Raw genomic sequence first — 546,021 nt, 5'->3', positions numbered from 1 at the left:
ATGTATTGATCTCACTTATAACCTCTGTAACCAATGGTATAAAGTTATATTGAGTGTTTGCACTGTAAACCTCTGTAATTATATAACTCACCAAACAGGAAAAGAAGCATTAATTAAGGTATAGTGCTCATCCAGCACACAAGATGGCCCACTGAAGCCAGATGAGCTTTTGCATAGCATCAAAGGACAGAGACCATGTTGATTGCATTCCTCACTCCATCCTGGAAGGGAAGGCCTGCACATGAACTCATCCTATCAGTTTGGGATCTGAGGTGAAGGAGATAAAAATCTCTGACAGGGAGAAACTGGGTCTTTTTCATGCTGTCTGGACTCCGAGGGGCAAAGATTTCTAAACATAAGCAAGAGATCCCCTTGCTGCTTGGCATGAGTCAGCCCTAAAGGATATATACAGCTGCTTATTATAGAACCTTATGTTACCTTTTTAAATCTTAAGACTGCAAGTATGTGTATGTTTTTGTGTGTGTGTATTTCATGTCTTAACCCTGTAAATAACTTTCATTTCTTTTCTTAGTTAATAAATCTTTAGTTAGTTTATTACAGGACTGGCTACAGGCATTGACTTCAGTTTGAGATCTGAGTATAACTGGCCTGGGGTAAGTGACTGGTCCTTTTGGGACTGGGAGTAACCTGAATATTGTTGTGATTTTTGGTGTAAGTGATCATCTATCACATAGTCCAGCTTGCCTGGGTGGCAAGTTAGTCTAGAATGCCCAAGGGGGCTGTCTGTGACTCCATGGTAAGACTGTTGTAGCACTTTAGGAGTTCAAACCTGTTATTGAGTTGATGAAATCTAATTATAGAAACATACAACCAGTTTGGGATTTCCGCCCTGCTTTTTGACAGTCTGCTCTAAGGTTGGCACTCATAGCCATGAGCCACTCCAGCCAGCATGACAGGGCCCTTTTAGATCCCAAGTCACTAAAGTGCTACTGTCTTACAGTATAGTCCCTAACAAACACCTACTGTATTCTACAATAATATTCCAAAACACTAAAGCTTAATATGTTTTTAGTTATTACCATAGAATGCTACAATATTTTTTACAGTGGACTTTAGCTTTGCTGCTTCTCTTTAACCCTTATTACAACAAGAACATTTTTACAAAAGGTAGATCATGCCAAACCAACCTGATCTTCTTCTTTGAGAAGGTAACAGATTTTTTTAGACAAAGGAAACACAGTGAATCTGATTTACCTCGATTTCAGTAAAGCATTTGATATGGTTCCACATGAGGAATTATTAGTTAAATTGGAAAAGAGGGGGATCAATATGAAAACTGAAAGGTGGAAAAGGAACTGATTAAAGGGGAGACTACAATGGGTCATACTGAAAGGTGAACTCTCAGGCTGGAGAGAGGTTACTAATGGAGTTCCTCAGGGACTGATTTTGGGACCAATCTTATTTAATCTTTTTGTTACTGAACTTGGCACAAAAAGTAGGAGTGTGCTAATAAAGTTTGCGGATGACACAAAGCTGGGAGGCATTGTCAATACAGAGAAGGATCGGGATATCATACAGGAAGATCTGGATGACCTTGTAAACTGGAGTAATAGTAATAGTGTGAAATTTAATAGTGAAAAGTGCAAGATCATGCATTTAGGGATTAATAAGAATAATTTTTGTTATAAGTTGGGGACTCATCAGTTGGAAGTAACAGAGGAGGAGAAGGACCTCAGAGTATTGGTTGATCACAGGATGACTATGAGCCACTCATGTGATAGGGCCATGAAAAAAGCTAATGCGGTCTTGGGATGCATCAGGCGAGATATTTCCAGTAGAGATAAGAAGGTGTTAGTACCGTTATACAAGGTACTGGTGAGACCTCATCTGGAATACTGTGTGCATGTTTAAGAAGGATGAATTCAAAGTGGAACAGGTACAGAGAAGGGCTACTAAGATGGTCTGAAGAATGCAAAACCTGTCTTATGAAAGGAGACTGAAAGAGCTTGGCTTGTTTAGCCTAACCAAAAGAAGGCTGAGGGGAGATATGATTGCTCTCTATCAATATATCAGAGGAATAAAAACCAGGGAGGGAGAGGAACTATTTAAGCTCAGTACCAATGTGGACATGAGAACAAATGCATATAAACTGGCCATCAGGAAGTTTAGACTTGAGATTAGACGAAGCTTTCTAACCATCAGAGGAGTGAAGTTCTGGAACAGCCTTCCAAGGGGAGTAGTGGGGGCAAAAGACATACCTGGCTTTAAGACTAAGCTTCACAAGTTTATGGAGGGGATGGTATGATGGGATAGCCTAATTTTGGCAATTAATTGATCTTTTGACTATTAACAGTAAATACGCCCAATAGCCTATGATGGGATGTTAGATGGGGTGGGATCTGAGTTACTACAGAGAATTCTTTCCTGGGTGTCTGGCTGGTGAGTCTTGCCCACATGCTCAGGGTTTAGCTGATTGTCATATCTGGGGTTGGGAAGGAATTTTCCTCCGGGGCAGATTGGCAGAGGCACTGGGGTTTTTTTGCCTTCCTCTGCAGTGTGGGGAACGGGTCACTTGCTGCAGGATTCTCTGCACCTTGAAGTCTTTAAACCATGATTTCAGATATAGGTTAGGGGTTTATACAGGAGTGGGTGGGTGAGATTCTTTGGCTTGCGTTGTGCAGGAGGTCAGACTAGACAATCATAATGGTCCCTTCTGACCTTAAAGTCTATGACTCTAAAAACGTGACAAAGAACAGTCACCAGGGCCGGCTCTAGCGTTTTTGCCACCCCAAGCAGAAAAACAAACCAACTAAACAAAAAAACAGCCGCGATCACGATCGGCGGCAATTCTACCACCACTTTATTCTATGGCGGCAATTCAGCGGCAAGTCCTTCGCTCCGACAGGGACAAAGGGACCTGTCATAAACAGATAGTTAAGGGTTAATAGAACAGGAGTGCTTCATGTCTCTTTTGCCTGTAAAGGGTTAACAAGTTCAGTGAGCCTGGCTGTCACCTGACCAGAGGACCAATCAGGGGACTGGATACTTTTAAATCTTGAGGGAGGGAAGTTTTTGTGTGTGCTGTTAGGATTTGGTGGTTGTTCTCTCTGGGCTCAGAGGGACCAGACGTGCAACCAGGTTTCTCTCCAATCTCTTTGATACAGTCTCTTATGTCAAGAATAGTGAGTACTAGATAGATAAGGCGAGTTAGGCTTATGTTTGTTTTCTTTATTTGCAAATGTGTATTTGGCTGGAAGGAGTTCAAATTTGTATTTTGCTGAAAGGATTTTAATTTGTACTTGTATACTTAGGCTGGGAGGGTATTCCCAGTGTTTATAGCTGAAAGAGCCTGTAACATATTCCGTCTTAAATTTACAAAGATAATTTTTACTGTTTTTCTCTCTTTAATTAAAAACTTTTCTTGTTTAAAAACCTGATTATTTTTTTATTCTGGTGAGACCCCAGGGGACTGGGTCTGGATCCACCAGGGAACTGGTGGGGAAAAAGGAGGGAAGGGGGAGAGAGAGGTTAATTTTCTCTTTGTGTTAGGATTACTTTCTCCCTCAGAGAGAGTCTGGGAGGGGGAGAGAGAAGGAGCAGGGAAGGTGAATTTTCCTCTCTGTTTTAAAATTCAAGGAGTTTGAATCACAGTACTCTTCCAGGGTAACCCAGGGAAGGGAAGCCTGGGAGAGGCAACGGTGAGGGAAAGGGTTTACTTTCCTTGTGTTAAGATCCAGAGGGACTGGGTCTTGGGGGTCCCCGGACAAGGTGCTGAGGGGACCAGAGTGTACCAGACACTGGAATTCCTGGTTGGTGGCAGCGCTACAAGTACTAAGCTGGTAATTGAGCTTAGAGGAATTCATGCGGGTACCCCATTTTTTGGATGCTAAGGTTCAGAGTGGGGGATTATACCATGACAGGACCCACCGCCGAAGAGCCGGACATACTGCCCCTCTTCATTGGCTATCCCAGGCACCTGCTTGCTATGCTGGTGCCTGGAGCCAGCCCTGACAGTCACTATTCTACAATGCTGTGCTAGCCCAGAGACAAAACTTTACAATCCCACCACTTATAAGACTTAGTGAGCCATAAAATAGTCTAAGGAAATATGGAGGGTTGGCACCTAGAAAATCTACCTAATATGAGATCAACAAAAATGACAGGGTTTTTTAAAGATATAAAAAATATGTTGGAGGAGTGGTTGTTTATTTTTTTACTCAGGGTATGTCTACATCTACAATTTTGCAGCGCTGGTTGTTACAGCTGTATTAGTACAGCTGTATAGGGCCAGCGCTGCAGAGTGGCCACACTTACAGCAACCAGCGCTGCAAGTGGTGTAAGATGTGGCCACACTGCAGCGCTGTTGGGTGGCTTCAAGGGGGGTTCGGAGAACGCGAGAGCAAACCGGGGAAGGAGACCTGCTTCCCCGCGGTTTGCTCTCGCGTTCCCCGAACCCCCGAGCAAGCAGGTCTCCTTCCCCGGTTTGCTCTCGCGTTCCCCGAACCCCCGAGCAAGCAGGTCTCCTTCCCCACGGTTTGCAGGGGGGTTCGGGGAACGCGAGAGCAAACCGGGGAAGGAGATCTGCTTGCACGGGGGTTCGGGGAACGCGAGAGCAAACCGGGGAAGGAGACCTGCTTCCCCACAGTTTGCTCTCGCGTTCCCCGAACCCCCATGCAAACCGCGGGGAAGGAGACCCGCTTGGGGGGGGGGGATTCGGAGAACACCGGAGCAAACCGTGGGGAAGGAGACCTGCTTGATTACCAGAGAGGCTTCCTCAGGTATGCTGGGATATCTACTTATTCCACGGAGGTCAAGAAAAGCGCTGGTAAGTGTCTACACTTGATTACCAGCGCTGGATCACCAGCGCTGGATCCTCTACACCCGAGACAAAACGGGAGTACGGCCAGCGCTGCAAACAGGGAGTTGCAGCGCTGGTGATGCCCTGCAGATGTGTACACCTCCTAAGTTGCAGCGCTGTAACCCCCTCACCAGCGCTGCAACTTTGTGGTGTAGACAAGCCCTCAGTTAGCCTCACTGGCATAACAGCTGGGATGCTATTCAACTTGAATGGTCAAAGTCTATAGCCCTTACTCTTTTGAATAGTCTCGTAAGGGCTCCAAGAACAAGCCCAGAATCAACTATAGTTAAGGCTATGATTTAGTTACAGGTATTTTTAGTAAAAGTCATGGACAAGTCACGAGCAATAAACAAAAAATCACACCTGTGACCTGTCTATGACTTTTACTATATACCCCTGATTAAATCTTAACTGGATGGGGATACTGCTCTGGATAGGGGAGGCTCAGGGGCCAGCAGTACCAGCTGCTGGGGGCTACCAAGGCCAGCAGCACGAGCTGCTGGGGGCCCACCAAGCAGCAGTGGCTCTGGCTGCCCCTGGGCCACCCAGCCGCCGCTGCTCTCGCTACCCCCAGGACCACTGCTCAGGCAGCCCTGTGGTCAGCCACGCCAGCTGCTGCAAAAGTCACGGAGGTCATGGAAAGTCATGGAATCCATAACTTTTGTGACCTCTGTGACAGACATGGAGCCCTAGCTATAGTCATTGCAAATACTTTTGCATGATCCTCCTGAAGTTTATTATTCAATATTATAGAGTGATTTCCAAAATTAGCTTCACAAAAGCTTTAGTGTAGATTAACAATGAAATGTGTTTAACTAAAAAGCTGATATTCCTTTCACACTGGGCAAAATATTTAATTGCCCTTCCAGGGAGATGCAGGTTGGCAGGGCCTGTCTTGCTGTGTGCATGAGAAGCAGTCAGCAGGAGCAGCGCCAGAATTTCTGGCACCCTAGGCAGAATTCGGGGGGTGGCATTTTGTGCGCTACCCACAGGACGCACGGGAGCTTCCGGTTCCACTCCCATGGCGCCGCCGAAGAAGGATCCTCCTCCGAAATGCTGCAGGTGACAGCGGCAGTCATTGAGGTGCTCAATTGCCTGCCGCTGTTTTCCGCGGCACATCGGCAGAAGGTCCTTCTTCAGCAGCGTGACGGGAGCAGAACCAGAAGCTCCCATGCGCCCCATGGGGAGCGCACAAAATGCCGCCCCCCCGAATCCTGGCACCCTAGGTGACCACCTAGGGTCACCTAATGGAAGTGCCGGCCCTGGCAGTCAGAAATGGAACTGCAAGATGAGGGCCTGTAATGCAAATTCATCTAAAGCAGATTTTCTTTGTAGGAGCTCTTACATAAAGAATTCTATCTAACTAGAGTCCTAAGCTGCCAAGGCAGGAAAGCAGGGGCAGTAGTAGTCCTGGCACATCAGTTGGCAGTTCCCAAAGGGGGTCTCTGTGAACCAACCCATCACACCTAGTATATGTGTCTTTGACTTGGTCCCCCAAAGATTTCTGTACCTTGGCTAGATGTATCTACAATCTACTCTCAACTCCTTCACACCTTTCGAAGAGGGGCATATCCAGTGTTGTCGCTTTCATCATCAGTCTTGTGATAATTGACGTATTTCTTACAGCCCCAACTTCTGACAGCATGTGAGTGAGAATCCCAGCTCCACCCCCTCCTGCCTTTTTTTTTTTTTAATGGTAGCTTTTAGCCCTCATGATTCTGGAGAAAAGCTTGAAAATGTGACTTGGGTGCATTCTAAAGGCTCTGAAAAGTGACGGCAAATTAAAAAAAAAGACACTTTTTTTTTTAGTTTTACAGTTTTTTGGGGACCTGATAGTGATTCATAATTTTTAGCACTTAGGATCATCAGTAGTGCATATCATTTGGAGCTGAGGCTATGTGCGGAGGTGTGAAGGAGTTGAGAGTAGATTGTAGATACATCTAGTCAAGGTACAGAAATCTCTGGGGGGCCAAGTCAAAGACACACATACTAGGTGTGATGGGTTGTTTCAGAGAGACCCCTTTGGGAACTGCCAACTGATGTGCCAAGGCTACTTCTGCCCCTGCTTTCCTGCCTTGGCAGCTTAGGACTCCAGCCCCCTCTCTTCTTGAGCCAGACATACCAGTCTGCTCCAACACAGACCCAGCGTCTGAACCGCGCGCCCCAAAGCTGCAGGCTTAACTGAAAGCAACTTACAGAAGTGTTCCTGTCTTTAATGGGGGCCAAACCCCAAATAAATCCATTTTATCCTGTATAAAGCTTATACAGGGTAAACTCATAAATTGTTTGCCCTCTATAACACTGATAGAGAGATATGCACAGCTGTTTGTCTCCCTCCCCCCAAGGTATTAATACATGCTCTGGGTTAATTAGTAAGTAAAAAGTGATTTTATTAAATACAGAAAGTAGGATTTAAGTGGTTCCAAGTAGTAACAGACAGAACAAAGTGAATTACCAATAAAATAAAATAAAACACACAAATCTAAGCCTAATACAGTAATAAAACTGAATACAGGTAAAATCTCACCCTCAGAGATGTTTCAATAAGTTTCTTTCACAGACTGGACACCTTCCTAGTCTGGGCACAATCCTTTCACCTGCTACAGCCCTTGTTCCAGCTCAGGTGGTAGCTAGGGGATTTCTCATGATGGTGCCCCACTTTCCTCTGTTCCATCCACTTATATATCTTTTGCATAAGGTGGGAATCCTTTCTCCATCTGAGTTCCACCCTGCCTTTCTCAGTGGAAAAGCACCAGGTTAAAGATGGATTACAGTTCAGGTGACATGATCACATGTCACTGTAAGACTTCATTACCCACCTGCCAGTACACAGTATACAGGAAGACTCACAAGTAAAACAGAGCCATTTACAACCAATTGTCCTGGTTAATGGGAGCCATCAAGATTCCAAACCACCATTAATGGCTCACACTTTGCATAATTACAATAGGCACCCAGAGTTATATTTTATATTTCTAGTTTTAGATACGAGTGATAAATTTATACAAATAAGATGACCACACTCAGTAGATTATAAACTTTGTAATGATACCTTACAAGAGATCTTTTGCATGAAGCATATTCCAGTTATATTATATTCATACTCATCAGCATACTTTCATAAAATCATATAGAGTGCAACGTCACACTGGGTTAAGGGGGAAATAAGATACTCCCATTATCTGCTATTACAGCGTTCCTTAAACTAGCAGATAAAAGCATAACAAGAGTCAATTGCAGGCAGCTGAAGCCAGGTAATTTTAAAATGGAAATAACTGTTAAAAATTTGTATCTTGACAATTAGAACTGATTAACGAGGTTATGGTAGATTCATCATCATTTATGGTACATCTACACTGCAATGAAACGTGCTGCAGGCCTGTGTCTGCTGACTCGGGTTCACAGGGATTGGGCTGCGGGGCTATAAAGTTGCAGTATAGGCATTCAGGCTTGGACTGGAGCCTGGGTTCTGAGATCCCTTTGAGGGGGAAGGCCCCAGAGCCTGGGTTCAAGCCCAAGCCCAAACATCTACACTGCAATTTTGCAGCCCGAGCCTGAGTCAGCTGACATGGGCCAGCTGTGGGCGTTTAATTGCAATGTAGAGAGATCCTCAGGGTATGTCTATGCTGCAATGTAAACCCAGGGTTCAAACTCAGGCTCAAGCCTAAACTGTCTTCTATCCACACACAAGTTGTACTAACCGAGGGCTTAGTCCCAGGAACCAACGGGGGTGGGGGGTCTGAGCTTGAGTCAAACCAGGACCCAGGGCTCAAGACTTATAGTTTTGCAGTGTAGATGCAGTCCCACTGGATTTGTGCACTGGGAATCCACCAAAAGTATCCCACCATTCCATGGGCTGACTTTGTCCTCCGGACAGTCACATTTGGGGGACAGTCAAACTTTCCCACACTGCACTGTGAACACAGGGCTAGAGCAGCCACATTTTGGTAGAGTGCTAGGAAGTCTGGGGTGTGCGTGCAATGTAGACACTACAGCCTCAGGTTGGGAGCCAGGGTTCAAAAGTTCCTAACATGGAGTTACAAATGTGTGTAGACACTCCAGGCCTAAGTTAACAAACCTGGAGTTGGCTAACTCAAATTTTTCTAACCCTGCTCTTACATTGCAGTGTAGACATACCCTTGGAGTCTTTAAATCAAGACTAGATGTCTTTCTAAAAGACATCCTCCAGTTCAACCACAATTTGTTGATCTTGGGTGAAATTCTATGGCCTGTTTTATGCCAGGAGGTTAGACCAGATGAATATAATGGTCTTTTCTGTCCTTAAAATGTATTAAAGTAATATCTTACTGGGGAGAGGGAGAAAGGATCAGGGTCCAGGAAGCACAAGGAGCTCAGTCCCTTTATTCAGACATTCTCATTGATTCCATTTCAAATAACAATTCCCAGGCTTTGTTGATCTTCAAATTAGTTAGAGCATTCTAGAAGGTTACAAACCACAATGATGAGGGCATTGTGATGAGGAAACAGCTTGTGAGCAGTCCCCCCTTAAAGATGTTTATTAATATAGAGAAATGGTAGGAGAGAAAGGAGGGGAAAAACAATGAAAGAATAGAAAGGATCGAAAAAAGTAAGAGAAAGAAACAGCAGATAAGAGGAAAGGAAACGGAAAAGGACAAAATATACTGAGGCTATTTAAAAATTAAACATTTTACATTAAATAATATAAAGGAAATGGGTTAGAGGACAAAAGACTGAGACAGAAGGGAAGAAAAATGAATGAGAGCAAGCATTAAAAGTTTATCTGCAGCCAAAGTCTAAGTAAATTATTAACTATATATGTAAATAGCATAGTAACATACATAGCTGTTCCATATGTAAATAAGTACATTTCCCAAGAGTCTGGCATTATTGCCTGGTAGAAGCTGAGATACAGGTAATGAAGGGGATGAAAGGCGCCTCCGAAACATTTACAACTGTTTTCTGTCTGAGTTTGCTTATCAGACCAGCTAGTAGGATTCATGGGGGGGAGGGGTTTGCATTGTCCCTGTAATAAAGATATAGATGAAGGCATGAGGGCTTATTTGCTACCAATTTAACCTGGTGATGGGTGTAGTATAAGAGTATAAATAAAATTCGCTGAGAAAGAAGTAACTCTCTTCTCCTGTTATAAGTTTCAAAAAACTCAAATTACACTACTGGGATGAGCCTTTGATACAAGTCATCAGCACTTAGTGCAGTGGTTCTATTCCATAGCTAATCTCTAGCGAGGATACTTTACAGCCATTCTGATAAAAAGTTGAGCCAATAAGCGCTCATATGAAAAAGTATTTGAAAATTCTTGTTGATGGTCCTTCCCATAACTGCCAGTTTTCCCCGTAGGCTTTTTAACCTTCTAGGTTTCTTTTGTACCATTTAACAAAACAAAGAAGCAAAGATCCTGTAACCTGCTTGGACAGACAGCAAGATAAACTACCAAGCCTGCTCATTAGAGCAGCTTGCCTGAAAAGCACTATTGTTAGCAGCCTGCACTTCCTTATCTATCTGGCAACTGGGTGAAGCAAAGGAGAACCAGGAATGTTAACAAGGATGACTGTTACAGGCAGCAGCAAACTTCAAAAAGGAGTTCAAAGGAAAAACAGTCCATAGGTCAGCGGTACACAAAGGAGACATATTGATGGAGGGAGAAGAGCAATTACTATTATTATCACACTGCCATGTTATTGGGTTAAAGCTTCTGGAAAAGCTAGGGCAAGTACCTCATCTTGAAAGGAAACAAAGCTGTAAGGCCTTGAAGTGCAAAGAGTTTACCATGGTAACAGATGAAAATGAACCTCCAATAGTTACCTAGCACTCAGACAGAACAGGTGTGTGTTATCTTTCAAAGTAAACATCCATGTTTCATCCCCTGGCTTTGTTACAAAGGGTATAGACTTTTTTCTCCCTTCGCTTAGAGGAGTCTGATTACCTGGAGGAGTCTGCCATTGTTTAATAACCAAAGGCTGTTGTTTGGGACGTGTAACCAGCTTTCTAAAGAGCTGCTTTTGAAGTTTCCAGTTTAAATTGATATTGTAACTATTGTAGGATAATGCTTTCATAATACAGTAGCACTGACACAAACTGGATTTGCAGCATAGATGGAACCCTAACAGCTTCCTAAATCATGCTCCAGGTCTTTGTAAATTCAAGTCTGTTGTATAAGTCAGGAATGTGGTTACAATATGGTTCAGCTCCGTCTCCACTGCAAGGCAGCCCTCTACTTAAACCACGGCAGCAGCCTACTGTGTTGTAACAGGTCCCTTCTAGTGATAAATAGGAACTTCACAAATACTTATTCTAAATTTTCTAAGATGGCTCTGAAATCTTATGCACCTCTTCTGAAGATGCCTGTCTTGTCCAACTAATGTGATGACCATAATGAGAACAGAACCAAGCACTACATTTGCATTGAAACATTATTGCCAGCAGATTGTAGAACATTTTCTCTGCCCACTGGGAACAGTAGTATTTTTTGTTTCAGGATAATGTTGTTGTATACTACCCACAACATGGCTAATTTATTTTGAATTCATATAGTTAAATATTTTTATTCTTTAGAGCTTGACTTTTCTTCTTTTTTTAAAGTAGCTCATCCCAAAAACAGCAGCATTGTTAGAGCTAACTATTACTTTTACTTGGACTGACACACAGTTGCTGTGATGCATCCATACTATTTTCATCATGTTAAAGTCTGCTAAATATAATGCTTTGTGAGCGCCATATCTGGGTGAGAGGCATCACAGTGATGTAAAAATTTCAGCCTTGGGAGTTTCAGCAAGAGACTGAGTGCTGAAGTGTGCTATCAAAAAGCCTGCAATCTTCCAAGTGCTTTTGATAAGTTGAAGAGATTTAATAAGAAACACTTCTTAAAAGTCTGATATTGGGTGTGGGGGAGATGATATGTTAAAGAGCATTTCACTCTTAGGTCACCTCACTTAATCCAGCCCAGGCTGGTAGTGACCAAAAGTCATTATAATCTGATGGCTGTATGGTGGCCAATATGAAATGAGTTATTGACCAGTTAATTTATCAGTGCACATGACACACACACACAACTCATCACAACAACTTCCTGCTCTATAACTTTCTTGTGATGGGGTATACAATCCTTCATAGCAGTAAGGAAAGGGTTAAATGGCTACTCTGGGACCCACCCACCACATCTCCAAAGTATGCATGGCTTGCAAGAGGAGCTCAAAAAGAGAACAAGCCAGTTTCAGTAGGCTGCAGACAGTGGAAGTGAACTGATCTACACCCTGAGAGCCTGGGAATAAGAGCACTGCAGGAATACACCGAGAAGAGACTGGTGATTTTCAGAAACTTTATCATTGATTCCAGGTATTTAATGACACTATATCCATTGGGAAAGAAGGGACTGGTGGGAAGTGATCCAGGAGACAGCATTATAGCACTTCGGTGCAAAACTTAGCTGTTTTACACTGGGTCCTGTGTTGGAACCCAGTGGCGAGGGTAAGCCCAGATTCCCCTATAGAGGGTGCCGAGGGTCAAAGCCTTCCCCTGACTTGGAGAGTCCAAAGGAGAGAAGGCCTTAAGGATAGAAGGGTCAAGATCCTGAGAATTCAACCCAGGGGGAGCCATCTCACCTAACTCAGAGGGCAACCCATTGCTGGAGTCAATATATCCCAAGAGGGGTAGACGTAAACATGTGATCTGGCTGAGGGCTGAGTCACAGAAGGGATGGACCACTGCAGGCATAGGTGCTGGAACTAGGGGTGCGGGAGGTGTGGCAGCAACTCCTGGCTTGAAGTGTTTTCTGTCATATACAAGGTTTATAGTTTTGGTTAATGGCTCTCAGCTGCCCCACCCCCCATAATTGTTCCAGCATCCCTGACCACAGGACCAGAATGACCATCAACAGAGGGGCACCAGGAAAGAAGAGAACCTGCCACAGTATTCTTGGCCACTGGGTGGTGCTTGCCGTGCGTGATCTCTTTAACATTTCCCCAAAAAGGGATGTTGAGCAGAGACTAAGCACTAATTTCAAAGTTGTTATTCACAAGTAACAGTTTCTTGACCAAGGACTCTTCATGTTTTAGGGTCACTGACAACTCGTCTTCTTTAAGGAAGCCAGACTATCCCTATCACTAATAAGCACAAACACTCAATATTGGCTTTCAACAAGCATGGCCCAATATATAGAGTACTTCTTATCATGGAGTCAGGCAATACAGGTATATGGACAACACCAAGGTTGGCTGCCTTTCAGAGGGGTGAGGCAGTCTCTTCAAGCAGCCATAGTGGTAACTGAGAAGATGGCTATATGGCTCATGTTGAAGAGGCGAGAGAGAGTAAGGATATTATACAGGAATGGGGTATTGGCCACATGGGGCAAAGGGGCAAAGATGCCCAGGATGTTTATATTAATCCTTACTACATAGCTGAAAGAGGAAAAAGAAGGAATTTAGTGTTCACCACTCATGAAGGGAAGAGGAATGCAATGGAAAAGGGATATTTTCTTAGAGCTTGCCCACACAGTTATTGTACTGCTATATTGGTTTAGGTAAAGCAGTGCAACGCCCTAGTGCAGATGCAGTTTTACTGGTATAAAGATGCTTATATTGGTATAGCAATAAGCTATAGACTTATAAAGTATAGACCTATGACAGTATGAGGATTAGCTGCCTTGGTATGACATGTTTTAATTAGAAATATTCACTATTTAAAACACATAACATTAGTTCCGTAGCTTCCAGTAACACTAATTAAAGATGCACATCTTAAACCCATGCATCAAGTTGAGAATATTCCCATTCCTTTGCATATCTGGCTGGGAACAGGAAAAACTAATATGTGAGACTGAAAATCCTGGCCAGTTTGGGAATTGGCACCAGAGACAAAAGTTTCACTCTATCACTCAAATAAACATCTGAGCCATAGAGTGAGTGTCAAGAACTGCAGCCTCATTCATCCATGCTACAATAGAGAAAAAACAGGAGGCCCATGATGTCTGCTTCCTTTTTGGTTCCATTTGCCTATATTTCTCAACTGCACACATTCTCCTTCTTTAAAGTTTTATCTACTTTCCTCTTGAACTGATTGATGTCTCTTGTTGCAATGGCAATTTCCTGTACACAAAATTGTCAATCTGGAGACCCAGGTTTGAGTACAAGCCTCTGATCCTACTCCCTATTTGTCCACACCACAAAAATCATAGTTTAATCTGCTCAGAAAGTTTAAGATAGGGAAAGCAGGAAGTGCTGCTTATCAGGCTGTGGTGGGGAAGCCTGCATAGAGCATCACTGCATTATTGTTGAGCCAAGACCCTGTTAATCCCCTAACTTTCATGAGCACTATATTCACCCAAACTTTAAAAAGCCAGCATATAGAAAGGTAACGTAAAGAGGACACTGGCGGTGTGAAGAACTGGAGTTACAGTTATGTATGCTGTTAAATGATACTTATTTTGGGTTGCCAAGAAATCTTTTTAAAGCCTGCTGAATCCTGATATGTGGAAGGTTTTAAGTACTTAAACTTCTGCATGACAAGCTAAATATGCACACACACGCTAGTTGTGTTTGTACAAGCTGCATCTGGTAAGATAGGCTCTCTTTATTTTCAATGTACATACACACTACTCAGTTCACATTCAGATCAGGTAGGATGATTGCTGTTGTGCTTTGCTTTGATGAACTCATCTCAATGTGCAATATCCTAGGTAATGTGCAGAACACTTGCTGAGCTCGCTATCTGATGTTACCTCAGTGTCTGCATTGATATAATCAGTATCTTTCTGATAAAGATAACTGTAACTTTTGACTCCTTTATTTTTTATATGCTCGTATTAGTTAATTTTCTGCAGTATCACTAGTGTATGGCAGAAATCAGTTGCATAGCACCATTGTTATGCATCGCACTTTACAGAACAAAATAAGATGACAAGGCCATTCTCCTGAAGAGTTTTTAATCCAACTGTACATTGATTTGAGATTCCTCACTAAAAACATTTGCAAATTATCTATTGCTTCTTTGTAAGTGGCTCTTTTTTGTGTGTAGGCTTCCTTTCTCTGTATCTAATTTGGATGGGGGATAATGAACTTCCTGTGTCGTATGCTGCAGGACAAGGAACTTCATTGTATCCTGACCAAGGAAGAGTATATCAGTAAATAGTTTATAAGGGAGCTCTGAAGAATCTTGTTAGAAAGACTTATTCTCCTGTTCCATTTGTTTGATGAAGTGCATCATGTGATAAATGCATATAATGAACTTCTTCAGATGCTGCCAGTGAGAAACCCAGTAGCTAAAATGCCGAGTCCCATGGCATCACTGTGTGCATAACAAACTAATTATGTGAATGAAAAGATCACGCGATTCAAAGGATTCTTCTCCTTCCACACTATACAGCACACCAGTGTTATAAGATTTTCTGTGCTGACCCCAACTAAAATATTCTGAGTATGAAATCCAGTTCCGTCCAGTGCAATTTTCCTCCTATGACTTAACACTTCATTAGGACATCCAGATCTCATTTCTCAAAAAATACCAACTTGCAAAAAGATTTCCTAGTGAAAGATTTATTCATGCTTCTAAATGCTTCATTTCTGTTGGAAAAAACTGAGCATAAATTCAGTGTAATAAGGTCAGTTTTTGTTTTTTAAACAAAAAATAATTTAAAAGGCTTCTGATATAAAATGTATTTCATCCACAACACAAGTGTTACATTTGTGAGATCAAAGGTCAACTCATTAATAAGAAGCCCTTCCCAACTCATGGCTGTAGAATGCATGGTCATTTAAACACAGCAATATCTGATATGCTTTGTTCTGCCCATGCCCCTCTACATTCATAATGCTTCTAATGCTCAGTCTGAGGACCTTTATCTACTCTATAGAATTGCACTATTGCAATTTTCACTAGTATGACTTAACTAGTACAAGCTACAATGGTGCAATGTAGCGGTTCTCAAACGTCATTGCACCGTGACCCCCCTTCTGACAAGAAAAATTACTACATGACCCCAGGAGTTGGGACTGAAGATGGACCCCGACAGCCCTGCTGCCCGTGGTCCATTGCCCAGGGCAGGAGGCCAAAGCTGAAGATCAAGGGCTTCTGTCCTGGGAGGGGTGCATGTAACCTAGCCATGAGTGGTGGGACTCAGGCTTCAGCTTCAGCCCCAGGCAGTGAGGCTTGGGCTTCGGCCCTGGGGCCAGCAAATTTAACACCAGCTGCGGCGACCCCAATCCACAGTTTGAGAGCCCCTGGTGCAATACATTCACAGCTGCCATCCACACCCAACACTGCACCTCTCTCACAATTCCCAGCATGGCTTCCAGAAACACATGCATAATGTATGTAACATAAAATAAATGTGTGAAACAAAGGAACGTTGGCAAGATAGTCGTCGTCATTTGCTGACCCCAGTATTCTGACATAAATCAGACAAAATTACATGAGCCTAAGAGCCTTGCGACCTGACAAGGCACAGTGTCCACTCACTCCTTTTACACTGGATAATATATATTTGCAGTTTTTCACATTTTTGATTGATTTCAATAACTGGTGGATGCTGTGTATAAGAAAGGTGACCATTTATATCCTGAGTTCTCAATCTTTTTCTTTCTGAGGCCCCTGTTCCCCCCACTCCCAACATGCTATAAAGGCTCCACAGCCCATCTGTGCCACAACTGTTTTTCTGCATATCTAGTAGATTAAAAGCCAGGGCCAGTGTTAGAGAGTAGCAAGCAGGGCAGCTCCCCAGGGTCTCACACCGCAGGGGACCCCGCAAAATTAAGTTACTCGGGCTTTGGCTTCAGCAGCGAGGCTGAGATGCCAGCTTTCTGCCCTGGGCCCCAGCAAGTCTAATGCCAGCCCTGCTCTCTGGTTTATTTTGTCAGACCCGCTCCAAAACCTGCTTGCAGCCCCCTCATAGGCTGGTTGAGAACCACTGAGTTATATCACTGTTGTTACCACTATTACACAATTTTCATACGTATTGTACAAAGTATATTATGTAAGGTAAAGGGTCTCATCCTTTCCAAACTACTGTATCCGTGTCAGGAGGCTGATTTAGCTTGAGTACCCCCAAGTGTCACCTCACTTAAAATCTACTTGCTTACAAAATCAGACATAACAATACAAACGTGTTGCAGGACACTATTACTGAAAAATTGCTAACTTTCTCATTTTTACCATATAGTTATAAAATAAATAAATTAGAATATAAATATTGTACTTACATTTCCAGTTTTTCACTTGTGAGCCTTATCTGAAGTCTGAGCCCCAATGCACAGGGCGGAAGCATGTAACTTAGCTTTGTGGTGTCCTTTGTGGTGTAGGGCCCGAGGCAATTGCCCTGCTTGCCACCCCTAATGTCAGCCCTGCACTTGCACTCTACCTAAAGTTGTCCCCCACTCGCCCTGGGAATTGCAACCCCCAAGTTGAGAAACACTGATATAGGTGAGTTCAGTACCCCGTGAAAGATCTCGGTGTACCTCTGGTTCAGAACCACTGATGTGAGATATCAATGGAAGTTATGATTTGCTAGGTAAGATTATTCTGTTTATATGCATGTATCATCTTTGTAGCTGAGATTATGAATACTGGCTATGTATATGTATCTTAAACCTGTGTTGTATTCCTGGGTGACACCCCCACATACAGATTTATGCTAGGGCTAGACAGCCATGTATTTATGGTCCATTAAGAACATTCACAGTAGGCCACTGATGAAACTCCTCCTGCCTAGTAGGTCTTACTGTGGATGACCCAGACAGCAAGGAGCCAATGGTCACCCCCTTGTGATTCCGCAAAACATGAAAAGGCATGTGATATGCTCAGGTGACCCTGAACTACTCCATCTTGTGCAAGTAAATTTCCATACATGGAGCTCAGGACTTTGTTTGGGACAGTAAATTTTCATGCACATGGCAAAGGATATAAAAAGACAGCCAAGACACCTCCATTTTATCTCTCTCCTGCTCTAATTCTCTGGACTGTGGATATACAACTAAAAGGAGTATCTTGAACTATGGACAGTGGACCTTCCAATCTTTTGGAAGATACCAGAGAGACATTTGCAAGCCAGCAGTCTATTCCATCACTGCCACAGACCTGTATGTATATGATCTATTAATCATTTATAACTCTCTTTTCTTTTATTAATAAATCTTTAGTTAGTTTACTAAGGATTGGCTGAAAGCATGATATTTGGCAAAGAGCTGAAATATTGACCCGAAATAAATTTCTGATCCTTTGGGATTACTAAGAACCTCACATATGATGAATTAGGCTTTCAATAACCCCTCACTATTTTAGACTTGTTTGTCTGGATAAGCAGCAAAGAGCCCTGTGGCACCTTACAGACTAACAGACATTTTGGGGCATGACCTTTCATGGGTGAATACCCACTTCGTCGGATGCATACGTCTGTTACTCTATAAGGTGCCACAGGACTCCTTGTTGCTTTTACAGATCCAGACTAACGCGGCTACCCCTCTGATACTTTGTCTGGATAGGATACAACATCTGGAAAGGGGGATTGTGTTTGGCTTCTGGTTAACCAGTATGGTACTACAGAAGCACTTTGGTTACTGGCTGGGTGAATCTAATTATAAACAACCCGTTTTGGGGGACTGTCTGCCTAATTCTTGCAGTCTGCCCTGATATGGCATTCTCAGTGTGATCCATCCCAGGTACCCAGTCACAAACTGCTTTAAACTGTTCTGTGTGGTACAATAATCTGTGCATGCATCAAAGGGAAGAGGCTATGTCCTGACACTTGCAGGTGCCATGGTGGAAAGTCAACAGCTTCAGCTGCACATGCTGCTGACATCTTTGGGTATGGTCTGCTGCAGGGGTTGTGAGAGATGTGTGGATTGGTGCACTAGTGAGGTATATGGATTTGCTTTAGGGGTTGAAAGCAAGGAAGGGCAGGGTTTACCTTCCTGTATATGGATTAACTAATAAGATTTTTTTTCCTTTTTCAGATCTCAGATTTTGGGAAATGCTGGTGAGGTGGCATATGGACAGCCATGCCAACTCCCAAAAAAGTGAATCCTTTGTATGTCCAGATCTCTCAGTGTCTATACTGACTAACCAATTATATATACTGTTCTTTATGATGATTAGGTGAATATCCCAAAAATAATTGTTCAGATCACAAATGCATATTTTGAAAATATATAAAGTAGTTTATTTTGCATTGTTTTTTCATGTCTTTTGCTGCTTTGGGGGTTGGGGTACCAGAAGTGTAGGAACAAAGCAGAGCTGATAACACAGAATACCAAGTCATATGCTCTCAGGCCTGCATGCAGCCAGTAGGTGAGTGGCTTGACAGGCAACAGAGGGAGTGCTCTTACCTGACAACTATCACTGAAGGGAGAGAGGGAGCAATGTGGGATCACACTTGGCAAACTCATTGCACCATGCAATTGCAACCCTTGCATTTCCTACCTACTCTGGAACTACAGTGGTGCAGAATGACTCAGTAGCTGATGCAATAGTGCTTAGCCTTGCTCAGAGCAACTGCAGTCATAGCTGTGATGTGAACAGCTGTGCCTCATTGGAAGCAGCAGTGCGTGGACACAAGAGGTTTTATAAGCATGCTGTGGGCACAATGGTGTTCACAATGCCCAAATGCTGTTGTATAGATAAGACAGGATGAAGATGAGATACTCATCAGTTTTACATATGGAAGGAATGACCAGCAACAGGTGGGTGAGTCACAGAAAAAAAACTTGATTTGTTAGATGGATCAGAACTTTAGTATAATCCAAGTTCTCAAAAAACTGACTTTCTGACCTACCCATCGGAATATTCTTAAGTACAGTTCCATTCTGAAAAGTGACTCTGTTGATACAGTTTTACAGGGTTCCATGGTTGTCGTGTCTCACTGAATTCTTAGCAAATGTGCTCCGCTTACCAAAAAACAAACTTTTTTCTGACTCTCAGCCCTACAAACTAAACCTGGGATTTGAGAATCAAGATGGATTTTAACTTTCCCAGGCACTAATTACCAGTCATAAAGTTCTTGGAGGTCATGTTATTTCTTCAGTTCCACCTGAACACTGAAGATTAATGGGATTGCACAGGTGTAACTGAAGAAATAGTATGAAGATAATCTGCTTGCCCAAAATTAAATAAGAACATAATGTGGTCTCCAGTGATAATGGTGTATGAGAAGAAAAGGACCCAGCTTGATTCTTTTGCTGCCCAGGATGAGTTTGCAGGGCTAGCAGTCAGAAAAAACATCTTATTTGTCAACTAAGCAAATTTGATATGAAATCAGGGGACACAATAACTGTGGAATTTCACAATGCTGTTAGAATGACTCTTAAGAGAAGAAATAAACTTTAAGTCTATAATCTACAATGTAAACGTGGCCCCTGAATGTCTGTTTCCACTTTAAAAGGACAATCTCATGGAAGATGTTGTTTCATAGTTCTTACTAAATTATGAAGTTTTGAAACTGTACTTTATTCCTTTCCCAAATATTACCCCTCCATTGCAGAGACTCTTTAGTTTGGTGTCACAGGTTATTTAGAGACGTTGGGCCTGCTTTTGGGTTGTAGGAGGGTTTTGTTTTTCTTTTTAAAAACAATCAAGGAAGCATTTTTGGTAGCTAAATTTTACAGCCAAACCTATCCTCAAAACAGCCATATAAAATTACTGTTCATGAGTTTAGCAAAACAAATATAAGGGTGAGGACCAGTGGGTCACATTTTGAGAGAAAGATTGATCTGACCCAGGAATTACTGAGTTCTAATCCCACCTCTGATGCTGACTCCAACTCTGTGGTCTTGTCCACGTTATGTTTTCTGCACATTTTGGATGCCTCAAGCTTTACATGCACATCTTTAGACACATGCTCTCAAATTGGGCCCCCAGAATTAGTGGACCCTTTTGAAAATGTGGGCCTAAATCTTACTGAGTCTCATTTCCCCAGTTGTAAAATGAGGATATTACTGAGGCTGCTCTGTATTACAACATAGCATAATCATAGAAATGTAGGACTGGAAGGTACCTAAAAAAGTCATCAAGTCCAGTGCCTTGCACTGAGGCAGGACCATCCAAACCTGGACCATCCCTGATAGGTGTTTGTTCAACCTTTTCTTAAAAACCTGCATGATGGGGATTCCACAAGCACCCTTGGAAGCCAGAGGTTATTCCAGAGGTTAACTATGTTTATTGTTAGAAAGTTTTTCCCAATATCTCATCCAGATGTCCCTTGCTGCAGATTAAGCCCATTACTACTTGTTCTCCATGTCCACTAGAGGTACGGTCATCCTCTTTAGAACAGTCCTTAACTGTTATCAAGTCTCCTCTCAGCCTTCTTTTTTCATTCCCGGTATTTTTAACCATACACTCCTGAATTATATTAGTGTTTTTCAAAACTACTTTTCATTGCTGACTCATATGTAATTTGTGAAGCACTATACCCCCCAGATCCTTTTCAGCCATACTATCACCTTGCCCATTTTTAGACATTTTGTAGTTGTGCATTTGATTTTTTCCTCCCTTAGGCAAGTATTTGCACTTGTCTTTACTGAATTTCATCTTTTTGATTTCAGACCAATTTTCCAGTTTGTCAAGGTTATTTTAAATCTAATCCTATCATCCAAAGTCCTTGCAACTCCTCCCAATTTGGTGTCATCCACAAATTTTATGAGCATACTCTCCACTCCATTATCCATTAAGGAAAATACTAGGGAGTACCAGACCTAGGGCTGACCCCTGTGAGACCCCACTAGATATGTCTTTCCAGATTGACAGCGAATCGATAACTCCTCTTTGAGTACAGTCTTTCAACCAGTTGTTCATCTACCTTATCATAATTTCATCTAGACCACATTTCCCTTGTTGGCTTATGAGAATATTGTGTGGGACTGTGTCAAAAGCCTTACTAAAATTAAGATATTTACATCTACTAATTCCTCCCATCCACTAGGCCAGTAATTCTATATGCTTTTGCTATTCTTTTGGACTCTTTCTTAGCAATACTACTACTTCAAAGGTGCATTATGAGGTTTACTTTATTCATGCTTAAATATTCAGTAGACAAAAAGCACTATACGAGTGTTAAGTGGTGTTGTTCTGGGCCTGGTGACCTTGACAATGTCTCTTCACAAAGTAGTAAGTGAGGAAGCTCCATAGCCAAAAGTAAAACATGGAAACTAACCTGCCTGTTGTTCATTCTGAAACCTGGAATTTGGTCACTTTGGAGTTTCCCATAGTAGATTCTTTTTGGCACTGTCACACTTTCACATATACTAAATATTGTCTAGATATTTGCTGAACAGGAGTATCTCCAGGGATTGAAACCACAGGGTATACAGCTTAAAATAAAAATAGAGATATATGGGCAGAAAAGAGCAGAGCACAACTCTTCTGGGAATCACTCCAAGAAAATCAATATGCAAGATGGCACTTTATCCCTACACAGAGCTGGGAAGAATAACATTTGGATTTGATCATTTTAAAATTAAGTAAAAATTAATTCTGTGTTTGTACGTACATGCTGCTCTCCTCTTGAAATTAAAAGATATATCAAATGGTAAAGTTTGACCTATTGTGACAAATCAGACCTTATATCAACAGATGCAGCACCACTGACTTTGGTGGCGGTCTGAATTTGGTACCTAGTTTTTGACAACACCTATGGGTCTTCTGGAAAGGATCGCTGTAATTTATTCTCTACCTTTGTTGTTCTCCAACCTTTCCATAACATAAACTCAGTCTTAGGAGAGAGTACGCGAATAGCTTTACAACTTGCACTGCACACAAGGGGTAACAAGAAGAGACTGTACCCAGAAGAGATTCCAATGGATGAATTGGCAACAAAGAGAGTCCTGGTGTAACAATGCAGGGTGCAGTCAGATGTTTTTGTGTGCTTTGTTTGAATGTAATCTGGAAATAGGGTTCCAGTGGAGTTCGTGGTGTGATGATGTGATGTGCTCACGCCAACCTTTGTTGCCTAGTAAATGGGTTGGTACGCATTCCACCATTTGTAGTTTTTATTTGAGGTGGCTACCTTCAGCCTCAATGAGATGCAAAATTTAACCTGATGATGAGAAATGTAACAGGTTCTTACCCACAGAACATACAGGTGATAGTGTGAGCTGGTACAATACAATGCAATATAGCACCATATAAAGTCAGAATGGTATATGGGAATAATAGATGGAATGCTTCATGGACCTGACTCCCAGCTCCCCACCACTAGCTCCTCCATCCCCAACACCAAGGCAAGGGCCGGTCCCCAAAATGCCCTGTTCTGGGTCCATGGAACTGGGGGCAGGGAGCTGCTACTTCCATATGGGAAACTTGCCCCATTGTTTGTAGCCATGCCCCATGACAGCCGCGACACGCTTGCCTTGGCTGGCTCCAAAAAACTTGCATGAAAATATTGGTTCTGGGATCGCCTAGCTTCTCCCAAGGGGTTTAACGAGCCATCGATCCTGGTTCCTCCACACCCTACAGTGAGGGGCTCTTGGGGCCCCAAGTCCAGGGCTACCTTGGCAGTGGCTGGGGCAAACTGGCTGCAAAGTGCTGGAGCCTGGCAACTTCTGCTACCTGGAAGACGCAGGTGCCTGAGTTCCTAGGGAGCAGCTCCTACCTGGGCAGTGATCCTGCTGTGCGTGGAGCCTGGATTGGCAGCCCAGCCAGGCCCTTCAGGGGAAGCAGCCCTGAGCAACGCGTGAAGCCCAGGCCCCTTTGCAGCTAGCAGGGGGCGAGTGGAGTGGCGCAGGGGCTGCTCTCCAAACAGCCCCTCTCCCAACATCTGCACCCTACAGGTAGCAGGCTGTCCCCTTCTTTCCTGCAGCATGCTTGGAGTTTGCCCTCCCCTCGCCTGCTCTGCTCACAGTGCCGGTGCAAACCTGCGGTTGCTCCCTTTCCCCAGCCTGGCCCCCTCCTCAGCTGGAGCTGCCTCCCCAGGTTGCAAGAGGCCTGCTGTAGCCGCCACTGAGGCTCTCCATCAGCAGCTCAGCAGTGGGGAGACTGATCACAGTTACTTTGGTAACTGGACTTTTAGTGTCTGGTCAGCACTGCTGACTGGACACTGCCAGGTCCCCTTTTCTAACAGATTTTCCAGTTGAAAACTGAACACCTGACAACCCCGTGAGTCTAAAACATTAGTTTGTTGATATCTTTGTAAATTCTTTTCCTGATAACCATCATGTTTCCTTGTGCTACTTTTAAGTTTTGGAGTCTAAGAGCAACAGTCAAAAGAATGCAATAGTTTATGCCATGTTGTTCTAAATTAATTCTGTTCATCAGTTGCTTTCTGCTCTTCTTTCTTACTCTTTTTCTTTTGGCTTTTGCATGTTGTAACCTCTGTATGGCTGGAAGTTCTTACATTACCAAAGAAGTGATTTAGCTCTGACTGCATTGGGAAATCCCAAGAAATAATATAGGTTCCGCCAGATGATATGGCATGTCTCCAACACTTCAGACTCCAGTGTGGTTTGAATACTGTATCTAAGCTTAGTAAGATATCTTGCTGTGTAAATTTTCTGGTAAAAAGTCCTTTATGACAAAATCTCACCCTTCTTGGAACAAAATGCATATTCTGCCTTAATCTTGACATTACAAGTTAGCTCATTTAAAGGTGGTAAGCCAAATTCTAATGCTGAGTTTCATTTATTATTTATTATTATTACATCATTTTTATGACACCATAAGTGTGCACTGTGCTTTATTTACAAATGACAGATACAGTCATGTCCCCCCAAAGCATACAATCTCAGGAACAAATACTGAGATCCTTAACTTGAGGCCATACAGTGCCCTGGAGATCCATTAGTAGAGATGATCCTCTATGCAGATATCACCCTTTCTGTGCAGAAAGAAGGCAGCAGCCCAGAACCACTGAGTGTATGAAAGGGAACAGGTGGGAAATGCTGAGGGATCCCATCATTCCCCCATGAACTGCACAAGGAATCAGCAGAAAAAGTTCATTCTGCCTCAGGCTGAACTTATTTGTCCAGAAGTCCCCTGCAGCTACTCTGCATCCCTGGAATAATCTTCAAAATTGAAATGAAAACTTTTACTTTTTTACAATTTGCATGTGGATTCACTGCTTGTGGAAGGCTTCACATTCACAGTCCTGGAGACTGAAGTCCCTTGTTTCTCAGCAGAACAGATATAGCACACTGCTATTGCCTTGTGACAGAGGGTTTTTATACATTCGATGTGCCCCCTGCACTGAATACCAGTCCAACTGATCCCCACCTCGACCAGTCTCTTCAAGGTGGTCTCATACTAGTGCAGATTTTGGCTGCTTCTCCTAAAAAATCACACTCCCTGCTGTACTCAAACCAGAGGTTAATGAGATACCTGGTGAGCTACTTTGGTCAGCTAGCAGCACACTGGGTAGGCAGCTTGTAATGTTGTTTTGCACAGATGGGCTGAGCTGGGCAGGAAATAGAGAAGGTGGCATAGAATCAAGGGGTAAATGCTGATGTACTGCAAGTAGTTAGAAGGGCTGGAACACACAGGCTCCAGGAATTGTGGGAAGCCACTAGAGGACTATCTAAACACAAGCTTAGCAACACACATTTTAGCTGCATCCTCACTGGAACGTGAGTGGGTAGGAACACACCTTAAAGCAAAACCTGATTTCACCTACACCCTCAGTCACACATGCGAGCACTTATTCAAAAGGCATATAAGCACATATCTGAGGTTTTGTGTGTGGATGGATGGTACCAGTGTCTGGGCTAAAACACATATAAAACATGTGGTAAGCCTGCAGTGCAGAACCCTTAGGGCGATCACTTCTAGCAATGAGAGAATAGTTTGGGCTCCATCCCCGATCAGTCCTTGGTCTCTGCTGAGTGGCTAACTATGTTGGCAGATTTTATGGTGTGGATACTTGTCCACTGGAAACTGGACTGAGGCCACCAAACAGCCACCAGAAGATAATAAGTTTTAGTCACTACCAATCTGGGCTGGATAGCAACAAGATCTATTCCATTGAATTCCCACAAGAAAATAAATCTTTTTGTTGTATGCGGTTATTTGACAGTGTAGAGGCCACCTGTTTCCACTTATGTGTTTGTCAGTTACCTGATGTTTCAGAACAGCAAGGGGAATTCCCTCTGTCTTGAAGGTATTTTAGTATAAAAATGGGAAGAAAAATAGTCTTGTGGTTAAAACACAAGAATGGGAAACAAGAGGCCCCACAACAGACTTCCTCTGTGACCCTGTGAAAATCAGTTACCCTTTCTGTGCCACACTTTCTCCATCAGTAAAAACGGGTTTTGATTATTGAATTCATTAATATTTATGAAATGCTTCAGTTATTGTTAATTCCTCCCCTCCCCTTTAACTTCCAAGAAACTCAGTGGTAGATTCCCCCCACCCTCAATATTTGGAAACTAAAAGTCACTCCTATGATTTGGGCTTAATCAAGTTGTGCCTCTTTATAAGATTATTTAAATATATAAGAGTAATAACAATCAAATTAAGCCTGACAATTTAAGCTTGGCTCTTGCTATGATATCTTCAGGGAGACATGTTTGTTTTCTGTCCAATGCAGTGAGTGAAGTCTGAATATGAGCACAAATATTTAGCCTTATCTCAGAGTGACAGGCAGTGGGAGGTAACTGAAGCATATTTCTTTATTGACCAAGCTTGTGAAGACCTTGTGCTCAGCTTGATGGCATTTATCTGTTTCAGTATATGTAACACAATAACTTTTGAACACCACATCTGATCAATTCCTAAATTTCATAGAATGTTCCAGACACAGGGAGCACCTGCCACCTGACACAGCCAGAGCTTCATGCACCTCTTCACTTGTCTCTATATAACACTATTGGATGATGGCACCTATTCATGGCTTCCAGCATAACAATACCCCTTCTCATCTTGACCTACGCTCGCAATAGAGATTGACATTTTGATAACTCATTCAAGGTATCTTCCTGACAGAAAGAAAAATAATGGCTGGGGGTGACGAACACAGAGCCCCTGACATGGGGCTGGGGAATGGAGGACTTGGGAGCAAACATGCAGCCCCTGACATGGGAGGAGACTGTGGGGAACACAAAGCCTCTGACACACAGGGGAAGGTGGGAGTTAGGGGCACACAGAACCCTGGCAGAAGGGGAAATTGGGGAGCCCTGGCATGTGGCAGAGAGGAGGATGGGGGCACACAGAGCTTTGACTGTGGGGAGATGAGGGACACACAGCCTGAAGCGTGAGAGGGGTGAGGTGGGATACGTTTCAAGGAGTCCCTGAAATATGGGTGGATGGGAGCGTTGCACACAAAGAGCTTGGGGTAGGGAGATGGAGGAATGCATGTAACCCCTGTTGTGTGCAATAAGCTCTGCCTACAGAAGCTATAAAGAGTGTGACCCCCTAGTTCACATTTAAAAAAAAAAAAGTATACACCTGTACATGTTCTGATTGTCTCCCTCTACCCTGCCATTCATATGTTGTTTGCTTTTTAGATTACTATTGGCTCAGGAGAGCAACTGTACTTTCCTGTGTGTTTAGAACATGCCTAGCAGATTGTGCATCAGAATACAAATAATAATAAGTAACTCACTGCTAAGAAACCATTTTTGCATTAGAGCTAATTCATACCCAAAAGGGTGTTTTTCCTACATACTTTTTTTAACCCCCGCTCCCCTAATCATTAAGTTTGGCCAGATCCTGAAAGCCCTACCAACCATTTACTCCTATTAGTTCTACTAAGACTGCTTGCATTTGCAGAATTAAGGCCTATGTTTTATTAACTTAAAAATTAACAGTAAAAATAGGGATCCAGTTGGAAGCATTGACTTATTTATCCCAATATTAATGTCAGTGTTATCTCCTATCATTTCTGTAATAGCAAAACCCTCATCAGTTAGTAGTGTATCATACATTGTACTTACCTGCATGGTACTAGTGGCATTTTGAATATGTTTTGAATAATAGAAGATGAGTTGCCTTAATGCCACTTTGTTCTTTGACATAATAAATGATCTGATGAAGACAGACTTTTGGCTGCTGTCCATGACTACCATATGGTAGACAGAGATAAGGGAAGATCTTGTGATTAGGTTCTAAAAAGGAAAAAAAGTAATAAATGTAGTTGTCAGCTGGCTCTTGTTTGTCATGTTTCATAATCCTCATGTACAAGTTTAGGAAATGATTGAAACTGCTGAAATGATGTCTATGAGCATGGTCTATGCACTCTGCAATTCTGAGAAAGTGGAATTTGCTGCAGAATTGTGCTCCAAAATCTAAGGCTTTGTCTATACTAAAAATTGCACTGGCTTAACTAACAGTGTTTTTAAATTGGTTAAACTAAAGTGATCTAAGCCAGGTTTAAATAATTTTAAGTGTGCCCACAAAGGGGTTTGTGCTCTTTAACTAAATCAATTTAGAAAAACATCCTTAGATGTTTAACACAGACAAGGCCCAAGCTTTCATTTAAAAAAAATAATTTCTAGCCCTTTTCATGGCAAAGAAAACCATGAACTCATCATAAATTGATGTACTGATGTCTCTCTAAACCAGCAGACAGCCTGGAACAATAGCATTGAAAGCTATGAACTGTTCCACTCATTTTAATAGGGTATTACTTTGAAAATTAAGCCATTGTGTGTACACACAAGAGAAAGTTACTCACCTTGCAGTAACTGAGGTTCTTCGAGAGGTGTGTCCCTGTGGGTGCTCCATTCTAGGTGACGGTGCTTCCAGGCGTCGTTGATCGGAGATTTTCGGTAGCAGTGCCTGGTTGAGACGCATGCACTCAGTTGGTATCTCCCGTCTCGTTGGAATCTTCCTGAGTGCGTGCGCCCCACATCCTCCTAAGTTCCTTCTCTACCGTGAAGAATCATACTAGTACTCCAAAGTAGAGAGGAGGAGGGCGGGGAGTGGAGCACCCACAGGGACACACATCTCGAAGAACCTCAGTTACTGCAAGGTGAGTAACTTTCTCTTTTTCTTTGAGTGCTGTCCCTGTGGGTGCTCCACTCTAGGTGAATGTGTAGCAGTACCCACTATGGTTGGTGGGACTTTGGAGATGCGGCAGTGAGTACTGTAGATAGTACTGTATGGTCTACTATGGTGTCTGCCGTGGTGTCTTGAGTGAGAGCGTAGCATTTTGCAAACTTGTGTTCAGATGACCCCATAGCAGCTTTGCAGATGTCAGGAATGGAAACATTGTGTAGGAAGGCAACGGATGTCGACATGGCTCGAGTGGAATGAGTTCTAATGCCTTTGGGTGGTTAAGATTTTGCATATGGTAACAGGATTTGATGCACTCAGAGATCCACTTGGATAGACGTTGTTTAGAGATAGCCGTACCTTTCGATCTTTCGGTAATGGAAAAAAAGAGTCGTGGGGACTTACGAAATGGTTTAGTCCTGTCTAAATAAAAGGCGATTGCTCGCCTGATGTCGAGAGTATGCAGGATTGCCTCTTGCAGAGTCTTGTGTGGTTTGGGATAGAAAGTAGGTAAGTATATAGGTCATTTGAGGTGGAAGGTCGATACCACCTTAGGAAGAAATTTAGGATGTGGTCTCAAAGTGACTTTGTATTTGGAGAAGATTGTGTAGGGAGGATGGGCCATCAGGGTGCTCATTTCAACAACTCTCCCTGCTGATCTTATGGCAACTAAGAAAGCCACCTTCATGGACATATGGAGATGAGAGGAGGTAGCCAAGGCCTCAAATGGAGGTCTCCTGAGAGCATGAAGAACGAGGTTAAGATTCCATGCAGCCGCTGTTGGGTAAATTTCAGGGTAGAGATTTTGCAGGCCCGTGAGAAAGTGTTTTATGGTGGGGTGGGTAAAGAATGAATAACTGTCTAATAGGTCATGGAAGGTGGTAAGTGCTGCCAGGTGCACTTTGATGGAGCTGAGCGAAAGTCCATCCTGTTTTAGTTTCAGGAGGTAGTCTAGAATGTTAGGGAGAGTCATGTTATTGGGTGCTAAGTGATTATGTGAGCACCAGAGGGCGAATCGCTTCCACTTCGGCAGGTAGGTTTTACGAGTGGAGTCTTTCCTACTGTGCAGGAGGACATATTGGACTTGCTCGGAACAGGCTAGTTCATATGTTTGGAACCATGAAGGAACCAGGCTGTGAGGTGGAGCTTTTGGAGCTGGGGGTGAAGAACCCGTCTGTTGTCCTGGGAAACGTGGTCTGGCCTGTTGGGGAGAGCCCGTGGGTGACGGGAGGACATGCAGAGTAGGTAGGGATACCACATCTGTCTTGGCCAAGTTGGGGCAATAAAGATGACCTGGGCCTCGTCGTCCGCAATCTTCCAAAGAACCCTGTGTAAAAGAGAGATTGGTGGAAGGTGTACAGGAAGGAGTTGTTCTATGGGATGAGGAATGCATCTCCTAGGGATGCAGTCCCGAGTCCTACTCTGGAGCAAAACGGAACATTTTTGATTCTGGGTCGTGGCAAAGAGATCTATTGACGAGGTGCCCCAGAGGGCAAAGAGCTGTTGGAGTACTGCGGGGTGCAGTTCCCATTCGAGTTGTGTCAAGAAGTGCCTGCTGAGTGCGTCGGCAGTAGTGTTGTGGCAGCCTGGTAGGCAGGAAGCGATGATCTGTATTCGATGTTGTATGCACCAATTCCATAGTTGAATGGCTTCCATGCAAAGGGGATGTGATCGGGCTCCCCCTTGTCTGTTGATGTAGTACATGCATGCTATGTTGTCTTTTAAGGCCCGAAGAGATTTGTTCTTTATGAGGGGAAGAAAATGAAGGCATGCTCGCCTCACTGCTCTGAGCTCTAAGAGATTTATGTGTAGGTGCGTCTCTGATGCGGACCACCGGCCTTGTGCCCTGTGCCGCCCTAGGTGCACCCCCCAACCGATTAGGGAAGCGTCCATGGTGAGCATTAGCGTTGGGGAACATTGCTGGAAGGAAACCCCTGTGCAGAGGTTTTCTGGACTTGTTTACCAATGTTGGGAAGCTATAACATTGGGAGGAGGAGTTAGCAGCATCCCTAACGTGTGTCTGTTGGGTTTGAAATTGGAATTGAGCCAGCCCTGGAGACATCTCATGTGTAGCCTGATGTGGAGAACCACGAAGGTGGTGGCTGTCATGTGACCAAGGAGCTGTAGGTAGAGTCTTGCCTGTGTCCTGGGACGAATAGAGAGCGTGCGTTTGAGCTGCGTGATAGCGAGGAATCTGTGATATGGGAGTGAGACCCTGCTCTGGATTGACTCAAGATGAGCTCCGATGAACTCAATCTGTTGTTTAGGTGTCAGGGTGGATTTTTGGATGTTTATTTGGAGGCCTAGGCTGTGAAAGAGGGAGATGGCGAAACGGGTAGCTTGAAGTGTCTCGCCATAGGAGTTGCCCTTGATGAGGCAATCGTCCAGATAGGGAACAGTGTGACCTCGTGTTTGTGGAGGTAAGCCACGACCACGGCTAGAGTCTTGGAAAAAAATTCTCGGTGCTGTGGCGGGTCCGAAAGGAAGAACTCTGTATTGAAAATAGTCATGCACGATTGTGAATCATAGGAAGCGTCTGTGAGCTGGATGAATTGATATACGAAAGTAAGCATGCTGTAGGTCGAGGGCTGTGAACCAGTCCCCTTGATCCAGTGCAGGTATTATTGTGCCCACTGTGACCATCTTGAATCTCTGTATCCTCAGGAATTTGTTCAGTTGGCGTAGTATAGGCCTCCATTCTCCAGTCTTTTTCTGAGTTAGAAAGTAATGGGAGTAAAAACCTGTCTCTTGATTTTGCGTCGGCACAGGTTCCACTGCCCCTAGTTGTAGAAGATGCGCCACTTCTGTGCGAAGTAAGTGGTCGTGAGAAAGGTCCCTGAAGAGGGACAGGGAAGGGTAGGAGGGTAGGAGAAAGTTTGTCCTTATCAAAAGGGAGATCCTCCACTTTGATCTGCAGTTCTTTGGGGATGCCAGATGCAGAGAGCCATGAGGATCTGCGCATAACCACAGCAGTTGCAGTTGTTCGGGCTGCTGTGTCTGCCATGTCTAGAGATGCCTGTAAGGCCATTCTGGAAATCAGTTGGCCCTCAGTCAGGATTCATTTGAAGTCTGCTCTCCTATCCTCTGGAATGTAGGAGGCAAATTCAAAAGTTTATTGTAATTATCAAAGTCGTAACCAGCGAGGGGAGCAGAATAGTTTGCAATTCTGAATTGTAGTGTGGAGGACGTATAAACCTTGCAGGTCAAGGCGTCTAAGGTCCTTGTCTTGCGGGGTGGGTTGATATTGTGACTGTTTCGTCCTCTGTGCAACTGCATCCATGACAAGAGAGTTCAGTGGTGGATGAAAAAAATAGGAAGTCAGCGTCCTTTGCAGGGACATAGTATTTACGTTCGGCCTTTTTGCAAGTTGGTACTAAAAATGCTGGCGTTTGCCAGAGAGTGTCAGCCGGCTCTAGGAGTGCTTCGTTTATAGGGAGCGTGATTTTTGAGGGTGCAGACGGTCGAAGGATTCTGAGGAGTCTGTGTTGCGTCTCCTGAACATCTTGAAAGGGGATATCTTGACTGAGTGCCACCCTCCTGAAAAGTTCTTGAAATTGTTTACAGTCATCCATGGCCTATGGAGGCGGAGGAAGGAGGGCTCCGTCCAGGGCTAATGGAGAGTTAAGGAATGGTGAGTAACTTGCATATTCACGAGGGGGCTCAGGCACCTTAGAAGTGGACAGAGCATGAGACTGAGGCACAGAACGAGGATGATTGGTAGGAGAATGTTGCCAAGGGTACCACTGAGGCCAAGGCATAGAGTAGGAGAACCCAGGTGTCGCCCATGGGGGGGCAAAGTAGGGAAACTGAGGCTGGTGGCCTTGAGCCGTGACCTGAGGTGGCAGAGGTGCCTGTGGAGGAGAAGCAGGAGGGGAGAACGCCGCTGGCTGCTGTAAATCAAGTTCACTGTCAGCGAAAACCAGTTCAGGTGGAGAGAGCGGCGGTTCAAAAAATGAGCCCTGTGTATCTAGGAGTGGAGAGTGAGGCTCAGGTGGCACTGAAAGGTCACATTGAGTGAGAAACTGTTGCTCCTGCTCCCTGGACTGAGCTGAGCCTGCTCTCTGCTCCAGCTCATTAGCAGGAGAAAGTGAAAGTGACAGTAGTGCTGCACACTGCTTGGAGGTGCCCTGCAGGGGGTCTGCTACTGGTGCCCGGGTGGAAGATAGGCTCTGTGCCAACGTTCTTCTCCCTGCAGGGGAGGATTGCGTTGGCGGCATCATGGCCATTTTTGGTGCCAAGGAGCAGCGCACTGCCAGCACCGCAGCCATTTTTGGTGATGAGGAGGAGTGTGCTGCCGGCACCGCGGCCGTTTACAGTGTTGAGGACAGCATGCTGCCGGCACCGCGGCCGTTTGCGGTGCTGAGGAGCAGCGCGCTGCCGGCACTGTGGCCATTTGTAGTGCCCAGGAGCACGCTGCCGGCACCGCGGCCGTTTGCAGTGCCGAGAAGCGCACTGCCAGCACCGTGGCTGTTTTTGGTGCCGAGGAGGAGCGTGCTGCCGGCACCGTGGCCATTTGCGGTGCTGAGGAGAGACGCGCTGCCGGCACCATGGCCATTTTTTGTACAGAGAAGAGGCATGCTGCCGGCACCTTGGCCGTTTGCGGTGACCGGGAGGCACACGCTGCCAGCACCGTGGCCGTTTGTGGTGCCGAGGAGTGCGCTGCCGGCACTGCGGCCGTTTTTGGTGCCGACGAGCAGCGTGCTGCCAGCACTGTGGCCATTCGCAGTGCCAAGGGGACCGGAGCCACAAGGACCTTCCTGACACGGGAGGTCGGGTCCCTGCCTCTGCGCTCTGTCAGAGCTGTGGCTGAGGCATTAGAAAAAGCTGAGGCACCTGCCTTTGGTGCTGTCAGCACAGAGGGTAGGGATCTCACGGGAGACCCCCTACCCTTGTTAAAGTCTCTCCTGTGAGACTGTTCTGCTTCTTGCCCCCGCTCCAGGGAGGGTGAAGCAACACTGCCCACTGGTTCCGATCTGGCTGGGGAGCGTGTGGGACCAGGTTTAACCTTTCCAATCTCCGAAAGTGGCTGTAAGGATTTTTCCATCATCAGCATTTTGAGCCGCAGATCCCTGTTGCGACAAGCTCTTGACTTGAGGCTCGCGCAATGGAGGCACTTCACAGGGACGTGGGTGTCCCCGAGGCACTTCACACAGTATGAGTGCCCATCTGTATGTGGCATGGATTCCTGAAAGGAAATACACCCTTTTGAATCCTGAAGCTCCTAGCATTATGAATTAGAGATGGCCGAGGAGAGTGTCTCAACGGGAGACAAGCCTGAGGGATTTTTTTTTTTAACTAAGTAACTAACTATGTAACTACACTAAAGGAAGGGAAACAACTGGGATGTAACTAATAATTAGTTCTATGTTCTTTGTTACTGTTTCCTATAGAGACCAGGGAAGAAAAGGCACCACTGCCCTGAGTTCCGTCTTCGGCTGAGGATGGTTGAGAAGGAACTGAGGAGGGTGCGGGGCGCATGCACTCAGGAAGATTCCAACGAGACGGGAGATACCAACTGAGTGCATGTGTCCCAACCAGGCACTGCTACTGAAAATCTCCGATCAATGGCACCGGGATGCACCGTCACCTAGAGTGGAGCACCCACAGGGTCAGCATTCGAAGAACAACTTACTTTTCACCAAAGTCCATTTTAAAATTTATTTATGTCTGGTCTACACACAATTTTTATACTGATTTAACTATTTTGGTTTCAAACCAAGACAGTGATACAAAAAATGTGTTTACACAAGCCCTTATTTAAACTGGTACAAACTCCTAAGTAGACACGTTTATCTCAATTTAGTTGAAGCCAATAACTTAAATGATTTTAGTTAAACCAGTGCAAGTTGTGTGTGCAAAGCATAATGATATTTATTTCACTGTCAACAATATTAACTATTTAATGACTGGAGCAATGATGACCAATACGTTTACTCACAAATTTAAACTGTCTTTCCACACTTTCCCAGATGTCAAAAGGTCCAACTTCAGGAGTGCAGTTTCAGATTTTTTGGGAGGAGGGACTTTAACTGTGATTCCAGGGGCATGGAGACGTGAAAACTCTATAGAGTTCTTTTGCAAACAATAACTTAGAAATTAGCTGACAGGAGCACTGTACCTAATTCCTATATAAAGAAAGAAAAAATATATACAAACATAAATGAAAGCCATATTTTATGTTTATATTAAATTTAGAACAATCAGGAGATTTAATACAGCAAAATATTCCTAATCCCAAACCTGGAGATTTTAGTTCTGGGGCTTTAACACAGATATCAGAAACATAGGTTTGATACTTTGTACACTATCTTTAGTAGAGATAAATAAAAATAAATAAAATCTGCTTAAAATTTGCTTAGTTTCTCAGACACACTCTGTGTTACAGTCTCTATTTTAGTCAATTGTTTTTCACTCCACTAAACATATAGTTATTTAATTTTAAAATACGTGATTAAGCTTTTTTCTCTTTTATTACGAAGGGGAATTTATTTTTCTAATTATTTTGGCATTTATGTTTGTTGATCACAATCATTTATGTAACTCACTAACATTTGACTCCATCATTACTATTAGTATCAGACTTGGAACCACATTTATTTCCACACAAATTTTAAGGTATTTTACACATATAACTAAAATACAATTTAAAAATAAGCGATTTTCAGTTACAGTGTCTTAAAAAAAAATGAGCTAAACACATAACTTTAAACTGGCACTGCCAGGATGAGTACAAGCTAAATTTACATTCTAGAAGGATACTATTATTTGATTGTAGCACTTTTAAATAATGAATGACAAAGCACAATATGGTAATAAAAGTAATTATGATAATAACCCAAGCCGGGACAAGTTAGGTATTTTAGAACTCAAAGAATTACATTTAAGCATAAAAGAGAAAAAGTAATGAAATTCACAGATGTCAAAAAACTAAATATAACTACTGTAACTAAAATAACAGTACTGTAAACCTTAATGAATTTTGAAAGAATAAAATTACAGAGAATAGATGTGCATTGCACATTTTGACCGGAAGTACCAAGAAGTAACAACAATACAAGAGAGTGTGTGTGTGTGTGTGTGTGTGTGTGTGTGTGTGTGTGTGTGTGTGTGTGTGTGTGTGTGAGAGAGAGAGAGAGAGAGAGAGAGTATGTGTTGGGGGGAGTGTGTTAAAGAATGTGTGTTGGGGGAATATATGTGGAAGACTCTGTGTTCTTGAGTGTGTCAGCATGCTGTCTCTTTAAGCCAAATACTCAGGCGCCTGAATGCTTCTCCCATCCCATGTTAGTAGAGACTGAGCACATGGGGAGAGATAGAGGGACACCCCAACATCAGCTCCCATCCAGATATGCACAGCAGATCAGGAGGCAGGCTCCTGGTCCTGGGCAGTGAAGCCACTAGCGGCTCCGTGGCAGAGGGCTGGAGCAGTGCAGCTGCAGGGGCAGCAAAACAGGGCAACGGGGAGGTGGGGGAAAGGGCAGCATCTTTCCTCCTGCTGCAAAGTTCACCCAAATGTGCTATGAAACTCAGAAAGGGGGGCAGGTGCTCCTCCTGCCCTCCCCAAATGGCACTCTTGTCTAGCAGTCCCCTACTCCATTACCAAAATTTCAGCTTCCCCTTGACAAATTCTGTACTCATGTCAAAATACATACATGTTATGTATTATTTTCATAAAATTAAATTCAACATCAAATTAAAATAGTGATAGGGACACATTTCTGATTGAATTCATTTTCACATACTTACATTTTTACATGTAATTTTTAATGAATTATCTGAAGCTAATGCAGCATCTCCAGTCTGGAATGCCGCAGAATTTAGATCAAGCTTACTCTGCACCGGAGTCCACAGGGACTTGATTATAACCCAAACATTTAATGGTTATGTTTCCCAAACAGAACCAGCACACTGTAACCATTCCGTAAGTATCAGGGAATACATGGCAAGGTAATTAGAGAATCTCTGAATCATGCTGCTGACACAGGGAAGGACAGCTAGGAGATCAGTGGGCAAGCAATGCATTCTGCAGTGCTCCTCAAGGCTGTTCCCAAAAGGAGCAGTGTCACCAATTCCTTTGTGCCTGCTGTCAACAGCAGCATTTGTGGAGAGGGTTAAAGTTAAAGACCTGGCCCAAACATCCCAGTTGGCTGACCATGCCCTTTTGGATACCTGGAGTATTGACAGGCATGCTAGCATAATGCTCAAAGGAGTGATAGGTATGTATTCTGCCCAGTTCTTGTGAAGGTACCAGCAAGTCTCTTTCTGCCCTTTTCCCCATGTCCTCCACATAAGCAAACCTACATAAAACGAGCCATAATTTTCCCTAAAATCTTAAAAAGTATTTTCCTATCTGTGAAATAATAGATCAAACAAACTGCTGTAGTAATCAGTTACAATTCTGCTAACAGGCAGCAAAGTGTAAGATATTAGGTAGGGTATGATGGCCTTCTAGGAACAAGACAAAGGTGATTTTGAGTCTCCATATTAGGATGTCCTCACATGAACCAACCATCCCCCACTTAAATCTACAAGGTTTACAACTCATGCTGCAGCTGGACCAGCCTCAGTTTCTATTTTTAGTACAGAACTTGCTCCTTATTTAGTCCTGAATGCACAGCCAGAAATGTGTTCTCAAATGGTTCAGTAAAAATACTGTATTGCCTATTCTTTTCATATTTTTTTCAGACAAAAAGTTGGGAATCATGTAACTTCTATCTATAAACAACCTTATTTCGAGAGACCACAACAAGACATAGTCCAAAAACTAAGGGCCAAACTAATCTCTGGAGTAATACTATTGATTTCCCCAAAGTATTACCTGTAGTGAAATTGGCTCTGCTTCAATTAACTAGCCAGGTTTTATCTTTTGAAAAACAAACATAATTAGGAGGCATTCCTTGAAACTCTAATATACTGCTGGATGAACCTCTCCAGAAAACATTTTGTCCCCTCAAACTAATAGTTTATAAATCCAGTTCATAAAGGCATCTTCTAGCCAAGAAAGAAATAAACAGTGCAAAATGGAAAATTTTGTGGGTTTGACTCTCTTAGCAAGAATGACCACACAGAAGTATTTTTCTATCACTCAATTAAAAACATAAGAACAAAGTGTTTTGTTTCTGAAAAAAAAGTTTTTGCATTAGAGCTCAGACAGTTAGTTTAAGCTGCTGCAGTTATACGAGCAGAAGCTGCTAAAACACTTTTTACTTTTAGGGCCTTTTCCTGCAGTCTTTACATGGCCAATGATATATTTAATTTATCTACGACGGCATGTATTCCTCATACTTAATACATACATAAATCTTGAGTTCAGTCCTACTTTTAAGAATATCATGGTTATCATTAGTCTGTAAACAAACTCATGATACAACATAGAGCCGTTACTCACATTGTTAATTATAATAAATATAGAATACTATATTCTCTGCAGATAAAAATGTATGTTGCCACTAATACATCTTTTTATTTCCCACATTTGAGTGAGCTACTGTGCATTCAAATTATGCATATTTCCAAATATAGATTTTTCTTACCACCACAAAAAGGGCCAAATCCTCAGCTGCACTAGAACTCTATTCAGGCCACTTTAAATTCTAGCAACTTGTAACAATCCCCTCGGGGCTATTATGCTAGGCAAGGATCACTGAAATAGAATCCCCAACATCCCCCAACACTCACCCTATGGTGGGGGAGTCCGATTATAGATGGGGATTTCCCTTAGCTGCTCTTATAAGGCAATTTTCTGTAGGCCTGGCTGGGCATAAGTAACTTGACATAAGTAAGACCTCATTTCTTGGTCTGCATTGTATGAAAGGTTAAGTTGTTAATAGTGGCTTAACAAGCAGTATGCTGGAGTCAGGATGTCTGTTGCTAGCTAAGATAAGCAGGAACACCCTGGAGCTAGCGTCAACGGACAAGATAAACCTGAAACGTAAAAATCACGTTATACATGGACAGAGCATGCCATCCAGGGATTGGTTCCTAAAAAATAACCAAGCCAATCATGAAGCATCTGATTCAAAGTATGGTTAAGAATGCATGTGTTATTAGTGTTAGTAAAAATGGATATAAGGTAAAGTTTTGCTGTGTAACTTTGGCTGTGTGGTACGCTCTATACTCACTCTCTACACTTGAATCTAATCAACACAGTGTAGCTTTGCTGTATGCCAGATAAAAGAATCCGAGTGCTAAGACAAGAATCGAACAGAGTTCTTGAGGAACCAAGTGGAAGAGATCTTGTGGGAACGCTAACACTTTCTAGGCCAGAGGTGGGCAAACTACGGCCTACGGGCCACATCCAGCCGGTGGGACCCTCCTGCCTGGACCCTGAGCTTCTGGCTCGGGGGGCTCGCCCCCTTCGCTCCTCCCCTGCAGCCTCAGCTCACTGTGTGGCCGGCGCAATAATCTGGACAGCACAACTGCAGAATCGCGGCCTGACTTGGTGCTCTGGGCGGTGCGGCTAGAGTGCCACCAGACACTGGTGCTCCAGGCAGCGTGGTAAGGGCAAGGAGTGGGGGGTTGGATAGAGGGCAGGGGAGTTTGAGAGGGTTGTCAGGGGGCGAGGGTGTGGATAGGGGTCGAGGCGGTCAGAGGGCAGGGGTCCCGGGGGGGGGAGCAGTCAGGAAGGAGGAGTGGGTTGGATGGGGCAGGGGTCCTGGGGGGGCAGTCGGGAATGAGAGGAGGGGTTGGATAGGGCGGAAGGGGGCAGTCAGGGGCAGAGGGTCCGGGAGTGGTCAGGGGACAGGGAGCAGGAGTGGTGGATGGGGCAGGTGCCCCGGGAGGCCATCAGGGGACAGGGAACAGCGGAGTTGGATGGGGTAGGAGTCTTGGGGGGGGCCGTCAGGGGGCGAGAAGCAGGGGGGGTTGGATAGGGGTTGGGGGCCGGGCCACACCTAGCTGTTTGGGGAGGCACAGCCTCCCCTACCAGCCCTCCGTACAATTTTGGAAACCGATGTGGCCCTCAGACCAAAAAGTTTGCCCGCCCCTGTTCTAGGCCCTTTGTGATACTTTGGTAACACAAAGGTGCCAGAGCAGGGGCTAGGATCTGGACCAAAATATTTGTGATATACCCTCAATGTCTTTATTTTTCTATTTTAATACATTAAATAAAATTAGCTACTTACAAATCTGACTTGAAAAACTAATAAAATTTTGTTTTAGATTCAGTAGTTCAATTAACTTTTCCAATTTCTGACTGTGGGTTACAAACAGGGCCAGTGAAAAACAACAGGCATATGCAAACTGTGGATTCAGCAGTCTGAATGTGCATGCTTTGTATTCCCAAAACTCATTCAAGTCAGCTAGAGTTTTGGGTGTGCAAGAAATACAATATTTGGCTCTGCATCTGGATTTAGGAAAATAAAATTTGAGAATGTAGTGAGGTGGAGTAGCCTCCTGCTGATCCCGGGGGCAGGGAAGGACCACTCGCCACACCCTGGTGGTTGGAGCCAGGCCAGATCTGGTCCTTGCACCAGAAACAAGAGGTGGGACAGGAAGTATAAGAGGCAGAGCCTGGACCAGCTCAGTTGGGAGAGAACTAGAGAAGGAGTCAGATGCCTCCGCTTTGCTGCTTGCCCTTGAGCAGGGACTGAGATGAACCAATCCTTGCTCCTGGAAGAGAACCAAGAGGAGTTGCCAGGACTGCTAACTGATGAATACCCCAAGGAGCCGCTAGGACTGCCAGCTGCCAAGTGCCTTGAGGAGATGGAGGACTCATGGACTACGGAGCCCTATCCCTGGACTGTGGTAGGAAGTAGCCCAGGGAAACCAGTTTTTAGTCCAGTTCTGCTGTCAGAGTATGAGTCAGCTTGTTTCAGCAGAATCCCCGCTGACCCGGTGATGGGATCCTCCTCCACTGTTAGGGCCCTGGGCTGGAACCAGTGGAGTAGTGTGGACCCAAGGCCCCTTACCCCCTGCAGCCAATCCCACCCCTTGGGTGGCAGCCTCTCCACCACAGGTCAAACAGCCTGTGTTTGTCTGCCATCTGCTGGGCATTAGACTGCTGTTGCTCTGCCCCGCCCAGAGGTGCTGGAACTAGGGATGCTGCTGCACCACCTGGCTTGAAGTAGTAATAACAACCCAAATACACGGATTCCACCTTTATCACCCCCACTATAAAAATTGTTTCAGCACCACTGCAGAGCCCTGACTCTATTGATTACTGTCTGCCCCAACCAGAGGGCTGGGATTGTCATAAACAGATGGTTAAGGGTTAAGAAGCTCAGTGAACCTGACTGACACCTGACCAGAGGACCAATAGGGGGACAAGATACTTTCAAATCTTGGTGGAGGGAAGTCTTTGTGTGTGCTGTTTTTTTTGTTCGTTGTTCCCTCTTGGGGCTAAGAGGGACCAGACGTACATCCAGGTTTTCTCCAATCTTTCTGAATCAGTCTCTCATGTTTCAAAATAGTAAGTACTAGCTAGGAAAGGCGGATCAGTCTTACGTTTGTTTTCTTAACTTGTAAATGTGTATTTTGCTGGAAGGATTTTTACCTCTGTTTGCTGTAACTTTAAATCTCAGGCTAAGGGGGGCGGGGGGAGTCCCTCTAGGCTATATGAATCTGAATACCCTGTAAAGCATTTACCATCCTGATTTTACAGAGATAATTTTTACTTTTTCTTTCTTTAATTAAAAGCTTTCTTTTTAAGAACCTGATTGATTTTTCCTTGTTTTGGAATCCAAGGGATTGAGTCTAAACTCACAAGGGATTGGTGGGGGGGTGGGGGGGAAAGGAAGGGAATGGTTAATTCCTCTTTGTTTTAAGATCCAAGGAGTTTGGATCTCTATAGCTACCCAAGGCAACCCAGGGAGGGGAAAGTCGGGGTGGGGGGAAAGAAGGGAGGATGGTTTATTTCTCCTTGTTTTAAGACCCAAGGGGTTTGGGTCCTGGGTTCCCCAGGAAAGGTTTTGGGGGAACAGAAAGTGTGCCAAACACTATATTTTTGGCTGGTGGCAGCATTATCAGATCTAAGCTAGAAATTAAGCTTAGAAGGGTCCATGCAGGTCCCCACTTTTTGGACGCTAAAGTTCAAAGTGGGGAAAAAGCCTTGACAGGGCTAAAGACTGCCTATTGCTCTGTCCCATCCAGAGGATCATAGTCCTGGCTGTGTTGATTGCTGCCTGCCCTAGCCAGAAGGTGGCTGAGCTAAAGACTGCTCCTTGCTCCGCTCTGCCCAGAGGGCCAGAGCACCAGATTGTACTTGCTGCCTGCCCTAGCCAATTGGCTTTGGGCTGAAGACTTCCCCTTGCTCTGGTCCACCATGGGGCCCAGAGCACCTGGCTGTACCTGCTGTCTTCTCTAGCCATGAGGCTAGGCTAAGGACTGATTGTTGACAGGCTCTGCCCAATGGGCCAGGGCTATGGACGGGTGATGTGCTAATTCTTCTGCTGATAGATTTTGACTGCTATGATGTAGTATGTGGAGTCACCTCCCTCCAAGTCTGAGGAGGTGGGATGACCACCAACCCACTAAAGAAACAAATAAAGAAGGTAGATGCCACAAAATGTACTCAGGAAGATCACTAGCTCAAAAACAAAAGGATATAAACTGAAGCTAAAAAAAGACTCATCACCGAAGGCCTGATGGTCTTCAGGGGTGTCCAGGGTGCTCAGTGCGTTGCACAATTGGGCCATGGTGATTAGTTAAAATCAGGGTATACTATATAAAGAATCTTTAGCAGGCTACCAAAGGCAGAAGTGAAACTGCAACTATTAATATATTCAAAAAGTTGTTTTTAAATACTTAATACAACATTGCAAGGTATCAGTGCTTGACAAGTGAATAGAGTTAAGGTAAACGAGCCTGATGATCCTGGAATGTAGAAAGACGAAATGTTAGGAATGGCAGGTCTATCACAAATCCATTCAATAACAGTACAGCATATTAAAAGTGCCAAGAATGAGAATCAATATTTAAAAAATGCCAGTTGCAAGGTAACATGGGAGAGGATTGTATTCTCTAGTTCAGGGGTCGGCAACCTTTCAGAAGTGGTGTGCCGAGTCTTCATTTATTCACTCTAATTGAAGGTTTCGCGTGCCGGTAATACATTTTAATGTTTCTTAGGTCTCTCTATAAGCCTATAATATATAACTAAACTATTGTTGTATGTAAAGTAAATAAAGTTTTCAAAATGTTTAAGAAGCTTCATTTAAAATTAAATTAAAATGCAGAGCCCCCTGGACTGGTGGCTAGGACCCGGGCAGTGTGAGTGCCACTGAAAATCAGCTTGTGTGCCACCTCCGGCACCTGTGCCATAGGTTGCCTACCCCTGCTCTAGGTCATTAGTTCTCAAACTTATTTGATTCAGCCCCCATTCTTGTGTCTGTAGTTGTTTATGCCCCCCCGCCCGCCACAAGTACATATACTGCCACTCACCTGTGAAGGCAGTGTTGTACCAGCAGCAACACAGAAGTAAGGGTGGCAATGTGAAAAGTGATATTCGTCAATATCACTATTCACAGCAGATAGTACACCATTGTCACCCTTATTTTTGGGCTGCTGTTGCCACCCCGGGGCTGACAGCCCAAGCCCCGCCACTTCCAGAGGAGGGATTGTGTGAGGGGAAGGAGAGCCTGAGCCCAGGGGGCAGGGCTCCATCTTTCCTCTTTATCCCCACCTCCCGGGTGTGCACGGCCCTTCTGCACGAGCCTCAGCCACCCGGGGATGAGAGCTAGAGCGCTTTAAATTGAAAAAAAGAAAAAAGGGCACACCATGCAGAGCCACCTAGCTACACCTCCACCCAGAAGGGATAGCTCAGTGGTTTGAGCATTGGCCTGCTAAACCCAGGGTTGTGAATTTAATCCTTAAGAGAGGCAACTTAGGGATCTGGGGCAAAAAAATCAGAACGTGGTCCTAATAGTGAAGGCAGGGAGTTGGACTCAATGACTTTTTGGGGTCCCTCTAGTTCTATGAGATAGGTATATTTCCATATTTAAAAAAAAAAAAAAAAAAGGTTTTGGAGGCCAAACCTCTGTCCCTTCTATAGGGAGGCAATATCCTGATCCTTACAAGGGTAAAATTTAGAAGAAATTCCACATATAGCAAGGTTCCCCCCTCAGGCCTCTTCCATGGGCTTTCTTAAGGAAGGGCATATTTCAATCCACATTTATTAAAATACTGTAGGTCATGATGCAAGTATAATATTTATTTATTAGAATGTATTTAAAGCATTCTAATACAATTCTAAAAATAAAAATGATTATTCTACCACTTTGTCAAAATAATTGTATAACTTTAACAATCTAATTTTGTATATCATTTTGTCTTTGTTATCCCAAACTACGAAGCAGTGCCCCAAAAACTATTAACATTTTATGTCTGACATAATGACCAGTTCTGTGTTTTGAGCTAGCAAATATGCATAATATTAAAATCATTGAACTGCCGTTTTAAATCAAAATGCTGTGGGTCATTAGTACTATTAAGTAGAACTGTGTGGATAACTGATTTTTTGGCAGGTCCAAAAAATTGGGGAATTTTTTCTTTTTGTGGGGTGAACTTGGAATTGAACATTTGGGGAAATTTTTGACAAATAGGAAAGTCAGGAAAGAAACTGTTTTGATCAACCTGCAATTAAACATTTTGTTTTGATTTCAGGCACTTTTAACTGTTTCTTTTAATAAAAAGCTAATTAAATTTGGAAATGCCTGGTTAGTCACAAAACTGAGAAGATAGTGGTGATAATGCCCCCTTATCCTCAGTAGCCAAGGCGCTCACCTAAGATGGGGGAAACCCAAGTTCCAAGCCTTGTTCTGGAGTAGAGACTTGAACCCAGGTATTCTACAGCCCAAGTGCTCTAATCACTAGACCAGGGATTGGCAACCCTTGATGCGTCCCATCAGGGAAATCCGCTGGCGGCCAGCACATCCCTCAACCCATGCCGCTTCCTGCAGGTCCCATTGGCCTGGGATAGTGAATCCCAGTGGGAGCTGCGATTGGCTGAATCTGCAGACACTGCAGGTAAACAAACTGTCCCGGATTTCCACCAGTGGATTTCCCTAATGGGCTGTGTGCCAAAGGATGCCAATTCCTGCACTAGACTATTATGTACCTGTGATAAGGTGTGGGGAAAGCACTGTCAGTCTCTCCTATTGAAGCTGATCCACTTTGTATAAATAATTAAATATTCATTGAGCCAGTAAGTGTGACTGTAATAACCCAATTGTTAGGGCATTCACCATGGAGAGCAAAGGGAACATGGGTTCCAGTCCTTGCTCCAGTGAGTACATAATTATTTATACAGAGTGGAATAGCTTCAATAGGAGGGATCTGAAAGTGGACGCCCTGCAATACCCAGTACACTGATGATTAAGGGCACTCTAGAGTAAGGACTTGACCTTGGTTTTCTACAAGCCAGCTGAGTGGACTAACTACTAGGACATATACTATCACCACTATCTTCTTCTCTGTTCTGTGAACCTGACCTAACATTTCTGATTTTTCCCCACAGAACCAATCTGCTGACATCAATACACATTAGTAAAACATTTGAGTTAACTTGAATCTGCATTTTTCAGGGGAGAGGGGAAAAGATTTTAGGCCAAGAATTTCACACAGCTTTACTTTGAAGTCTGCTTTGATTAACAGTCTTTTTTTTTTTTAAATGTGAGCATAAGTGTATTCCTGCAGAATCGGTTAAGTCTGGCAACGCTAATGAACAGCAAGCAAAAATAATGGTTTTTATTTACCCACTCTAACATCTAAGAGGTGAGGACAGCTTGATGCAAATAATGAAAAACCACAAAACATTTTCCACTGCCGTTAACCACTTGAATATACCTATGCACATACAGCACACATCCTCTGAAGCCTTGTGACTCTTTGTACTTAAATTCTGTGTCCTACTATTCTGCTGTGCTGACATTTTAAAATATGCTGTATGACATGCCTTTCTAAGGGCTTCGTGCTGGACAGGCATGGGAATTGACTGCAAGCTATTAAATATAAATGTATTCAATTTCAGATTCAGTAAATCACCCATACGGAACAAAGGGTAACATTAGAGGTACATGAATTGTAGTAATATTACAAAAAAGGACAATAATCTAAAATATGACTACACAGGATTTGATCCTGCGAAGAATTATACTCATCAGTTCAATTACGCAAATGAGTAGTCCCACTGAAGCTACAAGTTGCTCACGTCTCAGTGCTCACATGATCAGAAACCTTATCTGATATACTATAAAATGTACTGACCCGATTTTCCACAGGTTTGCAGTTTGTGTTGTCATTTACACCTATGCAAAGTGAGTATAAAACACTTCTGCTCTCATTAGCCAACATTTTTACTTGCATTTTGCACATGGGGAAATGATTAAACAAGGTTCAACTCAGTGGAGGATTTAGACCTTTACTTGACCAGCTGAACACAAGTGGATACACAAGATCTTCTGAACTCTTCTCAACTCCAATTCTAAGGAGAGCTTGGTGCAGTTTAGATGTTGGGATAAAGAAGCCCACCATGGGCAGCAGGTAAAACTTCCCCTTGAGAAGACTAGCTCCCTGTCCCGCCTCTTCCACCCGAGGCCCTGCCTCTTCTGCCTGCAGACCCATCCCAGCTCCAGGCCCCACCCCCACCACTCATAGTTTCCTCCTCTTCCCCCACAAGGCCTCCACCACTCACCATGTTCCTCCTCTCTTCCATCCCCATCTCTTGCAAGGACCCCACTGCCCACAGGGATGCGGCAAGTGGCAGGGTCTTGTGGGGGATGGGAGGGTGGAGGAGAGGAGATACATGGGGAGCAGCAGGGACCTCTGGAGGGAGGGGTGGAGAGAAGGGACTCAGATGGACAGCAGCAGGTGTTGGGGTCCTTTGAGAAGGGGAAGAGCAGGAGGGGAAGAGGCAGAATGCAGGTGGACCACCACAACCCAAGCATCCAGTGGCAGGTTGGCAGTGGCTGCGCTGGCCCATTATACCTGCCGCTTATGAAGCCCATCTTTGTTTTCCCTTGATCCTAAGCTGATCTGGTGCTTGGTCGGTTTCATGCTGAAATTTAGAGCAGTCTTCAGCTTGCTATAACTTGCACTGGCTGCCCAAAGGGCTGTTCTCAGAGATAAAATTTGTCAGAACATAGGGGACACTGCAACCCTCTTTCCCCTCTGGCAATGCTTCTGGTGCCACCTGAGGGGGTGAGGGGCAGACATATTGTAGGAGATGCTACAGTGACTGTGTCATTCAAGCATCCCACTATGCAGGAGAGATCCTCCAAAAGAGATCAGGTAGGCAGTCTTTGTTCCAGGAGAAGCTGCCCTCACCCAACCAAGGATCTGGTTCATGAAGTCCTTGATTAAGGATGCCTAAAGCACAGTTGTTATGTTTAAGTGCCTGAGCCTGCACCCCTTATTCACTGAAATCACATTGGCTTCAATAGGACTACTTACATAGCTAAAGACTATTTGTCTAAGTAAGGTAGTAGGATTGGGCCCCACACCTGGCCATCCTTTTTTCTTTTTAAGGCAATTGCCAAACGTTTCCATGCTACAATTCCACTCGACTTGTTCTTTTATACAGCTCTTATGGCAACCAATGTACCCTCTCAATTTTCTTTGCACTGAGCAGGCTACAAACTCCACTGAGCATTACATTTTTATCCTTATCCTTTATTATTTTGTTTAGAGTCTTCTTACACTGAGTTAACTTGTCACTGTATTGCTACAACTGTATATGTGCACTGAGAAGAAAATATCTTAGCAAGGTCATGCCACATATGAATGAAAACTCAAGTGAGCATTTAAATTAACTTTGTGCTGAATGCCCCTCTTGAGCTGACCATTGGGAGCATTTGCCAACAGGGTGACCAGATGTCCCGATTTTGGGGGCTTTTTCTTATAAAGGCACCTATTACCCCCCCCACCCGGTCCCGATTTTTCACACTTGCTGTCTGGTCATCCTATTTGCCAATCATTCTAATCTTGGCATTTTTCTTTTAAAGCAGAGCATGTCCTATTTTTCAAATTAATCTATAATTAATTAATTTAGAAAATAAAAAGTTAAGACTCCCTTGCTGGATTACTGGCAAGCAACAGTCAGTGGTTTATTTCTGAAGGTTTCATGATCTGGAGTATATTTTTCTGGCATTTCTATGTACACTCTGACACATCTCCAGCAGTAAAACCAAATCTAACAGTTTAAATTGTAGAGAGGGGAGGCGTCAGAAACCAAATCATGTTTCTTGCTGCATTTTATCAAACCCGACTTGTAATTAATAGCTTAATTTTTTTCTATTTCATACTGCTGCTTTCATAAATGTTTGTAATACATTTTCTCCCTCATTCACCAGGCTCTGGTTTATTTCAATTCTAATTTTCCAAAATTTTAATGTCAGAAAACCAAACTTCATTGAGTGCAATGAGTTTCCAGTCCTGATGGAAATCCAAAGCCACATTTTCAAAAGACCTCAGTGCTCAGTCATTCCCATTTAAGCACCTAGGTTAAGTGGCCAGATTTTCAAAGAGCTCAGAATCCAGCAGCTCTCAGTGGGAGTCTGGCCACTCATTTGGAAGCTTATCTTTTTTGAAAATCTGGCCCATTGTGGTCCAAATTCTGCCCTCATTTACACTTACATGACCCCTGAATTTTTTTTTCCATTTTACTGTTCCTGAGCCTGATTCTGAAAACTCTTACCAAGGGCGGCTCCAGGCATCAGCATGCCAAGTGCGTGCTTGGGGCGGCAAGCCACTGGGGGCGCTCTGCCTGTCGCTGCGAGGGCGACAGGCAGGCGGCCTTTGGCGGCCTGCCTGCGGAAGCTCCACTGGTCCCGTGGGACCAGTGGACCCTGCGCAGGCAAGCCGCCGAAGGCAGCATGTCTGCCGTGCTTGGGGCGGCAAATTCCTAGAGCTGCCCCTGACTCTTACTCTCCCAAGTATTCCCACTGACTTAAATGAGACTTGGTGAGTTAGGAGTACTTGTGTCAGGATCAGGCTGTCTGTATGCCTCTGATTTAACTCCAGCCCTGACTTCAGATCCCTACACTGATGCTCTATATCAGAGTGAAATGTCTGGCAGGATGTACAGTTGTAAGAGGAAGCAGGGGAGCCACTGACTGACCAGCTCCTGACACTTGGGCTCCCTGCCCCCAAGCCAGGACTGAACTTGCCCCAGCTCGGCCTAGGAGGAGGAAGGTATGACCAGGACCCCATCTGAGGGGGCCAAATGCTTCCACTGCAGGGAGCTGCTGTGTGACACAGCTACCATGCTAGGGCTGAACCTGTGCCCACAGGGTGAATCGGGCAGCTGGGCAAGTCAGGGATAGAAGGTATTGGGGTGGGTGCGCTGCAAGGTGAGCTACAGAGATATGGCTGGGGGTGGTGCAGCTGGCTCCAGGCTGGGAAGCAGGGTCCTAATGGTTTGTGACTGGCTTGCCACAGGTAGTTGCTTCCCAGTCCCAGCTCAATCACCCCAGTTCCAATCCTATTCGATCCCTGGCCTGATCCAGAGTGCCTCTGCAGCTGTTCCAGCCTGTAGTGGGTTGTTTACCCGCTCCTGCCCTGAGGGGTTTAAAAAGTGGCCTAGCAGGGCTTGAAAGCTGCCGCTCTAAAAGCTGGGCTGATTGGGGAAGCGGCTGCAGCTAGGCCACACCCTAATCAGGTCACAGCTGGCCTGCATGAAAAGGCCAGGGAAGCCAGGAGCAAAGTCTTCCTCTGTTTGTAGAGGGAGATGGGCCTGGCTGGAGGGAGTGAGACACAGGGTACCTGGGTGAGGCAGGACTGAGGAGCTTCTGCCTGGAAAGCCCCAGGCTGTGGCCTAGAATAAGGCCAAGAGGTACTGGGCGTTGCAGGGGGCAGCCCAAGGGTAGGCAAAAGCAGCAGGTCCAAACCCCTTTGCTGATGATGAGTGGCTTATACTGCAGTCTGCCCCAGGGAAAGGGGGCTAGATAGAGACTGGGCAGTAGCCAATACTGAGGCAAAGAGAGCATAGTGGGTTGGGGGTTCCCCAGGGAGGGGAGACCCAGATTGCTGGGGTACTGCCAGGGGGCAGCACCCCAGTTAAAAGGGCATTGGGCTCCAGGGAGGGACACGGGGCCAAGAGGACAGGCAGATCACCAGCCTGCAGAGGGTGCTCCTGGCTGGAAGTGAGCTAATTCCCAGGAGTCACGAGCAGGAGGTGCCGCAGGGGTGAGTCCGCTCATCTACACAGCCCTTTAGGTCTCACTCTCATCTCCATCTCCAGCAGCATGGAGTCACCAGCCCAACCCTTGCAGCAGCTGTCCCAGAGACAGAGGAAGTTGTGAGAGGCATGGTCTGTGACATGCGCAGTATATGGGAGATTGTTGCATGGCCACATGTGTGTGCAGTTTACAGGGAATGTTGGTGGCACCACAGTTTTCCAGTTTCTGTCATATCAAGGATGTGAAGGAGAATTACTGCTTCAGACCTTACTCATTGAAAATATAAAACATCACATTATTATTATTTATATTACTATAGTGCCTATGAGCCTTAGTCCTAGACCAGAACCCCATTCTGTGTTTGAGTGTGCCAGTATCCAAATCTTCTCACAATTATCTTGGTTTTTTTCCTGTTGGAGAGTTCTGTTATCTGTTTTTCCTGTTTGTCTGATATAAGAAGTGCCTGTGAACTAGTGGCATCTTGGTATCATTTTCCAGAAAAAAAAAAACCAAAAAAAAATGATCAACCACTATTATAGGCAGACTGTTAGCAATGCCTATCATTAAGGTTGCCTAACATTTCCCATTATAAGACTCTGTGTTCAGTTGCTTAGAAGCTTACCAAACTTTAACCATTTGGGTTGAAATTTTCCATGTGGAGTGTCTGCCTTAGGCTTTTTTTTTTTAATTCAAATAAAACAGTTTAGCTACATCCAAGGAAGAAGGAAGGGAAAACTACATGTAGCGCCCCTCTCCACCTGGTTACCTCCTTTAATGCCAATCCGCTTACAGGTTTTGATGGACAGGTCTGGGTTTTTTTGGATCCCACCATCCACTCAGCAGGGTGTATCTTCTTTCTTTTTTCTATGAAATTATTTGGCGGTGCCTCCACCCCCCCTCGCTCCTTCATGGCAGGGTCACCAGGGCAGCTTGGGCAGAAAATTCTAACTACAGAGTAATCCCTACTTACTTGCCAGATAGTTGGAGACTTCCAAGAAATAACACAAACACAAAAAAATATATTCAACACAATAATTATATCAAACAGGAGACAAATACAACATAACAGGGTGAAACACTATTTTTAGGGTCACCGGTGTCCACACTGAAAATACCTTTTCTGGGAATGAATCAGGCTACGTCTACACTACAGGATAAATTCGAATTAGCTTAAACCGATTTTATAAAACAGATATTATAAAGTCGATTGTGCGCGTCCACACTAGGCACATTAATTCGGTGGTGTGCGTCCATGGTCCAAGGCTAGCGTCGATTTCTGGAGCGGTGCACTGTGGGTAGCTACTGTAAAATAATGAGGCCAATAACGTCGATTTGTGTCCACACTAACCCTAATCCGATACAGTAATATCGATTTTAGCATTACTCCTCTCGTTTTGTAGGAGTACAGAAATCGATTTAAAGAGCCCTTTAAATCAATATAAAGAGCAGTGTAGTGTGGACGGGTGCAGCATTAAATCGATTTAACGCTGTTAAAGTTGGTTTAACAGCGTAGTATAGACCAGGCCTCAGTGTTGTGCTATAAACTGTTGTCTGCAATACCCTGCCTCATCTGTTGCAGAAGCTGGTAGGTGTGTAATGAATGAGGCAGGAAGATCAAGGCAGGTCTCATGGTTAAGGCAGTGGAATGCTGCCATAGAAATCTGAATCTAATTCCTGTTTCTGCCACTGGAGTTCCTGTTGATAGTAAGCAAGTCACTTAAACCAAACCTTTCAGAGGTGGTCACTAATTATGCATGCTCGTTCAGTGGGTGCCTGACTTGATACTCTGAAGTCTGACTTGCCGAAGTGCTGAATGCTCATAGCTGCAACTGAAATCAATGGGAGCTGTGCTTGGACATATAAAGTACTCTATAATGCTAAGTACTCGGAAAAAAAAAATCAGGTTCTAGGAATTTCAAATTGTGCACCCAAAATTAGTGGATGCTTTTTTATCTTAATCACACAGTGTCTTAATTCCCCATCTGTAAAGTGTGGTTAAATAATACCCTCTCACTTCACAGCAGTGTTGTGAAGGTTAATTAATTAATATCCGTGAAGCACTCAGATACTAGAGTGATGTGGGCCATAGACAGACCCTTGAGGAAATTAACAAATCTTTCTTCAGAACAGGGTTTGAATAGTATGCAGTAAATAAGCCATAAACCCACACAGTGAACAATGAGGAGAAAATAAAATATTGAACAATTGCTCAGTAAGAGAGCACTGTCTACCTTTTTCTTTCTGAGCTCCCCTCCCCCCCGGCACGTTATAAAAAACTCCACTGCCCAGCTATGCCACAACAACTTTTTTCTGCATATAAAAGCCAGAGCCGGTATTAGGGGGTAGCAAGCAAGGCTTTTGCCCTGGGCCTCACACCACCAAGTTGCTCAGGCTTTGACTTCAGCCCCAGGTGGGAGGGTTCAGAGCCCCAGGCTTCAGCCCCACATGATGGAGCTTTGGCTTTCTGCCTTGGGCCCCAGTGAGTCTAACACTGGCCCTGCTTGGTGGACCCCCAAAACCTGTTTGCGGTCCTCCCCCAGGGGGCCCTTGGATCCCTGGTTGAGAATCACTGGTCTATCCTATGAACTGAATAAGGTAGGGGCCCTGGGGAAAAAAATAGTATGTGATCATGTAATTAGAGACTGTATCATAATGTATATGCATAAGGGGGCCAAATTATGGTTGCAGAAATAATCTTAATTCTGGTATTTTCTAACTTTTGAGTGCTTGATTTTGCCACCTTAATAATGTTCTTTTAACAAGCTACACCTCTACTCTGATATAACGCAACCCGATATAACATGAATTCGGATATAACGCGATAAAGCACTGCTCCAGGGGGGTGGGCCTGCGCACTCCAGCAGATCAAAGCAAGTTCAATATAACGCGGTTTCACCTATAACGCAGTAAGATTTCTTGGCTCCCAAGGACAGCGTTATATTGAGGTAGAGGTGTATTTTGTGTATAATATACATTAAAATCAAATAGGAAAAAACTAAACAACAATCTGTTTTAGTTCAGATTTGGCATAGAAAAATATAAAACTAGTAGAACAAAATGTAGAAAGTTTACAGAGTTGTTGTGCCCTTACCATGCTCCCTCAACTCCCCCCACATCCTCAGAATATAAGGACAAAGGTTGTTTTCAGAAGGTGCCCTTAATGGCATTTGAACAGTTACTGCTGTCTATTTCCCCTCTCCAGTTGAGTAGAATTTATTTCCAAAATAAACCATTTAACATACACCCCCCACAATCATAATAGTTTCAGCTTGTTACTGAAAGCAAAGTTCGTACAAAACCTCGGTATATGACCCTGAAGCTCGGAAACATGGATTGTTTAGAATGTTCCTCTGAAATAGCCTCTTATTTTTTTAATAGATTTCTAAATTATATATATTACTAAAAACGCACCCATCTGTTTCTGAATAACAATTCTGTGGAAGGGAGAGTAAGCTGGAACTAGGGAACTGACCAAATCATAGTGTTGACAGAGGTGATAGATGGCTCTGTTTACCAACCATGGAAACTGATACTAGCAGTTCTACAAAGCTGCAGCAGGAACATTTACTCTTTAGATATTTCATTGCATACAGACAACAATTAAAATGAGATGGGGATTTTTTGGCAAGATACACAATCTATTTTTATAAATAAAAGAAACACAAAAAGAAAGTGTGCACTGATTATAGGAGAGGGTATTACTGTACACAATAAATGAAATATGATCTGCCTATTGCTACGTATCTAAAGATTCCACAGAACAGTCACCACAACAGCTGTCTTTAGAGAATAATAAAGAAAAGGCATGAAGTGTGGAAAAGGTATTGTCTTATCTTATAAAACATATGATCTTTTACCCACTATTCTCTAAACACAAAACCAGTTTCAGCCGTGACAGTTCCTGTTTCAAATGTCCAGCCCTAACGCCTGATTTTACAGCAATATGTTTTTGCACTACAAGATTACAGCAGACAAGACCAGGGCTTCATTTGATTTACTGACTGATTCTGTTGTTTCCTTTTAAAGATAAAGAATGAGTTCTAAGTTGCCTGAGTGTGAGAATGTGATCACTTCTTGGAAAGCTTTCTTCACTCTGGGAACCATCTAAGAAGCTATTTCTAAATTATATTAGAGCACATCCCTTTCCTATTCTTCCCTCTGGATGAGTACCAGCACTCTAACTCTGAGAGCTGTATCTATATATAAATAAGCGGTTTTGCCAGTAAGGTAACTGAGAGGTTGCACGAGATAGTTAAAGACAGACATAGGAGAAGAACCAAATATAACAGACGTCGAAGTCTCACTTAACTGCACTGCTTTCAGAATGAATGTTTACTATGTGCTTGATTACAATATCTGCTGCTCCAACTGCTAGACGACATTCTCCTCTCAGAGATAGGGACAGAATCTAGCAGTCCTTTCAGTTCTGCCCAGCTCTAACCAACAGATGACCCTTTCCACTCTACAACTCTGGATATGTTCAGATTTGGATAGATGCATCTGTAGTTATTCAAATGTGTGCACCTAATCCTCTTTCTCTCCCCTCACTATATATTCAAATGAAGATTTGGACAATGGGGAACAAATCCTTAGATAACTTGTCACCTGTGGCATTGTTACCTCGTATACACTAAGGGTATGACTACACTGCAAAAACAACTCCCGTGGCAGTGCTGAGTCTCAGAGCCCAAGTATACAGATTTGGGCTTGTGGGGCTCGCACTACGGCACTAAAAATAGCTGTGTAGATGTTTTCACTCCTGGCACTCAGGCTCTGAAACCAGATGTGTGTATGTGTGTGTCTTACACCCCACACTGGAATGTTTAGACTGCTATTTTTAGCTCACTAGCGTATATCTGAGTCTGTAGACCCTGGCTCTGAGATTTGCTGCAGCGGGGGGGGGGGGGGGAGATGGGTGAGGGTGTTGTTTTTTGTTTTTGTGTTGTAAATGTATCCTTAGCTTCTCAAAGAGGTTTCTCACTAAACACTCTTTCTCACTCTCTTGCAGGATACTAGTTTGGAAAAACTCAAGAAGAACAAAGGAGGTGCTGTAAGAATGGCGAGAAACAAATGTGGTGCCTATCTTCAAAAAACATAAGACAACTTGTACTGGAACTTATTATCTGTACTTTGGTAACATCCAGAGGCCCCTTGCTGGATCGCTGTGCTAGGTGCTATTCAAGTACAAACAAAGGTATGATTCGTGCTCCAAATATCTTATTTCTAATTTATATTCTTAATAAAAAATGGAAACACTGAACATCTGAACCACATTTTCAAACCCAGGTGCCAAAACTAAGCTAAATCTCTTTTTAGACATCCAGATAAGGCCACTAACTTAGGCATCTAAACTGGACCTAGCTTTAGGCCAGCCATATTTTAAAATTTTGACCCTAAAGGATAACAGAATCCCAGGCAGTAAACAATCTGGGTTTATAAAGAACAGATCTTATCAGATGAGCTCGCTTTAAAAAAAAAAATTATAAAATGCTTGGTTGAAGGAAATGCTGTAGATATTATATGTTTGGATTTAAGCAGCATCCCATGAAACCTTACTCTGAAGATCACTCAAATTGGGAACGTTAATGTAAAATGAAAGCTCTCAGAAGAACAACAAACAAGGGTAATGATATACAGTCTTGTAGCAATTTGTGGAGTGCTACAGGCATTGGTGTGAAGACTTGTTTCATTTGCCATCTTTACTGGTCTGGAAGAAGTCATCTTGCAGACACCACTGACGATAGCAATATAGTACAAAATATCATAGAGTTGTTAAAAACATAGACAGAAAACAACAAAATGAGATTAAGCTCAGAAAAACACAAGCTATAAGAAAAAATAATTTCTAACACTAATTCAATGGGAGGGCTTAATATGAAAGCCAAAAAGTTGAAAAAACCCTAAGGAGAATAATGAACAGCAAATTACACATAAGTTTGAAATGTGGTGTCACCAAAAAGACCAACGCAGTTTTGAGCTGCACACTTAGCGCTTGTGTATACAATGATTTAGCAAGTGTGAGTCTACAGCACTCTAGCTAGCTTGCCGTGCACTAAGTGGCCTTGTGGACCATGCTGCTGCACACTAAAAGTTCCATAGTGCACTTCCATCTACTGAAGTTTCAAAGAGCAAGTAGATCAAAACATACAATGAAACCTTTCGTGTGTGGCAGCATGGTCCTCACAGCCGCTTAATATACAGCAGGCTGGAATGCTTTGCTTGCGGCACACTAAATCACAGTATAGACAAACAGGGCTGGATTAACCTTTTGTGAGTCTGGTGCCAAACACATTTGTGGGTCCCCCATGGGGGCAATGGAGCATGGCGTGGGGGAGTCAAGTCCCCTGAACTAATGAATGGATTTAATTGTACAATCTCAGAAAAATCATTCTGAAATTTTGGTGTGAATACTTGCTATTCTTCATATGTAACACAGTGATTTAATCTCTACTTTAAGTGCAAAACTCAGACTGAACTATGGACGTGTGACTTGCGCTTCCATTATATTATATAATAATACACACATATATACATTACATATACGCTCTACTCTGCACTGATTAGGCCTCAACAGGCCGCCACATTTCAGGAAAGATGTGGACACATTGGAGAAAGTCCAGAGAAGATCAATAAAAATGATTAAAGGTCTAGAAATTGGGTTTGTTTAGTCTGGAAAAGCAAGTTCGATATAACGCGGTTTCACCTATAACACGGTAAGAATTTTTGGCTCCCGAGGACAGCTTTATATCGAAGTAGAGGTGTACCTAAAAGACCACCAGGATGATGACCAGCAGACAATTTCACTCTACAGATACAATGAAACTGTCCACCAAAAGGATAAGTGCTTGTCTGTGCAGGAGAACAAGACATTGGAATGAACTAGCATATGCCTATTTCCTGTCCCCAACAAAAGGCACAATTCTTTGACTTTGCCTGCATTCTATAAACACGTAGCACAGTGTGCATATAATTTATATTTTAAAAAATTAATAAAACCCCACCGTCACACATTTCCACAGCAAGATAATGGGAGAAAGAACAAACCACACAGAGAGGACAGTTATCTGTTCCGTAACTGGCGTTCTTTGAGATGTGTTGCTCAGGTGTATTCCACAGTAGGTGTGCATGCTCGCCACATGCACCTATGCTGGAAGTTTTTCCCTTAGCAGTATCCGTACGTGGGGGGACCCCTGCTGCAACCACTGGAGTGGTGCCCTTATATCGTGCTATAAGGGCAGCTGCGCACTCCCCCCACCCTTGGTTCCTTCTTGCCAGACAACTCAGACAGAGGAGGAGGAGGGCGGGATGTGGAATATACCTGAGCAACACATCTCGAAGAACGCCAGTTACTGAAAAGTTAACTGTCCTTTCTTCTTCGAGTGATTGCTCATGTGTATTACACAGTAGGTGACTCCAAGCTATATCTGATGGAGGTGGGTAGGAGTTCCCAGGTTTCCGGGTTGCAGTACTGCCCTATCAGACCCGGCATCATCCTGTGCTTGGGAAACGATCGCATAATGAGAAGAAAAGGTGTGGACAGAGGACCACATGGCAGCTCTACATACGTCCTGGGGACGTGAGTTACATAGGTAGCTGACAAGGCCTGAGCTCTCGTCGAATGTGCCTTAATGACAGGCGGCGGGGGAACCCCTGCCAGGTCATAACACGTGCATATGCACAAGGTGATCCAGTGGAAAAGGCGCTGAGTTGAAATTGGTTGCCCTTTCATACGTTCAGCCGATGCAATGAACAGCTGCGAGGATTTCCAGAACAGCTTGGTACGGTCCAAGTAAAAGACCAGCACCCTACGCACATCTAGCTTGTGTAGGTGGCGTTCCTCGTTGGAGGAATGGGGCTCCAGGACAGAGTACCGGGAGGAAGATGTCCTGATCCATATGGAAGGCGGAGACTACCTTTGGGAGAAAAGCAGGGTGTGGGCGAAGCAGGACCTTATACTTGTGGAAGACTGTATACGGGGGTTCCGAGGTTAAAGCCCTGAGCTCCGAGACACGATGAGCTGATGTGATAGCAACAAGGAATGCTACCTTCCATGTCAGGTGGGACTAGGAACATGTGGCCAAGGGTTTAAAGAGAGGACTCGTGAGGCAGAATAACACTAGGTTTAGATCCCGTTGCGGGACAGGGGGCCTGGCATATGGAAATGAACGATCCAGGCCCTTTAAAAAGTGGGAGGTCATATGGTGGGAAAAGACCGAGTGGCCCTGTACCAAGGGGCCAAATGCACGCTAACGGAGGCGGGTGCTAGCCCTTGGGTCCTAAGGGACAAGAGGTAATCGAGGATGAGTTGAAGTGATGCAGACGATGGGGAGGTTCCCCACTCCCCCGCCCACCTAGAGAACCTGGACCATTTAGCTAGGTATGTCTGTCGTGTGGATGGCTTTCTGCTTTCCAACAGAACTCGTTTGATGTTCTCCGAACACCTCCCCTCCTCCTCATTTAGCCACGGAGCAACCACGCTGTCAGGTGAAGTGCAGCCAGATTGGGGTGGAGGAGGTATCCCCCTTCCTGGGAGAGGAGATCCAGGAGAAGCAGCAGCCTTCACGGAGGAGCCGCTAGGAGTTGCAGGAGGGTCCCGTACCAGTGCTGATGGGCCCAATCCAGGACTATAAGGATGACCTGAGTCCTGTGTCATAAACAGATAGCTAAGGGTTAATGTCTCTTTCACCTGGAAAGAAGTAACCTGAAACACCTGACCAGAGGACCAATCAGGAAACAAGACTTTTTCAAATCTGGGTGGAGGGAAGTTTGTGTGTGAGTCCTTTGTTCTGGTCTTGTATCTGTCCCTCTCGGCTATGGGAAGGATTTCTCTATTTCCTGCTTTCTAATCTTCTGTTTCCCAGTTGTAAGTACAAAAAGATAGGTTTGTTTTTTTGTAGTTACATGTGTGTAGTTGCTGGAGTGTTTTGAATTGTATTCTTTTTGAATAAGGCTGTTTATTCATATTTCTTTTAAGCAATTGACCCTGTATTTGTCACCTTAATACAGAGAGACCATTTTTTATGTATTTTTCTTTCTTTTTAAGACCTGTTGGAGTTTTTCTTTAGTGGGGAACTCCAGGGAATTGAGTCTGTGCTCACCAGGGAATTGGTGGGAAGAAGAGTCAGGGGGAAATCTGTGTGTGTTAGATTTACTAGCCTGACTTTGCATTCCCTCTGGGTGAGGGGGGAAGAGAGATTAGCTCTCGGTACTTCTGTTTTCCAAGGCTGGAAACGGGGAGGGTGGAATCCCTCTGTTTAGATTCACGGACCTTGCCTCTGTGTGTCTCTCCAGGAACACCTGGAGGGGGGGAGGGAAAAGGTTTATTTCCCTTTGTTGTGAGACTCAAGGGATTTGGGTCTTGGGGTCCCCAGGGAAGGTTTGGGGGGACCAGAGTGCCCCAAAACACTCTTAATTTTTTGGGTGGTGGCAGCTTTACCAGGTCCAAGCTGGTAACTAAGCTTGGAGGTTTTCATGCTAACCCCCATATTCTGGACACTAAGGTCCAAATCTGGGACTAGGTTATGACATCCTGTCTTTTACTTTTTGCAGGACTTTGCCTATCGTGGGAAGGGGGCGCAACCACCAAAGGAGGAAGGCATCTGAGATCGCCCCCTTCTCGCCCCTCCCCTGAAGCAGAACTGGGGGCAGCGTCAGTACTGGGCGGTTCCAAAGAGGTCGACTTGGGAAACTCCCCACTCTCGGAAGAGCTGTAGGGCGACCTCCCAGTGGAGTAACCACTTGTACTGGTGGGAAAAAACCCTCTTGAGGTGATCAGCCTGCACATTGTGGGTGCCAGGTAGGTGGAAGGCTCGCAGGAAGATATCATGGGATATAGAGAACTCCCATAGGCTCAGGGCTTTCAGACACAGGGTCGAGGAGCGCATTCCTCCCTATCTGTTGATGTAATACATCGCAGCCGTATTGTCCATGAGGACTCTGACCACCTTCCTGTGAAGGTGCCCGCGCTGAAGGCCACACACACCAGCTGTTTTGTCCTGAACTCCCTGATACTTATGTGTAGGGATAATTTTGAGGCTGACCATCTACCTTGGGTTTGAACGTTCCCTATATGGGCTTTCCAACCCAGATTCGAGGCATCCAACACCAGGTCTAGTGAGGGGAGATTTCTCGGAAGGGGACCCCTTGCAGCATGTTGCGTGGGAGGGACCACCATTGTAGGGCAGCAACTACCTGGGATAGTACTGTGACAACCTTGTCCAGCCCGCCTTGAGCCTGTGAATACTGGGAGGCCAGCCAGAGCTGGAGGGGCCTCATTCTGAGCCTGGCATAGCGAACCACGGACATGCATGCCGCCACGTGACGGCACACCCTCGCTGTCATCACTGGGAAGGTCACGACTGAGGCGATGAGACCTTTTAGGGTCTCATACTTGTCCCAGGGAAGAGAGGCTATGGCCTATAATGAGTCCAGTAGAGCCCCCATGAACTGTATGTGTTGAATGAGGACTAACGTAGACTTGGCCTCGTTTACCACTAGGTTGAGATCTGCGCACATGGACAGAAGAAGTCCCACCTGGGCCTGTACCCGGGACTGAGAATTGCCCTTGAGTTTGGTCTGCAAATAACGCTTTCCCGTCAAAGGGAAGGTCCTGCATCAAGGACTGGGACTCTGCAGACAGTCCGACAGGAGAAGCCATGACACCCTGAGCATGGATATGGCGGAGGCCATCGAACGGGCTGCTGTGTCTGCCGCGTCTGATGCCGCCTGAAGGGCTGCTGACACTCCTTCCTCTACCAGAGCCCTGAACTCCTTTTGTCCCGCTACGGGAGGAGAGGTGCGAACTTTGGTAAGTACCCCCATAAACTGAAGTCATATCGACTTAGGGCTTGGTGATTGGCTACCCTGAGCTGGAAACTCGCTGAGGAATAAACCTTCCTGCCAAATGTGTCCAGTCTCCTGGCATCTTTGTCCTTAGGGGTGGGTGTGGGCTGATCGTGATGTTCCCAGTGGTTAACTGACTCTACCACCAGGGAGTTAGGTGCCGGGTGGGAGTACAGGTATTCATGGCCCTTAGCCAGCACGAAGAATTTCCTCTACACTTTCTTGGAGATGGGGGCCAAGGAAACTGGGGTTTGCCACAGGGTAGTTGAGATATTGGCTACTCCCTGGTGGAGAGGTAGGGCCTCATGGCCCAGTGCTGAGGATGACAGTACATTAAAGAGACTCAGATGGCTCCTCCATCTCCTCAGCCTGGAGCTGGAGATTGGACGCCACCGGCTTGAGGGGGTCTTGGAGAGCCTTGAAGTCCTCTGTGGGACGGGCGCCAGTGAGGGGACTGGCACAAAGCCTAGGGCATCAGACGGTACTGGTGGGTCGATCCCCAGGTCAGAGTCCGAGCGCGGAGCTGTCGGCTCGGGACCTGTTGATTTCTCTCTCTGTTGTGGAGGGGAGGCCAAAGGAGCCGGAGATACTTCAGCCACCAAGCAGGGTCTGATCTGGGCGGGAATCTGTGGCCATGGAGCCCATTGACACCACTGCCCTTGCCATGGTGCTCCGTGCCACTGACCGATTTGGGTGCCGGGTGGTGGTTTGCTCTCACAGAGCTGCCCGACTTGGAGAAAGGCAGTGGTGCCGATGCGGAGGTCGCTGACGGCTGCACGGTACAGTAGGAGTGACGTGAGCGACGGTGCCATCCATGTGACAGGGACCTCGAGGACGAAGATCAGTACCCTTCCTAGGTGCTGCTCCTGTACTCATCTCAGTGGCTGGAGCTACGATGCTTCGGTGCCAGTGAATTGAAAGATGAGTCCCGTGAGCGATGTCTGATAGAGCGGGAGCTCGAGTCGGAGCGTCTAAGTCGGTGGCGACAGGATTGGCTTCGGTAGCTTTGACACAAGGAAGAGCGTTGGCGCTGCTTATCCCGGTGCCTGTGTTCCCGGTCGTGGGGCATAGAGGAGCCCCAAGGCTCCCTCGCAGGCAGCGAGCCGGTCAGCCTAAGCGGGGAAGAGGGCTGGTGCGAGCTGCGGGAAGACCGTGTCAAGCAAGGTGGTGAGTGGTCCTCGGAGCGGGGACTGTGCCGCATCGGGGAGGGTTGTTGTGCCCCCAGTGGCAGCTTCCCTTGAGACCGGGGGCCTGTCTCAGGGTTAAAATGTCACGTGCGGCCTGTGCCGCCTCTGGCGTCGATGGCATCCTCACCTTAGGGGAAGCATTCGTGGACAGGACTGGGCTGCTCCACTCAATGTGAGTTGGAGGCCTGGGTCCCGAGGAGGATTGCGGGCTGCCCAGCTCAGGTCCGGCCTCACCCCATCTTTCTCTCAGCGCTGCTGAATCTTCCCTTGCTTCTTTGAAGGGAGCAGTGCCAGCTAGTGGAGGAGACTTTGCTCTGTACCAAAGATGCGGTGCCGGGCGCCAAATCCATTTGGTGTGACGGTGCTGGAGTCAGCGCTGATTTCATTAGGAGAGAGTGAAGTCTAATGCCCTTCACCCTCTTAGTCCACGGTTTGAAAGATCTACAGATCCTATAGCGCTCACTTACGTGGGTCTCGCCCAAGCAGCAGAGACACTGCATGTGCGGATCACTTCTTGGTACAGAACTATGACAGGAGTTGCATGACTTGAAGTCTGGGGCACGGGGCATGACCCCAGCCCAGACGACTAACTGGAGAAACTATTTAACTATTGAAGTACTGTACTACTAAAGCTAACTAGAGAAGCTGCAGCAAGGCTGAAGCACGAAGTTCTGACTACCTTCACTGGTGGCTAGAAGAAACTGAGGGTGAGGGGTGTGCACAGCTCCTCTTATAGCATGATACAGAGACGCCACTCCAGGGGTCTCAGCAGTGCTCTCCCCCTAAAGGTACGGCTAAGGGAAAAATTTCTGGCACCAGTGCACATGGCAAGCACGCCCACCTACTGTGGAATACACATGAGCAATCACTTGAAGAACAGATATTAGCTATCTAATTATTACTCTGACTTGGCTTTGTCACCCACCTAGTAGTCTGAAGATTTTTTCTATCATCTACCACCATCTCAACTACCTAACATGCACTTACTCAGTTTAATTTAATCTAACTTTTATTCATCACTCATTCTAACCCACTCAGTCCCTACACACTAGTGTCACTGTATTGTTAGCCATTCCCTAATTAAAATGAGTGCATTCTTGCTATACTAGGCTTAAAATATATGCATTAATGTATAATAATTTAGGATCTTTTCCCTCTACTTTACTATAACCAGTTCCCTCATACCATAACCAACACATGCCTGAAAGTCACATGCTTCTAAATAGGTCTATCAAGCTAGTAAAAAAAATTAATCAGAAATCATCGCACAATTAAAAAAATAAAGCGCAATTGCGCAATTAATTACACTGTTAAACAATAATAGTATAACATTTATTTAAATATTTTTGGATGTTTTCTACACTTTCATATATTGATTTCAATTACAACACAGATTACAAAGTGTACAGTGCTCATTTTATATTTATTTCTGATTACAAGTATTTGCACTGTAAAAAACCAAAATAGTATTTTTAATTCACCTAATACAAGTACTATAGTGCAGTCGCTTTCTAATGAAAGTTGAACTTACAAATGTAGAATTATGTACAAAAAAACTGCATTCAAAAATAAAACAATGTAAAATTTTAGAGCCTGCATGTCCACTCTGTCCTCCTACTTGTTCAGCCAGTCGCTCAGACTAACAAGTCTATTTACATTTGCAAGAGATAACGCTGCCCTCTTGTTATTTGTAATCTCACCTGAAAGTGAGAACAGTCATTCTCATGGCACTGTTGTAGCCGGTGTTACAAGATATTTATGTGCCAGATGTGCTAAAGATTCATATGTCCTTTCATGCTTCAGCCACCATTCCAGGGGACATGCATCCATGCTGATAACTGGTTCTGCCAAATAACAATCCAAAGCAGTGCAGACCGACGCATGTTCATTTTCATTATCTGAGTCAGATGCCACCAGCAGGTTGATTTTCTTTTTTGGTGGTTTGGGTTCTGTAGTTTCCACATTACAGTGTTGTTCTTTTAAGACTTCTGACAGTATGCTCCACACCTCATCCCACTGAGATTTTGGAAGGCACTTCAGATTCTTAAACCTTGGGCCATGCGCTACAGCTATCTTTAGAACTCTCACATTGGTACTTTCTTCACGTTTTATCAAATCTGCAGTGAAAGTTCTTAAAATGAACATGTGCTTGGTCATCATCTGAGACTGCTATAACATGAAATATATGGTAGAATGTGGGTAAAACAGAGCAGGGGACATACAATTTCCCCCCAAAGAATTCAGTAACAAATTTAATTAACACAAGCATCATCAGCATGGAAGCATGTCCTCTGGAATTGTGGCTAAAGCATGAATGGGTATATGAATGTTTAGCATTTCTGGCACATAAATACCTTGCAATGCTGGCTACAAAAGTGTCATGCAAATACCTGTTCTCACTTTCTGGTGACATTGTAAATAAGAAGAGGGCAGCATTATCTCCTGTAAATGTAAACTTCTTTATCTTAAAAAAAGAACAGGAGTACTTGTGGCACCTTAGAGACTAACAAATTTATTTCAGCATGAGCTTTTGTAAGCTACAGCTCACTTCTTTGGATGCATAGAATAGAACACATAGACAGGAGATATTTATACATACAGAGAATATGAAAAGGTGGAAGTATGCATACCAACAGGAAGAGTCTAATCAATTGAGATGAGCTATCATCAGGAGAAAGAAAACTTTTGAAGTGATAATTAAGATGACCCATAGAAGGTGTGAAGATTACTTAACATAGGGAAATAGATTCAATTAGTGAAATGACTCAACTATTCCCAGTCTCTGTTTAAGCCTGAGTTAACTGTATCTAATTTGCATATTAATTCGAGTTCAGCAGTCGATTGGCTGAACAAGTAGGACTGAGTGGACTTGTATGCTCTAAAGTTTTACATTGTTCTGTTTTTGAGTGCAGTAACGTAACAAAAACTTCTACATTTGTAAGTTGCACTTTTATGACGAAGAAATTGCACTACAGTACTTGTATGAGGTGAACTGAAAAATATTTCTTTAGCAGTGTTAATATTAGTAATCAAAAATAATATATACTTTGTATTCTGCATTGTAACTGAAATCTATATGAAAATGTAGAAAAACATCCAAAATATTTAATAAATTTAAATTAGTATTCTATTGTTTAATAGTGTAATTAAAACTGCAATTAATCACAATTAGTTTTTTAATCGCAATTAATTTTTTTAGTTAATCACATGAGTTAACTGTAATTGACAGCTCTACTTCTAAATAAAAGGGGAAATTATATGTGATACTTCCGCATTTTAAAAATGTTTCAGTCTTCATTTTTTCACTTCAGGTGATATTTTCTTGAATACTTATGTGCTTTTCCTGCATGCAGGCTTATTGACATGGATGTTTGAGGGGTCAGGCAGAGATAAGACCTGAAAATGTTGAAGAAAAAGAACTGTTACTCTTGTGGATCCTATACTTTAAGTTCAACTTACTTTATTTTGGAATTAGAGTTAACGTTGCTAAGTACAAATCCAAGCAAACACACACCTTATTCAAATGTGCATAAAAGTATGTGTGTACCTAAACAATGTGTTTATATACATTACAACAAAAAACCCTTTAAAACTGTGTGTCTATAGATATTGGTAACTGACTTAGGGCATAAAACCGTGTAGCGTCCTGGTCCCCTGACATGGTTGTATTTATATTGCAGAGAGGACTGTTTACACATATGTATACCATGGTCCACCAATCTCTATAATGTTTTCTATTATAGAATTGAAAACCATTTTGTCCTGTCTATTGACAGCTAAATTGTTTCCAGCAGTTAAAGAATCTCCAGCAGAAACTCTGCTGAAATCCAATCTCAACAGTCAATTTCCCAGCATATAGGGGCCCTAACAGAGGACCTCTCTCCATATAATAGGTTGATTGCTGAGATCAGGTGAGGTACCTGATCTTATTGTCTCTAGATTTGTGTATGTCAGGGTCTAGTGGCAAGATAAAATCTTCAGAATTGCCTAAGCAAATTAGGAGCCTAAATCACATTTTCAAGAGACTTAAGATGGTCTACACTAGAATATTAGGTTGGTATAACTACATCATTCAGAGGTGTGAAAAATCCACAGTTCAGAATGACACATTTAAGCCAACCTAATCCCCAGTGCATTAGGAACTACTGTCTCTCAGGGAGATGGAGCACCTATGCTGACTGGAGAAGTCCTCCCATCAGCATACATAGTGTCTTCACTTACACATTAGCGGTGCAGCTACTGCAGTGTAGCTGTGCTGCTAAAGTGTTTTCAGTGTAGTCCAGGCCTAAGACTCTCTTAGGACATGGCACTTATGTCACTATTGAAAATAAGATTTAGGGTTCAGATCCCCAAAAGCACATAGGCATCTAAGGCCTGGCCTATCCTAGTAAATTAAGGCATCTTAAATATGTCATTCAGGGCGTGAAAAATTCACACCCCTGAACATTGTAGTTAAGCTGTTCTAACCCCCCGATTAAATACCACTAGGCTGACAGATGAATTCTTCCATCGACTTAGTTACTACCTCTGGGGGAGGTGGATTGCAGATGGGAAAACCCCTCCCATCATTGGCAGAGTCTACACTGAAGCACTATAGTGGCATAGTGTAGACAAGACCATAGTCCCACTTTAGGCACTACTTAGGCACCACTGAGATCCTCAGAACCTCCACTCAGCTGCTGCCTAACTCTGGAGGCACCTATAATACCTCAGAGGCTACATTTTCAATATAAAAGTCCCTAAGCTTTTGATGCTGGATGTGCACACAATGCCTCTGTCTAGGTGCCTGTCGAGGGGCCACACCTAAGCCCCAGTGTAGTCTTCAAGATAAGCAGGGCAATGCCCATTTTTGCCTGCAAGGTCTTATCGGGAGCATTCTGAAAGCATGATTAATTCCACACAAAATGGGCAAGGGGGGGAGGAGAGACAATAGCAGTGGTAACCATTAGCTCAGTGGTACCCGAACTTACCCAGGAGATGGGAAGACACTGGTTCCCCCCACCTGAAGAGAAAGGATTTGAATCTGGTTTCCCACCTCTCAAGTGAATGTCCTAGCTATCAGATCATAGAGTCATTCTCACTCACTCTGTCCCAATGCATACTGAATTATTTATATAAAGCGGAACATTTATATAAAGCTTCCACAGAAGAGACTGAGGAGACCCACATCAGAATATCCCAGAGCTCATTGGAGATTGCAACACTTGAGATCCTTTGTGGGTATAGGCCTAAACTCCCAAATCACTTTTTTTTTTTTTTTTAATTTTACCCTTCTTTAGGGTCTGATCTTTCACCACTGAAATAAGTGGAAGCTTTGCTGGATGTGCAGGATCAGGCTCTTAATGAAGTAAAGGACTGAATGAGGGAGATCATAGGGTATTTCTATGCTATGGGGGCTATACGGTGTCATATCTATGCTGGTATATCCCCATAGTATAGAGACAGACTATAGACTGATATATCCCCATAGTATAGACCAGGGGCAGGCAACCTATGGCACCCGTGCCAAAGGCGGCACGCGAGCTGATTTTCAGTGGCACTCACACTGCCCGGGTCCTGGCCACTGGTTTGGGGGGCTCTGCATTTTAATTTAATTTTAAATGAAACGTATTAAAAAAAACCTTATTTACTTTATATACAACAGTAGTTTAGTTATATATTAGAGACCTGTAGAAAGAGACCTTCTAAAAACGTTAACATGTATTACTGGCATGCAAAACCTTAAATTAGAGTGAAAAATGAAAACTCGGCACACCACTTCTGAAAGGTTGTCGAACCCTGGTATAGACACAGTGACAGAAGGGATTTTTCTGCCAATGCAGAAACACCATTTCCCTGAGTGACCTATCTATGCACCTAGTGGTATCTACGCTGGGAGTTGGGTCTGCTCAATAATGTGGATTTTGCACACCTCTGAGTGACATCGCTATGTCAACCTACATTGTAAGTGTAAGCCAGTTTTTTCCAGACTGAATTTTTGGATGGCATTATCAGTTTAGACAAGTATTCTATTATGAACTGCAGTTATAGATTTTTATAAAGTACATAATACTAACTGGGAAAAAGAAGACGTAAATTACTGCCTGACCTGTTTTTTGTTCAAATATATATTAAAAAAAAAAAGCTACATTTATTTTCTTCTGTTGAGTAAATTCTATCTTTTAAGACAGTAGTTAGCTAGTTATGGTGACAGTTGATATTATTATTTCTAATACTAATATTAATTTATTGTACAGTTGTTTAATAGTATTTGATTAGTGGCAGTTGTATATTCAAGTTTCATTATTTTCACACAAATATGTGGATAGCTGGCCAGGTGCACAGCTGGTAACTCTGGAAGAGCATACAAAGGAGATGACTTGCTTTAGATTGGAAAACTGGAGATGGCCTTGGGAAGAATATATCATTCAGAGAATGGGGTTGACGTGGGGAGTTGGCAGAAGCGTCTCCAATCTCGATGTTACCATTTGGAACTGACTGCTCTGGGATGTCAGAATTTTCAGGAACTAGAGGACACACTTCAACTAACATGAGTATATCATATATTGGAGACTGCCCAGGCACATAAAGCTGCAATCCAGAAGTCCAGGAATAGATCTTCCATCTGCTGCTGCCACCTGACAGGGCTGTCACAGGAACTCATGGAGCTCCGATCCTTGTAATGGCGCTCCTGCCTCAGTGATGGCCTTGAGGTTAACTTCTTCACTTAAATGCATAATTAAAATGAAAATAGAGAGAAGTCTGCTCTGAATCTGAGGAGGTGGAACTCATCAGGTCTGGGAGTTGCAGATAAATTGCTTCTCGGCCTTTTGGCTGAGGGATGAAAACATTATCTAATGTTTTGTCGGGCTAGGAGACTAAAACTTTAAGCAAACTCTTAAAAACTGGACAAGAAACTAGTCACTTAATTCTTCTGAAGGCAATTCATAGCAGTTTCAGTCAGAGGATAAAACAGCTCACTTGGACAGGAAACTTTCTCCAGATTAGGTGTCCACTACTCTTGTTCTAGTCCTGCTTTCTCAGTTTTCCAACGATTCTTCCAGATTCAGAGTACACTGTTGACTGCTTTCATGTTACTTGTTAGATGAAGTAAAGAAACCTAGCTCTCAAAGCCATCACTGAGTTAGGAAAAGATGGCAAGGATACTCAATGAGATGGAAGCGAAGATCAGCCAGATTAACAGAAAGACAGCAGGGGCTCAGAAAGAAGTAACATAAAGAAAGTGTAGTGATGACTGCAGGCACCCTGTGAGTGGAGGGGAAGAAATGAGGAAGAGTTAGTAGTTAATAGGGAGCAGAATAAAATTTGTTCAAAGAACAATAACAGGAGGATGAAAACTGGGTCAGACTGAGCTGGTACTTGGTGATATGCTTCACTAGTACTTTCCTGGTGACTGTCAATTTTTGTGGAATTTAAGCTTCTTTAAAAACAAATGTTTCTAGTCCTCATAGTTAAAAAGATGTCCCATACTTGACTCTTTGCAAACAAACAGCTCTTACAGAAATGGGCACTGCACCTCAATTGTGTGTTACTTAATTCTGAGATCTAATAAGAATTTATCAAATTTCTTAATGGCAATTAATTATGTGCACCAGGCAGATTATCCCATTTCTCTGTGACTACGGGCAAATTTTGAGTAGCATTTTTTCTTCCATTTACGTGAAAATGAGGTAAAGGAACAAAAGTGACCCAGGGAAAACAAATTGACCCAGTGAGACAACGAACAGAGAAATAGACTGAAAAATCCACCCAAGATGTGTGAACTTCAGAGAGTAAATGAAGGGTAGGAATTGCCTGTTTTTCGTTTAAATCTAAAACCAAAACATACACAGGTTCAGTGGGCAGCATATGTTTTATATACTGAATGTATGTCTGAATTTATAGATTTGTACATTTGCTGTATCTTTCAGTCTACACACATACCAAACAAAATATAATAGGCCTACAAAACACATAGCCTTTTTACAGGAGGCTCTTCAGGGCTGTCAGCTCTTGTGACATTTGGTGTTTTTCCTAAAGCCCCAGACATGAAACAGAGATTGAACGAAAATCTCAGTTAAAAAAAAAAACAACAAAACCAACCACCACCACCCTACATTTCTAAGGGCCGGACAGAGCCTAAGGGCTGAGAAACCAGAAGGCAAACAAAACGAGACCAGACTTTATTAAGGAAAAAATATTTCATGATTTTTAAGCCAATCTCATGATCTTGGGGGTTTCACTCGGTGGGCTGGCAGCACCATGTCTCTTTCCCACTGAAGAAGGCTGCTCCCTAGGATTGCTCGCTGGGAGGAAGGAGGTTTCTGGTGAGCTCAGTGGGGCTGGGGCTTGGCCCCTCAGGCGCGGGGTGGGCGGCTGATGGCCGGGGGGCGCTGGGGAGGTCGGTCGAGGACTTGTGGGGCCGCCCTACAATCATTCCACCACAAAGAGACCGAGGCGCGCGGCGCAAAGGGAGCCCGGTCCCCCCGCTAATGGCAGCGGCAGCATCGTTCGCGGTGTCTGAGAGCAGCTCTCCGCGGGCTGCAGCCGGGCCACTAGCTGCCGCGGAGGCGGTAAACGCGCGTCCGGAGCGGACTGTGGGACAGGGAACGCCGCGTCCGGGCGGGCAGTGGCGCCAGGGCCCGGCCCGGCCTCAGCGTGCAGCTGCAGCAGCCACATTGCGGCCCCTCCCCGCCGCCAGCAGCACGTTCGCCAGCAGCCGCCGCCGCCGCCGCTCTTCTATAGGCTAAGAATTGCGCTCGCTTCCTCTCCTCCCTCTCCCGCGGGCCGCGCGCAGTGACCGTTACAGCCAAAGGGGGCGCACGCGACGGCAGAAACGTTACCTGAGAACTCCCGTTCCCCCCTTTCTTCCTTCTTCTCCCCTCCCCAGTCTCGTGCCGCTGTCACGCACGAGACTGCCCCTTCCTCCAGCAGCGGGCGGCAACTCACCTTCCCGCAGCGAGACGCCTCAGCATCCAAAATGGCGGCCCGACCCAGCCTAACCCAATCCCAGCCCAGGAGTCCCCAGCCCGATCCATGACTCGGCGCTCCGTAGCCTCACCCAGCCGCTACGGCCGATTGTCGAGAAACCGATATCGCACGGCTTCCACTGCCCAGGGAGCGGAAAAAACACCCTTTGCTGAAGCGCAGGAGAGAAACACATTTCCCCCGCCCGCCCCCTTCTCCCCCCCCAGTGGTTGCGTCTGTGACATCATCATCATGGCAACAACAGCTGGAGCCGAGGAGGCACCGCCGCCAAGGCGTCCGCGCTGCCGAGGGAAGGGACTGCTCTGCCCATGAGGCGCTCGCGGCCGGCCAGGCTCTTCTAGAGCCAGTTCAGGCTGCTCAGTGCGCGCGTGTCTGTGTGCGCGCGGGCGGGGAGCGCCGGGCAGGCGGGAGGGCGCAGCGCTGCGCTCGCTGCGGCGGCGGCGGGGGAGCCGTGTGGGCTCCGCACTCGCTCAGTGCGTGGGTCGCTCTCGGCGGCGGCGAACATGTTCTCAGTGAGGATTGTGACCGCCGACTACTACATGGGCAGCCCGCTGCCCGGCCTGGACCCCGGCCAGTCCCGCTTCAGAGAGGCCCAGGCCAAGAAGGTGCCCGTGGTGAGAGTCTTCGGCGCCACCCCTGCAGGTAAGGGACCCCTGGCTGCCTCTGCGGAGAGCCCGCCGCCGCTAGGCCCGGGGTCCAGGGCTCGCTTTGTGATTCAGCCCCGGCGTGCTGCGGCGTGTGCCTCACCTGCCGCCGTCGGCCTCGCCCCGCCGCCGCCGGGACGCCGCGGGAACTGGCTGCTGCTGCGTGGGGCGATACCTGCCTGGAGCCGGTGCGGACCGCAGGGTCTCCGTAGACCGCGGCTCCCTGCAGGCTCCATGGCTAGTGGGGAGGGGGCGCGGAGAGCAGGATCGGGACCTGCAGGTGGGAGGATGAGTAGAGAGGCTTGTGCCCAGAGAGAGTAGGAAATCGCTACAATCGCGCCGCGCACAGGAGAAGCTGCCCCCCCGCATAGGCTCAGTGGTAGCTCGTGAACCACGACTAAGCGCAGCTGTAAAAACACAGCGGGTCTGCTGTGCTGCGGATAGGGGGATTTGTACGTAACCCAGGCCGTGAGGTGTTGGGGTTTGCCTCTTTAAAGAAAGGGACGCAGCGTTTGTGTGTGAATGGAGAGGAGAAAAAAATCATACGTGTCTTTGAGGGGGTGATTACTGAGTTAATTTATAAGTACTGTATCTTTAAACGGCTTCCTAATACAGAGTTCCATACGTGGGACTTCTGTAACAAGACTTGTGAAGTGGTTGTTTTTATGTTGCTGTTACGCTAGTATATTGTAAATTGCTCAGACCAATAGGAATTAGTGCTGCACTGCAGAAGGAAACGTCCTAACCACTAGCCACATGTTGGCCCCTGCGACTTCCTAATGTAACATCCTATTTATTCTTCATTACTCCTTTAACTATACTTCTTATCATTTAAATCGCTAAGAAGCATGGCAATTCCAAGGTATACTCCCCAAATACCAACATTCTCTTTACCAATAACATTTTTCTAAATATGGATAACCTTTATTGCCAGTTTTCAGTGCACACTGAAGATGAAAAGAGGCCTCCTTTCCATCAGTTGTTACAAATATTAGAGAACATTGAAATGTTTGTGTTATATGATACTGACCTTGGGAGCAAAGGTATTTGTGTGTGTGAAAGATGTATGCTATAAGCAGAGTACGTAATGTACACTCTTATCATTAGGGAGAGCAGAAACTTCAGTAAAAGTGCACAATAAAGGTGTCTTTTCCCCCATTAGTATAGTATAGCAATCTTTATTCATATTTGGAATTTCAGAGTTATCTTTTCTGTGCGCTCTTCAGGTGCAGAGGAAGGTAAGGTAATGGAAGCAGATGCAAACTGATCCATCTAAAGCTTAAATTTTTAAAGTAGATAGGTTGAGTTAACACAAAAACAAGCTGATATAAAATAGCAACACGTCTACTGTTTGTAATTTGCATTTTGTGTACATTCAGTGCTTCATATTTTTCCCCATAACAAAATCTGTTAAATGCTGTACATTTCAATAGTTTTCAAACTACATATGATAGAGGGAAGCTTCTTTGAGAAAGTAATTATGTAATCCTATGAGTAATTGTTTCACTATTCATAAATTTAGAGCCTGAGGTTGTCTGGAAGGAACAGGCTTACTATTTTTTTAAATGCATAAGAGAAGACTGATATAGTTTCTTTAAGAAGATGTTGAGGATCTGCTATATCAGGAGAATGGCATGGAAAGTAAACAGTAGACTACTTCACTTTGTCCAGTGACTCAGAGCATACTGGGAAATCTTTTTGCTTCCCTGGCATAAACTTTGATATGTGTTTGCATAGCTGAACTTTTTCTGATTCAGCTTGGTTAATGGTGACTTTCCTCTGGCTTCTGCAGAGGAAGAGTGCTTTCGTTATCTATTATTTCTGTTACTTTTCAGCACAAAGAGTAGCTTGCCTTTATTTTTCTTTTCATTTCTTTTAGTAATTTTTGCTGATAAGACTTGAGAAATACATTTGTAGTTCTGCTTGTCTTTAAATGGTAAAATCGGATGGAATTCAGGTTCTTTTAATTGTGTTGTTGGAAGTAAGCAATTATTAGCACCTCACTGTCAATGTTAATATATTTAAATGACTTGGTATAGTAAACTCTGCAACTGTTTACAGTGGAACTATAATGAGATTGTATTTAATCATTTAGAAATATATTGACTTCTTTTTTAAAAGGGAGAAAATTTGGCTTTGCAGTTGACTAATGCATTGGCTGTATGTGATTCAGAATCAGTAAACTGACTTTTATTCTGGTGTATGAGTAAGGCCCTGTGTAAATCATGATTTCATGGAATCTATGGAAATTGTTAAATTAGCTCAATACTGCGATTCCCTTCCCTTCTCTCCGCCCCCCCTCCCCCCCCCAGCAGAGAGGTAGAAGCATCCCGCTGAGGCTGTGGCTGTTCATGGTGGTGGTGATGGGAGCAGGGTTGGGTTAGACGGCCAGCTCTGACCCAGGCCACCACTGCTGCTTCCTGTCCAAGAGGTGGCACTGGCAATGTGGCAATTAGGAGCCTGGACCCAGCTCACCTCACAGAGGCCCCTGCAGGCCTGTAGGAGACACTGTAGCACTGGCTGGTGAGGAGCTGAAACTGGGTTCTATCCCTCATGCCTTGATCCCCCCACTGGGACACGGTTCCCTCACACACCTTGTGTTCCATACAGTGGTGGCTTTGTATGCGGGGTGGATCTCAGTATGAACTCCTTGCTAGCTCGTGCTTCTGTCTCCTACGGGCCTGTGAGGGCTGCTGTGGGGGCAAGCCAGGGCTGCCAGATTGCCTTGTTGTCAGTACTGCTCCTCTCTCTCCGCTCGCTGGACACAAACAGCAGTAGAGGCCTGGGCTGAAGCTGAGTATGGAGCAAGCTGATCCTTGCCCTGTGTCAGGTTGGGCTAGACTGGCTTGTGCCATCTGATTCATTTGCTCACTGAGTTGGCTCTCATTGTTCATCCAGGTGACTTTTGTCACCCTGCCCCTCCCCCACATCGGTTCCATGGAATCGGACTACACTGCCAGGTCCCTCTGAGATGGACTAGTCTGCTTAACCCTCTGTGAGCAGCTGCAGTCTCAGTGAGGAGGCAGAAGTGGAGATGCCCGCTTTTGCCTCCCCACTGTTGAAAAAATTATAGAAGTTTGGGCGAGAGACTTGGTGGCCAGGCATATCCAATGAAATTTGAACATTTACCCATAGTATTAGCATGGATTTAAAAAAAAAAAAAAAAGGGTGATTTTTCTGAGGGCCTTATAAGATAGTGGCACACACCTACAGCTCAAGTCTTATGCAGTGGTAATGCTTGGTTGTTTTTTTTTTTATAAACTTGCATGAAAGAAATCATTCTAATTAAGGTAAATGTATATTCTCGCCAGCCAGGTAGAAAAAGTGCGAAGTTGCAACACTGTGCATAGCACCTAGCCACTATGCTTGTATAGACAGCTTGCACCTTTAGTTTCACTGTCAATACGTTAATCTTAGTATGTTTAAAATGAAACAACCACTGTGCAGCTAATTAAGAGTCTTGGGTTCAAAAGGAGGCTCCAAGGCCCACCTACTGAGCCAGTGGAGATTAAGTCGTTTTCATATTCCAATCAGTCATTTAGATTCTAGAAGTTGAAGTCCTAGCAGCACCACATTTTGTATCATCTAGTAGCTGTGGGTGTTGGTGGGACCTGGCTGTATGCCCTACTCTTCTGACGGGAGATAGTGTTCACACAGCCAGATGAGTGAGGAAGGAATTCTATATTGCTGTACATTGTTTCATTCATAGTTGTGTATCATGAATTTGATCGTTTTGCCAGCCATCACACAAACTATAATATGTATAAATAGGGGCAAATTGCTCATAGAGGTAAAAAAGTTTGTGTCCAAAGACACATTCTGGTAAAAAGTACTGCCCCTTTTCGTGCTTTTAAAAATTGGTTTATGGGTCCATTGCTGTGAACATTTGAAGGGTAGATCTTGAGCTCATTACCTCTGAGTGAACATAGTAATCTTTTTGGGTCCTGTGATGGGGTGTACTGGGCCCAAAGGGCCTTGGGGTCTAGCCACACCCATCCCAGCAAAGGAGCAGTGGAGAGGTCCTCCAGCCAGGCTAGAGTGGCTGCAGAGGAAGCAGTTAATCAGAGATGCTACAGGTAGCAACCAATAGGGGCCCAGCAGGCTCATATAAAAGGAGCTCAAAAGGTCTGGAGAGAGCAGCCTGCTAGCAGGGACTGGGAGATCAAGAAGTGCCCCTGGGAGGCTGCAAGGGCTAAGGTAGGTAATTGCTGGCAGGAACCAGGGTTGCAAGGGAATAGCTTCTAGCTTGCTGCTAGGAGTCACTGAAGACAGGCCCAGGGAACAGACTGTTTGTGGAACTGTTCCCCTCCCCCCCGCCACCCGACTGACCTAGCTGGAGAGCCGGGGTCAGAGGACTGAAAGGCAAGCAAACAGCCCCAAGGGAGAAAGCCCTGGTGGTGCTGTTTCACCCCAGGACAGGAATCTCCATATGCAAGCTGGCTAACTAGGCTATTTAGGGACCCCATTGATCATACTGAGGACTGGAGCCTGGGAGGGGCTGCAGGGACAGGTATAGATGGCTCACCCTGAGAACTGAGTCGCTGAAGACCTGACAAGGGATCCATCGGCCAGAGGGAGACGCTGACAAGAAGTGGGTGCCGCCCCACTGAAAAGAACTGAAAGGATGCAGACACACCTAAACAGAGGGCGTACTTGCGAGAAGCAGGTGCCGACTCTGTTGCAGGTCCTAAATCAAGAAAAGAGTTTAAAAGGTTAGGAATCAGAACCTTAATGTGTCCAAGCCAAAGCAAAGAGAATGAGTCTATTTTCTTTTTTCGCAATATCTATCTGCTTTCATCAGACTGAAGGTGAACCATAGTTAAAGTATCTTCATTTATGTAAGTACACCTTCACTACGAGTTGTTCCATTTTAGCGCTCATTGGTGCTTAAAGCTGACTTGCATATCTGTTGACATGACTTTCCATATTATAAGTATAATGAAAGTGGCACTCTTTCATGGTTTTAACTGCTTTTGTTATGTTTTGAGATCATACGGATTCTTGGATGTGAGAAGGGCTATTTTGAGAGAACTTTTAAGATTGAATGGGTGTTAAGTTTGAAAACATTAGTTACTTTATTCATCAAGTAAAATAGAACTGCTTTAAAATTTTTCCAATTGCCTGGTAGCTAGGGAACTAAACCTGCAAATCAGAGGTCGATATACAGAATATGAAAGTAGGGGCCCTACTGTCCAAGGGCTAGGACCAAAGTGCTGATTGAGAAGATCAGGGTCCTGAAGCTTTTCATCTGTTGGGAAGGCGAAAGTCACTAGGATTTCAATCAAGGTTAAGTTTTGAAACCTGCCTAGGTCCTTCATCTATCACATCAGCTTCTAGTTATCAGGCTTCTTAAAATTTAAATGTTTGTCTCCCTTCCTCCCTAAAGGTGTTGCAAGGGAGAAGAAACTTTTGTCTTTTCTTTGGGTCCTAAAGCAGTGGTGGGCAACCTGCAACCCGTCAGGGTAATCTGCTGGCAGGCCGCGAGACAGTTTGTTTACACTGACCATCCACAGGCACGGCCACTCGCAGCTCCCAGTGGCTGCGGTGCACTGTTCCCCGGCCAGCGGGAGCTGTCCTAAAGTGAGAGATGATCTGTACAAGTCTACCCCCTTCTTGCTGCAGCCAGGAGTTTTGGGTAGTAGGTGCTAATTTCCTAGCATCTGTCTGTCCTTTCAGTCTTCCACCTTGAGTAACTCTAATGCCTGCTTCTTTCTGAATAAGCCTGAAGTGGATGTAGTCCATGACGTTTCACTGCCGGCTAGAGAACGAACAGTGGCACAGAAGCAGGCCAGAGTCTTTTTATTCTTATTCTCTTGATGCTTGGGGAAACTCTGAGTAACAGTAGAGACAGTGAAGCTGCTTATAGAATTGGAAAGATGCTGCTTCATCTGTTACATGTTTGACTTTTTAAAAGGTATCTCTGCAACTATAAGAGCTAGTAAATGAAAGCTTGAAATCTACAGAAATTGATGTTAAGGCCCCTTGTTTGCTAGAGCAAATTCCTCTCTCCAGGGGTGAATGGAATTTTTTTAAAGCCTATTTATGGTTATGAATAACTTGTCATAGATGCATCAGGTTTTACTATGTTTTCAGATAACTTCTCAATAGTTTAATCGGGTTAAAAGGAAAAATAATACTGACATCATTCTATGAATCTGAAAATGTGGCAGATGCAGTGTTGACAACTTATGTTTTGCATCCATGGGCTTTTTTGATAGAATTTTATTTCAAGGGATAGAGCTTTTTTTTAGTGTAAAAATATCCAGTAAAATGTAAGGACAGTAGTGTGTGGTCCATTGGATTGTATGAGAGTCTGAAGGCTTGCCTACTTGAAGAATTAAAACTCAGTAAGCTAGGGTGTGGATCCTGATGCATGTTTGTTCGTTAATGTGCTTTGAACTAGTCCTATTTCAAAGAGCACTTTAACAAACTATTGTTGTGCATCAGCGGGATGCATGTGGACAATTAGACCACGGCAGGCTAGTGCGAGGTAGATTCACACGCTACCTTGTCACAACCTACTTGTTTGTGTAGGCAAGATCTAGACGTCAGAGAGTGTATGTTCTGTTCCAGCTCTCATCTAATTGCTCTGTGACCTTGGACAAATCACTTAACTCAGCACTTCAATTCCCCCTTCTGTGGAGACAGTATATTTTGTCCATCTTTGTAAAGTACTTCAAGATCTGTAGACAAAAAGTGCTCTATAAGTTAGCATTTACTATAATAGAACATGGATCTGCAGATCAGATCTGTTAAATACATACATTATCCCATCCAAGTTTCTTTCCTCTTTTCTTACTCCTTTTCTTTTGGCCAGCAATTTTATAAAAGCATTGGGAAAGCCCAAGACATGGTTTTGGCGTTTGAACCTCCAGAATGAAATTGGTCAGGAGAGTGGTATAGTTCAAACTTTTGTTTACATTCAGTCTTTGGTTTAATTTGGTTGTTCACAGATTCATTCTTGGCACAATGGTGAGACAAGTAAGTATCATGATAGGAAGAAGTAATTTGTGTGTTTTGGGACTCTTGAAATTTCCAGGAGACTTACTCACCACTGAGGGTATGTCTACACAGCACAATAAGCCTAGGCTCTGACTCAGGTTTAAGTCCAACCTCTGCTGCAGTTCACAGAGAAATTAGTCCGACTTGGTCCAGGAACTCTTCTGGACTCAGGCCTGCTGATGCTGATAGGGAGGATGGGTCAGAGCTCAAGTCCCACTATGATGTGGATCAAAGCTCAGGCATTTTTCAGTGTGGACGCAGCTCTGGTCTAAGTTGCCAGACTTGGATCTGGAGGTCCACCAACACTGTCCTCTGGATCTGTCCTTCCCAGCCCATAATTCCAAAACTTCCCAGGAACAGAAAGCAACTGCCTGGTTCAAATGCAACTGCTCTGTGTTTAACCCTTCATTTTCATGCGGACTGCTCAACTGGAAACACAGTCTTTGTGGATGTGCATTAGCATGGCCAGCACTAAGAAGTCATCCTGCATGCTGCTAGCTGGTTAGAGGAACATAGATGGATTCTGGTTAACCTCTGGTGTGAGTCCAGCAAGGTGTTCAACTTCTGTAAGAGCGTGAGAAATTATTGTCTACAAAATTATGTCTGAGTGCCTGGTAGCATTGGGATCGACTGGACCGCAGAACAATACAGAGAGTAATTCAAGCATCTGAAAACAGAACTGCAAAGTCAAGGATGCTAATGGAACTTCTGGGAACTCTCTGTTTTCCTGCCTCTTTTATGAGGAAATCAATTAGGTACAAAGAACTGTAGCAAGCACTCAGCCTGAGCCCACAGTGGTGCATGACAATCTGCTAAGCAGGGATATTACGCTTACAACCTCTCCGTCCCCATCAGAGGCACAGCCAGGGGAGAGAGTCAGCTGTCGAATAAAGGGCAATAAGTGACCCTAGTGCTGCTGGTAATCGGGGAGACTATGCTTCTGGAGCAGCTGCAGCACATCCCGGGTCCGTATTTGGAAGAGCTGTTTGGGAATGGTCCTGAGGAGCAGTCCACTGCAGGATTGCTATGAGAACAAACGCTGAAGCCGGCATCTGGTAAGTTTCTGCCACCATTTGTTTCTATTAATGGATGGAAGAGATTTTTGGCTTATGGGCCTGTTAAGTTATTAACATGTTGTGGTTTTGGTGTGCTTCTGTTCAGGGTGGAACTCACGCTATTCCCCTGATGCCATGTGGGCTTCAAAATGGATACCACAAAAAGAGGAAAAAGTTAAACAAGCAGTTATCATGAAATCTTTAGTAGTTGCTCAATTATTGTTATAAATATGGGTTGGAGTTCTACAATGAACAACCTCACATACCCTGCTTGTGTAATGTAGTGCGCCTTATAAATCAGCCACAGACCGCTCAGACAGCGCTGTCCCAGACCGCCTGTGAATTGAGTTTTTAAAAAGTGGCTATTATGAGTCCAGACAAAACCAGTGTGGTTAATTGGTCTATTACTAGCTTTAGTGTATGAGTCCAAGTTACAGCGGAGGGTGGCAATCTGTGTTGTCCCCATTTCTAGTAGCGAGTTGGGTCTGTGTGTGAATGCAGGGTGCTTGTAAGGAGGCTGTAGTGTGTCTCCATGTTAAATCAGCATCTTATTAATTTTTACAGCAAATTGTCACCCATTGCTGGCTGGTGATGAAAGCGAAATTCTCACAGAGTAAGAACTCGATACAGTCTGCTATGCTCTGGGGCAGGGCATACTTATTAGGGCTGCCTCTGTAACTCTCACGCACCCTCCATTTTGAGATGTCCTGATTGGTCACTAGGTGCCTCAATATCTCCTTAGCATACAAAGGTGGCTGTCTGCTGTTGGCCTGGAACATAATTTCACAATTCCCCGCGGGTACTTCCAGAATATCAATGTTCTCCAGCTTGCTCCTCTTGACAGGATTGAAAAAACATGGATAGTAACTAAACCACTCATAAGGCGCCTCTCCACCTTGAGAAAATGAAGGGATATAAAAATTATTTCAAATGATTTTTTTATGAGAGACTTACTGTGATGTGTGATGGTTTTCAGTGCTGCTTCAAAGGATATCTGAAGTCAGTGGTGTTTTCTCTGTGAAATACACTCTGTTAATAAGTGTTATCCTTTGACCTTGAATTAAAGCAGTCCCTTTCACAGGGCTGGAAATATAACTTTTGTCATGCTCAGACATTAATGTACTCTGTCATTCTCATTTCAAGGCTCTTCCACCTCTACAGGGCAAACACATGACACCAGGAACGTAGGAGTTCAGACCAATCTAGCCCGAGCAAAGAGAGAGTCTGGGATAGGCTGATGAAAGAGCAGCTAGATAAAACTAATTGGGAGATTGAATTCCAGAAGAACCAAAAGGAGTGTCAAATAGATAAAATGCACAGAGGGTGGAAAGAGACAATCTGTACAGCATGAGGAGAAATTGGCAGACAGATTCTTGAGGGAGTAAGAGCTGCAGAAAGAGCTTTTTGAGCGATTACTTTAAGCCCATAGCTATGAGGCTCCAGTGCCGCCATCATCTCTTGCTCTACAGCTTGCAGAATATGCATTCTTTGGACAATTCAGGAGGTGGCTGGACCATGTCACAGGCAATGAACTCTAGTACATGGAATGAACCAATGTATCCTATGCATTTACTGACTCCTGTCCAGTCATGGCCTGCATGTGCAAAACATGCCAGAAAGGCCAAGGAGAACAGGGGGATGGATACCCAGCAATAATTGGATATGTCATTTGGGCACATGGACTGCCGACTGTTTTGCCACCAAGTTTGTTTATTGTGCTGCATGCTTTGATGGCAGCTGGTTTGACTTTCTGGTTTTTACAGTGGCATGTAAATACATGTGTAAAATAGTGTTGAATTTGTGCACAAGGCTACAATAAAATATATTATTGTATGTAATGATATTAAGTGGAAGGCTTTTCCAGTGATTTAAATGGGAGCTGGATTAGGCACTGTATAGTCAAATATTTTTCTTCTTTTATTTATTTGTATGCCAGTGCACCTCGGAGCCCTAGTCAAGGACTAGGCCCTCATTGTTCTAGATGGTGTATGAGCATATAATAAACAGATGGTCCCTTCCCCAAAGAGTTTACAGTCTATGTATAAGACAAGAGACAATAGATGGATACAGCCAGCCAGAGGAGTACAAGGAAACAATGAGACCGTATTGGTCAGAATGGCAGGCAGTAATCTCTGCACACCACATCCTAACGGTTGTTAAACTTTTTGTAAGCACCACAGCAAAGGTGGGATTTGAAGGCGCATAATGCGGTACCTTTGTGGATGTTCATGGAGTTTACTTCCCAGGTGTGAGAGGTGCAATGTGGGAGAAAGCATAAAGGTGTTTGTTCGAAAATTTAACAAGTGCATGATGGAGGCTTACGTCAATGGATTGATCAGAGGCAAGTATTGGCAGCTCATTAGTGATTGAGTGATAATAGGAAGGATGTTGGAATGACCATGAAAGGCCTTGAAAGTTAACAAAAGTATCATACATTTGATGTGATCCAGAAGGGGGACCCAGTGGAGGGATTCAAAGAGAAGGGTGATGTGTTCAAAACAACCTAGCAAAATGATCTTTGCAGCAGCATTCTGTACAGATATGAGTCGCGTAAGATTACATTTGTCAAGGCCATATAAAAGAATACTACAGTAATCGAGATGTGAGATGAGAGTTTGGACAAAAGTTTTAGCTAAGTGGATGGATATGAAAGGTCAGATCTTAGAGATTTATGCAGAAAGAATCAGCGGGATTTAGATATAGACAGGACAGGAAGATCTATGCCCAGAAAATTGCACCGCTTTACCATACACCAGTGTAACTATAAACAAGTGATTCATCGCAACCTGTTTTGGATTTGATGTTCTAACCACAGTATTTCATGCAGGAGTTGCAGAGCCTGTGGACTGTTGCATCTAACTGAAAATAGCTAGCATTACTCTCTAGAGCAGGTGTGTAATGCAAGTTTCCCAAACAATGGCTCCAGGCAGTTTGCCCTATACACTGGGATATGGAGTCCTTCACTTCTCGGTCATTTTTTCAGGTTAAAGTCAGTAGAAAGCAAAAGTAATTCTTAGCTAGCTCTTTAGTGGCATGTGAAATGAATTGATTTTTTTAAATTTGGTTTTCTATTGGCCAGGTTTTCACACCATAGAAACGGTTAAGGATCAAATGGACAGTGGAAACTGAACTACCTTTGCTTTCAAAGGTGGTCCCTTCCAGAACAGTGTGGTACTTTTAGCAAGACATTGGGAAGTTGTTTTTTTTTGTTTTGTTGCTGCCTGTGCTGGCTCTGTTCTGTGGATAAGAGAGGTCATTTTCCAGGATTATCAATGTGGCACCTTTTAAAATTTCTTTTAAAAAGTTACAACTTTTTTTAAGGCCAGCTACACCTAAGGTGATTTACATCAGTAGACTCCCATTACGATTGTCCTTCCTTTCAGACTCTTATGTGGATCAATATTCAGTTATCATCCATTATGAGGCAGGTAACACTTTTACTTCGCTATCCCTGCTTCATGAGGAGATTTTAGCCTTTACTTGAATGGAAATAAAATGAAAATATATAAAAAGTACTTGACGTTCATATGAAGTCCCCTTTTTTGTTTGGTCCTCTTTTCTGCTTCAGTGACCTTTATAGAAATGGTTGATCCTTAGTTGTACTTTCAGCACCATAGTGACCACAATCAAACATTAAATTACACAGTCCTGCTCCAGTAGTTTTCACTCCAGAGCCTGCACCACCAGCTAGAGTTGTCATCCCCCTCCACACCCCAACTGCCTGCCCCATCCTGGAGCTCTCTCCCACGCCTGAACCCCTCGTATCTGGCCCCACCCAGAGCCTATAACCCCACTGCAGCCCAACCCCTTGCCTCAGCCTGGAAAACTCTCCTGCACCCCGAATCCCTCATCCACCTCAGAGCCTGCACCCCCAGCTGGAGCCCACACCCCTTCCCCAGCCCCATGAAAGTGATTGAAGGGAAGAGGGAGGGGGGGAAGTGGAGGATGGAGCAAGTGGGGGCCTCAGAGAAGGGGCAGGGCAGTGGTGTTTGGTTTTGTGCGATTAGAAAGTTGGCAACCCTACCATTAACTAAAATGGGAGCAGGATTCATCCTAAAATTAATAATCCTTCATCACAAGGGTGCTTCTACTCACATTAATTTGCTTATTCCCTTGTTCGCATTCACTCGTCCCAGACTTATTGTAGAACTCTTTCTTAGTGATTTGGTCAAAACTCTAGGCCAGGGGAGGAAAAAAAGAGTAGCATCTTTAATCTCATGGCTTTATGTTGGGGGGTGGACCACACTTTTAATTTTTTTTTTTTATTTTATTTTTTATTTTTTATTTTTTTTACTAAAGGTGCTTCCTGTCTGAAAGGACTCCAACAAGAGCTCATCCCTGTCCACTTGATTACAGCCAAAGTCAAGAACTAGGGTCTCCATCAGGATGCTGTTGCCTTGCACTTAAGTAGGGGCTGCCATAGTATTGGTGAGAGCACTTATTTCCCTTAGGAGTTGTGGAGAAAACCTTTGGCCACATCCTACTTACCTTCTCTCTTGGTAGTCTTGTTGACTTTTGTGATGGTTGGCTGGAGGAAGGGTGGCCTAAAGCACAAGACTGGGAATTTGGAGAGCTAGTTCTTTTCTTGGCTCTGCTACCGTGTTGAAATCTCTATCCGTACTGCCTCAATTTCCCCATTTTACAGATCATGCCTTATAAATACAAGTGTTTTCATTGGGATTACTTTCCTAAGAAAGGCAAGAAGTATCTGATCCTTTGTTTTTAATGCTATTCTAGTTCTGCCCAATTAAGCACAGCTGACAATAGGCAGTTTGTTCACACTGTAACTGAAGTTGCTTAGAGCTTAATACACAAATTATAACAGAGCTTGTATTAAATCATTCTCAGTGTTCATTGGAAATAAAATACCTGATATTCAGAGAGTTAAATTGTTAAACAGGAATTGGTAAATAAAAATATGTTGTCATAGAATTGTCAGAGAAGCTAGAAAGCTTTTTTTTTTTTTTAGCACAACTCTACTCTCCCAAAGTCTGTACGTTATGGAAGAACTTTCCTTCTACTCATAGGAATAACCTATCTGAAAAAACAACCACCCACCCACACAGGATTATTTTGACACACTAGGTGTGAAAACATCTTTAATTAAAGTGCACTATATGACAGGCTTATGGGTGGTGTTTCTGGTTGTTACATTTTTTTGAAATGTTATACAAAAAATTACATTAAACTAGGTTAATAAAGGACTTGTCTACACAAAAATTTAGTTTGCAGCAAACTGGGGTGTAAATCTACCTCATACTTGCCTACTGTGCACTAAGTGTCTGATCTGGACTCTGCTGCCTCATACCAATAGTTCCCTAATGCATTTGGAACTATTCCTGTTTCAAAGCACAGTAGATCAAAGCCACTGGGTGCACATCATCAACATCCTCATGGACACTTATCACGTGGCAAGCTAATGTGCAGTAGATTTGCACCCCAACTTGCTATGAACTGAATGTTCATATAGGCAAGCCTAGAGAACAACTCTAAAAATAATTCAGACAGGTAGAAATATCACTGGTTACCAGAAAATGTTTAAACTAGCAACTAACTCTACAACAATGGTTTCTAATCTGTTTGGCACAAGTTACCACATAAAAACATCAGCTATACAAGCAAATTCCTGCCTTTTCCCAGTCAGCTCTACTCCACAAGGGAACACTGCCAGTTTCAAACATCAGTTTCATAGATTCAAAATGGGACAAATTCAGTTCAATGGGAGTTTTACATTTGATGTCCCTAGAAACAGGATTGGCCCTTAATGTAGAAAGGAGGAGCCCAGAATACCAATTACAAAAGCTTTAAGTGTTTGAGAAATGATGCTCTGGAGCAGTACTGTTTTAGGGATAAAAGAGACGAAAGTTCACACTACTACTATACACATGATCATATGAGCTGTTATGCTCTCATATATAGCATGAATATATAAAGGTAATAAATCTCAAAATACTTGGATCTGTGGATTTTAGTCTCAAAACAAACACAGAAACAACATTAAAAATATAGCCATAATTTGACTCTCAAAAATCAAATAGTTTGTGTAAGAAATGTATTTTTAAAACACTACAATACTTTCCGGACTTAAAAAAAAAAAAAAGCATATGTTGTGAATAAAATAATTTAACTTGCCACAGTAATTCAATCCATTCTTTTTACTAATACATGATTTGGAAAGAAATTTGTGGACTCACATTTTCCAGACAAGCTTTAAAAATGATATTTTTCTAACAGTCTGACACTATAGTTTTTGTTTAACTTCTGTTACAAGAATGCAACCTGCTCTAAAAATTTAAGTATTTTCTATTTAATTCCTATGTAAAGAAGATCCTAGTGTATTTAGTATTGCAGCTATGCTGGTCCCAGAATATTAAACACAAAGTGGTGAGGTAATATTTGATTAGACCAACTTCTCTTGCTGAAAGAGACAAGCTTTCAAGCTACAAATAGCTCCTCTTCAATAAAAGATATTATCTCACCTATCTTGTCTACCTATTATATTTAGAAGTTGAATTTCTAAATCTTGAATATCGTGTTTAAAAAAGGGTGCAGGTTGAATGGGGAGGGAGGAATAGGATCTCTGAAGCATTTACAACTACGTATGCTGGTAGCCAAAGTTTTGATGAGCTGCTGCCAAAAGTTGGAAGCGTAATAAAAGAAACAAATGATTTTTTCATCTGTATTATTGATTTTTATTACAATATTGCGATGGGACCCAGTGAGAATTGGGCTCCATTGTTTTAGGTACTGTTAAGAGATTAGTAGACAGTCCCTGCTCCAAAGAACTTACGACTTAAATAGACAAGGCAGAAAAAGGATAGAGGAAAAGGATACAACAAATAAGCAGAGTGAACAAATTGATGGCCTCTAAACATCGTGTTAGCGCTGAGATTTTTTGCATAGGATTTTGTTAGGAGGGGATTTATTTAATTATAAAGGAAGGGAGATGACATATTGAAAGGAGGGGGTTCATAAAGGGAACCAGGCATGGGAAACGGGGGAGAAAAGGAGAATATAAGGCATGTAGTGTGAGGCTGAAGTGAAGAGACTGGGGAATAGAGTTGGAACCAACAGCCAGTCAGCCCAGGAGAGAATGTCGAGAGTCAGAAACCACTGACTTTGTCATTGTCCAGTGGTCCCTGCAGCAGTACCAGTTGAGGCTGTTTGTGTCCTTTCCTTCTGGCTTCTGTTTTTTCGTCTACTGGGGTATAGACTCTTCCCTGGGAACTGCCCCCCCTCCCCCCACATGACTTGGGAAAGGGAAGGTGCCACATAGGTCATAGTTAAAGCTACGTTTATGTCACAGATGTCATGGAAGTCACAGAATCCATGACTTCCAGAGACATCCATGACATTCTCTGCTGCTTCAGCCCCAGGGGCTGCAAGACTTGAGCTGGCAGCCAGCAGGGTCCTGGGAAGGTTCCAGCACCGGTGACAGGATTCCAGCAATGGGTGACAGCCTCGAGTGGGGGAAGGGGGAGGGTGCGCCTCGAGTGAGTGGCTGGGGGTGTTCCATTTTCTCTTTGGGAGAGGGCAAAGGGGGAATCCGCAGCTCCCAGCCACGATGGTGGCAGGGGAAACCATGGAACCAGAGCAGCAGAAGTCACAGACAGGTCACGGTTTCCGTGAATTTTTGTTTGTTGTCCATCACCTGTCCGTGACTTTTACTAAAAATAACTATGACAAAATCTTAGCCTTAGTCATGGTGTCCCCTGTTGGGGTACAGGGTTTGTCAGTTTTTCCCTTTCCAGTGCCCAGAACTGTGCAGGGGTGAGAACTCTGGGAAAACTGCAGTCTTCTCTCAGATATTCTGCAGTTCATGGCTTTGATCTGGCAATTCTTTATTCATATGGATAACTTTATGTGAATGAGTGAATGGAGGATCAAGGCCATAAAAAATATATATATATGGGGAACTCAAAATCTATAGTACTCAGTATTTAGTAACTCCATTATATCAATAAAGACAGAAGAGAAACATCCATATTTCAAGGCTGTATGCCAGACAAAGCACTACTTTTGGCAGAGAGGAGAGGAGGATGAAGTCCAAGGCCTACTGTAGGTCATGTGTAAAGTAGCAGTAGGTATGAGACTTTTGCATTGCAAACCAGATTATCTGTCCCAAAGGGAAGGTGCTCTCTTGAGGATGCAATCACTCCTTGAGGGACTAGGTTGTATGTCAATCATAAATCTGCCCCAGTTCCAATCCCTTTCATTCATAATCTCCCACAGATTTTATCTAAGCCTGAGCCATATAGAAAATTTAGGAACACAACTATTTCTGTGACTTACTCCGAACAGTAGCCTCTGATGTTTTTCCAATTTAATTCTTCCCAATGTAAACCTGCTGGCAATTAAACTTTTAATTTGATCCTACTCCTGATAAATCAGTTAATTTCACTATGCAATTGAATTCTCTAGTTTCTAAAGGGTGAATGATAGCATTGCTCATCCTTACCTCCTAATGTTTAAGGATTTGGTATTTTGGAAGTAGGGCACATGCTGCGAATAAACATGTTGAAGATAAAGTTGTGGAGCTATAACATGGATGGAAATAGAACAGAAGCAGAGAGTGAAGTCAGAGTGAATCTCTAAGACTGTAACTTGTGTTTTTCTCATCACACATGATCCACAGACTGGCAGTGGCTTACAGATCCTAGAAGAAAGTAGCTCATGTGTTATGGTAATACACTGACAGGAGTTAGGCAAATCCCACAATTAGTGTACAGTACTTTTAAAATACAATAATCTAACAATTACTTCATATAATGACCTAAAGAATAGTCCTATTCTTCTCACGTTCTACCAATATCACAGGAGTGTAGTGAATGTTTTTAGCACTGTAACAGTTAACCTTATCTACAGCACTCAGTAAAGCTAGGGCTAGCATTTTCAAATGCTACCCCTTTTCCTAGTTTAGATGAGATCTGAGTGAGCAGTGTAGTGTAGCACACATCACATTCCCTGTTAGAAAACAAAATGAAATTGTTTTATACACACTCTTCCAGGAGAGGACTTATTTCAGAAGTTTCATTTTAAGGAAGGACTTAAGCAGGCGAGGGTAAAGTGCTGATGGACACTGGGTCAGAGGTGGGGGTCTTCAATATAGGGGCCCTGTGGTTGTCTTATGGCTTCCTTTCCAGTATCTGTTGTCTTGTTGTTTATAATTTTTCTCAGACTCCTCTTGCTCTGAAACTTTGCATGTTTGGTCTCCTCCCAAAGATAACTTTTTCCAGTTAAAAATGTTTCAGTCACCTGAATTAACTAAATGTGCATGCAAAAATATTTTCCCCTTGTTTTCTAATTGGGACTTTTGCACTTGCAAACTCAGTGGATATAGGTAGAAACTTGGAAATTGGCTGCTTTTTTAGTCCCCATTGAGAGTCTTAAAAACAAGCCAACCAACATTGAAGAAGTTTTTAAAGCTTGAAGTCTGCATTTTGGCACCTAAAGATTTTCATTTTACTCCTCCCTTCCAGGATAACCTGAAAGTAGAGTGGTATAAATATTGTCTGCACTCAGAACTACTTTGTTTTATTAGCAACCTTAAACTAAAACCTTAGGCCCTAATCCTGCAATTGAGCCTGTGTTGGGACCTTAAGGTAAATCAAAATCTATGTTGTTTATAAGATTGACAGACCAGTAACTACTTGTTTTTTCCTTTACATTTTAAAACAATATTTTTAATGTATTGTTTGATGGTGTTCATTAGTATATATAGTATTTGCAGCATAGCAAAGTTAATGCTGTAGGGAAAAGTGTTTGGAGTTTTCTGGCCTCTGAGTTGGATTTCTCAACAATAAACCTTTTCAAAACGTTTAATATATTGGAAGTATATTCGGAATTGCATTTTGGTGGTATGCACAGGACAAGTTTATTCTGATAATGTTACTGCATCAGATAGCCATTTATTGTATTTCTGCTGCATGCCAGATACGTTGCCTTTGCTGAACTAAGGAAGAATTGAGACTTTTCTAAACTTTGATATCTAGTTGGGTGGGTTTTTTTGGTTTTGTTTTGTTTTTTTTGGAAGTAGAATCATATTGTTCCTCCAAATCATTGGGCTACTCGTGTTAATAAAATCTTGTAATCATACCTTAAGATTGAAAATCCTAAAACATAACTGATGTTTTGGCTTCATTAGAGCTGGTTAACCATTTTAAATAATAACTAAATATTTGCTTTTATATACTTTTTTAAATGTACATTTAATTTTTGGTATAGATCTTTATAGAAGTATCCTATTTCCTTAGAAGGGGAAATGTGCAGAAAGATCATTGATATTGCATAATTGTTATGCTGAAGATTCATTACAGCAAATCAGACACAAAAGGAATGATGTGCAGTGCGTTTTCTAGAACTTCAGGAGATTTTTGACAAGTTTAGTACATCATTTGACCTTAAAAATATTAGTGTTATGTTATTGTTAGTAGCTACAGATCTCCTTCACTAAGGTAAAACAGTATTTAGCCAACCATGCTTGTTCATGTGGATCTATGGCTAGGCAGACAGTCAAATATTCTATTACTTTTAGTTAGGTTAATATCAGGAAGAAGGGCTGCATACTTCCATATTAATAATTGAGGGATCAAATCTAGGTGCAAGCGTTGGCATCCTTGATGAACTGCCTGACTTGGAACTGTGATCTGAAAATCAGTGGGTATTAGTAATAAGATTTTTTTTTTAAAGGAAAGAGCTGTATCTGAAGGTCTCATAACTTTAAGAGAAGAGAGATTTTGTGGGTTGTCCAAAGAACTCTGCATATAAAAAGGATGGGGAGTCACTGATTTTGATATGCTAAATGGTGTAGTTTCCAGAAAACTTAATTCAGACACACACATTTGAACAAATTTTAAAAATGAACTATTCTGAGACATTTTGTGCATTGAAGGACTGTTTGTAGTTAATATCTTGAAGGACTATGGGCATGTCTACGCTACAGCAACACAGCTATGAGACTGCAGCTGTGCTGCTCTAGTGCAATAGTATAGGTGCTTTCTGTGTCAATGAAAGGTGTTTTCCCCTCAATGTAGATAATTGAACCCTCCAAAAGGTAGTAGCTAGGTTGACAGAAGAATTCTTCAGTTGGCCTAGTTGCATCTAAGTGAGGGGTTAGGTCAACCTTACTATGGATGTCTGGGTGCAAAATTTTTCACAGCCCTGAGCATCATAGCTGGATTGATCTAATTTTTAACTGTAGACCAGGCCTGTGTGTGAAATCCTGACTGCATTTAAATGAGATGGGCCAGGATTTCACCCAAGTCTTCATATGTGTTTATTGCCATGCTGTTTGGAGAGCTTCACAACCATGAGTGCCAACCTCAGGCATACGCTGCAAACTGGTGGTATCTTCTATAATTAGATTTCACCAACCAATGTTGGTTCAAATGTGAACTCCTGAAGTACTATAACAGTCTCACAATGGTGTCACAGACAGTCCCCTTGGATAGTCCAGTCTATCTTCCCAGGCAAGCTGGACTTAGTGATAAATTGTCACTAACATCAAAGATCACAAAATATTCAGGTTATTCCCTGTCCCATGCGACGAGTCACTTACCTCACATCAATTTGTACCTTAGATCTCATACCATAGACACTGCTTGTAGCCAATCCTATAGAAAACTCACTAAGGATTTATTAACTAGGAAAAAAATGAATTATTTACATCTAAAGCAGGGAACACACACGCACACGCACACACACACTCTCATGAGTTAGTCTATAGTTTCAAAAGATGACAGAGTCATAGTAATCTGTCAACACTGACAGATTGACCCTGGGGATCTCTGATTTTGTTTCCTAGCTCCAGCCCTGTGAGAGTCCAAACAATTTTCATATCAGCTCTTTTATTTCCTTTTTCCAGATTTCAAGCTGGTGGAACAAGCTTCCTTGCACATAGAACCTTTGTGGGTGTCAGAGTGCCATTAGCCCAGTCTTTATATTGTGATGCTTCACAATGGCCCACTTAGTTTTGATAGTTCCCCACCCCTCAAGGACAACTATCCTCCTGCCTGAGTTTGTAAGTTCAGAACAGGCATTTTTACAGTTATAAATCAAAAGTTACATGTTACCTTATAGCATGGGATACAGACATTACAAGTAAGATTAATGCATGCAGCAACTTACAAGCATTTTACACATCCTTACAAGTCTAACACCTATCCTGAACAATACTAACCTGCAGATGAGCTGGTCTGGTTTCCAGCTACGAATTTGTCAGTGCTCATTTGACGCCTACAGCTTTGGCAAGAGCTGGAACCTAGTCTACCAGTGTCATATTTTTATATCACCAAAAACAGTGGGCTCTAATCTATATGGGGTCTCTGTGTGTTCTCACAATATAGATTATTTCTTTAAAAAGTAAGATATTTTCATAACACTCCAAAATACTGTGCTTGGACTAGATTGGATTTAACTACTTATTTTAATAAAACCACCTTGGCTACTCTTGCATTGCCAAGTTTAGTTATTTGTACATATTGCTTCTCAAACACAACAGTTCTTTTGAGAGAAATTGCCATGATTAAATCAGATTCTGAAGTACAGTAGTTGTTTTACAATCCATGAATAAAATGTGATTGGATTTTTTGCTCTGTAGAGTGGGAGCTTAAAGCTGTTCATTAGTGTACTGAAAATTACTAGTATGGGCTTTAAAGAAGAGCTATGCTCTCTGGTGGCTTTGTTTAGATGCTAGAATTGGGGCTTTTCCATTAAGTTTAAAATTCATCTCTCTCCAGGCACTCAGTGTAAAGGTGTAATCATTGATCAGCCTGGTATTCTTAATTCAGAAGCTTAACCATAAGGAAAATGGCTATATATCTAAAGGAGTAGAAGGTCTAAGAAACTAGTTCATTGTGGATATTTTATGATGATCTCTGTTGATCAGCAGAATCCCTCATAATGGTACATTACACCCTTACAAGGAGGAAAGTGTTTTGTTCATCGACCCATGTTTCACTAGCTACCAGAATTTGGAACAGGGAAATCTCTCAGTTGATATTGGAGAACAGCCAGATAAAAGGATAAAGAGCCAACAGCGTGAAGCAGTTGTTTTTCTGGCAAATAGTTTCTGTATATGCTCATCTTAAAATTAGAAACAAATCTGAGTTGGGGTAGTTTCTTGTTTAGTATGTTAAATTCTGAGTCGACGCTCATGAATATAACAAAGTCATGTCTGTGGTGAGAACTGCTGCTGTTTCCGACTGTCTTTGCAGTTACATAGTGAATCAGTGGCTCCTTTCCTATTCAGGAATGTAAACGCTTTCCAAATTGCTCAGTTGCAATTGGACACCATTGTTTGTCGTTCCTGAACTTTATACTTAATTTCAGAACTTAAAAAAAAAAAAAAAGAATGAGACTGTTTTTTTGTTTTTCACTAACATTTGCATTTGTCATTGCTGTGCAAGTTTAGTGTTATTTCCAGGTAATGGGATCTAGACTTGGATGAAAGACTTTATGCCCAAAGGGAATTGTAATGGGTGGAATTTTTTGTTAGTTTATATTCGATCTTCTACAATTAAGAGCATAAAACAAAACAGTTATAATGTAAATAAACAGCCTCCTGATAAATAATTTAATGTAACACATAGTGTACAGTATGGAAAATATTGATCAAAATTCCACACTTTCAGGTTTATTATTGAAGAAGGAAGGAGAGGAACACACACTGTCTATGTTTAAAACCCACAAACTCTAAAGGTATGAAATGGAAAGGAAAGGAAAACAAACTCTTCACCCTAAAGACAAGAAGAGAAATACATTAATGTATATTTAGAAATGGGTCTAATTTTCTTGGTTTTTCCAGTGGGAGAACAGATATTTGTTTTTCTTGTTTGTACTGAGAAATCTTGATCCCTTGATATTAAACAGCAGCAATAACAAGAAACTATTAAAATAATCTTAAGGCTGAGCCAATTTCTAAATGGCTCATCCTTTTGCATTTAAGGCACTTTTATTAGCAGGTAAAATTCTTGATGATTTGGAGACTTTTTATGTGCACCTCAATGGACAGACCCTCAAACAAGTGTAGTTCCATTGACTGTCCAAATGTTTAGTATGATTCTAGAAGCTCAAGGTATATCTACACTACGAGATTATTCTGATTTTACAGAAATCAGTTTTTAAAAACAGATTGTATAAAGTTGAGTGCACGCGGCTACACTAAGCACATTAATTCGGTGTGCGTCCATGTACCGAGGCTAGCGTCGATTTCTGGAGTGTTGCACTGTGGGTAGCTATCCCGTAGCTATCCCATAGTTCCCACAGTCTCCCCCGCCCCTTGGAATTCTGGGTTGAGATCCCAATGCATGATGGGGCCAAAACAGTATCACGGGTGATTCTGGGTAAATGTCATCACTCAATCCTTCCTCCACGAAAGCAACGACAGACAATCATTTCACGCCCTTTTTCTCTGGATTGCCCTGGCAGACGCCATAGCACGGCAACCATGGAGCCTGTTTAGCCTTTTGTCACTGTCACCGTATGTGTACTGGATGCTGCTGACAGACACGGTACTGCAGTGCTACACAGCACCATTCATTTGCCTTTGCAAGGTAGCAGAGACAGTTACCAGCCCTATATCACCGTCTGCAACTGGAAATTGGCGATGACGGTTATCAATCGTTTTGTACAGTCTGCAATTGGAAATTGGCGATGACAGTTATCAGTCCTTTTGTACTGTCTGCTGCTGTCATGGGTGCTCCTGGCTGACCTCGCTGAGGTTGGCCGGGGGCGCATGGACAAAAATGGGAATTACTCCCCAAGTCATTCCCTTCTTTGTTTTGTCTAAAAATAGAGTCAGTCCTGCCTAGAATATGGGGCAAGTGTGCTAGAGAACCAGAGAGCACAGCCATTCTGGGTCAGAGCCTCAGATATCCTGCAGAAATGATGAGCTGCATGCCATTCTAGGGGGTGCCCCCGCCACAACCCCACCCATTGCTTCCCTCCTCCCACACCCCTCCTAGGCTACCGTGGAAGTGTCCCCCCATTTGTGTGATGAAGTAATAAAGAGTGCAGGAATAAGAAACACTGACTTTTTAGTGAGATAAAATGAGGGGGAGGCAGCCTCCTACTTCTATTATAGTCCATGGCAGTACAGAATCTTCATTAGACATGAAGGAGGGGGGTGAGGAGCTCAGCCCCCAGTTGCTATGATGAGGATGGTTTTCAGTCCTTTTGCACTGGGAGTCATTCCCATTTTTGCCCAGGCATCCACGGCCAACCTCACCGAGGCCAGACAGGAGCACTCACGGGATAATGAGGACGGTTTCCAAGCCTTTTGTACTGTCTGCCATCAGGAAAGGAAGGGGAGGGGATGCTGCTGTTCAGTGCCACAGCACCGCGTCTACCAGCAGCATGCAGTAGACATACAGTGACATTGAAAAAAGGCGAGAAACGATTTGTTTCCCTTTTCTTTCACGGGGGTTGAGGAGGAGGGAGGTAAATTGACGACATATACCCTGAACCACTGGGACAATTCTTTTGACCCTTCAGGTATTGGGAGCTCAGCCAAGAATGCAAATGCTTTTTGGAGACTGCGGGGGCTGTGGGATAGCTGGAGTCCTCAGTCCCCCCTCCCTCCCTCCATGAGCGTCCATTTGATTCTTTGGCTTTCCGTTATGCTTGTCATGCCGCACTGTGTTGAGTCCCTGCTGTGGCCTCTATCTGGAGATTTTTTCAAATGCTTTGGCATTTCGACTTCTTGAACGGAGCTCTGATAGAACAGATTTGTCTCCCCATGAAGTGATCAGATTCAGTATCTCCCGTACAGTCCATGCTAATCAGCGCTCCACGCTAGGCAAACAGGAAATGAAATTCAGAAGTTCGCAGGGCTTTTCCTGTCTACCTGGCCAGTGCATCCGACTCCAGATTGTTGTCCAGAGTGGTCACAATGGTGCACTGCGGGATAGCTCCCGGAGGCCAATACTGTCGAACTGTGGCCACACTAACCCTAATCCGAAATGGCAATACCGATCTGAGCGCTACTCCCCTCATCGGGGAGGAGTACAGATATCGATATTAAGAGCCCTTTATATCGAAATAAAGGGCTTCGTTGTGTGGATGGGTGCAGGGTTAATTTGGTTTAACGCTGCTAAATTCTGTATAAATGCATAGTGTAGACCAGGCCTCTGAGTCTGATTTTTTTCAGAGGTAGTGAGCAACCACAACTCCTCATGGAAGTCGTCTTCATATGTATATTTAACTGTATGTCAATGGGAGCTACATACTGGAGAGACTAGAATCTCGAGGTTGAAGCCCCGTTAAGACTTTTCAAGTTATTAGGAAGGTTCTTTGTGACAATGACTATTAGGTAGTGCTGTCTTTCATGTCCATGCAATCATATAATTTGTTTTTTTAAATTTGGGATTATACTGAATAATTTTGACTTTTGTTTTTGAGTTTTCATCTCAAAGTCTGAGAGCTGTTTAAAATACATGATTTTATACAGAAGTTACAAAATTCATAACACCCATAACAAACTACCAATGCCAGAATCAGAGAGCCCAGCGCCTTCATAAAAATAAACCAGCAAAAAGACCTGACACGTCTGACCCACCAATCTTTTTTCTAAATGGTGGTAATTACTTTCAATTCTAGCTAATTGAAATTTATCATAAATTGGGTTATACTCTTGTTGGGTTGTACAGGATAAGAATGCAGTCAGTCTAGCTTTTTAGGGTAGTGCTGAATGTATCCCACTGTGTTCTCAGGTTGGAAATTAGGTACACTGCCTTTACAAAGCTCTCTGACTTGTTCTTCTCTTTATTTGAAATTCTATTCCTTGAGGTTTTGAGCTATTCTAGAAGATCTTTATATGTAAAAGGTTTTATTGTAATAGCTTCTCATATGACTACAATTTCCATAGTATTTGAGAGTCTATTATACATTTAATAAATAAATTTATTCTTATAACACCCTTGTGAGCTAGAGAAATCAATTACTGTTTTACAGATGTGGAATAGAGGGCATGTCTCCCCTGCAATTAAAAACCCATGGCTGGGCCACGCCAATTGACTCAGGCTCATGGGGCTCAGACTGTGGGGTTGTTTAATTGCAGTGTAGACTCCTGGGCTTGGGCTGGAGCCTGAGCTTTAAGACCTTGTGAGGCAGGAGGGTCCCAGAGCTTGAGCCTGGAAGTCTACACTGCAGTTAAACAGCTCTGCAACCTGAGCCCCATGAGCCCTAGTCAGCTGGCATGGTCCAGCAGTGGGTGTCTAATTGCAATGCAGACATACTTAGTGAGACTAAGTGACTTGGACAAAGTCACCCAGGAAGTCTGAGAGAGCCTGGAATTTAACCCAGGTCTCCTGAGACCCAGTCAAGTGTCTTAATTACAAGACAATCCTTCCTACAACATCCTGTTCGTTGTAGTTTATTACGCACAAACATTCCAAGCACCTCCTTACCAAAATGTTATTTTGTGCTATAAAACTTCATGCAAATTTGAGCAGCTGCACTTTTTTAAAGTAATATTGTAAAAGCAGGCATTCTGAATTATGTGCCTATAGATAGGGACCTACCAAATTCATGATCCATGTTGGTCAATTTCATTGTCATGGGATTTTAAAAATGGTAAATTTCATGATTTCAGCTATTTAAATTTGAAATTTCATGGTGTAATTGTAGGATCCTGATCCAAAAAGGAATTGGGGGGGGGGAGGGTGCAAGCTTATTGTAGGAGGGGAGTTGCAGTACTGCTACTGTTACTTCTGCACTCCTGCTGGTTGTGACGCTGCCTTCAGAGCTGGAGAGCTGCGGCTGCTCTCCGGGAGCCCAGCTCTGAAGGCAGAGCTGCCATCAGCAGCAGTGCAGAAGGAAAGAAGGGCATGGTATGGTACTGCCCCGCTTCTGCGCTGCTGCTGGTGGGGCACTACCTTCAGAGCTGGGTGCCCGGCCAACAGCTGCTGCTCTCCAGCCGCCCAGCTCTGAAGGCAGAACCGAAGTAAGGGTGGTATTACTGCGACCTCTTCCCCGCCAAAAATAACCTTGTGTCTCTCTGCAGCTCCCTTTTGGTCAAGACCCCCAATTTGAGAGATGCTGGTCTCCCCCTTGAAATCCGTATAGTATAAGGTAGGGCACAAAAAAGACCAAATTGTGGGGGGAAGGTGCAGATTTCACCGTCTGTGACACATTTTTCATGGCTGTTAATTTGGTAGGACCCTACCTTTAGATCTCTAAGTGAAGGGTGGTGGCATGGGATAAAGTGTTTTCCCCTTCTTGCCTATTTCTAAATTACTTTGAGATTGATGATTTAACACTTAAGTATTTACTTACTAGGGTTCCCCTGCTTGCCTTTCTGGAATTGTTTATTTCAGTCACTCTGGAAAATTGAAAGAACCTTATCATTTTGCTGTAGCCAGTACCTCCCAGACTGCTTTCCAGGGTACTTCACAATTTAAGAAATATGCAGTCAGGGAGTTCTTAGCAATACATAGATGATGCTTTTTTAAACTTTTCTCTTTGTGTTCAGGATAATGATACAGCTTAACTATTCCATACAGTGATTATCCTTAAATAACATTTCTAAGGTAATGTTGTCCAACAATAAAATATGAAGCTCTTTGGGTTAGGAATTTTCGTTCTGTGTTTGCTCAGTGCACAATGGGACTCCAGTCTCAGATGAAGGGGCCTCAAGCCACGATTGTAACACTATACCTTGATTATTATTGTCTTGTGTAGAAAATATTTTTAATTCCTGAGTACCACATGCCCAAAGACCTCTTGGCATGTTCACATGTTTTGAAAGCGCTCTGCTTATTAGATATTTATTTTAAGGTCTCCTTTTGATACAGTACATGTTTTTCAGGGATGAGCATGGTGTGGCTTTCTAAAATAACTCTGTGTAAGACTGCCTTTTCTTAACTAGATGATTAACCTCACTCTTAAAAGTTTTTTCTTGGCCTAGAAGTATTTTTCATGCTGAATTTGTGTTTTTCCACTTGGCTAATCTTTTCCACCGTGTCTTTTGAATGGGACTGAAATTAATATGGCTATATTTATACATCAACTTGAGCTTGCTACAGGATCTTATTGTTGCATCATAAGTGTCAACAGAGTTCTTGGAATAATCTTTGCTAATTACTTGTTTGAGATAGCAAAGAAACCATAGTAGTTTCCTTTCATAGTTTTTTTAGCTCCTGTAGACACAACTTGTGATATAGTGTGAAACAGTTTTCAAACATAGTAACAGTGTAGCATGTTTTGTCTCGTTTCCATACAAGTATATTTCCACCTATATTAATAAACCATTTTAAGAATAATCTTTAGCATGGTTTGACTAACTCTATTCCTTTTGTTTAAAAGAGAAAATCCTGGACAGGGAAACCTTGCAAACAGTCTTGCTGGAAAATGATAAGCGTGTCTTTGTCAGAAGTATTTGAGTGTGGTTGTTACAGCCATATGGGTTTGGAGTGAGTGCTGCTTGGATAGCATCTTTTACTCCTGAGGGAGTTCTGTGCCAAAAAATTATAAATTCTGTGCACACTTTTAAAAAAATTCTGCACGTTTTATTTGTCAATAAATAAATGTGGAGGCTCCAGCATGGCAGTGGGGAGCACAGGCCATTGACTGCAGGAGGAGGGAGATCACTATGAAGCTCCCCACAACCCCACCCCAGATATGGACTCGGCAGTGAGGCTGCACCTGACTCTGGCACAGCACAAGGGCAGAGCCTGCCCTAGAAACACCCCAGGCCCTGCCCCTCCGTGTCAGGCGCACCAGATGTGGGCAGGCAGGCTGGCTGGTTCAGCCTGGAAGGATCCAAGTGTGGAGGGATCCAGGTGTGGAATGAGAGGGCTCTGTTTGGTGCAGTCAGGGTGCAAGTGGTTCACTGAGGTATCTGGGTGGGGGAGGGATCTGGATGCACAGGGGCTTCTTGAGGGGGTTCCAGGTGCAGAGGCAATGGGACTCTACAGGTGGGTCCAGGTAAAGGTGTTTGGAGTTCATTTGGGAGGGTGTGGTGCTTGGCAGGGGGCTCTGGGTATGGGGGATTCATCAGGGTGGTCCAGGTGCATAGACGATGGGGCTCATCGGGGTGAGGGCTTGAGTGCAGAGGGCTTGGGGAATGGTTGCAGAGGGGTGGGGCTCAGTGGAGTTGTGTCCAGGGGCAGGGGGTAGTCTGGGTGGAGGGGTAGGGATTCAGATGCAAGGGGAGGGGCTGGCGGAGGGGGCCGGGGGTGACCAGGGTGGGGTTCTGGGTGTGGGGTTCTGGGTGCAGAGGGTGAGGCTTGGTGGAAGGTCTGGGTTGGGCAGAAGGGGAAGCAGCTCCCTATACTGTGACGCCTCTCGTAGTGGCTGAGGAGGAATAGGGACAGAAAGCAGGGTGTGGAGCCAGGGGAGGTTTCTGTGGGTGGATCTGATCTGACACCAGCCACTCTGTACATGGGAAATGCTCTCCTCCCCCAGCACAGCTGGGACTAGCAGCTGAGCCTGGCGCATCCCCAGCCCCAGGGCCAGATGTAGGGGGATGGAGTTCAGCAGAAGAGGCAGAGGAACATTTCTTCTCCAGAGTTAAGAAGCCAATATTGATTCTAATTTGGAAGGTTATCTTTGCAGTCAAAGGACTAGAAACTTAATTATTTTTTTAAAAGGTTTTTTATTCTGCAGAAATTAATGGTGTGTAAAGGCAAATAGTTTTAAGTGCTGTCCTAGAACCCTAACAATCCAGCTTCAGAATAGGACAGTGTACTTAGCATTGATGAGAGACCTCTTGGCCTTCCAGAGAAAGCAAACTGCCTTTCTTACAGTAAAATTTCCCAGCATCCTTTTGTAATATTGATGATTGTCATGCTGTCTGGAGTGGCTCATGACCATGAGTGCCAGTCTCAGGACAGACTGTCAAGAAGCAGGACAGAAATCCCAAACTGTGGTTATATGTTCTATAATTAGATTTCACCAACCCAGTAACAAATGTTAGCTCCTAAAGCACTATAACACTTTGATCATGGAGTCACAGACTGTTCCCTTGGGAATTCCAGTCTATCTTGTCACGCAGGCAAGCTGGATTTAGTGATAGATGGTTGCTATACATCAAAGATCACAAGACATTCAGGTTGCTCCCAGTCCCAAGAGACCTGTCGCTTGTCCCAGGTCAATATGTACCGTAGATCTTGTACTGAAGACAATGCTTGTAGCCAGTACTATAGTAAACTATCTAAGGATTTATTAACAAAGAAAAAAATGTGGAAGTTTTTACATGATTTAAAGCAGGCAAACATACGCTAGAACCTCAGAGTTGCGAACACCAGAATTACAAACTGACCAGTCAACCACACATCTCATTTGGAACCAGAAGTACGCAATCAGGCAGCAGCAGAGACAAAAACAAACACAATGCAGTGCTATGTTAAATGTAAACTACTGAAAAAAAAAAAGGGGGAGGGGGATTTAATTTTTTTGACAAAGGAAGGAAACTGTTTCTTTGTTTCATTTAAATTAAGATGGTTAAAAGCAGCACTTTCTTCTTCATAGTAAAGTTTTGAAGCTCCATTAAGTTAATGTTCAGTTGTAAACTTTTGAAAGAACAATGAAAATATTTTGTTCAGTTACAAACGTTTCAGAGTTAGGAACAACCTTCATTCCCGAGATGTTCATAATTCTGAGGTTCTACTGTATACAAAATAAGTTACTATGGTTTCAAGAGTTTACAGTTGTAGTAATGTCATCTCTGAATGTCTTTTAAGGTTAACTCAGGTTGACCGTGGAGATCTGTATTTCTGTTTCTTAACTCTGGCACTGTGAGAAACCAGACAGCAAAAGATGAAACATTTTCTTGTCAGCTATTTTTATTTTCTTCTTCCAGAATTTAAGCTGATGGGACGAGCCCTTTTGCACATAGCCTCTTCATGGGCGTGAGGGTGCAGTTAACAAAGTCTTTGTATTGTGATGTCCCACCACGGTCCATTTAGCTTTGATAGATTGGCTTAATGGCAGGAGATGATACCTCCTGACTGGGTTCACAGTTTCAGAGCAAACATTTTTTGTACAGATGCAAAACAAAAACTTAAATATTACCTTGTAGCATGTGATAAAGATATTATAAGTGAGATTAATGCATGCAGCAACTTACAAGCATTTCAAAAAGTCTAAACACTTTGTTATAAGTCCAATACCCATCGTAACTGTACTAACACACTGGTGAAACAGATTAGTTTCCAACCATAGATTCATAGATTCTAGGGTCAGAAGGGACCAATGTGATCATCTAGTCCGACCCCCTGCACAAAGCAGGCCACAGAACCCTACCCATCCACTTCTATAACAAACCCCTAACCTATACCTGAGTTATTGAAGTCTTCAAATTGTGGTTTGAAGACCTCAAGCTGCAGAGAATCCACCAGCAAGTGACCCATGCCCCACACTGCAGGGGAAGGCGAAAAACCTCCAGGGCCTCTGCCAGTCTGTCCTGGAGGAAAATTCCTGCCCGACCCCAAATATGGCAATCAGCTAAACCCTGAGCACGTGGGCAAGACTCACTAGCCAGCACTCAGAAAAGAATTCTCTGCAGTAACTCAGATCCCATCCCATCACCAACCACTGAGCATACTTATCTGGCGATAATCAAAGATCAATTGCCAAAATTAGGCTCTCCCATCATGAATTTGTCTGTACTCAGCTGAGGCCTAAAGCCTTGGCAAGAACTGACACCTGCCAGTCTGCCAGTGTCACAATGATTCTAAACCTTCTATCATACACCCCTCCCCCTTCCTACCCCAAAATGTAGAACTTTGCTGAATCCACTTGTTCTTCTAGGTTACATCCCAGAAAGTCGTCGTGGTCTCTTGCATTTGGAATCCTGCAAGATTTAATTCCCTTTATCCCTCCTCCTCAACACAGGTTTGAGACTACTCATAGACTGTGAGATGCCATGAAGTTGTTTTCCAAGTGTGCAGATGGAATTTTTCTTGTGCCGTCGTCAAGAGGAGATATTTCAGTCATTCTGTACTTTTGTCTGGATTAGTTTTTGGTTGTGTTGTAACTCAAGTTAATTGATTGCAAGTTAACTCAAGTTAACTAACATGATTGTAAGTGCTAATCTGGACATTGCATGAACATGTGTCCCTGGTCGTGGCCTCCATCACTGTAGTATCTAGAGGCCCACCATAACATTGAGACAAAGAATGGTTTTGTGGTTAAGGCACTGTACAGTAATGCATTGCTGATTTCAAGGCCTAGCTTTTTCACTTCTTAAGTAACCTTGGACAAGTCCTTTTAATATCTTTGGGGATAATAGTATTTCCTTTCTCCCACTCTATTTTGTCTATGTCAGCAGTTCTCAAACTATGGGCAGGAACGTGTCAAAGGACGCTCGAGCTGTATGCTGCATTTTTAAAAAAAAAATATTAAGAGCTTGGGCTGTCAGCCCTGGGTGGCTGGGGCTCATGCAGAAGAGCTGTGCACACCCAGGAGGTGGGGATAAAGGGGACACCTGGAGACCTAGGGCTCAAGTTCTCCTCCCCTTCCCTCATTCCCTACTAGGAGGCAGCCCCAGGCTCAGGCTTCCTTCCCCACTCCCCAAAATCCCTCACCTGGAGTCAGTGCAGCTCTGGCTGTCAGCCCTGGGGTGGCAGCACCAGCACATAAGTAAGGGTGGCAATGGGGCGCTAAGTCTGCTATGAAAAGTAATATTGACAAATATCACTTTTCACATTGCCATCCTTACTTCTGCACTGGTGCTGGCATGGCATTGCCTTCAGAACTGGTCATCTGGCCAGCATCCATTGTTCTACGCTCTGCCTTCAGAGCTGGGTGGAGGTATATAGACTTGGGGTAAGTGGGGGGATAAATGACTACAGACACAAAGAAGGGGAGCCCGATCATATAAGTTTTTGAGAACTACTGATCTATGTAGATTGTGAACTCCCAAGGGCAGGTACTGACTTATTATGTGTTTGTATAATGCCTACCACAATGGTGCCCTAATCTTAGTTGAGGTTTCTGGGCACTGCTGTAATAAAGTTAAATAATTACTAGTGAACTTATTCTCCTAGCACCCCTGTGAGCTAGGGAAGTATTTAGCAGGTAGGGGACTTGAGTCACAGTGTAAATGATTTGCCAGTGGTCTTGCAGGAAGTTTGTGCCAGAGCCAGGGATTGAATCAAAGTTTCCTCAATCTTAGGTCCTGGTCTTCTTCTACCCCTTCTCTCCCAGCCCCCCCGGCCCCCCGCCATCTATTTTATAAATGGCTAAACTTTGAGCATAGTCTCTGAATCCGTTCCCCGCACATTATGTCTATCTCTTCATTCACTCATTCCCCATCCTTCCTCTTCCAATCCCTACCTCACCATTCATTATTGCTGCCTCTCCACTAAATTCTCCTTCAGTCTGGGGAATGAAAAAGAAAGAGTATGGAAAGGTGAGTTTGTGGTGGAGAGCTGGTAATAATGAATGAGCATAAGGAATTAAGTGAAAGGAGGCGTGAGAGAGATAAGGGGGGAAAATAGAGTACTCATAAATTTTCATCTTGAGCTTAGACAGCCATTCACATCATTCTTTACTACAGAATGTTGGTAGGGGATACCCACTCTTTTCTGGCAATAAAGATGAGGTACAGTCAGGGATTGAGGTGTCAAAAGAAGAGGTGCTGGATCAAATAGATAAAATTAAGGAACTGTGAGTCACCAAGACCAGCTAATACAGATGTTCTGAAGGAATTTAAGCATGCAGTGACAGCTGCTAAAACATGCAGTCTCTCACTAAATTCCATTACTGTACTGGAGGGTTAGTAGGTTGGAAATATTGTGCCTATTTTTTAAAAAGGAATTGACTTGATATCTTGGGAATTAGACCAGTAAACCTTATTTTCATACCTGGCAAGTTTATTGAAATGCCATTAGAAGTAGGATTCTAAAACTTCTAGGTCATGGGGAGTAATTAGTAGAAAGTCTGCATAGGAAAATTGTGCATCACTAATCTATTGAAATTCTTTGAATGTACAATAAAATAATGTATAAAGGAAAACTGCTGATTTAGGCTTCAAAAGGCTGAAGCTATAAAGGAAACTTGCATATAATGCAATTATTTTAATTACTGAAGACAGTAGAAGATTGAGGAATTTTAGAGGCACGTGTGAAAGTTACGTGTATAGACAACACCATGGCAAATGAAATTAAATGTTGACAAATGCAAGGTAATGCATATTGGAAAGAGGAATTCTTCATCTTGCTAAGGGCAACAGATCTGTTACAGGAGGTACTTCAGCCTGCTTTCAGCTTGGTGACTAAAACAAACCTGTCAGTCACTGGCAGCAGGGGAATGCCTTGCCTCTTAAAGTTTCCCTTCTTTTGTTTGCCTTCACAGCAGGCAGTGGCTTAATGTGACCTCCATGTTGCAGAGCTTTTCTGAGGGAAATTCCAAACTTTATTTAAAAATTTTAAAACTAAAAATAATTAAATACTTTGTTCAATAATCTGTTCAAGTCCCAGGTTGTGTTAGCCTCTTGAGGAGGTTGTTCACTTAACTCTGCTTCCTATTCTGAGGCAGTATCAGGAACTGCGAGTCTTGAACACAGATCCACGGGGCTCTTAGGAGCTAGTAAGTTCAACCTGCCACCCAGTGACCAGCAATGGCCAGAATAGCAGCTGAATACTGACAGAGGGCTCCAGTTCTGGAATCCAATTGGCAGAACTCTGGGGGTCCTAACTGGTTCACAGTTTTTCTATATAACCAGCACAGGAACAGGAGGTTGTCCATGCAACTGGGATCTTCCTGCTTAGGACTGCTACTCCTGCTTCTTGCTACTGATCTCCTGGTAAGCTGACCCTGCCTGCCTCTTGACACTTGACTCTTGATTTTGCCCTCTGGCTTTTCTTGGACTCTGAACTCCTGGTAACTGATTCAGCTGTCTCCTGACACCTGCTTTGACCATTGGGTCAGACTGCCCATACCCTGGTCATGACAAGGAGAGAGCTAGGCTGAGAAAAAAGAGATGCAGAAGGGTCTGTGCCTCCTGCTTTACCCCCTTATCAGGTGTCTCACTGGGAAGCTTGGTTGGCTCTGTAGGCAGAGAGGTGTTTTCCCTCACAGCTCAGTCTGTGTGTGGTCACCTCAGCTCTACGCCCAAACAGGAAAAGAGCCGGGCATACTTAGGGTGGCTCTGCTGGGTAAGGTGCAGCTCAGTCTGGGTGGGGTTTGCTTCCACCCTCTTCTACAGCTAGGATTGGAAAAGATCTAGCTACAAGGCAGGCAGCCCCTGCTCCCCCATAGGGGAGCAATCCATGAACAAGCAGCATGCTAAAAGGAAGATCCTGCCTAAGTCCCTGTAGCCTGCACCAGCAGCCACACCTTTGTGTGGATCTTAGCCACTTCCTCCCTCTCCACTTGCTCATGGATGGAGGTCATTGGGCACAGGGTGGACATTACCAATGCGGTGGGATAAGGTGCCTTCAGACCCACCTCCCTTATCTTGGGGCCACCTTTTTAGCATATCCTTCCACAGAGAATTCCTTACTCGAATCCCAGACAGAGACCTCCAGGAGAACCACAGACCCATCTGGATCCAATGTAATAGGGGTAAAGTTTCTGGGGAGCTCTTTCTTGAACCCAAGCCTTTAACTTCCTTGAGAGACTCAGAATGGGACCCTGTGGAAGTGAGGAAACAAATGAATCCACACTCTATGAGGAGGAGAATGCTAGTTACTTGAAGTGGTTTTGGAATGATCTCTGAGCCTGATTTCACTCCACTCTCTGAAGCAGGATTATTGGGGAAAAATTCCCAAATGGGAAACAACTGAGTATACAAAATCAGTGCTGTTTCCTTTGCTCACCTTCATGGAATGTAATAAGGCAGATAATCCTCAGTTTGGCTCTCCATAACAGAGTGCAATATAGCAGATAAATGCAGAAAAAACAGACCTGTGCTTATTCCCCTAGGTAGGTGCACGCACACACATATACACAGGAAATTCTTCCTTAGTGGGGAGGAAGGCCAGCACTCCAAATCAGAGAGAGAGCATCAGATAATAAAAGATATTTCAGAAAAAATACGGAGTATAGACTTTAAGGCAGAGTGTACTGAGTGTTGTGAAATTATGCATAAGAGGTGTGCGGCGGCCCTAGACAAGCTATAGTTATACACTCTACCCTGATATAATGCTGTCCTCGGAAGCCTAAAAATCTTACCGTGTTATAGGTGAAACTGTGTTATATAGAACTTGCTTTGATCCACTGGAGTGCACAGCCCCGCCCCCCCAGAACACTGCTTTACTGTGTTATATCCGAATTTGTGTTATATTGAGGTAGAGGTGTATATCCCTCCTCATGTGCCCTGTGAAGACGTAATAAAGTGATGGAGGTTTCCTGCCACTCTAAAAGACTGGGAAATATTTAGCTGTTACCAGCTGCTGCTGTGGATTGTCATGTCCTAGCTATTGGACTGTCATTTCCAGCTGTTGGTCATCATGTCCTAACATCCAGGTTATTGTTCCCAGCTTCTGTTTCAGGTTGCTAGGCCATCCCTCCCCTTCACCTCCTCCCTTCCACTGACTGCACCCTCTCTACTTTCAGGAGATGGCTGTGGAAGGTTGAAAAGGCCAGCGGTCCAGCTTTGGAAGATCAATTAGGCAGTAAATAGCTTCTTGGCTTGTCCCACCCTTTATTTATTTCTAGCGCTCCCTAAGCCTCTATTTTCTAAGGCCAGAAGGTTCCAGTGCAAATTTAGCCTGATAGCCACATTTTCTTTCAATAGTGATATTTTCCCAGATGGTCAGGGACTTGGTAATTCTAAGTTTGGAGATTTTTAGCTGAAAGAATGGCCTCTTGGCTCTGTAGGCCCTTCACGGGCAGTCTAGTACAAGTCCAGACAGGCATCACCTCAGTTCCCCTCCTTTGGGTATGAAAACTCTCAGGTGGCATCAGGCCAACAGAAATAAATAGGGTGTCTGGTCACAGTTCATATTTAAGTGCCTCCGCATTCTTTCACAAGCAATGCTAACATGGGTAGACTGTATTGTCAGTATGTTTCTCCTCTCAACATAAAAATCCCATTTCCTAAGAACTTCTCTCTGAAAAAGATAGTGGGATACATAACTGTTTCATGTATATACATAGGACTTTGATTTTGTCTGAACATATAACCTCAAGTATCAGTTTCCAGTTATCTTAACAATACAGTGAGAAACTTTAGGGAAAGCTGAGGCTATTCAGAATCATTGGAAAAGTTGACTTAAATCATGTCTGCTGACCCAGACTGTAAAAAGGAATTCAAGTCATGTGGCAAGTTGAAGCAATCTCTAAAGTACAATAGGAGAAAATACCTCTTTGCATGTGGTAGGTAGAACAAGTGCAGGGTGCGAAGGTGAGGTCAGTAGCTGCCCTTTGTTGCTTTAGCTATCTGCATGACTCCCAACAAGCGCAGCTGGTGCCACATTGTTGCAGTTTCTGAACAACCGAGTTACCTGTACTAGAATTACATGAACAGTTTTGCCCTAATCTCAGTCACAGCAATGAAGAAATGCCATGATATGACTGAAAACGCCTATCTACTTCTGCTCAATATAACTCACTCCTCATTCTATTTCTAACCTCAGAGACTCAAGGACAAACAAAGCCAGGGTGCCATCTGAAAGTTCTAAAGGAGGCTTGTCTTCAAAACATTAACATTTTGACTATCCCACAGATTATTTCTGTTTTTTGCATATGAATAGCAGGTTTTTCTTTTCCCAATTTAGATCATTATTATTTGATTTGATGTGATCCCAAGGTCTGTTCCAGGATCATGGAATCAATAATACTTGCTTTATGGAAGAAGGGGAAAAAAATCCACGTATCTTTTCTTGGACAATTTTTCTGATCAGGGTTCTGTACAGAGAGAATACTGAAGCAAACAGAATGGTATGGTTCCTGAAGTACCTTAGATTGAGGACAGGCACATGGTGACAGGGAATTGAATAGTAGATCTGGGCTGAAAATGAATATGATCAGGTACAAGATATCAGCTCAGAAAAATGTTAATAGAAGATAGCCATAAAGGAAAACAAGTGGGGACACAGGAACAAAAATTCAGTTCTTATGTTTCCCATTGGGAAATTCTGATCTACACAGGTATGATTTAGTGATCCAGAGTTCACGTGAGACTAATCCTGTTATTCCAGGTATCTCCATCAAATCTCACCCTCTCTCATCCATTGGCAGAAATCTAGCTCTAATTGTGTATTTTTTCACTCTCACAACCAGTGAATACAGGGAAACATATTTTTGAAGGTATCCTCCTAAGTCAGTTCAGGGAATGGATATTGGAAAGAGAGAGAGAGAGCTCAGCATCCACCAGCTGGAATAAAATGATCCACTGAGGGCTTGGAACGGTGTTCTTTTTATGCATAACAGACTTTCCTGGTAGTGACACTCAAACATGTCTGATGGGAGTTTTCATAAATAACTAGAAAGAACATGGTCATTTCTTATCCCAGAGAGAATTCTCCTGTCTTGGGAAGAACAAAGTTTCCTACTCTGTGTACTGTCTGCCCAGGGAGAGATGAAAACCAAGATTTACAAAGTAGAATTGTAAGTCAGTTTGGTGGACTGGTGATTGACCTCTCTGATCTGAAAACAGTAAATAAAGTGACCTGAGCCCTTTCTGTGTCAGGATTTGCATTGGGAAGTTGTGAATGACCTCTTGCAAATCTGAACAAGATCTCTGCTGCATGTTTTCACGTTTTTTTGCTGCTCCCAAGAACAAAATGAACAAGACCCGAGGAAAATATTGTAGCTGTGACACACTAGCTGAGTAACAATATACTTGTGACTTATAGACTCATAGACTCTAGGACTGGAAGGGACCTCGAGAGGTCATCGAGTCCAGTCCCCTGCCCTCATAGCAGGACCAAATACTGTCTAGACCATCCCTGATAGACATTTATCTAACCTACTCTTAAATATCTCCAGCGATGGAGATTCCACAACTTCCCTAGGCAATCTATTCCAGTGATTAACTACCCTGACAGTTAGGAACTTTTTCCTAATGTCCAACCTAAATCTCCCTTGCTGCAGTTTAAGCCCATTGCTTCTTGTTCTGTCATTGGAGGCTAAGGTGAACAAGTTTTCTCCCTCCTCCTGATGACACCCTTTTAGATACCTGAAAACTGCTATCATGTCCCCTCTCAGTCCTCTCTTTTCCAAACTAAACAAACCCAATTCCTTCAGCCTTCCTTCATAGGTCATGTTCTCAAGACCTTTAATCATTCTTGTTGCTCTTCTCTGGACCCTCTCCAATTTCTCCACATCTTTCTTGAAATGCGGTGCCCAGAACTGGACACAATACTCCAGTTGAGGCCTAACCAGCGCAGAGTAAAGCGGAAGAATGACTTCTCGTGTCTTGTTTACAACACACCTGTTAATGCATCCCAGAATCATGTTTGCTTTTTTTGCAACAGTATCACACTGTTGACTCATATTAAGCTTGTGATCCACTATGACCCCTAGATCTCTTTCTGCCATACTCCTTCCTAGACAGTCTCTTCCCATTCTGTATGTGTGAAACTGATTGTTCCTTCCTAAGTGGAGCACTTTGCATTTATCTTTATTGAACTTCATCCTGTTTACCTCAGACCATTTCTCCAATTTGTCCAGATCATTTTGAATTTTGACCCTGTCCTCCAGAGCAGTTGCAATCCCTCCCAGTTTGGTATCGTCCGCAAACTTAATAAGCGTACTTTCTATGCCAACATCTAAATCGTTGATGAAGATATTGAACAGAACCGGTCCCAAATCAGACCCCTGCGGAACCCCACTTGTTATACCTTTCCAGCAGGATTGGGAGCCATTAACAACTACTCTCTGAGTACGGTTATCCAGCCAGTTATGCACCCACCTTATAGTAGCCCCATCTAAATTGTACTTTCCTAGCTTATCTATAAGAATATCATGCAAAACTGTATCAAATGCCTTACTAAAGTCTAGGTATATCACATCCACCGCTTCTCCCTTATCCACAAGGCTCGTTATCCTATCAAAGAACGTTATCAGATTAGTTTGACATGATTTGTTCTTTACAAATCCATGCTGGCTATTCCCTATCACCTTACCACCTCCCAAGTGTTTGCAGATGATTTCTTTGATTACCTGCTCCATTATCTTCCCTGGCACAGAAGTTAAACTAACTGGTCTGTAGTTTCCTGGGTTGTTTTTATTTCCCTTTTTATAGATGGGAACTATATTTGCCCCCTTCCAGTCTTCTGGAATCTCCCCCGTCTCCCATGATTTCCCAAAGATAATATGCACCAGAACTGAATGTTTCTGATTCTTAGGGATAATACCCTTAAAGCTCAGGGGTCTGAGCATTGGCCTGATAAACCCAGGGTTGTGAGTTCAATCCCTGAGGGGGTCATTTAGGGATTTAGTTGGGGATTGGTTCTGCTTTGAGCAGAGGGTTGGACTAGATGACCTCCTGAGGTCCCTTCCAACCCTGATATTCTATGATTCTCCTTATACTGTGCAGAGAACACAAGTGTGAAAATCATTTCTTTTCCACAGCATCTTAAGAAAAGACACTGGGGGTGAGGAGGGGGTGAAACAGACAACAGGCTATCTAGTTGTGCAGACAATACACATCTTTTGATGTAACATTTGGTCTGAGGGCAAAGGTCAAGTATTGCAGTCAGCAGAGAAAATAGTTTCTCTCCATATACTTGTACTCTCTGTTCTACTTACTGCAAGAGTATTCATGGTATAACACTTAAAAACTCCATCTTTTTGCTTGCAAGATGAACAGGCTTAAAGTAGCTTAACTGAGACACAAACAAGAAACCCCATTGGTTGTCTTTTTTTTTTTAAGTCACTTTTCAGTTTAGAACACTAAAAATTATAGACACAATTGAGACACTGGTTTTATGTCTCATTACAACAATCTATATTGCACTAATCCCCTTTTGTCCTTTGGCTGTGGAAGCATTAATTGCCCACTCCACCTTGAATGGTCTCTTGCAACATAGGTTAAAATGCTTATGCTTAACAATCTGTTCCACCTTGTATTTAGCTGTGACATTCTGATGATCTTTCCTAGACCTGAAGAAGAGCTTTGTGTGGCTTGAAAGCTTGTCTCTTTTTTTTTTCCTGTCAGGCCTGAAGACTCCATCCGGTAGCTTGGTTCTTTACTTCCTGTACATCAACACCCGTAACAAAAATTATGATGGCCAGCTATCTCTGTTTGGAGAGCATGTGAGATTTTTTTTATTTTTATTTTTTAAAGATTCTGTGATGTTCTGGCAACATGTAGATATGGTAGGCCAGTCCTTTGGTGAAGTAGAGGGGAGAAAGATGCATTAGGTAGCTTTAAAGGTGGTTCACAATCCGCAAAATTATCATTTAAAAAATCTAGGGCTTTTTTGGTTAAACTTGAGATTCTGAAAATTTAGACTAGCTCTACAGAGTGTGTGTTTGATTTTTTTTTTTCCTAGCTAGATCAGGAGCAGAATTAACTAATTCCAAATTTAGTCATGTCCAACTCTTCTTTGAAGGAAGGTAAGCACAACGTGAAACAGGGGGCAAAGACAATACATCCATGGGAGGGGGAAAAAAGGAGGGCATGGTGATATGCTGCCAGAACTTTAACGTGATTCCTTCACTTTTTGTTGTTGTTATTGCGACTGCCTCCATAGTCATTCTCCCCTCCCTCTAGAGTAGTCACTTTTTTCATTCTTCCTTCCACTCCCACTATAATGTCTCCAACCCAACACCTGGGAAGGGATGGGTATAACATGTGTTTGGGGGATTGGGCATGGAGTCATTCTTCTCACTGATAGCTGGTCAGTCCAAACAGTGAGGAAGAGAGGTGGGCACTAACAGCTTCTCCAGCATACGTGCTCTGGGTTTGTTTACACTAGGAAAATTGCCTGTTGTTGACAGTGGTTGTCAGTTAGGATGGGTGAAGCTGAACCACTGCTGAATATGGTTTAGCTACAAGTGTAGATAAAGCACGTACAGTTTTGGTTCAGCTGCACCTGTTTACACAATGGTCCGGACCAGGTCTCTCTTTCTAGTATACTAGACCTCAGTCCAACAACTTGGGCTCTGTGTATACTTTGGAATGTAATTGTACTTGTGGAAATAACTGTAGATGAGGAAAAACTGATTTGAACCAGTTGCATTTACCCTTGCTTGAAACTAGGTTAAGTTCAACAGGGACAAATTTCAATTTTCCTTGTCTACACTTGGGGCTGATGTTGGTTGCTGACTATCAGCTGCTCAGTTGAAACTAATAACAAATTTGTATTTCATTTCTTTAGATTTATAAAACATTAGAAACCTTTGGCAAATACTTGAATACAATAAATCAAAAAAGAAATAGCAACATCATAATATATAGTAATACTAAATAATGAAGCTTCGCAAAAAATAAACTAGATTCAAGTACCAAGTATGGACCAGGTTTTGTTTCCTTCTCTTGTTGCTGGAGTAGAATAGATAACAGGTATCGAGGGAAGTTAGTGCTATGGCCCTACATGTTACCAACTGCTTCTGCACAAATGGAACTCTGTCCTCTACCCATTAAGGTGATGAGGGAGAGGGAGGAGACAGTGGGCACAGTAGATGTCCCCAACACAGTTTGGGAACTCCATCCACTCAAAGCCTGCTATTTGGGGAGAGTAGGAATCTTTGCTACCCATGAGTAAATAGCAATAATTGCCTTGCAAGCCTCCATCACCACAGCATTGACATCTGACTTGCCAAAATCAAACTGACCACCATTCTGTAGTCGTTGGATTGCCAGCTTCCTTTCTCGACTGATATGATCTCTCTTATCTGTGTATCCTGGTGCTGAAGAGCTGAGCATAGCTCTTTGCACAGCTTCAGGAAGATGGCCTTGTTCATTATGAAATTCTGGACCAATTCTGGTCATATCAAGTCGATGTGACAGTGTAATCCACCAGACTGTGCTTGTGGCCCTTTCCAGAGCTGCCTATCATCATGGGGTTGGGGGAGACTCTACAGCTATTAAAACCTGCATCAGCTCTTCCCATTTCTGCATGTCCATGTGCAGCCAGTGTGGTCTCATCAGAAACACCTGCCACTGTCTTCTCAGGCAACAAGTCTCTGCTGAAATGCTCTCATGTCTTGCATCTGCCTCCTGTTGCTAAAATAAGTTGCACTAATGCCAACATCTGGGACAAGTAATCATCCTGAATTGGCTCCATGCTTTGTCATGGGTTCATGCTGTAGCTGTGGACAAAAGTCTAAAGCATGCTAAGACAGAAGTGGTTTGGTTTACTGAGTTGGTGGACTAAGACCACTTCCATACAGTGGCCTGGGAAGAATAGATAAGTTCTCCCACAATCAATTGCAAAACAATTGATAGAGCTGCTCATTTTAGTGCTATGCTGAGATCACTGGGGGCTGCCCTCAGAAGTCCTTGTGCTTCACATATTTGAGTGCAGCGCCTGTTATACAGCAACTCAGGTATTGCACCAGTGTGGCTTTGCAGTGTGGACACTCTCATTTGATATAAGCTAGGCTGGGCATCCAGACTCAGGTTAAATGCAGGTAAAACATATCACTGGAAAATTAAACAAGGACATCTCTGAGAAGTTTTCCGTATACCCTGGAATAGAAAGTTTTAGGGAGAATATGGATGTATGTCAGTGGGAGGACAGTAATTTTCAAGGCTATTTAGGGCAGTCACTCCCCAGATGATCAGAAGGTTACCAATCGTTGTTTCCCCATAATGTTTCCAGTAACCTCTGACCTGTTGCTAGATTCTACCATTCTTTCCAAATAGATCTGCCGCAGGAATACAAAGCAGTTGGGAAGATGATCACTGTCATAATCCAGCACCAGCTGTTGAAGGAATAGAGTCTGTAAAGGAAAAATCTGAGCAAACACTCCTGTTTCTTCCATGAGTCCTGGGATGAGAAGCCAGTACACTAGAAGCCACTAAAATAAACTACTTCAAAATATGTTTACTAAGTATTTATTTACTTAAAGTGTGTGTTTGTGTGAGCACAGATGCGCACACACACACACACACATATATTTATATACTTTTAAAATAATTTCAAATAAAGGATTGAGGGCCTGCCTTTGACCCAGGTGTGTGCGCGTATGCCTTAAACAACACATGACAAGAGTGTGAAGGGTAGTCATAATTAGTTTTATTTTTCTGAAATGCGTCTGTTTTCAACAGTTTGGGAAAGTTTTCATGTAATAACATAGTGTTAATTTAGCATACTTCCATGAGAGATGTATAAACTTTGACTTGCTAAATATAGTCATTTTTTCCAGTAAAGGATCAGATGGTATTCTGGCCAAGAGTTCTGAAGAAACTCAAATAAGAAATTGCAGCAATAGTTACTAACTGTGGTATGTAACCTATCACTAAGGCCTTTCCTTTTTCAGTTTTTGTTTTATTTATTTTTCCCTGGGAATTTGTCAGTGTTTTTTGCTACCACAACAAAAACAAGTGAAAATCAGTGTAAAAAACTATTAGTAATATTTCTGGGTACATATCAGGGTTTATTTTGGTGGACGGAAAGACGGGGACAAATGTATTCAGTAAATTAATCCTTTGAATTCCGTTCATCAGTGTGGTTTGCTGAAGAACTAAAACAGAACTCAAAATACAATGCCACCTCTGAGTTTAAGAAAACAATATATTTGTGAATTAAATATAAAACTTTTCATTTGAATAAACAGTTTACGGCTGTAGACTGAGAACTATTAGCATATAAATATTTACATTTAATAATTGGGCCACACTATTTGTAGTGCATGCACTCAACTTACTCCTTTTCTCCTGTTTTTGTTTTTTTAAAACTTTCGAATACTTCCTTGTGTTCTGAAACGTAGTCTGATACAGATTTTCATTTTTTCCCATTTTAGTGTATCAAATGTTTAAACCATTATCTGCTAACAGCTTGAAATGTATACATGGTGGGCATGAGATTCATTGGTACATTCAGATGCACACACACGTCAGAGTGTGAGCCTGTTTGTTTATTGTGTGTATCTTCTAGACTAATACATAGCCTTACTTCAACGGGCAGCTTTGCATATACACACAGACTAATGTATTATTGTAATACATATATCTCATGCAATTTATTGTTTTTCTAATAAAACAAGTTATTTTTTATATATTTGAATGATACAAAAGTAGGGTGAAAATCTGAAAAAAGGGAATAATACTTTTTGTAAAACCCGGGAATTGTTTGGTAAAAATCAGTTTAAACTGAAAATGAAGGGGCTTACCTATCATTTAAATCAGCTTCTCTACCAGGTAACTGGAGCATAGCTAATATAAGGTCAGTTTTTATAAAAAGACTCCAGAGGCGATCCCAGTAATTACAGGCCTGTAAACCTAACGTCAGTACTGAGCAAATTAGGTGAAACTACAGTAAAGAACAGAATTAGACACATAGATGATCATGATTTGCTGGGGAGAGTCAGCATAGTTTTTGTAAAGGGAAATCATGCCTCACCAATTTGAAAAATGTTTGCACACAATACAAAATTAGCCAAGATGGTTTAGTCCAAAGCAGACTGTGAAAAGTTACAAAGTGATTTCATAAAGTTGGATGACTGAGCAAGAAAATGGCAGATGAAATTCAGTGTTGATAAATGCAAAGTAAGGCATATTCTAAAACAATCCCAACTATATATACAAAATGATGGTGTCTACATTAGCTGTTACCACTCAAGAAACAGCTCTTGGGGTCATTATGGATAGTTCTCTGAAAACATCCACTCAATATGCCACGGCAGTCAAGAAAGCTAACAATGTTAGGAATCGTAAGGAAAGTGATAGCTAATAAGACAGTAAATATCATGCCACTGTATAAATGCATGGTACGGTTATGCTTTGAATACCATGTGCAGTTCTGGTTGCTCTATCTCAAAAAAGATATATATTAGAAATTCAAAAGGTACTGAGCAAGGCAACAAAAATGATTAAGGGAATGGAACAGTTTCTGTATGAAGAAAAATTAAAAAGACTGGGGCTGTTCAGCTTGGAATAGAGATGACTAAGGGGGCCTATAATAGGGGTCTGTATGGATAAAGAGAATACAGAAGTTTTATTTACCCCTTCACATAACACAAGAACCAGGGGGCACTCAGTGAAATTAATAGGCAGCTGGTTTAAAACAAAAGAAAGAACTTGTTCACTCAATGTATAGTCCTGGTGTGGAACTCGTTGCTAGGGGATGTTGCAAAAATATAACTGGGTTTGAAAAAGAATTAGATAAGTTCATGAGGATAGGTCCAGCAATAACTATTAATCAAGATGGTCAGGGATGTAACCCCATGCTCTGGGTATCTATCCTTAAGCCTCTAACTGCCAGCTGTTCAAGCTGGGTGACAAGGGATGGAATACTTGGTGATCACCTTGTTCTATTTATTTCATTTGAAGCATCCGGTTTTGGCCACTGATAGAAGACAGGATACTGGGCTAAATGAACCATTGGTCTGACCCATTTTTATGTTCTTATGAACATGAGGCCATGCTATCTGACTTGGAAAGATAGATGTAGGGTTTTTTGTAAATTTAAAAGCATGAGTAGCCAGAAAATATTCAGTATCTATGAGATTGTCTCTGAGGGTATTGTACTGTTGAGCTGAGAGGCGTGATTCCCAGCTCTTGTATACATACTTGAGCTAGTTGTGCTTGCACCAGTGCTTAAAAATAGCAGTGTGTTCACAGCAGCACAAGTGGCTCTTCAGGTTAGCAGCTCAGAGTACAATCCCGCCTGACACTCTCGGGGCATACTTGGGCGGCTTGTCTGATACGCTGCCTGTGTTGTCATAGACACTGCTATTTTGAGGCATTAGCTCAAGTAGTGCTAGTGTGGGTATCAGATCTCCCAGCTCAAATGTAGACACATCCTTAGCATATTTCTTGTTTCAGAAACTGCTCTGTCATGTTAAGATTTTAGGGATACAATAATCTTGTTAAGAATATTCTTAAATACATCTAGGTAATTCATCTAAATAATCTAGATAGGAAAACATCTAGATAGTGCAGAATTTGTCCGGGTAGAATATAGTATGGTTTAAATTTTGATTTTTTTTATTAATTGTAGTTAAATCATTTTGTTTTAAGTAAAAACGAAATCTCTCTCCACATTATATGGCAACAGAGCTCAATACTCACAGTATTTGATGCTCTATTTTAAAGCCCTGGGTCCTGGGCTTAAGTAATTACATGAGAATCTCTACTGTCATTGAAAACAACAAGACCAAAAACGCTATTCCCAGTCTTCATAGTTGTGGAGAAAATCTTGAAAATGTGAACTATGCAGGCTCAGCAACTAGATGGCCAATAAATAAAACCCCACAATTAAAAAAAAAAATCATGTTTTTTTTAAACTTGGGGATGGCAATTCCACATGAGGGAGAAGCAAACTCTTTCAAGGAGAGAATCTAAACAGAAAACTACTGAATCTGGAGCACTATGGCACTGTGCTGTTACTATGTTTTTTGGGGTGCTTGCTGACATGGCACACTTCAGATGGTAATGCGTAATGTGGTATTCTGACTCTTAGTTATTTATGCCTGATGGCAAAATAAATGTGAAAAAACACTGGGTTTGACTTTTATAACATTTATATTGCAAACATTTCTGTACTGTGATGGTCAAAATTCTTAGTTGCTAGAGTTCGAAGTATTGAAAAATCAGCAAATGTTTTACAATTTATTGAATATTAAACATTTAAGACACAGGCTATAGGGTTTGTTCATGTTCTTATGAAACAATATTTTCTCAATCGTGGCTAGTTAGTAGATCAGAAATGACTTATGACTTGCCTGAAAAATACAGTGGACAGAAATACAGTTTCTCCTCTCTTGGTTTTCACACCTCAACTGCTAGAACAGGGCCTCATCCTCCCTGATTGAACTGACCTCGTTATCTCTAGCTTGCTTGCTAGCACACATATATATACCTGCCCCGGGATATTTCCATTACATGCATCTGAGGAAGTGGGTTTTCACCCACGAAAGCTCATGCTCCAAAACGTCTGTTAGTCTATAAGGTGCCACAGGATTCTTTGCTGCTTTTACAGATCCAGACTAACACGGCTACCCTCTGATAGTGGACACAAGTAATTGTCAGGTAATTGAATACTAAGGTCTGGATGACAGGCCACAGTTTTAATCAGGTAAAATTAGAGAGGACTCAAGTGCAGTTTCCAGATTTGTATTATAGTTGCCCGTGATGACACACAACAGCTATTGCACTCAGATAATCCTTAGAAGTCAGTAGTATTTAAGTTTCACAGGAGACTTGCTATTAAACCAGTTTGTGATTAAATCTTCAACCATGGAACAAAGACAGACATCTAACACTTAATAGCATTTGCTTAGTTCAGATTAAGTTATATTTGATCGTCAACATTTAACAACTTGTTTAAGATGCAGAGTGTACCCCTAACAGACTTGTATTTGTTGTTTTCTGTCGTATAATGAATGTTAAAGATTTTTTAACAAGGATAATTTCAACATCAACGTAAAAATTACTGACCTTTAAGGCTAGGAATTTGATTGTGCTCTTTTAAACTTAAAATAAAATTTTAAACACAACCATTGCTATCTAAGGGTCCAACTTAAGGCTGTCAAATGATTAAAAAGATTCACTGCGGTTAATCGTGCAATTAAAAAGATTCATTGCACTGTTAATAATAGAATACCATTGATTTAAACATTTTTGGATGTTTTCTACATTTTCAGATATGTTGATTTCAGTTACAACACAGATTACAAAGTGTATAGTGCTCTCTTTATATTTTTTTATTACATGTGTTTGCACTGTAAAAAAACAAAAGAAACTATTTTTCAATTCACCTAATACAAGTACTATAGTGCAATCTCTTTCTCATGAAAGTTTAACTTATAAATGTAGAATTATGTGCAAAAAACCCCAGCATTCAAAATAAAACAATGTAAAATTTTGGAGCCTGCAAGTCCACTCAGTCCTACTTTTTGTTAAGCTAATCGCTCAGACAAACGAGTTTGTTTATATTTGGAGGCGATAATGCTGCCCACTTCTTGTTTACAATTTCACCTGAAGGTGAAAACAGGCATTCGCATGGCACTGTTGTAGCTGGTGTCACAAGATATTTGTGCCAGATGCGCTAAAGATTCATTTGTCCCCTTATGCTTCAACCACCATTCCAGAAGACATACGTCCATGCTGATGACAAGTTCTGCTCAATAACAGTCCAAAGCAGTGAGGACCAACACATGTTCATTTTCATTATCTGAGTCAGAGATGCCACCAGCAGAAGGTTGATTTTCTTTTTTCGTGGTTTGGGTTCTGTAGTTTCCGCATCAGAGTGTTGCTCTTTTAAGACTTCTGAAAGTATGCTCCACATCCCCTCCCTCTCAGATTTTAGAAGGCACTTCAGATTCTTAAACCTTGGGTTGAGTGCTGTATCTGTCCTTAGAAATCTCATATTGGTACCTTCTTTGCGTTTTGTCAAATCTGCAGTGAAAGAGTTATTAAAATGAACGTGTGCTGGGCCATCATCCGAGTCTGCTATAACATTAAATATATGGCAGAATGTTGGTAAAACAGAGCAGGGGACATACGATTCTCCCCCAAGGAGTTCAGTCACAAATTTAATTAACACATTATTTTTTTAACGAGCGTCACCAGAATGGAAGCATGTCCTCTGGAATGGGGGCCAAAGCATGAAGGAGCATGCGAATGCTTAGCATATCTGGCACGTAAATGCCTTGCAATGCCGGCTACAAAAGTGCCACGCAAATGTCTATTCTCACTTTCAGGTGACAGTGTAAATAAGAAGCGGACAACATTATTTCCTGTAAATGTAAACAAACTTGTTTGTCTTAGCGATTGGCTGAACAAGAAGTAGGACTGAGTGGCCTTGTAGGCTCTGAAATTTTGTGGTGTTTTGGTTTTGAGTGCAGTTATGTAATAAAAAAAAAATCTACATTTGTAAGGTCCACTTTCACGACAAAGATTGCACCACAGTACTTGTATGAGATGAATTGAAAAAAACTATTTCTTATTTTTACTGTGCAAATATTTATTATAATAATACACTTTGATTTCAGTTACAACACAGAATACAATATATATGAAAATGTAGAAAAGCATCCAAAATATTTATTACATTTCTCTTTGTATTAGCAGGTTTAATCGCACTGTTAAACGATAGATTAATTGCTATTCATTTTTTATTGGCGATTAATTTTTTAAGTTAATCCTGTGAGTTAACTGCGATTAATTGACAGCCCTAGTCCAAATACCTAAATGGCATATGCAGTGAAGCCCTTGTTTAGTGAATAAGCCCTTTTATTTACTTTTTTCATTAAGCTGGTAATTATTAGATTCTTGACAATTCAACATTTTAAAATTTGATGTTGGCTGTTTTCTGGGAGCAATATTGCTAAAATGGCTTTACATTGATAAAGCCCCATGTATGATATCAGAGTTGATACATGTTCTTGTGCAGCTTTTCTATATTGTTATTCCTTTTCAATTTTTTTTCCATTACACTTTTTTTTTTCTGAGCACATTGGCTGATCTCTGAGTTAGTGATCACCAACATTCCTTTTAAACTGTGGTAATATTAAACTAAGTAACTTTCTCTGAGTAGATTGCAAAGAGGTGCTGTTTGGTGGTAAAAATTTATCACTCCAGTGGGTGAAATTCACGGTGGACATTTTCTGGTAACATTTTGAATCCAGGCATTTTAATGGTAAGGATGCTATATGTCATAGTAATAATACATGTTTCAGAATACACATTGGCGTTTCAGGCTTCCCTCTGTGTCTATATACATTGGAAGAATGCGAAAGCTCTTCTTCTGATGGAATAAATGTTGTTTCCCATGAGAAGCTGTTGGATATTACCTCAGTATTTGTTGCTATGAAAAGTGTGTCATGACTAACGTAATCTATACAAGAAAGTTGCACCAGTGTAGTTTATATAGATGCAATATAAAATCATTGCTGATAAAATCTGCAGATAACATGATTGGAGGAATGGTAAATCATGATGACAGGACAGTTTTACAGAGTGGATCTGGGTTGTTTGGTAAGCTGGGCTGTTAAAACAAAATGTGTTTTAATGTAGTCAAATGCAAGGTCATACATCTAGGAACAAAGAATGCAGGCTAATATTCCCTCCAATTTTTTCCATCCATGTGTGGAACAAATTTTGTTATGTGCGCCGAGGTGATGTGCACCACCAGTAGAAACAAAAAGCCTAGATATATGGTATACACTCGATTATAAGCTGGTTTGTTTGTAAGCCGACCTCCCTCAAGATGGATAAGTAAAAATGGAAAAAATTGTAATGATCTGTTCATAAGCCGACCCTATAATTCAGGGGTCAGCAAACTTTGGCTCCCGGGCCATCAGGATAAGCCGCTGGTGGCCATGACCGAGATGGTTTGTTTACCTCGAGCTGTCTGCAGGCACAGAGGTAAACCTAAGTAAACAAAGTGTCCCGGCCCTGCCAGCTGCTTACCTTGACGGGTTGGGACAGCCACTGGTGGGGAAAAAAATTTTAGAGGGGGAAACTGGGTGTCAGGAGAGTAATCCCTGTGACCACCCTCCACATGAGCCCACCTCTAGCCTGGGACCCTCACACACTCCCCATCCCCTCCCTTCCCACCTTATTTGGGGAGGGCCAGGGGAGGATGTCTCTGGCATGGCTGGAGCTGCTCCAGCAGGCTGGGCCGAGTGGCGTGGCCGCAGCCTGCTCTGGTGGGCTGCAGCCAGGCGGTGTGGCTGCAGCCTGCTAGCCCCGGAGCTGCAGCTGTTTCGGAAGCTGGGGGGAGAGCAGCATGGCTGGAAGCGGAGAGACTCTGGCGCAGCCTGTTCCCTTCTGGTTCTGCTGGCTGTGCTGCCTCTACGTGCTCCCTCTATTGTGGGGGAAAGGCTGTGTCCCACCTCTCCCTCTCTATACCTGTTCATAAGCCGACCCCCTTCTCTGGTGCTTCCCTTTTTTACTAAAAAAATATATATTTCAGCTTATGAACAAGTATATACGGTAATTATATAATTTTTAAAGTTACCATAGGGATAATTACTCCAGCCAGGACAAGATAGGCATTTTAGAACTCACTACTCAAAGAATTAAATGCAAGTATAATAGAGAAATAAAAATTATGAAATGCATAGACCAGTCAAAAAACTAAAATAACACACTTTGAAAGAATAAAATTACAGAAAATATATGTGCATTGCAGGAAATACCAAGAAATAACAACAAACAACAATAACACAAGTATATGTTGAGAGGTGAGCGTGAAAGACTGTGTGAGAGACACAGAAACTGCGTGTGTGCTGGCTGCTGGGGAAGTTTCTGACAGACGCCCTGTGTCTCTTTAAGGCATTCTCACTGAAAGTTCTCCTCCTCCTGAGCCCTGTCTCCCCTCCCGTGCCCTGTGGAGATGGGATACATGAACAGGGGGAAGGGGGAGAGAGAGAGAGAGAGACAGAATGTCCTGGCTGCTGGAGAAGTCTCTGAGAGAGACTGTGCGTTGTGTCTTTAAGGCACTCACTGCTCGGAGGCTTGTTCAGACCTCAGACCTTCTCCTGCTCCATGTCCTGACCCCTGTCTCCTCTCCCCTGCTCTGCTGAGATGGGGTACAGGGGCGGGGAGAGGGGAACACCCTGACATCAGCACCCCACTTTCCCCCTGCTCTGCACAGCCAGCAGGAGGGTCCCAGGAGCAGCAGGGGCTCCAACGCAGAGGCCAGGAACAATGTGGCTGCAAAGCAGCCGGGGGAAGGACCCCTGAATGCACACTGCCGGCCGGATGTACGCGGATCTGCTAATCAAGTACGTGGCACTTGAATCACTCCTGGGCGGCTGCCCAATCACGCAGCTTAGAGGGAACACAGATACAGGCCATACTTACAGCATGGGGTATTGTGTCCTTGAAAGCAGTGACTGAACAGGATTTAGGGGACATAGAGGACAAGTAACTGAACATGAGCTTCCAGTGCGATTCTGCAGCAAAAAGGGCTAATGCAATTCTTTAATGTGTAAACAGGGTGTAAGGAGATGGTTTTCCTTTGAGCATTGATGAGTTTGACACTGTGTACAGTTCTGGTATCCACGTTTTTAAAAGGATGTTTGAAAAATGAGAGGGTGCAGGAAAAGTCACAAAAATGATTGGAGGACAAGGAAAAATGCTTTACAGTGAGAGAATTAAGAATCTCAATCTTCTTACTATATCAAAAATATATAATGAGATAACTTGATTATAGTGCATAAGTATCTTCACAGGGAAAAAATACTAGGTGCTAAAGGGCTCTTTAGCAGAGAAAGAAGAAGAACCAATGTCAGGAAGTTAAATTCAAATTAGACAAATTCAAATTAGAAAAAAGGTACAAATGTTTAACAGTGAAAGTAATAAACTATTGAAACAAATGATCAAAGGAAGTGGTAGATTCTCCATCACTTGATGGTTTTTTGTTTTTTTAAATCAGACAGACTGGTTGTCTTTCTGGAGTTTGTTTTAGTCAAACACAAGTTATTGGACTCAGTACAGGAGTAACTGGATGAAATTTCATGGTCTGTGTTATACATAAGATATGATGGTTCCTTCTGGCCTTAAAATCTATTTAATGACAGAGGTTGTGAAGCTACACAACTGTGTGTGAAGCGGTTTAAACTGCTTTGCTTGTACATAATTTGTTTTGCACAACATAGTGCTTTATTGGTAGAAGAGAAGAGCATTGCACTTTGGGTGGATATCCCAGGTGCTAAGTGCTGCTAGTAGACTATGCTTATTTTGGATAATGTGGGATGCTAAGCTAAAGAAACTGTGGGACTTTGAGGTTAAACTCCCTTGAGTCCTCCAGTTGTTTCACATAACTTATCTGGTTCTTGCTAGTTTGTTCTATTTACATATAGCTGTCTGCTAACACAGATACCGATGAATGCTGAGATTCAGTCTACCCTTGATATGAATAGCATGATACTGTTGCAGTGGAGTTCATGCTGCCAGACATTCTTGAATCATATTGCAGATGACCATAGCCAGTGTGATATTTATGCAGCTATTCCAGGAAGCAAAGTAGGATTGTAAGCAGATGCTCCTGTATGACCTGTTCTTTGAGTATTTTAATTCAGTGAAGTGCCACTTCTAGGCCCATCCAATGAGCATGAACTGGTGGAACAGGATAGTGATTCAGATCTGTGATGACCAGCAGTGACTGCAGAACTTAACAATGTGGAAAGCCACTTTCCTGAAACCCTGTGCAAACTTCACGCAGTCCTTTCAGTGCCAGACAACCAAAAGGAGAGTCCCCCTCTGTGGAGAACACATGTCAGTTGACATCAAGAAGCTTTCCACCTCCTATTCCGACCAGTCAGTGGGTAACCAGTTTGGTGTTGGAAAATCTCTGGGAGGGGCTGTTCATGATGGAGGTGTGCATGGCTGTAGAGTGCAGATGCTTTGCCTCCAGTCACACATGCGCATCAATGGCATCGAGGTACCAACTGTCATTTTAGGCCGCCTAGCATACCTTCTGCTGCCTGGTGTTAGGAACATAGGAAGTTTAGGACAGGAGAAAGAAACTGTTTAACTTCACTCTGAGTAGCACTATAATGTCTGTACGTTTGGATAACTGAAGCGGAGGTAGAAGTGTCTCTCAAAATGATTTGAGGCTTCTGAGTGCCACATGTTATCAGTACTTATTGTATGAGAGCAAAGGTGAGGCTCTCAGTGATGACTGGTAAGAAGAGGTGGAGAGACTTTCAGCTCACTTGAGCAATCAGACACAAGTAACCATTTAAGCATTGTTACTACCACCCAGGGTGCCAGGGTTAGGGAAGCTTAATGCTTATATTTTGGAAATAGGGAGCTGAGGAGCTAAATGTAATAATTAACTCCTTCTGAACTCTGTTTCCAGTGTCCTAGGGTAGACAGGACCTCTTGTGTGTCAATGGACTAAATATATTATCTCTTTATTTAATGTAGTAAGAGGTTGTGACTGCTCACCTTCCAGAAGTGGTTGTTAAAGTATAAATCTTTAGGAAACATTTGCATAATTGTGTAATGTGAATCCTTGAAGTTTCTGTGGGGAGATCAACTTAAATGTGGTGTTTTCCCTCCTAAACTACTGAAATATATTTAATTAAAGTTACCTATAAGTTTGCAAATCAACAGTTTAAGAATTTTTTATTGATAATGATATTCAGATAAAACAAACCATAAGAAGATCATGCACCCATGCATACCAAACAATAAGCTATTATAATTGCACACAAACAACCAAAATACTCATGATATAAGCCTATAGCTTCCATTGCAAATCCAAGAGCATTTTGTAAGGAAACTGCAAGGTAACTTTTTTAAAGAATGAACAAGAATCATAGAAAAATATGGAGAGCTAGAAGGGACCTCAGTATGCCATCTTGACCAAACATACCTAGACCATCCCTGACAGATGTTTGTCTAATCTTTGATGGGGATTCCACAGTTTCCAGTGGAAGCCTGTTCCAGTACTTAACAATACTTATAGTTAGAAAGTTTTTTCTCCTCCTAATATCTAACCTAAATCTCCCGTAGTTCAGACTAAGCTGATTACTACTTGTTCTACTTTCAGTGGCCATAGAGAACAATTGATCACAGTCCTCCTTGTAACAGACCTTAACATATATGAAGGCTATCAGTTCACTCCTCGGTCTTCTTTTTTCAGGGCTAACAATACCCAGTTTTTTTAACCTTTCCGCATAGGTAAGACTTTCTAAATCTTTTTTTTTGTTCTCAGTCTCCTCTGGACTCTCTAGTTTGTCCACATCTTTGTTAAAATGGAGTACTTAAAACTGAACACATTATTCCAGCTGACGCCTCACCATTGCTGAGTAAAGAAAGACAGTTGCCTCCCTTGTCTTACATGGCTACTATTAATACACCCCAGAATATTAGCCTTTTTTTGCAACAGACTGAGAGACAGAAAAAGAGGGACAGAGTGCAACCACAGGAAGGGGTGTTGGCTGGCAGAGCTAATCCCCAGAACAGTCAGCAGGGGAGGCACCACCCAGCAGTGAGCAGACCGCCCCCTCGCATTTGTACAAGGTTTAAAATCCAAATGAGCTTGAGAGAGGTTTGGCTTTGACACACCCTGATGGAGGCATTTTGTACCCCTATGTGACGTTATCTGATTAAACTATGACCGTGTAGATCATTGTTGCTACCACTGTTATATAATTGCAACAAATATTGTACAAAGGATGTCAAGTAAGATGTCTATGGAAAGGGTATGACTTGTTGATAATTTTGATAATTATGCTATTTATATGCATGTATCATTTTTGTATTTGACGTTATGAGTATTGGCTCTGTAACTGTATTTCATATGTTTCCTGCTGGGGTAATGCCCACAAGGAATTTAGCCTGCACGTCTTGAAGGGAGCATTCAAATTAAGTGGCTCATCAAGGAATACTTAACTCACAGTGGACCATGAGAGATGCCTATCTATGCATAATGGACTTTCCTGCTATGATTAAGCAAAATTATGCAGGGACATGTGACTTGCCCATGTGAGTCCAAACTCCATCTTTTACCTGTAATTTTCCACTAGCTGTGTTTAGGCCTTTGTTTGAAACAATGGATTTTTCTCCACATGGCAGAAGCTATGAAAGGCGCTGGAAACATCTCCATTTTGCCTCTTTCCTGCTTAAACCTCTGGACTATGGACTTATACTAATGGGAGCATTCTAATCAAGGGAGTGAGGACCTTCCAATGATTTGGAAGCAACCAGAGATTTGACTTAAGCCAGCAGTTTATTCTATCCCTGCTACAAGCCTGAACCAAGAACTTTGCAAGTACTGTATGTATTTGATTCTTTTAACCAATTTTAATTCTCACCTTTCTATCTTTTTATAAATAAACCTTTAGATTTTAGATACTAAAGGATTGGAAACAGCATGATTTTTGGGTGAGATCTAAGTTATATATTGACCTGTGTGTGTGTCTGGTCCTTTGGGATCAGAAGACCCTTTTGTTTGATGAGACCGGTTTTAAAAAACCACTCATCTTTAAATCCAGTGTTTTCGATGGTGATACAAGGACTGGAATACCCAAGGAAACTGCTTTCCTGACTTCTTGTTATCCAGTGTGGTGAAACAGACATTTACTTTTGTTGCTGGTTTGGTATAACTTATGGGGGATTAAGCACCAGTTTTGGGTGTATTTGCCCTATTTCTCAGCAGTTTGTCCTGAATTTGGCATTTTCAGTTGTGACCTATGGAGGTACAGTTACACCCTATTCAATACCCAACGATTTGGTATGCAGGGATTCAGACTGAGCCATTTCCAGAGCATGCTATCAGACTTAAGAGCTTCCCTGCAACAGTGGGACCAAGAGAAAAGACACCATTCTCTGTCCTTGCAACTGTGTAAGCCAGTTGCTGACGCAAGAGGAAACTGCAGCTCCCACTATTTCCGTCATGTAGAATTGGCACCATGATCTGCCTTGGTATCTATACATATGACTCTGTCGGCAACTGACTGTGTAACAAAAATGCCTGGTTCTGGTTCTTTAGGGTTTCAAACCAAGGGTACAGTGTCTTCCATAGGAAACCCTGGATCCTACTATGGGTACTATTTACTTTTTGATATTCCTGTTTCTTGGCTTCTCTACCCAGTACTGCACCACCTCAGCATTCCAATGCCGATTTGTGTTTTGACTCCAAAGTGGGTTCCTGTGGGTTGGATTCCTATTTTAGAAGGTACCAAGTGTCTCTTCACTCCTTAATGCATAGATCTTAATTCTGGTACCATGGCCCTTAAAGGAGCTTATCCTGAGAAACACTGCCGCGTGTCTTGGCTCTGGTACCATACGAGGTGCAGCAGTGGCCCTTTTGGAATTCGCAGGGAGTTCCTGCAGATTTCAGGGCTTCTCTGCAACACCGTAGTACAATATCTCCATCGAGACGTCACTCTCCATTTTGTACCGTCCTCTATACTGGTACCCAACAAGCTGTGGAGGCAAAACTGCCACTGGAGAAAATGGACATGTTAGTGCCTCTGCTCCATACCTCTTCCACATCCCCTTATGAGGCTATGGAGTCAGAGTCATCATCTCCAGTTACAAATGAATACAAAACCTACCAAAAATATATGAAGGGGGTTGCTACCTCCATGGAGAAACAGATTGAGCTGGTGTAAGATAACCCTCACAAACTGGTACATGTTTTACATTCCATAGGTACCTTCCCAAGAGCATGAATATTTTTATTCATATTCAGCTCCTGGGTCTTTGGTGGTAGCAGCTGTGAATGAGAAGGCCAGACAGGGACATATTAAATCTACTTCCAAAGATGAAAACACACAAAAAATCTGGACTGAACTTGGACGCAAAGTTTATTTGTCCTCAAGAGAACAGAACTATCAGGCTCTTTTAGCTAGATAAGATTATTCCAACTGGGACGTGATCTCTTGAGTTTCAAGACAAGCTACTAGATGAAGCAAAAGAGAGAAACACTGACAAGTAAGCTCTTTTCTTTGTATGGAAAATCAAATGTATAGGGGCAGATGTGTTGGTGACAGCATATTTGCCTCAAGCCAGGCTTCAAGCAGTATCTAGAGTCTTTGAATTGTAGGACTGGAAGGGACCTTCAGAAGTCTTCCAGTCTAGTCCTCCCATGAGTGCAGAGGACAAAGTATTATCTAGACCATCCATGACAGGTTTTTTGTCTTGCTTACGACACTCCTGCTAATACATCCCAGAATGCGGTTTGCTTTTTTTGCAAGTGTTACACTGAGGACTCAGATTTAGCTTGTGATCCACTATGACCCCTGCATCTCTTTCCACAGTAATCTTTCCTAGCCAGTAATTTCCCAATTTGTATGTATTTAACTGATTGTTCCTTCATAAGTGGAAAACTTTGCATTTGTTATTGAATTTCATCCTATTTACTTCAGACCATTTCTCCGGTTTATCCCTATCATTTTGAATGTTACTTCTATTCTCCAAAGCACTTGTAATCTCTTCCAGCTTGGTATCATTTGCAAACTTTATAAGTGTACTCTCTGTGCCATTATCTAAATCATTGATGAAGATATTGAACAGAACTGGACTGAGAACTGATCCCTGCAGGACCCCACTCAATATGCCCTTTCGGCTTGACTAAGAACCACTGATAATTACTTTCTGGGAATGGTTTTCCAACCAGTTATGCACTCACCTTACAGTAGCTTCAGCTAAGTTGTATTTTCTTAGTTTGTTTATGAGAAGGTCATGTGAGACAGTATCAGAAGACTTGCTAAAGTCCAGATATACCACATTTACCACTTCCCCCCCATCCACAAGGCTTGTTACCCTGTCAGAGAAAACTGTTAGGTTGATTTGACATGATTTGTTCTTGACAAATCCATGCTGATTTATCACTAAGGCTCAGATTTTGTCATTGTAATTTTTTACTACAAATATCTGACAGGTCACCAGCAATAAACAAAAATTCACGGAAGCCTGTGACTTGTCTGTGATTTTCACTTAAAATATCTCTGACACAATGAGGAAGGAGGAAGGCCCAGCACTCTCAGCTACTGGGCTGCTGCAGAGTCCAATCCCTGGCCTGGTGGCTGGGCAGCTGCGGGGGACTCCCGCCACCCCCGCTTGGCTGGGTTGCTGTTGGGGTTCCCCATCACCTGCTACTGCTAGGCTGCTGCGGGGTCCCCCTGCCGTCATCTGCCACAGCTGGGCTGCTGGGGAGGGGGGTGCTTGCCCACTGGGGTGCTAGGGGCCAGCCTGTCCTCCCCTGCCAGGCTCCTGGGTGGGTCTCCCTGCCCTCCCCTGCAATGGCTGGGCTGCTACAGGGTCTCCCTGCCCTCCTATGCCATGGCTGGAATGCTGCCGGGTCCCTCTTCCCTCACCTGCCACAACTGGGCTGTTGGGGAGGGGGGTTCCCCACTGCCTCCCATAGCTGGTCAGCTGCGGCAGGGCTCCAGCCAACCACCACAGCTGGGCAGCTGCAGGGATCCCAGCTGCCTGTGGGGAGTGAGCGCTCCGGGGTCCCCCTGCTGCCCTGTGACTAGGCGCTGCTGGGGGCCTCCGCCAGCAGCTGCAGGGATGCCTGCTGACAGCAATCCAGCCCCTGAGTGGAAAATGTCACTGAGGTTTCTGGAAGTCACAGATTCTGTGACCTCCATGACATAATTGCAGCCCTACTTATCACCTCATTATCTTTTTACGTGTTCACAAATTGACACCATATGGCCTCTGCAAACGTGGTTGGTCTCAGTCTACATCCCCAACAGGTATGGCCTCGACTAATAGGTGGCAGACCATATCTTGTTATCCCTGGATTGGTGGTTGGATCCCAAGTCGGTGTTGCAGGCAGTCTTCTTTGCGATCCCATTCCCGTCGTTGGCCCTGGTCTCCGATGTCTCAGATCTAGGCTGGGGAGCAAGCAAGACAGATTAAAGATTATACTGGGGCCAGAACGTATAGGGCCAGTGACGCCTGATATACCAGCACATGAGCACGGCATGGCTAGCCCCTCCACATGGCCTTGCCAGAATTGGTTCGGCACGTTGATGAGCCTTTTGGCAGTTGCCCCAACTACAGCTGCTTCTTTGGCCGGATCTGCTGTCCCAAAACTATGGCAGCCTGTTGCACCCAAACCTGGCAGTGCTGCACCATACGGCTTGGCAACTGCGTGGCTAAGTGTGGACAAATGGGCATACTCGACCAGTGTTCAGCAGGTCTTACTGGGCAGCAGGAAACCCTCCATCAGGACAACCTACCCGGCCAAGAAGAAAAGGTTCACGTGTTGGGCCTTGGAGTGGCATATCTGGGCCAGACAGGCCCCGCTGCAGGATATCCTGGATTATTTGCTGCATCTCAAGCTCCAGGGTTTGTCCCTCTCTTTGATCAAGGTCCACCTGGCTGCCATTTCAGCATTCCATCCTCCATTCCAAGGCAGGTCTATCTTCATTCATCATGTGATGGTATGGTTTCTAAAGGGTCTGGAGCTCCTCTATCTGCACGTCTGGGACCTGGTTTTCTCTCCCTCTGCCCCACCTGAATTTTGTGCTGCCAAGGATCATGAGGACTCCCTTTTGAGCCTCTGGCTTTCTGCTCTCTCCTAGAAGGTTTTGTTCCTGGTCGTGATAACATTGCCCTGCAGGGTGCCTGATTCAGGATGCTCACCTCAAAGCCACCTTATACGGTCCTCTACAAGGACAAGGTCCAGCTGTGTCCACACCCAGCATTTCTGCTTAAGGTCATTTCCCAGTTTCATACTGGCCAGGACATATACTTACCTGTCTTCTTTCCAAAGCCTCATTTATCAGATGAGGAACTCAGGGTTCCCTCTCTCCTCCCCTCCATCAACATCAGGAGGGGGCTGGCCTTCTACATAGATAGAACAAAGCCACTATGTAAGTCATAGCAGATGTTCGTTGTGTTGGCAGACCTGATGAAAGGTCGCCTAGTGTCTGTTCAGAGGATTTCGTCCGGGATCACAGCCTGCATCTGCTACTGTTATGAGCTGGTTAAGGTGCCTCCTCCGGTGATTGTGATGGCATACTCGACTAGGACATGGGTATCATCGGCAACCTTCCTAGCACAGGCACCAATCCAAGAGATCTGTTGGGCTGCTACCTGGTTGTCCATTCACATTTTCGTGTTTCATTATGTGCTGACTCAGCAAGCTCGAGATGATGCTGGCTTTGGCAGAGCAGTGCTGCAAGACGGTGAACTCCAAGCCCACTTCTATTGATACTGCTTGTGAGTTGCCTAGAATGGATTTGACATGAGCAAGCACTCGAAGAAGAAAAGATGGTTACCCATCTTTTCGTAACTGTTGTTCTTCAAGATGTGTTGCTCATGTCCGTTCCATTACCCACCCTCCTGCCCCTCTGTCAGAGTTGTCGGCAAGAAAGAATCGAGAGGATATATGGCCAGCGATGCCTGATATACTAGCGCATGAGCACGGCACTCAAGTGGGCTCCACGGCTAGGCCTAAGGATACTGCAAAAGCAAAAATCTCTGATGACTGTGCACATGGGCACACACAACCCTAGAATGGAATGGACATGAGCAACACATCTCAAAGAACAACAGTTATGGAAAGGTGGGTAACCATCTTTTCTATTGCAGTACAGAATGTTCTTTGGAATAGCAGAAAGTCCTCCACCAAGTACACTTACCTCATGAAATGGAAGATGTTTTCAGTATGGTCCCAGCAGAAGGATATCTCCTTTCAAGGGGCTTCTGTTCAGTTTATTTGGAATTATTTGCTTCACCTAATAAAAAGTGGGCTTTTGATCAGATCCCTGCAGGTTCACTTGTGTGCCGTCTCAGCATTCTGTGCTCCTGTAGATGGAAGATGGGTTTTATCCAACCCTATGACTGTTAGGTTCCTGGAAGGTTAGGACAGACTTTTCCCATGTATTAGAGTTCCAGTGCCATTCTGGGATCTAAATGTAGTTCTCTTGGGAGTCCCATTAACACCTTGTGAACCTGTGACTACGTGCTTCTTGTCTCATCTCTCAATGAAGGTAGCATTCTTAGTAGCTATTACTTTGGCCAGGAGAATTACAGCGCTTCAGGCTTTGATGGTTGATTCTGCTCATACGGTCTCTTGCATGGACAAAGTTGGCTTGTGTCCTCCCCCCAGATTTCTTTCTTAAGTGGTTTCAGATTTTTATATGAACGAGACTGTATTCTTAACTAAACTTTGTCTTGAAACTTTGTTCTCACAAAGTTGAGAGGAAACTTCATGTTTTGGTTGTCTGCAGGTGTTATAAACAGATAGTTAAGGGTTAATGTTTCTTTTATCTGTAAAGGGTTAAGAAGCTCAGTAAACCTGACTGACACCTGACCAGAGAACCAATAGGGGGACAAGATACTTTTAAATTTTGGTGGAGGGAAGTTTTTTGTTTGTGCTTTTTGTGGTGGTGTTTGCTTTCAGGACTGAGAGGGACAGGACATCAATTCAGGCTCTTCAAATTTTTTTAAATTAGTTTTTTATGTTTTAAACTTGTAAGTAATTAGGCAAGGCATGTTAGTCTTATGTTTGTTTTTTTAACTTGTAAATGTTTTGGTTTTTTTTCTGGAAGGATTTTACCTTTATTTGCTGTAACTTTGAACCTAAGGCTCGAGGGGTCCCTTTGGTCTATAGGAATTTAATTACCCTGTAAAGCATTTTTCATTCTAATTTTACAGAGATAATTTTTACCTTTTTTTTTAAATTAGAAGCTTTATTTTAAAGAACCTGATTGATTTTTTTTTTGTTTTAAGATCCAAGGGGATTGGACCTGGACTCACCAGGGATTGGTGGGAGAAAGGAAGGGGGATGGTTAAATTTTTCTTGTTTTAAGATCCAAGGGGTTGGGATCTGTTTTCACCGGGAAATTGGTGAAGTCCCTCAAGGCAACCTAGGGAGGGGACAAAGTTTTGGGGGAACAGAGTGCCCCAGACACTAAAATTCAGGGTGGTGGCAGTGTTACCAAATCTAAGCTAGTAATTAAGCTTAGAAGTGTCCATGCAGGTCCCCACATTTGTACCCATAAGTTCAGAGTAGGGAAAAAAAACCTTGACATGGTGGGATTTTTTAGGAACCAAAAGCCAGTGGGTTTTTTTTTTCTCTCCTTTCTAGCTGCTTGGAAAGCAGCCTGAGGGCAGAGATGTTAAGTTTTTTAACAAGGTCTTTGTTAAGAAGAGGCTTCAAGCTGTGAGCAAGCAGACAGCAAAAGAAATTTACAAGCTGAATTGTTTTCTTTCTTTCTACCTCTCGAGTATAGCTAGTTAAAAAATCCCCGTTAACCAAGCTGCCCTGAGCTAAGTGTATCCCAGTCAGTGAGCTGCAGAGGGGTGTGGCCAGCACAAGAAAACAGAAAAATGAGTAACACACACACACACACACACACACACACACACACACACACACACACACACACACACACACACACACACACACACACACACACACACACACACACACACACACACACACACACACACAAGCTATAAAAATAAAAAACCACTGGTCAGTCAGTAAAAAAAAAAAAAAAAGCTACACCATTGTGTATGCCCTGAAAAAGCTATGCCCATATGTTTGGGAACGGCGTTTCCAGCTACAAACCGACCATGCTGTGCTAAAGTGGCTTCATACTGCCAAGAAAAACAACAAAAAATTGCTTCGATGAAGTTTAGCTCTCCAAAATTTTGTTTTTAAAATTCAACACATTTCAAAAGCTTCTAACAAAGTAGCTGATGCACTCTCCCATAAAAGTTTCCCAAAATCAACTGGTTAAAAATTGTGCTTAAAATGTAAAAAGTCTTGTAGTTTTACATAATTAGTAGTATATGTAATGGTGCATGTGTTTTATTAATCTGTTTATTCTAAAGTTCTAAAAAAAAAATCACCACCAGCGTGGTTCCACACTGTCTGAGGTTGGGGGGGGGGGTCATACACAGATAGTTAAGGGTTAATGTCTCTTTTACCTGTAAAGGGTTAAGAAGCTCAGTAAACCTGGCTGACACCTGACCAGAGAACCAATAGGGGGACAAGATACTTTCAAACTTGGTGGAGGAAAGTCTTTTGTTTGTGCTCTTTGTGGTGGTGGTGTTCGCTCTCGGGACTGAGAGGGACGGGACATCAATCCAAGCTCTCCAAATCTTTCTAAATCAGTCTCTTTTATGTTTCAAACTTGTAAGTAATTAGCCAGGCAAAGCATGTTAGTCTTATGTTTGTTTTCTCAACTTGTAAATGTTTCTTTTTGCTGGAAGGATTTTACCTCTGTTTGCTGTAACTTTGAACCTAAGGCTCGGGGGTGGTCCTCAGGTCTATAGGAATCTAATTACCCTGTAAAGCATTTTCTATCCTAATTTTACAGAGATAACTTTTACCTTTTCTTTCTTTAATTAAAAGCTTTATTTTTAATAAACTGATTGATTTTTCCTTGTTTTAAGATCCAAGGAGATTGGATCTGGACTCACCAGGGATTGGTGGGGGAAAGGAGGGGGATGGTAAATTTCTCCTTGTTTTAAGATCCAAGGGGTTTGGATCTGTGTTCACCGTGAAATTGGTGAACTTCTTCAAGGCAACCCAGGGAGGGGAAAAAGTTTTGGGGGAACAGAAAGTGCCCCAGACACTAAAATTCTGGGTGGTGGCAGTATTACCAAATCTAAGCTAGTAATTAAGCTTAGAAGTGTCCATGCAGGTCCCCGCATTTGTACCCATAAGTTCAGAGTGGGGAAAAAAAAACCTTGACAGCAGGGCACTGATATTTTACCTGAAGAGAACTAAGGAGTTTAGAATAATCCTCAAGTTATTTGACTGTATTGCTGATAGAATGAAGAGAAAACCTGTTACCTCTAAGAAGATATCTTCCTAGATCTCCTCCTGCTTTCATTTGTGCTATAGCATTGCTACAGTACCTCTTCCCCGGAGTTTTAGCACACATTGCAAGCTCCAGCAGCTTTCCTGGATCATGATCCCATCACTGAGCAGGAGCGGCACCAGGGTTTCTGACGCCCTAGGCGGACGGCCATTTTGCCGTCCCCCGTGAGTCCAGTGGACCTACCACAGTCATGCCGGCGGACGGTCCGCTGCTGGAAAGGCTCCGGTGGAGCTGCCGCAATGATGCCGGCGGGCGGTCCACTGGTCTAAAGGCTCCGGTGGACCTGCCGCAGGCATGACTGTGGTAGGTCCGCCGGAGCCTTTAGACCAGCGCACCGTCCACCGAAATGACTGCAGCAGCTCCACTGGAGCCTTTCCAGCAGCGGACCGTCCGCCAGCATGACAGCGGTAGGTCCACTGGACCCTCGTGCCGGCCCCCCCCCGGCAAAATAGTGCCCCCCCCCAAAATTCTGGCGCCCTAGGCCATTGCCTAGGTTGCCTAAATGGTAGCGCCAGCCCTGTCACTGACATTTGCACATCTGTCACTTGGTCTTTGATTCATATGTTCCCTGCCCATTACACACTCTCCCAAGCCTCTAGAGATGATACTCAGTATGGGAGAGTAGTGCTGCAGTGCTTATTTAGGTGGACTCTGATATCCTCGTCCACCTGGAATGGTTTCTGAGTCACATAAAGTGGAATGGACATGTGCAAGCACTTGAAGGACAAACAACTGTTATGTGCCTGTTCAGTAATTGCTGTGCAGTGTATCTCAAAGAATATGTCTGTTCCATGACCCATCTACTTTATCCTTTGCATTGGAGTCACTCCAGATACTGCCTTCTGTTGTGAAAGAACTGATGAAGGTTGTGGGAGCTGCTTCCCTTCATACTTTAGACTGGTAGCAGAGGCTGCATGTGCCATCCCAACAGGTGCTGCTATGGGTAAAAGTGCTTGGTGGACTGGTGCACAGACACACAAAGTGGAATAGACAAATGCAACACATCTCAAAGAACAGTTATTGAACAATAACTGTTTTTTCCAGTATCAGAGGGGTAGCCGTGTTAGTCTGGATCTGTAAAAGCAGCAAAGAATCCTGTGGCACCTTATAGACTAACAGACGTTTTGGAGCATGAGCTTTCGTGGGTGAATACCCACTTCCTTAGATGCATGTAGTGGAAATTTCCAGCAAGCTAGAGATAACGAGGTCAGTTCAATCAGGGAGGATGAGGCCCTGTTCTAGCAGTTGAGATGTGAAAACCCAGAGAAGAGAAACTGGTTCTGTAGTTGGCAAGCCATTCACAGTCTTTGTTCAATCCTCGAGCTGATGGTGTCAAATTTGCAGATGAACTGAAGCTCAGCAGTTTCTCTTTGAAGTCTGATCCTGAAGTTTTTTTTGCTGCAGGATGGCCACCTTAAGGTCTGCTATAGTGTGGCCAGGGAGGTTGAAGTGCTTTCCTACAGGTTTTTGTATATTGCCATTCCTAATGTCTTAATTGTGCCCATTTATCCTTTTCCGTAGAGACTGTCCAGTTTGGCCGATGTACATAGCAGAGGGGCATTGCTGGCATATGATGGCGTATGTTACATTGGTGGAGGTGCAGGTGAATGAACCGGTGATGGTGTGGCTGATCTGGTTAGGTCCTGTGATGGTGTCGCTGGTGTAGATATGTGGGCAGAGTTGGCATCGAGGTTTGTTGCATGGATTGGTTCCTGAGCTAGAGTTGTTATGGTGCGGTGTGCAGTTACTGGTGAGAATGTTTCAGGTTGGCAGGTTGTCTGTGGGCAAGGACTGGCCTGCCACCCAAGGCCTGTGAAAGTGTGGGATCATTGCCCAGGATGGGTTGTAGATCCTTGATGATGCGTTGGAGGGGTTTTAGCTGGGGGCTGTATGTGATGGCCAGTGGAGTCCTATTGGTTTCTTTCTTGGGTTTGTCTTGCAGTAGGAGGCTTCTGGGTACATGTCTGGCTCTGTTGATCTGTTTCCTTATTTCCTCGTGCGGGTATTGCAGTTTTGAGAATGCTTGGTGGAGATTTTGTAAGTGTTGGTCTCTGTCTGAGGGGTTAGAGCAGATGCGGTTGTACCTCAGTGCTTGGCTGTAGACAGTGGATCGTGTGATGTGTCCGGGATGGAAGCTGGAGGTATGAAGGTAGGCATAGCGGTCGGTGGGTTTTCGATATAGGGTGGTGTTAATGTGACCATCACTTATTTGCACCATGGTGTCTGGAATGTGGACCTCCCATGTAGATTGGTCCAGGTGAGGTTGATGGTGGGGTGGAAGCTGTTGAAATCATGGTGGAATTTTTCCAGAGTCTCCTTCCCATGGGTCCAGATGATGAAGATGTCATCAATGTAGCGTAGGTAGAGAAGGGGCGTGAGTGGACGAGAGCTGAGGAAGCGTTGTTCCAGGTTGGCCATAAAGATATTGGCATATTGTGGGGCCATGCGGGTGCCCATAGCAGTGCCACTGATCTGGAGATATATATTGTCATCAAATTTGAAATAGTTGTGTGTAAGTATAAAGGCACAGAGTTCAGCAGCCAGTTGTGCTGTGGCATCATCAGGGATAGTGTTCCTGACAGCTTGTATTCCATCTGTGTGTGGGATATTTGTGTAGAGAGCCTCTACATCCATGGTGGCTAGGATGGTGTTTTCTGGGATGCATCTGAGGAAGTGGGTATTCACCCATGAAAGCTCATGCTCCAAAACGTCTGTTAGTCTATAAGGTGCCACAGGATTCTTTGCTGTTTTTTCCAGTTCTTCATATTGCCTGCATTTGTAAATAGATATCTAAGATGTTGAGTAGATTCCTCCCACTGTTTTCCCTCTTGTTCCTATGACCCTTATTATAATTTTACATTTCCTCCTTCCCCCTCCCAACATCTAGCCCTCTGTTAACCTCACCTTTTTACATACCTTCCTGTGGGCTTTTGTCATCTGCCCTCTTTAATCTTGTTTAACACCCTCTTTACTAGGTTGGTGAGTGTGTTTCCAAAGATGATGATCTTCTTGATCAGTTGGACCCCAACTCTTCCCAGTAGTCGTCCTAGCAGAATATGGTTGAGGAAGCAAGATTCCTCCCATTGACATCACCTGAGCAGCCATGCATTAATCTCTAGGATGTGCATGTTCCTGCTTGGGTCGTTAGCCAGAAAGATGGACGAGAACACAACCTGCACCCCTGACTCCTTCACCCTTACTGTCAGTCATTACTGATCTGCTCAGAATCAGACCTAGCAGTATCAGTAGTGTCCACATGGATAAGCAGAATGGGGTACGGGTCAGAGGGATGGATGAGCAACCTTTCTGTAATGTCTCTGATGCAGGCTCCTGGCAAGCAGCACACCTCCTGGGGCATGAGGTCAGGTCAGCACATGGATACCCCATATCCCTCAGAAAGGAGTCCCCAACTACCACAACCCTTCATTGCCTCCTCTTGGGGGTCATGGCTATGAGCCTCACAGCATTGGGGGCAGATGGCTCCTCTTCATAAGCCATTGGTGTGTGCTCCTTTCCTCCTGTTACCAGTACAACATACAAGTTCTTGGATGGAAAAGAGTCCTAAGTGAGGAATGGAGGACTGCTATCAGCCAGTCTCTTCCCTATGGAGCAGCTGGTTTTTCTTCCTTCTCTGGTGTCCCTGTAGCCTTTTCTAGTCACCTAGCATCCTCCATCCTGTCGATGAAGTCCTCATGCTCCTGCATGCTCTGCTGCCTCCGGTTTTTTCCTGCTTCCTGAAGGACTCCACCAACAGACACATCTCACTCCAGGTGTCTTCCTCTACATGGTATGTTTAGCAGGGACATGCAGGCCACATTCACACCAAGTCAAGGCCAGGACTGGAAACAACCAGAAACAATTTCCTTAGCAAGATATTGCATGCCTAAAAAACCACAAACAGAAGCAACCCCCTCTTTGTCATCCTCCCAAACACAACCTAAGTGCTGAGGCAGTTTTGCGCTCCTCTGGCAAGGTACATTGTAAGAATTTACCATGTTCATAAGTATTCTTTATCTTGGGGCATGGAATTGCGGGGGGAAGAGGGAAGAAGAATCTCTCCCTTGTCGTTGTGAGAGTGATACTGGGCTCCCAATACTTTGTTTCCACAGGATGCAGCACCTGGTTTTGATGGAGTTTGGAATATGAGAGAAATTAGTTACAGCATTCTTTACCGAAGTAGCTTGCCACTTCTTCATATCCAACAGCTTCTACTTCATTTTCCTATCTTTTTTTCTGTTTGCTCTATGTACTTCCTTTCCAGCTTCCATCTTTGCTCCCTGTCTTTTCTTTTCTCTCCTGCTTATTATGGGTGTCCCTGCCTGCAGGTATATGGGATCTTGGGGAGCAATTATCACACAGGTGGGGTGCTAATTAATTTCTTTATTAAAGGAAAAAGGAAGTGGTGGGAATTTAACAATGAAATACGATGGGATGGGGTGTATAGGGTGTTTACAATAGACAATGATGGGGGGGTTCTTATTGAACAGTGTAGGGAGTTCTAACAGTGGGGTACAGTAAGTGGGGTTCAGCACAATGGGATACAGTACAGTCAATAAGTGTATCAAAAGAAATGCAAAATAAAATGGTAGCTTCTATATAAAATGGTCAACAATCTTAGATACAATGTATTAAGTGGTTAGTGGCCTTATACACAATGTAACACAATGGTATCAATGCAAATACAAAGTATATCAGAAAAGTGGAAGCAACCAATGGGGTGTTGTAATTACAAGTAAAATGTGAATCACAGTGCAATAATACAATATTAGTGATAAGTGAAATTATGCAATGTAAAGGTATAAAAGAAAAGTAATGACTTAATTTGAGAGGCTAGGATAGCAGATAATCTGCAAGAGTGTACCTAAAGGCTGGGTCAAGGAACAGGAGGGGGGGGAGTGAATGATTAGTGGCAACTGATGAGAGGAGAGTGCGGCTGGAAGCAGCGAGAGACTCTGAAGCCCTGCAGGGTAAGGACAACGGAGCAGTGTGATGGTGATCTTCGGTAGGGGAGGGGCAGCGGAGAAGTGTAAAGGAGGGCTAGAGAGAGGTTTAAGCAACAAGCGGACACCAAAAACAAAGCAAAAAAAAGCGGCAAAGGTTTTGGGAAGTTCCACGGGGAGAAGCAGCAAGGGGTTTGGGAAGTTCGGAGGGTGATGTAGACGCGGGGAGGAAGCAGCAAGGAGTTGGGAAGTTCGGAGACAGTGCAGATGCGGGGGGGAAAAGCAGCAAAGGGTTATAACGGAGACACGGAGGAGCACACGGGGAGATTGGAGCGGGGGAAAAACAGACACGGGAAAGTTCAGGGAGTGATCGGGACAGCGGGAAGACGAATGTAAGCAGCAAAAACCTTATCTATCTTAACTAACGACAAGGCAAAACAACAAATATCACAATTCTAAGCAAAACTATAACAAGCAACTATACGGAGCAACAAAACAGTAAACTATAACAAGGCAGGTGAACTTACAAGCTTTACAATTTTAACAAACTATGATTTATTAAACAAAAAAACCAAAACCTATGGTGCACCTTATGCTATGGGGAAGTCACAGAGAGCAGAGTGGTATGTGCCCAGGATAGAGCTCCCAAGGCAGCCCCCAAGGAAGCCAAGGGATGGTGGCTGCAGAAATGGATACAGCTGAAAGCAGGGAGCCCCGAGGCAATGCCCACAGGAGCAGAGCTTAGCCGCGGCACAAACTTATTTTTAGCAGCAAAGCGCCGCGGAGTTTGAGAGGTTTTAAGACACAGACCAAGGTTTAGCTTGAGTCTGTGTGCTGGGGAAACAGAGCCAGCAGCTAAAATAATAAAATAAAAGTAGGGAAAGTTTTACAGAGGGATTCTTACCAGTCCCCAAGGCAGCAGCAAAGGCAGAAGCAGCAGCAGCATCAGAAGAAGCAAGGAGGGCTCGGTACAGTCTTGATAATCAGGAGATCTCTCAGGCAGCAATTCATTCTTCGTGGGTTTTTTTTTAAAAACCGGAGGTACGCTCAAAAATAAAACGAGAGCGGAGAAAGGACCCCCCAAAACTCCTGGCTGATCAGACCAGGCAGCAGTGCAGGAACCTTTCTGATGTTTGTTTCAAAAATGTCTGTTTTTAAAGGCAATCTCAGGCAGTTTCCCGCCAGTAATCCTGATAGGCTCCCTCTGTCACAGGGGAGGAGGCACAGGGAAAAACTGCAGGTGAGCACAGACACATGCCCGGGCAGAGTCCTGTGCAATAGGTGACTCAAAAGCACATGAGGCCTATGACTCATGCCCAGGATCTTAAAAACACAATAGGTCTTGCAGCTCTGGACATTGCCTGCCCTACACCGAGCCCAGGTTCAATGAGGTGATAACAGGACTAACCCTTTGAACAGGGCAATGGTCCCATTTAGCACGCAGCACAAGTGGCCATCCCTTTGAGAAGGGCAATGGCTCTTGTTAAACAACTTAAGGGGCCCTCCCTTTGAGAAGGGCAGTGGCCCTGGTAAACAACTTAACAGCCAGGGAAGGGCGGCCACAGGAGGAGAACAAAAACAAAATGGAGTATGGGGACAGCTGTAAGAAACAAAATGGAATAGGGGGATAGCTGTAACAGACAATGAGCAATGAACAGTTCTCTCCATTAATCTGTCGTCTTGGCAGACTGCAGAGATCCAAACATGAATATACTGAGTATTTCCTCCTCAGTCTCTTTTTTCTTCTGCCAAAATTGGCAAGGAGTTCAGCAGTAGATAGCAACCCTCTCTGTAGCAGGCATATAAAGGCAGGTGCTATAAAACAGTGAGGACTTAGTGCAACTTGTAATGGCAAATGTGGCCACCATGGCAGCAGAAAAGAAGTGTTCTTTTTACCAGTTTTCCCCATTTTCAAAATTTCTTTTCCTAAATATCCTATCAGTCTTGAACCTCTGTCATGGTTAACAGCTTTTTAATTAATTCCCAGAAAAATGGATGCTATGCTTTGATGTAGTATATCTTTTCTAATTCCTTTTTTGATGGGTGCTTGGGGTAGGGGTTTGATAGATCACATAGGGAACATTAGTAACTGCAGTTGCATGTTAGCAGAGCTTCCCAACTTTGAGGATATTCACCCTAAGGTTTAAGAGGGTGAGGGGCCAGCTATGCAGAGATATGGTTCCACCAGAGAGATTGCTAGAATAGAAGGAAATCTCAGTTATATGGCTCCAGGAAACTTGCTTTGCCTTGTAACCTGTGTACCAGGCTTGTCTACTGTCTGGTCCAAATGTGTTGCTACTATGCTAACTAACGTGTAAAAAGTACACCTTAAAATAAATAGCATATTTCACAGTTGTAAAATATGTACCATCAGTAGCCTTCAATGCAGTGCATGTGTAAACTGTTATGTACCCCATTCCAGTGCTTGATAGGCTTGCAGTGATAGTTGTGTAACCTCAGATACCTTTTCTTCAGTGGTAAATGTGATGCAGTGCTTTAAATATTATGTCATGGCAATTGTAGCTAAATGCCTTTGTCAGTGATATACTTCCACTTTTTCTGTATCAATAAACAAGTATCTAATATGATGTGGTGGCTGCCTTACCATTTCTGGTCATTTGCACATCTGTTTTGTGCTTGGTCATGTGGTGGTGGTGCTGAGACCAACCGATGTGTGGTGGGATGTGGTGAGCATTGGATATTTGGGTGTTTTTAGAGCTCAATTTAATAGAGAAAGGTGGTAGGGAGGAAGAATGGTGACTTGTCAGATATGTAAGGTGCTGCATAGAGATGGACACTAGTGTCCTCTGCTATAGCTAAAGCCACCTAACTGCAAACAAGCATGCAGCATGCAATCAGAATATAGAAGAAAATTCCCCAAACTCGTCCATACCTGCATAAATAAGATATATTGATTAAGTATAACACCAAAAACTTACTGGATGAGGTCCCCTCATCATCCTTTTCTGTTGCTTCTTGGTGATCCAGTTGGTTCTCTGGCATATAGAAGAGATGTGATTTGACTCAGGTATGTACTGCTGGCCTTTCAGCCTCTGATCAGACTATCCCTCACAAACCAGGTGGTGGCCTCCCGGGCAAAGATAGTTGGAGGTGCATGTGAACAGGAAAGTTCCTAGAGGTGGTGGTGGTGTCCCTTGTATTTTATGGTTCTGCACAGCTCTTTGACTTTGCTCTGTCACTGGAATAGCTACAGGTAAATTTAACATTCTGATGACTACTGAGGAGATGAGACTGGCTGTGCTCCTCTCCTCGGAGGGCAAGGAAGTCCAGAAACCTGTTTAAATGACTTCACGGGAGGACAAAACATAGTGGTGACAGTTGTTTCAGGGTCCAAGTACTTGCTTAAAAAAAAAAGGTGCATATGCCAAAAGGTCTTTATTTGCAAGTGGTATTTAAATGGAAGGAGGATATCTAATCTGTATCAACCTGGAGCAGATGAGTGTGGACAGGCAACCAGACAGGTCACTTCAGACATGAACCAATGCACTGGGAATAGCAGTGACTGGACTAATAGAATCACTGTTGTTTATATTGAAATGGTCTGCACTGCCCTAACACCAGTATCATAGATTCTTCTTCGAGTGATTGCTCATATCCATTCCAGTTAGGTGTGTGCGCTGCGCGTGCACATTAGTCGGAAAACTTTTACCCTAGCAACTCAGTGGGCCAGCAGGTCGCCCCCTAGAGTGGCACCGTCATGGTGCTCGATATATACCCCTGTCGGTCCACCCGCTCCTCAGTTCCTTCTTACCGCCCGTGTCGGTCGTTGGAACAGTGGAGCGCGGCTTAGCTGACCTCCACTTCCCTAGCTACTCGTAGTTCTCATATATAGTTATGCAGTTATAATCCTTTTATATATATATTTGTATAGTTATACGTTTTTTCTTTGCTAACATAGTTAGTTTAGTAATAGTTAGCGGGGTTCAGGAAGTAGCCCCTTCCATGAACCCGGTGCCGGAGCCCATGCACGGCTCACCGGGTTTTAAAATGGGCTCGGCCTGCCAGAAGCCGATGCCGAAGGGAGATCCACACGACTCCTGTTTTGAAGTGCCTCAGGGAATCACACTTGACAGCTAAGTGCCCCATTTGCAAGGCTTTTAAGCCGAGAACAAAAAGGAGCGGGACTTTCACTTACCCCTCCACCTTTGGCACCGAGCGATGATCAAGCGGCTGGCAGAAGCACCTCCTCGGCACTGGACCCCGCCAGTACTGCCAAGGCCTTTCGGCACCAGCCATCGCCGGCACCGAAGTCGACTCAGCACCGCTCCCTTCCTCCGAGGTCGAGAGAGCCTACGATTCCTGCTGGTGCCTGACGGCTCCCCGGCACGCGCCGTGGTTGAGCCCCCTGCTCCTGCTGTTTCCGTGCCACCTGCATCGCAGCCAGAGAGCTCGTCTAAGTCGGATTGCCCGGCACCGACACCTGCAGAGGCACCGATGACATCGGCACCGTCGATTCCAGTCCCCCAGGGCCATTGAATCCAGTGTCTGACAGCTCCCCGGCACGCGCTGTGGTACAGCTTACTGCTCTCGCTGCTTCTGTGCCAACTGCACCACAGCCAGAGAGCTCGTCTAAGTCGGATCGCCCGGCACCGACACCTGCTGAGGCACTGACGACGTCGGCACCGTCGATCCCGGCCCCACAAGGGCTGTCGAATCCGGTGCCTGACGGCTCCCCGACACGCGCCGTGGTTGAGCTTACTGCTCCTGCTGCTTCCGTGCCAACTGCATCGCAGCCAGAGAGCTCGTCTAAATCGGATCGCCCGGCACCGACACCTCTGAGGCACCGACGACGTCGGCACTGTCGATTCCAGTCCCACAAGGGCCGTTGAATCCGGTGCCTGTCGGCTCCCCGGCACACGCCGTGGTTGAGCTTATTGCTCCTGCTGCTTCCGTGCCGACTGCACAGCAGCCAGAGAGCTCGTCTTAAGTCGGATCGCCCGGCACCAACACCTACCGATGCTCTGACGACCTCGGTACCGTCGATCCCAGTCCCACGAGGGCCGTCGAATCCGGTGCCTGACAGCTCCCCAGTATGCACTGTGGTTGAGCCTGTTGTTCCCTCCACGCCGGAGACATTACCAACGGCGAGGGATCTCATTGCCATGACAGAGTCGATGCTGCCTGACCCTGGCACCGCCGGTTCGGGTAATACAGTCTCTTCATATGACCGTCCTCTGTCAGCACAGCAGAGCGGCACCGTTCATGATCACGGTCCCGCAGACACTCCAGGTCCCATCGGCACACCAGAGACAACACTTGCAGTCCCGGTGCTGTTTTCCTCATCGGTACTGGTCACACTCGCCGCACCGGTTGGTATCCCGTTCGCCGACCTGCTATCGGCACTGTTCCGACTCCCGGCACCGCGACAGGTACCGTGACTCCTGTAGCCTCTCCCCGAGCCTCGAGATCTCGGTCGACCTCCCGGCACCGTTCTGGTTGCAGGTCTGGATCTCGTTCCAGGTACCGGTACGCCTCCTGGTGCCAGTCCCCGGTGCCGAGTTGGGCAAGGTCCGATAGTGTCAGAGACTCTGCCCGTGCCTTCTTTTAGTACCTCCATGGCCATCCAGACACGCATCCGTGTCATCCCACATGCGCAGATCTTATGCTCAGGACCACGATTCTGATATGCCCCCCGACAACCTGAGGTGGAGGAGGTCCCAGAGGTAGAGGACCCAGTATGGGGCCCTCTAAGGGGTACGACTACTCGTCTGTCCGCTCTCCTCTCTGCTCACTAGTCTTTCAGTCGGTTAAGGAGAGGTATTGGTATGGCCAGCGGGCGCCAGCCCCGAAACCGAAGGAGGCTTGGTGAATGAACCTACTTGGCCGCCAGGTGTACTCTGCAGAGGCCCTGCAGCTCTAGGTAGCAAAGCAACAAGCCTTGCTTAGCTGCTATAATTATAGCACCTGGGTGAAGGTAGTTTAGTTTATGGAGTTTCTCCCTCAAAACTTCCGCCAAGAGTTCGCTGCCGTCTTGGAGGACGGGGGAAAAAGGTACCCAGAGCGTCCCTCCAGGCCTCGTTGGACGCAGCCGACTCTGCAGCCAGGACTCTGGCCTTTGGTGTCGCCATGAGGTGCATCTCATGGCTTCAGGTTTCAAACCTCCGGCCGGAGCTGCAGTATGCCATTCAGGATTTACCCTTTGTTGGTAAAGCCCTCTTCGCGGCAAAGACAGCCCCAGGCTGCGAAGCCTGATGGACAATAGGGTCCTAATGCGCTCTCTCAGCATGCATATGCCAGCGACCAAACGCAGGCCTTTCTGTCCCCAGCCGCCATACTCTGTGCCTAGCCAGAGACAGGACTTTGGCAAACGGCGAGGCCAAGGTGGTCGCAGACGAATGTCAGGACCCCTAAAGAGCCAAGGTCGGGGTCCCTCGCAATTACCACTGGGACCAAAGACGAACCTTCCAAGGTGCGCCTGAGGGTGGTGTACCAGTCACAGGCCGGGATCCCAATCCCGCTTTCTCCTGGCGTGGCCCCAGTTAATTTCAGATCGCTGGGTCCTGCGCACGGTGGAGCATAGGTACCACCTCTAATTTATTCCAGCCCTGTCCCCCTTCAGGGACCCCTCTCACGAGCAATTCCTCGTACAAGAGGTGCAGACGCCGATGGACGAAAGGGGCAAGGGGGTTTACTCCCGTTATGCCCTAGTCCCCCACTTGAACGGAGGTCTCAGACCTTCCTAGTCCTGCATGGACTCAACCAGTTTAGGATAAGGTTGAAGTTCCACATGGTATCCCTGGGAACCATTATTCCATCCTTGCCTCCTGGGGGCTACTATGCCACCCTCGATATGAAGGACGCGTACTTTTGCAAAGCCATCTTCCCTCTGCACAGGAGATACCTCCGCTTTCTAGCCAACCGTCAGTACTTCTGGTTTACGGCCATAGTCGCCGCCTACCTTCGCTGATGTCGGATATGTGTTTTTCCATATCTGGACGATTCGCTTATCCGAGGAGACACCGAGACACAAACCACTCAGCACGTGGGCATCGTCACGGTCTTATTCACAGGTTTAGGCCTGATGATTACTATAGAGCATCCACTCTGGTTCCCACGCAGAGGTTGGACTTCCTAGGGGCTATCCTGGTCTCCGACCTAGCCGGAGCCTGCTTATCACAACTGCAGTTTTAGGCGATGGCAACAATCATCTGAGGTCTGCAGGCTTTCCCAACGACCTCGGCTCGTACTTGTCTCAGTCTCCTGGGTCCATGGCTGCCCGCAAGTTTGTAACCAAACACGCCAAGCTCCGCCTCTGTCCTCTCCAAGTCCGGCTCACCTCGGCGTACCACCTGGACAGGGAGCCAATGGTCATGGTAGTCACCGTTCCCTCGAGCACCTTAGGCTCCCTAGAGTGGTGGCTAACTCCCTCCCTGGTGTGGGCAGGGATGCGGTTCCATCCGCCCCAGCCCTCGCTGCCCCTGACGACGGACGCGTCATCTCTCTGCTCGAGTGCTCATGGTCACCTCCGAGCGTAAGGCCTTTGGTCTTCTCGGGAGCTGGCATTCCACATCAATGCCCCAAAAATGAGAGTAGTCCGCCTGGCGTGCCAGGGGTTCCAGCGGCAGCTGCGAGGCCGTGGTATCTCGGTGTTTACAGCCAACACAATGGCCATGTGCTTCATAAATAACCAGGGAGGGACATGGTCCTCCCCCCTTTTGTCAGGAGGCCATCCATTTCTGGGACTTTTGCATGGCCCACTCGATGGAGCTGGTGACGTCCTTTCTCCCAGGCGTTCAGAACGCCTTGGCGCTTTGACTCAGCAGGTCTTTCCTGTCTTACGAGTGATCACTCTGCCCCATGTGAGGCGTTCTGCTTTCCAGAAGTGGAGATGTTTCCTCACATAGACCTGTTCGCTCACCGCGAGAGCAGAAAATGCCAGATGTTCTGCTCCTTCCAAGGTCTCTCCTCGGGATCGATCTTGGATGCATTCTTGATGCCGTGGAAAGGCCAACTCCTTTATGCCTTCCCACTGTTCCCACTGGTTCATTAGGTCCTGCTCAAACTCTGCAGGGGCAGAGCGCGCATCATCATGATTGCTCCAGAGTGGTCCAGGCAGCACTGATATACCACGTTGCTCGGCCTGTCAATAACCGACCCAATTACCCTGCCACCCCACCCAGACCTCATCACTCAGGGCAACGACAGGCTTCGTCACCCGGACCTGCAGCCTCTTCGCCTCACGGTGTGGCTGCTGTGTAACTGAGCCGGGGTGACAGGAAGCCTTCCACCTGGTCAACGTACCGGGCCGAGTGGAAGCGTTTCTTCTGCAGCTGCAATACGCTCGATCTTGCTCCTACTGAGGCATCGATCCCCTCTATTTGGCCTGCCTCTGGCCTTCAGCGGCAGGACCTGGCGGTATCATCGCTGAGGGTACACTCGGCAGCCATCTCTACCTTCCAGCCAGGCTAAGGTGGACGTTCCGTGTTCTCACACTCTATGGGTTCGAGGTCCCTCAAGGGCTTGGAGCGCTTGCACCCTCGGGTGCGCCGCCCAGCCCCAACCTGGGACCTCAACCTAGTTTTAACCAGACTTATGTCTCCCCCATTCAAGCCGTTCGCGACCGGCCCTCTGCTATACGTGTCTTGGACGACAACTTTCCTCGTAGCTGTTACATCGGCCAGACGGGTCTCCGAGCTCAGAGCTCTTACGGTGGTTCCGCCGTACACTAGGTTTCACAAAGACAAGGTGCAGTTATGACCGCACCCGGCTTTCCTCCCTAAGGTGGTTTCAGCCTTTCATGTTACCCACAGCTCAACGCAATGGGCGCAACAATTGCACTCCCTGGACTTCTGTAGAGTGCTCACATTTATATTGAGCTGACAGAACCATTTCGTAAGGTGCCCCAGCTCTGTCACGGTAGCAGACCAAAGGGAGGGCTTGCTTGTTTTCCTCTGAGGATCTCATCTTGGGTGATGGCGTACATCCGCACTTGTTATGATTTGGCTCATATTTCCCCAAGCCACATCACCGTGCATTCTACCAGGGCTCAGGCTTCATCTGCCGCCTTGCTGGCTCGTGTTCCTACCCACGAGCTCTGTCGCGCAGCTCCATTGGTCCTTGGTCCATACCTTTGCTTCGCAGTATGCCCTGGTTCAACAGTCAAGAGATGCTGTAGCCTCTGGCTCAGCAGTTTTCATTCTGCCACATTTCACTCCGACCCCACCGCCTACGTAAGGCTTGGGATTCACCTAACTGGAATGGATATGAGCAATCACTCGAAGAAGAAAAGACGGTTACTCACCTTTGTAACTGTTGTTCTTCGAGATGTGTTGCTCATATCCATTCCACACCCGCCCTCCTTCCCCACTGTCGGAGTAGCCGGCAAGAAGGAACTGAGGAGCGGGTGGGCCGAAAGGGGTATATATCAAGCACCATGACGGTGCCACTCTAGGGGGTGACCTGCCGGCCCACTGAGTTGCTAGGGTAAAAGTTTTCCGACGAATGTGCACGTGCGGCGCACACACCTAACTGGGATGGATATGAGCAACACATCTCGAAGAACAACAGTTACAAAGGTGAGTAACCGTCTTATCATAGAACCACAGGGTTAGCAAGGGTCAGCTAGTCTAACCCTTGCCAAGATGCAGGATAAACCATCCAAGACAGATGACTATCCAGTCTCTTTTTGAAAACCTCCACTGAAGGAGATTCCATTACTTCCCTAGGCAGTATAATTCCCTAGGCAATATAACTCTCACTGAATAATTAAGTTTATCTGAAAGTGTTTTAATTGTCTCAATATAAACTGCAAATGAAACTAATATAAGGCAGTTTCTACTGGAGAAAAGAGAGTTACGCTTGTGCAACTTTCTGACTCCCTTAGTAGTAGTAGATTAGTATTGTATAGTGTTAGATTTATCTATTTTTGATACTTATTGAGCTGCAAATGAGATTAAGAAAAGGTTCTTGCTTAACAGGAATAAAGAGATTTGATTTTCCAATGTATATTTTGTAATACGTATCTCTAAATATATATGACTTCCAGTTGAGTACAGATGTTAATTATTAGTTGATTAATCTCAGTTGTCTCTGAAGGAGCACTTAAGCCTGTCACCTGGCAGGTCATTGTTAACAAACTTCTTACAAGTATTGATAATGGAGCCTGTTCTCTTTTGCATGTCTAAGGCAATAGGAGTGTGGATTGCAGAGTGCACCGAAGTGTTGCTGTCTAACTGCGTTCTGTGTATGCTGCTGACAAACTAAAAGAGAGCTAGTTTGTGTTAACATATTCCTGTTTGAAAGAGAACTATGTTAATGCGAGCTAGGTACCTTTTCATTCGGGTAAGGCAATGTCCACATATGGCAGTTAGATTGCAGCACTTTGGTGCACTCTGCATTTCTCACCTCCATAGTCTGCAAGGCAGTGCAATGTAAACAAGCTCTAAAACTGGCATCTTTTGGAAGGGTTGGCCATAGTGATCTGTGTCTCTCTTGAATCCTCTGTTGGGATTATTGGAATTACACTGCTTTGGTTTCACTATTTCAGTTATTAGATAGCTTTTAGTTCTGATCCAGTAGCTGCTGGCTGTTTTGTTCATATATGTCTCAGTTTGATTCTATAATTCTGCAGCATGGGATCAGTTTTTCATTCTATAGCAATACACTAATTTATTTCAGAACACTTTCACATGTATTTATTTTAATTGTTTAGGATTTTTTTATATTAAGCACTCATTTGAAAAATGGCAATAGCTCAGTGTGCGGAGAAGACTAGATTGTTTTTGAGACACTGTAGACACTACGTAAACTTTTTTTCCAAGTTTTGTATTAATTTTGAGAGCAATTAAATTTTTCATTGTTTCCATTTTAAACTCATGTATTCTTTTCAGGAAACCTGCATGAAGTGACTTAGAAACATTGATTCAATTTGCTAATTTCTAGTATGTAATGATTCTATATCCTTGAAACGTACATGCACATCTTTCCATATTGATTGACTATTCATTTATTCTCTCTGCCTACATCATTTGATAAACATATTGCAAAAGATGTCAAGTTGTACTGCTAAAATTCTATACTGGATTACAAGTAGAATCTTGCATTCCAACTTCTATTTTAAAATAATTGCATTTGACTTCCAGTAAGCAGTGTGATCATTCTAAAATTATATTGGGCTTAAAAACTGCTTGCTTTAAACACCGAGTTGCTTAGGCCAGGTCTACACTACAGACCTATATTAGTATAACTGTGTTGCTCAGGGGTGACTGAACCCCCTGTGTAGAGAGCACTATGTTGATGGGAGAGCTTCTCCTGTCAACACAGCTACCATCTCTCGGGGAGATAGATTAACTATGCCGACATGAGAAGCTCTCCTGTCGGTATAGTACCATCTTCACTAAAGCAGTGCAGCTGCTCCACTGTAGTGCTGTATGTGAAGACAAGCCCTTAGTTGATCTGGAAGGATAGATTCATAGACTCTAGGACTGGAAGGGCCCTCGAGAGGTCATTGAGTCCAGTCCCCTGCCCTCATGGCAGGGCCAAATACTGTCTAGACCATCTCTGATAGACATTTATCTAACCTACTTTTAAATATCTCCAGAGATGGAGATTCCACAACCTCCCTAGGCAATTTATTCCAGTGTTTACCATCCTGACAGTTAGGAACATTTTCCTAATGTCCAACCTAAATCTCCCTTGTTGCAGTTTAAGCCCACTGCTTCTTGCTCTATCATTAGAGGCTAAGGTGAACAAGTTTTCTCCCTCCTCCTGATGACACCCGTTTAGATACCTGAAAACTGCTATCATGTCCCCTCTGTCTTCTCTTTTCCAAACTAAACAAACCCAGTTCTTTCAGCCTTCCTTCGTAGGTCATGTTCTCAAGACCTTTAATCATTCTTGTTGCTCTTCTCTGGACCCTCTCCAATTTCTCCACATCTTTCTTGAAATGCGGTGCCCAGAACTGGACATAATACTCCAGTTGAGGCCTAACCAGCGCAGAGTAGAATGGAAGAATGACTTCTCGTGTCTTGTTTACAACACACCTGTTAATGCATCCCAGAATCACGTTTGCTTTTTTTACAATAGCATCACACTGTTGACTCATATTTAGCTTGTGGTCCACTATAACCCCTAGATCCCTTTCTGCCGTACTCCTTCCTAGACAGTCTCTTCCCATTCTGTATGTGTGAAACTGATTGTTGCTTCCTAAGTGGAGCACTTTGCATGTGTCTGTATTAAACTTCATCTGGTTTACCTCAGACCATTTCTCCAATTTGTCCAGATCATTTTGAATTATAATCCTGTCCTCCAAAGCAGTTGCAATCCCTCCCAGTTTGGTATCATCTGTACGTCTTCTGTCCGAACCCCTTTCTGCTTCTCTTCTCTTGCCCATTTTCTCACTCTGTTCCTGACTCTCTTTTCCCCCACAACTCTTCAAGCATTAGCTAGGCTTCTTCCTTCTCCATGCTGCTTGCACACCACCATAGGGCCACTGAGAGCACAAGAGAGACAGTTTCCCTACTCTTGGTTCTGATGCTCAGTTCTACAGTGGTCTCTAGCAGCTGGGAGGAACAATTACAGGAAAAATCCTGCTGTGCCTCTGCAGCATTGTAACAGAGCAGGCTCAGTCACTCTGTGGGTTTGGTACCTGTGCAGTCCAGCCAGCACTGTTATGGCAAAAGCACATCCCTGCCAAATTTCAAGTCTCTGCTCCAAAGCACTGAAATGCTAGAGCTTCTCAAAATGATTAAGAATGTTTTAATGTGGGCAAAACTACATATTCCCTCTTAGTCTTGTTCTTAGAAATGGCAGAACCTTTTTAACCTAAACTTTAAAAATAAATAATTAAATAAAATCAGCCTGAGGCAGACACCTGATGGCATGAAAGTTTTTGACAAAGTTATACTCACTTGTCAGGAAAATGTTAGGCAACTTTAATTATAGGCTTAGATGCCAGCTCCATCTGTAATTAAGTCTTTCAGGCCTATAGGCTAAATTATTTGTGCTTTCGGATAACCACTTTCACACAAAGGAAAAGATCATTTCAGAGGTCTTTTAGGTGAGTTGAGTTAGAAAGCCCAGCTACCCATGAAAAAACATTCAACCAGCCATAATTCTTTTCAAAAGTCAGATGATGCAAAGCAAGTGTAGAGGAGTGATTTTTTTTTTTTCTTGGTCTGATCTTCATTCCTCCCTACCCGAATGTAATAAGTAGGTACTCTGCTTCAGTGGATCAGGCTTTTGGTCCCAGAGCTCTTAGGGTTATTTTTATAGTCCAGATTAGAAAAAAATTTCTATCTAATGCCCAAAGTTCAAGGATTGGCAAGTAGGATTCCATCTCTTCTGGCCTAGTGAAACTAAGGGTGCAGAAATGGTAATTTTGCATGTTAATTTACATTCCGTGTTTCATTTATATTATGTTGGAATGACCATCCTGAATTCTTGACATTTCAAAGTATTTGGTGAAATTTCAGTTAAACTTTGTTGTTCCTACATGTTCAGGTTAAAAATCTCTGTGTTCTGTTACCATTTGTAATTATACAAATAACCATTGTTAAGAGAGATTTAAAAGTTAGCAGGTGATGTAGGAAGTGATATAAAGCTGCTTCTCCTCTTAGCAACTTTTGCTTTATTAATGCTGTCTGTCACTCAAGAGCAAAAGGGGAAATACTCATTAGTTTTCAGTTGGTATAACTGAGGTATCAGATACAAACTTAAAAGTAAAACTTCCCTCCTTATTTTATCTGCCACTTAGAGAGTACTGCTCATGTGGTTGATACATTCAGCTTTCAGGAAGGCAGATTATGCCTTATTTTGATTAGTCCCTGACTGCATTAATATGAGTTAGAGGCCATTAGTGTTCTACAAGAGACACATATTTAATAGTATTTTAGAGATAAGAGAAAGGATTGAAGACATTAAGAAATGGGAAAGCTTTTTTTTTTAGGAGTTTGCTTTATTTTGCAAAGAGGGTTGCTCGTATCCTTACTTGAATAAGGTAAATCTTGAACAGAGGCAGGAAATAATTTTTATACCATTAAGCCGTCTGGTCGCAAAAATGCCAATGGATCAGACATAAGCAGGCACTGGCAAGTATCAACACTGAGGGCTTGTCTACATCAGAAAGTTGCAGCGCTGGTGAGGGAGTTACAGCGCTGCAACTTTGAAGGTGTACACATCTGCAGGGCACCACCAGCGCTGCAACTCCCTGTTTGCAGCGCTGGCCGTACTCCCGTTTTGTCTCGGGTGTAGAGGATCCAGCGCTGGTGATCCAGCGCTGGTAATCCAATGTAGACAGTTACCAGCGCTTTTCTTGACCTCCGTGGAAGGAGGAAGCCTCTGGTAATCAAGCTGGTTTCCTTTCCCGGTTTGCTCTCTCGGTCCCGGAGCCACCCAGCAAACCGCAGGGAAGGAGACCTGCTTGCTCGGGGTTCCGGGACCGAGAGAGCAAACCGGGAAAGGAGACCAGCTTCGCCGCGGTTTGCTCTCGCGTTCCCGGAGCCACCCAGCAAACCGCAGGGAAGGAGACCTGCTTGCTCGGGGTTCCGGGACCGAGAGAGCAAACCGGGAACGCCGCGGTTTGCTCTCTCGGTCCCGGAGCCAGCCAGCAAACCGCAGGGAAGGAGACCTGCTTGCTCGGGGTTCCGGGACCGAGAGAGCAAACCGGGAAAGGAAACCAGCTTCGCCGCGGTTTGCTCTCTCGGTCCCGGAACCCCGAGCAAGCAGGTCTCCTTCCCTGCGGTTTGCTGGCTGGCTCCGGGACCGAGAGAGCAAACCGCGGCGTTCCCGGTTTGCTCTCTCGGTCCCGGAACCCCGAGCAAGCAGGTCTCCTTCCCTGCGGTTTGCTGGCTGGCTCCGGGACCGAGAGAGCAAACCGCGGCGAAGCTGGTTTCCTTTCCCGGTTTGCTCTCTCGGTCCCGGAACCCCCCTTGAAGCCGCCCAACAGCGCTGCAGTGTGGCCACATCTAACACCACTTGCAGCGCTGGTTGCTGTAAGTGTGGCCACTCTGCAGCGCTGGCCCTATACAGCTGTACTAATACAGCTGTAACAACCAGCGCTGCAAAATTTTAGATGTAGACATGGCCTGAAGATCGTTACACCCTGATCCTGCAAAGACCTAGGATCTGTCTACACTGGCAAGTTTCTGCACCACAAGTTATACCACTTTTATTAAAACATTGGAATTAAACTGCTGTTGTGTGTCCACACTGTGCTCCTTGTGACACTGGAACGCATCCACATTAGCAGCTCTTGCAACGACAAAGACAGCAGTGCATTGCGGTAGCTATCTCACTGTGCAACTGGCTGCAGGGTATTTTGGGAAGGGTTTACAATGTCTTATGGGGCAGACATAATGTCACATGCAGGTTTTCCAGTCGCATTGTTCCATGGGTATCCTACTACATTGCCAGCTGCTTTTAACTGAAGTGGGGATGGGGGGTGGGGGAGGAGAGTGTGTGAGAGAGAGTGTGTTGGGGGGGGGAGAGAAAGTGTGTTTTGGGGGACAGATAGACTGTCAGGATGCTGTCTTATAAGTTCAGACAGCTGCAGGAAGCAACCAGTCCTGAGGCAATCTCTCTCTCTCTCTCTCTCTCTCTCTCTCACACACACAGACACCTGCCTCTGTGTTCAACAGTAGGAGCATTCCACATTAATGGTTTGCTTTGTGTCCCTGAGCAGATCAGCACAGCACGCAATAGCTGTCAGAAATGGTGCTTTGAAAGGGGAGGGGTGCATGTTTTCAGGGCAGCTGAGTTCAAAACAATGAGCAGAGTGGTAATTTGAGGCATTATGGAACAGCTCTAGAGGCCAATTACAGCGCAGAAAACAATCAAGTGTCTACACTGGCAGTAGAGTGCTGGAGCCTCTCTGCAAATAGCCTTATGACTCTCATTGAGGTGTTTTGGGTTTTTTTTGCAGTGCTGCAACTGAGGAGTTTCTGCACACACATTGGCATGGCAGTGTGTACACATCTTCAGTTTGAGCGCAAAAAGCTGCTTTACAGCACAGAAACCTGCAAGGCTTGAGCATTGGCCTCAGTGGAACAACTCGCAGCACATAAATTAAGCACATGCTTATCTTTGTAAGCCTTAATTTGTAAAGCATCTGTTTTGTCTGCAAAGTAGCCTTTGAGATTTTCTGTTAGCAACATTATTTTATGTAATGTATTGAGATGCCATAATCTCATATTTAATCATGTATATGGAAAACACAAAACCTAATGCCTCCTATAAGTAGGGTCCTACCAAATTCATGGTCCATTTTGGGCAATTTTAGGATCATAGGATTTTAAAAATTGTAAATGTCATGATATTTAAATTTCAAATTTCATGGTGTTGTGATTGTAGGAGTCCTGACCCAAAAAGGGACTGTGGGGGGATGTACTGTTATCATATAGGAGTCATGGTATTGCCATCCTTACTACTCTGCTGCTGGTGCTGGCGGCGCTGCCTTCAGAGCTGAGCAACCAGAGAGTGGTGGCTGCTGGCCAGGGCCCAGCAGCTCAGAAGTAAGGATGGTATGGTATGCTGTTGCCAACCTTATTTCTGCGCTACTGCCTTCATAGCTGGGTCCTCAGCCAGCAGCTGCCACTTTCTGGCTGCCCAGATCTGAAGGCAGCAGCACAGAAGAAAGGGTGGAACAGTATAGTATTGCCACCCTTACTTCTGCACAGCTGCTGGTGAGATGCTGCCTTCAGAGCTGAGTGCCTGGCCAGCAACTGCCACTCTCTGGCCACCCAGCTCTGAAGGCAGTGCAGAGGTAAGGGCAATACTACGACCCCCTACAATAACCTTGCGACCCCTCCATAACCCTGTTTTGGGTTGGGACCAAAGGCTACAGGCTCTGGTCTTGCTGGCTGCCCTGCAACCCAGCAGGCTCCCAGCTGCCCCATGGCCTGCACCTGGCCCTACTCTGTGGAGGGGTCTCTGGGCAGAGGGTGCTAAGCATAAGAGTTTGTGTGGGAGGGGCTTAAGTAGAGTGCACTGTGATTCTCAACCTGCAGCCAAGGCAACACTTTGTGGGCCACATAGGGCCCACAATGATAAATAGGTTGCGTATAGGGTACACAAAAGACCAAATTTCATGGTCAGTGACACACTTTTCATGGCTGTGGATTTGGTAGGGCCCTACCTATACGTGATATTTTTTCCCTAATTCATCAGTTTTGGTAACTATTTCATATACTACAGTTCTATCATTAGACTGAAAAAATGCAGCCCAAAATAACCTATAAATAAAAATATAAAAATAAATATATGGAGATATACCTATCTCATAGAACTGGAAGGGACCCCAAAAGTTCATCGAGTCCAGCCCCCTCCCTGCCTTCACTAGCAGGACCAAGTACTGATTTTTGCCCCAGATCCCTAAGTGGCCCCCTCAAGGATTGAACTCACAACCCTGGTTTAGTAGGCTAATACTCAAACCACTGAGCTAGCCCTCCCCCCGTGAACTTAATTGTTTTGGTCATTTTCATGATTTAATATTAAACCTGTGTGTAAACTAGAATATGGAAAGACTTGGCTAACCCCAGCCCCCTTTTACATGGAAATAAAATAAGCCACATACCTGGAAATTAATGTTATTTTTAAAAAGCTAAGTTTGTTCTGCCCTATCGTATCAGAGACATAGATTTCATACCTATCCCTGATCCTTTGATTCTTGGACCAATAGAGAAAAAGAGCTCTGCAAAGCAAAGGTTCCCAAACTCGGTCTCTACTCCATGGTGCACTTGTTACTGGTCTGCAGAGAGTTCGCTGATCACTAAGGCCTGTTCTACACTAACGAGGTGAGTTGATCTAAGTTACTCTAGTTCAGTTACGTAAGATACGTAACTTAAGTCGATGTAGCTTAGTTCCATGTACAGTGGTGTCTGCACCACGCTATGTTAATGGGAGATGTTCTCCTGTCGACATAGCTTCTGCCTCTTGAGGAGGTGGAGTTCTGAAGTCGATGGGAGATCGCTCTCCCATTGACTTATGGCGTCTTCGATAGACCTGCTAAATTGATGCCTGCTGCATCGATTGCAGCAGCGCCAATTTAGCCCGTAGTGAAGACAAGCCCCTAGTATTGGCTGCTCCTTCTTTCTTCTAGCTGCTTGTACAGGTGTTCAGGCTTTTCACTGCAAACTTTTTGTCTAAAAAGGACAAAACACTACATTAAAAGTTTATTAATATTACTTTTCCAGGCTAGCAGTTGTAGTTGCCACATGACTGTCATTGCCATATTGATATCAAACTATCACAGATGTGTGAGGAAACAGACAATGCAATTGTTAATGAGGATGAGCTGTCCACAGACAATATTGTAATAGGTTGTCCAAACTATTAAATAGTTTGAATATGTCTGATGAGGTTACATGGTGAGACCTTGCTATAGATTTTGGAGTTGGATTAAATGACTCAGATTGTTCCACAGTGACTCCTTTAACCAATTAAATAGGATTTGATGGCTCCAAAAGAAGTATAATCTAGTCCTGTGCTTCTTTGCTTTCAACTATCCCATGCACCTATCATGCTAAAGCTTGTGAAATCCTTACATGATGGTATGAAGATAATTGTAATGTATGAAAACCAAGTGTCTGACTCATTTAACCTCAACAATACAGGAAAGCAGGGTTGGGTACTGGCTTCTACATTGTTTAATATTTACTTCTCATTCTTGCTTTAACATGTGTTCTGTGATGTTCAAGAGGGTGTCTATCTTACCACTAGACTAGGAGGTTTGTTTAACATTGCAAGGCTAAGAGCTAAGATGAAGGTGAAGGAGATCATCATAAAAGACCTGTAGTTTGCACATGATGCAGCCCTTGTGGCTCATAGTGTTGATGTCCTACAGCATCTTATTACCAAGTTTTCTGATTTATGCAAAATCTTTGGGCTAGCAATGAGCTTGAAAAGACTGCTATCATACATCAAGGCTCTTCAGAACCGGTTCCAGATGTCACCTTAGATGATGTTCATCTAAATGTTGATGACCAATTTTGCTACCTTGGCTCTACTGTAACCAGCAAAGTAGATCTTGATGCTGAGTTTACTAGCAGAATTGGTAAAGCAGCCAGGAACTTTGATCTTTTGCAAGACAGAGCCTGAAACAATAAATTGTCAACTAAAGTGGAAAATCCATATTTGTGAGATGTGTTTTATCCACTCATCAATGTGGCCCAGAAACATGGACAGCTTACACCAAACATATCAAAAGACAAAACAGTTTTCATATCAGATGCTTGCATAAAATTCTTCTAATAAGATGGCAAGACTGGGTGACAAATGTGGAAGCTAAATCATGCTGATCATTCATGGGAATGTTGATTAGTAAGAAACGACTTAGGTGTCAAGCCAATGCCAGATTACAGGATCCCAAAGAGTGTGCTGTACTCTGAAGCTCGCCTAGGGTCTAGAAAGAGAGACAGAGCTGAGCGAATTTCAGATGCTTGCAAAGATTGATTTAGTATCCTTTGGACTCTCTGTGGATGATTGGGAAAGGAGTGCAGGATGCCAATTTGGTTGGCAGAGTCAACTTGTAGATGGAGTGAGGCGTTGCAAGGCAGATTGGGTCAAGCTTTGTGATGATCGGTGTTAGAGGAGGAAAGAATCTGCTGCTCCGATTCAGAGCATTGCTAGTTCGCGAATGTGCCTTACCTGTGGATGGGACTGTCACTCGCATATCGGACTCAGCAATCATCAAAGAACTCATTTGTGCATACACCATGCTCTGTAAAAAGTGATGGTATCATTGATGGATCCAAAAGAAGTATAATCTAGTCCTCTGCCTCTTTGCTTTCAGCTATCCCATGCACAGTTCCAAATGGAGAAAAAGACACTTAAATTAGCATAATATTTTGAATCTTCCAAGTTTGATTTTACATCTGATATTTGTTTAAATTGTAAACTTTCTTGAGGCACAGACTGCATCATTTAAAGCATAGTTCCCTCTAAGGTGTGTGCCTGGGCGGCCTCACACAAGAGAATGAAAGGCCACCTACCTAATTAGTAGAGCTGTGCAGGCGTGGCTCCACTAATTAGGTGCCTAGACTCTGGAGAAGATACACATGTAAGGTGAGGGGGTGGCCTTGGGGAGAATAGCGGATAGGTAAGAGGGGCCAGCAAGGGGGAATTTGGGACATGCAGGGATGCAGCGGCCAGAGAAAGAGGCGACTTTCCCTAGCTCCAGGGCTTCAGCTGCCCGGGACAGATGGCCGTCCTTCCCAGCTTCAGCGCTGTGGCAGGGGAGAGACCTCCCTCCTTCCCAGCGCCAGCTCAGGGCCTGCTGGGGTGGGGGAGAGAGGGAGAGACCTTCCTTCTTCCCAGCCCCAGCTCAGAGGCTGCTGTTTTTGGGGGGAGGGGAGAGAGAGCACATCCATCCAGGGCCAGCTTTAGCAAGTGCGGGGCCCGATTCCTGGGGGTGGGGCTTGTACTCACCGGGCGGTACTCTGTCTTCAGCAGCACTTCCAATTGCCAGCTGGGAGAGCGGGGCCACGGGGCTTGCCACGTTCCGGCCGGGGTCACGGGCTGTGGGCCTGCTGCACTCCAGCCAGAGCTCCGACTGCGGTCGCAGGGCCGTGGGGCTGCCATGCTCCAGCCGGTGCTCTGGCCAGGAGAGCAGGTCCACCGAAGACCCCAGCGGAGTGGACTGCCGCCAGGGTGAGTAAAAAAAATTTAAAAGGCGCCTATGGCACGGGTCCCGATTCCGGGGAATCAGGCGAATCGGCCTAAAGCCGGCCCTGCATCCATCACATTAGAAAGATAAGACTACTGATATTAAAATACAAGTTGTGTGCTTTTATTTGAAGAACAAAAATAGTGCTTTTATCCAAAGCACGTTACAATAGTTAGCTAACAGTGCAAACAACATTTGGAAAGATCATTAAGTGGGCTGCTGAGACCCTCAGCAATTTTCAAGTGGTCCGCAAAAAAGAAGTTTGAGAACCACTGAGTTAGAATATTTCTATCATGGTTAGCCTGGTGTTTTTCTAAACCCAGTTAAGCCATGTTTTGCCAATGAAAATTAGTAGTCCACTGAAGAAAATTGTGACAGATTCTGTGCCTGTGTAGCCATGTTTTTACTTGTTTAGGTTTTTTAAAGTTTAAGATTAGTGAGTAAACAATATTCAGTAGACCTAGTTGGAGAACTTTTGTCAATGTTTTTGCAGTGAAATAGTGAAGATATTCAGAAACATTTCTGTAAAATGTATTTATCATTTGAACCAACTGTAATATAAATAAAGTCTTATTTGACCTCCTAGCATCAGGTATCTTATTGTAATTTACTAACACAGGCCAGTCCTTCAAACCCATACTTAAGTGAGTAAAGGTTTTTCTCAAACCCATATTACTTACTGGAAATTGATCAAATGCTGAATTCTTTCATCCCTTTTCAGTGTGACTTGTGGATTTAACCATAACATTTCCATCTATTGGAGTGTTCAGTGGTTATTGTATTTATCTCTAGGGGATGTTGAGGATTAATTGTTTTAAAGCATTTTATGACCGTTGAGTGAAAGGTGCTATGTAGGTGCAGAATAATATTTGTTTGCTTTAGCAGTGAAAATATAGGAGTATGTTTTTGATAAAAAAAAATTAGATTACGGTATATTTTATGTACACTTTTTTTTTATTTTAATGTTTTGATTTAGGAAGATCCCCCCCCTTTTTTTTTTCACTGAGAAGGGAGATTATAAAGTAGATTTTATTTCAGTGTTTTATTTGGCTCCCACTTAAGTTAACTGGCTTCTTAGTCAAAATATTTGTAGTGGTAATACTCACCACCACCAACCCCTGAGGGGGAAAAGAGTTTGAGCTGTCTCTTCTTTTAATTTTGTTCTCCCCCAACTGGTTATTTTTTGCTTGTTTCTTGTGTGTTTGTTTATTCCCACACACCTTCTTGTTTTTGTCTATCATGAAGTAAAGTCCTCAAGGCTCCACCCAACACTTTCCCTTTTAGCTTTTTAGACTCCCTACTCCCCATTCCAGAAAAAAATCCCTCACCACAGTGAACTCAGTGGATGTTCTGCATGCTCAGCACCTCTGAAAATTAGCATTAGTCACCAACACTGGAATTTTTTTCTCTGTCTTTACAATGACTAATGTTAAAATGCCCCTGCCTCCAATTTCATTTTTAATGCCTTTTTGTGTTCTTATTTATTTTGTACAATGTGTAAATGAATGCATTTAGAAGCTGGCTTTCAGTAATACAGCTAGAGTGTTTGTTTTATTCTTTACACTTTGTGATACTACTAAATTCCTCGCTTCCTATCTGATGGTTTATTTTGGAATATGATGCTCCACTTTCTCATCTTCAGTCATGTATCCATTCCCCCTCTTTTTATCTTCTGTAAAGTCTGTCTCTTGGCAGCCCTTGAAGGATTTCATGGCTTTTCATCTGTTCTAGTCTTTCTTTTTTCAAAGAACGCCGCTCTTTGTAGCACACTTATCTTGGATTCTCTACATAGTCACTGATTGATAAAACAAACTAATTGTTCTAGTTCTTTACTGAATTAGAACTGCAGGATTTTTATGTCTAGATGCTGGATTAAAGCTTTTAGAATTTAACACTGCATAAGAAACATAGATACCAGTTTGTTTCACGTGTACATCTGTTTTCATTTGGTTGTCTTCGATTTAGCCATTAACCCTTAGACCTGGGATTTAGCTCATAGGCGTGGATCTGTTTCATTTGCAACAACATTGTGTTTACAATATGATGTGATGCTGGCAGACCAAGTGCCAGCTCATGCCAAGGTCCCCATGCGTCCATAGAATACAGACAAATACATAGCTGGAATCAGTCTGGCTCACCTGTGTGTTAGTATTGTTGAAACGGATATAAGAATTGTAAGACTGTTTAGTATTTAGACTTTATCAAATGCTTGTGAGTTGCATATATTAATTTCACGTAGAACATCTGTATCCCATATTGTAAGGTAACATTTGAGCATTTGCATTGTGTAAGGCTCTGTAACAGTAAATCACCAGACAGGAGAGCGAGATTAACTAGTGTGAAAAGCTGGTCTCTAAGGGAAGGTGTTATGTTCTGCCTGACAAGGAAGGCCCATCAACACCAGATGAACTAGAGTGGAACGTTAAAGAGAACAAAACTTTGTTGTTTATTCTCCCTCCCTCCCCCTAATCAAGATAAGTCTTGAAAGTGGATTCCTCCCATCAGCTGAGTTGGCAGCTCAGGAGAGAGAAGGGGAAGAACGAACACACACACACACACACACACACACACACACACACACACACACACACACACACACACACACACACACACACACACACACAGAGCTGAGTTTGCAGCTCAGGAGAGAAGAGGGGAAGAAAATAACACACACACACACAAAAACCCAAAAAACGAACAATTGTGTTTTTATGCTGCTTGGACTCTGAGGGGCAAAGATTACTAGACACAAGTAAAAGATCCCCAGTGCTTAGCCTGGGTTAGTCTGGAAGGAGACACAGAGCTTGCTTATTATAGAATAGGGATTGACAACTTTTGGCACTCAGCCCGTCAGGAAAATCCGCTGGTGGGGCGGAATGGTTTGTTTACCTGCAGCGTCCCGGCCCACTAGTGGATTTCCCTGACAGGCCGCGTGCCAAAGATTGCCAATTCATGTTATAGAAGCTTCTGTTACTTTTTGAAATTTAAGATTGGAATTCTTTTGTGTATATATGTTTACCTGCTTTAACCTTGTAAATAACTCTCGTTTCCTTTTCATATATAATAAATGTTTAGATAGTTTATAATAAGAGTGACTACCAGATCTAAAGTGACCGGTCCTTTGGGACTTGGGAGTAACCTAAATATTACTGTGATCCTTGGTGTAAAGGACAATCTTTTACACAGATATGCTCGCTTGGATAGCAAGACAGATTGGAGTACCCAACCAAGGGGGACTGTCTGTATCTCCGTGGTTAGGCTGTTATAGTGCTTGAGGAATTTATACTTGATAATTGGTTGGTGAAATCTAAATATAGAACTCACAGCCAATTTGTGGTTTTTTCCCAGGTTCTTAACAGTCTCCTTTGAGATTGGTACTCATGCTCTTGAGACACTGCTGTGTTCCTTGTTTTATTTTATTTTTTTAAGGCATTTTCTGAATGTGTCGATAAGTATCTATCACTGATGCATCATCACCCTGTCCATGCAACTACTCTGTTTCCTAGTATTATCTATCCTGCTATTAGTTTAACTCAGAGGTTCTCAAACAGGGGGTTGGGACCCCTCAGGGTGTTGTGAGGTTATTTATATGGAGGGTTCGCGAGCTGTCAGCCTGCACCCCAAACCCAATTTGCATCCAGCATTTATAATGGTGTTAAATATATAAAAAAGTTTGTTTTTAATTTATAAGGGGGGTTGCACTGAAAGGGGTCACCAGTACAAAAGTTTGAGAACCAGTGGTTTAACTCTACTGTTTACAGGACATTCAAAATTTGAAACTGCTTATTGGCTTCTGCTGCCTTTAAAACAATATCTCAATCCCAAATATAACTGAAAAAGGAAGAGGGAAAAGATGGAAGTATAATTTCACATTTTAAGATATGTTGTATATGTCCAAAGTATTTAAAATAGCAAAACAAGAGGGTAATCTGTTTGTCTAGCAGTAATACAATGTGCTGCTTTGTGGAAAATCACTACTTGAAATTTGTTTTGTATCCATTCTCTCTCCCTCCCCTCCACCCCTTCACAGGTCAGTTGGGGTATAAAGGCTGCAGGCAGCCTGTGGTGTGGAGCTCATGTCTCTCTCAAATTGTCTTAAGAGCAATGATTGGCTGTGCAGGGCATGTCCAATCCCTATCCACCAGAAGGACAGTAGGTATGATTCAGTGATCTGAAAGTGAGGGATGTTTAGGGGAAAATAAGAAGATTCTTGGGGTCCAAGAAATGTTCAGATGATTAGTACCTCCTGCCACGAGGACTTGTGTAGGAAAACAAAATTAAATGTGCCATTATTGATTTTATGAATTTAGGTTATTTTGATTCTTGAGACAATTATATATTCTGATATACCACTTGTCTGGTGTAATGACCCTAATCACATGTATTACTTTATATGCTGCTCTTTTATGTGTAAAATCACTTATCCTTAAGGAGTTACAAGTGGTATGTTTTGCATGATGTAGCAAAGAATTAAGCGGTGGAAGCGTTACATGTCCAAAGTCTCTCAAACATGCTGAAAAATATGTGTGGTAATATTTAAAATATAATTTAAAAGATTATTAATTTGTCTCAGTGTTTATTAGAACTGGACAAGGATTTTAGCCATTTTTTTTTTTAACTAAGAAGTTGATCTATTTGAAAATTTCCATACCCATCCACCCTCCAATTTCCTGACCAACTCTGTTGCTGGGTGGAATTTTTTGTCTACTTTCAACAAAAAGCATGAAAAAAATGTCAGCCTGCTGTAACATATGCAGGAGAAGGAAGTATATTTTTATTGTATACACTGATTACTATTTAGTATTTCTTGTTGATCATCAGCTTAATTGTACTGTCAACTCCATTTCAGAGTGGTCGTTTAACACAGTCAAAATTATTTTCCCCTTTGGAAGGTATGTGCACCAGTCTTCACTAAATGCTATACTCTTCCATAGGAGATAAGGATTAGGCAGAAAATAAACCAGATAACAAAAGCAAAGGTAAATATTTTCAATCTGAAGAGAAGGAGTTAATGGGTGAGTCTACAAGAAGGGGAAATAAGGCTGAGTGGCAAACTGCTTGTAAGGGAAGGCTACTTTAATTGCCAGATATTGAAGTTATTGTATAGCTTAATAAAAATAAGAGTGCATCCTTTCAATGGATAGATAGGCCTTCCTTTAAGAATCAGACTGACCACACATAGAGGGATTGATCTCAGAAGTGTGGGGGAGGAATAACTTTGAAACAGAAATTATACAAGTATACATTCTTGCAACACCTTTTGCAGTATTCATGTAAAGAGGAGGAAGTGAAATTTAATTAATACAAGAAATGTATAGCAACTCACTTGAGACAGAAGATCCCATTAAGTATGTCAAATTTTTAGCTAGGAATATTATCCCTGGTGCAGGAGATGACCAGGCCAAAACAGTTACTTTGTCTTCAGAATTCAGAAGAGACAAATTTATTTGGTGACCCTTTGGACAGGACGCTTATAGAGTTCAGTAGAAAGCAGAAACATTCTCTCTTCACACATAAGCAGGGCAAGAAGAAGCAGAAAGGATTTTATAAACAAGGATCTAGATTTTTTTTTCTTTTTTTTTCTCATGGATAGCTGGTCCTCCATCATCCGTTACAACTGGGTTGTTCTTCCTAAGTTTCCAAGCATGAGACTCCTCTATTTTTTTAAATCCCCCTCCCCCACTTCTGATTGTGCTGCCAGCAGTTAGAGGTGTTCAAAGAACTGATTGCATCGCTAACTCTCCAGTGTCTTGCCTCTGCTCAAAGAAGCAGGAGTCTTCCCCACGCTTCTCCTTTCTCTGTCTTCAGACAGGAGCTTTTTCTGTTACAGCACACCCTCGCTATAACGTACCCCTAGGGATCCAAGCCATTTGTTTGTTATAGCCAGAGGTTCATTATAGCAAAAGAGACCTGCCGCAGGGTGTGGAGAGGTGGGATGGGGGCTGACAGCTCCTCCAGCCCCGGGATATGGCAGGGGCTGACAGCTCCTCCAGCCTCTGAAGCAGCACCGGGGCTGGAAGTGGGATGCAGGGACTGGGTTCATTATTATGAAGGGTGTTATAACAAGTGTGCACTGTATTTTTTTTATTTTGTTTTGTTTTCCCTCATCTCATTGCCCTGCTGGTTGTGGACAGATATTTGGAAAACAGAAGTCTGCTGGAAAACTGGTATTTGAGGAGAAAACACACAGTAAAGTAGGGCCACCCCACAGTTAAGATCAAGGGGGATCCTGCACGCTGCATGGCTACACAATAATGCACTGACTCCCCATTCTACAACAGTGTTCACTTTGCCTTACGCTGCTTGGGACAGAAATTCACCAGCAGGACCTGGGATTTTGGATGTAACAAACTAGAGGTCCTTGGCTGTTTTTTCTGTTTGGACTGGGGTAATATGGCATCCAGGTGTGTCTCCAGGAGACTGGTAAATCAGAGGGACAGGAAAAACCCATGGCACAGGACCTCAATCACCATCACCCCTTTTAGAGTACCATGGTAACCTGGTATTTTTTGCCCAAATTGTTCCAGGAAGGATCTTAGCTAGTCCTGTTTGAGGTCAGTATCTTGAACTCCTGCCCTCAGTGGTTCTGTCAGCCTTGCTCCCGCTCAGGACAGCTTTTACTCCCACAGGCTTTTAAACAAAAACCACAGTTTTAAAAAACAATCCCTCTTTCCTCCGCCCACCTCCACGCTCAAATGGCTCATCTTCTCCATACTTGGTACTAGTTACCATTACATCAGCGCAACCTGAGGGTTCTGTGCACGGTCACTGTTCCCTCTCTCTTAGATGTTGGTTTGTGCTGCATGGCCTAGCCTGCTATTTTCCAACTTTTCTTATTCTTTCCATTGGCTTTTTGTTAGTGAGTTAGCAGAATGGTCTGTCCCACTGTTGCCAGTTAACCCTCCATTCCTCTGACTCCTTCAAGTGTGGGCTAGTCAAATTCCTCTTTTTTTACCTTTGCACTCTGTTTTTTCTTTTTCATAGAATGCAACAGAGCGATCTAGCCCATACTCCTAGTTTATCAGTACCAGAAGACTTGTTTTCTGTTTGGCCTTGCTTGGGTCAGAGTAGGCTAACTTAGCCTGCCTTTTTACCATAGCTGCTGGTTGTTTTTCTTATCAATGCAGCTGAGCAGTGTAGTGCATGCAGCCAGGGGCGGCTCCAGGCACCAGTGCACCAAGCGTGTGCCTGGGGCGGCAAGCCGCAGGGGGCAGCCTGCCAATCGCTGTGAGGGCAGTAGACAGGGAGCCTTCAGCGGCATGCCTGCAGGAAGTCCACCGGTCCTGCGGTTTCGGCGGCAATTTGGTGGTCAGTACGCCGAAGGCGTGGGACCGGCAGATCTTCCGCAGGCATGCCACCAAATCCACATTACCAGCGGACCTCCCGCAGACGCACCGCCAAAAGCCTGACTGCCGTGCCTGGGGCAGCAAAATACATAGCTACCCCTGCATGCAGCTAATCAGCATGTGACAATAAACAGAAATAGATGGATTCTGCAGGTAGAATCCAAAAGCAATTAAGCTTTTTCCCTTCCAACTTCCCTTTATAAGTTGTAGTTGAGCCTAACTGGACATTTTTGAGCCTGACAACAGCTTTCAACTAAGAAACTGCGTGTCCAGTGGCTCATACCATCAGGCTTCCAGTTCAATGGATGATCCAGAAGTCTGTGATCCTGAACTAAAAGGTTAACATCAAGGGAGGAGAGTATATCATTTTGTTTCATATGTGTAAAACTACTTCAGCCACACTTTAAAGTTGAAAGAGCATTACTACACAATCAAGGGGCTTCAAGTGTGAGTGCTCTTTCCCAGCTCTACACTTCCCCCAGACCACCACTCCTTATTCCTTGATTCTATAAATATGTTTAAAAATAAATATTTTTTTAAAAAGGCATTTCTATGTCTCTTGGGGTATGTCTAAGTTGCAATTAGACCTGTGGCTGGCATGTGCCACCTGGCTCAGGCTAAGGGGCAGTTTAATTTCAGTGTATACATTTGGGCTTGAGCCCAGGCTCTGGGACCCTCCCAACTTGCAGGGTCCTGGAGCCTGGGCTCGAGCCCAAGTCTGAACAAAGTGCAGTGTAGACATACCCTTAAATGGCAGGTAATTGACCAGGGCAGCAGCAAAGCTATATCTGCAGAAGCTGCAGTTTTACAACTCTGAGGCTTAGTATCATCCCATAAGGCTGGGCTTGCTCTTTAGTTTCTGAGGTGGTTAGTTCAAGCCTTCATTAAGATGCTATTGTGTACTGTGAGTTGAAAAAAAAAGCATTGCATCCAAGAATGCAATTGGGGGGGAGAGCAGGGGACAAGGGAAAGAAAAAAATAAATCCCAAAACAACAAAACATCTTACACCCTTTGGAACAGAGTTCCAAAGTTTTCCGGGCTTCCAAATCAAATCTTAAAACACATCAGACAGATGAGCTCTCAAAACTAACAGAGAATCTTCCCAAATATTTAGATTCTCCCTCCTTTGTCCACTCTGTTGCCTGTCCTTCCTCTGGACCAGTGAATAGGCAGTGAAGGACAGCATTGCAAACTTCATTTCACCAGAAACAAGTGCTCCTTTTCCTGAGGATTTTTGGGTTGTTAATTCATCACTGTTCCTAGTAGGAAAGAGAGAGAGACAAATTTGCTCAGTGTACTGGTTCTCTGAAGATTGACTGTATGCAAGGCCCATTTTTGCTTTGAATCTAGGCCTTTCTGAGAGAGAGACCTCCTCATGATCTCTCATTGTTATACATGGAAGTAGGCTTCCTTGTACTAATTTAACTGTTCCACAAATGCTACCTATGCTTTGCATCAGGGGGGACCCATTACCTAATTCAGGCGATGCCTTTTGACTTCTCTCTTCCTTGTTTTCTTACCAGTCCAATGGTGTCTCTCTGAAGATCAGTCTTTAACAGGAAGTTCATGAATAACTAGTCCATTCTTACAAGATAGTATCTGAACATAATAAATTTGTTAACTGATCAAGTCTTTCAGTTTCCTCATCTGTTTTCAGAAGACTGCCTTAGTGCCCTCTCAAGATCTGGCCCACTTCTTTCAGACTTTCCTGGTTCTAATCCAGTTGCCAAAAGACAGATTTCACAGACTGTATTTCTTCTAGGAGCTGTTCAACTATTTGCCTCCAGGGAATCTAATTTACTTTGTGTAACAGTGATTGGAGGGGTAATTATCCCATGGCGGTGATACATGTCAGTACCCGAAAAATGGTCCCGTTTATCAGTGAAATTTCCAGCATCAGGAACCAAATCATTTTCTGTTTCACTGAGTGAACTCAGATAGGTTTCATTCCAATCACAACAACTTCCTGGAGTTACAAGTAGTTATGATTGTTCTATCTCCATTCCTCTGGATTTGGTTGCCCTCCCCAAGAAAAGCAACAATAGGACCTCTGTGGCAGGCGTGCGCTTCCAAGCTGGGATAAGAAAGTGCAGGTTTAAAATCCTGAATGAAACAAGAGAAATTATGCTTCCTGGGGTAGGAAGTTTTGCTACTTACTTACATTTTTTACAGTCAATGCTGTATATACTGGATACTTACCAGACCATCAATAGGGACAGTCTCTGATCTGAGGAGCTCACAACAAAAGGTGTCTGATTAAAACAACCTGTTTTTGAGCTAACAAGCAGCCTGTATGTCCAGGGACTAAGCATATATCAACTGGACACATAAGAATAAGAACTAAATCATTTGAGTACTCCATCGATTAACAGAAATTAGTTGCCCACGCACCCATAGTTTCTCAGATTACTACAAGTGTCATGTTAGCATCCTTGGACTGGATTTAGGTAACTTTCTATTCAGGATCCTCAGACTCCCAGACCCACAACACCTGAGCTCTTGTTATGCAACCTGAGAGGTTTTTCCTTTTAGAGCATGAATATTGAGGAGAGCTTGTCTTAAAATGTAGAAACTGTCCACAAATCTGACTTTTTTCAAAGGATTCTGAGAACTTGATCTTCATAGTGGTCTTGAAAAGACTAGAATCTAGGGGTGGGGGGGACAGGGGGTTGTTTTTTGGTCTCCCATCCAGGGTTATATTGTATCTTCTTCTTAGTCCAAGTCTTAGTGTTATAGGAGCCTTATAGCACATTCCTTCCACTTGTAGCTGTTTCTTGCAGCACCCTTCACACCCAGTTTCTTTAAGATGGGTGTCCACAGAGAAATAGATTAATAGAATATGATACTTCAGGTAACCCCTGAGTCCTCTTTTTTGAATATATGGAGGATTCTTCCCCATACTCTTCTATTAAATGTTTTTCCTTTAAGCAATTACATTGGCCAGTAGTGTTAGCAAGTTTGGAGGGTTTATTGATCTGGAATTTCAATTAGCTGAACATAAGAACAGCCCTACTGGGTCAGACCAAAGGTCCATGTAGCCCAGTATTCTGTCTTCCGACAGTGGCAAACAGAGGCTTCTGGCAAACAGCTAGTAGATCAGTGAGGCATGATTTCCCTTTACAAAAACAAGGAGAGGTAGGTTTCTACTTTACGGCTGTAGTCTTCAACCCTACTATTAACCTAGTGGGGTGTTATGTAATTAACTTAGAGAACCTAAAAATCTCTTGAGAACACACGCATCTCTTATCTCCTTTTGCTTTGCTATTATTGCTAAAGGAAGCAACTCCCTTGTTAACATCTAGATTCTTCTGCATCTTACAGTAGCAAAGCTGGCATATACCTTCCATATGCATTCTGTTACTACTCTGTCTGTGTTAACTCGTGTTTCTGTTTGAAAAATAATTATGCAGAGTTTTTCATAGATTTCAGAGTTTAAAAATTAAACTCAGTTTTTGTGCATGAGTTTTCAGTATGAACAAAAATATTTCTAAAAATGAGGTTTTTTTCCCAGGAGTGCTGTTGCTTTTCTTCCTGTTAACATTCTGCGAAAAAAGATGATCGAACAATTAAAACAATAATTCTAGGGAGAACTTAAATATAATGTGACTAAGTGCTCATATACCTATAGCAACACATTTGGTACACTATTTCCCTATAGCTTACTTCAGCTCTTTATAATGGGATCACCCAGATCTATGGTAGCACAGGCTAAATTTCAGACTAGAAAGGCACTGAAACTTTACTCTGATAGCAAACTGTACTTTTCCAATATCTTTCTAAATTCTAAAATAGAATATATGGAGTTAAAGTTTTTGTTGTGTTCCAGAAATAGGATGCCAACAAATATTAAGTGAGTAAGAGCAAGATACATGTGAGAAAATGCTAGTACAAAATATACCTCCAAATTGATCTAGGAGTATAAACTTAAGAACTTGGATTTAGTGGAAGCAGTGAGATATCCAGTAAAGATTATAGGATGGGAAATAAATAAAATAGTTATGAGTAATTCATATAGACAGTTAAACCCTACTCTCATTGCAGTAGGACATAACCTGATTAGATATTGGAAACTGAGAGATGCCAACAGGGACAGACTAGCTAATGACACTAGGAAAATGTGGATACGGTTTACATACCATTCGGAGATGTAGTAAAGAAGGAAATTGGATACCTGGGGTTAAACAGAGTATGAAATTCAAGATAATTTCATGAGGATATACTGCTGTGTAGTCTTTTGGCTGTCATTTTATTAAGTGGATTTCAAAATCCAAATGGCATGTAAAAGTAGATTTTTAAGGAAGTGTGCCCAAGTTCTCTACGTGTTTGCATACCTGCATTTACAATCGCACCAGCCTACACATGCAATTAGGGGTGTATTGTTACACATTCAAGTTGGTCTCTATTCATTGAAATTTGGGCTCTACAATATCTTCAGAAGTATGAAAGAGACCTTTTATGCTTAGCACTTTTTATACTAAAACACACTGATCGCCTGAGTCTTTGCAATTACAGACTTACTTCCAGTCATTTTCACTCTTTCATAAATATCTTATTTTTTAATTTGGGGTTGAAATTTACCATGCTTGATCTCAGCCCATAGGAAGATAATTTTTTGGAAGCTTGAGCAGAATCCAGTTTTAAATTATGAAAAAGCTTTTCTCCAAAGGTACTGTTATGATAATCCTTAGTCTGCATATTTTGTAGCTCTGGCACATCATGTGTTCATATTTGCAATTTACATTCCAGTTCTGTCTGATCCATATCACCAGCTAGTTGAGAGTGCCTGAGCATTCCAGAGGTCAGAAGATGTTAGTGCTCATTTTTCTCCCCCGACCTGAGTAAAGTGGAAGCTCCCTTCATGTTTTGCTGCTCTGTCATTGCAGTTCTCTATCCTAGCAGCTTTAGTTTTAGTTAACTTTACTGCTTTTTTCTGGTGGTTATGGCTGGCTATGTGTAGACTTTTTTTTTTTTTCCTAAGAGAAAAGTAAACTGATTATAGAATGGGTGTTGATCAAATAACATTAATACATATGGCAGCCATTTTCCAAATATTGGTACATGTTTTTTACCTTTTGTCTCTGGCACCCAGAATACTATACTTTGATTTGTTTGATATTTAAGCATTTGAATTAGGATAAGTAGTATCTTGTTACTTTTTTCATGTGTATTTTTTTTGCATCTTAGAAGCTCATTTTCCCATCCGCCTTAATGGCCTTTAAATCTATATTTCTTTTGAAGTAATGACTCAGCAGTATCTGCACATTGGTCTAAGTTAATAGATGATGATTTGGCAAGTGTTCCATGAAGTGAAGAAGCAGTACCTTTTAACTCACTTAATTCAAGATTTTCTTCCAGTAATGCTCTCAGGAGTGTTTTAGTCACCCCTTACTTTTTCTGTTTCTAATGAACAACAATCATCAATTTCCTGCTTCATACAGTTCCTGCACCACTGATGGGCTTTTGGGCAGGAAAATGAATTGCTGGTGTGCTGTAGTTTTAGTTTTTGAATTTAGAACAGTTACTGGACAGGCAGTAAGACTCAAACTATATGTCTACACTTGCAAATTCCAAAAGAGGAAATTCAGAAAATGTCTAATTGACATGCTAGAGCTAGCATAACAACATTAATTCTTACTGATATAAAGCCTACCCCCTCAATTAACAAATAAAACATATAAAAGCATCCCATTTTCTGCAGCTGTCTACAAGGTAGACTTCATTGAACCACCCACAGAGGATATTAAAGCCCAGATTCTGCCCTGCCCAGTAAATATCCATTATGTTTCCTTTCCAGAAAGACATCAAGAATATGCTGAGGAAGTGATGCCACAAACTGTGTTTCTCTCCTGCCTTATCAAAGATAATGCATGGTTTTCATTGGTTCTCCAAATGCAGCTAAGAAGGCTGGGGCTCCTTCCAGTGCATAGGCAGAGTACGCTCACCTGCTGGCTGCAGTAAGGAGCCTGTGTTTTTATGGATGGTGGTCCTCTGTGAATTATGTCAGTACATGCCCTATCCATACTACTCACAAGCAGAAGTAGCATGAAATGTATATGGTTCCTGACCCTGTTACGGGATTCTGATCTGAGCCCTGTTAACTGTACTCTGATTGGCAAAGCCATGAGCAGCAGCTGTAGCAGTCACTGGAGCTGCTTATGGGCTCAGAAAGACACTTGATCTCTCTATATCAGTTCATGTTTGGAAGATTATCTTTCAGCCATAAGGGCTGAAAGATTGTCTTTTTAATTAAAAGCTTAAATTCTGCAAAAACTGCATGCCCCTTTGCATCCACTTGGTGGATTTTTCAAGTCCTGCACCAGTTATATTAATCTCAGACTATCTTTAGCATTTGTCTCTTGAATGCTATGGGAGACTTCATCTGGGGGAATTCACATAAGGATGAGAGTTGGGCCTAGATCTTTGCCTATGACTGAGGAACACACGATGCAACTCAGGGGAAGTGGGGGCGGGGCAGGAGTTATGTAATCCTATGCCACCTGTGTGCTGGATGGTCCCCTTGAATCTCTCAGAGTAGCTAAGGTCTCCAAGAATTTAGTTTGTCAGCCACAGATTAGCTGGATATAGGGAAGCCTGGCCATGCCCCTTACACAGGCATCAGGGAGCGGGGGTGGCTTGGGAGCCTCTGTCTCAGTTTTATTCCACCAGTGGATTCCCCATATGATCCTCTATGGCCACAATGGCAGCTTCAGAGCTAGAATCTGCCAGCAGTACAATGAAAAGCAGACACACCACACTCCAGTTTGGGCTCCAGAGTGCTCGTTACCAAAACGTTTCATGCAATCTAATAGTACTACTTATCTCAGTGGTGCCCAAACTTTTCCTGTTGCCCCCTCCTTACCATTAATGGAATCTGTCTGCGGCCCCTCCCACCTCACCTTTTTGTATACAGTTGGCTCACTGAGGAGCTTAGGCTAAGGTGGATCTGGGGGCAGAACTGGGGATGGGGGAGAAGCTGGGGCTAGAGGTGGAGATGGCCTGAGTGTGAAGAGGAAATGAGGCCAGAGCTGGGCTGGGGGCAGAGTGGAGCTGTAGCTGTGGGCAGGGGGCATAGTGGGGCTGGGTCTGAAGCTGTGCTATGGCTGAGGGTGGAACAGGGATGAGGGTGCTCCTTCCCTGCCCTCCCCCCCATGGGGGCTGGCCTGGGTCTCACCATGTGCCCTCCCAAATGTTCCTCTGTGCCCCCCAGTTTGTCTGACTTCTCTTTTGTCTGATGAAAGCAGATAAAAGCAAATGGCTCAACATTCCAAGACTGGTGGGATCAGAGATAGTAACATGATTTACAAATAAAAATTATGTTTTCTGAGTGAGTGTAGCTAAATACAGTGGTACACAAGTGAGGACGAGCTGGCTGAAAGTCAGAATTTCTGGTTTGTGGGAAACTTGGATATTTTGGTTTTGTTCAGATTCAGATCAAAACCAAATTTTTGGAAAATCCTCTGAAGCATCAACACATGGTGTTTCCAAAACAAAAAGGTGCTCCCTTGGGAATCGGGCACCTGTTGAGTGAAATTGAGATAATTTTGTCAGTTTCACCACTGCCTACCACACACTATCAGCAGAAAAACTGACAAGAATCATATCAATTTCATTCAGTAGCTGCCAGGGTCTGAGCTCCAGGACAGCAAGGTTGGAGAGCTCAGGGCTTCCAGATTCCAAGGCCAGCTAGCTCTCCACCCTGCAAAACTTTCACAGCAGGTGGCTTAACAGTTTGTGGGACTAGGGGAACCTGGCCACAGGCAGTCTGAATTGCAGGGCTGCTTAGGAGCTGTGGACAGCATTCAGGCTCCCAGCTTCACACCTGGAAGCCCCAAGAACTCTCAGGCAGTGATGAGATGCCAAAATCTTAACAACCGGTTCCCTATAAAAAGTTCTGATTTAAGGTGAGTGGGGGAGGAGCAGGGGGTGATACATACTCATGGGGCCAGGATCCCCTGCAGGGCCTGGGGCAAATTGCTCCATTTGCCCCCCCCTCTGCAGCCCCCGAGCTTGCAGCCCCCTCCCTCCCCTTTTTGGTAGCCCAGAGCTCAGCTGAGCTGCCCAGCTGCTGGCCATGCTGCGGCTCTGCGGGGTGGAGGAAGCGGGGGGGGGCTGGTGGGAGACAGCCTCGTGGGACCGGGGGCCCATGTAGGGCCTTGGCCAATTGCCCCACTTGCCCCCTCCCCTCTGGCCAGCCCTGGAGCTTGCAGCAGCCCCACCACCACCTTGCCGGGCCACTCAAAAAGCAGCAGCAAGATGATTTTCAAGCTCAGCTGAGCTGCCCAGCTGGTGCCGGCAGCTGGCCACGCTGCAGCTGGGGAGAAGCGGAGGAGGGGCCGAGGGAGCCTCAGCCTCCCCAGCTGGGAATCCTGGGAGCAACGGGATGGTCCAGCCCGTGGACCAGAGTTCTTTGCCCATCTCCTGGCCCTTTTACCGGTTCTCCACAGAGGTCTAATTTTAGCAGCTGGTTCTTGGGAACCGGTGGGAACTGGCTCCAGCTGACCACTGCCCTCCAAGATTCTTGGTTCCATAGCAGGGAGCCTAGAAGCTATGAGAGCCCCCTGCCTGTGGTTCATGAAATGTCTGTCAAACCCAATATGTTTCCACAAAACATTTTAGATTCGACAAATTGGCATTTTCCAAGAAAATTCTGTTTTGTCAGAAAATTCCCAACCCTTCCTAGTTAGGACTAATTAGTCTAACAGCAAATAGTTCCATAAGGCCCATGTATGTTGTCAGCAGTTAGACAAATAATTGCCTTAGCTGAGCAGTAACTTAAACTTTCTTTTATTGAAATAGAAAAATGCAAGTCAGTATGTATATTTCATGTGTTTTCCCTACTGGTAGACATTAGTTTAAATCTTCATTCAGTTGGAATTTTGCATCTGAGTATGAATGGGGGATGTGAAAGGCATATAAAGAGGTGAACTTTTATGTGAGAAAAGTTTGATTTATAAAGTGGCATTTTTGATTGAGAAATTGTTCATTGGTTAATAGTTGCAGTTGAAATAACTGCACCAGTTCATAGGTTTCATTACATATGCCAGCAATGCCCCTCTGCTGTATACATCGGCCAAACTGGACAGTCGCTACAGAAAAGGATAAACGGACACAAATCAGATATTAGGAATGGCAATATACAAAAACCTGTAGGAGAACACTTCAACCTCCATGGCCACACTATAGCAGACCTTAAGATGGCCATCCTGCAGCAAAAAAACTTCAGGACCAGACTTCAAAGAGAAACTGCTGAGCTTCAGTTCATCTGCAAATTTGACACCATCAGCTCAGGATTAAACAAAGACTGTGAATGGCTTGCCAATTACAAAACCAGTTTCTCCTCCCTTGTTTTTCACACCTCAACTGCTAGAACAGGGCCTCATCTTCTCTGATTGAACTACCTCATTATCTCTAGCTTGCCTGCATATATATACACCTGCCCCTGGAAATTTCCACTACATGAATCTGACGAAGTGGGTATTCACCCACGAAAGCTCATGCTCCAAAACGTCTGTTAGTCTATAAGGTGCCACAGGATTCTTTGCTGCTTTTACAGATCCAGACTAACACGGCTACCCCTCTGATACATTACAAGTAGTAATTGGGTGGTTTTATATTTAGTTATAATCTGTATAATTTGTGGTGAAAATGTAAAGCTTTTTAAAAGTGAGTTTAGATTTATAATGGTGTCTCTTTTTCTTTTTTTTAAGTATAGCCTAGTTTACCCTTATTTATTTATTTTATTTTAATAACATCACTGTGTGGAGAACATAATTTGTTGTCATTCAAGATAGTTTTTCCATTTTATTTTAAAACTTTGTTTTTATGGTTGTCAAAGTCCTATAAAAAACTGTGTACATCACCATTCCTGCTAAAACTGACTTAAAATGAAAACAATTTTCATTTTAAAGGTCGCAGCTTTCATTTTGGCTACAGCTAATAAACATCGACTGGATTTATTACATGAATCTGAAAAGCACATGTTTCCTAAAATTCTTATTGGGACCTAGTTTCAGTGATGATTTTGGTTTTGTTTTCATTTGTTTAAAGTCTTATTAGGGGTTTGGCTAAATAAAACAGTGCATACTAACATATTAACCCTGTATGAATGTTATCCTAATGTACATGCAAACAAAACAGAGTCACTATGAAAGTTTAAACAGCTAAGCACACCCACTCTAAGCTCCAAGCCCCTCAGCCATCACCTCTCTTGGGTAGAGAGCCACATCTCCCTCTCAAATGAGATATTTTCCCAGGTAGCACAGTTCCCTGCCTACACAGTATTACTCCCAGGAAGCCAGACTTCCTAAACAGGACAGCCTCTGCACTTTACGCTTTCTCGCTTTCTCTCTCTCTCTTGCTTTAGAGGCTTTAAACAACATAATTGCCCTGTTATGAGTTACAACACAGCTCTTTCTAAGCAAGCACTGTTATCCTTAAAATGAAAGCCTTACAGAGAAAACATTAAAACCAATAAAAGAACCTACACACTAATGAGCTTACTAGAAAAACAACGAGGAGTCCAGTGGCACCTTAAAGGCTAACAGATTTATTTGGGCATATGCTTTTGTGGGTAAAAATCCCACTTCTTCACTTTTTTTACCAACGAAATCTTATGCCCAAATAAATCTGTTAGTCTTTAAGGTGCCACCGGACTCCTCGTTTTTGTGGATACAGACTAACACAGACCCCTCTGAAGCTTACTAGAGATCGTCTCCTTTCCCCTGAATTAAGCAAGGACTCTGGTAGGACTCAGTCCTTCAAACCCTATGTGACAGATATGACAATATTCTGCAATATCGTAGGCGGACATTATGGAATTAAGTTAAACCTTATTGAATTATGTTTAATATGTTTGGGGATCATTGTACTGAAAACGCATGTTTGTGTACTATTGTGAGATGAGGATTAATGCGATCTCTGCAAAATAATGTGAACCTCAAAAGACAATGCTGAATAGTGTACCAGACATGATTGATTTTTTGGGACAACATGTATGAAGTGGAATTCCTAGGAACTGCTGGGGAGTAGGGGATTGCAGCCCCTCACCTACAGAGTCAGCCTTTGAAGCGTTGCCCTGAGATGGGGGATTCTTTGTCTGCTGTTACAGGAGAAAGTTCAGAGACCTAGTCTGGATTGTCCAGCGACCAACAGACAAAGAAAGGACTTTTGAATAAATATCCTGAGTTTAAGCTGACTCAGTGGCTTTGTTCTGATGCAGCAAATAAATAGCATGTCTGGCCCAGAGAGGGCCCCAGTCCTTGAGGCAGCTTGGAAGGACTGACTTTGAGTAAGAACCCTTGTGGATATGGTGGGGAAGAAGTGTGATGTCTGTTAGCCTTATTAGCATGCAAGTAGGTTTTATTTGATTTTTAAAAATGTTTTCTCTCTAGTGCTTTTACCTTAAGAATAAAATATACTTGCTTAGAAAGAACAGTGTGGTAGCTTATAACTATTGGCTATTACTGTGATTATTCTCTGAAGACAGAAAGCAAGAAAGCCTATTTAGGCAGATGTCTTTTTCTGAGAATAACACAGTGAAGGTAGGGAAATGTTCAGCCTGGAAATACCCTGGTCAGGAGGGAGAAAGATGCTGGTCTCCACTGAAGAAAGTACACCGAGGGAGCCAAAAACCTGAGAGTGATTTCTCTTGCTGAATCACTAAGGGAAAAATAAAGATACTTAAATTTTATTCAATAAGAGTTTCCAAGGAGATTGCAGGAGATTGCAATATCAGTCACAGGATATACATAGTGCATTTGATGATACTTTGTATGAAACACTGTAGAAGCCAGATTTATTTTCATAGATTCTGAGACTAGAAGGCACCATTGTGAACATCTAGTCTGACCTCCTGCATAACACATGCCATAGAACTTCCCCCAAATTAATTTATATGAACTAGAACCCTATCCTCTAGAAAAACAGCCAACCTTGGTTTCAAAATGTCCAGTGTTGGAGAATCTACCACAACCCTTAATAAATTGTTCTTTTTGGAGTACTTGCTCATGTCGATTCCAGGTAGGTGTGTGCATGTCATTTGCACAGTCACTGGAAGGTTTTTCCCCTAGTGGTTACAGGTCGGGTCAGCTGTAGAGCTCCCTGAAGGCGCACCTTCATGGAGGTGTATATAGGTCCCTGCCAATCTGCCACCTCTTCAGTTCCTTCATACCACCAGTCACGGTCATTGAAGCAGCTTCTCTTGTGAACAAGAGGCAATCCCCTAGTGGACTTTTGTTTAGTGTTACCTGTAAATAGTGTGACAGACCCAAACCAGTGGGGTACAGGAGTCTGCTGGCGGGCAAATCTACTGGTCACTGGATGAGTAGTTTTCTGTTCCCTGAGTGACCAGAGCAGGGGCTGCACTAGAGTAATCAGGAACCTGCTAGAACCAATTAAGGCAGACAGGCTGATTAGAACACCTGCAGTCAATCAAGGCAGGCTAATCAGGGCACCTGGGTTTAAAAAGGAGCTCGCTCCAGTCAGATGGGGAGGAGCCAGAGGAGAGGAAGTGTGTGAGAGGAGCTGGGAGCAAGAGACACAAGGAGCGGAGAGTGAGAGGCTGTCCTGCTGGAGGACTAAGGAGTACAAGCGTTATCAGACACCAGGAGGAAGGTCCTGTGGTGAGGACAGGGCTGGCTTTAGGCCGATTTGCCCGATTCCCCCGAATCGAGCCCTGCACCTGAAGGGGCCCCACGCTCGCTGTCTCCGGGAAGCAAAGTTCTGCGTCTCCCAGAAGCAGCAGCTGTTGCTGCTAGGCAATGAGAGACGCTGGCCGGCTGAGGCAGAGGCAGCCGTGTGTGTGTTGCAGGTCAAGAGAGGGAAGGGGGAGAGGGGAGAAGGCACAAGGCACACGTGTTTTGCAGCCTTCCTTCCCCTCCCCCCAGCACTCACCTGGGGGAGATGCCGAGGGAGCTTCTGGTCTGGTGGGAGACAAGAATCTCTGCAGTGGACCTCACCTACCTGAGCAGCTGCTGGGGCTTCCAATGGTGAGTGTTTGACCCTGTGATTCCCTGTAGGTTTGTAATATTGGGTTGGTTTTGTGGTGTTGCTGTTTGAGAGTGAGTTTGTGCCTGCCTGTATCTGTTTCGAAACTAAAGTTGGGATCATGTAATGTAACCCAGGAAAAAAGCCCCCAGCCGGTACTTAGTGCTGTGAACTCCAGGTGAGAGAGAGAGGAAGGTTTGGAGGAGGAAATCAAATACAGCAAGAGAGGAGAATGTGAAAGGTCTGCAACGTGGCATGGCAGGCTGAGACTTTTATTTCCTCCCCACCCCACCGCAGAAGGGGAAACTGAGGCACGGTGTGATCTGATTCCCTCTCCAAATTATTTTGCAAAAGAAGGGGACTAGGGCTCCTATCCAAACCAGTTCCCTTCCCATCAACTCTGCTTTCCCTGCTGCAAGACCACTGTAGGGGCTGAATATTTCCATTAAACTATGGCTCCTGCATTTGCCCTGCAACAATAAAATAGACCGACCGGGGGGGGGTGAATAGCCCCCCCCCCCAAGCTCTGTGAATATTAAGGTTTTTTTGAGGAGGGGCATGATAATATTCTAGATCAATCAAATGCCCAGCTCAGCTTTCTAGCCATCCAGCAGCTCTAGGGCAGGGAAGGAAGGTGCTCTTGGTGCAGAGTGGTAGCAAAATAGGGGTGAATTTAGCGGGAGGTTGGGGGGGTCCGCTTGAAATCCCACCCGATGCAGCCACACAGAATCACTGGCAGCGCCGGAAGAGGCCAGGAGTGGAAGCAAGTGGCCTGGGGGTGAGGGGACATTGCCCTCAGTCCTGGGCTCTGGGATGGACTAGGCTGGGTGGTGGGTTCAGTCTAGTCTTCCAGCCTATTGCTCTCACTGGAGTTTGTGGTTTTCATCTGGCTCCACCGAAAAGATCAAACAAGCCCAGTAGAAAAGGGGAGTGAGAGAGGCGGGAAGGAGTTTGTAAGGTGTTTAAGTGACCCATCAGCGAAAGAGTAAAACCAGAGTTTGACTGGGTTTCCCCCCAGCCGCCACTCCTGCAAACACTGGGGAAGGGGCAGCTCCATCCCCCACTGAGGCTATGGTGAGGGGCATCAGAGGAGGAAGGAAGCCACATGGCAGTCCCTTGCCCCCAGCACCCTCCTCCAGCCCCCAAACTCTGTCCCAAAGCCTGCACCCACCCCTCCACACTCCCTCCCAGAGCCTGCACCCCTCCACCCTTCCCGCACCCCAGCCCGTGCCCCAGCCTGGAGCCTGCACCCAGCACCCAAATTCCATCCCGCTCAGCCCTGGGCAAAGCTCCTTGGTCTGGCTCCCAGCCCCTCTCCAAGGGTTGCAGCTGTCTGGAGGTGCCTACCTTCCACACCTTCCTCATTCATTCAATAGGGCAATTGATTACAAAGTGGAGGAAAGATCTTATTCTACTTCTAGCAAAAAGACATTTTTCTTTTACCTTATATACTACCTTAGGGGCCCACTATAACATATAACCAAGGTTCAATACAAAGTCATGTAAAAGTTATACAAAAATGCATAATGCAGAGATTTATCTACAACTGCATTGACTGCTGTGTGCAGTAATATATCAGAGGGGTAGCCGTGTTAGTCTGGATCTGTAAAAGCAGCAAAGAATCCTGTGTCACCTTATAGACTAACAGACGTTTTGGAGCATGCGCTTTCGTGGGTGAATACCCACTTCGTCAGATGCATGTCATGCATCTCGTGTCATGCATCTGGCAAAGTGGATATTCACCCACGAAAGCTCATGCTCCAAAACGTCTGTTAGTCTATAAGGTGCCACAGGATTCTTTGCTGCTTTTGCAGTAATATAGTGACCCCTGGGTCTCTGAATGAGGCTATATACTCGGGGGAGGTGGGGGGCGATACAGCGGCAAGTCAGGGGTGAGCGGGTGGGCAAGTGGCAGGTGGGCAAAGAGGCAAACAGTGAACCAGCAGTGGTTCTAGGGGCAGGCATGGGCGTTTCTGGCAGGGGAGGGAGAAAGTGAAAGGAGGCGAGTGGTGGGTGGGGGACTGACTAGGTGGAACGCAGCAAGTCAGCGGGGGACTAGGGCGTGAAGAGGGGTGCGATGGTGGGGCCGAGCGGGGAGGGGGCGGGTCCTATTTTACTGCTGTGATCTGGTCACCCTGTGTTTGCCAGGTTTCTGAGTAGCAGCCGTATTAGTCTGTATCTGCAAAAAGAACAGGAGTAATTATGGCACCTTAGAGACTAACAAATTTATTTCAACATAAGCTTTCATGGGCTACAGCTCACTTCTTCGGATGAATAGAATGGAATACTTCTTTTTGTCTGTGTGTGCCGTTTCTCTCCCCCGCCCCCCAAACCTTCCTCTTTGGCCCACAGCTGTTTTGACAGGGTGGCGCTGAGGAAGGAGGGTGTGTTTCTGCGAGGCGGGCGGTGCTGGGGGGAAGGAGGGGGCATAAAATAAACGTTATTGAAGAAAATCAGTTGTGCAACTATCGAAACATAAATTATTTTCCTAATATGAAAGTGAAAATCTATAATTAATATTCTTTTAGAATGTGGTGACTTCTATCAATATGGGCAAGAGATAAAGAGATATTGGTTGAAAGTACCCAAGTGGGAGTAAGAAAAGAGCCATATACAATATGATGTAATGTATGTAATATATAATTTTGTTATTATGTATACAGTCATGGAAAGTAAATAATACATGGAAGAAATGAGAGATTTTTTTTTGTTTTTTTAAGTCATCCCTGCTGGGGCCCCGTCGAAACTGTTCGAATTGGGAACCGCACTTGCTAAAGCCGGCTCTGGGTGAGGATAAAGAAGGTGTTTGGAGGAGGCCATGGGGAAGTAGCCCAGGGAGTTGTAGCTGTTATGCAGCTGTTACAAGAGGCACTATACAGCTGCAATCCATAGGGCCCTGGGCTGGAAACTGGAGTAGAGAGCAGGCCTGGGTTCCCCCCAAACCTCTCAACTCCTGATCAGACACAGGAGGAGTTGACCCAGAGTGTGGGGAAGATCTCTGAGGTGAGCAAATCTGCCAATAAGCGCAGGACCCACCAAGGTAGAGGAGGAACTTTGTCACAATAGTTAAAATCTTTTATAATTACTGTAGTGTAAATAGTATAGTTAGTTTAGATAAGTTTCAGTTGGAGGTCTTCCTCTGCCCCCACACACATCAGGTTTCCCCTCCCGGGAACCAGAGCATGTTTTGGTCTCAGAGTTTCAAGCCATGCAGGTCCTGTCTGAAGCCTATGCCAAAGGGATACTCACATGACTCCTGTCTGAAGCGTCTGGGAGAGGCACACCAAAAGATAAGTGCAAGATCTGCAGAGGCTTGAGACCAAGGACCAAAAAAGAGGGACTTTAGCCTGAAACTGTTCCTTATGGAATCAACCCTTCATCCAAGGTGGCGTCCAACCCCAAACCCAGCACTTCCCATCGAAAAAGGACTCTGGCTCCAGGAACCCTTGGCACTGCCATTCCCCAGTGCCGAAGACCTCTTCTGATGCGAGTGCCCAGCACTGCTCCCATTCACCAGTGCTCCACAAGAAGATGACGGATAGAGGGAGGTCTCCCACTAAAGTAGTCGAGTGAGCAGGCGCCAGCGGGGTGTGTCCCACATCAGCACACCCTGTTCTGGCTATGACTCTGCTGGCATCATTGACTCTGGCCTCATGGGTAGGTACGTCGAGTCAGGTTCTTGTCGACTCCCCAGGGTGGGTGTGTCTGGAGGAGGACATAGACCTCCCTTCCCCACCGAACACCTAGAAGGCGGCTAGGGACCTTATCACAATGATGGCACAGTCCCCTGTACGGGGTGCCCTCAAGAGGCAATCCGACGATACGGCACTGCTCTCCTGTGCCTCGGTACCGCTCCCCGCACTGTCTTTGTCTGCACTGCCCTGGTTGCTGAGGTTGAACTGTTCAAGGAACTCAGAGGCAGAGTCATACGGCTCTAAGGAGAACTGGCACCATTCCCAGCAGCGCCCAAAGCAGGAAGAAGGGCAACTTCTACTCGTGATGTCCTGGCCTCCACAATAGCAGGCGCCGGCCGGCACAATGGCCTTTCTGGACATTATGGGCTTACTACCAAGCCCAAGGGCCAGGGTCCAGATCCCTTTTGGAGGCGCAGGTCTCTCCATCAGTGACTTTGGTGGCTCAGGAAACCTCCGTGAGGGCAGGAGATGGGCACGCAGGTTGGCACTGAGACCGATGCGGGTCCCTGCACCAAGACTGGTACTGAGGTGGGCACGGACCTGGGAACCAGCACCACCCCTAGCACCGCACAAGGTGTCTTGACACAGGAGGATTCCTGCGAACCAGAGGGGCAGGAAGACCTGTTGCCCTCGCCAACATCATCCTCATCCTCCCCAGTTGAAGCGGTGGAGGGCACTTCCACCACACTGCCTGCCAGGGATAGTAGTACACACCAGGAGCTGCTCAGAAGGGTGGCTCAAAACCCCTACGTGCAGGCGGAGGAGGTCTCAGAAGAGACGGACCCTATGGTGGACATTCTGGTCCCTGAAGGCCCTTTGAGTGTGGCTTTGCCCCTCATTAAAGCTATCCAGAACACCACTAAGGTGCTATGGCAAACACTCACCTCTCTTTCCCCCCCCGTCACAGTGAAAGTGGTAGAGTGGAAATGTTTTGTGCCATCCAAGGGGTATGAGAATCTGTTTACCCATCCTCAAGTGGGTATTCTGGTGGTGGACACGGCCAACCAGAAAGAGAGATAGGAATAGCCGGGGCCGACTTCTAAGCCTAAAGAGCCGAAGAAGCTGGATCTCTTTAGCCTAGCCAACCAGCAGGCAGTCCTGATCTGCTATTGCTACACATTGTCCTGGAACACATTGTCCAAGTTCCAGGAATTGCTACTGGCAGAATCCCACTCTGAATTTGCGGCTGATCTGGAGGAGGGCAAAGTAGTCTCGAAGGCCTCCTTACAAGCCTCCCTGGACTCGGTGGACGCAGCTCATGGCTTCAAGTCTTGGTACTTCCGGCTGAAGTCCAAAACACCGTCCAGGACTTGTCTTTTGACTGTTCAGGACTCTTTTCAGAGCAAACAGACAGTAGGCTCCACAGCCTGAAGGACTCGTAGGCAACCCTTAAGTCCCTGCAGCTGCATATGCCACCTTCCCCTCCATCACCCCCCGAGCAAGCGGCGCAGGAGTAAGAGAAGGCGGCCCTCTCAGTTCTCCTCTGGTCAGGACCAGGGTGCGGCAAAGCAGTTCTCAGCCTCTAAGCCTAACTTTTGGAGGGACACCCAGGGGTGACGCACCAGATCAAATCCCGGATCCTTTTCTTCCCTTTGTGAATCATCTATTCCATTTCTACCGTGCCTGGGCTCAAATAACCTCAGATTGATGGGTCTTGAGCATGGTAGAATGGGGATATTCTCTCCAATTATGTTTTCTTCTGCATTCCCACCCTCCCTCCCCATCCCTCTTACAAGCATCTTCTAGTTAGTTCCTACAGCTTGGGGTGGTAGAGGAGGTGCCTCTGGAGTTCAGGAGCAAGGGGTTCTACTCCTGTTATCTCCTAATCACCAAGGCTAAGGATGGGCTCAGGCCTATTTTAGACCTACAAAACCTAAACAGATTGATGAAGAAGTTAAAGTTTTGCATGGTCTCCCTGGCTTCCATCATTCTCTCCCTGGATCTAGGGGAGTGGTACGCTGCCCTCGACTTGAAGAATGTGTACTTTCATGTGTCCATAATGCTGTTCCACAGATGGTTCCTTCGATTCGTGGTCAGCAATACCCACTATCAGTTCATGGTCCTCCTCCGGCCTCTCAGCAGCCCCTCAGGTGTTCACCAAGTGCATGGCAGGCATGGCAGCCTTCCTACACAAGTGACAAGTACAAGTATTTCTGTACCTAGATAACTGGCTAATCAAGGGCTACTCCTGGGCCAGGTGGAGGACCACTTGAACCTGAAGCGGATGACGTTCCACAGGCTCAGCCTCATTCTGAACATGGCAAATTCAACTAGAACCCCCACGCAAAGGATAGAATTCATCAGAGCCCTTCTGGACTCCAGTCAGGCCAGAGCATTCCTCCCGGAATCTTGCTTCCTCGCCATGAGTGCCATCAGAGAGGATCTCAGAAGATTTCCCACCATTACGGTGAGGAATTGCCTGAGACTACTCAGGCATACGGCTGCTTGCCCATATGTGGTACAGCATGCCAGATCTACGGTTCCGTCCCCTTTAGGTTTGGCTAGCCTGGGTATACCGACCAAACTGAGACCACCTAGACAGACTGGTCACACTCACTACTCAGGTCCTCGAGTCCCTCCACTGGTGGCTCAACCCGCAAGCCTGGTGCTCCATTTGAGCCTCTAGCAACATGCTCTCTCCTTTACTTTTCTTGGAACGTGGCATGCCTAGTGGCTATAACGTCAGCCAGGAGGGTGTCTGAGCTCAAGGTCCTGATGTCCAAGCCACTTTACACTGTGTTTTATAAAGACAAGGTGCAGTTGTGGCCTCACTCAGCTTTCTTCCCAAAGGTGGTTTCGCAATTTAACGCGAATCAGGACATTTTTCTTCCAGTGTTCTTCCCTAAGCCACATGCTAATAACTGGGAATGGGTGCTCCATTCCCTGGATGTCAGATGACTTAGATTTTTATATCAAGTGGACAAAGCCATCTTAGAAATTGACACAGCTCTTTATTGCAATGGCTGAGCAGATGAAGGGGCTCCCGGTGTTGTCCCAAAGAATCTCTTCATGGGTAACAGCCTGTATCAGGGAATGCTACAACCTAGCAAAGATACCGGCCCCGGCATTAACTGTGCACTCCATAAGAGTGCGAGCTTTGTTTGCAGCGTTCCTGGTCCAAGTGCCTATTCAGGATATCTGCAGGGTGGTGACGTGGTCGTCTATTTGCATCTTTATGTCACACTATGCCATCACACAGCAAGCTAGAGAAATGCTGCATTTGACAGTCTAAGACTTGGTGAACTCTGACCCTTCCTCCTGGTGACTACTTTGGAGTCATTTACTTGGAAGTGATGTGAGCAATCACTCGAAGAAGAAAAAAACGTTACCTACCTTTTGTAACTGTTGTTCTTTGAGATATGTTGCTCATGTCCATTCCAAGAGCCACCTGCTTCCCCTCCCTCAGAGTATCTGGCAAGAAGGAACTGAAGAGGCGGTGGGTTGGCAGGGACCTATATAGACCACCATGGAGGTGCGATTTCAGGGAGCTCCAGAGCCGACCCGACGGATACCGCTAGGAGAAAAACCTTCTGGTGACTATGCACATTGTGCGCGCACACCTACTTGGAATGACATGAGCAACACATCTCAAAGAACAACAGTACAAAAGGTAGGTAACCATTTTCCAATGGTTAATTACCTTCACTGTTTTAAAACTTTATGCCATATTTCTAGTCTAAATTGAATATCTTCAACTTCCAGCCATTGGTTCTTGTTATACCTTTGTTATCTCCTAGATTGTGTTTGTTTTCTTCCAGGACACTGATAATCTCAAAGAATGTAAGGGCCAAGAGCCAATCCTTGCAGGGCCCCATCAGAACCACACTCAGTGATGATTCCCCATTAACATTAAGACATGTCAGTTAGCCAGTTTTCAATCCATTTTGTCTGTGTCATGTCAATTTTGTGTTGTTTTTAATCAAAATGTGCATTATCAAGTCAAATGCCTTTCAGAAGTCATAGGTATATTACATCAACACTACATTTTCTTCATTTAGAAAATATATAACTTTTATGGAGCAAAAATGTTCAGTAATGTTGTCAGAGAGCTTTAGCAGATCTAGCCTATCAAGTGAAAAGAATCTCGTATTTTACCACTTTCTAAAACCTAGGTCAGCTACAACCACATAGATGAGCAGCATCCCCAGTTGTGTACATCCTGTTAATAATTACCTCTACCCCAATATGGAGAGCAGTGAGTTTTTCCACTTAAAAGATTCATTGCGTTTTATTTCCACTGCTGTGGTGGTACTACTAATAATCAGCACATTATACATGAATCAGAAGTTAAACACATCTTTTTTTAAGATGTTCAAACAGTTTCCCAGGGTGGGCAGAATTAAATATAGTTGAAAATATTAAACAAAATCTCTACACCAATCTGTAAAGTCAAGAAAGTATCCCAGCATGGGGAAACTCCCATGTACAGAGTATATCAAGGATATGACTGCAGGAGACATTTCTCAGTTGATGGAACAAGTTCCCCAGGTGCTTATTTGCTGACCAGTGGAAAAGCTGGAGCAATGAGTTTAGGTTGTAAGCTGTTTGGGGCGGGGAGCATATAGCACAATGGAGTCCGGGTCCATGACTTAGGGCTCCTAGGCACTACAATGATATAAATAATAATTAAACTGAGGGCCAAACTGGCTCCTGGCATTCCTAAAGATCAGTAGCGTTGCCCCCACTGCCTCATGTACTCTGAACACATCTTGACCAGAGCCAGGGATTGAGACCTTTCATTGTAATACTAATAAAATACATGTTGGTTTTACTTATTTCTTTTGAGTATTATCTTGCTGTAGTCCTGTGGTAGAACATCTTACATCTGAGTACTTTGCATACGAATCACAGTGGTATCTAGGCACTTCATACATAAGTAGTGTGCAAAATTCTGCTCAGAGTTGCAATTTTGCTCCATTGCTACAAAGGAGATCCTCAGGGTTATACCAATGTAATAGCAGAACGTGGTCCCTGAATATGTCTGTATATAGCTGACATTCTTCATTATGTAACTTAATCTGTTCTGTATTGTATTTGCTTTGATTTAATAAATGTGTTGACAGCATAAAAACAATTCCTGAACAGTGGAACTAATCATGTTAATGTAAATTACCAAAAAAAATCATTAGGCGGTTTAAGAGTTTTTCACCTGAAGATCATAGATTCAAATCCATCACAATTCATTAGTTTCCCAAAGTTATCTGATGGCTGCTGTGAAGAATGTGAAACAAATAATTGGTCTACATCCATTTCTTAATGAATGTACAGCTACACTTCAAAGGTGACATCACACTTGGCCTTAATTTAAATCTTTATTAGCAGAGACTGAATTTACTTCTTACCACAGAAGTGATACCTCCAAAACAGCACAGAGGTACACTGGCAGAGATCTGCTATGCTCATGTTATAGTATTCCGCCGTGGAGAAGTAGAGATCTATTGTCAGCACAAGTAAATATTTGCCCTTGTCATTTTTTAACTTGGATGGCTTCCTTTCTTCACTGTCTCTCCCCTGCCTCACCAGCACCATTCACACTTACTTAACTAACTACTGCTTAATGTATCAGGTAAATTGGGCAAACCTTACCTCCAATACTACCTTATATTTCATGTAGATCATATCTATTGTAGTTTAAATGAAACATCAAAATAATGTAAATGCGTGGACTAACAATGAAGTGGTTATAGCTTATTGAAAGTGACTAGTTAACTGCCTGAATTCTTGAAACATTTTCTGCTTGCAGTAGCCAGACTAGTGATGTTAGCAGGCAGCAATTGCAACACGACTTATTTGAAGAAGGAATAAAGCAGATTAGAAAGATTTGCCATTTACTGAATAAAAACAGTAATTCCTTCTATTCATTTAGAAATAAATATGAGCAAGTTATGTATTAAAAATAAAGGTGTGCTAGCTGTAATTGCAAGTTGTAGTCCTGTGGAAGTGTGGTGGACTGTTTGTTCAAGATGAAACATTGCGTAATGGAGGATGCAAATCACTGTTGTCCTGTCACTATACGATAGTCTCTCTCTTCTTAAACTTTCTTTTATTTCCTAAGATATCTTCCCTGACACAACATACTTAAGAAAGGCAGTGTTAGGTAATGTCTCTGAGTGTTATAGCTAATTCCTTTTGGAATAGGACATAACAGCCTGTTAGCAAAAGTAGAGCCATTTATAGCAGGAGTTCTCAACCTTTTTCTCTGTGAGGCCTACCTACCTACCTCGACATGCTATAAAAACTCTAGGGCCTGCTGGGGGGGGGGACGGGACCTTGAGGCAGGGGCCTTGAGCATAGGTGTAGTTTGATTTCTATTGGGGGGGCAGGGGCCAGTAGGGCTCAAGCCATCTCCGCATGGCGGGGTGCAGGGAGGGAGCAGCACTTTCACCCCCAACTCACCTCAGCAGGCCACCCAGCCTGTCTGGGTTGGGGGGCGGGGGCGTGCAACCAAAAATTATAACTCAGAGGTGGAGGACTTAGCTCAAAAAGTTTGAAAACAGCTTAGGGTGCAGGGAGGTGGTAGTTAGGGGCTGTGCACAATCAGGATGGTAGCTGAGGGTGCATGGGGGTATCTGGGGCTGTGTGCAGGCAGGGGGTAGCTGAGGGTGCAGGGAGCGGGTAGCTAGGGGCTGTGCACAGTTAGGATGGTAGCTGAGGGTGCACGGAGGAGTGTAGCTGAGGCTGTGTGCGGGCAGGGGTGTAGCTCAGGGTGCAGGGAGAGAGGTACTGGGGGCTGTATGCAACCTGGGGGTAGCTCAGGGTGCTGGGAGAGGAGCATAGGGGCTGTGTTCTGGTACAACTCCCCTGTGGTCCCTTTTCCTGGGGCTTATTTTTGGAACACAAATCTGGAGTATTTAAATAGAGTTTTTGATTGATTTTTGATGTGTGTGAAAATATGTCAGTGGAAATACATTCCCCATGTTAGTGGCAGTACCATGATTGATTTTCTTTTGTTAATTGTTTAATATTGTGAAATGTATATAGGATTTTATCATCTTATGGTTGTATTGCTGTCTTTTTTCCCTGCATCAAATGCAATAGAATATTTTTTAGTAGTTTTGGAAAAAATTAAATACCAAGTTTAGAGAGAGTCAATAAGAGAATTTATTTTTAGCTTTCTTGAGTCCTTCCTGGAAAAATAATTCCTCAAGAGAGAATATTATCTTATTTTCCCTGGGCCTTTTTGTGCCTCTCTTCTTCATTTGAGAAGGCTTACCTTGCTGAACAATACTGTAGAGGACAATGTTCAATTGATAGTTGAATATTTTTTAAAAAGCCACCCTGTTTACACTTGGTAAGTTATTTTTTTAAGCAGAAGATACCCCGTTTATCTATTATCAAGCAGGCAGAAGCTGCGTATCCTAACTTACATTGCATTATAGCTTTGGTTCCACTTGGGACACCTAGTAACCCAAGTATGTGGATTTTCTATTCATGTTAGTTGGATGACTATACAGAATATTTTTACGTCTGTTATTACACGTAAAAGCTGCTAAGCTTGACTTTCTTTCTGTTTTCTAGGTCAGAAGACGTGTCTCCATTTACATGGTATCTTTCCTTATCTCTATGTGCCATATGATGGTTATGGGAAGCAGTCAGAACGCTATCTTCGTCAGGTGGCATTCAGCATTGACCGAGCACTCAATGTGGCTTTAGGCAATCCATCTTCTACTGTTCAACATGTGTTCAAAGTGTCATTAGTATCTGGAATGTAAGTATAACTTACATTATGTTATTGTTAGTTTTGTTTGTATAGATGGGTCAGCATACCTGTTTGGCATTGGGAGGTCCACTGCCTCAGTTTGTCCTTGAACTCACCAATAACTACACATGCTTATATGCATCTAACACCACCCCTTCTTGGGGTCTGGTTTATTAAAATAACATAACTGTGGTAAAATAACAATTTAATGTCAACATACAGTAGAACCTCTTAGTTACAACACCTGAGGAATGGAAGTTATTTGTAACTCTAAAAGGTTCATAACTGAAAAAAATGTTATGGTTCTTTCAAAAATTTACCACTGAACATGGACTAAATACAGCTGCTTTCCCTTTATTTTTTAGTACTTTATGTTTAACACAGTACAGTACTGTATTTGCTGCCTTTAACCATCTTAATTTAAGTGAAACAAGCACAAAAGTTTCCTTACCTTGTCAAAAAAAATTAAAATGTTCTCTTATTTAGTAGTTTGTTTAACACAGTATTGTACTGTATTTGCATTTTTAAAATCTCTTCTGCTGCATGATTGCGTACTTTCGGTTCCAAATGAGGTGTGTGGTTGACTAGTCAGTTCGTAACTCTGATGTTCATAACTCTAAGGTTCTACTGTAAATAAAAGCCAGTATTTTCCAAACTCTACAGTTCCTTCAACCACTTGCTGGTTTCTGTAGTTTCTTACCAAAACTTAGGTTCTGCTACTTGGTGTTTCCTGAAGAAAACTTCTTCCTCTTAGGTCTCCTGCTTTTTTGTTGAGCCCTGCAAATCTGCAGATATCTACGTTTTATCCGTTGACCGTGTTTGTGGATCATGGATGGATGCAGATCCAAATTTTATATCTAGAGCCCTGCAAATCTGGATATCTGCAGAGCATGTTTGCGGATAGCAGATCGGATGCAGATACAAGTTTTGTGTCCATTCAGGACTCTGTTTTTTGTTGTTGTTGTTGTTTTGTCCTTTATGTCAGGTTGCTACAGCCAGGCCTTTCCACCCGGTTGGTATGGAGAGCCCCTTCCCACATCCCCTCTTACAATGTGTCTCTTGCAGGGGCAATCCTGCAGGTTTCTCCCCTTCAGACTGCACAGGCTCCCTCTTATAGGAAATATCACTCTATTGTCTTGTGGTGCTTGGTCACCAGACACTCTGTATGGTCCAAGCCTTGAAACAGGTCCCTGGGACATGCACATATGGCCCAGGACAACACTGTTTGTTTGCATACTTCTTATTTAGTACACGTTTTTGCTGTTCCAAGAATTGTTTGGATTATTATTACCAGATGTTAACACTTAAGGATTCTCTTATTCACTACTTATTTGACTCACATAACCGGGGATTGAAAAATTTACTCATCCATGATGAACAAGAAGCTTTTCTGGATGAACATACGTGATTATACAAAACAATTCATGCAAAATCTGTTTCCATCTAGAAAAAAGGGTGACATTTTTAAAAGTGTTTAACACTGACCTAACCAGCCAGTAGGGTGCACTTTTGGATATCCCTAGTTCATAGCAATTATACTTATCAAGATAACCTTGCGAGAGTGAACTATTGCAATGGTTCCTTCTGAAGACTGCAAACAGTGCCTATGTTACTGCTTGGAGTTTATATAGGCTGCAGCAGAACTAAATCTGATCACTGTATTATTGGCTTCCACTGTTGCTGTGAGAAACTTGAGCAGCAGTGAAACTATTAATCTGATCCTTTCCTATCTCTGGTTTCTTGTAAAAGATATGATTAGCAGAAGAAGAGAAGCACTGGAGATATTCACTGGAGAGGAGGAACCAAAATTGAAAACTAAGCAGAGTAACCTAGTGAAGACAACCCTTCTGTCTTCATCGTCCTCCTCCTCCATCCTGCAACACAGCCATAAAGCTGCAGGGATAGAGTAACAGATCCCATGTCTCTCTCTTCAGCAGCTTGGCAGCTCTTTTGCATTCAGAACCTGACTTGAAGTTACAGCAAATGGTGGATGTTTTAGGCGCTGAGAGCTCTGTAATTTTACCTTCTCGAATCTAAGCCCTGCAGATGCTTTTGCATGCCTTCCTTGCTGTAGGAAGGACAATTAAGATAAATATTTACTCCCTAAGTTTCAAAATGTGGAAGAGACAAGCAGGCAGAATTAGAGTTAAAGGAAGGATAATCTTTGAGCACTACTGATTGCCTGTCTGACATGAAGAACAATCCACTAGTTCTTTGAATATGTGTTACTGTGGATCTCATTCTAGGGAGTGGATGCACCTCATGTGCCTGAGACCAGATTTTTTGAATAGTGATGTCCATTGGGGCCATACATGTATCCTGTGTCTCTTTGTGTTCACATAAAAGGACATAAAGGATTGGGTAGCCACAACCCACACTCAGTTCCCTTTTACTACCTGTGGTGAGATGGAACCTAGCTAGTGTCCGACCCACTGGACTTTAGCTCGGACTAAACTTCTCAAGAAACCTTCTTAAAATCTTCTGAGATATTTCAGATTGACTTTCATTCTTTTATTTACTTGTCAAGCCAAAAGTTACTTGCAGACCCTTCTGTACAAAAATCCTCCCCCAGTACAGAAATTTAAAAACCCACAGGAAAACCTTGTCTGTCCTGCAGTGGACTGATCCCACTGAAAGATGGGCACAGAACATATTCTGCTTGGGAGAGTCTGACATCCCAGAGGGATGTGAGGCTGAAATTCCATCTGCAGGAACAATCTATGAGAGTTAGTGTTGGATCTAGTATGGGGGAAGGAGCTCAGCAAGGAGCTCTGTGTCCTCCTATAAAGAGGGATACAGAAAAACTTTGGGAGACAAGTTGGTATGTCTAAGTATGACATGGAGACGAGTAGAAAGGAGCAGACTGCTGCACAGCAGGCTGTTCTGGTACTAGAAGTACCTCCCAGTAATTTTGACTCCATCACCAATAACACAGACTCAGAGTGCTATGGAGGAGTGTTAGGTACCGAGATATGCAGCACCATTGACACAGTCCTCTGTACTGATAGAGCTTTACCAATTGGTGCCACCCATGATTCAGGTGGACTCCTCTTCACCATCCCCAGGACATACCTTTTTGCTGGAATATCTCTACAGACCTCAACCATAGGTACACCAGGACTAGTATTGATCTATCCAACAATTCACCAGTCCTCCATAACCATACAGAATGCCATAATGACACTACTGGAGTTATTGAGGCCTACCTTCCCGGGCCTCTAGGATGTGGTCCCCACCATCTCAGAAGAGAAGGAGGTCTCCTTCTCTCTATGGCTTTGCTAGCAAAATCTCAGTTACCAGGATACAAAGAGGAAGGAAATTCAGAATTGAATGACTCTTCTCACTGCCCAAAGACGACGACTCCTCGTCCCCAGATGAGGCAATAGCTTTGGCACCAATACCGGCACTGTACAATTTCAAAGACTTCCAGGATCTCTTGGTGCATATCACAGATACCCTGGAGACTGAGACTTCAGTCACCTCTGTGAAGTCTCACAAGCTGTTTGATATTTTGTTGGCCATTGGTCCAGCTGGAATTGCTCTTCTCATAAATGAAGGCCTCCTAGATCTGGCAAAAGTCTTGTGGCAAATGCCAGCCACTAAAACGTGAATTCCCTATAACATAGTACCACCTGGAGGTTCAAGAACCATTACACGCACCCCAACCTTGGCTCCCTTGAGTGTCCAAGAGAAGTCAAGGCCCACCAAAAACACACTTAGGGACAAGGGTCCCAAATGGATAGATCTTTTTGGAAGAAAGTCAAACACGCTGGCCTTGCTCTAGTGGAGCTAGCTCCCAGACATTGCTGGCCAATATGATTTGTTAACATGAGATAGCATGACACCGTTCCTGGCTTAGCGCTCTCACAAAATCAGATGGGAGCTGAAAGTGTTATAAAAGAAAGCCAACTTGTGACCAAGACAGTTCTACAGGCAGTAATAAATGTCTTTGACACTGTGGCCAGGTCTATGATCATTGTGGTGACCATGCATGGCTTCAAGCCTCGAGTATCAGTCCCAACTAACAAGCCACAATTAAGGACTTTATTTTGGAGGGCTTGGAGCTGCTCATTGAACTGACTGATAGCATCCTATATGTACTGAAAGATTCCCAGCCTTACACTCACTGAGAATTTGCCCTCCCCCATCCTATCAAAAGGTGTACCACCTTCAATCTTGCATCAGCAGAGACCACATACCCCATCTTACCCCAGGCAGATGGAGTATCAGGCCAGGAAACACCCATGGTAGAACAAGTGGCATCAACCCTCCTTGCCTTTGGCCCCACGTTTTGCAGTGATGCTCCATCAGAAAATTTGATGAAACAGTCAAAGCCTATACAGGAACCAGTCCACAGAGAATGACTTTTGGAAGCTGCTTTGCCCCATACCACCAGGTGTGGTCTGCTGTAACAGCAGGCATATAGGTTCTGGAGATCATCACCTGTGGCTACCACATATGCACTCCTTTTCACTGTCCCTTTTCAGGGACCCCTCTAACAAGAGTCTATTAAAAACAGAAATGGCCTTATTGCTTTGTCTAGGAGCCAGAGAGGAAGTTCCCCAGGAATATTGGGAAAGAGGCTTCTACTGCAGTGTTTCCTTATTCCAAAGACTAAAAGAAGTCTTCATCCTACTCTAGACCTGAGAAGATTCAACACATATGTATGCATTGTCTCAAGTTCAGAGTGGTAATGCTTGCCTCCATCATCCCATCACTCCAAGCTCAAGACTGGCTCACGGCTCTAGATTTGCAAGAGGTGTGCTTCCACTTCGCCACATCCAGCTCACAAGAAGTGCCGAAGATTCAAATTGGGTCCCAGCCATTATCAATAGAGTGTTCTACCCTTTGAACTTCCTACAAAACTGAAAATGTTTACCAAGTGTCTGGCCATAGCGTGCAAAGGAAACAAGGAATCCATATTTACTTTACCTAGACAACTGGCTGATCAGAGGCAAGTTCCAGGATGAGACCAAAGCAGCTCTGGATCGCTTCCTCTACCTGGTCTCCCAGTTGAAACTCCTGTGAACCAAGAAGTTGTGTCTTGTACTGCACAGACAGTAAAATTCATGGCTCAACTAGTCTGGCAAAAGGTTTCCAGTTTCTTCAGTTGATAGCATACAAGTAGTGGACAAGATTGACAACAACTGTATGTATATGTCAGGGGCCCCGTGGCCTGGGCAGTATGATCACATGCACATATATGACACTGCTTGACAGACTTTGCCTATGGCCTCTGCAGTGCTGACTTAGAAAGTCTGTTGTCCATCCAGACATCTTGTGAGCAAACAAATCATGATCCTGCCTCATGTCCTGTTGGAACACGGGTGGTGGTTTTATTCAATGAATATAAGAAAAGGAAAACCCTTCTTGGTCCCTTCTCAGCAGTGATGCTAGTCACAGCCACATCTGGGACAGGATGGGATGCCCACTTGAATCACTTTTATAGGCAAGGTTTGTGGTCTTAGGATGATCTAAAACTGCATGAACATCTTGGAGCTGAGAACCATCACACTGGCTTGCATGGCTTTCCTACCTGTCCTTCGAAATGCCATGGTGTAGATTCTGATAGGCAACATGTTGGCGACATACTACAGAAACAAGCAGATAATCATTTGATCATCACCCCCATCCCTTTTTTTAAAGGCAATCAGCTTCTGGGAATGTTTCCAGCATGGAATGACTCAGGTAGCTCTGCATCTGCTAGGGATCAGCACAAACCTGGTAGACTTCCTGAGCAAGAATATGGTAACCAGCCACAAATGCAGAAATCCATTCTAGACCTAATATTTCACCAATTGGGAACTCCCATCATTAGACCTCTTTGCCATGTGGGACAACATCAAGTGCAAGGACTTTTCCTCTAGAGGAAGTGTGAGTGTCCTTCATTTCTTCTTCCCTGGTTTTGAGGATTCTTGTATACCTGAGCACCAATTCCCCTGATCTCCAGGATTATACCCAAGATCAAAAAGGACAAAGTTATGGTAATTGAGCTAGTCCCTACTGCCCAAGACAATTTTAGCTGACCCTGGCTGACCCCAAGTCTCTCCCATTCAGTCAGGCACATCTGCCCCTCTTCCCCATGTGTCCTCGCAGCCCCCCTGTTCCCATGTGGTCCTGAACCCCTTCTCCCCCTTGTTCCCATGTGGCACTGCAGCTCCTCTCCCATTCAGCCTCTGGCTCAGTGCTATCATCCCACTAGCTTCTGAACCCTTGCCCCCATCCTGTTCCCCCCACTAACCCTTCTGAACCCAAGACTGTAACCTCTACAGCAGCTCTGTGTGCCCCACTCTATCTGTCCTAACCTGGCTCCACAGACAGGGTGCTATGATCAACGCTGCTGGCTGTTTTGATACCTCAGTGGCCTTTGGTGGGTGAAAGATAGAACTGCAGCACTTCTTGGGCAGAATGTATTTTCCACAGGAAAAAACAAAATCTGCACCAGACATGAATTCTGCGCATGCACAGAGTTGCAGAATTCACCCAGGAGTAACATCTGTTATTCTGGCAGAGTCTGGTGCTGTTTGAGTTGAAATGTCCTGGTCCGTGGGGAGCTTGCTTCTGATGATGAGGTCGGCAGGTTGCTTTTAGACCAGAAGAGGTGGTTTAGAAAAGAATTCTTTCAGGAGTGGTCCCCATATGGGTTCCAGTGTGAGGTGGTAGGTGACAACTAAAGGTGTGTGGTTGGTGGGCTTTTTTTTTATTATTTTTTGTATTGAGCCATGTTCTCTTTTCATGCTATGGTCTACTACTCTGAAATGTTCTTGTTTGGCGAAGGCAGTCTAAAGTATGTTGAGGTGTGTATTCCAGACTTTCTCCTTGAAGCATATTCTGTAATATCTGAGAGCCTGGCTGTAGATAACAGATTTCTTGCTCTGTCTGGGGCAGTTACTGCATTCAGTCTGTAGATCTGTCGGTTTCTTATATATAGTTGTCTGTAGAATTCCATTGTTGAAGCTGATCATGGTGTCCAGGAAGTTGATGCTGTTGTGAGAGTGTTCTAGCAAGGCTTTGAAGGATGGATGGTGGTTGTTGAAGTTGTGGTAGAAATGGATGAGGTAGGTTAGGTCATCTGTCCAGAGGATGAAAATATCAATATATCTCAGGTATATCATTGGTTTTGTGGTGTATTTTTCTAGAGATTCTTCCTCAAGGTGTCCCTTGAAGAGCTTGGCATATTGGGGAGCTATCCGTGTTCCGATGGCTGTTCACATTGTTTGGACAAAGTGTTTGTTGTTAAATGTAAAGTTGTATGTGAGAAGATTAAATGTATGAGTTTGAAGATGTGTTTGGGATGGATATCTGTATGTTGTCCACTGACTTGAAGATGTTCAAGGCAGGTTGTGATGCTGTCATGGTGAGGGATGTTGGTGGATAGGGAGATGATATCCATGGTGGCAAGGATGGTGTTCTGAGGAAAGTTGTTAATGTTGCAGAGTTTCTGGAAGAAGTCAGTTGTGTTTTTGAAGAAACTGGCCCTTTTGTGTTGTGGATGGTTTCTATGAGTCCTAATATTCCTTCAGTAACATTTAATTACATGATCACATACAAGTTCTTCCATAGGATCCCTGCCTTATTCCATGCACTTGATAGAGGTGTTCACTGAAAGAGCAGCTATTGTAGATTTTGGGTTTTTTTTATTGTTCAGTGTGTAGTCCAAGTTATTACCCTACAGTTTTCACACCCTGCTCAGAAAACAGAATTATTAGGCTATGTCTACACTGCACACTAAGCCTGGGCTCTGACTCAGGTTTGAGCTCAAGTTGCTCTTGTGTCCTTGCACAAATCAGTCTGACTTGGGTCAGAAAGCACTCAGGAACTGGGTGGAGAGAGTCAGAGCCCAAGCCCTGTCATTTTGAGTGTAGCTCAAGCCACAAACTCAAGTCAGAAGGTCTGCGTAATGCAGTATGGACAGGTTAGGCAGGGTCCAGCTATTGTAAGCCCTGGTTTACAGTGCAGTGTGGATGCTCAGGTGACTGCGTCAAACATTAATAATTTATTTGCACAACCCCGCTGTGAGATGATGCGATATTATCCCCATTTTACAGATGGGAAACAGAGAGGCACAGAGCGTTTAAGGTCAAAAGTGTCCTCTAAGTTTGGGTACCCAATTTGAGATGCCTAGGGTCTGCTTTTTCAGCATATTTAACATTATGTAGCACTTACAGCTGAATGTGTACAAAGCAATTGTTGTCACCATCACAACATACAGCAGTGAGACATGGCATTTACCAAGAAAGATACGCAAAAGCTGAATGCATTTCATCACACGTCTGAGAAGAATATTGGCAATAACATAGAGATAGGAAAATGAATGAAGAAGTCAGAAAAATTACTAGACAAGGTACCCTCTCAAAAATAATCTACAAAAGAAGACATCGGGCTGGGACATGTGCTGAGAATGGAAAAAGAACACTTGCCAAATGCCACTCTTGAATGGAAGCCAGAAAACGCAAGAAAGAGAGGAAGATCGCGAATAAAATGGAAGTGGATAGTTCTGAACAACATCAAGCACCTCAACATGAAATAGGAAGATTTGGAGAGAAGGGCAGTTAGCAGGCAAGATGGCAAATGTGGGTAGCCCAATGTGCAGCAAAGCACAGGATGGACTAAGGCAGGGGTAGGCAACCTATGGCACGCGTGCTGAAGAGGGCATGCGAGCTGATTTTCAGTGGCACTCACACTGCCCCGGTCCTGGCCACCAGTCCAGGGGACTCTGCATTTTAATTTAATTTTAAATGAAGCTTCTTAAACATTTTTAAAATCTTATTTACTTTATGTGCAACAGTAGTTTAGTTACATATTATAGACTTATAGAAAGAAATATTCAAAAATGTTAAAATGTATTACTGGCACACGAATCCTTAAATTAGAGTGAATAAATGAAGACTCGGCACAGCACTTCCGAAAGGTTGCCGACCGCTGGACTAAGGTCTAAGATAAGCACTTACAGCTTTGTTGACTTAAGTTGAAGTTGTGAGTGCTGAGGACTCCTGCAAATCAGGCCCCAGAGTCGTAAGTTGGGTGCCCAGAAAATGAGGAATACACAGTTAGTGACCACTTACAAAGTTGTGACTTGCCTAGCATCACAAGAACTGTAATAGAGGCAGGAGTAGAATCCAGTTTTTCCATGGTGGCATTCAACTTCCTTAACCAGTAGACCATTCTTTCTCTTCCAGCAGTCCCCTGCCTCATTCACTGCACACCTTTCCCAATTTCTACAACAAATGAGGCAGGGGTCCTGCAGACAGCAACCTCCTCTACACATCTCTAATTCATCCTCCGAGCATGATCTGTTCTGTGCACTGAACGAGACAGTAGTACCGTAGAGAAAAATAGAATGTGATTGTGCAACTAAAACTGTGTCACAATGCATACACACAATAGGGCCAAATAAAGAGTGCACAGGTAACCTTAATTCAGGCATTTCCTAACTTCTAAGTGCTTTGCTTTGCAATTTTAATACTCTTTTAATGTTATATGTAATATTCTAGGTTTTAATAAAGGAAACTGAAAGATCCATCACGTGGCATCATGTTGACATGCACATGGGTCATGAACAGGATTGGAACCTTTAGAACCACCCCACAGACCTCTGCCACTTGAGCTAACAGAGTAACAGACAGAAGTAGTAGGTTAGCATCGTTTATGTGGCTCATACACTAGGGGATGGAGAGAGACACTTCTCCAGTGGGTTTCACAGCTATTTGCTGATAGCAAAGGAATGTTGAGACTATGGCATCTTGTGTTCAATTTTAGGTTCAGGAAAGTAGGGCGCCGTTGTGCCAACAATCCCTTCTACCCCGTCCCATGTAGCTTCTTCCTGTCTAGCCTCATCTCCCTGCCCCTGTCCCATCGCTCAGACAGTCTCAGTCTCCAGTCTTCCATCCTAGACTCTTCACCTAGTCCCAGTATCCCTTACTCAACCAGCCCTGGGCTATTTTTCAAAGTCCCAGTCTTCCCCTGCACACCCTGGCTACTAGTCCCAGTTTCTCTCTTGGGGTTCCTCATCCTAATATCCTACCCCCAGTCTCCTTGCCTGGCCAGTCCCAGTCTGTTCTGTCCCTATCAACCCCACCATTGGGCTGCTCATCCATTCTCAGTCTTCCGTCTTACCTAGGCTCCTTGTCCAACCTCCCCCTAAGTCAAAAGAACAAAAAGCCCACAGTCTGGCTTCCAGCGTTGTTTCTCTTTCTCCCTTCCCCAACGAGCAGGAAGGAGGAGCATTTACTATCCAAAGTGCTTCAGATCCAAAGCGGGCAGCTTCTCTCTCTTTGGCAAACCTCCTGTGGCCAAACTAAACAGGATTCCTAGGTTGACCCACCTGACCAAGATAGTTGAATTGAAATTTCTGCTAGGGATGGTATGGAGTCAGGATATTGATGGCCCTTCCACCGCTTCTCTTTCATGTCCTTAATCCCCCATCCTCACACACCTGAACTCTCACCTCAGCAAGAGTCCGATACTTTACAGACCAACGTATTTTCAGTTTAGAAACCTACAATGTTCTATTAGTACCTAATGAAAATATTGGTTGGAATTAAGATTTTGAGGAATTGGATATATGCCTTAGGGAAGACTGTGCATTGGAACTGAAAGATGATGTTGAGATGAGTGCATTTGGATTATAATGGTTTATAGGGTGACTGGACTCATGGCTTTTGGTTGTCCTGGTGCAAATATTATCTTAACTAGCAATTTCCCAAAGTTTTAGTAATTGCTTTGGTGGAGTTTGCACTTGTGCAATCTTACTTCTAAATTAACAAAGATTTTGTTTCGTTTCAGAAGTGTCAATAAATATATATAAATTGTGACTAAAACACCAGATGTGTAATGCTCAACATATCTTCTAGAGTGGAGAAAGATTAACATAAAAAAGAGAGGGAATTTAAGTGTAAATAGTGCTACAATATAATCAGTAATCTTTTTTGTTTGTTTTATTGCTCTCCAGGCCTTTTTATGGTTATCATGAAAAGGAGAGAGAGTTTATGAAGATCTATCTTTACAATCCTTCAATGGTGAAAAGGTAAGGCTATATAAAATAGAAATCTGTGTTCACCGTGGCTTAAGAACCAAAAAGGGAGATGAGATGACTATTCCATGTATTTTCATTTGGAAGAAACATGTACATTTAAGATAATAACAATATAAGTAGGACTGTTGATTAATCACAGTTAACTCAAGCGATTAAAAAAAATTAATCGTGATTAAAAAAATTAATCATAGTTTCAATTGCACTGTTAAACAATAGAATACCAATTGAAATTTATTAATATTTTGGATGTTTTTCTACATTTTCAAATAGATTGATTTTAATTACAACACAGAATACAAAGTATACAGTGCTCATTTTATATTTTTTATTACAAATATTTGCACTGTAAAAATGATAAAAAACAACTGGATTTTTCAGTTCTCATACAAGTAATGTAGTGCAATCTCTTTATCATGAAACTGCAACTTACAAATGTAGATTCTTTTTGTTACATAACTGCACTCAAAAACAAAACCAATGTAAAACTTTAGAGGCTAAAAGTCCATTCAGTCCTACTTCTTGTTCAGCCAATCGCTAAGACAAACAAGTTTGCTTGTTTACATTTACAGGAGATAATGCTGCCCTCTTCTTCTTTACAGTGTCACCTGAAAGTGTTCACATGGCACTTTTGTAGCCGGTGTTGCAAGGTATTTATGTGCCAGAGATGCTAAACATTTGCATGACACTTCATGCTTCGACCACCATTCCAGAGGACATGCTTCTATGTGACTGAACTCCTTGGGGGAGAATTGTATGTCTCCTGCTCTGTTTTACCCGTATTCTGCCATATTTTTCATGTTATGGCAGTCTTGGATGATGACCCAGCACATGTTGTTCATTTTAAGAACACATTCACTGCAGATTTGACAAAACACAAAGAAGGTACCAATGTGAGATTTCTAAAGATAGCTGCAGCATTCGACCCAAGGTTTAAGAATCTGAAGTTTCTTCCAAAATCTGAGAGGAACAAGATGTGGAACATGCTTTTAGAAGTTTTAAAAGAGCAACACTTCAATGCGGAAACCACAGAACCCAAACCACCAAAAAAGAAAATCAACCTTCTGCTGGTGGCATCTGACTCAGATGATGAAAATGGACATACTGCTGCACTGCTTTGGATCGTTATCGAACAGACACCGTCATCCGTATGTATTCTGGAACGGTGGTTGAAGTGTGAAGGGACATGTGACTCTTTAGTGCATCCGGCGCGTAAATATCTTGCAATGCTGGCTACAACAGTGCCATTCGAATGTCTGTTCTCACTTTCAGGTAACATTGTAAACAAGAAGCAGGCAGCATTATCTCCTGCAAATGTAAATAAACTTGTTTGTCTGAGTGATTGGCTGAACAAGGAGCAGAACTGAGTGGACTTGTAGGCTCTAAAGTTTTACCTTGTTTTATTTTGTACATAATTCTACATTTGTAATTTCTGCTTTCATGATAGAGATTGCACGACAGTACTTGTATTAGGTGAATTGAAAATTACTATTTCTTTTGTTTTTTACAGTGCAAATATTTGTAATAAAAAAAAATATAAAGAGAGCACTGTTCACTTTGTATTCTGTGTTGTAATTGAAATCAATATATTTGAAAATGTAGAAAACATCCAAAAATATTTAAATAAATGGCATTCTATTATTGTTTAATAGTGTGATTAATTGCACAATTAATTGTGATTTTTTTAAAATTGCATGATTAATCGTGATTAATTTTTTTAATAGCTTGACAGCCCTAAATATTAGTAATTATTGCCCCCAATTCAGCAAAGTATATAAGCATATACCTGATTTTAAGCATGAGAATAGTCTTAAGGAATAGCTTATGCAAGGGAAATGAAACATGAAATGTAACTGCAATTGTCTATTCAGACTTAAGTATATTCAGTCAAAATCATTCTTGTATCTCTGTTTAAATCAATGGAGTTAAAACAGGATTGAATTTAACATAGTGATATTTCAAGTACTATGAGGTGAATTTTCATCAATAAAATGCTTGTTATTAAGTTTTAAATTTTGGTATCCAGTCACAGAATTTAAAATGATTTGGAAAAATCAGATAATTTAGTATAAATCAGTAATGTAACGTTACGTTTATTAAATGCAAAGAACCGTTAATGCAACATTAAGATAGAGATTAATTACACAAACCACAGGAAATTCAGTCTTTATACTTCATAGCATAACTGAAATCCTTTGGATCTATGTAATATTTTGTATCGTATGTTAACCTTACTAAAATCTGATTTATGATTATGAAAAAGCTGTCCATCAATAGCTATTAGCTAAAATGGTCAAGAATACAATCCCATGCGCCAGATGTCCCTAAACCTCCAACTGTCAGAAGTGTCTGGCACTGGCCACTGTCAGAGATGGGGTAGATGGACCATTGGCCTGACATGGAATGGCTGTTCTTATGTTAATGATTGTCCAGAAAGTTATTTGGTCCAAATAAGTAGGATAATAGAATTTTGCAAGGCTTTTTCATATGGTATTAAGTTGGTCTTAATATATTGTATATGTACAATGTGACTAAGTTGCAATTGCTGTGGGAACTATATATTGAAACTTTTAGATTTTAATCATTTGTATTTGAACTATGTTATCTTATCATAGTTTCTTCCTTTAATTTCCTAGTTTTGATTTTTAGATAACATTTTATTGTATTATATAGTCAAATATACTGAACCCCTTTACAAATGCAGATATCATTCAGATAAATTAATTTCATATGTTTGCAATTATTCAAAGGAAGACATGTTTGTTTTAATGTACAGCCCTTTGAAGAAAATACATGTCTGCAGATATATGCTGCATCACAAAGGTTGCTTTGTTAAAAAGTTAGAGTACTGTATTACGCATACACAGTTTATACTTTTCAAACATTTATGACTTGTTTGTTAATATGGCAAAGGACCACAGGGGAGATTTTCAAAGTCACAAATAACATTTAGTTATACAACTGTCCTTGGGCCATTGAGGTCAATGCAAAGCTTTCCATGGACTTCTGAGGGCCTTGGATCAGTCCCCAGAACTATTGGTATGTGCTATGATACTTCCATAGAGCTTTTTATAATTGGACAGTTACAGCTCCTCTGTGCTTATTATTATTAGGGCAGACCAGTTTTGTTAAGAACATTTGTTAAAATGTAGACGTTTGCAGCATTTATAATGTTAATAACATCAAATATTTTGTTGAACTTTTAATTATTTATTGTGATTTTAATTGATAAACCCAATAAGATGGTGTAACTTTTCAATGTTTCAATTTGTTTTTAACTTTAGAGTATGTGAGCTTTTACAAGGTGGAGCCATAATGAATAAATGTTACCAGCCTCATGAAGCCCATATTCCCTACCTCCTGCAACTGTTTATAGACTACAACCTGTATGGAATGAATTTAATAAACCTGGCTGCTGTCAAATTCAGAAAGGCAAAGAGAAGAAGTAAGGTGTTTATTTCTCAAGGCTAAATTATAAATAATTGTCGGTTCAAACCACTACTTCCAAATGGAACAACATTAGGTTTCCAATTTTGCCATTGTTTACTCTGTCTTAAATACAGTTGTGTATTATCTGTGTGCTGTATATTGTCCTTTATAGCTTTGCCTTCTTCATCAAAATTCACTTTGAGCTTTCTCTCATTGTTCTAATTTGTGCATATTTTCTGGACTTGAAGAGCAAAATAGAGTGGGGAAAGGGCCACTTAGAGACGTGAGCTTTTTGCGTAACTATCAAGGCATATGCTACCTATGACAGATGTGGATTTGAATGTCAAATCACAAAAGTTAGGCACCTGTTTTCCAGTCCAAAATTATAAAGGAAGTTTTTTCAGCTTGTATCACAGTTTTTCTTTAGTTGAAGAATTCATGTAGAGGTTGATTGACTGATTGCATTGTTTAAATACTTTTGGTGTTCATTCTTTGTTGTGCCCTAGATTCTTTGTGGTTTGTTCTTTATAGTAGTGGCACATTCATAAACTTATAGCTAGGTTATGTTGTTCTCCTCTGACAAAATTTTTAAGGAAAATGCTTTTAATTAATTATACCACTGCTGTTTTCTCCAGGTTGAAATTTGAAATGTATGCCTCTGAGAAAGGGAGATATTTTTAACTCTCCTTTTGAAAGATCAGTTTGGCATGTTATACTTTTGGGTAACATCAAATTCCTATGACATAAAAGTATAATTTGAAAATGATTAATCCATAATGTGTTAAATGCTTTTAGTATTTTGATGGGTCGGGAGAAAGAGAGAGAGACAAAATGACTGAGATTTAGAAAATAACTACTAGTCCATTTGCAGTGCATTACTTAAACAAAAATGTAGAGTTGTGTATTTATCTGTCAGAGCTACAAAATGATGAGAGTTTAAAGGAATTGTTACAAATTATTTGCATCAGAAATGGTAAATAGTAATCTATATGATTTTAAATTGTCGTTCCCTTTTTATTTTTACACACACTCTCTCTCTCTCTCTCTCTTTTAAATCACCAAGTGGAAAGCGTTGATTAAAATCAACTTTTTCTTTTTACTTCAGTTAGGATGGTAACTGGAATTTAATTCAACACACAAAACAGTATATAAATTTTTTTTATTAAACAAAACAAGCCTTTAATATAGCACATGACATGTTGTGCCATATTTATGAAGCTTGATGTTAAAAGTTTGATATTTTCCCGATTCTTTCTATATATTGAAAAGCAGCCTTTAACTCAAAAGTTTTTGATAGAGGCCCATGGATTCAGCATATATATTTTTTATTTAAATGTTTTAAGAGATTGTCATGAGTTTAGGCCTATACATATTTGAAATAAATTTGGATTTCATTTGAAATTAGTTTATTTTAAAAAATTAAAAAATACAGTTTAAACAAAAAATAAAAAAAAATGATTTAAATTAAAAAATCTGACTTTAAAAAAAATCATCACTTTTTGTCCACCCTGAGACAGACAAACACACCTGTTATGAAGCCCCTTATCGCCATTTATTTTAAAGGTATCTAAAAAGCTTTTGGAACCCTTAACCTTTCCACGTTCAGGAATAATTCCACCCTCTTGCTGTTCTATATGTCTGGAGCAGTGGGAGGTCAGAGGACTGCAGCTCAGCTAAGGAGAAAAGATCTTCAAGGGGAATAATCTGTGGGGCCCTACATCCAGTCATTGGGAAGGATTGCGGAGAAGCAGGATCAAGTACTTGCATTCTCCCCAAGATACCAAAAGAGCCTCACAGAGGCAGGCAAATAGGATGTAAGACAGTGTTCCCTCTAATTTTTTAAGTCCGTGTGCATAATTCATTTTGTTATGTGCACCAATATAGAGGTGATGTGTGGCGGGGGTGGGGAGGCTGAGGGGTTCAAAGTGTGGGAGGGGGCTCAGGGCTGGAGAAGAGGGTTGGGGTGCGGTGGGGTGAGGCCTCTGGCTCGGGGGGGTGCAAGCTTGGATGGGGCCAGAGGTGAGGTGTTCAGGGTGTGGGAGGGGGCTCAGGGCTGGGGCAGGGGGTTGGGATGCGGGGGGTAACCCCACTACATTTTCCAATAATAAAGCAGCGTGCTGTTCTCCTTCAGGTTCATCATTTTTAAATGACAAAATCATGACTGTAGTCTCCTCTTGAGGTAGCCTGGATGTACAGTAGAGGCTCAGAATCCCATCAATTTTACATTGAGCAGGCTCTCCTGCATCATGTGGGAAACTAACAAACAGCCTTCAATGTGGCATTTTAAGCCTGGATCTGATGGGAAGGGAGGAAAGAAGCTAAGAAAAAGACAAAACAGTTGCTGAGATAGAACTGCCAATGACAGAAAAGATGGAGTCAAGGGGAAACACTGAGAAACTTCTGCAGAGCAAGTGAAATAGAAATAGAGAGAGGCTGGTGGAAGTGGAACAAATGGTACCCTGGATTGCTAAAATCACTAGGAGTTGGGGGCTCCATTTGTGGGGGCGGGCTCTAGGGTGGGGATGGGGGTGAGGGGTTTAGGATGTAGGCTGCCCCGGGGCTGCAGAGGGGAGAGAGGACTTTCCCCAGACCCCTCTCCTGGGGGCAGGTGAGAGGCACCTCTCCCCAGCAGCTCCGGCTGAACTGGACTGGGGGAGTGGCACCTCTCCCCGGCTGTGGCAGCTCTGGTGGGGCTGGGCCAGGGGAGGGGCGCCCACTGATGTGGTAGCTCCAGCTGGGCTGGGCCGGGGGAAGAGCACCTCTCCATGGCGGCGGCTGCTCTGACAGGGCTGGCTGGGTCGGGCTGGGGGAGGGGCACCTCTCCCCACCTGTGTGGCCCTTGGTAGCCTGCTCCATGGCTGCGCAGCTTACAGGGAACTTAGATGTAGGGAACACTCTCTTCTTCTGTCCTCCCTTCAGAGGTCTACTTGTCTAAATGTGGGGAGAGGAAAACAACATTCAGATGTCACACTTGGCTTGTAGGTGGGTTAAAGAGTTGTGGCAAGTTTCATTACCTGTGGAAACAAGTCTTCAGGGCTCTAATCTCTTTCTCTGCCTCTTGCTTCAAACAAGCTCTGCCTAGCCTCTCAGTTCCTTGTCAGGTCTGCTATTTTTAGTCATCACTGGAAGGGTGAACAAAAAACAACTGTGTCAGGCTAGCCCCTTAATTTCTCTCCCATCTTTAAGTTTGAGAGATCTAGTTCCTGAATGGAGGAGAGGTTGGAAGGGGAGAGTGGGAGTAGCCAAATGAAGCACATGCCCGTTTCTTCTTCCCCTGTGGGCAGTACCACAGATTGTCCTGGCAGGGAGTAGCAAATCCAATATCAGTTCTGTACCTAACTGTGCTTGTGGGAATCAAACCAAGATGGCTGATTTACACAGGCAGTCCTACTACTCAGACAGCTGTACCATTTTGGAAGTGTGATTGCTAAATAGGCAGATCCATGGTGAGGGACAAAGTGGTATTCTCAGACCTTGCCTGCATATATCTGGAGGAAGCAGGTATGTCTGTTCCCTCCTTCTCACTGGGGTATATTAGTGAGGGGGACAGTGCCCTCTCCCATACCTGCTGAAGACCTGGAGTCTTCAGGAGTTGTTTCCTCTTTTGCTATGAACCCTAGGGTTTCTCAGACATTGTTGTAAGGCAGAGATGGGCAAACTACGGCCCGGGGGCCAAATCAGGCCCTAGAGTTCCTGCTGAGGAGCAGGGTCCAGGGCTTGCTCCACTCCACGTATGCTCCCGGAAGCAGCAGCATGTCCGCCTTCCAGCTCCTACATGTGGGGCAGCCAGAGGGCTCCGCACGCTGCTCCTCCCCCAAGCAACCACGGGCAATGGGAGTTGCAGGGGCGGATCCTGCAGATGGGGCAGTGCACAGCAGATCCGCCTGCCACCATGTAGGAGCCAGAGGTGGGACATGCCACTGCTTCCGGGAGCTGCTTGAGGTAAATGCTGCACATAGCCTGCACCTCTGACTCCCTCCAGCGCCCCAACCCCCTGCCCCTGCCCTAAGCCCCATGCTGCCCTCCGAACCCTTCGGTCCTGCCCTCCTGCACCCCAGAGCCTGCATCCCCAGCCAGAGTCCTCACGTCTCCACCCTCACCCCAACCTCCTGGCCCCATCCCAAGAGCCCACATCGCCAGCTACAGCCCTCACCCCCTCTTGCACCCCAACCCCCAATTTCTTGAACATTCATGGGCCGCCATACAATTTCCTTACCCAGGTGTGGCCTTCGGGCCAAAAAGTTTGCCCACCTCTGCTGTAGGGGCTAGACTATATTCCAGGAGTGGAAAGAGGACTATAGGGGTGCCCCTAAATCTTCACAAATAACTTCTTCTTTAAAATAGACACAGATTGGGTTATTACTGAAAGTGACCCTTTCTTATTTCATTTATTTGCAAATGGATGTTGTTGTTTTTAAAAAAAAAAAAATAGTGGCAAGAATGCTTTAAAACCATTATTGTTTCAAGAAAATACATTTTCAAAATAAAATTATTTTTCCTAGTATGTGGTCTACAGGTAAAATGTTTATTAAATACTTATTTAGCAGATTCAGTACTATACCTTTAAAATATAAATGCTTACTGAGTTCTATTGTGTGTGTATTTGAAAATGTGTATGAAGCTGTTTCTCTAAATGATACATGGTGAGTATCAGTGAACATGCAACTAATTTTGGAGAAGAAAAAAGTATTTACATTCATCTAAGTATATATTTACCCTAGGGACCGACACTTGTCTCCTAGATCAGTAATATATCTTTGTCAACAAATATGGAAGATTTTGTTGTTGAAGGCTATAAATTGAATTAAAAAAAACTATTGGTGTGTGCCACAAGCCAATAAAAGTTGAGAAAATCCCAAATCCAAGCTGATCTTTAGTGTGGGAGTGGAAGACTTGCCTACTCTTTTTAGAGTGTATTTTTGCTGTTGTCAAAAAGCAAAACTGTTGCTTCTAGTGCCACTGCCTTGTGTGTGCTTCATTGTCCTTCCTCTGAAGAGTTAAGTTCCATAAGGAGACCAAGGGGAGGTAGTAAATCTTCAGAGGGCACTTCCCTCAACTTGACCCTGGAGCACAATTCCTTAAACTGAAACCTCTGAGCAAACTAATACAGGACTTTCTTTATCTGCAGGTCAGACGCCATCTGCTTTCACTGCAGATTTCTACTTACTCTTATGGACACCACATCTGGAATACATTGTGTATTCTCTTTCCGTTCAGGGCATAAGACAGATGAAAAGTGCTAAGTAATGTTTAGAGTTTTATCTGGTATCTGATTTCTATTGAGAGCTTGGCTGAGACCTCAGGCATTTGGGAATCTTTAGGGAGGTTAGATCAGAGATGACAAATAATTTCCCTGGAAGCGCACTTAAAAAGCAAAAAAGAAAAGTAGTTTACAGCTTTAATTTTAATGATTTCATCATATGCTGTGAATATTTGTTTTTCTTTTTTAGTGTGTGTCCACATGAATCTATTCATAGGTAGAGAAATTATGAGTAAGGTAAAGGGTAGTATGATTCCTTTTTGAAGTCTATGTTGTAAAACATTTCTTTCCTTCTTTCAAAGCATTCGTATTGCTAGTGCAAACCTATAACTTTAAAAAGGTAATTAAGTGTGCAAATAAAAATGTAAAGTATTGTAAAACTAATGTGCTTTCTTATGTGTTTCTGGTTTTAGGTGATACTTTAGGTGGAATTGGATGTTACAAAGATCATTTGCCAGAAAATTCCATTACTGGAACTTTTTTTCGATGGGAAGAGGATGAAATACCAAGGTCAGCATGTCTAAACAACTTTAAAAAAAAAACACGCTAATATGTAGAGAAGACAGAAGCTTACAGGCAGTTAAATATATTCATCTTGAATGACCTCTGAATTCCAGTGTTTAATTTTAATTATCCCAGTATGCCATTTTTCTTTGTGCAAAGAATGCAAAAATTAGTCATGACATAGGTAATAATTTTGTTTTACTTTAGTTTTGACAAGGACTCATTTAACCATCATCTTTTTTTCAGGATTTTGTTACTTGGTTGTAAAAACTCATTGTAGTATAAAACTTGAAATGCAAATGTAAAATTCAGGTGTCAGTTATTTTTAAAATAAACTTTCCAATTATTGGCATTTGATTAAAGATCAAATAAAAAGTTATTTCAGAGAATATTTACCTCTTCATTGATAAATTCACATTTTTGTAATTACCACTTAGCTGCTGTTTCCTAAAGACAGCAGCAACCATGCAGAGCTTCAAGGTCTCTTGCACTCTTCTAGTCTTCCATGAGTTTCCCACTCTTTAGTCAGTTGCTTGTAAAGATGGTTGCAACAGCTTTACAGAAGTGTGTGTTTGTGTGTTCTCCAGAAAAGAAAGATGAAAAAGAGAGTGGAAAATACCTTGTGCTGCTTTGAGCTACTTAATATATCACAGCAGATTCATTCCGTGAGCCTTCTAAACTTTTTCACAGGTCTTGTATCTGCTCACATTTTCAGAAAGCTTGAGATCATTCCTTTCCTTTCAATCCTCTTTGAGTGTCTTCTGCATATTCCTACTTGTATGGATCAAGGTACCTGTGATGTGAGCTTCCAGAATCTTCTGGTGAGGACTGTGTTGGTGCCACTCATCTCTCCCTCCTCACAGGATGAAGGATTTTGAGGGTATAAAGGGAGTGATGTCAACCATTCTTCAGTTCCTTCTAGTCCTTTATGGTGCAGTGAGCTTGAATCATATGTGATGTTCTCAATATTTCGTTTATCATTTTTTTTTATTTCTGCCCTTTGAGAGTTATTTTTATCTATCATTAGTCCGCTTTTCCGAAGAGAAGAAAGGCGGGTGCCTGCAGCGCCTCAGAGATCATCTGAACCCACAAAAGTGGAAGAGCCACCTCACATTCCTGTTGATGTATGAGCCTCTTTATGTTTGGTTGACTAAGACTGGCAATCTGTAAATCCAGCATCAACTTTGGAGATCCACTCACTATAGCATCTAGTTGCCTGGTTTAAGTAGCACCACAGTCACTGGATTAGTCCTGGCTGACCAAGTTCAGTGCCAGGGATCCATCACTCCTTGACTTTGGAGAACCACTTGCTACAGTGCAAGTGTGATACTAGGGGTCTAGCATTGTCAACTATTCAGATCTATTAAATGCACACATTCAAGAATTGAGAGCTTTTACAAAAATTCTCTGCCAATTCAGCTTATTCCTTATGCATCCATCCTTATGCATTTTAATCAGATCACAGGACAAATCATTGGCCATTGTCCTTGTGAAAGATGCGATGGACACATGGAATGTTTAAAGACTATTGCATCAACTTTATAAATGTTATACATATCTTTATTTAGTGATTGTATTCCTGACTAAATAGGGGAGCTAAAAGTTTTCCTGCAGGAACTAAAAACACTGGGCTGATAATTAATGTACATCCCTAATGCAGGTAACAATTCTGCAGAAGTGTCACTCCTGCCCTCCCCTTACACCCTCTGTCCTGGGAAATAGCATATACTGGTTTGACTTGGTTCAATAGGCCTGCATACAAAGCACTGTAAACTGTATAAAGAGACTGCTCTTCTCAGGAAGCGGGTCACTCATCCTCAATCCAAGAACTGACATTAGACTTGTGACCAAGAGAGGCAGACCATGTGGAGTATGTAAAGTACTTTAAATCCTAGCCGTCTCCATATGGAAGACTGATGACGGCCCGGTAAGCTACACTTGCATAAGCTGTTTATTGTTTTTTTTAAGATGTGTGATCTCTGTAACGCTTTTAGTCTGCAATAATAATAATTTGCTTTATAAAAGTTGGCTGGTCACTGGCTAACTCTCTGTCATTTCCTCTGCGAGAACAGAAATGCAGGTTCAGAAATAAAAGTCCTGTACTAAAGTCAGACCTGCTGAGATAATCGCAGTGAATTGCAGGAATCTGCAGCCTAAGTCCCTAGTCTGAAGAGAGAGGATTGTGGGATCCTCCCTGGAGAAAGTTGACTGTTAGAGGTCTGAAAAGGTACCTAAGTGGAGTACCTTCAAGAAGGCTACAAAGGGATCAGAGATTCAGTAACCCTGGAAACTGGAAGTCCTTATCAGCAGTTGGTGATAGGGAAACCAGGACTTCTGGAAGAAATAAGCTGAATTGACTGGAAGGGCATCTCAAAGCCCTGCAAATTTTCTGTGTCACAGGAAAACAAAATACAGTGGTTACTGATCTCAGTCATCAGTCAGTCTATCCAAGGAATGTGACATGTAAAACACGAGAGTCTTCAGATTTTAGAAGCTGGCCACAAGTGCCAAAAATAGTGAATCTTCTGCTCCAGATGCAGTTTTTCAAGAGTATTCCTCATTCTGGTGGAACAGATTTTAGGTGCACAAGCTTTCTTTCTTCCTTTTTAAAGCAGAAATTTTTAAAGAAAAATAAGAAGACAGAGCTTTGCTGTAATAATGCCTCCAAACTGGCAACGGAGTCATGATATGTGAACCCAATACAGGTCTTACAGATCTTGCTATTCCCTTATTTGCAGATCTACCTTGTCAGGGGGCATAGCTTCACCTAGAAAAAAGATTTGTGCTTTCTGCTTAGTTAGTAAAGCCAGCCATACGGATTTTTTAGTGTAGATGATTGAATCTGAGGGTTTTCATCTGGCCAAGAACTAAACATGACAATGGTCTGAGGTCAATGGCTTGCTATTTTTAAGTCCTGCACCAATTTCAAAATATCACTGCTGGTGGAAGGAACTAGTAACCATGTTAACTTCTGATATTTCACTAACCACTACAGATATTAATGAATACTATATACCCGTCTTTCTCCTCCTTTACAGATTGGTGGCCCCTTATACAAAGTCAAACATTTTCACAATTCCCTGACGTTTTCTATAATAGCAAGAGTAAAAAATGATTCAGTAAGTCTGTATAATACAATTACTCCTACCGCTACTAAATTTGACCTCACAAACTTTGAAGTTTTGGTTGTCCAGAAGTTATTCTCAAAACTTTTATTTCTTCTACTTTAGAGCTGTAAAAATTTGTTCAAAGCCTCACAGGACTCCTTGTTGCCCTTGCTGACTCTTTACCCGCTCTCCCTCTTCCAGGAGTTGGCAACCCATGGTTGAGAAGTAGTGTAATACATCACTGGAAAAACAAGAGTATTTAGCTTTAGTTCTGAATCTGTGAAATATTAAACAGAAGATCACACTGCTCTGATTTCTATCATACCTTACCTCCACTTTCAATTCTCACCTGACAGTGTATATCTTGAGAATTATTACAGCTTAAACTAAAGCTATATGCTATATTAAAAAATGTAGACACCTAGATTTCAAATGGCTTTATGAAAAAATAATTTTTAAAAGTGTCTTTCACACTCTATCGGAATAATTTTATTCTAAAGTATTTATATCACTAAAGATACTGAAAAAATATGTATTGAATGTCAGCTATTGAAACTTTTCAGTATTTCAACAAAATTCAAAAAGTTAGTATTTTCTAGAAGTGGGAACTGCTGTAAAAGGACGAAGTCATTTGAAAGGCAGCTAGAGTCCCGTGCTGCTGTTGATGCAATAAACAGTTCCTCATTAGAAGATTCTTCATCAGGAAGTACAAAGACCTATTTATGTAATGTGATAAAGATAGTTTGGTATTTTCTCCACTTAACTCAGGTATGTTTTTGTAGCGTTTCTTGGACTTGGAAAGAGGAATTGTGCATAATAACAGCAGCAGTGGACTTGAGAAACTTTTAGACTTTGCAGTAGTTCACCTTGCGCAAAGACACAAATCCACTCTTTAAGTCTTGTTGAACCATTGAAGTTTTACTTAACTAACAACAAATAATACTGTAAATTTTGAGGAAAAAAATTGAAATAGGAGATGCTGAAAAATGTCAAGGTCTTATATTTCAAAACCTGCCAGAACTAAAAACAATTTGCCAATCCATTATAAATACTTTAATGTCTAATAAAGTTTTCTAAGCAATGGTCCTGGACCAGTGATCAGAGAGCATTTTCAGTGCTTGCTGGTGGCACCTTGTGTAAGTGATAATAGTTAGGAATTGACCGTGCACATCTACTTTTTCTGGAAGTGTAACTGTCTGGAAAACTTGTTCTACAGTTTTGGTTTTAATAGAAATTGTGATAATCCTGTGGCAGTCTGATTAATCACAGAACGATCCAGGTATGTCGAATGGGATTTATTTTGGAGGATGATATACTTTGGAGCTTAAAAAAGCTTATAGTGTCCCATTAAAATCCCAATGTAGTATACTGCCCTATATCTATATGCATACATTAAAGTATAAAGAAGATGGCAATGGCAAGGTCTGTGATACATATCCACTGCTTTAGACTAGAAATCTGTGCTTAAATAAAATTGAGCCATAGCAGGAGACCTTGATTTATCAGGGAATTCTGAAGATCTCCTAACTGTTGCTTATCTGCTGTCTATAATTTAAACTTAGTGTTAACCCTGTGAATTTTGGCTCTCATGTGGTGTAAGATGCAGCATCACACCCATCATTTTAAGATTTTAAATATTTTGAAATTGAATCTACTCTTCTTGTTAACCTCAACTTGGTTTATCATCTATTGTCTTTGTTACTTCTTCCCAAGACTCTAGTTTAGTTGGGCTGAGATTACTTAGTTATTCTGAGCACCCAGATTGGCAGGAGAGTAAATAGTAAAATTTTCCCATTTAAAAAAAAAAAATTTCTTCTGGTGAAAACAGCCACAAAAATCCATAATAAGATAAAGCACTCTGTCCATCGCTCAGATTCATAGAGTTTAAGGCCCGAAGGCACTATTATAATAATCTATTCTGGCCTGCATAATACAGGCCATAGAATTTTATCAAGTGATACCTACATCAAGCCCAGAACGTCTGGTTGAGTTAAAGCATATCATTTTAGAAGGACATCCAATCTTGATTTGAAGACTACACGTGATGAAAGATCCAAAACATATCTATATAAATTGTTCCAATAACTATCAGTTAGCCAGTTTAAATCAATTTAATATGTGCGGCATCAATTTTTGAATAGTTCTAATTTTTTAATCAGAGTGTTGTACAGTACTAAGTCAAATGGTTACGTTGACTATCATATGCTGCTTTAATTACATCTGTTGTGCATGTCCACACAACACTCCTTTTGTTAGCGGAGCCCATCCCCAGTCAGTGTTCTTGCATCGACAAAGAGAGCGTTGCACAGTGGGATAGCTACCCATGATGCAACTGGCCACTCTCTGCCACTGGGAGATCTCAGATTGAATCACAATGCATCACACAGACATGCTCATTTTCCAGTGATGCAGTTCTTTCCATCCTGTCGTTCCACGAGCTTCTGACTTAGTTTCATGCTGTTTTTAAATGGCCTTCTAAATTGTACACCCGTGATCTCTGCCTGAAAGCATGGATCCTGAACTGCTGACCAGTCTGGTGATGAGCATAAGAATGCAATATAGCTAGTCCTGCAGTATTCCATGAGCTGGGAAATAGAAAGAGACTCTGTGGTGCCTGCCCTGCTGTGTGCAATGGAAAGAAACAATTCAAGATTGCTGCTGGAATTCACATACCAGCTGCACATGGTGGACTGTTGGTATTGGGCTTGGGAAACAAGCTCTGAGTAGTGAGCACACATCATGGTGCATGTATGGAATGACAAGCAGTGGCTGCAGAACTTTTGGATGCGCAAAGCCACTTTTCTGGAACTGTGTGCAGAACTTGTCCCTGCCCTGCATCACAAGGACCACCAGAATGAGAGCTGCCCTCACAGTGGAAAAGCGAGTGGTGATTGCTGTGTGGAAGCTAGCAAATCCAGACTGCTACCAGTCAGTCCCAAATCAGTTTCGGCTGGAAAGTGTGCTGGGCTGTTCCTTCTGCTATGAAGGACTGTAACTCTGGGTAATGTGCATGAAATAATTGATAGTGTTGCAGCAATGGGATTCCGTAGCAGGGCAACAGATGGAATGCATATCCCAATTTTGGTGCCAGACCATCTTGTGAGGGATACATCAACTGAAAGGGCTACTTCTCCACGGTCTTGCAGGCACTGGTGGATCACCAGGGCCATTTCACTGACATCAATGCAGGTTGTTCAGGGAAAATTCAAGATACATGCATCTTTAGGAACACTGGACTATGTAGAAAGCTGCACACTGAGATTTCTTTCCAGAAGATTGCTTTGGGGGATGGGCATATGCCCATAATGATCTTGGGAAACGCCACCATCCCCTTGCTCCCATGGCTCGTGGAAGTAAGGCGGAACCAAGACAGAAGCAAAGAGCGCTTCAATAACAGGCACCGAATGACTGTTGAATGTGCCTTTGGCAGATTAAAAAATCACTGGCCCTGCCTTTTTGGCAGGTTAGACCTCACCGAGGAAAATATTCCGATGGTCATAACAGCCTATTGTGCATCGCATAACATTTGCAAAGCAAAGGGGGAAATGTTTTCCTAGGGGTAGGGTGATGAGATGAATCGGTTGGCTGCTGATTTTAAGCAGTCAGATATCAGGGCAATTGGGGGGGGCTATTTGAATCAGGGAGGCTTTGAAGAAGTATTTTGACAATGTGTCACAGTAGTGTGTCTTTGTGATGCATTCAACCAGGTAGTGTTTAGTTGCTGCCTTGAATGACCCCCGTAATGCTTGCCTCTTGAAAAATAACTAAAAACTACAAATGCGAAACAAGATTTAAAGCAAAGATGTAAATCAAGGTTTCCTGCTTCCTGATTTAAGTCATGATTAAAATGAATGATTTATTCACTCTGATATAAAGTATCCATCCTGGTTACACAAGTTATCCTGTTTATTCTTATTCAAAATTGGCAAAAATTCATTTTTTCCAGTCCTCTGAAGCTAGCTCAGTATTCTAAAATTTGTTAAATATCAACATCAATGGACGAGAGTGTTACTCAGTCAATTTTTAAAACTCTTGGTGCAAATTATTGGTTTCTGCATATTTTAAAAATGTTTAAACCTTAGCATTTTCTGTTTAACTGTTTCCCAGTTACTGTTGGAATAGGTAATATTTATCACTGTAAGTTGTTACTATATCATCCAGCTTCTTTCCAAATACAGAACAGTAATATTTATTGATTCTGCCTTTTCTGCATTGTTATGATCTCTGAAGGGCCTTTCCTGCCATGAACCTGGGTTAAGGACAGAACATCAGTCTTAAATTTGAAATTCCTCTTCTTTCTCTTTAACAGAAATTGTATTATTTTCTTAGAGAGCTACGCTCAGATACCAAGAAACACTTCTAACCACATAAAAATTTAATTATATCTGACATAAGATTTCATAGTCAATTTACTGGATTAGTCGTAATGTGATAAACTACTCAGTTTGATTTACAGTCTAGAGACTGTGTGAGTAACAGAGTTTGAGAATCTTTCAGAAAGTATGCCCAGCCCCTTAACTGAGTAAGTATCTTACATTAACATAAACATAAAAATGGTCATACGGGGTGAGACCTGTGATCCATCTATTCTTCTTCGAGTGATTGCTCACATCCATTCCAGTTAGGTGTGCGCGCCGTGCGTGCACGTTCGTCGGAAACTTTTTACCCTAGCAACTCCGGTGGGCCGGCAGGTCGCCCCCTAGAGTGGTGCCGCCATGGCACCTGATATATACCCCTGCCGGCCCACCCGCTCCTCAGTTCCTTCTTACCGCCGTGTCGGTCGTTGGAACTGTGGAGCGCGGCATAGCTGTCCTCCACGTCCCTAGCTCTCCTTGTTCTACGGTTGATAGTTGTAATTAGTAGTTAAGTGTAGTTAATAGTGTAAATAATATTTGTAGATATTTGTTAGCCGGTTTGGGCCGTAGCCCTTCCCGGCGCCCGGCACCGGGCTCATGCCTGGTTCGCCGGGCTTCAAGCAATGTGCGGCCTGTAAGAAGTCGATGCCGACCAGCGACCCTCACGACGCGTGTCAAAAGTGCCTGGGGGAATCGCACAGATCGGACAAGTGCCGCATTTGTAAGGCTTTTAAGCCTAGAACAAAGAAGGAGAGAGACCAAAGACTTAGGACTCTCCTCATGGAAGCGGCACTCGACCCGGCAGCTTCACAGGCCGTCACCTCGACACCGGCACCGGATCGCGCCGGCACCGGAAAGACTCCCCGGCACCGACCTTCCCCGGCACCGGGTGCAGAAGCAAGACCCTCAAAGTCTGCAACTCCATCCAGGCAGACTTGAGTGGAGCGCCCGGCACCGACATCTGCCGCGGCGCTACCGGCACCGTCGACTCCGGGCCCGGAGGGTCCGTCGAGTCCGGTCCCGCTGAGCTCCCCCATAAGATCTGTCACGCTTGCTGTCGAGGTCCCGACACCATGGTCGCTCAAGATCCCGCCGCCGCTCGCAGTCCCGGCACCGCTCCCCTCAGCGGTACCGCTCGTACTCTCGGCACCGATCGGCCTCCAGACGGTCACGGTCTGGTTCCAGCCACCGATACCGGCACAGGGACTCTAGGAGCCAGTCCCGCCGTCGATCAGCGCCCCGGTCGACCTCCCGGCACCGAGCTGGTGGCAGGTCCCGGTCGACCTCCCGACACCGCGTCGGTGGCAGGTCCCGGTCCCGATCCCAGCAGCGAGTCAGCGGCTGGTACCAGTCCCGATCCCGGCACCGAGTCCAAGACAGACCCCGGTCCCGATCCCGGCACCGGTATGACTCCCGGTACCGGTCCCCGGCACCGAGAACATCTTCGGCGCCAGGAGGCGGAGACTCTTACCAGCCGTGGTCGGCCCCTCCATGGCCTTCCAGACAACCGTCGGTGTCATCGCAGGTGGACAGTGTATATGCGCTGGGCACTGACAGACAAGCAGCCCTTTTTCAAGACCCTCCGCAACAGAACCAGGGTCCGCAGCAGTGGGGGTTCTGGACACCCTGGGCGTATCACCAAGCCCAGGGCCCCCAACAGCTTCCTCCTAGGCCTGCAACGGCAGAGCACAGGGCGCCGGAGGCGTCGTTGTCTCGCCCCCCTCCCTCCCCGGACGGGGAGGACGAGTCAAAGCAACAAGACCCTGATCTCCCTCCTGAGCCAGAGGCGAGGGCTGAGGTGGACCCCCTGCTGGACACTCTCTTGCCGGCGGTCTCCTCATCGTCTTCTCCCGATGAGGCGGTGGCTGGCACTTCCTCTAATAGTCCTCCTCCGCTAGATCTCAGGGCACATCAGGACCTCCTCAGGCGCGTAGCACAGAATTTGAGCCTGCAAGCTGAGGAGGTCTCTGAGATCGAGGACCCCGTCGTCAGCATCCTCTCCTCCGATGCTCCCACCAGGGTCGCCCTGCCCTTTATTCGGACGATCCAGGCCAACGCCAATACAATCTGGCAATCGCCGGCCTCCATCCCCCCTACTGCACGGGGCGTCGAAAGGAAGTACATGGCCCCCTCCAAGGACTATGAGTACCTCCATATTCACCCGACGCTATGCTCCTTGGTGGTACAGTCAGTGAACGAGAGGGAGCGTCATGGGCAGGAAGCCCCAGCCCCCAAATCCAAGGAGGCCAGGCGTATGGACCTCCTCGGCCGCAAGGTTTATTCGGCGGGGGCCCTTCAGCTCAGGGTTTCCAATCAGCAAGCCCTTCTTAGCCGCTACGCCTTTAACTCTTGGGTGGCAGCGGATAAGTTCAAGGAGCTGCTGCCACAGGAGGCGCGTCAAGAATTTGCGGCGATTCTTGATGAGGGCAAGAAGGTTGCACGAACCTCGTTGCAGGCCTCCTTGGACGCTGCGGACTCGGCTGCCCGTACCCTCGCCTCGAGGGTGACGATGCGCCGCATCTCCTGGCTTCAGGTTTCTGGCCTTCCACCGGAGCTCCAATACACCATCCAGGACCTCCCGTTCGAAGGCCAGGGCCTGTTCTCAGAGAAGACAGACCCCAGACTGAAAAGTCTTAAGGACAATCGGGTCATTATGCGCTCCCTTGGGATGCACACGCCTGGGACGCAACGCAGACCCTTCCAGCAACAGCAGCAGCGTCGGCTGTACCCCCAGTTCCGCCAGCGGCAGGACCTTACTAGGCACCACGGCAGAAATGGCAGGTGCAGGCCGTCGGGCAATCAAGGGGGGCAAAACCAAAGCTCCTCTAAAGCCCCACCTGGACCCAAACCTTCGTTTTGAAGGTGCGCCCGAGGGCGTAGTACCAGTATCCCCCATGGATCCTTCCCCCCCGTTTTCCAACCGCCTTTTGTTTTTCCTCCAGGCGTGGTCCCGGATAACATCCGACCGCTGGGTCTTACGCACGGTGCAGACGGGATACCGTCTGCAGTTTGTATCTTTTCCTCCCTCCCGCCCCCCACCCTCGTCCCTCTTCAGGGACCCCTCTCACGAGCAATTCCTCCGCCAGGAGGTACAGACGCTCCTCGACAAAGGAGCTATAGAGGCGGTTCCGGAGAACGAGAGAGGCAAGGGGTTTTATTCCCACTACTTTCTGATCCCCAAGGCCAGGGGAGGCCTCAGGCCTATCCTCGACCTGCGAGAGCTCAACAAATATCTAGTAAAGTTGAAGTTCCGCATGGTATCCCTGGGGACCATTATCCCATCCCTGGATCCTGGAGACTGGTATGCCGCCCTCGACATGCAGGACGCTTATTTTCATATTGCCATATGGCCACACCACAGGCGTTTCCTTCGGTTTGTGGTCGACCGCCATCACTACCAATTTGCGGTCCTCCCATTTGGCCTTTCTACGGCTCCGAGGGTATTCACAAAATGCATGGCTGTCATTGTGGCACATCTTTGGCACAGTCGCATTCACGTGTTTCCTTACCTCGACGATTGGTTAATTCGGGGCACATCGGAGCTGCAGGTCCGCAGCCACGTCCGCAGGATCACCGGCCTGTTTGCTACCTTGGGCCTCATGATCAACGTGGACAAGTCCACCCTGCTCCCCTCGCAGAGGGTGGAGTTCATTGGGGCCGTCCTGGACTCCACCGTGGCCAGGGCCCTTCTGCCGTTGCCCAGGTTCCAGTCGTTGTCGGCGATCGTTCATCGCTTGCTGGCAGCCCCCCTGACATCGATACGGACATGCCTAACCCTGTTAGGCCATATGGCAGCCTGCACGTTTGTGACCGGGTATGCACGGCTCCGCATGAGGCCCATCCAGTCTTGGCTCATTGCACATTACCGTCCGGCAAGGCAGTCACTAGACATGCTGATCACAATCCCCCAGGGGGTGTTGGATTCTCTCAGTTGGTGGCTAGACCAGTCCGTCGTGTGTGTGGGGCTCCCATTCCACCCACCCCAGCCCTCGGTGTCCCTAACGACGGATGCCTCAGATCTCGGCTTGGGAGCCCACCTGGGAACCCTGAGGACACAGGGCCTGTGGTCCCCACAGGAGGTGGAGCTACATATCAACATGCGGGAGTTCAGAGCGGTCCGCCTTGCTTGTCAAACGTTCTGTCATCAGCTTCGGGGTCGTTGTGTCGCGGTATTTACCGACAACACGACGACCATGTACTATATCAACAAGCAGGGTGGCACCAGATCCTCTCCCCTATGTCACGAGGCGATGCAACTCTGGGACTTTTGTATAGCCCACTCCATTCACCTCACGGCTTCCTTCCTCCCCGGAGTACGGAACACGCTGGCGGACCGCCTGAGCAGATCCTTCCTCGCGCACGAGTGGTCCCTCCGCCCGGACGTCGCCCTCTCGATTTTCCAGAGGTGGGGTTGTCCCCGCGTGGACCTCTTCGCGTCCAAGGGGAACAGGAAATGCCAGGCGTTCTGCTCCATTCAGGGCCGGGAACCCGGGTCTATAGCGGACGCCTTCCTTATTCCGTGGACGACCCACTTGTTCTACGCGTTCCCCCCGTTCCCGCTGGTCCACAAGGTCCTTCTGAAGGTGCGCAGGGACAGGGCCCGCGTGATCATGGTAGCCCCGGCGTGGCCCAGGCAACATTGGTACCCCATGTTGCTGGACCTGGCCATAGCCGACCCAGTTCCCCTGCCCCTTCACCCGGACCTGATCACCCAGGACCACGGAACTCTCTGTCACCCGGACCTCCAGTCGCTGCACCTAGCAGCGTGGCTCCTGCGTGGCTGACCAGTTCCGAGTTGCGCTGCTCCACCTCCGTACATGAGGTACTCTTGGGCAGCAGGAAGCTTTCCACTAGAGCGACGTACTCGGCCAAGTGGAAGCGTTTCTCCTGTTGGTGCATGGAGAAGGGTCTCCTCCCGATGGAAGTTTCGGTGGCCAATATTTTGGACTATATTTGGTCCCTTAAGCAACAGGGCCTGGCAATATCGTCCCTGCGGGTCCACTTGGCGGCTATCTCCACCTTTCACCCGGGTGGGGATGGCCGCTCCGTTTTCTCTCACCCGACGGTGACTAGATTCCTTAAGGGGCTGGAACGTCTATACCCTAACGTCCGATCCCCTGCCCCTACCTGGGATCTTAACCTGGTGTTGTCTCGGCTTATGGGGCCCCCCTTTGAGCCGTTAGCTACTTGCTCCCTGCTCTATCTTTCTTGGAAGACTGCCTTTTTAGTAGCTATTACCTCAGCTAGACGGGTGTCGGAACTCCGGGCTCTCACGATAGATCCCCCGTATACAGTCTTCCATAAAGATAAGGTGCAGCTGAGACCGCATCCTGCCTTTCTCCCCAAGGTGGTCTCAGCCTTTCACGTCAACCAGGAGATCTTCTTCCCAGTTTTTTTCCCGAAACCTCATTCTTCACGCAGGGAGCAACAACTCCACTCGCTTGATGTCCGTCGGGCTCTCGCGTTTTATGTGGAGAGGACCAAACCGTTCCGCAAATCCCCTCAGCTTTTCGTGGCAGTAGCGGACCACATTAAGGGGCTTCCCATTTCCTCGCAGAGGTTATCCTCGTGGGTAACGTCCTGTATCAGGACCTGCTATGACTTGGCTCATGTTCCTACGGGCCGTGTGACTGCGCACTCTACCAGGGCGCAGGCATCGTCGCTGGCTTTCCTCGCCCGTGTGCCCATCCAGGAAATCTGTCGGGCAGCGACCTGGTCATCGGTCCACACCTTTGCTTTCCACTACGCCCTGGTCCAGCAGTCCAGAGAGGACGCGGCCTTCGGATCTGCAGTGCTCCATGCTGCTACTTCTCACTCCGACCCCACCGCCTAGGTATGGCTTGGGATTCACCTAACTGGAATGGATGTGAGCAATCACTCGAAGAAGAAAAGACGGTTACTCACCTTTGTAACTGTTGTTCTTCGAGATGTGTTGCTCACATCCATTCCACACCCGCCCTCCTTCCCCACTGTCGGAGTAGCTGGCAAGAAGGAACTGAGGAGCGGGTGGGCCGGCAGGGGTATATATCAGGTGCCATGGCGGCGCCACTCTAGGGGGCGACCTGCCGGCCCACTGGAGTTGCTAGGGTAAAAAGTTTCCGACGAACATGCACGCGCGGCGAACACACCTAACTGGAATGGATGTGAGCAACACATCTCGAAGAACAACAGTAACAAAGGTGAGTAACCGTCTTATCCAGTATCCTGTCTTCCAACAGTGATGGCCAGTGCCAGATGCTTCAGAGGGAATGAATGGAACAGGGCAATTATCGAGTGATCCATCCCCTCTTGTCCACTCCCACCTTCTGGCAGTCAGAGGCTCAGGGACACCCAGAACATAGGATTGCATTCATTTCCAGTCTGGCCAATAGCCATGGATAGACTTGTCCTCCATGAACTTATCTAATTCTGTTTTTAACCCAATTATATTTTTGGCCTTCACAACATCCTTTGGCAACAGGTTGACTGTGAATGAAAATGTACTTCCTTTGTTTGTTTTAAACCTGCTGCTTGTTAATTTCATTGGGTGACCACTGGTTTGTGTGTTATGTGAAGGGGCAAATAACACTACCCTATTCACTTTTTGCACACAATTAATGATTTTATAGACGTCCATCATATCCCTCCTTAGTCTTCTCTTTTCTAAGATGATCAGTCCCAGTCTTTTTAATCTCTCTTCCATATGGAAACTGTTCCGTATCCCCAATAATTTTTGTTGTCTTTTGTACTTTTTCCAGTTCTAATATATCTTTTTTGAGGTGAGGCAATCAAAATTGTACGAATATTCAAGGTGAGGGTGTACCATGGATTTATATATTGGCATTATATTTTCTTTCTTCTTATCTGTCATTTTCCTAATGGTTCCTACAATTCTCTTAGCTTTTTGACTACCACTGTACTTAAGTGGATCTTTTCAGAAAACTATTCACAGTGACCCCACGATCTCTTCCTTGAGTGGTAACAGCGAATTTAGACCCCACCATTTTGTATGTATAGTTGGGATTATGTTTTCCAGTGTTCATTTATCAGCATTTAATTTCATCTGCCATTTTGTTGCCCAGTAACCCAGTTTTGTGAGATCCCTTTGTAACTCTTCTCAGTTAGCTTTGGACTTAACTATCTTAAGTAATATTGTATTGTCTGCCAACTTTGCCACTTCACTGTTTATCCTTTTGTCCAGATCACTTATGAATATGTTGAACAGCATTGGTCCAAGTACAGATCATTGGGTGACCACACTATTTACCTCTCTCCACTGAGAAAACTGAACAATTGTTCCTACCCTTTTGTTTCCTATCTTTTAACCAGTTATTGATCCATGAGAGGACCTTCCCTCTCATCCATGACTGCTTACTTTGCTTAAGAGCCTTTGATGAGGGATATTTCTATAGCTAATTATAGAGCAAACCTGATAAGAGCAGTATGGTTATTTTGCCTTAATCAAAATATTGATGACTACTATACATAGCTTTGAAAGGTTTATGTGCACAATGGGGTGTGTGTGTGTTTGTGTGTGTATGAGATTGCATATTTAAAATGTGGAATTGGGGGATAATTTGAAACTCAGAGTTGCAACATCCCAGAATGGGTCGGGGAGAGATAATTTAACAATTATTTTTGACCCTTCTGTTAGCAGCAATTAACCTAATAAAAACAGACCCCCTTTTGATGCTGACAGTATGATAACCAAGTATCTCCTTCCTACTTTTTAAAATAATTTAACCATCAGAAGAACTTTAATCATTTGATTGGAATACTACTGCAGATGACACTAAACTGGGAGGAGTGATAGATACACTGGAGAGTAGGAATAGGATACAGAGGGACCTAGACAAATTAGAGGATTGGGCCAAAATAAATCTGCTTAGGTTCAACAAGGACAAGTGCAGAGTCCTGCACTTAGGACGGAAGAATCCCATGCACTGCTACAGACTAGGGACTGAATGGCTAGGCAGCAGTTCTGCAGAAAAGGACCTAGGGGTTACAATGGACGAGAAGCTGGATATGAGTAGACAGTGTGCCCTTGTTGCCAAGAAGCTAATGGCATTTTGGGCTGTATAAGTATAGGCATTGCCAGCAAATGGAGGGACATGATCATTCTCCTCTATTCTGTATTGGTGAAGCCTCATCTGGAGTACTGTGTCCAGTTTTGGGCCGCACACTACAAGAAGGATGTGAAAAAATTGGAAAGAGTCCAGAGAAGGGCAACAAAAATGATTACGGGGCTGGAGCATGTGACTTATGAGGAGAGGTTGAAGGAACTGGGATTTTTTAGTCTGCAGAAGAGGAGAAAGAGAGGGGATTTGATAGCAGCTTTCAACTACCTCAAAGGGGGTTCCAGAGAGGATGGATCTAGACTGTTCTCAGTGGTACCAGATGACAGAACAAGGAGCAATGGTCTCAAGTTTCAGTGTGGGAGGTTTAAGTTGGATATTAGGAAAAACTTTTTCACTAGGAGAGTGGTGAAGCACTGGAATGGGGTTACCTAGGGAGGTTGTGGAATTTCCTTCCTTAGAGGTTTTTAAGATCAGGCTTGACAAAGGCCTGGCTGGGATGATTTAGTTGGGGATTGGTCCTACTTTGAGCAGGGAGTTGGACTAGATGACCTCCTGAGGTTGCATCCAACCCTGATATTCTGTGATACACTCTTTTTTTCTTTAATGTTTAAGCCATTGTTAATGAAAGAATAAATTGGTTTTCAATCACTGATGCTAGGTCTGGGTATGTAACAAATGAAGTATGCAGTCTCCCCTCTGTCTTCTTCATTTTATTAAACTTGTACCAAATGTATTAATACCAAGCCACTTGACTGTTCCATTTGATTTACGAAGTTCTGAAAAGACTAATAGTCCTGATGTACTTACTACAATTCATAACTGAATTTAAAAATGCAGTGGGGAAAACATTAATCTCAAATACTATGGTGTAACTAGTTAATTGGCATCCATAATAGCCCCATAAGAAAAGAGAATGCTACTAACTGGTACTCATATCAGTATGACAAACTTTTAGATACAGTGTTGTAAATTCATTTATGCTTCATTTTAAAGGATAGCAAAATTAATGAAGGGGAAATGTTATCATTATTACTTTTATCTTCAACATTATAGCTTTGTTTAAATGATGAAATCGGCAATTATGCTGAGGTCTGATGTGGTTCTGAAGTGTGGAGGTCATCCTTTTTAGAACCATCAGAAATTCATCATTTGAAACAAGAAGTTACAGACCTGCAACTTGTGTTTGACTCTGTCTATTTAAAGGGAAAATATAGAACACTTGTAAATTTTAGATAAACTTCTCATATTGCTGAAATCTCAAATATTTCTTTAAGTAACTGTCCATTCTACTAAAAGTTGTATGGAAGGGAATTTGTAGTTATTTGGAAATCTATTCATGCTTGGGATGTTCTCTTTTTATATTGCTACCAAAGCAGAGACTGTTCTTTTGTTGTCTCTCTTTAAAATCTATTTGTAGAGTTATCTATTGTATGTTCTTTTTAAAATAAAAAAACTGGAAGTTATGCATTTCTTCCAAGTGATAGGAGATAATGTTGTCATGTGCATAATGGTAAACAGTCTGTATTAAGGGTCACTTTCTAGGTTCCCGTCCACTGGTGTATTTGGCTTTAAATGTCTAGAACTGTTGTCTGGTACATACCAAGAGTAGAGACTACAATATATTATTAAGAGGATATTCCCTTTTTCAGATGAGCTGTTTAACATGCATCTTTACATCAGTTAGAGAAGAGTTGAATGGAGTTCTATTTTAGATCCCAGGATATTTCCCCAAAATAAGGAAATAAGTGATATTTTAACCAAGATTATTTCTCTAAAACTGGAAGAGGAATATAGGTGACAGTGGTAACGTGGCTATAGCTTCTCGTCTGTTTGCTATATAAATAGCCCTCCCAAAGCAAGGTATTTGGTTTCCCATGCTTTTATTAAGGAGCTAGTGCTTAATAACTACTGTTGCCTTTGTAATCGTGCTACTGATAACAAATTCATGGATTAGGTATTCCAAAGCAGTTCATAAAGTGTGTAGAAGTGCTATTTCTGGGTCCCAGTTCTGCTGGCACAAACAGATGTGTAGCTTCTCTCAAGAAAATTAGACCAAATAGCAGCCAATGACAAGTTCACATTTTGATAACCTTCAGCTAACTTCACAGACATCCCCTTTTCTCTCCTCAATCTTTTTCCTGTCTCCTAACAAAAGAACATATTGCAGTCTCTGCCTTTTGGAGCAGTAAAGCTTGTTGTTGTTTTTTTTACTTGCAGGCCTTGTTGTTTTTGGCGTGGGGAGGTAGCATGAGCTCAGGGTACAAGAGAAGAGGGCAAAAAGTTGCACTGGTTTAAAAGCACACTTTCAGCCTACTTTAGCAGACCCCCTCTGCTGTGGCTCAGGTCTGCGTTCTGAAGTGACTTTTCTGAGGACATGTCAGAGCACTGAGACATAGCTTCCATGCCCTTCACCTGGGAGCTTGCATTTTGGGAGACTCAGACCAATTGAACTCTCTCACACTGGATTTGGAAGGACCTGTTGGTGGACTCACCTTCCTTCTTGTCTACAACATAGAATCAGGATAAGGAAGAGATGCTACCTCAGTGTTTTATACCTTTATAAATCAGGCCTTTTCTAGAATTTCGTTTCAGGGAGAGAGGAGCAAGAATTCCTGCAAAGAAGTTGTCTTAATTGCGCCTCAGCAGAGCAGATCTTCATAGGCTATCTGAGTATGACTTTATCAGAAGGGAGTTTGTATGTGAACCAGCTTTTGTTCACATTTCCTTGAACCTTCTAGGCTGCTGGCTCTTTTTAAGGTGGAGTTCAACAGATGGAATCTGAGGTGAATAGTTTTCAGAGAACATTTCAGTAAAGCAATGATGACCTTTGCTTCCTAGAATATTTTCTCTTGGGAAATGGGTGCAAATATCAATTTATTTGTCAACTCTAAGTCTTTACTCCTTAGTATTTTGTATGCTGACTATACAGCTAATATGTTTGAGGTGTTTAAGAAATTCACATTTCTTCTATGGTCATATTGCCATGGATATGATCATTAAGAAGCAATGTTCTCTTAGATGGTTTTTTGAGAGGTCAGTAGCATTTCTGCTCTTACTGCTTTTGTAACAGGGCCAAGCATTTCCTTCAGGTTCTATATTTGTAAATGCCAGATCATGATTTCCAGGGCAGCTGTCAAGTATGGACAACTAGCAGCTTGTATCTATGACATATCATAGCTTCTTGAGCTGTGGTAGCTGTCAGTTATGTAGTAACTTCTATCTTAGGCTTTCAGAGAGTATTGGAAACATTGAGTTAGGTCTTACCTCCATTGTGAGGTAAGATTAATCAAGGCTCTCTTTGCGCCTGAGAAAGAAAATATACAAGTAGACTGGCTCATTCATCAGAGAATTCACTCAGGCAATGTGTCTTGGAGAATGGCATATTCCAGTTGCAAGTGGCTTTGTGGGGCCTTATCCAAATAGATCCGTTCAATAAAAGGCACAACAGGAAAGTGGACATGTTCTCTTGCAGTGTCCAAACCATCAGACAATAACAGGATCCATTCCTGATCTCACAGTAGACCTTTTCCTAGCCAGTAGTCCTTAGTTTGTTTAGTTGGTTTGGGGCCCTGGTAGTTTCTTTTTACTTGATTGTTTCTTGTTACATTATCCCAGAGAAGCAGTTTATTTATATGGGGTTTGGGAAATAGGGCATCTTTTGCATTGTTTTTCTTTACACTTAATGGAAAATGCTGAACCAGTCCCTACCTGTTTTGCACTATAGAACTCTGACCCAGAAAGGAGAGTTCTCTTACTGCTAATTCCTTTCTGGCTCCTGGATTCCACCAACATGGATTGTGTCCAAACTGATGAGAGAGCAATGGAGGGAATAGTGTTACTCTAGATGAAAGGTGACACAATGAGAGCTGCTTACTAGCTGCTCCTCTGCCTAATCTGCATGTAAAAAGGAGTTACTCTCTGTTCTAAGTACAATCAGCATCCCAGAAAGAAATTAGCAGTAAGAATATTCTCCTATTAAAAGCAAATTCTAATCAAATATGTACCCAGTTATTTTCACCTTTGAAATCCATTTTAAAGTATCACTGCCACAGTATTTCAGAAATGGCATCTTCACTTCCTCCTCGAAAAATGACCTTGGTGTTTGGAGACCTGAATGTATCCAAATTAGAAATAGGTATGTGTTTCTTGATTTTAAAAACTGATAATGAGTGGCAATAATAACTGATAGTTACCTTGACTGAATTAGCATAGTAATTTTTTCCCTGCAAGTATTTTGGTTGCCGCTCCAAGTAAGAGAGAGAGTTATTTTAAAAATTTCACAAGAAAAATTATCATCAGATTAACTGATCTGACTGTGTGATATTTATTTTATTACAGCTCTTTAATATTAGATGGTGTTGAACCACAGAGTACCTGCGAATTGGAGGTGGATGCAGTAGCTGCTGATATTTTAAATCGATTGGATGTTGAAGGTGAATTGCTAATTATTCTGTATGTAATTCTCTTCAGGGCAGGGATTTATATTGTCATATTATTATAATGCCTAGCACAATATGGCTGAAATCCTGATTGAGGCATCTGATATACTGCATGCAATATAAATACACCTCTGCGCCGATATAATGCTGTACTCTGAAGTCAAAAAATCTTACCGTGTTATAGGTGAAACTGCATTATATCGAACTTTGATCCTCCAGAGCGCTGCTTTACCGCCTTATATCCGAATTTGTATTATATCAAGTCACGTTATATTGAAGCAGAGGTGTAATAAGGTGCTCAGGTACTCTAGTGATGGGCAGAAGTACAAAACGCTATGATAAACAAGAACTGTAAAATGGAAATTGGAGAGAGGACAAAGCAGGTGATTAGAAGATTAGCCAAGCATCGCAGGAACAACACAGAATCTCGGTAATAGGGCTCAGTAGGCTTTTTTGGCCTGTAAGAAAAGGATGTAAAATTCCAGTTATTTTGGTTCTTCTGCATCTTGTTTAATGACTGCTGAATTAACATTGGCATGGGTGCCAAAAAAAGCTATGCTTTTGTCCACACAACTAAGTAGTAAGAGACTTCAAAAGCAAGGGGTACTAGGGAATAAACAGAGGAATTATGCCAGAACTTTGCATTATACCAGTATGTCTAGGCAAGGTATGACTTGCAATGAACAGCAGCAGACTGATGTGGCAAAGGCTATTAGTGGAACAATATGCCATCGTCATAGTTATTTAAAGAATCTGTTTCTTCACCCTGACAACCTTTCCTTGATGTATTCTGGCATATTCCAGCCCAGATTGGCAGGAACCCTGGTTTGCAAGCTATATGGGAAGATGAAAAGCAGCGCCGGAGAGAGAAGAATGAATCGTCTCAGATTAGTCCATCTGATTCACAAGGTAAATGAAGTGTACAGTGATGTGCAGTTTGTCTATAGAACATTTTTATAAGAGAGGTGAATAGGATACAGAGCTGAAGTTAATGTATTAAGTTTCAGTTTTTTTGAGATTTATTGTTTTTATTTTATTGAAAGAGCATTATCCAATGTTTGTATTTTAAAATATGGAAGATCTGGTTCAAAATCATATTAATTAACAGAATATATTATACACAGCACAGGTTGCTGCCTGTGCTCTGTATAATAAAGTTAAGGTTGCCTGACACTTTCCATTATAATACCCTATATTCAGTTGCTTATAACTTTCAGACTTAAACCATTTGGACTGATGTTTTCCAGGCTATGGGTGTCTGCCTAAGACTGATTTTTCTTTTTTTGGTGAAGTTTCAGTTAAAACAGTGTAGTTATTTCTCAGAACCAGGTTAGGAGAAAAATACATTGTTTTGGTCATGTTAAAAATTAATTGCATGGGGAAAACTGTACTCTTGGAATTAATCAAGGTTGTGCAGTGAATGAGACTGTTCTCGGATGAGGCAAAAGGCAGAACTGTAGCTACTTTCTGGCAGAAGCCTTTTTCTGCACAAAAAATTAAAAATATGCACAGTTAATTGATTCTGCACATGCGCAGTGCCACAGAATGCCTCCAGAAATAATAGCTGCATTGGTTATGGTTGTACTGTCTTTCTTTGGTTTCTGAACATAATTGTAATACTCAAATTTGAACTAGTTTTAAGCAAATATATTTTTTCAAAAGATTATTAGTGAGTTGCTAATTTAAGCAATCATCCTAGCTGTCATACACAAGTCACTTTGTGTTGATAGATCAGAATAAAAGCTCAAAATAACAAACCTTTTTTTTTTTTAATAAAAAAATCTTAAAAGATCGTGGATTTGTGCCAACAACAGAGAGTGAAAAAATCTTTCAAAAGAGACTTAAGGAAATCCTCAAGCAAAATGACTTCTCTGTGTAAGTGGTTAGCCATTTCCCATGATTTATAACCTTTTGTACTAACCTGAATAGTAATTTTAAAGATTTTTTTTTTATTAAATAGAACATTGTCAGGCTCAGTGGACTACAGTAATGGATCAGAGGAGTTCTCTGCTGAGTTAACACTACATTCAGAGGTACTTTCTCCTAAAGTAGTTCCATGTTCACCAGCCAATATGGTGGAAGTACACAAAGATAAACTGAACACAGGTGAGTATTTTCAGTGACATTAATTTTAGGGACCAAGCCTTTACACATTCACATATTTAGGCCATTGGAACTTTTTGCATGAATAAATCGAGCAGGATTTGACTCTTCGTTATAGACTGCCTGAACTAAACAGTACCATTGCCTTCACTTTAGCTCCTTGTAACGCCAGTAAAGTAAACTCTTCACCAGGGGTCCTTAGGAGCCAGCTGTGCCATCTCTTTATATGCACTTGAGTCCTCTCTGTGTCAGTAGCATACCTGACTAGGGAGCTAATTTTTCTTTTTGCTACCTGAGCAGTTTAAAGAATGTGAAGCAAGTCACAAAATCTGCAGGATTTTCACCACCACAAAGACGTTTTGTGGATCAAAATGTTCATAGTTGATAGAACCACAGAAACTTTTTAGAAGTCTTTTAAAATAATTTGTAAATACTTAAATGTTTAATAGCCACAAACTGATTTTTAGAAATTGTTTTGCTATCATATTGAAACACCGATGTGTATTACTCCTTCAAGTTTTGTCTAATTTTTTAAAGAACCTAACAGGGATACTAATAAAGAGGAGGACGTGCTTATTAATGAAGAAGCTATTTTAAACATCATGGAAAATAGTCAGTGTTTTCATCCACTGTCTCAGAGACTGAATCAGACTGCAGTTTTCAGTGAGTATAACCAGGACATGAAGAATAATACATTCTTTGCTACTGGGCAACTGTTGCATTCTCTCAGTGTATTTAGATCTGTATCAAACCCAGAGGAAGGCAGACTCCTTACCCCAAGGAGTTTGCAGTTTACAAGGTTGCCTTCCATTGTCGACTTCTATAATCTCTCACCAATCCAGCTGGTTTGTAAAGATTGCTCTGCTGCTGCTGCCTCTCTAATCCAGAATGTCATTTTCCAAGTCAACCAACTAGAGGTGCTGTGAGGAGTTCCTGTTTCATATGTCTCTAAGAGGTGTGGGGATGCTTGAGGAGATTCTGGAGTTTCAAAATTTGGGTCAGAGAGAACGGGGGCCTGGCTGACCTGTTCTCTCCCTTGCCTATATTGCTCCCACTCTTCTCAGCTCTCTTCCTATGGGTGGAAAGGGATCTTGATAAATTAGAGGAATTGGAATTGAAATCAACAAGATGAAATTCAATACAGACATCTGCAAAATACTGAGCTTAAGAAAGAATCAAATGCACAGCTACAAATAATAGGGAATAACTGGATAGATCAGGGGTCGGCAACCTCTGGCACGCGGCTCGCCTGGGCTAGATGTTAGCACTGATGAAAAGGATCTGGGGGTTATAGTGGATCACAAATTGAATATGAGTAGGGCCCTACCAAGGTCAGGGTCCACTTTTGTCAATTGCATGGACATAGGATTTTAAAAATATTAAATTTCATGATTCCAGCTGCTTAAATCTGAAATTTCAAGATGTTGTACTTGTAGGGATCCTGACCCAAAAAGGAGTTTGGAAGGGTGTGTGGAGGGGTGGGTCACAAGGTTATTGTAAGCAGGGTTGTGATACTGCTACCCATAATTCTGCACTGCTGGTGGTGCTGCCTTCAAAGCTGGGCAGTTGGAGAGTGGTGGCTGCTGTCTGGGAGCCCAGCTCTGAAGACAGAACTGCCACCAGCAGCAGCGCAGAAGTAAGGATGGAATGCTATGGTATTGCCACCTTTACTTCTGTGCTGCTGCCTGCAGAACTAGGCCCTCAGTCAGCAGCCACCACTCTCTGGCCGCCCAGCTCTGAAGGCAGCAGCGCAGAAGTAAGGGTGGCATGGTATGGTATTGCCACTCTTACTTCTGTGCTGCTGCTGGTGGGATTCTGCTTTCATAGCTGGGCACCTGGCCAACAGCCGCTGCTCTCCGGTCACCAAGCTCTGAAGGCAGCGCAGAAGTAAGAGTGGTGATCCGTTACACCCTCCCCACCTAAAGTAACCTTGCGACCCCTTCCCTCCGCAACTCCCTTTTTTATTAGTCTCCTTCTTTACATCTGTATAGTATAGGGTAAAAGCACACAAAAGACCAGATTTCAGGCGCGTTTTTCATGGCCGTGAATTTTGTAGGGCCCTATGTATAACATTGGCCACAGAATTTTACCCAGTAATGTCTGCATCATTCCCATAACTTCTGATTGAACTAGAGCATGATGAAATGAGGAATATTTAACGGTTAAGTGCCCCTGTATTAGAGTCTCTAAATTGTTAATGGGAGGAGGCCAGATGTCACAGACTGTGACATGTTTTTCATGACCATGAATTTGGTAGGGCCCTAAGTATGAGTCAACAAAGTGGTGCAGCTGCAAAAAAAGACTAAGGCTATGTCTAGGCTGCAGAGTGGTGTTGCCAAAAATTATGCCACTTTAATTAAAGCGCTTTAATTAAACCATTGTTTCATGTCCACACTATGATCTTTGTGTTGGCAGAGTGTATTCACACTAGTAGCTCTTGCATCAATATAGAGAGCAGTGCATTGTGGGTAGCTATCACACTGTGCAATTGGCCGCAGGGTGCTTTTGGAAGGGTTTGCAATACCCCCTGGGGCAGGTACAGTGTCACATGATGCAGAATTCTTAATCCCATTGTTCCATGGGCATCCTATTAGATTGCCAACTGCTTTTCAACTGAAGTGGGGAGGAGTGGGTGGGGGAGCATGTGACAGAGTGTGTGGAGGGGGAGAGACTGTGTGTGTGGGTGGGGTATATGTGAGAGAATGTATATGATGGGGGAGAGTGAGCGTGTTGGCATGCTGTCTCAGCTGCTGAAAGCAACCAGTTCTGAGGCAGGGGGAGGGGGACACTGCGGACATCAGGCCCCCACCTCCCTCCTTGGCTCTGCACAGCAGTCTCACACACACACATCCCTGCCTGCCTGCTTCTGTGTTCCTAGTGCAGGAGACAACAGCATTCCACATTAATGATTTGCTCTTTGGTCCCAGGGCAGAGCAGCATGCTGAGCTGTCAGAACTTCATGAAGCTTTGAAAGGGCAGGTTACATGCCTGCAGGGCAGATGAGTTCAAAACAGTAAGCAGAGCAATCACTGTGGGCATTGTAGGATACTAGGGGAGCATCTGCACGCTCTTTGGGACAAATGGCAGAGTTTATACTGACACTTTGTCATTTTAACTTCGCTGCAAAAAGCCCTATGTCTCTTGTCAGGGTGGTTTTATTTTGTCGCCAATAGTGGCATTGCAGTGTGTACACCTCCACTGTTTTTTGCCACCAGAAGCTGCCTTTTGCCAACAAAACTCCGCAGTGTAGACAAGGCCTAATATTCTGGGCTGTATTTTCAGGAGTGTCATATCTGAGAGAGAAGGGAATTATTCCACTGTATTTGACACTAGTGAAGCTTCAGCTCAAGTACTATTTCCAGTTCTGGGTGCTGCACTTTAAGGAAGACGCAGACAAATTTGAAAGAGTTCAGAGGAGACCAGCAAATATGATGAAAAGTTTAGAAAACCTGATCTATGAGGAAAGGCTAGGGAAAAGACCTAGGTATGTATAGTCTAGAGAAAAGAAGACTGAATGGGGACCTGATAAGTCTTCAAGTATGTTAAGAGCTGTTACAGAGAGAATGATGAACAATTGTTTTCCATTTTCATTGAAGATAGTACAAGAAGCAATGGGCTTAATCTGCAGAACTTTTTAAATTATAGGGATAGTTAAGTATTTGGAATAGTTTACCAAGAGAGGTTGAAGAATCTCCATCACTGAAGGCTTTTAAGGATAGGTTAGACAAGCACCTGTCAGGTTTGATCTAGGTCAGTGATTCTCAAACTTTTCTACTGGTGACCCCTTTCACATAGCAAGCCTCTGAGTGCGACCCCCCATATAAATTAAAAACACTTCTCTATATATTTAACACCATTATTGCCACCATGCTGGAGGCAAAGTGGGGTTTGGGGTGGAGGCTGTCCTCTCACAACCCCCCCACCTAATAACCTAAAGACCCCCTCAGCCATCCCCAGTTTGAGAATCCCTGGCCTAGGTATACTTCGTCCTGCCACATTATGGAGGGCTGGACTAGATGACCTCTTGAGATTCCTTCCAGCCCTACATTTTTATGATTCTTTAGTTGAAGGCAGAGACAAAGAAGCCCAAGGATTGAGAACATTTGAATGTGAAGAGGAGTCAGTCGGAGTTGGCAGCCTGGGAACTGATTAGGCAAGAGAGATTAAGTTACTGAGGAAGAGAAGAGAGCAAAAGAAGATGGCTTCAACTGCTGCAATGAAGGGAGAGAGCCTTTTTCACCAAGTGTGAGGGGGTGGAAGGAATTGGAGAGAGAGGAGCATTGATGAGAGTGAAATTAGTAGAACCAGAGCAAGAAGGAAGAAATGTAAGGAACAGCTATAAGGCTGTCAGGATTGAAGCCTGACAGGGAGGGTGATGTAAACCAGGGAAATGGAAAATAAGGTGGCCATGAAGAGAGCCGTGTTTCTGGTGCCTCCACCAACTCCCATCACTACCTAATTAATTGATTAAAAATGGTTAGGAATTGTATTTTAAAGTTATTTTACTGAGAAGTTATAATTAAACATTCATTTACAAGTAGGATTAAAGGTAGGTAAAAATTATGTATGTGTGGGCTTTTTTTTGCAGTGGACAGTAGTTCTGATCAGGCCATGATACACCTCTTGGCTGGTTTGGAAGATGATGGGTATCAAATGGGAGGACACAGAACGTTATCTCAAAATCATTCTCTTGGAAGCAACAGAAATCTCCAGAACAGTGATGATGAAGAAAATGAACCACAGATTGAAAAGGAAGAGATGGAACTCAGTTTGCTTATGTCTCAAAGATGGGATAGCAGCAATGAAGAGCATGGGGAAAAAAGAAGGTATGTATTTGACATGGAAAACAGGCTTTTTCCTTTTTTTAAAGAAATATTTGTCCTTTTTCCCAAATACTTCATTTTCAACTCCTGTGAATATGTAACTCTAAATGAAGTGACTTAAATACTCATACACTACCTCTGGCCTACAGAAGGGACTCCCGTTAAGCACTGGGAGATCTGGTTAGATCTCAGGCTAGATATGGCTTTTAAAGTGGTGGCACTTGATAATCAGTTTTATGTGTGTGTTTTTTGTATCCAAGCTCTAATTTTGCTGTTGAGAACCTATTTTAAGGTAGCTTTTTCCTGTATCTGTGTTCCTGATCTGTCGTCCTTTCCATTATAATCAGTTTAGAGCCTTACTGTATATGTTTGACACTTGATGTACCTGGAGTGAATGTTTAGGAAATACATTTGTAAAGACTGACCTGTCAGTCCAACAATAGCACCATGTGTTCCCATTCACCTTGGGGTCAATGAGTAAATCTTACGGTGCACACTTCTTTTCTGGACCACCAGCAGTAGCAGGGGTGGGCAAACTACGGCCCATGGGCCATATCCAGCCCTCTGAACCATCCTCCCCAGCCTCCGAGCTCCTGGCCTGGGAGGCTCACCCACAGTTCCCCCTCGCCCACAGTTCCCCCTCGCCCACAGCCTCAGCTCGCTTGCTCCACCACTGGAGCAATGCTCAGGGCAACGGGGCTGTGAGCTCCTGGAGCAGCGCAGCTGCAGATTCTGCCTGACCTGGTCTCTGTGCTGCGTGGTTGTGGTGGCAGCAGTGTGACTCGGCTGTAGCTGGGCAGCACAGCTGTAGTTCCACCAGCCGCTGGTGCTACAGGTAGCGCAGTAAGGGGGTAGGGAGCAGAGGGGCTTGGATAGAGGACAGGGGAGTTTGGGGTAGTGGTCAGGGGCGGGGGAGGTGAATGTTGGTTGGGGGGGAAACTGAATGGAGAGAGGGGTCCCGGAGGGCAGTCAGGAAGGAGGGGGAGTTGGATGGAGGGGCTGGGGGCAATCAGGGGCAGGGATTCTGGGAGCAGTCAGAGGACAGGGAGAAGGGGTGGTTGGATGGGGTAGGGATCCCGGGGGGGGTGCATCAGGAATGAGAGGAGGGGTTAGTTGGAACAACAGTGGGGGTTCGGGGGCAGTCATGGACAGGAAGCGGGAGGGTGTGGATGGGGCCAGGGTCCCAGAGGGGCCATCAGGGAACAGGGGGATTGGATGGGACAGGAGTCCCGGGGTAGGGGGGGACACAGATTAGGAGGTGGGGGCCGGGCCATGACCCCCCTCCCCTAACCGGCCCGTCATACAGTTTACGAAATCTAAATCTAAAATGTCCTGCTCTTATCAGGGTTTCTTAATTTTCGTAGGTCAGTGAGCAAAAATACGCATAGAAGTTCAACTGAAGAGGAGGATTCATCTTCAGAAGAAGAAATGGAATGGAGTGGTAACAGTTTGCTTCTAGCTAATCTCTCTATACCTCAGTTAGATGGAACCGCAGAAGAAAATGGTGGTAAGTAAATGGTAAAACTACTTTAAAAATTGAGTTACTGCTTGGAACCTAAGTGGTTTCCTGATCTGTGTAATCAATCCTGATTGCTTTCAACTCCCAAGTCAGTGGGAAGGAGGTGCTCTCAACACATTGCAGGCAATGGCCCTTAAATACTGTAAGTTGGCTTATAAAATGATTATTCTGTACCTTGCGGCTCCCACCCTGTTTTTTTGTTTTGTTTTATGTTATGGTCTGAGTAAAGAGGGTTTTCTGTTAGTCTTAAAGGAGAGGGTAAAGCTCATCCAGTTACCATAGAGATTTTTCTGTTTTAAATTTTTATTATGCATACTCAATATAGAAATTACTAGTTTCATGAGACCATTTAAGTCTGCCAGGATTTCACTGTAAGTATACTGAATTTAGTAAACTTGTGAAAGAATGTAGACTCCCTATGTACTGTTTTCAATTATATACCACCCATAATTAATACAGTGCAACTCACTTTCAGCCTGCATTTCATTCAGTATATTGCATATCTATATCCTGAAATTGCATGAGTTTAAAACTGTGGAATGACAAGCAGAAACAAGTTAGCAAGGAAGAAGTTTCAGAATTCAAAAAAAAATTCTCCCGTTACCCTCATTATCTCTGCAAAAATTAAAAAAGATCTGAAATTACCTCAATTCATAGTGTGGGTAGTCTGAGTTTGATGATAAGAAAATACCTAAATATTATTTTGTACTTACTTTTAGTAATGTGATCTATATATTATCTTTATATAAGTGTATTGAACAAGGTAATGAAATATATACACACACACACACACACACATATATATATAATTCAATATACTTATATAAAGATAATATATAGATCACTTATATATTAAAAAAATACTTGGTTCTGTGGCAAAAGGATACTAATATTAAGATGAAGTATTTGCTTTATTTTTTTTCTAATTAATAGTAGTCATTTTTCTTTAATGAGAGAGACAAAGTGAGGTAATATCTTTTATTGGACCAACTTCTGCTGGTGGAAGGTACAAGCTTTCAAGATACAGGGCTCTTCTTCAGATCTGGAGAAGGAAGCAGAGTGACACAAACCTTGTATCTTCCACTAACAGAAGTTGGTCCAGTAAAAGACATTACCTCACCTGCTTGTGTTTTTCATATTCTGAGACCAACATGGTTACATCAACATTTTTTTAATGTAGTTTTGAGATACTGTATTAATTATACACCGCTGCCTCGATATAACGCCACCTGATATAACATGAATTTGGATATAACGTGGTAAAGCAGTGCTCCGGGGTGCCGGAGCTGTGCATTCCAGTGGATCAAAGCAAGTTCAATATAACACGGTTTGACCCATAACGTGGTAAGATTTTTTGGCTCCCAAGGACAGCATTATATCAAGATAGAGGTGTACTAAATGGACTACAAACTTGAAATTGCAGATTAAATTCAAATTCTACAACACCGTATTTCTTAGTCTGAAATCTAGCTGGTTAGCATGAAATTCTTATTAATTACCTCCCTTGGGTGCAAATGTTGCCCTCCTATGCATGTGCACAAATTTCTATACAATTTAATGCAGTTTGCATGTGCTCAGTAAGGCAACAATTTGATTTTTAAACATTCTTTAAAAATATACTTTCTGGAATGGTTTTGCATTTTAGAAATATATTTTAAAATAATCCATGAAGGGTGGTGATAATATGTTGTGACAGTGCCTCATTGCATTGCAAATTTGAAAATAATAGTGTACGATCTCAGGTGAGAGAGAGGTTGTATACCATGTATTTAACAGTAAATAATGACCCTTTGGCAAACTCTTCAATTATTCAGCTGATGAGCTGTCTGGGCATTCTTCTCTTGAATGCTACCCTATTGTTATCCTTTTATCTGAATAATAACCAAAAAAATCCTTCATTGGTTTTCCATGATTTATGGAAATGCATGGAGATAGAACAATAAATAATGCAAGTTGAAACAGGAGCAAAGCAAATGACTATAGCTAAATCTCAAAATCTGAAATTAAGTCTCTAGTGCTAAATTTAGTAATCCTAATAAGAACCTGATTTTCAAAGGTAGTGAGCATGTACAGCTTCCTTGACATCATTGACATTGGTAGGTCAGCATTCCTGAAAATCAGGCCACTTGCGTTTAGGTATCTATAGGTGGATTTAGAAGCCTAAATTCTGTCACTGGTTTGAAAATTTGGGATGTGTGTATACGTATAGTATTTAGGAATGACTGGCAGAATGGCTACTGAACTCATTGTTTAAATGATCTGATCTGGTATGACAACTCATTTGCATCATAGTTAAGTCTGCGAGTCTGTCCTGGAGGTCGTGGAAATCATGGATTCTGTGACTTTCCGGGACCTCCGTGATTTCTGCAGTGACCAGTGAGGCTGGCCCAGGAGCTTCCTGAACAGCTTGTGTAGCCCCTGGGCCAGCTGCACCAGCCACTGCTGGGGCAGTCTTGGGCCACCGTGCCCCTTCCCCCACAGCAGCAGCAGGCATTTGGGTGTGGTAGAGGGCTGGGGCAGGGGGTTGGGGTGCAGGAGAGGGTGAGGGCTCTGGGCAGCACTTACCTTGGGCGGCTCCCTTGAAGTGGTGACATGTCCCTTGGCTCCTATGTGTAGGCATGGCCAAGTGGGTCTGCACGCTGCCTCCATCCGCAGGCGCCGCCTCCGCAGTTCTCATTGGCTGTGACTTCCAGTAAGTTGGAGCTATGGAGCCAGCACTCGGGGCGGGGGCAGTACATGGAGCCCCCTGGCCACCCCTACACCTAGGAGCCTACCAGCCCCGCCAAACCTCCACCCCGAGTACCCGCAGTGCCCCTGGGCTGCCCTCTGCCCCAAAGCACCCAAGATTTAATCAGGGTTTATAGTACAAGTCATTGACAGGTCACAGGCTGTGAATTTTTGTTTACTGCCTATGACCTGTCCACTACTTTTACCTAAAAATACCCGTGCCTAAAATGTAGCCATAATCATTGTCATAACAAACTTGCCATAAATAAAATATTATTTGGATTTTTTATGGGAGTTCCTTTCACAGAGGTATCTTAAATAAACGGGTAATATCCTAAAATAGGGGGAATATTTTGAAATGGGGTGAGAAAAGTAAAAATAATTGCTTTTCTTCCATTCCAGACAATCCTTTGAATAATGAAAGTTCTCGAACTCACTCCTCCATAATTGCAGCAAGTAAAATGTCTGTAAAGACCTCGATGTTTCACAGAGATGCTACTACGCTTGAACCCCCATCTTCTGCTAAGATTACTTTTCAGTGTAAACACACAAGTGCCCTTTCTTCCCATGTTTTGAACAACGAAGATTTAGTAGAAGAGCTTTCACAACCAAACACTGAAGTAAGACCTGATCCTTCAGTCCATTCTTTCACAAAAGAAAGCACTTACGCTGCAAAATGTCCAACATCATTCAGCAATAGCGCCCATTCTGAAAACTCTCACAAAGAAAGTAATAAGGATATTCTTCCAGTTTCTTCATGTGAAAATAATATTTTTGACTATGAAGAAGATATTTCATCGATGAGCAGACAGATACCAAGTAGGAAGTACACCAGCATCAGAAAGGTAGAAAAGGATGATGCCTCTTTTATGCATATGAGCTGCCACATTAGTGATAGTGTGTTGAGTAAAAACTCATTCAGTTTTTCAGAGTTAAGCCTCTCCAAAAATAAAATACCCTCTGAAGCAAATGAAAAATCCAGCAGCACAGGTATAAATAGCTTTTTCCCTTCAACGGTAACAGAAAGTTGTGAACTGGTGTCTTGCTCAGGAGGGAATCGAACTGCGGGGCATTGTGTTGAAAGAAGCACTGATGAAGAAGGTAGCCTTAATAAACTTAAAATTAGGTTTGAAGAATTTCAGGAGCATAAGACAGAAAAACCAAGCCTCAGTCAACAAGCAGCACATTATATGTTTTTTCCCAGTGTGGTTCTTTCTAATTGTCTCAGCCGGCCACAAAAATTAGCTCCTGTGACGTATAAATTACAGCAGGGCAACAGACAATCCAGGTTAAAGCTGAATAAAAAGAAACTGGGTCTTGGCAATCATCAGGAGCCTGCAGGTGTCAGTGATATTGCATCCACAAAGGAAAGCTGCAATACACAAGATGATGCTTGCAGTATCATTCCTGGCAAGGACAGCGCATTACCTAGCGATTTGGTTCAAGTTCCTCATGGTGCTTTTGAAAAGAAAATGCCTACATATAATGCTAATTGTATTGACTGCCAATTTAGAGATGGATCCCTGGAAACAGAGCAGTCATTTGGATTATGTGGGAATAAATATACACTCCGAACTAAACGAAAAGTAAATTATGAGACTGAAGACAATGAATCAAGTTTTTTCATGCACAACTCAAAAATTAGCCTACCTCAGCCCATAGAAAGTGTTGAAAGTTTGGATGGGTCTCAGAAATCCCGAAAACGTAGAAAACTCTCTAAAAAACTGCCACCTGTTATTATCAAATACATTATCATTAATAGATTTAGAGGCAGAAAAAATATGCTTGTTAAAATAGGAAAAATAGACTCTAGTGAGGAACAAGTGATACTTACAGAAGAAAAGATGAACCTATATAAAAAGCTTGCACCTTTAAAGGACTTTTGGCCAAACGTTCCTGACTCCCCTGCAACCAAATATCCTATTTATCCATTAACACCAAAGAAAAGCCACAGAAGGAAAGCAAAACATAAGTCAGCTAAGAAAAAAGTTGGAAAACCACAAAAAGCAAGTAGTAAAAATATTAAAAGAACTTTATCTTTCAGAAAAAGAACTCATGCAATCCTTTCTCCCCCTTCACCCTCTTATAATGCTGAAGCTGAAGACTGTGACTATCATTATAGTGACGTTATGTCTAAATTAGGTTTTCTCTCTGAGAGAAGCATAAGTCCAGTAAATGCATCTCCCCCTCGCTGCTGGTCTCCCACTGATCCAAAAGCAGAAGAAATTATAAATGGACTAGACAAAGAAGCTTTACTTATTAAGGGTCCTAACATGTACATCAGCAAGACTGTTAATTCCATTGTAGGAAAAAATAGTCGAGCAAAACCTCAGGTTAAGACATGTAAAAAGAAATTTGCTACTGTATCTACTAAGAAAAGGAATAAGATTAATCAGACTAATAAAACAGCAAATGATGGAAAGAAGAAACCTAGGACAAAACCGAGACAAAAAATAGCTGAAAAAATATCAAGAAAACATATGACAGTTAAAGATGAAAAAGGAAATATTTGTTCTGCTGCAGAAGTTAAATTTGTGCTGAAACATCAAGATCTGCCTGAAATTACTCATAACTTTGGCAGCTCACAACCATTTCTTACTCAGAAAGATGTTCCTCTGACTGGCTATTCAACAGGACATCTACCATCAACACAGCTCCCCTCAACAGCTGACGTACAAGGAAATTCATCTTGCTATTTTCATTCATTGCTGGAAACTGATAAGTCTGTGGGTTTACAAGGTTTGTCGACTCCAAGAGAAAATCTTCATTCATCTGTCATTTCTGCTCCTGTGATACCTGGAAGGGAAATAACAAAAATAAACTCCCAAAGGTCTAAGAGTCAAAATGCTGTGTTTCGAATGAAGGAATCTAGTTTGATTCAAAATAATATATTTGACCCATCTAACCACTCATCTCAGGTAACACATAATGTATGTATCTCTAAAGATAAAACAGCTACAAAGACAAAAGAGATTATAAATTCACAGAATAGATACTTGTCATCAGTTGGAAAATTAAATGAAACTCATAGCTTTCTAGATACAATGAAGACAGATCAGTTGCATACCACTAATTTTTTGCATTGTAAAGACAGTAATCAGCAGCAGATTGTGTGCTTACCAGAAGCATCAAAACATGCTGATCCTTATTCTTCTATACTTAAATCATCTGAGGAAGGCCATGGATCTCTTCAGTTGCCTAAGAACTGTTTTGTAACTTCTTTAAGGAGTCCAGTGAAACAGCTAAGATGGGAGCAAAAACAGAGAGGATTTATTTTTGATATGTCTCATTTTAAACCTGAAAGAATAAAACATCGATCTTTGTCAGAAACCATCTCGCAAACAAAAACTATCTCCCAGTGTGAAAACAGGACTGTAATGACCCCATCAGCATTCAGTGAAGGACAGTCTGGATTAGCTGTTCTAAAAGAGTTACTACAAAAGAGACAACAAAAAGCACAACATGCAGGTATTTTGCAAGAGCCGTTATCAGTTTCACCTCACATAAACAAAAGTATTTCTTGCTCTCCTGAACAGCATAAAGCAGGTAAAAGATCACAGTCAGTCACATCACCAAGAGAGTCTCGCACTCCCAGAAATACAAAACCTAAAGAAAAAACACCCAAACCTTTAAAAGTGGCTTCATCAAACCAGCATAACACTAATCAGATTGACCATTTTATATCTGATGACAGCCCCATCTTTTTTTCAGACCCAGGCTTTGAAAGCTGTTACTCACTTGAAGACAGCCTGTCACCAGACCATAATTACAATTTTGATATTAATACCATAGGGCAGACTGGATTTTGTAGTTTGTACTCTGCAAGTCAGTTTGTCCCAGCAGATCAAAGTCTGCCACAGAAGTTTTTGAGTGATGCAGTTCAGGATCTTTTTCCTGGACAAACAGCAGAAAATGAACTTTTCAGTCATAATAACCAAAAATCTGAGGAAGAAAAACATCACTCTTCAGACCCAAGTACATGGATAACATCTGGTGCTCTAAGTCCTGAACTATTTGAGAGAACCTCTCTGGATAACAATGAGAACCATCGCCATGGTCAGTGGAGAAACAATGTTCATCCTTCAGCATCTCGAACTAGCTCATCAGTAGATATTTTCTGTACGCAACAGGCAGGGGACTATGTAAATGAGAAATTCAAGTTGAATAGAAATCCAGTAAATAAAGAAGTATTTCTTAGCCTTCCACAGTCAAGCTGTTCAGACTTCATTCAAAGCTGCACTAGAAAAGAAACCACTTTTGAACCATGTCAGCCACTTGGTTCAATTAATACCTCTTTTACTTCTGTATTGTCTTCTCCGGATGGTGAGCTCATGGATGCAGCTTCTGAGGATTTAGAGTTGTATGTTTCAAGAAATAATGAAGGATTAACTCCAACTCCAGATAGTTCACCTAGATCAACCAGTTCTCCCTCACAGTCAAAGAATGGAAGTTTTACGCCTCGTACTGCTCACATTCTTAAACCTCTCATGTCCCCACCAAGTCGTGAAGAAATCATGGCAACTTTGCTAGATCATGACCTTGCGGAAACAATTTACCAAGAACCATTTTGCAGCAATCCGTCTGATGCACCAGAAAAGCCAAGGTAATTTGTCTGTACACTTTTATTACAAGGCATATCTATATGTATGTATATTCGTAATTATGTTAAATCTAATTACTTGTATTCCTAAAGCTAATTTTAGCTATATATAGGAATTTTTCACTCTCAGGTGTAAAAGATTTGGAGTGATAAACATAAATTCCAAGGCTTTTGTTTTAACTCTGTAATTAAATAAAATAATTATCCTTCCCTTTCCATTATCCGCTTTAATGCCACGTGACAATTTTGCTGTCCCAATTTTGATGATCAAAGGAGGAATGAGCTGGTACCTTCTCCTTTGGTGAAGGAAGACATCTGCCCATGTGACTTGCTGTAGAACAGGGATAGTCAATTATTTTTGTAAGGTCCAAATTTCTTGGTCAAGGTATAGTCAAGGTCCAGACTCCAGAGAAACATTTTTCACACCACAATAGCAATAATGATAATAAGTAAATAAAGAGTTTGTAGTCAATTCAAAAGTATCTTGTGGTCCGTATTTGGCCCGCAGTCCACCTGTTGTCCATTTCTGCTCTAGAGATTACAGCTATCAGGACTCTTCCTGGATTTCATCTTGAGGACTGCCTGTAATTCTGACAAGTGCATAGATATCCCATACCTACAACTGTTGACTGTGCTATGATGTGTGCAAGTAGTGAAACTGGTTGTATGTTCACAGTGTACTAAGGGATGGTTCCTCACAATGCTGAAGCTGTACATATGTTACCTTTACTAATTCTGTACTAAATGTACTAACAGTTGCTTCTTCCAGAAATTCATTGGCATTTTACATCAGGATCAGAAAACTTAGTGGTCCTTCAGCTGTGATTCTTTAACCAAATGGGATTTCTGCTTCCTTCCTGGAACTTCATCATGTTTTAATATTTTGTACCTCAAAACACCAAGCTACTGTCTTTGCAAATATATTATTACCAACAGTTAAAATTTAATTTTGTTTTAGTGTGAAAAATGGCTTTTCCAGTAGTTTAAAATACTGTACTGAACTACTCTCCATGATGTTAGAGACTCTGGTTTGTTCCCACATGCTTGAACTAATAGGAGTTGAGAGCTGTGTGGAGGTGGCATGCTCTGTCTCTCAGGGAAAAGTTATTTCCTTTAGTGATTTCTCTTGCTGATTCAGGAGTGTGTTTGAGAGAGGCTGGATAGAACTACGTCACTCTTTTGAAAAGTTGATGATTGTCATAGGATATGTAGTATGGAAGATAAAAGGTAAAGCAGCTAACATTTGGAAGCGATCTTTGGGGCACCAAGAGTGATTCAGAAACTCCCATCCCTCCACTAGAAAGAAAGAAAGAGAAAGAAAGAAAGGAGTTACTCTCAGTAGATTTCCAATTTAGGGCAGAATAATTGTTTAAAATATTCTCTTTACAGAGAGATTGGAGGACGGCTTCTCACAGTAGAAACTAGACTTCCAAATGATCTGCCTGAGTTTGAGGGAGATTTCTCATTGGAAGGACTTCGCCTCTGGAAGACTGCATTTTCCGCCATGACACAAAGTCCTAGACCAGGTTCACCGCCACGTAATTGTCATTCCATTGCTGGCAAAGGAGAAATTAATAGCCATAAAACTAGTGAAGATAAAAAAATAGTCGTCATGCCATGTAAATGCGCACCGAGTCGCCAACAGGTTCAGATGTGGCTTCATGCCAAAGAAGAGTATGAGCATATCAAGAAATTGCCTAAGGCTCAGCCTGTTGACACTGAGAAAGCAACAGAGAATTTCAGATCCATAGCATTGCCTATAGATCAGCCTACTGAAGTGGTAAAAGCAGCTAAGAATTTCAGTTTACCTAGCCTGCAAGACAGCATGCCTATTGTGCCTACAAAAGATGCTCCTGTTTCACAGGCAGATCCTACACCAACACAGACCAAGGAAACTTGTGATAAATATATTAATACTGTACAGATTTCTACAAATACCATAGAACCCAGTAAAACTCCACCTGAAAGCAGGACATTGCTGCTTGCTCCTTCAGCAATAGAACTTGATAAAGAAGAAGAGGATGATGATTATTATGTCAATTATAGTTCACCAGATTCACCAGTGCTTCCTCCTTGGCAACAAGCAGCATCCCCAGATTCCAAACCATCTAGTTTAGAAGATGCAGACTGGCAGAATCAGAACATAATTTCATCTCCTGTGGAAGAAAATGACACAGCCCACAGTGAGAATGTACAGAAACATGTCAAAGATGAAGGTCGGGCATCCTTCAGCACATCTCCACTTCTGGTCAGAGAAGGTGCTGGAAATTCTGAATCAGTTTGCTTACATAGCACACCCATTGTACAGAGAAAATGTCAAGAAAGAATAGCTGAAGCACTTGATTTTACTCCTTTATCAACAGGTAAATTTATTAATTAAGCCAGGTACAACAAAAAGAGGTACAAAAACATTTCCTGCAACTAATAGGAAAAGAGATTAATATACTTGGAAATAATTGAAAAATAACCAGCTCTCTACAGGAAGGGCAAGTTAAACATGTTTTTATTTTTGAAAGGGATATATTTCACATGTGTTTTTCCAGTGAAAGTAATTATTCAATTATGAATTAAGATTTGAGTGTCAGAACACCTTAAAAACTGTGGTACTGTTGTTAGGATATTCTAAAGTGATAGTTAAAACATGAACAACTTAATTGAAATTACATGTAGAGTATTTTTGAGTCTTTTGCTTAAGTCGCTGGTATGTTTCAAACACATACATACTTTGAAATTAGAATATAAATATTAAATATCTTAAATTTTAAGACTGTCCAAGATAACCATGTGTTTTTGTCGTCTTATACAGTGCGATATAGTCTGTAAAACACACTAGCCTATCAAAGCTATTCTTTGGACTGGAGGCGATCAATTTGTGCACATTATATTAGATAGAAGAATTTTCTGTTTCCTGGTAGGTAGTTCAGTTTTCTGAGAATGTTTGGGGGAAACTAAATGCCATTTGCATCTGTTCCATGTTTTTACAGAACCGAAGATGCAGAAATTGAATCATAGAAGAGGAAGTAACTCTGACACTCTTCGAAGAGTACTTTTAACAACACAAGTGAAGGTAAATTAGAATTGTAAACAAAGATTCATGTTTATTAAATTACATTTAAGTGTGCTTTCAAGTTCAGAAGCAAAAATAGTCGATATATCAAGTACCTTTATCTCACTTGTACTTATATTTTGACCTTTCCAATTTTTAGAATTTGTAGAGTCTGTGATAAATTGTCTATTTTTCATGGACTTTTGCTTTTTTTTTGCTGTTGTTATCTGGGAAATTATTATCTATGTGTGTGGGTGCGTAATAAACATACGCAATAGACAGAGTAATGATGGTAACTAAAGAAGAATTATAAGGATACAAATACAAAAGGAATAATGAGAGCAAAGTGATAAACGTGTTGTTCAATCACATCAAATCCTAAGATGTCTCTATCTATCTTCATATTGTTATGATTTTTTTGTAAAAAATTGATCATTATAAACTTTCATTTGTTGTTTCAATTTTAACATTTTAGTGTCAATATACAATAGTGAAAATAAGTGCATGTGTATATATAAACAAACACACAACCAAGAGATGGAATTACACAGTATGTAAATAGTATCAGAGGGATAGCCCCGTGTTAGTCTGGATCTGTAAAAGCAGCAAAGAGTTCTGTGGCATCTTACAGACTAACAGACATATTGGAGCATGAGCTTTCGTGGGTGAATACCCACTTGACGAAATGGGTATTCACCCACAAAAGCTCATGCTTCAATATGTCTGTTAGTCTGTAAGGTGCCACAGGACTCTTTGCTGCTTTTGCAGTATGTAAATAGATGCTTCTAAATGAATCTATTATACAGGTTTGATCAACCCAATGGAAAAGTGACTACTACATTGCTCAGTTTATAAGTACAACGTGTTGACCAAAATCCCCTTTTCATGGCTTTGAAACCTTCTGAAAGTTGAAATTGAAGAGGCACTTGCCCCTTTTTTAAAATTCTTGTTACACTATAAGATTTCATTAAAATTAGACCAAAGAGGGAAGATGATACAACAGTTGGTTTGGTTTCCTATTGGAAATTTGACACAAGAAGGTAGGTCTTGTCTACATGACGAGTTAGTGCATGGCAAGATGTTGCACTGTAGATTCACATCCTGGCTTGTCACACACTAAGGGTATGTCTCACCTGCAAAATAATAACTGTCAGCGAGTCTCAGAGTTCAGGTCAGCTGGCTGGGTGTGCGCTACGGGGCTAATAATAGCCATGTAGACATTTGGGCTCAGTCTGGAACCCTGGTACTGAGACCGTACTGGGGGTCTTATTACCTGGGCTCCAGCCCTAGCCCAAACATCTACAGTTATCTTTATCCCTGTTGACTCAGGCTGTGGGGATTTGTTTTGTTTTGTTTTGTTTTTTGCTGTGTAGACGTACCCTAACTCGTTGTGTGGACAAGGGCTAAGTGAAAGTTTCCTCATAATTGTTGTAGAGGAGCTTTTAACTTTAGGTTGCTAAATAGGAAAACAGTAACCTCCAGAATGCAACATAAATATATTAATCTATAGATTTTCATCTTTTTGCTGCATATATTTCTTTCAATAGAATCAGTTTGCTGCTCTCAATGCCCCAAAGAAAGAAACTTCTCAGATTGAAGGACCATCTTTAAACAACTCTTACGGTTTTAAAGTCAGTGTGCAAAACCTGCAGGAAGCAAAGGCTTTACATGAGGTAACTTGCTGCAACACCAAAGATTCATAACTTTATTCATGCTTTATAATTTTATTTAAGGAAGGAGGAGTTTGAAGGGAGAAATATTGTTGAATTCTGTCCTTGTTAATCAGGGTTTGATATTTCTAATTTTTAATAAATCTTCTATAGTAACTTCTGTCTGAGGCTCTCTAAAGTTCTTTCCTTTTAACAGTATTGAATTAAGTATCACAACACCTTTTTTGGCAAAGTAAGTATTATTCCCATTTCCTTGTAGAGGAAAATAAACTATATATGTTTAAAGGGCTCCTATTAACTTGAAATCTAATGAGTTAAAAGTAGTTTTAGATACTGCATAAACCCCAAACCATAACTAATTTGGGTATTTTTAATGTTTTTTAAACTGTTTTTCCTCTTATCTATTGCTTTATGAAAGACTAACAGAAAATAGACAAAGTGCTGTCAAATGTACAAAGTAAACAAACTCAAAAGAGAGTAAAGGCAAGTTTAATCTATCAGTTACAGTAATCTTAGGTGTTACTTATGACAATAGGGAAAAAAAATCAGACTTTTTTTTTTTTTTTAAGTTAACTGTCTCCCTGTTATGGCTAGTCCAAGATCACAAAGGATGGCAGTTGCAGAACCAGGAATACAATATCCATAGCATGACTCTCAATCCTTTCTCTTAACTACTAGGTCACACTCCTCTGTTGAATTTTTATTTTTGATATTGTCCTTACTGAGGAGGAAAGGTTCCTATTCAGCATAACATGTAAGCACATACATACAGAGGTGTCAGAAGCTTACTTTGAATGGAGGCAGGGGGTGGAGACAAAGGAGTGGGAGTGGGGTGCATCCTGTGCATGGGGAGACTTGTGTGAACAGGGTGAAGAGGAACAGCTCAAAACTCAGGGTGGTGCAGGGTTCTAGTTGTTCATGTGTCTCTCGCCAGCTGCTGTGGGTAGCTGCTCTCAGCCCTGACCCAATCACCTCAGTTCCTACCTGCTTCCCAGCCTGATCCCAGGCCCTGCAGCAGCCACTCTAGCCCTTCCACTTCCTGCTCTTGCTTCTGCCCCCTTTGCGTGCGTGCAGTTTACAGGGAACATTGCTTCCCAGAATGTATAGGAGTGTGACATGTGGGTCCAAAAACTTGGATCAGCTTACACAATATTTCTACTGCAGGGGTGCTGCCTGCCACCACCCCCCACCCCCGGTTCCATCACCCTTTCATACAGTAACTCCTCGCTTAATGTTGTAGTTATGTTCCTGAAAAATGCAACTTTAAGTGAAATGATGTTAAGCGAATCCAATTTCCCCATAAGAATTAATGTAAATAGTGGGGGTTAGGTTCCAGGGAAATTTTTTTCACCAGACAAAAAGCTACATATTATATAGATATTCATACAGCATATATTTTAAACAAACAATTTAATACTATTCACAGCTATGATGATTGTGAAGCTTGGTTGAAGTGGTGAAGTTAGAGGGTGGAAGAGGGTGGGATATTTCCCAGGGAATGCCTTGCTGCTAAATGATGAACTAGCACTTGGCTGAGCCCTCAAGGGTTAACACGTTGTTCAATGTAGTCTCTCACACAAGGCAGCATGAACAGGAGGGAGTGGAGACAGCATAGCAAACAGAGACAGACACACACCTTGTATGTGTGTGTGTGAGAGAGAGAGAGATGCACACTGCCCCTTTAAATAAGCTGACCCACTCTTAAGTGCATTGTCTTTTTAAGTGGATCAGGAAGTTGAGACAGCAGCTGCTGCCCCAGGCTCTCTCTGTCCGTGTCCCCTCCCTGCTCTATAGGGAGAAGGGGTAAGTGGGGTGCAGGAGCAGAGGGGAGAGGGACACCCTGACATTAGCTCCCTCTCTTCCCCGCCCTGCACAGCAAGGGAGTCTCTGGGAGAAGCTCCAAGACCGGGGGCAGGAGCAGCACATGGCAGTGGGGGGAGGGACAGCTGAACTGCTGATTGATAGCCTGTTGGGCGGCTGCAGCACAGGGAACTTAGGGGAGCAGAAAGTTGATAAGGGGGCTGCTGATCCACCCAGGGTACAACCCCCCACCAGCTAGATGCAACAGGCTGCTCTTCCTGCAAGCAGTGCACAAAGCCAGCAGCAAACGCCGTTAGAAGGGGGCATTGCACAACTTTAAACGAGCATGTTCCCTAATTAATCAGCAATGTAACAAAGTTAACCGGGATGACTTTTAAGTGAGGAGTTACTGTACTTTACTTTAAGCAAGTGAGTAGTCGTCATGAAGTTAAAGTGCTTAAGTGTGACTGTGAATTTGGGCCAAAATGCTTTTGAATGATCACTTAGGCTGAAATGTAATTACTCCTTCAGTGTGTCCTTCAGAGTAGCCTCCTCATTCACCCTCCAACTTTTCGGTGGGGATTCTACTGGGCTCTGTCTTTGGTCCCCTTCTCTTCTCCTTTGCCACAGTATCTCATAGTAATCTCTTCTCTAAACACAGCTTCAACTACTGGCTGTATGCTGATGGCTCACAGATCTACCTCTCTACTCCAGATCTGTCTCCTGTCCAAACTAAAATCTCGCTCTGTCTCACATTTCCTCATGGATGTGCAGCCATCAGTTCAAGATCAACATGGATAAAACAAAGCCTCTTTATCTTCCCTGCCAAGTTGTCCCACTAGCTCTTTTCTTGATTACTGTGGACCATACCACCATCCTGCCTGTCACTCAGGCCTGTAACCTGGGCATAATCTTCAATTTAGACCTCTCTCTAGGTCCTTACATTCTGGCTATGTCTAAATCCTGTCAGTTCTTTCTGCATAACATCTCTAAGTTATAACCTTTCCTATCTATCCACAAGTAAAACTCTCATCCAGGCTCTTGTCTTGCATCTTGATTACTGCAGCATCCTACTATCTGGCCTTGACAAATGCAGACTTGCTCTGCTCATATCCGTTCAGAATTCTGATGCAAAGATCATTTTCCTAGCTTGTCACTTTGACCATATCATCCCTCTCTACATTCCTTCATTGCTCCCCCCATTGCATCAGACATAAGCTGCTTGTATTCACTTTCACTGATCATGGGGAGGGGCTGCAGAGCATGCACTCTGGAAGGGAGTTTGGGTCTGGGAGGAGGCTTAGGGCAGGGGTCTGGCAGGGGGCTTGAGGTGCCGGATGGGGGGGGCACTCACCTCTGGCGGTTCCCTGTCCCTGCTGCTCCTGGTGGAGGCGCGGCCAAGCAGCTCTGCAAGCAGGCACTCTGTGTCCGTCTGCAGGCACCAACCCCCGCAGTCTCATTGGCCTCAGTTCCCAGCCAATGAGCAGGGAGCTGCAGAGTCAGCCCTCTGAGAAAGGACGGAGGCAGCGTGCTTGCAGAGCTGCCTGGCTGTGCCTCCACCAGCAACAGCAGGGACGAGGAGCCACTTGCGAGGAGCCCCTAGAGGTTTGTGTGACACACACCCCCAATCCGGTACCCCGAACCCCTCCTGTGCCCCAAACCCCTGCCACAAGCCCCCTCCCAGACCCAAACTCCCTCCCAGAGCATGCCCCACAGCCCCTCCCATGCCCCTTCCAGCCCCACACTAACTACATTATAAACCAGACTTTCAATGAAGATCAGAAATGCCGATTTATAGAGCTTGCCGGCTGATGAAATGCCAGATAAAAGAGCTTTTACTGTATAACTTCTCCTGATGATTCTGAGCCACTAGAAATCTGCCAACAACACTGATAAATTCTGTGGAAACTTTTGGAAAATGTTCAGTCCTGTCACCAAGATCTTCACCAACAGAGTTTCTAAACTCCCTATTATCTTCTGGGTTTTGTTCTCTTTAACACCTATATTGAGCTCTAAAGAAGAACAAAAAAATCAAATATTCAGTTATTTGCACCTTCAGATCATAGAGTCTTATTTTGATGGGAATATCTTTTGAAACTTATCAAATGGTGCATAAAATACATTTGGTGGATGCTAAATTACTCTAATTATCTATTTAGGCTAAACTAGATATTTAAATTTTTATTACTCAGAAAGCCAGAACTGTTTTGTTTTCAAATTTAGAAGGATCATAACCAGAAGGGCTAGATACTTAGTACTGCAGAAAAAGTATTACCAAAAAATCAATAATCCATTTTGATTTGTTTAACTTTCTTACTAAAAAAGCCCAGTACTTCCAGTTCGTTGGCTGATGCATGAGGTAGGACTCAGGAAGTAGCAGGAACCCTGAGCAGTATAGTGCACTGTCCCGATGACTGGTAGAACCACAGTCAGTTTCAGCTTAATTGTAGCTTTCACTTTTACAAATTAGGTTTTTGGTTTTGAAGAAAATATTCCAAGTGTACTGTTTTTCTGAATCTATTGATAGAGTGATACTGTAGCTGTAGCTGTTTAGTCCAGATTTATATATAGTGCCAAGCCTGTAACCATGATATCTAAGTACTAGGAAGTGTTACCTGATACATTAATTTCAAAGGCATTGAGAAAAGAGAGGAAGAACTGGGTTTAGAGTTTTCCCTCTTCTCACCACCTCCAACCCTTTGCTACTCCCTTATCCCTCTCATGTCCAGTACTCTGCTGCTTCCTTGTCCTGATCTTTGCCTACCTGCTAGAGTCACTTGAACTCCAGTCCTCTGATTCTTCCATATCCAGTTTTTTATCCCCTTAATCTGCAAACAAGCAAACTGACTTTCATACTTGAAATGACCTTCCGTTATAAAACAAAGGAGTATTACTTGTGTCTTCTCATATTCTTCCCCAGTGGGCACTCCCTGTTCAACAAGGAGGAAGAATCTGAGTCTCTTTTGGATGCTAATTATTGCGCATTCTAAAAGAGGAAACAGGATTTTTTTTTTCTTCCTTAAAACTTCTAAGCTTTGTTTTCTTTTTTAAAAGCTAGATTCCTAACTATATGGGATAAGCAAGGAATTTATTAACAAATACCCACATTTCTTTATTCAAAATGAAAATGTCATTTTGCAGAGAAAATGGAAAATACAAAAAATACATGGAATAACCCTATATTCATGTTATAGTGTAGAATTACCAAGTTTTTGTATGTCCATTGACCAACTAAATGGAAGGATGGTCTTGTGGTCCCGGGTATTTTGTTTAAGATTCTGTCACAACCTCTCTGAATTGTTTCCAAATCACTTAATCTCTCTATGCCTGTTCCCCCATCTGTAAAAAAATGGAGCTGAGGTCATACTTTGTTGCACACAAATGTTGAGGCTAAATTCAATAAGATTTGTAAAGCAGTTTGAGATTCTCTGATGGAAAATGGTATGGAAGTCAAAAGTGTTATAACTTAATATTATGGATTATGTAACTTTCATGTTCTTGGTATTGCTATTTGAAATGTTTAATCAAGACTTAAAGGACCATGAGAACAGTTCCCATTAGAAAACAAACATTCAATATGTAAAAAGCAACAATGAGTCCTGTGGCAGCTCGATGGTGCCGTTATCCAAGCTAGTCACCATGAACTTGGAGCTGAACTGGAGGCAGGTGATGGCATTCTGGTGCTTGCTGGGCCCCTGCAGCATTTGCAGGCACTGGTCTGTCTTGATGTCCCAGATCTTGACTGTAGAATTTGCATTGCCTGAGACCAGGATGCTTACCCGCAGCTTCATGCCGCTGGTGAGCGGCTGGTGCCCCATCAGCGTGTGTAGGCAGTTACCACTGTCCATGTCCCATACCCAGATCAACATGTCCACGCACACTGTGAGTGACTCCCTGGACACATCGATCCGGGATTGTGATTGGCTCCCTGGACACGTCGATCCAGATGTGGGACATGGAGAGTGGTAACTGCCTGAACACGCTGATGGGGCACCAGTCACTCACCAGCAGCATGAAACTGTGGGACAACATCCTGGTCTCGGGCAATGCAATTGTTCCAAGTTAGTTTACTTAAAAATCAGTTGTCTATTGGTAACCCGGCACAAAACAATATTTTTTTTAAAACAGATTCTGAAAATGTAGGCTTAGTCAGCTGTTTTTACCTCTGATGAGTAAGTAGTTTTATATAAATGTATTGGACCCTTGCTTATAATGATTTCATTGTATGAATAATCTGCTTCTTTCAAAACTGTGTGAAATTTAGTTGTTTGAAGAGAGCCACAAAATATAAACTTGTACTTGGGTTTTGGTTTTTTTGATGTAGGTCCAAAACCTTACACTCATCAGTATGGAGTTACATGCTCGAACCAGACGAGACTTGGAGCCAGACCCTGAGTTTGATCCTATCTGTGCTTTATTCTTCTGCATCTCATCTGACGCAGCACTGCCAAATACTGATAAAAGAGAAATCACTGGTGCTATAGTGATTGATAAAGACAGAACAATCTCAAGCCAAGGTTCCTACTTTTTTTTCTTAGAGTACTTTACCAAAATCTGTATCATGTAAAAATGAAGCATTAGCAAGCAACGATCAAATATGGTTCTCTAGTATTGTTTTAACGCATTTAATTTCCTCTTGTGAGTATTGGATGAAAGGCCATATTAAGCATAGGTAGAGTTTTCATGCTTATATCTTCCTATGAACCATCGCATGGGTTGTAAACCACAGATATGATACATGTATGCAGTAGACCTGTGTTTGTGTACTTGTGAGCAAGCTCCTGCAGTCTTCTAGAGGTGTAAAGAGGAAAATTTGCCTTAGTCTCCTGCTGAAATCGCTGGCTAGCTACAAATAGAAAATGTTAAATCAAGACAGTATGTTTAATATTTTACATAAGGGTTATATTTGTGGTTTTATCTGATCCTTTTAGGATCTGAACAGGGGCCCTTATTGTATTGTACCTTTTTGGCTTTGTTTAGACCAGTGATACTCAACCTGTGGCTCTAGAGCCGGATGTGGCTCTTCATGGCCCTACAGGCGGCTCTCGCAATGTAGGCATCTGATCGGCGCTCCACTCTATCAGGCAGCGCGGGGAGCACTGAGCAAATGGACCAGCAGTGTGGGAGTCGCTGAAGTTCCCCCTCCCAAAGGGGGAAAGAAAAGGAGCTGCTGGGATCCCCCCACAGGTAAGAGTAGAAATCACCTCCCACCCAGCAGCCGGGGGGCAGAATGGGGAGAGACCGACACTCCTCCTTCCCAGGAACCAGGAGGGGATGAAGAGAGAGAGCGAGCTGCTGGGAGAGGGGATGATGTGTCGTGTCATGGTGTGTCAATAGATGATGATGATGTGACACTGCCTCATCATCAGACATTGAGGAAACATCATGACACAAATATCAGAATGTCGGTACTTGATTTTAAGGTGCTCTGCAACTCCATTTAATGGTGAAGTGGCTCTCCAGCTGTTAAAGGTTGAGTACCACTGGTTTAGACTATTAAAAAAAGTCCTGTTTCTTTTAAGATTTTTTCTGGGGAATTAAAAAAATAAAGTGGCATTATAGCTGTATATTAAACCACAAAATACTGTCTAACAATAAAGGCGTAGCCTAAAACCTACCAATAAAAAAGAAATTTAGTCTTAAGGCAACAGTTCCATCCTTCACCTGCTTCTTTGTTAAGATATTGCAGGAATTTTATAGATTTAGGTGAAGTCCCTAATATTACTTTTAATGTAGCTTATTCTGTATTTGTTTCTTTGTTAGTATTTTTAATTAACTTAATTATTGTACTAAGTGAGAGTTGTCATGAGAGGCTGTTATGGCTCCTTAGGAACTGCTCTGAAATACTGTGAAGAAAACTCTTTGTGGATAAGACTAGTAGTATATTGAAAAATCAGACATACTGATCTGCAGAACTTATTTAGTGATAAAATGAGGTAGTTCATGTAAATGTTGTGATGATCTTTCTTCCTTTTATTGGAAAGTGCTCTCACTGTTTTCTTAGTGAAGAGCTTGTCGTACTCCTTGAGGAGTGACTTGAGACTGAGCTGCACATCATTTTACATTATTGCATTTTAAGTGACAGCCTGTATTTTTAATTCTGAAAATGCACAGAATTATTTTTTGAGCTAATGTGGTCTAATGTATTCATCTTTTATCAAGCTTCTTTTAAAACTCCAGTTCATTAGTTTAATCAGAGATGTTATGATCTGATATGTAAGGGAATTTTGAAGACACAGTTGTTCTGCTTCAATACTCTTCCTCTCTAATTAGTTATTTTTTATTTCCTAGAGTCAGAGAGAGGTTTTTGGTGTTCTAAAAAGTGTACTATGTTGTATAGGGATTTTCATATTCAAAACACTTTGCCAAGAACCCGTCTAAACAAGTGTAATGTAGTTAATTAAAATAGATATTTTGCATGAAGAATATAAAACATAAGATGCAGTACAGTTCTTTAACATTTTTCTTCAGATATACTTCTTGGCCTGACTGTTGTGGATGTAAAATGCTAACATTTTTCCTTGGGTCAAATTTGTTTATCTTTGGGAATTTCTAGAAAATTCTCTCTTCTTCACTGAACAACTTGCAAAGTGAAAAAAACTGAAAACTTGTACCTAAAACCCACCTTTGAGAACAGAAATAATCTGGAGAAGGATTAATTGTATTAGTAATTTTTAATCAATATTAAGACAGATATGAATGTACTTTGTAGAGACAGAAATGATTTTCTCTGTTCAAAGGATTTGAGTTGTATGTTTTATTTTAAAGAATAAGAGAGAGTTGTGGAGTTTGTCCTAAAAATTAATGATTATTTCACTTGTTTTCTAGGTAGCAGAGACCAAGCCCCTTTGCTCACAAGATCTGGAATTACAGGACTAGAAGTCATTTATGCTGCTGATGAGAGAGCTCTTTTCCAGGAAGTAGTGAATATTGTAAAAAGGTAGCATATCTGTGTGTTCTGCTTTTATTTTTCAGGCATGGTACAGCAGATTTAGTTCTTTCAGCCCCAGCCACTCTCTCAAATGTTGATTGTTGTTGTTTTTCCCCAAAGGCTCATTTCTAGAATGGACGAGCATGGTGGTCTCTTGAATAAAAACATCTGTTTTTCTTTTCCTCTTATTCCAGGCATATAAGAAGAGCCTTTTAGTCAACTGAGCTAAAGCCGCCAACCTAAACACTCCTATCAGTAATCCTGTAAATTTATAATCTTTCCTCTTAATCTCAGAGTTCAGTATATGCATTTCAGTCTTGAATTCTCAAAATATTCAGTATTACGGTGATGAGAACTATAGAAAACCCCAAGATAGGAAGACGTTTTTGCAGGTTCTTTGTGGCAAAATACTTTCCACACAGAAATTTATACGGGTAGATGAGCATAACCTGTAGATAAAAACTAGTTACCTTACCCATAAATTTGTCTTCTCTGAATGGGAATCCCTTGCTCTATTAGGATTGGAAAACTGCAGGGTTTTTCTCTTCCAAGTTTTGAACGCCTGCTTTACAGCACCCTCTGGTGGTGTAACCGTGGAACTGCAGGCACATCTCTCCGTAAGGCCCTACTGCCAAAGCTGCGAAAGGCATAGTCACAAAGAAAAATAAGCAGACTAAACCCTGAATCATCTGGCTGGAGTACATTCTGAAGACAAAATGTGTACTAGGCAGAGTACATTTGCAATTCTCTCTCTCTTCAACCAGAAAACCTCTGAGGAGAATGACATTGACCAAGCCCATGAAGCCAGAATACAAAAAGAGTTGCTGAAAGCAACCAACATAGGGTGGGTGCTAACAGAGCAGCAGATACCTAATCAGAGAAGACAAAATTACAGGTAAGGAAACTAATTTTATCTTTATCTTTCTTGGAAATCTGGTGCTCCATCTGCCTTGGGAAACCACTGGAAGTAGTGAGGAAATTTAAAAAGAAATCAAATGCCAGCATGTAAACAACATGTCAAAGATATCACAGCAGTTAGAAGTTTTGATTTATTCATGAAGATCACCACCAATGGAAGACTCAACATTTGTATATCTGAAGGCATCATTGGATGAAGAAAGGATACTTATTTTGTAGTGCTTTGTGAAGAAATGTACCAACAACCATATAGCTTGCCTGGCAAATCTCTTCATAAGAGGCTTTGTCTCTTTGCCCACAGTGTGCTAGTACACCTGTTGGAGTCAGCACTTATCCTCTGAAATTGCTTTAGGTAACTTGTATTCCTTGAAGATTACAGACTGAATCCAGAGAGGGGGGCGGGGGGGACTGTGATGTCTTACATTATCCTTCTTAGTCCCACCTTTCCCCTGTATACTACCAGTAGGGCATCAAACTTCCTGTAGGTGTAGTTCTGTGTAAATAGAATTTTACCATTTAGACACATCCTTTGTGTGTATCTGTTTTCTCTTTCAGCATGTGTAGACTTTGGGCAGAAAGAGTATAAGAATATTGATAAGATTAAATGGAAGTCTGTGGGATTTTTATATGCAAAATCAGTGGTTAGCCTCAATTACTACTTTGAGTTGGGGAAGTAAAGATGCTTGAGAGGGAATTTTCTTACTGATGTGATCACTGAAAGGAAGGTGAACAAAGATTAGCAGACAGAAGTTTCTCTTGGGGCTCAAAAGGAGCTTTAGTGAGAACACTTAGTACTGGGAACATTTTCAAAAAGTCTTTTGTTGCCAGTGTTAGAGGGTTTTTCTGATTAGTGCACCACAAATACCAGATTCTCCTGTTGACCTGGTAAGACCAACTGATGAAGAATTTCATGCAGTTGAGGTAGAAATCAACCAGATCATATTCTAGGAAACGTTACTGTTCAGGATCCAGGGAACAACTCTCAGAGATTCAAGACCTAGATGAGATAGAAGACTGTCATGAATTAATTTCTAAGAAGCTGATAAAGTCCCTGGCTGGCATGCTGACCTTTGCATTAGACTGGGGAACTATAGCTGCTTTGGACCAAAATGGAATAATCAGTATGACTGCACATTTTTTCTTGTTGATCTTTCTGACTATCTCTGTAGTATCTCTGTATAACTCTGGAGACCTGACAATGGGAATGACAAGCACATCTGTTCAGTGGGCTTGTGGGTTGCCACTGCCAGGAACAAAATTTATTAACTTCCTGATGCATTGGACAGCAAACAAATCTACTTGTGGGAAGAACCATCTCCAAGCAATCCAGGACTTAATAGTTCAGTTCCCAGGTCCAACCCACAGCAGCGGAGCCAATTGGCTTATTTCTTGGTCTTACTCCAGATGTATGTGACATAGAGGTAGACATCCAGATGTGCAGTAAAAGTCTTCCAGATTTCTGTTTAGGATTTTGCTTCTTGTTCTGCCTTGGTGATTGAGAATGAGCCACAGTGGTTTCATCATTTTCCACGTGATTGGTTATGAACTCTGGAAAAACATATCAAAGAAAGCTGACTGATGCATTCCCCATCATTTGCAGATCCATGGCATTGGTGCCAGGCTAGGACTGCTGTGCGGGGACAGGACTATTTGCTTTCTGTTGTATGCAAACCCATAAGAGTTTCCTGTCTGAACAATCTGTTGTTCATCATACAAATTGCTGTTGGATCTGCCAATGATTTGCCCTTAACAAATGACCTGGGGGTCTCTAGCAGGAGAGGGAGCTCAGCATTTATTGTTTAGAACTGACAGCAGATCTGTTTCGTGAATTTTGATAGTTCCATTATGAAGTTGTGGAGGTGAAACATCACCCAGAAAACTAGCTGGAGTCATTAGTATGTTGAAACCTATAGAGTGAAGAACAATAAATGAGTGAAGTCCTAACTTTTTTCCTGAATTTTTTTTTCTTCAGGCAACACCACTAGTCCAATGTCAGTTCTGAAAAGTGGTCCACAGAAATAAGAGCTCTTGTGATGTAATTAGAGCACTCATTACAGATCATCTCAAGTATTGCTACAGAAAATTCAGCAACTGTGAAGCCTCATACAATTGCATCTATGCCAATAGTTCATCCACAGTGGTAGATCTGAATACCCTCATGTCAGATTGACCAACAAGATAACCATCCGTTTGGTAAATGCCTGTGGAGCAGATGAAAGGCTGAAAGGCATTGTCTTGAATTGATAATGATTGTCCCTGATGGTAAAGCATTGACATTTTTCAATGATGGGGCATATTGGCATGTGAAGATAAGCCTTCTTGAGGTCCATGGTGCATAAGAAATCCGGGGTGTTTCTCCTGACTCATAAAGCACAAGTGTTTCTATGCTGAAAACTTCAAGATATTTTGAATACCCCCAAAGAAGTTGGAATAGAAACCAAAGCCTCTTGCGTTAGAACTGGGAGATTATGCCAAAGGAGTGAGGTTTCAAGATACTATCTAGAATACCTTTTGGTTTTCACAAGGTCTTGTGGCAAAGGAAATGATAGAAAAATTCGTGGTGCTCAAAAGTTATTGAAGAGATCTTTTCTCATAATACTGAGAGCCCATCTGTCTGAAATGAAACCAGCCCACGTTGCAAAGAATTTCTTGAACGTTCCGCCAAGGGAATGGCAAACATGAGTTGGCATGGCTTTGTTGTCTTGGAGAGGATCCTCTCTGGCATAATGCCCTCTTATTAGTTCTTGGCCTTGATGGGACACAGTGGATGGAATTATTGACAGCTCTGGTATTACTGAAAGCTGTAGCAAAAAGAGCTGAAGCACATTCTAGGATCTAGAGGTGGATTGGTAGGCATGATTTTATTAAAAAATTTATAGATTTTTTCAGAACTTTTTCTAAAACTGGAGAAGTTTCACCTCAAAGGGTGCTCCTAAAAATGGTGTGTCCAAATGTTGAGCTGCAGCTGCCTGTTTCTTCATGTTAAGGGTGTTACAGAAGAATTGATTTTGGCAAAATGTTTTTATTTTTACTGCGGATTCCAGCTGTCCTGAGAGACTGCTGGAGTGTGAGCTGTCTGAGGAGAGTAGGAGCACTCACAGCTAGGGGTATCTTCATGGCTTAACTCTTTGTGGAGACTGATAAAGGGAGGCACTTGAGAGGAGAGGGAACCAGCAAATCCTCCTCATTCTAGAAGGTTATCAAGATATTGAATAACATGAGGTTTGAGATTCAGGAGGTGCAAGAAACTATCTCTGAGCAGACACAGCCTGGGAGGGTGAACTCTCAGAGAAACTGAAGAGTAAATTTCAGTGGGAGTGAGTCACTGAAAAGGACAGTTCCTAGGCCCTCCTTGAGGTGCTCAGAGCAGTCTTGGGGTGGGAGGGAACTCGCACAGAGCCCAAAATTCCCTCTTTGACCTGTCCTGTGTTGGCTGCAGTGATGTGGAGATGATGCTCAGGCAAAAAACGAGGACTTGGGCATAAAATGTGCCAAGAAGCCAGATAACAGCTATAAAGCAGCCCCTCCCCATCTTTGCGCAACCAGTGAAGATGATCTACCCTCACAGAGAGGCGAGTGCAGGAACTCTAGGTTCTTTGGAGTTGCTGTTGGGACAGCTCAACTTCTGCTGATACGGAGCATGGGGATCTGCTGTTAAGCTAAAGGAATCCCTGTCCCACTCTGATAGACCCTCTTCCTATCAGATGGAGGCTAGTCTGCAGGGAGAGGGAAAAAACTGGAAAAGTGTACTTGAAAAAAACTAAGAGAACTTCTTGTCTAAGAACCCAAAAGTAGAAAACTTGGGAGAGCTGTGCCTGCAATTCAATAGGCAAACCACTAGAGGATGCTCTAAAACAGGCTTCTAGAGAAGATAAGAGAAGGCTAAAATTGCAAGCCATTTTGCCTCAACGACTTGAAAAAGATGGAAAAACTTAAGCTTGCCAGGCCTGATGGAGCAGTGGATTCCCATGAAAGAGAAATTAAATGTTATGGGCCTCTTTCTTTCACATTTAAGGCAAATGCTGCCTCTTTGCTGCAGGTATAGAGGTCCCTAAATACAATAGAAAAGGTGCTGTTCTGCTGCATGGAGGGGGAGAAGCAGGATTTGGGGAGTTTACACAGGCATACATACTCCTCTGCATGAAACAGAGCTAAGGAAATCAGGAATAGAAAGAGCATGGACAGAGTCAGTGGATTCACTGCTGTATGGTCCACCAGCCATCTGCCCCCCTTCTCCTTCTCCCAGAGTGAGAAAGCAGAGAGTGGCTTCTGAGAGAAGATATGAAATATAATATACCAGGATATAAGAGAACACAATCTCCTTGAAGATTGTATGAGAAAGTCACTTTTTAAAAATTGTAGCAGATTTTGCCATAATAAACAATAATTCTTAGCACTTAAGTCTTGTCCATAGTGCTTTTACGTGTAAAGGGCTGCATAAACATTGAATTAACCAAATTTTCATATTAGACACATAATATTTTATTTTGTTTCTCATAAGTGTCCTAGCACCATTTCAGGAGGTCAAAAAGATTTAACATCAAGTTGCAAGGGGAAAAATCCCCTGCATCTGCCTTAAAATAAACTTCACTGAAATAACTTTAACCTGGGTCAGTAGCATCTTCCTCTAAGAATCCCTTCTTACTTTCCAGTACCAGCTCTTGAGTTTTCTTGCCCAAGGAAAACTGGAAAAAGCTCCCCAGAGTTTTCAGTTTGCAGTTACTGTTCACTAAATATTTTGCAGCCCTAGACAACTCCCTCTTCTGTCTGTATTGTAGGTCTGGCCTGCACTCTTTCCTTCATTTTCCCCAATATTAGCTAGAGGAAAATGAGCAGTCAGGAAAAACTTACATTAAAAAAAGAAAAGAAGAAACAATTCACTGAAATAAAAAGAAATGTTTACTACAGAATGGAAAGAGAGGAGATGACATAGCAGCAAAACTAGTATGGAGTGACTCGTTCTGTCTAGAGAGGAAAATGATCATATTTCTTCTCGTTACAGCCAGGATGATTGGATTGTTACTAATATTGCATGTGTAAATCCTGACACTACAAATGCTACTTTCCATCTCTGCAGAAAGATTGGCAATGGCATGCAAGATAGTTTTGATGCCCATCTTTTTATTTTGCCAATGTTATCAGCCAGAAGGTACTCTGTACTGACCTACCTCAGACCATGTGGCCTGCATGCCTACCATCTCTCTCACTTTTTTCCCAGTCAACAGCTTTCAGTTACTGGAACTCGTTAGTTTCTAGCTGGTACAAAAACTGGCCCAAATAATGTGTCTCTTAATAAGATTTCTTGACTAGTGAAGAAGACAGCATGGGCTTTTTGAGAATGGAAACTGCAAGACAAAATTTCACATAAACCAATGAGGGGGTAGGATGAAAAAGAAATGTAAAACTGAGCAATTAAAGTATGAGCTATGTATGACCCTTTTTCTCAGTTATTTTCTTTGTAAATACGATGAAAGAAATTTTCTTCAGCATCATAGCCAGCATTTTTATCTCTGTTAGTAATCAAAAGAATTGCTTGACTATTTTCCCATAGAATAGTAGATAGGGCTGCCTCTGCTGAAGAAAGGAATTTTTTGTTCCCAGGGAATGTTTAAGGTACAATGAATATGAGGTTGTCAGAGTAATGACACACATTGAGCCAGACTCCTAAAATATCTATTCTGACTGAAAAACTGGTAAATCTCTCAAACATAATCTTCCAGCCAGGAAACTATGGTATTGACTGTACACACACAATCTCTTGAAAGATAAACAGACGCTAAACTCTTAAATGTTGTCAGAGGATGTAAAGAAAAGTATATCAGAATTCCAGAGCTCTGTTAGTGATGTAGAAAGTCTTTCTACCAATTAACCTGTGTAGGCAAAAAAAAGATTTGTTCTGATATGATATATAACAGATCCATTGTCATTCCATCACTTTTTACACCAAAAGTGTTGCTGAAGAAGGGAAGACAGAATCTTCATTTACTACTATTGGTGAGGAAATTGGTCTTATGTTTTATACTGAAGAGTGCCTTCTAATAGGGTATCTGTTCTGTACTGACTCAAAGAGAAGGGCAACTTCCTTGAGTCATGAACATTACTTAATGCAACACAGTCATTTCCTGGAAGTTCTTTCATCCAAGTGCCTGCCTGCCTGTGGAGCCTGCCTTTATCATAACAAGGTGATTTGGGTGAAAGCTATTGCCCTTCCCATGTTTGACAATGTGACACCAGTTTTCAAGTGTGAAAATAAATTTAACAAATTGCCCTCTGTTCAAGAAAACCTACTAGACTGAGTAACCAATTCTCATATTGGGAAATCCCACTGCTAAGATAGTTGCCAGAATTAATGTGAAAGCTGATCGTTCTGTAAGGTTAAATTTATCATTATTTAAGACCATCAAAGAAATCTTTCCCCCCCGACTTAGGTGGAAAATACTTACAATTTTGGAAACTTGATGGTTACATTCTCCAAAGCAACAAATGATGCTAACTCTTTTAGCATGTTTTTCTGTCGCTGTAAGGAACTCTAAGCTAGCTTCATCCATTTGCTCAGCAGACGTTCCAAATAGATATATGTGCTTACCACTCATTGCAAGCCAGTCATCACAAGTCGAAAAGAGATCAGAATTCAATCATCTTGATCCACATTTCCTAAGTCCAGAAGCAAAGAACCTTCTGATCAGGGCCAACTCCAGCGTTTTTGCTACCCCAAGCAGCGAGGGGGAAAAAAAAAGCTGTGATCACCAATGGTGCTTCCTTCTTTGGAGGCAATTCAGTGGCAGGCCCTTCCCTCCGAGAGGGACTGAATTGCCACCCAAGAGCCGGGCGTGCCTCCCTTTACTATTGGCCACCCCAAGTACCTGCTGTGCTGGTGTCTGGAGCCGGCCCTGCTTCTGGTATCAAAGAAAAGAGGCAAACTGTAACTGCTATGTTACACAAAAAAAATTAGTTATAGTCCCGAAGTGCTAAAGATCTTAGCTCACCTCTTAGAACACCCCTGAACTGTTAGAAAATTTAAAATAAAAATAATAACTTAAAATAAATTGTCTCAAAATCAAATCAATGCCACCACTGTACAGATGGAGGTAGGGAGTATCACGAGTTTTACAAAACTAGTATGTATAGAATATTTCAGGTATAACTTGTATCCATTTGTGTAAGAGCCCAACTAAAGTGATAGATGCAAAGCTAATAGGTTCAGACATTACCTCAGACTAATCATTTCAAAGGGATTTGCCGTAACTTTCTGAAGTATCCCACTGTTATTCACAATTGAAGTAAAAATGAGTCTTGGCTCATGGTTCATATGAAACAAAATATCATTGTTCAAAAATAATTGAGGGAATGTTAAAAATATCCAGTTTTTCTCTATGCAAACACAGGCAGTAGACGCACACACCTGGGGAATTAACTTCCTTCTGTAGTTTTTTTGGATGCCTGTTTCCATATTTCAATTTTGACAACTCCAGAAATTTCTCAGAATTAGCAGTTAGTATCAAGCCTTCCAATGTAAAGTTTTACCATTAGAAATCATCTGTGTTTAATTATTATAAAATACAAGACAATAATAGTGAAACATTGGTAACTGCAAAGCATACAGGCACTTTTAATAGAAAAATCCAATATGTTTTCTCCTATAGAACTGCAGGTTTTACAGGAGAAGATATAGGTAGTAGTGGTAGGAGAATTAGCTCCGCTTTGCAGATGGGGAAACAGGTACAGAATGGTTAAGAGACTTGCCCAAGTTTACATAAGAAGTCTGTAGCAGAGCTTGGAATAGAACTCTGGTCTCCTGAGAATCTAGTTTTGTGTTTTTTAGCTGCAAAACTGCCTTCTCTCCTCTACTCTAAGAAGAGTACCAAAATTCCAGACAGATTCAGGATTAATTTCCTCTCAAGGAAGCAATATAGAAGTATTTTGCCATAGTAATCTGTTTGACTGCTCACAACAAGTTTGCTGAAGTTACTGGACCACAATTTAATTGTTATGTCTTGTCCCACTAGTCAGATTTCACATACGTGAAATCTAATATTACTTTCCAAAAAACTGGTGAGATCCCTATTTTGTTTTTTGTTTTTGTTTTTTTTAAAAAGAGTTAGCAATTACTCTGTCAATAATATTGTTTATAATAAAATATATTTTACTTATTAAATCTCCAAGATTTGTATGTGTGGTCAATGAAGAACCAGACCAAGCTTTCATTGAAATCGTTGGTGGTTTTGTTCTTGACTTCAGCACGAGCAGGATCAAGTCCACACTGTCCCACAAAAAAATGTTTTGATGTCATGAAGCTTATTTTCTTTTTTCCCATTTTAGATATGACCCAGATATGATGTTAGGATATGAAGTCCAAATGCATTCCTGGGGTTACCTCTTACAGAGGGCTGCTGCGCTAAGTGTTGATTTATGCCAGATGATCTCTCGTGTACCAGGTGGGTTATATTATAGACACTAATACAGCCCCTGCTGATATCATTAGGTAAAAGGTAATATGCTTTTACTTTATTTTTTCTTTGGTGGATATCTGCTATTATGCAGGTACATAGGTGCAACCACAAAAGTTAAAAAACAAAAAAAATAGGAGGTACGGGTTTTCTTTAGTGATGGTTTATTTTATTTTATTTTTTATGTTGAATGGGTTTTGGCCCCAAAGTTGGGGGGAGATTAGGAAAAGATCTTAGCTTACCTCTTAAAACAGCTCTGAACACCTCTGTGATGCTGCAGCACTTCAAAGAATCAAGAATATTGAGAGTAAGGAGGTCATCTTTCCCTTTCTGCCCATGTATATAGTGGTGTTTTAGCCATGTCGGTCCCAGGATTTTAGAGAGACAAGGTGGGTGAGGTAATATCTTGAATCGTCCCTTGGAATATGTGCCAACTACTTATGCAAAACTATCTGGTTCATCTTTTATTTAGCTGCGACACACTGAGTACCTTTCCCAGAGCTGAAGAAGAGCTCTGTGTAGCTTAAATGCTAGTCTCTCTCACCAGCAGAAGTTGGTCCAATAAAAAAATATTACCTCATCCCCTTTGCCTTTCTCCCCGTGATAAAGTGATGCCTAAAATACCAAGAGTTAAATACTTCTCTATACAGCTTTGCAATCTTTCTTCCTATCTCCCTTTCTCTCACTTTGCACCAACAAAGCCTTATGCCTCCTTTCCCACTGTCACAGTGTAAAAGGTTTTGTATATCCTCCTTTCTCAGACCCTCCACCCAGTAGTGCAAGACTTAATCACAAGGGGAAGCCATTTAGGATAGGGAATATTCCTCCTTTTTATAGTGCAGTATCAAATACAAATAACATTTCAGCAACTCTTATCCAATATATTTACCTTAAGAATAAAGACTTGCAGTGGACAGTTCAATAAAAGTAGACCAAGCTGTAGTCTCAAATGGGCATACATACCAGTGGAAAAATTAGGGGGATATGAATTTGGTTTAAAGATTTTTGGGGGGTTTTGGTGGTAATAATTTTTTTTTAATGAGTAATGAGTATATATATATATTCATTCATTCATTCACCTACACATGCTCAGGTTTTGAACTCCAGTTCTGCTACTACACATTTTAAATGCATTCAAGCTGTTTTCCTAGGAAGCTCCTAGAACTTCTCAGAGAAATAGCTTGCAGTAATGTTGACCATATTATAAGTTGTCTAAATATATCCTCTTTTCATGTCGTTAGATGATAAGAAAGAGAACAGATTTGCAGCTGAGCAAGATGAATATGGGTCAGATACAATGAGTGAAATACATATTGTTGGACGAATTGTCCTAAATCTTTGGAGAATGATGAGAAATGAGGTAAAGTAAAATAAGTTAAAATATATATGTTCAAAATAGATTAGCAGAGAGAGAAATTGGTTTTAATTATTTTTAGTCGTAAACTTTTAAGGAATCTTTTGTTGAGAAATTTTATGAAGGGACTTGTGCTATAGTATGTGCTTATTTCCATGCAAGTTGTTGTAAAGCTTTTTAAATCTCTTTTTAGATAAACAATGTTATTTTCAGAAACAGACATATAATGTGTTTTGAAATGTAAAATACTGAAGTCATTGCCTTTTGATTTTCACTAATGTTTCTTAACACTGTTTCTTTTTACTTCTTTGTGTCCAAGATGTGTCTCAAGAACAGCTTACCTGTCCCTAGCAAGATAGCTAGTATGGTACTTTTACTAAAAGAAATATTTGAAGTCTGTGGAACTGTTTTGAGCTATCGTACCCCATCACTGTTTTGCTGTTCTATTACATTCCGTTTAATCTTCTCATTAAGTCCCTCTTGTAACCCACTCCTGGGCAAGGTCTAATTTGGTAATTGCAGTCTATTTACCACCAGTACTTTCATCTGGAGAAAGATATTCTTCCCTTTCTGTCATGAACAGTGTGTTGTTGCAGTGGACTGTTAAACATTTGCTTTGATTTTACCTACTGGGTAACTGCACATTAGTGATGATAAATTCTTATTTGTAGTTCATAAATCTATTATTAGTGTGTGAAGAGGTTTAGGAGTTTTTTGAAAGGAAGGCATTATAAAAATATAAGATCATGATCAAGTCTTGTATTTTTCTAGGTGACTCTAACTAACTACACATTTGAAAATGTGGGTTTTCATGTTCTTCATCAGCGTTTTCCTCTATTTACCTCTCGAGTTTTGTCTGATTGGTTTGACAACAAGGCAGATATCTACAGGTAATGAATGATCTGATGATCTGTTGCTATGAGAATATTTTTAAGCAAGATTCGCAACTTAGTATGGTATGGCTTTCCTATTTTATTTATAAAAAAGCAACTGTGGAAAAAACAAGACAAGATTGTGAGCTGCAGCTTTGAGACAGGTGAACAGGCATGGTGTGCTGTATTAAAGTCTTTCATTACTTCCTATAGAGCACTTAACTTAGCATACAGTGTTTATCAAAGGACTTGTAATGAGCTATCCCTCCTATCCAGCTTTCATTGTTGTGACATTACCCAAGATACAATCTGGATCATCGAACAACTGTGTCCCCTTCAATTCTCTAACCTGGGGTGCCTTTTATACTGCTTTGCTGTCAGAACATCCACTCGTGGTCTGCTCTCACAGCCTATAGTATGCACATTTACTCCCAGCTAAATACATGAGCGCTCTGACCAGTCACTCATGAATAAGGCTATGTTTTAATGGTATTTTTAGTATAAGTCATGGACAGGTCATGGGTAGTAAACAGCAATTCACAGCACGTGACCTGTCCATGACTTCTACTGTATATATACCAGGGGTTCTCAAACGGGGGGTCAGGACCCCTCAGGGGGTCATGCGGTTATTACATGGTGGGTCGCAAGCTGTCAGCCTCCACCCCAAACTGCTCTTTTCATCCAGCATTTATAATGGTGTTAAATATATTAAAAAGTGTTTATAATTTATAAGGGGGTGTTGCACTCAGAGGCTTGCTATGTGAATGGAGTCAGCAGTACAAAAGTTTGAGAACTACTGATATATGCTAAATCTTGAGGCAAGGGAGGAGACGGGGGAGTTGGCCCGGGGGCACTGTGGGTGTTGGGAATGGGAGGTTGGTGGGGCCAGCAGGCTCCCTACCTGACTCCGCACCTCCCCAAAAGCAGGGCCATCCTTGTCGCTCAGCTCCTAGGCAGAGGCCTGGCCAGGCAACTCTGTGCACTACCTCTGTCCAGAGCCTCGGCTTCACAGCTCCCATTGGCTGGGAACAGTGCCTGCAGAAGCAGCGCCTGCAGATGGAGGCAGCATGCTGCCTGGCCATGTCTCCTCCTAGGAGCTGAGCAAGGCAGATGTCGCTGCTTCCAGGGATACCCCCAGGTAAGCGCTGCCCAGAGTCAGGCTCACCCTATCCCGTGCCCCAACCGCCTGCCCCCTTCCACACCGAAACTCCTGCTGCTGCTGGGAGCGGGAGGTGCGGTGGCCTGAGACTGCCCCAGCAGCAGCCGGTGCGACTGGCACAGGGCCTGCCTGAGCTGCCTCCAAGCCAGGCGCACTGGCCGCTGCAGAAGTCACGGAGGTCATGGAATCTGTGACCTCCATGACAAACTCACAACCTTACTCATGAATTACATATAGGGTGACATCTGCAAATTCTTAGTCCCAGCCTTGTTCTCCAGAAATGTGCATCTTGTATTGTCCAGTACACTACTGAACAATGCAAGTTCATAGAAAGTCCATCATTTCATCAAAGGAAAATGATAACATGCACCAGCCTGTTATACCACACGGAGTTTCCCACACACACAAATCTAAACACACTGGTTAAGATAAAATAATAAAATAAGTTTATTAATTACTTAGATTTTAAGTGATTACAAGTGATGATGCATACAAGTCAGGGTGTGTTACAAAAGAAAATAAAAGAGTGAAATGCAAGCCAGTACCTACCTTAACAAGCTAAATGAACTAAAAAGCAAAGGTTTTACTCACCATACGCTGCAGTAAATTTCACAGGCTCTCTCTCCTTTCAGTCTGGGACTCCCCTACCCCACCCCTTAGTTCAGTTCTTTGAGAGTCATTGATGTCATGAGCAGTGATGAAGGAGGAGAGAAGCCATTTGTGTTCTGTGTTTTCCATTCTTATACCCTACCCCCTTTGTGGATTATTCCCCGCTGGGGTGCAGGTGACAAGTCTCTTGTGGATGTGAGGGTTAAACCATTCCTGTGATGAAATGTAAATTTCTTATTCGTACCTTCCTGTTGCTGGAGAATGGCTGCTTAAGCCCGTGATAGCTCTTTAACGCTTGACCAAGGTGTCAGAGTGCCTTTGTCACAATTTTTTGAAAGAATCCTATAAATATATCACATGGGAGACACATTTCCCCATCTGTAATACCTGGTCAAAGTATACATTTTTTCAGTAAAAAGAACAGCAATCTTTGTACCTGATCAAACTTCCTGGCTCCCTGCTGTTTATAACCTAAGTGTTTGCTTTCACAGATGGAAAATGGTTGATCACTACATTAGCCGTGTCCGTGGGAATCTCCAAATGTTAGAACAGCTGGACTTGATTGGTAGAACCAGTGAAATGGCAAGGCTTTTTGGAATTCAGTTCTTGCATGTGCTAACGAGAGGTTCACAGGTAAGTTTGAACTTTCCTGACACTTTTTGAATGGAAAATATTGTGTGCAAAGTTTGTTTTGCGCCTTATTTATACTTTGTCGTCAGTTATTTTTTGGTAAATACAAAGAATTACATTGTGCAACACAGTGGTTGAAATATTAAATTAAAGAAAGTCAGGAAATTCAAAAGCAGCGGTAATGTGGCCACATTGAACGTTCTGTTTTACAGACATATTATGTAGTGTTGTCTACAGTTAGAGTTGCCCAAACATGTTCATTCTAAAGGCCCTCTTGCTGTTGCTTATAATAACTTGAATGTTATTTTTAGGGCTGAAATTGTCCATTCTTGGCCTTAACCTGAAAGTGAAATTTCTTTTAAAAGTTGATGAGAAAAATGGTTCATCATGCTCAAGCAAGTTGAGAGGACTTTCTTAGATGTACAGAGGTGCATGAAATATGTCCAAAATTACATATTCTAATGAGGAGGAGCTCTGCAGAAGCCGAGTTAGATGTACATTGCAGGAACCATGATTTTACTTAGTGCACAAATTGTTCAGGACACAATAATCTGTTACTGTCAAGCAAATGTTTCTGGAAGACCTCAGTGAAATGGCTCAATATGTAGTGCATGAGGCAGAGGACCAGATGTTGGAACAGTGAAATCTCCACTGTACACCTTTCAGCCTAGCTGCTGAATGAGGCAGAGGACCTCTAGGAACAAAATCATATGTAATTGAGGACTGTATTGTATATATGCTGAGGCAGAGTCAAGCTGGCACAGGCAATTCGAACTTTGGCTTTTCATCACTCTGAGGGCTTGACTGCACAGGGAGTTTATTGCACACTGAGATAATCTATTTCTGAATTCTATCCCCTAAGGTTTATCCCCATCTTGAGAGATGGTGTCAATCCTTGCTCCCCTTAGCCATGTGCGTTTAGGGGCAGTGTTTGTGGCTGGCAGCCTATGCTGTTTCTTGACAGTAGTTGTATGGGTGTGGGTTGTTGCTGCCTCAATATGTGCCTTCCCTGGTTTGGGATTTGGAATTAAAGTTGTGTCTTGGTGATACTTGTATAGATCCAGGTTGTTGCCAAGTCAGAATGTGCATTCTGCAGCTTGGGGTTTGCACTTCAGGCTGTTCCTGACTGGAGAGGGAAGAAGCTGAGATGAAGAGTTGGGAGGTGAGGGGGCTCACAAGGGTACGAGGGTAGGGGCTGGATAGCAATCTCCTTTGTGTCCCCTGTAGGCTGTTCTGTTGATGACATTACACTGAGGAGAGTGACTAGGAAGCAGAGGAGGTCTTATTCCAAAAGGCATGGGCAGACCAGAAAGATATGCTGCTGTTTATTCACTGCAATGGTCCCCTCTAAAGTGCTGTAGTAGTGGAAGACCCTCAGAGGGTTATGAGGATTTTTATAATGCTACTGGTGGTATTGTTATTTCAGTTTGGGCAAGGTAGAAGTAATCAACTTTGCCTCTGTATATTATCTATATGTATTATTTTCCTATATAAATTTATATATTATTATTATTATTATTTTATTTTATTATTCAAGTGGCTCTGCATTATCCCTCCTATAGGTATTGTTCTGCCTAATGGTGCCTAACGGTAGAACCTTCTGCATGCGGTGTCTTTTAATGCGCTCGTGCCTCCCCTCCTCCTGTCAGCATCTCCAAACATGCTGAACTCAGGACTATATAAGGAGGTGCAGAACCCTCTGCCATCTCAGTTCCTTCCAGCCACGTGCCAAAGATGCAAGTGAACCGAACCATTTGGATTGGGTAGCCGTTTCTCCATTCTTAGTGTGTTTAGTATGGTTTGTGATAAGTATAGATAGGTTGGTTAGTTAGCTTGGTTTTGGATTATGGCTGAACTTAAGAAAAAGATGATGTATGTCCTTTGGCCTGTGCCACTTCCCACAGCCCTGTTGGCTTAGAACTGCGAAGTGGGAGCTGCAGTCGGCCAAACCTGCGGACACTACAGGTAAACAAACCATCCCGGACCACTTGCAGATTTCCGTGATTTGGCCGCATGCCAAAGATTGCCCATTCGTGCTCTATAGTTTCATCACCTTATGGATCACATGATGTCCACATTGAATTTACCTTCAGTAACTGGGAGGAAACTCCCATCTAGGGTTTTCTTGGGGCTACCTCCAAGAGTAGGGTGTCATTACCAGACCACGATTGTCTGCTGCAGCCTGTTAAGACTGTGTGGTCCATTCTTGTCTCTTGCAAGCTTATTTCCAAGAAGGCAGACAAATTATATCAGATACTCTCTGAGGGGTTTTCATATTTTCAAACAGCCCTTTTACCTAATTTGCTGGTGATGTCTGATGCCAGAATCAGGTCAAGGCCTGGACAAGCACATTCTACTTCTGCTGATAGAGAAGGGAGAAAGAGTGACTCCTTGTGGAGTCCCTCTTCTGCCTACCTTGATATTAAGGTAACAAATTACTAAGCAGTTAGGCCCCATTTTCAATTCCTCCTGTGGGAAAATATGGCACTGTTTGTGCAAGATTTGCCAGATAACAAAAGGAAATTGACAAATGCAGTTCTAATCAAAGGTCACAATGTAGCAAAGAATACTCCCAGGTCTCAATTTGATACCTTGGACTCTTCTACTAGAGTGATAGCTTCTGCAGTTACTTTGAGGAGTCATGCTTGTCTTTCTTCCTCTTCTCTGGTCAAGATGATGGCTTGGATGCAGGGAAAATCCAATTATCCTGTCTCAGGTTCCATATCTTGTATGGAAAATATTTAGTGCACTTAAAAACTGATTTAAAAATTAGATTAGATTAGATTTAAAAAAATCTAATTCGTCTTTGAAAGTTTAATTGGCAGCTGTTTCATCTTACCATATTTTGGTTGAATGTAGCTTGCCATTAGTGCTTGATTTGGTTATGAACTTTATGAAAGAATTATGTAATATGTATGCCCCTTTGAGCAATCCTTTCCCTTCTTGGGTTGTTAATTTGGTCTAGTGTGTACCTGTGAAACCATCTTCTAAATCCTTAGCTGAGTGTTATTTGTATTATTTGTCTATTACGACAGCATTCATTATTGCAATAACATCAGCCAGAAGGGTGAATGAATTAAATGTCTTGATGGCTGAGCCACCATTTATTTATAGGTAACCATTGATCCACTGGGTCATGGTATACATGTAAAAGGTCTAGTCTTCTAAGTCTTTTCATGAAGATAAGGTGGTTCTGAGGCCTGATCCTATGTTTTTTGCCAAGAGTGTTTTCTGAATTTCACATCAAACAGACAATTAATTGCTGGTATTTTTCCCAAAACTGCATACTAAGAAAGGGGAATCTGTTTTACATACTTTGGATGCAAGAAGAGCCCTTGCACATTATTTAAATAGAACTAAAGTTTTTGAAATATCATTTAAATTATTTGTGATTTATGCTAACAATCATATGAGTTATTCTGTCTCCTGCAGAATCTTTCTAGGTAGATTAAACAATGTACTGTTAATGTCATACATTAGCAGGCATTCCTGCACCTATGACAGTATGATCTCATTCCACCAGAGCTGTAACAGTGTCTTTTGCTTGCCTTAAGCAAGTCCCTGTTACTGAAATTTGTAGAGTTGCAACCTAGAGTTCTGTATACGCTTTTACTAAACATACTTTCGATACGGCTTCTAGGTCTGAGGATAATTTGGTAGAGGGTTGCTTCATAGAATCATAGAATATCAGGGTTGGAAGGGACCTCAGGAGGTCATCTAGTCCAACCCCCTGCTCAAAGTAGGACCAGTTCCCAACTAAATCATCTCAGTCTCTGTTCAGTTAGGACTCTGTTCCCTCCTCCATGTTATTTTCAGCACTGCTTATCAAACTATTCATAAATGGTAGTACTATGCTTAGCCACTGAAAGAAGAAATGATGGTTACTTTGTAAATGGAGTTCTGTGCCTCTGCGTTGGTGGCAGAAGAAACTGAGATAATAGAGGGCTCTGTGCCTCCTTATGTAGCCTCTTCCTCAAAATGTTCAGAGAGGCTAAGGGTACAGAGAGGAGGAAGCAGTGAGCACTCATAACACACTTCTTAGAGAAGGTTCTACTGTTTGGCACCAGTAGGCATTACGATATCTATAAATGTGACTGTGCAGAGTCATACTGAAGAACTCTGGTTACAAGTAAGTAACCTTCATTTCCTATACCAATCCAAATCTTAGAATTATAGTACTTTGCACTCTTATACACCCTTTCAAAGGATCTCAGAGCATTTTTATATAGAGAGAATTCTGAGGTTCTTTTTTAGAATGTTAGTGCTTACACATGTCCACAACTCTCATACTACTGATGTTGTTGTCATATTAGTTTGGGCAAGATAGAAGTACTCAACTTTGCCATGCTTTATTATCTTGCCTATGCTCCCTAAGCAGCATAAAGGAGGCAGTGTGATCCAATGGATAGGAATGGGCCTGCGAGTCAGAAGGCTGACTTGGGTTCTGTTCCTGGCTCTACCGCTGACCCTGAGAAGCGAATTTGGGCAAATAATTTCTTTATGCCTGTTTCTGTGTGTAAAGCAGACTGAATTGCACTTACCTTGCATCATAAAGTGCTACATAAAATCTGAGTATTTATTAAGTCTAACAGTAAAAGTTGTTTTGTGGAATACAATTATTAACATGATACAGATCACATTAATACATTTTAAATTTTCTTGGTCATTATGGAATAAGGTTCCTGGACAATTTTCTGTTGCAAATGGCAAGTGAAGAATTGCATGTTCTCTATTGCTTTTGCACAACAGTCTTTGAACCCTAACAAAAACACAGCCTTGGTAAGGACTTGCACACTGGAAGTGGTCATAACCACATGTATGTTATGTATTGGTTTGAGCATTCATTTTGCAGCTAGTAGATGTACATCAGAAGTGCAGTGTTTTCAGTACTTATCCCTAAAAGGCATAGAAACACAAGGAAGAATTCCAGCACATATGTTAGAAAGATGTACATTAAAAACAAAAATTAGTGTGACTGTATTCTGTTGCAAAACTTGCTATCTCTGGTTTAAGGGCAGCACAGCTGAAATGCATATTCATATGGATATAATACTTAGCATGCATATTGCACTTTAGAAATATTAATTATAATTGTATATTAAATTTTGTTTTGCAGTATCGTGTGGAGTCAATGATGCTGCGTATTGCTAAACCAATGAATTATATCCCTGTGACACCTAGTGTCCAGCAGCGAGCTCAAATGAAAGCCCCACAGTGTATTCCCCTAATAATGGAGCCAGAGTCCCGCTTCTACAGTAACACTGTTCTTGTACTAGATTTCCAGTCATTATATCCTTCTATTGTAATAGCATACAATTACTGTTTTTCAACTTGCCTGGGACATATTGAGAACTTAGGAAAGTAAGTTATTTTTCTTGCTTATATAAACTTTGATCCTGTGAGGAATTGAGCATCTTTTGTAAGGTGCTGAGAATCCTCATCTTCCATTGAAGACCATGGAAGTTGAGAGTGAATAGCATCTCAAAAGGTTACAATAAAAAATAGTGTTAAGTTTCACCAATAATTTTTTTTAAATATGCAGTTATGAATATTATGCTATAACAATTATCTTTGAAAACTAGACTCTAACCGTTTAAGGGTGAATCAGAGTCCAAATAGTCTTGTTGGTCTCTTCTGTATTTTGCCATAAGAGTATGAATGTGTGTATAAAATACAAAATTTTTGCCACTATAATTCAAAGGTTTTAGTTTAAGAAATTAAAATGTGATATCTAAATTCCTTTAGACATTTTCCAAACTGAACTAACATTCTTCTTCGAGTGATTGCTCATATTGATTCCAATTAGATGTGAGTGCACTGCATGCACAGTCGTCGGAAAGTTTTTCCCATAGCAGCACCCATCGGGACAGCTATGGAGCCCCCTGGAGTGGTGCCTTCATGGCACTTAATATATGACCCCGCCAACCTGGCGATTCCTCAGTTCCTTCTTACTGCCAGTGACTGTTGTTGTAACTGCGGTGACTTGCTTAGCAAGCTCTCCTCGATTTCCCTAGCTTTCAGTTTAGTTTAGTTCACAGTTTTTCCTAGCCTAGTTAAGTTTAGTTTTAGTGGTTTTGGTTGTTACAGCAGATAGCTGTTGAGAGTGGGGGCTCTTCCCTTTCACCCTGATCACGTTCCCCGTTGGGACTCGCGGTATGCGTAAATCCCAAGAGTTCAAGCCCTGTAAGTCCTGCAATAAGCCCATGCCAACAGGCAACCCCCATGACACTTTCTTAAAGTGTCTGAGGGAAGCACACCAAGCAGACAAGTGCAGGATTTATAAAGGATTTCGCCTCAGGAAAAAAAAAAAAAGAAAGAAACGAAACTTTCACCTCAAGCAGCTCCTTATGGCGGCGGCACTTAGACTACAACCTACATCAGAGCGCCAAGACAGGGCATCAAGCTCATCAGTGCACAGCACTCAGCGCCAGTGGTAGAAGCAGCATCACGGAAGGACTCTGGGAGAGACTTGCAGCACCAGCACCGAAACTGGCGGGATCGACTCAGCAGCAGTCCCATTTCCCGATGCACCGGAAGCAGCGGAGGAGTGGATCTCCGACTCGGAGACCCACCCCCTTGGAGCCGGCCAACGGGGCATGTCCCAGAGAGGAGCACCCAGGGCTGAAGACTTTGGAGCCAGCACCGTCGACTTCAGCCCCACAAGGGGGACCATTGAGTCCAATGCCTTTGGACTCCCTGAGCCAGGTCATTGAGGAGGTGGAATTGCCATCCACCTGAACACCTTTGAGGCCACAAGGGACCTCATTGCCATGAGGACACCACGATCCCTTGTCTTTCAAGCCAAGCCTCTAGAACCACAATGTGTGGCACCATCTCAAGGCAAACCAGCAATGCTTCATCCCTCAGCACCGTTGGTAGAGTCTAGGCGCCACTCACACTCGCGGTACTGTTTCAGGTCGCGCCAGCACTCATGATGGCGATCCTCACACCAATCCCCGTTGCACAGCAGGTTCCAATCCCAGCAGCGGTCATCCCGGTTAGCATCCCCGCATAGACCTCGATCTCGGTACCACTCCAGATCGCAGCACCGCTCCCCAGCCCCACTATACCGCTCTGCAGCCTCACATCACACCTCCTAGTCCAGCTTTGCTCAGCACCACCCTGTCCATCGTGGTCCCAGTCCCTGTCTTCAGACTTGGAGACAAGGTCTAGATACTCAGAGCAGGGCTGGCACTGGTCAGGCTGTAGAAGGCCAGAGGTGGGGGCAGGACCATGGCCTGTGCAGTGGCAGGGACAAGCAGAGTGGCCATTTTGGACTTCATGGATGTACCACCAGGCCCAGGGCGCCCAGTTCAAACATTCCCATTTCATGGCCTCTGAACCGTGGGTGCCGGAGGCACCAGCCAGTTGCCCCACCCCTAGGAGTGTTGAGGAAGTACCGGTCACACCACTTCCCCTGGAATCAAATGCAGTTCCTGAGCTTGATCCAGGTATGGTTGGCCCCAGCAGAAAGGCAGAACAGGAGGCCCCTGGAGACTAAGAGGGTTAGGGTTTCAGGCATGTCCATCTCTGGACTGCCTCCCATAGACAGCCATGCCCACCAGGACCTCCTTTGCAGGGTGTGTGAAATATGGGCCTGCAGGCTGCGGAGATGGTGGAGTCAGAGGACCTCATGGCTGACATCCTGGCCCCAGAAGGCCCGTCAAGGGTGGCTCTACCCATCATCAAGACTATACAGGCCAATGCCAAGACCATTTGGCAGACCCTCCCACCGCGAAGGGTGTGGAAAGGAAGTATTTCGTCCCATCTAAGGGGTATGAATACCTCTTCACACACCTGCAGCCTTGTTCGTTGGTGGTGGCTGCAGTAAATGAAAAGGAGAGGCAGGGACAACAAGCCTCAGCAACGAACTCCAAGGGTGCCGAGCACCTAGATTTATTTGGGCACAAAGCGTATTCCATGGGGGCGGGGGGGTTGCAGCGCAATATTGCCAACCAGCAGACAGTTCTGAGTAGATACAGCTTCAAGTCCTGGAACTCGATGCTCAAGTTTAAGGAGCTGGAGCCAACAGTCCAGAGAGGAGTTTGGAGTGATAGTGGAGGAGCACAAGGCGGTGGTACAGACCTCTTTGCAGGCCTTACTGGATGCTGCAGACTCAGTGGCACGCACCTTGTCTTGCGATATCACCATGACATGTAGCTCATCGTTGCAGGCCTCGGAACTCCCGTCCGAGGTTCAAAAGAGCAGGCAGGACCTGCCTATTTATGGGGCAGTTCTGCTCGTGGAGCAGACTGACTCTAGGCTGCATTGCCTAAAGGACTCCAGGACTATCATGAAATCCTTGGGTATGCACACCCTGGCAACCCAACGTAGACATTTCAAGCTTCAGCAGCAACAGCATCACTCCTATCCTCACTCCTAAGTCTGTCCCACTTCTACTGTGCTTGGTCTAAAATAACTTTAGACCGCTGGGTTCTCTGTATGGTAGAAGTGGGATAGTCTCTCCAATTCGGCTCCTACCCTCCCTCCCAACACCCTTCACTGTCTCTTCAGGGACTCTTTTCATGAGCTACTCCTTATCCAGGAGGTGCAGGCGCTCCTTACTATGGGAGCGGTAGAGATTCCTGTGGGGTAAGGGATTCTATTCCCAATACTTCCTAGTCCCCAGAGCCAAGGGAGGTCTCAAACCCATTCAGGGTCTGTGAGGACTCAACAAGTTCATGGTAAAGTTGAAGTTCTGCATGGTTTCCCTGGGCACAATTATCCCTTCTCTGAATCCTTGAGACTGGTACACTGCCCTTGACATGAAAGACGCGTATTTCCATGTAGCTATTCAGCCTGCACATGGATTATTCCTGCGATTCATGGTTGACCACAGACATTATCAATTTACGGTCCTTCCATTTGGCCTCTCAGCAGCCCCCTGAGTGTTCACCAAGTGCATGTCGGTCGTGGCCGCTTTCCTCCGTCAGAGGCAGGTACAGGTATGCTCCAACCTTCACGACTGGCTTCCTGGGGGCCGCAGTGGGGACAGGTGTAGTCTCAAGTCCGATTGGTCAGATCCACATTCAAGAAACTGGCTCTTCTCCTCAACTTGAACAAGTCAACCTTGTCACCCACCCAAAGAACAGAATTCATCGGGGCGGTGTTGGACTCGATTCAGGCAAAAGCATTTTTGGCAGAGTCCCAATCCCAAGCCGTGATGGACATAAGTCAAGGCCTCAGGCAATCCCCGACCACTGCAGCAAGGGGATGCCTGACTCTCCTCAGCCACATGGCAGTCTGTACTTGTGACCCAGCATGCCAGACTGAGGTTCAGGCCTCGACAGGTGTGGCTCATTTTGACCTATTGCTCAGGACACAACAGCCTGAATTCAGTGGTCCCAGTGCCAGGGCAGGTGCTTGTGTCCCTTCAGTGGTGGCTCAACCCTCGCACAGTGTGCAAAGGAGTCCCCTTCAATAGCCCTCAACCCTCCTTGTTCCTAGTAACAGACGCATCTGCTCTGGGGTGGGGTGCGCATTTGGTCACACAGGACGAGCTCTCCCTCCATATCAATATCAAGGACCTGGAGGCAGTGCAACTAGCATGCCAGACCTTTCAGGCCTGACTACAAGGTCAGTGCGTAGCAGTTCTGACAGACAATACCATTGCCATGTTTTACATCAACAAGCAGGGTGGAGCCCGGTCCTCTCCCCTATGTCAGGAAGCCCTCCAGCTGCGGGAGTTCTGCATAACCCACTCCATTCACCTGGAAGCATCCTATCTACCAGGAGCTCAGAAAGCACTGGCGGACCACCTCAGCAGGTCCTTCCCACAATCATGAGTGGTCCATCTGGCCGGATGTCATACACTTCATCTTCCAAAGGTGGGGATTTCCCCAGGTCAATCTGTTTGCCACCCAGAGCAACAGAAAGTGCCCAGTGTTCTGCTCCTTCCAGAAACACAGCCCAGGCTCAGTCACAGATGCATTCCTGCTACCCTGGGAAGGCCGCCTGCTCTATGTCTTTCCCCTGTTCCCTCTCGTGCACAAAGTCCTATTCACAGGGATTGGGCAGAGATAATTCTGGTGGCAACGGCGTGGCCTGAACGACATTGGTACACCATGCTCCTGGAACTGTCAGTGGTTGCCCTGATCACGTTGCCTCATGATCACTCAGGACCACGGTTGTCTTCATCACCCCAACGTCCAGCCCCTCCACCTTACAGCTTGGAAGCTTCATGGCTGGACCTCATGGAGCTTCTGTGCTCAGAACAGGTAACAGAGGTCCTATTCAGCAGCAGGAAGCCCTCCACTAGAGCCACATATCTGGCAAAGTGGAAAAGATATACTTGTTGGTGTGACCAGCATCGTACACCCCCTCTTCAGGCACCTATACCTCTCATCTTAGAGTACCTTCTGTACCTGAAACAGCAAGTCCTGGCAGCATCCTCCATAAAGGTGCACCTGACTGCTGTCTCGTCTTTCCACCCCGGAGTGTCTGGATACTCCGTCTTCGCCAACCCTATGGTTGGTCGGTTCAAGGGTCTGGAATGGCTACATTCCTCAGATCAGACAGCCTGTCCTCGCATGGGACCTTAATCTGGTCCTCTCCAGGCCAGTGGGGCCCCCATTTGAACTACTGACAACTTGATCCCTTCTCTATCTGGAAGGTAGGCTTTCTGGTTGCCACTACATCAGCAAGGAGGGTGTCTGAGTTAAAGGCCCTTACCTCAAACCCACCTTATATGGTTTTCCACAGGGATAAAGTGCAACTCAGACTTCACCTGGCCTTTCTTCCTAAGGTTGTGTCACACTTCCACACTAGTCAGGACATTTTCCTGCCTGTTTTTTATCATAAGCCTCACTCCAGTAGCCATGAGCAGAAGCTGCGCTGCCTGGATGTTTGGCAAGCACTAGCTTTCTATATTGAGCGCACTAACCATTCAGGAAGTCAAACCAATTGTTCATAGCGGTGGCAGACCGAATGAAACAACTCCCAGTCTATCTCAAAGAATATCTTCCTGGATCACATCATGCATTCACACATGCTACGAGCTGGCACACTCCACTGGGGCCCAGGCCTCATCAGTGGCGTTCCTGGCCCAGGTCCCGATACAAGAAATCTGCAGAGCAGCAACTTGGTCTTTGGTGCATATGCTCAACTCTCATTATGTCATCATCTGGCATGCCAGAGAAGATGCAGCTTTCGGCAGAGTGGTGCTCCAGTCAGCGATTCCATAACTCTGACCCCACCTCCGAGGTAAGGCTTGGGAGTCGCCTAATTGGAATTGATATGAGCAATCATTCAAAGAAGAAAAAAGTTTCCCACCTTCTCCTAAGTGGTGTTCTTTAGATGTGTTGCTCATATCCATTCCAAACCCACCCACCTTCCGCTCTGTTCGAGTAACTGGCAAGAAGGAACTGAGGAGTCACCAGGTTGGTAGAGTTATGTATTGAGCGCCATGAAGGTGCCACTCCAGGGGGCTCCACAGCTGACCCAACGGTTGCTGCGAGGGGAAAAACTTTCTGATGACTGTGCATGCAGTGCGCACACACCTAATTGGAATGGATATGAGCAGCACATCTCGAAGAACAAGAGTTACGAGAAGGTGAGTATCCACTTTTTCCTCCTTTATATGTACAGGATATATGGCAATATGTTGTTTTCTTCTTTTAATATAAAAGCTGTAGTTTTCCTTACTGATAACTTAATGATCCAAATCTAAAGTCTGATTTAATTATTCGGTACAGTAGATTTCCCTTTTTTTTTTAGAGATCAAAATGTTGATTAGTTAATTTTTTTTAAAAACTGATGCTTGTTTTAATTGTAAATATCTTTGTTGAACAATAGTTGGAAGAGTTGGGAGGTATTTAAAATGATGACCAAGCTTAAGTATAAAGTTTCTCAAGTTTCTAGGGTTGCCAACTGTCTAATCACACAAACCCAAACACCCTTGCCATTCCCCTTCCCCAAGGCCCCACCCTTTCTCCAAAGTCCTGCCCCCACTCACTCCATCCTCCCTCCCTCCCCGTTGCTCACTCTCCCCCACCCTCACTCACTTTCACCAGGCTGGGCAAGGGGTTGGGGTGTGGAAGGGGGTGTCGACTCTGGACTGGGGGATGAGGCCAAGGGGTTCGGAGTGTGAGAGGGGGCTCCAGGCTGAGCCTGGGGCAGGGGGTTGGGGTGCAGGAAGGGGTATGGGCTTTGAGAGGGAGTTAGGGTGCGGGAGAGGGCTCGGTTGCAGGATGGATTTCAGGGGTGGGACAAGGGGTTGGAGTGCATGCAAGAGGGGGTTCTGCCTCTGGTCAAGCAGCGCTTACCTCAGGTGGCTCCTGGGAAGTGACCAGCATGTCTGGCTCCTAGGCTCAGGGGCAGTTGGGCGGCTCCACACACTGCCTTTGCCTGCAGGCACCGCCGCTGCAGATCCTATTGGCCACAGTTCCCAGCAGATGGGAGCTGCAGAGTCAGCACTCAGGGAAGGGGCAGTGCGCAGAGACCTCCTGGATGCCCCTGTGCTTAGGAGCCGGACGTGCCAGCCACTTCCGAGAGCCACGCAGAGTCAGGGTAGGAAGGGAGCCTGCCTTAGCCCCTCTGCAATGCTGGACTTTTGGTGGCCTAAAATCTCCCAGGTTGGCTTCAGTAGCCTCTGGGAGATTGAGCCTGATTCCAGGACTCCTGGCCAACCTGGGGAGGGTTGGCAACCCTACAAGTTTCTGATTTGAAATCTTAAACAATTTATAGAAAGATTATATACTTTACCGAATAAAGCACATGCAATTTCTAGCTGAGTTTAGATCAAGATTACATATGCCTCTGGGAAACTGGCCCCCGAGTTCCACGTTGATATGTGCAGAACAGATTGACAAATTAGTTTCAGCATAGAATTTGGACACACATTGCTCCTTTGCTTTGAAAGAATGTCACATGTAACTAAGAAACTTTAAATTGTGGTAGGCTTGTTCATAGTAGTCTGTGACTATAAAAATACTATTTGTGTTGGTGCTGTCAATATTTTAGTATAGAGTCTAGACTCATACTTCCAATTATTTTGAATGTAAATTAATTGATCATTTTATATCCTTATTTAATTTTCTTCTTTACTAGATTTGATGAGTTTAAATTTGGCTGCACCTCCCTCAGAGTACCTCCTGATTTACTTTATCAGATTCGGCATGATATCACAGTGTCACCCAATGGAGTAGCTTTTGTCAAGGTACTGAGATTTCATTGCTCAATGACCGACCTTTTCACTTTTAGTTTGTTGGTTAGTCCACGATTAAACACACTGCTGGTTTAGCAAAAGAAAAAATATTTTCTGTTTGTCAGTATGTTGTCTTCCAGCACTTGCCAGTACAAATCACAGGATGGGAATTTTGACAGTTCAGGAAATAAATATGATAGTTGCATAGTTTTACTAGGGTTTCAGTAAAGGCTCATTTCCTCTATTATAGAATTTATATTTCTGTTCATGCAGTACAGTGATTCAGTGTGATGTATTTGTACTTCTTAATCATACTGGAATCACAGTTACCTATGTGTAACAGTTCTTCTTTGCGTGCTTGCTCATGTTGATTACATTGTAATGTGTGCATCGTCATCGGAGACTTTTGTCTTAGCAGTATCTGTAGGGACGGCTGTGGTGCCCTCTGGAGTGCCGCACTCATTTCAGGCGCCTCTGTCCCTGCGTGCTCTCAGTTCCTTCTTACTGCCCGTGGCCCAGAGAGCTCAGTTTAGCCCCTCACCCAGATCCCACCAGTGTGATTGGGGTCCCGACGCCACATCGGCTGCGACATCGCAGCAGTGGCTCCAAGGACAGTGGCCACCAGCCCAGTGGCCTTAGTGGGGTTCGTGGGGAATGCCAGTTATGGCTATGCCCCCTTCCCAGCGATCTTCAACTGCTGCCTCGGAGCAACAGCAGATGGCACCAGCGGCACCTGGCTCAATGCATGCTAATCGCTCAGAGGCTGGGGTTGAAGAAGTGTTACTCACTGCTAAACCTCCCTCCTCTGGAGGGGAAGAAGCCACAGATCCTCCTCCAGTAACCCAAGTCATCCTTGTCGTCTCTAGACAAGGCGGTGGCAAGCCCTTCGAGTGCTAGCCCACCCAGTGCCTTCAAGGAGCACCAGGCTCTGCTCCGGAGAGTGGCGGACAATCTGGGCTTAAAGATAGAGTCGATGGCTGAGCAGACTGACTCATTGTTCAATGTCCTCTCCGCTTCCACCCCAGCCTGCCTCACCTTTCCAATCCATGAAGGGGTCTTAAAGACTGCCAAGGTCCTGTGGCAAACTCCCTTGCTTGTGGCAAACTCCCTCCCACTTCCAAAAGGGCAGAGAAAAAATACTTTGTCCCGGCTAAAGGGTTTCCACCCATCCGCCCCCAGGCTCAGTCATTTCCGCAGCCAACAAAAAGGACAAACATCTCCAGTCCTCCTCTACTCCCAAGAATAAAGAGGCCAAAAGACTGCATCCCTTTGGGAGAAAAAATTATTCTACCGCCAGCATACAATTCCAGCTGGCAAACTACCAGGCTCTCCTGAGTACGTACAACTTAATTTGTGGGATAGTCTCTGTAAGTTCCAGGAGTCCCTCCCACAAGGGTTAGTCCAAGAGTTCGGCACCCTGGTGGAGGAAGGCACGGCGGCAGCCAGGTGCTCCCTACAAATGGCCTGGGATGCAGCAGACTCTGCGGCTCGGGTAATCATGTTGGCGGTGGTGATGGGGTGCAGCTTGTGGCTACAAACAGCAGGCTTCTCGCAGGAGATTCACAATTCAATCCATGACCACCCATTCGATGGGGTTGGTCTCTTCTCCAAGCAGACAGATGCCAGGCTGCATGGGGTGAAGGATATGTAGACCACCCTTCGTTCATTGGGCATACCTATGCCACAGCCTGCTTGAAAGCCCTTCCAGCCACCGCCAAGACCTTAGCAGCCCTGCCAGGGTACTGTAAGAAGAAGGGACAGTAGCTTCAGCAGGCATCATCCCTCTTCTTCCTGCTCGCCTGCATAGCCTGGGCCCTCTAAACACCCTGGGAGCCAGAAGAATGCATTTTGAGGGTGTGCCCGGGAGCCACTCCTCAGTCAGTTCTCCGGGTTCCCTCCCACCCCTTCCTAGATCACCTTCAATATTTCTGCTTGGCCTTGTCAAGGGTAACCTCGGACCGCTGGGTCTCGGATATAGTATCCCAGGTCTATACCCTACAGTTCGCGGCCACCATCACCACCCCTCTTCCCCGTCCCTCTTCAGAGACTCCTCTCACAAGCGATTCCTCATTCAGGAGGTCAAAAAGCTCCTGTGCCTGAGGATGGTGGAGGAGGTTCCTTGGGACATGCATGGAAGACGTTTCTACTCCTGTTGTTTCCTAATACTGAAAACCAAAAGGGTCCTAAGACCCATCTTGGATCTGTGGCGCTTCAACAAGTATCTCAGGAAGTTGAGGTTCCGCATGGTTTCCCTGGGCTCCATTATTCCTTCCCCACACCTAGGAGACTGGTAAGTCGCTCTCGACTTGCAGGACACTTATTTCCATGTTTCCATATTCCTGGGACACAGGCATTTTCTCCGTTTTATAGTGGGAGGGCGCCATTTCCAGTTCACAGCACTCCTAGTTGGCCTGTCGGCCACAAGAATGTTCACCAAGTGCATGGCGCCAGTAGTGGCTTACCTCAGGCGGCGTGGGGTCCATCTGTTCCTGTATCTCAACGACTGGCTGGGCGCAAAGAAGCCTCAATCTGATTTGCTCCACCTGTCTCAGCCTAGGCCTGTTGATAAAGATAGAGGAGTCCACGTTAACGCCAGTACAACGCATAGACTCATAGACTTTAGGGTCAGAAGGGACCGATATGATCATCTAGTCTGACCTCCTGCACAAAGCAGGCCGCAGAACCCTACCCATCCACTTGTATAACAAACCCCTAACCTATGTCAGAGTTATTGAAGTCTTCAAATTGTGGTTTGAAGACCTCAAGCTGCAGAGAATCCACCAGCAAGTGACCCATGCCCCACGCTGAAGAGGAAGGCGAAAAACCTCCAGGGCCTCTGCCAATCTGCCCTGGAGGAAAATTCCTTCCCATCCTCAAATATGGCGATCAGCTAAACCCTGAGCATGTGGGCAAGACTCACCAGCCAGCACTCAGGAAAGAATTCTCTGCAGTAACTCAGATCCCAACCCATCCCACATCCCGTCAGAATTTATCAGGGAAGTTCTCAACTCCACGCAAGCCAGGGCCTTCCTTCCGAAGGCACAGTTTCAGGCGATAGTGGACTTAATATCCTACATAAAGGCCCACCCGCTCATTGTGGCCCATATGTGCCTGCGACTGTTGGGCCACATGGCCATGTGTACCTATGTGGTCAGCCATGCCCAGCTTCATCTGAGGCCCCTTCAAACATGGCTGGTCTCGGTTTACATTCCCATGGTGCCAAGCCATGTCCCACTGTCTTTAGACTGGTGGTTGGACCCCGAGATGGTGTTGCAAGGCGTTCCTTTTGTGACCCTGTCTCCTTTGCTCACCCTGGTCTCAGACACATCGGATCTAGGGTTGGGGGCCCATCTGGGTGAGCTCAGCACCTAGGGACGTTGCCTGCAGCACGACCTAGCCTTGCGCATCAACGTCAGGGAACTCAGAGTGGTCTTGCCCCATCTGAAGGGAAGGCGGTGCAGGTCCTCACAGATGAGACGGCCACGATGTATTACATCAACAGGCATGGTGGCACCAGGTCCTTGGCCCTTTGTCAAGAAGTGTTCAGCCTCTGGGATGTCTGTGTACAGCAGTCATCTTCCTGCTAGTGGCCCATCTGCCTGGAACCAGGAGCATCCTGGCAGATCACCTCAGCAGGTCCTTCTAGTCTTGCCACAAATGGTCGCACCATGCGGAGGTGGCCAGTCTAATCTTCCACAGGTGAGTGTCTCCCCAGGTGGACCTGTTTGCGTCTCAACAGAGCAGGAAGTGTCATGTGTTGTGCTCTCTACAGGGCTGGGACCAGGGCTCCTTGTCAGACACCTTTCTGACTCCACTGTCGGGAGCGTTGATGTACGCCTTTCCTCTGGTACTATTGATCCACAAGGTCCTGCTCAAGGTGAAGCAAGACATTGCGATGATCATCCCCATAGCCCCAGCATGGTCTCAGCAACACTGGCTCGATATGCTGCTGAGCCTCCCACAACCACCCCACTGCAGCTGCTGCTTTGACCAGATCTGCTGTCCCAGAGCCACAGCAACCTGCTGAACCTGAACCTGGCAGTGCTGCCCTTGACAGCCTGGCTCCTGCGTGGCTGAGCGGGGAGGAGTGCCAGTGCTCCACTAGTGTCCAGTGGGTTCTGTTGGGCAGCAGGAAGTCCTCCACCAGAGCTACCTATGTGACAAAGTGGAAACGCTTCACATGTTTGGCCTCTGATCGGCTCATTTGTGCAGAGAAGGCCTTGCTGCAGGATATCTGCACTCCACCTCCAGGGCTTGTCGTCCTTGCTCAAGGAACACCTGGCAGCCATTTCTGCATTCCACCCTCCATTTCAAGGCAAGTTGGTCTTTGGCCATCCCATTATGACTCAGTTCCTGAAAGATCCATAGCGCCTTTACCCGCATGTCAGGGCCCAATCCCCCCTTGGGACCTGAAACTTGTGCTGTCAAGGCTCATGGGTCCCCCCTTTGAGCCCTTGGCATCTTGCTCCCTCTGGTTCTCTCCTGGAAGGTCGCCTTTTTGGTCGCTGTAACTTCAGCCCATTGGGTGTCTGAGATCAGGGTGCTCACGTCAGAGCCACCTTATACGATCTTCTTATGGGACAAGGTCCAACTGTGTGCGCACCCAACCTTTCTGCCCAAGGTCATTTCCCACTTCCACACAGGCCAAGATATTTACTTACTGGTCCTATCTCCGAAGCCTCATGCGACAGATGAGGAGCGCAGGCCGCATACGCTGAACATCAGGCACGCTCTGGCCTTCTACATTGATAGAACAATGCTGTTCTGACGTCAACACAGTTGTTCGTGGCTGTCACTGACAGAATGAAAGGTTGTGTAATATCAGAACAGAGACTCTTGTCCTGGATCACAGCCTGTATCCACTACTGTTAAGAGCTGGCAAAGGTGCCCTCGCCAGCTGTCGTGACAGCTTACTTAACTAGGGTGCAGGCTTCCTCAACAGCCTTCCTCGCTCAGGTGCCAATCCAAGAAATTTGTTGGGCTGCGACCTGGTCGTCTGTTCACACATTCGCTGCACGCTATGTGCTGAACCAGCAAGCTCGAGATGACACTGGTTTCGGCAGAGCAATGCTCCAATCGGCAAAGCTGTGAACTCCGAGCCCACCTCTGAGGATTCTGCTTGTGGGTCATACAATGGAATCAACATGAGCAAGCACTCGAATAAGAAAAAACACCCACCTTTCGTAACTGTTCTTCAAGATGTGTTGCTCATGTCCATTCCATTGCCCGGCCTCCTACCCCTCTGTTGGAGTTGTCAGCAAGAAGGAACTGAGAGGGCGTAGGGATGGCGGCACCTGATAAACCATGCCATGAGTGCAGCACTCCATAGGGCGCATGGCCATCCTTACAGATACCACTAAGGCAAAAGTCTCAGAAGACCACACATACAATGGAATGGACATGAGCAACACATCTCAAAGAACAACAGTTACAAAAGCTGGGTAATCATTTTTTCTGCTGCTGCTCAGAAAGGCCTCTGCTTTTGGAGATGAAGATAATTAGTTTGAATTCCATTGTTTTCATTTTTTGTCCTGTGTAGACCCAGCTGACTATAGCTAATGTACATTCGTGGCCCCAAACTGTTTCAGCTTGTCAGCAAGAAAAATATTTAATGTAAAACAAAAACTTTAAGTTAAAAGGTAAGTATTCCAAGGAATATTACAGTTTAAAAAAATCCTGAATATTTAAATGTGTCAACAAATAAAGAAAGGTAGTAAAATAGTCAACTCCTATCCCAGTTATTACAATCTTTTAACTATAAGTACAAGTGCACAATATCACATTGTCCATTGCCAATTTAAAAAAATAACATTAACGCCGTCGTCACAAACTTTGCCTCCCTTTCAGATTAAGTATATTGACAAAACCAGCCAAAGTACCAATTGCTAGAACACCTCACTAATAATGTATATTCGTATCAAAGGCTAACTGCTAATTCCTGCATTCTGTTTCAGTTTGCTTTTTTTAAACATTACAGGCCTGGTCTTCACTTGGAGGGAAGGGATGTAATCAATCTAAGGGTTCAGCAGTCGACAGGAGAGCGATCGGGGATCAATTTATCCATCTACACTACACGCAATAAATCGATCCCCAATAGATCGATCGCTACTTGCCGATCCAGCGGGTAGTGTAGATGTACCCTTAGAGACTAACAAAATTTTATGTGTGTGTATATGTATATATATATGTATATATATATGTGTGTATATATATATATATATATATATATATATATATATATATATATATATATATATATACACACGCACACACAACATGAAAAGATGGGGGTTGCCGTACAAAGTTTTTTTTTCTCCTGCTGATAATAGCCTACCTTAGTTGATTTGTCTCGTTAGAGTTGTGCGGAGATATAGGAAGAAGGGGACACACATCAGGGCCCAAATGGGGCTCTGGGTGATCACTACTTCCCACCATCCAACACAGATGTAATGAGGTTAAGTAGTGTCCATATAAAGAAATGAAAACTACTGATTATTCCTCAAGAAAGGCTTTTAATGACTTAACGGCTATAAATGCAACACAGACAGACTAGGGAAAGAAAAATTAAAGACCAGCATTGAATAAGGATTAATATAAATGACAAATTTATATTGCAAACAAGCACAAGTACAAGTACAGGTACTTATTACTATAAAAGCATGTTCTTGACATTGTTAATTTTACTGATGCAAAGCTGTTATTACCCTTTACTAACTATAAGTACAAACAAAGATACTATAAATTGATTAACAACTTTCTACTATTTTCTAAACAATTTAACACTCGTATTAAACTTTTACTACTATTTGTAATATTGCAGTTCTAATATAATCTGAGATTGAATTATCCCAACACTACCATTCTTAATACTATAGTGTCAGTACAACTTGAGATCAAAACAGCTCGAGCAACCCAGACTTCTTTACTCCATTACCTTATTTTGCATGCAACCAGACTTTTTTTACTTTAAAACCTTACCCCACCAAGAATTATATTACCTTCTAGTCAACCACTCTTTGCATTGGTCAGGTGCAGATAGTTGGTGCAGCTCAGGTTTCCTCGGTTCAGGGGGTGCGGGCCAGACCAATCAAAGAGAATAACTTCTTAGAGAGAGAGAAAGAGAGAGACACACACACACACTCTCTCTCTCTCTCTCTCTCTCTCTGAGCTTCTACACATTTAATCCTATCTTCCCACCCTACTTTGAAGCAGGTCAATCAATCAGGTTAAGCCAAATTTAGTGTTATCGCTTTGGCTGTATAATTCATGCTTATTTATGTTCTTGTAGCCAATTATTATTTTAGTTTATAAGTTATGTTCAAGGAGATAGCTTACTTCTATATAGCCCACTGTCTCGACTGTGGTTTTCCTTAGTTTTCTAGGTAACTTCCCTCAAAATGGGTTATTGCCTTGATTGTGGGTGAGGTTATCTTGATGACTTATGCCTAAAAGCCTAGCTCATCAAACCCACATAGGAATTTGTTTTTTTGGCTGCAGTGTCTCATAACCACAAGTTCCAAAGGTGGTTTCAATAAGCCGTACCCGAGGGCATGACCTATTATACCATATAGAAATCAACATAAAAGGTGGTCTGGTTGTAGGCATCTTTTGACCAGAAGTTGCAGCTTAATTTTGCAAAGCTTGCTTTTTAAAGATAATTTTGCGATGCTCATTTTATTAAGCTTCTGGAAGTCTTAGGCCTAACACTGCCAATACTGTTGTTCATCTTAAGCTTGACAACACTCTTGCTCAAATTAATCGCAAGTTGGTATGGCAACCCCCATCTTTTCATGTTCTCTGTGTGTGTATATCTATATCTTCCTACTGTGTTTTCTACTCCGTACATCTGATGAAGTGGGTTTTAGCCCATGAAAGCTTATGCCCAAATAAATTTGTTAGTCTCTAAGGTGCCACAAGTACTCCTCGTTATTTTTGCTGATACAGACTAACACGGCTACCACTCTAAAATTTTTAAACATTTTGTTTCTCTTCACTTCTTTTTTGGTAGCCTTCAGTAAGAAAAGGCGTGTTGCCAAGAATGTTGGAAGAAATTTTGAGGACCAGGATAATGGTGAAGCAGTCAATAAAGGCCTACAAGCATGACAAAGCTATCACTCGAATGCTTGAGGCGCGTCAGATGGGTCTTAAACTGATAGCTAATGTCACATTTGGTTATACTTCTGCTAACTTTTCTGGAAGAATGCCATGTATAGAGGTAAGGGATGCAGATAAAATGCAAAAGGGATTTAGGAAAGAGACTTGTTAAAGCAGCGCTAATAATGTAATGTCATTGCTTGAAACACATATTTAATCTAAATGCTACCATAAGTGCTGTTTTTTTCTCTTAAAGTACAAAAAAAACCCTTGGTTTCAGTTGTGAGATTAATAGTTTGAAATCCATTTTGTAGTGATAAAATACTTAATTAGTATTTTCATAAAGATAAATTGGACTACAATTCCAATCATCGAAGTAAAACAATTTAGTGTAGCTGTTTCAGTCCTTTAAAAAAACAAACAAAAAAACAGTACAATCCAAAAACTAGAGTAAACTGAAAGGTTTAAGTACCAAGGAAGGGGGAGGATTGCTTAGAATGCTCAGAGGCTACAGCTAGGAGTACTGGGATAAGATCGTGCTAAGGAAAATGTAGACTGTATGGAACAAATATGCTTTCTCCTGATTTTTGAATAAGTAATAATGTAACAAATTATGTATATTCCACGTTAACTTATTTCAGCCTTCATTAAAATAAATTGAAATTTATTCTGCTGGTTTGTTTACTGCACAATGTCTTACAAATAAAGTTACATATGTCCCTTAATTAGACATTTAGGACCTTATCCTAAAGACCCATACTCAAGAAAACTCCTCAATGATTTCAGTGGGGAGTTTTGGCTGAGTAAGGGCTAGAATCACATCCTTGTGAGTGTAACTGTGCCTCAACGTGCACTTACAAAACTAAGAATGATACGTAATACTAAGGAGACCATATATCACGTGGTTTACTCTTAAAGCTTGAATTAATCAAAAGGCAAAAGGAAACCTCATGATCAAAATGAATATATTTTCTGTGTACAGGAAAGAAGTTGACAACAGTAGCATTTTCATCATTTTCTTCCATTAAAAACTGACAGCTGATACATTTGTGTCTGTTCAAGCAGCCACTGCTTTTAATGAATAATTGAGATTAGAGAGAAAAAGACCTTTTAGGTCATCATGTCCATCTCTTTGTTAATGCATATTTGCTCCATAGTGTACATTCTCAGGTGCATAGTCTAGTTTTAAATGACTCGAGGTGGCACTTTCACCACTTCATTACGGAGATTTATTAAACTATGAATAGCAATTCCTGTGAGGTTTTTCCTGATATCCAGTCTACATTTTCCTTAGCACAGTTTTATCCCAGTACTCCTAGCTGGAGCCTCAAAGAGCATTCTAAGCAATCCTCTTCCTTGGTACTTAAACCTTTCAAATATCCGTAGCTGGTTATAACTGCCCTTCACTTATTTAGGTAAGCTAAAGATGTAATCTTTCCTTCTAAATTAATTCCTCCACCACTCTAATCATTTCTGTTGCTCTTTCCTGCATTCTTTCCTGTTCTGTTGATTTATGTTTACGGTAAATCAATTTTCAGAATTTTCTTTCTGTTGTTGATTTTTTTTAAACCACCAAATGCAGTTGTTTACTTTGCATGATGATGATAATGCAGAAATGGATTCAGAGTGATGCTGATTTACACAGGTTGTTTTGATTGCAGTAGCACAGCAGGAAAGATTTTCAGTGTATCTTATTTGCAGATTGGAGATAGTATTGTCCATAAAGCCAGAGAGACCTTGGAGCGAGCTATAAAGCTGGTGAATGATACGAAAAAATGGGGAGCTCGGGTCGTATATGGCGATACTGACAGGTAATTAATAGCTGCTTCTTCTGATGCTATGTGAAACCGTTTTCTTCCTTTCCACGTCACGAAGGAGGCCATCACCATGATCTGCATTCAGAAGCTTACAGCGGGTCTCCGTGGATCTATTTTTTCTGTTTTAATAAATTATATTTGCCTGTTGCATTAAACATACAGTTCAATACATATTTCAATTCAGACTGTTAAGTTACCTTTATGGAGCCTGGGCTGGCTCCCCCACTTTGCAAAGCTGTCACATGGGGTCAGCTGGGCTACCATGGCAGCTCCCAAGCTGCTGCTCATAGGGATAGAGACCCCCTTCTATCCCACCAGTCCCTCAAAAACTGTTTGGTGGTTTCTGTTTGACTCCCAACCACTAGTGTTAGTGCAGGGGTGGAGGGTGCACGCTCTTGAAGGGACCAGAGTCCCGCTGGTATAGTTCTTAACTGATGTGATGGGGGGTGGCCAGGCCAGAGCTGCCCCTTTTGAACCAGGTGCCTTTGGTGACTGTGTCTGTGATCTGAGTCTAATGTTGGCCCTGCATGAAGTATTCGCACTCTATTTTAAAATGAAACCAACTTGCACTTCATAACTAATTGTCCTGCAGTACGTATACTAAAAGTACAAATAGGATATGTCCTGTTAGCTAATACACATATTAAGCAATAAGTTTTCTAGCCGGCTTTCAATAAAGAAAAATTTTCCATTTAACCTCTCAATTTGCCAAAGGTCATTATGGTAATTTTACAAGGAGTGGGACAAGGAGCTTTTCTTATGTAACATAATGACAACATTCTGCTCAGGACCTTTGTTCAGTTTAACAGTGAAAATGAGCAAGAGGAGAGAACTCTTCCAATTACTGAAGATAACTACAGTCTGGTACATAAAAAGTGTCTAATCTTCTCCTGTTCTGTGTAGTGCTCATGATCAGCACAGTAACATTAGGCATTGAAAAATTATCTTTAACTCTGTGGTATGACTAGTCCTTTAGTAATATGGTATCAACTGTTCAGGTTTCAGTGCTAAGAAATAGAGATCCCAGTTCTTCCATGCATTTCACTACATGTCTTCTCTTCGATATTGATAACGTTGTACACAGAAGGCCCGCTGTAAAAAGTGTTTCCCTTTGCAAAGGCATTTAAGCAGATTTAGGCAAGTTTCACCTATCAAGTGTTTGGAAAGACATGCACACCCTACCTATTCTCAAGACTTATGGGATTTCTCAAGTTCAACGAACTTTTAGCCATAGTGCCCTGGCCACAGGTGCTTGAACTATTCTAGTGATGGTAAGAAATAGGTCTGGTCCAGCAGGCTGTAAAGTTCTCCATCCCATTGTCTGGAATAACTTAAAGTACATTTATTATTTTCCTGATTTATTTATTTTTTAATAAAAAGCTTTGGGGTGCGTTTTTGCCTCCAAATAATGAGAAATAGGGACACTATCAGCAAGGCAGAAAATTCTTTTCATTTACTCATTGTAGGCAGATGTGAGACATGAGTTAACTTGTTATTGTGGGGATTCTTTATTATATGCATATATTTATTGGTGTATTCTGGTCTCTAAAGGTAGTATGCACATTTCCTGTAATTAAAGCGTACACTACTTTTTCGATACGGTCTTTCTCCTTAGATGGAAGGTCTGCCATGACTCTAGATAATGTCTGCTACAAGCATATCTATCTAGTACTGTACTTACAGTTTGTTTAAAATAGTACATTTATAATGGCAGTAGGATTCAAACTGTATTCCAAATGGTTTGCTTTTTCTGGATTCTGGTGATTTGTGATCTATCTATATAGGAAGGATCAGATGGAGATAAAAGGTTTTATTCCCTCTGAAGTTCTGCCCACTGAAACAAGAAGCCAAAATTAGATGCCATGAGTGTGGATTGAGCACTGAGTAAGGGTGACCATTCACACTGCTCAGTTATTGTTTCAGGTTGTCTGCAGATATTATTGCATCAGTTTGCATTTGGTGTACAGATTTTTATCTGGTTATCTTCACAGACATAAGGACTTAGAGATTCAATATTTTTTTAAAAAGCTGAAGTTCTGGAGCACCAAATCTCCTTTTCCAAATGAGAACCAGCTCACCAAGCCATCAAGTGCCATTCCAACTTGACCCCTTCTGCACAGCCGCTTCTCTACTAAATTCATACTGAATAAACTGTTTAGTACCATTTATATTCTTTATCCCTCGTCCATATAGAATTTGCTGTTTCTAGCTCAACCGCCCACAGCCTAGCACTTTCAGATCCCAGATACAGCATAGAATCTTTTGTCAGGGCTGCCCGGGGGGGCAAGTGGGACAATTTGCCCTGGTCCCCACAGGGGCCCCCATGAGAGTTTTTTTGGGGCCCTGTAGTGGGTCTTTCACTACTTTGGGGCTCCCAGAAAACCCTCATGGGGCCCGGGCCCCCAAAGCTACTTCCGCTCTGAGTCTTCAGCCGCAATTCAGCGGCGGGGGGTCCTTCCGCTCCAGGACTCACCGCCGAAGTGTCCCGAAGATCTGCGGCGGGGGGTCCTTCCACCCCAGGACCCGCCTCCAATGTGCCAGGTCTCCACCGCCGAAGACCCCAGGCAACCTGAATCCTCTGGGCGGCCCTGTCTTTTGTCCCTGATGTCATAGGACTTGGGGCTGGGTTGCATGTCTTGAAGCCAGAAATGTAAAAATCTATTCAGTGGAAGAACTGGGATGCATAGACCACCAGGAGGAGGTAGGTAGGCAAGAAAATGAAGTGCTATAAAGAAAGCAGTAGGGGAAAGGGTTGCTGTGAGAAGTCGAGGATGTGTCAGTGAGTAGACTGGTGGAAAATCTTAACGAATTTTGTCAACCACATATGTCCCTGTTTCTCAGTCAAGATACTGGCAAATGTATTATAGTTTGTAAACCTATTCCAGGATATATGTTGAAGTAATGGTATCCTTACTTCCCATTTCTTCTTTTATCTTTTTAGCATGTTTGTACTGTTGAAAGGAGCCACTAAGGAGCAGTCTTTCAAGATTGGCCAAGAAATTGCTGAAGCTGTAACAGCTACCAACCCAAAACCAGTAAAACTGAAATTTGAAAAGGTAAAAGGAAAATACACTTTGCCCCAAATGTCTGGATAGAAAATGTTATCTCTTTAAACATGTTAGGGGGTCAGCTGTTCAATAAGGTTTCAGTTTTGATTAGTGACTTAACAGAATTGTGGGTGTTTCTGTGACTGTACGGCTAGCAGTCCTTTCAGCTGCATTTTGTTGTCCTGCAGTTGTCAGAGGAAGTCTGCAGAGAAAATTTAGACATATTAATCCCAGTCACCCACAGAGAACAGGTTCCTGAATGCAGTGTGGAGCAAAATAATGCTAATATTATTGCACATCCAAAAGAGCAGTGGAGACTCTTTTTAGTAGAAGTTTGTTGTTTTCATAAATGTCTCCTTCACTTGTATTGACATGGTGAATGGTAAGGGTTAAATCAGTTTGAGGGCCATTATATTTTTGAGACTGTCCTTTCATTTAGTATTTTAAACTAATTTAATTTTTAGAGAGGGAGAGGGAGAGACAGCAAAATTCAATAAAACAATATTGAGAGTCTGGTGGTTCTTCAAGTGATAGTCCCTATATGTAGTCCACTGTGGGGTGCGCATGTGGTCCTTGCAACTGAGATCGGAAGATTTTTCATTAGCAGTGTCTGTTTGTCCATGCCTGTGCCCTGCACCTTCTTGTGCTTCAAACTGAGGACATAAGGGAAAGCATGGACCAATCACCTCTCCAGTTCCTTTCTACCACTTCTAGTCTCAGACTGAACCCCTGTGGTGTCCACAGCTTTGCTAGCGTTCCTGCCTCAAATTCAGGTTTTTTTCTGTAGTTGACCTTTGTAGATAGTTAGTATGGGGCTTTCTCTATCATTTGGGGTACTTACAATACCCAAGATCCCCACTTCAAGTCCTGTGCAGCCTGCCCCCTGTTGTTTCCAGTGAGTGATTCCATTACACTTGCTTATACTGGTTGGGTAGTCCCACATTCCCTCCAAGTGCAATATTTGTTGTTCCTTTCGGCTCCAAACCCGGCAGTCTTGTGAGTTCCAGCTCAGAAGATATCTGATGGAGTGTTGGATGAGGCCCTAGTCCGACTCGGGGTCTGATGACCCCCTGTACATCAGCCAGGACTCTAGCAGGTAGAGCAGATGGGAGGAGGGAACGAGCAAGCAATCACATGAAAAGTGAGAGAAATTCTCTCTCTAGTCCTTATCTAAGGAGATGATTTTCTCCCTTATGCCCTCCAAATCTGATGAGACTCCGTGCTCCAGTATGGATATGTCAGGAGCTCATGGGGATCACGGATCCAACTTGGCTCATGGGGAGCCAAGAGTGTTCCAAAACCACCGATCACCGAAGGAGCTGGCTCAGCTCTATCACTAGCAAGGCAAAGAAGGGAGCAGTCATCAACTGAACCAACAGTAGAGTCCATCAGCAAGGAAAAGGATACAGTGGTACCAACGCTGACCTAAATTGGCACTGTTAGCTCTGCCAAAAGGCAGAATCCCCTCCCCCTCTCCATCCTCTATGGCTGGGTGTACTATCCTCAACATTCTGGCTATGTATTCTGACCCACCGTCACCAATACTCACTGATAAGGTGACTAGTAGCGGTGCCTGCAGTGTCAGTTCATCATTCACCAGTTCAGTCGATCAGCCTAGAGTTACAAGGCCTGTGGAATCTGAGGACTCATGCTCCTCCTTGGTGTCTAAATATGATTTTATTCATTATTTTTCTGTATTCACTGATAAACTACCCCAGGAATTTAGACCACAATTCCAGGCCTTGGTCTGGGGCATGAGGAGGTGTAGGGCACAAGCACAGACCAAAAGATACTGCTAATGAAAAATCTTCCAGTATCAGCACCCCACAATGGAATACCCATAGGGACCACACATCTCAAAGAACTTCAGTTACTGTAAGGTAAGTAACCTTTCTTTATGACTTAGAATGGCAAAAGAATTCAGAATGATGGCTGTCACTGTTAGATTGTATGTGACTTTGTGTGCCTGAATATTACAGGATCGTCAGTTTGCATAGCTCATGTGGCAATATCTAGGTAGAGCATAAGGTGAGTTTGGAATGACAGTCTGAACCTACACTTTTCCTGTGAACCTTTAATGTTCCTTTAACTTACTTTTTATTTGTGTTTGTGAGCAAACAAACGGTAAAAATGTCAAAATTAACATTTCCTTAGAAAAATCTCTAAACATGCAATCCTGTTATGCTGCTAATGAATAAAAGTATAAAGAGGCTACATGTTTTTAACCCTACAGGTGTATTTGCCTTGTGTCTTGCAAACCAAGAAGAGATATGTGGGATACATGTATGAAGCACTGGATCAAAAGGACCCAGTATTTGATGCAAAAGGCATAGAGACAGTTCGAAGAGATTCTTGTCCTGCTGTTTCCAAGGTATAAAATACACACATTCTTTCAAGTTTTACAAATGCAGTATATTGTTCCACTGCAGTCCTTAAAAATCATTTCAATACATGCCCCCGTAAAAATTCTAACTCTGAAGACAAGATCTGTCTTTGTTCTTCGGGGTTTTCTCCATTGTTTCTGGCACAAGTAGGGTCTTTGGGGCACTTCGGCAGTGGTGGTCCCAGAGTGGAAGGACCCCCCACCGCCAAATTACCACCCAAGCAGGGGCCCACTACCACCGAGGCCCTCAGGCCCCCTGAATCCTCTAGGCGGCCCTGTCTGTAAGTCACGGATAATTCTTTCATTAGAAAAATATGTGTTGCAAGAAAGGAACAAGTAGTATGGAAAATATTGTTAACCTCAAATAAATTGAGAAACAGCTGTTCATATGGTGCATTTATTTAGCACCTTTGAAGAGTGAAGGAGGATACTGAAAGGTGTCATACATAATATTCTATTTCAAAATTAAGAAAAATCTTTCTATATAGTGTAGTGGCATTTTGCCATATGTTTGTCATATAAATTCCATATACAGTGCTCTTTTTAAGGTTTTCTTTGCTTTGTAAAATAAAAATAAAGAGATGGAAGATACTCAGGGATATCCTAGAGAAAAACAAAAATTGATACTTTTTTTAAACAAATGTATGTTTTTGAATTTATACTGAATATGTTATAAAATATTTCTGTATATAACTTAAATTCCTTTTACTAATGTTGAACGAGAAGATACAGATTTTTCACATCTCTCCTTTTGTTTTGAAGATACTTGAGCGTTCTATCAAGCTGCTATTTGAAACACGTGACATAAGTCAGATCAAACAGTATGTTCAGAATCAATGCATGAAATTACTAGAAGGCAAAGCCAGCATGCAAGATTTCATCTTTGCAAAGGAATACAGAGGGAGTTCCGCTTACAGACCTGGAGCCTGTGTACCAGCCCTAGAAATCACACGGTAAATGAGAAGCCTAAAAGTGCTAATTGTGGATTTATCAGCAGCGGCAGCTCCAGGCACCAGCGCTCCAAGCACGTGCCTAGGGTGGCAAGCCGTGGGGGGGTGACCTGCCAGTCCCTGCGCAGGCAGTAGTCAGGCAGCCTTCAGTGGCACGCCTGCAGGCGGTCCGCCGGCCCCGCGGATTTGGTGGCAATTCGGTGGCGGGTACGCCGAAGCTGTGGGACTGGCGGACCTCCCACAGGCAAGCCACCGAATCTATAGGACCGAAGACCTCCCACAGGCATGCTGCCGAAGGCTGCCTGACTGCCATGCTTGGGGTGGCAAAAAAGCTAGAGCCACCCCTGTTTCCTTAATCTTTTTTGTGTGTCTGGTTGTGGTTCTCAGCCCACTTCTCAGAGAGCATATGTCTACATCCCAGAGGACCATAGCAATTAGTACTAGCCCTAGTTGGGTGTCTCAGAAGAGAGAGATTAAGGATTGAATAATCATGGAAACCCAGTTTCTTCCTTACTACTAGAGATTATCACTCAAGGTCAAGAACAAGGCCGACTGTCAAGGCAGTGTAGTGAAAACCATGCTGTTACTGATTGTTCTGTGTATAAAGGACTTCAGTCTCGGAGGTCATGTGGTGCCTCTCACTGGCAGTAGATTAATTTTGTAGAAAAAATGTTGCTAGTGGATTCTCTCATTTTAATGCTGTTAAGCCTCTCTTCTGCCATAGTTTGTGATATTAAACAGCAGTCCCACTTGTTTTTAGTGTGTACTTCACCATACTGATATTTTGACAATAAAAGGTCAGCTGGATGTGAACCAGTTTAACATATTTTGCCAATCACTTGAATTTTTCTTTATATTCAGTACAAAATTTCTTAAACCTATGGCCATATTTTTCCTAGTAAAATAAAATGGATACCAGAAAACAAACCCTGCTCTTAGCTCAAGACTATAAAGTCCTTTGCACTCTGGTCATTTGTGCTCATTTTAATATAGTGGCTGCTCTTTTATAAAGTGTTCCTTTAACTTAAGGGTAGTCAAAAGGTGACCTGTAAACCAAATATGATCTGTGGCCACCCGGTTACTTCTGGAGGCTGGGCTGTTTGGATCAAGATGGAGCATAGTTTGCGACGACCTGTATTCCATGTGGAACATACCTCTCTCTTAAAGGTCAAGACAGCTTGCTGCGTGCTCCTTTTTATGCTTGTTAGGTACAGAACTCAGGCTTCAGGAGAGCTGTTGATATGACCTTCAGTTGGGTCAAGTCTGGATGCCCTAATTTAAATACCTATTTGTTTCACATGCTAGTATTTAATTTTAAGATACATTGTGAAGACTTTTCTTTTCTTTTTTTTTTTTAAACAGGAGGATGCTTGCATATGACCGTCGTTCTGAGCCTCGTGTTGGGGAAAGAGTACCCTATGTCATTGTGTATGGCATGCCAGGATTGCCTCTTATACAACTGGTGAGGCGGCCCATTGAGGTCCTACAGGATACCAACCTGAGGTTGAATGCCACATACTACATCACCAAACAAATTCTTCCACCCCTGGCTAGAATTTTCTCGCTAATTGGCATAGATGTTTTCAGCTGGTATCATGAATTGCCAAGGGTAAGCTTGTCAGATAACACTCAGTGTATCTGGGTGGTACTTGAATTTGATTACTCTTTTTTAAATAAAGAGCTTTATGTGAGGTAACAGCAGGAATGATTTATTTTACAAGGTGGTAATTTGGTGCCTGAGTATATAAATTAAATCACTAAACCCTCTGCAGTTCTTTCACTTAGTAAAATTAGTTTCCATTGCAGGTCTTGTACTCAAGGTTGGGCCTATCCATATCAGCAGCTGTGTTTCCTGGCCTCTTCCAAAATTAATTCCAAAGAATCCAAGTATATACTACATGTGTTCTTTGTTAACATATCTGGACATGGATCTGGTTTTGCATTTGCATTCATCCTTTAATTTTCTCTCTAATGCCTGCATGCATCCACTCAAAACCTATGAAAGGCCCATGTACATATCTGGCTCTCTTGGAAAAGGAAAGTTTATATTTCTACGTCAATATGTTTAGGAGAGATGACGCACCAAAAATAACAGGAAAATATTTTAAAAGTGAATGACAGGAAATTTTAAACCCTATGTCTCTGAAACTCTGTGATTTGTCCAGGAATATTCAGGGGGGGAAATCTACTCTGGGTTGAGAAGTAGTAAGTGAAATGTTGGGTGGATTCTTTTGTTTTTGCTGAAGATAAGGAGAGTAAAAAATTGTGCTTATACAAAAAGTTAGCTTTATCCTTAACTATGGAGAGACCGGCACCCCTCCGTAATGTGTTGTATTATTTAATTGTCACTCAATAGAATCATAATTTAAAATGTCAGGAGTTTTGTTTTTATGCTAATAATGTCCATACAAGCTGTACTTTCACTTCTGCTTCTTTCCCATTCCAGATCAATCCACTGTGAGAGTCACACAAGCTAATATCTTCAACAGATTGCTCCAGTAGAACTTGTGGCTCCACAGTGCCAAGTCCCTGGGAAACTTGTCCCTTTCCTAGTGCTCTCTCTAGGCAGTGGGGAGGTTCTTCATTCTTATAACAACTGACTGCTTTTCACCCTTTTGTGGAACCTGGTGCATTTTACACTTTTGTGTACCCCAGGGATCAGACCCTGGCATGACCAGAAACCTCAAAATTCCCCTGGTTTTTTCAATATGTTCTAGTTTCTCCTACCATGTGGTAGACAATGTTCCCTCCGGGCTTTTTGGTACACTCACTACAAGACTCACCTGTACACTCTGCCTCCCCATATCCCACCCTATTGAATACTGGACAACACAGCTCTCAGGAGCTCTCTCTCTCCATCGTGATGGATTAAAAGGTCAAAACAAGTTTTGTGGCAGCAGTTAGATTAGAGGAGGCAAAGGCAGTGCCGGTGAGCCTTATATGCAGAGTGCTTACTTTCTTCAAGGGGAGCTGGGTGAAGTACCCTGAGAGGAGAGAGGTATGTGTATGCAGTGAGGGGAGGGCCAAGCTCAATAAGTCTGTCTGGGGTGAGGGGTAGAGTAGAAGGAAAAGTGTCCAAGGCATGGGGAAGAGGGCTAGGTGGAAGACACTGCCAGGAATTAGACGGCAACCCTAATATTTAAGAGTAAACCTGGCATTTTGGTGGATCTTAGAGCCTTTTTTCTTAATGTATTCCTGGGTGTTTGGGCTAAAGTCACTAGTGAATGGACATGAAAAGTGTGTGACAGGGAATTGCATTAGTACTTGGAAACTAAACTTGGTGGAAGAGAGGTGGAACTCAGAAGAGGGAAAAAACTAACTTCTGTTCAGTGTTATATTTGGGGCCTAAAATTTTCCCCTGTCTCTAATATGTGAAATGAGAACAATTGAAACTGCAACCATGGTCGTACTCAGAAATGAGTTAGATCAGCACCTAAGAAAAACCTTTTCAGGATACCAGCTAAACCGATTTGTGACTGTAGGTTGGCAAGATGAGTTCCTCCTGTCTAGGAATATGTCTAGCATGTAATTCTGTTACTGATTCTTTCTGCTGCCTCATGCTGAGCTTGGCTGTGAAACAGCTCAGAGTGTATGGGTGGTCTCTGTATATGTAGCTTACCACATATTGAAGCACTTAGGCATAAGTCATATACTTCAGATGAAGAGAGTTAGTTCTTGATAATAACTAACACATGAGTCCAAGCTCTGCAGATCGTGTTAAATTTATACACCTTACAAATCTGATGAATGACTCAGGCATAAATATAGCAGACGACTTAAGAGTTCCTCCTCTCTCAAATTTTTTTTATAGATCCAGAGAGCTGCCTCCGCTGCCCGAACCGAGCTGGAAGGCCGAAAAGGCACGATCTCCCAGTATTTCACTACCTTACACTGTCCTGTGTGTGATGAACTGACACAGCACGGGATCTGTAGTAAATGCAGAAGCCAGCCACAGCATGTGGCAGTGATTCTCAGCCAAGAAATCCGAGAGTTGGAGCATAAGCAGGAACAACTGGTCAAGGTAGGAATAAAGCAGACATTTTGTCATTGACCATTTAATCAACTGCCCAAAATACAGAGATGCAGAATTAACTTAAAAAGTGGCTGAACTTTTTCCCTGAGAGTAAAGAAGATCACAGGGCAACATTTTAGTGGGTACCCTTTAAAATTAAAATACTCAGTAGTTCTGAAACTAAATTGAAACACAAAGTACAATCGAGCTGCATCATACCGGTTGCTATCTTTCTATATTTGTATCTTTGTCTGTTTGTATATAACATCTGGCACTATAGTAGCCTGGCATTGTACAACACTGAAGAAAATGCTTAGAACAAGATGATGTTTGTGTCTCATCTCCATTCTTCTTAGCAAAAGATCATGAATGTTAGAATTTTTTTGTGGTGAAAATGGCAAAAGTTATGGAAACCCATCTAAAACACAGGCATTTTGTACCAAAATAACTGATTAATTTCCAGTTATACTTCAACTAGCAAGAAGTGTTTGTGTGTCAGAAAAACAATACATACCTGAGGCCTACAGGGATATGGGAAGGGGCTAAGTACATCTATGGGGGGCACTAATCACCATCTTCCTATTTAGAAATAATGGGAAGGTGTCACAAAAATCTCCTATATCCCAATGAGACTGTCGCTTGATTTAAATCGCAAGGTAAAGGTTCTGGATGAAACTAAACATTGTTTGTAGGTACAGTTAGTTAAGCAGGTAGTTTGTTTGTCTAACATCAAATAAATTGATCTGTTCTGGCACTGGGATTTAGGAGCAGTACGCAGAGCTGTAATGGGGGAGTTATATATTTGAGAATGGTTTGAAGTCCCTGTGAATGAGTTTGTTAATGAGTTACGGTTTTATAATGGAACAGCTATGTTTTTGTTTCAAATAGGAATGATGAAATACATGTGTGGTAGCAGCGGCAGCCTGGCTTGTCAGCAGCAGCAGTGTCTGTTAAAAAATCAACTCTACTGTTGCTTCCCTGTGTCCTCAGGATCTTTGTCATAGATCAAAAGGCACAGAATGGGCAAAGAGGAAGTCCGACTGTTAGCATACCCTAGAGTTGGGATCAGCGATCAATATAATTGCTGACTGTTTAAACTCTTATTGGTTTAGCATTCAGAAACCTGCATACCCAACAGCATGTGCTGCCAAGAATGCATCACCCCAGTGCTACATTGTCTTCCCTGAGTTCCCAAGGAAAGCTTGTTCAAAGTCAAGATTCAGTCATCAAAGCTCCCTAGGGGATTCACTCAAACTCCCTCTGGGCCATTTCACCCTGTGTGATCATTACTTGACTGGAACAATGGGACTTCTAATCTGGAGGGTTAGGTTTGTGGGCAGGTGGCAGAGCTTCCTCAGAGACTAGCCCAGGAATGTGCAGCTCATTCCCAGAATGATCATAAATCTCAAGAGCTTTCAGAATGCAATATAAAACCCACTTCGTCAAGAAGTGTCTCCAGGGGTGCTCCATGCCTGGATGTGCATACACTTAGTCACTCTTAATTGGAGATTTTCAGCAGCAGTGTCCATGGGTCCATGCCTATGCCCTGGTAACAGAGTATATAGGGAGGGGCAGACCCACCACCACTCCCGTACCTTCTCAACCACCTGCAGCTTGAGATGGAGCATCACAGTGTCCAACAGCTAGCTGTTCAGCTTGCTACCTATCTTGTTTATTTGTTGAGGGGTTTTGGCGGGGGGGGGTTGGTTTGTTTTGTTTTTTGTTTTTGTTATTTAGCACAGTTTGTGTTTAGGGGAGGGGAGCAGTTCCCTTTTTTCCTTTGCCTGCTCTGGGCCCTTTTGTTTTCTTGGGCCTTGATCCACAGCCTCAAGGACAGGTTACGTATAACACCCTGGGCTTCAAACCCTGCCGCATCTGCCATAAGTCTTTCCTCCACAGTGACAGTCATTCAAGCTGCCTCCGCTGCCTGGGAGAAACTCTCATCCCCTCCAAATATAAGATCTGCTCAGGTTTAAAAAGCAGATCTAAGAAATTGAGGCAGGACAAACTAAACTCCTGTGGATGGAGTGATCTCTGAGAGCTGCAGAATCTAATTCACTCCTCTATCCTTTGGATCCGGCTGCTTAGAGAGCCCCAATAACTGTCTCCGCTGTGACAGTAAGCAAAGACATTGGGGGACCTCCAGAATTATCTAGGCCAGGGGGTAAACAGTTATTTTTTGGTCAAAGTCTAGATTTCGTGGTCAAGGACCAGACTTCAGAGAAAATAATAATAAAAATTAAGAATAATGAAAAGTACAGTAAATAAAAAGATTTCAGGGCCTGCTCAAAAGCATCTGGCTGTCTGGATTTATCCCGCAGTCTGCCTATTGACTACGCCAATCGAGGCTGCAAAGAAGAAATGACCTCTTCCTCCAAAATGGGATGAAAGAAAAGAAACATATCCTCATAAAGGTACCTCTGAGGCTCCTATCCCCACTGATATGGAGACCACAGCACTGGCTAAGAAGATCATGCTGTGACATACCAGGGTGCAGTCCTACTAAAGAGTAGTTGTGTCACTCCTGCCCTCTAATCTGGGGTGCCCTTTACAATGCTTTACTGCTGTAGTCTCCAGCATGCAAGTCACTCCCTGCTAGGTCTGTATGTCGGCTGCAGCCAGCCAACCACATCTTGGCTCTTACCAGCCTTCGTTATACAGCCAGGTGACCCCAGCACACTCCCAGTCTTAGCTTTTTCCCCAGAAATGTATGTCCAGCCCTTCTGGCCAGTCCAACTTTATATAAAATCTGTTGTTAATATAATAGAAATAATATGCACACTGCTTACTAACCCAAATGGACTTTCCCAGACACTTCAATTTAAACACATTGGATTAGATCAAACAAGTTTGAAAGATTTTAACTAATACAAGTAATGAGACATAAAAGTCAGAAATGGTTACAAGAAAAAAGTTAAAATACTACTGGTGCCTAACTTAACAAACTCTACCAGATTCAAGCAAAGTTTCTCACCATATGCTTTCAGCAGTCTGACTGACCAGACTTCTTAGGTCAGGACCCCTTCTCCGAAAGTTCAATAAATGCTTCCTTTGTCACTTTGGGGACCGTGAACACGATGGGCAGGGAGAGAGAGGGGGGTGTCTTTGTTTGTACCTCCTTTTTACAGTGTCAGTCCCCCTCTTGGAAAATACTTTCATCTGAGATTCAGGAGACAGAGTTTATATAGAAGGATGTTCCCTGCTGCTTTTTCTTTACCTGTTTAAATGTCCTTTGTTTCCCTTCCTACGTGATGACTCTGTTTACTGCTTACATTCAAATTAAACAGAGCATACATAAAGACCACTGTACCAGCACCACTTGCTCCTCCAGTAGATATGGGAGGTTTCCAAGGTATTCGTACAAGATTCCTCCACCTTCCAGCCTCCTTTCTTTGAGACAGACCTCTTTGTCAACCTCAATTTGGAACGTGTTAATAACACAATTCAGTGGAATCTTATAACTTCATATACAATGTTGCCACACATATTTTATTAGGACAATAATGACCAGCAAATTATGAGTGTTCAAATGATACCTCACAAAGCATACTTTATACAAAGATTATCACAATAGCGTGTGGGGTGTGGACCCGTGTTCCCTGTAAGCTGCGTACTTGAACAGCCACATGGGAGAGATTTAAGTGCCTCCCAGCTGATTAGGAGAGCGCACACAGCCAGCAGCATGTGTTCAGGTGCCCCTCCCTGCCACATTGCAGCATCCTGCAGTAGTTCCCAGGACCACCCTACTGGCTGGGTCGGGGGGAGGAGGATGCTGATGTCAGGATGAGCCTATGTTGTGAAAACTGAAATGCTCAAAATAGCACATGCATGTGACTGGACACAGGGTGCTAAAATTAAATTAACCCAGGAATTCTCAAACTGGGGGTTGGGACCCCTCAGGGGGTCATGAGGTTATTACTGGGGGTCACGAGCTGTCAGCCTCCACCTCGAACCCCGCTTTGCCTCCAGCATGTATAATAATGTTAAATATATTTAAAAAGTGTTTTTAATTTATAAGTGGGGGGGGTCACACTCAGAAGTTTGCTATGTGAAAGAGGTCACAAGTACAAGTTTGAGAACCACTGAACTAACCCCTCTGGAGCTTCGGGGAATGCAGGGGGGGGGTCTCCCTTGGTAGGGTTGGGAAGGAGGTAGGTGGTGTAGGATATTGCTCTTCTCATGTGATCCCTCCCCCACGGAAAAGATAACAGCTTGGCTCTTTGTGTTAAATAGCTGTCTGCAAGCCTCAAACAGCTGAATAAGCTTTTAGGGTAGGGAAGACTGTGCCTCCCCAAAAGTCTGGCCCTGCCCCCTATCCGACCCCCATCCACTTCCTGCCCTGCATCTGCCCCCCTCAGAATCCCCGATCCATCCTGCTTCTTGTCCCCTCACTGCCCCTCCGAAACCCCCTCCCCAACCACCACCTGGGACCCCACCGCCCACAATCCCTCCCCCCCCCCCCCCCCGTTTTCTGTCCCCTGACCCTGTCCACCACCACTCTCTGCCAAGTCCTGACAGACCCCCGGAATGCCCACGATCCAACCTTGCCTTCTCTGTCCCCTGCAGAAGCTCTGCCCCCTCCCTGTCCTCTGACTGTCCCTGGGACTCCCTGCCCCTTATCCAACTGCCGCTAGCCCCCTGCCATGCTGCTTACCTCCGCCTCCCCCCTCTTCCGGAGGCTCAGTGTGCCATGTCCAGGAGCTGCCCTGGCCCCTGGACAGTGCTGCAGTGGCGTGGCTCCAGCAGGACCCAGAGCTTGCAGCCCCTTCCCCCTACCATGCGGCTCTGAGCAGGGCCGAGCTCAGGCCCCACCCGAGCCAGGCCGCTTTAGCTCTGTCCAGGGCTGCTCCTGGACGCAGTGCACTGAGGTGCCGGGGGATGGGGGGAAGGCGGAGCCATCAGCCCACCAGCCATCCAACTACCGACCTCTGGTACTGATGCAATTACAAGATGCCTTTTGGGCCCTGGTGCTGAATTGACCACGGTACTAGCACCACTTGCTCCTCCAATAGATATGGGAGGTTTCCAGGGTATTTGTACAAGATTCCTCCAGCCTCCCTTCCTTGAAGGACAGCCTGAAAAGGAAAATCCCAGCAGAAAAGACACCTGGCAACCATGGCAAGGACCTTGGGACTTTGTCCCCTTGACTTATTCCCATCATTGGACTTACTGGAACCCATGGGCCTTTTGTGGCAAACAGTTCTACAGGATCCCATCTCATAAGAGGGCATGTGAGGAGCAACATCTGCTGCCTTTGGATCCTGCTCCACAGAGGACCTTAAGGAGGAGCAAGAGCCAACTGAGGAAGAAGAAACACCTCCTTTGAGTGATGGTCCCATGTGGATTCCAAACGTGTGTGCACATGTGCTGTGAATCCAGAGACGGAATTGTTCATAGTAGTGTCCATTGACCCATGTATGTATTGTCTGTCAGCCACGTAGCGTGTCCGAAGCTTTAAGAGCCTGCATGGGTCGATGCTGCTTCAGTTCCCTCTTGCTGCCACATGGCCAGAGTCAGAACTGTTCCTTGGTGCTCCTATCTTGCTAGAAATACCGTGTTTTTCGCCTTTTTGCCTTGTACATAGTACTTTTTCATAGTTCCAGTTAGTTGTCTTTTCTTTAGATAGTTGTTACTCTTTAGACTTGTTCCCTTGTGGGACTCTCCCCCACAACCCAGGAGCTATGCTCAGGCAAGCCGGTTTTAAGTACTGTTTCATGCCCTCACTCCTTCTTTGTAAGCAACGAGCACCAATGCTGCCTTTACTGCTTGGGCGAAGCCAATATCACTGCTCACTGCTCCATCTGCCGATCTTTTCTGCCCTAGACTCAGGAAGCTTGGGAGCTTCGTCTCCCTAAGTTCCTCATGGAAGAAGCGACGTGGCCATGTACCCCTTCAGATATGGCACTGGCAGATCCATTGGGAAGCCGACTGGCACCAATGGTGGGTGATTCTCCTGGCCTTTCCCAAGCTACATCAAGTTGGGTGAGAAGTAGTGCATTGACTCTGAGGCTTCTGCTCCGAAGAAGCCTTGTTCAGAGCATAAATCCAAACATCGAGCTGCAACAGCACCAGGCACAGTGTCTGCCCAGCTGCTGTCACCTCCAGTGCCGTCCACACCACTGGGACAACCTGGTCCCATGCACTCTGGGACACTTTCCCCCTAGCACCAACAGTCGAACTACTGCTGCCTTTCGCTGGCTCCCGTGAGCTCTCTGCACCACAGGTTCTCAGTCCTCCATCTCTGGCCGTGGAACCTTTCCTGCTTGTGGACCACCCCCCGTTGTTCCACCCCACACTGATGGCTCTGCCAGCACTGGCAGCCCCACCCCTACCAGATCCAGTTTCAGAGTCTGGCTGATCCTCTAAACAGGACCCAGCCTTCTCACCAGCCTGCTCCTAGAGCCCAGATCCCCGCTGCCAATCCTATCCGTCTCACTATGGCCCAGTGGCCAGTCTGTGGCTTGCCTACCTGCAGGGACTGCCAGTGCCTGGCAACCCCTACACTTGGCCATACTGGTCCACTGGGACCCGTACTGCAGCCAAAGACTCTCTTCACGCCCGCACCACCACCTTTCTTCACCTCCCGTGGATCCACCCTCTGTCTATGAAGATCCCCACGACACTTCAGCTCTCCCAGCACTCTCCGTACCACCAACACCATTGATTCCCTTGGTCCCTGCTGGCACTTCTTCATTGCCTGATGATGCATACATCCCACCTTCCCTTTCCCCTCTGGACGACCATGCCTAGTATCAGGACCTCGTCTGTCACATGGCTGCTGCCCTCAATCTCCCTGTGGAAGATGTATAGGACCCCCATGATCAGTTCTGCAGGCCCCTGGAGCCTCCCGCATCGCCTTGCCAATACACGGTGCCATCCTCCACCTGGCACAAGCAGTTTGGCACACTCCAACCTCCTGCGCCCCCCAGTCCAAAATGGACTGAGTATAGACACTTTGTGCCTGCTAAGGGTATGACTTCTTCTTGTCTCACCTTCCTCCAAATTCCTTGGTAGTCCAGGTGGCCACGGAACGTGCCCTCCAGCTGCCTCTTCGTTCCACACACCTCGCCCCCAGACCAGGCAGCTAAGTTCCTCTGCGGGCCTCCAGTTCCGCAATGCCAGTTACCAGGCCATTCTTGCAAAATACGACTTTCTTTCCTATACTAAGATTGCAGACTTCCAAGCCTTCCTGGCACCTGATAAGCTTAGGGATTTCCAATGCCTCATGGAGGAGGGAAAATTAGTCACAGGTGGCCCTTCAGGTCACAGTCAATGCAGCTGATACCACCTTCTGCTCACTGGCTTCTGGACTAGTCCTCCACCATAACTCCTGGCTGCAGTCCAGCGGTTTCCCAAAGGAGGTCCAAACTACACTTGAGAACCTCCTTTTTGACAACCAAAGCTCTTCAGTGATAAAACTGGTGAGTCCCTCCGTTCCCTTAAGGATTCTCAGGTAGCCCTTCAATTGCTGGGCCTCTATAGCCCTGTCCCTACCTGCAGGTAGCCCTGGTCGTCTTTCCAACTCCATTCCCACACCCCCTATCAGCCCTATCCACAGCACCATCCTGAGCCCTCTTGTTTCCATCCTCACTCGCAACATCCACAACATTCCACTGCCTCTATCTTGGCCACATCTTCCCTTCTGCAACGAACTCCCAGGCAAAGCTTTTGTCTCCTTCCACAAGAACCGCGAATCCTACTCCATTCTTCAGATTCCACTACTGATTACTTTGGGCGGTTGTCTCGCCCTGTTCATCCACAGTTGGGGCAAGATCACATGTCATCCACTTTGCTTGCCGGGCCTTTCTGACACTTCTCCATGACTGCCACGTCTTAAGTGTTATCCAACAACATGGTGGCTGTTATTTATGTCAACAAGCAGGGTGGAGCCAGTCCCTCTGATGGAGGCCATCCTCCTTTGGAAGTGGTGCCTCCGGCACAACATCTCCCTCCATACGGTACATCTTCCCATTGTGAGCAACTCCCTTGCGGACTAGCTCAGTTGCTCCTTCCATGCGAATCGTGAGTGGGAACTCCACAACCCCACGCTCCCCTCCATCTTTTGCTAGTGGGGCACGCCTCAATGAGACCTCTTCACCACAGTGACCAATCACAAACTTCCCCTCTTCTGCTCTGGGGGAGCCCTCGGTCCAGCTCACAGAGAGATGCCCTTCTTATTCTCTGTACCAACAAACTCCATTACACTTTCCTGCCCATTACCCTGCTCCAGTGTTGAGGCTGTTCATAAATTGTATACTGAATTGTTTGGCCACACTTTGTGAAATATACTCAAGAAACCAAATAACTGATGTCAGCCAGGTTTATTAATATGGTACAGGAAAAAGGTTCTACATGATGCCAGTCTCCAAAGAGCAGCCCTGTGCAGCAGTGTTAGATTCACCATACGCAGGAGGTGTGCTCTTCAAAGTTACATCTCTAAAGCTTACTTTGTTTACTAGTAAAAGATACTAGACATGTCACCTGCAACTGGATTCTGTTAATCAGCTGTTTACTTTGTTTGTTTCTGGGTACCATGGTGTACCCCCTTTTCTTTTGTTCTGAGCACATGCATTCACGGTACTAAGGGGAGTGAAGACACAACCTAGGGCTATACCAGGATAAATAGGTTTGTGAGGGTAAATCCCTTTCTGAGGAAATAATTATATGTCAGGGGGAGCCAAACTGTGGGTCATGAGCTGCATGCAGATCTTTTACAGCCAGAGTGCAGCTCAAGGAGCCCCCTCCCCCATTCTCCATCTACTGGACTGGGATGGTGGGGAGAGCTCGGAACCCCTGGGTAGGGACTTCTGCCTAGCAGGGAGGAGGGGCTTGAGACTTCTGCAGGAGCGGGGCTGAAACCCCGAGCCCTGGCATGCACACCCTGCCTCTCGAACTTCTGAAGATTGTCGTATGCAGCTCAATGGGTCAGAAGTTTGACCACGCCTGTTCTATATCCTCATGCTGACAGTTTTCCTATTTACTTAAGCTAAAGCTTACTTCAGCTAATGCAATGAGTTATAGCATACTTAGCATAAGTGAACAGGATTATGATATAGGCCAGTTTAGGCTACATCACTGTTGCAATATTTGTGCCTAATATTATTAGTTTGCTTAATGCATACTTGGATATATGGTGTGCATATACATATCATGAATATGATATACATTTATATGCTAGCCAGCATACATTAGTCAACAAGGTGTAGGCCAAATGAGTGGAAGGAACAGAGATAGGACTATGCTGGTTGCTGTCTCTACCTTGACAGGGGGTTAGAACTAAAGGGTTAGAACTAAAAGGAACAGAGTGGTGAGTGTGTTAAGATTTGCAGTTGCAGCATTAGAGATCACATGGCGGTACCATGGCAGTTTGCCCCTATTGCTACAGCTATGTTCAACCAAATATCTCAGATTATATAAGTAATTCACGCAGCAAAACGTTAAAAAGGGTAGATACTTGTTTACATATGATCATGGCTTGAAATATCTTTGATTTCCAATACTGTCTAAGTCCCCACTGTCAAAGAGCAATTTTTAATCATAAATACAATAATCACATTCTAATATTTTGAAAGTAATTTGTAATGAATTTGACTGATTTCTCCCATTTACCACCAGATGGTAGTAAACTTTGGGAAATGAGACTGAAAATGAGCTGTGTAACTAGTTGTTGGTCTCAGTCCAGTTCACATTGGATGATGCCCACATCTCAGACACAGCTGTCACAACTGACATTTGGACAGTGTCAGAAGAGACAGTATGGTAGCATGGGGACTGCAACTGTCACTTGATACCTCTGCTCAAAATTGATCAACGTTGTAGGGTATCTGCCACTGACAGAGCTTTACCCGTTCTGTTGATTGGACTTTAGGCTGGTAATTGGAACTAAATTCACTTGAAAGGAAAAGATTCACCTGAGTCTTATTTATGCTTGATTTATAATAATCCTCTTATTAAATGTAATTTAAAAGAAGCTGTTTTTTTTAATATATCTAGATATGCAAGAACTGTACAGGTTGCTTTGATCGACAGATCCAGTGTGTTTCTCTGAACTGTCCAGTACTTTTCAAGCTATCCAGAGTGAGCCGAGAGTTATCAAAGGCACCATATCTCCGACAACTACTCGACCAGTTTTAAATGATCTGTGTTACAAGATTCCAGGTGCTATTTTTTTTCAGTGTTTACTACACTAAAACTGTTGTGCATGGTGCTTTTTCAATGTTCATCTAGTCGAAGATTTCCATTTTAGCTGTTGGTTTACTATCTGAAGAATAATGAACAATTATCTTAACTAAATGAGAAATACACTTATTGATCTATTCACTTTTTAAGATGTACAAATTCCTTCATTCTTTCACCTTTTTAACATACTGTTTTATAATGCATATGTTGAAATAGCTATGTGTAACATCTTGTAAATCCATTTCAAAGTAGAAGTCAAGTTTACTTCCCAGTGGTTTGCTGTGGAAAGAGCACTGAAAACCTCTTGAAACAATGAAACCATTAGTGTGTGTTCTCGAACTGTCAGTATCAAAACGTGTTACTTATAGATATTATCAATCACTTTATAATTTTGTGTGCGAAATATTTTGTAAATACACTTTTTTACTTTTCAAACAACTGAGAAAAATAACGTGCAATGAATTTTATACAGATAATTTTAAAGTTCGTTGGTATATTTCCTCCTAAGTTTTGCTTGATTCCAAGTAGATTCGTTATTTTGATCAAACTGTGCAAACAGTAGTATTGTGTAGCATTTTTAAACATTATTTTCTATAAATTGCTGTCTTGCTTTAGCTATTAATGGGGCATTGTGAGGAACTGTGCAAAAACATTTTTGTTACAAACCTGTGGGACTGTTGCAATACTTTAAATATAAGAAATTTTATTCCATTTTTGCTTCTTTTGTATAGACATTTCTATTGCTTCTAAATATGCTTAAAATATTTTCTTTCCTCATGTACTGTACAGTTAAATCTTATTTGCCATCATCTTGACAAAATGTGTATTTAGAATATTTGTATAACTGTATAAAATGAAAAAGGAATTATGTGGTCAGTGCATTGTTTTCTAAACTGGAAATCATTTTGTTTTAGAAGTTAATAATGGAAACCATATTAAAATTGAATAAAATATGAGCTATGGTAAATCTACATGCATTTTTTAAACTTAACACATTTGCAGTCCAAGTCATTACTTCATTCAATAGCATGCATGTGCTGAATGAGGGAAACCAACTAATTAGCAGACTTGTCTTTCTTCCACTGGGTCAAAACAGTAATATTGTTTCATGCAGTTGCTATTCTCATGGGTCAATCTACCTATCACGAGGTAACAAGCAGAGCCTTTGGTTTTAATATTTTAGCTACCTGGGAGAAAAATCAGCTCAAAACTCAAGAAAGAAAAGCAGCTGTTCACAAATCCTCATTGTCATCTTTTTTTCAAGGTCTGTCATAAAATCAGCAATGAAGAGTACATTATTTACAAGTATTTCAGAGACAGGAAGCTGTTAGAAGCAAAATATTGTAAAATTGTTTCACTGGAAGTCTCTGATCCTAACAGTACTTGACTATGGAGATGCTTGCTTAGGGAAGTCATAGATTGATAAATTTTAAGACTATAAGGGACAATTATTAGCATCTGGTCTGATCATCTGTATAATACAGGTCACCAAATATCAACTTGTAATCCAGGCATCAAGCCCATAACTTCTATTTGTCCTATAACTCAGTCTTTTGGAAAGATATCCATTCTGTTGCACAACGTCCCCTTTCATTCATTACTAATGGAATTTGGAGGTAGTACACTGGTGTTGCTGGAATCTCCAGGACTGAGATTCAGTCCTTCAGCACAGGCCATGATATTTTCTATCTCCTGTGGTGGAACAAGTTGGTGGTTCAGTTTCTCCTAATAAAAATAAAAGGTTTTAAAATAAAATAGTTAATTTTCATTCAGTTGCAACTTACAATCTTTCTTCTCCTTCTCTCTGACCGTGTAAATAGTAGAATGATGGCTTTAACCACCTGGATCTGCCGCTGTAGTACCTCCCTGACTGACCCCTCTTCCCCCACTTGGGCATGGCCTACAAATTTCTGGCTTAAATCGAAGTTGTGTTCCCTTCGTGAAGTAGCATTTACAGGTTACAGAGAGTGAATTATGACTTGCCTGTTCCAGTCATTTGACCCTCACCACTGCCAAGAAATGGGGCTTAGAGTCAAACTTGCATGCTGAGTCTCCATCTTACACTGAAAACCCCAAACAGGAGCTTCCGAATATTCAGTGTGTGTGTCTCAGGACACAGAGGAAGCTGTCTGGCCAGCTCCGGGGGAATATCCTGCAACAAACCTGGGGTGAAGGGTGGGACCCTGAAAGTATCCACAGTGCTTAGCTACTCTTACAGTTAAAGTTTTTTCATATCTAACCTAAATCTCCCTTGCTGCAGATTAAAATGTCTTGTCTTGCCTTTAATGGACCAGGAGAATAATTGATCACCATCCTCTTTTTAAGAGCTCTTGGCATATTTGAAGACTGTTATCAGGTCCCTCGTCAGGACTGTCCAGAGAAAAGAGCCATTCAACGGCTGCTGGAAAAGATTCATAGCCATCAGTTCTTCAAAAAGGAAGAGTAGCTTTTGATCCCAATGCAGAGAATTATTCTCCCAAAGGTCAAAAAAGGCATGGCTCTGGCCATAATGTTCCAGATGTACAAAGATCCAAAATTGCATTGTATCAATCATTTCCTGGAGAGCATCAGCAGTTCAGTTACCTCAATAGGCTAGGCATGCTGGTGCCATGCATTAGTTTCATTCTTGATTGAGTTTCTCAAAATGCACCTGCAGAAATTCCACTGAGGACACAGAATCATGCATGTGATGCAGTACAAAATTAGGGGTCATTCTCAGAGCCCATTCAAATGCCTCGTGTGCAGGGAAGTACAAACAATATGTTGAAAGCCAACCCAACTTTCACTGTAGACCAATTATGGAAGTAAGCATACTTGGACAAAAGCCTTTCAAAAAATATAATAGCAATCACACTTTTAGTTCATTTTGACATTTTTTTTTTAAAAAAAGAAAAAACCACGAGATTGGAGTAGTGGTCCATCGAGCCCAGTATCCTGTCTATGACAGTGGCTAGTACCAGATGCACTAGTGAACGGTGAAACATATAGCAGGCAATTATGGTACTTGCAGAGGAAGTCTCCCCCTACCTCCTACTGGCTTAGTACTGAGGTGTGAATATTTCTCTCTCTTCCATAACCAGAGATCAAAGCTTCTCAGGGGCAATGGAAATAATGTCCTGGACAGAGAAAAATCTGTTGTCTTTTTCAAGACAGCTCACATAAAGAATACAGAAAAGAGGAAAAAAGTTGAAGTCCTCCAGTGGCCTATAATATATTTTGGACTTGATAGAGAGTCAAGGACTCCACATTGTACGTGCAAAAAATAATAAAACCTCTTGAAGCAGAAACTCCTACATTCTCAACCAGGAACACCTACAGATAGTGTGGGCATTGGAAGAGAGAGAGAGTTCAGCATGGGTTCTCCATTGACCTGTGACACATAGGTCTCTGAGAGAACTTGACCAGGATATTTCATGTATAGAGCTGGTCAAATTTGCATTTCAGGTGTGAGGGGAAACAGAATGCCCTCTGGGGCAAGACTGCCTCTTTGGGCAGTGCTCATCAAACCTGATCGCTCTATGCTGTTGTGATAGAAATGTAATAATAATCCCAAAGTTCTGGTGATCTCAGCTACACTTGAGTTTCTCTAGGAGGCTTGTTTGGAGTCCTACAACTAAGCCCTTCAGAAACATGGGTACCAGCTGTCGCTGTTTCAGAGCAACTGCACCTATATTCCCCCAGCATGGTCCACCAAGACCACCCACTTTAGGTTTGCAGCTCCCACATGTCACCTCTCGAGTGGAGACGTGCATTTCACACCCTGCTTACACTGTGATAGTCTTTGGAGACAAAGCAACGCACAGATGCTGGCTTGTTTCTGGGGCTATGACCAGTATATTGGCCACAGTTTTAAGTTACCACACAGCTCCTAAGTAAGCACCTTCATTATTAAGGCAAAAACATGATAGAGAAAACATATTAAAGAACCTACACACATACTAAAAAGCTTACCCAGAAGTACCCCCAGCTCCAACCTAGCACACTGTGAGGTTTTAGTTCTTTAAAATGCACAGCTGGGTTTTTCCTGTGATTACAAATTAATCTATTTTAGATCGAGAACCAAGGCTGGGCAGATAAGTCATTTCTTTGTACAGCTTGGGCCTTAGATCTTGGCCAAAAGTTAATCACTAGACATTGACCCTCTCCTCAGGGCATAGTTTCAAAAGGCTGGGTTTTTGCATAACTGGAATTCTGTCATTTGCATTAACTGCCCCCTAGAGATTCCCCAGGAAAGTCACTTAACATTTATTGTCCCCAAAGTCTATACTTGTCTAGCACATTTTTGAGATAGGCTTTTGAGCTCCCAGGTCTTACCTCTGCCACAGCTCCCCACTAGAGTGAGTACATACAATCCTGGATCTAAATAACCTCATTCAAGGATATTACCATAAAGAAGTGCCACATCTGTGTTACAGACATTTTGTAACCAGGCTGATCCAATTCTCCATTTAAGTAGCAGATGTCAAGTTTAATCACAGTTACAAGTCTGGGGCTGGCCTCTCTAAGCTTCATTAATTCTGAAAGGCAAGTTTTGACCATAAGAATGGCTAGACTCAGTTGGACCAATGGTCCATCTTGTCCAGCAGCCTGTCTTCTGCCAGTGGCCAATTCCAGATGCATCCGAGGCACTGAACAGAAAACAGGGTAATTAATGAGTGAGCTGCCATCCAGTTCCAGTCAGGGGCCTCCAGAGCATGGGGTTGCATCCCTGACTAATAGTCATTGATGGACCTGGCCTCCATGAACTTAGCCCAGCCTTTTTTTTTTAAGCCCAATTATAGTTTTGGCCCTGCCAACACATTCCATAGGTTGCCTGTATTGTTGTGTCAAGAAGTGCTTCCTTTTGTTTTAAACCTGCAGCCCCTAGTCATTTCAGGTGTTATGTAAAGGGGTAACTAACACACCCTTTATCCAGCCCATTCATGAGTTTATAGAACACTAGCATATCTCCCCTCGCCCCCCCACCCCCACCCCAATCATGTCTTTTCCAAGCTGAAAAGTCCCAGGCGTTTTAATCTTCCTGCAGATGGAGACTGTTTAATTATTTTTGTTGCTATTTTCAGAACCTTTTCTATTTATGATGGGGAGCCAAAACTGCATGCAGTAGTCAGGGTGTGGCTGTACCATGGAGTTATATAGTGGCATTATGCTATTTACTGTCTTATTAGCTCACCCTTTCCTAATGGTTCCTAACATTTTCTTAGTTTTTTGACTATCAATCACTGAACATGGAGCAGATGTTCTCAGAGAACAAGCCACAATAACACCCAAGAGCTCTTTCTTGAGTGATAACTAATGTAGACCCTCCCCCCACCCACATACCCACCATTTTGGATGTATTGTTGGGATTAGGTTTCTCATGTGCACTACTTTGTATTTATCAACATTGAATTTTATCTGCCATTTTGTTGCCCAGACAGCAGCTTTGTGAGATCCCTTTGTAACTCTTCACAGTCTGCTTTAGACTTAACTATCTTGAGTAATTTTGTCTCATCTGACATTTCGCCACCTCACTGTTTACTCCTTCTTCCACTTCATTCATGAATAAGGTTAAGAGTTTGTCATTGTTATTTCTATTAGCAGTCAGGGACAGGCATGGGCAATAAGCAAAAATCCACATAAGCCCATGACCTCTCCCTGACTTTTACTAAAAATAAATGTGAGGCTGATTGATGGGGGGATGAATGCCTGAACCCTACTACAGGCGAGGGTGAGTGTCCAGCACCTGCCACTGCTGCAGCTGACAGCTCTGGCATGTTCCCCCATCACCCTAATAGCTTGGCACTCCAGGTCCCCCTGCCACCCTCAGTGACTGAGAGCTGCAGAGGCCCCGGATTCATTTATAGCTCCAGCTCTGCTGCCCCAGGACTGAAGCAGGTATCAGGGAGGTCTCTGGAAGTTATGGAAACCTCTGTGCCATAATCATCCTTATTTCCAAATACGTTGAACAGCAGTGGTCCCAGTACAGAACCTGGGGGGACCCCACTATTTACCTCTCTCCCTTCTGAAAACTGAGGAAGATTTACAAGTATGTTTCCTTTGCAGCAAAAGCCTTGGTAGAAAACTGTTACTGGCTTGATTCCCACATGGTTTATAAAGTTCTTGTTTTCTATGGAGAGGAACTTCCATTCCTGCCTATTATAATTAAACTCTGCTTATCCTTTCACCCCCAACTTCTGAGATTCATTCCTTGCTACTTACCATTATTAGTGAATGAGGAGAGAAGCTGTGCAGCAGAATGAGCTGTTTCTTCCCTGATAATTTTTTTCTGTTAGCAGCTTCTCTCCAAATTCAGTTCACACTGGTCACCTGGTAAATAGCTAAACTCTAAATTGAATTTTATTTCTAAAGGAAGACCAACATATTAAGATTAATTTACATCATCAGTGCTAGTAATTGGTTGTTTGTCCAGCAGTGGAAGAACAGGTGGTCTGAGCTGAAGAGCAGCACTTAGTCATAGAGCTTCCAGCAACAATACTGGACTACCTCCAAATTCCATGACAGGGAGGCATTAATCTTTAGTAATTTGGCAAGAAGCTTTGAGAAATTTCATACCTGATGATTTTCTGAATCAGTCTTGACTTAAGTACTTTGGGTGGTAAAGAGTCTACCCCTTCTCTAAGCAAGTTCTTCCACTGGTTAATTAGCATCAGTACTAAAACTCTGCACTTGTTTCTACTCTGAATTGGTCTAGCTTTATCTTGCAACTGTTGGATTTCATTATGCCTTTTTCTGGTAGAGAGCCATCCTCTATTGGAAATCTCATCTAGCTACGTTAGGATCATGGTCAAGTCACTTCTCTTAGATTAATCTGAGCATCATAGCCCTTCCTATAAAGTATGTTTTCCAGTAAACAAATCATTCTCATAGGCCCCTTTAGAAATATGGCTACCAGAAGTTGTATTAGTAAAACCATTACTAGACTGAGATAAACAGGAACAGAGAGATAGTATTGAAAGTCACTTGCTTAGATACAATATTGTAGTGGGCCCTCATGATCAACTGGATATTTATTACCCCTTTTCTGTCAGTGCATTCCATCTTTATGGGGTCAGCATTTTATTCTCTTAAATGTATGACCTTCCATGGGGCTGTACTAAATCTTTTTTAAATAAACTACCTTCCCAAACAATCCTATTTGGCCTGTATAACTGACCTGTCCCACTAATTTTTATGGTGTGTCAGTTTTACCAGTCATTTATTTTCAAGATCTCAGATAGATATTGAACAACCCTACACCAAGACATCCCTCACCCCCCGAGACACCACCTTGCAAATTTTGTTTACTTATTACAGTACATCTGTTAACCATGTCTTACTTTGTATCAGGAGTGGCCAAACTTACCGACAATCTGAGCCACATACAACAATCTTTAAAAGTTCAAGAGGCAGGGCATGCCTGCTGGAGCTCAGGGCCTCAGCCTGTAGGGGGCACTTGCTGGGGTTTCAGCCAATCCCCAGCATGCACACCCTGTGGCCCTGAGCCCCTCCTCCCTACTGGGCAAAAGTCCTTACTCCACCCCCCCTTGTGCAAGGTAGAGGTCCCATGCTCCCCCACCCTCCCACAGTGGTACGTGGGGCTCCACAAGCTGCACTTGGACTGTAAAATAGCCAACATGGGGCATGCATGCAGTGCTCCCCCCCTCCCAGTTGATATGGACTATACTGATTTTTTGTAGAGTGCTATTTTTTTTTTATCTGAATGTGATGTAGGATTAAATCAAATGCCTTAGAAGTTCAAGTATATTATGTTATCCTTCACTTTGTCAAGCAAATTTGTCAAACTCTGTTTGGATGAAACCACAAGACTATTTTCCATAAAGCCCATTTTAACTGCCATTAATTATGCTACCAACGTTTAATTCAGAAGGGACACAGGTAGTAATCACGGAGTGTGCCACAGACTGATGTCAGGCTGAGTGACCTATAGGGTACCTAGAGCATTCCATTTACCCTTTTTAAATTTTGGCACAACCTGCATAGTTTTGGCACCTGCTCTGTCATGGATTCGCAGGAGCTGGGGCTATACCCTAGCCTTTAAACAGTTGCCTAGGATTCCCCCCTTCAGTTTGCTGGACCCCAGGGAGCCACACAGGAGACCTGTGGCCACAACTCAGAGATGGAGCCTTTGGGCTCCAACAACCACTGTTTCTCTGCAGCGAGTCTGACTGAAGTAAGAGTCCTGAGAGCATGATTACCAGCAGAGGGCATGATGCACTTCCCTTAGTATTTGCAGTGGCACCAAGAAGCCATTTCAACATAAGATAGGTTCCAATAGTCAACTGGTGTACAGCATTGAAGAGTCCTTCCATTAGCATGAGAAAGGTAAGCTTAAGCAAGAGTCCATAGTGTTTGAGAACCTTCTTATCATAGCCCTTTTCCATCTTCAATCCATTGGCTACATCTAAGGAAACAACATGCCATAGGAGTCAATTTTCAGTCCGGGAGGTTTTCACTGTCTGTGTAGGGTCTTCCATTCAAATGTGTTGATATACAGCTATGAGGGCTGGCTGGAGTCTCAAACACCTCTCCCAGGGAGAGAATTCTTTCCCCTTCAGGGTAGTGACACAAAGTGGATAGATACAAAGTCATATAGCTAGTTCATAAAAATATTACAAAGAATTCTCACTTTTGTCACATTTCTTGAAAACCCCACTGACTATGAATTACTTCAGTTATGTTGGAGTATCAGACTTCATCTTAGCAGCTTTGATCAGTACAGACAGTAAAAGCATCATCCAAATAGCTGTGGCTGCAGTATCTTAAGAGCACATGCACACTCAATCTCAGCAAAGTTCTGTTCTTTTAGTACTCTTTGGTGCAAGTTATCAGCTGTGCTGATTTAAATGCATTTAACATCCCCCCTCCCAATTACTGATGGTCTACTCCTGCATCATCGATGCAGTGTTGTCGTGCTGGTCCCAGGATATTAGAGAGAAGTTGGTCTAATAAAAGATATTACCTGACATAGCTTGTCTCATTTCTGCATCATGATTGATGACTGATAATTTTAGAGTTTGATTGGCTAAGATCTCTCTCTCACTAATAACTCTTACCTCTCCTCCAGTGTTGGTCTTTTCACTAAATGCTGATTGCACTCAGTTCTTAACTCATCTTTTTACTGCTACTTTCACCTCCCTTTTTAACCAACACCTTTCATTACCACACAACCCTGGATTTTGGGGGGCCTCAAAGTATTCTTAAACAATTACTAAATTTGTTTGAAACTTACCATGTTTCTGCCTATACAGGAGAAAGAGGTCTCTAAATAACAAAAACTAGTTTTCTTTAAACCATTTTTTCTTCTATTAATCTGGGGGAGGGGAATGGAAGGAGAAGGGGAAAAGAGTGGAAATTTCAAAACTGGGAGGCTTCTGTTGGTCATGTAAACATCAACCAGTTTTCAACCTAAATCTATTAAATCAAAAAAACCACCATACACAAAAAGGTAAAAGTATGGGGAAAAAAATGAATTAATTGAAGTGTAGATCATTGCATAAGCAGTAGCAACAGCAAGACTGAAATTACAGAAAAACCACCAAGAACTGTTGCCTACTTGAGAATACTAGCTTTGTGCCGTCTCATTTATGGGATAAAAGTGCAAATACCAAAAATACCTTCACATTTAAATGCTTCATCTTAAACACAGTATTGCATTCTGTTCTTTTTAAACAGACATTGCCAATCTTCAGTCTAAATGAAAACATACTAATAGATGACAATTTGCTGCTGCTGTCCACCTTAATTATGTAGGAAGGGGACAGATCTTATTGAACTGATGTGCAAATGTTCATAATGTTTTCCTCTTTCTTCAGTCTGTACCGGTGAGTCTCAATGACATAAGCAACTGCTATTAATTCAGTTAGTTATTGTTGAGAATAACACAGATCTTCTAAGCCTATAACTGAATGTTGTACTATTTAAAGATGATCACTGACACTTAAATAAATGAGTGTTTCTTAAAATGACAACTGTATTGCCAAATAGCTAAATTAATCAATAAAAATATGAAGAACACTGGTTGTTTCTAGTATAAAATACTTTGTCTCTTAAGGTTTTGATCAAATTCACAACTAACGTCCTAATTGAACACTTACTGACTGAATGAATGACAAAGAAGGCACTTACCAGGTACTGCAGTTTAACCAGGAAGCTTTTAACGTTCAAATATGCTACAGTTACTTGAATTTAAGTAAACACCATTAACTTGTGTTTTCCAGCTAACAAAAAGCCTAGAAATCCCCCAACAGAGTGACTGACTCAAGGCTGCAACTTTCATATAGTCGTTGACTCTTAAGATGACAGCAAAGGAAACTTGTGATATTCTAATGCAGCATGCCACTAATTACCGCAGTTTCTTAAATCAGTCTAAACTGACATACATCCTGGCTGGTCTTTCTTTAGTATATTTTACATTTAACAATATGCATCACCTGATGTACAAAAAACTGCCTATATACATTTAAATACAGTTGTCGAAAAGGGGGTAGCGAGGGAAAGCTCGCTGTTGTGCAAGTACATACCATCCCCATTTTAGTTAACATTTTCTTGGAACAATAACTAAAGCGCTCAAATTTGAAGAGAAGGTGATCACTCAATAAAAATACTGCAAAACATCTCACTAGGTGCTAGCGGCCAATCGGAACATTTTAGGAATGGTTTACAGACAAGCTTATTACTAAGTAATTTTTAAATGTATAACTTGATTCTAAATATCCACATGATATTTAGAGCAGTTGAGGACCTACACTACAGATTTGGTTTTTTGTCCACATATCACATTTCTTAGTTTCAACTTTTCCATCAATTGTCCTGTGACGGAGGAAAAGCTTTACACTACCCAGTTATTTCAGTGTTACACATTGCCGTTCTTGTATTGTATCGCAGGGGAACCCTCTGATCATTTATTTATATGATATAAATATATATAAAGTATTATTTAGGTACATGCATCATGCAGAAAATTTACACAGTGAACTTGAAATAAAACCTCCACATTATGTAATCTCTCTACACTGTCAAGAAAGCTGCTATGATCATAAATTTAAAGTAAGTTTCAGATTATGGAGCCCAAGTTTCCATGGAGCTTGGATTTCATTTTCACTACTAGTTTACAAACTGATTAGATATGCTTGAGAAGGACCTTGCTTACATTACCTCCCTCTTCAGTATTACAAATTGCTTTTTCTTTTTGTCTGTCCTCGTCCTCACTTTATCCCTCCCTTTAGCATTAAAGAAAAAAAAAGTTAATTTAGCCTTCCAGTCTCCCAGCACTGGCCCTATTGCTTTGTTTCATGCTTGTTCTAATGTTGATGGGAGAGAGGAATGAAATTCCTGATTCCTATTCAGTTTAAATGGTTTATCAAAATATGTATGTTCATCAGGGTTTAAGAGGTTATACTAAACAGCATGTATAAAAAAAACAGAAACTGGTGATTCAAAAATAGAACATAATGTGTTTAGATTTTATGTCAAGTAACAGCTCCTCTTTAAAATAGTTAAAGCTTGAGTGTCACTTTTAGTAAAAATCAAGTTGATTGACAAAAAAAAAGTCTAAAACACCTCTAAAAGGTAGTCAAGCCTGTTTTGTTTCAAACAACACACATATGTGGACAGCATGACTGTATCAGGTTTGCTGTCGCTGTAACCATTTCTGTTCAGGATCCTGCAGCAACAATAGATCTATTACACCCCTTTGTAAAAAGTCTGGAAAAAAACACTAAGTATGAGAGACTCATCACCTTTGTTAATATGCTTGTTTTCAAAGTCATTTGTGAAATTTTTACCATCCATGCACACCATGTTGCACAGAGAATTCATGCTTTCCAATTATGCATAAATAGTATTAAATAGTACGCACTTTATTAGTGCAGAATTGCAATAGCATTTTCAGAACGTGACACAAAAGCTTACCCTAGACTTCCTTATTTAAGCCAAGATCTCCACCATTGCAGTTCAGCCGTTATTTTCTATACTGATCTGCAGGTCAAACTCTAGTACTGTAAATGCATATGCAGAGCTGCTTCCATTGACTTTATGGGCAGCCATATGCATCCAAGGGTAGAATATGGTCCTTAAATATTTACAAGCATTACACTGTTAAGTAAGGGAAGGAGAGAGCTTTCATGCAGCAACTGAAACAGCATAATCCAAGTTTAGCAATGCACTGATATAGCAGGTGTGATACTACAACAGAAGCTATGAAGATAAAAAATAAAAAACTAGTTGGATTACCTACCAATGTTTAATCATAGACCCAGGTAGGTAAAATATACCCTTCTGAATAGACAACTCAAGGTGCAGAACCAGTTCATTATTAAAATGTGTCTTCTGTCAGTATCCAATTATGTTATCTTGCTCCCCTCTTTTGCAGGAAAACAGGCACTACACTGGCATTTACACTAACATTATGGTGTAGTGGGGAGGGGGAAATGTCTTCAAGATTTCATTGTCACTCACCATAAACTGCAAAAGTTTTCCAGGATGGCTCTATTTCTTCCCCTCAGATTTCAGAGGAAAGCAAAATTTGTTTGTTTTTGTTTTTGTTTTTGTTTTTTTTTTTGGGGGGGGGGGGGAAGAAGAGGCGAAGCAGTCAGTCATAAACCCAAACTTCTAAAGAAAGATCCTATACCACATAACAGAAATGCTCCAAATGTAAATAAACAAAACTGCCACCCTTACTACAAAAGTAAATTACCAGCAAAAGTCTTAACTATCCAAAAAACAATACAAACAGCAAGTTTTGGTCATGCAGCCCAGAAAAAGCTGCCTTCAAAATCTGGGTTTTCAAATAGATGGACTGCATTAAATGGAAAGCTCCAAATTAATTCTAAGCAACACTTTCTATGTGTGTCTGTTCTTGGCACTATGGTGATTTATTTATTTGCTAGCACTCAGTGTTTTCTCCCTGCCCCAGCATGGTATTTCCAATCTTACACACACCCCCAAGATGTTGATAAATATTACATGAAACACTCCACTGTACTTCATCTGTGCAAAACATGGACCTTCTCTTAAGGCAGCGTCCAAATACATCATCTCAAAGTATCTGAAACATTACAATGTTAACAGAGTAAAAAGCAGAGGGCACCAGTCCAACTTGCACAAAAGCAGTTATAGGTCACCTTCTGGTACCTTTCAGAACTTGGATTGCACTCAGTACTCTGGCTGTTAGAAAAGGGAAGGTTTCGTTAGTAACTGTAACCTATTAATTTTCCAGAGGTAAGTAAACAGCTATTGAAGTGTGCCATAGGCTAAGCTTTGCACAGTTTTGTACATTTCGCTTTGAAAAGATATGTATTTTCCTTTTCTAGAGAAGTATGTGCTCCCACTAGATTTTTGCTATTAACTTCAGGGAAAGCCAGAACAGATCTTTAAAACTTTTGTTTGAGCAATTTGGTTTGAGAGTTAAGGGCCTCTGTCAATACTATGCACTAGGGGTTACTGGTTACAAAAAAGTAGGGTGACCAGATGTCCCAATTTTAGGGTCTTTTTCTTATATAGGCTCCAATTACCCCCCACCCCCATCCTGATTTTTCACACTTGCCGTCTGGTCACCCTACTAGAACGGTAAAATTGCCTTTGAAATTTAGCTTTGGTATATGTAAAGTAACTAGCAGCAGAGTGCCCTGTGGCACCTTATAGACTAACAGACGTTTTGGAGCATGCATCCAACAAGTGGGTATTCACCCACGAAAGCTCATGCTCCAAAACATCTGTTAGTCTGTAAGGTGCCACAGGACTCTTTGCTGCTTTTACAGATCCAGACTAACACAGCTACCTCTCTGATACGTATAGTAACTACATTATTGTGTATACTGCCTGTGATACCAGTGGTTTGTTATCAAACACTGATTAAAGAGTAGCTAATAATGGCTCAACAATCAAGAATTAAAAATTATAGCAGATCAGCACAACTACTATAAAAACTCCCTTGTCCTCTCTCTCCACCCTCTCAAAATAAAAAAAAAATGCAGGTATGTGACAAACCGTTTTGTTCTTCAAAGCAACCTTGGAAAGAGTACATAATACACATTTTTTAAAACCTCCCTAAATAAATATTTTATTCCAGTGTAACACATTTGATGTTTCCATGATTTAAAATGAACTAAAACACAGAAATCTATTTTTAAACAACATTACATAAAAATGACAAAACCAGGAAATTCCCAGACAAGGTCAACAATACATCCATTAACTAAAGATGTTGAGCTATCAACTTTTCCACTTTCCCAAAAGGACAAGGACACAACCAACACCTTGTTGTTTAACTTACCAGTAATTTCATGGTTTATGTTACATACCAGACTTTAAGTGCCATGGAAATATGCCCTTCACTAGATTCAAGAAGTTCAAGATTCTTCTCTGATTTGTATGAGGGTGATCAATTAAGATCACTGTGTCCTGGTCTATTCCCGCCAATGCAGAATTGTTCTAAAAATAAGATTAAAATACTCTGAAGAGTCTCACTTTAAGTTACATAAGGGTGCCCATCATTTTCTTTGTTTACATTTAAGAAATGTTTCCCATATGTTTAGTCTAAATTGCTTTTAGTTCCATGACACAACACCTGATCATATTACACGGATTCCCTCTTTAGTATGTCCAACATACACATTCTTTTTCACTCCAGGATGCATGGTTGCAGACTAAAATGAATAAGCATAAACGGATTTGGCAAGCATGGAGGCGGAAACACTTGGATTTGTACTACTATTAAAATTCTGAATCACTTTACAAATACAGCTAATTTGATTGTGTTTATTACCTTACAGAAGCCAGGCAGTCATTTCAAGTAAGCAGCCTAGATTTTACTTTAATCATTCTTCTCTCTGTCTCTGCTGGACTGCTTTCTCCCAGGGGAGCTAAGAGCAATCACTGGAGAAGAACTAAATATGTTTGAAGGTGGCTGCGTGGACGCTTTAGCTGGGGACTCCCCTGGGATCTTTTGACATGTCTCTACCACAGAGTTTCTCACTGTATCATTCATTTCAATTACTTCAAAGTCTGCTTCATTCCATTCTCCTGCATCCTCTTCATCTTCCTCATCTTCATTAAGTTCAAAGTTGGACAACAAAGCTTTTTGGTCCTCGCTCCCACCACCATCTTTTAACTTACTCTCACTGGGAGAAGTGGCTAATTTATACATCACAGGAAATAGTACTGCTGTCATTACAGATGTTCCCAATGCAGCATACATCATCACAGGGACATTGTGAAGTTTTCCTTCAAGAAACCCAACCACTGCTGGAATGCACATCTCCCCCAAGGCAGCACCAACTACGAAGAGAGAAGCAGACTTTCCTTGTATGGTGGTGTACTGTTCAATCCAGGAAATGCCACTGGGAAAGACAGTAGCCATTGACGCACCATAGACTGCTGTCCCAATCCAGAGCGAAATTGGATGCTTACTCAACAGTGCCAGGAACAAAGAAGAGACAGTGGAACCTATGACACTCAGCAGAATCATAGTACCAGGGTATAAACAGGTAGCAAAACAGATTGCCAGTCCTCTGCAAGCTGCAAATGCTCCCCAAAAAAGGGAGTTCAAACTAGCTGCTTCACTTTCTTTCATGTCTGCATAAACCTCTGCATAATTGAAAATGTAAGAGCCATAGGTGACCTCTGCTCCTACATAGCAAAAGAAGAAAAGGAAAAGGAGAATGAGAAGGGCATAGTGGTATTTGGCAATTTGACATTTCTGCAGAGAAGATTTTGCTTTATCTCGTGCTAAGCCGGTCCTTGAATACAGAACAACAAACAACAAAGAAACTATCAAAATATAGGTCCCTATGACAATGTAGGACCACATAAAGCTCACATTAGAATGCAGTTTCAGTGCTGATCCAAACAGTGCGTTAGGTATATCACTCGGAACAGAGTGGTTTGTCTTTTCATCTTCTGTTTGGACATTAGGAGATATGAAGCTGCTCAATGCCATTTTTGTCAGAACTGGGGCCACAACAGCACCCAGTGCAAAACTGAAGTGTAAGGCCTGCATATGTGGTCCAGCCTCTGCTCCCCATATATTCAATGCAAGGACATTTCCACCTGCAGATTAAAGAAATGAGGATCCATTTATTTGATATGGAAACTTAAGACACAGTATGGTTTCTTCCCAATCAGTTATTTAGTTAATATTTATCTAGTCAATCTGTCAGAACAATCTATAGTGGAAGCAGATTACTTTATTTGGAAGCAGATTATATTATTTTATTACTTCATACAGTGGAAGCAGATTATATTATTTTATAATATCTGGAATCAAAGGTCATTACCTTTTTCAGGGCATGAAATGTGCAAACTGCAAGTCTAGCTAGAGTAAAGCTCTGCTTATAAAAATTAAGCAGTAGAAGGTTCCACTGCACATGCTGGGTTTTTTACCTTTTTCTCTCAAGAACAAGAACTAGCTCATTTCAAACAGTGTTACATTTGGCACTATTATGGCATTCCAGATAAAGCTCAGGATCTTCTTTGACAGACTGTTTGTGACTCAGTCCTAGGCTCTCTTCTCAGCACATAGCATCAAATTTGCATTATAGATGCTCACTCACTCACTCTCACAAATGAGTTGAATAAGTAGTTAATTGAGAAATACTTGGCAATTTTTCCATGCCATCCCACATACAGTCAGGGATATACCAGCAGATTCATTTTAGAGATTATTCCAGTCTGACATTGACCTCACCATTTGCATCACAATCAGGAAAAAAATCTGCTCTTACCGTCTTCAGAATGGATGATGTTACTGTAGTAACAGCGAGAGAGAGTAACTTTAACAGCAAGTGACAATGGATATGAACACAAATTTAGTTTAGCACACATATACCATGCATGCTAGAAAACAAAAACATACGTTTTCCTCCTCCTTCACTAAGCGAAATATAACTATTTTAGCAGGCCCTGTGCCTATACTGACAACACAACATGCTTGCCACATAAACTGGAAGTCCTAATGATGAACATAAACTCACCTATTGTGGATCTCTAGGCACCTCATTAGTGCTAACAATTCTCTCGGAGAGATACAAGAGGAGCTGACAAACTCCCAATGATTCATTCAATCCACAGGACTTCCTGCAGCAGGGAAGAGGATCTGTTCACTTACCTGTGTCTAGAACACCCACGGAAGTCCCAATGACTGACATCAGGGCAGTTAACAATAGCGCTCTCTTACACCATGGTATGGCATAAAGACCAACTGCTGTTCCCAGCATGGTTAACCCTATAAAGGTAATCCAAAATCCATACTGAGGCTCCAGTTTTCAGCATGACTTATACAGAGAACCAAAACAGTCAATTTATTATAATTAAAGCTGTTTTTTATGATAGACTGCTTGAATTTCAAGCAGTCAGGTTAGACTGAATTAGTGTTCATGAGAGCTGGTTGAAAAGACTTAGACGGAACCATTTTTTCTTCAGAAATTGCCTGTTAAAATCAAAATACTTCACAAAATCAAGCCAAATTTGAGCAAAATTTACTTTTTGAGAAAAACTGAAAAAAGTTCTGACAATGTAAAATGGGATATTTTGAGATTTTTGGAACAAAAGATTTCAGTTTTTCATTTTGAAGTGACTGTTTAAAAAAAAATATTTTGCATTACTAGATAGTAATATAAAATAAAAACAAAAATGAAACATTCTGGTTCTGTCAAACCAAGACATTTTGATCACAAAGCACAGCTCATTTTAGATTGGAAGATTTCAAAAATTTTGAGTTTCATTTCAATTCAAAACAAAGTCAAATTTTCAAAAGTCAATTTCTTCACAAAACTGAAATGTCATCCTCTGACCAGCTCTGGTGATCACACTAGGAAGTCCTCAACTGAACTATTTTCTCCAATTACTCTCAATGCACAAGTTTAGCTTCCATTAACATTAGTAAGTTATATGTCCACATCATAAATGGTCGTCTAATTCATTGTACAGTTTCAAAAAGAATAAGCGCCGTTAACAGAATATATTTAATTTAAACTTAGTCAACCTATGAGATGTGATCTTTTCTCCATTGCTTATCCAACTGAAAATTGAAAGCATGCAAATTATTTCTCAAACTGACAACAACAGTACATGAAAAATTAAGGCTAAACCTAGGAAACAGTTCTACAGATAATTGTGTTTAGAGCTTGCTGTCAGTTCACCTAACTTTTGAATATAATAAGCATGAAAGATTTTGCTTTATTAGTTCAGAGTCGTTTCAGATAAATTTGTCTTCAGATTACTTGCCTCATGTCAGACAGATACATTAGAATCAATGAGAAGCAGAAGATTGGTCTAGATTTTATTCAGAAATTTTATGCATGTCAGTGTTTAATGGAACAGACAAAATTTTAGTGGGTGCAGTGTATTTTAACAGAGGTTGAGTTTGCAACATCTTTTCTTCGTAGAGCTGTAACTCAATTGTGTGAAATGGTATCACTGACAGCAATACAGGTGATCAGATGTGAGTCTCAGCTGAGCTTCTCTCATTTTTCTCATGTAACCTGTGATGTGGCCGTTATCAAATTTGATTTGTTTTATATAAAATATTCTCAGAAACAGCCATTTGATATAGAAAAATAAAAATCCAACTCTGCTTCTTTTTATTTGAGCAAAAGGCAATCTTTTATTCTGTTCTGACAGAGAGAGAGAGAGAGAGAGAGAGAGAGAGAGAGAGAGAGAGAGATGGTCTTTTGCAATAAAAGGAGACATGAATGAAACTGACAAATAGAAACAAAATGTCATAGTTTTTAATTACATCACTCCTGCAGCAGTGTACAATATTTTTAATGGAGTATGACAATGCTAGTGATAGCATACATGCAACTTTCATTGTGCATGACTACAGTGTAAAGACCAAAAGGATACTTGCATGACATACCAAGGAAAAGGAGGTGAAAACTGGCTTAAGATATTTTTTAAACACAACTTTCACAATTTGTTACTATACCAACCCCTCTGGAAATAGTGCAGGTTACGACACTTAATAATGATATCAGAGATTCATCTAGCTATACATTTGTCACATAAAAAAAGAATTATTTTGAGTACACTTACCCAAGAGGAGATGAGGGTTCATGCAGTCGAAGATAATCCCTCCAATCACTGAACCACCAAAGTAACCCAGAGAACGACCCATGAAAATGTAGTAAATATCACTGACATTTTTATTCACATTTGCAGCCAAATCTTGAAATGTAGGTCCCAGGACAGCAATACTCATACCCTGAAAAACAGTGGGGATATTTTGTTTGTTCATTTTAGAGGGCAGAAGGTTAACAAAATAAACTGTCACCAGCAGCAAGAAATGATATAGTTCATATTATGTTACTAAGACTGTCTGCAAACAAAAACAGTATCATTTTAATTAAGTCACTTTAGAAACTGATTTAGTTAAACAATACAGTCTTACGTTGGGGGCACTCTTATTTTGGTTTCACAGTGCCATTATCAATTTAACTTACAACTTGGTAAGGAATTTCACCTAAGACAAGCCCGAAATAATTTGCAGGTTACTTAAGGTATGTCTACACTGCCCATGTTACAGCACAGCCACGGCAGCACTGTGAAGTGAGCAGTGTAGTCACGCTTTATCGCAGGGGGCAGACCTCCCCCAGCGATAAAAATATAACCACCTTAAATGTCACCAGGAGTGTGGCTCCCGGTGATAAAGCACTGTCTATACTGGTGCTTTTCAGCGCTAAAACATTTGGCATCTGGGAGGTGTTTTTTCACACCCCTGAACAACTAAAGTGTTAGCGCTGAAAGTGGCAGTGTAGACATTGCCTTACACAGCAAGCTCTTCACGGCAGAGACAGTCTTTTTGTCTGTTTTTGTACGGCACTAAGCACAATTGAGTTCTGGTCCTGGACTATGCTTCCTAGGTTCCATGGTAATACTTATAGCGAATAAGGCTACAATTTAGTCATGGAGGTAGTGGAAGTCACAGAATCTAACTTCCAGTGACCTCCATGACTTCAGCAGTTGGGAGGTGCAGGGTCCCATGCCACCCACAGGGCTAGGAACTGCGGGGTACCCCTGCTGCCTCTGGCAGCCATCGGAGGTGGAGGGGAACCCCCAAGCTCGCAGGCAGTGGAGGCGGCGTGGGAACCCCCGGGCTGCTGGCTCACCAGGAGCCTCTGGCCCCTCTGGGTGGTGGAGGTGGCATGGGAGCTGGGGGCACCCCCCAGCTCTCAGCCTCCACAGGCAGTGGACAACCCCCGGAGCTTCAGGCAGTAGGGGTACCCTGCAGTCCCCTGCGCAGTTGCCCCACTTCAGGTGTGTGGGGATGCGCAGATCCCCATTTTGTCCTAGATATTGTTAGTAAAAGTCATGGACAGGTCCCGGGCAAAAAAGAAAAATTAATGGAAGCCAGGACTTATCCCCGACTTTTACTAACAATATCCAGGACAAAAATCTTAGCCTTACTAATGAATAATAAATATTAAAATATCACTTGATGTAATCCAAATCTGTTTTAGCGAGATCATCTCTAAAAATTTACACACACATTTTCTTTTAACTGTGTGAAAAGCACCAAGTGAAATTTAAGTTTCGCTTGCAGTCACCTTTGGAATAAGCCTGTGGAACACTCAAGTGAGTTTCACAGTACCTCATCGTGAGAACAATACTAAAGGAAAACTTGGCTGTATGGGACAGTCATCATTTCAGTACCAGCAGTGTGCTCAGTACTGTACAAAATAAAGGTTCTTAAACAATCTAATGCTACAGAAACATTACTCCTCAAACAACTGAGCATCTGGGATAGTTTCACCTGCTTGTGAGACAAACCAAGCCCAAAATACTATCTAGAAATTACCAGGAAGCCCACATGGCTGAGTTCAAACCTAGGGCTCTATCAATGCTCTCTGTGCTGCCTTATTAGTTTATTACTATCTGAATGGTGTGGAGAGAATGAATAAAGCAGTGTTATTTATCCATCTACATAACACAAGAACCAGGGATCACTCAATGAAATTAATAGATAGCAGGTTTAAAACAAACATATGACAGTATGTCTTCACACAGCCTCCAGGTATCCCGTGGAACTCATTGCCAGGGGATGTTGCAAAGGCCAAAACTATAACTGGGGTAAAACAATATTACATACATTAATGGAGCATAGGTCAAGCAATAGCTATTAGCCAAAGTAGCAAAGAATCCTGTGGCACCTTATAGACTAACAGACGTTTTGGAGCATGAGCTTTCGTGGGTGAATACCCACTTCCTCAGATGCATGCATCTGAGGAAGTGGGTATTCACCCACGAAAGCTCATGCTCCAAAACGTCTGTTAGTCTATAAGGTGCCACAGGATTCTTTGCTACTTTTACAGATCCAGACTAACACGGCTACCCTCTGATACTTGACAGCTATTAGCCAAGATAGTCAGAGATGCAGCCCCATGCTCTGGGTATCCCTAAACCTCCATATATCAGCGGCCCGCGCCCACCTTCCCGGCCTACCGCAAACTACAGCTGCAGTATTCAAGCCCCACACCACTCCTTGAAGCGGCTGGCATGATGTCCCTGCGGCCGGGAGGGCAGGGGGGAGGAGGGAGAAGCAGAGGGCTCTCTCTGTGTGTTTCCCCGGCTTCAGGCACCGCCCTCCCCCAAAGCTCCCATTGACCATGAACGAGGAACTGTGGCCAACGGGAGCTTCGGGGGAGGTACCTGGAAGCATGGCAAGCAGCATGCAGAGCCCTGCATCCCCCCTCTCCTGGGGCTACAGGGACATGGTTCCAGCTACTTCACAGAGCAGGCCCGGGCCGGCAGCCTGCCCTGGTGTATGCTGCTGCCAACCCGGAGCCCGAAGCCCTCCTGCACACCACCCCCCAACTCCCTGCCTTGAGCCCCCTGCCCACACCCTAGTCCCCTGGCCTGAGCTCCCGCTACCTCTCACAGCCCTTCTGCACCCCAATCCCCTGCCCTGAGCCCTCTGCCGCATCCCACACCCCTTCTGTACCCTGAGCCCCCTGCCTGCACCCCAACTCCCAGCTGCACCTCAACCCCCTGGCATGAGCCTTCACCACACCCCTCATGCACCCTCTGGGGGCAGGGAGAGGGCAGAGTTGAGGTGGGAACTTCAGGAAAGGGGCTGGAAGGGGGGCAGGGAAGGGGTGGGAAGAGGCGGAACCTCATGGAAGGGGTGAAGTGGGGGCAGGGCAGCGAGGAGGGTATCAGTGATGCAGCCCTAGGGCCAATGAACAGGCCCTCATGTGGCCCTCGTCACCTCGTGGTCATTTGAGTTCGAGACCCTTGGACTAGAGGGCCCATTGCTCTGCCCCAGCACTACAGGTCCTGTTCTCACTGGCCCCAGGGGTCGGGCTGCGCTAAACCAGCACCTTCACCAGGTCCAGCCCAGCACAGGGGCTCGCTGGGACAGCGCGGGCCGGGCCGGGCCGGGCCGGGGGGTTGCCGGGGACTCGGTGCCCGCAAGGCGGAAGGGGAGGCCCAGCCCCGCTCACCAGGCCCAGGAAGGCCGAGCACAGCACCCCGGAGATGCACCATCGCAGCAGCGGCGTCGCTCCCTCCCCGGCCCGGCTCCTGCCGCCGCCGGCTACGATCACCTCAGGCCGCGGCGCGGGCTCCGGGAGGAGACTCTGCTCCGCCGCCGGCCCCTCACCGCCCCGCCGCGTGTCCTCCGCCTCCGGCCGGGCGAAGCGAACCTGCTTCTTCCTGCCGGCGCCCGCCATGGCGCCGAGTGCGGGGAGCGGGCCGGCCCCGCCCCGCCCCGCCCGCACGGGCCGCGGACACCGAGACACCGGCGTCTCCAGTAACGCGACAAGCGGAACGAGCCGGGACTACAACTCCCAGCGTGCACCGCGGTAGGTGGGGCGGGGAGACGCGGTGCACGCCGGGAGCTGAGGCGGTTGCGGGCTCGCGGTCGCTGCTCGCGTAAGGACGTTGTCCGGCACGCGGGAGGGCGTTTGGCCCAGGTACACATGGGGGGAGATTGGCCTTCCCCCTCCCGTTCACCAACCTCGTTTTCGCCTTGTGGGCACGTGAGCACAACCCGCCCAGAGCAGATGCCGTGCGCAGGGCACGTGACTTTGTGCACCTGGCAACGCTGGGGCGGGGGGCGGACTGGCCGTGGCTGGCGTTGTACCGCCCAACCCAGGGTGGCGCTCAGCGCTCTGCGGGGGGGAGAGGCACTACTCCCTTGGTGGGCCACCCAGCCCCCAGGTCAGGAGGGCTCAGGGCACATGTACCAGACCAAGCACCACAGTGCAACACCCCAAAGGCAGCTGAGGCTGCTTGGGGGGGGGGGGGGAGAGACAGACAGACCCCTGTCTCCCCCCCCCCCCCGTAAGCAGTTGCCCTGCCCTAGTGTGTACTCCCCCCACAGTAAGGCCCCTACTCTATTTGCGCTACTATGATGACATCTTCATCAGCTGGACCCATGGAAAAGCAGCCGTTGAAGAATTCCACCCTAATTTCAACTATTTCCATCCCACCATCAACCTCAGCCCAGACCAATCCACACAAGCGGGCCATTTCCAGGACACTACAATGCTAAAAAGCAATGGTCACATAAACACCACCCTATGCCGGAAACCTGCTGACCACTATTCTTACCTACATGCCTCCAGCTTCCATCCAGGATGCACCACATGATCCATTGTCTACAGCCAAACTGTAAGATATAATTGCATTTCCTCCAATCCCTCAAACAAACACCTACAAGATCTCTATCAAACATTCTTAAAACTGCAGTACCCACCGGCTGAAGTAAAAAAACAGACTGACAGAGTCAGAAGAATACCCAAAAGTCACCTACTACAGGACAGGCCCAACAAAGAAAATAACAGAACTCCCCTAGCCATCACCTTCCGCCTCCAACTAAAACCTCTCCAGCACATCAAAGATCTACAACCTATCCTGAATGATGATCCCTCACTCTCACAGGTCTTGCGAGACAGATCAGTCCTTGCTTACAGCCAGCCTCAGCAACCACACACCATACAACGAAAACACTAACCCAGGAAGCTATCCTTGCACCAAAGTCCGATGCCAACTCTATCCACATATTTATTCAAATGACACCATCATAGGACCTGATCACATTAGCCAGCAATGCTCCTCTGCCATGTACATTGGCCAAACTGGACAGTCTCTATGCAAAAGAATAAATGGACACAAATCTGACATTAGGAATCATAACATTCAAAAATCAGTAGGAGAACACTTCAACCTCTCCGATCACTCAGTAACAGACTTAAAGGTGGCAATTTTGCCACCAAAAAACTTCAAAAACAGATTCCAATGAGAAACTGCTGAACTTGAATTAATATGCAAACTAGATACCATTAACTTGGGCTTGAATAGAAACTGGGAGTGGCTGTGTCATTTCACATATTGAATCTATTTCCCCATGTTAAGTATCCACACACCTTATTGTCAACTGTCTAAAATGGGCCATCTTGATTATCACTACAAATTTTTTTTCCTGATAATTGGTCATCTTAATTAATTAGCCTCTTACAGTTGTGGTATGGCTACTTCCAGTTTTTCATGTTCTCTGTATGTATATATATCTTCTTACTATATGTTCCGTTCTATGCATCTGATGAAGTGGGCTGTAGCCCACAAAAGCTTATGCTCAAATAAATTTGTTAGTCTCTAAGGTGCCACGAGTACTCCTGTTCTTTTTGCAGATACAGACTAGCACGGCTGCTACTCTGAAACCTGTCATTTTGCAGACAGGGTAACTCAGTCCCCACCTGTAATTGTTGAGAGGCACTGGCCTTTTGAGCAGCCCTGCTCCAGGCGCTGTTCCTAACCCTGGCACAAACTTCCTTTGGGAAGTGGGTTGGGCAAGTCACTGACAGGCATAAGTTTTCCAAGAGCACTTACTCATTGTGTGTGCCTAATTTACAACACCTACTAGCTAAAATAATTGAGAGTTCCAGCTGCTCAGTGCTTTAGACACAGCTGCTGACACTCAGAGGTATGGCAGCAGCAGAGCTCTTAAACAATAAAGCAACCAAAATTCATGGACACTTTCCAAAATGTTAGCAGTGCCAGCTCTGTGCCTTTCTTACCTTACCCATAAATGGAAATAAGGAGGCAGTTTCACTGAAAAGGTGTGCAACAGACAGATTCAATAAAGCACCACTTCCGCAAAGTCCACAAACACATAATTAACTGTTGAGCACACACTTTCAAGCCCCCTTAAAGTCAATAGGGTTTTAGTTAAGTACCACTTCAATGCTTTACTGAACAGGGATAAACTTAAATATGCATTTACACAGCTGCCACATAAGCTCTGTGTAAACTGGAAAGCTTGTGTCTCTCACCAACAGCAGCTGGTCCAATAAAAAAATATTACTTCACCTACCTTCTCTAATATACTGTAACATGGCTACAACAACACTGCACGCAAGATCTATGACATGTTCAGATAGTGTGATCTCCAGAGGCTCATAGTCCAGTAAGTTAAAACCATCTTTTTTTTCATCAGAACCCTTAAAAGACCTCCTTGGCGAAGCCAGTTTCCATACCTAATTTCAACTTGGTTCTCAGATATTTCAGCTATCAAGTTATTTACAAAAAAATGAGATCATGTTTTATAATAGGGAAAGTATATTTTTTTCACTCTAATCTTACTCAAAAACAGATTAAACATTTCCCCTCCTCAAACTTTCTAGAATTATTTACTCTTGGTTAAAGGCCACATTTGGAAAATTTCAGCCTGAAAGGTGTACATTTCAGAGAGTTATATGGCTGGAAATGGAGTTATAACGGAAACTATTACAGAACAGAACCATAAGGGGTTGTGAACAGAGACTACTGGAGGGAAAAATCAAGAGTTTTCTGACTGAATTATTCCTGAATACTTTGAAAGCCACTGTTTACAGTAGAATTACATTCAGTTTATAAGGAAAGATTACAAGTGATGCAGTTACTTGGCTGCCTTGTATTCCAGTGGCTTGCATATGCCATTTGTGAGCTAAAGTAAATATAACATCTCCCCCTTTCATGTGCTCACTCTGATTAACCCAGCAAATACCATTTTGGACCACACTGTACCTACAGAAGCAGCAAAGAATCCTGTGGCACCTTATAGACTAACAGACGTTTTGGAGCATGAGCTTTCGTGGGTGAATACCCACTTCGTCAGATCCATGTAGTAGAAATTTCCAGGGGCAGGTATATATATATATGCAGGCAAGCTAGAGATAATGAGGTAGTTCAATCAGGGAGGATGAGGCCCTGTTCTAGCAGTTGAAGTGTGAAAACCAAGGGAGGAGAAACTGGTTTTGTAATTGGCAAGCCATTCACAGTCTTTGTTTAATCCTGAGCTGATGGTGTCAAAATTGCAGATGAACTGAAGCTCAGCAGTTTCTCTTTGAAGTCTGGTCCTGAAGTTTTTTTGCTGCAGGATGGCCACCTTAAGTTCTGCTATAGTGTGGCCAGGGAGGTTGAAGTGTTCTCCTACAGGTTTGTACCTACAGTTATTCTGAGTACAAGTCTGCATTTCAAAGTCTTAAACGTCATATTAGGAACTAAACACACTAACTCTCTACAAGAACATGCGCACACACAGAGTATTATATAGTATATATTTACAGAAAGGGAGGTTCCTACACTCACTCAGATATGGAAACACCTAGCCCTAATCTAAACTGCCATAATTTGATATATATTTTTCCTGAACAGAGAGTGAGCTTTTGAATAACAGTGTCTGAAAGATTTTGTCTCTCTTAGGGCCTGTGTACATGGGGAAATTGACTGGCATAGCTGTTTCTAAATAACTACAGTTTTCCATTATAGCTATAGAATAATTTATAGTAAAATAACTTCCATAGTAAGAGTCCACACAGGGAGTTCTTCCAGCTAGCAATAGTGTTTTAAATGCACATCTTACCTTATTCCTGAATAACTTCCCCTTAGGCAATGGTATTACGTTTGAATATAACATAGGGCATTGTTAGGCCTGAATAAAGATATTGCAGACAAAACCAGGTATGCCAACCTGACCAAAGTCAGGCTAACAGAGGTTTTTGGGTAATTCCTGAGTGGAAAACACTGAGAAGCAGCAGCATGTCTCACAAGCACTGGGAAAAAGTGACATAAGGGAGAGGCTGCATTCCTGGTATAGTACCAACTGTGCTGTGTTAGGAACAGTTCCTTTGAAGAACTGATAAGAAATCCCAGCCTCCCTGTTTTCACTCCTTGGTTCAGTTCTCTGTCTGTTTTAACTCCCCTATATTCCTAACTTCTGGTGCTTGCTAAGATATTGTTAATCACCTAATGCTGTAAAACATGTATACTAAAAGTGTCTAGTTTCTAGTTGTTAGAAGAAGGGGGTGGGTTGCTCCAGTGAATAATTTATGACACGATGGAACTGTCTATATAGGCTTATACTAAGATGTAAAGAGCTGGCTGGTTCTCTCTGGAGACGAGCTGCTCTCTATTGATGCGTGCACTTGTCAATAAAGAGCTTTTGATCGGACTTTGCTGGTGTTGCCTGTCTCTTTCGCGGTCAGACAACGAACTGTGCCGTCTGGGTTAGAGTCCCCGACAGCATTAACAGACTGATTTTCATAACTATAGCTGCTAACATAGCATGGCACATTGTGCATACGATTATCAATGATTGTGTGCAAACTGAGTACTTGCAAATAAGCAAATACGAATCCATGTGTAGAAATACTCTGCTTGCACATGCAATCTCACTAGCTGTTCATTCAATTTAGTTGTGATTGTCTGGACAGTTTTGGAAACGAAGCCTTAACAGTGCAGCAATTTATAGCTTTATGTTTCTTAGAGGGGCTGAGTATCCACAGCTTCATTTGAAGTCTGAGAAAGCTACAGGTGCCACCATTTCTGAAAAAAAGGCCTTCTAATCCTCAAACAAAGTTAGTTCCTTAAAATCTTGCCTCATTTTCTTTCCTCGATAGGAGAGTCCAAAACCTAGATAACCTGAAGTGAATGTGGCAGAATATTCTTTCCGATTCAAATACTTAAGTAGTGTAGTTTTATATTATTGTATTGACTTATTTAACAATAGGTTATCATATTCAGCTTATTTATACTTACAATATTATTTTATGCAAACTGGAATGGAGACAAAAAAGGTTACCGTTTATTTTGTTAAGCTGCTGTGCTAATAACTTAATAAATGACTCTTGTACTCAGTCTCAGATTACTTAACAAACAGGTCTTTGTTTCCTATGTTAAGTGTCATATTATGTTTCTAGTGGCTGCTAAGATGCATGCACCTGCCAGGTCCTTCTTTTATTCTGTCCTAGAGCCAAATTCCAATAAAAGAATCCCACCCAATATATTTAGCTTCCCCATTACCAAATCCTTCCAGAATGTACTTGAGGAGCTTCCACAGCCACATAAATATTATTTATTGTTCACCTCGTTCTATAGAAGCTTTCCTTACATTTTTTTATTTTCTAGCTGAGGCAGTATCAGTACAGGCTTCTCTATACCATCTAGGGTGCTACAGCTCTGTTCTGCACGAAAGAAGAGCTCTTCCTCCTTATTCATTCAGTCTTTGACTGGCAATACACACTGCCAAAGGTCACAGGGGCTGTTCATAAATTACATAACCTTTAAAAAAAATTCAAGACCTTCCCAACCTTTGTAACACTTTGTAATAAAGAACCAAATGCACAAGATTAAAGACCCACCTCAAATGAGGTACATAACTTATGGACAGTCTCACAGGTCAAATTTGATACAGTAAAACTTGTCTGAGACCAGCCCTTTTATCCAGTATTCTACCTTGAGACCACCAAAAAGTATTCCCAATGTATTGTAGTAAAGTTTTGTTCCACCTTTACCAATAGGCCACAGACCACTGTGACTATTCCAGACAGGTTTTCCTATATCTTATTGGAAAGCTAGAGGAAATTACCTTTTGAATCACCTCCACATTATGCTACAGCCACCACCAGTGCCCTTTGTAAATCAGGGCATTGCATTACTTCTCTAGCAGGACCTCTTATGTTTTGATAGTTTTGTAGTTCTTTTTTATATTATGCTGGGGAGCACCTGCAGGATTGTGCCTTTCCTCGGCTTACTCCTCTTTTCACCATAAGTTTTACTCTCTCATTGTTACAGCTGTTGACTATATCCATTATCTCTTGTCTTGTATTTAGATCACAAGCTCTTCAGGGCAAAGACAGCAGCTTTGTTGTACGTTTTTACAGCATCTAGCACAGTGAGGCTGGGGCCTGTAGGTACAGGCACAATACAAATAAATACAATATAGATGATTTCTTGCTTTTTACCATACTACATACAAAACAAAAAAACCAAAAAAAGAACACACCTCACCTATGTTAAAAACATAAAGGTTGCAAAGTCAAGCTCTCAAAAGTTAGTGTTAGTTCTGGCATTGCCTATTTGTATAACTTTAATCCAGCCTCTTCTGCACATAGGTGTTGTAATTTTGACAAACATCAGTTAGTGTCAAGAGGCAGAAGTAGAACCCCTCTTCTGGGACACAGTCCAGTGTTAGGTACAAGAAAATGCCCCTTCTCTTCTTGCAACCTTCTGTCTCGTTCACTGTCTGGCCTGGGCACCGCATAAGATAGAGAGGTATTATAGAACTGTATGTGCTCATGTAATTGTGTTATGGTGCAGACTTTAAACACATAAGAGGGTCAAAGTAAGATTGCACAGGCTACCTTAATTCTGGCATTTCTGAACTTCTGAGAGCTTGGCTTTACAGGTTGAATGTTCTAATAGTTTCTTGTATGTAATTTCCTAGGGTTTTTTATTTTGTTTTTTTTTGTTTTTATTTTTTTAAGCAAACTGAGAAAAAGGTAATTTCGTCATACAGGACTACAATGCCCTCCTCCCTGTGCATGAGCCATCAGCAGTCTTGAACCGAGGAGGAACTTTAAATCTACAGCACAGACTTGTACTATTTGAGCTAGAGCAGTCAATTGAAGAGCAGGAAGAGAGGTAAATTGTTCTAATCCGTGTGTGTGTGGGGGGGGGTATAGTACCCACTCTCCTAGGCATCCACACTGCAGAGATGGGGCAAATGACACTGTTAGGATACAAGTGGCTACCTAATGGTAGCATGACTTCGGAGGAAGCCCTATTACAATGGGAAAGAGGGACCTCAGCAGTAACATGGAGGGCTGCCTCATGATCTATGATTTTTCTTTATACCTCTGGGAAATCCTTGGTCCATTGACCTTTTTATCTTATCAGACTAACAAATTTATCCTAGAAGGGAGTAACCCAGATACTTGATTGCAGTCACAGGAATTTTAGCTTTCCCTCCAAGCAATCAGTCTTTGGGTTCCAGGGCTTAAGCTGATAACCAGCTGGAGCCCAGCAGATTTCCCACATCATGCAGTACTGCACAGTTAGGTTCATTGGGTGGGTTTACTCCAGCCACTGAAACATCACCAGCCACAGAAGATCCTTTAGTATCCTGACATGTAACCAACCTCTCCAGCTCTGTACATTCTGCTCAACCCCTTCTTTGAGATAGACCCATGTCAATAACATGTACACCAGGCAGTTGGCATGTCCCTGTACATCTATATTCTCCACCAAAACCTCATTTTCCTGGATAATGGTGTGCCCACAACCTCAGTCCACAAGGCTTTACACCTCCCAGCCCAAACAGTATCACATATGGCTAGGTCCCAATGCCATTCAGGGAGGACCCAGAACAAAAATTTGGCTGCAACAATCACTCAGGTAATCACACTCCATTATCTGATATTCTCACCTAATACCCTAATTCTTACTTCATCTGAAGCACACTACTGGACTTCTCACCTGCCCCCAGAGTGTGGGACTCACCAGGATCCTGGGTAGCTTCTGCACATCCCCCTGTTTGGGCTACTTTGGACCTTCTCTATTTGAGAGCTTCCCTGTGAGGCTCTAGATTGGGGTAGCCCCTCTTCCAGAGTGAATCACTCAGTCTGCCACATCATTCAGCTCCTTTGGCCTCAAAATAGGCTTTTCCCATTCAACAGCCTCACCTGCCAAGGCAGGTTGGGCTTGCCTTCCTCAGCTGTAGGCTCATCAATAGAGCCTTCAAGAACTGATCTAGAACCACCTGGTCTGTGATTTTCTCTATGGAACTAGTCTCTGCGCATAACTACCAGGCAGTGAGGTCCCATAATCTGAGCAACTACCTGTGGTAATGCTCTCCATGGGAAGAGTTTATCCCAGAAATGTTGTTGGTATGCTTCAGAGACAGTTTCAGTCTATCCAAGAGATCAGCCTTCACCACAGGCTATGAGTTTGTCTGCTTGTTGCTCGCCACTCAGTAGACTGCCTGTGCCTCACCCATCAGAGCCACCTAAGTAGACTCATTCATAAGATACAGAGGAAGGCCTCCTGGTCATTCTCTGGCTCCAGTGTTACCAGGCCGGGGACCAGCCAGCTTGAACTACCCTCTCCAATACCAGCTGAAGTCCCCAGAGCTTTTCAGCCCAGCTGCTTCCACAACCACTCCTGCTGCTGGGCCTCCTACCACCACTGCTGAGCAGTAAATTGTGCTGCTTGCTATTTCTGCAGGCTTTCCATCAATTACAGGAGCAGGGTCTGAGCGTGTTGCTGCTGTCCTTGCTGCCGCTGCATCATCACCAGCAGGCATGTCACCTCCTCCATCTTTCCGAGTTACCCAAACTGGGTGCAACATCAGTCAATACTCACTGGCTTCAATTTCCCCTCAATTCCAGTGGCCAATTGCCTGCCCGTATTCTCCACCATGTTTTATAGCATGTTCTTACCAGAGCACCCCATTTCTGGCATTATGTTGTGCAGCAGCCACACAGCTTGTTTCCTTGCTGGTCTTCACTGCTTCACCCAACCTCCACTGTATTGTGTGTTGCACAGACATAACTCTCCAGTTTGAATTTACAGTTCTACCCCTTTCAGGCACTCAAAGTTCAAAACAAGACTGAAGCAACATAAACAAACTCTTCCTTTTTCTCCAGGAAATTTGCTAGGCAAAGTCTGGCCCTGGCCAGCCTTCTCTCCTACAGTGAGAGTTCCACATTTGCTCTCTTTCTTCTAGGTTACTGGTCTAGTGGATAGGGAGGAAGCAATAGACATGATATACCTTGATTTCAGTAAGACTTTTGACATAGTCCCACATGACGTCCTCACAAGCAAACTAGGGAAATGTGGCCTAGATGAACATACGACAAGGTGGATGCACAACTGGTTGAAAGACTAATCAAAAAGGAGTTATCAATGGTTTGCTGTCAAACTAGCATAGCTAGTGGGGTTCCGCTAGGGTCCGTCCTTGTTCTGGTACTTTTCAGTATTTTCATTAATCACTTGGAGAATGGAGTGGACAATATGCTTATAAAATCTGCAGATGGCACCAAGCTCGGAGGGGTTGCAAGCACTTTAGAGGACAGGATTAAAATTTCAAAAATAACCTTGACAAATTAGAGAATTGGTCTGAAATTAACAAAATGAAATTCAATAAAAACAAGTGCAAAGTACTAAATTTAGGGAGGGGTAATCAAATGCACAGCCTCAAAATGGGAAATAACTGGGTAGGCGGTAGTATTGTTGAAAAGTATCTGGGTGGATCACAAATTGAATATATGAGTCAACAATACGATGCAGTCGCAAAAAGGGCTAATCATTCTGGGGTGTATTAAAAGGAACATCATAGGTAAGACAGGAGGTAATTGTCCATCTTTCCTCGCCACTGGAGTACTATGTCCAATTCCAGGTGCCATGCTGTCAAGGTATCTTTCCCACTTTGAACTTTAGCGTCCAAAAAATGGGGACCTCCATGTACCCTTCCGAGCTTAATTCCTAGCTTAGATTTGATAGCACTGCCACCAACCAGAAATTTCAGTGTCTGGTACACTCCCTGTCCCCACAAAATCTTCTCTGGGGGACCCAAGACCCAAAGCCCTTGGGTCTTGAAACAAAGGGAAATAAACCATTCCCCCTCCTTTTCCCCTCCCTGGGTTATCCTGAGAGATACACTGATCCAAACTCCTTGGATCCTAAAACAGAGAGGAATTAACCTTCCCCCCACCAATCCCTGGTGAGTTCAGACCCAATCTCCTTGGGTTTTACACAAGGAAAAAATCAATCAGGTTCTTAAAAAGGAAAGCTTTTAATTAAAGAAAAAAAGTAAAAATTATCTCTGTAAAACCAGGATGGAAAATGTTTACAGGGTCTTCAGCTTATATAGGCTAGAGGGACTCCCTCCAGCCTAGCCTAAGATACAAGTTACAGCAAACAGAGGCAAAAATTCTTCCAGCAAAATACACATTTGCAAGGTAAGAAAACAAACATAAAACTAATCCGCCTTTTCTAGCTAGCACTTACTATTTTGAACATGAGAGACTGTTTCAGAAAGATTGGAGAAACCTGGTTGCACGTCTGGCCCCTCTTAGTTCCAAGAGCGAACAACGAACAAAAAAAACAGCACAAAGAAAGACTTCCCTCCACAGAGATTTAAAAGTATCTTGTCCTCCCATTGGTCCTCTGGTCAGGTGTCAACCAGATTCACTGAGCTTCTTAACCCTTTACAGGTAAAAGAGACATTAACCCTTAACTATCTGTGTATGACACATGCTTTAAAAAAAAAGATATGGACAAATTGTAGAGAGTCCAGAGAAGAGCAAGAAAAATGATAAAAGGTTTTGAAAACCAAACCTATGAGGAAAGATGGAAAAACTTGGTACATTTAATCTTGACAAAAGACGACTGAAGGAGGACCAGGTAACAGGCTTCAAATATAATAAGGGCTGTTACAGAGGGCAGTGACCAGTTTTTCTCCTTGTCTTCTGAAGCTGGGACAAGAAGTAATGGGGTTAATCTGCATCAAGAGAGATTTAAGTTAGAGGGGCATGTACATGGCAGAAGGGCATTGCTGGAACATGATGGCATATATCACATTGGTAGATGTGCAGGTGAACGAGCCCTTGATGCTGTAGCTCATGTGATTAGATCCTATAATGGTGTCCCTTAAATAGATATGCAGACAGAGTTGGCAATGGGGTTTGTTGCAGGGGTTGGTTCCTGAGTTAGTGTTTCTGTTTTGTGGTGTGTAGTTGCTGGTGAGTATTGAGGTTGGGGCTGTGTGTAAGTGAGGACTGGCTTGTCTCGCAAGGTTCACCAGCACATCTACCAATGTGATATATGCCATCATGCCTCTCTGCCATGTACAATGGCCAAACCGGACAGTCTTTAGACAAAATAACAAATGGATACAAAATCAGACATCAAGCATTGTAACATTCAAAAACCAGTAGGAGAGCACTTCAATCTCCCTGGACACTCAAAAACAGACTTAAAAGTCACCATTCTTCAACAAATAAACTTCAAAACCAGACTTTAGCCAGAAACCGCAGAACTAGAATTAATTTGCAAACTTGATACTATCAAATTAGGTCTGAATAAAGATTAGGAGTGGCTGGGTCACTCCAAAAATTAATTTTCCCTCTGTTGATATTCACTCTTTCTTGTCAACTGTTTGGAATGGGCCACAATCATCCTAACTGAATTGTCTCGTTAGCACTGACCCACCACGTGGTAAGACAACTCCCATCTTTTCATGTGGTGTATATTTATACCTGCCACTGTATTTTTCACTCCATGCATCTGATGAGGTGGGTTTTAGCCCACGAAAGCTTATGCCCAAATAAATGTGTTGTCTCTAAGGTGCCACAAGGACTCCTCCTTGTGCTTGTGTGCATTTCTTCAACAAGCCATTAATGTTGTTTGGCCTTTTTAACTGTTGCACCTAAAAGGCTGCTTGTGGATGTTTTCAACCTCACAACATGTTTCAGTAACACATATAATCCAAACATCATAACTTCACATACGATGATAGTGCATCAAATCCAATGAGATATTAAGATCTAGCAGATCAAGACTTTTAGAATGATACCTCACAAGGCATACTTTGTACAAAACATATCCTAATTACACTGGTCTACAATTTTTGAGAAGTCGTCTGCTTAAGAGATAAAATGTGATATTTATTATGTATTTTGATGTGCTGAATTCAAATATGACAATTAAAACAACTGATTGGCTACTGTTTCTAAGATATTTAAGTTTTTACATTTTATGTCTATGTATATTGTGTAGATAGTAGAGTTTTAATCATAAATTGTAAACCTAGGTCTTTTCATGTGTTTATGGTTGCTTTACATGATAATATTTCACTTGTCCTGTTTATGTAACACTTTAAAAATCAGCAAAAGGGTTCTAAAAATAAAATTTATTATGAAACAAAAGGCAAAAAACTATTATGTACATAGTTTAGTCCTATTCAGCGTCTACTCGGCGCTTCTTGGCTTGTCTCTTGTATTCATTAAATGGAGCATCTCTTGTCACTGTCCAGCAATAGTCTGCAAGCATTGATGGGCTCCATTTGCCCTGATAGCCTGCCAGGAGATTCCACTGCTGTAGTCTGGAGCCCAACAGCTCTGCCTTACTCTTGGGTAGTTCCAAATCCCTGACAAGGTCATTCAGTTCACTTTGTGTTATGAAGTGTGTTTCACAGGAGAAGGATGGGAGAAAATGTGGGTCCTGTGACATTGATAGTTCAGGACCAGAAGTTTCATCCTCTTCCTCGTCTGACTCAAGTGAGAATGATTCTGGTGCATCAGGAACCGGCAGTCCTTCTCCGTGGGGTACTGGGCGTATAGCTGATGGAATGTTTGGATAATGCACAGTCCACTTAATCTTCTTTGACACACCTTTCCCAACTGGAAGCACCATGCAGAAGGAAGAATTGCTGGGATGATCTGTTGGCTCTCTCCAAATCATTGGCACTGCAAAAGGCATAGATTTCCTTTTCCTGTTCAACCACTGGCGAAGATTTGTTGCACAAGTGTTGCAGCATATGTGTGGGGCCCACCTCTTGTCCTTGTCATAACCTTAGTCCCAGATTTGGACCTTAGCGTCCAAAATATGGGGGTTAGCATGAAAACCTCCAAGCTTAGTTACCAGCTTGGATCTGGTACTTGCTGCCACCACCCAAAAAATTAGAGTGTTTTGGGGCACTCTGGTCCCCCTGAAAAAACCTTCCCTGGGGACCCCAAGACCCAAATCCCTTGAGTCTCACAACAAAGGGAAATAATCCTTTTTCCCTTCCCCCCTCCAGGTGCTCCTGGAGAGATACACAGACACAAGCTCTGTGAATCCAAACAGAGTGACTCCCCCTCTCCGTTCCCAGTCCTGGAAACAAAAAGCACTTTCCTCTTCACCCAGAGGAAATGCAAAATCAGGCTAGCAAATTCAACACACACAGATCTCCCCTGATTTCTTCCTCCCACCAATTTCCTGGTGAGTACAGACTCAATTTCCCTGAAGTAAAGAAAAACTCCAACAGGTCTTAAAAGAAAGCTTTATATAAAAAGAAAGAAAAATACATACAAATGGTCTCTCTGTATTAAGGTGACGAAATACAGGGTCAATTGCTTAAAAGAATATTGAATAAACAGCCTTATTCAAAAAGAATACAAATCAAAGCACTCCAGCACTTATATTCATGCAACTACCAAAGAAAAGAAACCATATAACTTACTATCTGATCTCTTTGTCCTTACACTTAGAAACAGAAGACTAGAAAGTAGAAACTACTTCTCCAAAGCTCAGAGAAAGCAGGCAGACAGAAAAAAAAGACTCAGACACAAACTTCCCTCCACCCAGAGTTGAAAAAAATTTGGTTTCCTGATTGGTCCTCTGGTCAGGTGCTTCAGGTGAAAGAGACATTAACCCTTAGCTATCTGTTTATGACAGTCCTGATCTCCAATTTTGCAGCCAAAATAAAGGTGATAGGCTTTCTTAGCCATAGTGGTTATACTGTGCTTTTGTGATGCAAAAGTCACTTCACCACAAACATAGCAGAAGTTATCTGCACTTTTCACACAAGTACGAGGCATCTCTGCTCACTTTGGCTAAACAGAAATGTGTCCCTTTGCAAAATCAAACGCTAACAAATAAGAGAGCATGACACTGTATGATTTCTAGAGCTGATATAGGGCAATTTGTTCAGCAGAGTGATGTAAGCTTTGTTATGATTGCATCATCCATGACTTCTAGGAATAACATGTCATATCATGTATGACGCAATACCAGCTTCAGATTGCATCATTCATTGTTTTGCCTAAAAAGCAAGTACTGTCCAAACCCAGTCATAGATTTATTCACAGATCCAGTCAAAGATGTATTTTAGTCATTTCTGGTTTAAATTGAGATCCCTTCCCTTTATAACTCACTTATCCTCCGCCATTCCCAAATCAAGGGTCGTATATACTGACCCAATACCATATCTTGAAAACTAGAGCCAATCAACAATTTTAAGCATCATTTTCGTTCTCAGTGACCCAGAATTAGTAAAGTTGGACTACACTTATTTCAGAAGCATTTTGGCTGTAGAGCAGTGTTACATGACAGTGGTGAACATTGGGGTGCCAGGGTGTCACATCCCATACCACAGGAATAGGTATTCTAATTAGAACACATTTTACCTTTCTAGGTTACCTATCTGACCACTGGTAACATGGTATTTATAATTAGCATATTTTACTCTGTTCCTTAATGTTTAATAATCCTATTCTGGCAGGGTTTGTGCCATTCTGCTTTCTCAGTTATATATCCCAAAGGGAATGAAAGAAAAAAAAAGTTGAGGAATACTTTTTTATACCTACAATGATTAAGGGACATTCTCTGACATAAGAATTACTTAATTCCTTTATTAAATGGCATCCATTTTATCTTCATTAATATTATTCACACACCTTATTTCCCATATGTTTACATAATTTCATAAATATTCTCAGTTACTGTTCCTGATCATGCTACAATTTATATACACACATTGGACTAGTACAGTCAGAGGCAAATCTTCATCCTATTGAAGACAATAGCAAAACTCCCATTCGCTTCAATGGCTGCACGATTGAGTCAAGGAGTCCCAAGATCATAGAAAATGCTTTGCTTATCTGCTAGCAATATGCTCACTATAAAGGGAGGAAAAAATATCAGTTCAGACAAGAAGTTATTAGATTGCATAAAAGTTACAGCATAGTCATACTATTGCTATTCACATTCCGAGTCAGGAGGAAAAGTATGGAGTGCTTTGCGTGGGGATGGGTGCCATATGGCATGGTTAAACTTTTCTATTAAAGGTGACCTAGAAAGGAAAAATAAAGTTAGGTGTGCACTTGTTTGTTTCTCTATATTATGTAAAAGCCAGACAGGTTTTTGTTGTTGTTTTGTTGTTACATTTAAAATCCACATCTATTCTAAGATGGAAACTTGTGGAAACTGGAGAACTAGGGAAATATGACAAGTCAGCGGGGGGGGAAGGGAAGTTTTAATCAGATCATTTAAACTTTATGGCCGAGATCCACAAAATAGATTTAGGTGCCCAAACTCCAGACTTGGGCCCCTAGGTCCCAGTTTTGGCTCCACTGTGACCCACAAAACTCCTGCTGAACTGGTAGGCGCCAAAACTCAGTGCCTGTTTTTTGGTTAAAAGTTCCCTTGGTGCCTATGTTTCTGACCCAGTTTTAAATTACCACTTTATGCTTCTTGTGTAGAGTATTATTCTTCTATTTGAATTTCACTTTTTGAAGAATTTTAAATATAGATATATATAACCACACAAGTGTATGCAGTTTGCATTAAAAAAATTTATTGCAATTTTTTCAGAGGAGGAGAGGTTTCACATTTTTTCCATTGTAGGAGTCTGTCAACTCAAAAAGGTTAAAACAGTTCATTTTGCTGAAGTGATTTATTTCTTCTACATTCAATTGCATATTACAAACTGGATAACGTAAGAATCATGGCCTTAAAAACTTAATAAAATGCACTAAAATGTAAAGAGGAAAATTCTAAAATACCAATAAGATCAAGAGCAGTGATATCACTCAGCACAGAAATCTACATTTAAACATTTCTGCCAGTACCTTCATATTCTGGAGAAAGAAAAGCAGAGCCAGAGAATTTGGGTGTACAGCATGCTCTGAATGTACACATGCTCTCTCAAAACAAACATATTTTCCTTTCTAATTTTTGAGGATAGAAAAGAAATAAAAGAATAACTCAGTTCTCAGATAAAATATCAAAATGTTCATGTCTCTGATAGCCACTACGATTTCAGTGTTATGCCAGTTTATGCTCAAAATAAAACTAAAGCCATTGTCCTATTCAGTAATATTATCAATTTGTTTTATACCAGATGTACCCTTTTGGATACATGCTAAAGAAATATTAAAATAAAATTTTACATATACTGGAGATGTACACCTGACAGTTCATAGTATACAGATGCTTAAACAAGACAAAAATTTTATCCCAACACTTTGACAGTTTCATTTAAAAATGGAAGTATCTTCAAAGCAAGGTTGTTTGATTTTTAAAGGGTCCATTCATCCTTCCAGGTACACATAAATTTCACTCATAAATGATGAGAGGTGCCCATATGCATGGAGGGAAGAAAAGATGAACAGTTTATCAAAAGATTTTGACCTTACCTCCATGGTCTTATACATGCAGTTAGCATATGTGTATACACTTATGCAGTTTTAACATTAAGTACTTTAACTGGTTTAAGTTAATAAGATATTAAATGATTCAATGATGGAGACAGAGCTAGATTTTCAAAAGCGCTCCTGTCGCAGGCACCTAAATAAAGTTGCCAGATTTTCAGAATTTTGGCCTTTGCATTTATGGGCCTAGATGTGAACACTTTTGAAAATTTAGGGGGGAACCTATCCAAAATGTTATGTAAAAATAGCAAAAGCACTTAAAACTATAACATAGCAAAGGTATAATTTCACATTCTTTGACTAAAAAAAGTTTTTCTGTAGCCCTGAGTTTTGATTTACATGATGCTTACTAAAGGCTTTCTTGGAATTCATTATTTTGGCATTGTTTATGTGCATAAACATTTTCACATAAAAAATAAAGTAGGCAAAGAAATTTATAAAATCAGATTGACATTTTTGTCAATGCACTGGCAAAGAGTATCTTTCGATCAACAGTTGGGTTGCTAAGAAACATACACATTTACTTACTAAAGCTATAATAAAAAGTAATTAAAAAAATTAGACTATGTAAACAATGGAAGAGTTTATCAAGATTATTGTTGACAATAAGTCACAAAGGATTTAAGTGGATGCTCATGTTCATGCCCAAAATTTGACACAATGTATTTCAAAATTCTTATAGCAGGTAAAAGACCTCTGGGGAGTCTATTTTTCATCTGCTATTTTCATTGCTGAAAAATTAAAAATGAATTAAAAAAATCCCTGACCTGCAAAAAGTTTTTTGCTCTGGTTCTGCGTCGGGAGACACAGCACTGTTAATTCACAATCCCTTTTCCTTAAAACTTGCTGACATCAACAATGTTTCCATCAAAAAGAGGAAATCACCTATTTCCATGTCTGCTTATATTTCATTAACTAGGAACGGGAATACAAAGGAGAATTATTAATCTAGTAGAAGCAATATAACTTTCAATATTCTAAGCAGTATTCAAAAAATAGTAAAAGTACTAAAATATTATTTAAATATATTTGACTATGTCCCTCTTAATAATTGGCCAGTTAGAGCATCTGGTGAAGAACATGACCAATCACAGGTAAATAAAAATAAATATTAACTTCTACTAACTTTTTTCTGTTCAGTAATAAAGTCAGCAGACATTCATTTTTTCAGCATCTGACTACTACATCAACTTTCTTTCTAGGGGCAAGAGATTTTCCAACATCTAATTTTGATAGATTCAGATCCAGTAGTCATCCCAAAAAGGAATGTTAAGCGTTCTGGAAGATCCCAGTGGAAGTCATTGATGAAGCATCTTTCTGTGTATATGCTGAATATTAGTATGTTTAACCATGAAATGTGTCCTGCTTGATTGCAAAAATACTGAAATTCAAATGTGCAATTTAGAAGCATTTTTGAAGGCTGAACACAGTAGCTCTTATCTAGCACATAGAGAAATGCACTAACCATGTGAGTCTAGGAAAGTGTTTCTGCAAAGTACATTTTCACTGATTTCTTGCTGATGGAAGCAATAGGTTCAAGTGGCACTAACACTGTGTTTCATTGCTACTTGAGTTAACTGGCAGACCTTTCCAAATAAACAAATCGTTCTGATAATGACTGCTGGCCGAGTTTACTCTCACACACTTAAATCATTGCCAAAAGTGGTTGGCAGGCCTTCTAAAAAATGATTTTGAAACCACAATTATCAATAAGGCAAAAATTATTTTAAAAAACAACAAGGAGTCCGGTGGCACCTTAAAGACTAAACAGCTTTATTTGGGCATAAGCTTTCTGTGTCAGTATAATAATGCCTGCATCTGTAATTTTCACTCCATGCATCTGAAGAAGTGGGTTTTTTACTCACGAAAGTTTATGCCCAAATAAAGCTGTTAGTCTTTAAGGTGCCACCGGACTCATTGTTTTGTGGATACAGACTAACATGGCTACCCCCTGATATTTGACACCATGCAGAAATTATTTAGTTACTGTGCTAGTTCAAATTCCAAGCATCATTCAAGCACTACAACATGTGCAAAATGTATCTAATGTTTTTGCTTGCATGCCTTCTATTTAAAACTAGGTTTTATTTATGCACGGACAGAAGTAAACAGCTAGCCACTCACTCGGGGCCTAGCATTGTTCATGTTACTCCCATTGAGTACTATGGGACTGCTAGTGGAGTAAGGTACTACTGAATGGAGTAAAAGGGTTTCAGAATCAGGCTTTCAGAGAGGGCTTTTTTTTTTTTTTAAATGCTATCATGAGGAAAAGCATTCACTGGGCTCTACATATATTTTGTAACCCTCTGAGTTGCTCGCTGCAGAAGTCTGTGCTAGGATAGAACAGCAAGTGGATGTAGTTCTGGACTCTAGCAACATAATCGTGCTTCCAAAGAGGGTGCTAAGCAACTCATTTTTACAGCCCCAGTTTGGGATGGTCTGAGGGAATGAATGCATATGAACAGGAAAGAACATGTTTAGCTACAGCAAATACAAGGTCAAATGACATTTAAATCTGGCTGTTCACCACCAGTTTGCCCAGACCTTTTTGATAGATGTTAGGTCAGAAGACCTAAACATCAGATTTCTGCAGCTTATTTTTGAATAGTTATAGGTAAATTTGACAGTTAATGCTTTACATAAAGGGATTAATCTAATTGTTGTTAAAAATCATGTACAGAACAAATTATATTTTATTAGAAGCCTACGTATTAACCTTGTTAATTAGCTTGCATGATAAATTCAACTACAAAAATGACTTACTGAAAGAAATACAAGGGAAATGATACAAGTAGGAGGTTTCATGGGTTTCTTGCATTTGGGGAACTTATTTATTTTCATTTTATCTTCTGTTGAACTTTTTAAAAAATTAAGTATTTTAAGTAGTTTTGCATGAAATTGGTTATCATGAAAATAAGTTACCTAAGTGCTGGCTTTGAGCCAGGCCTGATGTGGTTAGACACTGTACAGGCTTTACCACATAGCTCTGCCAAGACTACTCACTTCTGTCCTGCTGTTCCAAAGGGTATACAACTATCTTTTGGGCTGGTCCCTTTTTAAACTTCTAACACACTACACCAATATTTATGATATCGTCCATAATTGATAATATACATAGAAACTGTAATTTTCGATGGTTTTCCAATTTTACAACTGTCTAGTAGTATAATATTTTTATATTGTAGAAAGAGTGAAATTTGTTTTACATTTTTTTAAGTTTAGCAGTAGCCATCAAGCAATCTCATACATAACTACTGAAAGCAATACTGCCCACAGCAATACTGAAAAATAGATTTAATTTTTTTTAATAAATATACGAGTTGAAATTGCATAAGCTATTTAAAATAAGATATCTTTCATATTTTACAGATCTTTGGTTGAATACAAATCTAAATAAACTTCTATGTTCTTTCTTTATGTAACTGGGTTATAATGTCAAAATATTGGACAGGGACTATTCCAGAGTTTACCATACAACTGTGCATTTGGACGGATAGGCTGAATGTATAGCATTAAGCCAAAGCATATGGATGTGCAATATTTAGTGGCTGGGATTTAGTTTAAAGGATATTTCAAAACAGACATGAGGAAGTCTGATCAAAGTTTCAGAAACATGCACCACAATTTGTAGTTTGCACTATATTGTATCAGAAAGCATCAGCCTCTACCAATGGTTACACACACAGAATTATTCAAATTTATGATAAATACACTACTGAAGAGCCTCAGCACAATTCATGTTCATGATGCTCACACTTCTGGTACTCACAGTCACTGCCAATCCACAGGCTCGGGGTATGGGACATGAACATCTGAAATTCTACAATGTGTCAAAAAGAAAAGACTCTCTTCCCCAGACCCCTCTCCAAAAATGGAGAAGAGAAATGCTCTTTGGTATCAAAAGGTTTGAGGCTTTTCTCTGAAAAGGAATGAAACAAACCCAAGCAAACAGAATAAAATCTACTTAACAGCAAAAAGTGTTTGGACTCTGCTGCAGACTGGAAATTCTGCAGCACCTTCATTTAAATTAAAAATGGAGATGTTAAAATAAATGAAATATGATGATTATCATGATCAGAAAATTATCCCCTGCTAATTATTTTGATATTAAAATGTACATTGTCCCCACACTATCGTTTTTCAGTATGCTAGAGATTTTTGTATCCATAATGTATAAGCTGCGTCTTAGAAACTGAAAGGCAGAAGATGGAGATTTGGCATCTGGGTATGGAATAGTTGGGTCTTTTGGCATCATGTAGTTCAGGATTGTGTATAAGAAAATTAGCTAGATGTCAGTGAAATGGAGGAAATGCTGACACTGAAATGGTAATAGGCTTCAAAATCATTGAGATACATGGTGCAGTTCACATTGCTTAGAATTATTGTTTCTGGTCATCTGCACCAGTCAGGAAGACACTACTACTTTGGTTTACACTCAGTTCATATCTACAGTGTTCTCTTCGTAATCATAGGAAGTAGAAACAATTTTTTAAAATAAAAGCTTGGATTATGGACTATAACTGGGGACAAAGACATGGAATTGTTATATTCACAGTACCTTGTTTGTACTGCTACTGAATGCAGTTATGGGGCATTTCTCATCCCATGTGATGGTACTTCATTAGTTCATGTTAATCTTCCACCAACCGTATCAGTGTGATTGAGGTGGGAGGCAGGGGGAAAAAGGTCCAATTAATTTGTCTTCCTCTAATTGGAAAGAGAGAGGATCTGGCAATCCCAATGAAACCTAGTGTCAGCACTTGGTGCATCAATGGTAATAATCCCACTTCACATGGTACATGTGAGTTGAGAGTGCTGCTTTGATTAATGTCTCACTGCCTGGGAGTTTTAAAAGAAGACAGTAAAAATTTCAAAAATGTGCCTAGTGATTTAGGAGCCTATGTCCCATTGCACTTTTGAAAATTTTACACTTGGAGACTAGGTTGCTATCAGGCTGGGAAAATAGGAAGATTCCTTCAGTCCAGGTGACAACGCCAGCATGAATGCAGAATTGGTTTTTCCTTTTATTACCTTCAAGAGCAGTGTTTATTAAGAGGAAAATTTACATCTCTAATACTGAGAAAAGGCCTAAATTAATTTCTATGATTTTTTAAAAGTTATTCATGAGGAATTACTTTCTCTTTTGTATTGTCAAAGCCAGCCAAGATTAAAATACTGGTTGGGTGATAAACTTAAACAGTACTTTGATAGTTTATCAGCAGCTTTACTTTATGCATCAAAATGTGCAGAAATCCTAAAAATGTTAGGGAAGGTTATTCCATCATAATTTGCTAGTTTACAACAGTGTCTCCCCTAATCTTATTTTACTTGTCTCTTTTTTACATATAATCTTTCCATCATATAACTGGTATGTTTTGTAAAACCCTATTAAATCATAGGAGGGAAAATAGTAATAGTGGGTAAAACAAAAGGTGCCTAAGTGAAAGTCAATGACTTAGGCTCCTAAACCATTCAGGTGATTTTAAAATTTACCCAGTGGGATTAAGTGAGTCAGGCTGCACCATGTATTAATTGGAAATTAAATATAAATCCAAGTTAAATGGAGCATATCTAATCAGAATACTACTGTAAATAGGTAATTAAGCAATAAGTTTTTTTTCTATACACAAATGCAAACATATGAGACAGGAGTATATCATATGAAAACATAAGGTGGTCTACAACAACACCGATGATACTAAATAGGGCCACTTATGAACTACAGTTACACTACTTTATTCTGAGTAATTGAGATTTTGATTACAATTATTTTAGCACCAGGAATAACAAGAGATATTCAATCCTTATGTTTCTAACTAATCAGATTTAGAAAGCATAGAGTTAATGCTAGCAATATGAATGTTAACTGATGTCAAAATAATATACAATGTTCACAAAGACATTCAACCACTTGTCGATGTCTTCAATATCAGCATGCACAGTAGTATAAAATATAGTCAGTCTAAGCCCTGGTCTACACTGGGGGAGAATCGATGTAAGATACGCAACTTCAGCTACGAGAATAGCGTAGCTGAAATCGACTTTAGATCAACTTACCTCGCATCCTCATGGTGCGGGATCGACTGCCGCCACTCCCCCCATCGACTCCACTTCCACCTCTCGCAGCGGTGGAGTACCAGAGTCGATGGCAGAGCGATCGGGGATTGATTTAATTGCATCTATACTGGGAGGAGGGATAGCTCAGTGGTTTGAGTGTTGGCCTGCTAAACCCAGGGTTGTGAGTTCAATCCTTGAGAGGGCCATTTAGAGATTTGGGGCAAAAATCTATCTGAGGATTGGTCCTGCTTTGAGCAGGGGGTTGGACTAGATGACCTCCTGAGATCCCTTCTAACCCTGATGTTCTATGACCCCCGATAGATCAATCACTACCGGCGGGTAGTGCAGACATACCCTAAGATTACTATGCACAATTCTGAAATTCTTAAAAATGTTTTGACACCTTTCATATATAAGAATAAAAGGCATATTGAAAATGTCAGCCAAGTTTATCTAATAAAAACACTATGTGGAATTATAATAGTGCTATACTTTTGTCATTATTAAAAAATAAGGATCTAAGTTAAATTTCCTCAACTACTGGGTGTTCAGACAAAAAATTGCTTTTGAAAATGTTCTTCTACCTTCCATTGCATACATCCTGTGCTTGATTCTGGAACCAAAGCCATACATCTATTCTAATTAGATTCTTATACCATAGTATTTGAGTGCCTAATGAGCAAACTGATTTCTATAAGCTAAAGCTACAACATTCAAGTCCCGAGTGCCTCGGCTGTCTGATATCCAGAATCTCGGTTGGGAATTTCAAAATCTGTATGCCCAGATCATGTACAACAGTGAATACATGTGAAAAGGAGAGGATTGCTATTGTTTATCTTGCCAGAGAGTGGATAAACTTTCAAAAGAAATTGATTCTGTGCCTATCTAAGTAGCTTTTCCCATTTTTCAACATTCTTTTTTAAACGTGAGCACCGGAATTGGATACAGTATTCCAACAATGAGCAATCTAATGCTATCCACATAACTAATGCCACCTTCCTATTTTTACTCAAGATTCCCATTTATACATTCCATGGCTATTTCAGCTCTTAATCACCACTTCTCACATTCAGTTCATCACAACTCTCAAGTCCTTTCGGAGTACTTACTTTCCAAAATGCAGTCATCTCATCCTGTAATACTGACACATATTCTTTGTTCCTAGATGTATGACCTTGCATTTGCTTGTATTAAAACATGTTTTTCAAATGAGCCCACTTTGCAGAGTGATTTGGATCACTCTTTAGCATTATTTACCATTACCCCACTTGTGTCAATTTTTGAAACTGTCAGCACCGTGATAAATATTAATTTTTCATTTCAAAGTCAACTGAAATGAATACAATGGTTTCACATAGGTTTCTATGCATTATCAGTGTGTATTGTAATTATAATATGCAATATTGAACAATATTGCCTGGAAGGAAACACAAGAACAAGAATAATGTGATTGCTAATGTAATTTCTGTAATGAGAGAATCATGGGAATTTGAACTAGCAACATTACTTACAATCAAAGGAGATTTTCAGAAGTACGTGAGAGATTTAGGAGCCCAAGTCCCATTTAGAGTCTTAAATTTCTTAGGCATTCCTGAAAATCTTTCCCAAGGGGTATAAATATCACTTTACCATTTCCCATTTTAATGCTAGATTCTGACAGCCTTGCTCATGTTGAGTAGAAACTGAAATGAATCAATAATATTAAGCGATTGTGAATAAGGGTTACAAAATCTGGCTCTTAATAATTAGGATGCTTATGTAATTACTTTCAATTGAATTTTTTTGTAACATTTTCAACACTTAATAGCTTGTTTGTTAAGGCACACCTAACACAGGAAAACTAAAACAGATGGCGATGAGTGTGCCTGGGTAATGCATATCTATTTAAGTGTTTCATTGCATTGTCAATGCAAATCCAAACAGAGACAATGTATTTGCAAACGTAATCATGATAAACTGAAAAGCACTCTTTCGTTTACATTAAAAAAAAAAACTTTCAGAAAAATAGGTGTTCCAGAAGTATGGGTTTGACAAACTATATATAATACCTAGGAGTACACAAGTAATAAAAGATATGTTAAGGATAAGTAATCATGCATGCAAAGACTTTCTCTACAATTTCTTGAGAAGATGGAGTTGTATCACGTGCAAAATTTTAAAAGCCCATAATAAAGCTGCATATTCACTTAGTGCAAAATCTCTTCCCAATTTGTTTAATGTTGCTTTAATAGCTCTTATGTATAATATACTTCCATTTATTGGTATGAACAATTATTGAACACTTAAAATGTATCCCTTAAAGATGTCTTTGTTGTTTTTTTTTTTGAAGAGTCAAATCCTGAAAAAAAAACAGAAATTCTGAATTCAGGCTTTGTCTATCTCATGGTATTGTACCCAAGTATTGCACTTCATAAGACTAAGCTATTCTGACATTTACCTGAAAAAGAACGACTGTATATTCACTGTAGCACTGGGGACAAAGGATGACGTAATAATGGTTTAATAGCCTTAATTCTGAATTTATATGCCTGTGTGAGTTCATACCCTTCACTTTTTGAGTGTTTAATATACTTATTATCATAAACTTATCCTAAATTGTTCTATATTCAGGATACTGAGAAATAAACATAAAAGTGGTCCAGAGTTGGTTTAAGCAAATGGAACAGGTTGGAGTATTAGGAGAAAGGAAAACTGAGGATCGGTTAAATAATGTAGCTCCCAAAACAAGATAATTTCAGCAAGGATTAGAGTTTAGAGGATCAAAAAAAATGACTATTCATTCGTAATATAGAATTTTAAAAAGTGTTAAAATGGCATAAGAAATTAAAACAAAAATGTCAGTCATAAGAGGTACCAGAAATTCCAGGAAAACACCACAAGAATTTGCCTCTACTAGAAGGACTAAAATTATTGACGCCATCCTGGAAGGGTCAATGGATCAAACTAAACAGCTTTCACACTTCCAGAAGCATGCTGTGTTAGATTAGAACAATAATCTCCTTAAACACAGAATCACTAGCAGGTGCACACTGATACTATAAAACCTCAAATGCCATAAAAATATGGATTAAAACTAGACTCAGGGACTCCTAAGAAAGCTACTCAGTGGTACAAAAGATTCTTAGCTCTTAGAAGTTTTGTTCTGCAACCTGAGCACACGTTCCATTAAAAATAATATGCTATTTTCAACTCAAAGCCAGAATTCTTATCTAGCTCCTGTAAACATGAATTTAGTCCAGTGAAAAGATAAAGCATCAAATATTAGATTCAGATTCTTTACTGGGCTTTTCTGCTGTGCCTGAGGCTGAAGTGCTTTCATTTTCCAGCATTTTCTTAGTTGTTTCTTCATCAACAGCTTTTTCTTTCTCTTTCGCCTTCTTCTTTTCATGAACCCATGGGATGAAAGATAATATAATTCCTCCAATCATGGGGGGAACTCCAGCCAGGTAAAATGCTACATCATAGGTACCTAGGTAGTCACGCAGTATACCTGGGGAAATAGAGAATTATCACTAATATGTAATGTAGCTGCTGCGGTTTTATTCTAAGCATGCTTATTCATAGATTCAGAGACTTTAAGGCTAGAAGGAACTATTTATGATCATCTTGTCTGGCCTCTAGCATAGTAGAGGTATACAGTTTCACCTAATGATTTATTTATCTAGTCCAATAATGGGTGGCTGAACTAGGGCATAGATTTTAAAACAAGATCCAGAATTGATTTAAAGACTCCAAGTGATGAAGAATTTACCCTTGAAAATCTGTTCTAATGGTTAATTACCCTCACTGTTAAAACTCTACATCTTATTTCCATTTAGAACTTTTGATTTAAACTTCTAACCACTGAATCTTGTTATGTCTTTGTCTGATAAATTAAATAAGATATTGTTTCCCTCTGCAGGTAATAACAGTCTTTGATCAAACTAGCTCTTAAACATTACATTACATATGCTAAAGAGATTGCACTCCTTCATAGTCTCGCGCTCTAAACTGTGCTTTCCAGATGACAAATCACGCTTGTGGCTCTTTTGTGAATCCTCTCCAACTAGTCAACATCCTATTAAAGTGTTCACACCAGACCTGGATACATATTTCAGCACTGGTATAACCAAAGCCACCTAAAGAGTTAATATCTCGTTCCTACTGCCACTCAGTATTTCCATACTGTTACATCCAAAGATCAGGTTAGCAGAGCACCACATTTGGAGCTCACAATCAGCTACTTTTCAGAAATGACCTCGTGATCCTTGTCATGGTCAATGCTTTCTAAGGTATACTCCTCCAATTATGTAAATATTGCCTAAATTCTTTGTTCCTAGATATATTGTTTGCATTTGGCTAGATTAATATGCATTTGATTGCACTCAATTTACCAAGCAATCCAGATCAGTCTGTACCACTGCCTTAGTTATTATTTGGCAGCTCATCTGCAAACTATCAACAGTGATTTTATATTTTCTTCCAGATATAAAAAATATTAAACAACCTTTGGATGAGAATCTATTGCTGTGGGAGCCCACTAGAAATTCTCCAAATTCTAGTTTAAGTGACTTGCCCAACATCATATAGGATATCTGCGACAGATCACAGGACAAGATTCTAGGTCTCCTGCAGCTCAGTGCCTTAAGTAACAGGATAATGTGTTTCTTCTGGGCTATCTGTTTGTTCCTATGCTAAACCTGGGAACCATGTGCCTTCTGAGCTACAAACCCCTTCCCAAAAATTGTCACGTTCATAGTGTATCACAGGAAAAACACTGAAGTTTGTTGTCCTGCTTTACTCCCTTAATGGGCCATAATTTAGAAATAGAAAGATTAAAATAAATTGACCTCTCTCTAGGGAGAAAACCTTCACCCTAAAAGTCATAATCTTTACTTTCACAAAGAAACAAATAAATGCTGAAATTATAAAAGTGAATATTAAAAAGGTATAAAACATTTTGTTTATTAGTACATTTTACTGAACAAAAACTAACATTTTAATCTTGAAAAATATGTCCAAGTATAAAATCATATTTGCCTTCTTTTGGCCTTCGAATGAGGTATCATGCACTACAATTAATGTCATTTCTGTCAAATGTAAACTAAAGTTATTAACCAGGCAAAGATTTAAAAAAAACATATGTAGTAATAGAATGATGTTAGTGGGCCACGTAAGGCCTGGTCTACACAAGGGGTGGGAGGGTGGTGAACTAAGTCAGTCTAAGTCACGCAACTTCTGCTACAAAAATAGCGTAACTGAAGTTGACGGACTTAGAGCTACTTACTGCAGTGAAGACACCACAGTAGGTTGACTGCTGACACTCCCCTGTCGACTCCGCTTAAGCTTCTCACTCCGGTGGAGTACCAGAGTCGACGAGAGAGAGCTCAGCGGCTGATTTATCATGTCTTCACTAGATGCGATAAATCGAGCCCCAATGGATCGATCACTCCAGAGGTAAGTGTAGACATGCCCTAAATATCAATGATAGTTTGATTAAAGTAATTTGAGCAAAATTTTAATTTAATCTAGTTTAAATATTTATTATTATCCTACAATAGTTCTCAATTAAATTACATCCTACTAGTCATCCCTTTTAATTATTATTAAATATTTATTTTATGGTAGCATACAAAAGCCCCAATCAGATTGAGTGCAAGCAAAATGCATGAATGCTAAAGACTGTATAAAAAGAAGCGATATAACATTTTATTTTTCTGGGAACTTGTGTTCCTTTTAGACCTACACAGCCTAAACAACATTACCCTTCTTATACCACACACAAACTTTAAAACCCCATCTGCAAGGGTGTGTGTTATGCCAACCATTATACTACCCAGGAACTGGACTCTTTGGGTATGTCTACACTGCAGTAAAACACTTGCAGCTGGCCCACGTCAGTTGCCCCTCTAGCACAGGTATAAACAGCAGTGTAGATTGTGAGGCACGGCTTAAGTGGGTACAATAAGGCCACGCCTGAACTCTTTGACTATGTATCCTATTCACCCAAGCAGTGCCTCCTCCTGTCTATGACAATATTTTTAGCAGGGTAGTTACCCACTGCCTGCCCATTGCCTGAGCCAGGGGTGGCTCCAGGCCCCAGCATGCCAAGCGCATGCTTGGGGTGGCATGCCGCGGGAGGTGCTCTGCCAGTCGCGCGGCAGGCGGCTCTGGTGGACCCTCCGCAGGTACATCTGCGGGAGGTCCACCGGAGCCGCAGGACCGGCAACCGGCAGAGCACACCCCGCGGCATGCCGCCGTGCTTGGGGCGGTGAAATGGCTAGAGCTGCCCCTGGCCGGAGCCTTTCCCTGTCACAATGAAAGACTCCAGCAGAAGGGAAAAGTTCTGGCAGTGGGAGGCAGCAGGGAAAGATTCTGGCTGTTCCCTACTGCAAAACCTTTCCCCATGGTTTCCCTCCGACAAAGCCTTTCACTGACACATAGTCTCTATGTCTACATCTAAAATTTTGCAGCGCTGGTTGTTACAGCTGTATTAGTACAGCTGTATAGGGCCAGCGCTGCAGAGTGGCCACACTTACAGCAACCAGCGCTGCAAGTGGTGTTAGATGTGGCCACACTGCAGCGCTGTTGGGCGGCTTCAAGGGGGGTTCCGGGACCGAGAGAGCAAACCGGGAAAGGAAACCAGCTTCGCCGCGGTTTGCTCTCTCGGTCCCGGAGCCAGCCAGCAAACCGCAGGGAAGGAGACCTGCTTGCTCGGGGTTCCGGGACCGAGAGAGCAAACCGGGAACGCCGCGGTTTGCTCTCTCGGTCCCGGAGCCAGCCAGCAAACCGCGGGGAAGGAGACCTGCTTGCTCGGGGTTCCGGGACCGAGAGAGCAAACCGGGAACGCCGCGGTTTGCTCTCTCGGTCCCGGAGCCAGCCAGCAAACCGCGGGGAAGGAGACCTGCTTGCTCGGGGTTCCGGGACCGAGAGAGCAAACCGGGAACGCCGCGGTTTGCTCTCTCGGTCCCGGAGCCAGCCAGCAAACCGCGGGGAAGGAGACCTGCTTGCTCGGGGTTCCGGGACCGAGAGAGCAAACCGGGAACGCCGCGGTTTGCTCTCTCGGTCCCGGAGCCAGCCAGCAAACCGCGGGGAAGGAGACCTGCTTGCTCGGGGTTCCGGGACCGAGAGAGCAAACCGCGGCGAAGCTGGTTTCCTTTCCCGGTTTGCTCTCTCGGTCCCGGAACCCCGAGCAAGCAGGTCTCCTTCCCCGCGGTTTGCTGGCTGGCTCCGGGACCGAGAGAGCAAACCGCGGCGTTCCCGGTTTGCTCTCTCGGTCCCGGAACCCCGAGCAAGCAGGTCTCCTTCCCTGCGGTTTGCTGGCTGGCTCCGGGACCGAGAGAGCAAACCGGGAAAGGAAACCAGCTTGATTACCAGAGGCTTCCTCCTTCCACGGAGGTCAAGAAAAGCGCTGGTGAGTGTCTACATTGCATTACCAGCGCTGGATCACCAGCGCTGGATCCTCTACACCCGAGACAAAACGGGAGTACGGCCAGCGCTGCAAACAGGGAGTTGCAGCGCTGGTGATGCCCTGCAGATGTGGACACTCTCAAAGTTGCAGCGCTGTAACTCCCTCACCAGCGCTGCAACTTTCTGATGTAGACAAGCCCATAGCTACACATCACAATGTGGATGGAGCCTGTCTTTCACTGCAGCAGGTAGTTATACATACCTACATGCTGCTGCCAATGGTGTGCAGTGTAGTAGCAGTCTAAGCTGGTTGCACATATGATCGGAGGATTACAGGTTATGGCTTGTACACTCAGAAATGGGGAAAATATCGGATCATTAAATCCAATCTGAAAGCCTGTGTTTCCTTTTGGGAGGATAAACTGTTATACCTATGTGTTTGAAGATACCAAGGACAAATAAGAATTCCAGGACAAAAGTAAACTAGGAAACTAAAGGTAAATCAATAATCCAGGGAAAGAAGATATCCTACCGTACATTTTAGAGCCAACAAAATGGCACACAACTAACCTTCAGCCTTTGTCTCATCTTAAAAGCTTGTATCTCATCTTGAATTCAGAAAATGAATACTTGAAAAATCAAATTTAATGTAAATAGATCTATGTTAGATACAGACTACAGACTGTCCCAACATTTACCTGCAATGGGTGGACCAACTATCATAGGTACTGACATGAGTCCTAACAGGAATCCTATGGCCTGGGAGACATCCTGTGCACCAACTAGCTCAAAGGCAATGGGAGCCATGATACAAATAAAGCAGCCATCAAACAGACCCATGAAGAGGCAGACAGCAATGAGACCTCCCAAGGAATTGCACAGTGGAATCATCATGGACATCAGGCCAATTAAGAAGAATGATATCACCTAGACAATGTCAAAAAAGTAAATCACATCAAATCAACGAGAGTTCTAAAATAAGAAGTAAATGCAGGCTTCATAACAACTATGAGCAATTAAATTGGCCGCCTATATTTATTGTATAATTCCCCCCTCCCCGCCAAAAAAAAAAAAAAAAAAAAATCAAAAAAAACAGTTCCTTGCTTCCTGCCAAAGTTTCTTCTACTTACTCCACAGTAATGATGGATAACTCAGTTTCCATGCACACCAACATTTTTTTTTTAAATCTGCAGCTGCTGGGAACTATCCAGCTCCTCCTCCCTATCCTGGCAGTGTCTTCTATTCGCAAGCTGGGGAGCTGGGCTCTGCCAGGTAAAGCAGCAGTAGCAGCAGCTAACAGCTCTGCAACCCATTTGTGTGGGAGGGAAAGGAAATTCTGCACAGAACATTAATTCCTGTGCAAATTCTGCGCTGCACAGTGGTGCATAATTCCACCAGGAGTATAAACCTCTTTCGGGCATTGTAACATGTTGTAGCATATTCAGGGAATCACGGTGTTGCGAATTATCTGCAGAAATCAGTACTTTTCATAGGAATGCCAGAACAGAGGAAAGAGTTTTTCGGGGGGGGGGGGGATTTCCCAATCCTGTTATGTCCCAGGCAGTGTTTACACTAGGGAAATTTACAAAAGAATTCCCACCTGTTCTATGGCCATTTCTGCAGAACTCTTGGGAGCCAAAGTGTAGACAAGACATTGCTGGCCAGATTAATTTTTGCCACTGCTTCAATTAGACTTGTTTTTCAGCAGGTTTAACTAAAACAGTGGCAAAAATAGGTCTGGCTATCAAAGACAAATTCTAGTACTAGATCACCACTCTAGGAGATAGAATCATGGCCAAGTGTAAGCAGAGGACTGCTGATGTAGTCCAATATTGCTCTTCTAAAAGCAGTCCAATTTTGCTCCTATAAAAGCAAAATCTCTGTGGTTACATAAAAACCATTGTCAATAAGCCTCTAATTGTGTTCCAAAGCAACTTCCATTGGATGAGGAAAAAACAGTGACCATTTTAGACAAAGTGATGGTGACCATTTTAGACAAAGTTCAGATTAACCAATCATTCAAGTATAGACAAAGTTGAATCCATCTTATCTGTGACATTTAATAGTTAAACAGTAAAAGGCTGAGAAACACAAAATATGATAAGAATCCCTTGATCACAATCACGGTTAATTGTCATAATGTGGAAATGCATTTTACATAGAGCCAAGGGCAAATAACTAGCGCAAGGAGGAAAGATAGATTCAGAAAGCTTTATCTCTCTTCTTTTTGTCTCCCACTACCCAAAATAGACCTCAAGTTCCATGTGTTCCCCACCACCTACCCCCAAATAAAACAAAATAAAAAACAAAACCATAAACACACACTGGTTGATCTTACAGTTAGGGTTATACTCAAGTTCATTTTGCTTGCTGTAGTTAAAGCAGAAGCGAAAATAAAACACTAACCCTGATAGGCTAAAAGACTCAGGTGGCATTGTCATGGAACCAAACTACTTGTTTAGGAAGCAAACTTCTACAAAACAGACTTCCTAAAGAAGGATAAAGAAAATGTAGCAGATAGCTAAAAATTTGCAAAGGAGAATCCTTGTAAATCATTTCACTACAAGATGGTAGAATATTAGTGGAAAGTAGATATCTAGTTGCATTAGTCAACCATTTAATTCATAACTAGACTTGCTGAAGATATTAGATACTGGCACATTGAACACATTGTGGATAATACTGTTGTAAAATACTGCCTGTCTTTTTGTAGCCAAAGAAATCTCAATTACCATGATTATTCACATCTACTCTCTCAATTAAGAGATACAAATGTGAAGGATGAAGGAATGCTGAATTTACTGGTGGACTGTTTCAAAAACTAGCATACCACTTTGGAGAGATGGTGAATACTCACTTCACCTCTTAAAAGTGCTGCTTTGAGGCAGAAGAGACAGATGCAGGAGACTGCCTTAATAAGACAGAGAGAGCATACGTGTCCTCTCTTTAAAATTAGTTGAAACAGAAGATCCATAGTTATTTAATTAGTAAAATCTATGTCCTGGAAGAGAATGTCAGAGTTTTACCCTAGCCATCTACAGAAAAGGAAATCTTGGAGCTGTCAAAACCTAGTCCCAGATTTGGACCTTAGCATCCAAAATATGGGGGTTAGCATGAAAACCTCCAAGCTTAATTACCAGCTTGGACCTGGTAAAGCTGCCACCACCCAAAAAATTAGAGTGTTTTGGGGCACTCTGGTCCCCCCAAAACCTTCCCTGGGGACCCCAAGACCCAATCCCTTGAGTCTCACAACAAAGGGAAATAAAACTTTTCCCTTCCCCCCTCCAGGTGTTCCTGGAGAGAGACCCAGACGCAAGCTCCGTGAATCTAAACAGAGGGACTCCACCCTCCCCGTTCCCAGCCTTGGAAAACAGAAGTACCGAGAGTTAAACTCTCTTCCCCCCTCACCCAGTGGGAATGCAAAGTCAGGCTAGTAAATCTAACGCACACAGATTTCCCCCTAACTTCTTCCTCCCACCAATTTCCTGGTGAGTACAGACTCAATTCCCTGGAGTTCCCCACTAAAGAAAAAACTCCAACAGGTCTTAAAAAGAAAGCTTTATATAAAAAGAAAGAAAAATACATAAAAATGGTCTCTCTGTATTAAGGTGACAAATACAGGGTCAATTGCTTAAAAAGAAATATGAATAAACAGCCTTATTCAAAAAGAATACAATTCAAAGCACTCCAGCAACTATAGACATGTAAATACAAAAGAAAAAACCATATAACTCACTATCTGATCTTTTGTACTTACAACTGGGAAACAGAAGATTAGAAAGCAGGAAACAGAAATCACTTCTCATAGCTGAGAGGCAGACAGAAGACCCAAGAACAAAGGACTCACACACAAAGTTCCCTCCACCCAGATTTGAAAAAGTCTTGTTTCCTGATTGGTCCTCTGGTCAGGTGGTTCAGATTACTTCTTTCCAGGTGAAAGAGACATTAACCCTTAGTTATCTGTTTATGACAGGAGCAACAACTGATACTTCAAAGTAAATGATGTGGCTACAGAACTTAATGAGTATTATTGCAAGTTTGACAACTATCAGATGAAGAGATAAGATTGTGGTGCCTTTTAATCTACGTGCAACTTCTCTTTTCTGCCTATTTGCAATTGGTCATAGCAATAATAAAATCTCCTAAGTGTTACAGTAGGTTATAAATCAGTCCAAATGTATGTTCAGTGTTCTTTCATCCTCCTCATTTGAATCTCTTAAATGTGAGTAAACGTACATAGCCATGGTAATGAAGATTTGTCCATCTACAAAAAGGCAGTCTTTCACAGCAGCACTGTCCATTGAATGCAGTGCAATTAAAATCCATTAAACATCTCTCTTGTTATTTCTGAATAAGTTTCTCTTCCCATTCTTTTTTGAAGTAGTTAATACTACCTAAAAAACCCTTCAGAACTGGACCTGTGCAAAATATTTGCATTAAACCTCAAACCTACTCATATTTTCCAAGGCTTTCACAAAATACCTTAATGAATACAAAACAAAATTGTTTGCACAGCTGGAAAACCTGTGAGCCTCCACTCTCTCCCCAAATTTAGGTGTCTTTGTAGGCTTGAGGGGCAGAAATGCACGTCCCTGTCCTTTCTGCATGGGCCAAGTGGCTCCTTTTGCCACTTCCTTGGGGTTTTGGAGGATGACAAACAGCCACTTCCTCCATCAGGGTCTTTAAGGTACATATCTAACACTCACAAGTCTTATTAGCATGGGAACAGGACATTAAGGAACAGGGAAAACATAACTTGCAGCCAAATGAGACTAGTTGACTTTTTAGTGCAGTATCACTAGGAAACGCTTCTCTAGCATCCATACCCTAGGTATTATAGGGTGTATTTTCTCGCATGCAGTTGTTAGGGAACCCCAAGACAGTTCTCTAGCTACTATGCTAAATAGATTACAGCATGTCTCTGAACTTCAGCTCAACAGAACCAGCTGGCAACAGAAGAGTTTTCTCGCTATTAAAAGCAGAGGTCCTTAGCACATCCTGTTCCCTCAGAAACCTTCATCAAAGGGCTCACAAAGACATCCATTCCCATAACTTCTGCCCCCTGAGCACGCTACTGGGAAGGAAGCAGCCACTTAAAACCTCCAAACAGCATGGGATCTATGGCCACCTGCCTCTAGAAGGAAAGAGTGAGGTAGATCACAAGCCCCTTCTCCTTCAAAAGCAAAGGTAAAAAGGAGTTCTAAGCTTTAGAGACTCATGCACTTAGTCCTGGAGGACCCTGGTATTGGTAACTGCATACACATTCTGCCTAATGGTTTGAATTTAAAAAACTTAAAAGGAATTTTGTTCACTTCCAGTTCCTGCAGACCAAATTGTAGGGTGTAGTTCATAAACTCCCTTGCAAACCAAACTCTCAAGGGTCTGAATGGTTTAATCTATATAAAAGGATTCCAGGAATATCATTCTGAAACCTAAAATGTCAGCACAGAGTGTGAAGTGATGGAGAAACACCTACAAGCATGGCTGGGAGATCATCTTGTTTAGAATATCTCCAGGTTCAATCATCATTGGGATTCGTGGTCTGTTACCATCCAATTTTTAAGTTCTCGGCCATTTTTGTCTTAAAAGAAAAAAAATCATTCATGTCTCTATGAATTAGACCTGTCCAACAGCATGAGCTTTCAGCTACTAGTAAGAATATACTGTGCTAAAAAACCTGAGTCTTGCATGTTTTCCCAAGATTGAGTATCATTTGTCAAGATACATTTACATTATATGTGTGTGTGACATTAAAAGCTGTTTTAAATAAAAAGGAATCACATAACATTTTCTAGGTAATTTTCTATTATGTATCTAGACAAATGCATTTTTCTGTAAGTATAGTGCCCTCTTCTAGTTGGCAGGGCAGACAAGCTACCTGCTTTGAAATGCTCTCTAACTCAGAGGAAAAGTAATGCATACAGCAGGAAGATAACATACCAAAAACAGTGACATTTGCCTCAAAAAAGTAAGGTTGCATGCAATCACACAAGTTATTATGAGGGACACATGACTTCATGTGTCGCCATTAGAGCTGTACTCAAAAAAATGCTGGTGAAACTAGTGAACAATATGGGTTTCAGGAAGGCAAAAATCAGTCATTTTGCTTCCCATTTTTCCAAATGAAGTTGAAAGTCAGTTTTGGAATGCCAAAAGTCTTGCTATTACACAGAAAAAGAAGCAGTTTTTCTCCGAAATTTCTCATGAAAATTGCATTTCTCAATAGGGAAAGTCTGTAATTTTCCTGCAACAAAAATTTACATGTTAGTAGCAGCAAACATGCACCTAATTTGTGACTTTCATTGCACACATACTGTACATTTAAAATGAAAATGAATGGTTTTGCATAGCTCTAATCACCAGCTCAGATCTTATTGCCAAAAATATGAACAAGCAAAATAATAAAAGGTACACAAAGCTGACCGTGAGTCTACTGAATCATCATGCAGAAGCTGTACCTGTAAATAAACTTTTTTGGCACCAGGAATATAGTCTGCAACTCTGCCAAAGATCAATCGGCCGACTCCTGAAGTGATACCAAGACACAGCAGAAGCACCTCTTCTTGTACATTTTCACCAAGTCTCTCTTTTACATGTTTCATCTGTTTAAAAAAATAAAAATAAAAAAAGAGGGGATGGGCAGAGAAAATGATGTAGAAATAGAATTATAAGAATAAGAAATCTTTGAAAAAACAATGTATAACTCCCGCCCCCCCACTACATACATACTGCTTTCAACCATGTTTTAATTCTCAAAAAGTTCACCAGTTCTGTTTTGGAGGGATGATAATTTTTTTTTAACTGTCTGATCAATGCCACATGAGATACTGACAATAGAAATTATTTAAAAGGGTGCTGGTCAGTTCTATTATATTCACAGTTATTAAGTTACAAGGCTCGCATGACCCAACAAAGCAAAAGGTGAACTTGGGGATCCAGGACCCCATACTCCCAAAGAACTTGTTGCTTCCCTGGTCAGTGTTGCTCACACTGTCAGGTCTGAACGTAAAGCACAGTTGGTGAGTATCACCACAATACTCTTTTCTCCAAGACAGGAGCTATCCTTGCCAATTGGTTGAGAGCAGAGTGGGGTTTATAGACATAAGAGACCTTCTGCTGTATTAGCAGTATTGCTAATTCCAACCCTTTCAAAAGTCAGGAGTCAGTGTGACACTGGCAGACCAGGTGCCAGTTCATGCCAGCCCCAGGCAAATTCACTTGTGTATTAGTATATAGATCGAAGTGATTGTTAAAGGTATAAGAGTGTATTTGCTGCTTAAACTTCCTGAAAACTAGTGGGATGTTACTTGCATTGTTTTCACTTATCTGTATCCCCGTTATAACACAGAAGCAAATATTTACATTGTATACACCCCTGTAACTAAATAACGCATCAAACAAGAAAGAAGCCTTGTGGAATGCAAATAAAGAACTTTAAACAGAAAAGTGCTAATTTTGAAGCCAGTGGTCATCATATGTGATGACCAGAGGTCAAAGACTCAAAATTCATTCCTCACTCCACCATCAAAGGAAAGGCCCATGCGGGTAGTGACTGTCAGCTTGTTTTCAGTGAGAAGCTCTAAGTATGGATTCAAGGAAAGATCCTGCATCTCTGTACTGATTGGACTCTTACAGGGAAGCGTACCTGATACAAAGCGGAGATCCCCAGAGGTAATCTGGGTACCTTGAAAAGACTTTTGAGGAACTGGTAGTTTACTATATAACTTCCAGCATTTGGACTTACAAACTGTGACTCACTTGTGCATATATTTTACCTTATTTAACCTCTCAATAACTCTAATCTCATTTTCTTAGCTAATAAACCTTTACTTAGTTTACTATAGAACTGGCTACCAGCGTTTTCTTTGGTGTAAGAGCTAGTGCAGGGGTTCTCAAACTTCATTGCACAGTCACCCCCTTCGGACAACAAAAATTACTACATGACCCCAGGATGGAGGACCGAAGCCTGAGCCTGCCTGAGCCCTGCTGCCTTCGGTGGTGGAGCCAAAGCCAATGCCCCTCCACCCCGGGGGGGGGGGGCAAACTCCAAGCCCCACCACCCTGGGCTGGAGGGCGCAAAGCCAAAGGGCTTCAGCCCCAGGCAAGGGGCCTGTAACCTGAGCCCCGCTGCCCAGGGCTTCAGCCCTTTGGTTTCGGCCCCAGGTGGTGGGGCTCAGGCTTCATTCCTGGGTGGTGGGGTCCAGGCTTTGGCTTAGGCTCCAGGACCCAGCAGGTCTAAGCCCGCCCTAGCGACCCCATTAAAATGAGGTTGTGACCCACAGTTTGTGAACCACTGATCTAGTGTACCAACTGATCTGGGGAAAGTGACTGGTTTCTTGGGACTAGAAACAATCTAAATGTGATGTCATTTTTGATGTAAGTAACCATTTTATCACAAAGTCCAGTTTGTCTGGGTGGCAAGATGGACTGGAGAGTCTAAAGGGACTGTCTGTCTCTCCATGGTAAAATTGTCACAGTAGTCCAGGAGTTCATATTTGTCACTGGCTTGGTGAAATCTAACACTGCTCTACAGCCAAAATGCTTCTGAAACAAATGTAGTCCAACTTTACTAATTCTGGGTCACTGAGAATGAAAATGATGCTTAAAATTGTTGATTGGCTCTAGTTTTCAAGATATGGTATTGGGTCAGTATATACGACCCTTGACTTGGGAATGGTGGAGGATAAGTGAGTTATAAAGGGAAGGGATCTCAATTTAAACCAGAAATGACTAAAATACATCTTTGACTGGATCTATGAATAAATCTATGACTGGGTTTGGACAGTACTTGCTTTTTAGGCAAAACAATGAATGATGCAATCTGAAGCTGGTATTGCGTCATACATGATATGAATTGCATCATGTTATTCCTAGAAGTCATGGATGATGCAATCATAACAAAGCTTACATCACTCTGCTGAACAAATTGCCCTATATCAGCTCTAGAAATCATACAGTGTTGTGCTCTCTTATTTGTCAGTGTTTGATTTTGCAAAGGGACACATTTCGGTTTAGCTAAAGTGAGCAGAGATGCCTCGTACTTGTGCGAACAGTGCAGATAACTTCTTCTATGTTTGTGGTGAAGTGACTTTTGCATCACAAAAGCGCAGTATAACCACTATGGTTAAGAAAGCCTATCACCTTTATTTTGGCTGCAAAATTGGAGATCAGGACAAGAGGTGGGCCCCACACATATGCTGCAACACTTGTGCAACAAATCTTCGCCAGTGGTTGAACAGGAAAAGGAAATCTATGCCTTTTGCAGTGCCAATGATTTGGAGAGAGCCAACAGATCATCCCAGCAATTCTTCCTTCTGCATGGTGCCTCCAGTTGGGAAAGGTGTGTCAAAGAAGAAAAAGTGGACTGTGCATTATCCAAACATTCCATCAGTTATACGCCCAGTACCCCACGGAGAAGGACTGCCGGTTCCTGATGCACCAGAATCATTCTCACTTGAGTCAGACGAGGAAGAGGAAGAGGATGAAACTTCTGGTCCTGAACTATCAATGTCACAGGACCCACATTTTCTCCCATCCTTCTCCTGTGAAACACACTTCATAACACAAAGTGAACTGAATGACCTTGTCAGGGATTTGGAACTACCCAAGAGTAAGGCAGAGCTGTTGGGCTCCAGACTACAGCAGTGGAATCTCCTGGCAGGCTATCAGGGCAAATGGAGCCCATCAATGCTTGCAGACTATTGCTGGACAGTGACGAGATGCTCCATTTATTGAATACAAGAGACAAGCCAAGAAGCGCCGAGTAGACGCTGAATAGGACTATACTATGTACATAATACTTTTTTGCCTTTTGTTTCATAAAAAAAATTTATTTTTAGAACCCTTTTGCTGATTTTTAAAGTGTTACATAAACAGGACAGGTGAAATATCATGTAAAGCAACCATAAACACATGAAAAGATCTAGGTTTACAATTTATGATTAAAACTCTACTATCTACACAATATACATAGACATAAAATGTAAAAACTTAAATATCTTAGAAACAGTAGCCAATCAGTTGTTTTAATTGTCATATTTGAATTCAGCACATCAAAATACATAATAAATATCACATTTTATCTCTGAAGCAGATGATTTCTCAAAAATTGTAGACCAGTGTTATAAAACACACCACCAGTTTGGGATGTCTGCCCTGAGGTAGGCACTCAGTCGTGAGCCACTCCAGACAGCGTGACAGTGAGGACTTAAAAAAAAAAAAATCGTGAGATTGGCTTAAAAATAAGTTTTGGGTTCTTTTTGTTTACCTTCTAGTCTCTGAGCCTTCACAGTACACTATGGTCACAGTTTCAAGCTTTATTTCTCAATCATGAGGGCTAAAAACTTACTTAAAGGTGATATTTTCACATAATGACTTGACTCAAGGAGCTGGGGCTTTAAGAAAAAATGTCACATATCATGAGTCTTTCAAAAAATATCACAAGAGTTGACAACACTGATTAGTCAGAGTGAGGTGCCTTAGAGCAAGTGGGGCGAGAGGATCCAGAAAGACCACACATCTATTGTGCAGGAGACACAAGAGGCACTCTCTGTCCCCAGGCTTCTGCAGAAAGAGTAAAATCCTACTGGATTGAAGATAATTTCTGAATGGGAAAAATGCAACAATATGGAGAATAGTATAGAGAAGACTGAATGAACATGGATTAAGGACAGACACACATGAGGAAAAGCATCGACAGAAAAAAAAGTTGTGGTCTGAATGCGGACCTAGGAATCAGCAGCTGTGAACATGGTTCTGACACCAATTTTTATTCCCTATCTTGTTACTTGAATACACAATCTGACATTGGAAATGCCTCAGTTTCCCCATCTGTAAAATGAGAATACTACCTCCTTCTCAAGGATGTTAGGAAAATTAATCTGCCACTCTGAACAGCAAGTTGAAAAACAGACAGTATAAATTATCAGAATTAGTGTTAGAGAAAATATACAGGAGAAGGGGAGAGACAAAGAACAGAATGAAAGAATACAAAATAGAGTGAACATTTCAAGGAAAAATAAGTTGATGAGTCTGTGATGGAATACACCCATGTTTACACCCTACACACCATTCTAATAATCATTATACTAAGTATATATCATTTGAAAACTCATAATTGGCTTGTGAGTATTGTCAGATAAAACGTGCAATAACACTATGTGAAGTTATAAAATTCCCCTGTATGATGTTATTAACACATGCTCCAAACCCTACAGCCCTGCCCAAGCAGAAGTTGTTAAACAGGTCTGTCTTAAACAAAGGAACATGTGCTTGCTTTAATTTGCATTTAAACAGCAGAGTCATCACGCAAGAAGGGAAAACAAAAGAAGTTCAAACATGTGGAAAAAAACAGCAAGAGAATATCCTTCCACATAGACTCTCCGTCTCCTGGTTCTCAGCTGGAAACTTTTTTCAAGAAGGGGACTGAAACTATAAAAAGGATGGACAAACACCCCAAGATACCCCTCTCTTTCTCCCTACCCACCTCATTCTCCTAACCCGAGAAGACAAAAGTAAACAGCCATTGGACTCTGGGAGAGGTCCTTACCTGAGAGTTTTATCAGCAATCTGCTGCAGCATGTGGTGAGAAACTTTGCTTGAATCTAATATAGTTTGTAAAGTTAGGCACTAGTAAGCGTTTTATCTTTATTTTTCTTATAACCATTTCTGATTTTTATGCCTTATTTGTACTCATAATCTCTTTGTAGTTATTAAACTTTTTTTAAATTGTTTTATCTAATCCAGTGTTTTTAGACTGAAGTGTGTTGGTAACTATTTAAGATATGAAACTGGCATATTATTCTCTTAAAGGAATAATGGACTTAATATATTTGTAGTGTTCAGCAGAGGGCTGGACAGTACAGGACATACATTCCTGGTGGAAGATCTGGGACTAGGGTGTGTGCTGGGGTCACCCTGCAGCATAACCCAGGTTGGTGAGAGCCAGGAGCTGTTTCTGGGTATAACTGGTTTTGTTGTGTCCAGGTGGAGAAATGCCTCCATTTAGCCAGGTGGCATTTTTTGGGGGGAAGGGGGAAGTCTTTTCTGCTGTGATTGACAATAGTTTGAATGGCCGTCAAACATGAATGCTCTAAGTCTGAACCCATCCAAATACCAAGCCATGAGGTGAAACAGTCAGGGTTGGGATGTCTGATCCACTATTCTACTGAGTTAGTAGATCGGGGAAGGGTTGGATGCCTACAGGAGAACAGGCTGACATTTGTAGGAAGTCCATAAACCAGAACTGTCAAGGCCATTTGGGTGCAATGAGAATGGCTCATGCTTTGTCATGACAAATCTTCTGCAGGACTGGGAATACCAGTGGAGGGGAGAAAAAGCGTAGCAGGACAGCAGAAGAGCATTTCTCTTGGAGTCCCGATTTAGTGCTGCTGTGGAGCAGTAGATGTTGAACATCTTGTTCATCACTGAGACAAACAAGTCTCAAAATAGTGTTTCCAATGAGTGAAGATTTCATTTAGCATTGAATTGTGCATCTCCCATTCATGGTCAGTAAATAAGTGCCTACTGAGAGATTATCCACTAGTGAGTTTTATGCACCTGAGAGGTATGTTCCCAAGTGTGTGATGTGGTTCCAGATACACCAGTTCCATAACTGAATCATCTCTACACAGAGAGGAAGAGATTTCAGTCCTCATTTGTTTGTTTATATAGAAGACAGCCATTATGTTCTCTGATGTTATCTGGACATGTCAGGACGATATGAGAGAAATCCATTGCAGGCTTACTGACTGCTCTTAGTTCCAAGAGACTGATATGCATCCTGGCCTCCTGGTGTCCATGCACGTTGCATTGTGTGGTCACCCATGTGGGATCCCCAGCATATGAAGGATACACTCATGGTTGTGTTGGGTGTACATGGGAGGAAAGGGACTCTGGCATGAATATGCTTCATGTTTGTCCATCAGGCAAGAAAAATAGGACATCGGCAGAGACTGGCACCTTGGTATTCATGCTGTCTCTGTCTGGCAAGTAAACAGACTGAAACCAGGATGGTAGACAATGGAGGTGTGACATTGAGCAAGAAGGAGTGAACCACTAGCAGATTAACTAACCCAGATTCAACCTTTAGAGACATATTAATAGATAATTATTGTATTTTTTTTGTTTACATATATATTGTTAGAGGCTGACAATGTAAACAAACGGTTCCCATCTGTGGCTATATTCTGTTAATTCAGAGATCAATAGATGTTAACATTTAGAGTAACTGTAATGTAATAATTATGATGTTGCAATCCATGTGTTTTATGGAAATATGCTAATGAGGGTGAATATAATGTAACTAGAATACGCTTTATGCAAAAGGTCTCTTGTAAGGCTCCCTGGTTGCTTGCTCACTGCTTTATAAAATGTAGAAACAAATGAAGCAAAAAATCTAAAATGAATCCACATGTTCCATAAAATCTCTATGGATAGTAATTCCATGCTCTAATAAGAATAACACAGTAGGGATCTATTATCGACCTGACCAGGACAGTGATAATGACGATGAAATGCTAAGGGAGATTAGAGAGGCTATCAAAAAAAGGAACTCAATAATAGTGGGGGATTTCAATTATCCCCATATTGACTGGATACATGTCACCTCAGGACGAAATGCAGAGACAAAATTCCTTAATACTTCAAATGACTGCTTCTTGGAGCAGCTGGTACAGGAATCCACAAGGGGAGAGGCAATTCTCGATTTAGTCATGAGTGGAGCGCAGGAGCGGGTCCAAGAGGTAACTATAACAGGACCACTTGGAAATAGTGACGTAATATAATAACATTTAACATTTCTGTGGTGGGAAGAACACCTCAACAGCTCAACACTGTGGCATTTAATTTCAGAAAGGGGAACTATGCAAAAATGATGAGGTTAGTTAAGCAGAAATTAAAAGGTATAGTGACTACAGTAAAATCCCTGCAAGCTGCATGGACACTTTTCAAAGACACCATAATAGAGGCCCAACTTAAATGTATAACCCAAATTAAAAAACAGTAAAAGAACTAAAAGAGCCACCATGGCTTAACAACAATATAAAAGAAGCAGTGAGAGATAAAAAAGCATCTTTTAAAAAGTGGAAGTCAAATCCTAGTGAGGTAAATAGAAAGGAGCATAAACACTGCCAAATTAAGTGTAAAAATGTAATAAGAAAAGCCAAAAAGGAGTTTGAAGAACAGCTAGCCAAAAACTCAAAAGGTAATAATAAAATGGTGTTTTTTAAAATATATCAGAAGCAGGAAGCCTGCTCAACAACCAGTTGGGCCCCTGGACGATCGAGATATAAAAAGGAGCACTTAAAGACAATAAAGTCATTGTGGAGAAACTAAATTAATTCTTTGCTTCGGACTTCATGGCTGAGGTCGTTAAGGAGATTCCCAAACCTGAGCCATCCTTTGTAGGTGACAAGTCTGAGGAATTGTCACAGATTGAAGTATCACTAGAGGTGGTTATGGAATTAGTTGATAAACTTAACAGTGACAAGTCACCAGGACCAGATGGCATTCACCCAAGAGTTCACTCAAGAACCTAGAGGTTACAGTGGACGAGAAGCAGGATATGAGTCGACAGTGTGCCCTTGTTGCCAAGAAGGCTAATGGCAATTTGAGCTGTATAAGTAGGGGCATTGCCAGCAGATCGAGGGACGTGATCGTTCCCTTCTATTAGACATTGGTGAGGCCTCATCTGGAGTACTGTGTCCAGTTTTGGGCCCCACACTACAGGAGATGTGGAAAAATTGGAAAAAGAGTCCAGCAGAGGGCAACAAAAATGATTAGGGGGCTGGAACACATGATTTATGAGGAGAGGCTGAGGGAACTAAGATTATTTAGTCAGCAGAAGAGAAGAATGAGGGAGGATTTGATAACTGCTTTCAACTACCTGAAAGGATGGATCTAGACTGTTCTCAGTGGTACCAGATGACAGAACAAGGAGTAATGCTCTCAAGTTGCAGTGGAGATGGTTTAGGTTGAATATTAGGAAAAAAATTTTCACTAGGAGGGTGGTGAAGCACTGGAATGGATTACCTGTGGAGGTGGTGGAATCTCCTTCCTTAGAGGTTTTTAATGTCAGGCTTGACAAAGCCCTGGCTGGGATGATTTAGTTGGGAATTGGTCCTGCTTCGAGCAGGGGGTTGGACTAGATGACCTCCTTAGGTTCCTTCCAACCCTGACATTCTATGATTCTGAAAGAACTGAAATGCGAAATTGCGGAACTATTAACTATGGTTTGTAACCTGTCCTTTAAATCAGCTTCTGTACCCAACGACTGCAAGATAGCTAATTTAATGCCAATATTCAAAAAGGGCTCTAGAGGTGATCCCAGCGATTACAGACCAGTAAGTCTAACATTAGTACTGGGCAAATTAGTTGAAACAATAGTAAAGAATAAAATTGTCAGACACATAGAAGAACATAAATTGTTGGGCAAAAGCCAATATGGTTTCTGTAAAGGGAAATCATGTCTTACTAATCTATTAGAGTTCTTTGAAGGGGTCAATAAACATGTGGACAAGGGACATGGTGTATTTAGATGTCCAGAAAGCCTTTGGACAAGGTCCCTCACCAAAGGTTCTTATGTAAATTAAGTTGTCATGGGATAAAAGAGGGAAGATCCTTTCATGGATTGAGAACTGACAGGGAACAAAGGGTAGGAATAAATGGTAAATTTTCAGAATGGAGAGGCGTTAACTAGTGGTGTTCCCCAAGGATCAGTCCTAGGACCAATCCTATTCAACTTATTCATAAATGATCTGGAGAAAGAAGTAAACAGTGAGCTGGCAAAGTTTGCAAATGATACTAAACTGCTCAAGACAGTTAAGACCAAAGCAGACTGAATAACTTCAAAAAGATCTCACAAAACTAAGTGATTGGGCAACAAAATGGCAAATGTAATTTAATGTGGATAAATGTAAAGTAATGCACATTGGAAAAATAACCCTAACTATACATGCAATATGATGGGGGCTAATTTAGTTACAACTAATCAGGAAAGAGATCTTGGAGTCATCATGGATAGTTCTCTGAAGATGTCCACAAAGCGTGCAGTGGTAGTCAAAAAAGCAAACAGGATGTTAGGAATCATTAAAAAAGGGATAGAGAATAAGATGGAGAATACCTTATTCCCCTTATATAAATCCATGGTACGCCCGTATCTCCTCATCACAAAAAAGATATACTGGCATTAGAAAAGGTTCAGAAAAGGGCAACTAAAATGATTAGGGGTTTGGAACAGGGTCCCATGTGAGAAGAGATTAAAGAGGCTATGACTTCTCAGCTTGGAAAAGAGAAAATTAAGGGGGAATATGATAGAGGTATATAAAATCATGAGTGGTGTGCAGAAAGTTATTTACTTTTTCCATAATGTAAGAACTAGGGGCCACCAAACGAAATTAATAGGCAGCAGGTTTAAAATAAATAAAAGGAAATTCTTCTTCACACAGCGCACAGCCAACCTGTAGAATTCCTTGCCTGAGGAGGTTGTGAAGGCTAGGACGATAACAGGGTTTAAAAGAGAACTAGATAAATTCATGAAGGTTAAGTCCATTAATGGCTATTAGCCAAGATGGGTAAGGAATGGTGTCCCTAGCCTCTGTTTGTCAGAGGGTAGAGATGGATGGCAGGAGAGAGATCACTTGATCATTACCTGTTACGTTCACTCCCTCTGGGACACTTGGCACTGGTCACTGTGAGTAGACAGGATACTGGGCTGGATGGATCTTTGGTCTGACCCAGTATGGCCATTCTTATGTTCTTATTACAAAACTTATGATCTACTGAGTGTGGCCATCCTATTTGTATGAAAAGACCGTTACTCACCTTTGTAACTGTTTTTCTTCGAGATGTGTTGCTCATATCCATTCCAGTAGGTGTGCGCACGCCGCATGCACGTTCGTTGGAGACTTTTACCCTAGCAACACTCAGTGGACCGGCAGGGCGCACCCGGAGTGGCACCGCCGTGGAGCCGGTTATATACCCCTGCCGGCCCGCCACTCCTCAGTTCCTTCTTGTTGGCTACTCCGACAGTGGGGAAAGAGGGCAGGTGTGGAATGGATATGAGCAACAGATCTCGAAGAACAACATTTACAAAGGTGAGTAACCGTCTTTTCTTCTTCGAGTGCTTGCTTATATCCATTCCAGTAGGTGATTCCCAAGCCTTACCTAGGCGGTGGGGTCGGAGTGAGACGTTGCAGAATGTAAGATCGCTGAGCCAAAGGCGGCATTGTCTCTCGATTGCGCAACAAGCGCATAGTGAGAAGTGAACGTATGCACTGACGACCAGGTAGCTGCGCGGCATATCTCCTGGATGGGAATGTGCGCCAGGAAGGCGGTCGAGGAGGCTTGAGCCCGAGTAGAGTGGGCGGTGAGATGGCCAATCGGGACATGGGCCAAGTCGTAGCACATCCGGATACAGGACGGTACCCATGATGAGAGCCTCTGAGAAAATATAGGCATACCTTTCATACGCTCCGCCACTGCTATAAATAACTGGGGCGAGCGTCTGAAGGGTTTTGTCCTCTGGATGTAAAAGGCGAGGGCTCGGCAGACATCCAGGGTGTGAAGCTGTTGGTCCCTGCGTGATGCCTGCGGCTTCAGGAAGAAGACCGGTAGAAAAATATCCTGATTAATATGGAATGCAGAGACCACCCTGGGAAGAAAAGCCGGGTGCGGGCATAGCTGTACCTTATCTTTGTGCAAGATCATATATGGAGGGTCTGCCATTAAAGCACGGAGCTCCGAAACCCATCTGGCCGATGTGATAGCTACCAGGAAGGCCATCTTCCAGGACAGGTACAGAAGCGAGCAAGTGGCTAAGGGCTCAAAGGGTGGGGCTGTGAGCCGAGTAAGGACAAGGTTGAGATCCCAGGTAGGGGAAGGAGGCTTAACTGGTGGGTAGAGGCGCTCCAAGCCCTTAAGGAACCTCGAAACTATCGGGTGAGAAAAGGTGGAACTATTCGACTCCCCCTGATGTAAGGTGGAGATTGCAGCTAAATGCACCCTTATTGAAGAGAGTGCCAAGCCTTGTTCCTTGAGGTACCACAAGGAGTCCAGGACAATAGGGATCGAAATGGCCTCAGGAACTAGGGAACGCTGTGTACACCAAAGAGAAAACCGCTTCCACTTGGCGAGGTATGTCGTCCTCGTGGAGCATTTTCTGCTTCCCAAAAGGACTCGTTGAACCTGGGCAGAGCAGCGGAGCTCAGATTGGTTCAACCAGACAGTAGCCATGCTGTCAGGTGCGGGGACTGCAGGTCCGGGTAGTGAAGCCTGCCGAAGTCCTGTGTTATAAGATCCGGGCAGAGTGGCAGTGGTATCGGAGTCGTTAGGGACAGGTCTAGCAGCATGGAATACCAGTGCTGCCTCGGCCATGCCGGAGCGATCAGGATCAGTCTGGCCCTGTCTCTGCGGAGCTTGAGCAGGACTCTGTGGACTAGGGGAAAGGGTGGAAAGGCATAGAGAAGAGGTCCCTTCCAGGGGATCAGGAACGCATCCGATAGAGAGCCCGGGGAGCGGCCCTGAAGGGAGCAGAACACCTGGCATTTCCTGTTCTCCCTGGAGGCAAATAGGTCTATTTGGGGAAAGCCCCACTTCCGGAATACAGAAAGAAGGATGTCCAGATGGATGGACCATTTGTGGGACAGGAAGGACCTGCTCAGGTTATCCGCGAGAGAGTTCTGGACTCCTGGAAGGAAGGAGGCTACGAGGTCTATCGAGTAGGCTATACAGAAGTCCCACAGTCGCATCGCCTCTTGGCAAAGGGGGAAGACTGTGTGCCTTGTTTGTTTATGTAATACATGGCCATTGTGTTGTCCGTGAAAATCGCAACACAATGGCCCTGTAGATGGTGTTGGAAGGTCTGGCACGCCAATCGGACCGCTCTCAGTTTGCGGACATTGATATGCAGACTCAGCTCTTGCAAGGACCAAAGGCCCTGGGTGTGAAGGTGCCCTAAGTGTGCACCCCAGCCCAGGGATGAAGCGTCCATCATTAGTGACACCGAAGGCTGCAGTGGGTGGAACGGGCAACCGGCACACACCAGGAAGGGTGTCAGCCACCAGTTTAGGGAGTCCAGCACTTTTGTTGGGATTGCGACTATCATTCCAGGGCATCCCTGCGCGGACGATAAACTGAGGCAAGCCAAGTCTGGAGAGGGCGCATGCGGAGTCTTGCGTGCTTCGTCACGAAAGTGCACACAGCCATGTGGCCGAGTAGAGCGAGGGTGGTACGGACAGAGGTTGTTGGGAAGGCTTGTAGCCCCTGGATGAGGGAGACTATAGCCTGGAACCTCTGTGGAGGTAGACTGGCCGTTGCAAGATTCGAGTCCAGCATGGCCCCGATGAATTCTATTCTCTGCGTAGGGAGCAGAATGGATTTGTCTAGGTTGAGGATCAGACCTAGATGGGAGAATAGGTCCTTGATGACGTTTACGTGTGCGGTAACCTGAGCCTCGGAGGTCCCTCGAATAAGCCAGTCGTCGAGATATGGGAAAACATGGATTCGACGGTGACGGAGGCGACTACTGCCATACACTTTGTGAATACTCGAGGGGCCGAGGAGAGGCCGAAGAGAAGGACCGCAAATCGGTAGTGTTGACGATTTATCAAAAAGCGAAGGAACTTTCTGTGTGTGGGGGTAAATCGCGATATGAAAATATGCGTCCCTCATGTCGAGAGCAGTGTACCAATCTCCAGGATCCAGGGAGGGTATAATGTTTCCCAGGGATACCATGTGGAACTTGAACTTCGTGATGAACTTGTTCAGAGCTCGCAGGTCCAGGATGGGCCGGAGGCCCCCTTTCGCCTTGGGAATAAGGAAGTATCTGGAATAGAACCCTCTTCCCCTTAGGTCCTCTGGAACCTCCTCTATAGCTCCCAATGCAAGGAGCCTCGAAACTTCCTGCAGAAGGAGTTGCTCGTGAGAGGGGTCCCTGAAGATGGACGGGGAGGGAGGATGAGAAGGAGGGGATGAAATAAACTGAAGACGGTAGCCACACTCCACCGTGCTGAGAATCCAGCAGTCCGATGTTAGCTGGGACCATGCAGGGAAGAATGCGGCAAGATGGTTGGCAAACTGAAAAGGATCCTGGGAGGTAATTGGTACAGTGCCCTCGGGCGCACCCTCAAAAGTTTGGCTTCGGTCCCGCCGGTGGTTTGGTGGGGCCGGAGTTATTACCCCCTTGTGGGCCAGACTGGCATCTCCGGGAAGTACGGCCTCTCCTTCTGGAGAAGTCCTGTCTTGGCCGAGGTGGGGGATAGGGGCGCTGGGGTTGTGGGCGGAAAGATCGCCTCTGAGTATTCGGCGTATGCATTCCCAGCGAACGCATGGTCACGCGGTTGTCCTTCAAACTCTGGAGGCGAGGATCCGTCTTTTGGGAAAAAAGGCCCTGACCGTCAAATGGTAGGTCCTGTATGGTATACTGCAGCTTGGGTGGCAGACCCGATGCTTGCAGCCACGATATGCGCCTCATAGCAATCCTGGAGGCGACAGTTCAAGCTGCCGAATCAGCGGCATCTAACGAGGCCTGGAGGGAGGTCTGTGCAACTTTTTTCCCTTCCTCCAGGAGAGCCGAGAACTCCTGGCGGGAATCCTGCGGGACTAGCTCTACAAATTTCCCTACTGCTTCCCAGGTGTTATAATTGTATCTACTCAAGAGGGCTTGCTGATTCACCACCCTGAGCTGGAGACCTCCCGCGGAGTAGATCTTCCTTCCCAACAAGTCCATGAGTCTGGCCTCCCTCAATTTAGGCGCAGGGGCTTGTTGGCTGTGGCGCTCTCGTTCGTTAATGGATTGGACTACTAATGAACAAGGAGGAGAGTGTACATATAGGTACTCGTACCCCTTGGATGGAACTATATATTTGCGTTCGACCCCCTTGGCTGTAGGTGGAACGGATGCCGGGGTTTGCCAGATTGTATCTGCCCGAGCCTGTATGGGTACGAATAAAGGGGAGGAGCCTCCGCCGATAGTATGGTGACCACTGGGTCTTCCACCTCAGGAATTTCCTCCACGGGTAGGTTTATGTTAAGAGCGACACGGTGGAGGAGGTCCTGGTGCGACCGAAGGTCAATTGGGGGCGTCCAGATATGGCCCTCCCTGCTACTGCCTCATCTGGTGATGAAGAGGAAGAGACCCCGGGGACCAATGGGTCTTGAAGTGACTCCTGGTCCTGTGGAACATCCTGAGGTGGTTCTTGCAAGTCCGAGACCTGCGCTGGGAGATGTTCTGTACCCACTGGAAGAGGTCTGCTCACCGTGGCCTCTGGTGCCCTATGTTCAGAGGGGCCAGAACGTGGCGGCGGATGCGGGACACCTTGGCTCTGATGGTAGGCCCAAGATGTCCAAAAGGACCACTGATGAGGGTCCTGCTGATTGTCCGAGTCCCCACAGGATGCCGACCCGGCATGGGAGGAGATTGATGGCTGACGAGATGGCCATGGCGGGGCGAAGACTGTGAAGTGATGGTCCCTGTCCACTGGAACCGTCCCTACGCGGTGTCGGGAAGCGGTGCCGAGAGCCTCAATGGTGCTGAGATTGCGACCGGGACCTGCGACCAGCGCGGTGCCGGGAGGTCGACCGGTGCCCGGGAACCGTCGTGCCGAGATCGGCTGTGGGAAGCCCGGTGCTGCGAGTGATGACGAGATCTGAAACGGTGCCGGTAGTACCTGGACGGCGACCGGGACCTCGAGCGGTACCGCGAGTACGACCGGTACCAGGACTGCGAGCGGCCGCGGGACTGAGAACGTCTGCGGGACCTGGATCGGGACCGAGAGCGACGAAGTCCCAAGGTACCGGGTGAAGAAGGTCTTACAAGTGCCGGCTTGCCTGTGGATTGAGGGACCTGCACCGGCGGTGCCGGGAGTCGAGGCAGCTCAGGCTCCGTTAAGGCAATCAGGTCCCGTGCCACGGAGAACGTCTCCGGCGTGGAGGGCACGACGAGCTCAACCATGGCCCGCGCCGGGGAGCTGGTAGGCACCGGACTCGACGGCTCTTCCGAGGCCGGAATCAACGGTGCGGTGGAAGTCGATGCCACGGCACACGGCAGTGCCGGGCGGTCCGGCCTGGCTAAGCACTCTGACTGCAGTGTGGACATAGCAGCCGCAGGAGGCTTGCGCTTCTTGCTCAAAGGCGAGAGTGAGCGGTGCCAGGTAGAAGCTGGTGCCGGAGAAGGTCGGTGACTCGGAGTCTTCGCTGAAGAGGTATGCTCCGGTGCCGACGAAGCAGTTGTTCTCGGTGCCGGTGCCGAGGAGTGGGGAGTCAGCACCGCCTTCATCAGTAACTGCTTGAGGCGAACGTCCCGCTCTTTTTTAGTTCAGGGCTTAAAAGCCTTACAGATCCGGCACTTATCTGTCAAATGAGCCTCGCCCAAGCACTTAAGGCAGGCGTCGTGCAGGTCACCAGTAGGCATCGGCCGACGACAGACCACGCACGGTTTGAAGCTCGGTGAGCCGGGCATGGGCCCGGTACCGGGGTCGGGGAAGGGGCTAACCACCAATCCCGTTAACTATCTACAATACAACAAACAAAACTACTAAATAACAATAACTAACTACAGTTGATCGAACTATATACAATATAAAGAGAAGACGAGTGAATTGCTAGGGAGGTGGAGAACAGCAAGCTGCGTTCCACAGTTCCAACGACCGACACGGGCGGTAAGAAGGAACTGAGGAGCGGCGGGCCGGCAGGGGTATATGACCGGCGCCATGGCGGCGCCACTCCAGGGGGCGCCTTGCCGGCCCACTGAGTGTTGCTAGGGTAAAAGTCTCCGACGAACGTGTACACAGCGCGCGCACACCTACTGGAATGGATATGAGTAAGCACTCAAAGAAGAATGTATCATTCTTGTATCTAAAACTAGAAATGTGAAGTATTACTCTGAGGTCCTATTGTAATTATGAAAAGTGTGGACATTAATGGTGGCTTTCGCTCTTGATGGCACCCGTTAACTAGAACGATTGATTGTAAATGGTTCTGTTTACTTGTAAGCCTTCCTGTGTTCCTGATTGTCAGGCCTGAAAGAATGGAGGCTTGGGGTCTCACAGGACATGTGACCATGTCACATGATACTGGAATCCATCTTAAACCTGGTGCTTTTCCATTTAGAAGGAGGGGCAGGAACGCAGAGACACAAAAGATTCCTGTCTTGGGCCAAAGCTACAAAAGGATGTGGAACACAACAAAGAGGTCTGCCAGTCATGAAAAATCCCCTCGTTACTACCTGAGCTGGAACTAACAAGAAATGTACCAGGGGAAAGGATTGGCCCAGACTAAGAAGGAATCTAGTCTGTGTAAGAAGCTTACTGGAACATCAGATGGTGAGATTTACCTTTGTTCAGTTTCTTAATGTATTAGGCTTAGACTTAGACTTGCATGTTTTGTTTTATTTTGCTTGGTAACTTATTTGTTCTGTCTGTTATTACTTGAAACCACTTAAATCCTACTTTTTATACTTAATAAAATCACTTTTTTTTATTAGTAAACCCAGAGTAAGTGATTAATACCTGGGGGGAGTGAACAGCTGTGCATCTCTCTCTCTCTCAGTGTTATAGAGGGCAAACAATTTATGAGTTTACCCTGTATATGCTTTATACAGAGTAAAACAGATTTATTTGGGGTTTGGATCCCACTAGGAACTGGGTGTCTGGGTGCTGGAGATAGGTAACTTGCTGAGCAGTTTTTGATTCAAGTCTGCAGCTTTGGGGGCATAGGCCAGACCTGGGTCTGGCCTGCAGCAGACTAATGTGTCTGCTGCAACAAAGCAGGGTTCTGGAGTCCCTAGCTGGCAGTGGAAAATGGGCTCAGAGGTAATTCCAGCATGTCAAGTGACAGTGCCAAGGGGGTTTCTCTGATCAAACCCATCACAATAATATCATTGTCTTTATTTCTCTTTGACGTATATAGTAAATTACCTGTAAATGGTAGGAGATAGGCAGTTGCTTTATGCTAATCTATGCAGCTAATTACCAACGGTGCTTAGGAAATAGAAGGTCTTACTTCAAAGCTATGATGATCACCTATTGCTCACCCAAGGAATATCTGCTGTCAAGAGGCTGTCAATAGCCTGCGAGAGATCTATACAAGAACACTAGGGCCTTGATTCTGTTCTCTTAGATCTGCTTAAGCTTCATAGGGGAAGTCTGAGTCGCAAGACTAAGATCTCCAGCTCCAGCCTGGATCACCCTGATATTGGACTTTGGATTATAACCTATGGAACTAATTCTGAAATAACTTTTTGCAATTCTAAAGCTCACCATGTCTACTATAAAACTGACCTAAGAATTTTATTAATGTCTGTATGTATAATATTCTTTTAACCAATACATTTAGTTTAATTAATAAGAATTGGCTGTAAGAGTGTATTTGGGTAAGATCTGAAGTATTCATTGCCCTGGTGAGTAATATGTCCGATCCTTTCAAGTAAGTCATTCTCAGGAAAAACTAAGAGCATGAAGGAACAGATGGTTCTGACTCTGGCCATGCAATGGCAAAAGGGAACTGAAGAGCTATCAACTCACACTACCTATTATACCCTCGGATGCAAGCAAGAGGAGACATTATGCACATGTGGGTCAACGGACACTGGTAAGAAACAATTCTGGAGTCGAGTGCATGGCATGCATGCACACCCACATGTGGAATACACAAAGGGACCATCACTCAAAGAAGAATCAAGTTATTGGGTTTGATATAGGAATTGCTGTGTGAAATTACATGGCCTGTGTTATGCCAGAGATCACATTTTTCTCTTCTGTAACCACAATTAATCTTTTCTATGTAGGTGAACATAATGGCAGTCAACTAGCTTGATCAAAGAAGTTAACTTGGCACTGGTTTAGGGTTCGACTCATTTTCCTGCATTGTTTCTAGGGCAGAAAAATGGTGCACTGTTGTTTTCTTCTAATTCCCACAGATTTCTTCTAATTCCCACAGATTCTTTCCTCTTCAGTATGAAACCAACCTCACAGCTTTTCTTCTGTTGTGTGCTTTACTTTGCTTAGCATTCTTTTGGGTATAGGTGAGTCTCATTTTACGCTGGGGTTACATTCCACTGTCAGCGCGTAAAGCAAAAATCACGTATAGTCAAAATTATATTGAGTGTAATGGCAGGCGGAATCACCCGCACTACAGATACAGTATTTAAATTATTTTTCTCCTTCTTTGTTTTTGCCGACCACGCAAAGCTGAATTTGCGCATGTTAAATGCACGTTTGATGAAACTTGCCTGTATTCATATCTGACAGTTCTACATCCTCCTCCTCCTTTGAGAATTTAGGTACTTAGGGCTTGCCTACACAAAGCTTTAGTTCACTGTAACTCTAAGTCAGTTACACACTAAGTGTCCATGTGGATCCTGCTGATGTGCAATAACAGTACATTAGTGTGCTTTGATCTATCCCACTTTGAAACGGGACTACATCAAAGTACATTAAGGAACTGTTACTGCATTTCAACAGGATCTACACAGTTAGTCAGTGAGTGTAGCAGGCTGGCATAAGGTAGAGTCACACCCCAGCTTGCTGCAAACTACATATTTGTGTTGATAAGCTCATAGGTTGTTTGCAAACAAAGTTAATCCAAAACATGTAATCCTGTCCATTTGTAATATTTCATTGCTTGCAATAATTTCAGAAGTTTATGCTCTAAATTTTTAATCTATGACTTTATGTTGCATATTCCTTTTTTGTAAGAGGAATTTAGAAGACTTCCTACCCCCTATATTTATGGAATGAGTCTGCAGTTCCCTAAACAATCTGATCAATTTATTGTTACACTTGTATAGCCTTTCAAGGACAAGAACAATGGTCCAATGCTTAGGGCCCTAGCTTCAGACTTGGGAGTTCTGGGTTCAGGTCCCTGCTGCACCATACACTTCCGGTGCTACACTGAACAAGTTGCTTAGTCTCTCTGAGCCTCAGTTCCCTGTCTGTAAAATGAGAATAATAGTACTTCTCCAACTCACAAGAGTGTTGTGTGGATACATTAAAGATTGTGAGGTGGTCTGATACTATGTAATAAGGGCCATGAGTACCTAAGACATACAAATCATAGATGGTGTGATGGGGTGTTCACACCACAGTAGCTTTGAAAGGGTTAATGAGGCTGAGGGGAATCACATGGCCTAAATAATCCCCTAAAAGATGATGGGAGCCAGCTGAGAAGCAACAGGCTAGGCTAGTATGAAGCCAGGAAGCTGGCAGCAGAAAGAGGCTGGAGGGAAGAGGTCTGCAGTTATTCTCTCTGAGACTGGGGAGAGAAGGGAACTTGGCCCAGAGTGAAGAACATTTTCAGAGGAGGATGAAGGAGCCTGTTAGAGGCAGCATAGGAAGCAGTCCAGAGAAACAGCAGCAAGGTGTGGGACAGTGTAGACCCTAGCTGCTGGTTGTAGGGGCCCTGGGCTGGAACGCGCAGAAGAGGGTGGGCGTGGATTCCCCTACCAGCCACTTGGGAGAAGCTGCACAGTCTGGACTCTGGATGAGAAGGCTTCTGGAGATAGTGTGTATGGAGAGACTGTGATACCCCAGAAAAGGAGGACTTTAGTGACCTGGCCAGAGGGATAAGCCACAAAAGGAGAGCACCCTGAGTCGCAGAGAGAGAGCACAAACGAGAGAGAGATGGTCGGATGAGTGGCAGAAAGGGGATGCTGGACCTGGAAAGAGCTAATCCCCAGACCAGCTACGAGGAGGCACCCCAGCAGTGAGTGGAGCCCACAACAGATGGGCAAACCTATTTGGCTAAAAACAAAACAAAAACTGACCCAGACCTTGAATCAAATCTTAACCACATTACTTTCCATCTCCTATTATATTTATAATTTCCACACAGTTCCGCACTTTCAAGCTCCCACTGGAACCAGAACCAAAGTGCCAAAATACTGGTGAAAAGTATGTTATTGGGAGATTTCTGACCCAATCAGAAGTAGAAAGATATTACAGGGAATCTTGTTCTTATGAGATTTCAAGACTAAATGTTACATAACTCAAGAGATTTATATTGTTTAGAGAAGCAAATTGTGTGCTTTTCAGAACCAAATCTCTGAACCTTTTGAAATTTCTCAATCATTACTTAATATGCTACTACTCAGGATTAGTTTTCCACATGAATTATCACACTGAACTGTAATCAGCACAAATGTCCACCACAATAGTATAATTTTTGTTCCTAATTCCTGTAAAAGGCTGTGGCCAAAGATCCTTGATAAGCACCAGAAACAAGCCTGAAGTCAATAATGATCTAAGCTCAATTTTGGCAATGACAATAATCTAATTATGTATGAAGATAAATGAAGGCAAGTCAGCTGTGCTTTCCAGTTTTCAAAGACTCATGGGTGGAAATAAAAAGGGAAGGAAATACTTTTTAAAAAATGTAATACTTGCTAGTAGTTTTAGCAATGACATCTGTCTTTCTAGTATTGCACTTGCTGTGTTTTGTTAGCACGGTAAATGAAGCTGCAAAATAAATGATATTTAAATGACTTCACTCTATTAAGAGGTAATTGATACTTATGTACACCAGGAAGGGTTGTTTGGAAGTTGAAGACTTCATGCTTCCATCCAACAACACTGTGAAGTTTTAGCAAATTAGGACAAGTCACCAAGAGGGGAGGGATAGCTCAGTGGTTTGACCATTGGCCTGCTAAACCTAGGGTTGTGAGTTCAGCCTGTGAGGGGGCCATTTCGGGATTGGTCCTGCTCTGAGCAGGGGGTTGGACTAGATGGTCTCCTGAGGTCTCTTCCAACTCTAATAATAATCTAATCTATGAATCATAAGACCAAAAAAGGCATAAGAAAATGCAAATATCAGCTTTTTCATAAAAATGTATTTTGGAAACTTCCTCATGGGCTATTTCTTTCTCTCTGTCTCAAAAAAAAATGGGGAAATTGTTCAGATTAAGCATCCAAAAACCTAGATGAGAGCTGACACCTTTTGTATAGTATTTTGTGAAAAATAAGAGCACACACTTTTACACTTCAGTTCCAGGTTGTGAAATTGTATACACACTTGCTAATCAATCTTCTATCAGTGGCTTATATTATCAAAACTTTCTTTTTTTAAAAGTATATAGTCAGAGAAACTTTAATAAATGAAATCAGAATACATTAACTTCAGTATGTCTGGTTCCACAGCAGTGAAATGGTTGATAATTAACAGAACTGACACCTTCTGATTTGCTGATCCTGCACTCCTGATGAAGATGAATTTACTCTTATCCTTGGATGTCAGCTTGTTTTATACACCTGGGTACATTCACAACCTAAAATAAATGGTTACTTCTTTCAATTGACTTGTTTACTTCCACTTTTGTAGGATCCAATCATTGGATTTACCTTTGAGTTTTATACTTTTTGCATTTAAGACTTTTCTTCTCTTCTGTTGCTTGTACGGAGACTACAGTTTAACTGAACTTTCATAAAAATTACTAATATAGAGGAAATATTTTGTAGGAACTGAACTTTGTTTCCGTAAGTTTTCTACTTCACCTTAATAAAATACAGAGAATGTGTGACTTTCAAAAAAAAATAATAAAAAAATGTAGCCAAATTGACCAAGAACAAACATTGCCAGGTCAACACTGATGAATACTGGGGCAGGAATAAGTATGTAGGGTAGTTATAGAAAGGGGAAAAGGGGGTAAATTTCACTAACCTGGGCAATCAAATTGGAGCAGATGTTGAAATCTGAAGGGAGATAAATCAAAGATTAGAAAAGCAAGTAAAGCATAGGAGCCATTGAAGATCTGGTCCATTAGAAATATCCATATAACCAAAGTGGAACTGTACAACACTAAAACCCTTGTCAGAACTTTGTGTGGGACTGAAAAGTGGTAGATAAAGCAGATGAGAAAGAAAGAATAGCGCTTACATTTGACAGCCATGCTTGTGGAAAAATCTGAGTGGTTTTAACTTTTTCAAATTACCTACAATATGAAGATATAGCTGTTTAACATACAATCACCTATGAGTACTGAACACCATTTGAAATGTATCTTCATATTGTACTTTCTAGGAAAGAGGCTGGTTATAGCCTCTTAAAGAAAAGAAGTGGTGGGTACCAAGAAAATGAATGATGCAGGAAAACTAAATATACAACTTCTTGAACAGTAGTCAAGAGAATGAACAGGATGACAGAGACTACAAGTTTATTCAGTTTTTTTAAAAAAAGGCAGGAATAATCTAAACAAGACACTGAATTGATAAAGGATATCTGTTTTACACAAAAATGTATATAGCTTCTGGATAAGTTTTAAGTACATTTGTGAGGTAACGTTAGTTCACAAAAAAGTCTTACACAGTGGAATTAATATTTGAGCAGCAAAGCAGTAATAAAGAAATACTGAAAGTTGTTCTTTGTGGGGTTATTTTAGAATTTTTCTTTTTCTGTAAAGCGTAGCAGTGGTGTGGAGTCAACTTTTTGACAGACACCAGCTATTTTCTGAAAAATGTATAGAAGATGATGTGTGTAAGGCAATTCTGCAACTGCATTTAAACATTGAGCCTAGCCTTTTTCTAACAGAAATGAAAGCATCTTTTAAGAGTAACCTTCTCTGAAATAAATTTAAAGAAAAAAATTCTGAGCTCTTGTGGAACAAAGTTAACTGAACTAGGAAGATAAATAATATCAAGATATAGTTTAATGGCACTATTTACTAGATATTGTATTGCACACTTGATTTGTAAAAAAGTCATGAATTCTACTTTAGTTTCACCTTCTATAAAATGGAAACAAATATTTTTGAAAGTATTAATATATTAAGGAAATAAGTTATTTACTGAATAAGGAAAAGTTATTTACTTGTTCTCATAATATAAGAACTAGGGGCCACCAAATGAAATTAATGGGCAGCAGGTTTAAAATAAATAAAAGGAAATTCTTCTTCACACAGTGCACAGTGGAATTCCTTGCCTGAGGAAGTTGTGAAGGCTAGAACTATAACAGGGTTTAAACGAGAACTGGATAAATTCATGGAAGTTAAGTCCATTAATGGCTATTATATGGTAAGCCTCTGTTTGTCAGAGGGTGGTGATGGACAGCAGCAGAGAGATCACTTGATCATTACCTGTTGGGTTCACTCACTCTGGGGCACCTGGCATTGACCACTGTCGGTAGACAGGATACTGGGCTGGATGAACCTTTGGTCTGACCCAGTACGGCCATTCTTACATTTTTATAATGGCATTTGGAAAAATGCTTTAAGCATTATTATTTTAAGTATACAATATTTGCAGTTGAACTCTCTCGGAAATTACCAAGCCTGAATTCAAGACAAGAACTGCAAAGTTTCAAACACTTTGTTGTACTAGAAGGAAGGAACAGTCATTAGGAACTTAAAGCATTTATTAACAGCCAGTGTTAAATTGAACCTGCAACTTACCCATTATTTTCAAGTGATCTGCTAATTCTACAGAGTTCTCTAAAAGCTTCTAGCAATGCATGTCAATATTTTAAGTAAAAAGTTGGAACCTGTGAGAGCACTACAGACAATGAAGTATTTTAACAGCAGTGTAAAGATGGCATTATCATTAGGGCTCTGTATCTGTCGCAGAGATCTTAGAAGTCACGGATTCTGTGACTTACCATGACCTCTGTGCAGGGCTGGTGCAAGGATGTTTCATGCCCTAGGTGAAACTTCCACCTTGCAACCCCCGTGGCAGCTCTCCCACCCCCACCATGAGGCACCCCTATGCCCCAGCTCACCCCTGCTCTGTGCACGAGCACCCCGAGCACGCCATGGCTGCTTCACTTCTCCCGCCTCTTAGGCTTGCAGCGCCAATCAGCTTAGGCGCCGCAAGCCTGGGAAGTGGGAGAAGTGAAGCAGCCACGGCGTGCTCGGGGAGGAGGCAGGGCAGGGCAGGGCAGGGCAGGGCAGGGGAGTTCCCCTGAGTGCTGCCCCCTCTACTTGCTGCAGGCAGCCCTCCCCGTGCTCCTCTGCCCCAGCTCCCTCCACCTAAATGCTGGCGGCGACCGGGGCGGCCAAAGATCCGGCAGCCATGGTCGTTGCCAAATAAAATGGTGCCCCCCAAATCCCAGTGCCCTAGGCAACCGCCTAGGTTGCCTAAATGATTGCACCGGCCCTGCCTCTGTGACTTCTGCAGCAGCCAGTGTGGCTGACCCCATGGCCACCCAAGCAGCTGGCTCTGGGGCCAGCTACTCAGGTAGCCCTGGGGACAGCCACACTGGCCACTGCTGAGCAGCTCCTGCAGCCAGCTGCTGCTTGGGCAACCCCAGTTAAGCTGGCCCTGGGGACTGCCCAAGCAGCTGTGCTCCCCCCGCCCCCCAGCAGTGGTCCCGGGGCAGCCGAAGCAGCCATTGGCACCCTCACACACACTGCAGCCGTCCCCAGGGCGACCAGGGCATCAGCTGACCCTGCCTCCCCAGCTTTTCCTCCCTGCAGCAGTGACCCCCAAGAATTAGTGAGGGGGTATTTATAGTATAAGTCATGGGACAGGTCCCAGGCCATGAATTTTTGTTTATTGCCTGTGACTTGTCCATGACTTTTACTAAAAATACCCATGACTAAATCGTAGACTTAATTATTGTGAATCTACCCTATGCTCTCTGCATTGGTTGATGGTTGCTCTGAACACAGATTGACACTATGGTGTGGTTGCTACTATAAAGGGCCATACACCTTCATATAAACATCTACCACACTTAATACTATCATTGATATCAGAAACCCTTCTCTGGCAGAATTCTAAACAGTACCTTCAGTAGCTCTAAATTTCTTTGAAACAGCTGGACAGAGACAGATGCAATATGAGTGGGAAGCTCTGTCTATCAGGACTATCTTTAATAGTTAACAGTGGCTTCATATTGGTGGTACCTCAAAAAGTGCAGCTGCAGCATGCAGCATCAATTCAAAACAATATGCTATTTCACATGACTACACCAATGACTACATATGCTACATATCTGCTTTCACTGCTATTACCTCACATTTTACCTAAAGTAAGATAAATTATTTTTAAAAAAGACAAGGATGACACTGGATGGCAGAGCTACTCCTACTTGCTTTTTTGGGGAGGAAGAGATATGAGAATTTTAGTGATGGACTGGCAGACTTGGAGAACAAAGTCTTATTTATCAATAGAAGAAGCACAATACAAAGAAATGTCTCAGGGATTAAACACACCTCCCCATAGATGTACCTAATCCCTAATCGGACGGGCCCTCCATCTCCTCAGCCTGCAGTGGGAGGCTCAATGCCACCCGCTTTAGCAGGTCTTGATGCGCCCTGAAATCTTCCTGTGGAACAGAGGGTGGCGGTGCGGCGATAGTATCATGCAGTGCAGGAGAAGAGACCGGCATGGGACTGTGGGCCACAGCCAGTGCCAGGAGATCAACTCCCAGGTCAGAGTCCAGGCGCAGAGCCGGCAACTCATGATCTGTTGATTTGTCCCTTGGCTTAGATAGCGAGGTCAACAGGGCCTCGGACGCCCCGGCCACCGAATGGTTCCCAGCTCAGTGGGCATCGGTGGCCACGGTGCCCTTTGACACCACTGTCCCTGCCATGGGACCCTTTGCCACTGTCCATGCTGCAGGACAGGTGGCGCTATCTTGTCCGGCTGACCGGTACGGCCCAGCGAGGGACAGCTGGGTGCCAAGGCTGAGGTCACCACCGACTGAAAAGACGATTACTCACCTTTGTAACTGTTGTTCTTCGAGATGTGTTGCTCACATCCATTCCAGTTAGGTGTGCACGCCGCGCGTGCACGTTCGTCGGAAACTTTTTTACCCTAGCAACTCCAGTGGGCCGGCAGGTCGCCCCCTAGAGTGGCGCCGCCATGGCGCTCCATATATACCCCTGCCGGCCCACCCGCTCCTCAGTTCCTTCTTGCCGGTTACTCCGACAGTGGGGAAGGAGGGCGGGTGTGGAATGGATGTGAGCAATACATCTCGAAGAACAACAGTTACAAAGGTGAGTAACCGTCTTTTCTTCTTCGAGTGATTGCTCACATCCATTCCAGTTAGGTGAATCCCAAGCCATACCTGGGCGGTGGGGTCGGAGTGAGAAGTCGCGGCATGGAGCACTGCAGATCCGAAGGCCGCGTCTTCCCTCGACTGCTGGACCAGGGCGTAGTGGGAAGCAAAGGTGTGGACCGATGACCAGGTCGCTGCCCGACAGATCTCCTGGATGGGCACACGGGCGAGGAAAGCCAGCGACAACGCCTGCGCCCTGGTAGAGTGCGCAGTCACACGGCACGTAGGAACATGGGCCAACTCATAGCAGGTCCTGATACAGGACGTTACCCATGAGGACAACCTCTGTGAGGAGATAGGAAGCCCCTTCATGCGGTCCGCTACTGCCACGAAAAGCTGGGGGGATTTGCGGAACGGCTTGGTCCTCTCCACATAGAACGCGAGAGCCCTACGGACATCAAGCAGTGGAGTTGTTGCTCCCTGCCTGAAGCGTGAGGCTTCGGGAAAAAAAACGGGAGGAATATCTTTTGGTTGATGTCAAAGGTTGAGACAACCTTGGGGAGAAAGGCAGGGTGTGGTCTCAGCTGTACCTTATCTTTGTGGAAGACTGTATACGGGGGGTCTACCACAAGAGCCCGGAGTTCCGACACCCGCCTCGCTGAGGTGATAGCAACTAAAAAGGCAGTCTTCCAAGAGAGATAAAGTAGGGAGCAAGTAGCTAGCGGCTCGAAGGGGGGCCCCATGAGCCGAGACAAAACTAGGTTAAGATCCCATGTTGGAGCAGGGAGGCGGACGTTAGGGTATAAACGTTCCATCCCCTTAAGGAATCTAGACACCGTCGGGTGAGAAAAAACGGAGAGGCCATCCCCACCCGGGTGAAAGGTGGAGATAGCTGCCAGGTGGACCCGCAACGACGATATCGCTAGACCCTGTTGTTTGAGGGACCAAACATAGTCTAAGATATTGGCCACCGAAACTTCCATAGGGCGGAGACCTTTTTCCACGCACCAACAGGAGAAATGCTTCCACTTGGCCGAGTATGTCGCTCTCGTGGAAGGCTTCCTGCTGCCCAAAAGCACCTCCCATACCGGCGTGGAACAGCGCAGTTCAGAACCGGTCAGCCATGCAGGAACCACGCCGCTAGGTGCAGCGACTGCAGGTCCGGGTGACAGAGGGACCCGTTCTCCTGGGTAATCAGGTCCGGGTGAAGGGGCAGGGGGATTGGGTCGGCTATGGCCAGGTCCAGCAGCATGGGGTACCAATGTTGCCTGGGCCATGCCGGGGCTACCATGATCACGTGAGCCCTGTCCCTGCGCACCTTCAGAAGGACTCTGTGGACCAGAGGGAAAGGGGGAAACGCGTAGCACAAGTGGGTCGTCCATGGAATAAGGAAGGCATCCGCTATAGACCCGGGTTCTCTGCCCTGAAAGGAGCAGAACGCCTGGCATTTCCTGTTCCCCCTGGACGCGAAGAGGTCCACACGGGGATAACCCCACCTCTGGAAGATGGAAAGGGCGAGGTCCGGGCGAAGGGACCACTCGTGTGATAGGAAGGATCTGCTCAGGCGATCCGCCAGCGTGTTCCATACTCCGGGGAGGAAGGAAGCCGTGAGGTGAATGGAGTGGGCTACGCAAAAGTCCCAGAGTCGCATCGCCTCGTGACATAGGGGAGAGGATCTGGTGCCGCCCTGCTTGTTGATATAGTACATGGTCGTTGTGTTGTCGGTAAACACCGCGACACAACGACCTTGGAGCTGGTGACAGAATGTTTGACAAGCAAGGCGGACCGCTCTCAACTCCCGCATGTTGATATGCAACTTCACCTCCTGCAGGGACCACAGGCCCTGTGTTCTCAGGGTTCCCAGGTGGGCCCCCCAGCCAAGATCCGAGGCATCCGTTGTCAGGGACACCGAGGGCTGAGGCGGGTGGAAGGGGAGCCCCGCACATACCACCGACTGGTTCAGCCACCAATCGAGAGAATCCAACACCCCCGGGGGATAGTGATCAGCATGTCCAGCGGCTGCCTTGCCGGACGGTAATGTTCGATAAGCCACAACTGGAGGGGCCTCATGCGGAGCCGAGCATGACCGGTCACAAACGTGCATGCTGCCATATGGCCTAACAGGGCTAGACATGTCCGTATGGATGTTAAGGGGGCTGCCAGCAACCGATGAACGATCGCCGACAATGCCTGGTACCTCGGCAACGGTAGAAGAGCCCTGGCGACGGTGGCGTCCAGGACGGCCCCGATGAACTCCACCCTCTGCGTGGGAATCAGAGTGGACTTGTCCACGTTGATCATGAGGCCCAAGGTAGCAAACAGGCCGGTGATCACGCGGACGTGGCTGCAAACCTGCAGTTCCGACGTGCCCCGAATTAACCAATCGTCTAGGTAAGGGAACACGTGGATACGATTGCGCCGAAGATGTGCCACAACGACTGCCATGCATTTCGTAAAGACCCTCGGGGCCGTGGAAAGGCCAAATGGGAGGACTGCAAATTGGTAGTGAAGGGGGCCCACCACGAAGCGAAGGAACCGTCTGTGGTGTGGCCAAATGGCAACGTGAAAGTAAGCGTCCTGCATGTCGAGGGCGGCGTATCAGTCTCCTGGATCCAGGGATGGGATAATGGTCCCCAGGGATACCATGCGGAACTTCAACTTCACCAGGTATTTGTTGAGCTCTCGCAGGTCGAGAATAGGCCTGAGGCCTCCCTTGGCCTTGGGGATCAGAAAGTAGCGGGAGTAAAACCCCTTGCCTTTCTCGTTTTCCGGAACCACCTCTATAGCTCCTTTGTCGAGGAGCGTCCGAACCTCCTGTCGAAGGAATTGCTCGTGAGAGGGGTCCCTGAAGAGTGACGAGGAAGGGGGGCGGGAAGGAGGAAACGATGTAAACTGCAGGCGGTATCCTGTCTGCACCGTACACAAGACCCAGCGGTCCGATGTTATTTGGGTCCACGCCGAAAGGAAAAACGAAAGGCGGTTGGAAAACGGGGGGGGGAAGGATCCGTGGGGGAAACTGTTACTGCGCCCTCGGGCGCACCTTCAAAATGAAGGCTTAGGTCCAGGCGGGGGCTTAGAGGAGCTTTGATTCTGCCCCCCTTGGTTCCCCGAATGCCTACGCCTTCCATTCCTGCCACAGCGCCTATTGAGGTCCTGCCGTTGGCGGAACTGGGGGTATGGCCTGCGCTGCTGTTGCTGCTGTGGCCGGAAGGGTCTGCGTTGCGTTCCCGGCGTATGCATCCCTAGGGAGCGCATAATGACCCGATTGTCCTTGAGACTCTTAAGTCTCGGGTCTGTCTTTTCCGAAAACAGGCCCTGGCCTTCAAACGGGAGGTCCTGGATGGTATGTTGGAGCTCCGGTGGAAGGCCAGAGACCTGCAGCCAGGAGATACGGCGCATCGTTACCCCCGAGGCGAGGGTGCGGGCAGCCGAGTCTGCGGCGTCCAACGAAGCTTGCAACGATGTTCATGCAACCTTCTTGCCCTCATCTAGGATGGCCGCAAACTCCTGGCGGGCGTCCTGTGGCAGCAGTTCTTTAAATTTGTCCACTGCCACCCACGAGTTGAACGCATACCTGCTGAGCAGGGCTTGTTGGTTCGAAACCCTGAGCTGCAGGGCCCCGGCCGAGTAGACCTTACGTCCAAGGAGGTCCATACGCCTGGCCTCCCTGGATTTTGGGGCTGGAGCTTCCTGTCCATGACGCTCCCTGTCATTCACCGATTGCACCACCAGGGAACCCGGTGTTGGGTGGACATGGAGGTACTCGTAGCCTTTGGAGGGGGCCATGTACTTCCTCTCGACACCTCTCGCCGTAGGGGGGATGGAGGCCGGTGACTGCCAGATTGTGTTGGCGTTAGCCTGGATCGTCCTAATGAAAGGCAGGGCGACTCTGGTGGGAGCATCCGACGAGAGGATGGTGACAATCGGATCCTCGACCTCAGAGACCTCCTCGGCTTGCAGGCTCAGATTCTGAGCTACTCGCCTAAGGAGGTCTTGGTGCGCCCTGAGATCCAGCGGAGGGGGGCTACTAGAGGAGGTGCCAGCCACCGCTTCATCAGGGGGATGAGGAGACCCCCGGCAAGAAAGTGTCCAATGGGGGGTCTCCCTCGGCCCTCGCCTCTGTTTCAGGAGCCAGAGCGGAGTCTTGCTGCTTGGATCCCTCCTCTCCATCCGGGGAGGGAGGGGGGCGAGACAACGAGGCTTCAGGCACCCTGTGCTCCGCTGTCGCCGGCCTGACAGGAAGCTGTTGGGGGCCCTGGGCTTGATGGTATGCCCATGGGGTCCAAAACCCCCACTGCTGCGGACCTTGGTCCTGTTGTGGCGGGTCTTGGAACAGCGCCGCCTGCCGGTCGGTGCCCAACGCATACCCGCTGTCCGTCTGCGAAGACACCGACGGCTGCCTAGAAGGCCATGGCGGGGCCGACCCTGGTTGGTAAGGGTCAGTGCGAGTCGGCAGCGAAGGTCTTCTCTGTGCCGGGGATCGGTACCGGGAGTCATAGCGGTGCCGGGAACGGGACCGGGACCGGGTTCTGTCTTGGTGCCGGGATCTGGACCGGTACCGGCCGCCGCTTCGGTGCCGGGATCGGGACCGGGACCTGCCACCAACGCGGTGCCGGGAGGTCGACCGGGACCAGGACCTGCTACCAGCTCGGTGCCGGGAGGTCAACCGGTGCGGTGCGTGACGGCGGGACTGGCTCCTGGAGTCACAGTGCCGGTATCGGCGGCCGGAGTCCGAGCGCGACCGTCTGGAGGTCGATCGATGCCGCGAGTGCGACCGGTGGCGAGATCTTGATCTGCCTTGGCGTCGGGACCGGGATCGTGAGCGCGAGTCCCGAGACGGTGCCGACATCATTGGCTTGCCTCTAGACGCGACCCGCACCGGAGGTACCGGGGGTGGCGGCTGAGTAGGCTCCGTTAGGGCAATAAGGTCCCGTGCCGAGGCGAAGGTCTCCGGCGTGGATGGGACCACTAGCTCAACCCCAGATCTTATGGGGGAGCTCGGCGGCACCGGACTCGACGGACCAGCCGGGCCCGGAGTCAACAGTGCCGGCGGCGCCGCGGCCGATGTCGAGGCCGGGCGTTCCAGTCGGGTCTGCCTGGCTGGAGTAGCAGACGCTGACTGTCTCGGCTCTGTACCCGGTGCCGGAGAAGGTCGGTGCCGGGGAGTCTTCCCGGTGCCGGTGCGATCCGGTGCCGGCGCCGAGATCACGGCCTGCGAAGCCGCCGGGTCAAGTGCCGCTTCCATAAGGAGAGTCCTAAGTCTTTGATCCCTCTCCTTTTTTGTCCTGGGCTTGAAAGCCTTGCAGATGCGGCACTTGTCCGATCTGTGCGATTCCCCCAGGCACTTCAGGCACGCGTCGTGGGGGTCGCTAGTAGGCATAGGCTTCCTACAGGCTGCACACTGCTTGAAGCCCGGCGAACCAGGCATGAGCCCGGTGCCGGGTGCCGGAAAGGGCTACAGCCCCCGGTGAATAACTATCTACAACACTATTGACACTTAATTACTCACTAACTACACTTAACAATCTGACTAACAACTATAACAATTAACGAGAGTTAACAAGGAGAGCTAGGGACGTGGAGGACAGCTACGCCGCGCTCCACAGTTCCAACGACCGACACGGCGGTAAGAAGGAACTGAGGAGCGGGTGGGCCGGCAGGGGTATATATGGAGCGCCATGGCGGCGCCACTCTAGGGGGCGACCTGCCGGCCCACTGGAGTTGCTAGGGTAAAAAAGTTTCCGACGAACGTGCACGCGCGGCGCCCACACCTAACTAGAATGGATGTGAGCAATCACTCGAAGAAGAACAGTACCATAGGAGTGGTGAGAGTGATGGTGCCTATGATGACATCTTCCACAGGATCAGGACCTCAACATTGAGGACTGGTACTCTCCGGAAGTACTGTTCCAAGATTTGCTTTGGCGCCTGGAGCTGCAGAGCCATGGTGCCAGTGACACACAGCGGGAGTCCCATGTGTGATGTCTGACAGAGCAGGAGCACTGATGTCGGTGGCACGGAGACCAGCTACGATAGCTGCATCATTAAGAGGAACGCCTTTGATGCCTATCTTGGTGCCTGCGCCCGTTGCTGCATGGCCTGGAGGGACCCCGAGACTCCTGCCCGGATGGCAGTGAACCGGGTAGCCTGGCCAGTGTTGAGGATGGTTGATGTGATCTGCGAGTGGACCTGCTGCTGAGTGCCAAACGAGGTAGAGAGTGGTCTTCAGAGTGAAAGCTGTGCTGTATGGGGGAAGCCTGTTGAGCACCCATCAGCGGTTTGCCTTGGGACCGGGGCCCCGCCACTGGCAGCGCCCCGGGCACCAGTAAGCTTAAAACGTCTCGAGCAGCCCGTAGAGCCTCTGGTGTTGATGGGATCTGGACCGCAGGAGAGGCACATGTCGACACTGCCGGGCTACTCCACTCAGGACGAGTCAGAGGTTTCGAGCCCGGAGGGGACCGCGGGCTGCCCAAAGCGGAACCAGCCTCTCCCCCTCCCTTCTCTTGGAGCCACTGTGAATTTGAGCTCTTCCTTTGCTTCTTGGAAGGGGAGCAGTGCCGACTGTGGGAGGGGGCTTCACTGCGCACTTACGATGAGGTGCCCAGCACCAAGTTCGCTCAGCGTACCGGAGTTAGAGCCAGCACCGATTCCATGAGGAGAGCGCAAAGTCTGATGTCCTTCTTAGTTCGTGGCTTAAAAGACCTGCAGATCTTGCAGCGTTCACTCATGTGAGTTTCACCCAAGCAGCGGAGACACTTAGCATGCGGATCACTCCTTGGCATGGAACGGAGACAGGAGTCGCACGACTTGAAGCCTGAGGCCTCCTCTAACACTGAAAACTACTTTCTACGAGCTACTAATAACTAGCTAAAAGGTACCACTAAGATCAACTGGAAAGGCTGCAGCAGAGCTGGAGCAAGGAGTTCCGACGCACCTTCAAAGAGGTCCACTTGGCGAGTGCCCCACGTTTGGAAGATCATGTGAGCCACCCCCAGGTGCAGAGACCACTCGTGTGGGCGATGCAGAAATCCCACAGCCGGAGGGCTACCCGGCAGAGGGCTGTGGAGCAGCCTCCACTTTGCCTGTTGATGCAGAACATCAAGGCCATGTTGTTCGTGAGAACTGACTACCCTGCCTGTAAGGCACGAGCGAAAAGCCACACAGGCCAGATAGACTGCTCAGAATTCTTTGACGTTTATGTGCAGGCCTAGTTCCTGTGCAGACCACAGGCCTTGGGTCTGGAGGTCTCCCATATAGGCTCCCCACCCCAAGTCCAATGCAACAGACACCAATTCTATAGTTGGGGAGCAGCTCCCGAATGGGACCCCTCCGAGCACATTCTCCAGAGTGGCCCAACAAAGGAGGGAGGCTGGTACGGACTTGGGCACGGTGAGGGCTGTGTCCAACCTGTCTCTGGACTGGGAGAACGTCGAGGCCAGCCAGAGCTAAGGAGCCTCATTCCGAGTCTGGCATGGCATACCATGTACATGCATGCTGCCATGTGACCCAGGAGCTGGAGGGATGCACCTGGCAGTTGTCACGGGAAACCTCGTGATCGCCCTGATGAAATCCCTCAAGGTTTCAAACTTGTCAAGTGGGAGGGAAGCTCTGGCCGATGTCTCAGAGAACCGCACCAATGCGCTCTATTCGTTGTACTGGTACAATTTTATGTTGTTTACCAACAGCCGCAGTGCATGTGGACAGGAGAAGTGTTATGTGGTCCTGCACCTGTGACCTGGAGCTCTCTTCGACCAATCAGTCATCGAGATGGGGGAAGATCTGGATCCCCCAACATCTGAGGTAGGCCGCCACCACAGACATACACTTCATGAAGATTCTGGGTGCTGCTGAGAGGCCAAAAGGGAGGACAGTGAACTGGTAGTGTTCCTATCCTACAGTGAAGCAGAGGAAATGCCTCTGGCCCTCGAATATGTGAATGTGGAATTACACGTCCTGGAGATCGAGGGCAGCATACCAGTCTCCAGGATCCAGGGAGGGAATAATGGAGGCCAGGGATACCATGTGGAACTTGAGTTTTACCATGTACTAGTTTAGACCTCGCATGTCCAGGATGGGCCTGAGGCCCCCTTTGGCCTTCATAATAAGGAAATAGCGGGAGTAGTACCCTTTGTACCTGAACTCCATAGGCACCACCTCCACGGCTCCCAGGTAAAGGAGCCGCCTCATCTCTTGCTCGAGTAGGTTCTCGTGAAAGAGGTCCCTGAAGAGGCATGGGGAGAGGGGGGTAGGTGGGGTAGAAAGAAATTAGAGGGTATAGCCCCAGGAGATAGTGTTGAGGGCCCAGCGGTCTGAGGTCAGCAGCAAGCTCTCCGGGACAAATGTGTAGAGATGGCTGGAGAAGGCTAAGGTGGGCGGATCCATGGTCCCTGGGCATCACATTAAAATGGGTGCTTACCCACCTGCTTGCCATTAGAGGGGCCAGGCTAGGGGGCAGACGGAGACTGCCGCTGTGGAAGCTTCCTATAGGTTCTAGATTTCCTGTGAGAAGGTTTGTGCTGGGAGTGGGTGGCTTGGCTGGGGGCCTGCTGAGGCTGGAACTTGGTCCTGGCCAGGGCCGGGACATAAGAGGCCAAGAGTCTTTAAGGTCATGTGAGAGTCCTTGAGACCGTGTAAATTTATGTACCTTTGCTCTGCAAACGCAGCCTTGTCATCGAAGGGGAGGTCCTGCAGGGAGCTCCATCTCTTGTTGGACAGCCTGGACAAGCGGAGCCATGATGCCCTCTGCATGGAAGCCGCAGAGACTATGGTTCTTGCTGCCTTCTCCACTGCATCCGAGGCTGCCTAAAGGGCTGCTCTGGCAGCAGCGGCGCCCTCCTCCACCAGGGCCTTATACTCCTTCTGATCAGGTTCCTGGAGGGAGTCCGTAAACTTTGGCACTGGGCCCTATAAGTTAATATCATATCTGCCCAGCAGAGCTTGGTGGTTTGCCATCCTCAGCTGAAAGCTTGAAAAAGAATAAAGCTTTCTACCAAAAAAGTCCAGCCTCCTTGAATCCTTATTCTTAGGGGTGGGAGTGGGCTGGTAGTGGTGCTCCTTGTGGTTGACTGCCTCGAGCACCAGGGAACTGGGGGCGAGGTGAGTATAGAGATATTCATGCCCTTGGGTTGGCACGAAATACTTCTGCTCTGCCCTCAGAGATGGGGGGCAAGGAAGATGGGGTCTGCCATATGGCAGTGGAGATTTTCGCCACCCCTTCATGGAGAGAGCAGACCACTCTAGCCAGTGCTGTGGCTGAGAGAACATCAAAGAGGGAGTTCGATGGCTCCTCCACATCTTCAGCCTGTAAATTGAGGCCACCCTTTTCAGCAGCGCCGGGTGAAGGGGAACAGGAAGAGGTGGCGTCATGATGGCCTCATCTGGGGAGGATGAGGATGCAGGCGCGGTGCTTTGCGTTCCCACCAGTGCCGCAGTCCCCAGCGCCTGGTGCCCTTCTGAATGCAGGGCTGGGGAGGAGCGCTCCGCTGACCCCCTCCTGGGGGGCTGAGAGATGGAGACTGATGGTCTAAGGCCCTGGCTACTGAGCGAGCCACCTGTAGGGTCTGCATTGGGACCCATGGGGTCCACTGGTACCAGGTCGCTGGCCAGGGAGCCTGGTGCCATTGTACTTGCTGTGGCACTGTCAGAGTGGACTGCCCCACCAGACTCATCTGGTTCACTAACTGCCGGCTCCGAGGGGAGTCTGGGCTGGTGCACGAACAACCGCTATCCAGGGATAGGGATAAGTAGCGGTGCCATGAGCGGTGCCGGGCCCGAGACAGTGAGCCCGGTGTAGAGGAGCAGGAATACTGTCTGTAGCGGCTGCTCCGCAAACAGCTCCGTTGGGCAGATCTGTGGCAGCCGGTTGCTGGTGATCTATGCCTGGGGCTGCAGGAGCCGACCCGAGCCGTGCCAGGGACCTCAACCGGGATGAAGAGCATGAGCAGTGTTGACATGGGTACCGCAAGGGGCTATGGCGTCTTCTCAGAGTTGGCGACCTCCAGTGCCATCGGTCCTACTCCCGGCAGGACGTGCTCTGACCTTGAGGCCTGCGCTCCCTAGATGCGGAGGGTGCCTCAAGTCCCTGTTGCTCGACACGCAGCCAGACAATTGGGTGGGGGTCGGCAAAGACCCCGGAGCGGGGTGGTCACTCGGCGAAAAGTGGCATCGGGATCCTTCCCACGACTGTGAGCAGTATCGTCCGGGTGGCGACTGAGGTGGTCCGAGCGCTGGTTTGCCTCTGGACCAGGGAGCCACTGGGGTCAGTGCAGCTGATATCAGAAGAGACTTTATGTCCCGAGTCGCCTGCAGGGCCTCCAGCACGGAGGGCACCTGTACGTGGCCACTGGCATACAGGGAGGTCGGCTCAGAGTGGGCTGGGCTACTCTGCTCTACCCAAGTTGGAGGCCATGAGGGCGAGGGGGATCGAGAGTTGCCCAGCGCGGGTCTAACCTTACCCCCAGCCTTGTCCAGGTGTCTTGATGGAAAAGACCGCTTCCTCGTTTTCCTAGAATGTCCCATGGATGGGGAGCGGTGCTGGCTGGTAGAAGGCACTACTGGGTCGCCGTGCACCGATGGTACGGTGCTCGGTGCCAACTCGGAGCGGTGCAGGGATGGCAGGGTCAGGGCCAACTCCATCAATATGGCTCAGAGCCATATATCCCACTCCTTCTTAGTCCAGGGTTTAAACTATCTGCAAATTTTGCAGTGGTCGCTGACCTGGGTTTCTCCAAGACAGAGTAAGCAACTAGTGTGGGGGAGGCATAACCTATTTACAAGTGCCACATGACCCGGGTGCAGTTATTAGAGGCTCTTCTACTTTAGATATATTTACTTTTAAAACTACACATACTAAACTATCTACAGAACTAAACAACAGCCTAAACAGGGATGGCTACAGTGAAGAGCTGGAACACAGCAGTTCCAAAGCACCATCACTGGCAGCAAAAAGGAACCGGGGGTTGGGGGAGTGCACAGCGCCCCTTATATTGTGCCATGGTGGCGCTACTTCATGGGTTGCTAGGAGTGCTCCTCTATGGGTACTTCTAAGGGAAAAAGTCTGGTACAGGTGCACGTGGCAAGCACACACATCTACTGTGGAATGGACATGAGCAATCACTCAAAGAAATTAAACTAGGTCTCTGACATTGGATCCAATAATTGTTGTTGAAAATGCTTGAACAGAACAGGAAAGTAATTGATTAAATAGCCCATGCAATGAGGTATGATTCCAGTATCTTTCAGAAGACAACAGACTAAACAATGCATACAGTGCTATGGTATCAGTACATCAGTAACCATGCTGATCGTGTCATTAGTTCCTTGTACTCTCTCATCTGTCTATCTGTATCCATCTGCTGTTTCTTGCCTTATAGTTGGATTATAAGCTCTTAGGACAGGGAGAGATCAACTTTTTGTTCTGTTTGTTCGCTCAGTGCCTAGCACAATGGGGTCCTGGTCCATAATTAAGGCTCCTAGGCACTGGGGTAATACAAATAAATGCAGCTATTTGAAATGTTGCTGTCCTCCTATTAGGTCTAGCAAGAACATCAATTATTATTCAGGAAACATCTTGAGACTGATAACTCTCCTGAACTCCTTTATCCCTGAGATTTTCTTCCCATGTAACCTTACCTACTAGTTATTTAAGTTTAAGTCTTGCTTTTTTGAAGTCCACTGTCCTCATTCTACTTTTCTCATTCCTTCCTTTCCTTAGAGTATGTCTACACTACCCGCCGGATTGGCAGGCAGTGATTGATCCAGCAGAGGTCAATTTATCATGTTTAGTCTAGATGCAATAAATTGACCCTGAGCACTCTCCCATCAACTCCTGTACTCCACCGCCGTGAGAGGCGCAGGCAGAGTTGACAGGGGAACAGCAGCAGTCAACTCATCGCAGGGGAGACACCACAGTGAGTAGGTCTAAGTACGCTCATTTCAGTTATGTTATTCACGTAGCTGAAGTTGAGTATCTTAGATCAATCCCCCCACCCAGTGTAGACCAGGTCTTAGACTCATGAAGCTTGAAGATTTCAGGATCACTTTCATCCAAGTTGCCTTCCCCATTCTGTTCGCTACCAATATCTCATCGTTAGTCAGAATCAAGTCTAAAATGACTGCCGTCCTGGCTTCTTCCTCTGTCTTCTAAAACAATAAGTTGTCTCTTCCCCCTTTCCCTCCTCCCCCAACACTTTCCATGAACATACTGGACTTTCTGTGTTTTGCTGTATTATTTTTCCAACAGATATTTTCATATTTATTATTACAAAATTTCAAAGGGAAAAGCAAGATATAGCTCAAATATTGTGCTTCTAACAAAACTAGCAAATTTATTATTAAAAAATTGATTTACTAGCAGTGCAAATTTTTTGGCAAAGCTCTAGTTAATAATACTGCTGACATCAATCAAAATGGGAAATTAAGCATGGACTAGAAATCAATTTTTTTTCTGCGATATACTTTAATTCTTTCATTACATTCATGATCAAAATCTCCCTATTTTGTTATCTGCAGGAGTGTTTTTTCATAAAGTATCCAATAAATCCAAAGCATATTTGCATATTCTAAAGTATATTCTCAGTACTGCTCTAATATGCAACATCCTGTCACTATCGTCACTCAAATCACACATAAATACACAGTGTAATTGGCTATGTTTACTGTTCAGGGCCTTAAAAAAACAACAATTTTGTTCAGTCAATAGTACAAAATTCATTTGAAGTAAAACAGAATACTACTCAGAGGCTTTCTTGTGCAGTTAAAATATTTTTCCTTTTCCCTCCTCTATACAGCCTCAGGGGAGAAAATAAGGAACTAAAAATTAAACTGGCTCCAGACTTAGAGAATGCAAAGGTTCTGATTGACAGCTAGAATGTCTCCTAATTGCAGACATTAGAACACAAGTCACGTGATCCTTCACAGTACAACTTTGATGTTAGATATTCCTAATACCAGTGGTTTTCTTAGTCCAGAATACAAAGGGAATAGATTTTTTAGATAAACTATACACAGCAAAAGATGTGCACTTACCAAGTGAACATAAGGCACAAAGTATCCAAAAAGTGCAGCAGGGATTCCAAAAGCCCAGATTCGATAACCCGTAACCTTGAAAATGGAGAAACTGAAAATCTTCTTTGCAGGAGGAAATCTCAATATGCCCTTCTTTCCACCCTCTTTGTCACTTGCACTGGAAGTGAGGGGTTTGTAAGTGAAGCCAGCTAGGAAAAGAACAAATATAAGGATGCACAGGACCCTTAAAGTGTTGTACAGGCCAACTGAATCAATCAACACTCTTAAAAGGAAAGGCAGTGACACAGTGAACAAGCTGCTTCCGGCAGTGACGATGCCATTCACTAGTCCAAGGCGCTTCTTGAAATATTGCCCCAGAATGACCAAGGATGGCTGGTACGCAAATGAACAACCACAGGCAAATAAGATTCCATAGGTAAAATACAGAGGTTCAATGGTGCTATAATCAAAAGAAAAAAAAGGTTGAAAATTGCATTAGTACATTACATGCAACATTGTAAATGCTCATATTCAACAGTTACATATAAAAGAGTTAATCTTCCAAATATGTGATTGCAGAATAAAATATTAATATACTTTATAGAATTTACTTATACAGTAAATAAGTAAATTCTATCAACTCAAGCACACAATAGTTAAGTGGGAAAATCAGAGAATATTTTATAATCTTTCATTGACTAGATCTGATTGAAAGTACACTTAATATTCTTTAAGAGAGATTCTCAGGTCAAGTTAGACCCAAAACATAAGTTCAGTAACATCTGTGGTTTATTTGTTTTTAAATCCAGTGAAAATACAACTTTGTTTGGATTTAAGCATTTCTCTACTATGTTTGCAAGCCAAACTTTGCAACATTATGAGAATGCTTGACAGCCAAACAGTGAATCAGATGTCTATTTTTATGGTCCACAAGGAAAGTACAATAATGCAAGAAGTAAATGAACATTATTAATTGTGAGGAATAAAACTAGAAAATTATTTCAAAATTTAGTATAATGGGTTATGTATAACTGGTCAGATTTTCTAAAGTATGATTTTTCACCTGACAACATCCCTTTAACCATAACAAAATATTCAAAGTTATTTCACTTTTCTACATCAGTGTTTTCCAGCATTTATATTTACATAAACAGGTATAGTACAGGCCAAAAAAAGTAATGGGAAAAATCTATTAAAAGAGAACGACAATCTTACTCCAGTTTATCTTAGGAACAAGCAGCACTATAATTTGTTCCTTGTGGCAGAGATTTCCACCACAGAATACAACTGAAGTGAAAACAGAGCCATTCTCTTGCTACACAAGTAAGATGAGGCTGCCACCAAAAAGATGCATGCACCAGAGAATATGGATATCATTAATAAAGAGAATACAAGCAAAGTAATGAAAATATATTTTCATCTCCAGGAGATTGAGACAGCTGCAACACAAAGGAGCAGGGTGGATGTGATTTAAATCCAATAGATTTAAATCACTAGTCAGGAAGACTAGATTTAATCATGGTTTTCTACATAAAAGTGCATTCTTGTTGGTTGTTATAACCTTAATACATATTCTTCACAACTCAGAGACAGATGTAGGTTTCATTTATAGAAGGTACACTCTATACATTTTTAAACCGTGATTTATTTTGAAAACTTTTCAGATTAGTTTTACAGTTATATCAGAAAATGAATGATTATTTGGTTATTTCATTTACCAAAGGTAAGTGAAGCAGATATTTCTGAAGTCATTGGGTGGTGAACTATCTCCTATTCAACAGGTTAATCATTAGTATTTGGAGGATTTTCTTGCCATGCTGTATTAGGAGGAGATCACCAGACAGACATTTAAATTGGTTTATTTAACTAAAAACAACAACAACAACAACAACATTAAGTACTCTGGATTTTTTTCTTCAGCAGCAAACATATAATATTTTAATAAAACAAGCATATGTCCCTCGCTTCTCACATTTATCTCCAGACGACTCCTCCTTGTCCAGATCTATTCAGCCCACAACAATCTTCTAATTCATTAAACTCTTTGAAACTTTGCACTTTTAGAGAGAGGTAAGGGACTGACTCTGTTTACACAAATTTCCAGAGGGACAATAGGGTTGAGGTCTGTTATTTCTCACCTCTATATATTAATTTATTTATTTAAAATATCTTTGCTGTTAACAAGCATGTCTGTAGACACAAATCCAGAGTTTGAGGACTGCAAAACTAAGCATCTCTGATGGTATCTTCTAGACTGAGCAGAGTCCCATTGGGCAGAGAAAAAGATTAACCTAAATAATCTATACAGAAACCTGTGGAACCCCATAAAATTGGGTCCCTAATCCATGAACTATTGGAACTCACAACATTTTTCTTAAACATTACATGAATATATTGTCTCATACTACAGAATTAGAATTTATAATCCCTATTCCATGACGAGACATCTTTGAGCTATAATATAGCTTAATTAAAACTATCTTTAGATAGGTTTTTTCCTCAAAAAGCATTTTATCAAAAAATCTGTTTTTTTTTAAATCGTTGAATTTTTTTCACTCTGCAGAGGAGAGATTACAACTGTGAATTCTGCATTAGGATTCTGTTAGAGAGTCAGTACTAAGGTCTTCTTTCAGGAGGTTGTCTAGACAAGGATGAAAGATGCATTTTACAGAACAGTTTGCTAACAGTTCACCCAAACTTGTTAAAACTATAGTGCAGACAGAGCAAATTGTATTTTAAAATATGAAACCCAGTGGCAGTGAACCCTAGAATTTTAGAATTTATTAGTTAAAACATATTGGCTAATGTGTTTTTAAAATACACCTTTTATCCTAGTCTAAGTAAGCCATAAGAGGGAAACTGCAGGTGGGATAGTACTGGCCTGCAAAAAACATTAATATACTCAGAGGACTATGGGTCTTAGAATTATTATATTAAAATCAAACAGGAGAGTCCAATGGCACAATACATCTTACGTTTGTTAATAAAGTTTTCTGTTCCTTTCCTTCTGCCAAAAGATGGCAGCCTAATCTTTTGTAAATAGATGTATTCAGGGCCGGGTGTTCTATGTAGTATCTTAGAACTAATACTGTTCTTCAGTCTGTAAAATGACTCATGCCTATGATCTAATAAAAAAGTAGACGAAGGCATAATTTAGTAGTGGAAAAGTACAGCATGTATTTGCTCTAAAAAGAATAAACGACATGCAGCCATTAAATGTGGCTATAATTTACTGATTGTGTTACATCTGTTCTTTTTAATATGAAACCTATCCATGAAGAGGCAAAAATTTAAAATGTGTGCATGTAGCAGAAATGTTTTACTATATGTATATTGTGCGTATTTGTTAACTCTTTCAAAGGAATCTAATGCTGAAGATATGAATTATCATTTACAAAAGTGGTTCTGGTTGGTCATTATCAGATTATACCTCTTTTGATGCTTTATTACTTTCTCTTTAATTATTTTCTCATTTATTTTTCACTGACTGATGGTCAGAAAAACCAATCATGTCTTATTTGTTTACTATTTCTTATCTTGCTGCTGTTGGTTACCTTTCATGCAATATGGGTCACAGATTGATCTGCAGAACCTAGAGCAGCAAACTTTTTATTATGGGTAGTAAATTGTGCAAGTATTCCCTCTCTGCACACACACACTCTCACTTTTCCCTACCTAAAGTACCTTATTAGTCAAACAGAAATTCTGCATTTCCAAGGAATGTTCACAGAGCTATACTCTAGCAAGAAGGTGACACAGGCAGCTTTCTGTCCTAAGATGAAAAACAGCTCAGTGTTATGCATTAATTAAACTATTCAGGAAAAAAAACTCTTAAGTACTGATTGATGGTCATAAAAATGAATCAATCAGTCTTACTATTTACTATCCAGTTGCTCTTATCCTTACTGCTTTTCCTGGTATCCTGAATCAAAAAGGGTCTCTTCCCTCTGCCTCCCACTCTGTCCTGTTTTGGCCAGGACAGTCCCTTTTTTAAGCCCTGTCCTGGCCATCCTGACTTATGGCAAAAGTTGGCATTTGTCCCATTTGCTCAGTTGACAAGAGTAAATGGGACAAATGCCTACTTTTGTCAAAAAAGTGAGTTGCAGAGGAACAGGTGAAGGATGGAGGGAGATGCCAGTTCCACGCAGGTGGGAAGGTAGGTGGCATGCAGGGCTCGAGCGAGCAGCTATGCCAATATCAGCCCAGCATGGGGAGAGTGGCAGGGTTCGGCACATGCAGGGCTCTAGCAAACTACAACAGGCAAGGCTCAAGTGAGCAGCAATGCCAGCCTTGCATGGGGGGCAAGCATGGCTCAGACAAGCAACAACGCCAGCCCCATGTGGGGAGGGGGGCTCGGGTGAGCAGCTTGGGCCAGTCCCGTGTGGCATCCTATTTTCCCTTTGGGAAATATGGTCACCCTAAGCAGCAAGAACCTACTGTTACCCATAGAAGGGTATGCAGTCTCACAAACATGAAAAAGGAAGGCAAAATAGTAGGTGAACACCTATGAGGAGCTAGATGACAGAAAAGAAGAGAAGAAATGGTTACTCACTCTGTGAAGTAACTGTGGTTCTTTGAAATGTGTGCCCCTCAGGCTGCTCCATTCTAGGTGCTGTCGTGCCCCCGCATCTTTGAGAGGGATTTCTCACAGCAGTGTCCGTTTGGCCTGCACATGCATCTTACTCAGTCTCATACTCTGTCCTGTTATATAGCACTGTGAGGGTCAACTGCCCTCAGTTCCTTCTCTACCACATGGCTCCATAGCAGAGAACTCCAAAGCTGAGGGGAGGGAAGACGGGTAGTGAAGCTAGGCTGACCAGACAGCAAATGTGGAAAATCAGGACAGGGGTTGGGGGGTAATAGGAGCCTACATAAGAAAAAGACTTCAAAATCTGGACTGTCCCTATAAAATCAGGACATTTGGTCACCTTAAGTGAAGCTCCCATAGGGACACACATCTCAAAGAGCCAGTTGCTACACTACATAAGCATTTCATCTTCTTCAAGTAGTGTCCCTAAGAGTGCTCCATTCTAGGTGACTACTGAGCAGTTACCTTTAAGGAGGAGGTGGCTTTGCCATGTTTTTTTCAATACTCGACTTAACTCAGAGCCAAATGCAGCATTGGCAACCAAGTCATGAGTTACTGAATAGTGCTCAGCAATGGTACGTATAGAGGCCTCTATTGCTGCTCTACATATTTCAGTAATGGGAACATTTATGAGAAGGGCTATAGAAGAGGAAATAGACCTTGTAGAGTGAGTTCGTATGTCTGAATGTCTTTAGAGACTACAACATTGGTAGCTACAACTAAAGCAGTTGAAAATCCAATTGGAAAGCCTTTGTCTAGACACGGCAGACCTTCTGATCGGTCTGCAATTGAAATAAATAATTTAGGAGTCTTTCTGGAAGGATTTATCCTATCAAGATAGAAGGCTGACGTCAAATGGGTGCAACTGGGCCTCCTCTTTGTCTAGGTGAGGTTTAGGGTGGAAAATTGTGAGATGAATGGGTTGATTAATATGGAGCTTGAAAGGTATTTTTGGTGTGGTTGTAATGAGTCCTTGTCTTTGAAAAGTGCTGTGGAAGGGAGATATGCCATAAAGGCACATAATTTCCTCAACGTCAGGCTGACACGATGGCTACCAGAAATGCTGTTTTCATCAACAAATGTAGGTGGGAGCAGGTAGCCATCGATTCAGACTGAGATCTTGTAAGGCATTTAAAAAACAGATTGAGGTCCCAAACCGGACTAGGATGTTTGACTACTGGAAAGATTTCTGAGCTCCCTGAGCAACCTCATCATCATTGGGTGGGCAAATACAGAATAATCATCTATTGGAGAATGAAAAGCCATGATGGCCACCATGTGAACTCCAAGGGAACTTAGTGACAGCCCCAAGTTTTTAAGTTCTAGGATGTTGTCCAATGTACCTGATGGTGATGAGGTTATGGGTGGAATGTGTTTGAAGTCATAGCAGCAGGTAAATCTTGTCTATTTTTGTAAGTGGGGTGTGGTGTGTAGACTGTTTTCTGCTGTGTAATAGCACTTTTTTTAATACTCCTAGGGGAATGCCATATGAAAAAAAATTAAAATTCTGCACAAAATATTTTAAAATTCTACATATTTCGTTTGTCAAAATATAATCATGCCAGTTTCAAATTGTTTTGGTAATTTATTTCAAATACTTGTCAGCAACTATGTCTGTAATGATATAGACAACAAAGATAGATTCAGGAAATTTTTTTTGACAAAAATTCCTTACTAGGCATATTAATTCATTTAAACTACAATACAGCAATGTATTTCCTGAACCCTTCAGAAGCACTGCAAAGGCTTAGGGGAGTCAGGGGTAAGGAGGACCTATGGGAGAGGGAAGTAATTGCTGGGAACAAGCATGAGTATGAACTTGAAAGGTTATTGGGTGCAGGTGGGAGAAGTATGGAACAGGTATTTTGGGGCAGGGAGGGACTGTTAGGGAGCCTCCACCATGCAGACCCTGGATGACCCCAAGCTTCTCTCTTTCAGTCAGGTCCATCTGCTCCTGTCCCCATACGTCCTTGCATTCCCACTCAGCCACGCCTCCTCCCCAGCCCCATGTATATCTGCATCTCCATCCCCATGTGTCCCTGGGTCCCCACTCAGCCATCCCCTCCCCATGTGGCCCTAGCCCCCTCCCTTCTGTACCTACTCAACCACCCTCTCCGCCCCATATGTCCCTGCACCCCTTCCCTCCTGTCTCCCATGTGGCCCTACATCCCTCTCCCATCCTCACGTTCCTGCACCCCTCCACCCTGTCCTCATGTGTTCCTGCACCCCTACTCCCATTCAGTCCCCACCCTAGTCTGTTCCCCCTCACTAGCCCTTCTGAATCTAAGTCTCTGTCCCCCACTCCAGTATCCCTATATTGTCCATCCCCCCCACATCCGGTCTCTCCTGACCTGGCCCCACAGGCAAGATGTTGTGAGGAATACAGTTTCTTTCTCTTCCCTATACGCAGCTGGGGCTGCTCCAGCCTGGGAGAAGCGGCTCTCTGTTCTGGAGCCACAGCAGCCCCTGAGTAACTACAGCACTTTCCAGCAGAATGTATTTTCTGCAGGGGGGAGGGGTGGCACGGATTCTGTATGGCCCATGAATTCTGCATGAGTGCCGCTGCACAGAATTCCCACCCCCGAATATTTTTACTGTAGATCATGGTATTCTGCATCATTTGGATAACTGGTTAAGTATGGCTGGGGATCTGCTTAAATTAGGGCTGTCAATTAATTGCAGTAAACTCACGTGATTAACTAAAAAAATTAACTGCGATTAAAAAATTAATCGTGATTAAATCGCACTGTTAAACAATAGAACACCAATTGAAATTTATTAAATATTTTTGGATGTTCTTCTACATTTTCAAATATATTGATTTCTGTTACAACACAGAAAACGAAGTGTACAGTGCACACTATTATTTTTATTACAAATATTTGCACTGTAAATGATAAAAATCGTATTTTTCAATTCACCTCATACAAGTATTGTAGTACAATTTCTTTATCATGGAAGTGTAACTTACAAATGTAGATTTTTTTTTGGTTACATAACTGCACTCAAAAACAAAAAACAATGTCAAACTTCAGAGCCTCTGAGTCCACTCAGTCCTACTTCCTGTTTAGCCAATCACCAGATAAACATGTTTGCTTACATTTGCATGAGATAGTGCTGCCCACTTCTTGTTTACAATGACACCTGAAAGTGAGAACAAGCATTCACATGGCAGTGTTGTAGCCAGCATCATAAGATATTGTCCTAAAAAGATTCATATGTCCCCTCATGCTTCAACCACTATTCCAAAGGACGTGTCCACACTGATGACATGTTCTGCTTGATAACTATCCAAAGCAGTGAGGACCGACTCATGTTCATTTTCATCATCTGAGTCAAGTGACACCAGCAGAAGATTGATTTTCTTTTTGGTGGTTCGGTAGTTTCTGCATCAGAGTTTTGATCTTTTAAGACTTCTGAAAGCATGCTCCAAACCTAGCCCCTCTCAGATTTTGGAAGGCACTTCAGATTCTTAAACCTTGGGTTGAGTGTTGTAGCTTTCTTTAGAAATCTCACATTCGTACCTTCTTTGCGCTTTGTCAAGTCTGCTGTGAAAGTGTTCTTAAAATTAACAACATGTGCTGGGTCATCATCTGACACTGCTATAAATTGGGGTAAAACAGAGCAGGAGACATACAATTCTCCCCCAAAGAGTTCATTCACAAATTTAATTAATGCACTTATTTTTTTAACTCTCAGAGAGGTAGCCATTTTAGTCTGTGTCTGTAAAAAGCAACAAAGAGTCCTGTGGCATCTTATAGACTAACTCATGTATTGGAGCATAAGCTTTCGTGGGTGAATACCCACTTCGTCAGACGCATATTTTTTTTAACAAGCATCATCACAATGGAAGTAAGTCCTCTGGAATGGTGGCCGAAGCAGAAAGGGGTATATGAATGTTTAGCATATCTGGCACATAAATACCTTGCAATGCCAGCTATAAAAGTCCAAATGCCTGTTCTCACTTTCAAGTGACATTGTCAATAATAAGCAGGCATCATTATCTCCCATAAATGTAAACAAAGATGTTTGTCTTCATGATTGGCTGAATAAGAAGTAGGACTGAATGGACTTGTAGGCTCTAAAGATTTTTTTGAGTGCAGTTATGTAACAAAAAAAATTTACATTTGTAAATTGCACTTTCATGATAAAGAGATTGCACTATAGTACTTGTATGAGGTGAATTGAAAAATAGTATTTTTTATGTTCTTTACAGTGCAGATATTAGTAATCAAAAACAACATAGAGTGAGCACTGTACACTTTGTATTCTGTGTTGTAACTGAAATCAATATATTTGAAAATGTAGAAAAACATCCAAAAATATTTAATAAATTTCACTTGGTATTCTATTGCTTAATAGTGCAATTAAAACTGCGATTAATTTTTTTGAGTTAATCATGTGAGTTAACTGTGATTAAATCAACAGTCCTAGTGGGTATGGAAAGTAGTATAGTTAGATTGTCTGTTCAATGAACAGTCTTGAGCCACCCTTGAAGACAGCACATTAGCAGTCTTGCATGGTGTATAACAAAAAGTACTAACTGCCATATGCCCCAACCGCTGAAGACTGTTCTTGACCAGGGTTTGAGGGCTGATCTGGATTATGTTGACTATGCTGGATAGGGCCATGAATCAGTAGCAGCAAGAGCCTACCTCCCAATGCACAGAATCAAGCTGCATACGTACAAATTTTAACTTTTGACAGGGGTTGAGGTGGCTTTGCAAATTGGCCATGAAGTTAAATCCAGGAGGTAACCTTTCATAAGTCAAGGTAAAGGAACACCAGAATTCTTTTTCTGCAGAGGTGCGCCACTACTACTACTTTGAAAAGATCCCTGGGGCAGATTATAGGCCAAAATGGAGCACACTGTACCGAAAATGGTCCTGACAGTGAAGTGTAAGTATCTTTTGTGGGATGGGGGGATCACTATATGGAAACATATGTCCTGAATGTTGAGGGATGAGAACCAATTCCCTTGGTCCAGTGGCAGAATTATTGCTGCGACCATCAACATTTTGAATTTTTTTGCCTTCAAAGGTGGTGCATATGGCATGGGTGAAGGCATCCATGGGTGTTCATACCAGTTAAATGGTGGTTATTGGTATCACTCATGAGTGATACCAATCTCCTCAGAGACCTCTGGAAAAGAACCTCTATATGAATGAAGAGGAGAGCATTGCACAGATATTGGGGAGACTGAGGAAAGATCATCAGTATCCTCCTCTTCCAATCACTCTATGGTGATGGAGTGTCATGGAAAACTTGAGAGACAGTCTTTGGAAGTCTTTTGAGAGGAATTTTGGGTCTTTTTCTCAGATGCACTCAAAGAATACGATGGGGAGATAGTGGAGATAGTGAACTTACCTGGAGACCAGCGTATGGGGGGGAGGAAGTCCCCTGCCTAGGGTCAGAGGCAGGGCACCGTGAGCTCTCCATCATGAGGACTTAAGTTTGATCTCCCTATTTTTTCTGGCTCTAGATTTTAATGCCAGATAGAAGTGGCACTTTGGGGAAATATGAGATTCCCTGAGGCAACAGATGCACTGGGAGTGTTCATCATTCACCAGGATTGCCTCCCAGAACAACAGGCAACATTTGAAACTTGGGGAACTGGGCATGCCCTTCCAGTAAAGAAAGTTTCAGAGTTTATTACCTATATATAAAAATGTGTTTTGTTTTTTAAAACTACTATAACTAAAACTACTAAGTACTAACTACTAAATACCACTAGGAAAAACTATATTAAACTATTAAAAGAGCTAAGGGGACACAGCAGAAGTAAAACTCAGCACAGACAACTGCTAAGGCTCTGTCCCAGGCTGAGGCAGTTGAGAAGGAACTGAGGGCTGTTCTCCGAGGCCGTGCTGTAATCACAAGAGCTAGCAGCATAAGACTGAGTAACTCTCAGGCACAGACTGAACAGACACTGCTCTAAAAAATCTCCGATCAAAGTTGCAGGAGGTGCAAGCTCATCTAGAATGGAGCACCCATAGGGACACTACTTGAAGAATCAGTTTTGTGGATATATGAAGCATATTGGCTAAAACAGGTAAATTATATAACCATCTGCCAAGCTCTATAATCCCATTGTACACAGCCCTAGTTGCATTCCATTACTGAACAAAATTTTAGCAATTAAAAATATATTTTAAGACTTTACTAATAAGTGGCTTCATTCTAACAGTACTTAGGAGTTTTTTTCTAAATAATGTAAGTGCATAAACACTGAGTTGTTTTTCATCATAGGACATAAAGCTGCCTGTGTCACCTCCTTTTTGCCAGAGTATACCTCTGTAAACATTCTATGGAACTGCAGAACTTCTCAGAAAATTCTATTTGACTAATAATATACCTGGGGGGAGAGAGTGTAGGAGGTAATACTTGCACAATGTACTACCCCCATAAGAAGTTTGCTGCTCTAAGCTCTGCAGATCAATTTATGACCCATATTTTATGAAAGAGGACCAAAAGCAACAAAATAAGACAAAAAAGAGTAAACAAGACTGATTAGCTTTTATGACCATCAGTGAAAAGTAACAGAGAAAATAATTAAAAAGAAACTAAGGTATAATCTGATAACGACAAACCAGAACCACTTTTGTAAATGGTAAATCATATCTCCATCATTTGATTCCTTTGAAAGAGTTAAATGCACACAACACACACATAGTAAAATATTTCTCCTACATGAACACTTCCTACATCTTTGCATCTTAGTGGACAGGTTTCATATTAAAAACAACAGATTAACACAATCATAGCCACATTTATTGGCTGCATGAAGTTTATTTTTTTTTAGAGTAAATGCATACTGTACTTCTCTACATCTAAACTATGCCTTCATCTACTTTTTGATTAGATCATAGGCATAAGTCATTTTACAGACTGAAGAACAGTATTAAAGCTAATTTGATATCTTTAAAAATTCATTTCCTTCCACCTTCCTCTTCCCTTGGTATCCATTGCAACTTAAAGATGGAATACAGAAAGGAATTGTATCTGATTTCAAAGGAAAGTAACAACACATTCCTGGGCCCAAAAATGCTTAATTAAAAAGGAATTATGATTAGGAATACATATCAAATTAACACAGTATTGAGGGAAGATTTACAGAGACACAGGCACCTCATTCCCATTGACATTCAGTGAGAGAGATCTTTGAAAATCTACCCCAGAATATCTAATAAAATATGCTAAACATTTGAATCTTAAGCCACACTGACAGTTTAATTTATTAGTTAACTGACTTGTGAAACTGTATGTTTTGTTGTTTACTTTACACCTAAGGGGATATTTTGTTTTTCTTGTTAAAAGTAGTAAACATTTCCATAACATATATAATCACCAACCCAGGAGCACAAAGAGCATAACCAATATGAGTATGCCCCTCCTGCAAGTGTCAAGAGAGCACATGGTATTAGTAAAGTCAGGATAGTTAAGAGAAACAGAATTATTTATGAATAGGATAACCAAACAACAAGTGTGAAAAATTGGGAGAGGGGGTAGGGGATAGGTACCTATATGAAACAAAGCCCCCCAAAAATTGGGACTGTCCCTATAAAATCGGGACATCTGGTCACCTTATTTATGAGCCTCACACCTTTTTCCCTGGAAGGAATTAAAAGAAGTGATCCAGTTCCCTGGGCCACCTTTCCTAGTGGTGTATGAGAAAGAACTGGTTCCCAGTTTCTCAATCCCCTAGTGTGCATATACTAGATCAGCAGTTCTCAAACTTTAGCAACTCGAAGACCCCCATTTTGATGTAAAAATTTTCAAGGACCCCAAGCTCCCCCCACTCAGCCCCAGGCCTGGGCCCCACTCCATCCCTTCTCCCAGGCTCCAGCCCCACCCCACCTCTTCTCAACTCCCATTCACTCCTCTCCCTCTATTGCTCGCTCTCCCCAACCTCACTCACTTTCACCAGGCTGGGGCAGAGGAGTTGGGGTGCACGAGAGGGTGCGGGCTCTGGGAGGGAGTTTTGGTGCAGGAGGAGGTTTGGGGTGCAGGCTCAGGGCTGGGATACGAGAATAGGTATGGGCTCTAGCCAGGCGGCGCTTACCTCAGGTGGCTCCTGAAAGTGACCAGCACATCTCTGTCAGCAGCTCCTAGGCGGGGGGCCAGAAGGTCTCTGTGTGCTGCCCCTGCCTGCAGGCACCATCCCCACAGCTCACACTGGCTGCAGTTCCCAGCCAATGGGAGCTGAGGAGTCAGCACTCGGGGCAGGGGCAACGCGCAGAGACCCCCTGGTTCCCCCTCCTCAGGGGCAGCAGGGACATGACAGCCACTTCCAAGTGCAGCATGGAGCCAGGGTAGGCAGGGAACCTGCCTTAGCCCAGCCAGACCTTTAGCACCTAAAATCTCCTGGTTTGGCTTCAGTAGCCTCTGGGAGATAGAGGGAGGAAAAGGAGTTGATCAGCAGGGCCCATGGACCCCCGGAGTATCCTCAGGGACCCCAGGGGTCAATGGACCTGCGATTGAGAAAGACTGCACTAGACCATATAATCACTTCAGGGGAATGAGATTCAGGGTGAATCAAAGGCCCCTTCGGCAGAAGAGAACTGCTTCATGACTGGTTTGTTGGGCAACCATATGGTATTGGGAGGGACACCAAGTGTGGAGTTTAGGGAGACCTTGAGTACATTCAGATTCCATACCAGTTCGTGAACATGATACAAGATATGCTTGTGCTAATTTACACAACAAATACCATGTGCCAAACGCTCTTCAATTTCTTGTGATTCATCAGATGAAAACAGGTTGTAAAATTTTAGAAAAATAAATCCAATTTGAAAACAAATTGTTGATATTTCTGAAGTGTTTTCAATAGAAAATAAAAATGTATTTTAAAATGTAATTTTTAAGTTGACAGCAGCCCTCTGAGTTTCTAAAAATAAACTTAACTGACCCTGTGCATTCCCTTCACCTTTATTTAATGAAGAACTGGTGTAAATATTACAACTCTACAAACTTTTTGTATCTGTTAACAAGTGAAAAAGGAGACAAAGTAGGTGAGGTAATCTCTTTTATTGGACCAATAATATTACTGCCCTCACCCACGTTCTCTCTAATATACTGGGACCAACACAGCTACAACTACACTGCATAGGAGTGAAAAAGTAATAGATTCTATGTATGTGCCTCAGCAAATTCTGGTGATCATGTCATTCTGGCATCAGCAAGTAATGTGAGGGAGGATAAAAATGTGTGTGTGTGGCGGGGAGGTGGGAAGATAAGGTCTTCGATTCAAAGGGAAAATGAATGATGTAAATACAGTGAGCTTTCTAGAGCCGCAGAGGGTGGATGGAGTAGAATTGGTTAACACTTTCACACAGGAATGATGGGGAACAGTATTGCTTCTGTACTATATGTTAATGTTGGTAAAATGTTTAATATGAAAAGTACTGTGTAAGTATTAAAAGGTCTATACTAGTAAAGATATTCACATGTTTTGCCACAATCATCAGGTAGTCTCAAGGAGGGTCTGTGGCTGAAATTAGGTGTTACTTGGATCTGTATATTTAACATATGAGGTGAAGTTTTGGAGTCAAGAGAAAAATTATAGATTAGACTTGATGGTTGAGAGCAAGGAAGTTTCTGGATAGAGAATGAGTTGATACAGGATCTGAGTTAAAGTTAATTGCAGAACCTTAAAACAAAAGTTTTCAGGCTTTTTTAATTTACTAAAATGTTTCAACAGCATTGCTTTAATTTAGTTAGTAGTATTTACAAATTTAGCCATGTAAAAGGAAGAAGACTTATGTCTGATAATGTCAAACAATGTAGTTTATGAAAGAATGAAACAAGTTTCCTTGCACCCAGCTAGTAGAGTTGTCATAACATTTTTTCCTAGATCTGGACCTTAGCGTCCAAAATATGGGTGTTAGCATGAAAACCTCCAAGCTTAGTTACCAGCTTGGACCTGGTAAAGTTGCCACCAGCCAGGAATTATACAGTGCCTAGCTCACTGTGGTCTCCCCAAAACCTTCCCTGGGGGACCCCCAGACTCAGATTCCTTGAGTCTCACAACAAAGGGAAATAATCCCCTCCCCTTGTTTCCTTGTTACTTCCTCCCAGGCTCCCCTCCCTGGATGACCCCTAGGAGATTCCCTGCTTCCAGTCCTGGAAACACGAGTACCGAGAGAGCTAATCTCTCTCCCCCCCCCTCATCCACAGGGTATGCAAAGTCAGGCTTAGTAAATCTAACACAAAGAGATTTTCCCCCTGACTTCTTCCTCCCACCAATTCCCTGGTGAGCTGCAGACTCAATTCCCTGGAGTCCCCACTAAAGAAAAACTCCAACAGGTCTTAAAAAGAAAGCTTTATATAAAAAAGAAAGAAAAAAGACATTACAAATAGTCTCTGTATAACGATGACAATATACAGGGTCAATTGCTTAAGAAAAAAGTGAATAAACAGCCTTATCCAAAAGGAATACAATTTAGCACATTCCAGCAACTACACACATGTAAATACAAAAAAACAATATAAACCTATTGTCTTACTATCCTTGTACTTACAACTTGGAAACAGAAGAAGATTAGAAAGCCAGGAGATAGAAAAATCACTCTCAGAGCCGAGAGGGTCAGACCCAAGACAAAGACAAAGACCTCTCACCCAAAACTTCCCTCCACCCAGATTTGAAAAAGTCTTGTTTCCTGATTGGTCCTCTGGTCAGGTGTTTCAGGTTACTGGTGTTACCCCTTTAAGGTAAAAGAACATTAACCCTTAGCTATCTGTTTATGAAAAGAGTTGCACAATCTGTAACATTTATCATACATAATGCTATGGGTCATTGGCAGTGAAGTGAAATTGGGACCTCTGGATCTTAAAGCATGAGCCTCTAGTGCCCGACCAAATAGGTCCAGCTATGCTGGTTCAAAGCCAGCAGCAGACTCATGAACCTCTGTTTAGCATAGCCACTAGAAGGGGACAAGCAACACACCGAACTAGCATAGGTTACACATAACTAAGCACAAAATATTCGTTTATGACAGTGAATATAGCAAGATTACCTGCCAGAGATATAATAACAAAGGAAGAAAGCAGAATTCTTACCTTACAAAAGAGCTTAAAAGAAGTCCAACAAACCCCACTGCAGCTCCAACAATGGCTATTATTCGACAACCAAATATGTCTGTGAATACACTGACTACGGGAGAGCAGAAGAAAATCATTCCCATAGACAGGGAACTCACCCAGGCTGCAGAAAACACAGGGTTGGCATTAAGAATAAGAGATTGATTCAAGCTTTCAATTATATGATGTAAGAACAGATTGTAATAGTTTTATTTTAATGGAAACAACATAGAAGCATACGGTAAAAATACAATCATAGAAAAACAGGGCTGGAAGAGACCTCAAGAGGCATAGGCACAACTCTGTCAGTGCTCTGGGCCGGAGCTCCCATGGAAAAAAATAGTAGGTGCTCAGCATCCACTGGCCAGAGTTGTTCCCTGTCCCCGCGCATCAGCTGATGGCGGGGGCACCACCGCTACTGCCCAGCAGTTGATGGGGACTATGCCGCCACCAAAGAAGCTGATAGGGTGTGCCACTGCCAAACAGCTAGGGTATGCCACTGCCAAACAGCTGTTTGGTGGCTTGGGGAGGGGATTGGGAGAGGGCAAAGAGGCGATTGAGTGGGAGCCTCGGGGAGAGGGTGGAATGGGGGCAGGAAGAGGTGGGGCAAGGGGAAGGCCTTGAGGGAAGGGGCAGAGTGGGGGCAGGGCCTCATGGTGAAGCAGGGGTTGAGCACCCCCAATAAAAAGGAAAAGTTGGTGCGTGTGTCAAGAGGTCATCTAGTCTCTCCCCCACCCCCAGGAAGACCAGCATACACCTAGATCATCTCTGGCAGTGTTTGTCTAACCTCACCTTAAAAAAAACTTTAAGTGATGGGGATTTTACAACCTGCAACCTATTCTGATACTTAACTAGAAGGCATTTTTCTAACCTGAACGTCCCTAACATTCTAACCTAAATGTCCCTTGCTGCAGATTAATCTGATTTCCTCTTGTACTTCCTTTAGTTGACATGGAAAAAAAAATTGATCACTATCCCCTTGGTAATAGTCCTTAACATATTTGAAGACTGTAGGCAAGGTCCTCTTCAGTCTTCTTTTTTCAAGACCAAACATACCTGAAAGCTTGTCTCTCTCATTAACAGAAGCTGGTCCCATAAAAGATACTACCTCACCCACCCTTGTGTCTCAGAAAGATATTAGCCTTTTTGGCAACCACATCATGTTGTTAGCTCATGTTCAACAAGTGATCTGCTATAACCCCCATATCCTAGTCAGCAGTATTACTGCCTAGACAGTTGCTCTCCACTTTGTAGCTGTGCGTTTCATTTTTCCTTCCCAAGTGAAGTACTTTGCACTTCATTTAATTTCATTGTATTGAATTCAGACCAATTCTCTAATTTGTCAGGATTGTTTCGAATTCTAATCCAGCCTCCAAAGTGCTTGCAATCCCTCCAAGCCGGGTGTCATCTGCAAATTTTAGAAGCACACTCTTCACCTCAATATCTAAGTCACTAATGAAAATATTTAATTGTACCAGACCCAGAACAGACCCCTGCAGGGCCACACTAGATATGCCCTTGCAGTCTGACAGCAAAACCACTGACAATTACTCTTTGAGTCCTGTCTTTCAACTAGTTATAGTGAGTACCTTTTAGTAATTTCATCTAGACTACATTTCCCTAATGTAATGTGGGACTGTGTCACAAACCTTATGAAAATCAAGATAAAACATATTACTGCTTCTCCCTAACCACTAGACCAGCAGTCCCAAACTTTTGAGGGTCACATCCACCTTTATCCCTGTCTGGGCCCTCTTCCTCCCCACTCCAAGCTGGGGCCAGGAGCGGGGCCGTGACGGGGGAGGGGGGAAGAGAGAAAACACATACCAGGGTAAGGGGCTGAGTCTGGGGGTGGGTCTGGGAATGGGGCCACAGCCAGGGGCCAAGGCTGGGGGCAAGAGCAGAGCCAGCAGCCAGGCCTGTGGCAAGGTGAGGCTCTGTTCTCAGCCTTGCCCCCGGGCTGGGAGTGGAGTCACGCTGAGGCTGATGACAGGGTCAGGAGCTGGGGACTCAGCTGGGGGTGGGACCAGAGCAGAGCTGGGGGTGGGGAGAGGCTCAGCAGTGCTCCCACCCCCCCGTGGGGACTAGCCCATGCCCTGCCATGCTCCCTAGACATTCCTCCACACTCCTGAGGAGAGGAATCCCCACACTTTGTGGACCTCTGCACTAGGCCAATAAACCTGTCAAAGAAAGACATTTGCATGATTTATTCTTGACAAATTCATGTTGGCCATTATCTATCACCCTATTATTTTCTAGGTGCTTACAAATTGATTGTTTAGTAATTGTTCCAGTATCTTTCCAGGTATCAAAATTAGGCTCATTAGCCTATAATTTCCCAGCTCCACTTTGTTCCCCTTTTAAAGGCAGGCACTATGCTTGCCCTTCTCTAGTCCTCTAGAGTTAATATTTCAACATGTATCTTAACAGTGGCAGAAATTGAAAGCTGGATAAATTTAGTATGTTAAGTAAAATTGGATGTTACTTGCACCAGTAATACAATCAACCTACAAACATTTTTTTGCAATTTTTCCCCCAGAGATCAATCCAGCATTCAAACTTAATTGCTTGATTTTCTTCCAAGGTAACTTTCTTAGCTCACTCTACACCATAGTTTAATCTCTGCTCCATGCCGCCTCTTCAACTTGTGATTTTCTACTCCAAGACAGCAATGAACTCACGTCACATGATTAGGTCTCAAACACTGTTCTAGAATAAAAGGGTCTGAAATATTCAGAATCAGAGGCACAGACTTTGAGCTCCCAGGGGTGCTCGAACCCTGCTCTACCCTAGCCCCACCCCACTCCTTCACCCAAGGCCCCACCCAGCCCTGCCTCTTCCTGCTCTGCCCCCTACCCCAAGTGCACCCCTCCCCTCCCTCCACCTCTTCCTGCCCCGCTCCTCCTGCATGCTGCTGAACAGCTAAATCGCAGTGCGTGGGAGGCGCTGGGGGGAGAAAGAGAAGCTCATCGGCAGGGCCCATCGGCAGGCAGGAGGCACTAGGGGGGAGAAACTGATTGGTGGGGCTGCCAGTGGATGCTGAGCACCCACTTTTTCTCCCTGTGGGTGCTCCAGCCCCAGAGCATCTAGAGTCAACGCCAATGTTCAGAATGATGGATATATAAATGTGTATCTGATTATGCAATAATCCAAGCACTCTCTATATCTGTCTAGTACTAATCACAACATTACTATTTTCTTTTTCTTACCTGTTGCACCACTCTAACATCTAGATTTTGTTGAACTGAGGTTCAGAGTTCACATAAAAGATACCAGACTGACAGTATTAAAAACTGAAGTATTATGTTCTCAAAACAGAAAAAGCAGTAGTGTTCCCACAATACCGGGATAGGCCTCAAACCTATTCTGGACAGACTACACCTCAAGGGACAAGAATACAATTAATTCTCCATATTCCAGCCTGATCTGTACCGAGAACACCAATCATTACCAATACTGATGACTGTTGTAGATCAGAATTAATCTGTCAATTTATATTTGGTCCAGAGTAGAAATAGTTGAAGACAATCATAGAAGTATGTGAACTCTGTATAAGTGAAAGGTGTAAAGCAGGTTCCATTCAGGTTAACACCTGGAGTGAGGACAATTAACACATAAAAACACTGATGCTAATCTAGAACAAAAGAGCATAGACACCTTGTAGGGTGGATAATTAAGGTTTGTCCACATGGGAAAATTTACCAGCATAATTATGCCACTTTAGTTGTACCATTATAACTCCTGTTGTGGACATACTTATTTCAAAATAAGAATGTCTCTTTCCAGATTAGTTTATGTCACTTCCAAAGAGTGTCCATGTGGGGAGTTATAGTGATGTTATTATGCCAGTTAATTTTCTTGTGTAGAAAACCCCCTATTTGGAAATAAGAACCTGATTTTCCAAAACTGGTATAACTGAGTGTAGGATTGGGCTCCAGATGTGAAGGTGGGTTTGGAACCTACAAAGTTTTAAACTTGTAAAAATGGGATAAGACCAACAGACACCAAAATCTGTAATCCAAAACAATTAATATAATTCTGAATAGATTAGAGATACATACAATTAAGAAATATCTTCCCAAATGGTATACCTGGATAAATACCTGTGTTTGAGGTGACAAGGGAGCATATCAAAGTCACTGAAAAGGTATAACTGAGGAACCCTCGGAAAGAAAGGGGAGAACCCCATTGTGCTAGGTACTGTACCATCGTGATGCTGTACAACTGAAACATGACAATTTATATAATTAATATTGCCACTATTAGACAATTGCAACAAATCTTATGTGAAGTATGTCATGTAAGGTGTTAATGGAAAGCTGATGGCCCATTAAAGAACACTCAACACTCTCATAATGGGCCACAGAAGAAGCCTCCCTGCTCATTGCGTCCTCCTGTGGAGGCCTTATCCTTATGAGTAATGGCTGCTCCTATGAGTCATTATATCATGTAAGAAGGGCATGTGATTTGCTCATGTGACCCTGGACTCCATCTGTGCCTGTAATTTTCCACAGTCTAAAGCTGAAAGCTTTGTTTGAGACAGTGAAATTCTCTCTACATGAGAGAAGATATAAAGGACCCTGGAAGCATCTCCGTTTTGCCTCTTTCCTGCTCTGATCTCTGGACTATGGACTTACACTAAAAGAACTAGATTGGAAGGTCCTCAGTCCATAGTCAATCTTTTTGAAGTTACCAGAGACTCTACAGTCCAACAGTCTGTAACATCACTGCTACAAACCTGATCCGAGAACTTTGCAATGATTGTACATATATGATTTGACCATTTTAATTCTCTCCTCCTTATCTCTTATAAATAAACCTTTAGATATTAGATACTAAAAGGACTGACAACAGCATGATTACTGAGTAAAATCTGAGTTATATATTGAGCTGGCTATGTGGCTGCTCTCTTGAGATTAGAGGACTCTATATGTGACTAAACTGGTTTTTCAGTAACCACTCGTCATAGAATCCAGTGTCTGGGTGGTGAAGTAAGGGCTGAAATGCCTAAAGAGACTGTATTTTTGACTTCTTGCTAACCAGTGAAGTGAGACAGAAGTTTACTTTTGTTACTGGCTTGGTATATCTTATGATCGAATAACCACCAGTTTGGGGCTGATTTTGCCCTATTTAAATAAATAAATAAAATAATTGTCCTGAATCTGCCATCCTCATCTGTGACTCACTGAGACATGGTGGCAAACACTACAGAACAAAGATGCTCCCTGCCCCCTGGCCCCAGCTCACCTCTGCTCTTCCTCCTCCCCTGAGCACACCACAGGGCTGGGGGGGGGGGCGCAAGCACCCACTGGCATCGGGTAAAGTTGGCACCTACGCTCACAAGCATAAGGGACAGAATGGGAGACAGCACAAAAAGATACTCGTTAAATTTTCAAACAAACAAATGGGACTCCTGGGTCAAAGTTGGGAGTCAACAGCTTGATTGTGAATGAGAGATAACATGAAACATGAGGCTAGGCCAGGAAAGTCCTTGAAAGTGAAGACCAATAACTCATGATGAGATAGAGAAGGGGATTAGAGGCAGCGTCCATGACACACTTCCAGACAAAAAAGCCAGACAGGAGTACAGATATACACATCAGAAATGTAAGTTGTAATTGTAGAAATGTAAAACGTATTACTTATTTTTCTGTAGAGATAAAGGACTAACATAGCTCTTGCAGAGTTCAAAGGCTAGATTCATGCCACAGAATGTAGAGTTCAGTGACACTCAAGCTTCTGCAACCAGAAATTGAAGAGTTAAGGTACACAGTCAGAAAGGACATGAGACACTACAGTATTACCTTAAATCTTTAGTAACAGTTTTCTGTCAATCAAGCAACTAATATAATTTGGGGAACCATCAGAGCCATGACTTAAGTTCAAGGCTGCACAAAAACACTTTGGTAGAATGTATCAACCATAAGAAATGCTTATTTTTTTTTCTGAACCCCCTTGCTCAAATGACAAATTTGGATCACTAATCCTACTCTTTACCTCCATGAGGCACACCAAATTTCAAGGCAATCTGAATAAGCAAGGGAATTTTAGAGCACTCAGAACAGAAAGGGCTTCTCAATCTTAAATTCAGCAGAGAGAGTGCTTCACTATAATGTTGTATGAAATGAATCAGGAACAGCTTTGCTGTATCCAGATTCTTAACACAGGATAAAAGTCCCCCTTTCAGGATAAAGCAAGGATAGGAGATGGCTGGAGGAAAGAGGCTTTACACATCTATCTGCAGCATAGGAGGTTCAGAGAGGTGTGAACTGACCCATTCATCTCAATGTGATCTTTTTAGCTCTCCCCACTCAGAGAATTTGTGCTTCCCAGATGCCAGATCACAAGGTGAGTGGCAGAGAGTGGCTCAGAGCCCCTCAGTGACAACTGTCCCCTCAGATCCTGGGTCACATGGGGACAGGGACAGGAGGAAACATCCGCAAAGGGACAGGTTCTTCCCCCACAGATCCCAGTACATGCACAGAAAGGCTCAGACCCTCCCACCAACCCAGATAAAGGGGGGGAGGGAGAAGGGCTCAGATACCCCCTAAGGGGCAAGGCTCCCCACATTCCAGAAAATTCACCAGACAAAAATGTGGGACCTGACACCCCAACCCCATATCTTCCCCACTCATCCTGGAATCCACCTTTCGGTGTTCTATCCCTCTCCTCGCTGCAGCTACTCATCCTAATCCACACCCCCATTCTCCTGACCTGAGTCTCCCAACCCCTCACCTTCCTCCTACCCCATCTCCCATTTATCTCTCCCCATAATCCCTCTTCCCCTCACTGCAGTCCCAACTCTCCCCTCATAGTCCCCCACTCCTCTGCCCCCTGGTCCCCCTCCCCCATAGCAAGCATTCACATGAGTAATGTATTTTCTTTATGAAGAGTTTGAGCATTTTCTGACATACTCAGATTACATTTGTCCAAACCATTTGAAAGAAGCAAGTTGTAGCAACATGCCTATATTTCATTTTCAAATTTCTGCCAAAGATAGGGGATTTGAATTTACAGAGCCTGGAGGCAGGTCAGGTTTAATGGCCACAGCATGTTTCCTTGAGCCTTGCAGGTAATGTGAAAACAGGCTGGGTAGGCTTTGTGGCTAGTCTTCCTGCACATACACTGTAATCTGTTTGGCCCATCAGCATTAAGCTCGCCAGAAAGGTTCAAGTCCAGCTCTTTTTTGGAATAATGTATTCAGTATCATTTTCCCCAGAGAGGTAGGGGTGCCACACACTAACAAAGGTAAACATCAAGCAATTGGAGACCATTTGGAGTAAGATGAGAGCCATGGGTTGATCCCCAAGTGAGTGAAAAAAAAAAAAAACACAACAAAATTATTGGTAGAACTTGTCAACCATAAGAAATGCTGTTTGGGGCTTTGTTTGTTCAGGGTTTTTTGTGGGGGGAACAGGGGAGGTTGGGTGCAGGGAATCGTATCTTGGAAAACCCTTCCTCAAATGACCAGATCTGAACCACTAATCCTACTCTGCAGCCCTATTAGCAGCACCGATATTTATGGCAATTCAAATAAGCAAAGGGATTTTAGAATGCTTAGAAGAGTTATTCTTTAAACAGAAAATGTTTCTCAACTTTAATATATTAAAGCTGAGCAAGTTAAGCATAGAAACATAGGGTTAGAAGAGATCGCAAGAGTCATTTAGTCCAGAAATTTTCAAACCATGGGCTGCAACCCAGAACTGGGTCACGGAATGGAGGGCACTGGGTCGCGGCGGCTCTGGTCAGCACCACCAACTGGGCTGTTTAAAGTCCCATCGGCAGTGCTGCAGAGCTAAGGCAGGCTAGTCCCTACCTGTTCCAACACCGCACTGTGCCCCAGAAGTGATCAGCAGGTCCACCCCTTAGCTGGGGGGCCCTCCCATGGGGCTCCACGTGCTGCCCCACCCCTGAGAACCAGCTCCACATTCCCACTGGCCGGGAGCGGTGCCTGCAGGCAAGAGCTGTGCGGAGTTGCTTACGTGCCTCCACCTAGGAGCAAATCCTGCAGCTAGCTGCTTCTGGAGCACAGCGCAGTCCGCGGTGCCAGAACAGGTGGGAAGCCTGCCTCTGCACCCCAGCTGCGCCACTGCCTTGGAGCCACCAGAAGTAAGCCTGCACCCCAACCCCCTGCCCCAGCCGTGACCCCCTCCTGCACTCCAATCCCCTGCCCCAGCCCAAAGCCCCTCCCACAGCCTGAACCCATCATTCCTGGCCCCACCCTGCAGCCCTCACCCCAACCCTCTTATCTCCAGCTCTTTTGAGTCACAGGCATCAATAATTTTCTTGAACTGGGTTGCCAAAAAAACAAGTTTGAAAACCACTAATCTAGTCAACCCCCCTGTCATGATGCAGGATTTGTTGTGTCTAACCCATCTGAGACAGGTGGAACATATGATGTTTTAATCAGTTTTCTTCTCTATATTCCTAATACTATTTGTTTTATTACAACCCAGTGGTTTTAGATGTCTTAGGAATTTCATACAGGTTATCCCAAAGAGGTGAAAAACCACCCTCAGAGAGGAAGCAGAAAAGGAAGTGTATCTGGAGCCTAATCAATTTGTGATTCTTGATTAAAGGGCACAGATTAAGGTATCCTTTCCCATCTAAAATGTGTTCTATGGCGGGATGATGTCCTCCAGAAACACCTAAATGACCATGGGATGAAAAATGGAGTTGAAGGGTATAAGGAGACAATGCTTTTTTTTACATGTGGACATGGCGCTCCGGTTGAGATCACTAGTTTAACAACATATGTTAAATTACTGTTTTGTGGCAGCTCAGTAACAATGTCAGCCACTGAGAGATGGGAAAACTTCAAAAGATTTGGTTAAAATGCTTACTCAGACATCTGATTTGCAAAATTGCACTGGACAAAACAAGAGAACAGGCATATCACATAAGATAGAGTACTTCCCATTTCTGCTTGAACCACAATTACCATGACAAAGGTTATTCTCATGCTATTTCAGCACACTCTCTCTTCCAGTTCTGCCTGGAATCAGGAAGTGGAAGGTGGTGCAAAACTAGAGAAAATAAGTTAATCGAATGTTTAATAAGTTAACCAAATGCTTAAATCTCAAAAAATAACTGTACTTGTAAGTCGATGCTCCCAGTAGGAATCTCAGGTATTTTTCTGTATGTCAAATGACAAGATATTAGAGAGATAAAGTGGGTGGGGTAATATTTTTCTATCAGACCAACTTCTGTTGGTGAGTGATGCAAGCTTTCGAGCTACACAGAATTCTTACAGAAGTTGGTCCAGGAGAAAAATATTACCTTATCCACCTTGTCTTTCTAATATCCTGGGACCAACATAGCTACAACAACACTGCATACAGGTGAATAGATATGTGAAAGTAGGCATCTTGCACGTCAAAAGCCACAAACCAGTCTTGTTCATAGATTCTAAGATCAGAAGGGACCATTGTGATCATACAGATAATCATTGTGATCAACTAGATAATACAGGCCACAGAACTTCAAGATAATTTCTATAACATATTTTTAGAAAAACATCCCATTTTGATTTAAACATTGTCAGTGATGGAGAATCTACCATGACCCTTAGTAAACTGTTCCAATGGTTAACTACTGTATTAAAAAATTGCTAAATTTTCAATCAATTTGTCTGGCTTCAAATACCAGCCATTGGATCTTGTCAAATCTTTCTCCGTTAGATTGAAGAGACCATTATCAAATATTTCTTCACCATACAGGTACTTGTAGACCAGTGGTCCCCAACCTTTTTCATCTGGCGATGAGCCCCGGAGGACCATGGTGGCGGATGAACATCCGCTGAAATTCCGCCGACAAGCAGCAACGTCAACAGGCATCGCCACTAAAATGCTGCCGACAAGCAGTGTCATCGTCGAAATACTGCTGAAAATTGGCAGCATTTCGGTGGCGATGCCTCTGGATGCTGCAGCTTGTTGGCAGCATTTCGGCAGATGCTCATCCACCGGCCAGTACGCAGGCGCAATTAGATGCCCTGGCAGGCGCCATGACACCCACAGGCACCACGTTGGGTACCCCTGCTGTATACTAATCAAGCTTCCCTTTAATCCTCTCTCTCAAGCTAAAAAGATTGCTCTCCTTCACTTTATCACTACAAGGCATGTTTTCTAATCCTTTAATCATTCTCATGGCTCTTCTCTGAACCCTCTAATATATCACTGTCCTTCTTGAATTGTGGGAACCTGAACTGGGAACAGTATTACAACAACGGTTGTACCAGCACCAAATACAGAGGTAAAATAACCTCTTTACTCCTATTCAAGATATCCCTGTTTATGCATCCAAGATCACATTATTCCTTTCGGCCACAGTATCACACTGGGAGCTCATGTTCCATTGATATCCATCACCATTGCCAAATCTTTTTCAGAGTCATGGCATCCCAGGACATTTTGTTCCTAGATGTGTGCATTTAGCTGTAATAAAAAAAACACATTTTGTTTGCTTCTGTCCAGCTCATCACATGACCCAGGTCGCTTTATAACAGTGACCTGTCCTTTTCATTAATTTACCACTCATCCAATTTGTGTGTCATCTGCAAATTTTATCAGTGATGATTTTATATTTTCTTCCAGTCTTTGATAAAAACGTTAACTAGCATAGGTCCGAGAATCAATCCCCCTGGGACACTACTAGAAACACACCCATTCTTTCAGTACCAAGTCAAATGCCTTGCAGAAGTCAAAAAGTATGTTACATCAACACTATTGCCTTTGTCAACAAACTTGTAATCTCATCAAAAAAGAAAGTTAGTTTGATAGGATCTATTTGTCATAAATACATGTTGATTGGCATTAATTATATTAAGCTCCTTTACTTCTTTTTAATCAAGTCCCACCACAGCCACTCCATTATCTTCCCTGGGATTGATGTCGGACTGGCAGGTCTGTAACTACCACAGGTCATGCTCTTTAACCTTTTTAAATATTGGTACAAAATTAGCTTGTCCAGTCCACTTCTCCAAGGCTTATTGAAAATGAACTTTCATAACAAAAAAAAAGTCTATTTAGTCTGAAATTTTCATGTCTATTGTGAGTTACTTTTTTTTTAAAAAATCACCTGTTATGATAAAGAAAAAATGGCTGTGTGTTTATGGTGCACAATTGGGAGTCAGGGGACTTCGATTTTATTCTCAGTTCTGCCAAATAATTGCTGAGACTTTTTACAAGTCATTTAACCTCCTGTCCCTCAGTTTCCTTCATCTGTAAAGCATGGAACAATACTTTTCCTGCCGCAAAATTGTATTGAGAGGCTTAATACACTAATATCACAGACACAAAGGCCCTCCCCCACATCTTATAGAAAACAAAGGGTGTTTTTGGGGTGCTTTTTGTACCAACATTGGGTTTTTTCCCCAAGTCAAAAGTCAAAAAGAATTAAGTTTGACAGGTAAGTATAGCAATTGACTGAAAGCTTACTGACTTTACCTCTCTTGAAGAAACTTACCTTAAATTTATTTTGAGGCTTGTCATAAACAGATAAGTAAGGGTTAATAGAACAGGAGTACTTCATGTCTCTTTTGCCTGTAAAGGGTTAACAAGTTCAGTGAGCCTGGCTGTCACCTGACCAGAGGACCAATCAGGGGACAGGATACTTTCAAATCTTGAGGGAGGGAAGTTTGTGTGTGTGCTGTTAGATTTTGGTTGTTGTTCTCTCTGGGTTCTGAGAGTGACCAGACGTGCAACCAGGTTTCTCTCCAGTCTCCCCAATACAGGTTCTTATAGATTCAAAGTAGTAAGTACTACGTGATAAGGCGAGTTAGGCTTATGTTTGTTTTCTTTATTTGCAAATGTGTATTTGGCTGGGAGGATTTAAATTTGCACTTGTATACTTAGGCTGGAAGGGTATTCCCAGTGTCTATAGCTGAAAGACCCTGTAACATATTCCATCTTAAATTTACAAAGATATTTACTGTTTTTTCTCTCTTTAATTAAAAGCTTTTCTTAAGAACCTGATTGTTTTTTTTATTCTGGTGAGACCCCAGGGGACTGGGTCTGGATTCACCAGGGAATTGGCTGGGAGAAAGGAGGGAAGGGGGAGAGAGGTTAATTTTCTCTGTGTTAGGATTACTTTCTCTCTCAGGGAGAGTCTGGGAGGGGGAGAGAGAAGGACGGAGGAAGGTGAATTTTCCTCTCTGTTTTAAGAATCAAGGAGTTTGAATCACAGTGATCTTCCAGGGTAACCCAGGGAGAGGCAACAGTGAGGGAAAGGGTTTACTTTCCTTGTGTTAAGATCCAGAGGGACTGGATCTTGGGGGTCCCCGGGCAAGGTTTTGTGGGGACCAGAGTGTACCAGGCACTGGAATTCCTAGTTGGTGGCAGTGCTACAAGTACTAAGCTGGTAATTGAGCTTAGTGGAATTCATGCTGGTACCCCATCTTTTGGACGCTAAGGTTCAGAATGGGGAATTATACCATGACAAGGCTATTTTAAACAGAATACAGAATGGGCATACCATATTAGTTTCTTTAGCCTAAGACAGACAAGCCTGAGTGTAACGTCCTGATCATCCACAGGAATGGATACTTAAAAAAAAAGACAACACACATTTAATTCAATCATTCATGGAATTCTCAATTCATTTTTGCCCAAATGAAAATATATCAAGTCTTGCACTGCCCCTGCCCAAAAAACTTTACTCGCTATGCTGCCCCTGCCCTCTTTTTACAAAGGAGCCACATTAATTGTCCTCTGTGGTTTCCAATACAAGTTACAATCATCATCCCAAACATACATATGCAGGAGTCTAAAAAATTACAAATGTAGCTCACAAGACTAATGAAAATTTTATGGGATGGTTTATGTAATTAAAAACAACATTTCTCCAGGCTACTGGCTCCCTTCCTGCACAGAACAGCTCTAAAATAGAGACAGAATACCACAGGTATTTAATACAGCATACTAACCTCTACATATGATTGCGTCCACATTTATACAAAAAATGTTCTGACTGTCAAAGGAGAAAAACAACTCTCCAGCAGTGTTCATAAGGTTGCTTGCAATTTGGAACAAGGAAGGAGAGAGGAAGACAGGCCAAACAGAGGGGAATATCACTTCCCTTGATCTACTGGCTATGCTCCTACTAATACAGCCCAATATGCCATTGGCCTTCTTGGGAAGGAAGAGGAAGACAGACTTACTACAAACAACTGTATCCAACTAACCTTCTTTTTTGTCCTATGACTACAGGGGCATTAACAGGTCCCTTCACCTTAAGTGGTCTCTTTAGCATATACACTATTTATGCTAAACTATCTGTTTGCCTTGTATTTAGCTATGACACTCTGAGTACCTTTCCAGATCTGAGGAAAAGCTCTGTGTAGCTTCTCTCTCTCACCAATGGAAGTTGGTCCAATAAAAGGTGTGGCCTCAACAGTGCCGAATAGAGGGGAATATCACTTCCCTTGATCTACTGGCTGTGCTCCCACTAATACAGCCCAATATGCCATTGGTCTTCTTGGGAACAAGGGCACCCTGCTGACTCATATCCAGCTTCTTGTCCACTGTAATCCCCAGGTCCTTTTCTGGGAAACTGCTGCTTAGCCAGTCAGTCCCCAGCCTGCAGTGGTGCATGGGATTCTTCCTTCCTAAGTGCAGAACTCTGCACTTGTCCTTGTTGAACCTCATCAGATTTCTTTTGGCCCAATCCTTCAAATTTGTCTAGGTCACTCTGGACCCTATCCCTACCCTCCAGCGCATCTACCTCTCTCCCCAGCTTAGTGTCATCTGTGAACTTGCTGAGGGTGCAATCAATCTCATTATCCAGATTCTTCCGCTCTACTCTGTGCTGGTCAGGCCTCACCTGGAGTATTGTGTCCAGTTCTGGGCACCACATTTCAAGAAAGAGCCACCCCGGAGATAGTGCTTGGGGTGTGCTATAGACCGCCGGGATCTGATTTGGATAGGGATAGAGACCTTTTTAATGTTTTTAATGAAGTAAATACTAAAGGGAATTGTGTGATCATGGGAGACTAACTTACCAGATATAGACTGGAGGACAAGCGCTAGTAATAATAATATCAGAGGGGTAGCCGTGTTAGTCTGGATCTGTAAAAGCAGCAAAGAATCCTGTGGCACCTTATAGACTAACAGACGTTTTGGAGCATGAGCTTTCGTGGGTGAATACCCACTTCTTCAGATGCATGTGGTGGAAATATCCAAGGGCAGGTATATATATGCTAGCAAGCAAGCTAGAGATAACGAGATCAGTTCAATCAGGGAGGATGAGGCCCTGTTCTAGCAGTTGAGGTGTGAAAACCAAGAGAGGAGAAACTGGTTCTGTAGTTGGCAAGCCATTCACAGTCTTTATTCAAACCTGAGCTGATGGTGTCAAATTTGCAGATGAACTGAAGCTCAGCAGTTTCTCTTTGAAGTCTGGTCCTGAAGTTTTTTTGCTGCAGGATGGCCACCTTAAGGTCTGCTATAGTGTGGCCAGGGAGGTTGAAGTGCTCTCCTACAGGTTTTTGTATATTGCCATTCCTAATGTCTGATTTGTGTCCATTTATCCTTTTCCGTAGAGATTGTCCAGTTTGGCTGATGTACATAGAGGGGCATTGCTGGCATATGATGGCGTATATTACATTGGTGGATGTGCAGGTGAATGAACCAGTGATGGTATGGCTGATCTGGTTAGGTCCTGTGATGGTGTCGCTGGTGTAGATATGTGGGCAGAGTTGGCATCGAGGTTTGTTGCATGGATTGGTTCCTGAGCTAGAGTTTTATGGTGCGGTGTGCAGTTACAGGTGAGGATATGTTTCAGGTTGGCAGGTTGTCTGTGGGCAAGGAATGGCCTGCCACCCAAGGCCTGTGAAAGTGTGGGATCATTGTCCAGGATGGGTTGTAGATCCTTGATGATGCGTTGGAGGGGTTTTAGCTGGGGGCTATATGTGATGGCCAGTGGAGTCCTGTTGGTTTCTTTCTTGGGTTTGTCTTGCAGTAGGAGGCTTCTGGGTACACGTCTGGCTCTGTTGATCTGGTTCCTTATTTCCTCGTGCGGGTATTGTAGTTTTGAGAATGCTTGGTGGATCTACATTACTCACTTCACCTCTCTACAAAGGAAAAAGGACTGTAAGCTGTCTAAACTCCTACCTGCCACATGGGGCCAAAACCGTGGTACCCCTAACCCACCCAGCAATATCGTCAATCTATCCAACCACACACTCAGCCCAGAAGAAAAGTCTGTCCTATCTCGGGGACTCTCTTTCTGCCCTGCCACCCCCACCAACATGATACAGTTCTGTGGCGATCTGGAAGCCTACTTTCGCCGTCTCCGACTCAAAGAATACTTCCAGGACAACATTGAACTGTGCACTGATACACAGGTGCCCTCCCACCAACAGCACAAGAAGAAGAACTCCACATGGACTCCTCCTGAGGGTCGAAATGACAGTCTGGACCTATACATTGAATGCTTCCGCCGGTGTGCACAGGCAGAAATCGTGGAACAACAACATCGCTTGCCTCACAACCTAAGTCGTGCAGAACGCAATGCCATCCACAGCCTCAGAAACCACGCTGACATTATCATCAAAGAGGCTGATAAAGGAGGTGCTGTTGTCATCACGAACAGGTCTGACTACCAAAAGGAGTCTGCCAGACAACTCACCAATACCAAATTCTACAGGCCACTTCCCTCAGATCCCACTGAGGAATACACTAAGAAACTACAGCATCTACTCAGGACACTCCCCACACTAACACCAGAAGAAATCAACATACCCCTAGAGCCCCGACCAGGGTTATTCTATCTACTACCCAAGATCCACAAACCCGGAAATCCTGGACGCCCCATCATCTCGGGCATTGGCACTCTCACTGAAGGACTGTCTGGATATATGGACTCTCTACTCAGGCCCTATGCCACCAGCACTCCCAGCTATCTCCGTGACACCACTGATTTCCTGAGGAAACTACAATGCATTGGTCACCTCCCAGAAAACACCATCCTGGCCACCATGGATGTAGAGGCTCTCTACACAAACATGCCACACACAGATGGAATACAAGCTGTCAGGAACACTATCCCTGATGATGCCACAGCACAACTGGATGCTGAGCTCTGTGCCTTTATACTTACACACAACTATTTCAAATTTGATGACAATATATATCTCCAGATCAGTGGCACTGCTATGGGCACCCGCATGGCCCCACAATATGCCAATATCTTTATGGCCGACCTGGAACAACGCTTCCTCAGCTCTCGTCCACTCAAGCCCCTTCTCTACCTACGCTACATTGATGACATCTTCATCATCTGGACCCATGGGAAGGAGACTCTGGAAAAATTCCACCACGATTTCAACAGCTTCCACGCCACCATCAACCTCAGCCTGGACCAATCTACAAGGGAGGTCCACTTTCTTGACACCACGGTGCAAATAAGTGATGGTCACATTAACACCACCCTATATCGAAAACCTACCGACTGCTATGCCTACCTTCATGCCTCCAGCTTCCATCCCGGACACACCACACGATTCATTATCTACAGCCAAGCATTGAGGTACAACCGCATCTGCTCTAACCCCTCAGACAGAGACCAACACCTACAAAATCTCTACCAAGCATTCTCAAAACTACAATACCCGCACGAGGAAATAAGGAACCAGATCAATAGAGCCAGACGTGTACCCAGAAGCCTCCTACTGCAAGACAAACCCAAGAAAGAAACCAACAGGACTCCACTGGCCATCACATACAGCCCCCAGCTAAAACCCCTCCAACGCATCATCAAGGATCTACAACCCATCCTGGACAATGATCCCACACTTTCACAGGCCTTGGGTGGCAGGCCATTCCTTGCCCACAGACAACCTGCCAACCTGAAACATATCCTCACCTGTAACTGCACACCGCACCATAATAACTCTAGCTCAGGAACCAATCCATGCAACAAACCTCGATGCCAACTCTGCCCACATATCTACACCAGCAACACCATCACAGGACCTAACCAGATCAGCCATACCATCACTGGTTCATTCACCTGCACATCCACCAATGTAATATACGCCATCATATGCCAGCAATGCCCCTCTGCTATGTACATCGGCCAAACTGGACAGTCTCTACGGAAAAGGATAAATGGACACAAATCAGACATTAGGAACGGCAATATACAAAAACCTGTAGGAGAGCACTTCAACCTCCCTGGCCACACTATAGCAGACCTTAAGGTGGCCATCCTGCAGCAAAAAAACTTCAGGACCAGACTTCAAAGAGAAACTGCTGAACTTCAGTTCATCTGCAAATTTGACACCATCAGCTCAGGATTGAACAAAGACTGTGAATGGCTTGCCAACTACAGAACCAGTTTCTCCTCTCTTGGTTTTCACACCTCAACTGCTAGAACAGTGCCTCATCCTCCCTGATTGAACTGACCTCGTTATCTCTAGCTTGCTTGCTAGAATATATATACCTGCCCCTAGATATTTCCACCACATGCATCTGAAGAAGTGGGTATTCACCCACGAAAGCTCATGCTCCAAAACGTCTGTTAGTCTATAAGGTGCCACAGGATTCTTTGCTGCTTTTAGTAATAATAGGGCTCAGATTTTCCTGGATGCGATAGCTGATGGATTCCTTCACCAAGTAGTTGCTGAACCAACAAGAGGGGATGCCATTTTAGATTTGGTTTTGGTGAGTAGCAAGGACCTCATAGAAGAAATGGTTGTAGAGGACAACCTTGGTTTGAGCGATCATGAGCTAATTCAGTTTAAACTAAATGGAAGGATAAACAAAAAGATCTAGGACTAGGGTTTTTGCTTTCAAAAGGGCTAACTTTAAAGAATTAAGAAAATTAGTTAGGGAAGTGGATTGGACAAAAGAACTTGGGGATCTAAAGGGGGAGGAAGCCTGGAATTACTTCAAGTCAAAGTTGGAGAAACTATCAGATGCCTGCATCCCAAGAAAGGGGAAAAAATTCATAGGCAGGAGTTGTGGACCAAGCTGGATGAGCAAACATCTCAAAGAGGTGATTAAGAAAAAGCAGAAAGCCTACAAGGAATGGAAGATGAGAGTGATCAACAAGGAAAGCTACCTTATTGATGTTAGAAAATGTAGGGATACAGTTAGAAAGGCCAAAAGCCATGTGGAGTTGGACCTTGCAAAGGGAATTAAAACCAATAGTAAATAGGGGTCGGCAACCTTTCTGAAGTGCTGTGCCGAGTCTTCATTTATTCACTCTAATTTAAGGTTTCACATGCCATAATATATTTTAACATTTTTAGAAGGTCTCTTTCCATAAGTCTATAATATATAACTAAACTATTGTTATATGTAAACTAAATAAGGTTTTTAAAATATTTAAGAAGCTTCATTTAAAATTAAATTAAAATGCAGAGGCCCCCAGATTGATGGCCAGGATCCGGGCAGTGTGAGTGCCATTGAAAAATCAGCTTGCGTGCCGCCTTCGGCACACATGGCATAGGTTGCCTACCCCTGTTCTATAGCTATATAAATAAGAAGAAAACAAAGAAAGAAAGAAGTGGGACTGCAAAAGAAAGAAGAAGTGGGACTGCTAAACACTGTGGATGGAGTGGAGGTTAAGGATAATCAAGGCATGGCCCAGTATCTAAACAAATACTTTGCCTCAGTCTTTAATGAGGAGCTTAGGGATAATGGTAGGATGACAAATAGAAATGAGGATATGGAGGTAGATATTACCACATCTGAGGTAGAAGCCAAACTCAAACAGCTTAATGGGATGAAATCAGGGGCCCCAGATAATCTTCATCCAATAATATTAAAGGAACTGGAACATGAAATTGCAAGCCCATTAGCAAGAATTTTTAATGACTCTGTAAACTCAGGGGTTGTACCATATGACTGAAGGATTGCTAACACAGTTCCCATCTTTAAGAAAGGGAAAAAACAATGATCTGGGCAACTACAGGCCTGTCAGTTTGACATCCGCAGTATGCAAGGTCTTGGAAAAAATTTTGAAGGAAAAAGTAGTCAAGGACATTAAAGGTCAATGGTAACTGGGACAAAATACAACATGGTTTTACAAAAGGTAGACTGTGCAAAACCAATCTGATCTTCTTTGAGAAGGTAACAGATTTTATAGACAAAAGGAAATGCAGGATATCTAATTTACCTCCAGTTCAGTAAGGCATTTGATAAGGTTCCACATGGGGAATTATTAGATAAATTGGAAAAGATGGGGATCAGTATGAAAACTGAGAGGTGGATAAGGAACTGGTTAAAGAGGAGACTACAATGGGTCGTACTGAAAGGTGAATTATCAGGCTGGAGGGAGGTTACTAGTGGAGTTCCTCAGGGATTGGTTTTGGGACCAATCTTATTTAATCTTTTTATTACTGACCTTGGCACAAAAAGTGGGAATGTGCTAATAAAGTTTGCGATGAAACAAAGCTGGGAGGTATTGCCAACACAGAGAAGGACTAAGATATCATACAGAAAGATCTGGATGACCTTGTAAACTGGAGTAATAGTAATAGGATGAAATTTAATAGTGAGAAGTGCAAGGTCATGCATTTAGGGATTAATAACAAAAACTATTGTTATAAACTGGGGAGGCATCAGTTAGAAGTAACAGAGGAGGAGAAGGACCTCAGAGTATTGGTTGATCACAGGATGACTATGAGCCGCCAATGTGATATGGCCATGAAAAAAGCTAATGTCTTGGGATGCATCAGGCGAGGTATTTCCAGTAGAGATAAGGAGGTGTTAGTACCCTTATACAAGGCACTGGTGAGACCTCATCTGGAATAGTGTGTGCAGTTCTGGTCTCCCATGTTTAAGAAGGACGAATTCAAACTGGAACAGATTCAGAGAAGGGCTACTAGAATGATCCAAGGAACGGAAAACCTGTTTTATGAAAGGAGCTTGGCTTGTTTAGCCTAACCAAAAGAAGGCTAAAGGGAGATATGATTGCTCTCTATAAATATATCAGAGGAATAAATACCAGGGAGGGAGAGGAATTATTTAAGCTCAGTACCAGCGTGGACACAAGAACAAATGAATATAAACTGGCCATCAGGAAGTTTACACTTGAAATTAGACGAAGGTTTCTAACCATCAGAGGAGTGAAGTTCTGGAACAGCGTTCCAAGGGGAGCAGTGGGGGCAAAAGACATATCTGGCTTCAAAACTAAGCTTGATAAGTTTGCGGAGGAGATGGTATAATGTGATAGCCTAATTTTGGCAATTAATTCGTCTGACTCCTAGCGGTAAATATGCCCAATAACTTGTGACGGGATGTTAGATGGGGTGGGATCTGAGTTACTACAGAAAATTCTTTCTTGGATGTCTGGCTGGTGAGTCTTGCCTACATGCTCAGGGTTTAGCTGATCGCCATATTTGGGGTCAGGAAGGAATTTTCCTCCAGGGAAGATTGGTAGAAGCCCTGGGGGCTTTTCACCTTCCTCTGCAGTGTGGGGCACAGGTCACTTGCTGGAAGATTCTCTGCACCTTGAAGTCTTTAAACCATTATTTGAGGACTTCAATGGCTCAGACACAGGTTCGATACAGGAGTGGGTGGGTGAGATTCTGTGGCCTGCATTGTGCAGGAGGTCAGACTAGATGATCATAATGGTCCCTTCTGACCTTAAAGTCTATGATTCATGTCCAGCTTTTCTAAATAGTCCTTAACTTGTTCTTTCACCACTGAGGGCTGCTCACCTACTCCCCATGCTATGTTGCCCAGTGCAGTAGACTGGGAGCTGCCCTTGTCTGTGAAGGCCAAGGGGAAAAAAAGCATTGAGTACTTCAGCTTTTTCCACATCATTTGTCACTAGGATGCCTCCCCCCATTCAGTAAGGGTCCCACGCTTTCCCTGACCTTCTTGTTGCTAACATACCTGTAGAAATCCTTTTTGCTACCCTTCACATCCCTTTCTAGCTGCAACTCCAGTTGTGCCTTGGCCTTCCTGATAACACTCCTGCATGCTCTAGCAATATCTTTATACTCCTCCCTAGTCATATGTCCAAATTCCCACTTCTTGTAAGCTTCCTTTTTGAGTTTAAGCTCCAAGATTTCACTGTTAAGCCAAGCTGTCACCTGCCATATTTGCTATTCTTTCTGCACTTTGGGATGGTCTGTTCCTGCACCCTCAATAAGGCTTCTTTAAAATACAGCCAGCTCTCCTGGACTCCTTGCCCCTCATATTAGCCTCCCAGGGGATCCTACACATCAGTTCCCTAAAGGAGTCTAAATCTGCTTTTCTGAAGTCCAGGGTCTGTATTTTGCTACTCCTTTCTTCCTTGTGTCAGGATCCTGAACTCAACTATCTCATGGTCACTGCTGCCTTGGTTGCCACCCACTTCTACTTCCAAAGAAAACAAAACACAATGCCAAGATCATTTAAAATTATGTATGTTAACTGATATTATAAAACGAGGAAGGCGAGAGTGGAGAGGAATTGCTAAAAATATCTTTATAAAAATTACATATGAAGTCAAGATTACCATTCTTCATTGGAATTTTTCACGATTAAAATGTCAAACATATTGGATCATGTTAAGTTTAACTGATGACCACAAACTAGAGAGTATTTATCAATCAGCAGAGTTCATCTCACCAAAACTGCTATTGCCTGCGCATTAATGTAGTGGAAACCTGAATAGCGAACTGAACTGTCTGTAGCCAGTATCCCTACAAGCTGAGTCAGAAAGAGATTGCCTTCCTGGACAAGACAATAGTAGATGTGCAAAGCCTGGGTGAGCTACAAATCATTTAACCTATTACAGAGAACATTTAACACTACTGAATTAACCCATCCAGCACCAGTAGAACAAGAACGGATAACTGCTAGGAAGCTAACCGTACTATTCCATTCTCCTTACTTGACATAGGAAAATAGCAACTGCCATTTCGAAATCAGATCTACAGTCCATCTAATTCAGAGTCCTGTCTCCAGCAGTGGCCAGCACCAGATGTTTTGAAGAACATGCAAGAAACCTGAAAATGGGAAATTACAGAATAAAGCCATAGAGATTTTTTCTTCCCACTCTCCATGAGTCAGAGGCTGTTTTATATCGCAAGCAGGAGAGGGGAGGGGGTTCATTCCATTCCAAATGTTTCGAAGGTTTCTTGGTTTGGCTTGTTTTAAATGTAATCCTAAAGTTAATGTGGATATTTTCATCAGCCATAACAAAAAACAAAAAGACACTCACTTGTTGGAACTCTCATTCACTCCAAGGCCTTGTCTACACACACACACCCCTTGTACCACTTTAACTGTTCTGGTACAGTTATACCAGAACAACTCCTTAGTGTTGATGCAGTTATACTGGTATAAAGTGCTTACACTATCTGTGTCTACACTGCCACTTTCAGCACTAAAACTTTAGTAATTCACGGGTCTGAAAAAACACCCCCTGAGCAACAAAAAGTTTTAGCGCTGAAAAGTGCCAGTATGGACAGCGCTTTGTTCCCGGTGATAAAGCTACCGCTGCTTGTTCGAGGTGGTTATTCTTTTATGGCCAGGAGAGCTGTCCCCGGCTATAAAGCGTGACTACACTGCCACATCACAGCACTGCCACAGCCACACTGTAACATGGGCCATTTAGTCATGCTTTATCGCTGGGGGCGAGCTCTGCTGACAAAAAATAACCACGCCAAATGAGGGGGTGATAGCTTTATCACTGGGAACTGGCGCTTTTCACTGCTAAAACTTTTGTCGCTCAGGGGGGTGTTTTTTACACTCGCAAATGACTAAAGTTTCAGCACTGAAAGTGGCAGCCTAAGGGGTTGTACTAGTATAACTTTTTTTAAAAACCAAAATAAACACATTCCTAATTAAAGTAGGTATACTAGTACAAAATTTGTACATAGACCAGGCCCAGATTCCCTTGTACTCACTCAGTTGTGTCTCACTTTGTTTGGGGATTCTGTTATTCTGAAACAAAACAAAAAACAAAAACAAAAAAGAAGTCCTGTGATAAAAAGCAAGTGCTCGCAGAGACAGCGAAAAATTATAAACAGGTAAATAAATAAGATCTGTGGAGACTCATTACAAATTAAGCACTGAATAAAGAAAGTGGTGCCAGGGCTCAAGCAACTTATTTCACATTCATAACTGATACAGCAAGCCCAGAGCTGCGGGGGTATGAATTTCCAAGCTTAGACATGACGGTGCTCAGCCCCTGCAAACCCTGGTACAAATTAAGCAATCTTCTATCACTGTGTAATATTCCATTTAGCAAACATTTTCTTTTACATAAAATAACAATTTCCCCTAATCCAAGAAAATGCAGCCAGGAACCCCACCTCATCACCACCCCCATGGCCGGAGTGCATGAGGATGCATCTAAAACCGCTTGCAGAGAGCGTGGGAGACCAACTTCCTTTCCTCTACCAGTGCAGAGAACTCCACACGAGAGTCTTGTGGCAGGAGCACTGCAAACTTAGCCATCAATCGAGCATGGCGGCTTATGATGGCCTGCTGGTTAGCTATGCAGAGTTGCAGGCCCCCTATCGAATAGGCCTTCCTGCCAAACAGGTCCAGTCTGTTCACCTCCCTATTTTTAGGGGTAAAGCCATTGAAATCCTGGCACTCCCTTTGACTGGCCACATCACCAACAAAGAGTCTGGGGGAGGATGTATATATAGGTGTTCGTACTCCTTAGATGGTACGAAATAGAGCCTTTCGGTTCTTTTGGCTGTAGGGACCAGAGAAGCAGGGGTCTGCCACAGATTTCGATGTGTCTGCTACTGGCACCCAGGCAGGGCAAACCCTCGATGGACCAGAGGGAGCGAAGATGTCCACAACAGGGTCTGACTCCTCTGCCACCTCCTCTGCCTGTATCCCCAGGCTTTGGGCAGCCTGTCCCAAGAGCTGCTAGAGAACTCAACTGTCCTTGAGAGCTGGGACCACCGATGTCCCCAAGACTGCTTCATCCAGCGAGGATGAGAAGACTGGCAGTGGACCTTGCTCAACACCCTCAGCACCCTTCGGGTCCCTCAGCACACAGTACTCAAGAAGCTGCGGTGCTGGTGGAAGATTCGGCACCGTGGCCAGTGCTGGGGTCGGTAGGTCGGGTGGTGCCAAGCTTGACAGTGCTGGTGGGACTGTAGCTGGAGCCCTCGCTGGTGCTGCTGCCTGGAGGATCAACACCGGAGCTGGTTGTACCAGCAGGGCCATTACTTCAGACGATGGTGCTGCTGGCACTGTCTGTGGTACGAAGGATGCCAAGACACCGACGCCGTCTGGGATCTTGGACCATAGGCCTGACCCTGAAGGTAAGTCCAGGGTGTCCAAAAGGGCCACTGGGCAGATGGCTGCCACTGCTGTGGCCACAGTGTCGGGTAGGGTTGGTGGCTCTGGCATGAGCTGAGCCTCCTGCTCCTCGATCTGTTGGAGGGCTAAGAGTCCGCCTCTGAGGTCTCAGAGTAGGATGACCACGGAGGAGCAGTACCCTGGGTCACTGGCGAGTGGTGCTACGACACCGAAGATTGGTGCGGCTCCTCTATCTGCACAGGGGCGCCGAGGATTGAGAGCAGCGGGCCACCCTCGCTGGTTTGCCCCTAGATTGAACGGGGGCCGCGCAGTCACTGGCGACTTGTCCCTCCTCTGAAGGGAGGACGGTACTGGGAGGTGCATCAGGTGCCTGGCCGCCTCAAACACCTCTAGTGTTGATGGTAGCTGCAGGTGGTCGCCTTGGTGATCTGGGGATCGAGGACGGTTCAGACATGACTGGACCCCGGCCAGGGCAGGAGTCGACAATACCCTGGAAGGCTGTAGAGAAAAGGCGGTCTGACCCTACGCACTTATGGGTGCCGCTGACCCCTTGGGTTTCGATTGAGGGGACCGACCCCTCTCCGGCCTCTTCTTCTTTACCAGCACCAGGGATTGAGAGCAGTGCCACACCGAGGCTGACTTCTTATGGCCTGAGCTGTGGCGGTGCCAGGGGGCCTTAGAGTCCTTGGTTGGTGCTGGTTCAGGCACCTTTGGCACCATAGAATCGCTATGGATAGAAATTTCATGCTCTAATAAAAATATAACATAAGGGATCTATTATCGACCACCTGACCAGGACAGTAATAGTGATGATGAAATGCTAAGGGAAATTAGAGAGGCTATCAAAATTAAGAACCCAATAATAGTGGTGGATTTCAATTATCCCCATATTGACTGGGAACATTTCACTTCAGGACGAAATGCAGAGATGAACTTTCTCGATACTTTAAATGACTGCTTTATGGAGCAGCTGGACAGGAACCCACAAGGGGAGAGACAACTCTAGATTTAATCCTGAGTGGAGCGCAGGAGCTGGTCCAAGAGGTAACTGTAGCAGGACTGCTTGGAAATAGTGACCATAATACAATAACATTCAACATTCCTGTGGTGGGAAGAACCCTTCAACAGCCCAACACTGTGGCATTTAATTTCAAAAGGGGGAACTATACAAAAATGAGGGGGTTAGTTAAACAAAAGTTAAAAGGTACACTGACTAAAGTGAAATCCCTGCAAGTTGCATGGGCCCTTTTTAAAGACACCATAATAGAGGCCCAACTTCAATGTATAACCCAAATTAAGAAACACAGTAAAAACTAAAAAAGAGCCACCGCAGCTTAACAACCATGTTAAAGAAGCAGTGAGAGATAAAAAGACTTCCTTTAAAAAGTGGAAGTCAAATCCTAGTGAGGCAAATAGAAAGGAGCACAAACTCTGCCCACTTAAGTGCAAGAGTGTAATAAGAAAAGCCAAAGAGGAGTTTGAAGAACGGCTAGCCAAAAACTCCAAAGGTAATAACAAAATGTTTTTTAAGTACATCAGAAGCAGGAAGCCTGCTAAACAAGCAGTGGGCCCCTTGACAATCAAAATACAAAAGGTGCGCTTAAAGACAATGAAGTCATTGCGGAAAAACTAAATGGATTCTTTGCTTCAGTCTTCACAGCTGAGGATGTTAGGGAGATTCCCAAACCTGAGCCGGCTTTTGTAGGTGACAAATCTGAGGAACTGTCACAGATTGAAGTGTCACTAAAGGAGGTTTTGGAATTAATTGATAAACTCAACATTAAAAAGTCACCGGGACCAGATGGCATTCACCCAAGAGTTCTGAAAGAACTCAAATATGAAGTTGCGGAACTATTAACTAAGGTTTGTAACCTGTCCTTTAAATCGACTTCGGTACCCAATGACTGGAAGTTAGCTCATGTAACACCAATATTTAAAAAAGGGCTCTAGAGGTGATCCCGGCAATTACAGATCAGTAAGTCTAACATCGGTACCGGGCAAATTAGTCGAAACAATAATTAAGAATAAAATTGTCAGACACATAGAAAAAAACTGTTGAGCAATAGTCGACATGGTTTCTGCAAAGGGAAATCGTGTCTTACTAATCTATTAGAGTTCTTTGAAGGGGTCAACAAACGTGGACAAGGGGAATCCAGTGGACATGGTATACTTAGATTTCCAGAAAACCTTTGACAAGGTCCCTCACCAAAGGCTGTTACGTAAATTAAGCTGTCATGGGATAAAAGGGAAGGTCCTTTCATGGGTTGAGAACTGGTTAAAAGACAGGAAACAAAGGGTAGGAATTAATGGTAAATTCTCAGAATGGAGAGGGGTAACTAGTGGTGTTTCCCAAGGGTCAGTCCTAGGACCAATCCTATTCAACTTATTCATAAATGATCTGGAGAAAGGGGTAAACAGTGAGGTGGCAAAGTTTGCAGATGATACTAAACTACTCAAGATAGTTAAGACCAAAGCAGATTGTGAAGAACTTCAAAAAGATCTCACAAAACTAGGTGATTGGGCAACAAAATGGCAAATGAAATTTAATATGGATAAATGTAAAGTGATGCACATTGGAAAAAATAATCCCAACTATACATACAATATGATGGGGGCTAATTTAGCTACAATGAGTCAGGAAAAAGATCTTGGCGTCATCGTGGACAGTTCTCTGAAGATGTCCACGCAGTGCGCAGAGGCGGTCAAAAAAGCAAACCGGATGTTAAAAATCATTAAAAAGGGGATAGAGAATAAGACGGAGAATATATTATTGCCCTTATATAAATCCATGGTACGCCCACATCTCGAATACTGTCTACAGATGTGGTCTCCTCACCTCAAAAAAGATATTCTAGCACTAGAAAAGGTTCAGAAAAGGGCAACTAGAATGATTAGGGGTTGGGAGAGGGTCCCATATGAGGAAAGATTCAAGAGGCTAGGCCTCTTCAGCTTGGAAAAGAGGAGACTAAGGGGGGATATGATAGAGGTATATAAAATCATGAGTGATGTGGAGAAAGTGGATAAGGAAAAGTTATTTACCTATTCCCATAATATAAGAACTAGGGGTCACCAAATGAAATTAATAGGTAGCAGGTTTACAACAAATAAAAGGAAGTTCTTCTTCACACAGCGCACAGTCAACTTGTGGAATCCTTACCTGAGGAGGTTTGAAGGCTGGGACTATAACAATGTTTAAAAGGGAACTGGATAAATTCATGGTGGCTAAGTCCATAAATGGCTATTAGCCAGGAAGGGTAAAAAATGGTGTCCCTAGCCTCTGTTCATCAGAGGATGGAGATGGATGGCGGGAGAGAGATCACTTGATCATTGCCTGTTAGCTTCATTCCCTCCGGGGCACCTGGCATTGGCCACTGTCAGTAGACAGATACTGGGCTAGATGGACCTTTGGTCTGACCCAGTACAGCCGTCCTTATGTTCAGAGCACTACACACTGATGAGGATATACTTGGCGCTGGTTCGGCGACACCCAGGCCAGAGTATGGCTGTAACGCCACCTCCATCAACAGAAATTTAAGTCTGTTCCCTGTCTTTGAGGGTTCTGGGATGGAAACCCTTACAGATATGGCACTTCTCTTTCTGGTGACTCTCTCAGAGGCACTGCAGGCAGGAAGAGTGAGGGTCACTCTTAAGCATAAACTTACTGCAGTCCTCACAGAGCATAAACCCTGGAGACCCAGGCATACCCCAGAAGGGGAAATGTTGTTGGGGAAAAACCCCAAACAAAAACTTACTACTACTAAGAACCAACTATTAACTAAGAAAAAAGATATACACGATATGCTGTAAGACACTGCTAAAGCGTTTGCTACAGGAGCGAGTGATGTTCCAGCTAGCAGTCACTGGCATTAAGAAGGAACTGAGATGGTGGAGGGTTGGCAGGGCCCTATATTGGGCGCCACAAAGGCATGACTCCAGGGGGCACCCAGGCCGACCCTACAGACACTGCTAAGGGAAAAGTCTTCCGAGTGGCGTGCACACACCTGGTTGGAATGGACATGAACAATCACTCAAAAGATCATCATCAAGATACGCACAAAACCTGTTAAGTAACTGATGAAAATAGAAATATTGTCCTTTTCCTCTCCTGCCGTACTCATTTATAATACAAACAAAAGCCTCAATTATGTTAAAAGAAAAATCGTTTAGGAGGCCAAAAAATCAAGCACTCGAGTTAGCAAATACCAGAATTCAGGCTGCCTATGTAACCTTAATTCTGCCTCTTTGCACATGAATGAACACAGAATTATTCATTTAGTCATGTTCTTTTCCAGAGCACTCATCGCCAAAGTATCTAAGCGCCTCACAATTAATTTACTCATACTGTGAGATAAGAGTACCAGCCCCATTTTACAAAGGAGGAAACTGACCTAAAGAGAGAGGTCCCAGGCCAAATAATGAATGGCAGAGACAGATTAAAACTCAGGACCTCGTGATTCCTAATCCTGTAATCATTATCCAGAGCACATTCCCTTAGAGATGCTGATCATCCACAACTCCCATTAAAGTTAATTTCAGTTATCAGTGCTTAGAACTCCAGAGTATCATGTCCCACGGTCTCAGATCAGACACCCAAAAAATGAGGAACATACAATCAGTGGCCACCTGACAAACTTTTAAATTACTTTGGCTTAAGTAACTTGCTGAGCATCACGAAGGACAAGTTGCAAAAACACTTTGCTGAGCACCCTTTCAGAAATTCATGTTCCATGAGCACCTCCTCTCATAAGAGTGAGAGGGGTGCCAGGTACCTAGAGGGTCCAGGTGTGGGTGGGAGAGAAGAAAGGGTGCCAAGAACCCACAAGGGGAGGAGAAGTATTCACCATGTGGCAGCCAAGGAACCCTTATGCTCCCTGCAGAGATTAGAAGGTCTCAGCTACTGGGACCCAGCTCACCTGTCTCGCTCACTTCCCCCTGCACAGGGGAAGTGAATGGGAACATGCTGAAGGGCCAGGGTTGGAAGGAAATCATAAGTCTGCACTCAGGAGTGCTAACCTCCCTGCCAGACTCACACACCTCCTGACTCTGAAACCTCACTGCAGCTCCTTCCCTGCCCAGGAACTATCCAGCAAGAGCCATGCTGAAGGGGGCGCTGTCCAGCAAGGGGGGCAGAACTCCTGGGATGTAGCCTTCAGCTCCCTGCTTGTAGAATCCTTCCAGCAGAAAAGAGCAAAAATGGAAGTTAAGATCTGTGGCCCTTACCTGTATTTCGCACATAAGGTATGTGTGTGTACCCTGTGCTTGAGACCAGAAAATCCTACAAGTAGTGTATGTCACACTATCTGAAGTGGCTCACAACCAGGAGTGCCTACCTTAGGACAGACACCTCAAACTGGTGGTATGTTCTATAATTAGATTTCACCAAGCCTGTAACAAATATGAACTCCTGGACCACTATATCAGTCTTACCATGGAGTCAGAGACAGTCCCCTTAGACTCTCCAGTCTATCGTGCCACCAGGCAAGCTGGACTTAGTGATAAATGGTCACTTACACCAAAAAAACAAACACAAAATATTCAGGTTGCTTCCAGTGAAAAGACCAGCCACTTACCTCAGATCAATTGGCACCCTAAATCTTGGACCAAAGACAACACCTGTACTCAATCCCGTAATAAACTATCTAAAGGTTCATTAACTAGGGGGGGAAGTTATCTACAGGTTAAAACATGCAAACAGACCCACACAAATGAGTTACCATCTAATTCCTAAGAGTGGCAGAGTTGTAGTGATCTACCAATTCAAAGTGTCTTTCAGGACAGACCCAGGGGATGAGCCCTGGGGACCTCTGGCTTCAGTTTACTGGCACTGGCTCTGTGAGAGTTCAAACAGCAAAGAGATAATAAAAATTCATGTCAACTATTTTTATTTTCCTCTTCTCAACATTGTCTGGTGGAAATTTTTTTCCACCAGACAAAAGACTAATATATATATATTTACATGAAATCTTATGGGGAAATTAGATTTGCTTAACACTGCCTTGCTTAAAATAGCATTTTTTCAGGAATATAACTACAACGTTAAGCAAGGAGTTACTGTACTCCGATTCCTACACATGGGCATGTCCCTGAACTTGTCTGCAGCAAAAGGCTACCTCCTTGCAGACAGAATCTATGCCACAAGCAGTCTCTCTCTCACACACAGACACGCGAAGTTTTAAACAAACTATTTAATACTGTACACAGCAATGATGATTGTGAAGCTTGGTTGAGGTGGAAGAGTCAGAGGGTGGGATATTTCCCAGGGAATGTCTTGCTGCTAAATGATGAACTAGCACTTGGCTGAGCCCTTCACGGTTAACACATTGTTGTTAATGTACCAAGTATCAGAGGGATAGCAGTGTTAGTCTGTATCCACAAAAACAAGGAGTCCTCATTGTTTTTGTTGTTAATGTAGCCTCACATACTACAAGGAAGCACGAATGGAGGGAGGAGACACAATAGATGCATGGCAGTGGCTGCAAACATTCCCTGCAGGTACTGAATGTGATGATGAGCCCATGCTATCCCACTAGAGTGCACCACTCCCTCCACTTTCCAGAGTGCCAAGGGGGGTGTGGGAGGGTGCATGTGAGAAACACACACCCCACTAACTACACTGCCTTTTTAAGTAGATCAGCAAGTTGAGACAGCAGCTGCTGCCAGCAAGCTCCCTCCATCCTGACCCCTCCCCCTCTCTGTGGAGATAGGGTACAAGAGCAGCGGGGGGGAGAAGAGAGTGACTCCATCACAAGCAGGAGGCTCCTGGGAGAGGGAAGAAGGGACAACTGAACTGCCCGGCAAATTGATAGCCTGTTGGGAAGCTGCCGCACAGGGAACTTAGTGGAGCTGATGGGGGGCTGCTGACCCATCCTGGTTCCAAGCCCCCACCAGCTAGCTCCAACGGGCTCCTCTTTCTGCAAGCAGTGGACAAAGCAAGCGACTGCCAAAACATTATAAGGGAGCACTGCGCAACTTTAAATGAGCATTTTCTCTAATAGATCAGTGATGTAACAAAACAACATTAACCGGGATGATGTTAAGTTAGGAGTTACTGTAGACTTTTCCATGGTTACACAGATTCCTAACGATGCTGGACGATGGAGCAGAGACAAAGTTGCCAACTGAATGTCCAGATGGGGATGCATCTGTTAGAAGTCAGTTGTCCAAATATGGAAAGATAGATTGTGTAGCCATTTTGTCTCATCTGTACTGCCATCACCAAGAAGGCCTTTGTGAAGACTGCAGGTGCTATTGTCAAACTGAATGGGAGTACCCTGAACTGGTAGTGTTCCTGTCCCACCCAAAACCTGAGGAACCTTCTCTGAGATGGGTAAGCATCTATATGAAAGTAAACATTTTTCATGTCAAGAACTGCAAGCTGTGTCTCTTTTTCCAAGGAAGGAATTATTGATGCCTGTGTATCCATGAGGAATTTTAATTTATGCATACAAATATTTACCTGATGTAAATTTCTTTTTCTTGGGAACTATGAAATAGTTGAATAAAACCTTTTCCCTTGATGCCGAGGTGGCACTTACTCTATAGCTCCTTGTTCAAGGAGAAAGCTCAACCTCCTGTCAGAGGATCTCCTCATGAGAATGGTCCATGAGGAGGGTCTGGGAATTGTGTTTTCGAGGAGGTGAAGAAAGAAACTGGACAGTGTAGCCAGAATGGAGGATAGCTAGTACCCACTGGGGTTGATACAGTCCTCCAGTTATGGGCAAAGTATGCTACGCAGCCACCAAAGCAGACAGCTTTGATAAGGGCATCATTGTAAGGTCACAACTCTGAAGAGTTCCATCAAAAGTAACCTTTAACTAGATGAGGTTGGGTGCCTATTGACAAAGCAGATGAGGCTGCAAACCTTGGGCACTGCACACTCTGATGCTTGCGTGGCAGTTCGTATGGTCAGTGGGGGTAAAGAGGTGTATAAGCCAAGGCCTCTTCTGCAACCTGTTTAAGATGCTTCCTCTTCGGGGCCAGGAAATAAATGTCCGAAGACCAGAGGGCTGTCCTGGAGTCTTAACAAGAGCGAAGACTCAGTTGTTTTCTTCTTAAAGAGATTGGTTTCATCAAAGAGCAACTCCTCAATGGCGTTCTGAACCTCCCTGGGGAACTCTGAAGAGTGAAGCCATGACTTTTGATGCATTACTAATGCAGTCACTATAGCTCTTGATGCGATATCAGTCACATCCATTGTGACTTGCAGTGAGGTTTTAGTCATGAGTCTACCCTCCTCAAAGGCTTGCAACTGGTCCCTGTCCTCTTGGGGGAGTTTGTCTCTGAACTCCAAGAACTTTGAGCAGTTCATAAAATCGTACTTCACTCACAGGGCTTGGTACTTAGAGATTCTGATATGGAGGTTGGTGGACATGAATACCTTTCTCCTCAAAGGTCAAGGTCCCTCCCTTGCCCACAAGGGAGTTTTTAGAGTATTGCTGTCTGGATCCTTCCATAGCTGCTTGTACTACTAGGGAGTTGGGGGTAGGGTGATGAACCAAAATTCCCTTTCACAGGCACAAAGTAATGTTTCTCAGATATTTTAGGGCTAGAAGCACATGTTTCTGAGGCATGCTAGACCACTCTGGCTGGTTCCACAATGACCTCATTCACCAGGAGAGCTACCTGACTGGGGCACATGGGCTGCAGGATATCCAAGAGCTTATGCTCCATAATGTGAACTTCTTCTAATGGGAACTGAAGTTCTGCCACTAGTCTCTGCAATAGTTTTTAATATTGCCTATAGTCATTTGGTCAGAATGATTAAGATGGGGCAACTGGCTCACTGGGTGAGGAAGATGATACACCTGTTGGTACTGCCAGTACTAATGCATCTGTCTCATCATCATCTTCCCTGTATGCCTGCAAACTGGAACTGTCAATTCCTGCTGTTGTCTAGAAGGAGAGGGACAACGTGACTCTCTGGTAGAGTGCAGATCCCTGGTATCATGCATAACAATCCCATAGACCCCAATAGGGCCAGAATACAGGCCAAAAGGCTGGTGGGGGGCGGGGGGAAGGCTCTCCAAGGCACTGGATACCAGCAATCCCTTGGAAGGTACCCAGCTTTGTCAGACAATAGGTCCAAGAAACACTGGAAGCCTTTTCTGCGCTAACCTCCCTGGGAGATAATGGTTTATCCTGGATATCAGGTTCAACTGATGAGGCCAGATCTGTCTCCATCTGCAGTACCATCAGTGCCAGTGGAAGGAAGCTCCAGCTCATAGAAGGAGTAGGGAAGTAACTTTTTCTCCTTAAGGTGGCACCCTCTTAAAATGTTGCTCAGAACTGGATCCGGATGGTGGCAGGGCGGGGGGAATATCCTCCAGGGTAGTAGGTGTCTCAGTCCCTCCTGGAATAGGAGGAATCCCAGTTGTCAGTTCCACCAGATCAGGTATCACCACAGACTTAGTGGTCAGTGGATCCTTATGGGGACAGGCCAATATCTTCTGGGAGAGAGAGAGAGTCTCTCAACTGGACCTTTTGGTTGGCCCCAGTGGATGTCAGTCCTTTGTCTTGCTAAAGGTCACGGTCAGCAATGGTGTTGGTACCACTGAAGCCTTGTTCCTGGGCACTTTCCCTTCATGGCTGGGAGGCTTAGGCAGATTTAAGTCCTTGTGTCCTGAATGTGAAGACTCACCCAACTCAGAAAGAGTCAGAGAAGGATCCCTTCTCCTGGAAGCAGACTTAGAGGGGGGATCTGTTTTTATTCCTTTGAAAGCACCTCTTACTTTCCTGAGAAGCCCAAGACAACAGGTGTTCAGATTTATCTGCTCCAGCCTGTTGTTTCCAAGCTTATACTCAGAGGTGCACTGCATGAGGCCTGCAGCCAAAGTACAGGAGTGTCTCCCTATCCTGGATCTGACAGGGGTCTCATGACTTTCTCCATGAGGCATTTTCTCAGTTGGAGCTCTTGTCCTGCTCAGACAAGGGTGGAAGGAACAACAGATATTACACTTGGTAGAGAGGAGCCTCCTCAAGGATGTTTAGAACATTTCAGATATTTAACATTCCCAGAGTGGAACGGTATTGAGTAATTAACAGCAGGTATGCAGTGGCCAGTTGCTCACCCACTGGGGAGAAAAGGTGTTAGAAAAAACACCTTTGAAGCTGACTTCAGAGGACTGCTTTAAAATACACTCTATAACTATGTGTTTTATAAAAGCGATAAACAACTAGCTGCTAATGACCCCTATTGGAGTATTACTATTTTAATTTTTTAATTTTTTTTTTTTAACATGAGGCACTTAGACTAAAGGTTTATTTTCTTCTTTTTTAGTTTTAATTATTTTGATTAGCAATAACTGCCAGCTAGTTTAATCTTGCCTTTAAAAGTCTACTTTTTAATTAACCCTTAACTATGTGGTGTTTTATTTTATTAATTTATGGTGGCTGAATGCACACAATATGGTTGCAATTGGCTTGATTACATTTTGGGTTACACATTCCCCTTAAATTCAGCTCAACACAACACAGCTGAAATGGAGCACCTCATAGGGACACTACTTGAAAAAGAACCAGGTCAGTAATATATTAGGCAACAACAATTAAGGAATAAATTTAAATAAAATTAGAGGTGTAGGATTCAAAAGAATTAGTGGTAGTACTCTAAGTACTTTATTTACATTTTGTCAAACTTAATACTAATTAAAAAAAGGACAAGGAATAGTTGGCTAGCTTTGCAACTGCAAATTGAGATTAAACATGCCAGCCAAAATAATGTTTCAGAACAGGGGCAGCTCCAGGCCCCAGCAAGCCAAGCGCGTGCTTGGGGTGGCATGTCGCGGGGGGCGCTCTGCTGGTCGCCAGGAGGGCAGCAGGCAGGGCTCCAGTGGACCTCCCGCAGGCGTGCGGGAGGTCCACTGGAGCTGCAGGACCGGCGACCGGCAGAGCGCTCCCCACAGTATGCCACCGTGCTTGGGGCGGCAAAATGTCTAGAGCCGCCCCTATTTCAGAAACATTCTCTTGCCTTATGATGAATTCTCAGGGGATTTCATATTTATCTACTGAATGCTGATATAAAGTATAAATCTCTCACGTCTTTACTATGGAATTTGTGTCAACAATGTGCGGCAAATTGTTGATACTATTTTGATGGCTCTCACGCTCTCTCTTCTTTGGGGAGGGTTCAGGGCACCATTTCTTGCCCCTGCAATGGAATGTTAACTGCCCCACTAGTGTCCTAGAGGAGGGGAGTGGAGAGGGAGGGACCTGCGCTCGCCCTCTACTCCAGGTCCCAGCCCAGGGACCCTGAGGATAGTGGTAAACCACTTGAACTGACACTTCCTTCCTCTGGGCTACTTCCCTCTCCTGCCCTTCAGCTTGTGGGGGGCTTTCTGCCCTCCCTCTGTACAAGCCAGGTGCCTCTTTACCTAGGGTCTTGGACTTCTTAGCTCACCACAGCACTTCTCCAAACTGTCCTCTGCTTCCCTTCAAACTGTTCTCTGCTCCAGCACCAATTCCTTTCTGCTCCAACTCCTTCAAACTGTTCTCTGCTCCAGCTCCCACACTGTCTGATTGAAGCAGGGGTTTTTATCATATGACTGGCTTCAGGTGCTCTAATTGGCTTCAGGTGCTCTAATTTATAGCAAACTTTCTTCCCCTTACAGGGAATAAGGCTCCCTTCTAACTCTCTCCTGCTGCCCTCTGGCCATGCTGTATCACAAATGTCAGCTTCACATTAATTCTACTGTTGAGAATTAGTGTATTTTTCCATTTTACCCTTGCCTTCACCCTTTTAAACATTATCTCAAAACCTCTAAGAGCAAGCAGCTTCTTCCAAGGTCAGTTCTAATACTGTTCAGTAGGTTGGTTGGCAGACCATATTCTGACAATCACAACTTGTTCTTCTTTCCCCTGACCTTTCTAGAGACAAAGTTCTTTATCTAGGTGACTGTAGTGTGGTCTGCCACCTCCCATGCACCCCATCAGGGCCAGGGGCGCCTCTGCAGTGCCCTGCTAACAATTTCTCCCTCGGAGGGGAAAAAAGCCACACAGGCTTTTCTAGTTCATTCACCACCTCTTCTCAGGGGTATGGACTTATTCACATAAATAAAGCTTCAAAATAAAATAAAACTCAAAGTTCCAAAATACAGTTCTCCAGTTTTACCCTCTTCTTGGGTCATTCCCAGGCTTTTCCTGCCTGTATTCTCAATAGGGAAACCCCATGTCTCAGGTCTTCCTGCTGGAGCCTGCTCACTCCCAACAGTCTCCACGGATTTATGTAAGGGCAATAAGGTAGTCTCCATCTTATTCTCTATCCCTTTTTTAATGATTCCTAACATCCTGTTTACTTTTTCGACTGCCGCTGCACACTGCGTGGATGTCTTCAGAGAACTATTCACAATGACTCCAAGATCTCTTTTCTGATTAGTTGTAGCTAAATTAGCCCCCATCACATTGTATGTATAGTTGGGGTTATTTTTTTCCAATGTGTATTACTTTACATTTATCCACGTTAATCTCTCTTGAAGTATGATGCCCAGAACTGGACAAAGTACTCCAGCTGAGACCTCACCAGTGCCAAGCAGAGCAGGAGATTCACCGTCCATGCCTTAAATACAACACTCCTGTTAATACACTCCAGAATGATATTTTGCAACTGCATCACATTGTTGACTCATATTCAAGTTGTGATCCACTATAGCCCCAGATCCTTTTCAGCAATACTACTGCCTAGCCAGTTACTGGCCATTTTGTAGTTGTGCATTTGAGTTTTCCTTCTGAATTGCAAACTTTGCACTTGTCTCTATTGAATTTCATCTTGTTGATTTCAGACCAATTTTCTAATTTGTCAAAGTCATTTTGAATTTGAATCCTGTCCTTCACAGTGCTTGCAATCCCTCCCACTCCACTATCCAACATTGAGAAGTTCCAGACCCAGGACAGACCCCGGTGGGACTCCACTAGATAAGTCCTCCCAGTTTGACAGTGAACCATAGATAGCTATTCTTTGAGTATCATCTTTCAACCAGCTGTGCATCCACCTTACAGTAATTTTATGTAGACCACATTTCCCAAGTTTGCTTATGAAAATGTCACATGGGACTATGTCAAAAACCTTACTAAAAAATATCAAGATACATCAAATCTACTGCTCTTTCTTCCTCCCTGCCTGCAACTAGGTCAGTAACCTTGACAAAGAAGCAAATTAGGTTGGTTTGGCATGATTTTTTCTTGACAAATCCATGCTGGCTATCCCTTATAACATTATCCTCTAGATGCTCACAAATTAATTGTTTAGTAATTTGTTCCAGTATCTTTCCAGGTATTAATGTTAGCTGACTGGTCTATATTTCCTGGGGTCCTCTTTGTTCCCCTTTTAAAAAAAGATAGGTACTATGTTTCCCCTTCTCCAGTCATCAGGGACCCCAGTCATCCATCATGTGTTCTCAAAGATCATTGCTGAAGATTCCAACATTGCTTCAGCTAGTTCCTTCAATACCCTACAATGAATTTAATCAGCCCTGCTGATCTGAATACATCTAAATAAATAGTCTTTCCCTATGGTGGTTTGAGTTCATTACCTCTTGTTAATATTAATTGTACTATCTGGTCACCATTAAACCCTTTTAGTGAAGACTAAAGCAAAATAGGCATTAAAAACCTCAGGTCTTCTTGATGCCATCAATTATCAGCTCTCCTACACTTTCCTTAGTCTTTCTGTTGCTCCTAACATATTTATAGAAGCTCATCTTGATTTATGTCCCTTGCTAGATGCAACTCATTTTGTGCCTTAGCCTTTTTGATTTTCTCCCTACATGCTTGTGATTTTTTTTTGCACTCCTCCTTAGCAAGCTGTCCACGTTTGCACTTTTTGGAGGATTCCTTTCTGAATTTCAGGTAATTAAAGAGCTCTTAATGAAGCTATACTGGCCTCTTACTATTCTTCCTATCTTTCCTTCACATTGGGATAGTTTCCAGTTGTGCCCAGCACTTCTGAATTCCTTTATTTCAGATTTTCTTCCCATGGGACCTTACCTACCAGTTCTTTGAGTTTCTCTCTTCATTTGCTTCTGATTAACACACTGATAAGGGCGTGCTGCATTTTATATCATACTGTTCAGTCTGTTGAAAAACAAACTAAAAAATAGTCTTACATTTTGCCATAAGACTTGTCATGTTTTCTAGATTTCTAACATTACATAGAACCAGATTAAACAAAACTGAAGCTATTTTCCCTGATGCATTCAGGTTATAAGTTGGTTGTATAGAAAATTTTAAATGGCTAAAACCAACTGCTTGTTAGCAAATGTGTGTGCTGGGCAGGAAGTAGAATGTACCAGTCTGTCCAATATGTCTGACTAAGTTAATTATACTTATAAAGAAAAATACAAAAAAAGTGCAGTCATTGAGATTCATAAACTGCACTTTATTTTAAATACAAGTAATTTTTTTTAATTTCAAAACTAACAATCACCTCATTAAACCTGCCAGTGATTCTCTAGTACGCAAAATTATATTCCTTTATTTACCCAGAAAAGCTATCCAACCCTAGAAGAAAATATACATGTGTAGGATAATATTTCCGAAGTGAAAGTGAGAGACACCGAAGTGAAAGTGAGAGATTGGATTGTAGGGATATAGATTGCAATGCATGATATTACTTTGTTTTTCTCACTTTAGTTTCCTCTATTCTCATCCTCCTAGATTTTTCTATCTTAAATTTTCAAAATCTTTGTTTGGCAGGGAGGTTCTCCTTTTTCACACTTTTCTCCTGAGCTCTTCCCTCCTCTCCCCCTTCTATTTCTCTACATTCCCTATCTCTCAATCTCTAAGCCATTCAAATCACATTCACTTTTAATTTCCTAATTTGCCCCACTCAGAAATTGGCTCCCCTTTGCTCCCTGTCACTCTCCTGCTCACCTCTGATGCAGGGAAGCTGGTGAAAGTACAGATCCAAGCTCAAAGTCAGCAAGCAGTTGACCATATATGGTGGCTGTGCAGTTGAGTTGCCATTAACAGCAATGCCCAGAACCAGAATGAGTCTGACTCCCTATTGACTTAGATTTACATGAGAGGAAGGCTGGCTTCAGAAGTCGTCATTTGGGACCAGAAGCTCAATGGGAGCTCCTGAAATTCCAAGTTGTCAACATGTTTACAGGCACGGGGGATGCTACGTTGGTCCTTGAGGCACTGCTGTCAATAGCACTCATCCAGGTGACCAATCTACAGTAGGTTGTAAACACAAAAGTGATAAAACACTTGTTCTGTAAGATAGCTAGACACAGACAGGGCCTAAATTGGGGACATTCCTGGTTTTCAAGGACTCACGATCACTTTATGCATGTGCACAATAAGTGATACTGTAGCCACGGATCAGGAAATATCGTATGTGAGTTATACTATTTCCTTAATACATTTTACAATTAACAGAAAATAAATTAAAGGTCCTATCTACAACAACATATCAATGACATTCAAACAAGCACACTTTGGAAGATCATGGCTAATGGATCTGCAACTGGCCAAACTACTCAGAATAATTAGATGGGAGATCAAAAAACAAACAAATCTTATTGGCTGGAGAATTGAGGTGGTGTGTCTCTGGAGAGAGGAGATCATATGCCAACAAGTTACCAACCACTTCCTACTCCAGTTTCATCATTTGCCTGCCCTTCATTTATGTTCATGTTAGCACATGTGAATTTCTTTAGTGAAGGCAAACTTTTTTGCTCCCACACAGTCACTGTATAAAATTTTTTTTTTAAATTATGTAATCAGTCAGATTTGGCACAAGATTTCTACACCAAGCACATTGGCCATTTTCCTTCCAACCTTCAGTAAACTCAGATGAACTGTAAGAATGAAGCCAGGGGAATACCAATAAAGGACCATTCTATTGACTGGTAAATACAAGGGATCACTGTAGCCATCCACAGCAGTCTGACAGAGAAACGATATTTGTCCCCTAAAGCAGTAAGTAGAACACCACTTCTGTTGAATTCTAAGAGTGGGGCATAAAATAGCTCTGTTGCCCTGATAGGAAAGATATACACCAGACTCAATATGTAGAAGCCAATGTTTGGTCCGTGACATGGGTATTATATCCATTTACACAGCCCCCAGTCCCCACACATTCAGTGCTACCAGCTGTTAGTCAACAACCACTGCGGGTAATTCTCATGATTGTCAAGAAATACAAAGCAAATTCAGAAAAATCATTTGTAGATATTAAGTCGCCAAGAAATCTCTGTCTTGGAGCCTCCAATGCCAACATGGTGGGGAATTTCATCAGCATCAAGCTTTATCTTTTAAACATTTTGTGAAGGTTTGAATACAAAATAAGCACCTGGAAAGTTTCTTAAGAAAAAATATTTTCTGTGCTATAGAATAGCAGTTCTCATATTGTGGGTCGAGACCCCAAAATGGGTCATGACCCCATCTTAATGGTTTCCAGGACCGGTCAAAGTCTCACTGCCCATGGCTGAAGCCAAAGCCTGAGGGCTTCATTCCTGGGAGGGGGGCCTCAGATTACAGTCCTGCGTGCTCAGAGCTGAAGCACTCAAGCTTCAGTTTCAGACCCCCACAGGGCCTGGGGGAGGGGGCCTCAGGCTTCAGTCCCCCCCTCCCAGGGTCATGTAGTAATTTTGATTGTCGGGGGGGGGGGTGGGGTGCTGCATGAAGTTTGAGAAACCCTCATATAAAACCTCAAAAGAGGAACAGATTTTCTACAAAACTTTAAAAAAAAATAGCCTTTGAATGGACAAGCATGAAAAAGGTATCCCAAGTAGTAATTTCCCACCCAAAAAAGTTGGAAACAGCTGAAAATAAAAGCATAAAATTAAAATGCATCCTCAGTCATAATATTGCAAGTGCCACGTTATAAATATTTTGAACCTTCAGATCCTTCAAAGGAAGCTGTAGTCTTAATAATTAACAGCAAAATACATGCACTTAGATTGCATGACAAACTGAGTTTGACCTTTGACACCTATTAAAGTCTGAAAATGCTGTGGTAGGAAGAACAAACAAGGAACAAAATAGATAAATACTTGTAATCAGTTTTTCCTTTAGGAGTCATAGGGAGAACTGTTTTCTGCTCACTACCTTTGAAGCAGTTAATAAAGATAATCACATTTTTAACTAATGACCCAGGAAACTCTGAAATCTGACTACTAGCAGTTTTAGGGTTTGTGTGTGTGTGTGTGTTAGAGTGTGCATGACAGAGAAAGAATCCACAATTTCTCCTGTTAACCCACTTTGAATGTGCTTGTCTACACATGACGCAATACATTATAGTGCACTGACTCCGCATTTTATTGAGAATTCTAGAGTCCTCTTTCAAAGTGAACTAAATTTGCTGCAAAGCAAGCTAGTCCAGTCTAATGTTAATGTGAATGCAATGCTGTCCTGAACTACTTTGGCAGTCTTCCAAGAGCTATCCCACATTGCTTTGTAAACAACCATTACTGACCTGTCTGTTTTCCTGTGAGCCATTCCTCGCTCTGGGGTCAAGTTGACCAGATTTCCCCAGGGTCCACTCCCCTTTTATGAGCTGGTGTACAGCCAGATTTTGTCCATTCACTTCTGGATTCCAGTTTACCACAATAGCTGTGATAATATTCCAGAAGCCCTACAACATGCCTCAAGCAGTTGCTCGGAGCCACACTGTACTCTGGATCTCATCAGCATGTGAGGAGAAGCATTGGTGCAGGAAGCTCTCATGGCCAGCCACCAGAATAAACTTCTTTTGGTAAACATTGCTAGGCAGATGTTCATCATGAGGGGCCATGACTGAGATGCTGAAGAGTGCTAGTTAAAGAGCAAACAGTTCAGGAGCACTTACATTAAAACTAGAGTCAACAGGCAAAAAAATCCAGCAGGGGACAGGTAACTTGTCAATTTTTTGAGGAACAGGACAGGCTTATGTAACTACATGACCACACAACTTGAGGAGCGTATTAGTCACCTTCTCCCTGGGAATGACCAGCAAGACTCATCAGGGGAGGAGCATGAGGAGACCAGTGAAGAGACCTCCATAGAAAAGACGGTTACTCACATTTGTAACTGTTGTTCTTAGAGATGTGTTGCTCATATCCATTCCAAGTAGGTGTGTGCGTGACGCATGCACGTCCGTCGGAAGATTTTTACCCTAGCGACACTCGGTGGGTCGGCTGGGCGCCCCCGGCGTGGCGCCGCTATGGCACCGAATATATATTCCTGCCGACCCGTCCGCTCCTCCGTTCCTTCTTGCCGGCTACTCCGACAGTGGGGAAGGAGGACGGGTTTTGGAATGGATATGAGCAACACATCTCGAAGAACAACAGTTACAAAGGTGAGTAACCGTCTTTTCTTCTTTGAGTGCTTGCTCATATCCATTCCAAGTAGGTGAATCCCAAGCCTTACCTAGGCGGTGGGGTCGGAGTGAGATACTGCAGCGTGTAGAACCGCAGAGCCGAAGGTTGCGTCCTTTCTGGATTGTTGCACCAGGGCATAATGGGAAGTGAAGGCACGTACTGAAGACCATGTAGCTGCTCGACATATCTCCTGGATGGGTACTTGAGCTAGGAAGGCAGCCAAAGAGGCCTGAGCCCTGGTGAAATGGGCGGTAATATGCCCTGGAGAGACATGAGCTAGATCATAACAAGTACGGATGCACGCCATTACCCATGATGAAATTCTCTGAGAAGAGACGGGTAGGCCTTTCATCCAATCTGCCACTGCCACAAAAAGTTGGGGCATTTTGCGGAAGGGTCTCATCCGGTCAATGTAGAAGGCGAGTGCCCTACGGACGTCGAGGGAATGCAACTACTGTTCTCTATGAGATGTTTGCGGTTTGGGAAAGAAGACCGAGAGGAATATGTCCTGGTTGAGATGGAAGGCAGAGACTACTTTAGGAAGGAACGCCGGATGTGGACGTAACTGCATCTTGTCTTTGTGGAACACTGTGTATGGTGGGTCCACCATCAGAGCCTGAAGCTCAGAGACTCTCTTAGCCAATGTGATGGCCACAAGGAAGGCTGTTTTCCATGACAAATACAGGAGCGAGCAAGTCGTCAGTGGCTCGAATGGAGGAGTCGTAAGTCTCGTCAGGACCAAGCTGAGGTCCCAAGAAGGGGCAGGGCGTCGTACTAGGGGGTATAGACGCTCCAAACCTCTGAGGAACCTCGAGACCATAGGGTGGAAAAAGACGGAGTAAGCACCTTCTCCGGGAGGGAAAGTAGAAATAGCCGCCTAGTGCACTCACAATGATGAGATAGCGAGACCTTGCTGTTTAAGATACCAGAGGTAGTCCAGTATGGTGGGAATGGGAACCTCCGTGGGTGTTGTATTCTGAGTTTGACACCAGCAAGAAAAACGCTTCCACTTGGCCAAGTACGTAGACCAGGTGGAAGGTTTTCTGCTACCCAGGAGTACTTCTTGCACTGGGGCAGAGCAACGTAACTCCGAATGGGTTAACCATGCAGGAGCCACGTTGTGAGATGGAGGGATTGCAGGTCCGGGTACTGAAGCCTGCCGTGGTCCTGTGTTATGAGATCCTGATGCGGGGGCAGAGGGATCGGGTTGGCTATCGAGTGGTCCAGCAACGTGGTGAACTAGTGCTGTTGGGGCCTCGCAGGGGCGATCAGGATCGGGCGAGCCCTGTCCCTTCAGAGCTTTAGGAGACCCCTGTGCACCAGTGGGAAGAGTGGAAAGGCGTACAGCAATTGGTCTTTCCAGGAGATTAGGAAGGCGTCCGATAATTGAGCCCGGGGCTAGACCTTGGAAGGAGCAGAACTTCTGGCACCTCCTGTTGTCGCGAGAAGCGAAGAAGTCTATGTGGGGAAATCCCCACTTCTGGAAGACGGAATGCAGAACGTCCGGGCGAAGCGACCACTCATGACACCGAAAGGATCTGCTGAGATGGTCTGCCAGGGTGTTCTAGACTCCTGGGAGGAACGATGCTACAAGGTCTATCGAGTGGGCTATGCAAAATTCCCACAATTGGATCGCCTCCTGACAAAAGGAGTAGGATCAAGTCCCGCCCTGCTTGTTGATGTAGTGCATGGCCGTTGTGTTGTCGGTAAGCACTGAAACACAATGACCTTGCAGATGTTGTAGGAACGTCTGGCACGCCAGGCGGACTGCTCTCAGCTCCCGGACGTTTATGTGCAACGCTAGCTCTTGAGATGACCAGAGGCCTTGCGTGTGATGATGGTCTAGATAAGCCCCTCAGCCGAGAGACAACGCGTCCGTCGTCAGAGACACCGAAGGCTACCTTGGATGGAACGGCAGTCCTGCACAAACCAGGGAGGGTGTTAGCCACCAGTTGAGGGAGTCTAAGATGCTCTGAGGAATGGTGACCACCATATCTATGGTATCTCTCACTGGAGGGTACACCAAGGAGAGCTAGGTTTGAAGGGGACTCAGACTCATCGCATGCGTAGTTTTGCGTGCTTGGTTACAAAGGTGCATGCGGCCATGTGACCAAGGAGGCTCAAACAGGTGCGAGCCGAGGTTGTTGGAAAGGTTTGGAGGCTTTTTATAACAGAGACTAGTGCCTGAAAACGGGGCGGTGGCAGGCAGGCTCTTGTGAGTTTGGAGTCCAGAATGGCCCCAATGAACTCTATTCTTTGAGTGGGCACGAGAGTAGACTTCTCTCGATTGATCATCGAGCCCAGTCTCTCAAATAGGTCCGTGATGATGGCTACGTGCTGAGTGACCTGGGCCTCAGAGGTCCCTCGAATAAGCCAGTCGTCTAGGTAAGGAAACACATGTATTCTCCGACGCCGGAGGAAGGCAGCCATTACCGCCATGCACTTTGTAAGGACGCGAGGGGCCATAGAGAGGCCAAATGGAAGGACCGCAAACTGGAAATGTTGGCGGTGCACCGTAAACCGTAGGTAACGTCTGTGCGGGGGGGTAAACAGCGATATGGAAATATGCGTCCTTCATGTCGAGAGCAGCGTACCAGTCTCCGGGATCCAAGGGAGTGATAATGGTCCCCAAGGATACCATGCGGAACTTCAACTTCTTTAAAAACTTGTTGAGTCCTCGCAGGTCCAGGATGGGTCGAAGACCTCCTTTTGCTTTGGGGATTAGGAAATATCGGGAGTAAAATCCCCTGCCCCTTAATTCCTCTGGTACCTCCTCTATAGCTCCACTCAAGAGGAGCGTGTGAATCTCTTGCCAGAGGAATTGCTTGAGAGAGGGGTCCCTGAAGAGGAACGAGGGGGGGGATGACAGGGAGGGGGTGAAATAAATTCAAGGTGGTATCCAAATTCCACCATGCATAGGACCCAGAGATCTGAGGTTAACTGGGACCACGCAGGGAGGAAGGAAGGAGGAAAGGCAGTTGGAAAACTGAAGCGGATCCTGGGAAAGGACTGGTGCTCTGCTCTCAGGCGCACCTTCAAAAGTTCGCTTTTAGGCCCATCGCTGGTTTGGCAGGACCGGTATTGTGTCCGCCTTGGGACCCAGACTGTCGCCTGTGGTTCCCGCAACCGCGCCTTCTGCCAAAGTCTTGTCACGGTCTGGGCGGGGGGGTAAGGGCGCTAGTGTTGGCTACGGAAGGACCTGCGTTGGGTCTGTGGGGTGTGCATCCCAAGGGAACACATGATCACCCGATTGTCTTTAAGACTCTGTAGCCTAGGGTTCGTTTTCTGGGAGAAAAGGCCCTGGCCTTCAAACGGCAGGTCCTGGATGGTGTGTTGCAGTTCAGGAGGTAGGCCTGAAACTTGCAGCCACGAGATCCTCCTCATAGTAATTCCTGAGGCCACGGTTCTGGCCGCCGAATCAGCATCGTCGAGGGAGGCCTGCAGGGACATCCGTGCCACATTCTTTCCTTCCTCGAGAAGGGCTTAGAATTCCTGACGGGAGTCTGGTGGGACCAGCTCAGTGAACTTACCCACCGACTGCCAGGTGTTATAATTATATCTACCAAGCAGGGCCTGTTGGTTCGCCACCCTGAGTTGGAGGCCCTGCAGAGTAGACTTTACGTCCCAAAAGATCCATCTACCGAGCCTCCCGTGATTTTGGGGCGGGGGCTTGCTGGCCATGGCGCTCTCGCTCATTGACGGATTGAACCACCAGGGAGCATGGAGGAGGGTGGGTATATAGGTATTCGTACCCTTTGGAGCGTACCATGTACTTTCTTTCCACCCTTCTGGCCGTAGGAGGGATAGACGCCGGGGATTGCCAGATTGTGTCCGCTTTGGCCTGAATAGAGCGTATAAACGGCAAAGCTACGAGGGTTGGGGCATCCGCTGACAGTATGTCTATGACCGGGTCTTCAACCTCAGGGACCTCCTCCACCTGGAGATTGATATTTAAGGCGACTCGACTCAAAAGGTCCTGGTGAGCTCGGAGGTCGATAGGGGGCGGGCCCGAGGAGGATGTACCAGCCACTGCCTCGTCGGGTGAAGAGGACGACAACAGACCCAGTACCAGTGGTTCCTGGAGGGACTCTTGGTCCGGAGGTACGTCAGGGTCCGGGAGGGCCTGAGGGTCTGGTGCCTGAGGAGAATGATCTGTGCCCGCTGGAGGGGGGCGGCTAACAGTGGCCTCCGGTGTACGATGTTCCGATGGGGCGGAAAGTGATGGTACCGTGGGCTCGCCTTGGGCCTGGTGATATGCCCAAGGTGTCCAAAAGGACCACTGATGAGGATCTTGGTCTGGACCTTGAGCCTCATGGAGGACCCAGCTGTGTGCCTCTGAATCAGGATAGGCAGCACTATCAGCATGCGATGACTCAGACGCATGCCTCGATGGCCATGGCGGAGCGGAGGCTGTTTACGGATAAGCCCTGTCTCTAGGGTACTGTATTTCGTGCCGCACTGGGGAGCGGTGCCGGAATCCGTACCGGTACCGAGAGCGTGATCGGGATCTGCGACCGGCGTGGTGCCGGGAGGTCAACCGGGATCTTGACGCTCTATGATGGGAACAGCTGCGGTGCGAACGGTGCCGGAAGCTGGACCAGTGCCTGGAGTATCGGTCCGGTGAGCGGGACCTCGAGTGGTGCCACGAGTGCGACCAGTACCGGGGAGGAGATCAGTACCAGGACTGCGAGCGGCACCTGGATCTGGAGCAATGACGAGATCGAGAGCACTGACGGGACCTCAACCTTGAGTGCTGTCTGCCTGAGGTGCCGATGGAAGGTGGTCTTACCATGGCAGGCTTGCCTGTCGATTGAATAACCCGTACCGGCGGTGCTAGGGGTTGAGGCAGGGCAGGCTCCATTAAGGCAATAAGTTCCCTCGCCGTAGCAAATGTCTCTGGCATAGTGGGAACGAGAAGCTCTACCGAGGCATGTGCCGGGGAGCTGTCCCGCACTGGACTTGATGGCTCTTGCACGGCCGGAATCAACAGTGCGGAGACTGTCAGCACTGCGGCAGTTAGTGGTGTTGGGTGGCTTGACTTAGATTGCTGCTCAGACTGCGATGCAGACAGTGAGGCCGCAGGAGCTTTAAGCTTCTTCGCACGCAGGGAGAGGGAGTGGTGCCGGGTAGGTTTCTGGGCCGGTGACGGTTGGTGCCGAGCTGTCTTTGTGGTGCCTGCGCTCTCCGGTGCCAATGAGGCACTTCTCCCCGGCACGGACGGTCTGGCAGCTCCTAATGGAGGAGTGAGGGCTGCCTCCATTAGGAGCTGTTTAAGGCGAAAGTCCCGCTCCTTTTTCATCCGCGGCTTGAACGATTTGCAGATCCGGCACTTGTCTGCAAGATGGGATTCCCCCAAGCACTTGAGATAAAAGTCATGGGGTCTCTCGTGGGCATCGGCCGGCGGCGGGCCAAGCGTGGTTTGAAACCCGGTGAGCCAGGCATGGGTCTGGGCACCGGGAGAGGGAAAGGGCTAATCCCTGACCCTCTGAACTATATACACTAGCTACGTTTACAAAAATCTATTAACTAGAACTACAGAAGTTAAACTATACACACAATAAGTATTAAAATGAGCAAAAAGCTAGGGAGGTGGAGATCAGCTACGCAGTGCTCCACTGTTCCACAACCGACACGGGTGGTAAGAAGGAACTGAGGAGCGGACAGGTCGGCAGGGGTATACATTTGGTGCCATAGTGGCACCATGCCAGGGGGCACCCAGCCAACCCACCAAGTGTTGCTAGGGTAAAAATCTTCCGACGGACGTGCACGCGGCACACACACACCTACTTGGAATGGATATGAGCAAGCACTCGAAGAAGAAAGCCAGGAACTATTCAAGACTCAGGTCCTAGATGTTGACAAAGTAGAAGGCGAGCCCAATTCCTGCCCCCACAGAAACCAACCTAAATTCCCAGGCAGCAACCCAGACTAGGATTGAGGAAGCAGATTCTGTGAGGGGAACATCAGCATATAAAAGTGTGGACGCACATCTGCACAGTTTCAGAGCTCAGACTCAAAATAAGAGCAATAGGCATTCCTGACAATACTCCCCCAGTTATCTACATTTTGTATTAGACACCTTGCTAGCTGCTCAAACAACTGAGGAAGTCTCTGCACCTCAGCCTTCCATCCCTTCCTACGGTTTTCTCCCTTATACTCACAAATATGGTGCAAAATAGAACATGATGCTATAATCCTCGGGGGGTGGAGGGGGTGAAGAGGTTTCTGTAGTTTCCAACCTATTTCACAAACAGAGAGCCAGCTCCATTTCAAATGGCCAAATGCATACTCCACAGTCACTCTGCAACTACTAAGGCAGTAGTTAAACAGTTCCTTCCTTCCTTCTATCCAAGCAGTCTCCAAATAGCTTTGTTCACCAGGGAAATATAGAGGATAAGCCAGGTCTCATAAGATAACTGGAGCAATGTTCCCACTATTCATGTCCATAGTGTTCCCGGGGGCACACAGTCCTTTCTCTATTAATTTAAATAAAGCTGAGTTCCAAAAGACCCTAGCATTGTGGACCCTTCCAGACCATGTCTGTAAACCTGCCACAGTGGTCAACAAGGCCTTGTAGCACCATGGAGAAATTATGAGTCCTGAAGGAGCAGGGGGGGGAAGAGAACATAGGTCTCATCAAGTGCCTCAATAGAGAGTTTGGAAATCTCAGGCATGCAAAGTCATCAACACTCCTGAGGATTACCAAGCTTTATAACCTGGTGCAATAGTACATTTTCCATGGTAACAAACATTTGCATGACTGTGGGCAAAAATGGTTCAGTATGGACTGATAGCATTTGGGGTGGCCAGCTTCCAGACAGCAATTGTGACCCACTTTTCCATGGGTACGGGGCACTGTATGTTGGTACACTGTTGCTGTAGCTCTGAACCGTCTCCTGCTACTGTCACATCATCTGCTCAGTGGTGTGGCAGGCAAAATCCCAAGCCAAATTCCATCTGGCTCTGAATACTGCCCAAGCAGCCACTGCATATTTAAGGTTGACAGCATAATGTTGTGGAGCATTACTGGGTCCATGCTGGCCAGCAGCATTTCAGATATGGCACTAGCCCAGCCATTAATGAAGTATTGGGTGTGGAGGAGGCAGACGAATCACGGGGATTTTTTTAAAAATCAGAGCTAGCCTGGCTTCTGCTATGTATCCTACAATGTGCAGTGAAAGACATCCCAGAATGTGCACTATTCATCAATGAAGCCAAGGAGCATGGGATACCTTCCAAGAATACCCCACACTCAGTTTGTAGCAAAGCACCGCTATGTGTACACAATGATGCACATTGACAGAGGGCACATCGTTCAACATGCATGCTATTACTGCAGCTTGGATAATGGGTGTTAATTCACATGCAGCAAAAAACTGCAGATTAAACCCCTTGTGCAGACAAGCCCTAAGAATCTTGATTTCTGTTAGTCTTTGTTCATTCATTCATTTTTAACCTATAACTAGAAGAGAGTCAGGATCTTTAGATCTGTTTTATTTTTGTATGTACATTATTCTGTATAAAAGCAGCATTGCTCAATTACAGGAAAACAGCCATGTACTGGCCTAAACTACCTGATTTGCCATGATTACTAAGAGTAGTAATAATGGTATGGTGGACTGTAATCATGAACTGATTTAACACTTAATATCTTGTTTATGTCACAACTTTAAGATCCAAATCTTGCAGTTCTTAATCAAAACCAGCATCAATTCATTCTCCTCCCAACAGTTCTTGCATCTTGAAAAAATGAGTTACACAGTGCCAGATATACGAACTTCACTTTAATACAACTAAACAGAGGTCCTTGCCCAGAATGAAGAGTGGGACTGAAGAAAGAGGATCAGGTTTCAGGGCCTAGTTTGGTGTGATACCTGGAGCTCAGAAATGCACATTTGCCCAAGCTGCTATCAAATGATCACTGACCTCTATGCAGACTCAGTATAGATCCCTACCTTCCATTTCCAGTTGGCCTCAGTTACATATACTTTCACATCACCTCTGAGCTGTACTATGACAATGTAATATACCTGGACTTAAAGCCAGCAGCCCTTAGGAAATGCCAACTAATTCAAAATGTGGCAATGCACCGCCTCAGCAACAAACTACTGAGAGCACATCAAACCTGTGCTCCACTTGCTACATCAACTCCCACAGAGCAATCAAGCCAAGTTCAAGGTCTTGGTCCTTATCTTCAAGTTACTGAATGGCCTGGGCTCTGAATATCTACAAGATCACATAAAGGGTCAAGGATTAGGATTATGGTTGACAACTCTACTCTTGGACCACAATGGAACTTTCCACCTCATGGTAAAAGCTTGTCTGTGCAGAAGACAGAGCTCTCTAGGTGCTAGTCCCAGATTTAGAACAAACTCCTGTGGGAACTAAAAACCACCACAGACCTTGCAACCTTCCTTTTAAAGCACAAAATGCAGTTCTTCAACCCTGCCTTCACTAATATAAAGACATAGCTTTTTTAAAATATATGTACAGCTGCCAAAACACTACACTGAACATAAAATCTCCCCACTGGGGAGAGAATGATAAGGAAAATGAACCACGTGTGACTTATTAATCATGTTGCTTCATCTCACTACTGGCAAAGGCCCAGATACTATGGTGATGAGGGCAGTACAAAAACTGATACAGAATATAATGTGCTGCCTACTAGCAGCATTAGTTATTACTAATGAAACAATGGATATGTAAGATTCAATATTAAAAAACAGTTTTTGCAGTGTAGAAAGGACCACCTCTATATGCCAGTGTTTGGACAGCCTTCCTACTTTTGGTTTCCTCTGTGAAAAAGGAGAGAAGTCTATTCCCCTACATTAGTGGTCCCCAACCTTTTTCGTCTGGTGCCGTGGCGGTGGTCAAGCATCCGCCGAAATGCTGCTGAAATGCCACCGAATTTTGGCGGTGACATCAATGGATGACGCTGCTTGTCGGGGACCACAGGCGTCATCCACAGGTGTCGCCACCTAATTTCTGTGGCATTTCAGCAGATGCTTGACCACAGGCCAGGACATGGGTGCATTTAGATGCCCTTGCAGGCGCCATGGCACCCGCGGGCACCCGTTGGGGAGCCCTGCCCTATGAGCCATTGGTGTCTCTCTCTGAGTATGTTTTCAAGGGCATTTTACAGCCTACTATGGTACTATGGGGGAATGCCCCTATTTTTCCAGGATGCACTGATATAAACAGAGTTAGCATGGTAGTTGAGAAGTCAAAAACATGGTTAATATCTGGTTATACACAGCTGTTTTTTCCTCTAGATCTGACAGAAATGTCTGAAACCTTGTTGCACTTGTAGTGTAGACAGGGCTCAGGAGTAGTGAAGTCACTAAATTCATGCTGGAGTTCTGTATGAGCCTACAAAAAATTGCACTGTAAAAAGTTACTCTAGGACCAATATTAATGTTGTTTCTGATTACACTTATACAGATCTTACAAATATAAGATACTGTGCCTTCCAATATTTCATTAGGAGCAGTAGCTCCGAGGAGGAAGTCGGTTTGATTCACGGTTCTCCGGTCACTCTTTGATTTTTGTTTTAATTAACTAATTTTAAAAAATTCCTATTTTCAGAAAGGGAGACACTAATTATATTGTGAAGGAAAACAATTAAGCGGATTATACCCCGAAGTGCTATCAAATGCAAAAAGTAAACAAGTGGGAAAAAATTCATGGTTTATTCTGGTCATAACCTTAGATGCTACTAATTTTTCAGAGAGAAATAGGACTTTCAGATTGGTGACCCTTTAAGAGAAAAGCCTCGGAGTTAGTTTAAGTAAAGATAGGAGGGTTAATGTGAGGCAAACCCTCGGCCAGACCTGAGCTGCTCACTCAGCTGCCAGGACTTATCCCTCCAACAGAGCCTGCAATAACTCATCGCTCAGGCATGCTACAGCAACTCAGTTACACTGACTCATCCCATATAAGCAAAGTCTGCAGTGAATCAGTTCTCAGGCATGCAGCAGCAGCCTATCCCTAGGCAAGGCCTAGGGTTGCCAGTTTTAGTTGGATATATTCATGGAGGCTTCCTCACCATGACAATCTTTAAATCCTGGAGGGTTGGCAACCACAGTTACCACTTTTCTAAATGTTGATAACGGGACCCCTGAGGCCCTGCCTCCTCCTCCACCTCCTCCTCCACCTCTTCCACTGCAGCCCTACCCTGCCTTTTCCCTGAGTCCCTGCCCCCATCGCTTACTCCTCTTACCTCCAGCCCCAGTCACTAGTTGGATCACTCCTCCAGTAGGAGGCTGCCCCAGCTGAGCAGGGACTGGTGTGGGCTAACATCCTGGCACCTCACCTCACCTTACAGTAACCAGACATTTGGTTTGGGCACCATTTAGAGTTGCTGAGTCCCCTTTTCAACTCGTCTATCCAGTTGAAAACCAAGCACCTGACAACCCTAAATAGCACTTGGACACAGAAACCAAAAACCTGACTGTCCGGGTAAAACCCGGATGGGTGGCAATTCTCAGCCTAGGTCACATGCCTCCTGGCATAGTTATTCACTGACAACACCAGAGCTTCAAATTAGTCTGTAACAGCACATTACTTGGCCAGGAACCCTCCTGCTGCTGCTTCATGGTGTTACAGGCTCCCTAGGTTTCCAGCCTGCAGCCCTGGATCCAGTTCCTGTTCCTGCCCCAGCCTTATTCCAGCCCACTTCAGCACTGTACATGGCCAACTCCAGCCCTGTTACTGACCCACTCCAGTCCTGTGACTGCATCCTAAGCCCCAGACCGTCAGACTGACTCCAACCCAGCTTCAACTAGTGGCCTGCATCTGCACTCTAACTACAACCCTGATTTAGCTTGTCTATGGACTCTGACTTTGGTTCTGACTCACAGCCTGTCCCCACACCTTGGTTTCAGTAGTGCCCTACCCCTAGTCCCAACTCTGTGGCCAGCTTTGACACTTGATACCTGTTCTTGAATACAGTTCCAGCTACCAAGTCTGACTCTCTCAAACTCAAACCCTTACAGTTTAACTCGATAATATTAGATGTCAGTTTGATAAACAGGGTTTTTTTACAGGCATATACAAGTATTAATATTACAGTCTAAAGGCCAAAGTCTAAAGCAGATTCTTCTCTTTGCAAGCATAAATGCAATTTTTATGCATTAAGTGATCAGCTTCAGATAGATAACAATTACATTTTAAATAAACAATCCAATCGTATGGTATCAACTTATTCCAGTTTAGTTACGTGTGCTTAATCAAATTGCTTACATTTTATTCTTAATTTTATTTAATACCTTATCTGTGTAAATACTTAGTTTCAAAAATAAAGTATTTGCTACATATACACCAATGCAATTAATAAATATTATACTCTATCCCAACAGAAACTTGTCAGGTCTCCAGAAATATACCTGTCTATGTAAATATGGGGATGTACTAAGTGCATCATTCCCATTTTCCTTTTATTTTAAAGGCTACATGAGAAGCTAATGTGGTTTTATATTCTTAAATTAGTAAATAATGAAAAAAGACTGATACATGTATCATTACTCACCCACTTTTGAAAATTTGAACAAATAACCTGAGTATACTAATTGTTTACTTTGTAAGCAGTTAAATATTAGATATATGTTCTTTTAAAATTTCACTATTTTCACATAAATAGAAAAAAGTGGAGAAAAATATTTTTTATGGAAAGTATAGTAAAGGCAAGTAGAAAAGAGAGTGCATGTGATAGGCCCATTATCTAAAGCCACCATGTGACAGTTTACAACCTGCAGGCGTGACATCAGCTTGTGCATAAGCAACCACACAAACCTACCACTATTACCCTTTAACTATCTACCTCTTCTCCCACACACCATTTAAGCCTATGCTGTCTAGTCTTAAAATTAAATTGTAAATTCTCATGGCAGAGAACATGTCTCACTACATGTTTGCACAATGGGGCTCTGATACTGACTGGGGCTCCTATGCACTACTGCAATACGTATAATAAAAATTATACATTAGTGCAATGCTTAGTATATAACTTTCACTTGTAAAAGCTATAATGTACAGCACATTGAGAGAGGGCTTATTTGTTTGGGTTTCTTTAAGAAAGAAACCAACATTTTCATGTACTTCTGCCTTGCTGGAAAATTCTTTTTTGAAACTGCCTTCCTGCCACATTTAAAAAAGTGTGTAAGGACTTGAGAAAAATTGAGTCACATATTTGAGTTATGTTAGTGTGAAAATATGTACTATCTCAAAAATACTGAAAGGAACACTATTCAAAACAAAGAATTTTAAAAATTTAACAATTTTCACAATTTCATTTACTATTTACGGTTTTAAACTTGACTCAGCTTGTACAATGAGGGGGAATTAAGTTTAAAGTTTATCTATAGTTATTTGCTAGACAACTTCATTTTCAGTTACTCATAACTAGCACAATGCTGTGGCATTTGGGCTACAAACACTGCAGGAAGATGTTTAAAACCTGAACAAGTGACCTTTATTGATTTAATAAAATAAGACAACATGGTTACTAACATGTTTTGTATTTTCTTTTTTTAAAAAAAAAAGCAAAAACACTGTTTTGAGGCAAAACCACCTGTTTCACTAGAGGAGTATTTGAGATGCAGCAAATTCTGCATAGATCCATAACAAATCTTGTAGCATATTTTCAGTATTATTTCAGTATGACAATAGCTGTTCCTCATGATACTAAGTTAACGTTGCAATGGTGAAGTTTTAATTTTTCATTTTCACAGGAAAATTAGGTCTACTCAGTTCTCAAAAATATTGGACTACCTCTAGAGAATATGTTCTTTTAAAGTCTACAGTTACCAAACAGCAAAAGAAGAATATTTTCTAAAAAAGTGTGCAAATAAAAAAAACAGTGATTTTGGAAGGGGTTCATTTTTGGCTGAGTTTGCCAATTGCCTTTTATATTTCATAAATATTATAGTAATCTAGGTAAAGTGATAAATCTATTATTATTCACTTGCCAAAACTATGATTCTTTGTTAGCATTTAACTAACTTAAATTACTTTAAAAAGGTGCCATTAGAAAGAATCCACGTACAAGAACACTTCTTGTGCTTGTTGGAGGATCTCACTAGCATCAAAAACTAATCAGAAGTTCAAAAAAATGTTCTGCTGTGTTCTTAAAACAAACAGGAGTCCAAAGCTCTTATGTAATATGTATGTATAATAGTACAAAAACTTTGCGACCCAATCATGCTGCTGGCTCAGTCACTCCCACCTTTTTCCACCAATACCTGGGCTTTTCAGATTCCCAGATTGTTGCACTCCAAAGACATTGTGTACTTTATATGAACAAATTTAAGAACAAAAACAAAAAAAACCCTATACCAAATGCACTATTTTAGAATGCAATATTTCTCTGAAGTACTGAATGAAAATATGCTTTTAAGAGTTATTTCAAGGTCAGTGTCATTATGTATTATTTCTGTACAACAGTTTTAGGGCTTTTAGTAAAATTAAGTAAGAAAACTGCTAGCTTAGTCAGTTATCTTCCTAAACTAGCTGAAAATATCCAAAAGAGATTAGGAAGTTCTAATCAATACTATGGGAATCATTCACTAGACAATGTCTGTTAGATGGATTTATGATCCTTTTTTCCTCTTGCATAGAAACCACACATGGCCTTGCTTCAAATAAGGCAAATTGGAAGTGTTTTTCTGTAGGGGTGCAACTGGATTAGTGCCAGGAATAATGAAAACACATAAACAGACACAGAGGTTTTAATCATCATACAAAAAACAGTGGTAAAAGTGCTGACATGCCATCCACATTACAACTTCCGCGGTTGGTAGCGCTAATAAGAAAAATGCTCACAAGGTTTTCTAGTGTAGATTCAACCATCATGAACAAGGTACTCAGTCTCTTGCCCAGGGTTTCCACGTACACTGAATTTTACAGAATTCTTTTAACTCTGGTCTGAGCACAAATGCAGCTCCGCCTCCAGCATTTTTACCACCACGTTTACACTAGTATGGCTGGAATGGTACCAGTACTAGATCAATACTAAGAAAAAAAAATACAGAGAATATTAGGGAAAAGGCCTATAGAAAGGTGGGAGAACTCCTCCATGCTACAAATTTATTCTAAAAGACGTCATCAATTGTTGCCCAAAAGCAGATTAAATTACATTTGTTGTTTTGATTTATTTGTTACAGTTTCAACATTTATAGGATAAACATATTGCCACAGATGTTGTATGCTGTTTTCACTTTAAATTAAGGCTTGCACATTTCCAGAGTAAAGTACACCTCAAAATTCAGAAAAGGAAGCTTCATAATTTAAGTGCTAATATAAAAATATTTTAAAATAGAAGCAGTCCCCATGCTGCCATGCTAATGTGCCTCAAAAGCCTGTCCTAGTGGGACCATCTCTAGAAATCAAGATAGTTTAGTGTTCAAGCTCATTACATTCTTGATCTCTCTGCTGAGACTACCGACAAGGTATCACAATGATTTGTCTACGACAGGGATACCAGTCTGCTGGGAAAAGCAACAAACCATCATATAGTAACAATTTCTGGTCACTGCCAGCTTGGATTTTTATTTGCGATCTCAAAATTAAAAAGTCTTTATCCTAACCTAACAATCCCCTGAACAACTCAGCCCTCCCAAATTATTTTAGAAGAGAATTTTAAAAAATGTGTATAACTATTTGGTTTTGATTGCTTATTTCTCTCATTTCACATGATAAATTACAGCAAGCAGGTAAAATCTTCAATTCTTGGACTGAATAAATTGTATTGTACCCCTGAAGTTAAAATAAACAGCTTTGTATAATAAATGGAATTTAAAACAGCCAGTACATAAATGGGAACTGTTTTAAATCAAAAGGATTTTTTTGTAAAAAGATGAAGTGTTAAAATATTACTACTCTCTTTAAAGCATCATTCATCAAGAAGACAAGCACATAACCTCAAACTGCAAAGTTGAAATAAACATCCCTGGTCTGATGTCTGAAGGAATGGGCTTGATGTAAAGGTACAAGCAACAAAATTAATGAAGGAGAAATATAATATATTTAACACTTGCAGTTGTATGCCAGGACTATGTAGTATGCCAAACAAAGTGGGCATTCAAAATGAAGTTTTTTTTTTCCTCAAATCATTTTCAATACAGTGCAGATTTTTAGTGTCTGGATCAGGTTGATCTTCTCTATCCCCTGCTCTATTTTCCATGACATGACCATAACTTCAAAGTAATCAGTAATCACAAGGGGAGAAAAAAATATTCCTTTATGTCCAAGCAATGAGGTGGAAGGAGGAGGGACTGAAGTAAGTAGCCGTGCTTAATTTTCTAGGGTCAAATCCTACCTGCTCACCTTACTGCAAAGAACTCCCTTTCAGTTTAAAAGGAGTTTTGTGTGGAAAAAAGTTTGCATGATTTGCTCTCACTCCCCTCTAGAAAAAGGAATTAAAATGTTCATTTGTCCATTTCATTTCTTCAGAATCAAGTTTTCTTCTTTTAAATACGATATGAACTGATGTTCAAAGAGTTTAATTTCACACAGGGGAAAATAAATTGAAAACATCATAAGTCTTAACAAGTAAAGAAAAAATGTACATGAAAGAAGTTTTTACTGGTGCAGTTTTCTACTATTTCCTAGAAGGCAGATGAATATCCTATACAAGGATTGAATTGGTAAAAATATCACTTGCCAAGTATTTAATTCTAATAAGATACAATAATTAGATTAATACCTACAGCTCATCTTCAAAGTATACACTACAGTAATGAATCAACCCATCATTTGTAAAGTGGTTAAGTAAATATCACAATTTTAACTATGTAGTAACTGAGGTAGAGCTTCCCAAAAGGGCCACTATGGCTCGGGTGGGACTGAGAATAAGCTCCAAATGCACGGAATGCCTATAAAAAGGCTAGCAACTATGATAGCCTCTAACTGCCAGGCTCCCATTCACATACCAGTGGGGATGCGAAAGGCAGGTATCTGGCACCTTTAGAATAACCAGATAGGTAGGACCCTTTAGCCTACCTAGGAGAAGGAAAACTCTGACCTCAAACACCCATCCATGGGTTAAATGAAGCCTGGTGCTGGGCAATAATGACACCAGTACCTCCTTTTGGCACTCCACCAGATCAATGGCAACAAGGTGGGAAGCAAATGGGCATGTACTTAGTCTAACTGAGGAAAAGACCCTCCATGTAGACCCAGGGCCACATCAAGAAAATTAGATACTCCTTTTTTACTACTACAATTTGGCTCTGAGCAATTTTGAGTTATACTGACTACACCTTAAAACAAAAACTAAAAACTTTCCTAGATAGGATTTATCACCATAACCCAGTACAGTATGGTGGATTCAGCAATTTGTATTTCAAACCAACTGAAATACAACTTTCTTTCATGTGTCAGATTTAATTCATTCACCCCCAAATGTCAAATTTTCCTAATTAATTTAACTGCTTTTATCCTTAAAGACAGATTCAGACAGCTCTGTACAACAGTTTATTTAGTGCTGTTGTGTTCTAGTGCATTCTTGACAAAACCTTAATATAAGCCTCCTGCAGTGCCTACCAATTAACTACACACTGGAACGCAACAGGCCCCTTGTAACCTAAAGTAACCCCTATCTAACTGATAAACTACTGTACAATCCAGTAAAAATGACCTAAAATAAATAATAATTTACCAGTAAAGAAAGCAGTTTAATACTCTTTACAATACAAATTATTAAACCAACCAAGACAAGATTTTTATTTAATAAAGTTATTTTTCTTAATAATTAGTCAAACTCAATCTCCACTCAAGAAGCCATGGCTCAAACAGTAGGGGTGTTTCAGGTCAGGAGTGAGGTTGATTGGCAAAAACTACATAAAGTTTGCACAGCACCAGCCAGCACTGTCCTTCGCTCCAGGCAATGCTGCCATTTCCTCCCTTTCAAAAGATTCAATTCACTCAAATTTCAGACGAAAGTTAGGGAGTCTTTAGACATTACTAAAAGAAAACCTAAAATGAAAGTGAAGGCTTTAAACAAGTAGTTATATGAGAAAAACTTAATTCTTCATATTTAAGAATAGTAATGAAATAAAGAACTGAAGGGGACAGGTAAGCAAAAAGCACTCAAACATAGAAATAAAGACTCAAAACAACAAAGTGGTACTATCTTATCTTGCCTTGACAGTTGTGGCTAAATAGCGTGACGGAAAAGTTATACGTTTCCACACTCTACTGACGTTACTAACCTTACAAGTCTCAGTGCTAGTGTAAACTTAAAAATTAGATCAAGCTAGTCACTTTGCTTGGGCTGTGAAAAATTTTGCACACCGAGAATTGTAGTCAGATTGACCTAACACCCAATGTAAAGATGACTACGTCAACAAAAAAAAAAAATTCTCCCATCGACCAAGGTATTGCCTTTTGGAGAGGTGAATTAACTATATCAACAGAAACCTTTTCTATCGATGTAGAAGGCATCTAGTGCCACAGCTATGACACTGTAGGGCTTTAGTGTCAACATGGTATCAATGGTAAAACCCCAGGTAAGGCACTCTTGGGGGAGGGGAAAATTATGCAAGGATTCCCTTTACATCATGCCATGAGGGAGCCAGAATTGCTGTCTTCCCTCCACCTCCCACCCAGCCAGAGATCTCATATCCCAGCTCCCTGGAAGAAGCACCAAGAATTACTCTGGCTGCAGCCTACTAAGAGCTACACGGAAAGAATTTCCAAATATTTGTATTTCATACTTCCTTTTCTGAATGTAAAATAAAGGGTATTTACTAAAAAAGAAATATAGCACCCCAGACCCTATTCTTGTTTTATCATCATATGTTAAAATTATGACAGTATTCCCAAAGGCCAAATGGTAACTAAAAGCATTTTTTTTAAAATGCCGTCTCTGAACAGCATAGATAAGAGTGATTATTCAATAAAACTGGATTTAAATCAAAAGAAGTTGTTTAATTTATATTGGATTATGTATTGATAGTCTTAAATTGCTAAAGAACTACGAGAAGAATGTAAAAAGAGGTCGTCTTGTACTTTAATTTTCTAATTGTTAACAGGATTTCAAGTTTGACATGGAGCTTTTTTTCCCTGAAGAAATTTCACACTTAAAAAGCTCATCTACATTAAAAAGACTAGCTCCTTCACCTTGTTAATGTCCTCTATTGTAAGGAGCACACAAAATTGATAAGCAAATAGTCCATGCTATATTTGCAACCAACACTACCTTCTGATATATTGAACCTCCATTCAAAAGAGCTGAAATGCTTTAAATGTACTACAATCTTCCATCAGAGCTTGCAGTAGCTGGACATCTTCTCGTTGACATGTTTTAAGGAGAGAATATTAAATGTTTTCAACAATTACCTGTTGAGCATGTGTGTATGAGTATATTTGGACAGTATCGACATTTAATATGATGAGTGGTACAATAATTGCTAAGGGAAGACTTGTTTCCGTCATCCACATTCATGAGATTTGGCTACAATTTGTAATGACATTCTCTTTCATATACTTTAACTGTAAAATTCACACGACTAAGTTGTAACAGATAATGTAGCCAATACAGCTAAAATGAGAAGAGTTCTACAAGATATTAATGTAGTCATGACGTTACTAAAAAGAACTGTGACCATATAGATCATTGTTGCACCTGGTCTTGTACAGAGGAGGCCAAGAAGTGGGTTGTCTATGGAAAGGTTGTAGTTTGCTGGTTACAATAATGCTGTCTGTAGGTGTGTATCACTTCTGTATTTGAAGTTATGAATATTGGCTATGTACTTGTTTGATTTTAAGTAGCCTCAGTGAAGCATTTGGTCAGCTTCTTGAGAAGAGACTATTTTCAGTAAGTGCCCAATCAAGAAACACTAAGCTGACAATGGACTTTGAGAGATGCCAACCCATATCCGAGCTTTCCTGGGAACGTTCAAACTAACATGTAAGCAACGGCGTTGGCCTGTAAAGAACTGAGTCATGCATGGACATGTGACTTGCCCGTCATTCACCCATGTGACTCTAAAACTCCATCTTGTAGCTGTGATTCTACATAGGAAAACAAGAGGTTTCCATCCACAAGACAGACTACAAGGCCTTGAGAAACTCCTCCATTGTGTCTTCAGCTGGCACAAAAGATAGCCTCTCCACCACAGAGAGATGTCTGAAAGAAGCTGGAACAAAGGACAGTAACTACAGGAGTATGAGTGATTGCTGGACCCAGACTAGGAGGAAGACTAGTCTGTAGAAGCAGCTTATTGGAACATCTGAGTGTGAAATTTACCTGCATTTAGTTTCTTACTGTATGAGGCTTAGACTTGTGTGTTTTATTTTATATTGCTTGGTAATTTACTTTGTTCTGTCTGTTATTACTTGGAATCACTTAAATCCTACTTTTTATATTTCATAAAATCACTTTTTACTTATTAATTATACCAGAGCAAGCAATTAACTCCTGGGGGAGCAAACAGCTGTGCGTATCTCTCTATCAGTATTCTAGAGGGTGAACAACTTATGAGGTTACCCTGTATAAGCTTTATACATAGTAAAATGGATTTATTTGGGGTTTGGATCCCATTGGGAACTGAGTATTTGGGTGTTGGAGACAGGAGCACTTCTTAAGCTGTTTTCAGTTAAGCCTGCAGCTTTTGGGGGACGTGGTTCAGACCTGGGTCTGTGTTTGTAGCAGGCTAGCATGTTTGGCACAACCAGGCAAGGTATCAAAGTTCCAAGCTGCCAGGGAAAATGGGCTCAGAGGTAGTCCCAGCACATCAGGTGCCAGTTCCCAAGGAGGTTTTTATGACCCAACCCGTCACAGCAGCAAAAACAATTACTTACCCTGTTTTGTAATTGTTGTTCTTTGAGATGTGTTGAACACGTCCATTCCACTTTAGATGTGTGCATTCTCACTGGACCATATTTTCCCATAGCAGTACTCAGAGCAGCGCACGTGCCCTCTATATGCTCATGTGGTCAGCCAAAGTTATGAAGAGGTGGAGCCAACCCTTCCTCAGTTGCTTCTTACAATCCCATCAGACTCTGATGTAGACAGGAAGAAGGGTGGATTGTGGAATGGACATGCACAACAGATCTTGAACAAGTTACAGAACAGGTTAGTAACTGTTTTTGCTTTAAGTGAATGCATATGTCTGTTCCTCTTTAGGCAGTGGACAAGGTGGAAAGTTTTGGATTCTACCTTCACAAGGACTGCAACACAATTTTCCCTACGTTGGCATCATCTCTTGAGGCTTCGGAGATAGCATAATGACTACTGAAAGTATGTACTGATGACCAAGCTGCAACCCTGCAAATATCACTGATGGTTACCTGACCCAATGCTCTTGTGGAATGTGATGAGACTCTCTCAAGTGGAGGAACGTTAGTAAGGTAATAGCATAACAGGATGAAATCCAGGAAGATACTCTCTGAGAGGAGACTGGATGACCCTTCATTCTGTTGGCAAAGGAAATGAACAGCTGAGGAGACAACTTAAATTATTTAGTCCTGTCCAAGTAAAAGGCCAGTGCCCAGTGGACAAAGTATGGAAACTTTCCTCATTCCTATGAGAGCAAGGCTTCAGAAAAAATGTTGGCAAGTAGATAGCTTGATTAAGATGGAAATCTGACACTTTAGTCAGATATTTAGAATGTGTCTTTATAGGCACATTCTAAATATCTGACTAAAGTGTCAGATTTCCATCTTAAAGACACTCAAATAGACTGTGTCTTGATAGAAAACTGTACATGTGGGGTCAGTAGCTAACATCTGTAGCTGTTGCTACCAGGAATGCTACTTTTATGGAGAGATGTAACAAGGAACATGCCATAGGCTCAAAAGATGGATCCATTAGCGCCAACAAAAGATTAGATTCAGATCCCATAGTGGCATCAGCTCTCTCCAAACCCTTCCATAAATAAATAAATAAATAAAAATCCATCGCTGGAATAGAAAAAATGGCTTTCCTTTTATAGGAGAATGTAAAGCAGAAATAGCCACCAAGTGAACCCGCAGGGGATTAATAGAGAGCCCTTTTCCTTTTAGGTATTGTTAATAATCCAGAATAAACTGAAGAGAAGATTTTGCGGGAAGCATACCCTTCTGCTGAGACCAAATAAGAAATGCCTCTGTTTCATCAGTATAGTGATGTGTGATGGATGATTTTCTTCTCTTTTAAGAAAAGGTTCTAAACTGCTAAAGCATACTCAGTTTCACAAAGTGTTCACCATTGATCATCCAAGTGGTCAGGTGCAGGCTGGACAGGTTGGGATTTAGCATCTGACTGTGGTTTTGCAAAATTACATCCAAGGCCTGATGTAGAGTTATAGGATCCTGGATTGAGAGACTCAGGAGGTCTGAGAACCAATGCTGATGAGGCCAGGCTGATGCTATTAGCTGACATTATAAGGGTGTGACCTTGCCAGAGTTTATACAACACTCTTGAAATCAGATGATTGGGAAGAAAGGTATATATTAGCTTTTTCTTTCATGAAGATAGGAAAGTGTCTGACATAGATCCCAGGCTGTGACCTATCATAGAACAAACAGGTGACATTTTCTGTTCAGATGAGTTGCGTCCCTCAAGTCTGAAAGATGGATCTCACTATGTGCAGTCTTTGGGGCCATTTGTGATTCCTGCTGAATTATCTGTTGAGATGATTCGCCAAACAATTCTGAATACCTAATAGGTGGAAAGCTTTAAGTACAACTGCATTTTGATGCAACAATTCCAGAGATTTATAGTCCCCCTGGCAAGCCTAAGACTGTTCAACTAGAACATAGCAGCAGTGTCATCCATGAGGACTCATAATTCGCATCCCTTGATGTACAGAAGGAAGGCCCGCAACACCAGGTGAATTGCTCAAAGTTATTGAGCATTCATGGAGAAAGCTCTTGATCTGGCCAAATCCCCAGAGTCTAGAGGTATCCCCAGTGGGTGGGGGAGGGCAGCGGGGTCGCCAACACAAGGATGAGGCATCCATGACCAGAGCCACTGAGAGCAGAGTTGGGAAAAAAGAGACCCTTTTACATATATTGGCACAGTTTCCATCCACCAAATCTTGGGATATCAAGACATTTCCAGGCACATTAAGTCAGTATGTCCAGCTGATGAGATGGACAATAAAATGACTTGACTTACCCCTGCATACTCCTGAAGTGAAGTTAGCACCAGCCTTTCTGAGATGGGCTGCCACCACTGCCCTGCTGTAAAGACTCAAGGGGGGCTGAAGACAGACCAAAAAGGAGGACTGAACTGATAATGAATGTTGGCTGTGAAGAACATTAGAAACCTCCTGTGCCACTGGTGAATGGACACATGGAAGCAACCTTCCTTTAGGTCAAGGGCTGCATACCAGTCACCAGGCTTTAGAGATAGGATAATAGAAACTAAAGTGACCATGTGAACATTTTTCATTTATGTATTTGTTTACGCTTTGGAAGTCTGATGACTCCCTTGCATTTTGGGCTGAGAAAATACTGGGAATAGAATTCCCTTCCCTGATATTGAGGTTTATCTCTTCTATAGCCTCCAATTTTAAGATAAATTTACTTCTTAAATAAGAACAGTTTTGTGAAATTAGTCCCTGAAAAGTGTTGGAGGGGGGAGAGAGAGAAGGAGGGGAGAGAGATACTCCAAGATGTAGCCTAGTTCCTCAGTGCTTTCTGTTTTCCCTAAAAAACAAAACTGATTCTCAAAAGGGACATTCAGTTGTCAACTGGACCTCTGCTGGCACCTCAGAAGATTACACCTGTGAGGAGAATTGCATCATAACCACAAGTATCACTCTAGCTGCAGAGCCAGCATCATCCAAGGTTGCCACTTGTTAATCATGGTAAAGTATTCCTGTTTAACATCTGGCAGTTGGTCTACATTTAGTCACTGTCCCAGATTGTGAAATATCTAGCCAAGACAACCTGGTGATTTGTATCCTACCTGGACTGTAACCCTGATGTTGAATAAATGTTTCTTCCAAAAAGATCTAGTTTTCTTTAATATTTAGGGATGGAATGCAGTCACCACCAATGAGCTTGCAGTAGGGTACAAACAAATGTTCATGGGATGGCACTTGGTATTTACTCTTCTCTGTTCTCTTAGCAGTGGGTGGCAATCACAATCTCTTCCACAACATTTTTGTAGGATGCAAGATGGATTCTTTAATTGGTAGAGTAGCTCTACCAGGTCATGAGATATACACGATATCCAACAATTGAAATGGATTCTCCTGGACCATCTCAATTCGTATACCAAGAGAACTAGCCAGTATAATAATTCTTAGTACATCTTATCAGCCTGAATTGGGGATGATGATTCTGACAGTCACCTCATCAGGAGAGAGCATGTATTCAGGAGTGGTTGCATAACAATGTCCTGAACTGGTGGTGGCAATGAGACTGCAACAGCTGGGTCTGGATCTGGCTGTAAAACCTCTGGAACTACCAGTAATGGGATCTGCACCAGGAATCTTTCCTTGGAGATGACTTAGCCAAGCGAGGTACTATGAAAGCACAGGAAGCTAATGGCATGCCCTATGAGTTGCAAAACAGCCACTGATAAGGTACAGGGCCTTAGTTAAAAGTATCCTAGGGCCCCTTGTCTCTGGATCAGCTTGCATGCATTTTGGTACCAAGACCTAGATCTCCATGAGGAGGATGGTGAATTACATAATTTCTTAAGAGGACTGGGATGTGCAAGATTCCACCTCAGAATCCAAACAAGAGCAGCAATAGTCAGAGGGCCATGAAAGTGCAATACCGGGCAGTGTAGGAGAAACCAGCCATTGAGATCTGCATTCAGACATGGTGAGTATGAGAAGGATTGGAGGCTGACCCAGGGAGAGTACTGAACATTTAGCGTTGCAGATGCATGGAGTCTCCTCTCAAAAGACAAAGTTGAATGAATCGACACAGAGGACGTAGATGGTGCCAGAGCTTGCAAAGTAGAAAATGCTACTGATAGCTCTACCTCCTGTATAATCAAATAATCTGGTACCAAAAGGCAAAGCAAATCTTTAGCCACCGCATATGCTACTAAGAGCACTGTATGCACAGTCACATGCTGGAGTGACAACAACATTGCAGATGGTGCCAGCAAAGCAGTCAGTCTGAATGGTACTGACATGGGCACCATTTTCAGTGGCTTTGAGCAGCTAAGGAAGCACGCTGTACTGGGGACTGCCCACTGAAGCTGGTGCTCTAACTTTAGTACTCTATTTACTCCAGAAAGGTTCCATGGAGACCAAGATTTCCTAAATGAGGAAGGTCTTAGATTTAGTAGCAAGAGGGTCATCAGATTTCTTCTGTCTCTTGCATGACAGCAAGGAAGAAAAATGAGGCTCTTTCAAAATGTGGGGAAAATAGCGATATGCGGAAGTGTACTCCTCCGTGATGGAGAAGAGTCCATGAGGTTCACATACCAGATGGCTGGATTCCGAGGGAGGATTCAAGACCACTTCCATCAGCATGCAACAAAACCTCACCTCTCTAGATATTTTGGTCCTAGTCTTGACTACCCTGCAAACTAAGCACCCATCCCAAACATCCACCTCACCCAAACACTTCAGACTACAGGAGTGTGCATCACTGACTGGCATTGACTATTACAGCCAGAACAGTGCTTAAAGCCCAGGGACATAGGCATCTCCCAGTACCAAGCGTCAACAACACAAAGTAGAAGTCTGAAAATCAAAATAAAAAATTTAACAAGTGCCACTATCTAAAATAATTCTAAAAGTAGTAATCTAACTGTTTACAAAGGTTTATAAAATAATTTCCTAAGAGAAAAAAAAAACAAAAACGATTTGTGTGAGTAAGCATGCCCATTCTGACTACCAACCAAGGATGTTAGAAGGAAATGAGATGGGGTTGGACAACTCCTCACCTTTATATCACTGGCAACCAGAACAATCATGTGGAAGGCACATGCACCGTCCCAAAAAGGTCCTGCTATGAGAAAAAAAATCTGTTTTCAGCAGGACTGGCGCTAGGGGTTTGAGCGCCCTAGGCGGATGGCAATTTCGTCGCCCCACGCGCTGGTCCCGTGGCACCAGTGGAGCTGCCGTAGTGGTGCCTGCAGGAGGTCCACCGGAGCCACGCGAGCAGCCAACCGTCCGCAGGCACGACTGCGGCAGCTCTACCGGAGCCGCCTGCAGCCCCCTCCGGCAAAACGGCGCCCACCAATTATTCTGGCGCCCTAGGCAATTGCCTAGGCTGCCTAATTGGTAAGCCGGCCCTGGTCTTCAGGCACGTCCATTCCTGAAGTGAAATGGACACACGCCATCACTCAAAGAACATTGCTATTCTTCATACATTATAAATTTATAGTGAAAACACCTGGAAAGGGAGAGATCAGGTGATCTATGGTCCCAAACTCCTATGACACGAATGCAGGGCTTCATGCAGATACAGGGGTCTACCCATCTGAATCTAGTTACAATCTAGCGATTGGTGCTTACGTAATTAAATTAGTTATGCAACCACCACTTTGTAGCTATCAAATACAAATAGAAAGATGACCATACTACTTGAAATATGAAAAAGCAGGTGAACACTTTTTGGATGATCCAGCACATGTTCATTTTAAGAACACTTTCACTGCAGATTTCACAAAATGCAAAGAAGGTACCAATGTGAAATTTCCAAAGATAGCTATAGCACTCGACCCAAGATTTAAAAATCTGAAGTGCCTTCCAAAATCTGAGAGGGATAAGGTGTGGAGCATGCTTTCAGAAATCTTAAAAAGGAGTAATACTCTGATGCAGAAACTACAGAACCCGAACCACCAAAAAAGAAAATCAACTTTCTGCTGGTGGCATCTGTCTCAGATGATTAAAATGAACATGCGTCAGTCTGCACTGCTTTGGATTGTTGTTGAGCAGAACCTGTCATCAGTATGGATGCATGTCCTCTGGAATGGTGGTTGAAGCATCAAGGAACATATGAATCTTTAGTGCATTTGGCACGTAAGTATCTTGCAACGCCAGCTACAACAGTGCCATGCGAATGCCTGTTCTCACTTTCAGGTGACATTGTAAACAAGAAGTGGGCAGCATTGTCTCCTGCACATGTAAACAAACCTGTTTGTCTGAGCAATTGGCTGAACAAGTAGGACTGAGTATACTTCTAGACTTTAAAGCTTAACATTGTACAAAAAATAACTGCATTCAAAAATAAAACAATTCTATGTTTGTAAGTTCAACTTTCATGATAAAGAGATTGCACTACAGTACTTGTATTAAGTGAACTGAAAAAAAACTTATTTTTGCAGTGCAAATATTTATAATAAAAAATACATATAAAGTGAGCACTGTACACTTTGTATTCTGTGTTGAAATTGAAAGCAGTATATTTGAAAATGTAGAAAACATCCAAAATATTTAAAAATAAGTGGTATTCTATTATTGTTCAATCATGCAATTAGTTTTTTTAATCACTTGACAGTCCTATTAACTATTCAGTGGAGGAAATCTGAAATCAATACTCTGGGAGAAAACTATGTTGTCAGGAAAGTAGTGTCTTAACTGTTGAGTGATACAGCTTCTTCTGCTGGTCTTCCCTGAGCATCTCCATTGTTTTGGTGCTTTCTAATGTTTGTGTGCACATGAGAATAAATACAGTTTAAAAGGTGGTTTTCCTTCAAGCATTTTAATTCTGAAAGCCCTGACAGCTCAGTGAATTTGAATAATGGGAGTCAGTAGTAACTGATAATTTCTAGATCATGGATTTTAATTATATTTAAAATAATTACAACATCAATATTAGATGTCTTAATACTGTTTGAGATGGTGTGCATAAAAAAAGTTCACAATTTTGAACTGCATTAATGCAATGAAACGTTTTATCTCCAAAGTTATCCCGAAGAGAAGATGGAAATATTTGGGACACAAAAAATGAAGCCAGAGCATCTACCGTAACAGGTGTGCCATTAGGTAGCTGAAGGAATATGTAAAAGTTGCTGACCAAACGTATCCCTCTGTCAGACAGTATTCAGAGGGAAGACTCAATGGAATTTAACAAAACAGAGGACATACAGAGGGACACAGGATAGTTAGAGCATGAACAAACTCTGTCCTCCCTAAATGACATTTGGTAGGACAGGAAGAATTCAGGATAAAACTCAAAACAACTTTTTCATGGTTACCAATTAAGTACTGTAATTTTGTTTCATATGGAGAAATTGTATGCCACTTTATAAACCCAAAAGAGAAATGTTTGTTTTAATCAAAAAACAAACAAACTATCTGTAGGCCCTGATACCACAAACATATACACATTGTGGCAAGGCACCTTCTAGGTCTCACCAGCCTCAGCTGCTTTTAGCCTTGGCAAGACAGGCTTGGGGTAAAACAGTCCCTCTCGGCTGCACAGGGGCAGCCCCTTCTCTGTCAGTCTTTTAGGCTTGTTTTTTTCTCCCTTATGGGAGGGAATGCAGCCTCCCCTTCTGGTGCGGCTTGCTGCTCCTTGCCTACTGGCAGCTTGACTTCTCTCGCCAACAGCAGAAGGTTTAAAAAGGTCTCAGGCAGCCCTTAGTTGGAATCAGCTGATCCTAATTGTCCTCAGGTAACTCTCTCAGCTGATCCTAATTGATCTCTGGTAACCCCTTCTCAGCTGAACCTGACTGACCTGTAGTCATCCCCCCTCAGTTGATAATCCCAGAAGAGTAAAATGCCCTCCTCCCTGGTTTCTACCCCACCCTTGCAGCTGTCTGTCCTGAGTTTATCGCAACATGCATAACTTTCAGCATGAGTATTCCAAATTAAACTTGAGTTCCACTGAGATCAATGGGACTATTCATATGAGCAATTATTCCCATGCTAGCATGATTGCAGGACCAGGGCCTTAATTTTCAGTATTTTGTTTTTTCAACAGCCATTTAAAAGCTCAAGATAGATAACTTACCTATAGAGGGTTTTTTTAAAAAAATAAGTATCAGTAGTTTACAGTATACATTTTTAATTAATGTTGCAATAGCATAAATTTTCAGATTAGGTTGAAGCTTTGTAAAACTAATCAATCAATTATTTAAATTGCTTTGATTTACAAAAAACTGCTCCACCTTGCCTCCAATACACTAATACATTTAATAAAAAGCAGGGGGGGGAGATCTATAACCTTTGCATTGATTACATTCTTATAATAGGTTAACACAAAGGTCATAGATAGGGCTGATCAAGGAAAAGGGTCACAGGCAGAAACAGCCAAAGTCATAGGTATACAATAGAGAGTCAAGCGTCATGGGCATTTCAAACCCCAAGTAACTTATTTTCCCAGAAACTGCGTCCTCCCTCTCCTCATCCATTTGAAAACAGATAATGGTTCTAGAACACCTACATACTCTGTAGCTTTCTAGCTGCTATGCCTTCAAAAGATACTCTGGATTCTTAGTCTAGGCAGCATCAGAATCAGTTCCATGAACAGTTCAAGCTCAGCAAAATGAGTTGAAAGTTGATTAATCCAAGTACCTTACCAGGCCTGTAGTAAAACAGATATATTTAGTTATTGTTCCTTATTCTTATAGGCCTCAGAGTGAAAACCGTACCACATTCTGCACCAGTTGGAAGACCGGCTTTACCCTAGATCACTAGTTCCCAAACTTTACCAACTTGTGAATCCCCTTCTAAAAATGAATATTTCCAGGGATTTTGTCCTGTATCTGAGTATAAATTATAAAAGCAGTGATCTTGGAAATATAAAATTTGTTTTATGACATGCTTATTACATATTATCAATCAATACAGTATTTTTATTACATTATGAAAACGGCAACACTCTTCTAAGATCTCACTTTCATAGCTTGTATCACTTTGAATAAGCTGGTTATAAGACAAGTCTCCTATGTTTCATCAAGGCGTATCAGATGTGAAACAGCATGAGGTATTTAAGAAGCTAACTCAAAGAGTTCCTCCTACACAAGCATTCAGGTCTTGAGCAGTCCAGGCAAACAACACAATAAAGCTTTAAACTTATTCTTCATAGAAGAAGGGACAGCTCAGTGGTTTGAGCATTGGCCTGCTAAACCCAGAGATGTGAGTTCAATCCTTGAGGGGGCCACTTAGGGATTTGGGGCAAAAATTGGTCCTGCTAGTGAAGGCAGGAGGCTGGACTCAATGACTTTTCAAGGTGCCTTCCAGTTCTAGGAGATTGGTATATCTCCAATTATATTATATAATAATTTTAAAAACTATACTAGCTACCTATTTAATTTTAAAAACCGCAAAAAAAATATCCACCTCCCTTTCCATTTCTTATAAGGAGTCTTCAAGTTTTAACTTCCTCAGTGTGATAGATATGCTTGCCTTGATCTGCTTAGCTCTTGAAAGTCCAGGGGCTCTGGGCTGCTGGCCCTCGGCTGCTTAGGGTCCCTAAGGACAGCTCTGTCCACCATTAGGGATTTTTTTACCCCCCAAGAACCCACTAACATCTTACAAACTCCAGTTTGGGAACCACTGCCCTAGAAGTAAGAGTGATCTTGTGTTTCTGGGGGCCACTGCAGATATTCTCCTGTCACATACCACATGCTGTGTAAAAAAAGCTTTTAACAAACTAAGCCAGGGATCTGCAAACTTTGGCACGCAGCCCGCCAAGGGAAAGCACCCGGGCGGACCAAACCGTTTTGATTATCTGCCACGTCCACAGATTCAGCCAATCACAGCTCCCACTGGCCACAGTTCGCTGCTCCAGGCCAATGGGGGCTGCAGGAAGCGGCGTGAGCAGAGTGATGTGCTGGTCGCCACTTCCCACAGCCCCCATTGGCTTAAAGCAGTGAACCGTGGCCAGTGGGAGCCGCGATCAGCCGAACCTGCAGACGCAGCAGGTAAACAAACCAGCCCGCCAGGCAGACTGCGTGCCAGAGGTTGATCCCTGAACTAAGCCCTGCAAATGCACAAGGCCAACAGAAAAATCCCAAAAGAGGAAATAATCCTATCTACAGATTCTACACCAAATCAACCACAAATCCTAGAACAGCTTAAGCTGCAAGAGGCAGAGCAAAGAGGGAAGTGTTTCTTCAGAGCTATGAACAGCTGCTGCAAGGAGAGAATTTAGGGCAGTAAGTACTGCTGGGGGAATTCTGCGCCAAAAAATTAAAAATTCTGCAAATTTTGTATGTCCAACCACCACTATATAATCACACCATTTTCAATTATTTTGCTAATTTATTTCAATATACCAGTCAGCAAGTATGTCTGTAACAATACAGAGACACAAAAATTCCCCCAGTAGTAGAGAGTTAAAAAATACTCTATGACAACCCAGTTCCTGTTTCTCTGCCCCCTCTCCACCCCCGCTAGAACCCAGCCAGGGGGCCAGACACCCACAACCCCTCCCTGCCAGAGCACAGTGGTGACCCCTCCCCCCAAGTCCAGACACCAGCCTCCTTACCACCACAGAACCCAACCACAGGGCCCTCCCTAGCCCAGACACCAGCCTCCCTACCACCACAGAACCCGGCTGCAGGGCACTCCCCCCTAGCCCAGACACCCACCTCTCTCACCCCTAGAGTCCAACCTTGTCCCCCCATCCCTCAGAGCTCAGGAATCCAGAGGGAGAAACAGCCTGATGCTCAGTCCCAGGCTTGTGTGGAGTTTTCTGAGCATTGCTGTCTCCTTCCCTCATGGCATGCAGGAAATTGCAGCTACTAGGAACTCTTTACTCCCCACCTCCAACCTCACAGTGTCCTCTATGTGTGAGCGGGGCTCTGCCAGGTCTAGAGGCCCCTAGCGGTGGCCAGCAGCACTGCAATCCATTTCTGTCAGGAAAAGGAAAATCTGTGTTAAAAAAAAAAAGATTAATTTCTGCAAAATTCTGCATTGTGCATAGTGCAAAATTCTCCCAGGAGTAAGTTAGGCAGAAAATGACATGATGCCAAATTCATGACAAAGGGGCATTTACCCCCTCTCCAGATTGCAATAGCTGGGCAAAGGTGAGATTCTATTCCCCTCTCAACTCTGCCAAAGAATTCTAGTAGACTGCTGAGGCATGATTTTCCTTTACAAAAACCATGTTGACTCTTCCCCAAAAAATTTTGTTCTTTATTATAGTTTCAACCAGTTTGCCTGTAATTGCTGGGATCACCTCTGGAGCCTTTTTTAAAATTGGCAACACATTAGCTATCCTCCAGTCATTTGGTACAGAAGCAGATTTAAATGGTAGATTACAGACTACAGTTAGTAGTTCTGCAATTTCACATTTGAGTTCCTTCAGAACTCTTGTGTGAATACTATCTGGTCATGGTGACTTATTACTGTGTAGGTTATCAATTTGTTCCAAAACCACTTCTAATGACAGTTTTGTCACCTAAAAAGAATTTCAGATTTGTCACTTAAAAAGAATGTCTCAGGTCTGGGAATCTTGCTCACATCCTCAGCCATGAAGACTGATGCAAAGAATTCATTTAGTTTCTCCGCAATGGCCTTTTCTCCTTGAGTGCTCCTTTAGCATCTCAATTGCCCAGTGGCCCCACTGTTTGCTTAGCAGACTTCCTGCTTCTGATGTACTTAAATATTTTGCTATTACTCTGAGTCTTTGGCTAGCCGTTCTTCATATTCTTTTTTGGCCTTCCTACTTATATTTTTTACACTTCACTTGCCAGAATTGATGTACCTTTCTATTTTCCTCACTAAAATTTAATTTCCACTGTTTAAACGGTGCCTTTTTGCCTCTCACTGCTTTTTACTTTGTTGCTTAGCCACAGTGGCACTTTTCTGGTTCTCTTACTATGTGTTTTAATTTGGGGTATACATTTAAGTTGAGCCTCAATTATGGTGTCTTTTAAAAAAAAAAAAAAAAAGAGTTTCCATGCAGCTTGCAGGGATTTCACTTTTGGCACTGTACCTTTTAATTTCTGTTTAACTAACCTCATTTTTGTGTAGTTCACCTTTCTGAAATTAAATGCTACAGTGCTGGGTTGCTGTGGTGTTTTCCCCACCAAAGGGACGTTAAATTTAATTATATTATGGTCACTATTGCCAAATGGTTCAGCTATATTTACCTCTTGGATTAGATCCTGTGCTCCACTTAAGACTGAATCACAAACTACCTCTCCCGTTCTGGGTTCCAGGACTAGCTGCTCCAAGAAGCAGTCATTCAAGGTGTCAAGAAACTATCTCTGCATCCTGTCCTGAGGCAGAGGTGAAAGTAAACCAGTATGGGCCAGTACGGAGGACCAGTAAGAAAAAGTGCAGTAGCTACCGGCAAGAAAATGGAGCACTCTCTCTCTCTCTCTCTCTCTCTGACTCCAGCAATATTAAGGGTCCGGGGGCCTGGCTCCACGAATGTTGAGGGCCGGGTCTGCCCCCTAACCCCACCTGCTGACCCCCCACACCTCCCCGAGTGGGGGCTGGCCCCTCTCTGCTGCCCCCATGCACCTCCCTGGGTCCCAGAGCAGAGCTTGAAGCTCCCAGCCTGCATTAACTGCTGCCGCAGGGTCCTAGTGCCTCCCAACCACTACTGCCAGGGCAGGCTGCCCTTCTCCCTCAGACCCTTTCATTTTCCGGTGGGACACTCCACCAGTACAGCCACCCCCCCTCCACCCACAGTGACCGCTCTTGCTCCATCCCCCACCTCCAGTGAGGGGCAGCAGCAGAGGAGGATGCACACGTGATGGCAGACCCCTCCCCCTGGCATGGCACCCACAACACGGGAGGCAAGGGGGATTCTTGGACCTGAGAGGGGCCCTAGGAGCATGTGCAGTGACAGTGGGGGGGGCCCACGAGTGTGCTGCCGGGGAGGAGAAGGGGGTCCCTACCCCAGAGCTCGCTGCTGCTGGCAGGGATATGGCTGGGGGGAGTCCTCCGCTCTAGCTGCAGTCCCAGGGCAGCCTGCCTGCACCCCAAACTCATCTCCAGCCCTGCCCCACTCCCCCAGCCAGAGCTCATACCCCTGCACTCTAACCTTCTGCCTCAGCCCTGAGTCCCCTCCCACACCCCAAACCCCTCATTCCCAGCCACACCCCAAATCCACCCCCAGCCTCACCCCACAGCCCTCACTTCTGCACTCCTTCCCTCCACAACCCCTCTTCTCCCCAAACTCCCTCCCAGAGCCTGCACACTACACTCCAGTCCCCTGCCCCAGCCCAGGGCCTGCACCCCAGACTTCCTCCACCACCCAAACTCCCTCCCAGAGCCTTGGGCAGATGGGGGGTGGAGTTTGGGGGGGGGCAGAGTTTGGGCAGGGGCAGATTCTGGGCACCACCAAAATTTCTACAAACCTGCCACCCCTGCCAGCAAGAGCTGGTGCACCATACTGGGGTGGACCAGCTTCCTGAGGCAACTTAAAGGGCTGGAGCCCAGGGCCCTTTAAATTGCTGCCAGAGCCCTGGGGTGGCAGCAGTGGGGCTTGGGGAGGGGCATTTTAAGGGCCCAGGGCTCCTGCCATTGCTACCACTTCAGGCCCTTTAAATCGTCGATGGAGCCCCCCTACCGTTACCCCAGGGCTCTGGGGACAATTTAAAGGGCTCAGGCCCTTTAAATAGCCCCCAGAGCCTTCTGGAGCCCTGGGGTAGTGGCAGCAGGGCTCTGGTGGCTATGGAAAGGGTTCGGGGCTCCCGCTGCCTCTACCACCCTCGGGTCCTTTCAATTGCCACCGGAGACCTGCTGCCGCTACCCCAGGGTTCCAGCAGCAGGACTCCAGAGATGATTTGAAGGGCCCTGGAGGGTAGCAGCAGCCGGAGCCCCCGGCCCTTTAAAATCGCCCCCGAACCCAGGGCTCCCAGACACCTCTGCAGCTGGGAGCTCAAGGGGTGATTTAAAGGGCTTGGGGCTCCCAGCTGTTGCTACCCCTAGCCCTGGGCCCTTTAAATCTTGATTTAAGACCTGGGGATTTAAAGCCCCCGCCTCTTCTGGTGGAGGCCATACCTCTCCTCAGAACTCCAGAGTACCAGCAAGTCCTTTAAGTTACTTTCACCCCTGTTCTGAGGTGACATGTACCCAGGCAATATGGGGATAGTTGAAATTCCCCATTACTATTGAGTTTATTTTAATAGCCTCTCTAATCTCACTGAGCATTTTACAGTCACTATCATCATCCTGGTCAGGTGGTCGGTAATATAGCCATACTGCTATATTCTTATTAGAGCCTAGAATTACTATCCAGAGATTTTATGGTACAGTTTGGTTCATTTAAGATTTGTATTTCATTTGATTCTACACTTTCTTTCACATACAATGCCACTCTCCCACCAGTACGACCTGTTCTGTCCTTGCGATGTATTTTGTACCCTGGTATGATTGGTGTCAGAGTAGCAGCTGTGTTGGTCTGTATCCACAAAAAGAACAGGAGTACTTGCGGCACTTTAGAGACTAACACATTTATTTCAGCATAAGCTTTCGTGAGCTACAGCTCACTTCTTCGGATGCATTGAATGGAACACACAGACAGGAGATAGTTATACCTACAGAGAACATGAAAAGGTGGAAGTATGCATACCAGGAAGCCCTGCAAATGAAATATCTGCTGGGTCACTGACAAATGGAACTCCTACTCGTGATTCTCATGATAGTGCCTTCTAGGGAGTTAATTATCCCGACAGATGCATTGCTGAGAGGGTGATCTGATGTCAGATCCACTAATTCCAGAGCTGTACCACCTCTCTGCAGAACGGTGAGGACCTTGGCTCACCTGTTTATATAACAGCGGTCATACTGTCTGACCAGACATGGATGAGTGGATTGGAAGAAAGGCAAGAATAGTTTGCTTACTTCATACACTGCTGGAAGCTCGAGGAGCCCTGGGCTACACAGTGATCCAGATGTGCTCCCCAGCATAGAACAGAAGTGTCCATGACAGATGTTCTTGTCAGTGGGGTAGAAAGGGAGACACCCCGCCCCACCCGCCCTCCCACAGTGTCTCTTCTCCCACCACAAGAGATTCTTGGATGCTGGGAGTAAGTGAGATTCTTGTCCAAGGTGTCCCTGTCAGAACGTAGGCCTTCCTCAGCCAGGCATGGAGGCCACTCTGATTAAGCCACATGAAGGGGGTGTGCTAAAGTTCCTCCTCTACCTTGGTTGGTCCTGTGTTTATTGGCGGATTTTGCTAGCCTCAGCGATCTTCCTGTGTTGGATCAGGAATTGGGAGGTTTTGGGGGGAACCCGGGCCCACTCTCTATCCCAGGTTCCATCCCAGGGCCTGGTGGACTGCAGCTGTCTAGAGTGCCTTCTCAAACAGCTACAATTCCCTGGGCTACTTCCCCATGGCCTCCTCCCAACACCTTCTTTGTCCTCACCGCAGTACCTTCCTCCTGACGTCTGTTAACACTTGTACTACTCAGTCCTCCAGCAGCACGTCGTCTCACTCCCAGTTCCTTATGCACACACCACTAACTGGAGTGAGAGTCTTTTTATACCAGGTGTCCTGATTAGCCTTAATTCTAGTAACTTCCCAATTGGCTACAGGTGTTCTAATTAGCCTGCCTGCCTTAATTAGTTCTAGAAAGTTCCTGAGTGTTCTGGAATAGTCCCTGTTATCTTACCCAGGGAAAAGGGACCTGCTTAACCTGGAGCTAATGTATCTACCTTCGACCACTCTCTTGCAGCCATCTGGCCTGACCCTGTCACAGGGGTCACAAGTGCCTAGTAGGATCAAGCAGGACCTAAAGGTCATCAGACGGCTGAGTCAAAGCTGGATATGGAGGTCTTTCATCACAAAGAATCTATCCTGTGGCAAGTAGGCCCTGCCCGCAACCAAGTCCAAGACTGTTCCTATAAATTCTATAGTTGCTGTAGGTGCTGAAGTGGACTTTCCTGGGCTTACTTGAAGATTTAAGAAATGGCAAAGGAAGAGCAGGACTGTTAGTACTACCTGTATTTCTCTATATGATCAACCCTTGAGGAACAAGCCATCCCTAGGGAAACATAGTAGCTGTGACAGCACAGATGCGTTGCTACTATGGCCATAACCTTTGTAAAGGTCCTTGTAGCCACTGAAAGGCCAAAGGAGAGCAACTTCTACTAGAAGAGCGCCGAACCCACCACAAAACACAGAAATTTCCTGAGCACTGGGTGGAGATAAGAAGATAAATATCCTTTAAAATTGAGAGCTGCAAAACAGTCATTAACATTCAAGGAGGGAATTATAGTGGCTACAGTAATCGTGAATTTTGTGTGCTGGATGAAGATACTCAACTGCTTGGCATCTAGGATGGTTGTCCAACTCCCTGTCTTTTTGGGGATTAGGAAATATTTGGAGTAAAAGCCCTTCCCCGTGTTGAGGAGGTATCAGCTCTATCACCTCTATTTGGATTAGGAGTCTACTTGCTGTCTAAGACTCCTCTTGAGAGAGGTCTCTACAAAGGTACAAGGAAGGGAGTTTTGGAGAGGAGATAGACAGGGACTCATGTACTGGCTGAGATGATGTCCAAGACTCAAAATTAGATGTTGCCACATCAAAAGGAAAATCAGCCAGACAGCCACTAAACGGTGTGAGGGGAAACTGACTATGCTGGGGCTGGCTGACAGCTCTCGAGCATCCTGTCAAAATGCATTATTTGTAAGAGGCTGGGCCTGGAGAGGGGCAGCATATCTGTCATGCTGTACCCTCTGGCACTTGCTTAGTGGTTCATAGGGTTTCTGATGGTAGGACAGTTGCTGGACTGGCAGGTATCTATGTTGTGGTGCCTTAGAGTAGTTTCTGTGAGGCACTAGGTTGTGTATTTCCCAAGGAATGGAAGATGGCCTGGGAGTCTAAGTGACTGAACGCAAGTTGGGCTTTTCACTGAAAAAGAGGTTATCTGCAAAAGGGGAGATCCTATACTGTCACCTGAACTTCTTTGGAAGCTCTGATAACTGTATCCAGGAAACCCATCTTGTAACCACAAAGGTGGCCATAGAGTGAGATGATGTGAGAAAACTTTTAGGGGCCACATCGGGGTTGTGCAACTGTATGGAGGGGCGGGTAGGGAAGGCTGTGCCCTGCCTAAAAGCCTGCCCCTCCATCTGCCCTCTCCCACCCCATCTGCTCCCCTCAGAACACCCAAACCATCCAACCCTCCCCCGCTCCTTGACCTGTGACCGCCCCCTCCTGGAACCACCACCACCACCCATCCAACTCCCCTGCTCCCTGTCCCCTGACCCCTATCCACACCCCCGCACCTTATCCAACTACCCTCTGCTCCTCATCCCCTGACCCCCCCACACTGCTAACTTCCCCCCAGGATCCCATCCCCTCTGCTCCCTATCCCCTGACTGCCCTCCCAACCCCTATCCACATCCCTGCCCCCTGACAGGTCCCCCGGGACTCCCACTCCCAACCCTCCCGGTTCCCCATCACCTGACTGTCCCCCCCCAGAATCTCTGCCCCATCCAACCACCCCCTCCTCCCTGACTGCCCCCCCCAAGACCTCCCCGTTCCCTGCCCCCTTACCAGCAGCAGGAGCTCAGAGCCATGACACCCAGCCAGAGCCAGCTGCGCTCCCCACATTACCCTGCAGGAGCAGCAGAACACAGCGCGGCAGCTTGACTATGTGGGGGGGAGGCAGCAGCCTAGGCTCTCTGGCTGGGAGCTCAGGGGCCGGGCAGGATAGTCCTGCAGGCCGGATGTGGCCCACGGGTCATAGTTGCCCACGTCTGGTCTGCTCCATCAAGTGATACATGAAGGATAACCTGGTTACTAATTTTCCTTCAAAGATGGCATGGAATTGGGGCTTACATTCCTGCAGTAGTTTATTGAATAACTCAGATAGCTTTCCTTAGTTAATAAAGTTGCCTGGAAGTTAATAAGTGCCTGGAAGTTCACAATGCAGAATAGTAGATTGGCTGAGGAAAAGTTCTAATCTCTTGACATCCTTGTCCAAAGGAGAAGATCTCAGTTGGTGTAGTCTGTTCTATTCTGTGACTGCTTGTACCACTACATTCAAGTTAAAAGATGAGAGAATAAATATTCTGCCCCCTTGGAGGGAACTTAATATTTCTTTTTGGCCCTCTTTGGGGGAAGGGCATTGGTAGCTAGTGTGTGCCAAATGCCCTTAGCAGGCTCCAAAATGGCCTTGTTAATAGGAAGTGCTACTTTGGAGGGAGCTGCCAACTGGAGATGTTCAGAAGCTTGTTTGTGGGATCCAGATCCTGCTCCAAAGGGATCCTGAAGATCTCAGCAACTCTTGTCAGCACCTCTGGGTGCTGCCTGTCATCATCCAGAAGGGAGAGGGAACTGGCACTATTGCTTCATTCAGGGATGATCCCCAACTGCTCTAGTGACTCAGACTTCTTTGTTCCTCTTTGTACTCCAGGAGCAGTTAAGATTCTTCCACTGGAGGTGGTCTTTGGCAAGAATGATGCTCAAATTCAGGGGCTCTATAGTAAGGTCCCCGTGTGCTCCATAAGACCAGTGGGTGGGATCACAGTGATGGAGGCAGACTCCATGGTGTGTACCAATGATCCCTGGTCAATAGGTAAGGGTCTTGTGAATGTGGGAGTCCTCAAAAGACTAGGGAAGCCCTTTCTGGGCTGACATGTCAGGTAGGGACAAGACGAGTGTAATGAGGCCTGGCAGAAGAAGAAGTGGCCAGAGTCTTTAGAGTTGGATCCGTTGGTGTGAGCACAAGCGCAGCTGTCTTGGCATAGAATGGAACTGCTAGTACCAAAAGCAATCTTCCCCTATTGCCCTTAGGTGCCTTCCTGGACAGTTTCAGAAAGCTGGAAGCTTGTGATACCCAGGAACTCCAGATGCACCTGCTCCAGGACATGAAGTCTCACTTAGGCCTGAGGGGAGGGGAGAAGCTGCCCTCTTCTTAGCAGACTTATGGGACACTATCTGCCCTCTTTGAGGGTGCTTCTCCTTACCTTCATGGTGCCTCTTTTTAAAGGAGTCCTTGGACCTACTGGAGTGTTTTTCAGTGCCAGAGGTCCATTTCTAGGTGGCTCCGGCCAACAAAGTGGAGAACAAGAAGTTCCTGGGTCCAACCAAGGCCTCATGGCTACTTCCATCAGGTGCTTGTGAAGTCTAAACATCCAGAACTGTGTGGTGCCAGTGGGGGAGAAGGTTTGGCAGTGTCACACTCTGAAGGGATGTGTGACTCCCCCAGGCAATAAAGACAGGTCTTGCACAGGTTTCTTACTGGGAAAACCAGAGGACAGAAGAGGCAAGGCTTGAAGCCTGGAATCTTGGACATAAGTGCCCTGAACATCAAGGGAAGATCAGGGGGTACCTCCAATCCCCATTTACCAAACTGTGACAATTAAGGCTAACTATAAAGCCAGGAGAACAAAACAAAAACTATTGACAATATCTTTACAGGAAAAATGGATTTACAAAACTCAATGTCACAGACACGCACGAGGGTTCCATCCCAGACCACAATCAGTAGAAAAGTAACTGAAGATGTCAGTCCAAGCTGCCCCTTATGCCCTGGGTTAGCAGCACAAGAAAAACACAGTCATGCCTATTGAAGAATTTCCAATACCAGGCAAACGGAGCACGTGTACCCCCACAGTGAATACCCATCGGAACCAGCAGCACTCAAAGAACACAGAAATTCAGTGACAGAAATAAAACAAGAGCACTTCACTTACCCAAGGATGATTTCACTAAAAGCCAGAGTATTACTGTCTAAAATTTCTCCTTGAGGATTAATGAAACCCTGAGAATAGGTGGTGGTGGTGGTTTTGTTTTTTTTAAAGATTTAATTCTTATAGATGAAAAACAATAGTTTTAAAATTATCAGTGAACAGTAAAATTCTCCCCCACAAGAAGACATGCAAAATGTATTGGTAGATTTGTACACATAGTTAGACCTAGATTCACAAATGAACTTAGGCATGATGATGCAAAGCATTGCCATGTCTAACTGAAAAAGCACTGGCATTCATAAAGCCTGAGTTGCCTAGTCCCCTATGCAATGAATGGCAAGAGACCAAATCCCATGCTGAGGAGTCTCAAATGACAGCATGCTAAGCAGCTCCTAACCTAGGGTAGCCAATGGGAGATGCCAAGCCAAGGGGTGTGCACTAAGTCCTGCTCCTCTCTTGCATATAGGCATGGAAGTCCAGGCTGCAGGGAGGCATCTTCCTCTGTCTGGAATTCTGTGCTGCAAACCCTTTCTTGGCATTAGGCACCTATGCAGTTTTAGCCAGAAGTTGTGGCAATGGAGTGCCCTCATAACGTTTAGCCTAGTGCTTAGGGTACTCACCTGGGATGTTGGAGATCTGCTATTCAAGTACCCTTGCAGGTGGAGGAGGGAAAGGGATCTGAATTGGGATTACCAACTCTCAGGTGACTGCCCTAACTACCAGACTACAGGATATTGAAGTGTCGGGCTCCCTCAGCATCTCCTGAGGAGCTGTTCCATTACGGAGACTGGAGCAAGGGAACTGCATTCTGAGTCTCACTTCCCAGATGAGTGCTCTAATCACCAGTCACCAGACTACTGAGTCATTCTCATGCTTGCTTGCACCCTCTCTCTCTCTCTCTCACTTCACCACACCTCCAAGTGGTTATTTCATGATTTACCCAAAGTGGAACAGATTCAACAGAAGAGAGTAAGGGAGCCTCATACAAGAATATCCCATATCCCAGTGGTTAGGGGACTCACCTGAGAAGTGGCAGATCCCCACTTCAAATCCCTTTTACCTCAGAGGATTCATAGATTCTGAGACTGTAGGGCTGGAAAGGACCTCGAGAGGTGATCGAGTCCAGTCCCCTGCCCTCATGGCAGGACCAAATACTGTCCATCAGGGATGGTCTAGACATTTATCTAATCTACTCTTGAATATCTCCAGAGATGGAGATTCTGCAGCCTCTCTAGGCAGTTTATTCCAGTGTTTAACCACCCTGACAGTTAGGAACTTTTTCCTAATGTCCATCCTAAACCACTCTTGCTGCAGTTTAAGTCCACTGCTTCTTGTTCTATCCTTAGAGGCTAAGATGAACAAGTTTTCTCCCTCCTCCTTATGACACCCTTCAGGAGGGACCTAAAATCAGGAGTCTCACACATCCAAGGTTTGAACCATAATCACTGGACTAAAAGTTGAGAGAGGTGGTACTCCTCCATTTTGGGTACACTTGTCTAAAGGGGCCCAACCCAACAGTTGGGGTTTGAACAGGCTTACTATATCGGTAAGCCTGACTACAGGGGACAAGGCATTCCTCTGCCTATCTTCCCCTGGTTCAAGCATCATATTGGCAACCAGATGCCTGATATGGAGCTGCAGTGCACATAAGCAGAAACATAGGTGCCCAGAGAGCTTTTACTGCAAAAAGCGAGGCACTGAGTGATTTTAAGTGCCAGTAGGTTTCAGGACAGGGTTTTGAAAATCCCAGTGAGGCCTGACTCTGCAATTAAGGCACCCAAGTCCTTTTGTAATCTAGCTCTTAGAATATTGCCTTTGAAAGTTATTTTATTAATTTATTTGTGTGTAATTGGGCCTATTCATGTACAACAGAAGAATCTGCTTTTGCAAATCTAGCCTGAGAGTATACAGTAAAAAACTTTTACAACTAGTTTGTAAAAATATTTCAATAACCAACACTGGCCTTTGGAATCAAAAGGGGCAGTAATACGAAGACAAATTCTAGCACTGTCATGAGACTCAGATAGGAAGAATGTTTCTTTATTAAATATGGAGCAGCATTTCATGGTGGGGCTGCTCTTCTCTCTAGTGCAGTGGTCCCCAAACTTTTTAACTCACGCCCTCCCACTTACCCCTGTCCGCACTCTCCCTCTTCCACCTCCGCGCCACCCCTCGCCCGGAGCAGGGGCTGGGAACAGGGCCACAGCTCTCGGCGGGGGTGGGAATATGGACACAGATAATGGGGCCGAAGCCGGGGCCAGCAGCGAGGGCCAGGGCCAGGAGCAGAGCTGGGTGGCGCTCCCTCCCCACCCTCTGTGGGGGGCTGGTCCCCCCAGCTGCACACTACACCCAAATTTTCCTCCATGTCTCCCTGGTGACCAGAATTTGTCACCAAACTTGGTACACTGGTCAGATTATTAGCTTCCCAGGCTCAGGCTAGGTACTGACAGGGAAGCGTGACATGAACACTGACCCATGCCTCCCATCTGAACACTTATATGGAAAACCCGATATATTTAAGGAAATTAAGAAATGTCTCGAGTCCGGTCACTACTTTAGGTAAAGAGTTCTAAAAGCCTGATCCCACTCTCTCCAACACCCCCCACCCATGACTGCAGATGGATTTAGAGAAGTTTGTCACAGCAATCAAAAGCCAAATGCATAGTTTACATACTACAATAGAGCATAATTAAATTAACCAGAAAGTTGAGCAACATAATGTTTCATTTTTCCTACTTTTAGTAAAGGTCCCCTTGTAGGTGTTCAGCGTGGATTGTAAGCTCCTTCAACCATTTAATTGCAGGGGTAGAAGGTATCTTTTCTCCAAAATGTTTTTCAGGCACTTGAGTTAAGTATATAGAAGATAAAAATAAAATTAGTTCTACTTAATCAGAATAAATCTCTTTCCCCCTCGCTCAAAATAAGGTTTCCACTAGCATGGTGTCTGGTGTCGGAAACCTGCTAATTTTTATTTGTTCTTATTGGACGAGATGGATTCCTATGTTCCTTGTTTTTCCTGGAAAATCAGAATAAACTAAACTCAATTTTTTAACGTAAAAACAATTTTCAGGAAGTCAGTAAATATCACAAAGAAGCAAACAAAAGTATAAGCCCAATTTTTAAAGTGGATTTCTTTTAAAAGGACTTCTGCACACAAGTACTAAAGGGTGGGGAAAGCAGTTTGCTTTTTAAGTGTCACTGATGTGATAAAAGTGTGCTGTTCAGGCATTCAGTTATCTCCCAGTTTTGAACGCACTTTGAATGTTGATTGACAAAACAGTTCAGATTGTTTGGATCCCCTTATGTGCATTTCTATACTTTCAGATCATGAACTGTCACCTTAATTTTCAGGTTTTCAAGTGTCCAGTTTTTTTACAGTCATATTTCTTTAGAAAGATATATTTCCCTAAAGCTCTTGCTATGTATTTTCAACTAAATCTAGATTCATGAGTTGTGTACATTGGAATGTCAGTAGTTTAGAAATGGCTTATATTCTGGCTTTGACATGTGTAGCAGCAATAAATGTAAATAAATTTGAATCAGGGAAATATTTACAACAGAGTTATGGCATACGCGGAGGGCATCCTAAAGCACACATGGATAAAGACTGTATGAAGTCTGCAACTCATGTTTACAAGCAAACTATTGCACATACCACTCCAAATGTTCCAGTATTTACTTTAGGAAACTTGCAGCTGTGAGCATTCCAAGGAATGTGTGAGCGGTTTATACACCTCTTGGACCTCATAAGGCTGCCTTGCTACCAACTTTAAGATACAGCCAGAGTGTCCAAAATTAGCCAAAGGCACCAGTTCTCATTGAGAACAGAATAAAACAAAATGTGGAGTTTGAAAGCCAAGCTGTTTAAGGTATGTGAAACCTCAAAAAGTTGGGAAAATTCCATATGTAACAATGTCCCTGGGGAAGATGTCTGGACCTCTTGATATAAAAGCATAAGAGTCTCTACACTGCCTGAGCTAGAAGACCCAGGTCTGACAGAGCCACACAGAGCATGGGTTGCACACTGAATTGAAATACACTTCATTATGGATTCTTATTCCACAAATGCCTTGTCCTCAAACTTTCCAAAAATATTCTATTTTGGTTTAATATCATGCATGTAAAATGCAATTGAAAATTGGTGTCGTTTTGGTGACATTCAAATGGAGAGAGTAGTGTCTCTATAATACATGGATTCCAGGATTTCATTGTAACTGTTATAATGAGAACAAAAATGAAGGCTCATGGCATTCACTCATCTATTACACTTTTTTGTCCACAGTTTTGACAGTTCTACAATCTTACAGAACTAATTTATATCAAAACTAAGATCTCCAACTCAAATCAGAGCAATTATCCAAAGATTAGTGCCTGGTAATTTATTTATCCTCTTCAGTGAGGAGAAATAATGGGGATTAGGTTGCCTTGACTTTTTTCCACAGTTCATGCTCAGTTGCCACCAGATGTTCACAGTCATCACAATTAGAGTAGGAAGATACACTAAATGGATTAAATGTTACTTGTACCTTATTTTCTTTGATTGAATTGGATTACAATTTGCCTTTGCAATATATTTTTTAAAATGCTTTAATAATTAGAATAATGGAAAAAACTACTAAAATGATAAAGGAGACATTTCATCTTCGTCCACTTCTTCTCTGGCTACAATGTGTCTGAGCACTGGCAAAAGTGTAGAACACTGTGGGCAACTCAATTGCAGGCGAAGGCCAGAGCTGAACACAGACAGATCAGAAAAACCCAATAATGGAAATCCTGAGAGAGAGTTGTTGCAAATAGAAAATCAGGGGTCTTTTCCTCTTCATTTGTATAAGGTAAAAAACACAAAAACAATCCTGGGGGGAATAGGGAGGGAGAGAGAGAAGTAAAATACTTGCCCATGAAGAATTTACCTAAAAAGTAAACAAGATCTTAGAAGACCAGAGAAACCATTTTCTAGAATGGCTCAATCTAGCAAGGTGCTTATCACCTCCATTTGTTACTCAGCACTTTGCAGGGCTGAAGCCAGATGCCGAACGCACACCGGATATTAGGGGGAAATTACAAATGGACCATCAGTAGTACACTGAATATTATGGTGCCACTGGTTGCCACATGCCTGATTTAGTGACAAATGAAGCATTTACTACCCGAAGAGCAACTGAGTCACAGAAACTGAATGAATTACTATCTTGTACCATAAGTGAAGAGTGAAGTACAACATACTCCTAGACATAGTATCATGGCTAATGTCAAATTTTGCACATGTTGTATATACAGCATGTGAAGAGCTGTGTAAAAACAGGCTTCCGTTATGAAACATTCCAGGTTATTTTACCAGTAAGTCATTGTGCACAAATGCCTTGGCTTTAAGTATTTCAATCTCAGCTTTATTCCTTAACCCACACAATAACCATAATCAAAAGTGTTGACTATTTCTACTTTAATGCTGTCAAGCATCTTCTTTAATATAACAAAATGTTATCAGAGACTATCTCCCATGGCATTTGTTTGTAGTTCCACTAGATTCTCAATAGTTCATAGTAAAATATCTTTGTACAACAATTCTTAAGTTTGTTTTTTTTTTTAAATGCAAGAACAGAGTTGTTTTCATAAGGGACTGGAAATGGGAGGCAAACCCTCACCATGCAGCACACAAAATCAGAAGTGTTTGACTGAAAGGGACCTCAATAGGTCAGCTAATCCAGTCCCCTGCACTCAAGTCAGGACTACGTAATAACTAGACCATTCCTGGCAGGTGTTTGTCTAACCCAGGGCTGGGCAAATTACCGTTTGCAGGCTGGATCTGGACCATCAGCTACTTTAATCAGGCCCTTGAGCTCTCACTGGGGAGTGGAGTCTGGGCCTTGCCCTACTCCGGCACTCCAGCCAGGGAGCAGGGTTGGGGGATGTTCCACACAGCAACCAGAAGCAGCAGCATTGCACCACTCCGGCACTCCAGCCGGGTAACAGGGTTGGGAGCCACTCCATGCAGCTCCTGGAAGAAGCAGCATTTCCCCCCTCTGGCTCCTACGTGTGGGGCAGCCAGGGGGTGGCGCTCTGCACGCCACCCCTGCAGCTCCCATTGGCCAGGAACCACAGCCAATGAGAGCTGCAGGGGTGCTGTCTGCAGATGGGGCAGCGTACAGATGCCTGGCCGCACCTCTGCATAGGAGCCGGTGAAGCGACATGCCATTGCTTTCAGGAGTCGCTTGAGGTAAGCACTGCCTGGAGCCTGCACCCCATGCCCCAATCCCCTGCCCCCAGCCCTGATCCCCCTTCCCAGCCTCCAAACCCCTCCATCCCAGTCCAGAGCACCCTCCTACACCCCAAACTCCTCATCCCCAACCCCACTCCAGAGCTCTCACCACCCCACACCCCGACCCAGAGCCCCCTCCTGCATCACAACCCCAATTTTGTGAGTATTTATGGCCCACCATACAATTTCTATTCCCAGATGTGGCCCGCGGCTCAAAAAGTTTGCCCACCTTGGTCCAACCTGTTCTTAAAAACCTCTAATGATGGAGATTCCACATCCTCCCTAGGCAATTTATCCAGTGCTTAATGACCCTGTCAGGAATTTTTTCCTACTGTCCAATCAACCTCCCAGGGTGTAATTTAAGCCTGTTGCTCCTTGTTCTAGCCTCAGAAGTTAAGGAGAACAATTTTCACCCTCCACCTTGTAACAACCTTTTACATAGCTGAAAACTGTTACGTTCCGCCTCAGTCGTTTTATCCACACTAAACAAACCAATTTTTTTCAGTCTTTCCTTATAGGTTGTTTTCTAGATCTTTCATCATTTTTGTGCTCTCCTCTGGACCTTTCCCAAAACGTGGCACCCAGACTTGGATGCAATACTTCAATTGAGGAGTTATCAGCACAGATATGCCATACAATTTTTATACATAAGGTAAAGAATATTACTTCGCAAATGTCACATTTAGTAGATTTTAAATGCTTCTTGTGAGTGTTCATTTTTTAAAAATACCTAAATGTAGTGCTCAATCAGATTGGACAATCTGGAAACCATAAATTTCTCCACAGAACAGGAATAATATAGATAGCACTGCAAGCTTAACATATGTAGGATTCAATAAAGAACTGGATGAACCACTTCTCCAGATGAGTATAATTCAAGTCTGCTGCATGTGCACTAAATCTTTCAACCCAAAAAAATCAAGTAGTCAAGTTGTAACAGATATCTGCTCACTAGAAACTGGATTCTAACCATTAACTCACTTCACACAGACAACCAAATACACCATATAGTAATAACTTTTCAAATTCACCCAGCAGCACATATTGGTGACACAGAAGTGAAAGGCTCAAAACTTATCAGTCCCTTGACCCATTCACACCTTCTCTTCTACAGTATATTTTCTGCAAAAACTGCTTTTCTTTTAATTAAGTTTTATTAGGTCGCTCTATATAAGTTAGACAAAAGAAAGCAATTCCATTGCTACTTATACAGTTTAAACCTGACGGGGAATTTAGTGTATACTTATAAAATATCGAGGAGTGAAACAAATCACCAATATACTATAAAACACTTTGGTATTTGCTTTGAGTGAAGAACTCTGTAGCTAAAATTAAGAGAGTCTGCTGTTCATGTTCTCATTTATTTTATTGACAGAGCAAAAACATATGAGTCAGATTTAATTCTCATGAAACCTCTGGGACAGATACAGAGATGCCATGGGTTCAGCTGTCAATAGTATGCCAGTGACACTCATCTAAACATCTCCATAACTGAAAGGTCAGAATACTTACAAGAAATCAGATCCTGGATGTGGAGCAGTGGGCTCATGATAGACCCACATAAGATTGCAAAGAGGCTCATCAGAAAGGAGAAATATTCTGAAGAACTGGCCAAAAATGTTGTCTCCATCTTCCTTTGAAGTCATACAGTCTCCATTTGTCAAAGTAGTGCAAAGCCTTAAAGTACTGTCTAACTGAGAAGTCACAAAATGTCTTTTTTCCACCTCCAACTTGTTAGAAAACTCCATTCCTTCTTCCTGGATTAGGACCCGGCCACTGCAATCTACGGCCTGGTCTACACTAACAAGGTAAGTAGATCTAAGTTATGCTAGTTAAGATGCTTAAGTCAACTTACAGCAATGTCTACACCGCGTGCTGTTGACAGGAGACGCTCTCCCATCATCTTATTGCATCTTCACCAGACCAGCTAAATCAATGCCTGTTACATTGATCGCAGCAGCACTGACTTAGCCAATAGTGAAGACAAGCCCTATGCCTGAGTCACTTCCAGGCAGGATTACTGCAACTATATCTGAAATTGAATGAGACGACATTACACAGGCTCCAACTCATACAGAATGCTACTGCCTGCCTTCTCCATGGCTTAGGTCACCGTAAGTAATCATAATCAAGGCCCTCCATTGGCTCCCAATGACCGTTGAAACGTTGATCCTAATTTTCAAAACCATTAATCAAGCCCCAATTGCATTAAAGATAGAATTTAAATCTATGAATCACTGCAACAGCTGCACCCCTCTGGGACAGTAAAGATCACAAAGCCCAGGACGAAGCATGTGAGCATTGGGGATAAAGCATTCTTGGTCTATGGAACAAACTTCCCATGATCTTATTTGGAAATCAGAGTTTGACCATCTTTAGGAAATTCCGCAAAACCTTCCTCTTTGGACACTCAAAAACCTGACACCCCTTCTACCCAATAAGCTTCTGACAATTAAACACCAGAATAACCCAAGCAAAGTTCTTACCCCAAAAGAGAGAGTAGTGCCAGAGACTCCATGAAATCCACTAAGGACTTTAGTACTGTTATTGATTTTACATGGTACGTGCTCAGATACTACAGTGATGGGCAGCACAACAAACAGGATTAAAAGGATACCATCAAATTAATATCAGTCCATTTTAAAACAAATGAAAGTAGTTTCAGGTATTACCTAGCCATAAGTCACCCTGACAGTGTTCGTGTTTCAAAGTGTATTTCTTTTCCCTTGCTGCTGTCAGATTCACACCAACCAGGCAAATAAAACTGTTACCTACTCTTCCATAACTGTTGTTCTTTGAGATGTGTTTTTATGTCCATTCCACTGTAGCTGTGCGCACATCTTGTGCACAGCTGTCTGAGAACATTTTCCCCTCTCAGCTGTATCAGTTGGGGCGGCTTGAGCACTCCCTGTTGCTGCGCACCACTATGTGCCAGTATAAGGTGACAGAGCTGTCCCTAACCCCCCTCAGTTCCTTCTTACTGGATAGGCTCCAACAGAGAAGAGAAGGCAAGCAGGTTGTGGAATGAACATGTGCAATACATCAAGACAGAACACAGTTTGGGAAGAGAAGTAACCAATTTTTCTTCAAGTGATTGCGTATGTCCATTCCTCTGTAGGTGACCCATGAGCAGATTAAGAGCCCACCTCCACATTAGTCTACCTGAACAGCAATTGTAGAACCACCCATCCAAAACTGTCATTGTTCCTCAACTGATGGGATATGGCATACTGAGCAGCAAATGTGTGAACTGATGACCAGGTTGCTGCTTTGCAAATATCTTCAGTAGGTACTTGCACTAGGAAAACTGCTGAAGCTGTTTGTGGTGTAGTCAAATGAGCCAGCAGTTTAGAAAATGGCATGACATTAGCTAACTAGAGCACAAATAGATGCAAGAGGAAATCCTCAGAATGGAAACCAGTTTATCTTTCACCCTGTCTGCAACTGCAACAAATAACTGTGTTGAGGATTTAAAGAGTCTGGTGCGGCCAAGCAGAAGGCTGACACTCTCCTCACATCCAACAAATGAAGCTTCTGCGCACCTGTAGCACGAGAGGCTTCAGGAAAAAATGGCAAATAAACTGCCTGGTTAATGTGGAAATTAGAAACCACCTTTGTCAAGAATTTTTAACATCCCAGATCTGTGCTTAGGACCCAGTGATCCAATGTGATGCGAGTCCAAGCAAGAAGTAAGTGAGATAGACAATTGGCACAGATATGGGTAAGAACAGATTGGTCTATAGGTACTGGTATGTAGCTCTCAACAAACCCATCAAATGCATGTTTAGACTGAACTGCTGGTCAAAAGGAACATCCTGCTGCCAGATGAAGGGGCCACTAGTCACCCTCTGTAGTTTCTGCTCCTTTTTCCTCAGCAGGTCTTGGGGTGAGGAATAATGCTCTGAAACCTGAGAAACTGGATATTCTTCCTCTGTCACTGATGTTCAGAGGTCAAGCAACAACTGCTGTACTGTTCAATAATCTTTCAAGCTATGCAGCCTATCATCCCTCTTTTCTGAAAAGAGGGACAGGCCCTCAAATGGCAAATCCTAGATGGTCTGCTGTACTTTAGGAGGTAGAGCAGGAGACTCTGGCCACAAACACCTCCTCACAGATATGGCAGATACCATAGAGGCCTCTGCAGATGCTAAAGCATCCAGTAGCTTGTAGGATTTCTCATGGACCTCTTCCACTTGAATTTCTAAAACTGAGGCCATCCTTTTAAGCAGTTCCAGATGAGCCCTGTAATGCTATGGTGGTAGAGAATCACTCACCATCCCTACAGTGTCATCAGTAATAGGACAGAGACAATGACTGTGTGCCTCTTGAGGTGGAGGAGCTGTCTGAACAACTTCAAGTTGCTCAGTCCCGGGCATTGGAGAACTTTGTGTGTGGTGCCCATGATCTCACTGCACCCTTGTCAACGCAGATGGGCAAGGAGATGTTCTAGCAGAAGGAGAAACCCCATGGAGTCCAGAAAGGTAACTTGTATGGTGATGGTGGGCCCCATGTTTGCACAGACCATTACCCTTTGCGATTTGCCTACTGCCAGGACAGCTGTGACATACATGGATCTCATGTTTGTCTGAAATGGGATACAGAAGACCCCATTTCCGAACTGGACTCCAAGTCCTGCAGTAACAGTGGAGCAGACCCCATGTGGAGAGAAGACAGGTAATCCAAACCCAGACATGGTGGCATATCGCCTCTATAATAAATCCATGGTACGCCCACACCTTGAATACTGCATGCAGATGTGCTTACCCCATCTCAAACAAGATATATTGGAATTGGAAAAGGTTCAGAAAAAGGTAACAAAAATAATTAGGGGTATGGAACAGCTTCTGTATGAAGAGAGATTATTAAGACTTGGACTTTTCAGCTTGGAAGAGAGATGAATAAAGAGGGAAGATGATAGAGGTCTATAAAATCATGACTGGTGTGGAGAAAGTCAATAAGGAAGTGTCATTTACTCCTTCTCATAACAACACAAGAACTAGTGGTCACCAAATGAAATTAATAGGCAGCAGTTTAAAAACAAAAAAAGGAAGTATTTTTTCCACACAAATGCACTGTCAACCTGTGGAACTTCTTGCCAATGGATGTTGTGGAGGCCAAGACTATAACAGGATTCAAAAAAGAACTAGATAAGTTCCTGGAGGATAGGTCCATCAGTGGCTATTAGCCAGGATGGGCAGGGATGGTACCCCTAGCCTCTGTTTGCCAGAAGCTGTGAATGAGCGACAGGAGATAATCAGTTGGTGATTACCTGTTCTGTTTATTCCCTCTGGGGCACCTGGCATTGGCCACTGTCGGAAGACAGAATACTGGATTAGATGGATGTTTGGTCTGACCCACTATGGCCGTTCTTATGTTCTTAACTTCAGGGTCTTACTGGACTTGGCACAGATTCCAGAGTCCACGAACACTTCCTTTGCAGTGGAAAAGTGCTCTGGTGAACTCTTCCCCCTTAGAGTCCCTGCCAGAGTTCTTGCTTCTATCTGGCCTCAGTACCAAAGATCTTACTGGACAAGGTAGTTTGTCCTTGGTAGATCTGTCTTTCTTCTTTAGTACCAAAGAGACAGAATGCAGTGCCCAAATTGCAGGAGAGACACTCTGCACTAATGGTGCCAAACTCAGAGCACAGTCTGAACCCGAAAGCAATGATGGAGAGCAAAGTGCCACCTCCAGAAAAAGACACTTAACTTCCACCTCTTTTCTTTTTTTCTCTCTCTTTTTTTTTTTTTTTTTTTTTTTGAGGGAGGGGGTTAAGAGCAAGGCTTAAACCTTCTACAAATGTGATACTTGTCACTTATGTGGGACTCCATCAAACATTTTAAGCAGCTGTGATGTAGATCACTGATGAGCATCAATCTGGCACATGACTAGCAAAACTCAAACCCCAGAGAGTGAGGCACAGCTCCAGTACCAGTCCAGAGAAGCAAATTCATTCCAAAAGGAATCTAAAAACTAAAACAAACACTAAATATACACTAAATCTAACTAAAAACTACATGAGAGACAGACTATGTACAAAGAGTACAGACAAACTAGTGATAGCAAGACTGGAAGCACTCAAACAACTGTCACTAGTTGTAAGAAGAAATCAAGGGAGGTCAGGGGTAGCTCCACCCTCTTATATTGGCATACGGTGGCATGTGACAGAGGGCTCTCAAGCCACCCCCAAAAAGTACTGCTGTGGGAAAAAGTTCTCCAACAATTGTGCACAAGGTGCGCACATACCTACAGTGGACTGGACCTGTGCAAATCACTCAAAGAAGAATGACTAGTTAGACATGGTGAAACCAGTAGAAAAATCTTTATCAAAACTAGATTTTTTGAAAACACTGACTATTTTGCTAGCAAGAGTTCAGTTCCTCCAGAGACAGCAACAGAGGGAACAAACGTGCAGACTGGTCACCAAAATTTTAACTATTATACTGTCTAAACATGTCAGATCAGATCTAGATGACAGTGGTAAAACACTGGTGGGCTGCCTGCGATTCATCTGCATTAGCACTCTCACCTTGAATATACTGCTATCAGTATTCCCATTTTACAGAGAGGGATACAACTTACATGTCTCATAAGGGTGTAGTGAGAATTAATATTTGTAAAGTTTTCTGACAATAAGGAATGTTATATAAATAACTATTACCACCAGTTTAGAGCTTGTGTATAGGTTTATTAACTAGGCTGACCATTGCTGTATTTCTAATCTCAAACAAATCAGTGTTCAGTCTAGTCCGCTAGTTTAATAGTAGCCAAATATAGATAAGCTTCATAAAAATGAAACGTTCCATCCAAAGATCCAAATTTTATAAATATTAATGTTAGACCTAACCCTCAGATGTAGCCAAACATTAGACTTCTAAAGAAGACAAACCTCCAGACTCACCCCAGCCCTCCCCCAAAACGTAAACGTAACTAAACAATAGTATAGAATGGATAAAATGTCTTCCTTACTGCAGCTAAATGAATTATGTATGTCTTGAAGCATAAGGACTGTTATGCCTTTTAATTTTGTCTTCTGTACGACTGTTTCAGCATTAGACAAATAAAAACATAAGACAAAGCCATACAGGAGCCCAATATAACAAACATAACTAACTGATTTTGTACAAGACAGTAGTGCAGAGCTGTACAAATACTATGTTACTATGTACACTATTAATGCTCCTTGGGAAAGGGATACCATTATACATTCTATTCTGTACAGGTTCTTATACTTAACTCATCACTTTAGTATCCAAGGTCCAAATCCACAAAGCAACTTAGGCACCACCGCAATTCACCAAATCCCTATATGGCTGCCTCAGCTCACTCAGTGCCTATGTTTTCCCTGTAAAAATTCCTAATGCTAAGTTTCCGCTGCCTCACTCCAACTGTCTGGAAGCCTAACTTCCAGAACAATCCTCAAACTAGAGACAGACATGCACACCTCCATGTCTCTTGCCTGAGGGGCCCTGATTGGAGCACACCTTCAAAATCAGGCCCCATTCAAGTTTCACTCAGAGGAAGAGAATGGGGTGGAACTGGTGCTCCCTTTTATAAATTTTTAGCCCAGTAATTAGAGCACTCACTCAGATTAAATTCCCACATGCTCCCACCTCCGGGGTTCCCCATTTCTCAGGCAAGTGCCTTAGCCGCTGGGTGACTGGATAGTCTCATGTGGGTGTCCCTCAATCTCTTACTGAAGCTGTTCTTTGTCCAAGGGTCACTGGAGTCAGGGGACTGAGTGTTGCAACACTCAAGTCCCTCTGGATTGGGGCTCACATGCCTATACAGACAGCAATGAATGAACAGCTGACGAACAGTTAAGGGAGTCTTAGTTACAGTACAGTAGAACCTCAAATATATGAATACCAGAGTTATGGACTTACTGGTCTACCGGATATCCTGTGAAACTAGAAGTCTTAAATGGTGGGGATGGGGGGGAGCAGCACTGGGACTCAGGGCTTAAACCCCATGGCTCCATTCCTGGCTTCAGCCCTGTGGAGCGTGCAGGGGCTCAGGGCTTTAGCTACGAAGGGAGCGCCAGTTTCAGCCCCAGTGCTTCCCCTATAGCTAAAGCCCCAAGCCCTGGCAAATCCCCACTCCCAGCTGAGCCCAGGAGTGGAGCAGCAGGGCTATAGCCCCAATCCCCAGCACTCCCCATAGATCTAAAACCCTGGTACTCCCAGGGGCTAGAAACCCTGAGCCCCCCGCTGGGAGCCCTAGCAGCCCTACGATTAGAAGCCCTGACTCCTGCACTCCACCCATCCTGCTGCTGCAGACCCAACTCCCCTGTGGCTGAAGTCCATAACATCTTGTTCAGAGTTAAGGACCATTTCAGAGTTCTAGACAACCTCCAGTCCCAAGCTGTCCATAACTCTGAGATTCCACTGTATTTAAATAGCCAATCCTTTACAAAATTTGGCTGTTTATTAGATGCATCATTATTCCTAACTTGGCTTCCAATATGCACATGCAAAATACTCTTGTACTGACACAGGACTAAATATTATCTAGCATGACATGTTTTAACCACATAAAAATTACAATATGAATCTCAAGCACTGTGACATAACCAATTACACAAAGGGACATTCAAATACCCCATATAATTCACTTCATTATGCATTCCTATAATGAGAATAGCTTCCCTTCTCTCAAGAGGATTCTTCTAGAAGCAAGGAATTACCCTTTGAAATTGTTTTAATTACAAACAAATATTTACTTCAAGGTATTTTGACAATGTACTGAAAATATGTTCAGCTAAAAGGATTTAAGAATAAGCAAATTACTCCCACTCTATTGATTTTGCTAGTTTTTTTAATGTAATAAATTAGGGTGTGTATTATACAATTGCACAATAAAGAAATCACATAAAGGTCAAAGAACATTTGTGATCACTAACATCTAAAACGAACAGTAGAAATTGAAATCATTAATGACAATCTAATGGAAAAACAGCATCAGACTGAGCTTGGTACCAGACCAGCAAGGATGGGATCTCTGTGAAAGAATTGTGTGCACTGATCGCTCCTGCTAACTAGGTATCTATGGGTCCCTCAGCACTGCACTATAGCACCAGCTTGGAAAACAAGCCAAAGTCTTGGGGTACAACAAGCAGAGCAGACATAGTACATTACACCCATTTTCCTCAGAGAAAGTCAGAAACAGGTTTCTTATTAAAAAAATTAAAGGTTTCAATCAAAAGGCATTAAAATTTACTTAAAAGCCAAGTAAAATGTTAGTTTGCTGTAATACAGCTCTCAACCTACTACGGCCCAAATGAAGTATTTTGAATATTTCACATAAGGAACACAAAAATGTTATTCATGCAGGAAACTCCCACTGACATGCGACTCATTCCTTCAGTGTATATAATTGTCTTTTAAATCTTATAAATGTTGTAAATATTTTTAGAAGTGAAAAGTCAAGGACAAGAAGTTTGTGCTGAGTACTGATAACTTTGAGAAGATGAATGATATCCCTTGAAATGAGGGACATTTCAGGAGGTCAGCTATCTCACTGTGTGAAAGTAAATAGGTTCATTAAACTGCTGTACTTTGTCTATGAGATTTTAAAAAGCAGAGGTATAAAGTTGTTGGCAACCTGCACTCCAATTTGTGAGAATTAGGATTGTTTTGATAGGATTAAAAACACACATCTCAGGCTTATACATTTTAATCAAGCCACCAGAAAACTTCTTAGGCCTGATTTAATTTTCCAAACTACTGCATGCATCCAGTAGTTCCAGAAATTATAAATATGGAGATTTAATTTCTTTTAACTCTGGAGTTCAGTGTTAAGTTTTCCACTGATGATTTTAAAGCCCTAATTATATAAACAGCTTTATAGACTCTAGTTTGAGAATAAGAAAAAATCTCTTATCTGATATTAACTTCTATATTCTGAAAAAAGGCTTCCTGTGCAAATATACTGAATACCTTTAGGTATGCTCTCAAAAATAGCTCTCCCCATGAGTGCACGCTTAAAAATGGAAAGTATAAGGGGCCAAAGCCATTACTTTAGCAACAAAAGAGTCTACTATGAAACAGAAGAGTACCCAAGTTTCATTATTTGGATTTTAGGAGTTGGGGATGCCTTTTAAATTTTTGGAAATATTGTTTCTTCCAAGTACGATCTCTCTTCAAATGGATCAATAGAAGAAATTTTAAAACCTCTCCATTATAGGTTTTCCCTACTGGCCTTCCAAAATATGTACTGCAGCTGTTTAGTTTCTTGGATCTAATCCTATTTGCTTTGAAGAAAAATGGCAACGCTTCCAATGAAGGAGGATCACATTGCCAACGTGAGTGCCCCATCTCTTTCCCTCCACCCCCGCCAAAAAATATATTACACACATACATGGTGCGTGTTAGCCTTATCCAACAGTTTAAAATGCCAGCTGAACTTACCAGTTTGGTACATTACTAGCACAATGACTAGACTGGAAGCCTATTTAGATATTTATCATTTTGGATCCCCATCTGCACTACAATTACAACACAGCTGTGCCCAGTGATATAACAGACTGCTCCAGTCTACACATGCAAAATCAGATTGTTATGTGTTGACATTTGTAACTGTGGCATAAAGATTAAGCACCTTCCCTCAGTGTCTATCAATTAGAGCTCAACAATTTTACATCTCTACATTTTTTAAACATCTCTTGAGTCACTGGGAAGTGTGAGGGCTCAACACCTTTATCAGGATTTCCTGGTACACAGCTCTCCTCATGTCAGGGTTTGCAACAGCACTTCATAGTGCTGTTAAGGGTCAGATTTTAGTGAATTTGTGCCAGTCAATGCATGCATTCTATTTGTACAGTTTGAACCCTTAACATTCAATGTAATGCATTAAGTAGTAGTGAGAAACCCATTTACCTTTTATTACAGTTAATACTTAATAGTTTGCTGATAAAGATAAGAAAGTTCATGGACAAGCTTCCCCGCCTCCCTCCTAACTATGTAGTAAGGAATAGTATTTTGAAGTCATCATTTAGTGAATCTGTATATAGTAGTTTTTAATTCTTTCTGCACTATACTAAAAGGAAGCTTCAGGACTCCAGGTTGTTTTGAGTATTCTGCGAATGTCAATATTTTATCCTGCGTTAAAGCACATCTCTACGGGATCATACAGATGGCCAAGGTGAACAGCAAACAACATGGGGGGAAAAAAACACCTTTAATACTTATGGAATATGATGTATTGATATGCTGCTTCATATAAAATTAAATAGATATTAGCATAGAGTGATTTACATCCGTGGCTAGGTACTGGAACTCTTATAGAGGGAGCTTGATTGGCAGTTATTTGCTACAGTATGCAAGGTCTAACAAGTTGCTAGCTCTGTCTGCTTCATTTTCCACACTCCAACTGAATTTGGAAAATGGAAATTATTAGGGCTCCAAGGCACTATAGTAATACAAATAATTGATAAATGCAAAGTCAGTCACATAGGAGGAAGACATTTTAACTGCTCATACAGCTTACAAGGTTCTAAATTAGCTATCAACTCATAAAATGCACCTAAGCCTCACTACAGACAGCTCAATGAAGACCTCTGCTCACTGTGATTTTAAAAAATAAAAGCAAACAAGGTATTAGGATGCCTAAGGAATGTCATGAAGAAAACATTACATGGAATAGGATACTAATCACATCAGGCCTAGAAGGATATTGCAAAATTAGAGGGGGCTAAAAAATGTTAATGGATGATGATTTAACAATCCCCAAATTGCTTGTCATTTGGGAACTTTATCAGTGATTATTTTAAGTATTCTTGCAGGTGTCAGATAAAAGTGTGTTAGATGTTAAATAGCATAGAGCCAAGGATCATCCCTGCAGGCCCCACTAGAAATGCACTCGTTCAATGATGATTCCCTGTTAATGACATTGTGACAGATCATTTAGCCAGTTTTTAATCCATTAATGTGTGCCATGTTAATTTTGTAGCCCAATTTGTTTAAGTTAAAATGTTATGCAGCACCAAGTCAAACACCTGACAGAAGTTTAAATAGATTAGATCAATGCTATTACCTTTATCAAAGTCTTAATGGCATCAAATAGTTACTTTGATAGGACTTATTTTCCATGAACCCATAGTAAATTGGCATTAACTAAATTACCTTCCTTTAATTCATTATTAATTGAGTCCCCTATCAGCCACTCCATTACCTTAATGTCAATGTCAGACGGACAAGTTTTTACATTATGTATTTATTAAATGGTTAAAAGGGTTTATGGTGGTTGTTCCCATAAAGTTATACAAGCTTACTCAGTGAACCACGATGTTACAATAGTAAGACAATGATTTTAACAAACAAACCCTTTCACGGAACACATGGGGGGGGGGTATGGACTGCACTGAGGCAGCTACGTAGCTAACATTTAATTATGCATTTTATGCTACTAAATATATTTTCCCACATAAGCTTTGACCTCATGATACAGGAGTACTTTTCTTTTTATAATATTTTTCTGAATTTATAGTTTTGATTCAGGAAGGCAATAGATTAATGAAATAGTTTTGTCTTCAACAGGAAAAAGAAAAAAGTACTTATACTTAAATTGATTTGGCATTATTTTATCTCTTAAACAAGCAGGCTATCCACAGTAACCAACTATATTCTGTTTTCTGGCCTACTGAGGCATGAAATTCATGTCCATCTTACAGGCAGAAATGGAGTGTTTGGGGCCTTACAGGAAAGGGCAGGTGAACATTGTGCAGTTCAATAAGAGCTTCTCCTGTCCTATATCACAACACTGTGCCAAGAATACTGAACAGGTGCAGGGACTCATGAACGGGTTAACTGACCAAGCTGCCTTTGATGTTGCATGTACCCTCTTACAGTAGAGCTCCTGCATTTCCCCATTACTATATCATGATATATGGAGTCCTGAATGGATACTTTCTTTGCCTGTCTAGGTCTGCTGTGGCATTAAAAAATGGTAGAATTTTCATCCTTGAACTTAAATTCTGTCAGTGTCTTTTCACATCCCTCTGAAGCTGAGGAACAGATCTTTTGGCTCATCTCCTTGTCCTTCAATTTGTCAAACACTCTGACACTTGTACTCCCAAGTCCTTCTGTGTAACATGCCTACATTTCCCACTTACACCCTTATTGCAGAAGTAGTCTCTGAAATGAGGGAAAAAGTAAAAGAATATTGGATTATTTACAACAGTCCTTGGAATACCAAGGAATACAATAAAAATAGTTTACTTTCAAATATCAGTGCCTTATTACAAGATATTTTGTCCTGTGATTCAAAATGGTAAAGAAACCCTTGAAGTCTCCAAAAATCCACATTAGCTCAAAGCACAGGATTTGAGGGAGATGGAAAACTGCATACAGAGCTGGGTTGGACCACATGCACACTACCAATGGGCTAAACGAGAATTACTTGTTGCCAGTTAACAGGAAATTGGCGGGGGGGGGGGATTATGTGATACAAGTTCTAACAAGGAAAGGGAGAGACCCATTCAAGCAAGCAGGTATACAGTTGACAAGTTTGCAGATGAGTTACTTTCAACGATTACTGCAGAGGACATGCTCCAGAACTGGAGAGAGAGAGAGAGAGAGAGAGAGAGAGAGAGAAATTTCTTTAAAAAGCAACCAAGAGTCCTGTGGCACCTTATAGGCTAACAGACGTATTGGAGCATAAGCTTTCACGGGTTAAGGTGACCAGACGTCCCGATTTTAATCGCGACTGTCCTAATATATGGTTGTTTGTCCCACGTCCTGACCAATGTTCGGTTGGGACACTGGACAAACAAGCAATTTTTCCCTCCGCTCCAGCACCGGCAGAGCCCGGCGGGGCTCTTGCCCCCCTCCTGTCCCCAGCCCCTTCCTCCACTGGATCCCCCCCGCCCCAAATCTCTGCCCTGGACCCAACTCCAGCCCCGCCCCCTCACCAGATCCCTCCCCAAATTCCCGCCCTGGCCCTGCCTCTTCCCCAAGCACGCAGCATTCATCCTCCCTCCCAGGCTTGTGCTGATCAGCTGTATGGCAGCACAAGTCTGGAGGGAGGTGGCGGCCCCCAGCACTCACCCTGCGAACTGCTTCAGTCCAGCTTCTCCAGGAAGGTGAGCAAGGCCCAGCAGAGATCCCGCAGCGGCTCCCTCCACCTGAGTCCCCAGTAGAAGGCGAGGCAGGCCTGGGCCCATGGCTCTACACCGCTAGAAGAGGGCCTTATCCTCCCTGATTGAACTAACCTTGTTATCTCTAGACTGGTTCTTGCCTACATAGTTATACCGGCCACTGGAAATTTCCACTACATTCGTCTGTGGAAGTGGGTATTCACCCATGAAAGCTTATGCTCCAATATGTCTGTTAGTCTATGAGGTGCCACAGGATTCTGTCACCTTTTACAGATATAGACTAACACAGCTATCCCTCTGATACTTGACAATTTTCTTTGTGAGCACAGGTGAGAGTTAACATTACTCTCTAATTTGATTGACAAGATACTGAACTTGTTTAACCAAACTTTTTTTTGAGATTATTACAGGACCCAGGGGGGGAAAAAAAAAAAAGTTATGCCAAGATGAACAGTTATCTTTATAGGACTGGTCTCCTGCATTTGCTGGTTGGGCATAACTATGATTCCTAGCCAATTCCTGTGGTAGAGAAACTATTTTATCCTCATATATATGCATGCTTTTCTTTCATATACTAAGCAGAAAGGCAGAATTAAAAACACAATTTCAGTAAGATAAAACCAGATAGCTGTATGGGTACACTGGTCTGCCTTACTGGTACAGTCATAATGGTACAACGTAATACACAGCCTCAGACATAATGCCAAATACATAACCTGTTAACACAATTCTCCTGAGATTGTCTATATTCTGACATTTGAAAAAGAGGACCTGCTCCTTGCACCCGTGGCAATGAAGCCAAATTTTACTGGAGAGAAGACATCCAGTCTTCCATTAGGTTTCAGAAAACTATTCCCCTAACATACAAAACCAACTCTGATGAGTGAAATAGTTACCTTGTGTAGATGTCCCCTGGCCTCCAAGGTCATTGTCCTCTCCAGCCTGCAAGTCTCTGCTGTCATCCCAAGACCTCTTCAGATCATCAGGTATCACTGGGCCCCAGTTCAGAGAAGGCAATGGAGACAGAATTCTCCTCCCTATCCTGCTCATCCCTCAACAGCCCATTTTCAACATCCAGTCCCTTGTCCATCATTATCTCAGCCTCCACAGGTGTGCAATTGTTCAGACACAAAGCCGTATACCAGGATGTTACAGCTTATAGAGACTGCCTAAGGTAGATATTTACAAGTACCTTGATCGTTGCCTTAGGCCAGCTGGCAGCATGCTTATACAATGTTTTCTACCAAGACATATTCTGAGGTGGACTTGTTAACACACAGCAGTCGCAAAGAAGTCAATACTATTCATAAATAGTGCACACTGAGATCTAGGGAGCGTCCAGAGCTATTTGTACAAGTGAAGAATTTCAGAAATCTTGCCCTTGGACCAGAAGATGGACAAGCTGAGCTACATAAGCAGCGCTCAATATACTGTGGATGGTCGTGGAAAGACTAATTAAATCAGTGAAACTCTTATGACAAATCACTGCTGTCTATGCTGGCATTGAACCTTCCAGTGCTGATCAACATGGTGACAGATGTCACCGTTATTGGTCTTTTCAGGGCAAGTACAGCACACCCACGCAGATACATGGTATGTTTCAGATTCCAACAGTGGTTAGCACGTCAAATTTCACTAATGTAGACAAGACCTAGATGTGACTGGGTAATTCACCTTGCAAATCTCTCTATGATGAATGTTAGCACAGGTACCAAATAGTGTTCTCTTATAATGCAACATGGACTGGTATCCTCCACTTCTTTGACTTACATCAAGCAAAAACCATCAGATAATTGCTTTTTGTCAATACAGACCTGCAAAAGATCTGAACTACAGACTAAGCATTATGAGCCTCCAAACTCCTTTACCATTCCCCTTTTCCATTCCACATACAGATGACATGCAATTTCCAAGAAGAAAAGGATTTATTTTAAAAGAGCATTTTAAAGGATACTATCAACTTGTACTTTTAAATGGAATGGTATTTGTAAAATTCTCGTCTCACAGAGTGTCCTTTAAACAGTACGCCCTGATTTTATTTTTTAAAAGAAAATGTATAATATTTTTCTGCATCTCACTGATGGTTATAAAGGATCTTTACACAGACGGTGAAAATGACTGATTACACTGCTCTACAGCCAAAATGCTCCTGAAATAAAATGTAGTCCAACTTTACTAATTCTGGGTCACTGAGAATGAAAATGATGCTTAAAATTGTTGATTGGCTCTAGTTTTCAAGATATGCTATTGGGTCAGTACATACGACCCTTGACTTGGGAATGGCGGAGGATAAGTGAGTTATAAAGGGAAGGGACCTCAATTTAAACCAGAAATGACTAAAATACATCTTTGACTGGATCTGTGAATAAATCTATGACTGGGTTTGGACAGTACTTGCTTTTTAGGCAAAACAATGAATGATGCAATCTGAAGCTGGTATTGCGTCATACATGATATGAATTGCGTCATATTATTTCTAGAAGTCATGGATGATGCAATCATAACAAAGCTTATATCACTCTGCTGAATAAATTGCCCTATATCAGCTCTAGAAATCATACAGTGTGGTGCCCTCTTATTTATCAGCGTTTGATTTTGCAAAGGGACACATTTCTTTTTAGCTAAAGTGAGCAGAGATGCCTCGTACTTGTGTGAACAGTGCAGATAACTTCTGCTATGTTTGTGGTGAAGTGACTTTTGCATCACAAAAGCGCAGTATAACCACTATGGTTAAGAAAGCCTATCACCTTTATTTTGGCTGCAAAATTGGAGATCAGGACAAGAGGTGGGCCCCACACATATGCTGCAACACTTGTGCAACAAATCTTCGCCAGTGGTTGAACAGGAAAAGGAAATCTATGCCTTTTGCAGTGCCAATGATTTGGAGAGAGCCAACAGATCATCCCAACAATTGTTCCTTCTGCATGGTGCCTCCAGTTGGGAAAGGTGTGTCAAAGAAGAAAAAGTGGACTGTGCATTATCCAAACATTCCATCAGCTATACGCCCAGTCCCCCACGGAGAAGGACTGCCGGTTCCTGATGCACCAGAATCACTCTCACTTGAGTCAGACGAGGAAGAGGATGAAACTTCTGGTCCTGAACCATCAATGTCACAGGACCCACATTTTCTCCCATCCTCCTCCTCTGAACCACACCTCCTAACACAAGGTGAACTGAATGACCTTGTCAGGGATTTGGAACTACCCAAGAATAAGGCAGAGCTGTTGGGCTCCAGACTACAGCAGTGGAATCTCCTAGCAGGCTATCAGGGCAAATGGAGCCCATCAATGCTTGCAGACTATTGCTCGACAGTGACAAGAGATGCTCCATTTAATAAATACAAGAGACAAGCCAAGAAGCGCCGAGTAGACGCTGAATATGACTAAACTATGTACATAATAGTTTTTTGCCTTTTGTTTCATAATAAATTTTATTTATAGAACCCTTTTGCTGATTTGTAAAGTGTTACATAAACAGGACAGGTGAAATATTATCATGTAAAGCAACCATAAACACATGAAAAGACCTAGGTTTACAATTTATGATTAAAACTCTACTATCTACACAATACAGACATAAAACGTAAAAGCTTAAATATCTTAGAAACAGTAGCCAATCAGTTGTTTTAATTGCCATATTTGAATTCAGCACATCAAAATACATAAATGTCACATTTTATCTCTGAAGCAGATGACTTCTCAAAAATTGTAGACCAGTGTTATACAAGGAAAAACACAAAAGTAATGTATGAAAATCACTGCATACTAAAAACCCTGAAAGACTTTCACCAGAATCTTTCAAATCACAGTAACAATTGGTATTATTTGAAAATTATGTACCTAGCATACTTTTAATCAGAAGTGTGAAGTCTAACGATGTCCCTTTAAGAAAGGTTCTTGATCCCTATAAGCAGGGTGCATGTAACCTGTAGCACAATGGAACAAATTTTGCAGGTAAGACGCCTAAATTCTGGGGGAAAAGTTAATCCGTTCATCTTCTTACCTCCTCAGGCCTCAGCTGCTGCTGTATTCTCTAGGCAGCCTAGCTGGCCAGCCTGCACTATTGGCTCCTTTCAGTCCCTGGCTGCAAACTGAACTCAAGTTCTGGCTCCTTAACACATACATCACCCAACCACCCTTACCTGGTTCTATGAAACAGTAAGGTAGCACTATAATCCATTTAATTTGCCTTTGTGGGAAAAGGTGCAGAGCAAGCAGCAGCTGTTGCCATGTCCCAGCAGGGCAGGGAGACAAAACAAAATGTTGGGTGCCCCGTAGCAGCAAAAGTGTTGAATTCTGATGGATCTTGGAAAAATGCTAGATTCTACAGCCACACAGAGTCCATGAGGTTCCAAATGAGATCATTTGGGATGTTCACATCTCTTAGAACCATTGTTTCAGGTTCTTTGCAGACTCAGACAGGCACTGGTTTGCACAGTTCACATTCTCAAAGTTACCTTCAAAACTATAAGGCCAAATTTTTTTTTATATATTTTTAAAGTAAGAATTGAGATTCTGGAGCACAATTCTGTGGGAAGCACTGAATTCCATAGCAAACGCCACAGTCACAGAATCCATAAGGACCTACCGATAGGCTCAGCTTCTAAATGCTATCTTAGAATGACACTATCTAGTCTCTTACATAGAATGATTAAATATTGTACACATTTGCATGGTTTCTGAGCATTCTAAGTTTTCTCCATCCCTTTAAAAGAGGAACTATTTTTATTCTTTGGTTACCCTTTGCCTTTCCCAAGCTGTCTTTTAAACTCAATCTGCCTTTCTTGACTCCAATTCCCTTCTATGGCAATCTGGATGCTGCATCAACTTGGTTGTGCTGACTTCCTCTGAGGCCAGGCCTATACTTAAAAGTTAGGTCAACATAGCTACGTGATGAGGGGCGGGGGGAAAAAACCCACATCCCTGACCAATCTAGTTATGCTGACCTAATATCCAGTGTAGATACTGCTATTTTGAAGGAAGAAGGCTTCTGCTGATGTAGCTACCACTGTTTGGGGGAAATGGTATTCCTACACCAAACAAAAAAAAGTCTTCCATCTGCATAGACTGCATCTACATGGCAATTTAAAAAAAAAAAAAAAAATCTGTGGGCTGGCCCATGCCAGATGGTTTCAGCTCACAGGGCTCAGGCTCTGGAGCTGTTTAACTATGGTATAGACCAGGAGTTGGCAACCTTTCAGAAGTGGCATGCCGAGTCTTCATTTATTCACTCCAATTTAAGGTTGTGTGTGCCAGTAATACAAGTCATCGTTTTTAGAAGGTCTCTTTCTATAAGTCTATAATATATAACTAAACTATTGTTGTATGTAAAGTAAATAAGGTTTTTAAAATGTTTAAGAAGCTTCATTTAAAATTAAATTAAAATACAAAGTCTCCCAGACCGGTGGCAGGACCCCAGCAGTGTGAGTGCCACTGAAAATCAGCTTGCCTGCCGCCTTCCGATCCCATGCCATAGGTTGCCTACCCCGGTATAGACATTTGGGCTTGGGCTGGAGCCTTGGCTCTAGGACCCTGTAAGGTGGGAACGTCCCAGAGCCCTGGACTGCAGCTCAAGCCTAAACATCTATACTGCAGTTAAACCGCCCTACAGCCCAAGCACTGTAAGCCCCAGTCAGCTGGTACAGGCTAGCAGCAGGTGTCTAACTGCAGTGTAGACATACCAGCATAAGGGGATATCCTGGTATAGTCTCCATTGTGTAGTTATATCTTGATATCCAGAATTCTTCCTATTTTCACACCCTACTACCGCTGGCGTGAGAAATAGGAGGCTAGGCTTCAATTCTAAAACTCACATTTCACTGCTTTTCTAATTGGACTCCCCAAGCCTTTCCTACTCACTTCAGACTATGCTAAGAAAAATGAGGCAAATGAGTTTTAGCACTAAAGCATTTAAAAGAAGAAAGCTAAGTCAGGAAGAATATACAAGTGTCTCTCTCCCTCCATCCCAGTTTGGTCCCAAATAATCCTAAAGTCAAGAGAGCCAGACCACTGCCAAATTTTTCAGTCAGTCAGAGATCCATGTGGCCTCTCTACACAGCAAGAATATTCTGGAGGGCTTGCTCCTCAGTGGGACTCTTACTATATTAACTAAAACTTATTTTAGTAAGGCAGGGTAACAACACTGGTAATGACATTCCAAAAACAACCACCGCAGATTTCATTACAGTGGGAATAGAATAGAAGACTGTGTGTGTTCAGCTTGTGATGTTATAGCACTTAGATTCCTCAGGAACCCAACATTCATTTGAAGCAATTATTCTTTCAAGTATTTTTTTAAAGCACGTATTTCTATATATAGAGCATTTCAGTTTAGTAACAGCAGATTTAAGAAAGAATGTGATTGGAGGTGTCCAACAATAGCATTTCTTTAGTGTTTACTAAAATTAAGTTTGCATTTGGGATTTTAGGAATATTCACTGTATGACAGTAAGCCCGCATATGAAAATCCTGCATATCTCAGAGTCCAATATCAGGTATATGATTTAAATTTTTGAAGAAATTCTTCACAACCTCTGATGCCTGGTCTACACACCTAAAATGTGGGTTGAAAAAGCTATGACACCCACGGTTGTGAAAAATCTGTACCTCCTGAGAACCACAGCTATGCCAACCCAACCCCAGGGGCAGACACAGCGAGTTTCAGGAAAGAATGCTTCTGTTGACCTTGCTGTCATTGCTTGGGAAATTGGCGTTCCTATAGAGGGGAAAATAAAAATTAAAAAAATCTACTTCTGGAAGCTATGCCACTGTAGGGCCTGCAGTATAGACAAGACCTAAGCCTAACTTCAAAATACTTCAAATACTGCTATACACTGTTTTGGATTCATTTATCAGTTGATTTTGCCACTGCTAGATCAGCCAGGGTGAGGGAAATAATTATAACAGTCACCTAAGCATAATTTGCAATAGATTTTTTCCTAATGCAAAAAAACTCCAAAAAACATAAGTACAAGTGTCTAGATTATAATACCTACACCTTCCTCCAGCAATTTTCTCCCTGCTGCCTCTCACACAGATACCTCTTTCCCAAGGCTCATTTTCTAGAGCAAGGACAGAAGTTACAATCTCTCTCCCTCTGAAGATGGAAGATTTTGCTCCCTGTTGTTTCAAGGGAAGACTATTTTTGGACATTGAAATTGCCAAATTAGGTCTCTATGTCTCCACTAAGAAAAAGATGTGTTGTTTATAATGTGCGAAGGGATAGCTCAGTGGTTTGAGCATTGGCATGCCAAATCCAGCATTGCCCACTCAATCCTTGAGGGAGCTATTTAGTGACCTGGGGGGAAAAAAATCTGTCTGGGGATTGGTCCTTCTTTGAATAGTGGGTTGGACTAGATGACTTCCTAAGGTCCCTTCCAAGCCGACATTCTATGAATTAGTCTATATTATAAAATCCTAGTGTGGACAGGGGAAGTTGCACTTTTACCTTATCCTGCCCAGCCTAGGTTTTTACAACACGTTAAAGAAAGAAGCTTTTTTGCTCTTAAACACTGTAGACAGACCCACCCTCAGAGACTGATTCGCACATAGGTGGTCCCTAACCATCACATAGCCTGGGGACTGCCAGAGAAGTCTCACGTGCACACAGGGGTTCGCATGTAGTGGTGGCGGGGCGCAGCGAGAACGGGGCACAGCAGTGGGACTGAGGGCAGCGGCGGGGGGTGGGGGCGCGCTTCTCCACTCACCTGTTTTGAACACCATCTGCTTGTCGTCCTGCGAGCCGAACTCGCTCAGCATGGAGACGAAGAGGACCCCGCACGAGTTCTGGATGCCGAACACCGCACCGTTGCACCACATGGCGGCCAGCATCACCACCCAGCCCCAGCCGCCCTCGGGGGGCTCGGCCCCGTGCTGCTCCTCCGGGGCACCCGCCATCAGCAGAGCGGACTGGCCGCCTGGACACCTCTCTCGGGTCTCTTGCCTCGGCTCCCCGGCCGCCGCCTGGCCGCCCTGCTGCTCCTGCAGCGCCGGCGAGGGCAAGAGGGTAGCAGACGCGTCGGGAGCGCCCGCAACTCCCTGCGTCTCCAGCTTCTCACTCAGCGTCATTCCCGCGGGCTCCCTCAGCCGCAGGCAGCCGGGGCGAGGGGACAGGCGACAACCCCCTCCCACGAGAAGGGGCTGCAGCAGCGGTGGCTTCTCCGGCTGCCTGAGGGGGCTACTCCGCTCCCGCTAGCCCTGCGGGGCTGCTGGGAACATCCCGCGGCGCCGAGCGGGACCCCCCCTTATTACCCTGCAGCCCCGGCGGTACAAGCCTCCCGCTGCCCCGTCCGGCTCACACACGCCGGCCCCGGCCTCGCCAGGTTATTTTGAAGGCATACCTCTCGCGGAAGGGGCGTCCGACAGCAGGATATCCCCCCCCACCGCGTCTCCGATTGGATGGGGCAGGGGCGCGGCCACGCCCCCTCCCAGGACACAGTGCGGGCGGGGCCGCTGCGTGTCACAGGCTCCGGCGGCGGCTATGCTGAGTGGCCGGGGGGAGGGGTGCGCGCGGCGAGACGGGGCGTTAAGAGTTAACGGTTGCGGCTCGCGCGCAGCCAGAGGGATCCCCGAGGCCCTTCCCCCCCACCCCCGCCAGTCCCGTGAGGAGGCGCTGGATTCACCTCAGGGTGGGAGGGAGAAATCAGGCCAGCAGCCTAAGAGGAAGGAGCCTACTCGCTCTGCCCTATGAATTCCCAGGGGAAGGCGATGCACCGCCCCGGGGTGCCCTGTTGTATCCGCCCCTGGGCCGGGACAATCCACGGACAGGGCCCCCTTAACGCTAACCCAACAACTCCCCTCAGAGAATCAGGAAGTGCCACAGCTGCCTCTGTGACCAGGCACGTGCTTCGCTCTGACCCTCCTTCTTGTCCCCACGAGTTGTACCTCTCCCGCCCTGCTGCTGCCCATCCTCTCTAACTGCGCCTCCCTGGCCTTTCTTTCCAGATTCCCGCCTCCCTCACGGCACAGGACAGAGGGACAATGAGGCAGCCTCTTAGCAGTTACGCTCTGTGTTGAAGAGCAGGGCGATGACTCCTCACTGCGGTCCCAGCTGTCAGCCACACTGTAGGAACCGCTGCCACAATACACTGCGTGGCTGCTGTTGTACTGCAGGGTGC

At 43.5% G+C, this 546,021-nt stretch overlaps 3 protein-coding genes and 2 long non-coding RNA genes across 10 annotated transcripts; 2 read left to right on the top strand and 3 right to left on the bottom strand.

The window, feature by feature from the left end:
• Positions 1-24,406: 24,406 nt before the first annotated feature.
• LOC115648472 lies at positions 24,407-50,845 on the bottom strand. 2 transcript variants are annotated; one of them, XR_003999564.1, is made up of 4 exons: positions 50,139-50,845; positions 34,656-34,842; positions 27,658-27,828; positions 24,407-25,184 (listed from the first exon to the last, which is right to left on the bottom strand). It is a non-coding gene; the product is annotated as an uncharacterized LOC115648472 (long non-coding RNA). The 2 variants fall into 2 exon arrangements; XR_003999566.1 differs by lacking the exon at positions 50,139-50,845 and adding an exon at positions 38,393-39,262.
• A 20,387-nt stretch (positions 50,846-71,232) lies between these two features.
• Positions 71,233-321,062, top strand: REV3L (REV3 like, DNA directed polymerase zeta catalytic subunit). Its single transcript, XM_030556132.1, has 32 exons — positions 71,233-71,462; positions 192,894-193,083; positions 204,026-204,100; positions 207,391-207,551; positions 213,209-213,305; positions 233,157-233,251; positions 234,062-234,166; positions 235,048-235,132; positions 235,218-235,363; positions 235,898-236,023; positions 239,949-240,186; positions 241,548-241,690; positions 244,832-249,032; positions 250,419-251,392; positions 252,014-252,096; positions 253,623-253,748; positions 259,870-260,062; positions 262,374-262,485; positions 271,714-271,829; positions 273,083-273,201; positions 273,967-274,085; positions 276,327-276,468; positions 281,582-281,826; positions 289,513-289,621; positions 297,618-297,824; positions 299,405-299,514; positions 302,462-302,576; positions 304,801-304,938; positions 305,713-305,903; positions 307,263-307,509; positions 309,712-309,921; positions 319,906-321,062. Exons 1-32 carry the CDS (start codon positions 71,324-71,326, stop codon positions 320,044-320,046), a joined length of 9,498 nt encoding a protein of 3,165 aa, XP_030411992.1. The 5' UTR covers positions 71,233-71,323; the 3' UTR covers positions 320,047-321,062.
• LOC115648473 lies at positions 72,013-93,145 on the top strand. Its single transcript, XR_003999567.1, has 3 exons — positions 72,013-72,024; positions 76,057-76,059; positions 91,516-93,145. It is a non-coding gene; the product is annotated as an uncharacterized LOC115648473 (long non-coding RNA).
• MFSD4B (major facilitator superfamily domain containing 4B) lies at positions 292,150-342,769 on the bottom strand. Of its 4 annotated transcripts, none has more exons than XM_030556135.1 (5): positions 342,534-342,769; positions 339,127-339,295; positions 337,199-337,315; positions 334,859-336,141; positions 292,150-292,168 (listed from the first exon to the last, which is right to left on the bottom strand). In XM_030556135.1, exons 1-4 carry the CDS (start codon positions 342,759-342,761, stop codon positions 334,907-334,909), a joined length of 1,749 nt encoding a protein of 582 aa, XP_030411995.1. In that variant the 5' UTR covers positions 342,762-342,769; the 3' UTR covers positions 292,150-292,168; positions 334,859-334,906. The 4 variants fall into 4 exon arrangements, with proteins under 4 accessions (XP_030411995.1, XP_030411996.1, XP_030411994.1 ...); XM_030556136.1 differs by lacking the exon at positions 292,150-292,168 and adding an exon at positions 325,572-333,258; XM_030556134.1 differs by lacking the exon at positions 292,150-292,168 and adding an exon at positions 333,809-334,524.
• A 23,128-nt stretch (positions 342,770-365,897) lies between these two features.
• SLC16A10 (solute carrier family 16 member 10) lies at positions 365,898-545,236 on the bottom strand. Of its 2 annotated transcripts, XM_030556130.1 has the most exons (7): positions 544,612-545,236; positions 434,566-434,710; positions 418,941-419,379; positions 379,451-379,594; positions 373,691-373,919; positions 368,884-369,093; positions 365,898-367,941 (listed from the first exon to the last, which is right to left on the bottom strand). In XM_030556130.1, the coding sequence occupies exons 1-7, from the start codon at positions 544,970-544,972 to the stop codon at positions 367,886-367,888; spliced, it is 1,584 nt and encodes a 527-aa protein (XP_030411990.1). In that variant the 5' UTR covers positions 544,973-545,236; the 3' UTR covers positions 365,898-367,885. The 2 variants fall into 2 exon arrangements, with proteins under 2 accessions (XP_030411990.1, XP_030411991.1); XM_030556131.1 differs by lacking the exon at positions 434,566-434,710 and having other exon boundaries at positions 418,941-419,128.
• Positions 545,237-546,021: the final 785 nt, after the last annotated feature.

Source organism: Gopherus evgoodei, chromosome 3 (genome assembly GCF_007399415.2).
Source record: "Gopherus evgoodei ecotype Sinaloan lineage chromosome 3, rGopEvg1_v1.p, whole genome shotgun sequence".
NCBI lineage: Eukaryota > Metazoa > Chordata > Testudines > Testudinidae > Gopherus > Gopherus evgoodei.
Note: the sequence above shows the minus strand (reverse complement) of the source record. Positions and strands in the feature narration are given on the sequence as shown.

Excerpts from the sequence above, each read along its gene's own strand:
- SLC16A10 (XM_030556130.1), bottom strand. The coding sequence starts at position 544,972 with ATGACGCTGAGTGAGAAGCTGGAGACGCAGGGAGTTGCGGGCGCTCCC. Across the intron at positions 434,711-544,611 it reads GCAGATGGTGTTCAAAACAG|CCTGGGTGAGTTCCCTGTCT; the intron begins GTGAGTGGAGAA and ends TGTTTTCTGCAG. Across the intron at positions 369,094-373,690 it reads AGTTGGTCCACCCATTGCAG|GTATACTGCGTGACTACCTA; the intron begins GTAAATGTTGGG and ends CTATTTCCCCAG.
- MFSD4B (XM_030556135.1), bottom strand. The coding sequence starts at position 342,761 with ATGGCGGGCGCCGGCAGGAAGAAGCAGGTTCGCTTCGCCCGGCCGGAG. Across the intron at positions 337,316-339,126 it reads GAACCCTCATCTCCTCTTGG|GGTTAACCATGCTGGGAACA; the intron begins GTAAGTGTACTC and ends TTACCTTTATAG. Across the intron at positions 336,142-337,198 it reads CGTGGGTGTTCTAGACACAG|GTGGAAATGTCCTTGCATTG; the intron begins GTAAGTGAACAG and ends TTTAATCTGCAG.
- REV3L (XM_030556132.1), top strand. The coding sequence starts at position 71,324 with ATGTTCTCAGTGAGGATTGTGACCGCCGACTACTACATGGGCAGCCCG. Across the intron at positions 235,133-235,217 it reads AAGCAAAATGACTTCTCTGT|AACATTGTCAGGCTCAGTGG; the intron begins GTAAGTGGTTAG and ends TTTATTAAATAG. Across the intron at positions 271,830-273,082 it reads GATGATCTCTCGTGTACCAG|ATGATAAGAAAGAGAACAGA; the intron begins GTGGGTTATATT and ends TCATGTCGTTAG.